Here is a 576,716-nt window from a genome sequence, read left to right as displayed (position 1 = left end):
TAAATATTAACTTCTTCCTCTCACCAAAGACAGCACTTCTACTGCTAAGCACAAATTTTACTGTCAAAGATGTTTCAAGACAGTCCTGTAAGAAACATTGTCTTTTCCTTTTAGAAGCCCATTCATTTAGAAACTCCTAGAGGAAATGGTGTTATATTATATCTATTGTTAATATCTCCCCTCCAGTCCTGACATGGTGACACGATGCCTTGCACGATCATCTTACAGTGCTGAATGAGAAGGCATAAATATTGTATGGGAGAGTAAATCTCTCCCAGGCTTTCATTGAATTTCCTTATCCTTCACTGACTGCATCTGCCACTATTCTTGTCCACATACAGATGACACAGTGAGCTAACAGCGGTGACTTCTTAAAGGAGAATGCAGAGGAAAATAAGAATCACTAGTGTCACTATTATAATTTGGCATTTTCATTTGGAGTCCTTTTATTTGTTTGGAGGGGTTAAGAAAGTCACAGGGTAGGGATGGGTGCTGAAACTAGTTATTCCCCTCAAATTCTTGCTCAGAGTTCAAGCTGAAAGGGGAAAAAAGGGAAAAGAAAAAATAACAATTTGACATCTGCAAAACCAATATAAAGTCCCTTTCTTGGGATGAGCAGTTAGGTGGATCTTTGATGTTCCAAGACCCTGATATTTTCTGCGACAGGTTGCTGGAGCATACTGTGCTATAATATCAGAAGCATTGCCAGGAGGAACAATAGAGTTGCCAAAAGCCGACTGGGTATCCTCGGTGTCTGTGCTGCGTTCTCACCACGGGATGGCTCGGCTGACTCATGTACGGTATCATCTGTTCAAACAGAAAGCATACATTCCAATGAGATTTTGCATCCTTAATAAACTCTCACTGAGCTGACAACTGTAAGTAGATTTCAGTGCCTTTATGAAATAGGGCAATGAACCTTGTGCTGTCATTGACTTTCACAACCGTGTAATATCTCATTATGTAACCAACTTGGGGCCAAGTCCTGCATTTCTTACTGGCAAAACTCCCACTGAAGACCAGAGGAGCAGAAACTAAGTCCGATTTCAACAGACTGAGGAATGAAGGATTCCTCCTCTTATAAAATACTGTAGCTCTAGCTTTGGATGGCTCATTAGACAACAAAGTCAATAGCTAGACAGCTAAATAAAAATACCTGGTTTTCAAAAGGGCTTGAAGAGGAGTTGCACGTGCTCAGAATTAATTTCCAAGTTAATCCCCTTACTGAGTTGCAGATTTTGCCTCCTAAATTTGAAATGATAGTCTGTAAGCCTATGCATACAGTCCGCTCCCACACATAAAATTTCCACTGAAGTATACTGCATTTTGGGATACCCAGGGGATATGATACTAGTCTCTCTTTCTTGAAACTTAATTTTAAAGGCTAACACATAACAACCTCTGATTTTACAGAATACATACACAATCTGATAAAAACCACCCTTATAGGTAACAGCTTACTTTTTATGTTACACAAAAACAAATTTACATATATGCTGCTAAAACTAATGAAAAAAGAACCAGCTTTGTTGGAAAAACATGCTTATATGTTAGTGGCAGAAGAGAATACAGTAGAAAATATCCCACTAAATTTCTGATATGGAATAAAGCTCTGTTTAGTTTTCCAAATTAAAAAAAAAAAACAGCATTAGAGCCATAGTTTATTTCATAAAAAATATAGATAAGTCAAATGTAACTCCAGTGTTGTTAAAGGTGCAGTATTTTTCTTTAAAAATCACCCAGTTTGCCTATTTTAACTGTTATTTGTCTGAAGCCTGCCATAGAAAGTCAGCTCTGGGTTTGAATTTTCTTCATACTAAGTGAATGAAATCAGCTGTACCTTTTTCGGGAGTGTGAAGTGGCCTCAAAATGTATTCCCAAGTTATTTTCAAGTACCTCGAAAATTAGTTTTCAGGAAAACTAACATTATCTCACTACTTAGTGTACTAAGCTTCTCCATTTTATGAGAGGTGTCTACACACCCATGATACATCTGCCTCGTAGTTCCCATCTCAACAAATTACATTACCAGGATTACACCGGATGAGAGCTGTGCAATTCCAGTTAAAGGCACCAAGAGAAGCAGGAGTCACAGGACTAAGAACACCATGCAGCCTTGAAATGCAACCTTTTAAGGTACTTAGCCTTAGTTAGAAACAAGCCCCCCCTTAACGCCTATGACACCTAGCAGGTAGAGCACTCAGGATAATTTAGGCTAATTGGCTCTTCAGCATCAGTCTGGTATCACTGGAAAGTGCACAGTAAACTGGCTTAGCAATCTACCCCATGCTTGGCAGCATTAATTGATGCTACAATTGTATCAGACTTATCAACCATGTCTTCAGCATTGTTCAAGGCAGACGTATGAAGAGCAGGCAATGAGCAGTTGCAAGTATATTTACATTCTTAAGAAAGGGACAAAAGCATTCACCAGATGAAAGTCTCACTAAAATCAGTGGGAAAGACTGACTGGAACTCCTTCAGTTACAGTTCCTTACAACTGCATGGCAGGGAAAATCTCCCCGAGACTTAGGCCCTGAATAAGGCCATAGTATCTTTCCTCCAGAACGATTCCAAAGGGCCCTAAAACTTGCAGTAAATGCTAAATATTTAAAATTGTGCTAGTTCCAGTGGTTGTCAGAAGCAAAAGCTGCATCATATTTCACTTGCTAGTTGCACACTTGTACTGTGGTGACACTACAATCAGAACACAGTATTTCGCTGGAGCAGCTTCCCAATTAAATCACAGTCTAGGAAGTTCCAGCAGAAAAAAATCACTATCTTAACTCTCAGTCCTACCTTCTTCCATATAGTAAGGTGTGCTCAGACTGGAAACATTTACTCACTACTAATGAACCAAAACTAAAAGGGGGAATGATGAGAGTTATCTTCCACCTCTTGCATCACCAGTGGAATTGCAAAGAAGTACGAATCGTTGGCCTCTCTCTAATTTGCAACATCCAATGTCAACAGCTCTGTCCCAATTACATGCATGAGTCAGCACTGAGCCATAGTGGGTCAGAAATGGTATGGAGCAGTGATAAACTCTGCTCCTCTTTGAATTCTGGCTACTGCTAAAAAAAATGGAACCGAAAAAACCCTCTAAATTAAGAAGACTACTTCTTAAATAAAAAATATGGAGATCTTCTACGATGCCATTTTTATAAAGTCATTCTTCACAGCAGAATTCATTTTCATGTAACTTTAAGGGATTCTTTTCAAGGAATCACCTGGGCTTTCTGTCAAGGCAGTCCCAAGGTCTCTTTGCACTTGTATATTAGAGCACACTTTTCATGTGTGGTTCTCAAAATCGCTTTACAAAGATGATTTTCCTGCAGGTGCACAGTTTATAACACTGCACAATCTTAAATACTTAGGGGGAAGGTTTTAGCTTATTTTAACACTGAAGGCAAGTGATGAAGAGGACAAAATTCACTAGTAAAATCTGGAAGGTCACTGCTAAAGACAGGGAATGCTAGCAGTAATTAGAAAAAATTACTTTGACAGCCATGAATTTTCCAGATCACATAGCTTTACATCATATGCTTCAAGTATAATTTTTCCAGATATGCACAGCTACAATTTTTATTTTAGGCACTTTTTATTAAGGAGGAAGAGAAGGGGAGGACAGGAAAATGGCTGATAACTTTGATGACTTCTGAAATAAGAGCGATTTCTACAGATCAGCTTCCTGCAATTCCCTGAACAAAAACAGTGAAATTACAAAGGTTCAAAAATCACGCAAACGGTGGTTTTAGAAGAACAGTTATAGCGAGCGATCTGCAGAACGCGACCCTCCTGCCTCCCAAATCTTCTGCCTACTGTGAGGGAAGGTAGTGGCAGGCGAGGTGAGAGCGCACGCACAGAAGATGCATGCCAGAGACAGGTAAATTAGTACACAGCACAGATCACATGCAACAAGAGTCACTGAGGCAGCTAGAAGTCTAACAGCCTAATAACAGGAAAATGTGATAGCAATTGGCAGGTCTGGGAACGACCGATTATCTAACAGTGACTGGTTCAAATAATAACGCAAATACGCACTCATCTCCAGAATAGGAACTTTATGCTGTCTTATTATGGGTATTACTTCCCCTGCTAACACACACGTTACTTCATCTCAGTTTGCAAAACGTTCTTTGTATGATTTGAGTTCCCTCTTTTGCTTGATGCTTTCCAATGACATGTTTTTGTGACAGTGCTAGCTAGGTATTACCACTCAACTGGGAAGTGATCAGCAGTGTTGAAAAAAACACTCAGTAAGTTCCCTAAAATCATGTGTTTATTACTCAGATGCACATCTCTCTTGCAAGGCAATAAACAGGAGGGATACAGATTATTTAGCCCATATTCATCACATCACAAAATGTAAAAGAGCACACTGAGTTTCTAGATTCGTAGGTTACCCAGAGATAGGGAATGACTGTCTCAAATTCCTGCTCTAGAAGGATACTACTACTAATAAAAGCACAAATGTATCCTACTATAAATATGTTTTTGCTTACATCTAGATTTGCTTAGAGAACATCCTCTATTCTCAAAACCAAAATATTTAGGAGTTTTAAAAATCCGTCTCAAGAAAAATAATGAAATCTACCGTATATTCACAGGTAAATCACTCAAACTGGGTAACTTGTTAAAGTCTTATTTATATTCCTGCTTAAATAATGATTTTTATTTACAGCATCAGCAAGTATAATCCAGGGTGACAAAGAGCAAGAAGAAGTATTATGTTGCTTTATACCAAAGGGAAAGCCCCCCTTAGAATAACCTAAAAAAGAGAAAGATCTTGGTAATCTGTTCTTCAGGGTATGTACTAACTGGTACATATGTGTAATATTTTCTGGTATAATTTGTTTATTTAACTGCATACTTTAATTTTTTAAGCTTGAATACAAACACTGTGTGAGCAGTGTGTAGGTACATATAAAACAAACATGTAAATATTATTGCAAATACTTTTCCTACATACCCACTTAATTTTCATGTCATGAGCCATACCATTGAAGTTGGTGGGATTACTCACACCCCTGGAATTAAACCTGCTCCTGTCTGCGACGGATCTGAGCCACACACACATATACATGCACTCCCCACACAGAAACACAGCTTTGCGGTGGAAGTTAACCTAACCTCGCCCAGGGCTGATGAGGCTTTTCTCTTTTATGGGCGGAGAGGGGGGAGAGAGGGGGGAGAGATCCTAAAACATTAGCCTAAGTTTGCTCCAATAAAATCTGGATGAGAATTTACATATAGAAGTGTGCGTGCCTGTGGGTGCGTGTGTGTAATACTTTGCCTAACTGAACCTACATAAAAAGTGTGTATTTTTGAAGGACTAATGTTCTTACTTAAACACCAACTCTACCAGTTGCATGCCTGTGCCATGCACTAAGGTCAAACAAGCGGCAGCTCTGTTGCTTGGGAGAGCCTTTTGAAACCACGTGAGGAACAGCACACACGCTGACTGGCGGCCTGAAGACTTGGGGCCCTGTTAGTAAACAGAGTGCTCTGCCAACATGCTGGGTGTTCGGCATGGAAGGGCCAGCGACTTCAGGAGACTGGTGGACACTTCACCACACCGCATTTTGTTAAACCACATCACCCAAAAAACAAACAAAGCAACATTTCTCCTCCCCTGCATTAAACAAGGATACAGGAAATATACCGTAAGTGATATTAGCACTGCTAGAAATAAGCAAAAGCAGAGCAATTATACCATGCAAAGCATGCAGAGAGAAGAGGAAAAAAAGTACTGAAGCACCAGAGGGATAGACGCATTTGTTAAAAGAGATTCTCTAAGCATACTAACCTGCTGGTTCTAATGAATTTTCTACTTTGTCGTTAACATCGAAAACACGATCATGAACACCTATAGTTTTCATACAGCTGTCTATAACAAAAATAGAGATAACAGCCAAATATGTTAGTGAGACACCCTTAAACTCCCCACTTTCCTTTTTTCTCTCTATCTTTTTTCTCTCTATTTATTATATAAAAATAAGTATATTTATATTTTAAAGTCTGCGGCACTTGTCCAAATGCCAGTAGTCTTCCATTTGTACAACAGTTCAAGAAACAACAAGTTAGCAATTGCCATGTAATTAAAACAAAGCTTTATGAAGAATGATAAGAAAATATGATGAAAATCATAACACAAATGTTGCTGTACAGAACAGATACACAGGATTTAACACTTAAAAAAAAGTTTCATTGCTGTTTACCAGACCACACAGTAAAGCATGCGCTACAAAGCCACCCTCAAAAGCTTAATCTAAAGAACTTACTTGCCGGTCGCACAAAGACCTTAAGCTTTAGACAGGATCTCCTTCCATTATCTGGGATCGCAGAAGCTGTAAATGGGGAAGAAAGAAAGAGAAGAGGAAGAGGAAGAGGAAGAGAGAGAAAATGCGTATTAGCCTTTGTCTGATAAGAAAATATCCTTTATTTCCCTTCATCTGAAGGGATAAACACATTGCAGCCTCTGCGTGTACAGATTTCAACTGCACAAAGTAGCTTGATCACGCAAAAGCAGGGAAAGAACTTCACATCTGATCTTGTTCTAATCCCTTTCTTGATTATTTTACGTGAGACAAGTGAAGCATGTGATATTCGCAAAAGTTTCATTATCTCCATTCACCTTTCCACACCTTTTTCTCAAGAGGTTTTTTAATATGGTTTCTGCTGTAATGCATGTGTTTACTCTGAAAAATTACACTTTAGAATAATTAGGATTACTTACAGAAAAGCTAGTCTTGAAATGCTAGGCCATAGGTTTTAGAAACCCAAAAAGGGATGGAAAAAAACAGAAAAAATGACAGTGACTGCTAAAAATTTAAATATGTATCAATTTCCAAGAAAGCAGAAATATGTACAGTTAAAACCTACAGAAAAAGTCAGCACCCATATTCCATAATTCCATCTATCTGCCTTTGTTGCAAAAACACTTATCTTGTTTCAGTAAAAATGTGATTCCCTATGTTATATTACTAACAGGCTCTCCTTCTGTCTGCCCGCCCCCGGCATTTGCCATTCAACGTATTTCATTACAAGAGTACTTACTGTCCAAGCAGCAAATGAAGAAGGGGAAACGACATGTCTAGCACTGCACAAAAGATAACACACAGACCACTATGGTCAGCATCTACTTATTTCCCCAGGACCGAGCGCTCCTGTGAATACTTCCTTACTTTTAGCAACTGTTCTTGCCTCAAAATGCGCAATTACAGTGAAATACTCCTGCCTGTCACCACAGACTGGATTTTCTGCCAACCTGAAGTCACCTTGGCAACTTCCACCAATGTTTGCGATTTTTAAATTGCACGTTGGCCTGAAGTTAAACATGCATGCTGGCAACTGAGGTACTTGATTCAGGCATACAAATTTTCCCTTGTGAAAGATCATCTGTGTATACATTTTTTTTTGCCCTTGCAAAAAATCTCAGAGGCTATAGCTGAAAATATTGCCTGAAGCACTGCAAAGTCATTTTATTTCATTGCACGGTCTCCTCCATCATTCAAAAAGCTACATACTAAGGCAGAGCGAGAGATGCTTTTTCTTGAAAATGACAGCAACTGGAAGCTGTCTGGATTTACAAAAACATGACTGGGCTGGCAAGAAGTTTGTTTTGTTTATCATCTGTTTTTATTAATTCTGTCCCTGTTTGCGACAATTCACGAAAATGATTTATGTATAGACATATGAACTCTCACTCTGCATGCTAAGCTCACACTTGAAGGACTCCTCAACTCACTCGAAATGAATTCCCTTCATTCTTGGATGATGCATTTCCACGGCAAGCATCAGCTTTTTCCTAGGAAGGACTAGCAATTTCCGTGTATACGCAAAAAAAAAGGAACAATGTCAGAGTCGAATAGAGCTAATGCTGTGGTTCTGCACCTGTTGGGAAGTACTTGAAAGATTGTTTCCTTCTTTTGATTAAAAGACAAAAAAGAGTGCAGAAATGATGCTCCCCCCTTTACAATGACAAGCAGTTAAGAAGTGCTAACAGCTGGCTTTGCTGTAGGCTCTTACTAAATCAAAGTCAGAAAAACTCCCTCTACTGACATTTACAGTAACTGGTGTGTTATTTAGGGCACAATATTTGCACTCCATGGCTATATCCAGGAAATTGTGTCCTTTCTGTGGCCCTGACTGAATATATGCAACCGGCTAACTGCCTAACTCAGACTAAACAGGCAGTTGTGGATTGCTCAGAAGATCAGAACTGTACACTTACTACATTATTAATGCAAAGGTGGAAATAACATCTCCAACACTAGCCAAAATAGAGACCATATTGTAATTTCGTCACTAAAAGACTTTTTCCTGCTCAGAAATTATTTTAGAAGTGCATCAAGATACACATTTATTCAAAGGCAAGATTTAGCTTTGATGATTACATGCTGCTATTTACACCCATAAAATAAGCATATTTGGGCTCACTGCTATTTATTAGAACACTTTGTTACTCAACACCAGTTCCATGACAGCTAGGATTGAGTATTATTTTATTTGGAAAAACAGAAAATGAATGCTGTATACATATAAAGTTTATATGTATATACAAACAACAGCTTGTAATTCACTTTGTTCTTTGGGAGAAAAATATTAAAATCTGCTCCCTGTTTAAAGCTCCTTTTCCTACCAGCCTTTATGGGACTTTGCATATTATATGTTGTATCGTGACCTGAAGACAATCTGACAGGTACCTTTGATTCCTCATCCTAGGAATTGACACAGTTTTAGTGATAAGCATGAAAAAGTGCTTTTTTCCTTTCCAAGGAAATTACGGACAGTCATGCTTGCAGTAAAATTAGGAGGATTCATCTTTCACCTCAGTTTTACTCCTTCAGGAAGGAATAATAATAATAATAATAATAATAATAATAAAAGTAAAGTGAGTTACTGTTCTGCTTTCACATCTGGTCAACCACCAAGAAGAAGGTGATGAAGGGAAACACTGAAACCTCTCTGGCCTTCCTGAGAAATTAAGAAATTGTTTGCCAAGCTGGATGACTGCAATCAATTTTTGTATCTTCCCTTCTTCTCCTCCCTACCTCCCCCTTTTCCTTTTCATCTTAAAACAAAAACACTGACTAGATGTAGCGCTCACTTTAAGTCCAGATGTATCACCCGAAGGGCACAGTCAGGATGGCTTATATCATCTGTCCTCCTCACACACACGTTGCAGCAAGTTTGTCAGTACTGTTCTGCTGTCTTCCCTCTCCTCTTTACTCTGCAATGTTTGCGCCATCATTCTGCGAAAACCCTGACTTTTGGATTAAGATGTCCAGGATAAGGCAGCAACAACTGGAAAATTTTTTTCTCCCCTCTTTCATTGACAGACCCAAGATCTTTCTTCTCTGAATGCTCAGCACTAGGAATATCAGACTTACTTTTGACTAGGAAAAGCCAACATTGTTCATTAAATCTGTTTTTTTGCATAAGCCAATACCTCGAAGCTTGAACTCAAGCTGAAGGTTGAAATCCTGTTCTCCTATAGGAAAGCAGCCTTAATGACAACCTTTTGTTACAGAGCACAGAACTCTGTATCAGGGCGACCTCTAAGAGGGAGTTTTGAGTAACAACTACACAGAAACACTAAGTGACCAAAAACAAAACAGAGGAAAGGGTAAGCTGCTCATACTACTGGCAATAAATGCTTTATGTGTTTTTTCTGGAGGGAGAGTAATGCATCAGCTGGGACCCATCAAAAGCAGAGGTTCGCATAAAAAATTCTGAGATCAGTTTGGTTTTTGGAACCAAAAACCTCCTATCAAATTGATAGTGTCTGGAAAAATTCAAATCTTGACTTCCACACTTGAAAGTAGGAAAGAGCAAAGTGGTAACAGAAAGATCAGTGGTTCTGAGCTCTTTTACTTTGCAAGACAGGCGGGTTTTCAATGCAGCAGCATCTGACAAACTCCCTGAGACCCTGTTCCATGCTTGTAAGACAGCACCGCTTCTGAACTCTGGAAAGGAGAAAGAGACGGTTTCCATGAGCTTGTGATCTGTTAAAGTTCCTTCCCAACTAAACTGTTGCTGTTGTTGCTGTATTCCACTGAAATTAGCTCTACTATAAGAAAAGATGTCCTTCCTAGGCAGTACAAAGAGAAACTTCATTCTCCTGTCTGCACAAAACCGAGTTAGCCTCTAAGGCTTTGATATACAGCTTTTCTATTTGCTCCTTTTAAAGGTGATATTAGCTATAAAATAGAAGCCAGTTCTGAGAGCAGGAAGCCTCTGATGCTAATAGAACCTGTCCCAAGCAACATTTTCCTTTTCAAAAGGCAAAATTCCCAGGGAAAAAAAGGGTGATGGAAACCTTGTTGCACAACAAAAAGAATCCTTTGATAAAAGATCCCTTATAAGGAACAAAAGAGGTTATACCCTCTTTTTTCCATGAATGATAAGAGAACAGGAAAGAATCAGTCAGCAAGATTCACAATGAAAAACAGAAGGGGAACTTTACAATGTTGCCAATTCCTATGATTTTATTACAGTTCTGATGATATTTCCACCGCCCCCCTGCCCCACCATCGGCAACCTCATGAGAATCTCCTGGGTCCGTCTGTTTTAAAGAGCATGTTTTAGGCTTCCCAGTTATATAAAGACTTGGGGCTAGAAGAAAACACACATTAAATCCCTCTGAAATCACAAGATATAAGAAAGCATTATAAAAATAATTGTTTCAGTTCCTTTTTTTTTTTAATAGAAAATTCTATGATTCAGGAGAAATCCAAGTCATGATTTCTGTATTCTTGAGGTGAAAACTCTGTCTTCATCCAGCTGAACTAGAAAAAAGCACATGCAAAAAACTACTTCTGCTCACAGGACTAGCTCCAAGTTGGATCCAAAAATGGCACATAAAGACAAATTAGATGACAAAATTTCTCTTCTCTGAACTACTTCTGCCTACCATTTTTATACCCTGTAAGGAAAGGAAGGAGAGTAAAGAAAATTATTCTCTCCTCATCTGGAGCCAAACCATAAATGTTTCAGTATTTGCGAGCTATATTGAAATAGGGAAATAAAAGTCTTGCTCCCTCCATTCCACTCTCAAGAAGTTCTCTGCTAGAAAACACACTGGATATTATTAATATATTAGATGTAACAGTTTAAGCCCTATATCAGACAGGGTAAGGCTTAGCAGAGTTTTTCAATAACTACTAGGGAGCCATAGATAGAAAACAAAATGTAACGTACACAGAAACAGTTTTTCCCTCCCAGCAGATATGCAGTTGAACTATTACATTCAATTCCAAAATCTTCTTGAAAGAGTTGTCAAGATATCAAGTTATGAAATGGGCTAATTAAAAAGTAAATGTAAAACTCAGAAAAAAGGTATGAAAATTTCAAAAGTAAGTTGGTTATCAAGACCTGCTGGTCATGTGACAGGAGCTGCAATTAAATATTTTCCTTTCTGAGATAGGCAGCAGTTTGGCTGGCAACTATCTGAGTTTCTAACTCAGTTTCTAACTGCAGAGTACGTTATTTGGAGGCTGCATATGGAAAGCCTCTCAACCAGGCTATTTGCTGATATTCACATGTAATCAGCGGTCTCCTCTGCTTGTCTCCTAATTCATTCTTAGCCTTCTAATTGTAACATTGCACCTTTTACTAAAATGAAAGTCAGAACAGACTGATGAAAAAGAAAAAAAAATCATGAATGCAATGCAAATACTCATTTAGCATTACAAATATATTTAACACTCAAGCCACAATCCACTACGGGCCCTATTAGACAGCAAAACTGAAACCGTTCAGTATACAAATAGTGTCCCATTTTTCTAAGTCATTCAAATGGCACCTTCTTTCTAGAGCAGGGGGAGCTGACAAAAGAGCCTCCTTTCCTTAAGCAGTGCAAAACTCCTCCCGTGTGCCTTCACAGCCCTGCTATAACACACTGCAGACACATGCTGAATGATAATTTCTCTTACTATTTCATATTTCAAGCTTCTATTACCACTTGGAATATTCTTGGAAGAATTATAAACTAGTGTCTATGATACAAGTCTATAGAGACAAGTCCATTTATTTCTCACTATATTTTTTGAGACCTGCTATTTCTCTCACTTACCCTTTACATGAATGTTTTCTTCTGTGCTCTGCTAATATGGCCAAACGGTCTTTTTTCAGCATGAACCCAGATCTCACCTCAGTTCATTGCAGAAATGCTACCAGCAGCATCCTCTGCGTGTTACACAAATTCCAGCCACTGATAGCTGCTCCCAAACCACCGACACTGACCAGAAGTTCATGCTCGGAAATCGATAGAGAATTATTTCTGAACTTCTCCCCTATGCTTCTAACGAGATAAGCCATGTACATACAGCTGGAGTAAACACCTAACACTATCCAATCCAAAGGACTGCACTATAGCAGTCTCCTGGAGAAACATCAAGAAAAGGGAACCTGCAGCAATCAAGATGACGTGTGCTATAAATTGGAAACTCATGTTTAGGCAATCCTTCCACTCTTAGCCCCGCAAGCTACAGACATTCTCTCCAGGAAAAAATATTTGGAGCTGTGATTTGCTTCCAGCCCTTTCGGGTGCAATACCGCTCCCACTAGTCAAATCCAAAATCCAGGGAACCTCACACAACCTGCAAAACATAATTCCACCAAGTAGAAGTGTTTTAGCATCCAATACCTTGTGTCAGCTACAGAACTTTCAAAAGTTTTATTTTTAAGAACAGTCATCTGCTCCTTTCTTTGTAAAGAAATGAGTATGTGTGAGAGCATTAAAAATGCAGTTTTCCATTATGTTTGCCACAGGCAATATTTCTCAATTTGTGCAAGTCAAAAGAAAAAATAGCCTATTAGTTGTTAGAAGAGCTGAGCCTTTCCCCTGTAGGTTTTCATGTGATTTACCATACAACACAAATGTATGCAAATTAGCCAGGTAAATGCAGAATTAGTTATTAATATTCTTCTCACAATGTAGACTGAAAAAAGTTACAAATTTGCATAAATGATATGACTGAAAAAGTCAGCTAGAATTTAATGAATCAATAAAACACTCCTTTGTGTGTATATATGAAGTGAGGCCCATATCTTAGGACATCAAAAGAGTCTTTAAAATTATTAATTAAAAAAAAGACTCCCTGAAAGGATTTATAGATGAACCTCTCCTTGTAAGTGTTAAAATCTAAAATTAAAAACAAATAAATCCTGGTCCTAGGGAAATCCCAACTTTCACCAATCCTTGAGTTTAATTAGGAGGGGGAAGAAAAAAAAAAGGTCTATGCATGTCTGTTCTTCTATTCCAATAAACCAGCAAAAGTTGAGTTTTGTTGTGGTAGCATGAACATGACTCCATTCTGGAAAAATTAAAATACTGACTGTTCACGACTTACTTACTCATTCTTCACAAGTAATAACCAAGCACGCTTCCTGAGTAAATTCTGACTAAACTTACTTGCACCTTTGCCATTGCCCATTCTACCATGTCTCTGTATTTAGTCAACACCAGGAGGAGATCACATACAAGAACTACACGGCAAATTAAAGACTGAGAAATCTCAAGCCATCAGAGAGATAGAGAGAATCTCTGCTGGAAAAGAACCTGATCTAGGATTAATAACAACACTTGAAAACTGTGAAAAATTACTTAAAGTGGGGAAAAAAAATACATACATACATACGTATATAAGTTCACAATATTGCCTATGGTTGAATACAGGCAATGATACTATGGATATAACTGGTATTTCCAAGCGAGGCTTTTAAATTCGAAGTATTAAAGGGGTGCCCAATACAAACGCACACTTCGCTTTACTCCTGCATCCTCAATTATACACATATGAAGTGAAGGTAAAAGCAACCATATCCTGTTTCTCTACTCATCTCTGTGTGTGTGTACATACACCCATGCACGGAGCAGTATTCTGCAGCTTATACAAAATATAAATCACTACACAAAGTGCACAACAATGGAGAAAAAGACTCGTAAAAAGTCATGCGCACAACAAATAGAATATGAAATACTGCTTTTATTTCCTAACATCTTATACCTCATTTGCACTTGCTTTGCACCAGTGTAAAAATACTGGATTATTATGGCCCCCGTTGTAATTGACTATATTTCTCAGACCTGCTAAAAATAGCCTAGGAAATGGAAATGACTTGCCAGACACATGCAAGAACAAATGCTATTTTAGTGAGAGTTCTTGGAAGAAAGTAAAACACAGTTACTCTTTGTGCATTAGCACTTAATGTTGACTCAACTGTCCCATTTCAACTGCGTCGCCAGGAAGGATATAAATTTTTTTGCAGTTCCTAATCCACTGCACCTTATACATCTGGTTGAAGGCTGCACGGATTGAAATTAGGTTTCATACTGCAAGCCATTTCAAATAAAATCAAACGCTGTATGGTAAGAGACGTAAACCATGCATTTCCCATTTAATTAAGCCATTTGTCCAGTATTTCCTCTGTTAGGGGATTCGGTGTGGTCTAGCCCCAGATCTATGTCTCAGGAAGGTCCCTTATCTGCTCTAGAGGGTGATTTAAGGAGAAGGCTTCTGTGCTGTTAGATTACCGCGTGGCTGGTATACTGCAGGCGCACTTCAGTGCACAACACAAAGGCACCCAGAAGCCCAGTCCCCCAGTGCTGGGCACCTCCTGAGCCGAGCAAAAGCCGAGGGCTCATGTGAGGCAGACAGCACCACGCTGGATCAAGTCCAAAGGTTTATTACTGTCCTGTTGTTATCAGCTGTCCCCCCAAGTTACAGAGTCCACCTGAGCACAAGACGACACAAAACCACCTTGATGCAGGGCAGCCTGTATCCCTCAAACCTCCCGGAGAACAACGACGCAGATATTTCAGCTGCAGAAAACGCCACACCCTGAGCTCTTCCCCCGAAACAAGCCCACCTATGCGACAACCTCGCGCAGCTGTGCTTTACAAAGGCTTTTTCTGTACGAGCAAAACCAGTTGTGTTTGTTTATGAACTGGGACAAAGCTGTCATCTGCCTGCGGCCTGAGCTTCCCAGCAAATCTGTCCTGCCTCTGCAGTGCTTCTGCTCATTAAAAAACAAACGAAGCTCAGCTGGAAATAAATGAAAGGCATATCCTACTTTAAATGGACTTTTAGCTGCACATAAGCTCCTGCGAAATATAAGGAGGTAGAGATGAAGAACAGGTCCTATGTTTGCTCCCACATGAAATATTTGCAGGCCTTTCTCTCATATGGGTTTCTCTTTCATAAATGCAAACTATATTACGTACCACAAAATAAGGGCCAACAACACTACACTGGCACAATACAAATGACTGATGTCACACTTCTCTATTGTATCAAACTAACATTATTATTAACTAGAATGAAATAAAAGCCACAGATCTCATTACTGTTTTCAGTGGCATTAACAGAAACAAATACAGTCTTAATGTTTTACAATAACTGTATTAGAGTAAATTGCTAATAAAACAAGTTAATACTATCAAATAGAGCACTTAGGGAAAAATATATCCTCTTCATACTTTTCATAAGCACTTTTATACTTTGATTTTCCCTTGGTATCACTAGAAATAACATGTTTTTCTTCAAGCAGGCTATCCATTTTGCTAATTTCCATCTCTAAGAACTAGACATAAGTAAATCCTTTGAAGAGACATTATAGTCTTGTTAGTAATGACCTTCTCTTTTTGATCTTTAAAGCAACATGTTCACCCGCATGGAATTTGTGGGTACTGTATCATGTTACTAAACCTCGTATACTTTAATGGACTTCATATTACCCATGTCTGGCTCTACCACCACTGACACTATAATTAAAACCAAGAGGAGCATTCCATTCTGCTGTATTTTCATGCGCTTGCAACTTTCTTTAAAATATTTGGAAGGATTTCTAAGCTTCCTAGGCTGCACATGTAAATTCTCTCAGTTCCTAAAAATAAAAAAGTAATTGTAAATGTTGTATTTTGCTGGAGGTGTGACAAGCACCCAGACATGAAAAGTTACTTCTACTTATTCACCCAACCAGAGCAGCAAAATCTTGCGTTTATGCCTCTCTGGAGGAAAAAGAAGTAGAGGCAGGAGGAGAAGAGATCTACAAGAAGCCACCTTAAGAACAAGGGAAATTTAGAAAAAAACCCAGAAACTGGGGGGTGTATATGTGGTTGTTTAATATAAAGGCAAATGGTGAGAATAATGCAAGTCTGAATGTGTTTCAATGCACGTGCACATCCAAAAGTATGCAAATGTATTGCTTCGAGAGAATCCATTGCCCAAACGATTTCAGAAAAGCTTTTCCTTTCAGGAAAGGTCTATCAGCAGCTCAGCACAGCTTTTACAAAAAATGCCTTTATGCACATAGCTGGTTTCTCTACAAATAAATCCAAGTTGGGCAGGATGAAAATCAGATAAGAAATAGAAAGGACAAAGTCTGTAAAACACATAATGGTCCTCTGTAATTCAAGCTGCTTCTGACAAGGAAGGAAAGATTCTCGGGGCAGAAACCTTCTGTTTCATTACACCAACTATAATGGGGTCCCAGCCCATGACCGAGTACAGTACGAATTAAATAACAGATGCCAGCACCATATTAATAACAGTACATCTTTATCAGGTGAATTCCCGGTTTGTTTAAAGTCCTGGAGAGGGACTATTAAACCTTCAATCACTCTGCCATATGAGCCAGAAATTTTTCTTCCAGTCCTTAAAAGGATTTCCTTAACCCTTCAACTCGTCACCCTTCCCGTGAAAAATTCTGGAAGGTATTAAGCTGAAGCCTCCCCTCTAACTGAAATCTGTCCAGTGTATTGGGCCATAGCAGTTTTCCTTAAGCTTCTCAGCTCCCTGCTTCTTTATTTCACCTGTCTAGTTTGTGTGCAGTGCTACAGGTCACACTCACTCTTAGAAAGCCGTATTTAAAAAAAACAATCTACATGAGTGCTACTTCATCACGGCAGCCTCTTCAAGAACCGCCGCCTTGGCAGGAATGTGACATCTCACCTACACCAGAGAAGAACTGTAGACTGTTGTAACTATGACTGTGGGAAAGCTTGAAATGCCCATGGGATACCTAATGTTTTACCTTACTCTGCCACAAATTATTTCCTTCTGTGCTGTTTTTTTTAAATTAATGAATACCACAGGATGTTCATCCCTATTTCCAGTGATCACTCCCAAGTGAACTCAAAACTAGATATATATGTGTTGAAACTAGATATATATGGTTTGAAAAACATTTCTTAAAAGCAAAGAATACTTCATCGGACTGTTGAGCCATACAGGTATCTCCTGATCTTTTCCACAAATCCAACAGAAAGCCAAATGCTGTAACAATGCCTCCCTCTCTCAAAACAAGAGTATTTTTCCATTGTTACTCCAGAAAAGTCACTATTTGACACAGCCAGTCTTCTCAAGCAGACTCCGATTCTCTTTCGCACCCGATGCTTTCTGATCTAAGCAAGCATCTCCCCACTGCAAGCTAGCACGTCTGTCCTTTACCTCCAAAGCAGTTCAGGAACTCTTCTAAGTCAGGTTGTGACCAGTTTTTAATGGTGCCTCCCATGTGTATGTACAATTATAAATATGGACATCAACATGGGATAACACAAATCCATTATTTGACACCTCCTTGCTGACACATACTTCACTTCAACAGATATGGACAAAACCTCCACTAAATTAACTCTTCTCAAGTCTCTCTCTCGTAGTGTGGTCTCTCCAATCTTTGGGTAAAGACCTAAGGGCTGGCCACATTAAAGCAATCCTGTCAGTGAAGCGTAGAGTCCGTGCCTTGCATTCTGCAATCATGAAGATCTGCTCACATTTGAATCTCTGCTCCTGGCTAATCCATCTCAATAACATCTGCGCTCGATATAGCTCTGGTAGCTGGTGAGTGCTGCATGCCAGCGTGCATCAGATACCTCCTTCCCCTCACGTTCCTAAGCAGCTTCAGTGCACCGGGGTTCTCCCAAGAAGCCTGGATACACTCCCATTTACCCTAATAAAGAAAAGAGCTATGCAAAATGTATGTATTTTCTCCTTGAACTACTATAGCAAAACAAAGAACTCAAAAAAACAAACAAACAAACAAACAAAAAAAAACAAAAGAAAACACCCAAACAGAAAACCCCTCTGAAATCAAATACCTTACTGTGAGGGGGCTGGGGGTGGAGAAAGCAACAAATAGGTAATTGTTAATCTGTGTGTACTGTCTGATCTGGAGTCTTCAGTAAACGAATGCAGCAGACACTTACATAATCTGTGACTTCTGATGTTGCTGGCTGCAAAGCCAAAACGAGCTCATGAGGATGCCCACACGGGCGCTGCGGCAGCGCGGGCTAGGGAAGGCCCGGCCAGGCTGCCGGCCTGCCCGCTCCCCTCTTACGGCTGCCTCTGGCACGGCCCCTCCGGGAGCACGGAGACCCCCGGGTTCAGTGTGCTCCACATGGGATTTCCAGCTAGGTCAACAGTAACTCTGGGTCTGTTACTGGTCCTCTTCCTAAGACTTGCACAGCTAAAGCCAATGACACAGAAGGTTCCTCCTAGTTCTGTGGTCCCATTTAATTTTTAAAGTCTCTGAAAAGCCTTAAGTTCACCTTCTAGAGGTCACTGCATAATCTGTTCTTTAACCAAGCAAGAGCATTTGTGGTGCACTCTTGTGTTTTTCTGTTCTCCCTTTGTGAAATATCCTGTGAGACAAGAATATTTTTTTTTTTTTGGATCAGGCGGGATATTTTTTTTGGAAAGCCCACGAGGTGCGTAATCAAAGCTGGCGCTGGAGCATCCTAATTACAAAACGCAGCAAGGAAGTTTTGCACGTGTTTTGTGCACTTCAGATTTCCCATTCACCAAGTCCTCTTACTGAGAAGGTAGAGACTGTGCAAAAAGTTCAGGAAACAGAACCAGGAGCGGCAGTAAATCATTTTTCATTTCTGCCTTTAATACCAAGATCAAAAAAAAAATATTGACCCTGTATATGTAACATGTCATTCCATTTTTGTTTGAGACGAAATCCTGAACTCCTCAGAAGGACGACTGACCGGGGTGCGGGAAGAGCCCAAGGTTTATGTTTTTCTTATTAATATATTTTTAAAGACATTTCAAAGAAACATGCACCTTGAAACTGAATTGTGGGGAAACAGCAGGTCTGAAGTGCTATCCGTGCTGGCTGTTTTCTGCAGAGCTGAAGTGACCGTTTTCAGATCCTTTCATTCTGTGGTGAAAAGATCATTACCATGCTACTCCTGGGAAGTCAGTCCTCCTGCAAGTGAGCTCCTTTGTTATGAATATGGAACAGATGGAACCAAATCTATCTGCTCTGTAGGAACAAAAACACTTACAACCTAGCTCTCTCTATTAAAGACTCTACTTAGCTCCTTTATACCACTGGCTTTCTGTGCACTGCTGTGAGGTTTTGACTTTATAGAAAAAGGCACTTCATAAAAGCAATAGTTCTTACTCTTAAACCAAAGCGGCCTAAGAACTGCAGAAGATGAATGCAGAGTTTAACCCGCATGGCTCCTTGGAGATATGCAAATATTCAATTACTATTTTTTTTAAGCTAGAAAAAGGATTTCTTTTTCTGAGGAGGAGGAGAAATAGCCATATGTTGCAAAGACTGTGCATCAATGGCAGTGAAGCACATAGATGATAATATGCTACTCACTCTAACAAAGGTTGAATCTAACTATGTTATTGCAAGAAGGAACATGGATTTCATTTGTATATATGTCAGTATGGATCAAGATAACACTTCTGCAAAGAAATCTATATCGGTCTTCCAAAAAATTGACTTTTCTGGTAGGAGACAAAAACTGCTCTGAAATTAGGTCCCCACCACAAATACAAAGAAGATATAATACGTCAATTTATTTCCAAATACAGCATCATGCAGGGCCTACTTACCAAGAAATTAACAGAAACTACATCACAATAATTAATTTTACAAACTGAAAATAGACATGAACTGTAGCTGAAACCAATAGATATACTTCTTGACTCTGCTTATTTGCAGTGGAGTTAAGCAGATACACGTAGAGTATCTATCACATCTCTTCCTATCAGAATAACCGTGAGTGTTCATTCCCAGCCACACATGCAAAAATATACACAGACACTGTTTATATCAACTTCTCACAAAAACCCATACAACAGAAGTCAGTGGTTCCTTAACTCACTATTTAATATGTTAATACATTTATCGTCTGGCTGCCTTTTCAGAAGTAATTGAAAAGAGGATTTCTGTGGCAGGATGCTTTGATTCTCACTAAATCAAGTCTTCAGGCAAATTTCCCCCTGCCAGCAAAGGCACAGCTTGCCTGAAGTCGTAACCTTTGCTGGCGGAAGGGAACTGGCCTTGAAACAGATCATGAAGCAGATGTTTTATGCCAAATCAGAGTCTAGGGATACACAGACTACTGCAAATAAAACTCTTCTCCTGTCTGTTCAATCATCTCAATTCCCTGCAGTGTGAAATATGAACTTGCCAACAAATGGCCAGTGTGCTATGCAGCGCAGCAGGGAGAGCAAGTGCCACAGCTGCACCAAGGACTGGAAAACTCCAGACAGTCACAACATTTTCATTAGGTCGGCTTTTCAGCCTTGGCCTAAGCAATGACACGCTGTGGGCACCATCTCCAAGAGAAGGTGACGGCGTTTGCAAAGCTAAGCTTCTGCCAGCTTGAGCTGCAGAAACTGTGTTTGGCAAGGAGGGGGGTGGGATTCACATGACTGTACCCACAGCTTACGTTCACTACTGGCTCCTGACAGGTTATTGCAAACACAAAGCCCGGATTTTTTTTAGAATTATTTTTCTCCAAGACTTTCCCACCTCAGACATGACTCCTCGTAAAACACCCACCCGTGAACTCCCCAAAGAACCCCATCCAGCTTCGTGGCAGGGCCAGGCTCAAAGGAGAGCCCTGCTGAGCCGCGGGGCAGGGTGCACGCCAGCCCGCTCCCCGCCACCCGAGCGCGGGGTGGCAGGAGTCTCGGGGGCCTGAGCGCACCCGCACCGCTCAGCTCCTCCCCTTGTTCCTTTCCCCATCTACACCGTTTCCACCTCATTCAAGCATTAACTGCCTAGAGACACGCGCTTGCTCGAGATAGCTCTTTAAAGCACTAGTTAAGCGTAGCAGAAGCCTTGTACTTTGAAGTCAGTTTCCATCGACATCAACACTACAATCACTCTTTCATGTATTTCTAAGCTAACAGTTGCACTTCACGTTAAAAGGAAAGAACAGCTAACAATACTACGCTAACTTAGCCCTTGCTTATGGGAGAGCAGAGATGGGGTTCAAGTTGACAAGAGTATTGTATTTACACTTTAAAAAAAAAAACACTAGTAAAACACAAACATGCTATTCAAAACAGCCTACTGACAAGCTTTCAAGATGTTTACAACCCACATCAGAGATCACCTTCTCAGAAGAACTCAGTGCTTCATGTGCAAAGCATTTTAGAAGTCTGGCCAACTATTTGGATACCTAAGTGACAGCTAAGTACTTCCGAAATTATGACTCTAATTGGGAATGTTAAGCACTTTTGACATATGGCCTGTAATATACAATCTATTTATTTTACCTCCTTTTGGACGGGGGCCAAGGAAGAACAGGCTTGAAGAAGCATATTACAATTTCTGTACAGTGTAATTTACATTGTATCTACTCTGTTTTTAGGTATTTTTTGTTGTTGTTTGGGGTTTTTTTTCCAGTTTTGAGAATGTACATATTCCGGCACATTTCAGATCAGTACCCTAAAGCCTAAACAAAGATTCAACTCAAATGCAGATACCCTGAAATCGATGTCATTTTCATCGATGCTTAGGTCAAAAAAAGAGCGCAATAATCTGTGTGCACAGTCATAAGAATTTTTTTCCCCCCAGCAACACAGTTAAAGGCATTTAAGAGAAGGTTTGTGACTTTGACAAACTTACCTAAGAAGCAAGCTTACCACTTCTCACTGACAGCTACTGCATTTGGCCCTCTATTTTGACATTCATTTTGACAAATGTATTCCAGAAAAAATTCAAGTGAATCATTTTTAGCATTCAACATGCATACAGCGTCTCTATTTACTTTTCAAACCTGAAACAAAACCATCACTGGAATATTTATGCCTATAAATAAAAAAATCCTGTTCCTTGATGAAATGGCATGGGAAAAAAATTACTGCTACTTTTACTATCATTCTTTTCCCCTCACAGAACGTAATTGTCTCTTGTAAGAGTCCTCTTCCCTCAGCCTAAAGTATAGCTGCTGAAGAGCTAAAGCAATTTCATGGGACTTTCTGTTGCCATTTTATTTGTGTGTGGCTTTCTTTGCTGACTTTTTTGTAGACTGTACACGTGCTTGTAATTTCACCTCTATTTATATGGGTATGGTGCAGATTTGCCTGTGCATATTACCATATGCTGCTCACAAGCACTTTGTAGCCAGAAATGACACATGTCCTTGTGAAAATCCAGCTGCACTCACACAAGCACCAAAAGCACAACTTTAATTCACCTTTCTAAAGTACAATCTTCCTCATCCTTATAACCCACATAGTTCTGAAAATTTTCTCTTCCTTTTCTCCCGGTCACTTAAGTCTGGCATCACATTCCCCAGAGATTTATTTCTGGCTTAAGACTATTTTTCACTCAACATTATCTTTAGTTTACCAAAATGAAAAAGTCCTGGCCAGAAATAGCTGTTCTGAGATAGACTGACATATTAAAAAATACTTTCTTTGGACATTAGTTTACAAGGGCTTTCCCCAAGATGACTCTAACGTACATCCTTTAGGCCTGTGTAAAATCCAGAACAGAAGCCATTTAATAGTTTGGATGAAAACAATACTACTGTTCCTGATGAGAACAAGCAGCTGGTCTGGTCAAGCACAAAGTGGTTGAAGGGTCTGTAAGTGCACACAGCCCTCACATCACCCTTACAACAAGTGCTGAGCAACGCGCAGAACTAGGTCCCCATCGACTGCAAAGCTACCTGACGAAGCATTTGCTCCTGCAATTTAGAAGGCAGAAATAACATGGTGCAACACATAGGCTGGAAAACTCCCATGGAAACAAACATTGTGTTTGGTGTCCCAAGGACTTTGGTGGCAAACCAAAAAATTTCTTTTCTGAAAAGCCAAAATACTTCTCCATGCATGCTAGAGCACATTTGCAGAGAACGTCTCTTTCTGCCATTTTCTTCCGTAGGGGACATTTCAGTGGGAATGCCTCCCCTCTACGGCACAGTCGTTATGATATGCATTTCCCAGGAAGTAGCGGAGGGGAACCGAGCACAGGAGGGAGGAAAAAGTTAAAGGGACTACGGCTGCAGCTCTGCCCCACATAGTATCCCAACCGGTCCCCCATCTAAAGTAGGGCGGAATTGATCTTTAACCTCATCTTCCTTTTGGCAAGCTTCCGCGATGCCTAGTGACACCAGCATGCTTATACTGTAATGAGGAAAAGAAAGAACAACTGGGCAGCTCAGCCCATACAGGAGAATGATAATCTTAATGAGAGTATAATACAATGCCCAGAAGGTGGTACTTTGGCATTTTATAATACAAACATTTTATTTTTCAGTGCAGTTAAACTTACGTATATTTTTAGCTGGACAAATTTTTTTTGTTTTTAATCACAGTAGCTAAACCCTTTAACATCAAATGTTCATTTTTAAATCAAAAATGTAACCAATACTTGACATTTTCATATTATCCACATATATGCACATACAAGCCCATGCAATCCCTATGCACACAGCTGCTAGGCAGGTACTTGAGAAATATAGGAAAAAAAGGTCAATGAGTAAAGAAGCAAACATCTCTACAAACATTTTGGTTTTTTTAAAAGAACATTAGTTCTAACCCAACATTCTGCCTCAGAAAAAAAAAATCTAATAACAGATTCTTCACTGTAAATTTTGTGCATGCTTGTAACTAAGCCAGAGATCTCATCAAGTTCTCAGACCTCTCTTTTACTGAATTCATCAACTGCCCGGTACTAATTAAGGGGGACGGAGTGGGGCTGCTAAACTCCATGTCACGAGAGTTCCCAAACCTCTCTGAAACAGAATCCTCCCCGCTGAAATCTTTTAAGTTTTATGCTCAACAGAAGCCTTCTCTATTATGGTTTGACTATTAGACATAGTAGGTGTCTCATGGGAATAACACTACCTCTACTGATTTTATCATGCCCTTTTCTTGTGAAATATTTCACTGAAAATAATTGGAACTTAATGATGCTTCAGAGGAGTCTCTACATGAGAAAAAGAAATAATAGGAAGAACTGTTATATTTGAGACTATAACTTTCTTTTCACAGGGTCCTTAGACATCCAATGGGAACTATCAGAGCCACCAATCAATTAATTTTCTAATCTCTTTATAATGAGCTTTCTTCTCCTTCAACCCTTGTTTGTCTCCTTCGTAGCAAACAGCTGATTTTTCAGGTGTGTTTTGATTTTCTTCGCTTTCTACCACCTTAAAACACAAAAGTGAAGGAAAACAGGGAGCTAGCCATAATAGAATAAAATACAGCGTGTCTATTAATTTGTTGGAACATGATAAGCTCAAAAAGTAGCACGTTAGGAAATTGATTTTGCCTGCACAAAACAGATGAAAGTGTGAAGGTCATACTGACAGTCTGCCCTGCATTGCTCTTAACCCTGTAATATTCATTTTGACGTCTTTCTTACCATTCTGGTCAGTTCTTTACACACTGCACCGAGCTCGCGGACAGCTCCTACAGCATTCCACGGAATTACTTGCAGATGCAGAGACTACTAAGTGGTCACTTAGACTATTTGCTCCTGGAGATCTGAACAGTGCACATGAAACCATCTTGAGAAAAAAAGGCATGATGCAGGTGAAGAAGGAAACCATGAAGCATGAGGACAAAATGAACCAAATGTGCTAAAACAGCAGTTAGACAGATATCTCGCTGCTGTTATTGGAAATTTGGACTTGCCAAAAAATTAAGAAATGTGGGCCCAGTTTGATTTTTAACCTCAGTCTGCTTTGTTGATTAACCTATTTCTGCTCTTAAAATGAATTACACCATCCTGCGTCTCCACTGTATAATTTTATCAAAGAGGCGACAAATCATGCCAGCAGTGACAGTCTGTGCTGAAGTGGAATGTATAGTAAAATACGGTTTTCCTCCAATGAACTGCTGAAACCGTTAATCTTTATCTAAACGCCCATAATAACTGTTTTGTTCTCTGTGGCAGTTTGGAGAAAAAAATGTCTTCCAGAAAGCACTTTGGCAGCCAATGTGCTTGTTAATAAAACCTGGAGAAACATTTGTGATTAATATAAATTACTAATTCCACTTTTAATGCCTAAACGTGACAGTGACTAATTTATACAGTTTCGCTTGAGTTCCCACTGAGTATTTCAAGTGGGACTGTGAACAAAATCCTATTGCACTGGTGTGTGTTTGTGAGCAAGGCTACCACAGGTGCAGTCCACAGATGAGGAACCTGACTTACAGCAAAAATTTCTAACCATGCTTCTCGTGGCTTCTCACCCCGCTTAGGCTGGAGGAAAGGGTCAACAGTGAAAGCTATCTAACACCCTCTCACAATAAGCTGGAGATGGCACATTTTGTACAGGCATGGGAGCTGGTTACAATAAACTGAGAAGCTGCAAGGCAGCTGCCGCTTCGGCTGCCTTGTTGGCAGCATTTCTCAGTGCTGCAATGGGAGATGGATAAAACGCTCCCCGCTTGAAGTGGGAAACCCAGCACTACTTCAAAGAGATGTGGGCTGGAACGAGGGCACTTGACCGCATACTGCCAAACAGCTGCCAAGCAGACACTTCACTCTCCACAAGTGATCTGGTGATGCACAGATTACATCAGTTAGACCCAGCTAAGAGATAAAACAGTAACAATCACCAAAAATAAGTAATATCCCATGTCTCAAGGCTTCAAACAACTAGTTCAACACCAAATAGTTCTTTTTGCTATAAATATACTTTAAATCTATTCTTATACATGATTATTCAATTCAAACTCCAGCAGAATTGTAATTTTGCCCATCTATATTCAACTGCTAAATTAACAATTTTAAAAGTCTCATGAAATGTAAGAAAATATGATAAAACAAACTGCTAAATAACCACCTACTCATGTCAGTTGTTCACATCGGAACTACACAGGACTCGTCATCCTCACTGGAACATATCTTCACTTCTGAATAAAGATATGCTTCGCTTCTGCACCTTTCTCTGAGGAAGAAATGCATTTTTCTACCTTGCTGATGCACCATGGAGCTTGGACTATGCTATTCCTCCTTTTAACCTCTTCATGGTGTTTACAGAAAAGACCTAAACAGTAAGGTATCCAGCACCAGCAAGAACTGCATACCTAACTCCATGGAGCCTGTACCTGAGAGAGACTGGCAGGGGGAGATCATGACTTTTCTGTGCATCACCAGCCAGAAGCAGAGAGATAATACTAAGCCCTCTTCAAAAAAAAGGCTGTTTTTTTGTTTGTTTGTTTGTTTGTTTGTTTTACAGTCCCCTGGATGCTAAGACATGCAAAAAGATATATTTTTTCAGCCTGAGGCTACTGTCTTTCTGTTCAAGTCTTCTCAGGAAGAAATACATGCACATGTGCACGCAGAGCAAGCCTCCAGCTGCAGCTATGGGTCCTGACTTCAGTCCCAGTGCAAGGCTGTACGTTAAAAAGTAGCTCATTCTTTCCATGCATCAGTTGAGCATGTTCTGCAAACCCCCAAAATATTTAAGCGAAGTCCACATGAGGTTTTTAATGATACAGACATGAAGATATAAGAAGATCCAATGTTACTAAAAGCAGATGTGTCAAAAACCGTAAGAAAATATTCAAGCTCTCGTCTTCAAAATACCCCATCTAGAACTCTTAAAACATAATGTAAGTTAAGTCACTCCTGTGTATTTTTCCCTGAATACATTTTGAACGCCACTATGACTGAATTATCAGGGCTCTTTTAATTGATTAATATATACTGCCATTCTGATTATCCTTCAAATAATTAAGATCATTTCACCCCCAGAAGATCAGCAACAGCAACGTTATTCCCCATATCCAGCATGACGATCCTGGTTACTTCTGTGCACAGAGGTATGGCACAAGTGAGATTCTGATACACCTTCAAGCCATTCTTAATTCCCTAAAGCAGTGCTGTATCTAGCTGGCTATACCCCTTGATATTTTAAATACTGAATATACATGATGCAAAAAGAAAGCCTGGGAGATTTTAGAGGGAGTAAAAATCTGATTTGGCCAATAAAGTAGGTTTGAGGATGACCTACCACTTCCCTGAGGGAAAGTGGGAACATCTGGAAGCCTGGAGAGATTTTTCTGTAATTTTTCAGAATAAATCTTTTATGCATTTCTGAATACTCTGACCGAACAATCTTACTTTGTGTGATTTATATTGGCTTGTGAAGAATTTTAGGAGATAACAGTATTAACTGCAAATGGCCATTTCAAACCCAGAGTCTTGGACAACTTGTCTGAGAAGTTTGCATTATTGGGGAAAAAAATTCACTTGAGAATTCTGCAATATTCTCCTCTTTACAGCATCTTGCAATATCAGAGGGATAGGTGCCTTAAAAACAAGCTTGCTTCTTTTAAATCTAACTATTTATGAAAATATGGAGTTCAATGTTGGATATTAACTTACAAAAGAGAAAAACCATCACCCAGTTGTTCCTAATGTTGAAGATTTTGTTCATTAAGAGGATCTGGTTTTGATCTATTGGCTGCAGGCACACATACACCCCATTTGGATCATGACATGCGGATGGTATCAGCAGAGAAAGCACTGCCTCAGTAACTTAGTCTGAGCAACAGGGAGACTAACATGCTGATGACGTGGAGGCAATGAAGTACAACACTGTTATTCCAAATGTCACTGGTACGTTACTTCCATCTCTGCTGGCATCTGCTCCATGTTACAAAACGAATACTTCCAATACAACAGCTCATTAAACAGGTTTCAGTTTGCTCAGAAATCAAATTACAACAATGTTACAGAGTTATAAGTCCTCAGATAATTATTAATAATACTCTCCACTTCTGCGAGTTCTTTCATCCAGGGAATCTACGTGCTTCACCTTATTAATCTCATAACATCCTGGTGAAGTACTACCGCAAAAGAGCCTCACCCACCACTGAAGTGCAGCCATCTCTGAGATGGGAAGTAGTAGCTGTTGAACATCAAAACTGATTTAAAGCAGGCAATGATGAATGGTCCATCTGTACAAAGCATCTAAAGGGCTGTATGCAATTCATTCAATTGTATTTGCAGCAGTACCTTGGAATTTGCATGCTAACTTCTAAGAAAGTTACAACTGGATTTTTACAAAAAAATGCAAATGTTAAAGACCACAGTAATCCATAGACACCAGTCTGGAACACTTAGTTACCACTCCCTCTAAGGCAAGTGTGTGCCTATGGACTTATCAAGCTCCTAATACTCCTTGGTGGTCTTTTATCCAAGCTGTAATCAATCAGTCTACCTTCTTAACTTCTGCAATTTGATAGAATCATATAAAACACTCAACACACAGTTTATTTCCCTGTAAAATGAACTGGCCTTCTTCTAGCACATTAGATGAGAATGAAAAAAGGACAGAGGAAAAAAAGCTGTCCCTCACGCTTTCTCTCTATGGGCACTCCCTCATTCTTCTAACGCCCAATACCAGTAGAAGGCAACACAAGCCGGTCATCTTCCTACAGGGGTTAGGACCTTATAAAACACACTCAGGTTTTCAAAGTTACAGATGTGTAGCATATCCTTCCCTCTTTTATATTTCTGCTGTTATCAGGATCTTAATGGTACTTGAATTTTTGAAGCACATGAATCCAAATCATCTTCTTTCAACTTGTTATCTGAAACACATTCTCTTTGAAAAGCTTAAACAATAGGGACCCGCACTTCTGTGGGTTCTCTCTTCATTTTCTTATATGGATTTCTCCCGAGTCCCAAATTATTCAACAGCTTTTAACACTCCCTTTGAGGATTTTAAGAACACTACCAACGTCAAAATCTATTAGACTCTGGTGATTGTCTCTGCTTTCTTTTTAGCAGGACCAGCACTTAATTCTTCTGATGCTTTCTAATAGAAACCAGTCCTTTAATCTATACACGAGGCTAAGCATGAATTCCCTTTTAAAGGTCACCTTCCTTGTCTGTCTAATGTTATCACACAAAAATATTTTTTAAAGTATACATTTATCAAACCCTTTCAATTGCTTTGATTTCATTCAGAGCATCTCGAGTGACTCAGGTAAACCAGCTATCAAAGCAGGATTTGTACTAGAGTGGCACGTCGGAGCCATGCTGTCAAGCTAGCATCAATGTTTATGCTGATCAGATCTCGACTGAAAGGTTAATGGGGGACCTGGTAATAAACAATGTTCCCCAAAAGAAAAGTGCAGTTAACACACTAAAAACGTCTGCAATTCCCTCAGCATCCCTTAATATATTTTCTTTAGTTAATCTTCATTTTTTAGCTCTTGGTGCAAGCCAAGATGCCTGGAGAGAGTTCCAGAAGGGATCTGCTGACCTCCTGTTTTCCAAAAGAAGTGAGGAAATAAACACCAGCAGTATTCTGCTTTAACTGACACCTGTGGAATTGAAGACAGACGGCCTGTTTTCACTCACCGAAAGACAAATCCAGTCTTCATTTTCCAAGTGAAATATCTGCTACTTAAGTTAATCATTCCCACCGGTAGAAATGAATGTTAATAGAAGTTTAGCCTACAGAGTAACTATAGCGACTCAGCTGTCCCCAATAGAAGCTTAGTATGGTATACCACAGACTTACCATCAATCTGCTCTACTCATTTCTCTAGTGCTCACATAGGTCAGCACTTTTTAAAGCTAAAGGCCAAACTTTGCCCCAAGCCAAACATTAGACTTTGAATCTCAGGACTGACAGGGGAAAAAAATATCCCAAACCACACCTCTCACAGCCCAGAATTTATTGATATGAGAAGAAGAACAATTGGGGACTTTGTTGAAAGTTGTTCTCATACAGTTGCAGACTGTGGTCTGTGGAGAAAGAAAATAATCCATTTTCATGTTTGGGTAGTCTAGTTTTGTCCTATAGAGAAAGTACTGTGGACAGATGTAGCCGGGGACACGGAGAGACAAGTAGCACCAGCAGTCTGCAAATGCCCCACTTCCCTAACAAAGAGATACACAAGGTATACAATAGGTGTTTACAAGAGATGACCAAATTTTTAACGACAAACAGGAGGACAGAAATCCCCAGAAATACAGAGTATAACCATCAAAATGGAAATTCATTTCTCCCCCACAACTCCAAGGCCACTCTGAAGAAGCAGCAGTATCAGCTCCATCAGTGAGCAAAAAGGAGCAATTTTTATTTACATAAAAGCAACTTTGCATCAGGCAGGCACTGTAAAGAAACATTCGTATGGGTGGCAACACAGATAAAGTTTGTCCCTGTGTTTCCTTTGAATTTCCAGGTGGTATAAATTCACTTGTGCCAATGTCAGTTGGTTTGCTAAACAATTTGACGTTATTGGAAAAGCAGCTCACAGAAAAACCACATACTCCAAGTGTTGGATGTAAAAGAATATGTTTCAAGATTACTACTAGTTAATTATTACTATGCTACTGATGCTGGAATATGATATCAGTATCAATATCAGTAACAGCTGACTTCCTCAAAAAAAAGTAAGTAACCTAATCATCATGCAAAGGAAGTAACCTAATCATCTACCATAACCTTTGGTTGATGCTAATATTCTCCAAGATGCAACAGAGTTTGCCCTGTTTTTTTTTACAATATCTCATTTTCCAGCAGGGACTTCCTCACATAAATCAGACTCAAATCTTGAGAAATTCTGCACTCATGCCCTCAGACAGCACCTCATAGCAGCAGACTTATAGTCAGGGGTATGAACAGTTGCGCTGACAACACCAACTGGTTCTGGAAAAGCAGTGTTTCCTGGTCCATATGAGGACAAAACATATATATATATTTTAAAATTTGACTTGTCTCAGTTATTTTTATCATGTCAAGCATTTTTATTGAAAGGGAAGTATAATTTTTTGGGGGGAATCACACTCGATTCTTTTGATAAGAAAAAACCAAAGTTCATAGTCCTTCTGTTTTGTGCTATTACATCGACCTAAATCTCTGGCAGAACATGTGCAGATCTCTAAATCGAAGAAGCCTCTCTCAGTGAGTTGTGCCTCTTCATGCACAACACTGATTACTACTACTACTAAGCTGGTGCCTCAGCAAGAACAATAAGCTCTAGGTGCCTGTTTAATATCGTTCTTCAAACACACAAAATACCAAGAAACCTTGTTAATATACTACAGTTTATAGTACTTCTCTATAGTTTTCTCCTGCATAGCATCACAGGCTATTCAACCTTGTCTCTGCAAAGTCCCCAATCCTTCCTATACCCAAACCAATCCTAAATAATAACAGCCAAACTGGCAATTTGTGAGGCTATTCCAGGTTCCTAGTCACGGGGAAGTTTTCTTAATTATGTGATAATTTTCAAAGAAGTGGCCAATGCCTTTCCTACGCTATCTGCTGATTTGTGTAGGGATATGTACGGTTCCTCCCCTTGACCTAGACGCCCAAGGTCTGTCAATAATTCTTTGCTAATAAATGAAAATCCCTACTGCCACCACTAAGTAGTGGTGGCTTCATGATGTCTTCCACCTCCAGCAATTCTGCGGCTGATTGGGTATTTCAGCTCAGATTTTACTACAAAAGATCTCAGGTAAAAAGAAGGGAACAGGCAACCTGACGATAAGGATTTTAAAGTATGTTTACAGTGCTGAGACAAAAAGCAAGTAAACTCTCCCCAAAATACCACCGTGGGGCATCACGAAACATGGTATCGCAGAGGACAGAGAAACTGCAAGCAGATCATAGAAGAGACTAAAGGAAAAGTAATAGGGCAAACACTGAGCACCTGAACGTAAGAACGCAAAATACAGCAGAAGAGCGAATACAGCAGAAGAGCGAATACAGCTAAAGCCCAGCTTAACTGGCATCAAAAAGAGTTCTGACTCTTCTTGAGTTGGAGTTGTGACTAGTTCAAAAAGAGTTCAACTACAGACTTATTAATAAGGTAAATATTAACTAATTAGTAGAAAAGAATGTTTATAATGTCTCTGTTTCTTTCTCTCTTATCTTTACCTATTAATAAACAGAGACATCATAAATATTCTCTTCTACTCCTGCTTTTTCCTTAAGATTTTTTGAGTCACAGGAGCCTCCAGAGGCGCGCAGATGGTTGCAATGAGATAGTCCAACCACACTGGCAGCTGTCAGAGAAAAACGACAGCAGGATCCGAACAGTCCCACCAGTTCTTGGAACACGGTGAGGACAACTTCCAGTCCCAGCTGTGGAACGACTTAGCAGAAGAGAGACAAGTTGCTATCTGAGATTCTGAAAATTACAAATTCTCTACTAGAGAAGCAGCTCAGAACAAAACAGAATGAAATCTGAATAAAAGTCATCAGGAGATAAGAGTCAGAAGTTTCAGGTAAAAAAGGAATTAGCACAGAGAAACAAAGGTAATGGGGAACAAAGACAAATTTAAGAAAAATCAAGGGAATAGGTAGCACTAGGTCCCCTGAGGATACATTGCAAGGGGAAAAGGAATACAGGAGAGCAGGAAGTTATTATAAAGAGCTGTATGTAAAACTAAGTACAGCTTTACAAACTACATTTTTAAATTTAATCACAAATTTAAAAAACCATGAACGAATTATTATTTAAAACAATAACTGAATCCAAATCATAAGAGCACACTATCCTGATGTGGTCAGGAGTGATACGGTTACACCAAAACCTCCCTGAATCCACGATCAGGAGCTTCGTACAAAGAAATAGTGACAAGGGCACACCATTAAAGATGATATAAAATAACAGCATAAGCATCTTGAAACAGAATCAGAAAGACAAATACATGGGCTAAAACTAGAAACAAGCATTAATTGAAAAAGTTACACAAATAAGCCACAGGTAAGACAACGGGGTTTTAAAACTGCAAAAGGAATTCTTTTCTCTATAAGAAAAGGGGAAGAACCACTTAAGTTGTAATTAGGTAAGTTACATATAAAGCCTGATAACCACTAGCAAATGTCCTCAAGACCTTGTGGAGAGCAGGAGAGCAGCCAGAGGACTGGGAAGAAGAGCAAACTTATCTGGTCTCTTTAAAAAAGGGAGGAAAGAGCATACAGAAGTCCACAGTCAAAATGATGACAAGATTTAGCCAACAGCATGTGTACATTCTTAGGAGGATAAGAAGACGATAAACACAACATGGATCTGTTAAGAATAAATCATATCGAGCATTAGGTCTTTGCCAGAACAACTGGACTGAGGGCTTGGAGGAAAGCAGTACATACGATACGGGTTAATATCAGTAAAACTTCTGATACTACGTTCCATGATATCCTCAAAAAAGAGAAATGGGATCTAGCTTAAATCAACACAGGAGGTTGGTGGAAAAACTTCTCTCAGGATCCTGCAGTAATCTGTCTCAAGTCTATTTCTAGCAGTATCTTCATATTTATTTCATCAATTCTGATTTTATATTTGCTTGCCAAGTTATTATTGGTATTTTATTATTGGTATTTTATTCCATACTTACTACCTTAATAAAAATAAATCACCCATCATTAAGTTGTTGAAAGTATTGAAAAAGATACTTTCATTCTAAATTACACAAAAATGCCGTACTTTACGATCCGTTTTGGTCCTTCCTTGCTTTGTGTGTTTATCATCCCTTGTGCAGTACCCCATCTTAACCTGCAAGCCCAAATTTTTTCTCCCTTCCAAAACATTAAAACCACAATTATCCCTGAAGTATTTAAATTCTGCTTTCTCTATATTCCACTTGCTTCTGTTTCAGCAGTAATATTATTTTGCCTGTGACTAACATATACTAACCTTAGGTGAGAGCCTGCTAAGAACTAAGTAAAAATTAAATCTTCAGGTCATGATTCATTAGTTACTTTCCCTGCCCCCCACTATGAGCTCCCTAATTAAAACCACCTTTTTAAAGCTAATTTCTCTGTAAATATTTAATAACCTTTTCCTCTTTAAACTCTACTCGTACTTGTTGATTTCATGTCTGCAATGCTGAATTCATCTCTTCAATGTAAATTTGATACCAGAAAGTTTTTTCCTAAAATGAACATGCAAGGAAAGGAGATCTAATTTCATCTGGGCAACACACAAAGGCAATACATAGCCAAGAACAGTGGCAATTTTAAAAACACACAGTTCGGAAAAAAAGATGGGGATTGTTTTCAAATCATTGCACTTCCCCAAAATAATGGAAGCAGGAGGGGCAAGCAACACCCTCAAAAGGCAAAGCAAGGAGATCTGCAAACAACAAATCTTTTCCAAACAGCACCAAACAGGCAGTAATTAAATTAAATACCTAACCAGCGTCCTCCCAGAGGCCTAGGCTAAGCCACACGCTTTGTGCCCCGTAAGCAGACCCCTCAGCCCGGCGCTACAGCCCGCCTGCGTGCAGACGGCAAAGGCTCCAGCTCTGCCGAGGAAACGAAGCCTTCCCTTGCTAAGCAACCACTTCTTTAACGCACAGCCACAGGAGGTGACGCGCAGCCTCTGCAGCCCGCGCTAGGCAGCCTGCCGGCAACTTTGATGAGGAAGCAAGGCACAACGTTTCACCATCTTGTCTCTTCGGCACAAACTAGGAGAAAAACATACCAGGATGGACAAGTCTCCCCCGAGAATCTTTGCATTTAGTTGTTGCTGGAGCACACTGGGCTTCTCTGCAACTGCTACCTTATCCACCCTGCTACCGGCCTCAGCAGAGCAAAAGATGAAGGGGAAGAAATATTTCAACTACCAAAAAGGAAGAAAAATGTTTTGTCTCTCTAAAACATGGCTAAAAATTTAATTTCTGTGAATGCCAGGCCAATAAGCTACTAGCAAATGAACAGCTCTTTGCTGCTAATTTTTCTGCTATTTTACTTTTCATTAAAAAAATAATTCCATCTAAACTCACTTGAACATCATAAAGCTCTTCATATTTTAAAGCACTTTGGAACAATTATTTTGAAGGGAGCCCTTGACAGCTAAATGACTCTGTTAAATGAATGTTATAGAAGATACATAATGATTTTTAGTGAAATATTGAATTTAACCACAAATGAGGAAAACCAGTCATAAACACCCTGGGTGTATTTCAATAATAATGTCTTGCCTGAGAGTTCAATGGACTTTGTATGTTCTAACAATGAAGCCACTACCTAGCTAGATCAAGCTGAGATTTCTCATTCTTTTCTTTACTTCTTTGTTTGGTTGTCACCTTTATTAAAGGTTTCTCTGTCTTTTTTAAATCTAGAAAACCAATAAGGAGGCTTTTTATGCTTGCAGCTACTGGTGCCATGCCCGTGCCGCATTTTATTGCAACCACACAATGTTAAAGGGACTGCATTGCTTAGCACTGTTAAACTGACGATGATGAGGAACTGAACTAATCCAGAACAAAATCCAGCGTCCACAGAGAGCCCAATATTGTAGTTTTGAGAGAAACAAAACTCCTGCTGAAGTTAATGGGAAGCTTTTGAGAGCGAGGTGCCTAGGACTAGGCAAACACAGTACAAAGTTATTTATCCTACAACACTCTCCACATCACTCTGATTTCTCATTTGCTATGTGATCTGAAATGGCACTAGGGCTTTACATGATCTCTCATCGCCATACTAAAAAGCAGTTTTGAAGTAATTTTAGAGTTTAATTATTCTTTTTCTGATTATTATTATTACACTGCAGCACAAGAACAAGGCACTGTTGTTCTGATGCTGAAATGCCACTCATTAGAGAATTTTATTTGCTGGAAGAAAAAGAAATGAATTGAAAACAATCCACCAGGACTGTATTTCTCTTCTGTATATTTAGAGAGGGAAAAGTAAAATCTTAATGCTGAAGAAATGAGGCCAAAAAATAGGGATCACATGTATTCAGTTTCTGTGGTGAAATGAGGTGGAATGACTGTTTCACAGTAGAAAGGCCAACTACAGACATGAAGGCAATATTTCTCGGGATCTACAGCCTGCCTAAAGCTTTTAACTCTCTAGTCTAACACTAAAAAAAACACACAAAAAATTGTAGTTGTAACAATCAAAACTTGCTGGGAAGTGGAAGATTCAGGTAGAAAACAAATTGATGAAATAAGATCCTTGTTGGAGGACTAACCAAACCAGACGGCTGAAGCAGTAACAGCTTCGTAGTGGGTTTGTAAGAGTCAGGTAGCTCAACCCATTGCTTTTTAACCTCCTGATGTTTTTGTTTCTTTAGCCCCAGATGTTACGCTGCATCTCCTCTCGGTTTCCAGCCCATTTGTGGTGCCCAGAGCAACACTGCTGCAGGGCTCCTTAGAGAAGGGCTCCGAGCCGACAGTGTTCCCCATCATTTACCAAGGCAGGTGTGAGAGCTCATTCATGCTAATTTGCTTGGAATCTGCTCCCACTGCATTCCACATGCCCCCACGCTTACAGAAACAGCTGCTCTAAGAGGAGGGTAAAAAAAGAAAAAAAAGAAAAAGAAAAAGTAAAAAAGAGCCCCTTGGCTCAATGCTAGTATATTTATCCTCAGAAATTATGACTTTAAATATTGCTGGACTATTGATATTAGCAGCTACAGCACCTACAAACTAAACAGCCTTCACTCTCCCTGCATGACAAATATTATAGTGACAAGAATATTTAATTTGAGCAAATAACAAAATCCAGGGATTTCACATCAAAAAGTAGTAATTATTTTTCCTTGTATTTGGGGAGAACTTCCAACCATCCCTTCTTCCTCCCTCCCCCACTTCAGACTGTTGGAATACATGTAATACTGTGTTTTCCTTTAAAAGTCAGCCACGGTTCAGTGAACAGGCTGACACGCTATTTCACGTGAGAAAAGAGGCTGTGCTTTTAATCTCATGTTCACTCTAGATTCCTAGCTAACGTATCTGGGGATAGTTAAGTCTGCATTCACTGTAAGCCATCTGCACCACGCACAGTTTGGCCCTCCGTATTTCCACAGAGCATAGGTGAAAAATTAGTTGCATTTCTTGCACCTGCTATGCAAAAATGATAAATCTCTGTATACTCACAGATGTAGAAATATTCCCGGCCTGGCCTGAACTCAAATCCTAGTGAGAAGGGAGTGAAGAGCTGGAATTTTTCTGAAAACTTCAATGGTCCATTTGGTGAATGCGGCCGATTACACTCCCACCTCTTGAATCCTTTGGAGGTGTGATCGCAGGAGCTGTAACCATCAAAGTTCACCATGTAAAGAACATAGCGTTCGGTCTTGTCTTCTGGCACTGAATCTTCATAGTGAGGGCAGAACACATCCAGGTAATCATTGATGCACACATCGATGTGGTAGTCACCCCTCTGGAATCTAAAACGAAAGGCAGAAATCAGACAAAAGCAGAGTTAACTCAGGATAGTCTTCTTGTAGGATAATGTTTTCATAAAAGGGGCATCATTAACAGCACTTCGTTTCACTCCAGCCACGCACCTTCACTCTTAAAAATAACCCTCACAATTCACCAGAGTTATCAGAGACTGCTTATGCAGGACTACAGTCATATGATCTTCTGGATACAGGTTTTGCTCTTTTGTCTTAAAGAATGAATCTCTTGCTAACACATACCAAGTTACAGGCTATCCTTCCCTGTGGCTTATTGAACAAACAAAGGAAGAGAGTATCTGCTTTATTCCTTTTTTTTTTTTTTAGGGGAGAAAGAAGCAGGGAGAAGCAAAGAAGCCAAAACTGTATCAGCTTCCCCAAATCAGTGTCTATATAAACATCTACAAATGCACAAAAATAAATAAACTAAACTCATCCTCTTCTCTGAGTCAGGCAGTAATCATCCCTTTGTTGAAAGCTGATTTGACTGCAAGTACTTATACATACTACGGCAGCACAAAGAGGTTTACTCTTTCTTCATTATTAGCAGCACTTTGTTGGGATGCAAGCAAAGCCTGTATTGCTTTTTAAAGATATCTGAAAAGCAGCGCAACTCCTCTGCCCGGCTATACAGGGGAGACATTGCTCTGTTCAGATAAAAGGATCGTGGGATACGAACTATCAGCACTCAGCCTACCATGGCGGTGCTGACTGAGTGCCAGCTGCCAAATGCAGCACAGGGCATCACCCAGATGCACTGCCTTTTTACTGCCGCTGAAGACACTAGATTTTTTTTGGAGGGTGGGTGGGCAGGGGAAACCCCGTTTTCTTCCCTCCAAGTGTCACTTCCATTACTTCTCTAATGCCTGGCACAGTATCTGCAAGAAACTATGGGAACGACTTCAGTGCCTCCATGGGAGCCTACGCCATGATGGATTTAATGATGCCATAAAGCAGGTCTGTACATCTATCAAACTCCCCGGGGCAGCCGGCGAACCCTGCCACTGACCTGCTCCACTTCAGACCGACTCGGCTCCTTGTAGCTTCTCTCTTTCACGGCTGCAGTTGTCAAGTGTATCACAGAGCAATAAAAAGGCCATGACAGATTTAACTATAATACTTCTTTTTAGCTGAGGGGCATATTTTAAACACCTGATGGGCTTGAAATCTGCCATCTGGATCCTTCTATCTAATTTTGGAGAAAAAGCAATGATCTGCCGGCCCTCTAAGGATAAATTCAGAGCAAACTATACCTTTTCATATTCCTACAATAATTTAGCTTCAATAAAATCGCTTTTTAAAGGGAAAAAACTGAACACGCATCAAAGCATGATATATCTGTATAATTTCAGCCAGTGCACAACCTCACGGTTCCATTCTGTAACATGGAAAAGTCTTTCCGAACCACAGCCATTTCAGCAGAACTCACATTTATCTAAATCATTAGCTAGAAATATATTTTTGTACTCCACTGCTTACAAAGCCTGTCACCTGAACAGCTACTGTCTTAAAACATTTGCAAAGCTGTATTGTTTTTAAATTGGTCTCATTTTTTCCATATCAGTTAACAGCATGCCATTTCTTACAGGTAATGAAAAGGAGCGTCTTATAAGTTCTGAACAGGAAAGTCTAATTCTGGAAGTGATATCTCTATTTTTTCCATAAAATTTTATTTTTAGTAAGTAAAAATGACTATATATAAAAATATGTGCTTGTTTTAACCATACGAGTGATGGACAACCCAAAGTTTCCTGCACTGATATTCTCGAGGTTCCCCCTGGTACCACGCTGTGCCTTCACAATAACGCCCAGTTATGGTTTTGTGACAGAAGCTATACATGTTCAGAAGTAGACTTAAATAGTTGTAAACATTCAGGATCAGACTGGTCTCCTTAACTTTAGACTTTTACAATACAAATGACCTTATGTGAACTGCTTCTCCGGGTTTCCTTCAAGTCAATGAAGAGAAATAGGAACTTCTAGAGCCCAATTCATCCGACCTGTTCAGGCCCAAGGTGCACGGGAACGAGAGGAATCGCATTCCAGGAGCGGCTATTTCTCTCCTTTAACTAAAAGGAGAGTCTAGACAGATATTTCACAGATAGATGATTCTACACTGTAAATGGCTAAATTTGAAGGGATGAATCCTACCACACAGCCTACGATAATGGAGATTATAAATACGAAGATAGACAACTTAATCAATTTGTGATCACACCTTAAATCCACATTAGTGATGAAATCAAATTTGTAATCTGCACCGCTGAGCTCTTCCACCCAATTCTGCAAACAAAGAGCTCATCTTATTCTGTCCTGGCAGAGTCCTCTACTGTATTCCTTTTAAACAAGCAAAAACTCAACCCAATTCTCCTCTTTGATCACTGTTACTTTAGTAGATTCACTCTTATTTCTGCTTCTGTAAGTGCTGAACCAGTTGCCTGCCTTCCCTCCTCCCAGGACACACACAGCTCGGCACGGAGAGCAGAGGAACTGCAAAGCACATCTGAGCATAAAGCATACAACTAAGTCATGTTTATCCTACTGTCTTTCCCTCCCTCTTCCCCTTCCCCTGCACTGCCTGTACATTTGCTCCACAGCCATTTGCTGTAGCCAAAATGCATTTACATTTCTGTGTCTAAAAGAGAAAGATGGTGCATATTTAAAGTGATCTAAACTGGCCCCTAGCTGATACTGCTGCCACAGCAGTGAACCTGCTCCAGGGGAAACATGTACCAAGGTATTTTATCAAGTAGCTCTGAGTGAAGTCTCTTCACTCCATAAATATAGTAACAGCAATACTGGAAAGACACACAGTGGTTATTAGCCAACTACGAAGGAGAAAGCAAGTATTTATTTCCCCTTCCATAATGCTTTAAAGGATTCAGGAATCAAACCCTTAGTCTGCATACTAAGGAGAGATGCAGAACTAGTTTTGTTTTGCCAAAAGAGGGTACAAAATTTCCAGCCTGCTCCTTGCAGTGAACTAAGAGATCATCCTCATCTCCCCAGCTACAAGGCAGTGTGTTGTACTTACCTTCTTCGGGACAAGACACAAAGGCATCTACCCCCCACCGAAAGGCAAGGGGGGGGCCAGCAGCAGCTAACAGCAAAACTCACCAGCTCAGACTCCTCAGAGCTCCTAAAGGCAACACTTCAGAAACACATTTCCAAGAATTTTAAACCACATCCAAGAGGAAAACACTTAACATTTACAGGCTGAAAACTCTTTATTAGGAGTCTAAAGCCAGGTACTAGAGTGAAACACAAGTTCCACTTCAAATGAAAGGATTTATCAATGCTACATATGTTGAGGAGCACAACACGTAAAGGGGAGGTGCAATTTGTTTACAAATATATTTTGAGAGATGATCAAAAAAACAGATTTCCTAAGGTCTGTATTTAAGGCATAACAAATTTCTCCCTTTCCCGTCCCTTTCAATACAGGATGGAAACCTTGCTTTCCCACAGTCTCTAGCAATGCTACTGATCTGCTGCTTTTGCTTTCTCACTTAGGCCTTAAACCCTGTAACGGGAGATGCTCGCGTAGACCCCTGTGCCCTTCTACAACCATGCGGTGATCAGGATCTTTATAAATTCCCTTATGAGGAAGAAACCAGTCATACCCATCTTTTGCAAAACAGAATATAGTACTGCAATAGAAACCAAGCGCAAAAGCTTCCCCAAAATTCGTGCAGGATCTTCTTGCAAATAATGCCATTTGTCTTGCTGCACTCTGACTTACACACAGCAAAACACGGCTATTCTTCAAACATAATTAACCTTTGTTTTCTGTCAGGTGGCATTCAAACAGGGTCTTGGAAACTTGCATACTACAAGGCTAGCTATTAGGCAGTAGGGCTATAAAAGCCACTGCCGAGACAGAGACAGATACTTAAGTAGCTTCTAAACCTAAACATTTCCATAACCAACACACACCAGCTTGCTACACAAAACTTGCACATTGCTTCCAGCAATGACAATCATACAGACATTTCTCTGCTCAAATGCCACTGCCCAACCATCCAAATATTCAGGACACAGCAAAAAAACTTCATGGCAATTTTGAGCAGAGAAACATAAGACCATTTTCAAAGTAGTTTTGTTCCCTGTACTCTGTTTATCCATTAATTCAAGCACAAGTACACAGTCTGTGTGCATGCATCTCTTCATAATTTTAATTTCTGAAGCATATGCGGCTCATCTTGAATTTAATAACTTTGCTGGTCACTGAAATAAGTGATGTTTTATTTAAACAGATACTTAGAATGCAACAAGTTTTGTTCACTGCTCTTTGTTTTTCTTCCTTTCCTTCATGAAATAAACACTATAAAAATCCAGTTTAAAAACAGCACAAATAACACTAACTGCCCATTATCATTTAGATAGATAAAAAATTGCCATAGCTTCTGCTTGTTGCTTCCCATACAGATCTTATTAGTTATATTCCATTGCCCTTCCTGTAAAATAGACATGCCAGCTGTTCTACTTCAAGATAAGTGTACTAGAAAATTTTTCTCTCCTCATGTCACCCTTTCTTTATTTGGAGTCTGTTCCGTGAAACGTATGGGGCAAGGCTTCAACGTGAACCACAAAAGACATCAAATAACTGCTTTAGCTACAAATTATGAAATTCTGATCTTTATTCTAGCATCAGAAGTCAACAGATGCAAATGGCCCCGAGTCTGCTGCCCTGGAGCTTGCACAGCCAGTAATACCAGTGCACAGAGGACACTACTAAAGGTGAATGCCTAATAACAGTTCCTCTACTTTCAAAAGATAATCTAAAATGCAAGGCAACGCCCAAAGCATTCAGTGAATAGATTTATTCTTGGAGTAAATGAAAACTGTAACTACTCATAGTGCTTTGCGAGCAGCATAGCAGAAAGATGCTTGTTCTGTTCCCCAAGGCAGCAAGGCTTCTGCGGGCAGCGGGCGTACATACCCCTGTAACTGCCGGCCACTCAGCCCCTCCGTCCAACTTTTGAGGCAACTGAGCCAGTTCCAACTTAGTTTGATGGAGACAGAGAGATCTCAGAGATAAATCCATTCCTACAAGTATGGTGAAAATAAGCAGCCAGGCGAGAAGATCCTGCAAGTGTCCCAGCAAAGGCTGAACCACCACCAGGAGACTGGATGTTAACAGACACCAGAAACATCTCTTACAAATGCTCTAGCCACAGGAAAAGCTGCAGCAAGAAAAACACAGAAGTCGGTAGAAAAGTAGTTTTCCTTCTATTAGTTAGGTTGCTTATGAAACCATTTGGGTAATTTAAAATGGAGAGATGAGTATAAAGTGTTTTGTATATTTGTATATGCCGTAATAAGCAAACCCAAGCGCTTTCCGGAAAATGCTACCATCCTTTAAACAGCAAACATTTCGATTGCTTTTAGGATGTGACGTCGTCACTCGTTCAGCATTCCCTGCTACCGAGCTCGCTCCCCGCGATCGCCTCTGTTTAAGTGGCGAGCTTCACACTTGCAGCCCGCGCAGCGCTGGGCTCGCGCGCTGCCGCCGTAGCACAGCAGGGTAACTCGTGCCTCATTAGTCTTTGTTCTCTCAGACAGCCCAAGCCGCTCATTTCATCTAACTTAGAGCTGCTCTGTGTGATGGGGGAAATCTTGCGGTTGTTAATTATCTGAGGGGTTGTGGGATTAAGCGCACCATTTTGCTGCAGATAATTTTAAAGATGCTATTTTTGCGGTACCCAAAAATAACCCCTTTAATGCTTTTCTGCTCTTGTTACCGGCTTTGTCACAACATTTAATAAACTCTGTTCCCATAGCTCTGCTGACATCACCACCGATTCTGATGCACAAACAATGAAGTAATCAAAGAGCTATTTTAAATTTAGCTCTATTCAAATCCAAAGAAAATTCAACATTTTCCAGATGCTAAGTGAAGTGGGTTTGCTAAGAGTAGCAAAGCAGTGACATTTTAGAACTCTAACAGGATATTACTACCCTGAGCAAGCAAACAAAAAAAAGCAATATAAAGGAGTCGTCTGCGACCTTTTAGCCCTATAGGTTACAGTTTCACAAGTTAAGACAAGTTCAAAATATCATGAGAAAAGACTGTGTTGGAAGCAAAACAGACTGACAAAACAAAGAGAAAAACCTGTAATCAAGACTGTTGTTCAAAAAAAGTGTTCAAAAATTATGCCTAGACAAGAATGCAAGTTAAGTACACAAAGTAGAATGGAAGTTATTCTCTTGTCATTAAGTCCTCTATTCAATTATCATTTATTGGGGTAATTAAACTCTGGGAAAGGATGCCAGGCTAATTGTTACATTATGATAATTACATGCCTTTGCTGTGCTATAGCTGATCAAAATAAGATGTGGTCACACACACTCTGCTAAAGCTTCCCTGCAATCGGCGGGCTTCCATGGGAAACCAGGCCACTTATTACTAGTTCATTATCAATCAGGCAGAGAAGCTTATTATTTGCAACCTTCGTTTTACTTTCCCACCCACTCTGCCGGAACAAGTCTCCCAGGAGGTTGCGTCCAGGTCCCTGCCTTGGCCTGGCTCACTTCCATCACAATTACACAGCCGAGCAGGACCAGGCTCCCGCACTTGAAAGAGTTCATCAGACTTCAAATTACTGTTTCACGAGCGGCTGCAAGAGCCTATTGCGTTTCCTGGAAGAGCCAAGCGATCTCTCTGCCTCTCGCTTCATCCGAATGTGCCGCAGCTCTACCTTCCCCTTTTATTCCTGCTGCATCCCTCCCCGGCTGGGAGAGCTGTCACACTACTTGGATTGGACCAAACACACAAAACCAAAATAAACAAATATAAAAAAGAACCACGTTAGGATGGGCTTCGTGAGAAAAGCGTCAGTTTTATGTGGCTTGTCTTCCCTCAGAAACTCATCCCTTTCCCCCTTCTTATCAGTGGACAGAACAAGAGAGACATTGTGCTTTCTTATTTGGACGGCTGGTTTTCTTTCCTGTTAAATAACAGGATTCTGCTCAGTTGCCATCTTCTCTGGTGCTTCATGCTACCTATTTAAACCAGACAAACAAATGTTCTACTAAATAGAACATGGGAAGAAAGATGAAATGGATCATTTTGAACTAGCATTTAGGTTCTTCACGAAAAGAATTCATTAAGCACTGGGTAGGTCTGAAAATTTAAAGAATGTCCGGCCAGAACAGGAGAAATTCATCAAGAAATACCAAGCTTTTGGTAATTGTTTTTATCCTGCACTGATACAAACACTAGACCTTTTCAAATGTCAGAAGCACCCACCCCTGCACAGCCAATTCATTTGGAAACTGTCCTTGGAGGAGGCAGGCTAAGGTTTAAGATATCAGTAAGGTAAGCGCTTGAGCCTTATTTTCTTGAGCTTAATTTTTCCCATGCTAGTGAAGTGTACAGCTATTCTGCAGCTGACCACTTCGAATCAGCTTCATTCTCTTAACTCCCAGAACCCAAAAAACCTTCAATTAGTCTGGTAAAAGGCAGTAAGTTTCTGGGAAGAAGGGGGGGGTGGAAACAGCCAGGTATCCACAAATTTGCATTTTTTTAAAACTAAAACCTGACTGTTGAAAACTTCCCAGTGTGCCTTGACTGAAACACGTCCTCTACAAAACAAAAAAAAGCCTACATCCACAAGGAGGTGGTTTCTATTAGCAGAATCATGGCAAAAGGCTGCAAAACACAGGAGGAAAGGAATAGGTTTGAATGGAAAAGGGATATGTCCTATTTTAAATGTAATAGTTCTTTGATGCCATATAAGGTATTAATTCTATTAACCTGAAACAGAGACCTGAAATAACCTGTTTTCTGATTCTACTGCTGAACAAGAAGTTCAGCTGCATCATAACAGTTCCCAATGGCACCTAATTTAAAAGCATAGAACTTCTTTTCTTTATTTTTATTCTTTAAAAGCTCTTAAGTAGTAAATTGTGCAAAAATGTGTTTACTCCACTTACTGTTAATGATTTCCTCCTCACACTCACAACTATGTTTATTTGTATAGTCAGGTCCTATATTGACTTCTTATAGTCAACAGTGCAAAAAGATTATATGTTCAATGATAATGCAATCATTAAAAAACAGAAACTAACTGCTCTTCCCTGGGTACATATGAAGAGAGGGGGAAAATAAACAAATCAACATTTATTTCCCACCTATAAATCTGAGTACATCAGAGATTCACAAGTACTGCAACACCCTCACCCACTCAACTTCCCATCACTCTGCACCTCCTAATCGATAAGCTGGGCATTTTTCATTCTGTTTATTAAAACTGTTTCCTCAGACTCTGTGTTTATAAAAGGACTTTGGTTCAAAGCTGGCACACATGACTTTCCCCTAATCCCTGAGAAGTTCTTCTCTTGCTGCAACTTCTGAAGCGAAGCTCTTCCTGCATCTTCGGGGTTCAGTGGCACAGCCACACCAAGGATGATAAAGTAAGAGGGTGATACGGGGCAAAACATGTCACAGCATTGATCCCAAAGAGGTCAGGCTCTCATCTGCAGCCTGTCCCAGCTCTGATAGCTTTAATCCCCTCTACTGCAGCCTCCACCTGGCTATTGATTTGCTATTGCTGTGGGCATTTAACTTACTGAGATGGACAGAGAGAGGAGGAGGGAGGGAGGGTAAAGGAAGAGTTATTACTCTGTCAAAGGCATCACTTAAGACTTACAGGCTGAACTTAGATGCTGAAGACCATAATCCGAAAGGTACCACACCCGACCAGATCCTAAAGGCAGCCTGCGACTTCTGTTTGGAGCTTCTATTCAAACAGAGTCCGCAATGTCTGGGGCAATTCCAGTCTCTTGGTTAATTTGATTTATGGACACAAGCTCTTTATTTGTGTTCACATTAGTTCTGCCCAGTAATGGCATCCTGGAGTTCACTTGTAACATTCATCCCACTTCATCTGAGGTAGAATGAGGAGAGCTGGTAATTACCGCTCACATATTTCTAAACATGTTCATCAATACCATCCACACATGACTCTTCATCTATCTACTTTAGACACTAACACAACACAAGATGTCAGCTGCTTCTTGTATTCTGCGCTGTTGCTTGAAAATACACAATGTACCTCAACTACCTCTGCCCTCTGCCAGAAAATGTGTAGTTTGATGATTCATTAGCAAAATAGCCTTTTCTAAACAAGCAAGAAAGTCTCACCTGATTTCTACTGCACTAATGCAGACTTTACAACCAGTCCCATTCAGAGTTTAAATTCTTAAAAAAAAAAGGGGGGGGGGGGGTTGAAAGAAACCAGGCATAATGGTAAAGTACTACTAAAGAGCCCAGAACAGAGAACAGAGCTGTCTAATGACGTGTGTTGACCAGAAGACACCGTCTACCAGACCCGACGGAAGGGGGCTCTGGCACTGGTATCTGTCCCCCTGCCCGAGGCGCCCTGACAGCTATTCACCCACACGGAGAGCAGCGCCCTGGCGGCAGAAAGGTCTTGCTTCTCACGCTCACAAAACCACAGGCAACACCACCTGCACAACACGCATGCTGACCTGCACGCTGAACGACATAGATCAACTGCAGTCTACTTCCACGACGAAGCATACATAACACAAGCCATCTTTGCAAACTTATTTTCTCACTAATATATTAAAAGCAGATTGCAGAGTGATGGCTAACACACATAAACTGAAGTCTCCACCTCTTAAATACTGCCTGAGGAAAATGTGGTATCAGTCTGCACCAGTGAATACATGGTAAGTACTTGAGAAGAGACAAACATATGGATAAAAGTGCGTATCTGCTGTATATACAGCTATAACTGCTGTTGCATAGGAAATGCTTTTCTTCAATATTAAGCTATATCTGCAGTCAATCCCTCAATCCCTCAATTTACTTTATTTCAAATGCTTTATGATCAGCTTACAGTTTTAAGAATCAGACAGCATGATAATTTGTAACTGGTAAAATGTAGCTCTTAATTTCCCAATATGTAAATGTAGGAAACAGCTAAGATCCTCAAGATGTTTCATAGTATCTGTGTATTCAATAAACTCTACCAGTATGGTCACAATTCCTCATCTTCCAGCTAAAGGGAATGAACACAGATGTAACAAAGTAGTGAGGGTAAAATGTTGGGGAAAAGAAAAAAAAAAAAAAACCACTAACATCAAAAACAGACCTAGAAACATAACAAGAAATTCCAGAATCAAACCAACCATTTGCTATGAAAAGTTCATGAATTACCTACTTATTCAAATACATCCTACAAAAGCTATTTGAACATGTTCAAGTAATACAAAACAAAAACAAAACACACCGAAAGTCAGGATAGCTAAAAGAATAGCTAAAGAAAAGTCAAAATAACTAATAAATACATAAATACACTTGCAGACAATCTGCTATCAAAAAAGTGGCCTTCAATCAATGAATATATTTCTTGCTACACAAGTGCCTTGTGTTTATTTAAGAGACCCAGAGGAAAAATATTTCCTTTATTGACATTGAAACAGCATTTGAGAGAAAGTTCTATGGAGAAATTTAGTAATTTAGCCTTCTTCCTTTCACCTTTCTGTTTACTCTCTCTTATGCTAGGCAAACTGAACTTTAAAAGAAAAACAAACACCCAGAGTTTTAGATTACAGATCGCAGCAGCACCAAGTAGTACAGTTGTTATTAATGTTAGACATATTTTCTCTTCAACCCTGCATTTTTTTCTGAAGACCTACAGCACACAGACTAAGAAATTTTCCTTCAGGCTGAATGTTGGTGCACATGGTCTCTAAACAATAGCACTTAAAATATATTTTCCCCGAGAGAAGTTTATCGTAAGCTTTCTATTTGTTTGAACAAGATGTGTACTGATCCAAAAGGGCTTCTATACTTACTTATAATTTGAATAGCCTTGCATTGTAAACTGTCAATTAGTCTATAAAGCAGCTAAGACATTACAAAGTTTACATACAATCTGATGGGCAATAATTAATTTTTTAAAACAGAATGAGATCAATAAATGAGGGAATTCAGTATAGCCTTTATACCTTTTTTAATTTTTTCACCTTTTCAAATTAAGTTCCCATTACAGGTTTTGCAACTCTTATTTTTGCAAGAATAACAGAAATAATCTTTCAATAGGTATGAATACAGCTCAAATTGATAAAAGGTGCAAAATCTGATCACTCAGCTTTATGTGTGTGTGTAAAATATTCATGTTCAAGTATTCATATTCAAGAAAAAAAGGAGAGAAAATAAAATGCATTGCTCTCAGATCAATCAGCACTAAGAGGTAAAACTGAAGCTACTTCCTTAATTTCTCTATTGCATCTTTCCTAAAAGCATTTCTAAATTAACCTTAAATGAATTCCAATCTCCAACCTGTAGGGAGATCGCTTCATTCACACCTGAACGATGGCCTCGTCTGCGGAAAACATCGCCACTATTCCAATGGTACAGGCACTAAGGTTTAAGATAAGAAGCAGAGAATATCATAGACAAATTAAACCAAAGGTTTCTTTCCCTGCCCTCCCTTCTCCCTCCTACTTCTCATGAAGTCGGCACAAGGCAGCTACCAGGGAAGGGACTGTACAGCTGTGATGAGACCGTTACTGTGTTGGGAAGCCTTAACATCCTTCTGCAGGTGTTAAAATGAACTGTTGCACGTATGAACCACTACGTAACAGGCTCTCTGTCACCGTAGTCTGCTGCTCACTTTAAATTCTTGCAATGTAAACTGTCTTGCAGAGCGCCCTGTACAAAGCATCTCCTCAAAACCTAAAATCCAAGAACGAAGTGTTTGTAAGTTTAAACACATAGTTGGGGCTTAAACAGATAATCTGAGGTTAAAGAGAAAGCACACACAACTTGGACCAATTCTGTGGGAAGGCTCCCAGAGCTACCAGGCACCAGCGTGTGAAGCAGCCAGAGCAGTCATCCTGCACCAGCATTTCCAGCAAGGCCGTTCTGCGGCACCGAGTCGTACAGCTTAGTTATCGTACGGAAAAGCATGTGCTCCTTTCCATTTTTTTTGACCCTGACACCTGGCAATTTCTGCCAGAAATGTAATTCATACCATGAATTTCGTAGTTAAGAAAGTACCTTATAATCTTTGATGCTGCATTGTTAAGAGAACGGTAAGAAGTGTTACAGCCGACAACAGCAGCATCTAACCAAACGTGGCACTGCTCCAAAGTTTAATGAACATGTGAATGGAACGTGTCCACCTTTGTTACCTGTAAGAGCCAGGGACAAGAGTACACTTTGTCAGCCCCTCAGTGATGAGATTTTGCAATAACTTTTGCTTTGGTGAATAAATTCTTTTTTGGAGAGAAACACCTTTTTCACTCTTCAGGAAAAAAATAAAACTTGATTTCTGTAATCCCAGTTTGTAACTTAAAACGAACACTTATCTAAAAGAACATATTGAAAACTAGGTTTATATGGGTATCACTAGCGCTCCAAGGAGGCTGCCACCTAAACAAGCCTAGACAAATGGAGGCTCCCAAATTCAGCAGCCAACCTTGCACTGCAGTCAGTAAAAACTGACTAAAACAGAACATGGACCTCCAGATTTGTCATTCATTTTTTTCAGACACGTAACAGCAGCAATACACCAGTCTGAGCTTCAAACATAGCTTAGACTATTCTATTGCTAACCCTGCGCTTGTAGGAAGGCACACTCCATAACCAGGTGGTCAGCCCTTTAGGAACACTCTTCTAACGCTTAAACTTGCTCTCTAAATTCCTAAGGTTTTTGAGAGGTTACCTCTGCCCAAAGAGGCATTGCAGGAATTTTTAGTGAAGCAAGCATAATCAAGCCTGCTTTTTCACACCTTTTTCCTCCCACAAAAACACAAGGCAAGAAACAGTTGCAGAGCCCTCCACTTCTCCCCCCGAATGATAAATCTTCTCCGATGCCAGATTTTTTTGGAAGATAATTATGCCTTCCAAGCTCCCAAGAGCAAAAGGTAATTTAAGGCTTCGGCATTCACCAAACTTGCAGACAATATGCTGAACAGCTGGAGGTCATTTGCTTTGTTTCCCTAACTTTTCCCTTCATCACTGAAGTGAAAAAATTCTTAATTATTATGCACATGAGATGTCAACTGAAAGACAAATTATGTGCTTTAAATACATTATCAATAAATCTGGATTTATTAAGATAGTAATTGAAGTGTAATGATAGAGTATAACATAACTCCACCTTAGTTTTTATATCAAAGAAACAAAGCAGATCGTCTTCCAAATCATTTAGGAAAGGTTAACAATTCTTTGGATTACAGAAAAAAATTGTCCAATAGAAAGTTACTGCCTGTAGCTAAAGCATTAGATTGTTTCTGGAGTTGCTGAATTAAGCTATTTAACTGCTTTCTCTTTTTCATCCGTTATTTCACTTGTCTTATGAATCAGTTCTGTTGATTAGCAAGCATCCTCTGTTTTTCATGTGTTTTCCTCTTTACTCACACCACAGCAGGTTTTAACTCAGACATTTAAATGCACTTAAATATATGTTAAGGGACATTTTGTTAGATTAAAGAATGGTATCAGTAACAGTGCATGAATAGTCATTCTCTATTTAAATTCAGAGTTATAACTGAAGTAAAAAATACATTTTGACACATTAGCTCTAACGTTCCTAAAAGGTTACAGATACGTGACTATTAAGGTCCTCTGTTCTGATAAGTGGCTCTGTTCAAGACAGCAATTAAGCTGATATTAACATTAAGCATATACTTAAACCAAAGGATTTAGGTAAATGGTTAAATGCTTTCCTGAACTGGGGCTAACTGCGCAGAAAGCATTCAATAACGCATTAAAACCCTGAACCTGCATGGACTGTAACATGTTCTAAAATTATTCATTATTATGCTGATGTCAGAGGAAAACTACCTCAGCCAAAGGAGAATGGGTGAACACAGCATTTTATGGTATGAAACGCAGTAACAAATAACTTCATACTGAGAATCATTCATTATCAATATTATTACAGTAAATCCTCTTATGACTTTCATTTAATTATTCCATCTCCGGGAAACTGAACTACAGGTATCTTAGCGCTCAATACTTGACTCTTAATCTGCAAAGAGAAAGGGTTAAAAAGCTTTTACTTTAATGAGAAGACACCTTTTATAGCACAAAAGAAAAAAGCCTTGCCAGGACGAACATTTGAAGTGTGGTTCTTCGGTCAGGACATCACCACCCCTGCCCCCACACTGGGCAAGATTTAAGAAGAAAAACCGAACCAACCAACCAACCCCAGCCCTGAGGCTTTAGCAATATGCCCCCAGGGATCCAACCAGTGATCTCAATCAGCTGCGCGGGTTAGCAGCAGTTATGCGTGTGCGTATTGCATTAAAACATACGACCTGTTGAAACGCACACGCTCCTAACATGCGGGACACGCGCTACCTATTTTCTTCAACGTACTACGAAGGGCTAGCCTTACATTAAGGCTAATTGAAATCTCTTCTTCCTTTCACAAAAATCAATTATTTTAAACTTCTCAACCCAAAACTCAAAAATCATTTTCCACCGCGGCACAGTACAGAAGATGACTTCTTAATACTCTGGGGTTGATTGGCTAAACACTGTTTCACTCATTTTTATGTCCTTAAAATTGGACTTTTTTTTTTTTAATCTGCTGAAGGGAATACTGACATTGTTATTTAAATTCTTCAAAGTAACTAAAACCCAAGAATCTCCATATTGTTATCTAACACTATAGAAACCAGATCTTGTTCCCAAAATTTCAATCACAATAGTACCAAGACCACATAGCTAAAAATAGAGCAAGCTTAGCATGCTGAGTTTTGCCATCAACAAGGACAGAAAAAGAATCATTTTGACAGGGATAATTACTTTTAAGAATGGATTAAATATGGTGTGAAACTCCCAGATTGTCCTAATAAGCACTTCTTCCATTCAGTAAGAACTGAAGGAGTCCCTATTCTGGAAAATCTTGGAACTTTTTCATAACTCAGTACCAATGTTTTATGCCAGAGGCATACTACAAAATTCACTCTAATAGTACTAACAAGCTGCAGAGAGTTGGTGGGGGGGGGGGGAGCTTCCTGATTTGCTTCAAAGTTCAACCATCTTCTGTGCTGTTTTCCCTTTTGCCTGTCTCACATACAAGGTGCGTATCCCTTTCATATTTTACATACACTGGGCTTGTTTCATTTTTTGGTATTAATAAACCACATGCTATACAAAGGAGACCGGAAACCAAAGAGAGAGGGAGAAAAGGGCATTACTGAGTCAATTAAGGATTTTATGTAGCAGAGAAAGGGACCGATTAAGTTATCATGACAGCTTGCCATTTACTTCACTTACAATCTATGGCCAAAAAAGTCCATCCCATAAAAACTACTGGATCCAGTTTCACCTTCTGTTACACTGGGGTAAGTCAGAAGAAACTCCCTGGTTTCAGCACATAAATATATGGGCCTAACTATAATGTTTAGTTCATTTAGATATCAAGTAGACCGCTCGGGCAGATAAAATCCCGCTAAGCAGAACAACGTCTGCTGCGTGCACAAATACCAGTGGGAAGAGCGGGCGGCGGGAGCGAGGCGGGCTGCTGCAGCAGGCGCCCGCTGCCATCCACCAGCACAAAGCCGCCCTGCGTGACATACCCCAGCCGCAGCGCCGATTACACACCCGGCTGTTTAAATCTGTGTATTTACTCCGTGTATGAAAATAATCATTAGTGATAAAAACACAGAATTAGATACTCACTCACAAACATGCACACGGTATCTCAAAATAATGCCTACAATTTTATACGACATACTAGCTCCAACTCTGCAGCTATTGTCTAGCCTGGCAAGCTTTCCATTTGAAGGATACCTATGCCTCCTGGTATCAATGCAATTTAAATAAGCATGCACAAAACGAGGTACTTCAGCAGGAGAAAAGAGGGTCTTAATGACAACAGGTGGAGCAAAACAGGTATTACCGAAATACTTGTTGATAGGACTGAAGAGCGCTCAAGGCCATCTGACGCCAAGGGCCACAGGAGAAATCAGCAGAGACCTAACCCAGCTAATTGTCTCCCTTGATTGGGATGGTTCTGATTAGAAGAATAATCAGCTCACAGCAGCCCGTAGGCAAAAACGCCAACCAAGGGCTTTTTTTTTTTCTTTGTTTGATGATGATACACAGCAAATGAATGCCAGATCACATTATTAACCCACTCTCCCAAACATTAAAGGGGCTCCTATGCGAACAAAGCCAATAATCCCCATCATAATTAGCTCCAACATCCTCCTCCTGCCATTTTGCGTCTGCTTTCATATAGACTAAAGCCAAGGCCGATCTCCAGGTTTGCTTGGGCTTGGAGAGCGGATCACACTTCGCCACTGAAAAACAAGAGCTATGAAATTCCCGATGCTCCTTGGATCAGCAAAGGCTATCTAATGTTAAACCAACGCATATAATCCAGTGTTAAGTTAAGAGCTAACTGCATACAACACAATTTACTTTGAATTCTTTTTAGCAGCGTTTTGACTGTTTTATCTAAATGTGGCCCTCCACAATAAAACATCCATTTTCCTTTCTGTAACTAACTACACCACCTCTCCCAATTTTTTCAGTACTGGATTTACATTCCCCGTCACCCAGGAAAACATCAAGCCAGAGATATTCAAAACAGATTTCACACCATGTTTTCTCTGTACTGCTCTTCTGTATTCTGCCACTTTTGGTTTCTGACTACAATAATTTCATCCTTCCATTAGCTGTTTGCTACTGGAAAAAGTGTTGAATATTCCTTTGAAAGCACAGTAAATATGCAATGACAATTACGTTTCCAGGCTAGTAATTTTAAGAAGTGCGTTTTCCACTGCTTCTGCACCACGGTAGACTAGTTTATGTAATGTCTTCCAAAACTGAAAGCTGATCAGAGGCAAAGAGCTTGAAAGCAGGAGGACAAAACAGCTCAAAACAGTTATTCTTTTCACAATCTAGCTATCATACACATAGAAGCAAAGGCTTAAGAGCAGCTCTCAGTGCTTAAGTCATACCAGGAAATCTAGGGATGCATCCACATGGCTGACTGAAAAAGACCAAAAATAGGACTCTGAAAGAATTCCCTCGCGTGTGATACCAGTCATTTCGTAACGGAAAGTGAAGTCTCAAACAACTGATCTTCTAAAGTCCTCCCTTTAAAAATGTCCACATTAATAAAATTAAATACTTACCACACTGACAACAAGGTATAAATGTCTGAACAGCACAAAAAAAGTCACTAAGTGCACTTGACACCTGAAGGTAATTGCACGTACGAGAATCCCGACAAAAAAGATTTCTTCTTCACCCATTTGGAGCGATTTGTCTTTCTGAAAGTTCACTGGAAGAATGTGCCAAACTGTCTAATAAAGGGACAACAAAAATATGCAATAAATACATCCATATTTTAGCCTCTGACCCTTGAAAGCTGGCACATTTTTTAAATTCTTCTCATCAGGATAAGCAAGAACCAGCTAAGTGTGTGTGTCTGTGCCCAGCTCCCCTCTCGCTGCAAACAGGCTCAGCCCAAGGAGGGATCTGGGGGACTCCTACATTCACCAGTGTCGAGTGTGTTGCCAGAAATCATTTAACCAAGGAAAGGATGAGTAAATGTGTGAAAGAGATTATTGCAGACCTCTTTTATAGACACTTTACATGTCAGGAGATCATGTGCCTTTGCCAAATAGAGATTTTCTTGACACAAGAACTCTCTCTTTCCCTCAATGCTGTGCAAATACGTAGAAGAAAAAATACTTGTTTTCAACCCCTTCTCCCTCCATTCAAACACGTCTGGATTGAAAAATCCAGCTGTTATCTCCCCAACTTTGTAGTTAGGGCTCACAGCATTCTAGAAACAGAAACTTTTTCAAAGGCTCAGTGTGAGCTGCTCTTTTCACCAAGAGTGCTAATGAACTGTAAAACCAACATTTTGGTTCAGTTAACATCAGCAGCACAACCACCAGAGCAGATGACCACACTGACTTAGTGAAGCAGAACCTCTGGTTTTGAAAGTCGTCAGTGTATAAATTTCACCCTCATCATTTTATTTTGCTTGTAGGATTTTTAGTCCATTTTAAATACATATATGTATGAGCTGCATGTGTACATATGCCTTACCTTGGTAAATGTATATATAGGTATATTGCAAGAATTCACTCTTTCAATATGAAATCCAGTAAAGCACTCAATAACACTCAGTAGAACCAGTATTTAATTAAATCAACTTTTGATTACACTGCCTTTTCCATTTATTAACTCTGTTGATGCCTGCTGGTTTACACTGATATGATTGATAGTGGTAATCAAACATCCTGCCTACTCCCCTACATAGCCCAGCCATAGCTAGAATCGAGTCAGCTCAGGGTCTGCTCCTCTGCATATCGCCTGGTTACCAACTTCCAAAAAGATGCCTGTGAACCTCTCCTGGAAGAGTGTTTGTAGACCCTTTCCCATCTCCAAATATTTGTCTCTGGGCTAAAGGTTCACCCCCTCCTGCACCGTTGCAATGGCTTGACTAATAGAAGAGCACAGCAACACTACAGACAGAGGAGCCAAGCGCTCTCCCAACCCCCACGCAGCCAGGAAGGGCTTGTTTGAACATACAGAGCACGAGGTTGCAGTATTTTCAATGTTTGTAAAGGCAGTACCATGCAATGACTGCTTCGGCCAAAAGACATATCCCAGATCTCTCAGTACCTATCAACACTGCAGAAAATTTGAGCATCCTCTTGAAACAAATAGTACAAATCTCAAGGTAAACAATAAATATTCACATGAGCTTAACCAAGCCACTGATGACCTCTAAGCAGGCTCATACCAAGACCAGTGCTGAAGAGTTTCCTTCATCACTGATTTACTACAACTCCAGGAAGCTGTAACTTTTTTGCTCTGGAAATTCCCCCTTGTCAATGAGCCTGGGATTGACGTCACCCATACGCACTCTACAGATACGGGGCTGTTTTATTGGGCAGGCAAGTTTATGTCCAGCATCGACAGAACTGCTTTCATTTTTGTTTCAGATCTGCTCCACAGGGTTTTGTAGGTCAAACATTGTAGTTGACACTCAATCAGCAGAATACCTGCATGTACAATCTAGCTATTTTACCTACTTGCAGACAGGGGGCTGTAAAACGCTCTGTCCTCATATTAGGACGGAAACAATAGTTTCACACCATTCTCTGTTTTGATCTCCTAGGCTCTGACATCTCAAGTCCGAATGTTTTATTTTCTATCCAGCTTCCATTCTCCAGAGCAGCACTCTTAAACACAGAGTTCCCATGTTGGGAAAAGTGACAAAACCCAGCTTTTAAGACTCTGCTCCTCTAACCGACCAACTGACACAGCACAAAGAAGCCTTCCCCCACATGTTCAGATTTCTTATCAGGCACCTGGATGCATGAAGGAACGCACCCCCCAGCAACTTATCATCTGACCACACATTGCTCTGTATCCCACCAGCTGAGGAGCCCCGAGTGCATCACAGCACCGTGACCAGGCTGTATCGCAGGAGCTCTTTGCTACCGTGTGGCCTTGCCCTCGCAAAGGAGAGAATCTCTGCACAACGTCAACCTAGAGAAGAAGGAGCTCATCAAAGCATTTTGAGACACTGGAACAGAGGGGTGCATTAGTAAATGCATAAAGTTAGACATGACTATCCACATTATTTCCTTAACACTACTCATTTTTATCTATTATGACCTGCAACAAACAGGTGGGTAGATAGTTTCCAAGAGCTAAACAAGGCACAGAGAAATAGTGTAGGACCTGAACAATGCCCTTCAGTGTTGGCCTAATAACAGATTTCCTGTATCCTGCCCTACCTCAGGTTTTCCTTGGTAAAAACAGCAGTATTTCACTGCTGTGGAAAAATACGTCACTGATGGCTAAGGCACTTGGATACTACGAGACCACATAAATATCTAACTAGGAAGACGAGATGAGTACTTCAGCCAACTTTCAGATTTATCTGCTACTCCTGCTAAGTTGACATCCAGATTTGTTTTCCATGGTGAATTTGGAGCAGCTATTCCGACAGGAGACCTACAAACACCAGAAGTAGCCTCTGCCACTGGACCTTCACCCAAATCTCTTGTATTATATATACATCTCTTATATTATGTAATTGGAAGATATAGGGGCTTCCATGAGACTATTTTCTTGCTGAAGCAGTCACAACAGGAATCAGCTGGAAGGAACCAGCTGCAGCATGTGGAATGGATAAACACGTAAGCATTACTGCTGTGTGAGCAACTTATGGTTGGGGACAAAGGGAAAGCTAAACTCTTTTCCTGTAATTTAATTTTCACTTTTTTAAAAGATATTTTCTTTTTCAATGTTGAAATGATTTATTTCACCTTTTGCAACTGTTTCTCCTAAAACCATTCAATGAATTGAACATGAATCTATGAATAGCTTTAGTCAACCTGCATCTGAATTTTTAATGACTATTTTCATGCAAAGAAGAAAAAAAATCAACTGAAAAACAGAACTCAACTCTAGGACACACAATTTGCTTTTCTTCCTCTCTCAATAAACTCAAAACAGATGCTTCAGGAACCAAACACAACAAGCCAGTTCCCTTCAGAACGGGCAGAACTCCCCTTGTACAAGTGGAGAATGTGGGTGAGAATTTAATACAAGAATTAAATAAAACAACTCAGGCTAGTAGATGATCATAATGCATAAAAGAAGCCCTGAGAAGCAGGAGCTTAAAGATTTAACTGAGGGCTAGCTGCCGTTAGAGAGAGGAGGGTTGCAGCTGGGTGAGGGCTCGATGGCTGAAAGGAGCCTGAAGCGGCCTCCCTCTCCTCCCCTTCCTCCCTGCTCCTCCTGCACTTGGTTTCATCCCCGGCAGTGCTGCCTGGGGCGAACCTCCCCTGCAGCTGCCTTCCTGCTCCCTGACTAGGGACTCGCCTACACGGCGGCAGCACATGTCCCCGCTGCGCTCCCTCCTCGCCCTGGCTGCGGCTTTATGCTGATGGCGGGGATCCAGCGGAGGGAGCCGCGCTGCGTGGTGGGAAGGCTGAATCACGGGGGAATCCTTGCTGCCTCCCCGCAGACCGCAGCAGGACTCCAGGACACGCTTGCCAAACGCATGTCACTGGGGATACATGGCACTTGGCAGCTCTCCTCAGAAACCTGGCTGAAAGAGTTTCTCTCCCTTTTAACCTGTTTTCCTCTTTTTCCTGCTTCGTTTTTAATAACTGCATAATGTTTTGTTTAGGCACTTTACAGCCCTGCTGCAACACTGTAAAGTCTCAAGTGCGCACACTGATGAAATGCCTCAGGGACCTAGTTTGTGGAGCCTGAGGTAACGTAAGCTTTATAATTTAATTCCCAGTGCACTTAGCACAGCTGAGAATTAGAAATAAAATCAAAGTGAGTTTCAGAGAGAAAGTTTCATCAGGCAGTGGGAGAAGAAGAAACTTTGCCTTTTTCATGGGAGCCAGTGAAGCCCACTGCAGAGAAGGGATGCCTCAGCTCCCAGCCTCAGGGAGGTGGGTGACAACTGCAGTGAAGGATGACACTGGAATTTACACGCGGTGATTACATTTATAGCATCAGCTGCCAAAGGCCAATGAGTGATCCCGTGTATTTTACAAGGAACGCAAACAAGGCACAAGCCACTGAGGAACAATAATTGCACTATATATAATTGCTTTCACATAATGCAGAAGTCATTCCAACTTCCTCTTGCGTTTTATTTCCCATCTTATCCTTTCAGCTTGCCATCTTACTTCGATCTTGCGAAAAAACACTTCTGAGATAAATAAGGGAATAGGATTGAACAGTAAGAACACAAAGTTAGAGTGCAAACATTTCAGATGCCCTGTTCCCAAACACGTACAATTTACCAGCAGGTAACACTTGTTAGATCTCATTTTTTTCTTATTTACTGAGCATGTAACACCACACTCACTTGTTGCTCCTTTGCTCCTGCCATTACGAGCTGCATCTCAGCAACACAAGAGACACCCTGCATTTCGGTTTACAGTGGCTTGGGCTCTGGCAAGGCTGGCCTGCCAAGTCAATGTCTTTGACTGGAATTACATCCAATAAGCAATTACATCCAGGCATGGCCCTTTTCTGCCAATCAGACAATATAGAGACCTTTCCCTACCCTCATTTAACTCTCTGCCTGTTACAATGTAAAAGGATTGATTGGTAAGGAGCTAGGAGCGCATCTGCTTTCTGACTTAGCTTCTGCTTTGTACATATTGATGAGGCAAGGAAAAAAAATTGAAAGTGGATGAAAAAAGGACCTACTGCCACAAAGGAAAAGGTTGTGGACTCCATCCATTTTTGCTCTGTGTCACTATTGCCAGCTGCCTATTTCTGCTCGTAAGAGATTGTGAGCCATCCGTAAGTGCAAAATGGATACAGCACAAATTGGTTCGGTAACATCACTTAGTTGCAACCCGTCACACAGAAACCACATCAGTGCAACTGATTTACTGAAAGTTTGAGTAACATATACGTCATCAAAGGAAAAATATATATAAGAAAATCTACTCTTGATTTAATTTTCCTTTACATTTTTAAGAATTAGCTTGCTGGGAAAAAAAAATATTTAAAGTTACCCCGGATCATATGCCCCTTACAGTCCGCCCTGATAAGTCTAGGTCATCTTGCCCACTGCACTCTTTGTTACCTGCTAAATTCAAGTTCTACTCAAAGAGCTTCTTCATTGGTGTAAAACACTCCAGAAAAAGCAAGCAGGTCCCTCTGAAAATCTTCACTCTTTAATTTCCAATTGTATAGATCCTTCGCAGCTATTTCTAAACTTAGAGAAAGTCATTTCTTAAAAGGAGAAGGGAAGCAACATTATTTCCTTATCCTGACCAATTCAAAGGTTATGCATGCTGAACCCCAATTTATTTGCAGTCAGTAAGACAATCCTTTCACATACTCACGGACAGCATTTTCCTCTAGCTGACTATTTCAGATGTTCAGTACAACTGGATAACTATTACCAACTCTGAACTATTTAAAGTAAGAGGGAAGTGAATACTCTGATACAGAAAAACCTGGGTAACACGTCACAGGAAATTCTACTTCAACATACTCATTTGGGTTCATAAATTCCTACTAGTCACACATTAGCGCAGCCTTGCCAGCCCAGCACTGGCTCCAGAGGTACTTAGTTGTCATTGTACCAGTCTCTCAGGGCTTACACACTAGAGAGATGTGAATACAGGACAAGTGTCTTCATGCCACTTTCTGACCCAGAAATACTGCCCCCTCTGCAGCTTGTGCCTGGCAATACGGCCTAGCTCCCTCCCTGCTCCGAAGGAAATCCCCGTCCCAGCAGGGCAACGCTGCCCCGACTTGGCACAGCTCCTTGCAGGGCAGCACAGCTCTCCCGTTCCCAGCCCACAGGAGCGGCCCGGACAAGCAGCCTGAACGTAACCCCCTGGCTTGAACCCCGGGCAACCAGCTGCCCCCATTCAGCCCTTGCACCAGCCAGAGCCTCGCAGAAAGGTGGGGAAGCGCCAGAGGCAGTGAACTACCTGGCTCATGTCAGCTCTTCATCCCTCTGTTTGGTGGCCATGTGTGGGCCTGGGCAACCAGCACCGACCTCTTGCTCATGATCCTGTCTTACTGGCTGTCACTTCAGCTGAACAGTTGCATACGCAACCCCCCCACAGAGGTGGAGAGGGGATCAAGACTGCCTTTTTATGTAGCAGACCTAAATAACAATCAATGTTAAAGCACACTAGACCTTAAACAAATAATGCACTAAGCCAATTAACTTATTTAATCAAGTTGATTTGTAAAAAAAAAGAAAAAAAAAAGAAGTCAATTATTTAATACAGGCAGTATCTTTTAAAAAAGCATCTGTAATTTATGGACCATCTCCTGGGATATCTTAGACTCAAAAGAAAGTCAAACAGACTTCTAAGGTTCTCACCAAATACTTCTAGGGGTTTTCAAAAAGGCCTGAAAGGAAGAAGAAACTTTCTGCTTCAGGCTACACTAATTCCAGTGTGCCTTACATACTGTAACCTCTTGATCAATTATTTCCTGCAACTTTTGAAAACATTCTTTCTTTGCCTGGATATGCCTTAGGATATAATAGGTGATCAATGAAACCACAATAATTGTACTTTATGCTGAAGACCTTACTGCATGCAGTTATTTGTGAGACTCAAACACAAGCATTTTATATGCACAAAATAAGCTTTTGGCCAAAGTACCAGGGCTTGCATTGAAAAATATAGCAAATAAACAGAAAATAAAACATCTGCTCCACTGCTGAGTTGGTGTTAGTACTTTCAATTCAATTGCAAACTTCGTTCCAAGCAAGCCACCCACAACGCTGAATAAGAGACAACGATTTAATATAGAAGGTCTGAACCTGTTCCCATTAATGTCATTGGGAATTCTACCACTATACTAAAAAAGATTACACAAAACCTCTGCTCTTTGGCTGCAGATAAAAAAAAAGGAAAAAAAAAAAGGAAGGAAAAAGATCAGCACCTGGGTGGTTAGAATTCTACTTAGGATTTTCTGATGAGTGTCATATGTGCCTTTAGAGCTGTCTTTTTTGAATGCTTGGAGTAGCCTCTGGTAACTCAGAAAGGTAGAAAAAACTTTGCTGTTTCCACTAAGGCAGCTTGAAAAAAAACAAAAACAGAAAACCAACAAGTTTGTTCAAAAGAGCTGGACACTAACACTGTGCTTACTTCCAAAAAAAAAAAAAAAAGTATTTTTTAAAACAAATACACGGAAGTATACACGCTGAATTGCTTCCCTTAAGGAGTGATACTCTCTTTTTGACTTTATGAGACTGATTGTTGGTTTTAACTTCATGACCTTGCTCTGAACAATCCTAGCAGCCTCTTCCTAGCCAAAAATTAGAGGAATGTATTGAATACCTCTTAAATCACTATACAGCAAGGAAATAGATTAAGCTAAAAATACACTTTCTAAAAAAGCATACAGAAATAAAATCACTTGGGCTTAATACTGCAGACAGAATAAGACAATGGTACTAATATAAAATGGAATGGTATCCAATGGAAAGACTAGATCTGGGGTACTTGGCTGAAAAAAACCCTCTTGCCAGAACTGACCTCTGAATGATACAGCTGGACATTTTTCTCCACACAGCAGCTGAGTATTATTTTTTACACAGTTTCAAATAAACCCACAAACCTTCTCACATCCTATTTTCTCTTTTCTTCTGAGCAAGGGTGAGGGAAGGAACATGGAGGAGGAAAGGGATGGAGATACTCTTTCATCCTAAATAGCTATGATTTTACATGACTCATGATCTGTTTTAAAGGTATAAGGATGCCATTATTGAGCTATATATCTGGGAATTAAGCGTTTAGCTGGCAGGGCCTCTTCTAAGCACAGCAGTAATTTTCTTATGCAGGGTCCACTTTCAGTAAGGCTGGAAGCAGGAGGGGTTTTAAGTGTGAAGGAAAGTTATTCAAAGCAATACATAAAATTTAAAGAGCACCAAAGAACTTAAAGTACAAAAAGCTTTTAAGATACAGTAAAAGTAATTGCTTGCTGATACAGCATCAGTAGGAAATTTATTACACGTAATTTCGCTGAGACACAAGTAAGAGGCACTCTTCCATGGGAGCAAGTTACCACAAAGTATTTTGGCCCTAGACTCTTCCCTGAAACGTTCTAGCTGTCCATCCCCCTGCCTGGCACGTAATCCTATTTCCTGGCTGGGACTGTTATAAGGAGCCATTACAACGCAGCCTTCCCCTGCACTCTGAGCTGTCCTAAACTCAGGGAGAGAGATGCTGCAGATGACATCTCCTGAACAACCATCAACCCAAACTCTCTCATCCGCTGAAGTAATGGTCCATCCGCAATCACCCAGCTTGCTATGGCAGAACCTGGGATTCAGTCAAATATTGTAGATTGCAGGTAATTATCTCATGCGCAAAAGAGGGTATGTAAAAAAACCAAAGAGAGAAACCTCTGGAGAGCAGCTGACGCTCCCCGTTCCAAGCTCCTTTGTTAACAGGGATAGGACGGCATTTCGTGGCGGCCCGCGTGCCCCTGACAGGAGGAGGCATCCGTTGGGAACGTAAAAAGTCTGTTTTGTCCATGGTGGCATTCATAGATCTGTGGACAAAGAGCACCTAAAGGTTTGCACCCGTGACCCGAATTTTCATTACTGTGTATGAACATTTCATGCTATTATAGAAACAGCTTTAGCCTTGTGCTCCTCCTGTTTTAACTCTAGATGAAATTCTCATACGTTGCCTTGAACATAATCCTCCCGTACTTTCCTCAGTGACCATTCGATAATCTTAAATCTTTGCTTTCCTCCAGGCTGGTGTGACCACGTGGCCCTAAGCACATGAATATTGCTGAGCCTGTTTTTCAGAAAGACGGCACTCCCTGCTCTCGATTACACTACTTCCACAGGCCAGCATAGTCTTCCTTGGCTTAAGGATTACACAGAGCAGAACTAGCACTTTCCTCTATCCTTCTCTCCATTCCCTTGAAACCTTCTTCTGCAGCTTCTTTCTCCCCTTTAAAAAGGGACAGAAACTGCAACATATGAAAGGTGCTCTTACAACATAGTCTTAAAGCTGAAAACAAAACCTCTGGCAAAGGAAACATACTGATGTATTCTTTCCACAAACTTGGCTTAGCAAGTTGGCCAAACTAGTTTGGTAACTGTCACGTCATAAAAACTACAGGAAGAATTCAGACCAGTCCAGCTGAAAGCTTAAGAAGCAGATAATCTAAATAATTATTAGACTTTACTCTAAGTAAATTCATCATAAGTTGCAAAAACAAATTCACTGAACACTTAATCATGTAAAGTTCTCATCAATTTCTATTCCTAGTTTTCCAAGGGGATTTCCACTTAACAAAATGAGTTTGTCCAAACAAATCAGCCTCACAGCTTGGGGACAGCAAAGAATGTGGAGGAAAACCAGGCCGAGGTCACGGCAAAACAGTCCTCCCAGATTCCTGGGCAGGGAACGCAGAGCAATGTTCTTCACACTCCTCGCCTCCTACACCATCAGCTGCAAAAAGTCATAGGGGTCACGTGGTGCGTCTCACGGCTGTAGTAACGCTTGTGAAACTGTGACTAGGGCACAAAAAAACAAAACTTGAAAAAAAAGTGAGCAAATGTATGTGTGTACACATGCATGCTATGGCAGAAAAATCTCAGGTTGGACCTCCTCTAGTTGTTAACACAGGCATGTTGTCGGGGCCAGGGAACAAAGTAAAACTCAACATCCCATTTAGATCTGTTAATTCAAACATGGAAAGCCAAGATATGCAAATTTTCATGTTATTTTTTTTATAGTGGGGGTTACGTCCCATTTATATGGGTTAGCATATATCAGGATACATGGGTTAGGACATACACACACACAGAATATTCATCTAGCACTTGCTCTAACAACCACCTGCACAATTGCAAAGCCAATACAAATCATAATTTGCATGGATGTTATAAAAGAGCGTTCCAGCAGATGCAACAGTACAGCACAAATCATAGAGAATTAGGAGGAAAAGAAATAAACGCTTGTATAGCAACAAATCTTTTTTCTAGACTGAACATAGTGCAGTAAAAAAGTGTCATATTACTAGAGGACCAAAGCTAGAAAATCTATGGTGCCCGTTACTTAAATTCTCATTTCATCTCTCCTGTGGTTAGCATCTACTACTTAGCTTGTTTTGCATGTATTTTGGAAGAGATGGGTTCGCTAGATTGTTGATTTGGGATTATTTGCTTTGCCTGGCTTTTCTGAGGAGAAGGAATGATGGGATTCACTTTTTCTCTTTGGTCTCTGCAGAATTCCAGTTGCATTTGGCTTGAAATAGAAAACTAACATGCACGTCAGGTGCACAGCCAGTATAGATTAGATGGAACAAATATATCTACATAAAATCAGTCTTGAATGCTACTTAAAGCAATGTTAAATCACAGATGCTTATTTATTTATTTAAATAGACAACTCTCAACAATCTTTTTTTCCCCCCAAAGCTTGAAAGTTGCAAACAAGTTTATCACCAAATAAGGAGGATTTACACTAGAGATTTAAACAGACAAGACCCATATCATCAAGAATGAGTATGTTTCATTTTAAATAATCTTCCTTAGGCAGAGAAAACAAAATCACTTTTAATAACAGTATTTTTAGCTTGTACTTACAGGGCAAAGAGGGGAGGGAGAGGAAGGTGTTTATGAGAAATAAAACTAATGAATCACAGAGCAGAAGAAAATGAACCCTATAGTTTCTCACTTGTCAGCAAACAAGTTGATAAGAAATCAGCTTGTGCTAGAAGCAATCCTTTTACAGACATTCCTGAACCATAATTGTGCCAATCAACATGATTTAGAGGAGCAGGCTCCCTTTCCAAAGGTGTTTTTGAAATATTCCAGTTTTCAGCTACCATATTCCTACGATATAAGGAATTCCCTTGGGTCCTACAATAAAACCTCTCCTCTGCCCCTCCTTTACACACAGACACACGCACAGACACACGCACAGACGTACGTATGTTGTTTTTAAGAACAAACTTTGAATCAGCAGCTCTGACAGATCTTAAGGACTAAAATTACATGTAAAAAACCATTGTTGTACTCCAACAAAAGGGAACACAGCTGCACTGTGCTTTAGCCATGTAGTGTAAATTGATCTAAAGGGAATTGTTGAAATACAACTGAATGCTACTGTAACTTACACAGTATTAGCTCCAGACAGCTGTTGGACAAACACTTTTTTGGATGAAGAAATGCCATCACAATAAGATGTTTACTGATCTCCAGTTGACAAGTGGAGGAAGTGAACAGAAGCAACAATAGCTTAAGACAAGGGACTTCTGCCCTCTGCTCCGTCATCCCTTTCTCGCTCCATTCTCCTCTGTGCTAGAAAGCTCCGCTCTGTTTGCACTTTTCCCATGTGAGGGCTTCCTAGTAAAAGAACTCTAAAGAAGCAGCAAAACAGCATGTTCCAGTTTAGGAAACCTTTCTGGCCAATACGTATGGCAACCTGAAGGGGAAAGGAGGAGTTTCCTAGCAAAGAAATCTCCTATTAATCTTTCTTTACACTTACCTTTCCAGCCTCCTACTAGCCTCTGTCACTCAAGAGAGAAAGACCAAACTATATTTTTGAAAGATTTTCCTTCAAATCAGCTAATAGAGCAGTGGTAACAGCAGAATCTGGTAGGCTGTTGGGTGTTTGCACTGGGTGCTAGCTAAACACAAATCCTCCATCCTAGTCAGCCCAAACAACAGTAACGCACTGCATTCAGTGAATGGGACAAGAGCATGCAGAATACGTTATTCCACCTCCATCTTTATGGATTTTCTCTCTTCTGTACTTAGGAAGTGGACTGCGTTCAAGGTGTATTCTTTTGGTATGTAGCTACTTAAATACAGATTTTTACACACACACCCCTTTTTCTTTCTTTTTGCTCTGTCTCACTGGGCAAAACAGTACCATAAACATGTGAAAGCCATCGCAAAAGTTCTTGAGATCCTCTTACTACTTTGAACTGCTTTAATCACAGAAGATAGGAATCCTTCAATACCTTCAAGGCAAGTATTTGCTTGTTTTGATAAACTGGAGAGACATCACGACCATTCCCCTATGCTTCTCCAGTACCTCTGAACACAAACATTGCTGCTCAGTAGACAGTCAAATCCATGCCTAAGGGTTGTTTTCATAAAGAACTTGAGTGTGGTGCAAAGGAACGAGCTGCAGTCATCTGGAAGGGGAAAACTGCAGACCACCGTCGTCAGGCTGACCTTGCCACAGTAGTATCTCTCTGTCCTTGCTAATGCGTCTTTCAGCACAACGCAGAACGTACAGATGAGCTAAAGAAAATTGCTGCCCTTCTCTCGCAGGGAACACCACTATAGTCTTCATGCTACGTAGGACTTCCTGTTTCTCTACAATAAACAATTTTGTCAGCGCAGTTTAGCATCTGAAGGAAGCTTGATTACCTTGAATGACAACAGAAACGGATTTGAAGAAAATAAAGATACATATCTAAATTCTACCTTTCAAGCTAAAGATATGTCATATGCAGTTTTTCCTTATTCAGTGCTTTCAAATGCTCTTCTTCCAATTTAACAACCTTCTCTGGCAATGAAATATGAAGAGGTGATGATTTCTTCCAAATTAGGAGGACATTAACAATTAAGTGTTAATGTGAACACTGTTACAGTAATGCAATTATAACTGTATTCCATGAAGAGCAATAGGAAATAATTACTCTTATTCTCAAGTGATAGTTCTGAGAGAATGAGATTCCCAATCTTAAATTCATTAGATGGGCAGCTCTCATTTCCTAGCCTAAGACAGAACCAGTCTTTCTTTGTAGAAACGGTATCTCATATCTTTCATTACTGAAAGGTGCACCCACCTTCACTTTTGTTCGATAATACCAAGCAGTGAGCTAAAGATAACACTTTGAGGATATCCATGTAGCTCCAGGTGCAGGTGCAATATCCTCCTCATATATACTGTTCACCTCTTCCAGAAGCCTCTAAATGCAAAGTTCATCCCGAACCAAGGAACGCCAATGTTCATTTAGCACATGGCATTCCCCAGCTGTAACGCAAGTACTCTCCAATCGCTGGCTGGCTGACCCAGGCTGTGGAAAGTCTTATGAGCAATGTATGTGAGTGCATCATACAACACATCACCATTTAAAGTCTGCACTACAAAGAAGTTGGCCCACAGCAACTTGCATGCCAATGCTCAACTGGCTTTACCTTCTAAACAGTCCAAGAAAGCATGAACATCGCAATCTTCTGTATGGGTTATTAAGCTTCACTGAATTGCTGGGGTGGGAGGGGGAAGTCTCATTTGAGACTTTAAAGAACTAAAAAAAGTCTGAACACATCCTTGGTGCAAAGCAGAAAGAGAATACAGGAAAACCTGAAAGCAGGCGTAACGGCAGCCCAGGTATTTCTAACCACAGGCGAGATGCTGCAGTTCTTCGGCCCTCGGAAGGCTGCATTCTTCGCTGACTTTTAGAAGCGATCACTCCACACTCTCCATATTAAGCACAGAGGTACTGGTTGGCTGTAATAATTAAGAAAGCTTGCCAAAAAGATGTTAGCACAAGGAACGCGTCAGGTGACAGGATGGTGCCTCCACGGACACTGGGACCTGTCAGCCTCTGTAACTATATCCTCCTGGCCTGTCACAGTAGAGTTAATTAGAAACATCTGTAGCAGGGAGATCAAGCAGAGGTAGTAGCAGCAGCTTATTTGCACAAGAAAGGTACAAGTCATGTGGGAGGTAAGAGGGGTAGAATCACAAACAGATACAGATCAGTTACATGAGCCTGATGAGTTATCTGAGCTATATGCACTTCTGGAATAAAACTACTTAGGCAACGTAAATGCAAAACTGATGAAAAGAGTTAAACTAATGTTGGCAAACTGATTTACTGGAATCTTAACAGTGAGAACAAATCTTGAAAAATAAGCAAAATCCCATTCATCTGTTCAGACATTATGGTTTAGGCTGCTGCACGTGTTCCTTTGAAAAAATCAACTATGCGGCCTTCACCTCATATTTTTACTAAGGGCTTGGGACAAGCTAAAAATACTAATTTGTTTAATCACAGTTCATGCTGCTACAGTTTAGAGCAAGCAAGTCCTTTTAACTGTGAATTCCTCCCTCCCTCCCAAAACCAGATACACTTTTGAAAAAATCTCTGTTGCAGGTGGAACTGGAATTTTTATTTCTCCCTTTCCAAAAGCACAGATCTTTTTTCAGTCTGCTTAATGCGGTATGCTACGATGTGGGGCTGAAAGACTAAATAAGACATGCGCAACAGAACTGAAGAAATTCAAATGCAAAAAATAAGTTTATGGCTAGAAGAGAACTTGGTAGAGGGGTGCACGTGCACAAATACAACACTGAGGTATTCAGATAACTCTGCATTCATACAGCTGTGTCCTCCTACATTCCCACTAGAAATCAAGGGCTTTCAATAAATTAATTCGGGATAGCTGCAAATGTTTAGGCTGATCCTTCTTCTTTTCAAGAGTACAGAGTGCTTGCATGCCTGGGCATATCAAACACTGCTCAGAGGAAAGGAACAAAATGAAAAATGAAGAATCGTTTTCGCCTAATCTTTAAGATATATGATTAAAGAGATACAGGATGCAGAGTTCTCCAACTACACACAAAGAACTGCATAAGAAAATCACAGGATCGAAATACAAATCTGTAAGCAATTTGTGGCAGACATTTTCTGAAGCACTTATTCTCTACTTAATTTTAATTGCTGACTCTTGGGCCCCTAGTCCATACTCCCCAAGCAAACCGCCGCAGCTGGCTGTGCGACTGTCCCCCCTCGCAGCATACCTCAGCCCTTACCAGCAGCCTGTTGCCACCTGAGAGGTGGCAGGGTATGCCTGTAGGGGAATCTCTGCCCATGAAACGGTAGGCCCACGCTTCGGCCCTGCCTGTCTGCATAATCCCAGCACAAGCAGACTTCACAGACTGCCTGAACAGACAATGCCAGAGGCGTAGGGCAACCGGTGCACCTTCCCTTCTGCCATCTCCACTGCTGCGGCAACATCGGCAGCGAGGTGCACTGGTCGGCTGTGTGCAGGAAGACCTACAAATCATCATGGCTACATTTGGTGAAGGTCATTTGTCAGAAATATTAATTTTCCCTAGGGATTGTGCTGAAAAGAGCTTCACTTCAAAACTGCTAGAGGAGCGCCCGTTTGGTGACTGTGGTCTTCCTCCTTCCCAGCAGTCCCACCCTGTCCAATCTTCTGTTCCCAAGCCCAGAGATACTCCAGCTCCTATTTATGCCGCTTATCCTTACCCCTCACACTGCTCTTTTTTCTTTCAATCCCAACCTCTTCTGTTCAACCACTTGGAGCTTTAGAAAGGTTTGTATTATCACACTGCCAAGGAACAATTTATAATCGTGGCACTTAAACAACTAATTATCAGATTTTGACATGTATATATTTTACAGAAGAGCTTTTTTATGAAAGAAAAGCTCTCAGCACTTAAGAGCAATATAGAGAGCTGCATGAAATAACAGCTGGAAGCAACCACATTAGTGCTAGTAAAGCAAGGGAGCTAATAACTCAAGAGTGCAAAGATTTACCCACTTTGGTCACTGATAACTGCGAGCGTGGATGTTACAGAGCTCTCTAGCACAGCCCGCAGCAACACAAGGCTGCCGAGTGGATAAGCAGAATGTGCAGATTATCACTTTCAGTGTTTCGTCTAAGAGACGCCATCAGTAGTCTGTACTGGTAAAGTTTGGCTGGTTTATGCAGATATGGAATATGCGGCCCTAAAATCCCCGGCAGGAAGCCAAGACAGATCTTAGTATTTGGACACTCCCTTAATGTTCTGTTACATATAAGCTATGTCCCTGGAAGACATCCAATAAGCTGTGCTGAAACGGAATAACACTTTTTTTCTCTTTGCTGATCCGGAATGTCTGTATCATATACCAACGCAGAAATACATAAACCAGCAAAGATATTAGTATGTGACTTAATAAGGTACTTGCACAAGACACTTGCTGATACACAGACTTCTTAAAGCAAAGATATGCAAAAGCAGGAACAGATTTTTCAGATTTTTTTTTTGTACTTCCTTTGGGCAAAAACATAGTGTTCCCTATGGAATGAAAATCTCTTTTCTTCCACATCACCACAACCTGCTGGCTGTTTCGACTGCTTTCAAAAGCAAGTGCCTGCGCAACTGTGAAAGAGGAACTGTTGTTAGTGTGTTTTCTCTTGAACAGTCATTAGAAAGTATGCATATATAACATTTTCAAAGCACGTAAGTACAGGATATATTCCTGACTGACAGAGGAATTAAAAATCAGTCAGGTCTTCAATTACCCAGATCTCTAATCATGAAAACATTATCTAGATGTAGCCACGTTGCCTAAATCTTTCCAAATCAATACTCTCTGTATCGAGTTATGGCTGCGTCCACACAGTGTAGGCTGAGCTCCCCATGGCGTCCTAACTCACTTTAACAAGCCATCAATCAAAGGCAGATATTTAGAGGAAGCAAAACTGATTGGTTGCAGAGGGATTTCTGGACATTTTAACTGATACCCCCTGAAAATACATGAGAAGGATTTCAAACTCAGAAAAAATGGCCTGACAAAAGCTCTGACAGATATATAATGCCATGATAGAAATACTACACATTATGTCATATCTAATAACCCACTTGTGCCACATTACACAGCTGGTTTTGTTACACTGTGGTGCCAAGCACAGTCCCCTCTCTCTTCCCCTCTCCCTCACTCTAAATTAACAAAGAACAAAATTACACCAGCAGCTTTGAGGACACCAACTCTATGCAGAAGGCAAGTCTCACCCTATGCAGAAGTCACAAAGATGAGGTAAGCGATCTTCTTGAGAGGGAAAGGAAATTTTCAGTTGCTTTCCCAAACTCATTAAGAAAGGGCCCGATTCCCCCAGGTCTACCCGGAATAATTAGCGGCAACAAACAGGAGGGGCTCTCGGCGCGCAGGTCAGCCGATGGGATTCGGCACAAAGGTTCTGTAAATTTCAGGTGGTATCGGCGCAGATGGCTGGAAGGAAGCAGCGGCTACGGGATGGATGCAGCCAGCACCATTAAGCAGTTCAGAATCTGTAAGGCTCCCACAGCCAATAAATTTTATGGAAAAAGTCATAAAAGTCAGATGGCAAAAAAAATACACAGCGTAAAAGTTGCAAACTTCTAGACAGCTTGTAAAAATGTGGTAATGCAGGGGGGAAATGGTAAACACACTAACAAGAGTTCATCAGTCTTAATAAATAGGACAGGGTCACACAGGTTTACTTCTGGAACCCATAAAGGTCCCTTAGTATCTAATTATTTCTGAAAAAAGTCTGAGGTTTTATTCCCTTCTATTCCTCAACAGATTAGCTCATTCTTCATTAGATACCATTTTAAAATGAAATATACTCCTTTTAAGAAGCCAAGGTTTGTTTCTTATTGACATGATACAATACTATGCACCATATGTTCTTCCAAGGGAGTATTCCTAAGCAACAGTAAACATCACACCCTAACAGAAGTTACACAAAGTGTATTTCTTAGGAGAAGTACATAACAAAATCAGTGATGGCACTGGGCCATAAAGTAGCTCTGGAATTTGAAGAAAATGTCGGATTAAAAACAACAGCTTTCACTTCTAAATTTCTACCTTACTACAAACTACAAAAACATCTTTTTTTTATCACATTGCCAGAAGAGAGAAAGACAGGACTGCACTGTCACCTTTGCAAGGAGGCAATCATCCTCCTCACTAGGCAGATTTTTAGTTCATTGGGCCTGACATAAAACTGACAAGTGCTGCTTGTTCATGTCTTTGTGAACAAAGATTTTATAGTGTTGCTCAAGTGGGTAACTTCAAAAACCAGAAGTAACAAACGCTACCTCTGCGACCAGCAAAAATAACGAACAAAGCACCTGTAACTGCAGGGTACGTATGTAAGCGAATGCGTTGTAAGGGGTAATAAAAACAGCCCTTTGTTCTGGCTGTGGTGCTAATTAGAATCTGATTTGCCTACTTGAAAGTCTTAACTGAGCAGTACCCACGCCACCAAGATTTCCAGGCTGGATTCACTTTTTAGGAACTGATGCACTGACCTCAATAGCTGAAAAGCAAAAGGGCGAGCGGGGTAGGAGGTCTGAACACATGCGGCGGCTGGTGTTCAGCAAGGTGCCTCGACGCTGTGGTGCCACTGCAAAGGCAGCCTGGCCACCGCGGCCGCCCCGGCGCCCTGCCTGGGAGCGTTATGAAGCGGGGAGCGATGCAGTAATTCATTCCCAGAGTGTCTTCTCCTTCCTCCCTTCCTTTCCCTCTTTCCTTTTTTCCCTTTCCAAACCCATTGCTTCGCTCTTTTGAGCTACAAAACTGTATTTGGTAGGAGCGTACCTCGGAAATTCAATCTGAAACACAGCAGATGATTACCACCTAAGACATAACATTTGCAAAAGATTTATATTCATTAAAATCATAACAAAACAAACTAGACAGACAGACATCTTTTCATAAGCAATAATGTAAATACCAACAACTCCCAAGTTCTGCACTGGGTACACAGCACAGACTGTCTCGTGTGTCCCAGAGAGAGCACCAAGCATCAGGAAACCCAGAGGAAAAAAAAAAATAAAAATAAAATTTTTTTTAAATCAAACCTCGTCCTCTCTTCACCTCAAGGAGGTAACTGATGTAGCCTCCGCTAAATGATGCATCTACTATGTCCTTATTACGTTATCTCAGTTATATAGCCAGTGCCCCTCAGATATTACTTAACCCCCCTTGGGCTATTGTCTAAATTGAAATGTTGCATTTCAGTACTATTAAAAATACAACCCGAAGTCATAATGGGATTTTTCGCTCATTTGTTCTAGGAAAAACTATGCTTGTACCTGTGCAGGAAGCCCCAAGCCCATCTCTTTCCTATCTGATATGGAAGTCCATGCAGGAGTCCATATAGTCATATTCCACGTACGACTATAAAAGGAGTAATTTGTATCGTCGTATTTTTGTAGATCAGCAAAATCCTGTGTGTTTTGCCCAGTATTACGAAATAGTAATAATGCATAATACTGGACACATCTGATCAAGTTTTGGGGTATTTTAGAAGAAAAAGAACCATTTCTCAAACTAAATATAATTTATCAAGTTACAGCTATCAAATTATAATGATAAATAACCACATTTTTCTGGCTTCCTAAGGGAAACCCACTCCAGTATGTTAACGACTGCGCGTCCTACAGGCCACCTCCAACATTTGCACAACTTGGCACGTCACCCAATAAGTGCGTCAAGTTACAGAGAACGAGAGAAACCCCAAAGCGGCAGAAGCGCTTCGGCTGCCAAACACCTGCCGCGGCCGCGCTCCCCCCGCAGCCAGCCTCCCGCGCCCCGCGGCTGCCGCAGCCTCCCCCCGCGCTGATTAACGCCGCGCGGCGGCGGGCGTCCCGCGGGGCCTCGTCGTGACATCACTTGTGCAGCGCTGCCGGCGACAGCAGAAAACGAAGCTGGTATTTTTACAAGGGTATTAGAAGAAGGTCCTCCTGTATCGGGCTTAAGATGACAAAATGTCAGCTTCAATCATCTGACAAGCTTTGGTCTCCCTCTGTAACCTCTTTCTTTTTGGCTGCTCTTTTTTTATATACACATATGACACTAACAGAAGAATAAATTGAAAAGAGCACTGAGGCAGAGTGTATTTCACGCACTGGTGCCAATGTTTCATATCTCATGAACCTCGGGAAAACAATTCGTCGAACTAATTAGTTTACAGTGTTTAAGCAGCTTGTTTCCCGTCTTTAATCTTCTTTATGTAATACTGCGAACAAAGCCATATTATCTTCTGATTTTTTCGTATACAGTTTAACAAATATAATCTTTTTCTTCTGGAGATTACTTCATTTAGACAAACTACCCTACCCCTCCTTATTTTTTCTTCTCAGGGAGAATGATATAAACAGCACCAATTCATTTCTTCTTGAAAGATCTTCAAGATTAAGCTAGTTTTTCTTCTCTTGTAAACCTAAATACTAGACTATAAACTAAATCCAGTTTGTTTAATTTCTATTTCTCATTTTTAGCTAGGTCTCAGCATGCAGCTTTGTTTTCCCTTCTCTGAAAATAAAAGGGCCACTTCTCTCCCTCGTGGGTCCTAGTAACCAAAGAACATCTTTCACTTACAATCTCTGTTCAACTTGCTATACAAAGTAACGGGAAAAACTAATAACAACTAGTTAAAAATAAACCAAGCAAACATTCGAATCTGACACAGGCTTATCTTTTTACTTCCATCAGCAAACAAACCAAGCCAAGAGCCCCCACGTGGAAGCCTGGAAAAGTCTCAGTTTCCCAGTTCCCTCGGAGGTCCCCACCGCGATAAGCAGCGCGGGGAGCACCCCGCCACAGCAGCCGAGCACCAGCTCTGCCCATTTCACCCAGGGATCCAAAACCACCTGTACCAAAGGTAAGTCCTCCAAAGAGCTTGATCCAGTAGGAACACTGTAAAACCACCTGAAGGAGGGCAAGATGTTACGGTCTCCACCTGGTCCTTCTGCCTCTCCCTCTTCCCGTGCCCTAAGCAAAATGGGCAAAACGTGTGCCGAACCGTCCCTGTGTCAAGGCAGGCAGGCTAACTCCAGCCAGCACTGAAGGTGGGTTAAGTAAACCTGTATTGAAAGAGATCAGATTTGCCCAGGCAGCTTGTTAGATTTTTCAAGTCAAAACATATGCTCCAGGGTATGAACTGACAGCTGGGGACAGCAGCTTGTTAAGGGACTCCAGCTAGGGTCCCTGTCTTTTATGGCAACACGTACAGACAAGATTGGGCTCTTCCTGAAACACAGTCGTAGCTACTTTCTTCTTAAAGCATGGGATGGGAAAGACTGTAATACTTTTTTATACACTAGTCTAGTGGTATAATCCACCAGGAATAATCCTTGTCTTCTGTATTATTTCTGGTTTTATCTAAAGGCTGTTTGATGTAAACTGCACAGATTGTTCTGGAAACAAGGAACAGAACACAGGAGTTTATGCTCCGAGCAGGACATCCTAGCCACCAGGTAATGGGGGGAATCCCTTACCTCTATTCAGGGCTATTACTTCTAAGAAAGATATCAGGTGTCTCAGTGTTTAACTGAGAAGTGCCTGAGCCTTTTCCTTGATATCTCTCTCCCCTGATGAAGCTTCACTTGTGAATAGTGATCAAGTACTCAGCTTAGACATCTATTAGCCTATCTCATGCACATCGCCAAAGAAAGCCCATGCTGTCAGCATTATTTTCCTTTCTGATCCTTTGCTTGCTTTAGACCTGTTTACTGTCCCCACCATGCTTATTTACATTAAAGTTCATTTTGTCCTTACTTGTCAAACAGATCATTGTAATCTCAGCTAGTGCAGAACAGGTAGCACCGCTGTGACTTTGTGGCCCCCGAACACCAACACGCGCTCTCTCCTGTGGTGCTCAGGGGACTTCCCCAGTCTCCCCCAAGGTTAATGCCTGTAACTCCTCTGAGAGCGAGCAGGTACGCAGGCTGTTTAACTGAAGATGCCTGAAGTCTTACAGCTACTCAGGGATTTTAGTAGTGTCTGCAGACAGCTTGCATATTTCTGAATGCGTGAAAGGTTACAGGATAAAACTTCGTAAAGGAGTGAAAAATATTAACATAGTATTAACTTTCATTAACCTTCAATTTACATCCTAAGCTGCTGGATTAAAACTTTACGGATTGAAGTTTTGCTTAAAAATACATTCTGTTTAAGAATACATGCAGTCCCAGAGCTGTCTAATGTTAAACATACACATGCTTTTCTATTCAACGCAGACTTGTACTAGTGAACAGACCAGGAAAATGGAAAATTAGAAATGACAAAGCTGTATAAACATATAAATCTTTAACCTTTTATTCACAAAACAATTCTGCATGCTTCTCAATTTCTGTCCTTATTTTATGGATTTGTTTTAGACTGGTTTAATAAAGTTTGGGGAGGAATGGAGAACGTCTGATTTTTCCCACTTCCTTTCTCTCATAAAAGTCAAAAAGTATATATATTTTTCAACTTTTTCTAATACTTAGTAATGTTTGAAGTAAAACTGCTCCTGTTCTTGATATAACCATCAATGCATTCCAAGATCCTACACAATGTTTTAACTGTTAGTTCACAAGTAAATGGAAGAGTTTTCTCCCCAGAAAGTTTTCTTTCCTTCTTTGTATTGCCTAAAGGATACGCATATCCATCAGATCTCATGAAGCTTATTCAGAACAGATACATTACTTTTGTGTTGGACCAACCTGCTGGTCAGTCTTTGGGGTGTTACACTACAATAACTCATTTTTTCCATCTCCAGGAAGTAGCAGGATGATCAGCATCATTTGTTGTTTAAAAGCAACCTTGGTAATGAAAGCATTTGTGACTCATGCGAGGTGCTGAAACAAGCAAGGTTTAGATGCTTGCAATACTTATCAGAATGAACTGCATCAGCTAACACTGGAAAAGACCAGTTTGACAAGGCTTTTTTTTTTTTCTGGTCAGCAGGAAAATTCATTTTCCAGCAGAAAAGTCAGGTCTTCATAGGCTCATCTTCAGAGATGAGTCTTTTAGCTTGTTGCTTTGTGAATTTTCCTAACCTATTAGCATGATTGACAAAAGATTATGAAGTGCCACATTTAAATACATTCATGTGGACGAAACAGTCTTATACGATGCTTCATGTTTTGTTTTATTTCTCATCTTCATCTTGTCACATTCCTGAGAAGTTTTGTATTCAAGAGTAAATAGCTATATAATTTACAGTGGCTAGAAAACATGTACGCAAACCTGGAAGACCTAGCATGTTCTTCCTTCTCTTCAGTTAAAGACCATGAACTTCTCACCAACTTGCCACGTGACAGAAATCTATCAAACGTTTGTTCCTACTAAATGCAGCTCCTCAACCTACCTACTCTGTGAGTGTTCCCAAAAAACACTCAATAAATATCTGGCTCACTTCCATGCTTTCTTCTCTCTAGCCAAAGCCTGGCTAGATTCCAGGTGTGTGATCTCTCACTATCTTCTCTTGAAGTTTTTTTCCACCTTCTGTTTTTTTTCAAAGCACAAATCATACACCTGGTGACTGCTTACTCTGGCTGCACTTGCTATCATAGTTCATAAACTACAGTGTGTGCACTCCACCTGCAACTCTCCCAGGCCAGCAGTCATTAGAAAGAGCAGGCACTGTTAACACTTCCTCACTTGCTTGACAGTGGTCTGGTTCAAGACTGATGCTGGTAAGAATTACTAACAAAGACCTGGCAATAAAGGCTAAGCCTGAAAATTATATTCCAAAACCAAGCATTATTATAAGAGATGTATCCACTCATAGCTGTTTTATTTATTCTTATTCAATGCACAGTGTTGGGAAATACAACATAAATGGAATGATGTACAGCACAATTACCAGTAGGAGAGACTTCAGCCTCTGTTACACTTGAAAAATCAGCTTAAAAAAAAAAAAAAAAACACATAACAAAAAACCCCCACAAACTCTGTACTACAGATGTTGTGTAATAGCTGCTTTTTCCCAAGGGAATTCTCACTCTCTCTCCACACACAGGAATACAAACACCTCCACCTGAAAGGGCGCGTGGTACAAGCACTGCTTGCCCTTCACTGGAGCAAGCCTCCCCCAGGCACCGCGGGAACACTGCACTCAGCACATCAACAGGAGAGGCTCCTGCCAAGGATTTTGGGTCTCAATGAGTTCTTATGTAACTGAAGTTTTAGCACACATCAGTAAATCCCCAGTTGCTAGTTGCACAGGCAGCTAAACCCAGATCCTCAGGTACATTATTAAAAAAAAAAAGGGGGGAGCCGAGAGTAACTGAGAAATAACTGAGAAAGGCTGCAAGGAACTGCTTCTTGTCCTCTCCTGCTGCAGCTTTATCACAAGCAATGCCACTGGGGTTTGCGCGCTGTGTTTATAGGCATCCGACTGTTCATTACTAATCAACTTGGTTCACAACAAGTATTAGTCAAAGGTGTTTGCTGAACACTAATAAGAATGTCTCACTCATAAGTCTTTGGTTTACTGCAATTTTGCAGTCTGTCTACAAGAAAAAAAAATAAATGTAACGCACTTTCTCCAAAGAATTAGGGAAGTAAAAAGCGTTGCAAGAGATTTTAAAATAAAGTTACTTAATCTGAATTTTCAAATTAAACTTCCTGTCTACTGGTGTTTGTAACCTAGCTATTACAGCCTCATTTCAGCTTTTTACTTCATGTTTGAAAACCATTTGCTTTGTATTAATAGAAGAACAGCAATCCTACAATAATGCTTGTTTCTTCACAGGTACATTTTCATCTTTAAAAACATTATCAAATCCATCCCATCTGCATTTTCAATAAAGCACCTTTTCCACTGTGTCCCTTTGTTGAAAAACATTATCACAGAGAAAAAATGCAGGACTTTATTCACATGTGTAAGAGTTTTTAGCTCCAAAGCTCACTTCAACTTCACTTCTCCAAAGCAGAGAGCCTAAAAGACAGTAAATTAGACTAATTATGCTGATGTGAATTGTATTTCTGGCTGAGTTGATGCTCTGAGATTTTACACACTATTCCAGGTAAGTAATGTTTCGTACTCTTCCTGTCTTTGTAGGAAGGCATCTGTTAGTTCATAACCCCACTACTGGTTAATGTAGGATTTAATGCATGAACCTGACCACTTTTACCAACTCATGTTGTAATTACTGTAGCTAAAAAGATACTGTAGGTCTCAGGAATAGAGGAAACATAAGCTAAAATGTTAAGATATATAAATAAGATTTCTCTAAAAGGATACTAATCAATTACGTGTCAAACATCCTCATATTTGTATTCATGTGAACAAGAACACACTCTTAAAAATATTTCAGATCTTCATGAACGCAAACAGAGATTTAGCATCTTCTTTACTTGAAATGACTGATAGTATAAATTTAACAAGTCTATTGCAGTAACATGGGAAAATTTTGCTGTAGTTCTTTATTTAGCCAATAAGTCACAAGAACACTCATATACATAATGACTGTTAGTTATGGCTTTGGTTAATGATACCAATGATCAGAAATAGTATTTCTACCTTAATAATCTATGAGGTAAACCTCATATTAATGAAATACATATTTAGATTTGGATGCACTTTTAGTGTTTGCTTGCCTTAAAAACCCTCTTTTTCTCATAAAAGTGAATGTCAACTATATTTTGTAAATTTAACTAGGTTAACTAAACTGATTTATGAGAGCAGGCACCCTAAAAATTGCTAATTCAGTATATAAGTATTTAATCAGAAAATTTTTCAAGTAATCATTTTGCAAATTTATTTCATAATACGTAAACTGTACCAACTGTAGACTTTTCTCCAATATTTCTCCTTCTTTCTTAAGCACAACCAAAACAAACAAACTAAACAACCTAAATCTCTTCGTATATGAACCTGCTGCTTCCTTGTTAGCGTAGATCCTTTTGATTTACTGGAGTACTCTAATCTTTCACCTTCTTTACATCACAATATGAATTGGAGCAATTCATCTTGACTCCAATATTGTGTCTCCCTCTTAGCATTTCACATGACTGAATTTGAACCATGTCTCATACATGACAGAGAGCTGACAAAGAATTTCATTTTTTTAAAAGCACCTAATACGGATGTTCTGCTTGGAAATGAAATTGGGTTCTACATATTCTTAGAGTAAGTTACCTTTCCAGTTATCTAGACTATCTGACTCAAAGATAATCTAAAGGTACAAAAAACATTTTGGCTTAGTATATGAGTCAGCTTTAAAGTAGCTTTGCAAAATTCCAGTTTTTGTCTTTTGTGGGTTTTTCTATGTCTTTGAGCAGCATACATACTGAAAAGGTATTTCTTCTAGAAGTCAGTCCTGTATTTAGAAGGGAAAAGGTGATGTTACATCTCAGCCATCATCAGTAGCAAGAAATAACTGGGCAAATGAAACTTTAGCCATCGAAACACCTGCACATTTTTACCATTTTTGCTGTCAAAGCACAGGTGCATTTGACAGCAGAAACTGTCTCTGAAATGAATTTAAAAAACAACTTTGTTAACTTTGATAAATAACAAAAAAATTCAGCTCTTCTCCGTTCTTGGGCTGTGTTTGCAAAACTAACGGAGGGGAGAGGAGAAGCCCTTAAGTGGACTGCAATAGCAGAGAAGATGCGTTTTTCTTTCTAATTGCAGCTGTGCTTCTTAAACAAGCACAACTTATAAAACTATGTGAAGAGGCAACAAGAGAGATGAAATATGGTAAAGAAGCAGCCCCCACATGCAAAATGGTGGGTGATAAGACCCAGCTGGTCAGCTGGCTCTTACATATCTGTAGCGTCTTTCCAGAACCTAACACAACTACTCCAACAGCTCTGCAAAAGAAAAAGTATCTCAACTCTAACAGAGGTACGGAGTTCTCCATGTGGTAAATTAATAAATTACCTGCTTGCTAATTACATCCTTCCACCACTCATCATCCCAAGTACCCCTACACTACCACAAGCATCATCTCCTCGTGTGAAAAAGGAAGATTACATGATCACTATAATCATTATTTTCCAACAACAGCAACAAAAAAGCTAGGTAAGTACTCTTATTTGAAACCACCGATGTGCAGAGAATCATAATTAATCTTCATGTAGCACTGCAAGTTCTCCTTAACTGTTCGAGTGTCATCATAATCGCAGGTCCAAAACAGAAACCTTCTGGCCTTGCTCAATGACTCTCTCATATGCTTCTTCTCCGAGACAGGGCTCTGATCTGAGAACAGGGACATGAACAACACGAACCAAATGCAAATCGGAGCAAGAGCAGGGCAGGTCCCAATGTCTTGCCCTGAGTGGAGAAAAGGGTTAATCTTAAGTAGCTGTTTAGCGGACTGCTAGAAATGAGGACAACCATGGAGACAAAGAGCAAAGAAAGGAAAGGGCCAGAGATCAGGGAAAGACAAACATATTTCAATCTGTGTTTGCCCTCGCTTGCAACTGTTACTTTTATTCATTTGTTTACTACAGACAGAGTAATTTTGTTTTAATCTTTTACAATAAAATGCTCTTTAGTAAACTGATAAAGGCCAATAAAAGCTCTGTTTCCTCCCCCTCTCTTCTCCTTGAAGGTCTACTTTATCTACAGAACTGTTATCTGAAGTGAATTACTGATAAGAAAAATTAAAGGGCTCAGCTGCAGAATGTGTGAAGTAGCTGGAGCCCCAATTCCCACCCCTCCTTTTTGGCTCCCTAAACCAACCCCTTCTGAGCATCAATCACAGTCAAGCTTGGAAACCATCGGGGGGGGGGGGGGGGGGGAGGGCGCGGAGAGGAGGAGACCACGACACATTTGCGTATGTTTCTCTGATTTCAACCACTGCTGCTTTTCTTCACAGATTCATTAAAACCTTCTGAAACAGAAAAGTCCCCCAAAAGTCCAAGCTTGTTTTGGATCAGCTCTGGAAAACCTCTACAAAGAGCATCTCTTTGGAAAGACAGCATACTGGTATAAAAGGACAGATATTTATCCAGAAAGATTGTTACAGACTTATCTACCCAAGAAACTTAAGTGATACTACTACACGGATATAATTATAGAACTATGGTTATATTGCAAGAAATTCCTGTACACAAAGATCTTCAGAATAGAAGTGCATGAATATTTTGGGTTTTTTTTTTCCTGGTATGCCCTATACTGCTTCTAGAACAACATAAGCTAAAAGAGCAACAAAATTAATCTGTTTTATTCTGTAATAAGAATGTGCCTTGGTGAGCCAAGACTCTAGTCGCACTTACAGCCGAGCCAAGAGGTTGGAATGAGTAAATCCTCACAAACTCCACTGCAAAGTCAACTGCGTTATCTTGAACGGGCTAAATTCGGGGGGGGTTACAGCAGTAACATTTTTTGCACAAACTCCAGCTATGTCAGTTGAATATAACAGGATCTTTTCTAAACCCTGTATGTCAAACTGATATATATTCTTATTAAGATGGGCTTATTTCGCTACTATTCTGAATCCTCCCAGCCTCCAAAACAGATCCAAAAATGTAGAGAGGCAGAAGTGTTTTGTTGCTTTATTGAAATTCTGAATCAGCTGCTTAAGAGCCTACCAGAAAGCAAGAAATACAAAATGGACCAACTTTAAAACTGTTAGTATTTAGCAGGAACTACTACTGATTTTAGATAGGGGTTTTTTTAATAATCCAAAATGTGTTTCCACAACATTGAAGACTTCTTTACAGGTACAAACCAGAGCTCCTGAAACCCACTTCACAACCTTCTGATAAAATTCTCACTGAATTTCTCTGTAACAAGATTGGGGTCACCTTACTTATCCCAACTTATTAAATCAGGGAGGGATCAGTGGGCGGGGGGAAGAACCAGAGAACCCCCTGGTTCATAAAAAGCTCTGTTTCAAATGATTAAACTTGGATCCTCTGAGTTTTTCTCTGGTCTATACCTGGATCAATACTTTTAAAGTGTCTGTCCTGCATGAAGAATTCTGCAATCAAAGAAATATCTTCCTAATCGCATGGGTAAACTGAGCAGCTGCTTCCATCTCCTTAGGGCTTGTCTACATAGAAAAATTATTCCCAGATATGACAGGCTATGAATTTGAAGTGCAACAGCTCTTCCAAAATAGCCACCTATACGACACAGTTACTGCAGTCTCGGAGCACCCAGCAGAATGCTTTATACTGCAAGGACAATTCATGTCCACCGCCAGGGCCCTCCCTTGAGGAGCTTTCTGAAAATACACAGTTAAAATGTTCCTTCTCTGAAGTCCTCATCTCATCAGCTAGCCTGCCATAATCAAATACTACACTGTAAAGTATCCCTTCCATTGGAAGATATCTCCAAATATATACCAGAAAAACAGCATGGGTACTAAAACATCATTTCCATCTTCACTGTCACGGAGCAAACTTAAACAGTGACAACTACAATAAAAATATGGCTGTTCTAATGGCTTATTGTTTTCCCCTCCGCTCTTCAGAGTGGTCTATTTGCAGGATTTGCGAGGGGTGGCGGTGTTTGTTTTTAACCTACCAGCATATTTGACCTATGTTACTACCATAAAAGTCATGCATAGCAGACATGATGTTCAGAGGCTTGTCATTTGCTCAACAGAAAATAAAACACTTCTAGTTTTGTAACCTTTCCCCCAGGGTAGGGCTTCAGCCTATGGGCTCCTTAGTAATAGCTTAACGATAGCGCTGCTTTAAAGTAGTACATTATTTTACAGGTTATACTTCAGAAATACCTGCTGACCTGAAGTAGCAGACAGTCTTCTTCTAAAAGCCATGCCAAAAAAAAATATATATATATATAAAAAATCGCATGCTGTAGATGTTAAAGAACTATGTTTCTCATGAACTACTATTTACTTAAAGGGTCAAGGAGGTTGTCATTAGGGAGCACTTAGCAGTATCCAGGTTAATTCATATTAAAAAAGAAAAGATATAGCACATCTGCAACCAGAGGTTTAAGTTTAGCAAGCAAACATAATCCTCCTTGCCTATTTTCTATCAGTACTTTCTTACACTTCTGTTATTCAAAGGCTTTTTCTCCACATGTTCACATCAGCCTTGCTTTATGCCTTTTGTGGCATAAAAATCCTGACATATTTTCACCCTAAAGCTGTGATCATCATCTTTTGAAACTAATAGGGACAGACAATGATGAAAAACCCCACAAAATCCTAACACTTGAAGCACATGCCTAGCAAAAGTCTTGGTCCAGATGCATACTAAATATAGAGGTATCAACTAATACACCCAGAATAAAACATTTTTTCTGTTTTTAAGTAAAGCTGCCATAACAGAGAGTTTATTTCTTCCCAACTCCTCCTCTCCCTGCCAGTTTAAGCCATTTTATTGTAATGCTTTCTTGCAACATGGGAGGAGAGAGATGAATGCCCTAAGGTGGAGGTATTACCAACACAGATGGATCAATCTTCCAAGCACAGAGCGGCACAGGGATCACAAAGCAGGTAAACCAGAGTACGTTGAGAAAGCCAAACAAACAAAACCAGGTCGGTGACTCAGTTCTGTGGTGCTCCACAGCCATTCTGGTGGAGCTCATTTGCCTGGTGAAATCGTCCTGATCAATAGCTCCAAGGCAACTGTGCCTTGGCTCTCTGACAGCCTACTGACTGGAACTTTTTTTCCTTCCTTCCCATCCCTTTTAAATCCAAATGCCATACTTTTGCAGCCTGACCCAGACTGCAAGGTCCCATCAGCAGATGTTGACATTATCTCCTCCTGATTGTAACAGCTCATCATAAGCAAGTATTCTGCTTTCTGAGCTTTGTTTTGGTTTGGATTCTTTCAAAAATAGCCACATAGGAGAATAGAGGAGGGAAAGAAAAGAAGATTTTCATTTGTAACTTGGTACAGAATGGATGTTTGCCTTTGTATTATGTATTTCCATTATGATGAAAATAACAGGATGTCATTAATCTGTATTTTCCTACCTGACCAAGTGCCTTAATGTTCTGCTGTATTTTGCTATTTAATTCAAACAGGCACCCTAAACACCCGAAAACAATGATTTTGTGTTACTGTTGTTCAGTTAGGTAAGGTTTTAAGTGTCTTTCTCTTTTGTGCGAGGTTTTAAGTGTCTTTCTCTTTTGTATCATACTGGCAGACATAAAAGCTGCACTCAAACATCCTAGATCCTCCTCACCTATGCTTAAGGTCAGCCACACAGGCATTGTTTGTTTATTGTTTTACACTGTCTTGAACAGTCAAGAATTTGAGAAGCAATCCTGTGTTGCAACCATGATCTTTAAATATGTCAACGTAAGGGCCATGTTGTACCATGTAACCTTGACATTATCATATCAAAAATGAAGGCTGAACTGTTCCTCATGCATCACCAAACCAGATGCAGCAGAAGAATGCGGTGTTAGTGGAAGTCCCCTATGAACAGCCAGCTGCCATGACCTGGAAAAAAACAATTCCTTTTGATGAAGCTAAGAGACTTTTCAAGCACTGTCTAGTGCACAAATTCATTCAGATGGTTTTATGATTTAGGCTATCGCCTATGGAAGTCTTCAAGGAAGTTACTGAGCACCATTTCATGAGAACTGACCTGAAATCCCAGAGTTAAATCTACAAAGGGCTCAAGCCCAGCTCCATTCAAAAGCCAGTGGGATTTTTTTCTGCTGACTTCAATGGAAGCAGACTGGGCTTAGAGGGGAACATGAACCCAACTACTAGGCACACCTAAAAATGCCTTGTTTTGAAATCAGTGAGCAGCTGTACAAAGCCTACTACCCAAAGTGAGTAAGAAGAAAAGCTATATTACTGAGATTTTGATTATTTGTCTAAGGTACAACCTGATAGGAAGGAAGCATGACCTAGCAAAAAGACCACTAGATTCAGTACAATAGTACTCCAATATCCCAGTTTGATCAGTAACATGCTGTAGGATCATGGACAATGCGCCCCTTTACAGCCCTGCTTTCCATCTTGTCTTGCGCCTTTCCTCCCCACTACCCAGTCCTCGCTTCAGTGCAACGCACTTAGCACAAATAAATCTGCCTTAGTTTAACAGCTCCAAATGCTACTGTTATACAAATAATTCCTATAGTTTGTAGAAATATTTGAAGCCTGACAGTTGTTTTTGGAATCACTGGCTATCATAACTAAATGTAAGATTTGACTATTTAGAAAAAACAGAAAAAGCTATCAAAGCATCAGCTCCAAACCACACATTTAACTCTCACCTCACTTCTCCTGTGCACTAAACATACACACGCATGGAATTATACCTTACACCTTGATGCACTGTCAGAAATTGTACATATTTACTGGATTAGTGCACTGAAGAATACATCGTGGTTTTGTTGAATTCCAGCATTATAAATAGGACTGTCTCAGGCTATTCAGAAACTACTGGTACTTTCATTACTTTCATTTCTTCTTCAGGAAGGGAAATACTTAATACTGAACTACTGACAGGAAATACTGAGTACAGTTCAGCAATCTTAAGTCCTTAGCCACCTATTTCATATTAAGTGTGCTGTCATAACATTTTGTCACAAAACTAAATCAAATACACAATCATTAAATTATTAATTCAGGACATCAGGGACTTCTGGCAGTGGAAGCTTTAGTGACTCGCAGTACCCTACTTTTCCTTGAACCAGGATATGTGGATTTTAAATCTATGCAGTAGGTATGCTACAAGAAGATTTTGATGGATGCACAGGTTTTTTTTAACTTGTACCTTTCCCCCACCTTTCCTGGTTCAAAAAGTTGAGGGCTAATGGAAGTGCTGATATGGTATGGTTCATCAACAGAAACCATAGATCAAGCGAAGCCTCCGCAACAAACCTGTCTTCCGATCTGAATAGGATTAACAGCATCTGGACTGGAAAATTCTCTTTCCACCCTTGCCGACTCAGAAAGAGGATCTGAATGAAGCTGCTAACTCTAATGAGCAGCAAACCGCGGGTTATGTGAAGTGAGCTACTATATACCACTTAGCATCAAACTGTAAACCAGTCATTTCACTTCACTGATCTTATTCAGGTTTCCCAGAGCTAAACAGACAACTCATTACCCAGTCCATCACACTGTCCTGTCTACCTCTCTCCTCCAATTGTTTTGAGACACGGGATGAAGCAGCTCGTGCCATCTTACACAAGCTGCCTTCCGTGTCTCCCTGCAAAAGGAAGCTGCTGCTTACAGAGGACTTGAGGGGAAGAAACCCAAAACAACAACCACCACCCCACAGCACCAGCACCGGACTTAGTCCTAGCACCTTTAATAGCACTACTACCAACAATAAGCGTTTATAAATCTCCAGTATGCCTAGGTCATATTTCCTAAACAGGATCCCCTAAAATAGTACTTTTCCTCCAGCATCTTTTTAATCTGAAGCGAATTACCTAGCAGTAACCTCAGTAGTAGAAATGGAATTAAAAATAATCTAACCCTGACACTTTGCGTTTACTCATTTTGTTATGAATAGCAGCTGTATCCTGTTATTTGTGATGCAAGCCTTTTGACAGGGCTCTGCTGGAAAACACACACGTGTTCAGGGGTAAGCTGAGGAAGAGCACAGAAGCATCCGACCTCTCCCTCCACTCGCATACAAAACTGTGCCTTCAGAATTCCTCTCCATCAAACACCAGTAGAAATACTTGATGAATGGGCCCTGAGAGAGCACTTCTCCTTGCCTTCGGCTGCAATGGCTTGCAGGCATCCGACACTCCATCAATACCAAGAGCTGGCAGCTTGAAAGGCGGGAAGGACGTGCACTGATAGCATGCATCTGCTTACTAATAGCATTGGTGCTTCACTCCTTTTCCCATTCATTGCCTGCAGAAACGACTCCATTGAGAGCCTCACCATCAACAGATGGTCCCAGGCTAAGGTGTAATCAGGAGCAGCTTGCTAAATTTACCCAAAACAAATAGAATTACAGGGTTTTGCTGAATCCAAACTGAACTGGGAACTTGGGTGGTACAGAGAGTGTTAACAGGAGCACATCCCACAGCCATGATCTGAAGTTGTCAGCGAAAATCAGCTCTGCCCTGAAGTTGCATATTTATGCTCATGCTGCTTATTGTCTCAGCTTATACAATAGATGCTTATTTTGAGAGAATTTTTAGCCGCATCCTAATTAAGTCATTTACCTCCTACAGTCCTCTTTTCCCCGCAGGATATACTCTGCTAAAAATGTTTTAATGCAAGATCTACACTTTCATCACCTTCAACTCATAAGTATTTCAATGTGTCAACTTTTTACTCCATTAAGAAAATAAAAACTACTATTAAAATTGAAAAAGCCTTTACCGAGACAGAAAACTGTGTTATAACATAGGATTGGATGTCTATATGCCTTGAAAGCATCATTACCTTGAAGTTATTTGCTGTTTTGTTGAATGCAACATTTAAGTTTGGAATCATGCCCTGTTACAATTTACTAATAGCAATTCCAAGCAGAAGCAAAGGAAAAAGAAAGATTAATCTCAAATGCAAGATCTGTAACTAGAGTTAATATTCAAATTTACATTCACTGTGCACAAAACAAGTGTCTCCATTTTAAACAAGTTTATACTACAATATCACCTTATTATACCCCGTATCTTCTTGCTAGAGATGTTAAGACTCATCTGCTGACTCTAATGACAAAAGGAAGATTTTAAAGATATTAACTTCAGTCCCACTGAATATAAAAGGATCTTGATTGCATCAAGAGGGTCCTTTAGTAAACTGCAGCAGAGTAAAATCAGTTCTCTCGTACGGACTGGCATTACACACGTAACAGAACACCTTGTGGGCAAGTAGGCTTCACTAGCATAACTGCGGATCTAGCCTTGCCAGGGGATTTCGTATGGTAGTTGCATGCAAAATAAATTTGTGCTTGTGTGTCAGTGATTAGAGACATTTCAATCACAGTAAAAATAAGCAAAACCGACCACCTTCTTGGGTGTAAATTTTATCACTTGAAGGGCAAATGTAGCATTGCCCTTCATGTGATCCCATTGTCTTCAGACAGCATAATCTGACTTAACGGTAAAAGCCCAGTAAAAGCTAATTTCTTCAAACCATCATTAAAATAATTGTTTTTATTTACCTTGGAAAAATTAAGTAGTTTGCATAACTAGTGATAACCACCTCCTGAGGTTTGATGCTATAGTTCTTCTACAACACAAGGTTTTCAGCCCTGTTGTCAACCAAAGGAACTCCTGCCCCATGGGGCAACATACTGCCCCTTCAATTGTACCAAAATAACTATTTTGGGGCCATGATGTGGACCCAGATAAGAGAAGTGACCTGATTAAAATAACAATAGGTGTCATATTTCGGAGTTATTTTTGATCCGGATCAATCCCTAGATCCATTTCATAGCGTGCAAACTCTCAGCATAAATACTCAGCTACAGGGACAGATCTCGGCAGCAGGGTAAGAAACAAGACCTAAAGCCAGCAGATCTGCCAAACCCTTCATCCCACAGAGCTGTGGCTTAAAGAACTTGCAGGACCAGGTCCCACATCACAGTATCAGCCTTGAGGTTAGCAGGATCGCTTGTGCAATCCCCTGCTTAAGCCCTTTTTAACAAGTGAATGCTTGCCGTCAAGAGCTCCTTCACAGCAGTTATCATTTCTCTCATGTAAAACTTTAGGTCAGAGCTTACTGCCCTGATAGACCAGACACTCTCCTTCAGAGCAATTACAATCTATTACATCTGGTTGGTACACATGCCTGCGTGCTATCACTGTGTGCTGCAAATGATTACAGCTATGAATTAGAAGAAGAAAAAAACCCCCAGCAACCTACACAGATGATTTTTAATCCTTGTCAAGATCACAGCTGTGTTCTTTTTCAGTTTAGCTATAATACAAATATTTGCTTTGATCTACATATTTATCAATGTTGAGAAATATTTTTAAAATCAAATTAAAAATTATATCTAATGTGAGGGTTTTTCCTCTCATTCTTTTTTTTTTTTTTAAGTAGCTATAAATGTTTATCCTTCAAATAAGAGTCAAGACCTAAGTGCTGTGATTTAGCCGGTAATAAATGTTTATCGGTTTTTAATGGAAAGCCTGGCGAACCCTGAAGCCAGCCTTTCTGCACAGTGGCCGGTGAGTTGAGCTGCACGCCAAGGCCTTCGCGCAGCCCGCGGTGCCTCACGGGCGGCAGGGGCACGCCGCCCCATCCCGCCTCGCACGCGAGGCAACGGCAATGGAGATGCTGCCCTGCCCATCACCCCCAGCCTCCCCGAGGGCTGAAGGGGGCCGGGGTGCTGCATCCGACGGGAATCGCGGGAGCCAGGGCAGGCTTCCCTCGCCCTGTAGCCAGGCGCTGGCACTGGCAGCAGCCCTTGCACCTTGCCGCTGTGTGGAGATGTGACCCCAGCAAGGGAGCCACTCCTGAGCCGCCCCAGAGCTGCGGTTTAGTCACCCACTGCAAACAACACACGCACAGGTACAACTGCGGCTTCAGGTAATACAAGCCGCTGCGCAAAAGCAAAGTTTTCTACACATTTAATTAAAAAGAGTTTGCACCTTAACAGCCAATGACAAAGATGGCTAAATGAATGAAAAGGAACTAGAAAAGAGATATTGTAGGAGTGCTACAGTATAGCTTTTAAAAAATAAAACTGACATGTTTTAGAATAATAGAAAATAATGCTGGAAAGTACATCTGCCCTGAGAGACATCTGAGCTCTGGAACTATATTCCACTTCTTAACCTTCATTGCTGTGTAAATTTACCTAAAATCAATCAAATTTATTTTGTAACTAGCATTAATTATCCATTTTTAGAACAAAAATCCTTTTGTATGAAGAGAACTGGTGAACACTTAGACTTGGAGAAGACTCTGCAACCTGATGTGTGCCTCTGTGGCACATGCGCTATCACATAAATTTAACAGAAGGGAGTAAAACTGAAAGAGCAAGATGTAAATCCTACCACTTGTTTAGAAAAAAAAGTAATGAAATAATTAAGTGAAGCTTGCATATAATCAACCTGAGATGTATTGTGCCTAAACTGCAGATCACGTACAAAATCCACCTAAGGAATGTGTAATTTGTGAACGCAAAACCTACCCATCCATCTACCTGATTACAAAGTCTATGATAAAGCTATTTCATAACTAAGTCCTCAGTAGAATTTTCTGTAACTTGTCCCGTTCTACTGATCCTAACCCAAAAAGGAAATTGAAGTGTCTTTTGTGGTATTTACTAAATTTTGCTTTGAATAACTTCCCCTCTTTACTTTGTAAACCTGTAAGGTTAGCAAGCCTGTGCAACCATTACCTGTTTTGACGATTTGATTACAACGCATGTCAATACATAGAAGCCAAAACAATTGCACAAAGTGACCTACTTAAAAGCCTCCCATTTAAGAAAGCTATTAAAAAGAAGCCCCCTGTCTGGGAAGTTTGGTTTGACTTAGTTGTCTTGGATGTGGAGACTCCGCAGCCTGAGGCACTTCACCAGGCTCTTCACTGCTGACCATAGAAAATCTGCGAATCTGAAGTTAGAGAATTACCGCCAGAGTTACATTGCTGGTAGTGCATCTGCCAGCAACACATGCGGCCTCTGGCAAGTTCAAAAGGACATTTCCAGAGTTATGGGTGCACAGGTTTTCCTCTGCCCATGATAACGTGGTATTTAAGAAGATAAGGAATTCCCTAATGAGATTAACATCTTTGTTTCCTTAGTTGTGGAATCGGCCAAGAATTTTTTTAGTGATGCTGATCTCTCCTCGCCTGCATTCCCTGAGGTCTCACACCACAACTGCATCCTCCAAAAAGCATGCAGAAACACAGGGAGGTGCTTCTTTCTATCAGCTCGCCCCCCTCTCACCTTGGGCACCTTTCTCACCCTTTCTTTGGCATGCCATAAATACAGGTGGCTGCAGAAGCACCCAGTGTACAAAGTGCCTCTGCAGGGCCTTAGAGGGCACCGTGGTGACCCTCGCCAGGTCAGCAGTTCTTTGTGGCGGAAGGAGAGAGCGGCTGCCCTGCGGGAGCAGATGCTCTGCGGAGCCTTCTGCAGCGAGGAAGAGGGGAGCTGACACAGGCTTCCTGCCACTGCCCCCTCACTGCACTGAAGCTTTCAAGCCTCCCAGCCACAACAGCACTGCACAGCAACCATCTTGTTTCCCAACATATTGTCAGCTTCATGCAGTAAACCTCAAGCAGAGACTTTACTTTTGTTCTTTATTATCCTGACGTTAATCTAAAATAAAGGTAATTTAGACTCAGGTTATAAGCAGTACATATAAAAACCCAGGGAGGAAGCTGGCAGCAGCAGCAGTCTGACTTCAGGCTTCTTAGCTAAAAGTATTAGCACATCTGAGACCCCATGGATGCTTAAAAACAAAATAAAAAACAAAGATGCTCTCCAGCAACTCTACTGCAGTCTCCATCTTCTGGCAGGGGGAGAACAAGAGCCTGCGCCTGTGTTTTGGCTGAGAGTATCTACGCGAAACCAGTAACAAGTTCCCCTCTGATGAAAATATGTATGACAAGCTCAGCCCGAAGCAAATTTTTACAGTCAAGTTATAAATCCCTCAAATGGGGTCTCATAATGAAAATGTGAACACAGTCTTAATAGATGGCACCTTGACCTGACAGAAATCTGGCCTCCATTCCTCTGCCAAAATAGCCTTGAGACTCAGAAACGAGCAGGTCCCCCCCAGTAGGACTTGTGGGGAGGGAGGAAAGGAGGGAGGGTTTGACGGATGGGTTTGTGGACAAAGGAGAGAGGGAAGAGGAATAAACTGCAAATTGATCTGTGCAGCAGAATAAAAGCAGGATGTGGCAAGGTAGACCTAGGTCAGTGTCACCCAGGTGCAAGCTTTGGAATTAGTTTCCTGAACATCTGCAGCAAACAAAAAACAACAGCCAATACCAAGGAGGGAGAAAAAATAACACATCTCATGTTGCATGAAGGGAACCAACCAACAAAATAAAACAAAAGCCAAAAAAGTTATTTCCGTGACCATCACATTCACTGGCCGTTCTGTTCCTAATTTCCTGGTTTAAGCTGTGTGTCTTGCCACATCATTAAAAAAAATAATAATCTTTCTGCCTTCCCCGAAACTGTTTGAAAACATTCCCCTGTTAAGACCTTAACTGAGCCAGTCCTCCAGACCTAAACAAAAGACTAACACTGCGCTGGGCTGCTGGCTTATTTTTCTTCCCCCCAAACTACTTCAGACTAAATACAAATTGGAGTCTCCTCCTAGGAATCCACAAAGATCCATCTTAACAAAATGTCCGAGTACGTGATAGGCAAGGAAACATTTGTGTGTTTTTCTTTGCCTATGTGAATGTCTGGGAGAAGAAGAAAAGGTTACTGTTTTGCCCATAATTATTTCTCCTCCCCCTTTCATCCTTCCTATTCCCAGGGTAAGCAGACAAAACAGCATACCAGCACCCCAAACTGAACTCATTTACAAAGCTCTAATTTTTCACTTAGCTGCATACAAAGCAAAGGTACTGTGGAAGGACTGTTCACATGCGAAGGGCTAAATTCATTTGCCCGAGAACGTGAATGCCTTCAGCGGCTTACAAAAATAACCCAAACAACAGAGATTCCCTTACCTTAACTTATTAGGAAAACAGTTCGAAAAGTGAAACAGAACAAAGTACATACCCTAAAGATATTTCAAACCAGTTTTTAAAATGTCATGTTTTCCAAGTAGTCTACTGATGTTTAATGGTCAGAACACTCATTTGAACTATTTGGATTTAAAAACCAATTTGACTTTTTATTGCTTTTCCCCACCATGTGATGGCTACTGCCCTCCTTAACTGTCTGTGGTAAATGCAAAGATTTACCTCATCTAGGAACATGAGAAAATCCATGAGTAAGTAGTTATCAAAATTATATTAAAAAAACAACTTACCAGCAACTCAAGTCTGGCAGAATGAAAGGATTCCTACATGAGCACGTCCTCAAAACACAAGTCTGGCCTAGCTTTCCAACAAAAGCTGTAGAAGAATGTATAACTCACTATAAAATAAAAAAATGGGTAATAGAAGTAAGTACTAAGAATACAACAATAGCCTTGCATGACTTAGGACAAGGAGAAGAGCTATTTTAATTTCTGAGTTTTGGGGGGGTTGGGGGGGGGAGTGGGAGAGTAACACAAATATCTAGTGGTTTGGGGAACAGGTATCTATCTTCCTGATTCAAAATCCTGGGCTCCAAAGTTAGCATAAACAACTCGGGATAGCTCACAGCTGCCCCTGAACACTGCTCCCCTTGTAAGGAATATGGAAAGGGTTAGGGGGAAGAGCATAGAAAGTTAACAAATCCTGCTACATTAATCTCCTGATGGATAACCTCAAAGATGCAGAGGGGGCTAGTGCTCTTCTGTAGGCACATCTCCTCCACAGACCTTTGCACATTTTGAAGGCAATACCTCCTCAGTTTAGTGCAGATCTCCTCCCCAGCACGACAGACCACGTACCATAACCAGAGCATCCATAAAGTGCGTACAAAGTTCTTCAGACAGTTCAGTGAATACTGAGGACCTCTTCCCAGGGCAGCTGTAAGCTTGTAAGCACATGCAAAAATACCTGTGCTAGAGGCAGTCACAGATGACACTGCTAGCTAACAGGACAGCAACCAGAGCGTGCTTGCCCAACGCTGACAAGGGCCGGGACAGTTCCTTCTCCCTACAGCCAACCAAAACTTAACCCAGAGGAGATGCAGCAACACTTCATGCACCTCTAAAGAGACTACAGGAGCTTTTGGGATGCTCTAAGGAGGTAACACATGCCGATGAAGAAGCTCGCTCTCTCCTCTGCAACTCACAACGTGACACCGGTGTTACTGAGGGTAAAGCATCATATGGAGAAAGCCAAGCTAGCTCATAGTGCGCTGTGTGTTAGTGCACCACTTCACCTGGACAGATCTCCTCTTCTCTGCAGGGCTGGCTAGTGCAGTCAGAGCTGCCTCAAATATTTTACCGTATCACACAGAGCAGCCCACCAAGATGACCACTTCAGAAAGACAGGCAATAAAAGTTTCACTTTTCTCCACAGTCCTACCCTACTATGCCTTTTACTTTCCCATTTTATCCCTTTCAATATCCTGTCTTGCATAAAAGACTCTTATTAAATAACAGTAACAGAAACACTGGAGCAAGCCACGCTGGCTTCATTGCTCCAGCCTGGAGTAAGGATAGAAGAGCACCGGAAATGATAGAGGACGTTTGCATCCTACCTCTTAGTAAACGTGAATACTTTGTACTGAATTCAAGCCTGGGAAAGAATCACCTATGGCTAAGATTCATCTTTGATTGTTTTTGTTTTCTTTTCAGGAGAAGGGGAATAGACGGGTTCATTTTAGTAAATAAAATGCAACTGGAATGTAGAAAATATGTACAATCCAGATAAAGGACTTTTTAATGAAGGCACTGTAAATGACATTTTCCCTCTACTTTAGCATACCGCAAATAGCAAATTAGCATACCTCAGAGAGTGGAATTTCTGCTACAGGAGGGATGAAAGGTTAACTGTCTAAAGAGTAAAGAATATGTTTGACATCTATTTAGAAAAGAAAGAGTCTCCTAATAAAAGCAGAGGCCCCACTTGATGCTCCTAATTCTCCTTCAGTGTTTGCATACACTTGCAAATAATTAGAGAACCCCACTCCAAAAAGCCTGACTGAAAAATAAAAAAAAAACACTGCAGACCTCAATGCCTTGTTTGCTGGGCTTGTTAGAGGGCTCTGGAGGTCACGGTGATTGACAAGTCTTTGGTGCCTGTAGGAGGGCTGATAATACATAGACATCTCTTGAGAGGCAAGCTCTGAGTACTGACCACGCTTAATAAGCAAAGGGCAGCCAGTAGGCTGAACAATGTGGCAAGCAAAACCTTACGAACTAGCGGTGGCTTAAAGACTGCAAATTACATTCTCCATCAATTAGTACCAATTAGAAAGCGGGAGGGCATGGTATATCATGCAAATAAAGATTCCCCACACACACACTCCAAGGCTCTTTCTCATAAAGCTACTTTTGTTACCACTTTTTACCATGCACCTTAGGGCTATATATACATGCCTGGGCTCCCATGAGAGAATTTGCTGTACATGTCACTATAGCAGTGAAGTTGTTTAGAAAAGCAATTTGAGCCAGGATGCACAGGCTTGAGTTTCTATAACCCACCATAACCTAAGTGCTAAGATTAGGATTTCATAAAGTGTGACAGAGACAGGAAACCACAGCCTGAAATCAGACAAAGCTGCATCCAACAGAAATCCACCCGCGCGCTTATGCGACCCTCATGTGAACGCTTCCCTCGAATCACCAAACTGCAGGCAGTTTTCAATGGATTGCTATTCAGGCGCTAGTCTTCATTCTGGCAGCTGACACGGCTTGAAGGAGGAGAAACGCCACCAGGGAAGCAGACGGCCACTCGCTCTTTTTCCCACTCTTTATAAACCAGGTCTTGTTGGGTTTGTGTGTTTATTCTATGTAAGTTTAAATAGAGCAAACTGCTTCCACAGGCACGTTCACAACACTGGTTTATGATGTGACTCCATGGAGAGAATTTGTCCGTCTGTGTAGGAGCTAGTCTGCTTCTGCAGCTGTTTTTACTTTTCCATGTTGTTCTGAAGGCATGGTGCAACTCATTAGCTTATACCTCAAGTTGCATCTAACTTCAGTTAGCATTTTAAAGACAGCTGTGTCTGTTTAGCAAAGGAAAAATAGCCCGATTCAGTGTTTAAATGTATACCTTCAGTGAACAGAACTACTGACCGATAATATTGACTATGCTTTTCAAGCTTTACTGAATCGCCACATAGGCTAGAGGAATAGCAATATAAGTGCGATTAAAATTTCATCTACAGTAGGTGGCAGGGAAAAAAAATCGTATTATTTTACTAAAGTCACCTTAGGCACTACGCGCATAATGAGAGTAATACTTTGATCTTACCCCACTTTCCACTAGTGAAATTCCAAAGTGCTTTACAAAGGAAGTCAGTATTGCCATTTACATAGGAGGTACCGTTTCCAAAGAAAGAACTGCTGCTCATTTCTTTTCTCATGCATCTTCAAAAACTATTGTGAGAAACTGAAATGTCTCCTCCACCACCACCATTTCCCCCCCCGCCTTCTCCTCCTCCAAAACATGCAGTACAAAGCACTAAGCCTCAGCACACTATCTTTCAAAGACCTGCTGGACCATCATCTTTAGCCACTCACCAAGAGACGGCCCTTACCTTTTTCTGTCCAAAGAAGATGGGGGGCTTGGTGCCCTACTGCAGACAATGGATTGCTATTGTGCCACTGGGCTCAGTGGGTGTACGGCTGGGCTCCTGATCTATTGAATCTCACCTAATGCTATTAAAGCCTAGCACGCAGTTCTAGCGCAATACGGAAACAAGAGAGAGATAAGTGCAGCAACAAAGTTCCAAGGAAAAAAATACACTCTGCATTTCAAGAAAACTGATGCCAAAAAAAGATGTTGTTAGAAAGCTTGGCTGGGTAATTATTTTTGGCAAAACACAGACATTCCTTGAAAAGCTTGTAACACAGAAGCATAAAATATGGGTCTACTGCTTAAAAGTGAAATTAAGACCGTTAAGTAAGTGCCACAGTTATTTCACAGACTTGCTTAGAATGCTTGGGGTTAAAGAAAAAAATGGTGCCTTGCTTAAACAGCTTCATCTGGATATTTTCTTTAAAAACAAAAACAAAAAAGCCCCCACACACATTTGAGAAGCATTTTAATATTTCAGCAGCTCTGAAACTAAACGATACCAGAGTAAGGCCTGGTTTTTGCCTTTGAACTGTTAAGTACTGCTCAGTTTTTGTCAGGTGTGATAAAATGAGTAGTACTGTGACAAAGCACAGTGACTCACTTTCCCATTCTCTCCCAATTCCTCATTCATAGCTTTGTTTTTCCTGTTTAGAAAGAAAAAGGGGCCTTCCATTCATTTCCAGCAGGGCCACAGAACTATTTCAGAAGCCTAGAGGGACAGTGTGTCACTAAGAAAACAGAAGTGAGCAAAAAAGAGATATAAAGAACAGACTTCTTCAAAGGCACATTGTCTGGTATTTCACAAATCACAGTGTGACTTCAGTATAACAATAACTGTTTTTATGTAATGTACTTTAGGTTATCCCTCTTTACACAGGTTAGTTGATACAGTTTGCAAATACCACAGCTGGCTTGTCACTAAGTGCTATAAGTGGAATAAACCAGCACAAGCTCCAGAGAGGCATTCCTCAGTTCTTGATAAGGCAACGCGCTCTCTTACAAACAGCTTTCACAGACACACACCGAAAGATGTATTAGCAGCCCCGAGTATCAGTTTCAAGATAGAGGCTCAAATCACAGGGCTCTCAGGGGGCACAGGGGCCTGGGTCTTCAGCATGCTCCAGCGCCGCAGGAACCTCCACGGAGCTGGTCTGCTGAGCGACCACGGGCACTCCCAAAGTCCGAGTGTGTGCGCGTCTATCTTCTCAAGTATTTTAAAACATATTTTTTCTCTATGAAATCTAACCTTGCTTGACAATGATAAAAGACAGCCGGGGTCTTTTCGATACTTGTTGCAAAAATGTGCCTTACTCTAGTTCCATAGCATGATTAGAGTAATTAGCAACTGTTCCAAGCTATTTATACAGTCAAACAGAATGCTTTATAGTTTGGCAGTAGGGGCTTGTTTCAGCACATACTTAAAAGCACATGCTTAAAAATATGTATGCTTAAACCAGTAAGAAGATTGTAGTCTAGAAGGAAAATTTACCTAAAGCACATATTAACGAAACATAGAAAAAGTGAGGTAATGGAAAAACCTCTCCAAAATCCTTCCCATATTACAACAACAAATGATACAATCACTTTGGAGCAAGTACATATAAAGAAGGACATTCACGTATTTGTCTATTTTTTATTTCTACTCCACTGCTACTGTTCTATGAGCCTTGGTTGTTTATTTATACACATGCACACATACGTGGTGGTCATGTCCATCCAATAAATTGGATTCATCATTCACTTCCAAAAACTTCATTTTCAGCCTACCAATTAGTCCCAGCAGTTATGCCTTTCCCTAATTTTCAAGTCTTTGAGTAGCTTTTAAACTACCAGAGAAATTCTTCTTCATTTCCAAATGTGAAAAATTCCATTCCCAATTACTCCAGTGTGGAGCCCAGCTCAAATTGGTCCTGAACAAGTGACAGATTTAAAGGTCTGATTTCTTGTAACCCTTCACAGCTAGAAGTTTCTGTCGCATGGGAAAAATATCACTTTCTAACCCCTGGATAATTCAAAGATATGGAGTTGATTCCCCCCCCCCCTTTTTTTTAATGCAGAGAACCCATTTTAGATTGAACTGTCATGGGTCTTCGGTTATCATAAATCCAATTACAGTAAGCTCATGAGAAACCATAAAAACCTCTAAAATTATGTAAAAAAAATTTTATGCAACTAAAAATGACACCTTGTCCATTATCTGAAGTTATCCCATGACCCCATACCCAGAACTATGTTCACTTTCTAATAAGGAAATTCACCTTTTTAGTTCTCCTACATTGTGATTTTAAAAATTCATTATTTTCATCCATAGAAGAAAGTTTACTAGCTAAGAGCCAAACCCCTTCATTTGGGGGGACAGTTCTGATAGTGATGTGGCTGGCAAACATGACAAAAATATTTATATAATATATATATATTTAAGCCTATCTGTTTAAACAAACAAAGCCATATTAGAGGACAAACGAGGCAGCCAAATTACATATCAATGCTTCACATTTTTTGCCATTACCAAATGACTCCTGCCTTCACATATAAAGGGTATTCAGATATTGTTCAGATACTGTAACAGATGTTGGTCTAAGAACCTAAAAATAAGCACAATCGAAAAACAACCTGTCATCATTTTCAGACTGAACAACACTAACAGAACAGTATATATGCACAAATATTTTTAGGGAATGTGATTAAGTGTCTAAATGAACTTTGAAATAGCTGTAGACTTGCATGAAGCACTTCAATTTAATATATTTTTGCAAATTCCAGACAGTCTTTCTTTTTCTTAGTATCTTTAGGAAATATGCTAGACATATGAAAACGCAAGCATATCCTTTCTGTATGCCCTTTAAAGTGACTGTGGAAGAAAGTCTACATAGCATTTTAATTCCTTAGATCAGCTGCGGTGTGCTGTAACAGTGCACAGCTAACTGAAGCCCTGGCACCAAACCCGTCATTCTCCGCCTAGGCAACCTTCTGCGGGCCTGGAGCTCTTTAGTCCCCAGTCCTGCGGTCACCTTTTCTAGTTTGGTTAAGGGAATAAATTCCAGCGAGCAAGAAAGCAAGCAGCTTGTGGACTCACTGAACTTTCCAGAACTGGATCAATGAACGTATAAGCAAATTTATGGACCACCTTGTTTAATATCAGCTCCTGAACTGCCATTATCCAAGCTCTTCCACTCGGAGGATGCCGTCCATACTGCAGGCACAACGTTTTAAAGCCACGTCATCTCTTCGCAAATGCAACATCAGATGTTTTCTTTCTGCAGTCTCTGAGAAAAACTCTTTCTATGCTGGATGGCACAAAAGCAAGAAAGGCTGAAACTTTGATATCTTTCTTGGAGCTTCAAACTCTGAAATTTTTGTAGCTATGCTCATCCTACCATAACCCTTAAGTGAGCGATAGGGAAAGGCTTCCTGCACAGGCCAACTGCAGCATTTCTGGTTTTGGCAAGGAAGCGGAAGTGAATTTTTATGTGGGCTCAGACACTGAATTTCTAAGAAGAAATCTGAGAGACAAAAGGCAGTTGTGTGACCTTTCATTTTTCCCTGAGGATCAAGCCATCGCATATTTTAATCAGTCATTAAACCCATCTACCACACTGCCATTAGAGAATCTCCTCCAAGTCCCAAACTGAGAGGCAGCGTAGAACACTGAAGCAGCACTTAGATGTGCACGTATGAATGTAAAACACATACCGCGGACTATGTCACAGGAAACAGCACGTACTCGTTTTCAAAGGTAAGCAGAAGACCTCAGAGAGGAACCTGAAGACCAGGATTTCCACAAGGACCCATTCCTCCAGAGAAGCATCGAAAGTGACCACGGTGCAGGCTGCCACGTCCTTTGCTGCACAAGGCCCTGTTGTCAAAGAAGAGCGCAAAGCTACCGCGTTTGCGGCCCACGTCCTACGGGCTTGCTGTAACGCTCAAAGGGCTTAAGTGCCCTTAACTGTCATCCCCCTGCTTTACTTCTTCATTGAAATAAATCCCTTTGTAATAACAAATAAGAGCTCCTACTTAGCCTGTATGCAGACGAGGAGGGACAGAGCTGCTTTTACATCTGGTTGGCAAAAGGCAATCAATACAGGTAGCGTGAACTGTTTAGGGATTAAAGACACAATTAACTAAACAGATCTCCCTGCTCCCTCCCTTCCCCCACTAAGCTCTTTCACCCTTCCTAACATAATAAAGTAATTCCAATGCACAGTAATTTAAAGCAGCAATTTTCTACTTCATTTCAGTGCCCATGATTTTACAAGCACAAGAGTTTATTTTTAAACTACTGATCTTAGGAAGGGGCACCTTCCTGGGCTCTTAAATGGGCAGGAACAGGGGAAGAGAGGGGTGGTTTCAGACTATTTATACAGGGCCAAATCCTGCAGGCCTGCCTTAGGCTTTCAAAGGCCTAACTCAGTTCCAGAGTTCAGGAGACCCTGCAGTTCACCAGCTTAGGAATGCTTTTAAAAATTGGACATGAACAGCAATACAGATGTTCATTGTCGTTATTACAAAAAAGGAGAAGGGGAAAAAAGATCTAAAGCTTATTATAGAGAAAAGTTTTCCTGAATATATTTACATATTCCTCAGCTAGCAATTTATGAATGATGTGTTTCTCAGCAAACACAAAAATTAGAATGTTATAAAAATACTTTCGGAATCATTTTAAAATACTTTTAAAGCTACAGAAATAGCCTGAGATTTCATTTTGCAAGGGCACAGAGGTCTTGACTGCATCTGTGATTTCTATCAAGTGGGGCTTGAAGACAATGAGGACATTCACATGAGTAAAGATGATAAAGGATTAGTTCCAAAATGCTGAATTGTCCATTATAAAACAAATTATACAAGTTTCCTCTGCAATTTAAAAGCCCTAATGGTTTACACACCAGCAACTCAAAATTAGTAAGTCATTCTGCACACGGTCTATACATGCTCAGAATTAGATATACTCAAAAGCACAGTTACTAACAAAAAAATACATAAATTGAATAGATGAACGTGGCTTTGACTGTCTTCTATCAAGCATTTAAGAAGCCTGTATACAAATTTATGCAAATATTTAAATTTACAACACAGGTCCATTCACATAAATCATAAATGAGTCAATAAAGGTCCCAGGCCAAAAGTACCCTTTGAAATTCTTAGGAAAAACACAAACACCCTTATGAAGTTTGAAAGTTGATTCTTATGATATATATTGTCTAGAAAATTTAAATTAGGTGTTTATGTAGGTTATCAATAAAAGTTGTGTTTTCAAACTTCTTTCCATTCCTTTCTTCTGCTGCATTTTCATTCTTTTTTATTACCATATCCATGTAATAATAAAAACATAATTTTAGTTTAATCTCCATGCTTTCTTGGTGGATTTCCTAATCTGTCCTACAGTGCAGCTGCCAGTAGGACCTATTCCCAAAAGGAGATCATAGGCAAAAAAAATATTTTAAAGATGATTTTTCTTCTTCTATGTCAAGATTGGAAGGTACCTTCAGTATCTATTCCTCTGTACTTATTCATCTTAAAAAAAAAAAAAAAAGCAGTATAATGAATATAATGGAGCTTTAAGATCCTCTTTTCTATCATAACACTGAAACTAAACAAGTGTAATTCTTGAAGCAACCAAACATTGCTTTATTTGGTAAGGCGCAATGTAAACAGATGGGGTTTTGTCTAGCCTGACATGGAAAGTCTTAACATTAGAGATACAATCTGGTTCAATAATGGGCTACTGTGCCCATTCATTTTCTCCCAGTTAAAATTTACATAAAATCTTAGCAATACAGTTTACAAACCCATCTAGCACACCGAGACATACTGACAGCAACATTGACAGCCTATATTCCTTCATATGTACTCGGCAATCTGTAACAGCTTTGGGGGAATTGTGGGGCTTTTCCCATAAAGAATAAAGTAAATAACAGCCAATTAAAGAGTTCCTGAATCATGTATGTCCAGGGCTTTAAACTCGCACTGCTGCGCTGCATGTGACAGATATCCACTGCCCCCACGTTTTTAAACATGCTACCAACACGATATATGGAAAAGTTTATTTCTCACTCCAAACATGGAAGTTTTGAGAAACACTAAAAGTCTTCTTTAATTTTATGAAAGAAAAAGAAAGCATGCACAAGCTGAAGCTGAACAACACATCTAACCTGACTTCCATATATGCTATCTAGAGTTTAATGCATTAATGTATTTCCTTCTTTCTGTACATCCATGATTCCCTTGGAAGTCCCAATCAATCACATTTTATATCCCCTACTTCGACATTTGTGCTTACAGGTAAGACTGGACTGTTCGAATATTGAACATATTGCATCTGGAAGGGGTTTAGAGAACTACATTGGTGATCATTTTTCCCTGTGATCAAGATAAATTATGATTTGATGAAAATGATGAGCATAATTATTTAACACCTAGCACAGCCTCAAACCTTTCCAAAATGATAACGTTCTTCCTAGCTTACAAATCATCATTAGAACAAATTTCCAGGGTCGAGATGTTAGACATGTTCTGGCACCTTATCAGAACATGGAGTGTGCAAGTAATAGGCAATTGCCCTTAGCATCAGTATTTTTATACATGCGCCCAACGGATGACCCTTTCTCTACGTACATTTCTTCACTTTGCAGGGAATTTAAAAATGATTTTCTCTAAAACTAAATGGTTGATACACACAGACTGAGTTCAAAAATATTCCTAGCCATCATCACCAGAATAAAATACTGTTCCTTACCAATAACATTTATCTACTGAAAATAAAACCAAACACCGTGGACTAAAATCTCAGCAAGTCTGCTTCAGGAATTAATTTCATCACCATTACTCAAATGAGATAGCGAGTCTTTGCATTTTTTCCTAATGATTTTTTGAATAACTGTTTAACTGTTCAGTGCTTACAGTCTGCAGGGGGATAGCTATCCAAGAAATGCACATTACTGTGGATCACCTCAATTATAATATTCTAATGCACAGATTTAGTAACATGTCTGAGAATTGGGCTCATTGTCTTTAATCAAACTCGTATTGTTCATGTTGTAAAAATTCATATGTTTATACAACAGGTGAATTACGCCTGTAACCATTAGTCTCAAAGTAACAGACATACCATTTGTTATGCTAAAGAGTGCATCTTAAAAACCATTACATGTTTCTAGACTGGAAACATCTCATTCAAATGTGAGGTTATTTCACAGACTGTTTGGGGCTGTCCTAGAATTTTCCTTTTTAAAAGCTAGGGCATGCAAGCAATCAAGCTTGCGCTGTTATATAATAGGTTTCTACTGAATATTAACAGGCTCTAAACTGTGACACAAATTGCTTACATGTATTTTAAATATAAATTCTGATAAAGTTTCTCAGTCCAGCGAACTTTCTGGAGGGCAGAAGGATGTGATCAAAATTGTAACGCCAGCACAATCTGGAATCTGCTTCCCAACAGAAGCAGGGGAAGAGCATGGAGTGTTTTTGCCTCCCAGAGAATCAAGGAACTCTTTCTGGCCCCCTGAAATATCACTAGCAACCTTCTCTTCCTGAAAGCAGCAAATGTAGTGTTTGGGAGCCTCCCCCTCATCTTAAAAGGCAAAGGTTCATATTGTGTATTGCAGAGACGGGAGAAAAAAACCTTTTGAATTGACAGCCTTGCCTCTCTAAAGGCATCCCCTTTGCCCTTTGCACAGCAGGTCTTAGAATTAATTGTACCATCACTGAGACGAATGGGTCAGTTCACAGCTCTCAGCTACAGACTTCAGCAAACACCACTGCATCGAGTCTAACACCCAGTCAAACCTCTTTCCAGTCATGAAGAACAAATGTAAACACAGGATGCCAGAAGCTGAGACCCTCAGAATAGATCTGCTATGCTTATGCCTTAATCCAGCCTAAAATAAACCTCATAAAGTTAAAAGAAGGATGTTAGCAGACACATTGAAAAAACAAACCAGGAGCTGAAAACTCCGTGAGCTCGATAACTGCTGGTGGGATCAGTATTTACCCGCACTCGATGCTGGGGGCACGGGTGACAACAGCCAGGCGCGCCATTTTGACAGACCTGCAGACATCTGCCAGCCTCGCACTCGTTCTTACGCAGCCTACGATCCCACGCCACAGCACACGGGGCAGCAAGTCTGAGATTCTCCAGACAGCCTTCCCTGCTGCCACAGCCAGCTGTGCCCACACAGCATTACAACCTCCTGTTTGGCTACGCCTCCGTCAGCCCCAGCATCGCGACTGCGAACATCTCCCGGCTTTCTTTCACGGTGTTGTGCTGTGAACACAGAGGAGAAAACTCGGTAGCCCGTGACATGGAAGTCACAGGCTGAAGCTAGCACATGCAACTGGTGGGTCACATATGGTGAACTGGGACTTCTAACAACACTTGGAAAAGTCATTAATCATTAGGCATGTCCTGCGCACAGCAGATATAGTAAACGCCTGTCAGATTCTGGAGAAACCCCTGCTCGCCTCCATCAGCAAGGCTATCATCTTTCCAACAACAGCAAAAATCTTTCACCCCAGGGAGTGACCTCCCGTGTTACCAAAAGGGCCTAGGCTTCACAGTTACTGCCGTGACCGAGTCCCCCCAGCCCCACCAGATGCCCAGACTCACGGCACTTCCAGTACGGTTGGTTGGATCACACTGGCTAAGCTTCTTTCACTGCTTCCCTATCCAATTTGGTCCCCCCAAAACAGCCCATGTTTACGCTAAATGTGTAGACAGTCCTTTACATTTGTTTTTTTGTTGTTGTTTTTGTTTTTTGTTGTTTTTTGTTTTGGGGTTTTTTTTTTTAGAACTAAAAATCCAGTTGAAATTTCCAAATAAAATAGAGTAGCACAATTTTTAAGGGGAACAGAAATACATGGGAAAAGTACAAAAGCATACTGGAATTGAAATAGGGATTTCTTGAAGTAATCATCAGTCTGTGAAAGGTGTATATTTTCAAGGATCACAGTCAGGGCTGCTTTATTCTATTTTGGAAAATATTCTTACAAGCAAATACAGCTGGCGAACCCGAAGCTGCCAGTGTCACATCATCACTACAGGGTGACTGCTTTGAAAGAGGATAACACAAGGTCTGCCACAGGACAGTCTTGAATTTTAAAAAGAGTCCTTCCTTGCTGGTCACTAACCTCCAACATTTTATACGAGAAACTACAGATAAACAAAAGAAAATCAAGTACTGCAGCATTCTATAAATTACAGAAAGTATCAAACACAGTGGCAAGGCAAAAAGCACTGACATGTCATAATTTTCATACTATATGCTGTATGGAGCAAGAAGCAGAAGTGTACTCTCCAAGGTAAACAAAAAATTTTGTTTTTTCATTTTGCACTGCAGTCATCATTAAATGAATTTATCTGCAGCCTGTTCTAAGTGCACTTGCAGAAGAACATCACACGAATACTAGGAAAGCTTGCCTCCAAAACGCTTAGCTGTAATAAAACTATAATAATGGTTTTATCTTGCAGCTGAGCTAAGGAGAGCTGAAATACAGGCATATAAATCTATACAGAATTTTTAAACACTTGAATTAAGGATTCCTTTGGAAATTCACAGTGGAAATTTAAGTCTGAATTCCCAGTATTGAGATTTTATGCTTTTATTAGCCGTATCCTTATTTCCTCTTTTGCTATAAAATTTTTTGAGCTGTATAAATACATTCTAGAAATACAAGTGGGGTTCTACTTCTATTTGTTAATGGTCTTTTTAAAAAAAGAAATTCTGAACTATACACTCGGATCAGTAATAGTCCCCACGACAACATCAAAAATTAAAATGGTTTAATATTTGCCATAAATATTATTATTGTAAGAAATACCTTTCCTGTAGCCTAAAATCATATACAAGATACACTATTACACAAAATGATTTAAACATATGTATATACTGCCTACATGTGACATCCTTAGTTTTACTACTTGTATGTTTCCATATTTTCTGGATAACAATGCCTGCGCATGTCGATGATTTCTTCATGTACAAATTCCATCAGACATATTTATAAGTGCAGTACTGCTGAAGTGGATGTACATTAACAAAATTGGAGGAAAACAGTAATGCATTCACCTGAAAAATATATTGTAGTTCAGCTGAAAAACCAGGCCAAATCCACATACACAAATACCTCATTTTGATTACTCTTTCTTTATACTCCACTGAATTCACAGTCTTAACCGTAAGGGGAGACACTATTTACTGCATATTGCATGTTTTTAATGAGAAATCTCAACATAAGGATTTTAGTGCGTCTTTAGCATCATCCTTCTTTTCATTATAAGATCATGGCAGGGGCTCTAACTCCAAGACAAGTTTACCCCAAAACTTACTTTCTCCCTTCTTTTACATGAGGAATCAACTTGTATTTATGGGACCAAGCCAAGCCTGTGAGACTGTTTTTTATTTTTTGTTTTGGGGTATTTTTGTTTTTGTGGGTTTTTTTTTTAAGCTTTTTAATAAAAACATTTCATGATTCAAAAGCTCTAGTTTATAACTGTAGAATGCTACTATAAGGAGAGGTACCTGTTTGGCCGAAAAGATCTTTTCTAAGATCTTTAAGATCATCTAAGTATTTAGACAGCCCCAATGCCTACTTAGCATTCAAGTACCACCAGCACCTATAAACTGTCCCACACAATCGATGGAGGAGAAAAAGTAGTAAAACCACTCTTATTTTAGTAGACAGAGAATTGAGGAACAGAAGAATTAAGTGACTTATCCAAGGTTACACAGTAAGTCTGCTACAGAACCACAAAGCAAAACAAGCGATTTTCAGTGCAGTTCTAGCACAGGACCCACACCACCACCCTTCCATTCCCTTCTGAGCGTAAAGAGTTTTTAAAATGAAAGTGTAATATGCATCACCCATATCAAATGTACAAAAATGCATGCAGCAGCAAGAGGGACAGAAAATACAGTCAGCAAGAGAAAAATTGCAAGAAGGTTGTCTATCTAGAGTGTGCTTTAACATAATTTCTGGGCTTCAAGGGCACACCAGAGGAAAGATCTCCCAGCATTTTGTAAGGTCTCAAAAATTCACACATAACCTAAACCTGTTAGGTTAGAAGATGTGTTTTGATCATATCCATCTTTCTTCAGCATATCTTTTATGTCAGACAAGCATCAACTGCATAAGCAAGGGAACGGCACATTTGCATAAGGTAAGTAACAAGGAGGAGTGGTGCTCCTCGAACTAAGGGACAGCTAAAAAATACACTGATGGCAAACAGGTAGTCCTTAGATAAAACAGGTATGTATATCAATTAGGCTCAGGACATGGAGGTTAATGGAGTATGGGGACAGCTTTGTTTTATGGGTCCTGCTGAAGATAAACGACTGTGGAGCGGAGCATAAGGAATTCTCCACTTAGCAGGTAACCGCTTAAAAGACAAAGCAATGGAGTGTGGCCATCACATGGGACAATTACTGGTGAAGACCCCCAGCTGAAACTGAGCAGTCCGCTGGGATGCGTGGGACACTTGATTGATAAAAATCCCTCCTGCCATTTGGGTCGTGACCTCATTAATAGACAAACAGCCGCGCTGAAAATTAATGACCCGCATCCGGCCGCCCAGTGAAAATCTACTCTGCACAATGTTTACTTTTAAGAGTGCATTTCACAGGTAGCAGTTACTGTAGACTATTTGAGGATAACTAAATTTTAACTAGAAAGCATTAAAACAAAAGAAATAAAAGTTACATCCTGTGCACTCCATGATTTGCTAGGCAGAAGATGGAAGCACTTGGATGGAAATTAAAGAGTCAAGTCCATGAAAGCTTTCTTAGACTCCACTCCTCAGTGCACGACGGAGAAAACCACATATGTTCAATGCCCCAACCACGGAGACACACTAGCTAAGCTCTGAACAACGATTCAGAGGCCTCTGCAGCATATTGGTGCTGAAGTATGCAACAAACTGGACACTTTACAGCAAAATATATCAGAAAGCATGAGGAAAATGATACCAATATATTACATTAAACAAAAATACTGAACAGTTTTTTTTCTTATTATGCTGACAGAGAACTACTTAAGTTGCTCAAGATGCAAAGGCACCACATAATTTTTGACCTACAGCTAAGCATTTTTAATACAATCATAAAATTAACTAATTCAAAGTATAATTCTGAAAAATACAATCACAGTAGAATTATTTTTCACTAATCGTACCCTACATATACTTGGACTACTAACTTACCTTTGCTTCTGTTGATCCCTCTAACCAGAATTTTCAAGCTAATAAAAAGCATCGAAGTCAAACAGAAGTTTCTTACTGCATTAGCTGATGCAGAAAAAATAAAGAAAAAATAAATACTGGTAGCAAAACAACTTGGTGAAAATAAAAAAGTTTAACTATTCAACTATTTCCTCTGATTCAAGCTAGAACTTTATATCATTGAATGCAATTAGGGAAACACAGAAGTTCAGCCCTTAGCTTCAAAAAGCAATAGGAATGGCTCTGTCCTTTTCCTTGATCCTTCTACCCTTAATTTTCCTTAATTCATATCAACATAGTTTTTGCAGCACTATGAGAATGTCGTCCCCGTCTCTAGGGTCATTTCTTACACAGTTTTTTTTATATACAAAGACAGTAGTCTGGGGCTAACAGTGGCTCTGTCAGATAAAGATGAGTGATAATAGTGAAGGACGAAAGAAGAACAGAAAATAAATGGAGAAGTGAGGATGAAAGAAGAAAAAGAACAGAAAATAAATGGAGAAGTGAGGAGAAAAAGAGAAGGAGCAAAGGTTCTAGCTAAAGTACAATTTTGCTCCTTCAGTGTTACATGGCCCATTTTATTTTGCTTTCTTCTCCATTTATGATTTGGGGATCAAACTACAGCCCCTAAGAACAACAGCATCCTAAAAAACAGGGTGTTCACCAATAGCTAAGCAATCACCTCCTTTTAGCCTCAGAGCTCATTTCATACAAAGAGCTGAACTTGAGAGAACAATCAGTACAGAAAACAGTTACTGAATCCAACAGAAAGCCTCTTCAAAATGTCATGATAGAGTGTAGCAACATGAATTCAAATTAACTCCCACTGAAATTAAAGGATCAAGCAATTTCTTTTGTTAAATGGAGATGTTTTAGAACTATTTACTACACATTTTAGCATTTTTGCTTTCGGATTTTCTGAGAACTTTAGTTTTTATCTTACCTGCTACAGGACCCTCTCTTGGCAGATCTTTCGGACTGTTGTAAATTTGCTGCCAAATTTAGAAACAATAAGCCACATCCAGATGTCCTACTTTCTGAAGAGGGGAGAGGCGGGAGGGAATTCTACCACCTGTTCGGCTGTGTAACAACTGGTCAAGAGGATCTTCCTAGTTTTTCCCTTCCCTGCTGTGAGAGACCAATTATAGGAAAGTAACTGATGGAATACACGGACTGAAGAATCGAATGAGGACAGAGGAGAGAAGCAGAAGCAAGCTGAATGGAAATATACGGGACATATGGAAAAGGATCTGGGGCCAAACGTAGTAATGCACTTTGAAAAAGCGGAGTAAAGTGGACAGCAGCAGAGCTCCTGCTAAGCAGGGAGCCCCAACTGGCTTGAATTAAAAGCACATGTGAAAGAAAAAAGCACGTAAAAAGGAACAGACAATGAGAGAAGTCCATCATACAAAAGTGACTCAGCATGGAAAGACATGGAAGTGTTTTCTCATCTCAGATATGTCAGTAGTCTGCCAGGGAAATCTTTCTCCTGCATGACCTTCATTAGCTCATCTATCTATACCAGAGCATGTGCTTTTAGAACGGCTCCCTTGGACGGGGAGACCAGGCCAGAAGAAAACTATTCAGAAGAAAACTATTATTTAGCCTTCTGCCTGAAAGATTGCTCTGTCCAAAGAAGTCATGGCAAGTGCAGTTCCAGAAAATCTGGGCATCTCTGGAAGGATTTATGCAATGATCATCACAAAAAATTCATTCTAGAGCCAATCTCAATGTCACTGGATTATATATACCCTCATGGTGACCATGATAGCCTAACTGGCAAAACTCAATAGGAATGCAGACACGTTTAGACAGAATAGACCTCCTGAACAATGGCTAGAATCTGTCCTATAATTTACATGCATCTGCTCTGAGAGGACAAAGCTATTTATCAGTCTTCTCTTCTCAAAGAAAATTATTACTTTTCTAAGGCTACAAGGGAATGGTTTGAAGTGGAGAGCGATTGCTTCTGTTAAATAAAACAAGCTCAACAATCTTCATAACATGAACATGGATATTCAATCTTTTCTTGGAAGAAAAAAAATAGAAGATTGTTAAAAAAAACACTAATAAATTCAGCAAATTAGTCCTTCTAGCATCTCAAAGACTGAACTCCTGAGATTTACTCCTATATATTAGGGGTGTAGAGTAATGGTTCTCATATTGGATGGTTTATGGTTTGTAGATCTATGGGGACCCATCTCAACTAAATTCTTTAACAGCTGATATGACAGAGATGTCCATTACCCAAATGGACAGCACTCTCTATTGATCAGTGCTCCACTTAGCAATCCCATTTGTCATCCTTTTCTCTCTGCCCTCATCTGCACTAGATAAAAAGAAAGAAATTAATCAGGTGCTACAATAGTTAATCCACCCGTAAAGCACAACTGAGCAATTAAAACACCTAATGCACAGAACCCTTAGCACATCTACTACAAAAACAAATATACTGGGTTTCTTTATATGCTTCCTTACAATTGGCAGAGGGAATTGAGAAACAGCCTTACTACCATAAAAGAGCCCAAACGATGCTACAGTAACTGCAAACTCTAGTTATGTCAAGTGTCATATTTGCTTCACAGCTTCTTTATGAAATGCTTTTGTTTGTCTCAAAATACAGAAGGAAAAAATCCAAACCCTCAACAAAACAACAGAAAGACTACCTAATCAAGCAGTGAATCACTTGGGGAGACCCATTTGCAATTAATTGGATTTATGCAGTTAGACAGCAGTCATCCTGTATTCCCATACACATAGTATGTTTTTATATAGTTCGCACACAAAAGATTAAATTAGCCATGAGGAAAGCAATACTGAAACATTTAAAGTTCTTCCTCATAGTATACATAAGCATCCATGTCACGGAGACAGAAGCTTTTTTATTCTTTCACCAAATGCAATAATAGAAATAAACACCTTTCAGACTTGAACTGCATAGTCATTAGCCAATAGTCAATGATCTGAAACACTGCTAGAGCTTGAATTGCACTTTGGCCAGGCTCTTCTAGACATTTCTATTCAGAAAGCCTTCCATATCCAGATTTCCCTTGAGAAATGTTTTATGATGCTATAAAGGCCGTCAACCAGAGATGGAAGCTCCTCAGCACCTGAGCCACAGACAGAACTATCAAATAACGTTTAATTGCTAGTTGACACTGGGTGGCTGGGCTTGAATTCTGATCTCCAAATATTATCCATGCAACTGTCTGCAGAGATAAGGCTGTTATGATAGCAGCAGATAAAATCAATTAAAACTGAGAACAGTGAGCATATCAAGACCCTGACTTTCACCATAAATACAGTTTAATATGCACAAGTGCAAAAAGGCATTGTGCGCTCTGCTACGTCAAGAACGTAGCCTAGGACCTAACTCTACTACACTGGAAGGAGGCACACGCATAGCTGGGGGAATGGCACAATGTTTGTGACTGAAAGAAAATGCTGCACTTTCAGGACAAAGCACAGCAGCAGTGAGTGACTTTTGTAAATAATGCTGGATTCCAAAGGATGATGCCAGCAGCAGGGAGAGGTTCACTCGGAGTTTAGGATGTTTACAGTTTCAGCCAGCAGCACAAATATTCCAGTGGAACTACAGTGCACACATTTTTCTTATGCCTCGCATCCAAGTAACTACTTCGCCTTTCCAGTTTATGCAATTCCACCAGCCTCTCTGTCTGGTATTGCTCATACCCTGATTTACTTCATGATTTATCTCTCAGTGTCACTGCTGAAGCCCTCGGATGAGGCTGCAAGCTTTGAGGGGGTTTTTTATTTTATTTTATTTTTACACACTTAACAGCTAAGGAATACAGAGAAGATGTTGCACATAAAAGGGACAATGGATAAGAAATTCTTAGTACGCATATAAAATTTTCTTCATTTGGCAGGAAGAGGGAGGAATATAGGAAGAGAGCAAAGTGGGAAGGCTGAGATCGAATTTATCCAATGGATCCCATAAGGCAAAACCATAATGGGCTGACGGGAACTAGTTTTAATACAGAGGAGAGTCTAGTTAAATGAATCACGAACATTAAGAAATAAAAATCCAATTTTAATCACAGAAAGGCTAAAACAGCAGCATGCAACATGGCACTATGCTTCAAGCACCTTGTTTTCCACAATTTTTCCCTCAAAATTCAGTTAGATACTTATAACTGAGATGTCATTAGAAGAGGTCACCATCTCGTCCGAGTTGAACAGTGGAAAAAACTTTACATTTAACCATACGTGATTTCTTATTGCATGAATCTCTAATCTGAGAGCGCTCCACAAAAAAATAGACTGATGATACCAGAATGAAAAGTAGAATGGAGTCTCTGACTCAATTTTCTTTTCTTTCTGGTTCCTCCCCTTTCTTTATATGGCATTGTTGTCACATTATTTAACTCTTTCATAATATTATTTAGCCCTGCAAAGGGAATACACAAAAATGACATTATGTAGAGTATTTTTATATATTCTTTCAATCAATTTCAGATGAGGCTTGCTCCCATGCTGTATAAATCTTTATTAAAGACTTTGTGTGTCTATGCCTGGCCACATGCACATCTGTTGCATCCTTTCAGTTCTGCTTCACTTCCTCACACCTTTTGAGTATAACTCAAAGAAATGAAGGGATAAAATATAGTTATTGAGCATGTTATAGCTGGCCTTAAAAATACAAATGAGAATGGCTTTTAAAACTGATTACACTGCTCAAAGATCATTCCTAAAGTCTCAGTCATCTCTCCTTGCAACCTCTTTTCAGCCTCAGAGGAGCACAGTGATCTCATCACTGAGCATGTAGAAATCAGACAGATGAGAAACGAACTAGAACTTCACCAAACTGTAACTATGTTATTTGCAAACACATGCTGCATTTAAGCTATGATATTACTATTTGGTACAGTTGATTTAAATATTTAAGTATTTTTAGTTCATTTTTTTAACTCTGCTTTTACTTAAACATCTCCTATCTGACTTACTGATCACCCTTATCCAAATAAAAAAGCATTACTGCTATCTGTATCAGTCTCATTTCTGCATCATCATGCTTTACTCTTTTAGTCCGTTTTGATCCTCAGTGTGGTTCACTTGAATCAGTGAGGTCACTCCTGGATTACCACCCCATTTTAGCCAAAAATACGGCTAGCAGAAAGGCTAGCGGCCTATTCCAAGCACACATTTTAAGACACCTGCTTGTCTTGTTTGTTTTAACTACAAAATATGCCTGGTGTCAGATACATGCAGTGCAATGCTGGGAGGAACATGATACTTCAGGTACATACAGTGCATCTCTTCAGCATCCAAGCCATTGCACTGCATCTCACTGGTATCAGTGACTTGCTCTTCTTCCCCTCTTCACAGGGAATTAAATACCTCCTTTATAGCAAAAGACGCTGTAGGAATGAAGGTAGTTTGGCTGCTAATATGTCCATATTCCTCTTACATTGCGGGGGGCGGGGGGGAGGACAGACGGACACTCAGTTCCTCTACACAGAGTTTTACTCGTCTATAACGTGGCTGCAGTTTGTGCACCTTTTTATTTACATTCACTTTGACGTTTTCTTCCTTCAGGCTCCCCCCCCCCCGCCCACGCTGCTCAGCTGTTTTGAGATGGTTTGCACACTGCCTGCTACCACAATGAACGATGTCCGCACAGGAACAACAGCCACTGCCACAATGCTCACAGCTTCAAAGCTAGCTCCAACTTGCAAGACATAATACAGAGAGAGAGCACTAATGAAAAGGCTGAATTTAAAAGCCCATTTATCCTAAAAAGGTCACACCACATTGAGGTGTCCTTGGGAGATTGCTGGGAGACACTGGGCTCTTTGAATGTTGTCGTGATCATTTTCTCAGCAAGATAACTATGCTTTACATGTCTGGACTGTTTACGGGCGCAACACGTGCTAATTTAATTTAAGTTTTTAGGGGAGCTGAAGCTTTTACAGAGAAATGCAAAGGGCTACAGTTGGCACTGTGCAAGGGATTACACCTGTCTCTTAAGAGCTAATGGCAGAATTGCAAGAGACAGCAATGACAACCAGTCCAGTTCCCCGGGAGCGTTCTTAATTCAAGATCACCGTCTTGCAAAAAAACTACTCCCAGACATAAAGGGGATTTAAGAAAACTCCTCCTGGGCTTCATAAAGATCTTGAAAAGATTCAGACCATTTATACTCTGAATAATTAGACAAACCCATACACAGTAAAGGTATATTACCACAGGCAATGGCTATGCTACTGCTGTTTTGCTATTTGAACAGCTTCATGCCACGAGTTTTCAAAATAACCTTAAAAAAAGATACATTAGCCTGTGGCTCTTGTCACTCACTACACTTACAGCAGGTACAAGCCACAGCTATTACATGCCATTTCACACTAAAAGACTCATTAGCTATCTTATGGCCATGACTATTTGTTCCAGACTACTTTAGGAGAGCTGAAAAATCCTGTGTACTGAGATAGATGGCCTGACAGACCGAGATGAAACAACAGAAACGAGGGAATTTCAAAGAAGCAAAAAATTATAGCTACTTCTTACAGCATGAAATATTACCTATGCTGCAATACAATTCCTGTGCATGTGAATATAAGCAGAGCTGCAGCCACATATTATCAGCGAACTAGTCTTCTCAATTACAGCCCCTGAAATCACAGGTGTAGTTAGTGCATAAGCATAATAAATCCTTTCAAGCCACACCTTCAAACAAGAGACTTCTTTGAGATTTGGGATTTTCTTGCAGTTTCACTCATTTATTATTACATTTGTAAGCTTTAAGAAAACAACACTGCATGTCCCTCTGCTCAAGGTTAAGTTCCTGTGTGCCATTCTCTTTTAGGAATCATTATACAAATTACAGTACTAGATTAGGCACGTGAAGGGCAGTAACTGATGTCCAGTAATCAGGTCTGTAAGTTAATTTTACTTCATCGTGGCCATGTTAAACTTTCCACCTTTGTTAACAATCCTTGTCCTCCACTCTCATCCACACCTTCACAGGACGTGGCATTAGTCTGAGGCCCCGGACTACAAAGCCTCAGTGAAAGGAAAAGGAGGAAGCCACACAGGAGGAAAGTGTATTTCATACCTGATTTTTTTCATTTTCTTAACCACTTGCCTCTCAAAGAACAGTTTTGTCTGAACTATGTTTTTGGTTTATTCCCTGAAAAGACTTGTGGAAAGCTATGAAACCTATGATAAAGGGCCTCAGGAAATAACTAAAAAATACCCAGACAGAATAGCATCCCGGTACTGACAAAGAAAACAGAACGTAAAATATTCTTTTTGATGTAGTCCTATAGGCACATCAAAAGCCTGCTGTGCAGAGGACCAGGAGTCTCCATGTCCAAAGGAGGGAAAAAAGGACGCCGCCGATTCCCGGCCCCGGCGCAGAGCAGACGGGAAGGGAAGGCAAGGCTCACCTCACCTCGGAGGCCTAGAGAACCCCCCACCACGCAGGGCGGGCACAGAAGCACGTGTCTTCTCCACGACTAGCAAACAGACCTGATGTGTGCTTGGCCAAGGAAGCAGAGCCCAAAAGCCTCCGTTCTCCCAGTTACCAGACACTGCGATTCCAGAACACTCGACATATTAACGCAGCAAGGAATCAGAAATTCAGTGCTGCATCTTAAAAAAATCCCTGAAAACACCAGCAAGCCCACAGCTGGCAGCAGAGATGAGAATAGCTGAGGTTCTGCAGAGCACAACCAACGTGCACTGGCAAAGGTGTCTCTTAGACACAGGTGTTCCCTGTCTCCCACTGAATACAAAACTTACACATATAAAAATAGGAGACAAAAAATGATCACTCCTGCTCTTGGAGGTCTTACAAGTAGCATCTGCAACTCTATTTTATTTTAATCTGGCATCTGAATTAAAGTGACAATATTGACCCCTTTCTACCATACAATATTATAGTGCTATTTCTTGTCTTATCTTTGCATCTAAACAGGAAGGGGGAGAGGGGGAAGATGAAAATCTTCTACATAGCTATTCAAAGTCTTCTTTGGAAAATGTACATGGTCTTCAGATACATTAATTGCTAGGGCTTCTGCCTATTTTTTCAAATTCAGGACCATACACCTCTGAGTCTTCGAGTAGTTCAAGCGCCAGAACAAGAAGCTAAATATCATGGGCAATACGTTCACTTTCATAACGGGAAGTCAGCTACTATTCTGGAGATGGGAGCATGACATCTGGGATTTCCATTCATTTCTTTATTCATTTGTTCCTCATTATCATTACTATAATCCTGGTACCAGGAGTGAACAATGAAATACAGAATGAACTGCAATAGAAAAATATATCAGATGTTTCAGCAAAGGGTTGAAAGCATTGAAAGCAGCACTGGTGGCAACATCTATTATTAAGATAACCCAATATTTCCTATTTTAAAACCCAATTTTTCATTTCCTTCTAATTTTGCTAAACTTCGAACAACTGGAGTATTTCTATTGGGTATTTTAAACAGGTAAAAAAGATTGCGATAGGACAGTACAGATGAGGAGGCAGAAGGAAGGACAGAAGAATCTGTGCCCATTAGAAAATGCTTCCCTACAGAGCCTGGCATGGAGATTCACAACTCCCACCACCACCCTGCTGTCAGCAAGTATCGAAGCCCATCGGCAAATCCCTCCCTACGCACTGTTACTCTGCAAAAGATGACAACCTGCTGCTGTTACCATTTATTCAGTTAGCTCAAATAGCAGAGAACTATGGAGGGAATTACAAATTCCAGCGTTCCCAATGATCCCTCACAGTTTGATTTGTTATGAAAAAGAAGCACTTACACACTCAGAAGTGCGTTAAAAGCATTTGTCAGGTTGCAAGCCAAGCATTTCAAAGTTAGGAAATGCCTGCAAAGTTGACATTTTACCTTGGTCCCAGTTTGCATCTATTACAAGTCTTTAGCTACATGGTCACGATAACATTTCTTCTGTGGGGCCCTAGCCTCATTCAGTCCACAGAGTGAGGAGCGACTACTCAAGCAGCAGTTAATTTTATTCAATAGAAAAATATTTGACTTTTTTTTATTTTTAAAAAACATTCTTGCAACAAAAAAGTGTCAGAAACTTCTGGGTGCCACTTACTCCAATAGCTACTTAGGTTGCAAATATTGGCAAACCTTTCATTATAACAACTCCATCAGCTGAAGTGTATTATTAACTGCACTGTACAGAGTTGGAATTTAGGCAGAAAAAAGTTAATGTCAAGAGTAACCAACAATTTGTGATGGTTCAGGGTAGTTAGTACTACAATAGCACCTGTGAAAGTTCAGCACTTTTCCAAATCAGGCCCCAGAGTTTCAAGGCAGTCACCCAGAAAATGAGGAACACGCAGTTAATAATCATTCGTAAAAAGTCTGGGTTAAGCTATTTACCTAAAATCACATAGAAACTCTTTAACACAGGTAGGGATAGCATACAGTTCTTCAGGGTAGCGTTACTTGACCTCACACATTACACCCTTCTCAATTTTTAAAGTATATCAATTTGTGGTGCTACAAAAACAAGTAGCTAAACAAATAAATAAACAAACAAACCAGATTCTTCCTATACCCAGCTCTTTCTGAGCACTAGCTAAGACAAAGGCCCTCTGGACAAAATAGCTTGTTATCACATAATAAAATGTAGCCATTGCAATAATCCAAAGGGATAACTAAAGCCTGCCCAAAACAATTTGTGATATCTACTAGCTCTGAAATAATATTAGAAACATTAACTCAATGTAATTTCTCATAGCTAACATTTTAGGTTTAGAGTGGTACACATGCACACACACTCAGCGCCTTTTCTATGGCCAGAAAAATTTACATATCAGAGGAAACATCATGGCGTATTTTCACATCTACCTGACTTCAGAGAAAGAAATATTGTTATGGGAAGAGAAGCGGACGAGATGACACTGGCATCACCACAATCGCAACACTTCTCCAAAGCCATGCAGCTCAGAAAGGTCTGAGTACTGTGCGTGGCTGCAGCACACTAAGCAGTTGAAATAAAGGGATGTAAATACGGAAGTGACTTCTAACTGAGACTGGGCACTGATTTTCCAAAAAATAAAAAAATTTAAAGTGGCTTTTCCACTTCCAGAAAGATGCCTACACAATCCATGTCACTTGGTCCACACTGCTGCAACTCATTCACCTTTAAAAAGGAACTTAATTAAAAAAAAAAAAAAAAAAAAAAAAAAAACTTTCTAACCCAAGCAGCATTTTTACTTTGAGAAAGGAGGACTCACAAATTCTTCACAAAGCCCTGGGCATCTGACTATGACTATTAATTGGACATGAAAAGACTTTAAATAGTAAGGTGATGAGCAAAAATAGAAAAGACAACTAAGATATAGGAAGGAAGCACAGAGAGAATTTGGTTGCATGACTAATTTCTTTTTTCTTTAACCAGGTCAAACTAACAAGGTAGAAGGCAGAAGGGAGAAAAACAGCAAGAGCTCCTATCAGCATTTATATGGCACTTCACACTGGTAAACTACTTTTAAAAATTAACTAATTAATCCTCACAACCCCATATTCCCATCTGATGTAGTCAAGTATGATAAGCCTGCATTTTACAAGAGGAAACTAGGGCAGAGAGATTAAAAGCTGTATTTCCAAAGTGTCCATTAATTCTGTACGTCAGTTTGAAGTGCCCAACCTGAGACACTGAAAAAGAAGCCATAAGATATTCTGAGGACCCTCGGCTCCTCTCAAAGCTGGTATCAGTCATTTTATATATATATATGTAAAGAACATCAAAATTCACAAGCCTTTTTTTGGATGGGTTGCTACTGCTACATGCGAGTCAAAAGCACAGCCAGGTCTGGTATTCATCTAAAAATCAAATGCAAGACGCACTGAATTTAACTTTTATTCATTTAAGGAAAGGTCTGAGAGCAACCTCTGAAGGAAGCCTCTGTAATAGGCAACTAAGACAATTCAGGCAACAAAGGGAGGAGAGATCTACAGAGAAACGGAGAGCCCTAGCTAACGTGCCATCAGCACAGTTCAGTCAACGCACAGAGAATCTGATATTTGTTGAGTGAGAAAGGCAGGCAAGGGAGAAACTGCAGTGCTTGTACCTACAAGAGGTCTTTTTATCTCTTATAAGAGCAGCAATAAGCAGTACACAGCTCCTGAAATCTAGTGTCCACGGCAACCCTGAGCACCTGACAGCTAGTCAGAACAAGGATGAGCTTTTCCCTCTGTGACCTGTGTAGGTACCAAATCACATCCACCCCTCTCTCAACGCGAACAAGTCTGTTCCTGAGAGACAGGCTCTCTCTTGTGATCACTTGCAAGACTCCTGTTTTAAAGTAGACACAGGAAATGCTTTTATAAAAAAGCAAATATTGGACCCTTGCAAACTCCAAAAATGATTTTTTTGATCTTCTCAAAACCAGACCATGGACCAAGATGTTGTGAATAAACCTTTTGAGAATCCTGCTCTCCTGCAGACAAACACAAATCTTACTAAAAATCACTCCTAAAAAGCAACAATCTCTTAATTTTTAAACTGCGGCTTTATACATAGCCTATTATATTTAGTCTTTGCAATGAATGCACTTCAATACAGCAATGACAAATAAAACTGACAGTATGCAACAACTCTGAACTGAATGACAGGCTTGGAACATATGCTCTTCCCTGTCTTCTAAAGCCTGACTTCAGTTCTCACTAAATAAGGAAATAAAAACTACACGTTGAACCTCTCACTTTTCCTAATGCATCAAAACCACATCTTTCACAAACATTATCTGTCTGTCAAGACATCAGGCCTTGGCATGCCAAATGGCGCATGCATTCTGTGATCTCGGCTGCTAACCATGCATACTTCTTCCATCAGCTGCTCTATCAAAAGCTTCATATTTGTGTATCTTCAGTGGAATGTGAAACGCTACTGGTATAAAAAGGACTAAGGCGCTTTCTCTCCTTGTTTGACACAAAATAAAGAAAGTGACTATGAAATAAAAAGCCCATACTGAAGAAAATATGCATAAAATTTGCCACTGTGCACAGGCTTTCCAGTTTCTAATGGGGGGCGGGGGGGTGAAATCAGCTTTATCTAAGCATGTTTCTTACATCAACCCTGTCTGCAGAGCACCAAACACAACGTGCTCCCCCCCCTCCACCTTCTCACCAGGGCACCTGGCAACCTCTCAAGCCCCAAATCCATTTGCAGAGGTTACAAAGAACTCCGCTTCTGCCCTCAGCTCCAAATAAAAAAGAACACCTGCTTTCAGACCTTTCAAATTTTTTGAAGGAGGACAGGTATTTACTCCCAGCAATTTCTACTGAGTACTGCATCGTTCCAGAGACTGTCGTTAATTACTTAAGGCTGGGGTCAGAAACCTGCGGTTTGAAAGCCACACGTAGCTCTTCAGCAGCATGTGTTTAGCTCTTCAATCCTCTGGCGCCAGCCCACAGTTTTCAACAGCGCACAAGTGCAAAAGGAGGTTTTTGGCAAGAAAGGCCTTTAATGGCTGTGTAATCAACCCAGCTCCAGCAGCTCTTCTCTACAGCAGCTAAGAGCGAATCAAACTTTTGAAAGTCAGTTTTGTCAAGTAACGTGTTCCCCCTCACTTCCCATCAACTCCAACATTGATATGTATGCAAGACAAACAGCAATTAAAAGAAATCATCATAGCAACAGCTTGATAAAACAGCAAGCAACATTTCCTAAAGAGTTACAAATTTGTTCAAGTCCTGTGGGTTTTTTCCTGTTTTGTTAAAAAAAAAAAAAAAAAAAAAAAAAAAAGAAAGAAAGAAAGACAAGCAATGCAAAATGTTGCCTTCTCTGATGGCATTATAGATTGGTCTGCAGCAGAGGCATTTCAGTGCAGGCTCAGTCTTTGTCTGCCGCCTTCTTTCGTTGCACTGGAGAGGTTGTCTCTGAATAAAAACAAACTCGTGGACACCCACACAAAAGGAGTGGATATCTCTTCCCATCCTCCTGTAACTTTGTGCAGGGGACAGTTAATGGCAAACAACTATGCCTGAAAATAACCAGGGGATGGAGGGGGCAGAACAGAAGAGAGCCAGTTTGTGAAGGCTGCCCTCCAACACTGGGGCTGCTGTTCACTTCAGCCTCAAGATCAATTTGGTTGTCTCCAGCACATCTGCTCACAGGCTGACAAATGATGAAATCCATCTCAGAATCCATAAGCAGAAAAACAGCAGCCTGATAAACAGCTAAGAGAGGAAAATATATGCACCTTTCATAAGGAAGACAGATCACTCATTCTCACCAAATGCTTCCAACAGGAACGCTAATTCTGCATTTATTTACAGAGCATATGTATCGTGTCCAAAGTAGTGCATTAAAAAAGATCTCCAGCAGCCAACTGCTTTGATTACATTACTCTTCCCCCGTGTAGCAACAGCTCTGAAACAATCATAATAAAAGAGCTGCTATAGAAAGAAGGTCCTCTAACAACATTTTGTTTTTTTGTGTTTTTTTTTTCTTGCTTTTTTGTTCTAGCTTTCTGGGGGGTTATTCTTTTGAACATTTTCCTTCAAGAAATATCCACGAATTATCAAGGTCATACAACAAAGGCTTTCAGGCACTTTCCCTTCAACACAGCAGTTTTTATTATTAATATCTCCAAGAATATATTGCAGGATTCTCTTTGTTTTCAGATCCGGTCATGTGATTTTGCTGACACCAGGGAACACTGGGTAAATTGTAATGCTCTACCAAGTCAAAGAATGGTCTTTTTTAAAGCTAGGATGTTGATGAATTGTTATTTGCCAAGGCCTAAGCAAGCACAGAACACTATATCTATTCCTCCTTCTGTACTCTCAGGAATGATGGATGGAAAAACGAGGCAGGAAAAAAGTCAGAGACAAGCCTGAGCTGACAACCTAGCAGACCTAAGCAGGATTGTTTTAATCAAGCTGTGAGAAAAAGTAACTCTTTGTTTTATTCTTCTACTCTTACATTGTTATGGCAAACATAGAGCACGGAAATACTACACCGTATTTCTACGTCTGAAGACTGAGACTCATTGAAAATACAAATGGTTATCCCCACACACACCCCCGGGACACAAAAAAGACTATTCTCAGAAAGGCAGCTTCATATAAACTCTGAGTTATGAGCTACGTCCTGCCTGCAATGCTAAGAAAGATGCTAGGGTATACGTGGGTTCAACAGTTTATTAGTGCAAAGTAGTATTTACGTCTTCTAGAGTAGCTGGATGACTTACTCCTTACCATCTAATGCCTACACAATGCATATTCTGCACCGTAATAATATTTACACAGAGATAGTGAATAACAGAAAGCAATTACCAGATACGCAAGTTTTCGTGGATTTAATACAAATACTTAATAAAAACCAATTAGCTGTTTCCCAGGAGACGGATTGCTCTGTCCACTGAACGCATGCACCACGCTAGCTCTAACAGCAAGTCAGGCAGCCAGGCTGAGGGGTGGGACGGCAGGGAGAGAGCACTGCGCAGCAGCTCGGGGAGGCTGCTTAGTCGGCAGGCTGTCTCTGGAGGGCAGTGATCTGCCTTGATCCAGTGTCACTGCTTCACAGATGGGTATGTAAAATGGTGCTCCCATGAGGCATAACAGGGCAAAGTTCCCACTCTTTGGCTTAGCCTGTGCTACAAGGTCAAAGGATAAAATCCTGTTAGCACCTCTTAGCTCAGGCCAGGCGGGCAAATTTCTGCTATAGTTAAAAGTCCTTTCCATCCTGTGTTCTCCCAAACACACACCCCCGCAGGGAGAAGGAGGAGATGTAAATTCTGTTTTAGCAGAATAAAGACCTGTACTTTTTGTGACTTAACTGAAGTACTACTGTTACTCCACAGTAATGAGATGACCTTCAGGGCAATAACACAAGTTAACAAGCAGAGTTTTCCGAGAGAGGAGGGAAGTCCTGAAGGAAGACTCAGAGCTGGTAGAAGGGAAGGCTTTAGCTGCCCCCGATGCAGTTGTGTGCTATTTCATTACGGTGCTTAGCTTTCTACATTCATTGATACTTGCAGTCAGGGCACAAGCTAAACCCAAGCATACCTGGCTAGAATTTCCCTTGACAATGAGACAGATCCACCTTGTTCCTGAGCAGAGATGGAACATATGCAATAAAAACACCTGCAGTACAGAAAGGCTCAGAGATGGAGTCACCTCCAAGAAGCTGACTTCAGTGCAGCCCTGGTTGCCGATAACCAAATTAAGTGCAGCAACAAATATCGGCTACTGACCATTATGGAATTTGTCAGTGGTTTTGACCATGATCCCACAGACAGGAAACTGAGCACACGGCACAAAAGCCAACAACTCAAGCGATGGCACTAACTGGCATACACACCAGCTTTGCCAGACAACACAAGACAGAACAAACCTAGAGACTGAACTACCTTCCCTGGCTGAAAAACTCCTCCTTCCAGCATCCTGCGCTGCACGCAGGGCTCGCGATGACACCCTGCCACAGCAATGCCAAACAGTGGACAAGAGTGAATAAGCAACTGATGCAGCATGCTGGGGCACTTCACACGCAAGGCAGAGCCCCACGATACAAACAAGCAAATACATACATATACAGATATATATGAATAAAGTAAATTTCTTTCGGAGGTTGTTCTTGGGCAAAAGGACTAAACACTGATAATGCCTAAGAGTGGTGTAAATACATTCTTCCCATAAGGGTGTAATGTAATTTATTGAAGTTTACTGTTGGCCTCAACATTTCCAGAAACATGGAACTACAGTAAATCAAACTTTTAAGATGCTGTAACAGCTAACAAGTATTACAAAAGTGCTTAGTGAATAAGTTCTTTAAGCAGATGACAAACCACATAAGATCTACTATCAGCTGAGGTACCTTAGCAACAATAGGAGATAAGCCGGTGCCCTTCATCCCTACAGACAGGTGTCAGCGCACAGAAACTACCATGACATCTGGGAACAGTTGCAAGTGTTGCTAATAGTCTTGTGCAAAGTAGTCAAGGGATGAATAAACTGGAGAAACCGATCTCCTGCTTCCCGCATTCAAAACAGAGCTTTTAAACAGAGGACAGGAAGGCTGGGCAGTGAGCTGGCCCTTAGGCTTCAGTATTTGGGATGGATGTGCTTGTGGAGAAGGGGAAGAACTCCGCCCCTTGCAGCTCCACCTAACCTGTAGGCACTTCAGAGGGACTTCTAGAAACACACAGATTGTTAACTGTCAACAGTCTTGGCTGAACACGCAGCCTATGTAAATGTGCAAATAGTAAATTAGTTTCGCCTGTAATGATATGATCTGGCAGAAGTCATGGCTGCAAGTTAGGGATAAATAAATTTGAGTTCCAAAAACCTAATTGGGAAATGGGCTTTAGATGGCAAAACAATTAGATGCATTTAATAAAACAGCTTAGCACACAAGGAAACCATGAAATTCTTCCCAATCTGCTTGTGTATTTTAGCACCGATTAGTGCCAACCACATAGTTTAATGCTCTTCCATAGCAATTTGAACATGAGTTACTGATGTTAGTTCAAAGTTATTAAAACAGATGTGTGTACTGTTGCAGAGTTAGAGATCTCTGATTACAGGTGGAGCTCCCATTACGCAGGCGATGCTTTACTAAGCATTTACATCATTTTTACTTTGCTTTTCTTTCCCTTCTTCTCCCTAACCTCCTGCCTATTCTCAGTCACCAAATAAAGTGTTTTCAGTTTTGTTTTGCATTTCCCTTGCATGAGGTTAATACACAGCCTCTTCAGATAACTTCTTGCGACAAGTAAATTTTTCAAAATTTAGAAAAAATGACCGTGGAGGGAAAACAACACATTTACCGAACAAGTCAATAATAAAAAGGTTTGAGAATCCCTGGATGATTTTAAACTGCTTTCCTTTCTTTTCCATAACAAGGAAGCTCAAGATAGGAAAAAAAAACAAAAAACCCCCAAACCTCCACAGATTTAGGGAACCACTATTTTTTAGTGAAGGACAAAAGGGCACAGATACTATTTGTGCTTTGTCTGTGCATGAAATACTAACAAAAAGCAAAACAAATATTATTTTGCCTTTAACCTACCTCACTACGTTTGTTACCACATTTTGGTACAGTGGGATTATGTTCCCGCGATCACTGTGCCACAAAGGCGCCTGAAGTCATTACTCACTCTGTTAATCACTAATATGGATAGGGAAGAAGGGCCAGAACCTTTTCACATTACAGCCTCATATTGCTCAGGGGGAAATAAATGATCCAAGTGTTGAAAGCAGATGAAATATAAAATGCCCTCTTTATAAACTTAACTTCAAGGTAAAGCTGTCACTTGTTTCTAAGCCTAAGTCACCCTGGCAGGCGACCTTATCCAGGTCCATCATACTTCTGTAGTACTTGTTACTAAATGTTTCCATTGTTTTCCAATGCCTGTAGATATGGGAAAGTACTTAAAGTCAAATATCTTACCATCCTAAGCATCAAATTCAAGCAAGGTGGTTTGCTGAGTTTGGCATCATTGCTCATGCAAATCAGACGAGTAAAATTTGACCTTAAGATACCAATTCAATTAGAAGTACAGAATGCATTTCTTTTACACATGCTGCAGCTATGCAAAGAGTTTTCTCTTTGCCTTCCAAATAAACAGGCAAAAGGAAAATGCTGCAATGGTAAAAATACCAAGGTACTTGCATTTCAAATCCATACACTTACTACACAGTTCCTGTCTGCTTTGCAATCCAGGAATTTTGGTTTCACTTCTTCTACTGGGCAATGTTAAGATCATTGTGCAGTTCACTACCCCTGTTCCACTGACAACATTTTCACAGGGGTCCAAAGAGGCAAGAAAGTGGCATTTCTCCCACAAGTAAGGAAATTAATACATTGCACCAATTTCCCTCAGAAAGACCCTCATTTCTTGCAAGATAGGACTAACAACCATGCCCACTACCTTTCAGAAGAAACCTGCCAAGACAATTCTATAAAACGACTGCTTAAACCATGCCGCACACACATGCGGAGCCCAAGGATCCTGCCAGACAATATTACTGTCACTTTTCACTGTAACTAACAGTAACTCCTATTTTTACTAGCTATGTTTTCCTCTTTCTATTGTATAGCCAACAGTTGCTCATCCAGTACAAATTAAAAGCACACTAGGATAGGAAAGTCTTAGGTCTCAAGACCATTCAGACTACAGGATTTTGACAGTATTTGTGTCGTCACTCTATGGCATCCCTTTTACAAAAGGGCAGGGCAGCAGGCTGTGCAGTATGCTTGCAAGACAGTGATGCTGGAAGTTTTGTTTGTATATCCAGCTAGAGGAACCTCTTGCCTTTACCGACTTGAAAAAGGTCAGCATTTGATTTAATAAATTCTCTGTCAAGAAAGCAGACTCCACTCTCAAAGGTTTAACATTAGCAGTCATTCGGTGGCTGCATGTCTCAGCGCATTACTAACAAGCTACAAAGACTTTTACATCTGTGGATTTTCCCAGTTTGAATCCAGCCCAACTCGGCTGTTTCTATACTTAGCAGTCTCTCTAAATATGAGAGATGAGTTTGGCAAGCCTCTGTTCCAGCTCCACATTACAAACTCATCACTACATTCTGTAAATTCAGAGGTTAAAAAACTATCTATGGGGAAACGTACATTTTAAATTAAAGTTAATAAACCTGTCTTCTCTGTCCCTGCAAAGCATTCCACAATTCTGCCGCTTCAGTTCTGCATACCCAAAGCTTTGCCCGTACAAGCAGTCCTACTGCCTGCTTTCAGCGAAGTCACTCACACAAGTACAGTTACACACATGCTTAGACATTTGCATGATTAGGCTAAAATGAGTAAGTCTGAAACAGACTGTCAAAAATAATAGTTTAAACTCAAGTGCATAAACACTGCATGCAACTGAAAGTAAAGTCAAACGGAAAACCTAACACTTTGAAAAAGGCCACTCTCAAGGAAAATTGATTTAATAATGTATTAGTGTAGCTCTTATTATCGCTACAGTATTTACCTTCTACCTTCAGAACAACATAGCAACAACAAACCATCAGAGCCTCTATGTATGGAACATAATTTTTACTAAGTTCATTTGATGGAAGAGTCAGAGTTGTTTTTTTCCCCAACTGTACTGAGTAGGTAAGTTATTGGAGTTTCTGGCCTTTAATCATGTATTCAAACTACGCACAGGCATTACCCTTTCATTCCTTCCCTCCCAAGTCTTGGATTGAAATGATTAATAAACACTGTGTATATTAAGTGTGCAGTGTTTTATCTGGTCAGGTCCAAGCAAAGGGAGCAACAATGCTCAATACCAAATGTGCATGCTTTTCTACTTCCATGAACATTTTTTCAAGTGGTATTTCCTCAGTAATATTTTGTATCTTACGGATGATTCATTTAAAAAGAAAATAGTCAAAACCAAGTAGATTTTACCTGTGAAAAGTAACAATACTCTGTACGTACTCAAACGCCACTGCATAACTGCAATATTGTACCAGTGCTCTCAGTGTCACATCTGCTCTGAGACCCGGCTGCTGGCTGTCCTGCCAGCCAGGCTATCACCCGAACGCAAGATCGGGAACATGACAGAATTTGTGCTCCCTCTGTTGGCTACCTCGCTCTCTGGTAGGAAAGCAAAACACCACCCAGCTCACATTAAAAGAAAATATCACTGGGAGGGAACTCTGCTTTAATTTTTTGGATAGGACATGAAGAATTAATTCCTGAGCAACAGAAGATGAATTTAAAAAGAGAGCAAGCACACAAGCAATTAAATGCCTGAATTCCAACTGGGACTCAACCAGCCCTTAAATTTTGCAGGCATAAACAACTGCTCTCAGTTTTATGTCTGTAACGAATCACTGACATATATAACTAATATCATCATGCTTACACATGCAAGCAAGTATTTAGATATCAAAGTACTGGCACAGCAAAGCACAACACCCCCCCCACACACACACACATACACACACCATGCAGCAGTTTGGAAATACAGAAGTTCATCCACACTACTAATTTCTTTAAAAAATGGACCAAATTATATATGTATATATAGTATGCTTTATGCTGTACCAAGAAACCTAAAAGTAAGTTTCTAATTCAGATGGTAAAAAAATCTCCTTTTAAAAGGCTTTAAAAGCATTTCTACTTTATAGACATAAATCTCAACATCGATTTGGTTCAATAACACAAAGTAAGCAATTACACTGGTGGTCATAATATTGCATCTGCTTTCTAAATAGATAATTAACTTGTATGATGTTAAAGATCACCTGAGTAATACTATCAAACAGCTGTATCATCAGCACACCGGAAATAAATACATGCATCTCCTCGTGAAGAGCCCTTGCACAGCTCGGTTCTGAGCCGGACCCAGCTCCGGAGCAGGCAAAATGAACAAAACGGGCAGAGACAACACGGTAAACAGAGCTCTCCTGCAAGGCCTCAAGTTGTTAAACAAAAACATATTAGGTAATGACAAGGCTTAGCAAGCCACTGACTTATTAGTCAACACGTCGGCGCAGAGCTGACTGGAATTCTCAAATCAGCTTGTCTGTCAGACAGTCAATTCCATTACCTTGCTCCGATAAAACCTTCACAGCCGTCAGACAGCTATCCTGCCCCGTCATCTGGCAGGATATCCAGCAAGCAACTCTGCGCGGCCTCAGCAGCTGAGCTCTGTTTGCTCTCAGCTTTCTAGCTGTTTTTATTGTGACTTATTTCTTTGTCTCTCCCACCCACAGTAAACTGAACCTCAGCCTGAAGAGCTCTTGCAGTTTACAGGTTTACATCCTTGTCACATAAACAAAGTTGCTACTTGCAGCTTTATTGTGACATTATATTTAAAGTATCAACAGCCTAAAGGCTTTCGACCTCATTATTTCAGGCTCAGTCAAAGTATTTTGACTAAGTACTGGATAACTTGTAACAAAAACTGGCCATAGCTTTTGCCTGCTAATGAACAGGTGTGTACAAAGAACTGCTAAGGGCTGGATAAGAAATATATACCTCCACAGATACTACATATTTGCACTTGACAGCTGAGAAGCAAAGATACCCTCGTCTTTATATTACAGACAAGACATTATTAAATCCCAGCTAAGACTAATGGTTAGAAAAGCCTGTCCTCATTCTATAATCTGCAGAGACGAAGATCATGCCCCTGACACTAATCAAGTTAAAACATTCCCTCATCTTTTTTTTTTTTCCCTTCTGTCTTCCTCCTTCCTTTCTTTAAAAAAAATAAATAAATTTAAAAAAAGGGACCAAACTATATTATATCCTGATTATTCCTATATGAACACTCTGCCACCTTCAGCAGAACTTAACATTAGGGTAAAATCCTCACAGCCACTCACCCTCTTTACATAAGAAAAAGAGATGAGAGTGGCCTAAAGCAGACCCTGCAATATATGCATTAGTCTTAACAGAGGATATACAACATGAGCAACAGAAAGCAGCTATATCACTTCTCTCTGAAAAGTGTTCTGCATATAGCAGCGGAGAACTTCAACAGGAATGTGGGCTGAAGGTGGGAAGCGGATGTCAGAGTAACACGAAGTGATTTTGGAGAGCAATTGCTGAAGGCTAGAACCACCCTCCTCCCTCCCGAAACTCGGGGACTGGGATGAAAAATAATGGCTTAGAACTACACCTTATTTCTACTCATCTCTGAGTTTTGCATTAAATCTTGAATAAACACAAGCATGGCATTAATATCAATACTGAACATTTTCGATAACATATAGAAAGAAACCTCAAAGCCATCTAAGCTCTCTGCCCATGCTACGTGCCACACAGAGTAGGTCTAATCTACCTAGAGGAACAAGGCCCAAAGAGCACTCAAACTAAGACCTTAGTCCATCAAACATGCAAATACCTACCATACAAATACTCTGTATGAGAGTCACTTCAAGTCTGAGAAATCATAACGCACATGACACTAGCCTGTGTGTAACCCGCTCCACACCTCCCGCCTTTTATTAAAGTACAAAAAAGTTTTTAGATTACTTTCAAAAGAGAAACTATCAGGAGATGTAGAGCATATGAGAAGGTCAAACGCAGCTATGTAAGCATTCTGCTCTGTGTAGTTTTGGTAAGAATAATCAATGTACATGTTTCCAAAGATTTATGGAACCAAATGTGACCAAATACTTATCTTCCTACAGAACTACTGCTTAAAGGATATTTAAAAACAAAGGCAGAAACATAGATACTGAAAAAAGAGGACAAGAAGAGTTCCAGTGGCATCTGTTCTTTTCAGAAAAAATGCACATAGTGAATTCTTCAACTCCTTAGTGCAAAACCTAATAATGATCTGTGGCGCTGCTGATCCATCTGTGACTAAATGCAGAGTGACTGTCTCTCAATGTTTTCATCAGCATGTACATTCAGTTAAATAACATAAAGAGTAGATAGAATATTTTCTCTCAAAGCAGGAAAAATAAATTATTGAAAAGAAGTTTTTAAAACAATTCTCTGCCTCCCTGAAGGAGCAGGTTTCAGTAGTTATCTCTGCAGCATAATGAGGGGAATTACTGAGAGAGAATGTCAGTCACATTATAACTCAGACATAAACAGCAAAGATAGTCGCTGATACATCTGGGAAGCCCATTATCCTTTAGCAAAAAAATTATTTAGATTTGTAACTTCAAAAAAAAAAAATCCAGAATATGTTTTAGACTGGAATGCACATATAGCTAGCCTACCTCCGTATGCATTTTGAAATTGGCAAGATAAACAGACTAGCTGTGGCTACAGCATATTCAGATCAGTTCTAGCCACTAAGCTATTAGTGTAAAGCACTTCAGAATACAAAAAGACACTATATAAAATTAGATTTACTTCAAATTCCTTAAGATTCCTACCACTGAAGTTCAAGTTCCTTGCATTTCACATTTTTAAACGATTTTTCTTATATTATGAAATATACAAATCTATCTATTCATAATATAGCCCTGATATAGGACATATCTGCATAAGGAAAACAAGAGAAAATCAAGATAGGCAGCTTGCATACTGTATAAGGCCCACATGCCGTAATATAGCAGCATGGCCAAGTCTTGCTGCTAAACACAGTTTCACTGCGTTCACTACACCTGGGAAGATCTGTATTATAGCAGAATCTAGAGTGATCTACAAGAGACAAACTTACTTTCATAAATGCAAGAAATCATTGATAGTTAACCAAAATATAATATAGAAATAAGTACGACCATACAAGTGCAGGTAATTGTAAAAGAGCGGTTCAGTTTAAACTGCATTAAAAAAACGAATAGAGCAATAAATCACCACTCGGGCTATAAAAATCTACTTTGTCCTTTAACAGCTGCACAGCTGTTAAATATCTAATACACTTTTCCTACCCGTATTAAAAAATACTTAACAAATCTTTCACAGTAGGTGAACTAACTCCTGAAGTTTAGACAAGAGAGTTTTGAAATAATAAACATTTTTTTCTCCTGCTTTTGGGACCATGCTGGCCTTTTTCAGTAGCCGTTTACATCTTTACAGAGACAGCCTGACTTATGATAGAGGTTCACAATCAGTTTAAACTGGCCTAAGTGCACACTGCTGCAAACAGATGTTTGTGCTGACACAAAGGAAGAAGCAATGAAAAAGCAGAAAGGAGAAAACGCAGGAAGAGCAGACAGCCTCGTTCAATAAGAGTGCCACATGAGAGTGAACGCTACAGTATTATTTCACCAGGTACTATACTCTGCCAGACTACACAAAACGCTTCATAGGACACTGGATGAATGATGTAACAAGTGGCAGTGTCACAAATCCTTTTTTCACAGGCATCCCAAAAGTACAGGCACTGGATACTTCCCCACCAACAGTGGTTTTGGCCTGTCAGGGTTTAACAGTTCCTTCAGATTGCTGCAAATGGAATTGGCACCAGCTTCTAGATTTGGTAGTCTGCTTAGGGAACAGGAATTACAGTTTGTCAGCGATCAAGACAGCATTTCATGCCTCCAGAGCAGCACTGAGGTTTCCACACAAGGCTTCCACAAGGTTTCTGAATACTAGGATTTCTCAACAAGAAGTGATAAGGAGACTAGTAAGAGCCTGTGATAATATGAGTGGTCCATAATCATTTATGGATAGAAAGCAAGCATCAGCTGTCAACAGCCCTGAAGATGCTTGCAGTGCAGAGCTTGTTCTCGTGACAGGAGTATCTAATAGCAGTTGCAGCCCTCCCGTTAACTCCATCTCAGTTAGTGACAAAAGCAACCTTTCCTCCTTCAACTCACAGGTTCCTCCTCAAAATGATACTGTATTTGGGGGTAAAATTTGGGGGTAAAAGTTCTGCACCTACAGAGAAAGTATTAGAGGGCTGACCCAATTTCAGCAATCTGTGTCTTTCAAATAGTTCTGGAGTACTTGAAAGCAAGCTTTTCTAGCAATTTCAGCATTACTCATATTTCAAACAGTGCTGCTCACTTTATTATGTAGGAGTTCCCACAAGCTATTTTCAGACGCAGATGAGAAAGAGATACATAGACAAATTTCTAAACAACATCTATGAGTAATGAACCACAGTCTCTGCAATTCTTCTATCTGCTTCTTTTTCACAACTTCCTAAAGGGTTCTTCTTGGGTATCAAGTTATGAATATGATAGGGACAGCGAGTAATGTGAACCAGCCATTTGTTTAACAGGGCTAACCCCAAGCCGTTAGAGCTTGCACAAGCTGTTAAGCTCTGTCGTTATATTAGAGCTTCCCAGAGGCCAAGTGCAGAAGGGTCATCTCTTGGAGAAACTGTATACCCTTTGCTTTGTGTTTTACTCTCCGGGGTTAGCTGTAATGTGACCTTCAGCATGACTTGAGGCTTGAGGTTGGAAAAGTGTAGATGTTCCAGCATATCCAAAGGGTAGCAGTGGTGTAATAGCGGTGCCAGTGGAAAGCCACCAAGAAAGTCCACTATGGGACTGACACCGCACAGGAAGTGCGAGATACATGCACCTCCCCGGGCCCCTGCAAGCTGTGTGCTTTCTACACACAAATATGGGAAGAATGAAGAAAAGTAAACATGGTGCATAATACAAGCCTTAGGAAGATTTTAAAAGAAAATAATATAAAGCCTGCAGACCAAGAACCTTCAGGCTGCACATGAGCGATGACTTTCAGTTTAATCAGGGCACTCAGATGATCATCAGGGAAGGAAAAAAAAGTATGCACACTTGATGCTTTGTATTTATTATAATCTGTATGTAAATGCCATGGTATCTTTTATTGTCTTTGCTAATATGATTTCTGGCCTTCCACACTAAAGTTGGTGTTTGTCAAAAGTACACTCTTCCAGTTGGACAAGATTTTTAGCATCTCAGAGTGAATGTTTAAACAAAAGACTAGGGAAAATGGCATTCAATTGCAGCTTTTTCATGAGGCAAACACCATGCTTTAACACACCATTCAAAAAGTTTTCCTTTGGCTACAGTTTCAGTTCATATCCAGCCTTGTTATCATACACGTAATCATTATATTTATAGTTTATGTTCTGACAGTGGCTGGTATGCATCTGGTTTCATACACCTACCTAAATAGAAACTGTTTCTATTCCAAGGAATTTATACAACAAGAATCCCGTGAAACAAAGGAGCTCAAAGTTCTCCATCTATCATCCACTTATGTCCACGGGAATTGAGGAGGAGGGAGGGAAAAGACAACAAAACCTTTCCCTTCAGGCTCAACATTACAAGTCTGTCCCAAAGAACTACAGTAATTATTCTTGCCTGTACTTCTCCCCCATCCACCCACTCCCAAATTACAAGAACAGAATGATTCAAACTCACCTCAGTTTTCAGATAGGAAATATAAAAGAGAAAGACAAGATCTGGATGTTTAAAGCAGGGTATTCGTGGATACTTTTTAGGGAATTCTTAAGCACAAATGGGTATGGAGAAAAAAGGTTAATTATAAATGATGCTATATAATTCCTACCTAAAAATCCTAAGGTTTGCAAAAGGAAAGGTTAGTCCAAAGCCTAATAAAACATGATGCCTGAATGCCCTTTTCTCACATGGAAAAGGGTACTGCTATTGTTTCCCAGCAAGGCAGACAGCTGGCACTACGCTCTGACCGCCAACCCGGCCTCAGCCAGCAGCTCATTTATGACCTCAGCATCCATCAGTGAAAGAGAATCATTTAGTAGAAAACCTCCCAGGCTGGTCGTCTTCCCATCCCTCACTCCCCCCACATGCTAGCACGCAGGTCCAGTCAAGCTGCACAATTCCCTGGCCTTCACAAGGCCACCATTTTTCATGTACGTTTGAGAGGTTCTTTCCCTCGGATTCAAAGCCGCTTTCACAGATGTGTTAGCGGGTGAGAGCTTTCTATTCTCGCGTTAGAGGTGATTAATTTGTGGCATTCACGTGTCTAGTTCTGCACAGACAATGGGAATGGACTGGCTCACACCCCATCTACAAGCAATTTATGCCAGGGAAGTTTAGACCTAAAGAAAAAAAGGCTTTGACAGTAGTAACAGTTTTCTGCTTGTTAAGGATGGCACGGAGTGTACTGCAATCAAGTATTTCTGTAAAAAGAAGATAGTGCTATTACCATTAGCACCAATTATTTTTAAAAGAGACAAAGGACAAAAGAGTATTTTTCTCATAGCTACACAGATCACAATAAAGTACATTAAAAAGGCAACAACAACAAAAGATTCTTATGTTTCCTTTGCTTCATCCAGCAATCAATATGCACTACAGAAGTGGGGACATGAAATCCTGATAGAAATACCCACTTTAACTCAGACACTCAGCCCTCCCTCTTCCATTTACAATGACACTTGCAAAACTGTAAAGTTAAGAGCAAGAAGAATATTTATCGAATTCTCTTCTCTCAGTATATCATTCCAGCTACAGCCCTGAGTCCTATCCAATTCTGTAATCAATCTTTGATGAACTAAGATAGGAAAAACTCAAAGTATCTACAATCATCTCCCTAGAGGATACTCAAACTTTCTTTATTCCAGTTTCCTCTCTGTCACTACAGACAAGTGTTGATGATCCCTTCTCAGCCCGCCCAAATAAGCTCATTTGAACCATGTATCAGGAGAGACACATATACATATATACACACACACACTCAAATTTACAGAGATACACAGATATATGAGATAATGAGATTTTATGTTCTATACATACATGTTTGCTTGTATAGCAAAATATATACAGTTTACTATTAGATGCATGTGGTAAATATGCATACACTCTAATCTGCATCAAAAAAGCAGTCCTCTGTGTTATTCACAGAACAGTTTCTGCAATTCTTCTGCATGTCTAACATAAGCTAATGACATTCTACACAGCAGTCTCGGAGCATGCTGCCTGTCATTATTTGAAGTATTTCATTATTTGCTGCCTCTCTGATAGGGTTTAAGAGAAAATAAAAAGAACAGAACAGGAAAGGAAAAAACTAAGAAAATATAATGGATGCCAGCTCAATCATATATTGACACGTGCTTAAAACTGGACTAAACTAAAGAAAAAGCCAATATATTGAGCTGATATTCTGAAATGTGGTGTCTGTAAATGGAAGGTCCTTTAAATTCTATCAATTAACCCGATACCTTAAAGTCAGTAATTACATACAGAAGCATGCCCTGCACTGGCCTTGAATTTGCTTCATAGCCAGTGTGTATAATTAGTCTTGATTAATATCCCACATTGCACATCAACAGTATCAGCAAACCCAAATGATCTACATCGCTGCTGCCACAAGAAGTCTTAGTGGTCTGATTTGTGCCTTTATCAAAACACTCTGCCCAAATGGGATCGAGGGCTTATTTGGCACCCACACTGCCTGATTTATTAAGAGAGAAACTGCACTGCCTTCCACATAATCATCTTAATCCCTTGTATCAACTAATTAAAACACAGGGAAAGCTTTTACTTATGTGTGAGCAATTATAACAAGTTCCTGGTTGGTGTCCAAATGGATTCATGACATTAATTTGTGAACAATAAAACCCCATGTAATAGGGAATTTCAACAGGTGACTTTACATACTGTATACGCATTTTCATTTAATTGTGAGCACATTAGGGAGCAATAGGTGTGAACCGTACCCAGACTTAATAGTGTTCACGAGATTATTTCCAAAGGGAAACAATTAAAATCAAAGAGAAATTTGCAACACCAATATTTGCCAAAAAAATCTACAAAAAAATCCACTGCAAGAGTAACTAGTGGTCTTCAGCATGTAATTTCAACAGCTTCACCAATACGTACATTCAGCTAACATTACCTTTTTGGATGGGATTTGTCTGTAAGTGAAACTGAGTGACTAATAGTAGAATTGGTAGCAGCTGTTATAGGGGACTATTCCCAGTTAAAGAGAAAGTGGTCTGTGCACAAAGCTTCATCAAAAGCTGTGCGACCTGCTGTGTGGCTTCTGTTCTTTTGGTTTGCCTCAGTTAGGATGGGAAGCACTCCAGCATCAGGGATGCGCATAATCCAGCGTGGGCCATAGTGCATGGGAACCCACTGGGTCGGTCATTCAAGCCAAGGCACTCAGTGATAAAGCAACACATTGTGGTTACAAGCTCGAAGCGCACAACCAGTGAACTTTTCACTGTGCAGATGGCTTGCTGTCTGGGTACAGCGCAACACACCTAAAGCTAATAAAAGGAATTTCTGTGAAGATTTTAAGTTACTTGCATTTTTACGGGGATGATACTAAATCCCCAACACACCTTAAGAACTGTAACAAAAGAAATATACATTTGTCAATTAAAATATAAAGGCAAATGAATGTATGTCAGCATTCCACTTTCTGACTAAAATAGTATCACAACAAACAATCCAGACTTTCTCCTCTATGCTGCAAGAAAAATTCAGTGGAATTTTCCTCCTGGAATTTCTATCGCTTTTCAAATCCAAGGGCAGTGAACAGTTCCCATACTGACAAGGTAGTCTACGCACACCCTTGTATGCAGGGGAATACATAGCAGAGGAACAAGTTTTCCTCAATCCCAAGAGATGAAAGGCTTGACATATTTTAGCAACTATACAACATAACTTGGGAATATTACTGTCTGAAAAGTGTTGGTTGCTCCCTAAAGATGATGTTTATTATTCATAACACCACAATCTCCCTACAGCCCAGCAAAATCTCTGTGAGAGCAGTACAATAGAGAACTTCCCTTCTGAACTGCATTTTTAACAGACAGAATACTACATATTACAAAGAATGCACAATTCCCTGGCTGCTGTCAAAGGGAAACAGTATCACTTTTTTTTTTTTTTTTTTTTAAGGGGGGGAAGGGAGGATATAAGGAAGGAACCTGAAATTGCTTTAGTGATGCCTAATCCAGTAGAAGTGGAGAAACTCAGACTGTGTAAACTCCTCTCTCTCTGCTGATCCTGTACCCTTCCCACATCTGTCTTTAATCGCTAAGGGCACCCCTGCTGTCCTGCTCAACACGGGTATGCTCCCTTGCCAAAGAGAACCTTAACCTAATCAGCTAAATCCTGACCAACTGTGCCAGGACAAGATCTAACCAAGACACAAAAAGAAAAGCAAACGAGTTTGTAAAACAACAGATCTTAAGCCACAACACTTTCCCAGTCGCAGCTCTCTTCCAAGCCAACGCGTCCCAAGCGGGCACCAGCGGGCGCTGACAGCCCCCTCGCTCTGCGCCCAGAAGCTGAGGGAAGCGAGGATGGCGCTCACGTCACACACGCTTCCTTCATTGGCAACTAGGTAGTCAAGCACATGCTGGTGCTTTATAAACAGGTATTCATGAGACACTGTCCTAAAACAATTTTAAAATCCTGCTATTCCCTACTATTCACTATTAGGAATTTTAAATCCTACTATACCCCTACTAGGGCACATTGTCTAAAGTTACTGTAATATAAAATAAAAGCTCTGTATAAAAGAATGCAAGAGTTTTGCATTGCTTCTCCCCATCATTCTTCATCCCCCATGCACACAATTCAGCCCACCCTTTCCAACCTGTTTTGTGATTGCTGTTTGACAGAAACACAAAGGTATTCTGTAGAAACGGTCTTCTGTACCACCACCACAGATGCCCTTTTATCAATGCCCCTGTAGTACCTCAGAGTTTTGACAGAAAACCCTGTGTAACACAGGCAGTGAGCTTGTCTGTAAGCACATTCTCACCACCATCAAATGGAAATGCTTACTTAAGAAAATCTGCTAACGCATTTCACTCGGCTCTGCCTCCTCCAGTGGCAACACCTCTGTTTCAAGTGAACCAGCAAGGGCTCCCGCTGCCCCTCCAAGGGCCTGCTCTCTTTTTCCTTCCCTGTTTCAAATGTGCCATCCCGGAGCCTCCTGAGCAAACCCCCTCCCATCAGTCAGGCCAGGGAGGACAACCTGCCCTCATTGAGCCTGGGCTCACTTCTCCGGGGACCTCTGTCTTCTGCCTGTTCCCATCTCTCCACTCCAAACACCCAGGCCAGAAGGAGGATCTAGGAATGGGCAGAGACTTAGTGGATAAAACAAACAGCAGTAATAACCTTTAGTTTGTCTGGCTTTGTTTTACTATTCGAGTTTAGATAAGACACTATCATGTGGGAAGGGGGAGAGGGAGGAAGAAAGTACTGACAAAAACAAATATGCTGCTCTCTCCCAAACATATCTTACCTTCTGGCAAAATATTCTGGGTATGGAATGTCTGGCAATAAAACATTATGGTTTCCTTCTACTGGCCATTATTCTCAGCATGCAACATTAAAGTCTGCTTTCTGCAATAACAAGCCTTCGAGGGTTTCACTGGTGCACTTTATATTGTTTAGCCTTTTGCTATCAAAAGGTCTAAAACAGAGTCCATGGTTTCTCTTTTATTTGGGGATGGGAGGGAAGTCATGAAAAGTTTCAGAAAAGGGGGGGGAGCGGAAAAAATCAATACACATCAACTTTGGTAACAGCAGCTGTTGGCAAATGTTCCTTCTTTGAATAGAGCTGTCAATATATTTAAGAGCGTGAGGGTCAATTTCCAGAGAGAGTAGCTACCTTGCTAGGCTAAAAAATTAATGATTAGAAACATTCATTCTTTGTTTTTGTCCCATCCCCACACTCTTTGTTTTGCTGTGGTAAGCAGCAGAAGCAAGCTGTCAGTGTTACATGAATGTTGTTAGCACAAAGAATGGCATCGTGTTGTGATGACAACCTTACTTCCCCCAGCCTGCAAAAGCAGCAACAAAAACAATACTAAATCCTCCAGAGGAGGGGACAAAAACACCTTAATTTGATTGAATTTGCTTAAGGCTGTAGTGAGTCATCTGCAAATAACTACCATATTGGATTCTGGCACTCATCCAGAAATTTGCAGCACTGGAATTATATATGGTGGCATGTGTCAGGCCATCTCAATGCACTCAACAGTTGTCTCCAGCTTCATTTCAAGTTAATTAGCTGCAAAAGTCACTTGAGAAAATTCTCCCCTTCATAGGGATTTCACGTAAGGGCCTCTACCAAGCATTATTACCTACTACAGAAGTAAGAAACTGAGAAAGACTGGAAAACTCTCTACTAAAAAGAGATGACCAAGACCTATCAAAAAAAAAAGAAAATATCAATCAACACTATCAAGTATTAATAGGACAGAATCAAAATAAAAACCAATAAATTATCTCTGGCCGACAAACCTTATGGGTTTAACTTGATACGCCATTAATATGGAAAGAATTTGACAGCTTACATAAGGGATGTGACCCAGTGCCAACAACCTCTGGCTTCTACATTTTCCAGATGGCAAGAGATTAGCCTACAGTCTTTATTCTCATAAGAAGATATTTTTCCCCCCATGGAAAAACTATAAAGGACAATTCTGTTCCAAACTTCAAGTCTCCTTCACAAATGTCTACTCAATTCCAGGCCTTAACTAATGCCTATTAAAAGAAGCCCTTGGGCCTGAAACTGTGAAGACAAAAAAAGAGGAAAGACTGAGGCAAACCTAACTCTAATGCTTGCCTTTAAAAGATCTATTGACAAAAGCAGTGGGGAAGAGCTTGGACCAATGTAAACATAAAGGAAAAGGTTGGCAAGTTTCAACTGTGGATGTGAATGCCTGCATGATTTTGATCTTGACGGGTTTAAGATGGGGGAAAAAAGTTAAGCCTACTTACACATTAAAAAAATGCAGTAATGTTAAATTCAGTATGTACCGGTTTTCTCACTTTGATTTATACCCATCATTGACAAAGACTTTGAAGGACATTCCTGTTTAACATGGTAAAGAGCCACAGCACAGGGCACTGTCTCTGCTTTGCAAACGTTAATATGAAAAATCGTCCCTTGACAAAGCATGACACTATTTCCCATTAATCCCTGAAATACAGCAAAAAGGGAAACTGGAGTCTGTCGTTGCTTCCCATCCAGGGGAAGACATGCATGATTAATCAAAGTGGACCATAAAGTGAAAACATAGCGTGTGAAATGCAACTCTTGCAGACAGAAATTCGTAGCCTTTTAATCAGATTAAACATAAAAAAAAAAATCGAAACACATACTTCAGTGCTCAAGGTATCAAGAAAAGTCATCTCCAAGAGTTGTTCATTTCCCTCTCCAACCATCACAAACTATTACCTCATTTCTTGCTTTACTGGCATCACCATAGTAACCTTTCCCTTGCAAGAAATATTCTCCAGAGGCCACTCCCCCCTTCGGCACATGCCTTCAACACCTCATACACTGTGCCGTATAAATTGACTTGTCTCTGAAGACTCACAGTAAATTCAAGCGTTTAACCCACACCAGACTTCGGCCATTAAAGGACCATCTTCAAATGTGAGCTTAACAAACGCTCCAGACAGAACAGGTTCTGAAGCGACCAACATCCCGGCTCAGGTCAAAAAGCAGCGAAACAGAGCAACTATTACTGTGACATGACAATGTTTTCATTCTTAACTACCATCTCCCCTTTGGTAAATCGTTTTGCACATGATCATTTTTCATTCTCAAACGCATAAACCGGTAAAGATAAGTTTACACTAGTTTCCACGTAACAATTATGCCACTCAAACTCGCTGCCCAGCACAATCCCGGCAGGCACACAGCAAGCGTAGAGCGTTACTTCAGGATGTGAGCTAAGAGCAGTACATCATAGCGCCACGTTTTCTTTGATTGTCAAAAGAAGTTAAAATAAAAAAAATTAGAATAATTTATCAAGTCATCATTTAATAAACTCTGCATTGAAAGGAGTAAAACCTGCAGTTTCATTCGTAAATTAATTTGGGAAATGATTATTAGTAGGCATCAGAGATGTGAAAATAGTATTTGCCATAAAGCAGTCTCTTACAAAAGAAAGGAGCTTTGTTCCAGGGTGTTTTACCATTTTGAATCAATCCTGGAATCTCCTTTTGTGACTATCAAACAAACAAAACAGATGGCTTTGACACATTCCTAAGTTGTATTTCTTTTCAGTCCCACCCTTGGCCACAGTCTCAGGCTACAGTGTTCCCATCCAGCAAGTGGGGACAGCAAACCACCCTAAACTCCTCACTCAACCATTTTCCCCACCTCCTCATTAGCGGAGGAGCATGTGGCACAAACTAACAAGGATAAATCCACTCCATGATCACTCAGAAATAATCTCTCACAGCCCTCAAGTTCTGCAATGGTGCAGTACACACCTCAGTACAGCATCCCCAGCACTTGCAGTGACCCACACGTCCTGCCCCTGCTGCAGCAAGTGAGCCAGGTCTCCAACCCTCTGTTACTCCCAGGACAACCACACCACCATAGCTGCTTTAGTAATGCACTGGTACTGTCCAAATAAGCCAGGGCAGATGTATACACCTTCACTGGTAGGATTTTTTTAAGCCTAGACTATTATGAGTGCAGCATTTACATATGCATTTATTTTAAAAAGTCTGCGGAAGCAGTTACGCTTCTATACACATGAAAGTGGTGAAGAGCGACTGGAGACAACTGCTCCATCTTGCTCAGCTTTAGCTAAGAACAAAACATGATGTTTCTGAAGTCTCTCAAATCCTTCAGAGAGGATTTGATTTGTTTAACAAATAAAGAAAATTTAGAAGGTTAATTCAGCACAGTAAAGGAAGGGACGAAAGCCACATACAACTAACCGCCTTTTAATTTTCAGCTTACATCTGCAGCTTCTTTTTCTGCTTTCAACAACACATCATCTGCCCAGTATTTAAAGTGACCTTTGACAGGATAAATTTCTCCTGATCATCTCCTGATGATCAGGAAGACTTGGCTCCATCCCAGCTTAAGTGTGCTTTAAGCTACTCCCCTCTTCCTTCTCATTTATCCCTTAGTTTCTGCGTATCCAATTTTGTTTCTTCTTTAGTTATATTGTACTACATTCCTACTCCATGCTAATGCTTTTTCCACAATTATTTATTTCAGGTTTTCCAGGTCTACTCAGCAAAGAAGTGCAGAAAGAGATGAAAAAAATCTAAATTACTGTGTCTATAAAGAACTTTCTAGGGAGAAAAGACTTGGTATTAGATAGCTACTGACAGAGCAGTGGATTCCAGAGTCAAGCCTCTGTTGAGATGATGGAAATGCCTTAGATACATTTTGCCTTTTAGTTCCAGAAAGCCAGTCTGTCTTAGCATTAAATTACAAGGTGGTTCTTCAATAGGGAGACCTATAGACTTGTTTGTCTGAAAAGCAAACAAAACCAAACTCAAGTTCTACATAAAAGTAGCAGTACAGTACAGTCTAACAAAGCAACTCTGATCACAACAAGTACACAAGTAATACATACTTTGATGCAAGATTCAAATATGAGTCCTGTACAACTTAGATAGCAATGCACATACTATCAATAACCATTAAGTAAAATAAATATTAAGAGTAGCAACCTCAACGTCTCTTTACTAGCCTGTAGCACTCCTTTTTAAATAAAAAGCAGCTTTACACCTTATCTAAACCAAATGCCTGCTGCTATAGGTACGTGTAGGGATTGTTTTGGTTTTCTTTGGGGGTGGGGGGGGCGGCTCTCATCTTTAAAGCCCCAGTAATAGATTATAACACAATAGGATGAAATACATCCTTGTAATCTAGTCTCCAGTGGCTGTGACAGCTGTATGCTGTATCTTGCGGTTGTGGAATTCTAGTCTCTTAGTCAAAACCACACTGAACAAATTCAAGAGCAACAGAAATCAAAGTGCATTTGGACTCTGTTCTTGGGTTGCTTGCTTCCTTTCTGTGCCAGTAGAAGACATTTTCCCCAGATGGTATGCTAAATTGTGTTCACAGATCAAAAAGACCACAGGCCAATCAAACAGGTTTTCACCTTTCACTGCCAGCGCTTCTTTTCAGGTCATAAAACCTAAGCCAAGATCCTCACTTCCAAAGAACCAAACAGCATTCTGGTTTCTTGCGTCCTTCAGAGTTCATCTGAAGCCATTATTCACCCTTGGTTATTGTCATCTTGAACAAATGAATCACAAATACAAAAAAAACATACCCCTGGGATTCTGCGGAAGGTGTTTTTTTTTCCCCCCCCCAAATAGATGCTGCTTATATAGCAGTGTTTTCAGTATGGGGGAGAAAGCACATCTGCCTTTGTCTACAGTGATGGTGATCCCTATCTCTTAAACCCCCCCAGAGATAATGCTGACAGAATCAGAGTTACAATTTGTCTATTACCACTTGGAAATCAGAGCAGCTCTCTGCAACAGTGGGATGTTTTTACAATGCACCTAACATTCCAGATGGACTACATCCAAAATCCACTTGTCCAAAACAGAATGAGAAAGAATATCATTATAAAATATAAAAAGAGATCAGCTTGGCCTCTCCCTATTTGGGAGAAATCTGGGCACAGTGTTTTGCCAAGTTTTGGAGAGGCAAGGATGATTTTATTTTATATTGCTGAGCTCCAAAAAGAGCTGCTTTTGTAGAGACCTAAAAGGAAAGATTAGTTGGGTGAACTTTAAATGCAAAATGTGTCCCTCAGTAGCTTTAGCCACAGAGCTCATCTTGTCTTTCTGAACCTTGCCAGAAGTTAAATTATATCATAGACAGAAATCACAGATCTTGTTTACCATCCAAAAGCTGAGAAAAATCTCCTTAGCATGCTGGAGCTTAAAACAATCTACAGACCCCTTTTCACACCTACAGGTTATGCTTGTCAGTCGGCATTTGGCCAGATGGGTGGGGACACTTCTCTGACTACAGATTTTAGCGCCTCTTCAATTAGAAAAGCAGTATTCTCTTTCTAGTTAAAAAGCTTCCTCTCTTTAAAAGGAAGAAGTGGACTGCACTCGCCCTGTTTGGCTTAGCTGACATTTTTGCTAAACATTTTGTAAAACTTTGGTCAGGCAAAAGAATCTTCTGATTAGGAAGAAGCAAGCAAACTGATTTTGCACTAGTAAGCACAAAACTGTACCTATACTGGAGCCGTGTGCCCAGTACATTCGCTTCACAGCTAATCCACGGGGAAGTTCAGGTCCTAGCTTTGATAGGCGAGCTGGCTGGCACAAAGTAACAGACAGCCTCCAGCCTTTTCAACTCTAACCAAAGCAAAGTGTTTTGTTCAAGGTCAGCTCATTTTCAAGCTTTCTCCGTGCTAAAATGGCTCAGCTGCTCCCATGCATATCTTTGAAAGATCCCTGCAGTGAGCTGCAAAAGTCCTTCAAACCCTCACCAGACTAACACTGGAAGCCCAGGATGAGGGGAAACTGAAAAGTTGCAACAGCAAGCCCCAGGATGGGCTACTGGAATACCAGCCGCACTCTACCTGTTTTAAAAGGCATACTCTGTGATGGCTTACATCACATGTAAGACTGCATTAAGTTTATTTCTGCTTTGTTCAATGATTTTGATAGTTGTTTTCACTCTTCTCTGCTTATAGCAGCAGTAACGTGTGCAGAAGAGAATGCCTAACCAATTAACACAGCATACTTGCTCTTACAGTCTTTGTTAATAAATCTTGCACAAGTTTAAAAAACATCACTGATTATATGGGACACAAAAACTGATTGTGTGCGCTTTGGACATGGACTGTAATAGTATCTCAGTACCATCATAAAGATACCATATTAGTCAGCTATGTAATCACATTCTTGAAGCTGCAGGAAAGCATATTTAGCAACACAGACATTACATACAACAGCTTATTAAAGTCACAAAGAAGTCAGAGTACTGCTTACTACTGAAGGTCTGTGGAGGATATACACAAATTAAATAACCCACAAAAATACCTTTCACGCCTATTCTTCTTTGGGACAACTTTGTACTAAAGTCCTATTCTCCAGCTGTTTAAGTTCATAATCACATATTCCTAAAACTAACATTTTAGATCTTTAATTCGCTTCTGCTACTTTTTCTCCACTCTGAGACAGAACGTCTTTTGACTGCTGTTAAAAACCTTTAGCTTCAGAAATTATACTGCAAACAAAAACCAGAATCTCTTTCTGGTAGGCTTTTATAATACGATATTTTCAAATAGTGTAGTACTTTTCACTGAGATCAAAACATGCTTTGGTGAGGTGAACAGCAATTCATATCCCCATGCATAAAGAAACTAACGTATATGAAACGACTTACAGATGACTGCACAGACACAGCAAAGCATGTAGGAAGACTAGTAATTTTTTTACTAGGTCCCAAATAGTTTTTATTTGTTTGTTTGTTTGTTTGTTTTTAACTCCTTGCAAGCTCTTGGCAGCTGAAAGAATGCTTATGTGCCATTTTTGGCTTTGGAACTACTCGTAGGAGGAATACCCTGCACTAGTCTCACAGAGAGAAGAAACCAAGGATCTGTTCAAAATTACAACAGGTTAAAATGCTTTCAAGTCTCAGTGACGTCCATTTTAACATCTTTTTTTCCTTACTCTAAGCCACAGACTGCCAAAAACTGGAATAATACACCAAGAAAAGTTACTGCTTTGTATTTGCAACGTTTTTCTAACCTTTCCCAGAAGCCTTTGCTACTGGTTACTACCAGAAGCAAAGACCTGATCCTGCACAAGACAGAGCTTTGCTCTGACCCAATACTGCAGTTCTTATCCATACTAATCTGTGCACACTCAAAGTGAGAAAACTGATTCTCAGTGAAAGCATTGACAGCATTTCTTCCAGAGTTACAAAGAGATGTTTAATATCTCTTTCCTTGCCAGTTTACAAAACTTACAAAGCAATCGCAGTAATGCCAGGTGGGTAAGTACAGAGCAGAATTAGCAACAGAAGAAAGAAAGCTGTTGTTACAAATTTCTCATAACACTGCAATAGCTAGAAGCTAGGCTTCTCCGAGCTCCTTCCAGAGACCCCAGTGGTATCAGGCGTCCTGAAAATAACTTCTCCAGCACAACATTTTCCTACTCTTACCAACAGCCATGCTCAGGACTTAAATTACAGAGCCTGCTCCCCAGTTCAGTTCAAAAAGATTGTTTACCACTGAATTGGAAATTTTACTGCTTATGGTGCATGCACTCAGTTCTAAAGTGACACCATGCTTAAGTGCTCGAGAGATTCTTCTTTGAAAGAATTTCCATAAAAATTACTTCTTTTCTTCTGTATTACAACAGAGAACTGCTTTACAGCCACAGCTTGTTGTATTAAAAGTAAGAGACACAAAAAACAAAACAAAAAACAGCCAACCAACCATTTTAAACAGTAAAGAACTTTGGCTTGTTGGACAATCAACTTAAATATCTACAGTCAGGTAGGTTATCTGGATCCCTTTCATGGTCCTGAAGGAGAAGAGGAATCTCCAAGCTATATCCATCCCACCATAAGAAAGCAGTAGGGTACATCCTGAGGTGCAGAGTAATTTCTTCATATTTTATATACCCCTAAATACTTCTGTGAAGGAAAGGAGGTGCAGAAAAGAATTTATCATACTCTTCCCAGCTTTCTATTATTTAAGTAAACATACCACATCTTTAGAAAATAAAATGGAAACAACAGCTGAACCACAACTTTTCAGCTTGCCAAGATCTGCAATGTGTGACAGAAGATTAAAATAAAATAGGGTTAGTCACGCTGGAAGCTTACCCAAAATATTATAGCAGAAAGCCCTTGTTTCTTGGTTTGCATAAAATTCAGAGGAGGGGAAAAAAAAAATCTGTGGGACAATTTACTTTTACAATGTGGGGCAAAAAGAAAGCTGAGGGGACTACAAGGAACCTTTCTTAAACACATTGATCTTTCACAGAAATCTGTGCAGATTCAAATATGTGGATGCTGTTGGCTGAACCTGCTTACAAAATATTGCCAATCAACAAGCAGCTCCTCAGCAAAAAGAAGCCTCTTTCCAAAAATGTTGCATCCCACGAGAAACTCCTCCACAGTAGAGCCTTGGAGTAACCATATACTAATAATCAGTAGGAAATGGGATTTGGAAACACAACATTTTGGATAGGAAGGACGACATTAGTCAGGTAATAAATCAACATAAGATCCCAACTAACGTGAAACACATTTATGCTATTCTATATTACATAGTTTAAGTGCAAGCTGATTCAATAATATCTTATACTTTTCAATGAACTCAGCCAAACTTGCAACTTGGGACAACCACATAAAACACTTCAAAATTCCTGACAAAAAGCTTGCCTCCAGAAAATTTTTTGTTTCTGAAAGCCCAATCCTAGCTATCATGCTCAACATAGAAGTCACACCAAAATTTCTGTAGAAATCTGCAGATTTCTTTTTCTTCATCATTTCAGATGTGCAAGCCTTCAGTTTTTTATAGCTTCATGCTCAGATAATTTTAGCAGACCATTTAAAAATTTCACATCTGAGAGAAGTACTGAAGAATGAGTAAGCTGTTCATAAAGCCCATAAAATAAGATTCACAAGGTAAACTGCAGTTTTTACTGTTTTCATGGATCGAAGTAATTTGAAGGAGGAAAATATTCAGATATACTAGATACTTGGCAGAAGAAAAGGCCCTGTTAAAACGGCATCAGGAATCAAACCTGCAGCAGAAACCTATCTAACCACACACCATGTCCTGCGCTATCCTAATAGGAGTGTAAAGGGTAATAAAAATTCTGACAAAGCATCTAAGCATCAAGAGTAACAACATGAGCCCTAGGCTGCTCAGCCAGCTTCCCAAGGGCTACTTTGCCAGCAATCTATCCATTTGCTTACTAACAAAGAACTAAGTCCCATCCCCTTTCCTCTACCCTCCAGCAGCTCCTCTGTCTTCTGTGGGTGTATACATATGTGTATATATATGCATACGTATTATATGTGTGTGTGTGTACACCCACACACACACATACACACACTACAAAACCCTTTGTTTCCCCCACCCTCCGATCTCTGCCGCTGGCATACTTACCCATGTAATCTGTCTTGGCTTCTCATGATGCTCTTCTGTTAACTCTGCAGCCAAAAAGATGTAGCATTGAGCAGCAACTCCTGGTGACCTCTTCCCAGAGAGAAAGAGGAGCACCCACACCACAAAGACAGCATTCCCAGTGAAAGGTTGTTTATACGATAGGCTCCTAATGCTCTGCCGCTGCATAGACAGATCAGGCGTAAGGACCCTCTGCCAATTCAGCGAGTACAAATCACCTGAAGGTATGTTATTCTACAAGGCCATTTCTCTTAAAAATACCATGGTAGTAAAGTACTGACAATTCCCTAGCAATGAAACCTACTGCCGATTAGTCGGCACCAACTCTCCACTACAGTTTGGCTGAGGCTGAGCTACTCAGGAGTTCTGAGGGCACAACACCTATTTCATTTTTCTGGCTGCATGCAGTTCTCTGAAGTGTTAACTAGCTTTTCTCTTTCTGTCTGGGATGACTCTTCCTTCCTTGCTAGGAAAGTAAACAAGGTCAGCAAGAGAGAGATGGGTTCAAGCTCCAAATTAACAGCAGCCAAACCTCAGGTGAGTCCATCCCTGCCAGGCACACTAATGCACAGAAAAAAAGTTAATCCAAGTCAGGCAGGTTTGAGGACAAAGCTGAACATTCACTCAGTCACTCCCTCTTTAGCCTGGACACCACCACATTTAAAACAAAGAAACTGCTCGTCAAAAACAGGATAGCAGAGGTAGTATCCAGGAGGAACATTAGGAAAATAACCTGTTTATTTGGACTAAGTTATCACAGAGCAGAACAAGAGAACCTACAGCCAGTATTATGCTCTGCCCAAACGTGCAGGAGGCCAGCTCTCTTCAGTATGTTGTCCTACTGTGTTGCGGTATGGTTTAGTACACAAAAAGTTCACAAGACAGGACAAAAAGGTTTTGGAGCTCGAGGGGGACTGAGGAAGAGAAATGATCCCGAGCAGATTTTTTTTTTTTTTTAAATGCAACTGATGTTTGAGTCCTCCCTATAGTCATACTTCCCTTATCCTATTTTCACTGCACTGACACTAATCTGCCTTGAAATTGGCTGATTCTGCTCAAGTCATGTTTACATGGAAGCAAGTTTCATCTGGTTGTCCTCGTTCAGAGACCACTTTCTACTCTATCGCAGAAGAGATTATTAAAAACTATATATTACATGCACATGCCTTAGAGTGACTCAGCTTGGAAAGAAAACTGTATTATATCAGCTTTCCATTCCCTAGGTCACAGAGAGGGAGAGGTAGCAGTAAAAATCTCAAATGAAAATTGCTTCCTAAATATATTATCCTCCATAAACACCATTTAGCAACTGCTAGTACCCACAAGACAAAGGAAGAAGATAAAAAGTACATGTGACAGTGCAGAGTAGGGAGGGTTGTGGAGGACTCATTTGCATTATCACACTGAGCATTAACCACAAGAAGGAAAAAAACAAATGCTCCCTGTTTTGCACAAACATCAATTACATCTAGTAATTTCACTGATTCCTCTTGTGGAGCAGGTGCTTTGGCTCTACTGCAAACTGTGAATGCACACACCATCCTGGCTTCTGTGGCACAGGCAGCATCTCATTGACCTGCTCTGCATCAGAATATCTCCACTGGGGAGAGAGGGTGGAAATTTCTCTTTACTCCTACAATCAGCAACACAAGCAGTTGCAGTTTAGGCTTTCAGCTATAAACAACAGCTAAACCTACCAGACTATTTTATAGAAGAGAATACAATAGCATATAGATGCACTTTAGTGCAACACAAAACATTTTTTTCCACCCTAGTTTTTTGGAAACACTTTCCCACTTTAAAGAGGTTCAAGCATAAGGAATGAGGTGTTTTTCCTCTTATCCACTCCATTTAGTTGTTTTTATTCATTCATTATCATTCTAAAGTGTTCAAAAAAAGACTAGCCATAACTCCTTGTTTACTCATTGCTTCAGCAACTGCTATTAATCCTAGGAGAGCAGGATTGGAACAAATGAAGTCATGTTTGCTTTGGGTCATCCACACCATAGCTCATCTACTAGAGTAAGCCAAAAATGATGCATTTTCTTCAAGTTGCTAATTCCTAAATTTCTATGTCCTGAACCACACTTAAAAAATGTTATTGGTTCACTCCTCCTCCTTTTATCTTACACAAAAAAGGAAAGCCATCAGCTACACATCAGACACTGCTAAACTAGGCTTTCTTGTACATTAAATTTTAAGGTCTAAATAGCAATCACTTTCAATTCCAAATAAAAGGTATCCAAATTAAATATTATATATATTCTTGTATGAGTTCAACAGCTTTTCAGCCTTCCAAGCTACATAGCCACTAATCCAATCCAAAAATCAGAGAGTCCGTAGTTGCTGTAACAGCATATTTGAAGAGAAATGCAAAGCCATCAGCTACCTACATACGTGTGCAATGAAACACTGTCCAGGCAGACTAGCTTACTTCAGTAAAATGGGTAAAGCTAAAGCAGCATCTCACCAAATTCTGGAATAACTACCACAAGCTAGAGATGCAAATTAAAAGACGCAGCAAAACACAAATCATGAAAAGAACAGTTGTACAACTGAGGTGATACAAGGAAGCTAACGCACTTCCTATTTTCTTCCGCAAAATAAAAAAGATATTTCCTAAAATTATTGCGATGCCAAACAGCTACTAAGAGACAGCAGAGACAGGGCTAAACAACAGGTCAGCAACAGGCACTTTCATCTGAACTGTAAAGGGGATCCAAATGTGTTCTGTTCCCTGAGGACAGAAGGAGGAGCAGATATTACCCACCCAAAAAAAGACTTAAGGGTGGAAAAATGTCTTGGACGATATTCATATATTTCATCAAATTAAAAAAGAAAAATCAGATACACTTAAACTGCAGAATTTTACCAATCCCTAAATACATACTTGAGCTTCAAACTCCAAACAGTCCGACTTTTCTCTTGGGATGCATTTCTTCTCCAAAATCCTAAACTCTAATGGCAGCACTGAGAAGGACGGCATTCTTGAAGTGCTTAAAAGTACATTCAAATATCTGTTAGATAAAGGAAAATTATAGCTCAGTGTCAAATCTGTATCCATGTCCCAGGGCTCTTTTCGTAAGCACGAGTACAATTTATGCTACACAAACAAATCTAATGAGGAGATGCCCACAGTTCCTTTTACCATTAGCAACAGATTGAAATAACTATCACCAAAAGCTGAAATTAAATGTAGTCTCTTTTTTCTTCCCCATAGTATATAGCTACTTTCTGAAATAAGTGTAAATATGCAAATTACACAGTCATTCACCCTTTCCCAGCTACATAAAGAGTTAATTAATTGGCAACTCTGTTAAGATTATTTCTCCGATGCCCCAGTACTTGAATGGACTATCACTTCTAGTGTACAAACTAACTCAGCCCGCACATCACACGCACACAGTTCATACTGGTTTTCAGTGATGTGTACATCTCTGCCTATCTCTGTCAAGAACATGGCAGACACCACTGTAGGGAACCAACTGAGAGATAAAGCAGATGAAAATGAGTGTGCATCATTTTCAGCTGCAACAGTAGTAATAGTGATTAACAAGATATTCAACCCTCTTCACTATAGAGAGTTCCCTCGCCATTCTCAAATAATGCAAACACAAAACCTCTGAAGTAGAGCCAAGCAAGAACACAAGTAGCGGTAGTGCACTGTAATTCACCGCTGCAGGCAGACAAAAAATTACCACCATTATAACAAAGCGCTCTGAGGGCACTGACAGATGTCTCCGGCAAACCATGCTGAGACGGCTGAATACCAGCTGTCTGCCTGTCCCTCCATCACATAGCTACCGCTCAGCCATCTCAGTCCACAGCCTTCCACATACTTGCTCTCCTCAGCATCTCACACTAACATATCGGCCTGTGAACTGGGTGTCTGAGAAACAGGCACATGCTCCCTTTTACTGCTTAATTACAGAGTTGGTCACCTCCAGCAGAGGGTTAAGCGAACACATCACACTGAACAGGCAGTAATTTTGAGGAAAGGGGTAAAGCAGACAGCTGGGGGACTAAGCTCTGAAAACTAAGTAGAGAAGAATCATTAGACCTCAACTCTCAGAGTCCCAAGTCTCTGATTTCTGCACATATTGTCTGAAACTCATACCAACGATCATCTGTCACGATGTCTGTTCATTCAGATCGATCTAGAAACACAGTGTATAGTGCAGCACTGCAGGCTGCGAGGGAAAAGAGAGCTCAGGGCAGAAACAAAGACAGCCACTCACAGGATAAGATGAGGAATCACCCACAAAATAAGATGAGGAATCCATTTCTAAAAGTTGATTTCAGACAGCGACCATATTATTTTTATAGCAGTAGAAGATTCAGGTGTTCCTTAAAGAAAGGGAATCTGTCAAAAAAGCAATCCAGACATCTCTTCAATTTATTTCTTCTTGTAAGCATACTATCATCTAAAAGATAACACAACCCTAGGTTAGAAGGAATGGATGGCTGGAAGCAGATGAAGGAAAGCTTTCACTTCATGACTTCATAAGGCCTCAGTGAGAACACAGGAGAAAAGCAGAGAAAGGGAAGGGAAGGTATATGCATGTTTGGCAAGATAAAAGGAGCCAAACACTACAATGCAACTATCTTCTTATAGCCACAGGTCTTCCACCTAAAGCAGCACCCACATTAAGGTCAGATTCCCAGTACTCTTCCTCCTTTACAGGAAAATAAAGCTTCACTCAAGCGTCACGTACTATTCAGCTTAGACTATCAGCCTTGCTTTTCAGATTTCTTGAGACAGAAAGCCAAAGCTGCCTTTTCATGCCAAATCCATTCTCAACAAAAAGGCAATATATATTCTTAGACATTCCATTTACAACGAGCAACAAGATAGTAAGAGCTACAGGCTTAGGGAAGCTGGGCCACTAAGAAGATCTTCATCCGAGAGCTGTTGTAATTTAGGCATTTCGAGTTCGGAAACTCTAGTTTGTCTTAGTTTTATTGAAATACAGATATATTTCTCTTTCCAGTGTGGCACATTTCTGTTATGGACAATGGAAAAAAAAATTACAGCACTTGCCCCATATATCAGCTTCCCTATCACTGACTGCAAAAAGTACACTGAATGAGGCATAATAGAGGAACTTGGCTTTAAAATTGTTGTTAAAGTTCTCTTACACAGTTGGGCGATTTTATGAATATGGTAATAGCTATAACCTTTCGAATTCAAGACAGGAACAGCAGATGGAACCTAATTAAAAGAGAAAAATTATTAATTCATCTTCATAAGGAGTGGGAAAGGCAACCAGTCTTTGCAAAGGGAGGTCCTCTGTGTCATTTAATAAATGCAGAAACAACTAACCAGACCAGGGACTCTTTAAGAAATAGATGCACCTTACACAGGAGGCCAAGATCTGTAACTTGTGGCTTAAGCGACTAACAGACAGAAACAAAAATAACAGAGAAGAGTGGCCATTTCTTTTACCATACATTACAGATGCAGTCCAACTGCATCCTCCACTTCAGTATAGACAGTAAAACCACACAGAAAATTATACTTCTTTCAGCTCTATTTCATTTACCTTCACTTCAGCTTCACAAAACCTCTCAAGAACATGCATTACTTCCTTTCCCCGAAGGCAACAGATAGCTTCATCTTTGGGCAGACTTCCCCTCATATAGCTTAGGGTATAAAGTAAGAGTAGGAGGCAGGAGGGGGCTTTTTGTTTTTAAGATTGCAGCAGGGGGAGAGAGTCCTATTTCTGTTGTTGCTGTTTCTGTTTGAGGGAAGGATTAGGGATGGCAGGGGATAGGCATAAATCTCAAAAAAAAAAAATCTAATGAACAAATCCAAGACAAAGACCTCGGAGCATTCAGTTTCCTTCTTAAGTTTCTGCCATGTCAAAAATGGACACAGCCTAGGGGGTGGGTGGGTGGGGGTGTGAAAATGCCAGGCTAGTTCAAGGGAAAAAATAATTTAAAAAAATCAAAAAAAATCACGAAGTAAGAGATCTCACTCCCAGTTAGGTCCTGTGCATTCATCTTAAAAATCACCTGGCAGTATTTGTACCTGACCCTCTTTTCCCCACACTTTAGCATAGGCGTCAGCAAATACACAGAGATACAGTTGATTTATTCCTCTTGTTCAAGCAGTGCTGAGTTTACTTCTAAGGCAACCCAAGAGAAGGTAATGATGCAGCTGAAGTAAAAGCACGTAAAAACATGTGAAAGATGACAGCCACACGAGGCCCTTCCTCCATTCCAAGCCACATTCTTCTAATTGCTATTCACAAAGTGAGATAGAGCAACTACAAACAGTGAAGCTAAATATATACACACACTAACCACGCAGCTTCTGCTTCTGTTTATGTAGTTCTTATCCAGGCCCAATAATCAGCATTAGCTGATGATGAAGGGAATGCTTTGCAGAAGACAAACATGTGTTACTATATCCAGTTGGGCAAATAGTAGTGTCTGCAATAAAACTTCCATAATCTGTGCATCGTCAACACTTATTTCATGAACACCTATGCCTATGACAGCAGCATAAATACACCCATTTGTGTGCCTGAGTTCGGTGTGCATGTGGTGCATGCACTGCTTTCTCTCCCTGGAACTCAGCATTCATTTAAGTCTGTCTCCTCCTCATTTCTACTTCAACCCCTGACTCCTCCAAAAGCCTCCTCTCCTCCTCCCTAACCCCCTCCCCAACTCTGCACGGCTGTCTCTCATAAACTTGCATATACATTTTCTTTCATTCTTTAGCAAACTAGCAGAATGAGAGAAAGTAAATTCACAGTATAAGATCTATATTTCTGTTCACTTAGAAATAAGCCTCCAACAAAAATATTTCTTCAGCTTAGCCATCTGATTACTTACATTTTTTTCTAACTCCTAATTTTGATTTTTACAGAACTGAGCTCATCTCTATTGTGTGCACTGAGGTACTTATTAAAACAATATGCCATATCCTCTCTCCAAAGAGCAAAACCAAAACCAGAGCATACACAGATACTCAATTTTGACAATAAAATGGCAAAACAAAAAGGAAAAATAGGTCAGCACTTACATTAAATAGAAGTGATACACTGGAAACAAAACCCCAGGGAAAATAACTCTGGACCTAAAGTTCCCTTGTTGCTTGTCTACAAGATACATATCAGACATAATAAGATTCATTTCAACAAATGTTAAATGAGATTTTCTATGGGATAAGAAGAAACATGTATTCTGTTCTTTACAGCTGGTAAAGGAGCAGAAAACTATCCTGGGTTTCTGATAAGGCACTGACAGAGCTCATGTCTCAACAGAATTTTTAATGAAATGTCTTAAAACATGAAAAAAACAGAACATGAATATATACGCAATATTTCCTAACATGGAACTTCTCTTTCATTTATATAATTTGGAAAGAGAAAAAAAAGTAATGCTAACAATTTAATGAACAGAGCTGTACTTTACCAAAACTATCACTGAGACACTTGCAAAATATCACGAGGGCAGGGAAGAATCTGGAGTATTTCTACTCAGAGAAAAATTAAGACACACAGATGCCACAGCAGCATGGTAACAAAAACAGTCTCATGGCAAATGCTGTGAAAGACATTAGCTTTACCAGTCAGTCCAAGAAGAAAAAGCCCAAACTTCTTGTTTCAAAACAATAAACTAAAATTAAAAATTGGTATTGTAATAGTGAGCAGTATACAGATAGCATAAAAGTTACTTTCCCTAGACAGCCCTTTTTCAAGCATTATAGTTCAATATCTCAACTGCACCCACCCAAAAGACACCTGCATTTGCTCCCGAGCTGTTTCTCACTGACATCCTAGCAGCATCCATCACATGCACAGACCTCTGTTTCTCTGACATTTCACCAGGCAGTCCCGCAATTTCCTGAAGAACTACATACGAGGCACCTTATGCCACCTACAGGCTTTACTGCTCCCTTTCTCTGACACTCAGTATTCACTAAAGCTTGCCTCTGTATGTCTGTCTGCTCAAAATCTTGGCTCCTGCCCAAGCCCTGTTTCTCCTTCTAACAGTCTTCCCAGGGGTCTCCTGACGCCAACTCACCTTCTCGCCTGCTTGTTCTCTCTCAAGGCCTCGCTGATCTCAGAGTCCATTTCCACCTTACATTTTCTTATTTCCAGTGGAGCTAACTTTTCCTGACAAACACATTCATCTCCAGCTAATCTCCTACAACACTACTGCAAAGACTAGAGTTTATTTTGCCCTTCAGGAGCCTGAGTCTCCTTTGGATCCCACTTATCCACCAGACCTCAGATGGAGTCAACTGGCCTATTTGCTTGAGAAACAATTAAGAGATCAAAGACAATTGCATTAGAGAATGACTCGGGTATGAGTTATTCCAACATCATGGAAAAGCACGAAAGCAAAATGAAAAAACATAGCTCACTTTCTTTTAATGGATGGCTCTTTTTGAGAAATGAGAGAACTTGCAGAACACAACACTAAGCCCTGAGAGTTGCCATACACCACAACATAAGGTATGTCATTACAGCAGGGAGCAACTTACTGAAAATCTCTCTCATACCAACTGTAGACAAGAAGAAAAAAGTCTTAATTAGTCCTCCTTCACCCTTCCACTCACCCCCCTCAAAAAATAAGCCACCAAAGTTAGGAAGTGACAGGAAGCGTCTAGGTAGACATGCCTGCAAATGTCAGTGGAAGCAGAGCTGCAATAATACAGTGATAGGTTCTCTCAGACAGACCTAGGTAGCTGGCAAGATAGATAGGTTCTATTCTAATATTGTATGGCAGAGCCAATAATGACTTGCAGGCAACTAGCTGCAATGTTATTTATTTTGGAGGCCTGAATAGAAAGTGCATTATTTTGGCATCGGTTCTCGGGTTTTTTGGAGGAAATGCCACTGCAATCCTTTAGCTCCTTCTTAAACATAGACTAGAGAAGTTTTCAAGTGACATGATAAATGACTTTGTTGAGTTTCACAGGTTTGATAAGCAATTTGTACTTAGAAGAGATTAACCTAGCCAGACAGGCAGGAGAAAGCTGCTCTGACTGCTCTATGTATGTCTAACAGTAAGGGAGGTTATCCCTCTCCCCAACACTTATACCTAAAAGGCAAGATACCACCATACCTTTTAGGAAAACCTCATCTTAAAAACAAAACAACCTCCTCCTCTCACCACCCCTTCCCCCCCCCCCCCCCCCCAAAAAAAACCCACAGCAAACAAAAATGCAGCATCACCACATTTAGCAGCTGCAACGTCTGCTTACTCAGGCTCATGTCCCTGTGAAATGGGTCTTGAAATCTCATGAATTACTAGTGCTGGGATTCTTTCCCCATATACATGGAACTATTTGAACCATGCACCCCATATACTTTTAATCTAAACGGCTTCTTACAAGAAGATGTTTACACATATATTAACAAAATAAAATCAGCAGTCTCAAAATATATCTCCTGGACAAACGGCAACCATATTGTCTTAAGCAGTCCTGACCTGGAAATAGTTTTCTGTTCTACACAGGCATCATGTTTCAATCCCATTTTCCCTTCTTACCTCCAAAATAATATACCCTCTTCTTCCTGTCCACGACACCTGAAAGCTGATGGCCCATTGACAGCTGCCTGAATTGGTATATTCTTTGTTAACTGTTTGCTTTGGATCAAATGAAAGCAGAGAGGAAACGGACAACAGCCCCGTTGGGAGAAGACTCATGTGGGACAAATTAGGAGCCGCTGTAAGATTTAAAAGCCGGGGGAAAAACAGGACTAACTGGAGGCAGCTGTCAGGATGTGGTTTTTCTGTTTATATTCCTCTCCTTCCCTCCCTTAAGCCCATTATGGGTATTATTAGAGAAAGTCAGTGTGTATATATGCATGTGCACAAGAGAGAGCAAGTGAGCAAGCGTGCAACACTGAGCCTTCTCCTCCAGACAGAAGGCATGAGGATATAATGTAAGCTGTGTAATAAGGTAATCTGGTCAGAAACATAAGAACAGGGAGAGCCACTTCCTTAAGAAAAAATAACTTTTGCTTATCCAAGTACCGTAACATGCTGTAAAATTAAAATTTTAGAGGATCAGTCATAATAATTAAGTAAGCTGGAGTTTGGAACAGCAGAACCGATGCTCCACTTTGGTTTTGTGAATGGCAGTTCCTGTCGCTGGATCAAACTTTCCTTGTATTCCCTCTGCCACCTCCTCCTCTAGACTCCAAAATACAAACTGTTAACATGGCACATTGCCAAGTACAGAAGAATTGTTGTTAATTAAAAAAAGAAAAGAAAAAAAGAATTCCAATAGTTTGAGTTTTAACTTCAACAATAATCATTACATACATTTCACACACACATAAAAGTCTTCCTTCCCGTATCTCCTCATGACTTCCTGTATACTTACCATTGTGCTTTCTCTCGCCATATAATACTCTCAAGGAGAACAACTTCCACAGCTACTGTTACCTAATAGCTAAATCGGTTCTCCTGGAGATATCACCCCCCCCCAAACCCTTATCAAAGCCCTCATCTTCATGTCAATTCAGGTCATTTTGAGGTGGGAGGAACATCAAAGTCAGCGATAATAAAAGCGGAGACTGAACGAATGAACGAGACACAGCATAGTCTGCTTGTTCCAAACCACTGAACAGCTGACAATCCCCAGTTCCTCCCAAGACAGTTCTCTCCCCCTATCTCATTCTCCACCTTTCCTCTGCCTCCTTTTTCTCCTCCATTCTCACTCTTTCTCTGAAGCCATTAACTAAAATAGCAATATCTGGATTTTAAACTTCCAGGCAAATCAGAATTATGTAGAAACTGAATTACACTTCACTTAGAATTTCTGGCCCTCTTCAGAATAAGCATGGAAAAAGCATCAAAGTACATCGGAAAAGGTGATCTGACTCCACAGATGACCAACATACTTAGAGGCAAAGGCACATAAGAGCTTTTAATAAGTGCAGTTACAAAAAATCCAGAATGTAATTGCCTAACCAAAGCTGACAGAATCAATCAATTTTTTTTTCTTTTTTTCTTTTTTTTTTTTTAAGAACAGTTCAAACCATTTGGCTTTCCCTGCTGGGTGAATGAATCAGAGATACTTTAAGTAGCAGGCATGTGCCTTTCACAGTCCACATTTTCTGTGCAATGATTCGCTTCAGTTCTAGTTTGCAAGTGTTTTACTGCATAATGTGCATCAACAGGTGACGCAGACAAAGCCAATACTATGACAGTATAACTTTTTGCACTCTAGGAGTCACTTAGAAGTAGGCTTACAATTGCTGTGAACAAGTACAGAAGTTGTGTAAACCAAAAAGATGGGGTTTTGTCCTTCAGTGACACTGGCAAAAAGCTCTAAACACAGTATCCCCAACAGCAAGCTGTGAGTCCACAGTCAGCGTCTAGTCATTTACTTATTACTGTTTGTGATTAAACACATTCTTATTTCTTTTTAAACAAAGCATTGGTGCTTTTAGTTCTGCCCTCAGCACTATTTTTTCTAATATATATATATTAAAAAAAAACTCACAAAACAGGAGACAAAAACCATCTAGTTTATTAAGGTTGGAAAAAAAAAAGTTCAGAAAGATTTTGTTCCTAATGTTTTGCTTTCATATCCTTTGCAATAAAGAACAGAAACCATACCTAAAGCTAATGATTACATTTTATTCACCTAGCTTCCAATTTCTTGAGGAAGTTAACTAGCCCACAACTCCACTATAATACCCTTAATGACTTTAGGCAGAAAAGGTATTTCTCCCTTCTAAGAACACACATAACAGAAGACTGTTTTCAACACCAAATTATGGGCTCCTTATTGCAGTAACTACCATGCCTACTGTTATTTTCATGAAGCAGGAGTAATTCTAAAAGATCTAAATGTGTTTTTTGAACTACCAGTCTAAGATGATGCGTAATAACCTCCGGGAAAAGGGAGAAGCATTTTCCACATAATCATACAGGAAACCCCCATGCCCTCTCAATCTTTTTAGTACATGTATTTATATGAACCCATTCACCATTATAGGGTGCAATGTTCAGCAAAGCTCTTTGCCACACATTTAATTAAGACTCGACTGACAGAGTCTGAAGAAACAGGACAAGCACCACCTCACTGAGCTATCCCTGACCTCCCCCAAGGAAGGAAAAAAACACCCCAAAACAAAGAAAAATAGTTGCTTTAGCATTGGCGTAACATATATTTATTCACACAAATGTTCACAGGCAGCTAAGATGGTAGTGGCCAAAACCTAAAAAAGACTAGTCTTGTGACAAAGTGAATTTACATTTTTCTAGACAGCTATGCCTATTTGTTGTCACATTTAAGGCTTCAATTACTCCTGGTCTGCCTGCAATTAATCAAAAAGAAAAAAAAAAAGATCAGATAGTGTTACTGAAAGAAGTTGTAAGGGAGTGAGAGAGAAAAATACATATTTTTTCCTTTCTTTCTTTCTTCTTGTGCACCTTGTACAAACAAATGGCCTGCAACTGATAATGACCTGGAGCAAGCACCTCCTCCCCTTCTGAGAAAAGAGCAAAGTAGATTAATTGTAAGGGCTGACTGTTCTAGTAACCCTTATTTCTATATTTCTCAGATTCTTAATTTTTTGGAAGTGAAAAGTAGAAATGGAAGGAGCAGAAAAAAATGGAATGGAATAAGAGAGAACTTTCTAAATAAACAAATCCAAAAACTGGGGCAGAAAAGAGTATTAGAGTAGTCAAAGCAGACTTTCGCAATACCTTTCTTCACTAAGCAAAGTAACCAGCATGTTCGCCGCTGCTGTTGCTGCTGCTAACATTGTCTGATGAGTTAACATCTATGGTGTACTTGCAGGAAAGGAGCAGTGAATCAGACAATTTTAAGCAACTAACGCTGTCGTTTTTATTACCTATGTGTCATTCAGTAAATCTGTCCAGCTGATTACCAAAAGCTAATCTGGCAAGAGCCCAAGGCTCAAGAATCAGAAATGGCTCACTCCATTTAGATCAGGTCCGCGCACATTCTCTCCCTTCTGAATATATTTCTTTTCGCAACAGAGATTTCCGACCTATCACTGAACCATCCAGTGCACTGAATAGCACCAGACTCTCATCCCTCAGCACACACCAACTGCCACATGATGTATTGTAGTGCCTGCCTCAAAAAAATGACTCTCAAAGCCATTCTTATCCAGATGCACTCCCAAATATGGTGCCGGCAGTTAAATTCACATCTACATGGTTAATGCAAAAGAATGTATTTTATTATAAAATGAGTTTCTTTCTATAGCGATTTTAACACCCAACACAGTGCCATAGTATGGAAGAAGAATACCACATCAATTCCCGCCCTAGACAGAAATCATACAGATGCATCTACCAGCTGCTTATTATGAGTGGGCAAAAAATACCAATTCTGCTTGTGCGTGAAATAAAGCTGCAACGTTTTACATTGCTGCCATGCTGTGGAAAACACAGTACAGCATCCAAGTTAGGCTTTTTTTTCCACACCGTGGCAGTAAAGAGAAGCAGCACAACTGCAACCCACCTTGGGACTCAGAATGACTATAGAAGGGTAACCACTGGTCTAGTTTTATTACTACTCAAATGAAAAAGTTTAAAAAGGAAACTACTTGTTTCATTTGCTGAAGAGCAGGGAAGATAAGGCATGATCTAACCTCACTGCTAATTAAAGGCAAGTTTCCCCATGTTCTTCCAAGGATGCAGCTCTTCCTCCTTATTGTTCATCTGTTTCTGATTTTGGCTCTGACCAAAACATTCATTCCACTGAGAATGCAGATTGCTTACCTATGCACAGTAACAAGAGCAATTCCTAGCAAAACCAAGTAGTTTTTGCGAGTTTTTTTAATAAAAAAAGTTATTAAAACTCTAGGAGGCGGGAAAAAAATAGAAAAGAGAGTCACAATATCACCAACAATTAGATGCAATGGTTTTAGTTAAAACCTTGCCCCTTCACAGCAGATCCTCTTAGCACTTGCTACATACACTACAGATGAACAAGTCTCTTCTGTAGTTTCCATGGACTCGGCCCTGTGATACATCACGTTCGGCATGGCACTTGCTAACCCAAGTCTTCCTATTCACTGGGTAGGATGCATACAGCGCTGCTAATGTTGTTTTCAGAATAGGGCTCTGTTTTCAAACCATAATAATTTATCATTGAGAAAACCTGCTTCATTCACACAATAACTGATTTTTTTCCTTTACTAAAGCACTGCAATAAGTTAAAAAAATAATAATCTTAATAACTAAAACTAATTGTCTTTTGCGCCAGCAAAGACTGCCCTACTTTCCTCTTCCAGGGGCTCTGACTCCTTTGATCTATCCATCTCTGTTATTAACACGAGCTGCAGGAGTGGCAGGTTCAAGTAGAAATGAGGTAAATAATTCCTGGATGGAATGAAGCTGAATCTGGCAAGCAGCCGAGATGCCAGCCTGAACTGTTCAGAAAAAGTAACAGTAATGACAATAACCACTTTTGTAGTCACCCCTCCAAATAATCCTAACAAAAAGTGCGGCTAGGAGAGGGAGCATCGTGCTGAATCACGGGCAAAACAGCTTTCTGTCAGCAACAGCTAATCTTGAGCAGCCACAAGAAACATGTTGTTTTTAAAACAGTATGTGATTCACTCCTTTTTCTAGCAACTTTGTTCTAGACACTAGGATATGTATGTGTGAAACTAGCCTGTATGCCACTTGTTCCTGATTTCCATGCCCAACAGATAATTAAACAAAGATGACCAAGCTGAACATCTCAAAAGATTACAGTAACAAACCCCATTTATTTTTTCAAACAGAAAAAAAAAAAAACCAGAAGTGGAACAACATGAATAAGAGCAAATAAAAATTAAAAAACTTTAAGGTGACCAGTTCTTAGAGAACAAGGATAGGTAACGCTCAAAAACATTGCAATGAAAAACAAAAAACCCTTCTGTTCAAAATATAATCGTAAGTTACACTGTATCTTTTTTTTCTAGGCTTAAATAGGCAGATTGATAAGGGTACAAAATACCACATAGCACTATAATTTTTTAATAGAGCAAAACAACACGTTAAGACAATTTTTGTTCACGGGAAAGAAATCATAGCATTTTGTGCTAACTATAAAGATTTTCAGAGAGTTTTTTGTTTCATTACAATACTGTTATTGGATTCTCCCACTTCTGAACACACAGAGACAACGTAATATAAAGTGAACATCTGCTGAGCACAGTAGTTTTAGGAAGTATGACCTATTTTTTTCTTCTAGGTTCAGAGGTTACAATACACACTTCAGACCAGCTAGTAAATATCGCATCATCTGTATTTCCATATTTTACAACAAAAAAAGGCTCTGAAAGCCTGAACACTGTAACAAATACATGAACCAGCTCAGGTATACCAAGACATTTTTTGTAACAAGGTCATATCAACGAATCTAGGTAGAAAATATAACGATCCCTTAAACTGCTGAGTTATCATCTTTCACATCGCACCACCAAAAAAATGCTGCACTACTCTCTTTTCTCATTACTTCATGGGTGCTTCTTTTCCAGTTTTTTTGGTTTTACTTTGCTGAGAGGTGGACAGCCGGGGGGGGGGGGGGGGGGGGCGAATGCACTCCTGTGCAGGAGCTACATTCCTAACGGGAATTTCACAAGAAGAGGAAGGTGCCATTTTCAAGGCAACACGCGTTTCGGGCACCAAATCCAAGACTATTAAAAACTACACGCCGCTGAACGGCCATTACGTGACCGAGTGCTCACACCGCCCATGCCTAACGGCCATGCTGCCGGGCACTGTGAGGGCACCCCGCTGCTCGGCCGGGGGTGTTGTGCCTCCCGGGAGGCAGCAGCCGGGGGCGGCGTGGCGGGAGCAGAACCTTCTGGAAGCGCCGCGTCCCTCCCAGCCGTGCGTGCCACCAACACCGGAGGGGAGCGTGGGTGGCGATGTTCCATCTCAAATCATTTCCATACTCACAGGAGCATGAAAGAGGGGCAGTGACAGACACGAAACCTAGCACGCAACACCCCGAAGAGCTCCTGTCTAGCCGCCATGGGAAATTAACTCCTTCCTGGCTCGGGCGACACTCGAACAAAGCAAAATGGGGGAGGGGGCAACAGGCCAGGCGGAAGCTGTGAATCAAGCCTGCAGCCCAGCCAGCGCTGGGCGAAATGGAAAATACTGGTATCGACCTGTACAAATATAAGCAGGGGGGAAAAAAAACTTAGCTTGTTCAACTGTACACAGAAAGGAAATTCTCAACTTGATGGCTTACTCATCCCAAACCAAGCCTTTGTTCAGGATACCATCTCCCGTCCAGTGAGACAAAGTAAAAAACCAAACATTTGCTCATTCAAGAAGTGTTATTCTCCCCCCTTTACACAAATGCTGTCTCCAGATTACGTCTACGATGAAGAGCAGAGTAAAAAAATCAAAATAAGGGGCATCAAACACACTGCAGTTTGAGCTCTTCCTCCCTCTGAAATCCCACCGTGTAAGCAGTGAAAATTATCATATTTTACAGACAACTCATACATTTATATACAAATGAGTTATTTAAATTCAATGTCATTAATGCATTATAATAAAGTAATATTTTTTTGAAACAAATATATACACGCATAGAGCAAGAGAAAAGACATACACACACATACATACATATACACGTACGTGTGTGTGTGTGTGTACACCATGTTGGGGTGCAAACAGAAGACAGACCATAAAACTGTGGAATTAACCTAGAAGTCACAGAGGTCACTAAAATATATATATATATATATTTTAAAAACTAAAGAAAAATCATGAGATATTTCAAAAAGTCACTCAAATATTTTGTTGTGTATTCATATTTTTATATTAAATAAACTCTACTAGGCCACTTTACACACATTTCTGCTCCTCTCACATTCACCTTATCATTCAATATTTACTGAGATTTAAGTGCCACAAAGTTAATAAATGCATTGCATAATGAATGCAAATTACAGTATAACAAAAATGGGGGAAAATTCCACCTGGAATAATGCAATATATCCTAAAATAAAATAAAAGGATTATACATCATCCACACCATACTAGCTATTACTGAACAACCCTTATACTGTCTTTCCAAATTATGTGGTCTATTCCCAGACTGTTTGTTGAGATTAGGCAGTTTCTTGTTACTAGAAAGTGCATATTACAAGGCAATGATCCAAATAAACAGAAGAAAGGCATATGGTACAGCAGAAATGGCTTCTCTAAACCTTTATTAGATAAGTGATCAATGTACTTCTAAAATGTGAAAAATTTCTATCTGATAGAAGACTTCTCACATCCTTAGCGTACTTCACATCTGCACGAACCTCTCTCAAACAAAAAAAAAGATGATCAAAACATTTCTGCAGCCTCACAAGACAAAAGCCACGACCAATACGGCAAAGCACGCTGTTATGCAGAACAGACTGACTAGGCACCGTACGCAGAGGCACAACTTCGGATGTTCCTACCAGTCACTGCATTAATATAGTGGAACCTACTTACCGAGTAAGTGCTAAAGGTAGAGAGCTGCTAAAAGAATACACTTTCTGTTTACTAGACTGTAAAATCTGCACTAAGATCCCAGAATCCTCTTAGAGGAATAACTGCTAAAGAAATGAACCTTCAAGCATACACCAACAAGCAAAAGACAATGAGGAACCAAACAGTTACCCGGATGAAACCACTTAAAAGACACATTTTCCTTGTTCACAAGCTGCAAAACAAGCTTCATTTTCTTCAACAAGTCATAAAAGAACATAAAACGGGTGAAGAAAATTTCCATGATGCCTTAGACTATATAATCCTAACGATTTTCTTCTGCAATAAAAAAAAATTAAATAGTAATAATGGAAAACCTTGGGAAATGTAGAGATTTTATTAGTTTTATTAACTCAACAATATAAACTTGAATTATCTCAGTTTGTTTATTTGCTAGTTACTCATTTCAAAGTGCCTCTCAGTGCTAATGAAAATAAAATCTCAAGTGCTTTATAAAAGCAATGGGGCTGGCTGAAATGACTAGAGATTTTTATTTTATTTATGTTAAGATGTTTTCTCCTCTTTTAGTAACTAAATTGTTAATTTAGGAAGCAGTAGTTACATTTTTATATCTCCTGTATTAGTAATGCCATCAGAATAATCAAAGCCAAGCAAACAAACAAGCGGAGTATTAGAAGTAAATATTCTTTAGACTACTACTTTTTACTTATCATCACTAAGTATATATTAATGCAGCATGCTGGAAATGGGTATATTTAACCTTCTCCTCCACCTCTAACTTCTCTAACTATAAGGCACAGTGTGACATTTTATGCTTAATCTCTTTTTTCCTCCTCCATTCTCCTTGTTTTCCTGCCAGTTTGTGCTCCCAGCCTGAACTAAATTAAAAAACTATTTTCAACCGATTCAGAGCTATTTAAACTTATTACTCCTTCAAGGATATTTTTACTTGAAGCACTTCAGGAGTTAAATTGCTAAGTTAAAATCAAAGTAATGACCCCAAGCAGAGATTACTGAGTTGCAGAGTAAATTCATATAAATAAAATCGGACTGAAAGGCATTTCCCGCTGAATGATAGTGTCTCGATTAAGTCTTGTACTGGCACTAAGCATGCCTCGTGGTTCTAACAGCCCATCACTGGCATTAAGACTGTCACAAAGAGAATGATTACCAAACAAACCCAATCAGAACCTTGCCCTCAAAGCTGTGAAAGCCTCCAATTTCTTAATATTTCCAGACCAACTGGAGTGTGTGTCTCACAAAACACGAGGATAATTTAACTGACACAAAACAACTGCCCTGTTTAAATCCTAGGGGCAGTTTGTCTAACCTTCTGATCTCAGGGGAACCTACAGCCGCTCAAGCACCTGTCCGTGGTCACTATCTGATAACCTCCACACAAAGGTTCCTTGCAGTGCCCAGGACACTCCACAAACACGCACTAGCACATTTCATATTTTACTCTCTTTTCTGATACACAACAAATGAAAACCTTACTCTAATCTGCAAGCGTAAAATAATTTTGCAACGATGGAATGTACTGTAAGCATCCTTCAAGTGTAAGCAAATCAAATATTCTGGCAACGTCAAAACATCTGACACCTCTTTATACTTCATCCTACTTTTGAATTATTAGAACTCGCAGGAACAATAATTGCCGATGAAAAAATTGAGCATGTGTGACTTGCTTTAAAAAAAGAAAACATGCCTGGTACCATTAGAGGTTAAATCAGTTTTTGTTTTCTGAAAGATCATCATCCTGATTTTACTTAAGGTAACGTCATTTTTTCCCACTGACTTCAGGGAAATCATGAGTTGGACTTAAAAATTACAAAATAATGCCTCTCTCAATTTATTAACCACACTAGCTGCCAATTTCCTCCCTTAAAAATCAAATAAACAAAATATTTCCCTGCAATTGATTCACTTTGCCAATTCTATTCTTAATTGTGTTAAATAACTTCAAATATTCTATAAAAGCCAATTTCCTTCAGTCATCTTGGATACTGTCACAGCATAGAAGTTTACAGGGACAAAAACCATTTTGTACACCATCAAATTGTAAAATAACAGAGCAAGAAATCATCCAATATAGAAGGGGCTCCAGCAGTATGGGGAAAACCTCAGGCTCCATCTGTGTTATGAGACAAAAAAAACCCTACAAAATTAAATGTCTGAAGGATTGGGGGGGGGGGGGGGGAAACCTGTGAAATACCTGTAAAAAGAGAATCTGCAAGTAGCATTATTTTTTCCTTACTTTAAAACAAAAATTCTCTATTGGACATTTTTCCCTGAAAATAAAGTAACTTACACTTTTTCTGTTCCAGCATCATGCTCTCTAGTTCCTAACAGGAAATAAAATTTAGGATCAATTGAAAAGATCCTCCTCAGGAATTTCTCTTATTGTGTCTCTTACAAATGAGACTACTCATCTAAGATCTTTTTGTCCAAGAAATGATTTGGCAAGACCAAACTGTGTGTCTTCCAAACACAGACAACATCTACAAATAGTCTCATTTTATTCTAAACAGCAATTCCTTCATCAACTCATTTATAGGTATTTTTCCCTCAAACTTCAAAATGACTTGGTAATCTCAGCAAGGAGTTCAAAGCGTCACCTGATTCTCCTCTCATAGTACAGTGGCAATATTAACCATACTTTGCATATCCCCATCAAGGGGCTCGGTTTTTATCATTTTCACGTACCCTCCAGGGCTTCCATTTTTATCCTCAGAGCTCAGTCACAGTCTTTTACACACAGTTTTTGCCCAAGGATAGAATAGTGCTTACTTTTTTCTTTTTTTTAAAGCTATATATTCAGCTGGGCATCAAGTGCTGATTGAGAACAGATTCCATGATGATCCCTATTTTCAGTTAAAATACATTCTTACATTTTTAGATTTAACTCCCTGCCTTTTCCAGTCAGAGTCATTTAGCTGGAGTCAATCAAGCATGTGATTAGAAATAATAACTCACAAGCAATGAATTCAAAAAGATTAGATCTTTGCCAAACTGTGCAAACTGTTCTCTATCTTTCCTCTCATATTTCCGAAGGTACTAAGAACCCTCAATAAATACAACTCTTGGACTTTAAAGGCTACACTTGTGACTAACAACATCCATCATTTAAATTCTCACTTTCCATCAGCTGCAATCAATACAAGTGTGCCTTCTCCTCGGGTGGATCCTTCCTACTAATAGCAGCCTCCTGTTGCTAAATTAGCCAAGATCAGAAACAGAAAGTGTGGGGAGACTTTAAGGTATTTTTTAAAAAAAGCAAAGCTATCCACATAGCAAAAGAATGTTTGTTTTCAAGTAAAACCTACAGCTCATGACATAAAAAATAAAACTGAACACTAATGACATTTATGATATCTTAATTAATGTTCAATTACCCTCTTTCAGAAATGACTGATAGCTGCAAAGTACAGCTGTCAAAAATGAAAGAGTAGAACTTCAGAAAATGTAATAGTTTGCATCCTTAAGAAGGAGAAAATAAAGTGAGCTATCTCCTTAGATTCTCTTCCTCCAAAACCAAATGTCAAAAAGCTGGGGGGGGGGGGGGGGAGGGTTTACTTAACTAAATCAAGGGCCAAATTCCACTCTCTACTCTGCAAATTCCAGGATAGTTGATATTTGTTTGTATTAACAGCCTCCAAAGACCTATTTAGCTTTAGTAAAAATCTACCGTACTCAGATAACCCTTAATAGATAGGTCTGTGGTGTCACCCATCTCCTCTACCATCTCTTTTACTGATATCAGAAAACAAATACAGAGTCTAAAAATCAGTATTCATCAGCAGCTCTCAAACAATTGTATAAAGCCCTACTTTTAACATCAATTTTTTAAGGATGAGACTCCCAAAAGACAGAAGCTCAAGTGACTTGCATTAGTTTACTCAGCAAGCTATTCATTAGAGCATCTGGAGATGCTCACAGTGTAACAGTTATTAACTGGTTAGTAATTCTAATGTATGGACCTGCAAATACTTTTAAATATTGCCCTTTCTGATGTTTCATATGGTACATTGTAAGTGTCCCTTTCAGTTTCCAAACAAAATTGGGTATCATGGGACATGCTGTATAACCCTGCTCCCCGACAGCAAGTCTACATAAACAGTAGCACAACCTATTTTCCTCAGACCAACTCAACTGCCTGACAAGTCAAAAGAAAAGAAATACATCTTTGACTAAACTTTGAAATATATCTGGGATACATCTCACATCTCAGTGTTAAAATTATTATATAAACATCAGATACAAGAAAGATTCCCTTGCATGGAACAAATACCAATGCATTATTTTAAAGAGAGGATTGCAGCATTCTGCAGCATTTCCCATATAAAGTGAAAAATCTGTCATACAACCACTCTGAAAAATTACATACCATCTTTCCAGAACAGTTGTTTAAATCAGAAATACTATGGAAAAAGTCTAGTTCAAAGGAAGCAGAACAAAGCATATATGTGATATCTTTCAAATTAGCATATTCACAATAGGTCACTAAGTTTCCAAACTTTCATATCTTTCATTAGAGTCTCCTGAAGAGAGTAAGTATTATTTTCCTGAGAACAGAGTAACACGGGGATCTATGTTCTTGTTTGGTTTACAATGTACAATGGCTTTAAAAATGCTCCCTAGGACAGTTAACAGTCAGAAACAATCAGAAAACATTTAATTTTGCAACAATTATGAATATGTGGGAAGGTAGCTACTGCATATTAATCACCCCGTTCCTGTTTCAAGACCCTACTAATATTTTTGTCACATAATCTAGGATCAGCAAAACATTTATCTCCCTTATGATCTCGGTGTAGAAATTTACATTCTGTCTATAACTTTTACTGTCTTTCCAGGAGTATAAATAGGATCACAAACCTAAATGCAAGTCATACCCAGACACCAGCACTGCAGTTTTAATACCCATCACATCTGAGAAAAGAAAATTATGCTAAGAGCTCTCACATTTTTTAACAAATTTCTCTGACCTACAAAAGGGACAGCAATATTTTAAAAGAGTACTCACAGGCACACTGCAAGTGTGCACACTTACACTCCAAAAGCATTTAACCACAACAATCTTGCCCCTGAGAAAGAACAGTCTCATTCACTCAAAAACATAGAGCTATCACTGTTTTTCAAATATATATTTATAGACAAATAATCAGCCAATTTTTTTTGAAAAATGATCTTATTTAAGATACAGTTAAGTATGCACATTAATTATTCCTTAAGTGAGCTGGACATACAAAGTTATCAATCAATACCATTTTTAGTAGTAAACTACTATCCAGCGCTTTTACATTTATTAAAACACATGCAATGTGATTATTTTTAGCAGAAGAGGGAAGGACAACATGACATGTTCAAGACAAAAAGTAATCAGAGGAGCCAAATTTCTTTATCTAAAACTCAACTGAAATCCAAGAATATAAGGAGAACAATTCATTCTAGAGCCTGACAACTATTTTATATAAATTTGGAAATTATTCAGGAGAAAAGAAATGGAATTATTTCATTTGCTGTCCAAGCTGTCCCCTTCAAAGACAAAAAAAAAACAAAAACAAAAAAAACAAAAAAAAAACAGGGTACAAAACACATTTCCTCTTAAGTTAAATACCCAGAGCAAAAAATTTGGAGGCCCAGCTCCAAAATCCCTAACCTAGTAAAAATAGTCCTTTTGCACTTAAGAAATATCAGTGAAGAAATATCAGCTGTTTGATTACACAGATGTGACTCAGGACTAAGCCTTTAACTAAGTTTGGTTAGTATGTTTTATTTTTGGAAGCAACATTCAACAATTTTTAAGAATAAGAAATATTACCTGATCTCATTTCATGGATACAAGGTATTCCCAGCCAATCCAATTGTATCATATTATTAATTACAGAAATGACAATATTTTCATTTGTTGTCCTTGGGTTAATAAATATACACATGCACATGCATACCCCCCTTCTCATTCCTCACTGTAAAGAAAAAAATCAAAATGCTGAAGAGTAGTTAAAGCTTAATGCATAAGTAAGAATCATCACAGATGGTTGGCAAATCCTGCCCCAGTATTTGAGGGCCTCCACTTTGGGAGAAAAAAAGACGACTGTGACGTTAAGTAAATCATTTGAAATATATGGCAATGCACTCTTTCTACTAATCTTTAATGGTAATTTATAACTGCAGGACATTTGTAAATTTAACAGCCCATCAAAGCATTTGAGAGGACTCAGTCCTAAGTACTCATTAAGTGACATTAAACATAACTTTCCATAAAGTACTATGCAGCATGAATGGGTGGGCAAGCTTGTGAGCAGCTACCACTATAGTAATTTATAGTTCATAATCCTGCCTTATTACTTCCAAAAACATAAAAAAGAGCACTTGGCAGCCACAAAAAATACTTAGTCAATGCTATAAATTACTCTGGCAGAAAAATCCTTTATGTCCCTGAAGGATGCACTAATTCTTCCTTCTCCAGTGGAAGAAGATAAGCCAAATACAGAAATGCAACACCTCCTTTTATCTGCAGGGTAGTATTGCCTGCATGTTTTTCTCCCCAGCTATTTATGTTCCTCTCCTGTAGCACAAGTCATAAAATAAGGCCAGTAAGAATTCAGGTAAATACCACAGAGCTATCCTGCCCATGCAGATACGCAATTCCCTAGAAACAGTCTTTGTAGTTTATTAAAGATATCCTCCCACTTAAGATGCCTCTCTCTCACCTCTCTCTACAAAATCAAGCACAGAACTAGACTGTTGGACACAAAAGGAAAAAATACAAGGACCAAGAAAAGAAGAGAGGAAAATTCCCTGTGGCATAAGGTACCTATTTAAATGCACATCTTACACATAAGTTTAAGAGATAAGTAGCATAATTTTAAAAGTAGCCAAGAAGGCAACTGGCAACTTGCCTCTAGAAATATCCATCTCAATTTTTATTTGACCTAAAAAACACACCAAAAAACCCAAAACAAGAACAACTTTTGATTTCTAAATTTACACCTGAGAGGGGATTACACTAAATAGTATGGCAGGTAGAATGCGACAAATTCATAAAACAGACCTGAAACAACCTTAAGGATTAAAATAAATAATTACATTTAAATTGACAGAAAGGGAACTAAATACTATTTGGAAGCAAACGTCTCCAGAATGGTGAACTGGCTAATTGCGGGCCAGGCAATGCCGGGTTAATTTTTTTCTCCTGTGCCAGCAGTGCATTCTCTCTGCACTGATAGCGTGCAGAGGGCAAGCCCTGCGCGCTTGGAAAGATTTGATGCTCGAGTGAGCCAAAGCAGTCAAAACGGCAGTCGGGAGGTGGAGACACCATCTTAAAAGTACACCCTTGGAGCCTACTAATTCATTATGATAGATGGTTTGGACTTCCTGTCACAGACCCATCGGGGCACAGCACCACCAGGTTTTGTACATTATGTATTGTTTTGTATATTATATATCATCTTGTATATTACTGCTCCAGATAGACTGGAAGGAGTCAAGCAGAAGGATGGTCAGGGGCCAGAGCACAGGCCCTGTGACCCAAGGCGGAAGAAGCGAGGCTTATCCAGCCTGGAGCAGGGACAGCTTTGGGGGCACCTGACAGCTGCCTCCAGCATCTAAGGGACGTTAAGGAGAAACTCTTTACTGAGATGCACGGGGGGAAACAAGAGACATCATCATGAACTGAAACAAGGGAGGTTCCAACCAGGTATAAAGGCGAAGCCTTTCTCCCATATGGAGAGTCCAGCAGTGGCACAGTTGCACAGGGAGGTTGTGTCATCTCTCTCCATCCTTGGAGGATTTCAAGATCTGGCTGGACAAAGCCCCGACCAACCTGGTCCAACCTCAGAGGTGACCCAGCTGGGAGCAGGGGCTTGCACTAAAGACCTCTGGAGGTCCTTCCAGCCTGAAGGATCCTGTGATGGTGTGACTCAACTGTCATCCATGTGACAGACAGCTCCTTAGCCATTTAACACTGTCTCCCAGGCTGGATTCTTGCAGGCTATCCCAAAGCACATCTCTTCAACCAAGCCAAAAATGGCAGTTTTCACAACACTCCCTAATATTAATTCCACTCATAAATACTGGATACTATTTACTAAGTAGTAAATATGATTAACTGTTTAATTTCGATCAATAAGAAATGTAACTCTACAAGACAGAGTCACTTTAACTTAGTGCTAATTAACAGTTATTACAAAGAATTAAAGGATCAGAGCCATCTCCTTACAATGCAATAAGGAATACAGCTAGAAAAACCTGAGAAAACAGAGCCCCATTTCTATTTCTTGGGAGGTAGAAAGAAGGCTCTTTAATTTCACATCCTTACATATTTGTAACTATTGAAGATCTTACAAATACAAAAAATGTCACTGAAACACAAGATAATTCAAACTTCAGTTTCCATTATCAACCTATTTCAAAACCCAAATGGTGTTTCCACTTAACTGGTTCTATTTCATCTATTTATTTACACTAACTTCTATTGCAACACCTACAAAAACCATGTGGTGTTTAACACCACAGTATGAAAAGATTCCAATTTAATTTTCTAAGCGCGTGTATCATCACTGCTGTTTTTCTTTGAAAAATATAAGCCAGCAATAGTTTGCCCGTGTCTGTAGCAATTGTCATATGTGCTATCTTAAAGCATTCTATAAACATCAAAGGATGAAGATGACCCTCACCTGTGAATCTGAAAAGTCAAAGTATCCTAATTTCCAGAATTACTACTAAACTCTGCATTATTTCTGTAAGCAAAGATTTACGGATACACTCCAAACTTGCTGGCCTTTATTACACAGTATTTTAATGAGTAGTTTTAGTTCACAGAATTACTTTGCATTTCTATAGCATTTTCAACGGAATTACAAATATTTCATAAAGTAGCTCATATTTTACAGGCAAGTTTACCAAAACAGACCAAACTGAGTAACTTACATAGGGATAAACAACGAATTAGTAACAAAAACAAATTTTGGAGTGCTGAAGTCCTCCGATCTAAACTACATATTAAAGAAACCACATGTCTTAGCAGCCCATATTTGAAGATGTTTTGTAGATTGACACAGCCCATTTTAAGAACTTTTGATTGAATACTTAAATTTTTAAATTACAACTAGTCATATCTGCCTACTCACTAAGGTGTGTAATATGAACTGTAACTGGACTTTGAGTTATCAAAACAGACTACACATCTGTATTTTTAAAAGACTAGAACTTCCCTGACACAACCTGTGTAACTCAGCCTGACATAACACACCTTACCTTCCACTGCTTTTACACTTGTGCAGCTGATATATGAATTACTACCAATGCTTCACTCACTCACTCACTCACTCACTCACCTAGAGGACTGCAATTCTTTTTCTTTAAAATAGATGTTTTCAATAATGAATTAAAAGGTGCAAGCCAAAGGAGAACTGATCTTGTGTCCTACCAGAGTCTTCTCTTCCTTTTTCTCTTCCAGTATCAAATGTGGATGGAGCATTGATTTAGGCATTGATATTCACGTATTTGTGGTACAGAAAGAGGGTACAAAAATGTTAAGCTTGTATAATAATTATACACACAAATACATGCTCATGTATATATATAGATAGCTATACATGCACAAATTGTATTTACCTTTCTTAAAAAACAATTTCCTTATTCTAGAACATAGAATTACAAAACACACCAATAAAAGTAACTTTCAGTGTGCAAATTTCACATAAGCAAGTCCTTCAAAATGTGTTTTAATTGACTAAATGCGCTTCTTAATACCATTTCGTTATAGCTCTTGCTTAACACAGCACTTGGGCAAATAGGTTGCTAGAGATTTTTTTCCTTTGACGTCCAATTACTCTTCTCTCTGTTTTTGCCTCCTTAATGTTGTGGCACAGGACTTTGCAGCAGTCATTATTTTCAACAGGACATAGGTTCCTTTCTTTATAGCTTATTAAGGTATTTTACAGCACCATCATCAAAGAAGCTGTAAGGATTTGTGTTGCTTCATTAAATGTTACAAGGCTGCCTTTTCTATATGAAATATCATTTTGTACCTTTTTTGTCACTTTTATTGTCATAATAATCTTTGTGTGATTTCCTTCATTTCTTTTTTCTTTTCTTGCTGTTTGTTTGTTTGGCAGAATTAATATAGGAAGTATTAATGAGACAAGGTTATTAAAGCATAGGGATGAATTGATTTGGGATCTCTGCACTATTCTTACCAATGAATGGGGATGAAACATTCATTTTCTCTGCTTAGAAATAATAATAAAAGTTATTAGCCACTTTATCACCTGAAGAATTGTCACAGAGGGAGCGTTTAGCATGCAAATGCCTGCATTAGCACTACCTCTGTGTATGAAGGTAATATAAGCAGAGGTTTAGTTAAATAGTGCGTGGTCATTTACAACACGCACACAAAAAGCGTGTGTTACTCAGTATGAAAATATATAATTAGTTCAAGTGGCTTAAAACACTGCATTTGTGTCAAGGGCTTGAACTCTTAGAAGCGGAGCCATTTCTATTCAAATCAGGACACATACGAACGTCTCGTGACTTCAGTCACCCGTCCCGGGTCCCGTATCCTCCTTACAGCTACACCACGAGTGCTTACGCAAGCTGCAGCTCTTATTTTCACAATAGTGGAGAAAGTCCCGTTCATTAGCGCTATTCATTGCCAGTTAAACCACAAGCCTGCTCACAGCTACACCACATGGCTGAACAGCACTTTTCCTCGACGACAAATACTGCTACTGAGGAATTTTGAAGTATCTAGAGACCAATAATAGAAATGACAATAACTTCCTGACTAACCTTTAGTCTATTACTCTGATCATCCTCCTTGTTTCTTCAGTGAAATAGGAAGAAAAACAAAAAAAGTTCAGAAACATTTCCACTTTTTATCCTGATGATAACAATCAAGCAATGTGCCAGTTCTTTGGCAATTCATCTAGAAAAACTAGCAACAAAGGAATTGCTGCTGCTCCAAAATAATTTAATACTAAATTTTTACAGACTTTATTAGATACAGACCAAAGTGCAAAACAACAATCATATTATTACTTTTAATGAAAAGGTTATTTCTTTTCATATTGGAAAAGTAATACTTTCTACTCTGTCATATCATGGTGTGAAGAGTGTTACTGTAAAAAACATACATGTAGTATGCTTGAGAGAGGGAAAAATAAAACTGTTGCCTTTAAATAAAAAACAAAACAAAGGGAGGGAAGAAGGACAGGAAGAAATCTTTATAAATAGACTCCGTATTTGTAAATCAAGTACATTCCTTAGGAAAGATTTCAATGTTTATGTCAGAAAGAAGATAGTACATTGCTTATACATTAGCAGAAGCATCTGAAAATACCAAAAATTATAATTTTAAATACTTGGATGTATTTTGTATTGTACTAATTTCCATCCAGGGTAGCCAAAAATATTACAAAAGTCCTTCCAAAATCTGGCAGTCTGTGCATTATTTTTGTGTGTCAGAGATTCTTGTGTAATGTAAAATGATCAAAACTTCTGAAGGTCTGCAGCCTTTATAAAATATATCTGCTTATGCGATTCCCTGTTTTAGAATTACCACAGCATTAAGTCCCTTTCGCCATAAAATGCACTAACACTAGTCATCACTCCACCCAAAACCACGCAAAATTCACTGTAAACGACCTCTTTTTGGGAATACTGACTTCTAATTCCTCTGAAAGCTTTACGGAGTTGTCTTGCGACAAACTCTTACAACTTTCAAGTCCATGTTGGTCACACGGCTTGCCTGAAGAAATCTTAAGTGCTACATCCTTTGCCTCCCAAATCCTAATTAAAACCCCTGACGAGAGGCCAGCCCTGGCCCTGCTGCCTTACCTTGTCCTTGGTGGGCCGGCTCGGGCAGCGCAGCCCAGACAGGACGTGCCAGCTGGAGCTGCCTCGCTGTACTTTCGCATCACATTACTTCTGCTTTTCTAACTTTTCCACTACTGAGCACCATCAATTATGCACTAGAATAACAGAGGCTTGGCTCAGCAATGTAACGTAAAGGACAATTATGAGTGTAAATAATTTAAACACCTGCATGCCATGTTGCTTCTACCAGTGATATGAGGCTGGCGGGATGCAATGCAGCCTTGGGAGGGCTCGGCTTTTTAACATATTGACAAATCCCCCATAAGATGATGGGGAGGGCTTCTGCACAGTTCAGCCTGTAATGCTGCTGTTGGTCTAAAGGCAGAGAGGGTTAAAAAAAATTTCTGAGAATTATTTAATTGGAAAAGAGAATCATTAAGAGTCACAGATGCAGGAAGACTCTGAGTTTCAAAGTCTATGGTCCAGGGAAGTTGGCAAGCTCTGTTTACACCTCAGGTACACAGCCTCCCTCACCTCTAACTCATTGAAAGGAAAGGTTAAAAATGGCTCTTCAGGCAGAGAATGCAATGTTCAAGTTATAAAAGGTGCTATAAAACAACCTTAGGCTATTTAAGAGTGGAAGAGAAACCTGCTTCTATAAGGAGCAGCATATTGGAAAAATTGATTTTGTACTATTAACAACACAGAGTCCATTTTCCTCTGATAGGCCTTTCAGTACATTTCTGTTGCCACTTAGACACAGATACCAGATTTTCCAACTTTTGTTCAGCAGACTGCTTTCATTCTGTTTTTAGTATGCAATTCTGAGCTACCTCACAAACAGACCAAGCCCCCGATACCTCCTTCAAAATGCACAGGTAGAGCTCAAGACAGGGCCTTGCTCAGAAGCTAAGGAACAGCTAAGGAACAAATCTGAAATATCACTGGATTAGCTTAAGTACACTTCATGTTTTCTAAAATATCACTTGCATGATTCAGCATTTCTGTCACCAGTTGTTCACAGTAATAAGATGTGGGATAGCTCCAACACGTTATTATAAAACAACCAGGGAATCTTTATAATAACATGCAGTTGAGAGAGATGGCTTTAAATTACATTTTTTGTTTGCTTTGAAAATCCACTAATAATTTGACATTGTAATATGGGATACATGGAACGTTTCCACTTGAAAAACATAGTCCATGCTCCAGTTAAATGAGTTTTGAACAAAAAGCACATATACAGTAATACAGTTCATAGTTTCATAACTTAGATGGGGGTTATACTACACAGAAATACTCCAAAATACAAAGGGTGGGGAAGGCCGAGGGGACAGTTTTAAGAAATAAGAAACCATTACACATACAACCGAAATACATGCTCTTTAAGACTGTGGTTTCAAAAATGTACTGGGATTTGACCATGTCAATTTAAAGAAAGGGGGGAAGGGGGGGCAGTGGGTGTTGTTGCTTAAAACAGCAAACCTTAATAGCATCCATATGATTTAGCAAATCAATGTGGCCAAAGTCAATAAATAATCATGCAGTTATTTTCTGAAATGATTTCATTACTTGCTTTGAGCTAACCGCTGGTAATTGAGGAAAAGCGTTTTCATATTTCCCCCTGTTAGGTGCATCCTTGCTAAGTTCCCCTCAAATAAAAAGGGGGATTTGCACCTTTCTTGTTGTATGAATATTTCAAAGTAACTTCTTCGGAAGGTTACTAGGTTCTTACTGCATGCTTTCCCAGTATTGATCTACTGCAAACAGCCTGGCTTAACTCCTTGTGTACTGTTTTCCCCCAGGGCCAGCACATTTGTTTGTAATAGACTAGAAGGGCCCATAAGACTGCAGTAGCGCCACTAAGTTCCTCTGTGGTGAAGAGTGAAAGCATTAAATTGCTGCTGTACCACAGCCAGACAACTTGGATATATCCTTCATCAAAATATGTGCAAATGAAACCAAATATAATGCCTATTTATTTATTTTTTACCCAGGAGTTTTATTTTATGCAGCAAACAATCTTCACACAGCAGTTCTTTGCAGCCAAGCATTTTATGTGCCATAATGAGAGGCATTTTATAGACATGGTAATTATCATGGATTTTAAGCCTTAGGTAACTGACAGCCTCATAGTGAGAGAGTTCCCTATACTTAAGACAAAGTTTCTTATTAAGTAATATAGATACATTTCAGTTCACTTCCACATAGACAGACTGACAGATAAGGCCGAACTTGCAAAACCAGCCGTCCATGGAATGAATGGTCTCAGCAGCGAGCCAATGTGTAAGGTAATTTTAATCAAGAAGGATTGCCATGGACAAAATCCCTCTATAGGACAATCATCATTTGTGAAGTATTATACAGTATTAAAAATGTTAGTCAACACTGTGGAAATCCTTCTTGGACGAGCTACATGTGGGTGAATGTAATGATAGTATGCTATTATGTAAGCAAGTATAAAAAGTATACATATTTACAAAAATGAAAAATAAAGAAAGATGATACACTCAGCCATTTATATTTTATCCACCTCATGGCAATCCCAAACTGTTTTGCTTCCCCAAGTGTACTCCATCATTTATTGCCCTCCTTCCCAACTGCAAGTAGCCTGTTCAGTCGATGCAGGCGGGAGTAAAACACCGTGTCCTCCCGTTCTCAGGAGCACCTCTTGCAGGCTCCCAGTGTCAGGAATGATAGATTGGGAGAGTTCATTACAATTACTGAAGTTTACTGTACTTACCGAGTGGTTTAAGTAGCCACAATTAATGGAAAGATTAACAAGTAGATGTGGTTCACAGATGCTTAGAAAAATAATTAAAATCAGTTAAAACCATGTGAGTGGAACCTCCTTGTTTGCAGGAGGGAAGTATTACCAGCAACCATGAACAAATCACCTAAATTCAGGAATCTGTGATATCTCAACCTCATGCCCCCCGCTCCGCCTGCCATGTGCGTGCGAAACTTTGCCTGCCCTACTCATCTGTGAGATCGCAAACAGCCTTTAATATTTCATTCAGCCCAAAGCACAGAGCGTGCTCAAATTCAATACAAGGAAATGCTTTATCTCTTCCTTCACAGACTAATAATCCGACAAAACCAGAAGCACCAGGGAGTCATGGCAAGTTGTGAGGAAATGACGTGCAGACACTTCTGAACACTTTTATTCCTGTTTACTGTTTGGGACACTTGGAGTGAATAAACACCAATTAAGAGCCTTTTGTTCACGGATGCATAAAACCAAGTCCAATATCAAGGGCCTAAACTGGTTATCAGGAAACTTCTACTCTTATGAAGTCTTTGAAACAGTTTTCCCCTCTATCTTTGTACATGTTATTAAAAATTATTTTCCTCATTTTTTTCCATGAGGAAAATGGGTTTCATTCATAAAATGGAAAAATGCTGTTAATCTAACAAATCCACTGTAATCTAAAAATGGGGAACTACATCTCTAAAAGTCTTTGAAAAAGACTGATGCTTTAACCACTAAATTCTACTGTATTTTTAGGATTCCCTTAATTTTCCCACATACTGAGACTAACATTATCATCTCATTTCACTAAAGGACACCTAAATATATCAGCCATTTACAGCATATCAGATTATGTTGCAGGACAGCACTCTGAACAGCATGGTCTGGACATGCTCACTGAGACAGATAGATAGCAACACCCTTCTCTGTTATCAGAAAGATAAAAACTACAGACTTCATTAAAGACACAAAAGTCCAAAATTTTAGAAGTTCTGAAGTAAAATTACCTAGTATTTTAGCACTTATACAATGTGATTCTGTATTTAACAGAACAGTAGTTGAAGGAAAAACATGTTAAATAATTTGTATTTGAATATTAAGCTATTACTTCCTCTAGGAGGAGATTCAAAATTGCTAGTTAAGTTTCATAAATGTTACCTACAGATTATGGTAATACTTATCGACACCTTTTTTCTATTTTTATTTTATCCAGATGATCTAAACCTACTGCAAATATTTCCACACTGATTTCTGCAACTATTCAGTTGCAAAACACACAGAACAGTCAAAAAAATGAAAGAAAATAATTTTTTCATATCTTCATGACATTTGGATCCAATCATGTATCTCATGGCACACGTTATTACTTGGGAAAAATGCAAAAATTCTAATTAAGGGATGAGGAGACAAACATGGCACTTAAACGAACTTACGGACCAGAAGTCATTCTGAAAATGCAGCATTCCTGACATACATCACACGTATCAGAAACCAGAAGTACCTTGAAATGATTCAACATGTTGGTCAAGAACAAGAGCCCGTAACACAAGTCTAATGCTACATTTATGCAAATGAACACTGTACTGATGTTCTAAATATTTCTGCATATCCTATCCAAAGTTCTAGCCTGATTCATCATGACACTATTAATCCAGTCTTATATTCACCCAATTCTAGGACAATCAGTGAAACATACCAATTCTCCTGAAGAATATAATTTCTATTAGATGTAATATTAAACATCTCTATTACCAAAATAAAAGCCTAGATATTCCAGCCACGAAATGACACATCCCACAACCCATAGCTGCAATGCAGCAGTATGTATTCTGGATGCACTCAGAAGGGACCATATAACAGACTGTTTGAAGTACTGTTCATATAGACACACATACAGTCAGTGGCTCAAATTTTTCAGTGTTATCAATTCAAACTGAATAGAAGACTCAAGCTTCAATGTTAAGGAAGTTATTCTAATTTATAATGCTGTATCTCATCTAAGCTGAATTTGGGGGCTCAAATATAGTATCTGAGAAAGTAGTATTTCCTAACACTGGCCAAAGTTTACTCGCCTTATCCAGTTTAATCATCATTGCAATCACTTCAATAATGAGTCTACTTATGAAAGCAAGGCAAGCAGAATTTGTTCCAATACCAGCCACAATTAGAAACTGCTGCGTGCTTTACAGCGGCTGGCTCACTTGGCAATTCATACCAGAGTTGTTAGCATGTCAACAATCAGCATCCATTACTAAAGTTAAGTCCTTTCTGATTTACGAAAGTTTTATTTATTTGTGTATAATGTTGTTATCCTAATAACACTTAAGTGCAGGGTAAAAAACCCTCTGACAGGACTGCAGGAGAGAAACAAAACTGTTCATTCACTTTCATAATGGGAGTATATTTGAGCAACCATGCTTATCAGTTTGAAAAAGGCTAATGAAACATCAGCATCCTGAAGTGAACGGACTGTCTTCCTGCATTGCTATTACTGTTACAAATGATTTCTTAACCACAGAGGTGGTTAAGCCACCTCAATAGAGCTCAGTACAGCTACTTTAAGAAACAACTACAGCTGAATATTCAGGGGAAGGAGGATGAATTCAGTAGTGTTAATACATGCAGGAGGACCTATCTCCTTGCCACGCCCATCTCCACACCTTCTAGAGTAAGAAATAACCATCCTACTTTCCTTTTGGAGTAATTCTTTTAAATCAACCATTTATGAAGTAGAGCTATTTACATATACATTATCAGCCCTGCAAAATTCTACCACCAATTAATATTTATTATTTTTCTAGAAAAGCAATCAACTAATCTTCTTAAACTTTGGAGTTTCAACAGCTCCACAAATTAACTTGCTACAGCTTACTGGGGTATGGGAGAAGCCTCAAGATCAATAACTACAGAATTAGTCCCATTCATCCAAACTGTTCAGCCATAAGACAGTCCAGCTGTATGCTTTCTATTTAAGGCAATTTCTCTCCTTTTATGACATGATGCATTTTATTTTCCTATTAAATATGATTTAAAAGAATGAAGTATTCATTGTAGAAATCAAAAGCAAGTGGGCAGCAACTGAGCTCTGTATCATAAATATTAACCTTAATCTGAAGAGGCACAAATGGGTTTTTCTGCCATCAGGGGGTCCAAGGATTAAAAAATTAATGTCTGTCCATCCAGACAGAGAACAGCTGTTCAGCTAATAAGCCAACATTTCCCACCCTTTGCACAGGATTGCAAGACCAAAAAGCTCTGGCTGTCGCAAAATTAGCTCTACAAGCCTCTTCTACTTAGTCACAGAGGAGTGCTCACTGCAAAAGCAACCCCAAACTTTCTCCCGTGAACTCTGCATTTCTCATTTCAGGGGCTAAAAACTCAGCCAAGGTGGAAGTTTCTTCAGAAGCCCACCACTTCATTCCCATACACTTCGATAAACCATGCTATTGTGCAGGTAGAAGCAAAGCAAAATGCCCAGTTCCTCCTGACTAAAAGTTTGCCCTGTGTGAATAGCTGCATTTTCCAGTCTTTCCCTCCGAACATCCACAGCTACTGATCAGTTCAAACTGCAATTTTTGTCCTGTTCCCAGGGCTAAAGTAAGAAGGGACCTCATTCTAGACCTTTCCAAGTTTTATCCTTCTCTGGGGCAGCTAAAAAATACTCCTCATTATCAGGGGTATTGTGTTTTTAAATTACAGACTGCAGCTGCCTTACAGTGAATAGGGATATGTAACCTCAAATTGCGCTTCTCAAGAGGTCACAGTTTAAATCCAGTTATGTATAGGAGGATGAGCAAACTTTGCTTTGATTAGCTGGAAAGTGATAGAACCCCCTTATTCCATCCCTTTTCTCCCTCTCCCCACTCCTCATCCTACCCAACAAAAAAAAAAACCCTCTCTTTGCTCCACTGATCTGTTGTTTGGGGAATGCTATCTGTCCGTGCGCAGGGCCGCGGCCATCTGGGCCATGAAGGGCCCTCAATCCCAGCCCTGAATGGTAATTGTCTCAGAGAGCACCCGCACAGGCATTTCAGGCAGTAGGGCTTATTAAAATCCTGAAGGGCAGTAATCCCTGAATGCCACTAAAAAGATCTCCAGCTGCTACCGTTTATGAAGTGGGCTTGACAAGAGAAAGAAAAGCAGAGGGAGCTGGGGGGAGGGAGGGAAAGGAAAAATTTAGAAGAGGCAAGTTATCCAAACAGGGCTTCCATCAGAAGAGTCGTGTTGTAGCAGCTTAGGCTTTCTTGCCTCAGTTCCCAGAGGTATTTCCACCCCAAACCCTCATTAAGTCTTCTTTATGCTCATCCCTGAAGTGGGGGGAGAGAGGGGGAAGACACCTCATGAGCATATGCTTACAGAAAGGCTAAAATTAAGAAACAGGAAGGTAGATGAGGGAGCCAGAAGCAGAATTGAGGTCAGTCTTTTCCCAACCAGTGCGAAGAAAATTTCTAGATGTGAAAGCATTCAAAAACAGCTTTCTCTGTATGTGCATGTCTCTCTCCCTGTAATTCTGAAAAGGTCTTTTCATCTCATTAGGTTAAGCTGATTAATAAAAATTCAGCAGTTTGCCCATGGCTCCTTCAGAAGTGGTGAAGCAAGTTGAAAGATGCAGGCGGAAGGTTTTTGTGTTGAAGACAATAAGTGGGATGACTTCTTAAATCCTTCGTTGTCATCCTCCATTAGAGATAAATAGACACCTTGGCTCAAATTCTTCAGATAAACACTACATTGCTACACTTCTTTATTTTCTATTAACCTTCATGAAAAGCTTTAACCCTTCCAAAGTGCAGGGATTTTTGTGTGTGTGTTTTATAATTCACCAAGTAAGTGAAAGCTTTCTCTCATTTCAACAATTAGTTAGACAAGCTGTTGAAAAGACATTACTGAACACCTATCTGAAAAACAGAGGCTGTGAAAAAAATGAATAGTTTGATATTCATAGGTCAATTACTGTATGTTTAGTATAAGAAATGCACTCAAAACTGAAACTGATGGTGCAATTTGAGTATCTTCAAAAACTACAATTGCTTACACAGGGTTTGCAAATAAAATTCTAGAGGTCAGAATTTAAAAATCTGCATAATAAAGTTGAACACTATTACATTTATTTTTCAACTACTATGAATGTTAACTCACCACCTAAGGCCCTAAAGACAAAACAACTTTCCAATTCTCTGTCTGGAAATTGCATTTTATTGTATTCTGAGGTTCTGTTTTATATTTTCAAAATCTGTATTTGAAAAAAATGTCTTTTTTTTCAGTATGTCAGAAGCTGAGTGCTCAAGTAAAAGTTCAGGTTGAGAAATCAGATCACTTTTACTTGTCTCCTAACAAAATGACAGAGCCTTTATAAATGTTAAGTTTATTAAACTTTTTTTAAGCACAAACATCACAATACCTTAATTAACATGAATAAAACCAGCCCTCTACTATTTCATGCTTTTCTAAAGAGAATGCTGCTATGTCTGTGTACTTTAGAGAGGCACCTGAACAGATAGGCACTTGTGCAACACGTTCAGAGTATTTTTTACAAATAATGAATAGAATTTCAGAAGTTTTTTTGAAGAAAAAAAATGACCAATAATAGTAGCGCTCACATATAAATGTAAATATTTGAGTGTGTATCATTCTCCATATTCTCCATCAAGGCAGAGTGCTGATGAATCATACCTGCAGAAGCTTACACAGAGCACCACAAGGACAGACCTAATTTTAAGACTGGACCAATTCTGCTATTCCAAGAGACAGAATTATTACAACTTTTAGTAATAATGCTTGTATCAAATCAGTGACTATTCTGCTCTAGGCATTTACATTTTAAGGAGAATTTGGACTTGTAGCTAACATCCACACAGATCAAATGAGCAATTTCATACTCTGTTTACAAAAATTGCATAAATTACAGTAATTTGAACTTGTAGTTCAGATAAGAGACTATAGACTACAATGGACCCTTATGAACCAGCTGGGTTCATATTTTTATGCCCTACTAAGTAGAACCATTTTAATATTTTATAATGGTGTAATATGCAAAAAAAACTGCACGTTGTAGGCTCTTCATTATAAAGAAGCAATTTTTAGTCCTTCAAAAAGAACTTTTACTGATGCACCCTCCCAAAGGTCGGAGTGAGGTACTGTGGTATTCTGAGAAATATATTACTTTAGCTTGTAGATTTACTGTCATATGCAAGTGTAACAGGTACTCTAATGGGCACACAAAAAACTTTGGTAAGAACTTTTATTCCATTGGTGTAAGTCACCATATAAATCTCCTCAGTGTGTGTAAAAGCAGCAATTCCAGTAATACTTCCCAAGAATAATTGAAACATATCATAATTAAAAAATACAGCTGTATATTGTCCTCTATTTCAGGTCCTATATTATCCTTTCTTTGTAATTAAAATATAGCAGTGAAAAATCAGTATCAGGTTGTGAGAAAAAAAAAAAGTATTGCCCAGAGTACCACTGTCTGACAATGTGTTGTTCTCCAATCTAAACAATCAGTCCTTTATCAATCTGAATGGCAGGTGCACATTTACTCCACTGTGAACTGAGTGGGACCTGCATGTTCTCCCACTCAAAACTGCCAAAGATTTCCATTCCGTTAGATCAGGCTCTGAAGCTACACAAGAACTGCCACGAATAAGTGTGTTTATATCCATCTGTAAATAAATACCTGCACAACCAAGCAAATAATGATTCCTTCATGTGAAATACAACATATACCAAATAACTTATCTTTAATGAGTGAAGGCACCTGGATACTAGAACACTGCAATAAAGGTGTCAAAAAACATTTTTCGTAATCAAGAAAATAGTTGAAGAGAGAACTCATACACAGCTGTAGTGGGAGACATTTGTTTGATATCATACCTGCACAAAATCAAAGATTTTAAATTATGCAACTTCACAGCAGTTGTAACCTGGCCACACAGCACACTGCACTGTAGAAAGAAAAGTTATTCCATATACGCATGTTTAAAGTTAAAAGAAAATCTTAGGGTTGATGCAAGAGAGAGAAGTGTTCCAGTTGTTGCAAAAGCAGTAACTCTGAATTTCTTAAATTTTCCTGCCTGTAAGATATCAATCATAATATTAAATTTGTGTTAGGTGAAAAACAAAGAAGCAAACAAACAAATGAGAAGCAGACGTACATATCCTTTGCTTTATATATATATAAATGGCCTAGACAGAGTCCAGTTACTCTGTTTCCTCATACCAGTTTTACTGAAAGTCACTTTGCATTTGAGGCATACACAAAATTCTTTCTAATGATGTTTAGCTTTTGCAAGTTAGTGTTTGTGAGGCAATGGTTTTCAGTAAAACATATTTTCCAGCTGTTGGTTTAAACTCCAAAGGCAGAAAAAAACATAAGCAATGGTTAAAACCGGACACCTAACATGATGTAAATCTGTTATGTGTTTAAGTATTAGTTCAAAACAAAAAGTTTATATTTACTACATTAAAAAAATCACAAACTCCCCTATCGCGTATCACATCTACAGATGCCTCAATTATGTATTCTGATCTTAGAACAGATAGAGAAACTTGAACAAGATCCGGCAACCAGAATACAATATTTACATAGAGTATTCACATTAGAAAAAAAGTGTTTAGAGGGGAAGAAAAAAACCCTATATAGTTAAACCCAACAAACAGGTTTTATATCCTTAAGTATTCCACACACCAAAATAGTTACCTCTAGCCAAATGAAGATCCTGGTTAACTAAAATTTGATCACATCCCTCTGCAGTAATTTACAATAATGTGCTACCTCATTATTTATCAAAAGTCCATTTTTCTGGCTTTGAAATAGACAGTGCTGTACTATATGAGCTTGAAAAGTAATGCTTTTGCTAGTTATAAGTCACTGTACTTGAAGTTTCTTATCAACAGTACTTTCATATTTTAGATAATTCCTATCCCTGCTTTTACTTCGCTTGCCCCACCCTTGAAGACTGAGTTTCTGCCTGCTCTACTGCTGCTAGAGAGTGCAAGTAAAGCACAGTGCAAACTCATTTCTATTAATGTGGTGTCAAGCACTTCTTCCTAAATAAAGGGCTAGTGCAGAAACAAGATGAATCCTATTCTCATCTGAGGGGCGTAAATAGAATTTGCTTTTATACAGCTCCTTTCATATTCAAAATATCCCAATATGCTTTACAATAATGAGATACACTGCCATTTCCCTAATCTTAAACGCAGAGGGTATGGCTTTGTCTTGCCAATAGGAAGAAAAGGAGGTCATGGCTCCTTTGAAGTTTCCTTATGTCATCTGGGTTGAAGGACAGGAGGGAATGAAGAACATTACTGAGACAAAATACAAGTGAAAGGGATGAGGACAGCTGACCAGTGTGAAATTAATGAGACAGATCTCTCTCACCACATTCAAGAAGTACCTATCTAGAAGCAAAAATGAATCAGAGCAGGAATGATTTTTAAGACTGGCAGCAGCTACAATGCTAATTCTGTTTTTCTTCGAAGGCTTTTTCTGGGGGGGAGGAGGGAGTCAGAAAGCCTGGTGAGATGAATTTTACTTTCATCACAGCAAGTCAGCGATCTATATGCATAGAGAGATTTGATTCAGGTGAGCATAATGTAATAGGCAGTATTACCCATCCATCCAACACAGGTGCTAATCCTGTAAAGAACTGATACATCCTGATAACCTTAGGAAAACAGAAAAGGGGACAGGAGGGTCCTAACAGCTGAAACAGCTCCCCAGCTTGCCTTAGAGAGGGGCTCCATCACCCAGCCAGCACTGGCTAGCAGAAGCTTCTCCAACGAGGACGGATTGGCCTAGGAAAGCACAGTGATCTGCAGTCTGTGTTTTATTGCCAAGCGGTGTTCCCAAATGAGTTAATAAAAAGCCATGGCCTAATTAAACTACATCCCCTGCATCTTGCCCTCCTTCCTGCACAGCCAAGGCAACAGCTACATGCAACAGAATAGCAGCAGTTAAACTCTCCAAAATACTTCATACTACTTCCATATAATACTTCCAGTGAGGGGAAGGGAGCTGCCCAAGATCCACACTCATTGCTTCGCTGTTTATAAGGCATTACAGAATCCTTAGCAGCAGCAGCTGTTCCCAGAAAGGAAAAGTTGGTATCCCATCTTGTCACCATTCCCAAGTCCTACCCAAATAATGCTAAGGCTATCAGCTACGTGTATCTAACATCCCACATAGAGAGAGGGCGGACGATGTTGGACACTCCACTTCTGCAAAGTTTTCTGTAACCCACAGCAAGCTCTTGCCCCTTTTTTGTTGGAGGCTTCCCTTTCCTCTACACCGAGCGGTTAGGCGTTCAGCCGTGCTGGCTGTTTAATTTCCCCCCTGCCTTTCTTCTTTCCTAACGCATGCATACTTCAGCCTTGGCTATGGAGTGCTGGCTGAGGAGGAACAATAGGAGCCTTTCAAGTCATCAGAGGGAGATTTGAGCAAGGCTCAGCTCAGAGACCCAGTCAATATTTACTGCAGTTCGGAGCCACTGTTTTACGCAGAGACCCAGTCAATATTTACTGCAGTTCGGAGCCACTGTTTTACGGCTCCTTCCAAGCGGAACTCACCAGTGGGGAACCCCGAGAGGTTACCCTATTTTAACAAGGCAAAAATGGGGAGGTAAACAGATTACAACCAAAACCACTTTTCCATGGAAATAATCATGGTGAGAGAAAGAACAAAAAGAAAAAAGGAAGACGGAAAGTGAAAGGGGATAGGCAAAGAAGGCACTGAACAGTGCCACAACTTAGGTTTCAAGAATAACTACCAATTTGTAATTAGGAAAGTCATCTTTGCCCTAAAGCTAACAAAGTTTGAAAATCATGTATCAGACTGCTACTATATGCAAATCCAATTAAAGTGACCAACGCAAACGAAATATGGAACAACACTCACCTCATCAACTATCTAAAGCTGTTGTTCTTCTCTTTGCAACACATAGGTTACAGCATGACTACTCATAGATTATAGCAATGCACCTTTTTTGCACAGAAAGATACAACTTTCTGATGTTTAAAAACCACAAGTAAAAACACACTTTCAGGTTATTGAGAGAACAAAGATAGAAAAAGGGTGAAGAATTGACATTTTTCACGTTAAGTACCTAAGTCAAATATAAGAAGTTACTACCAGCACAAACAAATGTTTAACTTCACACATAACAGAAGTACAATAAAATGTTTTTAAATAAGCATTTTTGTAAGTGCCAAGGTTTTTTTTAATACTGCAATCATTCTTCTGTAGAAGAATTCATCCATTTCCAGAAATTTGCAGAACTGCAACAAAAAGCAACACAACCAAATGAAACATCCTAGTGGAAAATTCATACTGTCATTTGTACAACGTTACCCCTTTTTACCCTACTTTTCCGCTTCCTCCCCGTAGCCACCCACACATACAAAAAAACATTTCTGAGAGTGAAGTACAACCAGATTAACAATGATCATTTACCTGTTCAAAATGAAAGGCAGCTATATGATTTTTTTCTTAGAATGGTTGGCATCTTGTCTGAACATGCTTTCCTATGTTTGACTTTTACTGAAAGTTTTGAGTCAGAGAGTCTGACAAGCCACTGCTTAAACAGGAGAAATTACAGCTTTAACTTCAGAAGTGTTGGAATCTTTTGAAAATTGTAGTTTATGTCAGCCCTGGGGTTAAAGGGCATGCAACAGCAGATCACTACCTTTCCCCCCAACTTATTCAGTTTTAAATGCATGGAGGTTTAATTTTTTGAGTTGGTTTGTTTGAGAATGTTGCACTGTTTTACTTACGGCATTTGTTTGATTTTTAAAATTTGCTAACAAATGGGATTCCCAACTGCCTTCCATTCCGGTCTTCTCATTTTAAAGGAAAAACAGAAGTGCTTGCAAGCACCAAAAGAACCCCTAAACACTCAGTATAATTAAAAAAAACACAAATACATCTGCAACAGATATCACACTCATGAATAACTGAGAAATGCTGAAAGCTAACAGCTTTTCCAATGTAGTTCAAAAGAAGAAAGCTATGAGGCTTCCCAGTCCTACGCAAAGAAGTACAGGCTCCTTTATACCAGAACCAGCTTGTAAAAAATATCTCCTACCCACTTTTCATATTAGTCTCCCAAGTCCATACTCAAAGTGAGAATTTTAAGGAAGTGTTACATCAAACCTTAATAAATGGATATATAAACTTTAATAAATACAAAATAAATATGTAACCCAAAACATAGCTAAGATGGAACCAAAAAGTTTTACACATGAAAAGAAACAGTAAATAACAATGGAAAGAGAAGATAAAACAGACTTTGCAAAGTGGTAAATAAGAAGGAGATGGTAAATCTCTCTAGAGAGCTTTAATCATGTTCTATTTTTTAAAATAGCTTTGAAAGGAATAGAAGAGAATGAGGTACAGTGAAGAACTACCCATTTAACAGTTGATACTTACCTCAATCTTTTCTGAACTTCAAAAATAGAAATTAAGACCTCCTCAATAATCCAATAAACTCAATGGGAATTTCATGCAAATATATCACAGCATCTGGCCAGAATATCTGTTAATGCACTATTCCCTTTACCTTTTGTGCTTTAGATAAATATTGCAGAAATACCACTTACAGTCTACTCATATTCACTATGGAATAACACAGAAAAAGATAATTATTAATCCTGTGTTATCACAAATCGGGATATTCCGTATTACCTGGATATTTTCTCAATTGACAGGATAGATTTGTGTAAACACTATTTTTGCTTCTGATATATTATTTCAATAAGAATATTACTGCAGTGATAGGACCAAGAAGTAGATAGTGCAAGAGAAGTTATCTTTCAAACTGATAAATTTGAATGGGATTGTTTCTCAAGCCAAAACCATTAAGAGCACTAAACCCTAACAGAAACCACAGGAAATAGTACTAATCTCCAGTACATTCAATTTAAAACCAAAGAACTATTTCAAGCAGGTATCTCATCACACTTTTGGGACTATGAAACTCCCAAGACTTGCTTTGTCTCTGTCATTTTGATTAACATGTGGAAAGCAGAGGACATTTTTTTCTTAACAGTACATCTTCTCCAATATGAAAAAAAACAAATAATTCATGAAGATTAGGTTAAATCTACCTAATACTGATTCTAATGTAAAAATCAAGTCTTGTAGGCATTCACTGTACTAGTTTTCTGAAGCAAATAACCACACAGAAACAAAGTAGATGCAATCTTTCCTCTTTTCTAAATCCGAACTAAAGAACACCGTGCAAGTCCTAATTGGGCACTGCAACAGTCTGATTTACTCAAAGAAGTCACAAAAGCAAAAGTGCTTCGGTCAATAAAAACTCTAAAACTCTACATCTAAAATAAAGCACTTATGAAACTCTTCCAAATGTTTTGTTCTAAAAGCAGCCATTGTATCAGCAGTAAATCAAGACAGCTAATATGAAAAATGGAAAATGGAGATTTCTTTTTACAGTGGGCTATAAAATGTAGTTCAGTCAGAGACAGGGTCTGAAAAAGTAACATTTATGGGATGCTGTAAATCACAAAAAACTTTTTCTTAAAAAAGCAAACTATCGAGCTTTGCACTAGAAACTGCAAATATGGAGATTCTCTTCATCAAGTGTTCCTGGCAAGTAAGTTTTGTATAATTCAGATACAGAGAAAAGGTTTGCTTGGAATTCAAATGCAGTGAATAGCCACAATATAATGAGAAACAAGCATGATCTACCTCTCTAATTAATTTTCCTTCTTCACCTACACTGTCACTTGTTATGATAATGTGAATCTTAACCTTAATGAGAAATTTCATAGCACCTTGATTAAAGATACTGGAAGTAACAACATTATTTTTATTTTGGTTTATTTTAATGAAGAGTTTCTCTACACTCTCAAAACCCTCAATAAATGTATGGAACTTTTGTTAGTGAAGGGAATAACCTGCCTGCAATACAACTTCTGTACCAAGTGTTAAGAGACTGATTTATATTTCATGTTTTTAAATGAGAATTATGCTATTAAGCATGTTACAAAGTGATGTTCTCTGCAGGAAGTGTTCCTGCTATTTTTGTAAATGGAGCTTGTCTGGAGACTATTTAAGACATACATACACTCTTCAGTAACACTGTGTATGCATCCTTTCAAAAGGTCTGTGAACTCAACATAATAAGGCTGTTGAAAATTTACAGAATTTTTTGAAAAAATAAAAAAATCAACTTCAAATAAGATTTTTAAAGATTTCTGGGATCCTTTAAGGCAACTCGCTCCAAATATATACAAATAACACTAAATTAGACCCACTATTCTGCAATTGCATCTACCAACACAAAGACTACAAAGCATGATGTGACTTCAAGCATACGCACAATGGACACAGTTTAAGAGTTAGAGTGTTAATATTTTTATGATGCTCAATTTTAAGAAAAACAGGTTTATTTCACTAACATCTGTCTTTTCAAATTAAACACACATTCCATTTCCTGCAAGTTGCGTCTTCGTCTCATTACATTATATCTCATAGCCACTAGGCATCAGCAAGTCCACTGGAAATCAAAAATTTAATACTTGAAACACCATTAAATGAAATGCTTAAAGACAAATTGCCCTGTTATTCTCCTAGCAGCCTCAAGATACAGTTTACAGGCCACAGGACAAGAATCCCTGCTCACTATTTTGGTAAACAGGTAAAAAAATTTCATGGCTTATATATTAAACAGTTTATATTTGCAAGGAGAACTAGCATTCTGTGACAAAATAGAAACCCACACTCTCCTGAATATAGTGTTTTAAATATTACCATGAAGAAGCAACTCTATCATACCTGGACATTCACAAGATCCATCTGGTTCTTAAAGAATGTCTTATCTAGGATAGAGCAGTATAGTGCTTTGGAAAATACGTATCTGTTAATGTAGTTTTTGTATGACTATAGCTGATTAACTTCATTTTCACTATCTCAACTCTATGATTTTTTTTTCCAGCATATGTGAAATTTTTGTACACAGTATATGGTGTATATGAAGTCTTGCTACTCTCTGCTAACCACGTATAATGATATCATTCTTGAACCCGCTGATGGCAAAGTAATTACTTATTCCACTAGGTTTGCTTTTACCCCCTCAGCCCCTCCAAGATAAAGGTCCCAAATCTTAAAAAAAAAGTTAAAAAAAAGTTAAAAAAAAGTCAGTCTAAGGAATTATTTGGAATCAATCGTACAAACACCAATACACATATATAGTCCCACGCTGCTGTGTAAATTCATTAGATTAGACTGACACAGAATGTGAGGCCCCACAAAAAAATACAAGTCTAACTACTAAAATTCTTATTCACGAGCTATATCATAAAATTGTGAATACAAGACACTACCACCCAAATCAATAAAAGAATATATTTTTTATTTCAATTGAGTTGGATCTAAACACTGCCTAAAATGCTGCAATAATAAAGCACAAAATGATGGGATTAAAAAAAAAAGTCCAACATTAGATCTTATCACATCTACTGACGCATACAACACGAACGAACATATATGCAAACACCACTGATTAGCACCCACCAATTCCTCTTGATTTCAGCAACTTTTAAAAATGAGGATATTTATTTACATTGCTTTCCTTAATCCATTTTAGGGACTATTTTTTGAAATGTATTTAAGTACACAAAAGCATAAAAAGAAATACAGTCAAAGAGAGTTAGGTACCAGGCAGCCTCAAAAATCCCACACGGCTCTTCCCTGCATCTCTAGGTGCCTAAACATCTTCAAAATTCTGCCTCTTCAACATAGATGCTTTCTTATATCTGTGGGCTACAAAAATGTCAGTAAAATATTCATCCTACAGGCTAAAGAAAAAACATTAGTAAATATTAGTGTGACAGATGGACTTTACTCTCTCAATGTCTTTCCAGAAAGCAGCCTACAGATATTTCACTCTCCAATTAGGTACCTATACTTACATTTGAAAATGTTTGCGTATTGATAAACAGAACTAGCAAACTTTCACTTAAGCCACTACTGCCACACCCCAAAATCTTAACCTTCGGCTTTCACTGCAGATGGTCTGCGTGCCCTGGGTTGAAAACAGAAAAAAGGTGTACCCGCATACTAATCCAAAAGAGCTAGCTGCTTTCATTCAGCCTCTTTATCAAGTTTACTATGCAGGACACAAGCAAAAGCATACAAAGGATAAGATGATTTGCACCCACTTAATAAATGCAGGCAAATACCAGCTTTGATCCCAGCAATTTTATTGGAAAGCTCAGTTCACCAGAAAGTGTGCAACAGAGAAAGAAAGGGAAAAGTGAGTGAAATGCAGAAGGAAAAGTGTATGCAACTTTGGCATAAGTGAAGGGAAAAATAAAACCCTAGAATTAAGGTCTTTTGAAGGCAGGAATAATAAACTTCCAAGCAAATGTCACTTCACTATGACTGAATTTCCCCAATTGGGTATTGTATATATATAATTTTATATATATAATTATTAGGCACACACTTTCCATGTTCTTTCCCCCCAAAAGCAGAGCTGACAATGGTGACAGCAGAGTGTGTAATTAGTTTTTATTGTTCCCCTGACAGCCATAGCTCTGCAAGGACCCCTTGCCTTTTCCATTGTAAATGTTATGGAAAAATACACTAATGACAGGCGTTTAATTATGGGCACAGCAACCATGATGGGAGCTGTGCCAGAAGTGATTGGCAGCTTTGGATACCAGATATTCACAGCAATGGTTCTTTCTCTCCCATACCTTGTAACCCAAATTATTGAAGATGTTAGCTTTTAAAGTATCTTTTCTAAAGCTTCGCTTATTGGTAATGGATGTTGTTACTAATAACCAATACCTTAAAAATAGCAGGAATTATAAATAGACAAATTGGGCTTTTTGCTCAGAAGTAGCATGAGTGTTTTGAAAGAGCTCTATCCACTGACAATGCCATCAACATAAAAGAAAATCCTACCAACTCAGGCACACAGTTGACATTTTTATTTGATTTCTTTTTTAAAAATTACACAGATGTATAAACAAAAAGATGTTATGTCCCCTTAACATATTCGTATTCAATATTTACAATAAACTGTCCCACATTCGACTATAGCTGCTGAGGTGCTTTTTCGCCTGATTAATTAGCAATTGGGAGACACGCTTTTTGGCAGCTTTTGTATCCCTATTATTTCTTCTGGTTTGGCACAAAAACACTCTTTTGATAGCACCACTATTTGTACTGTACCCCGCTTAGTGATGGATCACTAATTTTTAATAAACTAATCCCCAAGAGGACTATAAAAAGATGTATAAGTGTATTGAAGCAATAACTGTAAACAAATACAAAAAAGGGAGGAAAAGAGCTGTTGCAGTACATAAAATATTAGGTCTTTTCCAGATTATGCATGGAGAGCCCATCCAGGAGATCACATGTAGTCTGAAGACAGGGGTCTGAATTGGCTTTTAACTACTTGATCCAAATCTCTGCCTTCATCTTTAAAAAGCTTTAGTGACTAGCTAATGTGGATGTGCATTTTCCTTGAAGAATGCTATATTTGAATGTCCCTTTGCTGTTTCTCATCCCTCCCCCACCACCATATGAATGAAATTACTCTGTGAAGCAGATCTCTATGAAGAATGACCACTGAATTCTGGACCAAACGGTACTAAGTCTATGTAGCAGTCACAAATCCCTGGCTAAAGCGAACAAAGCAACATTATTCCTAAATGGTAAGTTTGGGAATTTAGAAGTAAAGCTGTCTGGCTCTAAAGTGGAAACTTGCAAATAGCTGCAGAGTCAATGTTGGCTCTCCATCCCCCATCCAGCTGGCTCTCATATCAGTAACTTCAAAAATGCAGTTTGCCATTATGGTGGCTTAAGGCACTTTATGTGGCAGCGCAATGACCATGCTGTGTGTGCATGTCAGAAGGTCAATACTTTCAAATTCCAGAGTCTCTCTTTATTTCCTTCTTTTCTGAAAACAATGGGAAAGAGAGTAGGATTGATAGCTCCTACTTTGTTAGCTCCTGCTCACCAAACATGTGAGAATAAATGTCCTGCCTGTATGAATACATAACTGTTTTTTAAAATTGGTATCAATTAAAAAAATTGCAACTGCTTTTTTGCTTAGCAACAAAATTAGTGAATTTCTTTAGAACAGTTTTTACAACTCTAGAGAAGCCAGCATCACTGTTACTAAACCCGCTCAGCAGTCCTTACCTAACACTGATGATCTAGCCTATTAGCCCAACAACTGTGTCACAAAGATCATCATCAAATCTACGAGTAGTTGAAATACTTATTTTATCTCCTCACAAAAAAAGAAAAAGTCTGTATTTTGTTTACACAGCACCAAAACCAAAAAAAATTAACCATAGAGAGATCGGGGATTTTTTTTTGTTTAGTTTTGATGCAATGACTTAGAATATTTTCAGCTCCAGTTTCAAAGGCAAAGACTGAAATAAAATATTCAAATTTATTTATAAAATTAAAACAAATGCAAATTAAAAATAAATTAAAACCCTGTGTACAATAATAGTATCATAATAAAAATTAATATACAGTCCTTAATGGTTCCCCATATGATTAAATCATGGGATTTTATGGTATAAGAAATGTGCGCAGAGGGAAGGAAGAAGTTCTTCTAAACCATAATCTGAATATGAAAAATACTACTTTGAAGTCCACAAAAGCAAAACTGTACTGTTTCACTGCTGCTCACTAGGGAAAGGCCGTGACGCTCACCTAGTACTGATGAACAACTCACATGCAACGTGAATATGCCCGCCACCAGACGATATGCACCCACAAGCAAAAACTGAAATAATCTGGGCAGGAAAAGTTATATTCTTTTAATGAATAAAGAATATCAATGCTACACAGTGAAGATTAATTATGGCATGAAAACACATTCTATTAAAATATGCATCTTTTTAATAGTCATGAGGCCAGATATTAATTATGAGAAGGGAACAAAAACACGTTTAAGCAGACACTCAGAGTCACAGAAGACATATCTCACATTCCCATTTTTTACCTCATCAGATGATTCTCAAGCAAACCATTTCCTCTCTGCACTCCCGCATCATTTCATTATTGTCATTAAGAACTAAATAGGGTGCATATCAAATAAAACAGCTCTAAGTGTCTGATGAAAACAAAACAAACAAAAAAAGTCAAGTGACTCGGTGATAAACATGCAGTAAAGATTTTTATTGCAGTAATTATTATTGAACAGTTCCTTATTGAATTAATATGCCAATTTAATGTCAGAAAAGAAAATGTAAAAAGTAAAATTTAACTAATACTGTACTTACAGGCTTTGCCAGATTAAAAGCATTTTTCCACATCTTCTACCAGCATGGATAGGTAAATTCTTCCACCAGATTACAGCACAAGTGACAGAATAAGAATTATAATCTTCAAGGCTTTTCAAGTGAAAGCAGCCGAATTGAAGAATTTGCTATAAGAAGTTGGTATTAGCAATTCAAGCAGATCTTGCTAATTAACAGGACTCCTGCATATCTTATTGTTAGTTGATTTATTTTGATATAATTTTTAATGGTCATTCATTTAAACAGAAGAACGGCCACAAAACTCTTAGCATGCCAGTTAACAGAACATGTGCATCAAACAAATACTTCCTCTACATTTTGCAGCAAAAATAAACAAACTCATTTTCTGATGAAACTGGGATCTATCGATGTATTTTTATCAACCTGTCAATAATAAAATACAAGGGATAACCCCACACAAAAAAGGAGGTGGTTATTTGTCTTCTATTGGAAACCACAGCATCCTATAGGAGCAAAATACAATCTCAGTCTTGGCGGAACAGCATCCTTTTATTGAATCTTGAAATAATTCATTTTAACACAAATTTTTAAATTGCGTAGGAGTGGGAATTTGTGGTTTTGTAATGTAACAATTTTTGCTCCGTTTCTTAAAAATGGGGATTTCAGACACCTATGTATGTTTGTGCACTATAAACTGCTACCCACCATTTTAAATGAGCTCAACTACAATCTAGCCTGTAGAGAGAACAATGAATAGGGAGAATGCAAAAATGCCAGGAAGACTTCTAAGATGTGAAGGAGTCTATTCTTCCAGTCAGCTACGCTGAAGTACATTACAGTACTAGGGTTTACTCACAATAGCTGTAATATCACCAGAAAGCAGTTTCAATAACTTGTCTGTTTATTTTAAACCAAACGTTTCCATTTCATTATGTTGGTGTGCTGCTGACTGACTACATTTTAAGCTTAAGTGCAAAGAAAACTTAAACAAAACAGAACCCTTTATTCTCAACAGTGAATTACACCATTCAGAAACACTGGAAGATTAGATTAATCATGAGGCTAAAGACATTTTTTCAAAACAATGCTCAGAACTGAAGAGCAGAGCAAAGAGTGATTACAGGAAGCAAATCCCAGTTCCGCAATATTTCTCTTTGCATTAAAAAATATAAAAGACAAACACTGAGCCAAAGCAAGAGAGGCACATTTCACAGCCATGGAGGAACTACTGTCTACTCCTACTTCTCCAGAAAAGGTTGTATCTTTGTTAGCATTTTCTCTAAGGCGATGTACAGCTTCACAGCACTGCAAACGCCAAATGACCAGCCTACTTTACGTGCTTTCTAAAAGTCTAATATTTCAACAATACAGCACAATGCCCAGTGATAGACTGTTTTAGGAATAAGCAGTAACAAGGTATTTTAATTAGCACTGAGAGTTCTCAAAACACATGCCTGCAATCGTCTCTGTTTCCTTTTACATCTGCCTGCTTGCATCTCTACCTACCTACCTACCTACCTGGGGACTACTAGCGTGCACAATGGGAAGACTGCCGAGAATTAAAACACAGATTCTACAAATACTTCTTTTTCAATTTTTGACTTAAAAAAAAAGACTTTTGCTGGAAGAAGGGGGCTGGACTATTCATTTTGGAAATTTGTAAGACTTCATTAATTTAAAAACGCCATTTTTGAGATTTTTTTTCACACAACAGTTATGATTTACTCTACCCCACACCACCTTCTAATGACACATTTCAATGTGTACATGCATATATATATATATATGAATGTATACTACATATGCCTCTCTGTAAGACTGCAAAGACCATAACTCCTAAGAGACTAATTGCATTCATTCATTTTCTCAGCCCAGCATGAAGCTGGTAGATTGGTGGGATCATAGCAACAGGGGAGAGAAAGAAAGGCTCATCTTTATCTGTCCCTCTCCAAAAGGACATAGGGCTAGTGGGAAGAATGCAGTGAAGCGTCTTCACTATGCGCTTTTGGAAAAGATTTAATAAGAAGAATTTCACGATGACCATTTACTACTTTACAAGGTGCCTTTCATATGAAGGTGGAAGCCAATGAAACTGCTGTTCTTTGTGTAGTTTTTTTCATAGAACATTTCAAAATGTTTCAAAAATTCACTTTTAAAATAAATACCAGTAACCTTTTGGAGACTCAAGGTGTTAGTGAAACTATTAAAACCACAGAAAGTAGGTGTAGCAAACTGAAGGCTCTGCGCCTGATCTTTAATTACAAGATATATATACGTCAGAGATTTTTTGCTCTCAGAGCAAGCTGCCAGGTACAACTCTCTCAAATTACAAGATATACTTATCTAAAAATAAAAACTAAAAAAACCACCCAGGTACTTAAGGCATTATTGCTTCCCTTGACATTTAAAAACTATCTGGAAGACCAAAATCAAAGTAAATGCCTTGATTTTGGCACAATTTGTCCCCAGCTAATTTCAATTCCTTAGCTGTTTTTAACATAAGCAACTGCCTTCTTCCCATTCCAACCACTTCTACATGACTTCCCTTATCCTTGTACATAGGCATAACTATTTCAAGATCAAAAGCAAACAAACAAAAGCAAACAAAAAGCAACCACATGACCTGAGCATACACAGGCAACATGACATGGTGAAATTAGCAAACGCATATTGAATAATGGGAAGATAGTTAGACATCCACCCGCTTGCTCCTGGGTAGTGCTGAGCGTGCCTCAGCAGGCACTGTCAGGGCTGCTGAAAATGGGTCTGTGCCTTCGGCTGGTAGAGGGAGGCACTCAAGTACTCGCATTCATCTGCACAACTATGACAGAACTTGAGTATTTCAGATTGTCCTTTAGTGAAGACGGATGCTTTTCCAAACCAGAACATACCCGACCTCAGAATTCACCTAAGTTTACACATCCAGGTTGAAAAATTCTGGTCTCTGCACAGAATTTTCAGCAGCATTAAATCGTTTTTCTACCTGCGGCTCCCATCTCAAGTGTCTGTCTTAACAAGAACTCCAGCAATGCTGATCAAATTATGGTACCCAACTTAATGGAAACTAACCAGCAAAAACAGAAATGATTTTGCTGAATTATATTCTCTAATTACCAGGGGATTTATTGATGGTTTTAATCCACATAAATACAGACATGCAAAAAACATATCAGCATCCTATGTCTTTCCAATCATTCTCTTGTGGATGTAATTTTTCTTGATTTTTCTTGTATAAGATACAGCCAAACGTAATAATACTCCTAACAAAAAATATTTGTCTTCGTGAATGTACAGGTTTGGCCTCTATATATGACCAAAAATTAGACTTGAAATGCAAGTATCTTGAAACCAGTAACAATTTCTAAAGCTACATAACCTGCCATTGAAATAATTTATAGGGGAGATACCCGGATAGAAACTGTAATCTTGAAGCACAATCCCACAAGCAGTAAAATGTAGTAATAATTACCACAGGTAGTTCAAGCTGAACTTTGACAAGGTTATGAATAGTAGCAAGTGCTAAGGAAGTAAACAGCTTCAAAATTTGGCCCATTTTGACTGAATTCTAATTACAAGGACACCAGTAATCAGGATCAAAAGCATATGCTGCATTACCAAACAAACTCTCACAACCATCCTAGGTGTTGGACTCAGAGGCAGGGCTATGACAAGAACAGTTTGCTCTCCCGTGTAAGGACACGTATGCAGACAGTGATGAAAGGCTAATGCACTTTAAGGTCATAATCAGAATTTATCAGCACTTAAGTCTATGGCTACATAAACAAAATATATTAGAACACATTTTCAAGCTTACTTGATGAATAATTGTCAATCCACAAAAAAGGGATAAAACATTCTTATTTTATGCCACCTCAAAAGCCTAATACCTAGACATAGCTCATTTGGAATCGGACTACGGCACTTACGATACTTGCGTGTAGATAATTAAACGCATAACAGAAAGAAGGCACAAGAATATTTAAAACATTTCTCAAAACAGATTTAGGGTCTAAATATATATGACTGTTTCTGTCACTCATACATATGAACAATAACGAACATCGAACACTTTTTAATTATTCTAGCAGAACTTTGGCAACTATTCAAGAAATGTCATATTAACTCTATTTTTAGGGAAATATTCTTCACACCAGGAGCACTTACCAAATTGGGCCACTCATCAATTTGCTAATAAGTCTTTTAATACGGATGAGCGTTATATATATTTCAACAAGTTCCTGAAGTTTCCTACCTAAAAAATTCATATACAGCATCACATCGGAGGGGAATATAATCATTATTAAATTCTTCAAAGTTTTTAAGAAACTTAATTTTAGGTCGCCTTTCATCACTTTCAACATTTCTTTTTTTTTTTAACTGAATTCATTAGTTCTACATAGGTTTGTTAATTTTGAATAAATACAATAAAGAAAGTAAGCTAAAGCACAATGGCCACATTAGTGGTTAAAGAATTACAGCAAATTTGTCTTCTAATTTCAAGCAGTTATCACCAAGTAAGCATACCTATGTACTTCTGTGTGTGTAAAAAACACACAGTCCGGCTCTTCAGTCTACCTCTGAAAGCAGATAAATCACTGCAAAGTTATTGCTACAGCACTAGTAGATAAAATCTTTGCTAACCGAAGAGAATCTTCCTTTGACTTAAGGTACTGGCAAAAAGAATTCAAATTAGAAATGTCTTTTTTCTTCAGGTCTTTTACATCTCATCTGCCAGGTGTTTGCCTGCTTTCCTGTAGTGATCATGTAACTTGAAAGGCACACAAAAGCTGGCCAACTGTATAAAACAAAGGAAAAATATATCTGTACTCTGCTCTTTCTCATATTTTTAACTCATGGATAAATATGACATATCCAAATAGACACTTTCACTGTGAGAGCACAGTGCCTATTTTAAGACAGCAAGAAAGTGTTTGTTTTTAAAAGAGAAGATTTTTTTTAAAATCTTGTAATTAACTGTTCCTCTAGTGTTTGGAGGAATAACAAAACTAAGTTTTCTTTGCAGTCTGCTGATGTTTAAGATTTGACTAAGAAAAGGTTTCACTTACTGTAATAAAACAGCATTAAACTTACTGAAATCCTTACAGATCCATTCAATGCATAACACTTTCTGACTAGATACACATTGCTCGTACCTTCGACTACCTTTACCTACATGTATGCAGTTGATGCATAACCTCATCACATACAGGAAAACAGAAGTTAAAACCTTGAATAGAAGGTTATTTTTTGAAAGGCTTTATTTTTAACTGCTACACTAACAGCACCTGGAAACGATTTAGTAAAACCTGATTCTTTCAGCAATCCTCCTTCTGCACAGTGTGATTTGCAAATACTACTTTATTTTTTTTTCCGGCAGTTGTATTTCAGCTTGTCTAACAACAACAGCAAAATCTCTACTCGGACAAACGAGCGATTTTTTGAGAGGTATGTATGTTCTTTGATGTGTGATGTGCAACTTTTCTTCTTATTCATGCTGAACAATGTTTTTTCAAGTCACGCATAGGCAACGGGAGGAAAATGTAGAGAAAGGCATTTAGAATTATAAATTCCTGTCATTCCCAACCATCTTTGTTATTTTGCATAAGCCGTTTTTGCTTCAAGGTTTTTGTGCCAACTACGTGTAAGCGAAGAGTTACCACCACACGGCCGCAGCGTACCGAGGCGCTGGGCGGACTGGCCAACTCCGGGCACTTGGAAATCCTGCCTCTACGCTCCGGCATCACCTATTTTAAAGCCATGCTGGAATACCAAGTAGAGCAGTTTTCTGCAGGCAACACGGATCTATTAAAAAACATGACCTGTGACAAAAATCAATGTGCTAATCTCAAACCAAACAGCAGTATCAGAAGCATAAAACAGAGATAACCTAAGATAAAACGTCCTCAAATTTACTTAAACTAGCTTGACAGGTTTAAAAAAAAAAAAAAAAAAAAAAAAGTCCGCTCACACGCATTTTAACGAGGCAAAAAAAAAAAAAAAACCCACAATACGCAGGTGACTTTTTACCCGAACACACGGACACCATGCGGAACGGGGCTGCGATTTTCTGAGCGTGAAATCCGGGGAAATTCCGGAAAAATTCAGCGCAGCCCCCCCGCTCCAAGGAGGTCCGCCCAGCAGCGCGCCGAGCGCGGGGCTCGCAGACCCGGCGGAGCCGCGGCCGCGGGGCGGGCAGCGCGGCCCGGCGGGGAGGGCGGCGAGCAGCGCTCCCGCCGCGCCCACCTACCTCGTCCTGCCGCCGCCGTCCCGCCCGCCCCGCGCGGCGCGGCGCTCCCGCCGCCGGGCTCCCCGGGGAAGGGCGGCGCTGCCCGGCCCCGCGCCGGCCCGGGGCAGCCGCGCGCTGCGGGGCGCGGAGGGGGAGACGCGGCGCGGGCGGCCCCGGCCCGCCGGCTGCAGCGCCGACCCTGCAGCACCGACACGCAGGGAAAAGTTTGCCGCCGCCTCGCCGACGGAGCGGTTTCCGCAGTTCGCCGCCGGCAGCGGGCGAGCGCCCGGCGCTCGGGCAGCAGGGCGCCGGCCCCGCGCCCCCCGCCCGGCCGCCCCGCGTACCTGGGGTTGGTGCTGTTCCAGTAGACGGCGTAGCGGTCGGCCACCGCCTTGGCGCCGGGCTCCTGCCCGCGCACGCACACCCACAGCGCCGCGGCCGCCAGCAGCAGCATCTCCACGTGCAGCATCGCGCCGGGCGAGCAGCGGCGATGCGGGAAGGGGCCCAGCTGGGGGGGCAAGCGAAAAGCAGCGAGACGCGGGCACACGCCGGCGCCGCGCCGCAGCGAGCCGAGGCCGCCTCCCGCCGCAGAGGGGCAGCGGCGCGGTAGCGCGGTCCGCGGCGCTCAGGGAGCCTCACCCCGGCAGGGGCCGGCGGGAGCCGAGGCGCGGAGCGGCGGCAGGCGGCGGGCGGCGCTCATTCACCGGGAGTCCCGTGCGGAGCCCACGGCGAGACATGCACCGGGCCCCCCCGGGCGCGGCGGGCGAGGGGCGCCGCTGCGCCGCCGCCGAAGAGCGGCCGCGGAGGCGGCGCTGGCGCTAGCGGCGCGGCCGGGTGCGCGGCCCCCGGGCGGGGGGCGGCGGGGCGCGGGGGGCCGCGGCCGGGGGGGGAGCAGCGCTTCGCAGCGGGAGCCCGCGGGGGGTCCTGGCAGTGTGTTAAAGGCAGCCGGACGGGCGACGGGCGAGAAGTACCAGCGGCTCGGAAAGTACAAAGTTTGTGTCTTCCTTCCTCGCCCTCCGCCCCCCGGAAAAAAAAAAAAAGAAAAGAGAAAAAACAAAGCGAGGGGGAGCAGAAACCCTGAGGAGTTTGTCTGCTGCGCTGATGGAGTTGGGGAGCCTGTTCTGCAGCACGCAGAGTGTCTTGAAGGAGACTTTGTGGAGTGGTTTTCTTGTCCTTCCTGTTCCTGGGCGGTGGATGCACCAAGGACTGAGCAGCAGCAAAGGCGGAAAAAAAAGCAACGAAAAAAAGAGGCCAATCCAAGAAATATTGCGGCGTGGAAACCAAGGAGATGGGGAAAAATGTTCTATGAGAGGGCGTGCAGAAGAGCAAAACCCCGGAGAAGCGGACGATCAAGCCTGCCAACTCCGCCGGCGGTGCTGGTGTCGGCGCGCCTCTCCTGCACAGGGCGCGAAGGCAGCGACGCGGCGAGGTGCGGGAATCGCCGGCTGCAGCCGCGCGCAGCGTCTCTGTGCTCGAGCCGGGTCCAGTCCCAGGAACATCAACTTCTGCGGAAGGACAGAACAGTTTGAGGGAGCAGGGAGGGGGTGGGCGAAGAGGAATCCACCCCTCAGATGACTACATAAGGAGATCGAAAAAAATCCCCACTTCTTCTTCTTCTCGGTCTTGCCCGACAGCTGCTCCCCTTTTCCCTCTGAAGCAGCAGCAAGAGCAGCAAGGAAAAATATACCACGCCAGCAGGCAAATAAATAAACTTGAATGCAGCGGCAGGCAGGGAGGGATCGTAAAGAGCGACGAGGATTGGAGGGGCAAAAGTCAGTTTTGCAAAAAAAAAAAAATGCTTTATGGGAGGAAAAAAAAATCTTTAAACAGTCACGCCCCCTTTTGCAATGACCGGTTCCTTCACGGCGTGCAAATCCGGCAGCAGCAGCCTAGGAGAACCTCGGCGCGCCGGGTGCCGCCGTGCACGCGCGTGTGCAAGGGGCCGCGGCGGCGGCAGGGCGCAGCGCGGTGCACACGCACACATGCATGCACACGCGTGTGCGGCCGGGCGGGCTCTGGCGGCGGGTGCGTGCGAGGGCTGGCGGCGCGGAGGAGGCGCAGCAGCCAGCTCGCGGCACGGGCGCTGCTGCTTGATCATGTGGGATTTTTGCATGCAGTTTACTTGGGAAAGGGGGAGATTTGCCGGCGCAGCCAGTCAGGGCACAGCCTGCTGTTTGCTTACAGATTGCCCTTTTTTTTTTTAACACCTCAACCTGATTGGTTTGCAACACGAGAAAGGAGGTGTCGTCCTAGGCTTCTCCTCCTCCACGCCAAAAAAATGCCCAGCCCAACCTTCTCGAAACCTGACTAATTGAATTACTAAGACATCGGAGTGGTTCCTGTGCAGCCTTGCTGCTAAATGTAACCATTTCAACGCCGGCGGCTGGGAGAGGGGTCCGATCACGCAAGCTTAAGGATGAGTTTCCATCTGGCACGGGAAACAGTGTGCAGGGTAATTCAATTGTAAAAGAAAACTCCTCTCCCACTTCTAAGCCTGAACGCGCGATTTGTACGCCCCGGGTGATGCACGGCATCAGCTGCGAGCGGAGGAGATGCGACTGGATCAATTGAATTTGCTTGCAAATTGCAACCCTACTCTTAGACGTTGCATAATCAAATTAAAATCGGGCGGCTGCTTAGCACTCTGGAAGGAGATTCTGGTCTGCTTTGTTTTGCCTTTAATCCCCTTCCAACAAGCGCATTCGTGTTGCCGCACCGAGATTTTTAGGTAGTTTATTACGACGCTCGCCTGTTCCGGGGCGCGCCCTGCCAGCACCTCCTGGCACGGTCGGGAGGGCGCAGACGCGCCCCCGCCCCGGGCAGCCGCCAGCGCTGCTGCTCCTGCGGCAGAGGCCGCCGCTTCCGCGCCCTTCGCGAAATTCGCGTTTCGGCTCAGCATGAGATGGCAGTAATGCCGCCGCTACGCGCGTGGCGGGGCGGCGGTGTCACCGCGGCGCAGCGGCAGCCCCGCGCCCCCAGGTGAGCCGCCCCCGGCTGCGCCGAGCGGCCGTTGGCGGCGGCCGTTGGGGGCCCGCGGCCGCGGGGCCGAGGCTGCGCCGCGCCGCGCCGCGCCCCACCCCGCCCCCGCGCCGCGCCCGCCCGCGTTGCCCCGGCGACGGCGGCCTGCGCCCCGGCCCGCAGCCTGGAGCCGGCGGGGGGCTGGGGCTCTGCGCCTGCCTCGGAGCCGTTTGAAAGCGCCCAGACTCCCTCCAGTGGCCGCTCCGCGTGCCGCACTGGAGCTCGGCGCCGCCGGCGCGCGGGGAAGGGGCGACACCCGCCAATTCCGCTCCCTGCCCCCGCCCCAGCGCCCGTTAAAAGGAGCGGGCCTCATCGCCCGCCTCGCTGCGGCCTGCCCGCCTTGTGCAATGGGGGGAGAAGCCCTCCTTGAGGATTCACAGACGCTCTAGGCTCTTGATTTTATTACGCATTTTTTCTCAGCGTGGAAAGTGATTGCAGATTAGGCTTTACCAATTGCACATACTAATGTAGCTGTTGTTTTGCCGGAGGAGAAGGGGCCTTCCACTCTTTCCTCTCACAAAAAAGGGGGAAAAAAAGACTGAATTTAAGAAGAAATGCTCTAATCCCTGGACTTTTTTAAACAGAGGATATGTACAATTTTTTATACAATTTTTAAATCTTTGTTATCAAAGGCTTGAAGGATTGATCTATTTTTTTCTGTCTATTCAATTTCCTTCAGGCTGTTTTTTAAAAATGCTACAATCTGTAGGTTAAGTAGGACATGCAAAAAAATCAGCCAAAGCCCCCAGATAAAAAAGACCAAAAAAAAAAAAAACCTTTTTTCATACTTTTCATTCAAAAAAATCCCCTTTTGGGCCATCTGAACTGAGTTCTTTGAATAGGAATTTAACATCCAATGTTAACTTTCCTAAATATTTTTCTCATATGGACATACAGAAATCACTGCCTTTACAGGAAACATATTAATAACAAACTTTTTTTTCAAAGACTCTACTCAGCTAAGTTTGTAAGAGAAAGATAATGATTTTTTTCTCTCTGTTCGTGTCTCATAAGCATTGCATGGAAGAAGCAAAGGTTTTGTTTGTTTAATTTAACACACTTTTTAATAGCAGAGTCAGAGCTTTATCTTGCATACAAAACACCCTTCCATTAATATAGTATTTGGCTTTTTGTTTAACAGGATATAAAGCTATGAAAAGGAGCCAAACTACCACTAACTGAAAAAAAATCCAAAAAAAGGACTAAGTTGTAAGAGGAAGACATGTTTTTTCCTGCTTTACTTAGCAAGCTGTAGGTGGCTGTATCTTATTAGTTTATAGACAATACAGGGACATAAACCCTTTGGATCTGAAATAAAAATCAGTTAATTCTGCATGTTAAAACATAATACTTTAATGAACAAAAAATGAGCTTTCTGTTACATCATAACCACTTCATATGGACACATCAAATACCCAACACCAAAGAGCATGCCAACCTCCTGTTCGCTGTCCGTTTTTGCAATTAAATGTTTAAGCAGTTATTGATATCTGAGTTAGAAGCTGCTTCTATATGCCAACAGTGTCTGGCCATAGGCTTCATTTAGCAGAAATAAAAGATCGTTAACAAGCGGTTTAACATGAATTAAACTATTTTCAATATAATATTTAGAAAAAATAATACATAGGCACAAAAACTGTCTCAGTCTACCTCTGATAAGCCTCTGTAGCTGCCCCTCAATCTTTAGCTTTGTAGTGTTAATCAGTGTTTAGCATATACTTTATAGCATGTATTTTCTGGTAGTTGCATAGACTTTCAATGTATTGGATGTGCTATGCTGCTGTTACTACATTAACTGATCACGTACCTCAAAACAATTTAACTAAACTCAGCTTAAGGTTTTCTCTCAGACAGAAGGCATTTAAAGTGATAAATCTGTAGATTTTATTTATTTGCTGATTTCCCTTAAAAATACACATGGTATTTCTATAGCTTTCCATCACTGTTCACAATACTCGCTATCTTAAACAGATACAAATGACTTGTGGAGGCAAAGCTCATCTGTGTTGCTTGTGTAAGTAGTGTTGTTAAAGTGACTTGTTTTGCTTATGTCACAATTGGCATTCAAAGTTTAGTACTTATGAAAGGCAAAAAAAAATATAGACCATCTATACATTTTCCCTGTAACTTCTGTGTATAGTTTTTATTTTTTATAAACTTGAGTGCATACTTTAGAAGTAAAACTAACTAATAGGACCCAATCCTGTTTTTTTCAGAAGTTAACCCAATGATTTTAAGTGAACCAAACAAATACACTGCCCCCTTTTTTTTCCTTTTGTAAAAATACAGAGAATTAAGGAAAGAACTTTTTGGAGAAATTGATGCATACTGCAGATCAGGTGATAATGTAGTTGCATTTCATAAAAATTGTCAGCATTTTGTAAAAATGTGATTTTTAAAAAAATGGTATGTTTCCATTTCAATAGAATTTGATTGAAGTTAGATTAACAGAAAATATATAAACCTAAGGTTGTTCTCTGTTTAAATTATCTTTGATGTTTTTTATTAAAAGAACTGTACAAAACTATAGCTTTTGTTTATCTCTGATATCCATAGAAATGTGTTTTTCAGGACCTGAAAACATCAGGCTTTCTTACATTTTTAAATCCCTTTCTGATCCTGCAAATCTGTTGCTGAAGAATGACTTAGTTTGCAAAACTTGCAGCTGAGGTTGCTTCTAATAACTGAACAGAATGTTTAATAATTATATTCTCCCATCTTTTATTGTAATTCCTTACCATAAGCTGTCAGAGTAATATAGAACAAAATCTCAGACTAATTTTCATATGAGAGGAGGAGGTTCCAAAAGCATAAATAATAATGTTAAAAGGAACCACTGAATTCTTTACAGAAATGTGTATTCATAATTTGACTACAGCATAGACAAATAGTCTCGAGTCAGATAAAAGGCTTCTTTCTGACTTAAGGATATTTTTTCCTCTTAGATGTTTACCTGTGAGAGAGACTCTGTGTGTGTTGCATACATGGATTTTTTTTTTTTTTTTTTTTTTTTTTGAGAGAGAGAGAGAGAAACAAATAATTTTACGGAAGAGAACAGAAGAAAATGACTGTAGATGAATCTGATTCAGTATTTAATTGTGTTTGTGAGTATTTTCTGCTCTCTAAAACAGAGGAATTACATGAAGATTCTGTATTTTCTCCTTATTAAACTGGCAACTCTTTCACTTCTCTAAGCCCCATTTTCTGCTCTACCAACCAGAGATAACATATATGCCTACTTTACTATGATGTACTGAGACTCAATCACTTACTGTTTTTAAGTGTTCGAAGAGGTAACTTTAAGATCCTTGTCTGAGAAAAGAAAATGCCATAACACAAAATACCATAATGAATTCTGGACCACTTTTTTGGGAGATCATCCAGGGACACTTTAAAGCTTGTTACTGCATCCAGAAACCATATATATCTCTTTTTGCAGATGGTTCTCAGAATTTATTCTTGTTTTTAATGAAAATGATATAGAATTATCAGCCTTGTTTCCATTTCAAGTTGTCAGTCAAAATCTGTGTATCTGTCTGAACACTCAAAACACTTCAGCTCACAAATTAGGCAAGACATCTTCAGCACATATCTATTTGGCTGTTAGTCTGGAAACTTTAGAAGATTAATATTTTGAGGAAGACCTTTGAGAGGAAAGCAGAAGATTTCCTGGCTTCATGTTGACATTTTATGAACTTTTTTGAACTTTGAAGTAAAAAAAATTACGAAGGAGGAGATTTTCAAAAATGCAAATGGGAGCAGGGTACTTAGCTGCCCTTTGAGACGTTAGAAAAATCCACTTCAAAGTTGAATTTTATGTCCCCTCCATATATGAATAGCGAATAACTTAGATATAGTGTGTTGCCATTCAAGTTTTATATTTGTGTGTCTTTACAAATGCTTTTTCAAGTTTGCTAGATATCTAATTTGGAAGAATTAGTTTGTTGATATATTTTTAAGAACATCAAACTTATGGATATATGAAATGAAAATATTTTGAATACTGTCATTCTAGAAGTCCAAATAAAAGCATTTGTTTCTGTCCAGTCAAGATTCTCTGTACAGTTTCTGGCTTTACAAAAAAAAATCCATTATACTGATTTGTCATTAATAGTGAGTCAGTGAGAATAAATGAAATAGCCCAGGGGTAATGCCAAAGCTAGAGAATCCATAGTTCTACGACAAATGTATATCTTCCTTTTTTTACACCCACTCTACTTCTTCCACACTTTCCAAATTAAAAACATTAATTAAAAGATCTTTTAAAGAGACTTTTCAAAGATATTGCTTGATTGTAAATTATTACAGAAAGCCAGTATCTCACAAAAACTCCAATTTAGGTATTACCACTCTAGAAATAAGTACTTACGGCTGTTAGGTACAAGGAAGAGTTTATATCATAATGTAAAACTGAAGTTTAAGAGAAGAAAAGCAAATAGATACAAGGTGTCTTTGTGTAGCCATCCCAAAGATTCCTGATCACTCGTGCAGAAACCCATGTACTGAGCAGATACACTAAATGTATTATGTAGATTATATTACATGAGCAGGCTCTCATTTCAGCATCTGTGCAGATTCAGTGTTCTCCTATGATGATATGGCAGGATTGAAACCAGTTAAGGTAAACAAGAACCCTGTTTGACCTTGTGATATTTTAAAGTGATATTTTGTGATACAAGCTGTCCAAAAGCCCATGCTGAGACTGTGTTTTTCCAGAATTTATTACCTGGTAAAAGTTAGTATTTCAGGATGTGAAAGTTACTCACTGTGCAGTGAGTAACTGCAGCTGGTCCAGACTAGAGCATCAATGGTTGGTTAGCAGCTCTGTTTTTAAGCAGTTTTTTTCAAAATAGACAGAAGGAGATTAAAAAAAAAAAAAAAGGAGAGGTACACCTGCAGATAAAACTAAGATATTGAATTCAAAGCAATAACATATGAAAAGAAATAGGTGTTTTCTGATATATGAGGTACCTGTTCTTGTAGTAGTACATTGATCAGTGTTACCTTGTTTATGGGCATGCCATCTTTTCTCCCTTGCTAGTTTAGTTCTTGTTGCTTTGGATGAACAGCTAGCAGTTTCTTTTTCCTTCCTTGTCCAGGTAAGTGAAGAAAGAAAAGTATTAGAAGATCAAGTCAGGGATGGACTACAATTATTTGTGTAGTATCTACTACAATGGAAACCCCGTATTTGCCTGGCTCAAGCACTGTGTAGTAAACATAATTATTAATTTTTATTATTAATAATACAGAAGAGTAAAAACATTCTCAAGATACTCTTTAACACTTTTCAGAATTTAATCAACATTCAGGAACTTTTCCAATTTAAGTTTGCAGAAGTGCTACAATTTTTCTTGCTGGCCCATTTCACATATGAATCACAAGCCGTCAAATCATAAACAGTTCCTATCTGTTGCAAAACTCTGTGCTTGCTTGTGCATAACTCCCAGCGCATAGCAAAGTCTCAGGCTTTGACACCATTCCCTCCTCATGCAGCAGCACCCATCAACTAACATTACTCACATTAGCGATAAGGAAGAAAACAAAGAGCTGCATCGTAGGTTATTACAGGTCATGCTGCAGCTCTGGTTTCTTAGCTCTGGAGGCACTTGCCCTGATAGGTAGCACAAGCAATACTGGATAGTATTTTAAAATCCGAAGACAGCTCTTCAAAGTGTGTATACAAAGCTAGCTAAAGGGAAGACGTTAGTCCTTCCATTTAGGAAATTTCAGAGCTCTTTTGGCAATGCTGGCTTTCTGTGAGGTATGTTTGCAGACCCGTTTTCAGAGGAGCTGCTTTCTTGAGAGAGGCAACAAATGCATTGCTGAGCTGTGCGCGCCACGGTTGGCTCAGTTGCTGCCAATGGTGGTCTTCGAGACGGCTGTCAGCAAGGAAGAAAAGTTACCTCTGTTGATATTGGCTGTAGTTTCTCACTAGCGCTGTCGGTTTTGTAGACACAACAGTTCCACTAGTACGGCAGCACCTGAACAAGGTTCTTTATGTTGTGGAGAAAATCTTATCTGGTTAAAAGAGCAAACAGAAACTACACTGGTATATATTAATACAATCAATTAGAAAGCAAATTCTAGAGAAGTCTGTGTGCTGCTACACACCTGGGAATGTAGGTTTTAGTTGGATGAGAGAAATCTCGGAGGTTTCGATGATGAAATACTGAAGATAAATTTCCTTAAGGCAATGTGGTTGCAGTGGCTTCATTGCAATACAATTCTGATTGTATTGTAACAGTGTTTTTCTAGAAGAGCCAATTCTCAGAATCATTTGACTAAGAGAAAATCCACCCTTTCATTTAAAAAATACATTTCTGTACACCTTGCGGAGCTGAGTGTGAAGAGTGAACCCTAACGTTCTTAAATACCAAGGCAAATATATAAGAGCACAAATTCAGGATTGGGTAGGGTTTGCAGTCTTGTGCTCGTGTCAATCCCAATACAAAATAAACAGAGGAGAGCTGTCAAATAAATTCTAGAAGACAACTAAACCACAATTTTCAAGACATAGGCCTAAGAGAAGGGACTAGGAGACCATTTTTATTCATCCTCTTTATTTCTAAATCAGAAAGGTCCACTAATGTCACACTTAGCCTTGTAGCTTTCTTATGCAGCCTTCCTCTCCGCATACAGCATGCTAAGTTTGCCTGACTCTTGAATTCCAACAGGTTGGACTCAGCCAAACAAGAACACAGCAGAAATAGCTGCCCTGTACCATCTATGGCAACAAAACAGACTTCAGTTTGAAAAATGACAGTTTGATAATGGTCATGGAAAGCCAGATGCAGAGAAGAAATAAGCTTTAATTTTTTTAAGACTGCTTAGCAAGACTTCGGTTATAGTGTCATGGTCAGTGAAACTGCTGCAAATGTAGTACAGAATGAATTTATGAAAACATTGCAAAAGTTTGAACGGCATAGTCTGCTTTGTACCAGTTCTGAGTGAATGTTATTCTTATTGTCAGTCGTTCCACAGCCCTGCAAAGCATTGTACCATTAGAAAAGAAATTATCTATGAGAATATTCCTGCACCATAAAGTCAAGATACATGAGGCCATATGGTTGCCTTAGAGAGAGAGGAGGTACTCCTCTGGGCACTTAAAATCCCTCCTGTTTTATTATGATTTTTTAACATATGGTCCATCTCAACTTAGCTTTTGCACTGACTTTACACTGCTTAATGTAAATAGTTCATGAAAATGTTACTTTTTGAAACTGAAGTTATAGAAAACTTATAGAGTGAAGAAATTAATTTTGCATCTTTAGGGCAATAGTTTGCTCCTCCTGTCCTTCATTTTGGACCTTTGCCATATACACTCCAAAGACATGCATCTCATATTTGGCATTGGAAGGGTGTGCTCAGGAATTAATTATATCAAACTTCCATTTCAAAGGGAAGAAACCAGAAAAGATTGTGGACTCCAGCTAGTAGAAGAATAAAGAACAGTTCTGAAATATAAGACTATCCTACAACTGTAGAGGAATGTGCCAAAGTCAAGAATTGAGTAGTTACTGATAAATCATAAAAGGGTAGAAATATGATCATGAAAAGAATTCGTAACTAGATCTCTTAATGAGAAGGGATTATTAATATCTTGTAAAATCCACTGTGTATTCTTTATGCCACAGCATTTCGCATTTCTGCATAAACAAAAGAAAACAAACTGTAATTGTTTTATACTTCTGAAATCCTTTGTCAACAGGCATACGGCAGAAACAGAGTGGAAAATCATGTAACTGTAAAGGTTGCAACTAATTTGCTATCAATTATGACAATAAAAAGGTTTTCTTTTTGACTGACAGTTGATGCTATCTACTGTGCAAACATCGCTACATTTTCTCTGAGCAAAGAAGTAGTATTAACAATTAATTCTGTACAACTATTAAACCTTACTTCAGACAAAAAAGAAGAAAGGAAAGGGGGGGGAAAAACCCTAAATCAAACCAGAATATAACAGTAGAGGTCAAAAATCACTTTTTTTTAAATTTAAGTTACCTAAGATTTGACCAGCTTGGTATTTCTTTACCAGGTACTAGAATGTGACTTTTATCAGAACTTTAACAGCAGAAATTTGCCGGGTAACTTATTGCCATGTCTTCACATTTAACAAATTCACAAGGTTAAATTCTGCCTTTGTCTACATGGCCTAATAAGCAGCAGAATAGATGTTCTTTACTCAAATGCGGTGCACGACTAGCATTGCAACCACCCTACAGTAGTGCACAGTTAAACTCCCAGCTCCTGGAAGGCACTGAGGGAGACTGTCACACGCTGAGCACATTCATTTCTCATTAACCTTAGGAGCAGTTAAGGATGCTCAGAGTTTTACAGGACTGAATTCAACACGATTAGGCCTACAGCACCTAAATCATCTGTGAGTTACGCTAGAAGAAAATGGGTGTATTAGAAAGCATACCTGACTGAGCCCAGAATCCATGCAAAATGTCAGAACAGCAGCTTGCAAGTCGCTCACGAGAAAAACTATAGCAACACATTTAGCAGAGCCCGAGCAGTGTCACACAGACCTGCCACGGCAGGATTTCTCTTGCACAGCTTGTGCCTCTAAGATCATGTTCCGCAGCACAGGATCTAGGACTTAATGCCAGCGATGACATCCTTACACCTATGGGTAAACCTAAATCTGTTGTAAAAGAGAACTCAAGATTGATAAAATGTACAATAAATTGTCATTAATAATTGAAAGGGTTATGTGAAAAATCAAAGAATATTCAAATGAGCTGGAGTTTTACCTGCAAATTTGTGCTTGCCAACAAAAATGTTTTCTGTTGTAGATCAAGAAAGCGTAGTACATGGTGTTTTAATGTAACTGGGCAAGACAGCATAGGGTATCATTACAGCACAATAAATAACCCTTTGATATAAAGCTTGATATGACTGTTTATATTGGTAGGCTAAATATGGAACTCCAAACCCTTTCTGTAACAAAGTCTCTTTTTTATATACATATATATCTGGAAGAAAGTATATTTTTTTCTGAAAATCTTGAAAGGTTATAATCATGGTTTAAAATAAGTAACTCTCAGTTTTTCCTTTGTGGTGATCAATTTCACTTCTCCAAAGAACCTCATAAACACCATGGGCCCAATGCCAAAACAAAAATTAAATGCTTGTGTGATCCCCAAGGGAAGACATACTTTAACTATGAAGTGTTCTCACAAGAAACCTTGTAAACCTTACATGAAAGTGAATAATCTAGAGTTTGTGGCACTCACGTTTGTTGCTTTGACAGCACTGTTTATCAAAATAACTACAATTTCCAAAAAAAACCCTACTTAATTTTGACTATATTGCTTTTCTGTCGGAAAGGAACTATAAATAATAAGTTCAGTAAGTTTTTGGTTTAGTTTGCAGTTGATCTAGTTTGTTCCACAGCAGTCAGTTAATCCCTTCAAAGTATCATCTACCCGTCAGTTCATTATTTGCTTTAAGCATAGATGGAATATATTAAAAGTATTTGGAAGTATTTAAAAAGAAAAAAGGTTGGAAAAGAATAGGACCCCTGCATGTCAGCCCTTTAGAGAATTAAAAAACTCAGATGCTTTGTTGTATTGTTTCCCAAGATATTTCTACTGTCCTTTCCCCTTTTCCTCATTTACTGTATTTATCTTTGTTTTTCTTATACTCATCTAAGGGACTGCACTTAAAAAGCAAGTCAGGTTACATTTGACCGCTATAGTTGCACTTGTTTTACCCTGATATTCTCTAGCTTCTTTTTGCTTTTGTTACTGATTTATAAGAGCTGGCTGTAATTTGGTAGCATGCATTTAAAAGGAGTGGCAGTTTAACGTCAAAAGATACAGAAGTAGTAAAGGTCTCAGACTTGCACAAGGTTTCTACATACACAATATGCTATTGTTTGCACTGCATATGCATAACAATTGATTGAAAGTATTCAGCTTTCCTTGCCAGTAACTTCTCCGTCATGTGTACGGGCCTAGACCTTTTACAGTTAGAGTTTTTGATTTGGTGTACTCAGAAAGAGAGAGGCAAAATTCCTCCTGGATTTCAGCGAAATCTGGATTTCACTCAGAGTGAGTAAGTAACCTAATGGCACCAAAGAGAATATCTGCTGTGTGCAGCTAAATGGCATTAAATCTCAGAATACTGTGCCAGATCTCCTAATGTAAATGTGTTTTATTTGCAACTAACATAAAAAATGTATACATTTTAATGGATTTCAGAAGCTTGAAAATTTTAGTCCAGAAGAGAAAATTTTCTGATTTATTGCATGCTGCAGGTATCAAAAGTACATCTTGGTTAGTCAAGAAGCATGCAGTAGAATATATGGCAAATACAGTTGGTTGCAGACAAGGGAAAATATATGAGGCTGAGTGTGAGCTGGAATGAAATAATGCATTATATTCAGTCTTATAGTAGCAATTTTACTTGACATTATATGCAAACAGAAGATGATTCAAACAGGCAAGAAAGTCGTAACAATCTAGCAGTGATGAACTAGCCTATGGTTATTCAAGCAGTAATGTGAAGCGAGTCTGTAAAGGTGATTATATGACATGGTTACCTATAGTAGCTAGGCATTGGATTCGTGGCCTCAGTGCTAGGAGATCCTTTCCTCTCGTATGTTCCTTGTTTATAAAATAGCCACTGGACACTGGCAAACCACCCTGAAGCATGCATGGCCCCACAGGAACAAAAATTACTAAGTGCCATGTTTAGATACTCAGCAGTTTGGGCGCATTTTAAAAAGGAAGATCACGAACAGTGTTATCTTCCCCTTTCTGTTGGAAGCTCAGAGGCATTTGAGTTTGGTGCTTTTCTAGGAGCATCTGTTTCACATCTGCAGCTGTGCCGGTTCTGTAGGTCCCCAGAGGTAGGGATGGCTCTGGATTACTGATCTCTGCCAGCTCAGCAAGTTGTTACCCACAAATACCACATTACAATACTGTAGTTCTGAAACCTCTAATGCCTTTTTGTGACTTTTCCTCAGCTGTTCGTGGGTGGCCAACAGGTGGGCTTGCTTAATGGTATCATGGGTCCTGGAGGACCCATCCCATTAGGAAAGCAGAGCTGTGGAATACTGCTGTACCAGCTTCGTTCCCTGGGGGTACCCAAAATATCCTCCTACGACAAATTGTACTAGGACCAAGCTCCTCAAGTCAGGAATCACTCTGGACAGAAAACCCTGTAGTAGGCATGCCACAGCGTTTTCATGCCATTCTCCCAGGTCTCTCTGTGGGCCAATTGAACAGGATGCTGAGGGAGAAATTACTGCCCAGACAAGCGTAAGGGGAGAAATAAAATGTAATAAGCAGTGAAAACACTAATTTGGACTGAAACTTTGGAGCAACACAAGATTAAAAGACTGAGGTCTGGAAGAGTTTTGCCACTGACTTCAGTGAAATCAGAATTTTGCCCAAATATTTTAATGGCGCATAATCCAGGCCAGGATTTATGGACACCCTGCCTGGTGATATCACACAGCACAAAGCTGTATTTAATCAGATTGAGAGTGGAGAGTCAGAAAGCGCTTGTCTGTGGTGAGTAGCTTCAATAAATAGTGCCTTTTAAAGTCTTTACAAATATGTTCCACCATCTTTTTTAGACAAAGAAAACACTGCCCTCCAAACTATTAATATCATCAGTTGGTTTTGGTTCATTAAACTCTGCTCTCTAGCTGGCATTTTGTCACTAATCTCTCAGCTACGCAGATCAACGTTCCAGTCCCTCACTTCCTCATTTCAGATTTATTCCTTTACCATTGTAAATACTTAATTAATGCCATCTGGCCATTAAGAAATTAAAAGATGAAAGTTGTTCTGTCCAGGATATAGGTAGTTACTGTACTTACAGTGCAGTACTCACAACCTACATTTTCCAACCGTCCTTTACCAGATCCGATACTTGCTTGTTGTACAATCCTGGACAAATCATTTAGCCTCTGAACCACAGCTGCAAAGTAGATTTAATAATAATTACCTACTTTTCACAAGTGTTGAGGGGATTCATTAGTGTTCGTTAAGCACTTAAAATCCCTCGGATGAAAGGCACTAAATTAAAAAAAAATTACTATTAGACTCAGATTTTTAAACACCAGAAAGGAATATTGCAATAATCTGTCTGATCTTGCATATCACATATAAATTCATCTTTATCTGGACCATGTCATTGCTCAAAAGTTTCTCTCCTAAAATTACATCCAGTCTTGGGTTTTAAAAGTTTGAGGGTGGACAATGTGATATCCCTGGGCAGCTGAAACCTGATGATACAATAAAACTATTTGTTACACAACTGGATCAAATTTGCTGAGCTTCAGCTTTTATCCCTTTTGATTTCATTTAGCTTTTGTCAGTTACAAAAAAAGTGTTCTTTTATAATCCCATATCTTCTCTACTGTTGATGCTTTTGATTCCCTCTTACTAAAACTTCTCTTTGATAAACTGAACCAACAGAGCAACTATGGGAGGTCAGTAATAACCTGCTTTTCTGTTTTCCATTCATTCCTGAAGTTCCTCACTGAACACTTCCAAATTTTCAGCTTTTTCTCTTTCTTTTTTTTTTTTTTTTTTTTTTGGTGGCTACTAAAACTAAATGCAAATGGACTCAGTAAGCCATACCTTGCTTCTCACAAATATGCATGTCCCTACCTACGCTTCTGACTACTGCGTTATCTCTATGAGTAAAATTGAAGCAAACAGAGCTTAATAATCACTTGATTATTCATCATGGTTCCCCATTTCCTAAAAGCCACTGCTCTTCTTTAAAGAGATACACAGCCTCTCAGTCTGCCAAAATGACCAACATTTTATTTTCTGTATGCTATTGCTTGTGCACTAAATAATAGTGGCATAGATGAATACTTTGCCCCTTTTTAATCTGCTCAGGCACCATAAGTAGTAATATCAGACTCTTCATTCACAGGAGCAGTGTGTGCAAATCCAGAGATGTTCCCCTATCCCAAGAATATATTTTGAATTTTTGTGAGACTAAAGATATGAGTCAGTAGCCTTTCTCTCTCTACACCATATTTTTGCAGATTTACATGCTTTAGCGTTCTTGTGATCCTGTGCCTTGGGTGTCTGCGTCTTGCAAGGATTTCTTTCACAGGAATTTTTCTCCTTCCCCACATTTTTTTCCTCTGCTCCTTTCTTGTGTCTTGCAAGGATTTCTTTCACAGGAATTTTTCTCCTTCCCCACATTTTTTTCCTCTGCTCCTTTCTTGTGTCTTGCATTGCTTCGAGCTGACTAGAACAATCCTCCCCCCACCATCACCCTGCTTTGTCACTTTTCCTTAGGAACACGATCTCCTTATTTTCCAGTGGCATCTATTCCTTTGGGACCTCCATCTTCCTGCTCATCGAAACAATGAATAAACTGCATTTGATTCAGTTTTCTTTACCTTGCATTAGTTAAATCACTGTAGCCTGATTTTCTGCCTGGAAATATATATCATATTTAATAACAAATGGTATTCTTGATTTTCTTTGTCTTGTTTTAAAGATAGTAGTAAAGACATCAGTGGCAAGTAAACCAAAGAATCCTAGAGTTAGAAAGAAACAGTATTATAAGCACATACAGTAGATTTAAAATAAATTATACACAACAGAAAACAGAGAGAGAAAAGCTCCTTGTGGTATATTCTCTAGTGATTTTGCTGGTGGAGTTTCAAATGCCAAGTGTTGAATCTTCACCTTCTCTTCAGAGGCTATTTCATAATCTTACAGCTCTAACCACGACAATTTTTACTCTGACATTCAAACTACATTTCCTCTTACTTTAATCTTGTGCCATCCTTGCTAACCGTATGCCTAAACAATTCTTCTCCCTTCATGGGGTTTACACTCTTTCAGTACATGAGTTTGAATTTAATTAGAAGAAGTTTCAAATCAAAATGATCAAAACTAGTTTTGACTCTGTCTTATTGGACTAGGTTGATGTGACCTGACCCATAGCGATTTTGCAGTTATTTCCACAGAGAGAGAAAAACAATTATGTTAAGATACATGCACTTTAGCTAATGCACTAGTGAGGTCATCAGGAAAGAAAACAGCAGAGATGGCACAGGCTGTTATACCCATATCACACCATCCTGAAGAAGCAGATAGCATAATAAAAATACAGTTGAAATGTATACATTAGACTGAGTACTTCTAATAGTGAAGTCAGTGCTCATTTGCCATCCAGGACTTTTTTGTGCTTATCCTGCTGTGACACCTTTTTTTCTAAGTGACCCTGCTGACACTCATGACAGGCTAGTGGACAAGACAAACTTTTGGTCTGACCCAGTGCAGCTGGTCTCATGTTCTTAATGCAGTAGGAACATCCTCAGGGCTACTGACTGTAGTGTCTGTGCAACATGTGAAATGTTTTAGTCCAAAAATTTTTGGAAAAAAAAATCCTACATTCTTTAGATGGATTATGGCTCCTTTTCTTGAACTTCTGTAAATAGCAGAGATGAGCAAACCAAGACTGATATGCTTAAGACCAGGCTAAGGTTTATTTTAACTCCTTGCAGGCAAAGATCTCAAAGTAAATACCAATCTAAGACTGCAGAATTCCTCTGGGAAATACTCCTGATTCTGGATTATTCTAATAGTTTTACAAATGCATGTAGGCTAAATGAATGATTCCACACAACTCTGACATAATACTGTTACTGCATTTGACTCGAAGGCTTGAGCAGACTGCGTACATGTAATGCCCCAGAGAATTAATGTTACACAAACAGAGCTAGGCAGAGTTGCTGCCACAGGGAGGTTATAACCTTGTTACTATAAAATGAACCTCTAAGCATGTGCGTGTCTATCTATGTACATATATTTATGTATCTATACCTAAGTGTGTATGTGCTAAAAAGATGTGTTCTTGGACACAGAGGAAGTCACAACTGAACTCACAAAAGCAAGAATCCTCACAAATAAAAAAGGACCTTCACAGAAAGGCATGGATTTATCAAAGGGTCAGACTGCCCCTTTTCACTTCTTACCAACCTCCTCCAGAAGTGTGTAGCTTCTAGATCCCAAATGCACACACCAGATGTGGGGAGCCAGGTGGTATATGATGGGTGAAAAGGGCAGCCACTCTTCATGATGTAAACCACCTTACAAGCCTTTCCTTCTTCCACCTTCCCGCAGATGTGGTGCAGTTCCAGAGAGAGGAGCAGGGTGTCCCATCCCTCTTTCTCACCGCTCTGCCCACAGGCTGCCCTTTTCTGAGGAGTCGTTCTAAAATGAAACTTTCATTCCGAAATGCACTGCTAGTTTGTGGAGAGGTGGAGTCCTCACTAGAAGCTCATGGTCTTAATCAAGCCCAAAACGCAGTGAAAACTGGTTTATCTGAAAAGATAAAACCAGGCCAATAATTTCAAGTTGCTTCCAAATTAATAGGAGCTGTGCACAAACACTAATTGTTCAGCACATTGTAATCCACTGTCTGAGGGAAAAATAGAAAATGAGCAAATGTTCAATCTGCATCATAACTAACATTTCACATACAATTACATACATTTCATTAACAAAGCGCATATCCAGAATAGGCAGACTGGTACACATACACATAAGGTATGGTTTACAAACCATAGGTAGGAGAAAAAGATGCAAGCAAGCAGGAGACTTATATTAGGAATGGCCATTGCTGATAACATCCTCAAATGATTTCATGCTGTCTATAGTTGACTGTAAATCTTTTTACTACTTTATGGATCCAGAATTCTTCAGCCAGCAAAACAAATGTCTAAAATAAAGCACAATCATTTGGGGGTTTGATTTTTCTGCTAGATATCCAACTCCTTCTCCCTCTTTTACCTATGCAAAGAGCAATGTAGGCATTACCTGGTCGCTTTCTGAGTCAAGGCCCGTGATCTGAGAGAGATAATGTCAATTGGCAAATGTCATAATTTATTTTTGGATTTTTATCAGGTACTCTTATTTCTATATTTATTTTTCTGTATGTTGTCTATGCATTTTTCTAATTCTAGCCATTTTTTGTCAAACCATAAGCTTTCTGAGAATCTCCTACCAGAAACGCAAAGAGTTCTCTTTTCTGAATGACAACTCTAGATTAACAGGTCAACAACGTCGTGAAGAGTTCACTGGCAACGCCTCTGACAGATAGACTGCTCTGAGTTTTAAAAGCTTCCGTGTACATCTGGCAGAAGGACTGGGCACTACATAAGACAAAATTTTCTAATAAATCTTGAGGAGACTAAAGAATGAAGTGGAATTTGAGAATAAGCCCAATCTTCATGGCAGGTTGCCACTGCGCTCCCAAATGGTTTCAAAATGAAACAAGAAGAGAATGAGTGATCCTCATGGAGCAATATGAGCAGCCAGAGGAAAGGAATTAAAGGCAAAATATTTTGAGGTTGTAAGGAAATCAAATTAACTTACTATTAATGAAAGACCAAATTCGTATCACATCACCACTGGCTGCAAAGGCTTTAGCAGGTTATTGGGTATGACAGATAGCTTTGAGAACAGGCAAATCACTTCTGTGCAGTTCTTCAGGTCTGTTCCCTGTTTGCCTACCGTGGCAGCTAGGTAATGGAGATTACCTCAACTCTAAATGGGAATTAATGGGCTACCACTCATTGATAATGTTGGGAAGAGTATTTTGATTATCTTCAGCTCAGAGCAGGATGTCTTTGCAAACAGTCCAAAGCAGAATCATTAGCTTGTAGTGAACAGGGTGATGTAGTAACTAAGAAAATAATACGTAGTTTGGGTAGCCTTTAAAATTGTATTAATTTGATTTGTTTTATTAGTCTTGTCTAGAAATTCAAATTTGACTTTTTCTCTCCCACATATGGTAGATCTGTGGAAGTCTCTGCTGTCTTGAGGCTAAATAAAACAAACCTCCTTTCTTGGGGATAACTGTTAGCACTGAGACCAAGATCATGTGTTCATGGCAGTGACTTACTTCCTGAAGTCCGTACTTCACAAATACCATGACAACCTTCTGCCACAGAGCTGTGCAAAACACATTCCTACACTTCTATATCAGGACTGGTTAGACAGATAGGACACTGTCAGAGTAAAGCATTAATATGTTCCTTTGTCCCTGCTGCTGTGTCACACTAGGTCAGGAATTGGTCCTGGACACTGAAAAATGGAAGAGTTTGAGAAGTGAGGCTTGGCTAACAGTGTGATGAAAACCAATTTGGCTCTAATCTGGCAGCTGTAAATTTAACAGTGATGGCAGAATATCTAAAATTAGGAACTGGACAGGCAGGCAGACAGTTTAGAAATAGAAAAAGAGCTAGCAAGCTTCTGCTGAAGTTCTCTGACTGTGATGGATGATTATAAAACTGAAAGGAAATGATATTAATGAAGATGGCTCAATTACTTTTCTAATGTCTGTTTCATATATTGGGGACCAAAACCAGGGCAGTAAGACCAAAAACCTCAGATGTGACAGTTTTACCACATAACAAAATCCAAACAAATGGACAACTAATGAGGCTGGCAAAGGTACTGTCCAAACCAGAAGATGGTAGCATTAAGTCAATATGGTGCATTTTTGGCTTTCAGATGAAACTGCTTGATGAGCATTAAGTGCACTTGCTCTGTGTATAAAAGAATTGACATGAACCCTGCAGAAATGGTCAGCAACAGGTCATTAATGAATCTAAGTATATAGAGTAAACCTTAACAAAAGAAAGAAACCTTCGGATTTATCTGAGTTTTCTCCCATTATCCCCACACTGGGATGTGGCAGTATACACTTTGCTTATGCCATCTGCGTAAGTGAGAAACTCAGTCCAGCGCTCCAGGCACTGCTATATTAAATATTGATGGGAATTCACTGTATAGTAGATTTTTCCTTCCAAGGAACTGATAAATAGTTAATGAGGAGTTAGGCAGCTGAGTCCATCCTGAATGGGTAATTCCTTCAGTAACAACAGTTTGTCCCTTGAGGGTTCATTTTTCCCCCTTGTACAGGAAAATATAATTTTGTTATATATTATAATTGTAATATAATAAACTCAGGGTTATTGTTTTGTAACCTAAATATATATATATGTATTGATTGCTGGCTTCTGAATTATCTGAACACCTTTGGAAATCTTTCCCTGCTCATAAATAAACAATGAACAAGTAGCTAGTCAGCATCTGTCTGATGAATTACAGTGTTTGAAGCATCACAGTCAATGTCGTCTAGTCAATAACAGAAGCAAAAAAGATACCAGCCTATCAGGCACAAAATGAGTCTCTCTAACTTTTACTCATTTCTTCCTCCTAGCCACGGTGAATAAATATACCCTAAAACATTCTGAACTGATGCTACTACCATGGCAAAAGCCAGCTGTTTGCCCACTGTGTATTTATTGGCTGTCACTTGGTCAAGAAGTCTGCTTCTTTGTTAAAAAAAGAGAAAAAATACTTTCTTTTGTGCTTAAAGAAGGTGCCAGCAGGAGCTAGAAGCCTTCTATCTATCTACAGAGAAAAAGCGAGGCAGGCAACACTTCCTCTAGAGCACACTACTAATGTGCCTCAGTCAGGCAGTGAAAGGGGAAAGCAGCACTGCGAATCCTCGGGAACATCCAAATCTGGGAAAAGCATGTGCTGTGCATGTTGTTTCTCTTCCGAATCTGACCCCTAGTGAGTTTTGACTTGTGACTTGCATTAGGATAGGGAAGGTGAATGCTCACAAATAACGGTCTGGTGCTGCTTTGAGCTGGTGCTCAAATCTAATCCAAGTAAGCCTTTGCCTGTTATAGCAGCTCAGTAGCACAAGCAGAGGCCTAGCTCCAGGTAGACCAGGCAAAAGAAAGCGTGTAGAGACTGCTCAAAACTTGTTCTGGCTTTCTGGGTCACCTGTTATGAGTGGGTCCAACTTTTCAAAGTGCCTGTAAATATCTGTTCTGGAGACAGAAATAAGATCATCAGGTCGTTGCTCTAACATTTCTAAAATCAAATTAACATTTCACAGGTATTTTAAGAGAAATTATATCAAAGAATGTCAAGGTTTTTTGGTCTAAGGTTTGGGGGGGAGGTTAAGATATAATATATACCAATTAATTTTTATGTAGGTATTTTAAAATTTTGCTAGAATAGATAGACAAAGCCAGCTCAGTGCACCAAACAACAATATTGCTGACAATGCAGTGTACCAAATAAAAGACTGCCTCGTAGAAGCTAAATTCTTTTTCTTCTTTTTCTTATAGCTAGGCCACCTTTACTCCACATTACCCTAAACCATCATAAAGCATGATCTACTCCAATGCACAAATAACACTTGCTAATTCTGCTATAAAAGGACAATCCTGAATATAATGCAAAACCCAAACAGACTTTGCAATGTACATTAGCGAGATCCATAGCTGAGGACTGTTGGAACATAAACATTTCATAAAATAATAAATCAATATTATATTAAATAAGTAAACCTGAAGATGGACAGCCACTTCTCAAGTTAATAGGGGAAAAAATTGTCTGGCTTATGTTTTTATGTTCTACAAATAAACCTATTTTCCCAAGAAAATATATTTGAGTATTAAGAAGAAGAACTTCTCTGAATATAGTGGAAATATAGTCTTCTAGTCATTTAGGCACAAAAACCTATCACAAAAGAAAATGGGATACTGACTATTTCACCAAAACAGGCACAGAGAAATATAAAATGTGTATTTTACGTCCAAAAGGCCCTCTGTCCCCAAGGGAATTTATCTGAATGGAAAGAAGCTTGTGTTTGTCACTAACAGTCCATAGGAGTTTGGGTTGTCACTACAGCTATTGATCATGCTGACAGCACCCTTTTACCAAAAGGCACTGCTTTTCAGCCTGCTCCTCAGCTTCCCCCTGATCTACGAATAGAAGAACAATGTATGCCATTTTCCATCAGTGCAGCCACTCTCCCCTCTTCTGCAAAGCTTTTGTCTTACTGAGGCCTTAGTCAACTTTAACAGAGAAAGGGGTAAATTTGGCTTTTTTTTTTTTTTTTTTTTTTTTGCCTATACTGCTTCATAAAAACCATAATTGTATAGAGAGTAACCTAATTACCTAAGAACCAGAGCACAACAGAGGAGGCTGCAAACAGCTGCCTGCATCAAGACAGTATATGCAACAGGCAGGGTCCTAGCCTTACCCTTTGGTAATGCCCTATAGGTCCTGCTTTGAGTCACAAAGACACGAATGTAAGAACATGAAATTAGTCCTGCTAGATCAGATCAAGCCACCTAGCACAGAGTCGTGTCTCTGCCAGTAACCAAAAGCAGATGCTAAGGGAAGTTACTTAAAAGGACAGTGTAAGCCTGTAGGATGCTTCCTCCGTGTTGATACATTGCTCAGATCAGGATATGAGAAAGGCTGAAGCTTCCTCCTGCACCTAATGTATGAGGAACAGATGCCAGACAAAAATGAGACTTGTTTACTTTTATCAAAGTTCCTATTAAAAAGACTTAATTCATCAAAGTAAGACTGAAGATTGCCTGATGAAAATAAGGTGATAATGCTCCCCTGTGTGTGACTTCATGCAATTTAGAAAGGAACATCAATAGGCCAGGAATGGCAGCCAAATCAGTCTGCAAACCACAGCAACGATGACAACAGCCCTTGAAGAAACTACTTCAAGGATAGGTTTGCCTGGATAAAAGGTCAAGTTTCTAGTAAGTCTTCGCAACTCCTTAATTAAGTTGGGAGAAGCAATCAGCTTTGAATGGGCACCAGCAACCGTTTAGCGAGAGGAAGCTTTCCTTTATTTATTTGGTGGGATGAAAAATACAAACCATCAGATCCTGGGTACAATTACACTTACAGAGTATATAGCTAAAAAGTGGCTATTTTGAACAGTTTGACTGAGAAGAGGGAGAAATGTTTGAAGAGGTTGTTGTTCTTTAACAGGTGCTTGATGCATTGGGCTGAAGTGAAGAGGGTAATAATTATGAAAGACTTGTTAGAAAGTCCACCTGAGACAACATGGACTGGAGCAAAACTCACCCATCCTGACAGCTCTTGTGATGGGCAACACAGACTAAGCCACCAGAGAGAATAGCGTGGCTATAACTAAATACTAGAATGGAGCAGTTGTCATTGAGACAGATGCCAAAAAATGTTATGCGGAAAAAAGAGGGACTGAGATAGAATTTGGGGAGTAATGGCTTTGGCAGAGAGGTATGCAAATACCAGTGTGATGGACATCTCACTAAGGAGAATGCTAGGAGTTGCTACTCCTGTAATTCAAGTACAGCAAATCACACGGCTCAAACAAGGCTCATCCAAGAGTACCAAAGGAATTAAAGTGTGAAATAGCAGAGACACCAATAAGGAAGCTGAATATAATGGCCAGTAAACTTAGAGCATAGGAAGAAAAAGCTATTTTGCCTGGTTTGTAGTCAAACTGTAAAATTCATCGTCAGAGTGGGGTCACTGAATCAAACTCAGACTACAAGGTAAAAAGGGTTGGTTCATGCTGTGGCTTAGTGATAACTCTGTGGTTATTCAAGCGGCAGGTAATCTGCTCGCGGGTTTTAGCACATAAAGATTTAAGGTGGAAAGGAAAGGAGGTTAGAAAAAAACAAGTGACATGCCACTCATAGTATGGATGGCTGGTACATTGTAAGATTTGCCATCCTCTGTAGAATCAAAACTGGCCATTCCCAATGACCAATGGCTATTTTTGATCGGTCAGACTGGTCTGCTATAACAGATTATTTGTTCTCCTTTAGTATCTTTCTCTGTGAAGGCTCTGATCCTTGATCAGCTTCTTGTTCAGCTTTACTACAACTAATGTATTTCTGTGACAGAGGCTGCTGACCAGTGAACTGACTCTGCTCAGAGGGGAAAGCATTCAGAGGCTTACCTCTAGTGTCTCTGCATTAACGCATGGAGCTTGAGCAGCAGTCAAGAAGAATTGCAAGGTCATGACTGGTCACGGGCTACAATGTGAACACTGTCACAGAGATTTGATGGGACAGCTTGTGTGGTAAGGGCTGTCGTAGATGGACACAGGATGTCTAGAGAGGAAAGAAGAGGAAGGAGACTTGCACCCTGTGTAAAGGAGCTTCTTGACTGCACAGAGCTCTAGTATAAAATCGGGCACTTGTCTGTATGTGGTCTTTGAATGGAGACCAATTAACCCTGGGGATATTGTGTAGAAGGTGTGTGCAGACCACTTCACCAAAAGGATGAAGTGGATGAGACTTCCTACAAGCAACAGGAAGAAGTCTCTTGACTGTGGGCCATCATCTTCAAGGAGAATTTCAACTGCATCCTGCTTGGCCTCCTGCTCACAAGCAGGGAAGAACTGATGAATGTGGCCATAGCTGGCAGCCTGGGCTACAGTGACCAGGAGACAACTGAGCTCAGGATCCGGAGGGAGAGTGGGGGGTCGTGAGTGGCAGAGCTAGGTCTCTGGATTTCAGAAGAGCAGACTTTGGCTTATTTAGGGAATTACTAGGAGAATGATTGATTTTTAAAGAGAATTTTATAGAGAGTTCAGGAACCATCCCACTGTGAAGAGAGACTCCGGATTTCAGCTGAAGGCCTGCTTGAGTAAGTAAGGAGCTTCTTTGTGAACTAAGATGCAAAAGGAAGTGTGCAAGAGGTGGAAACAAGGGCAAGGCAACAAAGGAGAAGTATAAAGACAGAAAGAGTTTAGAAAAACTGTATCACATGTCTCAGCCACCTGTAGTGACTGGATACATTATGAAGTTTGTCTGTTCAAGTACTTAGGAAGAAAATTAAGAAGGCCAAAGCTCAGGTGGAGATAAAACCAGGTCTGGACTTAAATTCTGTAAGTATGCTAGTAGCAAAAGAAAATTCGAAGAAAGCAGGGACCTGTTGTTGAATGGGGAAGACATCCTAGTGAGGATTGAACATTTGGAAAAACTTTTTCACAAAGAGTAAAAGCGCAGCACTGGAGGGGGCATCCAGAAAGGCCGCAGATTCTCAGCCCTTGAAGGGTGTTCAAGACTTTACTAGGCAAAGTCATGCCTGACCTGATCTCCTCTTGGCGATATTTTTGCTTTGGGAGAGAAGTTGAACTAAGTGACTTTCAGAGGGCCCTTCCACCAAGCACTGTATGAATCGATGACTACCTTAAGCTTAAGCACATTGTATTTTTCATATGCTATATGTATCTGATTTCCACTGCATCAGAAAGGGCTAGTTTAGATTTAGTCCAGAAGCTACACTTCAGACCGATTTTTCACATATCCTTTGCCTTAAAGGAAAGACCGGCAGGGGAGTTATGCTTCCGTAACTTGGCAGGAGACCTATAGTTTAGGATAAGCCCTATTTTCATGCTAGTTTGTCCTGTATCACCTTTGCCAAGAAAAAGTGCATGTTTTGCTTTGCAATGTCACTTCATTTGAGAGGATAGCCTTGAGTTAGTAGCAGCAGTGAAGGTCAGGAGATTAGAGAGGAAAACTAATTGCATGCTATAAACACACCACATATACTTCATTCTGCACGAGGGCTTTTATCAGCTCTTGTTTTATCAGAAATCAATCCATCCCTTCACAGTTTACTTGTTCATGGGATAAAAAATTAGAGTTTGCAGTAGTAAATATGGAAACTATAGCTATAATTCATCAGTCCTTTTATCTCTGATAAGCTTGCATTATTCACCATAGAAGCTCCATGTATCTCTCATTTTACCAGAGAATGTGACATTTATTTCTATAAACCATTTATACAGATAAAGGTACTCACAAAGCTGAGTCTGCAGACATACCTTGAATGACTTCCCAGTGCAGTTGTACTGAAAAGACCTGGTCCGTTAGAGCTTCCATAGCTTCATCTAACTAAGAAATAAACCTTAAAATAGCCAGAAGTCGTCTCCTTTTTGGGTCCTATAAAGTAGCAAACATTATGGCTGTATTTGCTCTCTGAATCCGTTAATGGCCTTTGTCTTCAGTACACAGTTTCCTCCAGCTTCGGTCAGAAACCCACACGTAGCTAGAACACAGCCTTTAAACAACAACCTTTGGTTTTCTTTCATAGTCATCTAAGCTCAAAACTCAGGGGAAACATGATTAACAGCAACAAGAAGATTCAGGCCATCCTCCACACTTCACACAAGGAACAGTCAGAAGACTGTTATTTACCCAGCATCATAGGAAATGTCTGGTGCTCCAGAAATGTGGAGAGGGGGAAGCAGGTCCATGCTCTAAGAAGCACATAAGAAAAGAGCAGAAGAAAGAGCAAACAGAACAGAGGGAAGGGGGACAGAGAAAGGCAGAAAACCTCAAAGACTAGGCTTTGCTTGCACGGTGGCAGGGCAGGAAAGCCTGGAGGTCGGGGTGCCGCGGGAAGCTGCATCCCAGCCCTGAGGAGCGGGAGGCTCAGATTTCCCCAGCTGGGCGAGGGCTCTGGGGGACCCACGTGCACAGAGAAAATCGGCAAGGTGCGACCCCCTCCCTGGCTGTGGGGCACGGGGAAGGAGCGTTAGGGGGAGGCAGGGAAGCCACCAGCACCCTTTCCGCCGCCTCCCCCAGCCCCTGCTCCGGCCCCCGGGTCCCGCTGGACCCAGGCCGTGGGGATGCCCAGGGAGCAGCTGTGCCGTTCGCAGGGGCTGGGGTGCGCTGAATGCGAGCGCGCTTCTTGCAAAACATGGAGAGGGGTGAGAGCGGGACGGTGTCACTGACAAACCCGCTATCGCTGCCCAGATCCTGTGCCTCACCTGTCTCCGGCTGCCGACTGCTTTCTTACTTCTTTCTGTCTCTTCTGATGCCTGCTGCTGGCTTTTCTTTCTGTATCTCTTTTTTTTCCTCCTTTGGAGGTTAGGAAAATGCAGTCATTTCTTTCAGAGCATTGCCTTTCTTGTCCTGTAGTGAAATAAAATCATACTGAACCAAAAGGCTTTACTTGGAGTTCGGAGAGGAATTAAACACACCAGTTTTAACAAGAACATGCATAAACATCCCCAGATTTTGTGTACTGCAAAAGTGAGAATGCTTATTCATGTTAAGATATTGACAATCTATTTTAAAGGTAGGATACATACCACTTTGCAGCTTTCATATACGAAACGTTTCTCAGAACTCTAAGCATCTCTCAAAGCCAGCACTGCATCTATTCCTCTTATCATCCTAACTGCCTCCTTTTCCTTGCAGTTAATGCATATAAACAACTGCCTTAAACTGCATTAAGTATTATTTGTGTACAGTTTTAATGGGGCAGAAAAATGTCCTAACTTTGTCAGTGTGTTGCTGTGTTGCTGCTGATTTAATTAGTGTATATTTGCAAACCAGTAAAGCACACACGATATCTTCCTTCTGTCTCCTGCCTGCTCTCTGTGTCTGTTGACAACAACACATGGATAATACTGGAGCTGCTAATTCTCTGCTTGTAGTGCTTAATGCTCTTGCCAGCACACTCATTACTAGAAAGAGACCGAGGATCAAACTCATCCCTAGAGTAATCCAGCGTAGCACTGACTGAAGTCAATAAGAGTTGTGCCTGCCTATGCCAGAGCTGTATTTATCGCTGAAACTGTCTCCAGCCCAGAGATGCCTGCTCTGTTTATTCTGTCCCGCCACATCTTGTATTATCAGGAGAGAGTAAGACGCAAAAAGTTTACACTGCTGTTTTAATGTCTGCCAATAACAAGGCTGGAGATTCACAGCATTGAAACCAATCCGTTCAGCCAAGGCTACGCAGCTGCACAAAGTGCTCCGTCTCAGCGCTGCAGCCGACTGTGCCGTGCAGGGGATCCTTCAGGACGCTCTCCGAGGCTGCGCTAGCAAAGTTGGTAATATGCAGCCTGCCTTACTTGCTGACTTGCTTAAAAAAAGAAAATTAAATACATTTCTCATATGGCTGGATTGTGGAATTTTTCCACACCATTAAATAAAATGTTGCTCTAGTTTATCAGCATTTTCAGAGAGAAAATGTTTCTTAAGTTAAACTAACGGAGCTGTGTGGGACATTCTGCTTGTGCACACTGTATTTTTTTTCTCTAACACATATAATGTTTCTTCTATTGTGCCAGCAACTTATCTAAGGTAGAAAATTGGTGGCTTCTTCGTCTCTTACCAGCATAAATCAAGAGTCATCCTTCTGAACTCAGTAGAGTCAGAGCAGCATAAGGGAAGAGAAAATCATGTTCTGTCTGATCCGCCCTGTAAAAAAACAAATGGCAAACTTTTATTATGAACAGCTGAGTTACAGAAAGCTATTTTTAATGTACTTTGAGTGACAGAGGCTGGGACACACAATATCCGTAATGTTTCAGGAGTAATTAAGAAAAACAGTTGTGTGTGACATGCATCTTTTGCCAGCAACAAGCATGAGAAAGAAGTTCTTTCAAACAGTAGGATCTCTTTGTTCATGTATTATGCACACACCTGGGTATGCACGTAGGTTAATGGCAGGGCAAAAGGAGTCTTAGTGCAAACGTGATAGCCGGAGCAAAGCAAATACAAAGGAAAGCTATACTGACAGACAGACCGAAGGGTTTAATGTTAGCCATTGGAGCTGCTGGAACTGATACTTTGAGCTAGGGTTTCTTAACATTAAGGCTTCCTTCTCCTTCTTCCTGAAAAGCCTATTACATAAGTCTAGTTATTGGGTTAGACTCATTTAAAATCCAGCCTTGTGTCACCTATTAAACTAACAGCTGTAGATTTACAGATGGATGAATTACTACTAGCTTCGAAGATGCCTGATTCATGTAAAGGGATTGAGGTGTTGTGTGATGTTTGGGATTTTTTTTTTTATTGGCTTATCCACAGGAGATATACTTTGCTAGACACTAACTCAGATGGCCTTTTTGTCTCAGTCAGAAATTTTCTATTAAAAATAAAAAATGATCCTAACAGGGAGATACCAAACATCCATCACATAATCTCTGGGGTCCCTTCAGCCAATTTGAAAGTCAACATTGGAAGAGGTAATTTTTTGCTGTTTGTTGCAGTCTGATCTCCTACTGTTGTTTAAATTGCACCAACAGATGAGAGTTTTAAATTAACTGAATAGCAAAATGAAACTATTGTATATGTTTTACATGATTTGCACTGGAAATGTGATTGTGTAAAAAAAAAAAATTAAGTGCAAGGGGCTACAAGAGGGTTTCCTTAACACACAAAAATACAGAGATACACATTATACAACAAAAAATGTTCTCACTGTAAATTCTGGCTTCAACAGGTCTGAATCTCAACCATTTTAGAGGTTATTAACATATTCTTGGTGAAAGATCTGCTTTTGCTCCTGTGCAACTCTACATGAGATATAGATAAATTATGTACATCTATGCAGCCCAGGCTATGCGCATGCACGTATGTGCACATGAACATCCACACCCATACTGAGATCTGTGTGTATTTTAATGTGGTATTGTGCCTGACAGGACACTCAAAAAGAAAACACGAAACAATCTGCTCTTAAAGATGCTTGATGAAATCATTATAATGAGTTGCAAGGGTTTTGGCACTGTTCTCTGACCAAAATATAATCTCCAACACAGTCCTTACACATTTTGAAAAAAAATCAGTCTGCTGAGTGAGGATTTATTGTTTTAGAATCAAAATTTTTATAGTTCTTCAAGAGGAGGCAGAATTGTGGATGATTTTCTTAGTATTTAGAAATGCCCAGGGGAAAATGTTAGTCTTACAGGTGATCCCAGAGAAACAAGCCCAGTGAGACAGCATTGCAGCATGCACCAACATAAAGCTCATTAGCTCAATGCTGCTGTTATTCATTTCGAGTCTGATGAAGAAACCACCAGAGAGTTCAGCTTTATACTTTGTTTAGGATAAAAGTAACCTAAAATCATTCCAATGGCTCGTTGTAATCACATGTGCTATATTCATTTTAAAATATCAAAATCTCTGGACTGCAGCTGACTTGTATCAACGTAGCCAACTGCAGGGAAACCACACCAGAACGTGAGGACTCGTCCTTGCTAGAAAACCTCAAATCTTGTAAAATTAATGCAATGTTCATAATGAGTTAACAGAAAATATAAACATGCTAAAATGACTTTCACTGAGCTCAAAGCTCACCCCAAGTGAAGAACAGTGCCAGACTGCCCTTCAGTGAAAGCAGTAGTGTTACAGAATAAAGAGATATTCTCCCTATTCCGAAGAGCAGCTCAGTGCAGCCCTGTACGAAGCAACAGATTTCACCTTCGCAGAATTACAGCATGCCAAACAATTTGCTCGGGAGGTGTCCCGAGACTCCCCCGTCCCAGCCTCCTTGCTGACTGTAAAACAGCAACCCTGGTAAGCAATCAGAAGGGGGAGGCTTAATTGGGCCCCCGGGATTTTGTAGTCTCAGGGCTCCTCTGGAGCAAGAAAACAGTACGCGGGCCCAGCTTTCCGCACGCTAGGGCAGGTGCTGTGCCCGGGGAGGCTTCCTTAGAGAGCTGATGAAAAAAACCAGTCTACTTAGAAATTTAAACTTGTGGCTCATGACACAGCAACTTTTCTGTTTTTCTCCTATGCTGGTTGATTTTCACTTTTAGCAAGGAAAGAGAGGCATCTGTTATGTATTAAATACTCATTTCTGGGTAGTCAGTATTGTCTGCTTCACATTTTGTCCAGTTTTAAGGGGGGGGAAAAAATATTCTTTTGTATTTCCATGTGGGTTTTTGAGGCTTCCTCGGCAAGCGGAGCTCCATAAAAAACTCGGCTGTAAAAATTAGGAGATGTTGGATAAGGGCAAAGTTTGGCCTTATATGGCTGTTAATCAAGTATTCCTGTGAAGCAGGTCCTTTTGGAGTTTTTTTATGAGCGGAAGTTCAGTACAGAGAAAATGATGTCAGTAATCTTGGGGTAACCTGAATTGACTATGCCAGCTTTTCTGTTTCCTTTAGTTCCTGGACAGTAAATCTGATTTATTAAGTTGCTCTTTTGCATGGTTACAGTGACACAACCGGACCTTTCCCAAGTGCTGCAGTCACAGCAGCGCAGTGTCCGTTCCCATTCAATGCTCAGCGCTACGCTGGCGTTCAAATACTTACTCCAACAAAATCACATTTTTTTCAACAAATCAAAAAAATCCCACAAAAGGGAGCTGGGGGGGAGGAACAGCCAAGCCCTTTAGGACTTCCCTGAAGCGTCTAGGTGCCGCACCAGCCCTTCGGAGGGGTTGGCAGCAGGAGACTCTGGCAGAGACACGTTTGAGGCCGGGAAGTGCCTGTCCCCGTCCCCAGACACCAGGCTGCGGGCCAAGGGGCTGCCCCAGTCCCCGCGGCACGGAGAAGGCGCTCCAGCCAACTGCGGATGCACTGCCCAACTCTGCAGCTAAAACAGCTGATTAGTTGGGAACGGTGGCCAAAGTCTTTTTAAAGTATTATTTCCATTCTCCCTGACTGCACTTCACGGTGGACACACGTTGGCTGCGGGGATTTCATTTTTTGGAATTTTAGTTCACGTCAATTTTTGGCCAGCTGTGCTTGGCAATATCTCTTTAGAATAATGTTCCCTTCTTTGCCAACTATTTCTCTATATACGGTCGTTGGAGGCAATTCCTCAGAACAGTTTGAAAGAAAAAGAAAAAAAAAAGAAAAAAAAAGGGAATAAAGCCACCCAATAAAGGAACACAAGGCACATCTATGTCAGAAAACTCTTGTTAGTGATTTCTGAACCACTTCTGTCACTGAAATTTAAAGCAAGAATAACAAAACCCTACTATAAAGGAAGACTGAAACATTGTTTCTCCTTTTTACCACTTTGTATTATCATGTCACTCTGATTCAACTAAAGCTGCAGAGAGGGAGGGAACCACATTCTCAATCCCTCTGATTTTTGTAGCAGACCTAATTTTAGATCTGTTGTGTCAAGTTTTTCTAAACCTGTCAGTTTAATTTGGCAGATGCAGGTTAATGGAGACCTACTGAAAGCAGGGTGAAAATCTATCTGGGTAGCAGAACATAATTCACGACTTTCACAGTGCAGCAGTAAGGTAACAGATAAATGCCTCTTCCTTGAAGCTGTAGCAGGAAGCCATAGACAGCAGTACCTATTTAAAAAAAAAAAAAAAAAACCTAAAAAAGGAAAAAAAACGTTAATGGCCATGGAAAGAAAAAAAATGCTGCTACATGAGATGGTTCCTTATCTTCAAATTCTGAAGTGGCAGCTGCAAAAAAGATCAAGACAGGTAGTGCAGCAGAAGGCAAAGGCTTAGGGACAAAAGGCATTAAATGGAAGCAGAGCACTCCAGGCTCCGTGATACAAATCAGCAGTGGCGGAAGAAGCCTTTCAAGAAAATAATTTAATATTTGTTAAATAATTTTTAAGAATTATTACAATATTACTTAGCTCACTTCAGCCCCAGACTGCCAGTGAGTCAGGAGTCCGGAAAATGCTGTCCTGACTGGACACAGGTCCATTTAGGTAACTTAACACATAAATCTAATCTATAGAGAGCTGAGGGATATTCAACTTTCTAATTAAATTATATTAGTTCTACAGTGATTTTCTTTCTGGTAAAAAAACCTGACAAGTGAAAGTTCACAGCAACAGAGACCATGGTAGCGACCCTGAGGGACCCGTCGAGGCAGCTGAAATCCTCCGTTTCCCTATAGGATCCTGGGGGAGCTCCCCGCAGCACTTCATGCTGGTCCCCGAAATTGCTCTTCAGAGGGGCTTGGTGCTTCCTGCTGCATCTCATAAGGAATGAAGAGGAATTTAGGCCTTTTAAGTTCTTAAGGGGCCAACTTCCCTAGAGCTCTCCTCTTTAAGACAGTCTCACAGTCAGCAACGTACGATCATGGAACTTGCTTGTGAAAATGAGCCATCCTCTCACTTGTGATGGTGCACGCTGAAAGGGCTTGTGGAAAAGAAAGCCTGGAGCGTTTACCTTGCGCACAGCCAGGGCTTGCCAGACGCTGCCGTGACTCACTCTGAGCAAGCAATCGTGGCCGCATCCGGCAGGTCAGTGCAGCGGGGAAGGGAGGAGCCTCCCTCCTACAGCCACGTCATGCCAATTGCACAACTAAATGTTGTAAAAGTCAGCCCGTTTAAGTTTCCTAAGAGTGAAGAAGTTATGTGTATACTCCTACTGCTCCTTCCTAACTAGGTTTTTGTTTATAGAGGATCACTTGCAGGACACTGCTAGCTGGCAAGGAAGCAAGAGTGACCAGCAGCCCTCTGCAGGCCCTAACTATGTGTTTGTCAATTCTGGCCTTGTATAACTTTTCTCTATGGCGAAAAGGTACCTCAGTTAGAAATACTATTCTTCATATGTCCAAAACTGGGGACTGAAATGACTGAAAAGTCACCTCCTCAGGCAGAGGCAGAGCACCTTCAGTGTACTGTGAAACCAAAAACCACTACAGCAGAGAAGCAAAACACAGGTGTACCAATCCTTCCGCTTTTGGCAGGGAACTACCCTCCCCATGTTTAGCAACTCCAGAAATCCTGGACAAATGCACATGCACTGAGCACCACCATTGCATGTTAAGCACTAACATCAGCGGGGCCTGGGCAGGGTGACTGCACGTAGGTAATATGTATAAAACAGACTCATCAGGTCTGTGACTTTTGGACCATTATTCATCTGCTTACCATGAAAAACTCTGTTTAGACTATTAAGAATTATGGCAGCTTTAATTTATTGATATGGTTCTACTGCAGCACAAAATCAGCATCGGCACAATGTGAGGCGCTTCTAACGTATCGATTAGCAACACCAATCAATGAAAGAAACTCCACTTACTAAGAGAAGTTACATTCAGATGAAGGCTATTTGAGCAGGATTTGATATGTATCACATTCATTCTGGGACTGGTTCAAAACTCACTGGAATATTTTTAGTTAACGGTGTGAATCATAGAATCATAAGGAAAAGGGCTGGAGGGGACATCCAGAGGTCACTTTTCCACCCCCCTGCCCTAAGGCAGAAACCCTGGGGGTGCTAAGCATTCACCAGTGATTATCTCTGATTCTGTGAGAAGTTTGCCTTTCAGACACGCTAAAGGGCAAAGGCCACCAAGAACAACTCTGATCCGTTGTACCATGCTTGAGACATTCACTGCTGTAGGTTAAGGGTCAGGGTCTATCCAGATTATTTTCCATTGTTGCTTAAAAAGGAAAGGCCCCTCTGAATTCTAAGAAACCACTTTAAAGCCTTGGTTTAACAGCACAGGATTTGCTATGCTGGATCACGGCACCCGTTCCACTGAGAGTGGTTTCCCTCCGCGTTGGATAACCCGCTTCAGACGCTTGAGAAGGTCTCCACATGCCCACGCATCACGAGCAGCGCACTGAACACATATGAGCCCATTCGGGCTTGCACAGCTTCTGTGCCATGCTTATTGCTGGCCTAATTTGCACAACTATAAATATTGTGAGCTGTCATAGGTTCATCCAGATTTTTCAAGTATGCGACCTGCCATATCAGGGAACTCTGTAGATTGGCTGCTGACCTAGAGAAGAAAGAGTTTCTTGTTTGTGTGCTGAATGCACTGGTCTAAACTTCCTTGTAACCTACTACACTGTGGGACAAAGGTAAAGAAGAGAGTCTCTAGTTTAACTATACTTTGCATAAGTGCTTGGCAATGATTTGAAAAGCTCCTTCACTTTTTCACTATCATTTCTTCATGCCTGGTTAAGCAGTCTTACTCTATGCAATTTCCTCTCTCGTCTCACCGTACCTCCTTTGTTGTCTCTCTCCGGTTTCATGCAACTCCTGCTATTGCTCTCTTTTGTGATAAAAGAGTCTTTACTAGCATCTGTGGGCCAGATGCAACACAGACCTAACCAGTTTAGTAAGCACTAAGGTCAGCTCTGGAGTCATTCTGCAGATCTCCTCTGAAAGCTCTCAACTTCCAACATATAAACAGGAGTTAAAGCAGGGAAAGGTTTAACCAAAGAGCAGTTCTAAGCCATGGCAATTCTCAATAGCTACACTTGCATTTAGAAAAGCAATTTAGGGCAATACATGGGGTTGCTTAAGCCTCTAGAACCAGTGCGACTCTTTGGGGTCCTGTAGCAGACCTGGTACGAGCTACCTGTCCTAACACAAGCTCTGGTCTCAGAAAAGTGACGAATCCCTCTGAGGATATCTGAAATGAGGTATGATCTCCATAGCTAGGCAAAGGTGAAAAGTAACCTTTTCTAAATGTTACAGTCATATTTATAGTACTAGTTTCTATCTCTTTCAAACAGACACGACTGTCTTGACTGCCAGTTGTTGCCATGGACTTAGCAATGACATATCAGCCACGACTGCATAATGTCTTGCAAATTCAAGGCTTCTCAGCAGAAATCACGGGTTAAGGTTACTTTCATAACGTACCTTATCCAGGCAACAGATCCACAGGAGGGACTAAGGCGCAACGTCTCCACAATTAACTTTCCAGCTCCTAGCGCAGGTATTTTCCTGCGTTTAAATCCTGCCTTGCAGACATGAATTAAGCACCTGAGAATAGGATCGAAAAGGTCAAAACTGTGAGGAAGCTCTGCTTCAGCTAAACAGGAAATGCTGGGGAAGAACACAGGGAGCTGGATTCATTTTAAAGGTTCACCCTTAAGTCTCTTCCAGAGTCTTCTAGCATGGCCCAGGCTTCCTGATGAAATATGGTCAGAGCCATGGGAATTAGAAAGGCTGCATTTTGAGATTCCTAGCTTTTAAGTCTTTGCACCATATTCTTTTAACTTATTTTAAAGTAAGATGTATTTATTCAAGAGATGAGATAGCTGGTTCATAAATTTATTACATAAGCCATATTTGTGATTTGTTATTAAAAAATTACCTGCCAAATTGAACCTTATTATTTTTCTATTTTCTGGAATATATGTTAACTAAAAGAATAGGTGATTTTATTTCATAATTAATAGGAATCTTTAGATAAATGCATTGCTCAATACGTCATATCTAAATTGTATTTTTTTTGCTTTAAAACACTTTACCACCATTAACTAATTAATTTTTTACAGCCCGTTTATAAATGGCGGAGTTCCATGGAACAAAAACCACCTTAATCATTCTCTTGTTATTTTCTGCCCGTTCGGGGCCATGGCATCCGAGATTGCTAGGTTCGATATACAAGTCATCTCCATGGTCAGTTATGAAAAGACTCTTCTTAAAAGAGGGCCTGATCCAGCTCCTACAGAAATCAGTAAATCCATGCTTCTCCCCTGTACACATTGTGACTGAAGAATTTAGGAAGTTATTGAGCTGATAAAAACAAATGATAAACAGGGCTGGGGAAAATCTGCTGTTACCTGAACTGGCGTTGTTGAATCACCAGCAATTCGGCATCCTGAGAGGCTGTTTCACCCTGGAGTGCTGCTTTTTCCACTTCGGAGAATTGCCACGTGGAGGGTACGTCCAGACTGAGCAACCGGAGCGCACCACGGCGAGCGGGGGATCCTCAGCCCTGGCTTGTCCAGCTCCTTCCCCAGCTCCAGCCAGGCCGTGGGGGAAGAAGGGCTCAGCCTGGTGGTCTCACGGCTTCCCCTGCCGCGGCATAGCCCAAGCGTCCTCCTCCCGTGCGCGGAAAGCAGTACCCCTGCACCCCCTCCTATGCACCCCCAATACTGGCTTTTCTGGACTAGCAGCCCAACACCCATGGCCCTGTTAGGCTGCGTACAAATTGGGCTTCAGCCTCATTAGCGCTCACCAGTTCATTAAACTGTCCTCGTGTAATAAATGGTGCAGCAGGATCTGCTCCGGATAAGAATGCCGGCTTCTCCCACAGGAGCGTAGCAGCAACAAGGAACAACTACGGTATTTTGAGCAATTGTCATAATGACAAAAACATTGAATTATTGCAGTTTACATCAGATGCCTACAAGCTAAATTCTATTTTTTCTAAGTCTGGCAGATTTGGGGGGCGGGGAGGAGAGGAACTCCAAAAAGCTGTAAAAGAGGTAAAAGATAACAACACCGCAATCATAATAATCCTCCAGAATCTGCAAACTTGGGAACTGTAAATATTTATAAATTTACCTTGAGAAATTTTTGGGGGTGTAAGTGAGTACTGCTGATATGCAAACTGATGCACAGAGAACTCTCATGATTTACACAGCAAGTCAGTGGAAATTCTAGGAACAAAATCAAGATGTTTTGATGTGTAATGGCTCTTCTCAAGCTACAGAACTGCATTTCAGTCATTTTGACATGTTGTAGATTCACTGCTTTCTTTTCTACATGCTAATATTCTGTAAAAGACAACTGTTGTTCTCCTGCACTCCTTTGTCAGTGTTGTAAACTTCTTTAAAATATGAATTGCATATTTCTTCAGGTTGTTGTACTTTGCTCTCATTCGTTAGCTGATCTGGGGAAGGTAAAAGGCATATTTACATTTTTATAACAAGCTTTCAGTTTATCAGACTCATTTTCTTCTTTCCTCCACCCACCCCTCATGTATTAAGGCTGTTTGCATGATAACAATTAATAGAAGCAAGAATTTTTATGATAATTCCTACGATCAAGTTTTCAGCTTTTAAAATTCTCACTCTATACATACAGATCGTATTACCTTTGGGAAAGCTTTTATTAATCTCAATGTCAGGGCTGTTTCAACAAATCTACTGTAGTAATGAAAAGTCATCTTATCACATTTTGCTCTCAGTAAATTTACTATTCTTTGATAAGGTTGCAAACAACTGGGAAGTAATTGATCTGTAATTAGTGTGGCAACTGCACAAGATAGACTGCACTGGGATTTCATCATTTATCTGCCTGGTGCTGTGCATCCTGCTCTGTAATATTAAATTATTTAGCTTCTCTCTTCAAATACAAATGGTCTTATGCATCCTCCATTATTTTAGGAACTCTCGGAAGCTGAGAATAACATTTAAATTTCTGATTATCTGTCACCAGTGGAATTATTGCCGGAGAGATCATTTTTCACACATGCCTTGCCGTGTCCTTACTTAGCAGGCCATTGTGTGCCTGCCTCTGTGAATGGACGCTACGAAAGCCCCTTTGATCTGCACCCAATTTGCCCTTTTTAATCACTTGGCTGCACTAAGCCTCCTGATATATGTGATTTCTACAGCTGAATTCTTCAAGAGCTGTGGTAACTAAAGGGCACAAGCCTAGCATGCTATGGCATAGCACCGCCACCATCATCTTCAGTTTCCAGTTACTAAAGCTAGGCCTACAGTGAAAACAGGCGCCTGTTGGCAGGATGTGTTCATAGCATGACTTTTCAGGATCATACGGACATGAAATGTGGGCTTCTTCGCCACTGTGTCACTTCTTAACTACAAAGATGGGGCAAAGAGGTAGCATGGATGTGTTTGCTGACCTGGGAAGAGATCTACATAATCAAAGACATAATTCCTGCAATACATGAGGGAGAGAGGGATGACATTACCCTTTTGTCGCCTGGCTTCATTTTCTTTCCGTTAATAGTTACATGAATCAATTCACCAAGAAGGTCAAGGAGAGCCAATCACTTGCACTCAGAAGTGTCAGGACAGTTACACATTAGTTCACGTCTAGTCTCTGACTCCTTATTAATTTCTGCGGTATCACTGACAGGCAAATGAGCAGAGCAGAAGAGCAAGTGAAAGTGCTCCCGCACTATATAGAGTGACATGATAAAATTTGGGATATTAGTTTCTGTTCCATTTCTTATGCATCCTAAGTCTAGCTTTTTGTCCACTTCAGCAACAAATTGCCAAGCAGAGGTTTTCGATGAGCCGATTGATGTGCCAAGCTGTTAATGTAGAACATAACAATTAGCCCAAGTGATTCAAAATTCCTCCCCATATATATTTGTCATCAGCTAATTTCATTTGCTCATTGCCTTAGCTCTGCGAAGCCCTCTGAAGCGTCCCCCAGTGTAAGCAGTATCAGTGAAAATGCCTCGGTGTTCTTGCTGCTTCTCTTAATCAGTAATAAATATGTCAACAACACCAGTCCTGCCTCAGCACTTTGAGCAGTGTGTTGGTAATGGCCCATTTCTAATGTATGCATACTTTACTTTTCATGCTTGCGGTATTTAGTGCTCTAGGTATCCCTTTTGGTACCAGCCCCCTAGAGATTCACTTCTCTTGTCGTGTTACAGCTGGGGAGTGTCTCGCTCAGCCATAAAACACAGGCAGCCTTTCTTTTCTGCCTTCCCCGGTAGCATATGTTTCAGTGATTTCCTGGTTTCCCCACAGCCTGTTTTCTAGTAAAAATTACACATGGGCTGAGAAATAGCCATCTTCCCAAGTGCCTCAGCAGAGCTCTGTCGTGCAGAGCGCCGCAGATGGCGCGTAGCCTGCTGCCAGCTTTTCAGCGACTGGAACTGGGTAAGTAGGTTTTGAGTACAAAATGTCTGCAAACTGCACCTCGTCGCTTGCAGTGTCAAAACACATTTTTCAGAGTTGCTGGTGGAGCCTGACCTGCTGACAAAAATTTTGACTTTGAGGTGTTCTTGACATATGTTAGATTAAGTAAAATGCTGGAGCCTGAATATATTCTTTTACATGTTATACTTAATCAAATATTTATCATTTTCTCTGCCCATAATACCTGTAAATCTCCCTCTCTCCGATCCTAATCTTCCTTTTTAATCTCTGAGCTGAGCAGGAATCACAGATTGCAAAATCACGCGTTAGTTTGTTCACTTGAAATATGATATAAAGCAAGAAGCAAGACTTGTAGCAGGATGTATTATATTTCCCAAGACTGACTGCGCTAAGAGTCACTAGCGCTGTGGTATATCCTGGAGAACAACGTGCTCCTTTTCACCTTGTCTGAACCCACTGCAAAACGGAAAGGTGAAAAGTTAGCGCTTTCAGCAAGTCTCACCACACAGAACAGCAGATGCAGTTTGGGAACCTCGGAATTAGTGAGACTTAACTTAAAATATATTAGTGAGAGAAGAAAAAAAGGAAATGAAAAGGCACTCTAATGCCATATGCTATAAATCTATTTGTAGGCCCAAGATGCTCAGAATATGCAATTAGAGGCAAGAGGAAGAAAGTGCTAAGGCCTCTCCGGTTTAAGCTGTTTTACCCTTTGCTGTTCCCTCTGGCTTTAGCTGAGCTCGACCATGCTTCAGATCTGCTTGCATAAAGTATGTGCCCTTATTTGACTTCCCCTAGACTCCACTGCACCAACTGATTGTGAAAATCAAACAGAAGCTGAACCTCATTAGTATACACTAATGGGGAATTGGCAAAAAGCCTCTCGACACACAACTAAATGGCAAGGGGGTGCACTGCAGGCAAGCCAACGGGAGCAACATGATCCTGACCCTGAGATGAATATTTTGCGTCGGCTTTACAGGCACCTGTCAGCGCAGCCCTCGCTGCAGCCTCGCTTCCTCCGACTTGCACAGGAGCTGTTGAGGGGCTGCCTCCTCTGCACTACGTTTAGGGGGACTTTTACAGTGCAACCAAGTCGAGTCAGTAGAAGCTGTTCACGCATTTGCCGCACAGTTTCCAAAGCATTTCCGTAAGCCAACAAGTGCAGTTGAAAACTGCCAGGCCCAATCCTAGATCTGTTCCAAGAGGTGGGTGGTGTCATACAGAAAAGTGCTCTGTGTATTTTTCAGAGCAATGATAAGAAAAGTCAGGTGCAATAATGTGTAGAGACTACCGCTTGACTCAAGAAGTTGGTAACGACAACCAGTTTACTGATTTAAACCCACTGTGCACGAATAGCGATCGAAATCAACTCCATGCGACTGACTAATGGCAACGGTGAGCTTGGTGCTCTTGGTTCAGACCACAGGAGATGGGCATCCTCCTCCCAGAATCCCATCACCGAGGCTGAGGGCTGGCAGAGACAAGGGAGATCCTCCAGCAGCTCTGGATGACTGCCCATGTGGCCGCTTGGTGCTGAACCTTCAAAGTACGTCCGTGGTGAGTGCACGTAGCCCTGGGCACCAGAAGCCTCACGGACCAGCATCCACAACCACAGGGCTGCCCCCGGCTGTGCTGGGGATGGAGGAGCAGTTTGGGGACATCTGCCCTGGGCCACCAACTTTAAGCCACAAAAAGGATGCCCCACATATCAGTGTTCTGTGGCACCCTGAGATATCCTCAATCATTAAGTAAGGGCAAATTTGCTGAAAGAGCAAAAGCACAGGTAAACGGAAATTATTTCCATAAACAAAAGTGAATGGAAATAGGCTGAATCTTGATGAGCCCACATAATGGTTACGTAGAGGAACAGAAAAACATAAAAGCCCTACATGTGCACATGCACTTCTAGCCTGCCAAAACAAGAAATGATCAAAGCAAAAAAGAAGCAGATGTGGACAAGTTCTTAGCAAGAGAAAAGTGTAGCCAAGTTCACTGACCTTTATTTTAATTTTCTTTAGTTCTCAGCCTCATGAAGAGTCCAGGAAATGGAATGTGCTAATCCCAGCTGGTACAATCTGCAAGAAAGGTGCAAAATCTCCCCAAACCAGAGAAAATTGAATGCAGCCAGAAGCCTGTCTAATCTCCCCTCCCTCAGTGTCCTTCTAAATAGAGCTCGGCTGATGCCTCTGTCAGGGGCCACCAAATGAGGCAACGAGGAACTTGCACTGCGGCAGAGAGCTCGTTTTTTAAAATATATTAATACCTCTCAGAGAAAGATGATTTCAGCCAGCTGAGAATTTATTTGAAACACTGGGGGATATTTTTTCATATGGCAAGCAAGAGCTCCTGATTTTTCTGTTGTTGCTCTATTTCCAGCATCGCATCATTCGATAGCACCCAGCAGAGCAATAGGGGAATATTACCAGGGAATGCTCTGGCTGGGGGTTTAAACCGACTCCTGGAGGCCTGTGTTTGTTTTTTATTTTGTGATGTTTCCAGCCTGCTGCTACATAAATATGAACACTGAGGGTACGGTTGGAAATTTTCACAATTATTATTACGTGGCATTTACAGAGCACTTTTCATCTCGATGTATAAATTTAGGACAGTGAAAATCCTTCTGAAGTAGACAGTTTTATGCCCATTTCACAAACAGACTACGCACAGAAACATGTATGTGCGAGAGGCAGCCCGCAAACGAACCGAAGCCGAGGCCAAACGGCAGGACTGCCGGCCCCCGGCTCGGGACGGTGCCGCAGCAACGCAGGCTTTGACCTCCCGCCGCGGAGGCCAAAACCCTCCCCGTCAGTGTGGGCAGGAGCGTTACCGTTGGCTTTTGCGGGGCCGGGGGGCTGAGACGATGGCGGGGCTGCCGAGGTCACCCGAGTCAAGGCAGGTGGCGCGTGGTGGTGGCACCTGCTGGCCCCGCCGCTGGCTCCCAAGCGCGCGCGCAGCCGGAAAGGGCCTATTCAGCCTCTCTCTGTTGGCCAAAACATTCCCGAGGACAAGCCTGTCCTTTCAAGCGCTGACAGGAGGTGAATGCCCACGGCGCGTAGCTCGTTGCTCAGTTTTGTTTTGTTTGACCCAACTTGCCGCACGCTGAGATTACCCGGCGGAGTCACCAAGCGCCGTGACGGGCCCTGCACCAACCCCCAGGGAGATGCATACGCGTAGACTGCGGGAATCGTGACCTGCTGTCTTATACCATATTTGATCTAATTATCGGAATGCCGATATACATTTTTGCCTATCTACATTTTTGAAAAAACATTTCAAGCTTTCATGACTTGGCACATTATTAGAGCGCACAGTAAGTTTTCCTTCGCTTTTTGCTTGAAGGTATTTTGGGTCCGCAACTTATCCACTTATTATATAGGTGATCTAGCATCACCGTATCAGCGTATACCAAATGGGTTAAATTACATGGGTTTTAACTGATTGCTGAACTTCCAATCAGCAGCTATAGTGGGACCACAGGATTAGGAATGTGATTGAAAATCTAGGTATTAGTGACCAGAATAAGAGGTTTAAATAGAAAATATCAAGGGTTTTCAACCAAATTTTTCCTTCTTCCTAGACTTTTTTTAAAAGATGAATTTATTTTGGCTCATAAATGTCACTGTTGATTTTTACCTCATGTCTTATGAAAAACTTTTTTAAAAAATTTTGTACTATTTCAAAGCTAAACCAAAATTTTTATTTGCAATTTTTGTATTTTTTTCTTTTTATATCCCCCACCCTTTCTGATCTGTCAGTTTTTAAAACTTCTGCAGAGTTTTCACATTGCTTCATAAAAATTCTGCAACATTTCCTGTCTTTTGCTACTTTAACCTCTCTAAACATGAAAGGGTATAGGGTATGGCAAGTGGAGAAAAGTAAAAGTAAAACATGAAAATTAGCCTGCTTAGGCAGAGGCCAAAAGGCAAAATAAGAAGAAACAGAGGGAAAAAGAAAACCTAAAATAGCAACATCTGAAGCTTTTCTGCAAAAAAAATGAAAAAGGACTTTCAAAGGAAAAGTACGAATTAAAATTTTAGATAGCAGAACTCTGCCATACAGTCTTTTCTTTTTTAACTTGAATTCAAGAAGGTGGAAAAACAGCTTCAACTCGTATAAATCAGCAGGCTGAGAGGGTGTGGTGGTGTTATGATACTGCATGCTACATCCCTGCCAGACAATCTGGAGATTCATTTTTGCCATTTCTGTTCCAGTTCTCCCTCTACCCCACCTTTCACTTGGTATGTTAGTCCTGTGCAAAATTTTGTGATATAACATTTAGGAGCAGCTGAACTATTTCTTGTCATCTCTGACCCACTTTATATAAAAAAAGAAATGAATTAAAAGCAAAAAATTATTTTGCTATTTAGCAAGCAAAATAAAATCATTTAAGCAATCTGCAACTTTGCAAAGAAGAAAATAGCAGAAACATTAGCACAGAGCAATGTACATGCATATTTCAAAGTCCTGCTTTAATAAACAAGTTCATTAACAAATTTAGAAAGGCTCATAAACCTTGGAATATTTTCCTCTAATGAGAAAGCAATAGAAACTGGAAATAGGCGTAGGATAGAGCTGGAAAAAGCTGTTCTTTCTTGCATATTTTTAGGTGCATCAGACTAAACATTGTAATGGTTTTCTTTTTGCATATGATCATACTCATTCAGCAATGTAGACATTCAATAGCCACATTTGCATGGGCAAACTGGGTAATTACACAATTAATGTTATGAGATGGATACTCAGAAACACAGCATGCAAAGGTCTGTTCTGCCTTAAAAGTGTGCCTCTTGATGTGACAACAAACGTTCTGTGTTCACATGTCCACAGAAAAACTGTCTTTGGTGATTTTGATAAATGCAGAAAACCGTACCATTAAATTAATCACAGCCTCCCCTCCTGGGTTTAAAGAGAGAGGATGCGCCACAAGCATCACGTCATTTCCATCTTCAGGGCTGACACACGCCTCTACGTGTGTTTACTGCACTTACTGAAGCTTTAAACATAAAGGAGGGAAAGCAAATTTGAATGAATACCCAAAGGTTTGTTTAATAATGTAATAATTATCCCAGTTAAAGCACAGAGTTCGAGAAATTGCTCCCAGAGCTAGTAAAGCTGTAGTCTGAATCTGTATTTCTCTTCCTGAAGAGACTCCAGAATATGCTGTTTTCCCTTTAATCCTTTTCCCGTCAGATGACTGGGGAAATCCATTTTTTGCGCCTTTGCCTAAAGGCACGTGCAGGAGCAACGCAGAGCCCTCTTCTCGCCTGAGCAGCCTCTCACGCCAGAGTCTACCAAAGCCCCTCTCTGGGTTTCGCACCCTGAGTCTACCAGTCTACCTGCTTTTCACCCACTCTTAAATTAGGCTGCAGAGGTCATTGCTCCCTGCTGCATCAGGAGCTCAGGGCAGCGCGGCGGGGATGAGCCCAGGGGTCGGTGCGCTGCTGCTGGGCCCCTGGGCGCGTCGCCCCGCTCGGTGCCGCCGGAGCACCCTGTCCCGCCAGCGGCACCGCCCCAGCCACACCGCTCGTCCCCCTCTTCATCCCCTTACGAGTACTGCGACACCCGATGCGATTTTCTAGCATTTATGCTCTCAAATTTACTATTTTATGAGGGCTCATTAATGAGTTTTACAGCTAAGATGTTTGTTCAACCTCTCCTTGCACGCTGTTAAAACTGTGCTGTTTTAATAGCTGTGAGCCCACAAGATCAGATCTCCGCTCAAGAATATTTATATGTGTGGTAAGATTATTCAATTTGCCAACAAACGAGGTTACAGTACCTTGTAAGTCATTCATTTTGATGTTTATTTCCTCTGGAATTGCTCTCCGGGGTAGATCTTCCTTCCTGTCAAATGGCTGCGCGCTCGCTTCCCGCCAGCTGTTCCCCCTCTCCTCCGTCTCCCTGGATGGTTCCTGGTTTGAAAGAAATGCATATTCCCTGACTCGTTTCTTTTCTACCCAGGCCAACGAAAGCAGAGTCTGGCCCATTATTTGCATGAAATGCTAGGGCAGGAAAGGGAGGGACGCGGAGAGAAACCGAGCAGTATTTTTTTCTGAGCTCTTGGTTCGGTTCACCTTTTCCCCATGTAACTGTGCAGCTCGCCTGGGGGGGGGGCAGTGCGGACGGAAGATCCTGGTTGTCCTCGGGGTCTGGGCCCAAAAGGTAATTCGGATAATTTGGTTTGAAAGGCTTCACTGTGGAGAACTGTGTTACGCTGGCAGCGTGTATTCCCTCTCCTTCGCCTCGTCGCTCTGAACGGGCCAATTCTGCTCTAAAGAAAACTGCAGTAAATGCCTACACAAAGATGCCAGCCCCCACTGAAGGGGGAACAGCACCATCGCAATTCCTCCAAGTCGGGGACTGAGGAAAACTCCACCACCCAAGCCAGGGCTGCCCGTCCCATGCTGGCTACCTAGCGGCAGTCCAACCCATACACTCGTCCGTTGGAGCCGCAGCCTGATTCCTCCCTGAAAACAACAAAAACTAAATGAGGCCAACAGGGCCTTTTGCGATGCAAGTGCTCTTGTACGCTCCGAGTGTCGCTTCCAAGGACTTTGTGCTGCTCTTTTTCTTCTTCTTCTGTAGGGCCTTTTACTGCTAACGAAAACAGAAGTTGCAAAGAATGCATGTCTTGATATCTTAATAGGTTTTCTATTCTACCGGGACACCTTAGCATCTTGAAAGTTTTAAGTTGATATACAGTATAACAGTAAAAAATTAATTATTATTAAGGGTTAACCAAGGACCTGAGTGGTAGAAACCAATCCAGTTGTGTATAATTAGGCAGTAGCTACCTTGTAATATTGAAGCTGTAAATAGCCCCAAAGGGGACCCTGACAGAAGGCTGAGGTGTTTACAAGGCACAAGAGATGCTGTCTCGAAGTACATAATTCCTGTTGCCATAACTATTGCTGATATAATGGATGTGTTCATTAAAACCAGAGGATTATTTGTTTATCCATCTTTTTGCTATCACAGGCACTTCCTCAGAGGAGGGGGGCAGCAATTTCTTAATATAGGTTTGTTGCATACACCTTTATTTTGCCTAGTCGGAGAAATATTGAAGGATTGCTTTATTGATTGTTAACCAGAGAGCTGCTCCCTGCTGGGAAACCCCCTGCTCACAATCGCTTCCGAACAGCACTAGAAAACCCAGAAGGGAAGGAAATATGCACACCACATCCATTTTTAGATTCCTGTTGGGTCCGGAGAGTGCTGACACTCGTTAAATCTTTGCCTGCGAGGCACAATCTGCTTTCCCCTGCACGGCCATGGCTCAGGCGGGCTGGCGGCACACGCAACCCGTGCCTGCGCGAGGTGACTCGCACTGGGCAGAAGGTTCGATAGCTACCCCAAAATGGAAAACCTTACTTACCAATACAGCTTCTAAATGCTAACATTTAAAGTGCTGTTGCAGCCTTTGAGGCAACGATCAGCAGGGATTCTGGCTGCGGCGGAGCAGGGGGAGGCGGCGCAGCCCCGGCTAGCAGGGCTGCCGCGAGAGCGCGAAGCCGCAGCAGAGCTCAGGCGGAGCGCGTGGGCGAGCGCGCGGCCCTGCCCGCTGTACGCATACGTGTTACAGTACATATGCCCTAGCTCTTTTTTACTGTTTGTGCAGCAACCTGATGGAGGATATTAGGACTACGACCACAGGAGAACCAGATTAACAAATAACAGGCGAGCGGCAGCATTTCCACGTGGAGCTTCTCGTAGCCGGTTTCTGATGGTGTTGCTAGACCAGAGGCAGCAGGGGAGGCTGCCGATAAGGTGATGTATTTGCAGGCTACGCTAGAGGCTCCATCACAGCTCCATGCGCATGGAAACAGGCAAGGGGCTGTTTTTCACAGACTGCTATTTCTGGGTGGGCTGTCAGCTAAGCCTAATTTTTCTTCCCCCTTAATACTATCTGAGCTCTGAGGTGGATTTAATACATGCTGTTCTGCCAGCTCTAAAAGAGGCTGCTCCTGGGAATTGGTGCCCTCGTGTTGGTATTCTGTCGTTGCCAGCATGCTGGCATCGCTTGCTAATTTTGAAGCAAATGTGAAAAATCAGCTTGAGTTTCAGAAAGTGGAGATCCACTGAAAGGCTATGGAGAGCCGCAAGCATGATAGGAATAGTAAGTCAGAGTTACCTGCGCTCTTCCTGCAATGCCCACTCGAAAATTAAACAACCTGCTTGGGGAAGAGTAAGTACCCCACAGACATCCATAAAATATCTCACTTAAACTGGATGATACCAGAGTTTCCATGCACAACTTTATCTGAGGAAAGATTAATTTAGCATGAGAAGCCAGCTTGGCCTATAGGAAATAAGAATAGTGTTTTCTCCTGACACTGCCTGTAGTTTATATCTTTCCCTTATCATTGCTGCTAGCCTCACCTACCCTGCCTCATTATTTCATGCTTCAGATTTCCTTCCTGTCTTTGGTGTGCAGCTTTATCCCCCTATATCTTTATATACACCTATATTGATCTTAGTCAAATTTTATCGAATGTGGAGTATCTGTCACATCTATACTGGAGCCTGGAACCAGAAGAAGCGTGCGCAGTCTCCAGGATGGAGTCAGTGCAGTGGGTCTGGCACAAACAGCTTCGTTCGCCAGCTGATGGGAAAACCCTGGGTGTTGGGCCCAAGCTGCTCTCGTTTTGTTCTGGCCAGGTGAGAAGTGCGGCCATCGCACTGCAGGCACCGCTCAGACTCCAGCTGAACCCCAGGGAGACAGGCTTGCACATTACGCTCTCCTGCCTGCTGATACCATCAGAAAGGAAAGAAAACATGAGCAGGTCCTGGCCAATTTTGTTGCTCACAAGAAAATGCATTCAAGAGTCCTCCAACTGCATGGGCGCCTGGTTGCAGAGGATTACTCCGGAGGCCAAGACTTGTAAGCCCTTTCATGGCTAAGCTTTTTGCCAAAAGGTAAAACTCCAAGGGCTTCAAAGACTATTTAGCCATTTCAAGCCTCTATATTGGCATGAGTGCTTAAAAGTCTTACGAGAAGTGCTTCACTGCAAAGTTAGCTTAACAGACACTTCTCACAGTTAACTATTTTAGATATCTCACATTTTACATTATTACCTTACATGTTACATCCTCACCTAGGAATGGCTTCATCCAGCCTCTGTCTGAGCCAGCCCACAACTCCTCCACTCAGTCATGGTCTGTAACAACCTCTTCAGATACTACTGAAGCTTGTGAGGGCAAAACAGCTCTGTAGAGATTCGAATAGTAAGACGACAAGAAAACATTTCAAAGGAAATTAGCACTTTGCGTTCTTAAACAGTATGGAAATGCTATTGTAAACCTGCTCCTGGCCAAGTGGTAAGGACGTGTGCTTAATCTGAAATATTGATTCCATGATTAAGCAGTACCCACACTATTGACATATGTCCCTGAATCAGGGCCTTAACATGAGCAGTTCTTCCAGAATCAGCTCCCAGAGGAGAATGGCTCTTCTAATTAGCTGCTGCTGCCATTCCTCCATAACCTCTTCATTTTGTGTGATTGGAGTTTTCCTTGCTCATGAAAGGAAGTAAAAGCATTCAATAAGAATACAGGAAATAGTGAATCAATTCAATCATTTCTCACAAAAACATTTGATTTGATCGGGGGAAATGCTGAGCATCAACAGCTCTTACCAAAGTCACTATAGAAGCCATCATACTACTTAATCCATACTGTCATTAAAGCAAGGCAGGAGCTTTTCTGATTATTCATGTTTTCACACACCAACAAAAGTCTTAAAGCATAAAATACCATTATTCTTATTTAAAGGGGTCTTGAGAGACTGAAACGTTTAGTATTCGGCAATAAATACCCAGTACAGCCACTTTTGCAACTAGCCAACTCTCCTGCAGTATTTTCTAAAAGATGACAGCACTAAGACACAAATTCTGAAGAAACACACTACTGGGTACATTTGCACAGAGAAGTATGGAGTTTTAGCAGCCATAGCTCTTGTTAATTTTCAGAGATGTGGCGCTGCCACTGAATGCAAAACTCCCAACCTGAGCACTCTGTTCCACCTCAAAAATAGATCAACCCCCCCGTTATACCTTCAGCTCACTTGTATAATTACGGCAACCAGAAAAAAATGTCAGAAACCTGCTTATAAATTCCTCCCCTTAATTGGCAAAGCTTACCTTCTGGTTATTGAAACAGTATTGATACCTATAAATAAATAAAATCCATGAGATTAGAAAGTATAGTGTCCCCCATGTTACAGAGTGGGAAAGCAATTGGCTCAAGGTCACTCACGTATCAGACCTGCTCAGGAAAATAGTTTGGTCCTGAGACTCTCTCATCTCCATTTCGAACTGCTAACCAGGGGAATGATATTTATATATCTGTGTTTATAGATAATAAGTTGCTTTTTGTTTTTTTAACATGTATGTCTGGATAATACTTGCACTGAACAAGCAGGAAAAAAAAGATGGAAGAGCCAAATGTCAGACATTTTATGTTTATGTGCACAATAAAAGGGAGAGTCAGCAACTTGTTTTTGTCTTCCACTCCCTCAAAACATCTCACCACTAAAAATTAGATGTGACAAGAAATTAATCCATATTGTGATCTAATTATTGTTGGAATTATGGGAAAAATGTAAGGTGTCTGAAATATTTAACAGTGAGAAGTGTCTATTAAGCTAACTTTGCAGTGAACTCTGAAGTCTTACAAGACTTTTAAGCACTCATGCCAATACACAGGTAGGAGATGCCTAAATAGCCTGAGGACCGTGCTTTTTCCCTTCTGAGGCACAAAGGAGTCCACCGAAAAATTCTTCCTCCACCCTTAAGACGCAGGCCAGGGCCTGGGCCCAGCACTGGCTTCCCGGCAGCCGTTCCCCACGGCAGGACAGCGGGGACAGGATGGGGCGCCCGGCTCCCGCGCTGCCCCTGGCCCAGGCAGGCTCTTCGCTCCCCAGCAAGGCTGAACTTGGGGGAACTGGTTACACTGGGAAACTGTTAACAGCTGAGAAAACTATTACTCTTTTAAAGCTCGTTTAACTATCTGACTTATCTCACTAAACTATCTCCGTGAGAGATTACCATTTGAGGCAATGTCATTAGGGGCATCTACACCACGATCAAAAGCCCATAAATACCTGTTTACGTTCCTTTCTAGCAACGCAGTCGGCAGTTGTGTGTTTTCTTATTAAGCCGTGACAGGACGACGTGGCAGTTTGCCTGTTACTTTTGCAAAGGCAAGCAACAGGGAAACGCTCTGCTCGGGAGGGTCTGCCACAAAATAACGTGTGCTGAGCTGCCCTGCTGTGTCCCAAACTGCCCCACCGTGGGCATGACCGTCTGCACCCCTCGCTACGCCTGGAGGAGCTCACACGAAACGTTCAAGTGGAAGGTTTTCTCCCACTTCTTTTTTTGGGATGCCTACTAGCTTTAATTGAAGAACATAGCATAGAACTAGAGAAAGATTTGTCTTTTTCAGGTTATTTTACATACGGTATTTCTAAAATAATGGCAAATATTTTAAAACAGTGATGAATTGCTTATAACCAAATGATCTGGTAACATTTCACATTATCTATGACCACTAAGTTAGGTCAAGTATATCAAATTTCAGAGCACAAAATAACAGGCCTCATGTGCATTTGCGTTAAAACTTTGACACCACGCAAAGCCCCAGCAGAAGGAACGATGAGTCTCTGGGTATTATTGGCAGAATTAAGTAACTAGCTCCAGTGCAAATAAGAATCAGGCTCACTGCTTCCTGCCTGACACAGATCCTGGCACCCATGAGAAATTGCTACAAACACCACTATGACGATTATAGCTTTAATGATAGACTACAGCCAATTTTCTCAAATGGAAATGACTACTGGAACTGCAGGCAACAGAGAAAAAGGGCTTTTGGGTTCCCTCCTAATTTTACCCTAGTAGCACTGATCTAAATGGCAGTCTCCTTCCTACAGAGGTCACCAGGTCAATGGACTGGTGTAAATTCAGAGTAGCTTCGTTTCAGTCAATGGGACTGTACGCTTGTACAACCGTATGAGACTATCATCAGGTCCCACAGGCTTGCAGACCAATTTGGCTCCTGTTTAACTTGGTGTAGCTCCAAAGTAGATCTTCGTCATTAGTGGCATTAATCCAAGTATATACCATTATAATCTTAGCAGCGTTCACCTATTCAGAGGAATGTTCTCTCTTTATTCCATGCACATAACTTCCCTTGACAGTAACAGGAGGGGATTATAGACATGGAAATGTAAAGAGTGGTTAATACTCTTCCCCATGACCTTTCCAGGGCCATCATATTTTCTCAGGCTGACCCCTCATTATACTGGAAATTGCAAAGAAATAACATGGTTTCTGTTGCTTTTTTTGCTCGCTTCAGGGACTCGAGACATTTGCCCTAAGTGCATTTTGTTAATAATTATGATGAACGTATTCTAAAAACCCACATCATTCCCGAAGAGGGGAAAAACACAAAGGAAACCCCAGTTGGTGAGGGAGGACAATGTGCGACATTGTAAACAGAGCTGGAGCTGCCTTGCCTTGATTGCCACTCGGAGATAAAAATCATTCCTCACACTTTGAGACAAAAGTAAATGGCAGTTTGCAATGTTAAGAACCCCTGTGGAAATAAGATGAAATGAGACGAGGCTTCCAGACCTGCGAGAAAAAATCAATCTGATGGAAAATTGACAAACTTGTTTAACGTGTCGGCACAAGATCCGAGAGCTGACCCGTAGAGACCTCCACTTAGGCATACCGTGAAGTTACTGTCAGTTCTCTTAATCTGTTCAATTACACAACAGGATCTCAGAGGGGACTTTTTACCAAACATCACTTCAAATTAACTTTTCTCTTTCGTGTTTTAAACTTCCAGGCCTTCCCCCCATCTTTGCAGCACCACGGGCAAATTATTAAAAAGCCCAATTGCCAATCAGTGTAAACGCTATAGAGAGATCAGTTTACAGTTTTGATTGGAACGAGATAAGGTTATGCAGTTAAAAGGAGAAAACTGCTCCTCTCATTACGTGTGGCCAAATTCACCCCCAGGATAACTCCTCTGAGGTAAAGGTCCATCGTTTTTTTGATTTCAGGGGTGCAGGAAAGGTAGTTAACAAGCAACACGCCATTATTTTTTATTCCATTAGGAATAAGAAACTGCTCCTTTTCACAGCCACAGAGTGAAGTCAGAGAAAGGTTTCAAATGGAGGAAATACTACTGAACCAAGCTGACCTTAAACACCTCTCTCTTCTGCTTACCTCTTTTTTCCTCGAGGAGGTGGAGGAGGCAAAGTTCGGAAGGGAAGATGCTGAAGGGTCCAAGCAATTAAACAAATTTAACTTTGAAGAAGTTTTAAGGTAGGGCAGGATTTAAGACAGGATGACTGAGCTCTGGCTGGCATAGGAGGAGGAGGACACAGCATGGGCTTTTCTTTCTTATTTTTTTAAATGCAGCTTTGAAACAAAGGATTCATTTTCGCCAAAAACTATGGTGTCCAAATTCGGTAGTAAAAGGACACAGAAACTGGGCACAAAGCACAAAGACAGAGCAGCATACATCTTATCAGTTGAACTCAAGTGCCAAGTCTCATTTAGATTAATAGGTGTTACAGTGAAAATGCCCAATAATATTATTTAGGAGGTTCGTTTTCAGTAAATGCAGAAGTACTAGCAGTAACATAGCTTCTTTTCAGCAAACCTCAAAGGGAGCACCCCAATAGCTGCAGTAGTCTGTTTGCTATTAATTTGGATGGATTTTGCTGATGAATTCTTGGTCCTGTTGACTTCAGTGAGGTTAAGCTTTAAACCAGATTCTTCTCTGCTTGTTTGTTTGTTTTATAGCTTGTTTCTCTACTGAACAGATTAAAGTTGAGGAAAAAAAATTTCTTGAAAAAATAATAACAAAAATAAAGAGAGAAACACCAAGATGACTGATAGTAAGTTTTTGGAAAAAAGTTGTCCATGGAGCATGAACACTGTGCAAGAGATTAGGTCTAAGAAGGCAGAAGAAAGCAGCATATTTTTTTTCATTCAGAAGGGATTAAGTGATTTTATACTGTGCTTGTTAGAGCTACAATTTGAAGGAAGAAGCCTTCACTTCTGTAACCACATAAAATACAAAAGAGCGTCAAATACAGAAGGTCTTGTTAGTTATTTTTATGTTAGAGGTAAAAGCATTAATATCGTTATATTCTCAACAGCTTTTGATCGAACAAAATACTATCAACTGCTTAAAGAGACAGTCCTTTAAATAGTTCTCACTCGATTAATAGTGTGTTCTTCATCTGAAGATTTAAGTTAAAGGTTAACTGTAACTTACATTAGATACCTACTCTATTACTGTATCCTGCAATGCCACCAGAAATAGCTTTATTTTAGGAGGGAAATATCATTTTGAAAGGTTTTATCATGTATAAGTCATTGGTAAGGCTCACTAGAAACTGGTTTCTATGCACACGCAGAGGAACAAAGTGAGACCTAGGCAGTAAGGAGGAAAGTTCCAAGCTGGTGTGAATATAGATAGGTGCAACTGAGGTTAAAGAGGTCCAAATTCATGATATTTCCATTTTGAAAGACTAACAAAACATCATCCCTGAAGTCTGATCCATTGACCCAAATGCAGAGGTGGCACATTACTAGCAGCTGATTCCAACCAGTGGCTCCTGTATATTACTTAGTTGGAAAGTACAATAAACACCATTAAACACTATTTAAAAGACTAAGGTCAAAGTGTACTCAAAATTAGAATGGTATCAGCTCTACGCTTTATAAAAACTTCTGACGGATCTCAATGCTCCGAGTCACCTACAAGGAAGACTCAGTATTACTAATTATTAGTACTAATACTAGTACAAATGCTAATTATTAACCAGTAAATACTTAATACGAGGTATTTGCCAGGCAAAGGAGAAGGAGCAACAAGGAGAGAAACCCTGCAGATATAACTCAGACAATAAATCTGGTTCTCATTACAAAATTGAGCATTATAACATATATAACACACAAATAATACACAGATTACCCTCATGGCAATGAAGCATCCCCCATATTATGTTTTCACTGTTGGTAACTGATAGGAAGATGTTAACATACTAACAATAGCTTTCCCAGGAAGTGGGTTTAACTGAACCTAAAACAATAAACACCGTGGTTAAAAAAATCCTTTAGGGGTGGCTCAAGGCAAGTCAATAAATTAAAAAACAGTCTTCCCAATGTAGCTGCCAGCACATTAGACTGGTTGTTTTGCAGACAGCCTAAGAGGAAGCAAGATCCACATATGACTTGTTTCATATTTATTTTAATAAAAATACTTGTGCTTTTTGGCTGGGAAAAAAGAATCATCCCAGTATCAGATACCATCAAACACAGAGAGAGAAGGGCAGATGGACATGCATGCAGTAAGGACAGCCATATTTTTGCTTTTGGTGATTCAGACTTCTCTTACATAGACAGAGAGCAAGAGACAAATTCCTACGGCCCTTATCATAATAGTACATGGGCACCTTCACTTAAATTTCCAAAATGCCTCTAGGACTTAATCACCTAAGTCACGCAGAGGTTTTCGAAATTCTTACCGTTTATCTAATACCAGGAGCAATCTGTGATTCTTATCTATTAGACTCCCATGAGGCTAAGTATTACCATATATGGTCATTATCTGTCCCAAGCTTTTCTTGGTTTCCTCTGATTCATGTGTTTCCTTCTCCGCACACATACTCGCTACGGAAGTTTTCTCTGCCTTTCGCCTCCCCCAGGTGCACTGGGCAACTTCCCAGAGCGCAAACAAACAGATGGGCTCATCGCACTTGCGGAGAATTTCTCTTGCTTTAATTTCGCCCTTGCCACTTCCCAAACATATTCTGTCATGTTGGCAGAGATCCTACACAAGGCGTCTTTATTTCTGCCAATTCACAGTCTTATCCTCACGCTGTAGCATACTGAACTGTCGAATACTTAAAAGCGTTAGGTGGCTCTAGTTTGTTTTCTAATGGATTCAGATGTAATATTTCTCTCCAGTTTTCAAGAATATCAACAGAATTTCATTTAAGAAGTTCTACGCAAACATATAAAGGTCAGAAAGGAAAAAATAAGTATTCGAGGGCTGATAATTATTTCACTACTTAATAGCTGCCTGCATTTGCCCAGCTCTACCTCTGCTGAAGAGTCTTCCATCGACAGAAGATTTACACAAAATCTGTATTTTTCTGCGGCAGATTTCTTGAGCATAATTTACTGCACGCTCTTGCTGGAACAGCTCTCAAGCCTTCACAGATGCAAAGCCAGCGGGGAGTTGCTGTATGTGATTCCACTTGCCTTGCAGATAGCTCGGAGATGCAATTGCAAAACCCAGCACTCCCGGACAGCTGGGAATTTGTGACAGTCCCTGAAGGACTCTGTGACCATAAACCAATGAATGGATTACACCGATCCATAAATGCATTTTTCTCCTATCTCTGGTTGATGAAATACAAATATTCTTCCTACTGTAACTATTTCTGAAGCCATACGCAGGAGAACATAAAGGAAAGGGCATAGATGCAAGCAGAAAGGTCATCAGGTCATTCGTTTACACAAACAGCTAGCAAAAGACTTTAACATCTGCCCTGTTGCAGGATGTACTAAGTACAGAGATAACTTTGATCTGTGCTTTCAGTAAATTTTGCTAAAAGCTAGTGATTCGTTCAAACTACAGAGGGAAGTGTTGACAACTACTGCCATAGAGCAGAAAGGCTGTAGGAATAAAGCTAAAGACTCGAGCTGAGCAGCAGTTCCCTCCCCGCTCTCTGCTCCATGGTACCTCAGGACTCCGTATGGTGCTGGCGGCCTCTTCGCCTCAGCCGGCCTCGCGCCGCTGGTCCCCTCCTCCCTTCCTGCAGCTGCCCTGCTCGCCCGGGCAGCGGCGGGACGTGCTGCGGCTCTCCCCACTGCGCTGCCGCCGGCCGGCCAGGAAACACGCGCTCGCCCTGCCGCGGAGGCCCCCCGCTGCTCCCGGAGCCCCTGGTTTCGCCGGTAGACGCGTGACCAAAGAATCAAAGTCACGCGCTGGAAAACACACAGTGCCCAGTCAGGGGCCACCACGGAAGGGAAATCGTATCTCCCCATTTCCAGACCTCTGTTTTGTACTCCAATTCGTCCTTATCACTGGTTTTAAGCTAAATTGATCTGAATGCTCCACAGTTTCCCTAAATTGTCACAACTTCTGTTGCTTCAGAGATATTATATTAATCTTTGGGGTTTTTTTGCTGGGCATTGGTGTCTATTTTTCTTTAACAAAGAGAGTCTTGCTTGAAAACCTCCAAACCCCTTCCCTTGTTCTTCTGTTGGGAAGGACATGAAGGCATTCGGGCTTCAGAGTTCTCTTCCCACTTCTGCAGAGGTATTACAAAGTACTTTTTTTTTCAGCTGCACCCTATTTGGTTGCCCCTAGCAATTTCCAGGTGCATTTGCTCCATAATGCTCCTTTGCTGTAAGTCTCTCCCTTAAAGAAATTTATTTTTCCTATTTTCTAGCTTGCTCATCATCTTGGTATTTGAGCATCTTTTAAGGCATTAAGCAATTAATATTCACTACGTTTATTTGTCATCTGTCTCCAAGGAGAGACGTATATGAAGCGTTTTGTTTTGTATATAAACATTACTTTGCTGCATATATTAGAGAAAAAATACGCAGCCCTTAGAGCAGAGAACTGTGAAGTTCCTATCAGTTCGGGGCTATGTTTTGCACAGGATGCTTTACTGTTGTGTGAGAGGATCCAGCGAGAGCACTTGTTGACCATGGCCTAAAACAACATGTTTTGGAGCCTCACTCAAGAGGAAGGCCCGGACCTTCATCTAGACTCAGCGGGAAGCTGGAGCAAGGCAGCTGGGACAGGCTAGCCGTGCTCACAGGAGCCAGTGTTGCTAAGGCTTCTGCTGCAGCTCTCTGTACTGGTTGGTACTTCAAAAGCACCCAAAGGCTGTAGCACCTTGCTGCAGGGGAAGTGATGAAAGCATGAGATTGTGAAATTTGCAGTCCAGAAACCTTTATAACTTCACAGTAGCTCAAAATACCTAATAATCAAGGTTGCAAAACTTTTCATTCTAAGCCTTCTAAAGATTATTTATACACAAATACTTTTCATAAGCTACATATACAGCCCTGCATGACAACACAAGTGGAAATGTTTCCGCTTCTTGTTATTGGGGTTTTTCCTCCCAGATAAATCTGAAACATAATCCCATTAGTAAAACTTTAGAAAGCTGGAACATTTGGACTTACCTTACATAATCCTGACAGCCTTAGCAAGGAGGCAGCAATTAAGTAAAAGGTTATGGAGATGTCTTTTAAAAAAAAAAAATCTTATCCCACATGTCTTTTTGACAGCTGTGGAGATGTGGCTGTTACATGGCACCCTTGTTTCAGCACCACCTTATTCCAGCTTGTGAAAGTATCTCCAGTCAAGCAACCACAGCTGCAATGGTGGTAGTTTGCCCATTTATTTGTACGAATATTAGCCTACTGCAGTTAAAGGTTGGTTCAGAGGAACAGCTGAGCTATATGGCAGTTCTTCAGCCACTCAGATCTTCTACAATGATTGCACCTGTGGGCAATATATGCAAGGAGACAAACAATAGTTGAGGTAAGGAATCTTAAATCATCTAGTCCCTTCAATTCCATGTTCAACAAAAGACCAAAAAATTAATAAGCAGTCTGTACAAAGCACAGGACAAACACTCTTGGTAGGAAACACTGTTCAATGAATAGCTGAATAAATTCTTCTAGCTAACTACCTTTAACACCGTCCCCATTTCCTGTTCTTTCTCCACTGAAAGCAGAAACTGCTGACTTCATTCCTATGAGTACGTAGAATGAGGTATCTCACGCTGTAACACGAAATGCTGGAGTTCGCCAGCCTAACTGTTGCATAATATCTAATCTGTGCAATGGTTTTGTTTCCTTCGTCGTTTTGTCTTTTAGTTGCCTTTTTGAACTGCAGCATTGCAGCAGTGGATCAAGCAAAGCAGAAGTAGTCAAGAACAGGCTATTATGTTTTTAAATTCCTGAAAAAGTATAAGCAAAGAACATCACAGAAACACAATAGTAACTGAATCCTTTCATTTAAAGCCTTTGTTTGAAGTGTGGATATTTGGCAAATATATAAGTTACTTACCTTCAGATTATAGGTGCTTGTAGTTTAATGGAAGACATTTAATGGAGGCAGTCTGTTAGGCCTAAATTTACTTGGTTGTAGAATAAACAGCTCACAAAGTGAAACTTCAGAAATTCTTCTCATTAACTATTCACCCTGTGTAATTACGAAACTGTTTTTATTCTTGCTTGAATTTGAATATTTGAAATTGAATACCTGCAAGCATGAAGTATAGAAAATACTTCATAGATATCTAAGAAAAAAAATTTTTCATCTCAAATTTTACCTTTAAGACATGGAATTACAGTATTTTTCCATTTGCTTTGGATTTGATGTGCAACATATTTTCTGCATTTTGCCTCTGCCTAAAAAAAAATAAATAAATAAAAAGGGAAAATAAATAGTGTGTGCAGTTGTTGAATCAATAAGCAGCTGTCTGTAAAGCTCAGTGCTTTGCTCTGCACACACCCCTTGTCAGCTCCATGCCACTTCCCGGGGCGAGACTGACTGGAAGCAGAGAAAAGATGATACAGTAGCTGGAGAACAGTTAAAGCAGAAGAGATTACAGGGATTTGGGAGCTTAAACAAATATTCACCAGTAAGTCCTTAGCTTAATTTTGATAGGCTTTTGCAGTTAAATGTCTATCACTTTTCCCCAGTAGAACTACACACAATTTCATGAACAGAGCTGCTTATAATGTTTCAAATAAAACTTTAAAAAAAACAAACAAACCAAAAAAACCCCACCCACACAATACAGGTTTCATTGCTAAGCTGAAAGTGAGCCTCAGTTTTTTTGGCTTGCAAACCTGATCCAAGATTTGGACAAACGTGAGCTCTTTCCAATTCCTCTCTCCCACAAATTGCAGGGAGGAACTTATCTTTTAAAACCTGAAAACCAAATTAAGTGCAGTGTTTTCACATATTTCTCAATCAAAGAGAAATGCGTTGTGATCAAGCCAACACAAACTGAAAGCAAAAGGGGAAAATAGTAATTGAATCTTCCACACCTTTTCTAAAAATTCTTAGAAAGCTGAAAGCCCTCATTTTAAACTTCTATCATACTTTATAGTCTCAAGAATAAGATATGGGATAATTTCAGTTATGCCTTTGTGTAAAGAAATTATGATACCAATAGGTGCATGGTAATCCAAGAGCTAACACTACTTCTCCCCAACAGATGACTCAACTATAATTTCAAAGGCCAGAAGACTTCTGTTACCAGTGAAGTTGAAGAAGAAAGTATGTTTGCAAATGTCTACATGTATTAAAATCTTACCAAGAACTCCCACATATGGGAAGTCCCACGTGAATCCATCAACTCAACATCTTTAAGACAGCCGTAATATGTTTATTCTATGTTTCCCTACTTGATCACCACAGGAGAAAAGATAAAGAAATTACAACTCAAAAAAAGGCAGGATGAGAAGAGGGAAAGGAGAAAACAACTCTTCAGTCAACAACCATCTTTTCTACAGCTTTTCAGAGAAAAAAAACCCACAAGCAGCCACAAAAATTTACCAAGTGCCCACCTGTCTATTTCAGTGAAATAAAACCATTCTCACCAACCATTCTTGGTTATCCCATACCAAATCTTCTAAGTGGTGCCAATCTATGGGAGATTGCATGCTCAAGACGGGAGCATATCGCAAGTGTGTCCGTGGTTTGAAAAACTGACTCACTAACACCACTTCTAAATTTACCTGAACTTCAGACAAAGTCTCAGTCATAGCAGGTAAGACATGGAGAAGGCTGGGAGAGAAAGCTGCTACAGGATGAAAGAAATGACACAGATTTAAATAATTTTGGTTTAATGGACTCTTTAAATGTATCATCTTTAAAGTCACTCACTGTTAATATGGAGAGTTCTATAAATGAGCAGCACAAACCCTCACCTGATTTAAAAAATACATCTGAAAATTTACAAGACCTGACACTATAACCTGTTTGCATGTGTTTTTATAATTGTTATTTTTCAGTGTACTCTTTTATAAGATGTAGGACTTTTTTCTTTTGTTGTATAAGATCACATTACCTGAAACAAGGCCCTGTCAGCCTCCTAAAACAGTTGTTTTGTGCCTCTGTTATATTTTGACATAACTAGCATGTTTGTGGCCTGCTACCTTTCTTCATTGGTGTGTAAACTTCACTGTCTGTTAAATATCAGTAAGGCCACATATTTTTGTTGCTACTCTGGTTGGCCATCAGTGAGTCCACCTGGAAGCCAAGTCAGTCACTGTAGGAGCAGCACAAAAATCTTTGGGCAATGGTTTGAGCAATGTTGAAGGTAACTCCCCCTAACCATCTATGACCATCCTGGGCTCAGTTTATCCTTATCTATGATATTTTTCAGAGAAATTCACTTTGTCCGTGCTCAAAGACAACTAGAAGCTGCCTAGTGCTGCACAGAGCACGTGCTGAGAAACAAGATACGTTAGCTTGGATTTGGCAATTCACTAAAATTCCCGCTCATCTGGGAGTCTGGGCAGAGTAAACATGAATGTGTGCAAAATACTGTGCAGCCATTTTCCCTGCAGAGACAAATCTCATGAGGACACTCCCCTCACATCGCCTTCAAACTGGTGAGAGAGGGTTAAAGTGACAGCCAAGTGAGCAATTCGAGTGGGATTAAAAAAGAATTAGATCTGGATTTAGAATGGTGAATGATTGAAAATAAATTGTTATCTTAAGAGCCTGCGTGCACACAAGGTTATCTGCCTGACAGTTCTACAGAGACTGAACTCCTTGGGAAGGGTCTGGGTTTTTTTTATCGTCTCTGTAGAGCCTACAAACCCAACTGTTAGGCTCTAATCCCGGATTTGGGCCTCTAAGTGCTTTGATAATAGAGAAAAATAAACTCCATGTGCACATGCCTTACGAGTGCAGAGTTTCAGAAAAGACGACAGTCTGGATACTGAGGTGGGCAGGGGAGGTAGTTCAAATTTAGAATCACAGAATATAATTGCATGATAACTGAGGTTGGCAGGGACCTGAGGTCAGCGAGTCCAAACGCCTGCTCAAAACAGGGCCAACTTGGAGCAGGTTGCCCATGGCCTTGCTCAGCTGAGTTTGGATATCTCCAAGGATAGAGATTCCACACCTCTCCAGGCCAAAAACCATTGCCAAACCTGTTTCAGTGTTGGATCACCTTCACAGTGAAGATGTTTTTCCCTTATATCTAATTGGAATTTCCCTCACTGCAATTTGTAATCGCTGAATCTTGTCCTTTCGCTGTGCAGCTCCAAAACATCTCACTCCATTTTTTCTACAGCCACCCAGCAGTTAGTTAAGTAATCACTTAGAGCTTGCCTTAGCCTTCTCTTTTGTGGGTTGAACAAATCCAGCCCCTCCAGCCTCAAAATGTCTCTGGATGATGCAAATTCTGAGCCGCAGGCTATCTGAAAGAGTCCTGAGAGAAAGAGGGTGAAGAATCTTAATGGCAGGTTTCAACAAAGATCTTCAAGGAACAAAGAAACTGTGACAGTAACACGGGACTGATGGAACCTAGGAAATCCAGCTTGGAACTTCCCTGCAAGTTTTTAAACCCACTGTAAGTTTTGAATCAGGGAGAATAGGGGTATTTTTTCCTTTTATAAGGGACTTCTTCTCTAAGTGATATTTAAAAATTAAAAAGCACACAGCACTGTCATTTATCTCTATAAAAATATTTAGGAAAATGGACTTAAAAGGAAAGAAAAGAGCTATCTGTAGCAGTAGTGCAGTCAGAAGAACATGTTTCAGTGCATATACCATGGAAAATTCCAAAAGGTGTAAATGCCAAAATCCACAGGAAATGTTTAAATAGTTGCGCTGAGATTTATAAAGATGAACGAGTTCAGAGAAGTAAGAAAAAGACAAATAGCAGGTAAAATTTTGCTTGAGACAAGACACTGACAGGAAAATGTATTTCCAAGTACACGTTATGCAAGACTACTGACAGTGACTTCATGGTAGAAGTAAAAAGAGATGACCTACTAGATCTGTAATATACACACAAGCTTAAATACGAGTCATAGAGTATTTCTTTTAGGTTGGAAAGGATCTTTGGAGGTCATCTGGTCCAAACAGGGCCAGCTTGGATCCAGTTGCTCAGAACCGTGTCCAGATGAATTCTGCATCCTCAAGGATGCTCTGTTAGCAGAGCCTAAAAACAGTCAAGCAGCACAGATAACCAGAGGACAACCACTTTTTTCTTTCTTTTATTGCAACCCATTGCAAGGTCAAAGGTTTCACGGAAAAATAGAAACTTACAAATTGTGTGAATTGTTTTAATGCACTCATAAAAAGACATTAAATGAAGAATGACTAAGATTCTGCACTATATCTGCAATATAATCCATTGGCTTTATTCTGAAAATATTGTTGCCATTTTGTCATAGATAAAAAGCTCAGCATTGTACATGTTCACATGTATTTACGGTATTTCAAGCAAAAACTTTACCACATGTTTTTCCAGAGAAATCTGTCCATCCTCATTTCAAAAAGTCTAATAAGAAAACATTCAACACCATCACTGGAATTACTGTGAACTGACGTTTCTGTTGTCAAGAATTATACTATGGAAATCAACATACAGTCCAATAGATTTATACAGGCATACTAAACCTTTTCCATTTTATGCTGCACCAGACCTTCTGGATTAGTAAAACATTTTGACAATAATGGCAACCCTTCAGCTGAAGCTTGAGCATTTCATATTTTGGATTAAAACACTGTAACCTTTAAAAGCAAATATCCAGTGTTACACACCTCAAAAACATTTGCAACCAAATGGTAATACTCTAAAGGTTAGTGCAACTTCAAACTGAAGCTGCAATGTCTGTAATTTCACTATCCATCTGTCAAATTTAACTCCTAAGAATGCGATGTGACACAGAAAATTAAACTTTTTATATATTTACTCTGGCTATTTTCCTGCATACACCATATTGCAAATCAGTTTTGTACTAAAAAGAAAAAGAAACAATACTGCAAGTAAGGTAGCCTAAAGAGTTGGAAACAAATACAAAAATCAGTACAATGTGTAGGACGCATAATTTAGAGGATGTAAGTACTACTCTTCATCCTGAGAAATTACTTCCAGAGTTAGCCAGTTAGCCCCTGATCCTACAAAATGATACCTCTGCTTAGAGTCACTTTTAGATGGCCTTTTCGAGGTCAGCACTCCTTGCAATGTGAGATCTGTTTAAAATAATAACAGCACATGAAACCAGAGGAATCCTCTTACCAATTTCCACTTATTCATCTGAATTTCACAATTCAGCAACATAACAGCATAGCCCAAGGAGACAAGATCATTAAAAAAAAACCAGCAAAGTAAGTTTTTCAGTAAGATATTTAAATATTGTCTGCTAACTCATTTCTGACAGTTGGTGTCTTCAATTCAGCATGTGACTTTATGAAGTGGGAACCAGTTATCAGTGTTAACTTAAAGGTAAAGCACTGTTAACTCACCTATTACAAAAATGGCAAGGTGCAAAGATTTAGAAATCTGTACAGCATCTCCTATACGACCATTTTAACAAAACAAAATGAAACAAGAAATCACTTCTGCAGTTCAATAATAGAAAAGAAGTAAGATTGTCCATTACATACCCACTCCATCATCATCATTTACTAAGATTTCTGTTCAAAATAATGATTTGTGTAATTATCAAAATGTTTATAAGAAAATCACAATTCTTTGCAGATTCTCTTATTACTGTGCATCTTAAAACTCCTGGGGTAGCTTTAGTCTAGGTAAATAACAAGCGTCAAGTTGAGCTCCCAGATTCAGCACAGGCCTATACTGCTCAATTACACTGGTGCTAGCACTGAGTTACCATTTACAAATCAAAGGAAACGCACATGACCAAGGCAAAGGAAAGTAAACAGAAGAAAACAAGCTTAATATCTTCTATAATTTCAAGCTATCCATAGAACTAGTAGGAATCCACTTCAAGAAGTCTGCCAAAGGCTTTTATATCTTCTATGCAAACAAAAAGATACGATGCATTTCTGAAGTTTTGCTTTGATATTAGTACATAGTTGTACAGTACAAAGTCAGTGTATAGCTGTTTCCATTTTACTGTAACTTGCGTAAACTCACAATTATATTGCATCATATGAAAGGTTGTGAACCCTCTTCTTTATCTTTGGGGACTTGCAGATTTTTAGAATAACAATTCAATATTCTGGATAGTTACAAGTATCTGACTACATCACAGTCCAGTTTCTCTCCCATAGTTTCCGAGAGAGACCAAACATAACATTTTCATCATTAAAAATGAGACATGAACCTGTTTTAAAAATAAAAAAATAAGACGACTTATTTTGGAATAAGTGATTTCTCAATATACATTTTTGTAAAAAATAAAATGAGGATAAAAAGAAAGTTTAAAATATTCCTGCAACATTGTACAAACAAAATCTGCAGTCCCCATTAGATCTACTGAATGCAGCAGTGCAGAACTGTCATAGCGGTACAGGAGGTTAAGAGGCAGTAGACATATTGGGTGTCCAGCCCATTTGATAAGCCCGTTCCAACGTCCTCTTGCAATCCTGTAGTACAGTACTGAAGGTTATATGCGGATACTGCTGCACTAGCTGCTCCACTGTGGCTTCATTCACCTGCAATCAAAGAGGAGAATCCGTGATGGACAAAAAGGCAAAATAAATGATCAGATTCCAGGCTCCCAGGGGGACCTGCAGGGCTGGGCTCTCCACTGCTAGTACCGGTCTGCGTGCATTCACGACACAGCAAATGAACAAAGGGCAAAGCTCTCTTACAGGAAAAAAACAGCTCAATCTTATTCTAAAGGGAGAAGTGTTATATAATACATTCTAGTAAAAACTGTTGTTTCACTATTTGAAACAGAAAGCAAAAAGAAAAGACAAATAAATAGCCTCCCTTTAAAAATAATAATGTTTAAAATATTGCAACAATGTTTAACAGTTAAATTATTTTAATTCCATGCTCCACTATGCTGGCCACCCACAGAGCCCAAACCCTAATTCTTCAAAGTAAAACCATTTTGTTTAACAGGGCACTGTCTGCAGTAACAGATTTCTTTCTCTACCTTGACATAGAAGTGTATTACTGTAATTCAAACTCCCTCAAGCAGACAGAGGTTTGAAACATAAGATCTTCTTGGTTTTGGAAAATGAAAATGATTACATCTATGCTGATTATTAATTAATTTATGGCATGATTATGATACTTTCACACACACTAAGTAGTAACTCCACAGCCTTATCGAAATGAACTTGCACTGTATGGTAGCTATCAATGTGACTACCATGATTAATAATAATAATAATTTCATTACCCAAGGAAAAAAGAATACAAACAATTCTATATTGCAGGTATATCAACTGGTAATATAGGCGAACATTTCCAAAGGTTAGAAGTCCAACATGTCTTTGCATGCATCACAGGCAGAAGTTTTTTTTATTTTAGCTGTTTGGTCTGAGGCTAACACTGCACTAGGGGGTTTGTGGGCAGAAATAGTGGGATCAATAATTAAAACATGCAAGCTTGTCAGGTCAGGGATGGCCCTCCAAAATCTCAGACATCAAAGGTAGCACCTTTATTCTTGATTAGACAAGGCAATCAGACAAGCCTAATTAAACCTAACACCTTTACAATTGCAGTGCTGTGAGGGGATTAATTTGTCAATTATTTTTAAGCTGATTGCAGTTCATATCACAGAAGTAGACAGCTTCCTTCATCCTTTAGATAAATAAAAGATTAACCTAAGAACCATAACTTTTACGTAGCTTTCTTTGAAATCTTTGCTGAACACTTGGATGTTTTTAAATGCATTGATATTGCATTTAAATGCTGAAGAACCTAGATCAGTAGGATGGAAGACTGATATAATTGTTTGCCTTTTTCCCTCCCCTGTGTCCCACATTCAGGGTCAAAAGTAAAAAACTAAACTAAAATGTTTACTATCATTACAAAGATCCATCTGGGGAATAACATTTTAAAGCACAGTGACCACAATATCTGATATTTTTGTCCTTAAAAGATATCAAGGAGTGCATCCTTCTGAACAATGACTGCATCCAATGACAGGGATAAATGAAAGGTTTAATATCCAGTTCTTCTACTTTGATATTAGAAACACTCAATCTTCATTGGAAGTTTCATCTAGCTGGGACAGACTTGGATAGAAAACTGGTTTAACCTCCCTTCAAAGCACACACTGTATGCTTTTGGCAAATAACTATGTTATAGTAACATCTTCCAGTGACAAAAAACAAGAAGTGACTTTTAATAAATTGAAACGAAATCAGAGATAGCATGAATCCTCCAAAATATTTGATATTTATAGATGAATACATACTTTCAAACTGTCAGCAACACTTCATAGAAATACTGGTTGGAAGGGAAGAATCCTCATAACAGTATTTGCTACTTTTTGCCTATTCAAAAACAGTCAAAAACCTCTTCTCTTTAAAATTTGTGGTGCAGAGCGCCACAGCAGAATCCATCAGGTTACCACTTTCACTTTATGCTCTCAAGTACTAATTCTAAATCACCACTATTATAAACCTACTATCCTTGTCCACAACAACCTCTTCTAATGGTTACCTCTGCCAGAATGAAGATGCTTACCACAGACAGCTGCTCATTTTGCCCTTCCTAAATGGGAAACCAGAGAAGGGATATTGCTTTTCTACCAGATAACTGTAGATATTAATCATGGAGAGAGGATATTGTGCTTTAACACACACCTGTTCTGCTTTTCTTTTTTGACAGCATGGGTATTAGCATTTGATATTGTACCAATATCGTTTGATATTGTACCTAATTGTACAATACCATAAGCAGATTTCCTATCACAGGAAACAAACTCGGAAAGTAAGGTTTTTTTTTTTTTTTTTTTTTTTTTTTTTAAATAAGGAGGCTGTTCAACCACAGTGAGCGAAGAAACGATCAGAGAAAGCCACGAATTCTTCACATCCTAGTGTCTTTGACTCAAGACTGCACGCATATGTAAGCAATAGTGTAGCTAGATACAAGTTAACGTATTTAATACAAGGCTAATTTATTCAAAATAATATGGCTCATGATACTCAGAAAGACAGATTAGATACTACAATAGTCTCTTTTGGTCTTAAAATCTATGAACAGATCTGTGGAAAAACATTTAGCATTAACCACTTGTCCTGAGTTTTTCAATACAGTTATTATAATATATAACAATATTTAATAAAATTATTACTCATTACTATTATTACTTTATTAAACAGGAGAAGAATTTTGTTTGGTATGGAGTGTCAAATAGATTAACTATGTTGCTAGCAAGTTTATAGGCGACACAGAAATATGACCATTTGAGACAGCAAGACATCGAAAGCAATGCAAACATATAGGTTGCAGGTAAAATTGGAAGCCAGAGGAAAGGACACAGTGAAGCAAGTAGACAAAGAGTGAATAGTGAGAAATTATGCTGGACATATAAATCTGGCAGTTGGACAACCTACATGAATTCCAAGATGAGGAAAAAAAAATAAGGAATGTTAAGCCACAAATGATTCCCTACCAAAACAAACTGAAAGGCTGTCTTTTACCATCAGGAAAGTCAAACTAAACACTAAAACAGAGTAAAATTTTTAGTATTTTAAACTTGTCGTAGTATTGGACTAAAACTAAATCTAAAAGGCAGAAAAATAGAGGAATCAAGAAAATTTCAGTACTTTGTTAATGGTAAGATAAATAATGTCTACAGCAACATCCCTTGATATCCTTGTCATGAGTTCCCCTAATTGTAGGATTAAGACGCAAAGAAGTTTGATATCTAAGCCATTAGAATATGAGCTTCTATCTCTGCGTTTGGTTGGTGATAAAACAAAGCATTGAATGTCATTCCCAAAATAAATTCATTACATAATCAGAGCAGTTTTGCTTTCTGAGCTTGAACAGTCCTGCTCAATGAATGAAAAATAAAAATCTTTATATCTTAATATACTTTAAAATGTTGTATTTTTCTTCCACAGAACTTCCATTAATCTTCATCTTTTGAGTTGTCAAAAGGAAGACTACTGGCTGAAGATAAACTAGTTAGATTATCTAATACATAACCATTCATTTGAATTTGAATAGCCCCTTCAATTATGGTTTTAACACAGAATGAAAGAATGCAGTTCTCACCATTAAGAATCTAAATAGGTTTGTGCGATCTTGGTCATCAAACAGAAGAAATAAAATGACAATGAATATCGGTCTGAAACTTATTCTTCTTGCTGAAATAAAAAAAAATATTCCAGGCCAAAGAGAAGATTCATTTTATGTAACTGTCATAAAAGCAAAGAAAAAGATAGGTTACAGAGCACAGCAGGAGGAATTTTTGTCATCCCCTCTTAACTCAATTACCTACAATGCAGAAGTCATGATTTTGAATCCTTTTTCTTAAAGACATCTGAACACGTATTCCCTATTTCCCAGGACAGTATACTTTGTGACAAACATTATCTGGGATGGGTCCTCCTTAATTTCTTCTGATGCTGTATAGCGTGGTTGCACAGAGAGCATTTAAATTATCTGCACTAGATAAAAAACTACTTTCTTACGTGACAATCAGGAATTCATCTGGGAAAGAGGAATATGAATACCCATCTAGTCCATAGGAAATAAAACAACATCAACAAAATGTGTGTGGAAGACTTTCCTTGGTGTACACTAATCTCACTCTACTGGGTAAGCACACATGTAACATGGGTCACACATTGGGGAAAATGAGAAATCCCTGTTGAAAATTATTTCTCCCTTTAGATTAAGTGATCTGCCTACAACAAGAAAGGTGAAGAAAACCCCTCCAATCTGAAAATATTTTTCCCAGAAGAAACTAATTGGCAAGTATGATCAATCAATTTCAATCAATATGCTGTTCACTCAGATTTTTATCTTACATCGCTAGATTTACTGATGGGGTATGACTGCCAGTATTTAGCGGTTTGGTAGGCCACTGGCAGCTGCCACGGAACTCCACGAGTAACTACTTTTATGCCTCCTACCTGAGTTGTCAGGGAAAATCCGAAACGCAAACATAAATAAGAACTTGATAACTTTCAGGTTTTGCTTTTAAATGTGCTATGTCATTTGGCAGACCTCCAGTGATAATTTCAGGAGTGTTTTCTTTCATTTCTAGCTTTCTAAAGATACCAAACCATTCCATAGGGAATTGTTTAGGAGTAATGTGTATTTTTCTTTACCTATTGCTTCCATTATGTTCCCCGCATAGATCTTACTACATTCAAAGGACTCAAGCGTTCCTAATCCTGTCAAGATAAATTAGAGCTTTCAATTGAAGCCATCAGTAGAATTAGAGATTTCTCTTTAATGAGGTTGATACTCTCATTTGCAAGTGAGGAACAGAAACAGAGATTTAGGGACTTTTCCTAAACAGGACCTTCCTAGTCACTTTTAACTAATGTGCCTTTAGTTGATATAACATCCAAGAGCCCTTCTCTTGGATCAGAATACTTAGTGGCAAATAGAGATGCTTTAAAAAGCTCTGTTTTTAACCAAGAGAACTCTTCCACTGTATTCCTAAGGAGAGCTGTAAGACTGCCTACTGATCTCAAGAGCTCCTCTGTTATTTTGTGCGCCATATCAAGAGCAGCCTGAGAAAGCAGTTCTGATCCTAAAGCTATTAAAATGTGTCAAGAATGTCTGGTTTGTTCCATTCAGAGCAACACAGCAAAGGGAGAGTGAAGTCATTGCCTGAACAGCAAGTTTCATGTCGTTCATATTCACTCATGTTGAGTGAAGAAGTATTTAGCCTTAATCTAGAAGGTACCCATTTTTCTGCTAATAAACTCTCTTCTGTTAGGAGACTGGAAATATTCACATATACACATATACAGTTGTGCACCATAACTAGGAATGGATTTTAATAACCTCTATGATCTGCCTCAACATCCCAAGTTAATAACTGACATGAATGAGTGGCAATCCAGCTTAATAAAAACTTAAACAAACAAACAAAAAACCTCAGATCGCATGCAAAAAAAAAAAAAAAAAAAAAAAGATTACTCTCTTCACAAAACACTTCTGAAATGATATTAGGATTGTAAAACTATCAGTGCAAAGATGTGGCATGAGAACTTCGGAAAATTCACCTGTGCTCCTTAATTGTTCATAACACTATAAAGGGATGGACTATTGAAACTATCTCTGCACAATATCAGCTCTTGCAATAGGCATGTGGCTAGCTTATTTTGGAGAGTGCCGACTTCAAGGGCATTTGCCTTCTGCCTGCGATCTCTCTAGGCAATAGTGTCTCACTGCAGGTCACACGGAGAATACAGATTAAATGCATCTTCAGTCATATAATTTTACTGGCCAGTCGAAAAATAACAAAACAAAGCTATAATACAATTAGTCTGCAGTATTTGTACAAAAAGGCATGAACAGTATGAAGAACAGTTAGCTTAATCTTAGAAATTAAGTCCTTGTAAATAATTTTAGGGGCATGTTAACAAGTGAGAAGCAACATTGATGCCGGAAGATTTTCAGCGCTGCTGTACAGATGATGTTTGATAATAAAGCTCAACATGGCACAAATACGATCATTACATTTCTGAACAAAAAGACTCGCAAAATCAATCTTGCATAAAAAAACCTGCAAACTGATTGGATCCAGAAGGGCTTTCTTAATATGCTAATGAAAATTTACTTACGCAGTGGAATTGCAACATTAGGGGCACTGATGTTCTGTGCATTATTCTGTCTCAGTTTACATAGGGTAGTATTACATGAAAGTCCAATTTGCATGTAATGGATAAAGAAATGAATCCATTACAGTCATTATAAGTACCCTTAATCATGGATTTCAGATATATTCTATTTTCCAATTTTTCCAGCATAACAATAAAATCCAAAATATACACACTTGGAGTCATTAAGTAAATTCACATACACTTTCTCTCTCTTCTCTAAGCTATTGCTTGCTTCCTCAAGTCAATATCTTATAAAAAGTGTACTTAATAACAAATGTTTGACTTTTTTGCACTAATAGTTGAATGAATTATATTCTCAGGTGGCCCAATTATAACTGTTGCCTGTAGCCATAACAAAATTAAAGATTTCTGGAATCGTTTGTGTGAAGTGCACTTGATCAGCTAAGGCAGACATATTCCACAGAGTGTAAATGACTTGCCTCGTGCCCAGGGGCAGAACCTTTGTTTAGGACTTTATTAAAATAGCAGCACTACCTGTATTAGCACAACATCCTATAGTCCAAATAAAGTCCCTCACTACTTCAACAAAAAACATATCTTGGCTTAATGGATGCTGTTATTAAAAAAAAAAAAACACATGAAAAGCCTGTATTTGTGGACTTGTAATGAAATTGTCAAGTACGTCTTTTTTTTCCAAATATTGATGTACTATTATCATCATGACATTCAACAACTTAACTGTGTACTGGAAAGATCTTAGTAATTTATCTCCCACTTAGATTTGGGAAAGGGAAGAAGGTGGCAGCTAAGCAGAAATATATGCAATTTTTTCTATGGTGTAAAAGAAAATAAACGGAATACACAAATCTTGCAATATTCAATGGCAGCACTTCTGGGAGGATTTCAGCAAATGTAACAAGGCTGCCTGTGGAGAAGCCCCCCTTTAAGTTCTTTGCTTAAACCTCAGCGGAAAGGTACAAGCCTGGAGGGATGAAAGATTTTGTGGTGGTTGTTTACACAGGTGAACACTATTGCCTCAAACTGCCAGTCCCTGCACGACTGCTGCCGTCTCAGAGAGGAAAGCGTTACTGCAAAATAACAAAATCCATTTCAGGTGTCTCCAAGCTTGCATAGTTTTCTTGCAAGAGCCGATGTCTCAAGGCTTGCTGTGCTAATACTGCCAACGCAGTATTGAGTATTAAAGTCCTGTAAGTGATAAAGATTTTCATTTTCAATTCTCCTTACTTACTGCTAAATCAGGGAAACAACTCTAAAGGAGTCTTTTGGGTTGGCTGGTAGCTTTGCTAATTCTGCTCATTTCCATCAAGCAAACTTCTCCTAGACCCAACCTGCACAACACTTCTGGGTAAAAATATTACCAGTATTCACAAATATTTCAAATTAATGATGAAAGTCTGTGTGTTGCTTTGTTCTTATTTATAAAAAATATAGTTCATAAGAAACCTTATCCAGTGCAATGGATAATGGGTTTTTTTTTTTAATATAATGATAAATATTCTTTCAGATTACCTTCTGCATGTTGAATTAAGTTTTGAATATTTTCCTTCCTATCCTGCTAGGTTAACAATAATTTGAGCACATTATTGCAATACTTGTCAAAACGAGGACCTGTAAAATTAACAGAAATCATTCTCAAAACGTTTCCGGCTGACAAAAATAATTGGAAGTTCCTGGGGACAATGCTTCTAAAAATGTTCTTTTTTCATAAAAAATGCTGACTACATCAGATTGCATTTTCCCTTAATAGTTGGCCTTACCCTAATTTTGAACCATTGATTAGCAGGTGAGAGCCCATCTCTTATTACAGAAAGACATGGCCAGGTGGTTGTTTTTAATAAAAAGAGCAGACTCATTACCTCAAGAAGACTCTATCTTTAGCCTACTGTCATATATTGCTAAACAACTCAGCCTGGAAGATAAAAGTGTTTTGGTAAAGAAGCAGTTAAACTAGAAGTAAAAAGAGTTCAATTTGTATAAAGAATCTCTTTTATATTTTAGCAGATGCTTTCGTTCATACACTTAATGGGTCTGTTATTCCTGTTAGCTAGGAAAAAAAAATGTATTGTTCTGTCTTTTAAAATTGTTGTATTGAAAACCAAAGTGAAATAAATGCTATTTTTCTTGTGTTGCAGGTTAGCGAGGATAACTGTAATTTCTTTCTAACAGGATTCACAGATTTTATGTAGCTAAAATCTTCATTATTCATAGAGACATATCAATGGCAGCTCCTACATTATATATATTACTTTAAAAAATACAGAGAATCCTTTTAAATATACAGCAATGTCACTTGAACAAATTATAGTGATTTACAGAGAAAATAAGTGCTTTAGAATTTTTTTTTTTTAAAGGAAGAGGGATTGGATTTTTCAGTCTTCAATACCACAAAACCATAATTTCAAATCTCAAAATGAACCTCTTAAAAAATAAAAGAGCTGGCAGTAATTTGTCAGCATTTTTGATCAGGCTAACATTTGTTAGCATTTTCTGAAGATGGAAGGCAAATTGCTGCGATAATTATATTAAAGCAAGCCATGGCTCTGCATTCTTAGTGTTCTGCTGTTGACTAAGAATAATTTGGCTGGAAAAAGGGTTTGAAATTTAAAGACATACTTCTGCAGCCTAAGATCTTATCTCCCTTCTTTTCACTTACAAACTATCTGTGTAAATTAAAACAGATTGCGGATGAAGGGTAAAAATGTTTCCAGTCATGCTTACTAATAAAGTGGAAAACCCTTTTGCTCTGAGTTAGTAAGTTTTTTCACAAGCTGGCATTTCCGCATACGCGACAGTAGCTGCAGCCCAGTCACGCTAATGATTTGCGGTTTGAATGAGATATATATTTACAAGTGTTTCTAAAACAGATTATATAGAAAGATGAAATGATAAATTATTAAAAATCTACTGATTTTCTAAATCTTACTTGAGATGCAAATCATTTCTTATCTGACTTTTTTTTTTATTGTTCTTATTTTTAGGGGTCATCTATCTTCCCTCTTCTCTGTGGTAATATGAAAGAGTTTGTCTTTTTTGTCAATTGTACTGACCAGCAATTTCTGTACTCTAATCTCAATAAAAGTATAATAGGAAGTACTTTCTACAGTTGATCTAGTCCCTGGAATAAGTCACAGATTTAAGCAGTATTTTCATGAAAAACAACCTGTATTTCTCAAACAAAAAAAAACAAGGAATAAAGACCACAATTTATTAACTGAAGTTAGGGTATCCGTTCACAGCCCACTTTGTCAAACTCCCTCCATTTCATTCACTCATAGCTGGGAATACTGAATTTTGCAGGTCTTTGTTTTTCAGTGTGATTTTTTCTGTATATTTCCCCCTAAAATGCCTCCTGCATTTAAGTGGTAGCACTGATGATAACCATTGCAAATAGCACCACAGCTATAGGGAAAGGATCCAGAACTGTGAAAATCTGTGTGAGAAAAGTTGCTAACTCCACCAGAAGATTATTCTGACACATTGTTCACCCAGTCAAAATGTCAGCCAGAAAAACGGACCAGGTTTTTAGCCACTATTTCCTAGGTGATAGCCAGCCATTTTCCACAAAGGTGAAGAGTTCAGACTGCCATTATTTAAAGCGCTCTGCGATGTTGTGAAGTGCAATAAAGAAGTGCTACCAAAACTTCTCTAAAATCAGTTCTCACAATAAATAGCATAGAGAATGTTGCCTTCTTTCTCCGATTTATTTCAGAAACATGAAATGTGAAATATTTATAAATATTTCAGACCGAATTACTTAAGTAATTATGATAAGCAAATATGATTGAGATCAATTTAGGAGCATGAATGTATAGAGCTGTTTGGAAAAAGTAGCTTGAAACATGCAGATTCGAATCTGTGAGCCTTACACAGGTATAATTTTATTCCCTTAAGATGTAAGCAAGGCTCACAGGAATCCTGATGCCAGTTTTGCGGGCGAGAAGTGAGCATCACTTAACTGTCCACACTGCTCTCAAAGTATTTCAAGTATCATTGCTCATCATGGAAAGTCTGAGAGAGAACAGTTTAGGGAAAGAAGAATACCATTTGCTTACTGATTGCATATAGAAAGGAAAGGACAATGATACTTTAAAGTATGTATTTTCATATGCTGTGATAAAAAATACACAGATACAGTTAAGATTTGGTTTGAAGACTAGACAGTCACGTTCACTGCTGTGGTCAGGCTGGGACTGAGGAAAACTGAGTATAACTCCATGAGGCTAGAGACAACTCTGAGTCCTCCTCGGTATTTCCTGGCGACAGAGCATCGACGTACCCGGGCAGCACACGTAACACTCCTCAACGGGCTTATCTGTGACTGCAGAGCAGCACAGCTGCTTTGTGCTCCTACACACTCACGTCAAGTCCCAAAATACGACCCTGGACAGTCATCGGGTCCCCCAACAGTGCAGCGCTGCTCCACTTGGGGAAACGAGGAGCTCCTGGGTCCACCGTGCAACGGCAGGGGCCCCAGCAGGTAACGAAGCCTGGCTCGGTGTACTTGGGAACTGTACACACTGCTAATCCATATCGTAATGCCAGAATGCAAAACACAAATACTATGCCTTTATGCCTTTTCCCATTATGAAATACTGAAATGTCCTATTTAGGCCCTCAGCAACTACTAATAAAACCAGTTCCCTCTACTACTACTTTCAAAAGAAATGGAGAATCAGAATTGCAACATTTACTTTTCATGAAACACATAAGTTGCATAGTCCCAAGAAGTCAGTTAGGTGCCTGTACAGACATATACATATGCCAGTACACACATTTGAACGCAGCACATACTATACATAGAGAAAGAGGGGCTTCAGGAAGACCATACAGAGCTCCACACCCTGACTGGGAAACAGCAGTGTGCCAGGCTCTTCCAGGGATGTAGCTGTGGCCTGTGTACTGCAACTCACACTCGGTACCTTGAAAAAGATCAGATGGGAGAAGCGCCTAGTTGCTTCTTCAGCATTGATGTTTATTGTTAAGCAACTAGGGAATTTTATTGTCCAAAATACAGGTACTTAAAGATATTTAGGTGTCTATCTTCTGTCTGGACACCAAAATACCTTTGAAGGTTTAGATCACAGGCTCTCAGAAGTTGATCTGTTACTGAAAATTAATGGGACTCAGCTCACTGTATCTATGCCGTACGATGTAAGACCCTGTAGAGATCATCAAGCTAACATTACTTGAGCTAGTCATGGAAATGGAAGCAGTAAGTTATATTGCACATCCATATGACTGTATCTCATGAGCCTTGCTGACTGATGATTTTGCTTGGCAAGGTGCGGTACTCTGGTAGCTAAGCTGCTTTCAGGACCTGAGCCAGTATGTCCACACTGCCCTGCACCAGTAATATCAGTTCATCCAGAGCTCTTTCCCGGTCTCAGGCATTACAGCTACGTAGTGCAGGGAAAACACGTCACAAGCCAAATTTGCCTAAACCATGGAGGTGCTAGGGAAGGAAAAAAAAAATCTCAGTAAACCTCTAGTATTTTTACATTGTGAAGAATATTTAGATTTTGTCTATCTGAGCATAAACATGTATTGTAAAGCAAAATTCCACTGTGGTAGTTCTGAAAGGCTTTAAACATTTACTGATCTTGGACTTTACTCTCTTCTGGATTTGACTAAACAGTGATTATGATGTTAAATGTTGAATATTAAGTGTTAAAACACTTATTAAAAAAACCTCCAACTTAAACATGTGCTCTCATTATGATGATCTCATGGTGAAGTAGGCATATTTGATGAGACTTATAACCATAGAGACATTTATTTTAAGGCAAGGAACATTTTGCTGCTATGGTGTGCATGTTAGACAGTAGGGAACATGATAAAAAGAAAGGTCATGGCAACAGCAGTTTGATGAGAAATGAATAATTTGATTATTTTCATGGTGTGGATCAATAATGCTCTGCATCCACTGAAAGCCACTGCCTAGAGGCACTTAGATAATCAATGGAATAAAACAAAGCCTGCCTTTACCCAGGCTCACACCCTCTCTGATCTTTCTTGGGAGGACGCTTGATGTCTCTAATTTATGTCAACTGCATATCAAAGAAATTCCAAAGAGACTGGGTCATAAAGAGTATTTTAGTGGTAACCATTTGAAGTCGCCTTACATATGTTCCTTATGTAACTTTGCATTTAAGTACTTCTCCTTTAATGCCTGGGAATTCCTAGAAAGGCATAAATGCTACCTGGAACAAGCACAACAATCAGTGCCTTGGAAGAGGAAGGCTGGTCAAAAGGGGTAAATCTTCTAACTCTTCACTGCAAGCTGAGAATATTCCAAGAATATTCAAGAATTTCAGTCAAAGAAGCATGTAAATAAACCCTTTTTGCACCACCCAAGAATTCTCTTTAATGATGTGCTGGCCACTGACATTTTTAACCAAATAGAGAAGTCACTGGAAAAAATTAGTTCTGCATGATATCGGGGAGAGACACTTGAAGACACGATTTCGTTGAGTAATTCCTCTGTTCTCTGCGATGGAAAAAAGGAGCTGGCATCATCTGGCTGACTCTTAAAAGTCAAGGATACTTAGTTCATTCTCTCTGTGGAACTATTTTTTCCGTCAAAGCTTTAGAAACAAGAAAATGGTTCCCAGTTGTAGTCCTGTTACTACAGCGTTTGCTTTTACAGCACTTATTCATTTCTTATCAAGGTTTAGCCACCATACTTTGAATACACACACACATACACAGTCAACACTGCTTTTCTACCTGCCCTGGAGCTTTCTTGGAAAGTAATTTCTTTTTTTTTTTTAGTTCAGCTGGGTTTCACAACACAAAAGACGGTGTATAATCTTTTGTAAAGAACCAGGAAAACATTAACTACCAATTATAGCAATACAGACTGCAGTTCATACAGTTTAACTGATGAGGTAGTAAAACTTGTTTTCAGCATCAAGGTCATTGATTTTCTATAGCAACTGAAGACACAATAAAATTATTGCACTTATTAGATCTGTGTAGATTGTACGACATTAGCTAAATCCACAAAATAAATATATGTAGAATTGATCAGGTGATTCAGGGTCAGATCTAATTCCCAAGGTCAAGTAACCCTTTGAACATTCTCTAAGAACATAATCTTAGTCCAATTCAAAGAGAGTCATACACTCTTTTCTTCTATTGGCTCTTACAAAACACTGAAGTTTAGGAGATTAAGTGGAGTTGGCTTTAACAGACAGAGCAATTCTTCCAACACACTTACTCTCCCCTCAATCTGGAAAATTTCTAAAGCTGAGTTTGCAAAATGCTATTTCTAACTTTATGACTGAGCTAGAAATTTTTGTTCATTGCCAGTTGGATTTTTTTTTTTTTTTTTTTTTTTTTTTTTACTGTCTTCTATAAAGCAGATGCTTTGCAAGAAAAGCAAGGTAATGGTTTTGATCATATAGCATCTTAGACTAACAAATTGTGTTTCTACAGGTTGTATCCAACCAGAACTTTGCATCCTGGAAGAGATGTTTCTGATGGGAATCACAACCTGGACGCTGAGGTTTGGTTCACAATGGCTGAAAAAGAAGCAGTCCCTGCAGGTGTATTTGCAGGCTTGAGACTGGGGGCTTTGAACCACCAGTGACTTTTAGCTCTTTCTGCCCTGTCCCCAGACCTCTTTTTTTCTCTGAACTGAAACATCGTTGAAAACATGATTCCAGATGCCTATGCACAGGGTGATGTGGTGCTGGATTGTCTTGTTCTCTTTTCTTCTACTTGATAAAGTGCTAAAAGACACCCTCATCTAGGAGCTGGATAGAAATCAACAATTATGAAGGAAGGCAATCTACTGCCGTTTACGCAGCTTGGATGAAAGTGCTGGGAAATATGCTGATTTCTCTTATTTGGGGACAGGAACTTTTCCCTCATTTGCCAGGTACAAGACGACGGACCTGCTTTGCACCCTCCCCACAGGCAGTCAGAGACGTAGCTGAGTACGTAAGGAGGTTAGGTTCAGACGAGTAGCAGATCTCCTCTTAGGTGTATATTACCCTAAAGGGTTGAATTTTCTGATAAACTAGAACACAGCTAGGAGAAGACAGCCCTCAAACATGTGGGAACGATCCTGAAAACAATGCTAACTCATACTGTACAACTTAGCGTCAGTAGTATTCAAAATGATTTAACAAAGTCACCAACTGAACCACATCCTAGGAATCACGTTTTTCTCCTATGTGACCTAAAGGGTGATGAGCTTTATGGAAAGAGGCAGAAGAAAGAACAGACCTGGGAAAGAGGTATACGATAAATCCGTATGCGCAAAACCCATCAGCCTGTACCTATTAACCTCCTCAGACTATGAACTGGGGCTCTACACACAGAGGTTCCATTTAAGATATTCATTATTTGTGAGTCTTAAGGCATATATTTCAATATTTTTCAGGCTTTAATTAAACTAGAACAAAACTTTTTTTTTCATATTTATACAGAGATGAATAGCGATAGAGTACTGAAAAGGAAAAAGAAAAAGGCTCAGAGAATTTTGGGGGTTAGTAAAATTCAGTGCTATCATTCCTAACATTACTCAAGAGCTTTCATTCAAGCTAAAATGGGAGGGGAAAGCTTCAGTCTAGAAAATATGAATTCAATATAGTTGAACTTCTAGTATAAGTACACTCATACAGCTAAAGATTATATATTTTAATTGGGGCTCTAAAAATAAGATATGAATGTGTTAATTTTTGTCTATCCTTTCTCTGATCAATGTTCCTACTTTTCAGGCCATCTGACCAAACTGACATTTTGACTGAGGACTTCCTGATGTGAAACTCATTAGCTCTAACACAAGCTAATCCCAAATCTCTTTTTTTCCCCAAAGGCTCCCCAACGTAAATGTTATGCAGTTAATATGCCTACCTCTCAGCTGAGGGGAAAGTTATCACTTACACTCAGTTCCCTTCAAACTATAAAGTTACAAACTAGTATTCTGTTTAACAGAAGTCTTTACAGAATATTATATTTAATGAAAAGAACAAAATTAACCTACAGGCATTCTTAGTATATTCCAAGTGGGAAAGCTATATAACAAGAAATTCAATACTTTTTCTTTTTTTAGCATTATAGTTTTATCCAAATCCATGCCAACATGTTTTCAAAAGCATCATATGTGAGCAAGAGCACAGAACTATAGAAAAATCTCTCTATAAGTAACACTGCAGCAGTTTCATTATTCTTGTGTTTCTTTTTGCTTTCCTTTTTGAAAAACAAGCAGTCTGTCATTGTAATGATATGACAAACCAACCACTTTTAGGCAAAAATAGTCGAAATCCTCAGAGGGCAGATTTTACTGGTATGAGTACCTCAGTCCAAATAGCTTACGGGTGTATTTCGGAAATCTGCGTCAGCAAAAATTTATAATGTTCTTTTTAGTTCTCTAGGTACTTTTTTAGCTAAACGTGTGAACCCAGTACACTAAAAGGAGTTACCACAGCAGTGAACACCAAACTTCTTTGTATAGGAAAATATAAGTCAGTCTTTCTCTCTCTCATGCGCACTCTCATACTCATTCAGAAGCAGATTCCAGTTCATGCAAAAGCTGCTTACCTGATCGCACCTCATCAGCCCTAAGTATCTGAGAGACTTGCTGCTTTGTGCAATTTGGGTGGCTCCATGGTCTGTAATTTCTTTACACCATCCAACATCCACCGTTTCTATTGTCATGCTGTATCGTCCAATAGCTATCAGAGCTGTAAAATATTAGAGACATGAACTATGCAGGTCAATACTGCTGATGGGTAAACTGAGTTAAATGTATACATGAAATGATATCGAAATGAAATTCTGAGTAGCAGTTTTCAAAAGTTTCCTGGAAGAGTAGCCTTTCATCTTTCTGATGAATGAACCTGTACCATGTAAAACATCTCTATTTCAGCATTTTATTAGTGTAGAATAGCTCTGACTCTTCAAATTAGGAATACACGTATGTGCACAGATACACACAAACATATAAACAGATATTTCTATATATTTATCTATCAACCAAGATAAACAGATATAAGGCCCTTCAGTTAGCAGACATATTCTATAAGAATCTTTTAATTTTTTTTCAGAAGCATCAGTCCATTGATGAAATAACTACAGAATAAAAACAGTTCTACCTCACTCTTCAGAGAAAATAGCTGATTTTACACTACTAACCCTTTTTTTTGCAATAAAGAATATTACAAAGACAGCACAGAATAACAGCGTTTTCTCTGTCAATAAAACAAATGGTATTAGAAAACCCTGCAGGTATCTTATGTCATGCATTTTGTAACTATATTCTAAAATTGCATTCGTTTCCCATTGTTCATGTTGATGATGTAATAACAACCATATGCCTCACTTTTTTTTTTTCCCAGGAACACTCTTCTAATAAAAACAAAAAAATAAAGTGCTCAGGAAGAATTAAAACAAAAACTTTAACCTTCATAAACAGAACAGAAAGAACATCTGGAAGTTCCCTGAAAGGACTGAAAAATGGTAGAGAGAGGAGAAACCACGACGTATCTGAACTACTTCCAAAGGCTTTGTCATGACATGGCTAGTCTGGAATGACAAAAATGGATGAGATGACTAGCAACCTGGTTACCATGGACTTAAACATTTTTCAGGAAATATGGGACAGGAGACCTTCAAGTTAGCATTTATTAACTGAAAGGAGCAGAAGCCTTCAGCACCTAAAAGCTCAGCTTAAGAAAAAAGTCCAAGGCTTCCAGTGTGGAAGTCAGCCATCTGGATGCAGCCAAGGGGTACGATGTTTACAGTTTTTTTACTCTAGTTATAATGCAGTTGCTGAAAAAGATGAAGAAGTGACTTAGCCCAAATAATGCAAGTATCTATGGTCTTTAAAGGGGTGATTTTTCAGCAGTTGTGGGCCTGTTCTGTTCATACTACAGAACCATCTGTCAGAAAGAAATAAGGAGTTATGAAGAGCTGGTACCAGCTCTTGATATGCCAGATATCAATCTTAGCTTCTCAAGGTATAACTGAGAGCTAGGAGCAGAGAGAAAGACAAGAACTCATCTGACCACACAGTGGTTCTGCAGAGACTGAGACTGAGAGCAGTCAGCACTGAGGACAATTTGTCAATTTATAAATATTCAGGTGGACTGGACTTGTAATCAAAATCAGACCAAAAAGGCCAAATACATTCTCAAAAGCTGTAGAATTTGCGTTGGAACATTGTTTTTTTTTTTTTTCCCCTTTTTTTTTTTTTTTCCCCCCCCTGGCAGCAGTTCACCAAAAAGGGCAATGATAATTTAATTCTGTAACTGACACAATGAACTTATGATATAATCATCTACGTACTTTCTTTATGGTTTCATTGATTTTTGTAGGACACTACCAACTCTGTTCTCTCCTGAATACATCCCTAGAAAACAAAACCTAATTTTGTAAATATGTACATGTATGGATAAGAGAACTTAAACTTTGTACTTTTCACAGAGCCCTTTAATATATCATTTTTATAAAAATCATGAAAAGAAAGAACGAGAAACTGATATATTTTGCAATAAAAGCTCTAGCAATCAGAGATTATTATAACTGTGCAAGATGTTACAGACTGGTTTGAAGCAGTACAGGAATACTGAAGTCAACCATTAAATTAGCATATTATCAATTAAACCATCACAAGTACTGTTTGTCTTTGAATATTTTTGCTAGTTGGTGTAAACTTATAACAACATTTTTTACTTAAAAAGGAGAAAAACCCACCCCTTTTTGCTGTTTCATAGACTTATAAATAGAAGAAAAATCAGCAGAGAATGCTATTACTGGACTACATAAGGTGTCATCACCTGGGTGAGGAATTCTCCTTGTACAGTTGTTACATGAAATTGGACATATAAGATCTGAGACCTCCCTCCCAACACCTAGATTAGAGAGGGAAGTTGGGAATGGTATTGTTCGAAGACCAAGAAAGGCTGCTGCTATACTGTGTGCAGATACCCCAAGTCTAAAATATAACCTGAGAATCGTTAGTCCAAGAAGCTGCCTTGATTCAGGCAAAAAGATGGCCTAAAGCATGAAGTTTCCTGCAGGTATTTTCATATAGACAAACTCAAGTCAAACTCAACTCAAACTCAACTCAAACAATAAAGGATTCTCTTTCTTATTCACTTATAGTAAAACATTTCATGACAATAGAAAAACAATTTAAAACAGATGTGTAATTTGTCAGTTGAAATGTTACTCTATTTTGGCATTTTTGGAGTAAATTAAAGTCTTACTCAAGAAATTTAAATCTCTGTTAAGTTTCATGGATTTTTTTATATATAAAAACATTTCTCTTTTGCACAATGGAAAAGGGGCTTAATAATTATTGAAATAATTACAGAATAATTATTGAATAACAGCTCTTATACTTTAACCAGCCAGTTATTAGTGCTATTCGTCTGATTAAAAGAGCAAAAAATAACATCGCTGGGATTTAGAAATAATTAAGTTTCCACAAATCAAAGTGTATATGTATGATTTTTAGACTACATTATCATTACTATACCCTGCCAGATATCAGGTTAGCCAGTACACATAATTTAATCATTTCATGAAACAGCCAGCACATTTTTGGTAGAAGTATCAATACTTACTGGAACAATACTAAACAAAATAAAAAAACTTTTGGCTATTACATATCAATATGATACACTGGAATGGAAAACCAAAAATGCCACCTGTGAAATTTTGGGTGTTTAAGTGAACACATTTTACAGTTCAGAAGTTCAAAACTTTCCAGACAATTGCTAATCTGATGTCTTCACCTGTGCTTCACATTACTGTATATGAAAATAATTGGATGAAATTTCATGCTGTAATTGATCTGTGTGTCTAATACCAGCTATTTCTCAACCATGCCTGGGATATATTTTAGGTTAGGGACTACTGAAGAGATAGTACTGTTTTTTTAGCTGGCCCTTCCTCCGTCTTCAGCACTGTCTCTATTCTTCGTGTTGCTACATAGCCCCCAGATGTCATCGGCATATATTTGATTTTCTGTTCAGCAATATTAAATACATGAGCATTATTTGATAAATAAGAGCAATTGTCAAAGTTTTTAAATTTAATTATAGAGCATGCTGAAAATCAATTACTGTATTACAGACTGAAGGCTGTTATATTTTGCAACGCCCTAGTAGAAAATAACAGATTTACTCCATAGTTTGCAACTCTGTCCCAAGATTAGCAGCCATCTTTCTGGAAAACCAAACTTTTTGACAACACTGCATTCAAAACATTACGACATTACGCTGCATTCACATATTACAACTCATGTAACAAGCATGCATTTCTGGAGCGTGTGTCACTTTAAAACACCAATACTTTCCGAAAATTTCAATGTGTGCAGCTGCATCCTCCCAGCGGTACTCGGGCAGAAGAAAGATCCACTGCTCAGTCTCTGACAGCGCCAACAGTGGAGGCCAAGGAGAGACCACGACAGCACGTTAAAAATGCAATGTTACTCTCCCAGAACATTTTCCCCACATGCAAAAAGTTATGGTCAGGGACTTTGTGAACCTGGGATGATGTCTCTGCACTTCCATGAGTCCATCTAATCACCCTTAGAGTCCACAAAATCCTTTAGGCTCCACAACACCCTGCAGCGAGGAGTCTCTCAGTTCAACTACCTTCCTGTTCCTGCTCCTTTTCAAATGTTTTCTGGAAATCTCCAAAGACTGCATTAGCCAGGTCTTCCTTATTCCTTGCCAACTTCTTCAAAATACGCGGATACGGTTGCAAAGCACAACTTCCCTTGATGAAAGCTGCAGCAACTCCTCCCTATAGATTATGTTTACCCACGTGTCCACTAATTCTATTCCTTATTATACTAACTTGCCTTATACAGATGTCAGGTTTATTGGTTAATATTTTCCAGCTCTTCCTTGGAACTTTTTTTTGAAATACCTCTGCCAACCTGTGCTACCAAAGCAGTTTTAAGCAAGAGATTACACGGAGTGGTTAGGAGCTCAGCTATTTCATCCTTGACTTCCTTTAGGAGTCTTGGGTACACACAGTTCTTCTGCTTGTATGAACAAAATACTTTAAGCCACAAGTTTCAGCTTGAAAAACATTTGCATTGCTCAACAGCTTTTCTTCCCTCTCTGTCTGCATTTGCCCACAATCAACAGAACACAGGGCTACTCTCAGCACGCCAGGCAGTTCCCGAGCAAGGAAACAGATAGCAAGAGTCTCGCACACTAGTTTGGACTCCGTGTCTTGGGAACTTTTAGCACAACCAGCAGCAAAGAAGACTCAAAGATGCGTTTCATTACTAATGACAATCAGGCTTAAAACACAGTGAGTAACAAAATTATACTACAGTAACAGAAAAACACCACACACTGAAAGTAAGTAGAGGTGGGCACACAGGAATCCACCACACAGTTTAAAGATGCTAGCTTCAACATAAAATCTCTGTATGTGCATATTTAACAGTGCATCCAGTTCTTTTCACTTTTTTTCTATACTCTCATTTATTTCAACAAAACAGATTTTCAGATTTCTTTTTTTCAGAGCCAGGTTGGTTAGAGTGGAAGTCAACTGATGTGTGGCTCCTGTACAGCAGAAGATAAAGCATAATGTCCGTCTCTGACTGGAATTGGAAAATCACCTGCACAGCCTTGAGCTGTATTAAGCAAAAATGTTTTTCAGTTTCAGCGGTACTTTGTTATGCCTGGGATAGCGAAGGGACATATACAGGACAAGATTTGCAGGCTGAGGTAATATCTTTCAGATGACCAACTGGTATAGTCAGAAAAATCAGACAAATCTTGCCCTTAGCGCACGAACGTCAGAAACATATAGTATTCTAACTGGATTTTTTAAAACTCGATTTAGTTAAGCTGTAATTCAATGGATATATCAGACAGAAATGACTCGCTTAGGTGAAGGGGAAAGGTCTCCACTTAACTGTGTGCAAACTGTGAAAGCAATGGTCGCAATGAAAACGTCATGCTGGTTAACTACTCCAGGACTTGATGTGTCAGGCACTGAGCTCACCCATCTAACAAAACCAGGGGGATTAAAGTACCATATTTATTTTGCAGGATCTTTTTGGGAAACTGTATTTGGCAGTGTAGGCCTTAAGGCTTTCCTCCTTGATTTTGCATATTTACTAAAAAAACAGGAACAGATATTACACTAATCTATTAAAAAAAATTATCAGTAATCTGCCATTTATAATTTGACCAAGTCATGACCATTCCCAAGTATGACATCATTACAACAGAAAATATAACATATGGTCTTTTTGGTATGAACAGCTGATATCTGGCCCAACCTTAATTTCAACCTATTTTTACATCTGGAAAAAAACAAACAGGTTTTGCCTAATTTTTACAATATACGATTGTTTAAAAGTCTACTATATCAAGCAGAATTATATCCAATTAAACAACATTTTTACTGACATGCATCTACTACACAATAGAGAACTTTCCTAAATCAGTAAAACCTCATTCAATTTAACTGCAAATGAACCTCTGTGAAATTGAGTTGTGTTGCTGTTCGTCTCCTATCATCATCTAACAGACTGCATATGCAAAAGGCACTTCATTCGGTCAGCCTTTAGTAAGGGCTGGAGAGAAAGGTTTTTAAAAGTTGATTATGACTGTCATCACCCAGACACCATGGCATTATACATGTATATGCATTTACTCAAAAAACAATCTAGCGTTTGTTTATTTAGATGACAAAAGCATCTAAATGTGCAAGAATTAGAATTTAAAATTTCTAAACTCTCTAAGGTCAAGTATAAATCAATCAGTCCACCGAGTATTACCAAGTAATAGCTTTCTTATGGAACTTGCCATTATCTTTTATTTATTGTATAGCTAAAAGCTATTAAGGTGGCTATGATAACCATCTACTAAGTACTGAAGAGTCTTATGGATAAAGAATAGTGAGGAATTTTATGAGAGAGTTAAAATGAAAATAAGCAGATGTAAAAAAAAAAAAAGAAAAGAAAAGAAAATTAACAAAGAAAACTATAGAACGAGATATTAAGAAAATGCTGTAACAGCTAGACCTAGTGGACTGTGAAATATTTTCCTTCTGTTGGTGGAAGTTCCTCTGCTTGAGTTATTTAACATATGAGTGGACAAAGCTCCAGAGAGACCACAAGGAATACGTTGTATGAGAAAGACTGAACAAGACAATTTAAAAGGTCTTTTCCACCTTTCATTTATATTATTCCATTAAATTAGAAAAAAAGAGAAAGAAGTAAATGACGCAGATAAGTTATAAACGTGTGAAAGCAATAAAGCTATAGCAGGCATAAAATTAGTTCGATGTTCCGTTTCCAATAATTTGTGGAAAAATATTAATAAATTAGCCTGCAACTGGAAATGAACACTGCTTGATTGTGAAATACACAGTTGAATATAGAGATAATGTACTACCAGCTAATTTTAATATATTACTGTATTTAAGAATTAAAACTAAAACATTAACTTATGTAACTAATACCCACTATGCTATACAATAGATTAAGCATTGAATACTTCTTTAACATAAAAATTGCTTATACACGAAAAGGACTTTCCTTTACAATTACCTACTCAGGAATGTCCTTCATTTTATTTTCTGCATCTTAAGCTCTAAATACACATAAAATCTTCTCTCTAGAAAATTTTTCATCGATTTAACACTTTGCTTGAAGAAGAGGGCAACAGAATTCTATTCCTCAGAGCAAACCTGGATGGCATAAGCAAAAGCTCGATGAGTTTGCCCATGCAGTACTAAGAGTCTGGCATACTTCAACAGGATTTGTGGTCATCTCCTGCATCAATGAGGATGATGGCTATCTGCCATGCAAATCACATGAGGTGTTGCAGCTTGGCTAATCCCTTCTATGTACAGACACACAGGATACATGTGCCTAATCCCGTATCAATGAGTCAAAAATCATTTTACTGTTGTTACTACAGACAGTGGCTGAAGGAACTGCTGTTCGAGTTGTCTGCTACTTTAGTCATCCAGCACAAAAGAATTATAGCTCACAACTCGCATCGTTTATGCCTTAAATGAAAACCGTACGTATAAAACACTGGATGATACAGCTTTTGACAATAAACATTTCCCTTACTCCTGTCTCACATTTTTAAAGCTATGTCTATGACTAAATAAATGTTTGTTCAGCATCTACTGATATAAATTATGCATTAAACACAGTAGCCCATCTGCTAAGAAATAAAGGCTATCAAGGGTGTATCACTTCAAAATTTCACTCTGTGCTGGTTTCCCAGTCAAGACTCCAATTCTCTTCAAGCTTTTGCTCCTCCATCTGACAAGCAATATGACATATATTTCCTTCTTGTATAATCATGACCTCACATAACAGCTATATTTCAGTGGCACCATGAAATAGTAAAGCGAGAGACAGAATTTGAACAAGAACTGGCTTCCTACCAGGGAACTTGGCCAATCGTATTTACAATGAGGCACTTAAATACATTTTTGATTTTAAGTGTATGAGCAGATCCCTTGAAATAAAAGTAAATACATAAATATAGGAAGTAACCATGAAGTTCACTGTTCTTATAATCAAATGTCAACCTTAATTCCTCAACTAGTTTCCCTTACAGCACTTACATCCCTGTAATAACTAAAACAGTGAAACACGGAAGCAATTAAGTCCTTCTCCCCCCAGTATGGAATGCTGCAACAGGGAGACTGTTAGTGTTGTTTTTAATATTTTACAGTAGTGATATTTTAACATTTAGCAAGTGTTCACAGATTACAGTACCTAGATAGGGATGTAGTGAGGTAAATATTTAAGCTTTTGTAAGTCTTAAAATATGTTAGGGAAAGAGTTGCTCAGTCTGAAATATTTCCCCAATGCAATGCTGTATCATCTCTCTGGATGGCAAGCCTGCATTTTAACAAACTTGGAGTATTTTGTTTTTTCTATTGGCTTTACCTGCCTCAGGCTGCTTGAGGTCTCCAGTGATAATTTTATTGTTATACCTTTGTGCATATGTGGCTATGGGCAACATTTCTTGAGAATGAAGTATGGGACTGCAATAAAATGCAGAAAGATATAGGGGCATGACCACACTGGGAAACCAATCTAATAAAATGCCTCAAGGAAATGAGAAGGAGTCAGACTGTATCCCTTGAGCAAGCCTGTTTTCTCCAAGAGTTTAGCAAATCTGGTTAAATCCTCCCTATCTGAATGCATACTTTAACCTTTATTTGGAAACTTGGTGGCAAACCACTCAACTAGTGCTACTAGAGTAATTTTGACTAAAAATCTGCTTGAAAGAGATAACATTTATACCTTTTAAAGCAATGTATTTCTGGCTTCCTTTTTGAAAATAAAATCTCATTATTTAAAGTATTGATTACCTAAAGCAGCCTTCAGAAAATCCTCGGAGACAAGAAAAGTCCCAAGGAACTGAACAGAACTAATGCCTCTGAGAGGAAAGAAGAGAGAGACCAGGTAAACATCTACCAATTACTTTTATGTCTCTTGCAGATAAAATTTTTGAGCGTAAAATAAAATTGCAAGTGCTCTGGGGAAAGACCATCTAACAATCAGCAAGCACTACACGTCGCCTTTTGTGACATGTTTGTAGCGGACTATATTGTACCGCACAATCCTGAGGGCTTTTGAGGACGAGGGGCTGTGCACGGGGCTGAGTCCCCCTGAGCTCATTCGACTGGCATGAGGCTCTTACGCAGCAGTCAACAACAGATCTGCTGGAGCAAATAGCACGGTTACCATTAAGCTGGTGGAGCATGCACTGCTGTCTTCCACGCCAACTTTGTTAGCTGGTACGTACAGAATGGGCAGCTGCTCCGTATTTATCCTACAGTTGAAACCCCTGGAAACACAAGGGGATTACAGGGCTATGAGTTCCCAAATAAAATTAACCTTGGTGCTCTCTTTACTTTTTTATCTTGTGTATTTGGCCAGATTTTCCCCTGATGAAAGACATGCAAAAAATAGTACAGCTGTACAAAGACTGTTCAGAAAACTACCTGTTGTCCTACAATAAAGTAAAACTCTACATAAAAATGGCAGAAACAACCAGTGATCTTTAACAGTCATCTTTAACATCAACAGTAAACAGCTGTTTTACTAGAAGTCCATATTAGGAACAAAGCTAAGCTACAGCATTATAAAATACAAAATGGTTCATGGTATTTTATAGAAGACTCCGAAGATGGAATTTCAATGTTGATAACACTGAATTACTGCTAAATACTTCTGTATTCTAAATAAACTCCACCAGTGCAGAAGAGAACTCAGAAATCTTCAATATGAGGATGCAAAAAAGATACTAGGACAGAAAACTGAAAGGCATGTGGCACGTTTGGTTCTGTCCTCAGCACAGACCTCATATGAAAACATAAATGAATAAGAACCAGGTAATAGATGGATTATGAAAGTGATAATAGCTGCTGGTTTTAAACCCATGGTTTTAAGACAATAACGTTCCCTGTGGACCAAGCTAGTCAAACTAGATTGGCTGTGTTGTCATTTGCTCAAGGGCACAAAAACATACCTCGTTTTCCTTACTTGATTTGGCATACAAGTAATGTCTGTCATTGTCACAGACATATTCTGAGAGCAAATGGAAGACTAAGTAATTTAAATGGGATAGCCTCTCTTGTCAACAAGAAAGGCTTCTATGCATAGGCTGGCAGCAAGAGGAAGATTAGGGAAAATGTGGCCTGGCTGTTGAACATGGTAGGGGACCTACTGACAAAGGACTACGAAAATGGTATTCAATGTCTGCTTTGCCAGCAAGGTCTCTTCTCAGCCCTCTCAGCTCCCTTTGTATAATGGCAGATTTTGGGGGTGGGGAGCAAAGTATTAGTAAGTAGTAGTAGATCAGGTTAGCAGACAGGACACACGCAAGTCCCTGGGACCACACGGGATGCATCTGAAGGTGCTGATGGAGCTGGTTGATGTCACTGCAAGGCCACTCTCTATCATCTTTGAAAGATCAAGGCCACTGGGAGATGTTCCCAATGACTGGAAAAAGACAAATGCCATGGCCATCTTCAAGAAGGTCAAGGAGGAGGATCCACAGGACTAAAAAACAGTAAGCCTTCAATCCCTGGTTATATTATAGAGCTAATTCTCCTGGAAGCCACATAAGAAGGACAAAAAGATGACTGGGAACAGCTAGCACAAGTCTATCAAAGACAAAACAACCCTGACCTACCTGATTGCCTTCTTATAATGAGATGACTGGCTCTGTGGACAAGAAATATGTAAATATTTTCATATCAGGAGAGGCTCAAAAAGGACTACATAGCATTGAGAAGAAATGCTGTAGTCTAAAGATAACTGCTTCCTTTCCCAATCTAAAGATGAAAACATTTTTGTTTCAGGGCAACAAAAATAACAAAAATTACCTGAACTTTATAAAATAAGAACAAGAGATATACAAGGAAAGTGAAATACAATCCTTTCAAAACAGGTAATAGGATTTGGGTTTATTTAAGCAACATGTAACTAAGCTATGAAAGCTGTTATTTCTAGCTGTTACTGAGTCCAGGAGCTTAGCAGCATTCAGAAGTGACAAGCACTAATGATGATAGCGAAAATCCAGATCTAGACGGGGTTAAAACAGAGGTTGTGAACGATCTGAAGTATATGCAATCCAGCAACTAAGAGGGGTATGAAAGAAACTACCTTTACCAAAAATTGGCATGATTTGGAGAACTGATGTATGCACTGCTGATGAATTTTAGTAAATGCTTTGAAAAGGCTGAATCACAGAGTACTTCAGTGGCTACAGGGGCAGTCACAGAATGCAGAACATCTCATACAGACCAGATGCAAAGTTCACTCAGTGTTTTGCTGGAACTTTCTGGGATAATAAACTGGCAGAAGCTAGGGGAAAAAAAAAATCACTGATTATCCAATTATCACTTATTATTCCAAAATTTTGGTGCATGAGTTGGGTTGGAAAGTCCAAAGTTTACAGATGCAATAAACATAAGGATGTTGAGATACTGATTTTCAATAAAGAAAAATTTTTGCTACCTCTCAGTCACATGGGGTTGTAACAGAGTGGGTAGAGACAGAGTGGCTGGGATGCTTTCCTAGCAAAGGGAATTTAACCATATAGTCTGTTTAATTATGGGATCAGCCAAAATGAGAGCGCGCTGCTTTGGAGAATGACAGAAAGTAAATCCTAAATGATGTGGGAACATAACCCTTTTGTGAATTTAGCTTTGTCCTTCTCAGCAAAGGACTCTAGCTACTGTATTCTTCTGATTAATAAATGCTGACTTACTGTGAAAAGGCTTCTTGGTGGTCTGCAAACACTTCCTGAGATAACGGGTGACATCTCTTGACAGAGGTCTACACTCACTCTGCCATTGCGGGAAAATGTTGAAATCGGGGGCCCCTAACTGACGAACAAGAGAATTGTCATTTGCCCTTGCAAAAAGGGGGAGTGTGAAATTTGTCACCCCCAAAAGACTAAAGAGAAAACTTCAGGCAGGAAAATATCTAATAACTGCATGATAACATGTTACTTCTGAAATATGTACTTCCATTAAGTATTTCAAACAGGCTGATAGTGAAAAGAAAATAATGACTGCCTAAAACACAATTCAGTAGAATAGCTCTTAAGTTTCTATGAGCTTAGCATTGAACAGAATGCAATGGATACTTCTTTTGGCATATAAAACTGAATTTAATGGAGATAAAGGAGCCAAATAAATACTAAATAGAAGTTAAAAGATACTTACAAAAATGAAATTTTAAGTATAAAATCCCAAAATGGAAGAAGATGGCTATTGGAAATTGTAGATTTTATTGAAAAACTGCTGCTATATAACTTCAGTACTCAACAGGAAGGTAGCTATTTGACTGCTTACCAAAATTAAAAAAAAAGTAGCCGGCAATAAAAGCACAAAACCCATCACAATACAGAGTATGAGGTGCTATACCAGACAGATCATTTGTACACGTCAAGAAACATCTGTGGGCTAAGTGTTTTTTAATTCCTAGGAACATATCCAACGCCTCTTTAAGATATTGACACAATATTTACTGCTCTCCAGTCTCAGGAGTAGAGGTTATTTTTCATGAAGTATTGCATATTTATTTTTCTAACTCAGCCAGTTCATATTTACTGTCCTTGTTACTTAGTCTTCTTGTAAAATGATATAGGAAGACTGGAAAAATGAGATTCATGCACAAGGGTTAGATTCATTGCTTAATCTTGTAAAGTTGTAGGCCTAGGAAATAAGAACATAGGTTTGACAGAACAGCACGAAACAGAATGAAGAGATTTCTGTGGACTTCAAGACACTGGAGTATGTTATAAAAAGGCAGCTAGCTGTGTGAAAGGGCTAGGCAGGATAGAAGATGACTGTATGCAACACAATGCATTAGGAAAGAAGAGAAGAATGAAGCAGATAAAAAAAGCAAAACAAGACAAACTTCCTACACATTTAAATATACGCATAGTTGTATAGCCCTACACACGCACACCTGTAAATAAATGATAACACAGAAAATTAACAACTGTATTAAAAATCTTACAGCCCTAACATAATATTCCCTGACATATCATCATCTTTATTATGTTTCCCACTATAAACAGTTCTGGACCTACTAAGACCTCTGTGGTTTGCAGTAGGACCTTGAGAAAGTCCTAGCATCAAGACATTTTGCTTGCCTGTGCAGCTCTGTGAAGACTTGGCTGTGTTGTGAGCTGCTGAAAAAAATCTGAACCACCAAACCACTGCATTGCCAAGTCTCTGTACCATATCTCATATACCATCATGCAACCTTATTACCCAATTTGTCTGGCTATTTCCTATAGTCCTGAGGATCACAGTTTGAAAACCACTATTTTCATAAGGGGAGATTGAAGAATTCCATAAAGAGAAAGAAATTATTTGGCTTCAAATGATGATAGAAAAGCCAGAATTAGTCTAAAACACATCAAAGAACTACTTAGGCTAATATTAGGAAAGTAATCTAAAAAATAGCAGCAACAGTAGACATTACCAAGTGATGTGACTGAGATACAATTACGGTATTCCCACAGCATTAAAAAGAAGTCTAAAATGCAGGATTCGGACAAGATGATTCAAATGCACCATCACTGATCTTTCTGTTTATTACTTCTCTTAAGGATTTCTTCCTTATTTAGCTGGAAGATAAGGTACCTTTGTGCACTAGCTTTGTCTTCTTTAATCCACAATTCATTTTTCTCTATGAAACTAACATTAACACGGCTATTTTATTTAGAAAGTTCCTCTAAAGACCTACAGCTTTTAATAGATGATGTGTATCACTTCAAAAGCATTCAGACAGCTATAGCTATGAGACAACATAATGCTTCTCCCTGAACTGAGTCTGACCACCAGCAACATTCTTTGAAGACATAAAATTTGTTACTGTCATCAGCCAGCGTGATCCCCAGGAGGCATACACGTAGCTTAAGTACAGCAGGAACAATAGGGTATTGTTTCAATTCCACCTCTGATGGTAGAAAATCAAGTAGCATAGGAGTGGGTGGCAGGATGATACAGATCTAGGCAGTAGTAATATCTATTTTACAGCCTTAGCTTGTGTGGACTCCTTATCTAATTGTGCCAAAGTACATTTGTACATGAGCATCCAAGACAGCTCTGGGAATACCATTTGCTGTTACAGGCTTTGCAGTAATCATCAGATCTCCTTCTGTCAAGGAGAGCTGAAGGGGACTAGGCGCCCATGGACTTTTGCATGGAAAGGGTTCACATTGTTAATTCAAGGTACAGATTAACCTTTCAGAGGTGCACTAATACATAATAGAATCATACATATATTTGACACAATGTATTTTAAAATGCCATCAATCAGTATCCTATGCCACATCTTCACTACAAGTAAAATTAGAAAGCAACATGTAATTTTATACATAATCAAGAAATAGTTATTTACTTCGATGAATTTTGGAATGGATATACTGCTTTTCTTAAAATTGCTGTTAAGCTTTAGCATACTACTGCAAGTATCTTTTAGATCCTTCGACATGACCAAAAAAGACAATAACATTGGATGCCGTGGTTGACAGACTGTTCTGAATGTTTCCTATTGTGCCTATTGTTGCTTAGGTCCCAGATCCCAGCATGAAGTTACATACTGCATGTGCTGCAACACATCTATACAATCAGGGAAGGACAAACTGTCAGTTTCAATTTTGCATTTTTCTGTTTTTGTCAGCATGTATCACTCCAAATCTCCACATGAATTAACTGTAACACAGGATTTTGTGTTCGTTAACATAACATTTAATATGTTCCAATGCAGATAGGCTGTTCTGCTTTGGGAAACATAGTCAGAGAACAGTGTGTTGTAACTTGTCATTAATTTCATTATGACTAACAGAGCTGAGGTTGCTCACATAAATCAATGCAACCAGATGCTTGGAGTGAGTACAACTGACAGGCAGAAATGAACAAAATTAAAAATGGCTCCATACTGTGAATCATCACAAGCAGACTCAAAAAATAATGAAAGACCTACTTCCAGGGAACTCATTTTAAAGATCCTCCCTGTTAAATGTCTGAGAAGTGCTGCGGATATTCTAGCAAGACAGACGGAGCCATGTTTCCATGAAAAGAATTTATTTACAATTTTTTTTTTTTTTAACAGAATGGTTCAGTGGAGTCAAACTGCCTTCACATAATGACACCTATAGTACATCTGCAAGATGTTTGTAGCTGAACAGTTACACAATCTTCCTTAGAATAACAACACTTCCAGCACTAATTAGCTGTCCTGTATAATGAATAGAATGAAACTTCATAAAATTAGCTAAGTGTAATCACCTCAGGAACTCTTTAAACAATAACTAACGTGATAGAAATGCAAACAAAAAATGTTAATTCCTAAGGGCTTGAAAAATACTTGTTTCCTGAAGTATTTCTTCAGTGTACTTCATCTTCAGGCATCTAATCTATTCCCTTAATAATAAAGGCCATTTCCTTAGGAACCATACAGGAAAGCAATTTAGCACAGTAAAACCTCTTCTCTTTGACAGAAACGAAAGTTTTATCAAACTGGACTGGAAAATGCAAGAGTTTATGCCAATTAGATCCTTTCTACCTACTAGCGCTACTCATTAATAAAGTTTAAAACCTACAGTATAAAAATGGTTTCAACAAAACAGAAATCCATAGCCATGCCACTTGCTAAGGTACCTGCTTATTTAAGTTACTCAATTGGAATTAATTTTCCTTTTGGTCAGTTGATATAAACATGGAAGTTTTCCCCTTTTGTGATCTTATGTAAAAGTGCAATTTACTGGATAACTTATGTAATATTTCATTTGGGACAGCCTGTTCAAAAGAAACTAAACCGATATGAAATCAGCTTTTACTGAAGTAAAAGCTTTCTTTTTTTCGTAAAAATCTGCTAGATAAAGAATGGGTTTCTGTGCATTCGCATGCACATTGACAGCACTAGGTTAGAAGACAAATACAAAAAAATCCTCCCATTTTGTACTGGGTACTAATTTTTCAGAAAAGTAGGATGTATAAACACTGAAAGTGACCCCCATTCTTTGTTTGCAAATTGGGACATAGCTACAGGCCCAAGTATAAGGAGAACCAAACCTGTACACCGGGAACTACATGCCTCAGTAATAGCGTAGCTTCTATTTTGTCACCTCTCTCTTTTGTTTATGGTTTGTGCTATCATAGTAATATAAAAGTTTTGGTACACAGTGTATTACATTTCCTTTATGCAGGTGTGAAGATCCTATTAAATACACATTTCCCACAATGACAAGTAATGGGCTATGAGTACAATCTGTGATAACGTTTAGTAGGGAGGGAAAAAAGGGTCTCTGATAAATGCTGGATGTCTTTACCCCGTAATTTTTACCAATTTTTAATTACACTGCATGTGCTGGTTTATATACATATATATAAATATTTGAACTCAAAGTAATTAATATAAGCTTAAATGAAAATAATCTTAGTGAACGAAAACCACATAAAAGCTTCTACCTTAAGACGGATAACTCCTGGCTTTTTCAGATTCTGTTACAAACTAAGTTCCCCTTTATCTTTACTCGTTAAAGAACTTTAAAATTTGAGCTCTAAAAATGTTCCTATGTAAACTCAGTTGAATGTTTGTTTGAATCCTCCAGTTGACCCTTTCTTTCATTTTGCCACAGGAAAAGTTGTCCCTCCATTTAACAGCAGTGTCATTCAGATAAATGTGTCCAAAATCTCTCCCTGTTTTCTGGACGAACAACCTTTCTAAGACTGACTCTCAAAGTAGCCTGTTCTACTACAGCTAAAATTCTTTAAAAATGGTGTAAATTGTAGCTCATGGGAAGGGTCCAAACATGCAGACATTATCCAAATGGAGAGTGGTATACAAGGAAACTTGCTAAACAATGGCAAAGTATTTATCTGCAGCAAACCTGCAGCAGTTTTGAAGTCTCTTCTGGGTGTGTAAGCAAACATATATGCTGAAGAAACACATTCCTCTTATTGCTAGAAGAATAATTCTTTTAAAAACTATTTCTATGTTTCGAGCATGAATTTCAGAATTTTATAAGCAAGAATGTGGTGAATCATTGCTTGTTTTGCAATACAGAAGACTAAGCAGTCGTAGTGCTAACATAACAGTGACTGTGAAAGACAAAGCCAAACTACTAGTAATGGAAATTTCCAAATATATGAACTCAGCAGATAAATTCACTCTTTTCTGGCTTGTCCTCTGACTGCTTTTATTCCAGAGTGCTTTTATGGGGGCTGCGCTGCTCTACTTTCAATTACAGACACCTTGGTGTGCATGTTGCAGGGCCCCAATCTGAACTAACCATTCTGGGTCAAGAAATTCCAAGTGTATGGATGTAGGTAGGAAATTTTTTTGTAGCAGAAATCGTGGGAAGCTATTTCCAAACTTAGATCTAATTAGTTTGCTATTGAAATTCCAAAACTATAAATATTTAGCTGAATTGCATGTTCACAAAAACTACTGACCAGGCACGCAGATAAAAGGAAAACGGCCAGTATAGTAACATTTAAACTTAAATCCATACTTTCACTTTTCTTCAATAGCAAGAGGAGAAAAAGAAAGGCAAACTTCGACAAAGAGTTACAGAAGTAATTTTTTTTCTTCTCTCTGCCAGCCTTAAATTTCAGTGAACATTGCTAACAAATACCAGCAATTCTGGTGCAGATAATTTTCAACACTGAACACACCTTTGTGCATGCAGTGGGAAAAAAAATAATTTTGATCCTTGCAATAGATCAATATCTCTTTGTTTTTGTCAGCTGTAAACATTGCTTTTATTCTGAACATCCCCTGTTCTACTATATTGCAAAAGATATGTCCCCAAACCTGAAATGGACTTCCACCACCTTTTATTGTTATTGCTTTTTGCCTTGCTGTATCTCTTTGTCTTCAATCATATTGACAATAATTGTTTCCAAAAAGAAAAGTTCAAACTCCTTTTCATCCAACACAGTATTTGTGCCAAAACTCAGAGGTTTACTGCTGTAAACCTCTATCCCTTGTACTTAAACTTTTGGTCATTCCAAAACAATGATGCTGCATAGGACCTACCTTGTAAAATCTATTACTAGCTAGGACATCAGTCAGGACACTACTAGATAACAGTATCTTCCTGATGAGAAGCCCACATGTGATAGCCCTTCTTGTGGCCTTCCAAAGCTACTGATTTCAAATATTCTCTGTCAGTTCTGTCTTTGCCTTTTTGCTCAGCCCTTTTGTTGCTTGCATGCTCATAATCATGAACAGCACAGCTCATACGGTATTACAGAATTACCAAAATTAAATGATTAATCAGCAAAATAAGCAGTCAAAGTCAATAAGGAAACAAATCCAGAAGAATAAATAGTATATGTTCATCGTTTTATTACTGGTATTTTTAAAAATTATTTTCAATGCAAGTGAAGTTAAAACTAGGAAATATCCATAGAGCTACTTCTTAAATTACTTTGGCAGAAAAGTAGGTCCACAAATTTGTTAAGCTGCAGAATCGCACAGGAAATAATTAGGATGCAGTTGAGATGCCAGGACCATATATACATTTCAGAGGGGCATGGAGTACCTACTATCTTTCAAGAATGCTAAACTAAACAGAATCCGTAACACTCTCTCCTTGCTGTCCACAAATAGCCATGTTAGAAATTCAGAAAATTGCAGCTGCTTCACTAAAGTAAGTCTTAGCTTTGGGGGGGGGGGGGGGGGGGGAAGTAACATCATATTTATTCACATCCAGAAAAATTTTAGTAGAGGTTTAGCAGCTATAACTTTCATTTGTGGTAGGAGACAGTGAGTACATTATAGGTGATAATCTTCATCTGCGTTACTCACTGATCCCTTTTGCCATCAAAATGCTGCAAGCAGAGGAAATATATGCTACTGGCCTGTTACTATTCGAAGAACGACAGATCCCATGACAGAGAAAGGAAGGAAGAGCAAAAAAAAAAATATAGCTAGCTGGAGGTATGGAGCTGTCAAAGTTTCTCTACTCTTTCTACTATTCTCCAGATTCCATTGACTTTATGCCGAAGTTGCTCACAAAGCTTCCTTAAAAGACAAATAAGACCAACAAACGAAATCCCCAAACTGCAAAACCTCCTCCTGCAGTCTTTTAAAGTATAGTGGAAGTGATGAAGAAGTCACATAACTTTCATGGGATAAAACCTTAACAGTTTCAATGAAAAAAGCCCCAACTCATCTATTTTTTTCTTTTCCTTGAAATGAATGGACTTCAGTTCTGACTAAATATATCAGGCAATGGCATTATCATGTACCATTACAATAACTTTCTTTACTGAAAATCCTGCGTTATGATGACAAGTTAAGAATTAGTCTTAAATTGTGATCAAAGGTAAATCACTAAGTTACGGTCCTTTTTTATCTAAGTATTCATTTAATTTTCCATGCAGATCAGCTTGTTTTAATTAAACAGTCCCTTACTGGGATGTCAATGTAACCTCTCCTCCTTCATTCACCCACTAAAAAACTAAAAAAACTAAAAAAAAAAAAAATATATATATATATTCTGTTTTCTCTGCAAAAATACAACTGAAAGTTAGAAGTATGGTACCTGAATTAAAAGACATGATAACTATGTCATAAAACAGATGGTCCTGTAAAAGATTAATAAATAGCATAGTAAGTAACAGACTGTTGCTTAATTAATACAGAGTCATGTTCAGGTAGCATATATTTTATCTTGGGTGCAATTTTAAAACCAGTCAAGAAGAAGGAAAAGCCTGAATTACACTACGTACAAATTCATTTTATGTTTCTAATAGCTTGAGGTAATAGCAAAACACAAACAAAAAAAATATTACAGCCAAGATGATTAAGAGTTTAAACAGACAATTATCCTGTAAATCTCTCACAGAATGGTCCATTCTGCTTATAATGCAAAGTATTGTTCATTTTTAAGAAGCAAGAACCAACTAATCCATGTTTCTGTAATACCACTTAATTTATGATTGCATGATTTGGTCAAGAGAGAACTATCACAGATTAGCTTTGTCGGTACGAGGCAGTGGGTTTCGAACTATGTTGTGCAGGCTGTAGGAATCTGCAATACTTCTGAACAGTTCATAGGAGACTCAAATACAACACAACAGTAATCTATGTATATTGCTAGAATTGGCCACGTTTCCTTTAGAAAATGTTTAAGATCCACAACTATTATGACTCAACAGTTACACTGTTATAAATTGAAAAAAACCTGTATTTAAATTGTTTAAATGTATTGTTACATTAAACACTTGGAAGAGTCCCTCTCCCTTACAAAATGCACAAAATACACAATTTTTTTGTCACATCTAAAGTAGCAAACAGAAAGTCTGATTATTATACATATTATAAATATCAACAATGCTTAATTTTAAACAAGGGCATGCATTTATTAAATGTATAAACGTACTAACCAAATCTGAATGAACCTCTTAAAGATTAACAATGCACCAAAGCAGTCAATTGCTCAAGAGGATTCTTTATCACTTGTAAGTCTCAACATTTCTAATATTAAAAAAATTACACCCACCCAAGCTTTCCACAAACATCCTCTCCTTGTTTAAGAAGCCTCAACAGAAAGATAAAAATGTGAACATTAAACTCAAAGAAGGACACTCTATGGACATTGGGGGCTCATTAGGAGATTAAAGTCCAGGGTCCTGAGCCATCAAATGAAATCATCAGTCTTTTACAATGAGATACTATATCCTCTTTGTCTATTCTAGCTGTTGGTACTTAGCTGTTGTACTAAATTTAAATTTAGGCCAGGACAAGCCTAGAGAAATGATCTGGAACACAATCATATAAAGTCTTACAGTAAAACCAACAATTTGAATGCAACTAGAAACCACTGAAAAACTACAGCGTGCCACGCAGTGTATATTGAAAAGTCCTGCAAAGAATCCATTAAGCAAGCAGGCAGCAATATTCTGTTCTAGCCAGAATTTTACAATAGCTTTTAGACGTAGCTTCAAGAAGAGCACGTTGCCTTAATGTGCTCAAGTCAATAGGTGAAGACAAGTGTTAATGGAGCACAGACCGCAGCCAGGAAAAAAATCTGAAATCTCATTGCTAAACAATTCCTGCTCGTTTGCTTCTATTTTATCATTTCAAAGCATGAAATAAAAAAAATTCATATATGGAACACTTTACCAGCAAATTAAAGTCTCATCTGGTATAAAATCCATTATCTGGACGCTTCTTCAAACTAATGGCTTTTGCCAAAACAGATCACTTTTACCTGCTATAGCTTGATAGCCATGTAGGCAGACCTCTTCCATATCTCTATCCTTATTATACACCTGAATAAGAAAGAAACTACTTCTTTCAGCTCAACGAAAAATGCAGATTTGACTGTAATTATTCAGATTCCACTATAAGCCAAAATGAAAGCACTTTCACCACTGACTAAATGAAAACACTCAAAGACCTTACAGAAGGGAGTGCATTAAGCTTAAGAGTTACTGTGTTATGCTTACCAATCCTTGGAGGGGGGGGGAAAACACCTAGGTATGTTACCTTTTGTTTATTCTGAGTACCTCAAAGATGTCAAACATGGGAGGAAATCAAAATAAGATGGATGTTTAAGCCTGATGTTAACATCTTTGCTGCTGAATTTTAGTAAGTGCAAACATGTAGCCAACGTTTTTAAATGAATACTGTTAAAAGAAACACTTCCCTGAAAGAATAGGTATTCTAGCTTGCAAGACCTCAGAGACAATTTTCAAAAATAAATACATACCATAAACTGCTCTGAATCAGCTGTTTATTAGCTCAGATCAATACAGCCCATTCTATCTAGTCACCTGAAACAAGTGACTAATACAGCAATAAACCTGTTGCTGAAGCATATTTAGCGTTCACCAAGGCTAAGTGTCTAACAAGCCTCCAAAGTATAATCTGTCAGTGCTAGAAGATGTTGTTGCAACTTTAAAGCCATGAAAATTGCTGCATAGCTCCACCAGGAGCTGTACAAGTTCCTTGTGTCAGAACAACTACAAGAGATGCTTTGCCATTTCCACAGAGCCCAAACACAGCTCTTGTGTTATTTCCTGCTTACCTCAATTTTTAGCGAGTAGTTAGATGATGCTTATCTCCCTAGAATATATTTACACTGCTAACAAATTTAGAAAGTTCAGACGCACTGCCAAATTCATCTCTGCACCAGTTTGCAAAAATCTATTTCTACTGGGATTAGAAGATGTATAGTCTAATAGACTCAATCTGTGTGATTTCATTTAACCTCTGAATCCTTTCAGCTAGTGAGACTACAATCAGATGTACTTCACACATAATCTTATCAAAAGAGGTTTAACTGTAATAAGTTAGGAAACCAAAATATACCAGAGACCACAGATAGCCACATTTGCATTAGTTACCTGTTTCCCCCCCCCCCCGTATATTTGTCCCAGTACTAGATGGAACAAATACTCCAGGAAAAAAAAGAGAGGGGGTGCAGCACTGGAAAAAGGAAAAATTCACGTAACATGATTTGATATACTTTCATCTCAATGAAATGATGTTTCCTAATGCAAAACAATAAGAAAAAGCATGATTTGTTTCTGTTCTTTTTTGTGTGTGTTAGTAAAATACACATTTGCTGAAACGATACCTAGAGAATTTCTTGGCCGTGTGGGAAATGCTGGAGTTCTGAAGTAAATTAACAGCTCGCTCTGAACTACCACAGATCAGATGTGATGCAGAAGCGAGATGCTGGTCACGGGGGTGATGGTGCCAGATGCGCAACTCCCACTGCACCAACTTGTCAGCTAATGCGCACACAGCCATCTCCAGCCTGCATAATACATTTTCAGGAAATCAATGCCTAGCAGCATTCAATAAGCACAATAAGGACCTTTTCAGCTACGGTACTTTCACACAATGTTGGTCATTTCAAGCAACTTTACAGAGATCAGTGGCCAGCCTTTTTTTGGTTAAAAGCCTACAGGTGCAAACGTGTATGTGGCCAAGCAGGTAGCTGAGCAGACAGGCTGTTTAGCATTAATCTTCCCCCAGGATTCAAGGACTCAGAATAAAATCCCCAGTGAGTAAATACAATTCTGTTCTACGTATTATCTTTGTAAGACAAAAATGACACTTCTCCTTGCACTGATAATTTACATGAAAGTTTCCAAAAGAAAAAGCTACGGATGCAGTCAGACGAGCGGCATTTTCCTCAGCGACGAGGGAAGGTTATTCCTAAAGAGCAGCTGCAGGACTCCACAAAGTCACAGCTAAGGACAGCTACTTTCAGCACAGCAGGGGAGCAGGAGCACCTAGCAGTTTGCTTCAAGCAAAACTTGGGAAGTGTTCCCATGCTTGCCAAGTGGTTTAGTCCCAGTCACACCTGAAGCCCATTTTCCACGGGCACAGAAAACAACAGCTTAGCATGGCACCAAAAGCTCATTATAATAGCCACTACCAGTCACTGTGGACAACCTAACCTGTCCTCTCATCACCTTCGAAGGTACCATTCCGGTTTTTGCAACCAAGTATCTAGACCATCTTGAGGTTCCATTAGATTATACTAAATACAGTATTTCCCAAAACCACTAGCCCAACAGGAAGGTTTACCCGCTCCCCTGATAGATCGTGGAATATTACTCATTACTGACAAGCAGCATGTATATAAACAACATTTCCTCTCTGATCAATCATTGTTTCATGAAGAGACTCCTCACTCTGCTTTAAGCATATCGTATCAGCACCAAATCCCAAAGCAGCGAGATTTAAAGGGTTGGGAGAATAATTTCTGGGGGGCTGTAACAAATGAATAATGAAACTTGAGAAAAATATAAAGTAAGAGAAGCTAAAATTTGGGATAACTTGAGGTAACAGAGACTTAAAACAAACAAACAAACAAGAAAACAACAACAAAATACCCCTCCACCACACTAACTCATTTAGTACCAAGGCCTAATGTAGACTATTTCAAAAGGCTGTTCTCACCAAGCAGAATGTCCCAGATGCCCTTCTGAAACCCACTGATTTTCATCAAGATCCTGATATTCCAAGATCATCCAAATCCAAAATCTAGGTATTTGACATTGTATTTTAAAATGAAAATATTTGTTAGTAACTCCATAGTTAAAGAACAAAAAGGCAGCCTATTAAGTTTATTTCAGACCATATTAAAAACTACCCAACTTGCTTTTTTGAGTAGCATTATTTCTCCAAGTATAAAAAAAATTGTGTATAGTTCTTGCAAATGCAATATTCTATATTATCCAGAAAAATGCTGAAATAAAATTTCTCCTTATTGTAGGATTCAAATCTAAATATAAAATATGTATAATTAAATTAAGCTATTGAAATAAGATATTGGAGGAATAAGTATGTTTTGTATGAAATAGATTCTACAGATTGAAAATAATCTAATTAAATAATACATGGAAAAAGCACTAGGGCTATCATCTCTCTCTCTCTCTCTTTTAAAAAAAAAAACGAAAAACAAAAAACTTTTATCTTTTTTTGAGCTGACTGCTCTGGTTCCATACTCGAGGATTATTGTCAGAAAGGTGCATTAATAATAGATAAATAAGTATTTATAATTTTTTATAATCAACTTTATAATCATTTATAATCAATTCCAACAGATTCTTTTAACTCTTTATTAGTTTTGTTATGCTTTTGCTCATTCTTCCTTCTGTTTTGTAAATATACATAGACAAAGACAGAAACAGCAGAAAAGAAGGGGAAAGACCGACTATATTGTCCAATGAAAAAATGACAAAAAATGTAACCGATGAAATTTCTCTATGCCAGCCAACTGCAGGATAACTCTACTGAAAAGCTGTTATATACACACACACACACACACACTTGTATTTACATCTATTCAAAGGCAATAAAATGTCAAAGACTTCAGGACAAAGCCGATTTCCCTCTTCTGCATGTGCACAGCTTTTGATTATAGGCTTGTTCTTGACTGATGAACTATTGTGTGGAGTTCTGAAAATCACTTTGCAAAAATAATGGTGTGTTTGGGCTCAGTGTTTTTTCAAGACCTCAGCTATAAAGCTTGCACTGATCTTAAAGAGAGGATCAGGACCTCTTTATGTTCTCTAGAGAGTTCTTGGAAGTCCTCTGTCGGGAACAATAAAAATATACATCCGATTAATTTGTGGTATTCATAGGTCTTTTTTTCCTCCAAAGAGTACAAATCAAATGCTGTTTTAAACAGTTCTTTAAAACAGAATGATCTTCCAACATTGTTAATTTATGTTCAACATGTTTATCTATCTGAAAGTTTCACTATAACAGTAAATATTATGAGAAAAGCAAATTAAAATGACAAATTAAAATAAAATTCTCTAAGGACTACCTTCCTCAATATTTTTAGTATGTTTGTTTTAACTTTTCCTCATAACCTTCATTGCTTTTCAAGATTCACTCAAGCATTTGAACAAGTGTCCTCCTACAGTAGGTGCAACACATGTAACTAGTTTCATGTACACAACTGGGAACCATAGGCAATACCCTCTGGGAAAAAACGGTTTTTCTCTCTCCCCATCTCTCTCAGAATATTAAGTAAAAAGTCTGAGTACTTCTGGGACTTGGAAGATTGCATGCATCCAGCAAGTCCCATACTAGGTTACAGCACTTTCCCACTATTTCGTCTGCTTTTCTTTTCCAGTATTTTCTTTACTCCATCCATTTTTGCACAAAAAATAAAAAAGCACCACAGCAACAAAACAGACATCTAAATTCCGTGTGTATACTATGCCAATTGCTAAGACACTCTTCAGTTCAAGTGATATGTTTCACTATCCAAGTATTTGACTTTGTACTACAAAAACACTTACTGGTGACAGACTAAAATGAGCTTTCAGTCTTGATAAGGGATTACTTCAATGTAAACATGTAATTAGAATAAAAATTGCTTTAATAAAGGCTTGCAGCATTGCAATCTTAGGTAGTATATACCCTGTAGATCTCAAAGCTCTTTCAGAAAAGGCATTTTTATTATCAGATAGGGAAACCAAACAAGACAGAACAAGACAGATTAAGCAAAATTCCTAAAAGCCATAAACCAATCTGCGACCGGGACAGGAACAGAGCAGGGTCTTCTGACCTTCTGTCAGTTCATTTAGCCTTTAAACATACTGCCTTCTTTACATGTGATACAAATTTAAAATCAAATTTAATTGGCATTAATTATAGGGTCCATCATGCACAGTTCATTGTTCTTAATAATTTTCTGTAATTATTTCTGCATGCTTAGAATCAACATGCTGCCACCCCAAGTTCTGCTGCAGAACGCGCAAGAAGGACGACAGGATTACAGAATGCTGTTTTGTACTTCAAAGCTGAGCATTTCTTTTGCAAGCACTACCACTCTTGCCATGCAGCAGCAGGAATTACACTTTTTCCACCTAGATTCCCCCCCCCCCCCCCCCCGACCTCCTTTGGCATTTAAGCGCAGAAAAGAAAGTATTTCAGGGTTGCATGTGTCACTCTCAGACATCTGAGGATCCGGTTGCCTGCAGAGGCCATTTAAAAACATTAGTGTTGTCCTGGGAAAAGCAGCCTTTGGACATACTCTCATCCATAACAAAAGAGATTCTAAATAATAATGAGTGTGAGAACGTATTGTTTCTCTTTGACCACTGGTGTAGGAAACCTGGGTGTATCATAAAGTCTCGTGAAGAGAAGCAGCATGTAGAGGCAAATAATGGGAAAATAGGACACCTATGGAGCATGTTCAAGCTCTAGGGAATAGCTTTCACCAAGATTAAAAAGGGAAATGAAACCGAATCCTTTGACTAGCTTTGCAGGGAAGTGAGCATACAGTAGCAATCCGTTCCACTCACGGCTCTGAAACTTTTCTTATTCTGTATTTATGTAGGACAGTTTTGTTGCCTGATTTGATTTGGCAAGCAAGAAGTTGATTTCATTTTCAGTAAAGATTTATTTTCTACACAATTACACTAAAATTGCATTTTACCTGTAGACACAGGCACTGTCTTTAAGCACAGAGCAATTTTATTTCTTTAGTAAATGTTAATGTTTAAAAATGAACTTAGGTTAAAAGCCTTTAAAAATGATTGCACTTTTTTGACCAGTGGCATTAAAGCAAGTTGACAGCAGCTGGATGGACAGTTCATGCTTTCAGAAAATGGATCTCCTTTTATTAACAAGTTTACTGTTGATCTAGATTTACTTCTTACAAAAAGAATAGAAATCAATCTTTTCCCAATTCTGAAATGAGCACTTTGATATTTTAGTTAGTTGCAGAGCTACTTACAATTACATTAATTTTAAAACAACATATAGAAGCTTGCTTAAAGTGTCACATTTTAAAATGTCTGCCATTTTTAAACTGATTTCTTCATGTGAAAGAGCAACATTTCCTTTATTTAGCAAAGTCCACACTTATATACTAAAACTACAGAATATCTTTAGTTATAAGTGACTGAACAATTCAAATCTTGCTTTGTCAAGCAGTGTCTTTTATGGTTTATATATCCATAGATCATTCAATGAAGAGAAAAAAAATTCAAGCAAAGAAAGGTAAAATCTTTCTCCCTCTAAATATATATCTATATTCCCACAAAGGATCTTTCCATATCAACAGCGAAAAGAAACCTGTCTGTCAATACTGAGCACCCCTAAGATGAAAAAGACACAATAACCAGGGTCTTCTGGTATTTTGTTCCCAAACAACTGGTATTTCTATTTCCTTTTTGGGAACAAAGGGGTTTAGGGATTGTATATCAAAACATTTTACCATTCCTAACTCTCATATGCACCAGTTTTGTGCACCTGAAATACCTCAGGTGCTTGCAGTTCTTCCCCAAACAACATAAATTGCTACCAGCTTTAAGAGTTTCAACTAAATGTGTAGCTTAATGACCTGCCTCCAAACTCCCTGCAAGTCTGTGCAGTAAACAGAGACAAAATTCTGAGACCGCTTTTAGTGTAATTTGATTTAGCAAGACACACATACAGTGAGAGCACTCCCTGGGCTATATAAAAACATCCATATACATACAAAGAGCATTTGACAGAGGCTGCTTCAAACAGCCAAGGAAATAATTGCGACAAACGCGCCAACCTTTGTGACCATCTAACGCGTGCTACGCCATCAAGGCAAACTGCACGATTCCACATTAAAAGTAAAGAACTGGATTCTAATCACTTCGGCATCACAGTGGATGAGTTAGTCTCCCGCCTCCACAACTGGGCTATGAAGATACGCGCAGCTGCAAATTTCACTGGTTCTTCAAGCCTGTTTCAGCCTGGTAGTACCAAAAGGGCCCAGAGTCCAGAAGTCAGCACATGCATTACGGTTACGGCACACTTCTTTTCATGAACTTTGATATGAAAACAGTGATCCAGACAAACTGCATCTGCTGAAGATAGAGAATCACTCAAGAGTTACAGATGGGAACTTACATTAATGGACACTTGGGAGAAGATAATAGTTTGGCATAAGATGATTTGATAATACTACAGCTTTATTTTGAAACCAACAAGAGTAAAGAAAAACATTTTTATCTCAGGAAAAGAGATTCACCTTTTGCTAAAGGAAACAGGAGATTTGAGGTCATACTGATTACAGAAAAGACTTAAGTCTATATGATTTCTCACTTCTGCAGAAGGGAGTTCATGAGACTGGAAAATAAAAACTCAACCCCCAGTCTCCTTGCACAGGGTCCCCAGTGTCTTCCAGCTCTAGCATTTTACTTGATGTGAATTAGCTATGGGGGCTCTCCATAAAAACTGTCATTTGTAAGGACTAGCTGGAATTTAGCAGATGTCCTCTATTCTCCTGGAAATGCTGTTTCAAAAGAGCCACACTACTCCATAATTACTATTCCTTTCCCTTGGGAGCCTTTGTTTAAGAAAGGATGACTGCCTATCTGTTTCTTTGTGAAACAAAAGATCATTAAATTTCAAGTTTTATCACTCAGTCTTTGACAATTTTGGCTAAGTGACATTTAAGTAATACAGCTTGTAACTTCCAACATATTTTAAAAGGTGACACAACATATCAAAACATCTTTGTACCTAGCAAGCCTTTTTTAAGATCAATTTTATTCAGTAATACCTATGTATATTATAGGTAGATGATCATAACAACATGCAATCATATTATACAAAGCATATGTGCTGTTAAAAATCACAATTTTTAATTTAATTTTCTGACTTGTGTACAATACAAGCAGGTAAGTCTCCTATTTGAAAGATCAAAATTACTTCACTTTCCCAGGAAAAAAAAAATACAGCTAGATATTTGTTATTGAATCATAGGGAACATCAGCAGGTAGAAAATTGAAAAATAACTGAGAATGAACTTCCCTGTTTGTTATCGTGTATGCTGTTCTACTCTTGGACTAAAGAGTAACGTGAATACAGTTTCCTAAACTCTTACCTCCTAAACTCTTACCTGAAGTTTTTTTTTTAAATAAAGAAAATTATATTTTAATTATTATTAAACTATATATATAATAATGCATAACAATATATATGATATACATAATATATATTATTAAAATTATATTTTTATTTAGCTTTTTCTGTCAAAGGCCAAGAGTTTGGCTTTAACCCAGGGACACATAAAAAAAAAAAAAAAGAGAAAGAAAAAGAAAAAAGAAAAAATTGAAGAATTCTAGTTGCAGATAATAACTGTGAAAAAGCAACATTTACTTAAGCAATCATGTTTTTCTCCTCAGGTATTTAAGACTTTTTTCAAATTCAGAAGGACATTTGGGGCTCATACAGAAGTTCCCAAGATCATTCTATAGGAATTCATACTGGATCAGAAAGCAGACAACTGTTTTCAACGCATATTTCAGAAAACCGTTTTCTGGATAGCTTTTCACTATTTATAACTTAAACATATCAAGGATTTAAAATTATATTTCTGCCTTATGTCATTGCTTTCAATTAAATCCACAGTCATGAATTAACGGTGAAGAGTAAGATCAATTTCCTTTAATAACTTAAACAGCTTTTGTTGGTAAAATCATGCCAGAAGTATACTTTTTGCTTCTGGAGAAATTAGTGAACACAGCAATTATCTCTTATTTTGTCCACATCATAATGATTGAAACACTGAAAAAAGTTATGGGGTTGGCTGGCACAGATTCTAGACATCTCAATTTCCAGAAAGTTAAAAAGTTTCTTCAGTCTAATATAAAGCCATCCTAAACAGAAACATCAAGAATCTTAAACTTGATTTACTGCTATCACAAACCTGTCCTAAACCCAGCTATGTACTTACATCTTCAGCCAATTTACTTGGTAACAAAAATTTCAGAAAACGTACTTCGAAAAGTTGGGGGGGGGGGGTTTTGCGCAAGACCCATGCTTCACACAACAAAATTATTTAACTAAGGTCATGCCTATACAAGGAAAAATGCATTGATTTAACTAAACTGATTGATTTTAAATCCAGTTAAACTGGTGCAAACATCTAACATAAATGCACTTACCCCAGCTAAGACCTCACTTAAATTGATTTAGCTTACTTCAGCAATTTATCAATGTTAGCTAAACCAATTCTAAGAAAGGTTAAGCAGGTTTAAGTGCTTCTGTATAAGGAGTTTGAACAGATTTAACTATATTGATTTAAAAACATTTTAATTAAACCAGTGTAACATCTCATATGGGCGAGGTTTAAATTCCAAATGCAGAACAGTGCATTTAGTTACACTGCATCCAAATTGAAATTTGTGCTCACTTCCACTTGAGTAACCCTCGGCAGGCAAAAGGCTACGCGATATACCAGCATTTTACTAGAAGTAAGGCAGAAGCAAGATTAACATTCATATGCCAAAAGAGTTGGCGGGACCAGCAGGAAGAGGAGAAAGAAAAAGAAATCTGTATGTTGTGTATTGAGCAATGGTTTGGGTATCAGTGAAATGCAATATAATTCTACCATAACATTTTACAAATTCAAGTCTGAGAATAGCAGCTCCTACATACATTTCAGACATTAAAAAATAAGGTGCAGTATTCAAAAAAGAATTCTCTTATCCGTATCAATCCAGTTAGTCTGGGGATTTCCTGGTGGGTATGCGTGGTTGGCTTCGAAATATATGAGAAGAATACAGAATGTCTCATAACTAGGGATGACCAACAGCAAAGGCATCATAAGGAATCCTCCCCTTCCTTCCAAGAGAGCAGCCATTCTACACTGTTACAGAAGGTTTCATGCCAGCTCATCCCGAGCAGTCTCGAGGCGCACGGCCGGACAGAGGTGTGCAGGGCCAGCCCTCCGCGCCCACTGCCTGGGAGCGAGCCAGCCCCGTCCCGAAGCCACGTGGCACCTAACTCTGCCTGAGATAATACACCTCTAACAACGGACAGGCACCTCTAACAACAGGTAACACCCCTCCCGCGCACTGCTCTCCCTCCTCCTGAAGCGGGGGGGCTCGGTGCACGAGCAGAATTAGTGCAGCTCCCTGCACTGAACACATTTGCACGGACACGCACCAACTTTAACTTCACGATCTGTAAATTTGTTAGGGCAAGATTTTATAACAATATGCAACCGCTAGGATACAAAAGGCAACTATAATAGGTAAGTTTTCGTTTCTGTTAATCAGTGGAGCAAGGATCCCAAAGCAGACACTAACCTAACTCCCTGCAGCTGACAGCTCTACGTTACACTTCTCATGCTCTCTTTCACCAGGCCACTTGGCTTTCTGCTGTTTCTTTCTGATTCTGCAGCTATCCGTTTCCACCTGAACTTTTCTAGCACTCTGAGTACAATTCCATGATTCTAGCTAAAAAGCTGTTTAAATGTCTTTCTGACCCCAATTCTCCTAGATGAATCAGCTAAGACAGTATTAGTGGGCTGCAAGTCTGAATCCCTCCCTTGGCACCTGAGATCATCACCACTGCAAGTTGTCGTCTCTGCTGGTCTAATTTCTGGCATCCAAACTTACTTCTCTCACACAGACATATCTCATAGCAAATGCACCATAAAGTTGGTGGAAGTTTTTATGGAAGAAAATCCTGAATTGATGAATTTTATTGCTTTAAAATTAAAAGTCTATAAAAATGCTGCAGTATGTGTTGATTTGATAATTCAGTAGGATACAGAAAAAAATGCATCTGCAATTTTTCTACAATTCATGAAAGAAAGGGCAAGTGTTTTAAATGATTTTTCATCAAGCACCTTCTTCCTGTCATAATTACTCTTTGCTAGTGGCCAAGTTGTTTTCAAATTATCAGGCAACTGCACAGGTAGAGTTAGTGTTATATGCTACTGATAATACTAAGTAACAAAGATAGAACTGTATTTCCAGATGATACCACCAAGCCTTTTTCTTAATTGTTTTATGAACTGTTTGCCAACTTAGAGCTGCATTTTCTCTGAAAGGTATAGTAATAACTAAAAAAAAAAAAGTTAAGGATGGATGAATCTCACCTTATTTTAGCAATATAAAGTTAAAAGTCTCATCTTTACTGTTCACCTAACCAACCTTTGTACCCAACTCTGTGGATAAGAACCCAACTGCTTCTAGAGATACCTGAAACAAGTGAATCATCCTGTGGACACAGGTCTCGCTCCCCATTGACTGAAGAGGTAAAACCAGCTTAGACTCAGGCTAACACAAGGTGAGCTGAATCCCATGCTAATTGACTAACAAAGGAAGACAAATATGAACCACTTCAACAATTATTTATGTTTTTCTTATGGAAATTACTGATACATGTATAAAATAATATATTCAGGCCATACTTATCCAGTACAATCTGTATGTTTTTCTTTAATGAAAAACCACAGTATTAAAATCTGATATTTGCTAGCAATGCATGCTAACCAATAAGTAATAAGAAGCTTTGCAGCTTTAAACCTCATCTAAGAGAGGGATTTTATAAAAGGAACAAATATACTCACATAGATCTAATTTAAGAATTTAAGTCTAATTTAAGAATCTTCTATAGAATTGTTTTCAGTCTATATCTTACATCAGTGTAGAGGGCTTCGATCAGTTCAAAATGAAAATCTGCTTAGCATATTTATACCTTTTTTTAGTAAATATGTTTTTGCTTAGTTGCAGATATTTGCTACATTTCATACTGTCATTTATCTTAGTGCAGACTTCATACAAGCCACTGGAAGACTACTATGAAAGTATTTTTTTTTCTTCTTCTATTGCTGTAGGTAGGCATTGCCTAGAAGGCTGCTGCAATAAACAACTACAATGAATAAATGCAGGCAGACCAATTTACATAGGTTCAAAAAACACAATAGAATAAGCTAGAAATGAAAGGGGCTTGGAACTTATGTATTCTGTAGTGGGCACAGACTTCAAGAACATCAGACTGCACTGAAGTACTACTACATTTTATTAGCCTCACCTGCAAAAACACCTTCAAACAGAGCTTCAAGGAAAATCTATGAATGTTTCTTTGCAAGATGGCTGTGACTTTACTTTAAGGTTTTCAGTAATGGAAATCATCTCAACAACACTAACGAAAAATCTGAGATCTTTGCTGAAAGTGCTACTAAAATCTGCCACCAATTTTGGTTGCTAACACCTGCAACAGGCTGAAAATAAAAGGAGGCAGAAAACGGTGTGGTTTAAACCACTGAATCAGTCCAGCTGCAAATTAACCAGGCAGCCGAGTGCTGGTATTGGAGAATATTTCCCTAGCCAGAGGAGGTAAGAACTAGAATGTTGCACCTGACTGCCAGCTCTCTCTGAAGCACCTGCTGTCAGTGATGGATCAAATATATAACGAAACAATTTTTAGCCTTCAAAACTGTTAACCCAAACCCTAGATGAGACTTGCAATTGTTCACCTTTATGACAACCCAAAATGACAAGGAAGCCTGGATATTTTCTCCTAATCACTCAGGTTCATATAGAGAGGAAAACGCTGCTGCTCCAGCTGTTACCAACAGAAAGCAGGAAGAAAGATGAGTATGGTCTGGACAAGGAAGGGAACAGATAGGATAAAGAAAACCATTACATGAGGGGATCGGTTGTCTGCCAGCTATGAAGATGGGGGGAGCACCCAAATCCCCACAGTGAAAGTACAGAATAAATGAAACATAGCTGTGGAGTACTACTGAAGTACTACAACATGAACTGTTTTAATGAAAATAAACAGCCTTCTTTTTTAAATGCAGGGTACAGTAAATACACTGTTATAAAAATGTGGCATGTTGAATTAGATTCAACTTCTGAATTTATCTTAATGCCCTATAGTTATATTTATAATGTACATTTTTTCAAATTATCTGCTTTATCCATCCTGCAGCTTTAAAAAAAATAAACAAATAAAAACCTTCCATTCCCAATACCGATAATGAGCAAGTGACTATAAGACACATTTTTATATCTGCTTAGTAGTGATATATTAGTTTAATCTCTACAGCACTGGCAATGCAATTCTTTCCATATGGGTACCCATATGCTATATTACTACTAACATATCTTCTAGGAAATAGCCATATGTTTCACTCTTAAACCTGTATAATTTAAAGACTTCCCTGTATTTTTATAGTTGTTCTCACTGTGAATTTGAAATATCTGTGGACATTAAGTAGCCCAAGAATAATTAATGTTATATTGAACTCTGTGCAGTGCTATCATTAGAAGTGCTTCCACACTCTTGGCCATTTTCAGTAGTGATTTAAAAAAGAAAAAAAAAAAAAGGAGAAATATTTGTCTTCACCATTGACTACATACACTTTTTCCTTCTATTTCTAAGAGCAGTGATGAACACTTACTAATATAATAAAGAGCATAACGCTAAGTGAACATTCAGGCTTGAATTTAGCTCACTAAAGACCAGGTAATCAAGGAGTCCGCATCTCAGCGCAGTCACAGCATTGCACCAGCGTACCGCAGCAGCCTTTGAACATCCATCTTGTATATCACGCCAGACCCGGGGATCCTCCTCATCCACTCTCCCTCCCCCAGTATAGCCCAGTCAGGAGCTGTGGCCACGAGAGCAGGATGCCACGTCAGCTTGGCACCCAGCGAGCCTCCCACAGGCAGCCTGGCTCAGAGAGGGGAGCAATCGCTACAGCCCCCAAACCTCCTCCTTCTGGCCTCTCTCCCTATAGCGCCAGCTCCTCCTAGACACGGCGGGCACACGACGGGCCCAGAAAAAGGCAGCGGGTGAGCTACTACTAACGAAGACTACTAACTTATAAAACACCTGTAGTTTTGAGGAAAAGGAAACCGTGGAAAGCAGCTAATTCTGAAGCCCTAAGCCTGAAGCCCTCTTCTCAGAAATCTCACTCCAGAGGAACCTCCACGGTACCGGGTACTCGGGAAAGGCGGCTCTTTTGGAGAAGTAAAACGAACTTATGGACTCTCCCTAGCCACGCTCTTCTTGCTGTGTCTCATGTTATAAAGTGCAACTAAAAACAAGTATAAACACTAATATAAGGAAAAGCGAACTGATGAGACAGTTACTGATTTTGCAAGATCTTTTTAAAATGCTTTTATTCATTGGTTTTCATCTAAAAAAATTAAAATTGTGCTCTGAAAGGAGAGTCTGGTGAGAAACTCTCTCTACTACTGCCATTTGTAATAACATTTTCACTGCGTAAGAGGTTCTTTTATTGATCAGCAATTATATTTTTCATGCTGTTTCAGTATTATGTCACCATTTCTTGTTCTATTGCTTGATTTGTTCCCACAGAGATCAAAGTAAATCTTTTTATCTGAAGTGCATTTAGTATGCACTTATAAAGAGTAAAGTTTACTCTCAGGATTTCGTAGTTGCAGTCCTTCTATTTAGAAATGCATAACGGTTATGAGTTAATTATATCAATTATTATGAATTATGAATATATTTTTCTGTATCAAAATATGGATTTAAAAAATATCATAGGTATTCCATTTTCAGTTGATTTATGCCATTGTTTATCCAATTAAAAGACACTAGGCCGAAACATCAATCCTACAAAATCGAGAGCTAGCTGGCTCTCAGAGTATATTATTTCTGCTGCTGACACAGGGTGACAAATGATAAAGGTCCAGGATATTAAGGGACAGGGTAACTTTCTCTGAAAACTCATGTCTCCCTCTCATGTCTTCCCCCTCTCAAAAAAGAAATACTGGTTTCAAAATAAGGTTGTGATTCTAAACAGAATAAATACATACAGAGATTTGGTATGTAAGTAACTATTTAAAATGTACTTCATATCAGTGCATCTAAAATGATTGTTTTTGCACAAAATTTGAACATAATATTCTTCAGTGGGACTATTTACAGCAGTAGAGGTTTGCAAAATTAAATTCCAAATACAGAAATTAAATATATACAACCTAACACTATAACAACCATGATTTTATTTCTGCTTTTCTTCCCCTTGTTTATGGCAGCAGCAGAAAATGGACTGTATTTGAGTTATACTTCACACGTCCATGAAGGCACGTATATACTAACTCATCATTATATAGAAAAGTTCTGAAATGTGTATTAATGCAACATGTTACCATTTCAAGGATCTGCTTTATTTATTTTCAGACCCAAAAAGATAAATGATAAAATACTACCAACAACCTTATCTATAACAACAGCCAGGTATTGCACTAAAATAACATTAAAATATTTATAGCTAAAAAGTACTGCCAAAGAGAAAATTATGTATAATAATGCATTATCCTCCAATTTTGAATTTTCCTATAATCTGTGATCAATTTGCACTACATACCACATGATATTTCACTTATTCAAACAAGCAAAAAAAGCAGAAAAATGAAGGAACTTTAAGTGTTCATCCAGCAAAGTTCAAGAGGATCGCCGTCAGTAACAGCCTTTTGTTTCATATTCCTATGTTCCAACAAACAAAACACACTCAACATAAAAAGGTGCATTTTTGCTGTCCTGAATGGTTCAATTCTGATTTTTAATTAAGAATTAAATTTAAGGATTGTTAATTGCAGCTCTGTTAACACTGATTATTGTTCTTTCTTCCTGATAGATGTGAACCAACAATGTAAAAGCCACTAAATACCACTCAGTTCCAACAAGGAGTCATTGAAATCTAAAAGCAAACTGATTTCCACAGCTGACCACAGAAGTGATTTACTAGGACGACAGAGCAGATTATCGCACATGAAGATTATCATGACATACTACTTTCCATAGCCACGTCTCTGCAGGGAAGATTACCGCGGTGAACTCGAGGCTACGCAACCCGCCACGCGTACTGTCAGCCTGGTCACACTCACCAGACCCGCCAGCAAACGGTGCTGGGTTTTTGGCCTGCCTCCCCATGGAAGTGAGGCTAAACAAAGCAAATCCGATGGCTGTGCGCGTCTGTGTGTCCATATTTGCCTTTTCACCAGCTGTACAAAACAACAAAAGCCCCAGGCCCCATTTGAGCACGTTGCTCAATTCCAAACAAATCTGACAAAAAAGCGGAAGTCCCTAAGACGCTAACTTCTTTCTTACAAGGTTCATGAAAACTACTCTTTTCTGGGAAAGAGCAGAGCCCCCATCAATGCTCTCAAGGAGACAAGAGATGCAGTGGGAGCTCAGCCTTTTTTTAGACATCAGGGACTCTACATGAGCTCAGCCCCCAAAGACAAACCTGTAGGAAACCAGGCTTCATCAGCTGTGCTGCTCACAAATAAACTGTTTTCTAAAACCAATATATACCGTAACATACAAATATTAAATGGAACAGAAAACCATAACAACTAAACTAATAGTCTGAGATTCCTTCTCAGCATCTTTGAAGTGATACACAAAAGAGTGGTATGCTATTCATGTCTCATAAAAATCCCAGCTTGCAGAAGACATATACAAAAAACCCAAACAAAAGGGGGAAAAAAACCCAAAACAAACAAAAAAGAACCACCACTTGGTTATTCTAGCCCTGAACAAACTATGGTTCTGTGTACACACAAGTAGACCCTTTTTTCCTATTTCCTAGTCTAAAATAATTTCAATATTCAAGGTAACATTATCATAGTATTAACCACTGATTTTTACTGCTCTGATTAACCCTGCTCTTACTGTCACTAACATGAGCTTTCTCACCAACTTCATGGCAGCACGATCAGATAGATCCCCAGTCTTCATTCTGGCCTTGACATCTACAACAGGTCCTGGAGACAAACTTGGTATTTGTGTACTTTGTGTACTTGAAAGTCAGGGAGACAAAGTACATGCATAGTAGCTAAATGAAGGAGAATGGGTTTGTTCTTCATTTTTTCCCTCCTAAATATACCTCCTCCCCAAACCAGGGGAAAAAAAAAAAAAAAAAAAAAAAGCAGGTATATATAAGGAAACTCAGGAAGTAATTCCAATGCTGCTGCATGAGCCCGTTAACAGGGACGCGACTTCCCAGCGTTCCCAAGAGGGCTGCGCCTAAACCAGGCGATTGCGCTGCTACGTGCCCCATCACAGTGTAGTAGCTTACACGGACTGGCACGTGGTCAGTGATCGAGTTTGTTAAAAACTAATAAAGTACTATCCTGGAAGTTCGGTGCGCAGATGAATATGAATTATCTTCCAGAGCATAGTATCTTTGTGCAAAGAATGATGCGTAAAATTTCAAACTAAGGTGTCATAAATTCATCAGCTGTTCTGAGGTAATATGGCAGAGGCTGTTAACTGGCATAAAACCAGCACAGGATGCTAAGATACTTTAAACATAATTCCACAGACACTACATAGTGCCTTGCTCATTTTGGAGATGTTTTTACTTTAAACTTCAGATATTTAAAACACAGAGAGTGCCAGGTAACTTTATAGTTTATAAATATATACATTTTGTGAGTAGGTGTGAATATATAGGATGCTTAGAAAATAGAATATTAGTAATGGAGTAATTAGCTGTATTTCATGTAGTTGGTACTTATCAAATTTATATTCATAATGTGGGACTAGTAAAACAAAAGTAGACTAAAACAGTAGTGATACCTGGGTCATTATCTGTGACAATCACCATATGTAAATAGAGGAATGCTAGTTTATTAATATGCTGTCTTTGTAATTCCAGTCATAATATACTAATACAGGCAATCTTTGAATTATAATGAGGATTCTCAAAACTAACACCTTTTCTTTGTATGACAAACCCATATTTGAAGAACAGGCTGTTTTTGAGGTCACATTTAACAGCAGAAGCCGCCAGCAAAACCTTTGCCTTGTAGCAGCAGAGCACAGAGGATGCTGCTAACCTACCAGACTAGCCATGCATGAAGTCGGAGGGCACCAGCATACAGCAAGTTTTAGTGCTGGCTCAAGGCAATGTGCTTGAGAATTCTAGCTCACTTTTCTTTGTCCTGTTTTCCAAGTCTGGTAACACATTTTTCCTTTAAAGTTTTCATCTACACTTTCAGCAATTCTGATCTCTTACAATGCAGAGCTAACGTTTTTGCACAATAAAGTAAGAGCTGATTTTTGAAAGGCACATCCACTATTTATACATTCTAGAATGAAAAATGAACATAAAAATGCTGTAATCTGATTATATGTGTACTTTTATTTTTATTGCGTGTACCAACAGGACATTTAAAAAAATTATCTGGACTCTCACATAAACACATCAATTTCTTTTGTCTCCTAAAAAGAGTGTATGTCTAATTCATGTTTCTGTTTGTTTAACACTCACTGCCCAATTTTGTCTCATTTCGCTTTCAATCTCACACACTATCTTCTCTAGCAATTAGACCAAAAGTTATCATCTTTGTATCTTTCCACCTTTCCTGGCATATTTCTTTCATGTTCTTTCAGAACAAAAAAGCCATTACTTTCTTTTTATTGAAATTTTTCTAAACAATCACTTCTTTCATGTAAGAAAGATTTCTCATATCTAATAAACATTCCCATACATTCATGCACATACAAATTTAAAAGAGTGTCTGAAACATCAATAATTAAGTTTTTATTACAGGGAGTAGTTTGCTATATGTTTCTCTCTTCAGTATTCTCCTTTTCTACTGAAATTGGACGGGTTTGTTATTAGAACAAGATGAAATTTTTCAAGACAGGTTGGAACTGGATGGCTTAAACATTTTAAAGAATAAGGGTTAGAATATACTTTTCTCATTAGTTAAAAAATAAAAATAGAAAAGCTGTCAAAACTGAACATGCTGAAAAAGCCTGACCCAAAAAGATGAGCAGCATCAATCTGAAAAATACAGGGAGACAGTTTAAAGGACACACAGGAAAATTTCACAATTCCAGTAAAAAGGTCTCATAGTTTATCAAAATCCATACTATAGCAAACTCTGTATTACACACAGTCATGCGGGAACAGCCACTTGGGAACAACTGGTCCCAAATAACTTCAAGTACACACCAATCTATAGTCACTTCACATGACCTGAACAATAAAGATGGCAGACTGCGTAGGAAAAGCACTTTAATTGCCATCTCTTACCCTCCTGCTCCAGGAGGGCTCCAGGTATCACAGACTCCTTAAAAAAACCCACCCTTGGAGTTATGCCCCTGGCATTCTGCGACTGCGCTCCTTCACGTTCACCAGCGGTGCCTCACTGATTCTTCGCATTTCCCCGTTTGATTTTATTTACCTCTTGTCTCTGGTTTTATACAAAGAGCATGAGCTCTTGAGGACAAGGACCTCAGGAACCTTTTTGTCCTGCTTTAGCACAGCGCCTTGCAGAGATACACCCTGCGACTACAGAAGGGTTTTCAGCATTTGTCTCAAAGTACTTTAAAATTACATTACAGAAAATGAAACAACTAGTTCCGTGATCTTATAGACTAATGAAGCCTTGTTTCAGGCTGTGTTGTAGTTGATTGAGCTTTTAATTGGATTATAATAAGGCTTTAGAGGAAGGCTGCTAGTTTTATATGTATCAGAGAACCTACGCAGGCAGGAAAGTCATTAAGGACCAAAGAACATAACTGGAAAAGAAACCCTGACAGAGGATGAGATAGTCTGACATCTGATATAACGTTCACTCTTACAACTAGGGAGTTCATACTGGCTTGCTCATACCTGGATCTGTGGACATCTAATACGAACTGACGTGCAATATTTTAGACTATTTGCTCCATGGGTCACTACTAGTGTTTCTCTCATTCACCTGAGGGTCAGTTTTCATGAAATTTGTGGGAACTTAATATCGCTGAGATTTCTATCCCTTTATCAGATTTAGCTGAAATTAGCCAAACAATAAAAGAGAAATTTATCTGGAGAGAGGAAACAGATGCAAACGCATATTCAAACACAGAGCGATAGGCAACACGGTAAATCCAAACACTCAACACCTCGGCAAAACCAGCACTGAGCTTAGCTGCTTACCAATTTCATTCTTTATGCCTCCCTGTGGCATCACGCTGATTATATGATGGTATTTAATGACACGAACCCAACAACCCCCTGCCCTACTGGGTGTGTAGAATACATCTCTTCACTCTTTCAGTAGAGTCCGTTAAATATTTCTCACTAACCTCAGAATGAATTATGTATTATTTCTGCATACCATATACCATTTCGTCATGACCCTTGCTAAGGTGATAATTTCAGAGTATCTTTGTTCTTTACAAAAATTAAGATCTTACTGTATATGTCCATAACTACGATGCGAGACAGAGTTGTATTATCACCATTTTACACACAGGGAACTGAGATGCAGATTAAAGCCAGAAACAGCTGGAGGGTCAAAATCATCAAATGATTTTGAAGTGCCTGAAAATTGAAGTTTTCACTGAACTTCACAGGAGCTCCCTGATTTCACCTACAGATCCCCATTACAGCCGACTGGCAACACTGGAACACACAGGGGCCAGTGCAAAGCCTAGGTACGCTGCTTGCCCAGCACCACACAAGAACTCCCCGGCAGAGGCATTCAGGGAGTTCAGTTCCCTAGTAGCGCACTCAGCTGCCTTAGCATGATGCTATACTTTCTTCTACCATCTCTAATTCATTACTACATATTTTCCAACTTCCACAATAGAAGAGGAAGTACTACAGTCAATAGTTTCATTGCAAAGCCAACGTGTTCTTAGAACAGAATCCATTCTGTTCTAGGGAGAGAGGAATAAAAAGGACTAAGCATTTAGATATTGAAAATCTGTTGTGCAAAGCCCAGGCAACTAATAACCTTAATTCAGGTTTTTCCTCACCTGTATTTGATCTTAATAAATATACTGAATCTTGATGTTTTAAAGCATCTTTTAAAGACACTGTCTCTTATGATGTGTAAAAATTGTAAATTAAAAAACAAAAAACTCCACATTAAAATGCCATCAGCGGGACTCACGCAAACATGCAACCTCTTGTTCCTCCTTCCCAAGTTATAAACCAGCACCAGATCTCTGCTTTCCAAAGGGATACACTCTAGTGCCTAAACTCCTTCGTCCCAACCCCTAAGGCCTTTGCCTACCCCCCTCTTTTCCCATCTCCTCTGGTTAATGTTCTTTATTCCTCTGCCCAAGTTGTTTCTCATCTACCACCGTTCTCTGCTGTTTTCTCCTTTGGAACTGGAAGAACTCTTTTTTCCTTCCACTACTCGGCCTCATTCTCCTAAGGCAGGCACCACCCTTCCTTTAGGCTTGCCAGAAACCAGCTGGACGGAGGAGTGCTAGGTGCACTGGAAAGACTTTCTCCTCTTATTTCCAGCGTTGAACAAATGATTGGGCACTTTCCAGATGCCATTAGCAGCCGAGAGCCTCGAAGCCTTGAGCCACCAGAAGTACCCTCTCTGAAGAGAACTGACATGAAGAGCTGCGAAGGGATACGCAATACCCAGCGCAGACTCAGCATTCTGTTATTTTGGCTGCCAACCTCCAAGTCTTACCTGGGCATACATAAATTGAGATTTTTTTTTTTTTTTGAACTTTATAATTTAACCGTATGTGGATGAATTTATACAGGCACAGCTATTACACCAATATAACCCTGCCTTCAAATTTCACGTCATTTTAAAGTCATGACAGCTACTCAGTGAAAGAATTTTAGTGATCGTTAACATAGAGAAAATTAATTTATTTCTTGAAAACTGCTGAACTGCTTGAGCAAAAATCTTTCAGAAGGTTAAACTGAAGCAGACATCTCCCATGGAAAAAAGCTTTACAGAAGTTGTAAGAAATTGAAAACAGTTATCTAACGAAAGCTATCAGGCAGCCTTAGTTATAGACTGCACTATATTTATCAACTACAATTAGGAAAACTATTTAAAGTAAAAGTTATTGATAGCAGTAATTGTTACATAGAACAACGTATTTACTCCCAATCTACCATATTTTCCTTGTCATTATGGAAACACTAACTTATCAAACCTTAAATTCCATGTTAAGTATACTTGTAATTTACGAATTTAATGGTGAAAACCATCATCTTGAGGGAAGATACCAATGGTGCTTTACCTTCTCTAAAGCTCATTTGAAAGCATTACTAAGTGTTGAATCTTCTAGAAGGAGTAACTGCAGCTTAAATCTATTACAGTACAACGCGACAGCAGCCTGCTTAGGAGATGAATGAGACTATCCTATCGATAAGGTCGCAATCGATCTGAGGCAGACTTTTTTAAATTAGTAAAATGTTGCAGCACTTTAGAAAGTGTCACCAACAGCCCTTCTCCATGAAAAATGCACCAACTTGTAGGAAGACTGTAATTTATTATTTTAAACAAAAAATTTGCCTCATAGTGATAGAGTATCATCTGCGCCTTATTTATTCCGACAGCTATCCTTTCATTAAGGGTGCTCTTATTTTTCTGGAGATAATATTCAGATCAGCGCTCTTAATTTCCTTCTATATCTACTCCTACGTAGACTAGCTCTTCAGAAGTCACATAAACTAATTAAAAGCCAGTGTCCATGCTAGCAAAGCTTCAATAGACTCACTTCAAAATAAACAGAGAATAGATAATATTCAAAAATAAAATGTTAGCAGCCAACTTAAATTTCAATAAAATAAAAACATATTTAAGAACGCCTGGAATGGCCTATACTGCCAGTCATTCGGCACATAGGATAGGGAGGCAAGGATGAGAAGGACCACAATCTCATGGAGCCTGAACAAAGAAGTGGATGCTCATCCTCAGGGCCTTTCGCACAAGCGCTGTTCCTATGAGCTGCCAAGCACCCTTAGCCCCACTGATTTCATTGTGCTGAGACCCTGGCAGCATCTGAAGTGTTGAGAGCAATATGGTAATGATGTTCACACACACTGTGAAAAACTGGATCATTTAAGAAAGAAAAAGGCATAAAGGACTGGAACACTTCAGTCTTTTAATGAAAATTGAGCTAACTTTTTTTCCATAGACTTTAGAAAGAATTTCTCCCAAACACTATAGCTCCAGCTAAGCTGGTGCTTTTAAAGTTCCCTTCAAAAATATGTTTCTGAAGACCAAAGAAGGATGAAAATGCCAATGACCAAGGTCACATCAGAACAAGATTTCTGACTGAACACAGCCACTAACAGTGAATAAACTCCACTTCAACACATTAGTGGGCATAAAAGCTGCGGTGCAAAGCATGGATTCTGTAATGGTGAAGTGTTAACTATTTGTGTGCAAAAGAGCTGAATCAGCCTTACATATAAAATACATGTCTGCTATCCTAACTATATTTGAAACAATCTCTTAATAATGCTGAGACTTTTCAGTTTTGCTTCTTTGGGTTATTTAACAAATAATCTTAACTTGCTAAATTACAGATTCCTAACTGTTGCCAATCTTAGTTCAGGAAAGGCCAAGGGCTGAGCTAATATTAAAACTGTTCATGAAAAAGAGAAATAATTCAATGGGCAAGAAATATAAAATGGGTCAAGTCTCTTGTTTGAAAGCTTATATTTGAATTACTGTGCTCAGGATACTCAATTTTTGGCTACACAACATTTCTAGTTTTTAAAATGCAAAAACATACCCATACATCATGTGAAATGGGTACTGTTCATACTGTATGCATATGTGTATATATATTTAGACTATGTTTCATCTAAAAGCTATAAAGAATCTAAGATGACATTGGGTAAAAGCACAGAATGTACAAGCTACAGGTAGGAACAAAATAATGTAGTGAAATTAAGGCTGTATTTTTAGACCAATTTCCTGTTTATTGCAGAAACTAGTGTAACAAGAAGGGTAGGCTGATAAAGTCATAAATGGGTAAATTTACCACCATCACCCATTAACACAGTCACAGTGCATACTCTAAATATACTGCTAAATACTTTCAACAAAATAAGCAGTGACATATATTTACTTCTCATTATAAACATGAAACACAATTAGCAGAAAAGTATGATACTTGGAAAAAACCCAGCAACTGGACTAGGTTAGCATTCTAGTATAGCCGTTACTTTCTCAAGTCATGACTTTTTATGAAAAAAACACTACAGCTTGATTGCTAACTGGCTAGGGTTAGAATGAATCTTCCTCTGCAAACAAGTTATTTCCTTTTAAGGATATTTTTATCTTCCTGCAAAGCATGTGATACTAGTTACTCTCAGATATAGGATTGGTCTAATTTTGTAAGAAAATTACACACTTTTGGCCCTGAAATTCTCACCTTTCGTTAGCATCACAGCTTTTTATCCGAGAGCAATAAAAGTGAACTACAACTCAAGCGTAATTCACACACAAGTATGTATTTTGCATGCAATTCCTATGTACTTCATTCTAGTGATATTCTCTGTTGGCTCTGTTATTCTAAATCACAACCAAGAAACAACACAACCAAATCTTCCAGAAGAAGTAACAGTTTCTAAAACAATAAACATTTCTCAGATTCAAAGTCAATTCAAAAAATTCAAGGTAATAAGAACAGTTTCAAGGGAACTATATGTTCCCTTAAGGTCAAGCAAATATTCAAATGACTATTTGGGAATGTATTGTCTTGCAGGGTTCTGAAGAAGAAGAAGAAAAAAAAAGCTTTAAAATGAGTATGACTGGCGAGCCACATATTCCTTCTTAACACAGGGGAAACTTGGGTGAAAGACCTGAAGGGCAGTAAAAAGTCAAACGTGCAGCATGAGGACATGTCACAGGTGGCTGCTCTCTGCAGTACTCCGATTCCTAGCAATTGTCAGGTACTCTCAAGGAATCAGTCTCACATCTCTTGATCTTCTCGCCATCCACACCTTGGCCAAAGTTTATGACATTTTTGTTAGAAGAAACTAACTGAAAGCAATAATAAATCCCACAGTGTAAGCGTAAAACTATGCACTCAAGTTGCATCAGTGTTGTATCAATGCATGTTAAATTTAAGGTGCAGAAAATGAGGGAAGTATGACAAAGGTCCCCAAACTCTACCTTTTTACTCTAATCAGAGGATCGCAAAGACATGTTCCTTCTTGTTTACTCTTCTGATTCCAAGAACCTTCAGTAGTTTCTGTAGAGGGTTTCAAAATGCAGATGTGCCAGCACTCCGTTGGTTTGCACCCAAGTCCTTTTCTGTATCTAACCTTAAAGCTCCAGACCGCTGACAACCCTACCCTCCAACAACTTCCCCACAACACACACAGAGGGACAGACAAGTTCTGCTACAGTTAACTGGGAAAGAGAATGGAGTACAAAGCCCAGCAGATGCATCTCAGGGTCTCTGTAGCACGCAGAGAGGAGCACAGCAGCAACCAGAATACCATCACTACAAAAGTAGGTAGGATAACTTGTGCAGTAACTGTGAGAGTTGCTGCATCACCACAGTGCATGGCAAGCTCTTGGTGATTTAGATGTATTCTGGTTTACACACAAGCCCTATTGTTAGAGCTGTTGTATAAGAGAAATCTCAGTGGGATTTTTGTGAGCAGTCACTGGCAAGCCTTGAGGGATCTCATAGGGAGTTCTTCAAGGATGCATGATGTCACTCTTCCGCTCCAATCAGTGAAACAGCTTAGGGCTGCAGTGTGTCCCTATTTAGGGAAAACACAGCTTTATGTCTCACTTCCATCAGGTTGAAAGTGTCTCTGCTTCCTAAAAAACCTCATTATAGTTATGACTGCAGCACGGTGTCTGAGCATCTGGAAGAGGAAGATGCAAAGCTCTTTCTAGGGACTCTTCAGAATGTAGAAGAAATCTTGTTCGGAAAACAATGCATCTGCACCCTGCCTAGCATGTTTACACATTGTAAATATCTGACAGAGTCAGTTCAGCAACTGAAAAATGATAGCTTTTCTTAAACTGTATTAAGTTCATGAATTGTCACTGCTATCTTGACTACCTGTGCTTTGAACGCATGTGAGGTTAATTAAAAGCTGTAAATTAAGTCTAGTGAAAAAATCTTTATCATAGCTTTTACAAATATAGTAAATACAAATTCAATACTTTTTAAAGTTAGAAAAAGACTGCAAATTTTCAAAAGAAAAAAGAGAGAGAGGGATAAATCATGCTAATGAACAGAAGTGAAGAGCAGCAATGAAGCCTCTGTTGGACTTTCCTCAGGCATCAAATTCTCTCTTTAAAAACTATGTACCAATAAACCAAGTAACATGAAAGTGGGTTAGCTGTAGCTTCTCTATTTTTGGCCACTGATACCTAGATGACAATATCTAGATAATTGTTTACCACATAGTATGGGGTTGCTTTCCTCCTTATCTATTCACTCCTGCAAGCCTAGTAATGTGACCCAAAAGACCTCAATTTATATAAAAAGAAGGCACCACTTTTACACAGGTACCCCAGTCAAAACCATGCAGACAAAAGTTTTAAAAACCCAATCTCTTCTTAGGTGGATTTGGTCAGGGATGACTGGCTAATTGGGGGAAACACATGAAAGCACCTCACAATCCAATTAGCACTTCAGTGCAATTAAATAGCTTTGCTGTTCTGCAGAGACATGGCTTTGATCTTGCACTGAAAAGTGTCCTTCCTTAAAGCTGCTGTTTTGATTTTTTCCTCAGTAATTAGTGCTAATTCTGAAGCCATTCCTGACATGCTATAAACAGAGTATTTTGCTGCATTTGACACAACGACCTTAAATCAGTGTTCTCTTTTGTCTGTATTGTACTGGTTTATTATTGGCCTAGCTGCTTTGCTCATTATTAAATGCACAATACGTTAGACATGTTAAAGTCAGATGAAACAAATTACTTAAGTTTAAGAGCTTCTGTTGATACCTTCGCCAGTGTTTTTAAAACTGGTTCCAAAGAAACAGAAGAGAGAATATAAAACAACATCAGAACTAGATTACAATTTATTAGGCTACTGTTTTAGGGTTTTTTTTTTTTCCTCTTTTATTCTGAACAGGAATAGATGAATCTTGATTTATGCTGAGGCTTTTCAGTTTGCCAGGCGATGGAGACTGAATAATGAACTGAACAAATTGCTCTTACTTCAGTTGTCTTAGCCATTCTTCTCCCCACACTACACTTCCTACACCTGGGAATTTACTGGCTAGGTTACAGACCTCTGTCCCCATTTACAAAAAGGTTGTACGTGTCAACTCTGCCATAAGCTTTTTTCAGGTAAACATTCTTCATGTCTTAATAAAGGTTTAGAATCAACACAATAGTAGTGAGAGTCAGCTGCAAAGAATTTTTCCTTTTAAAATGTTCCTTGTGAAATATGTTTTCATAAAGGGAATAAACTGAATGTAGTATACTAAAATAGCTAAAAAAAAAAATCATGCATGTAGCAATGCCTTTTCATAGCAAGTATCTAGAAAGGGGAGCTCTTTATAACATACATTTTGATCTCAAATTTCATCCCACTAACACAGGAACACAGACTATTATATGCACTAATATTCTGCTTCACATGAAAAATGTTCTATCAGTATTTCTAATTTAATTTTAAGGAATCTCTCAGAGACACAAAATCTCTCAAAATACAACAAATTTTTGAATGTCAACTGCTACAAAAAATATATAGATGAATTAAGATAAATATGGATTCACACAAGCCTTTGCTTCTATTATAGCTGCAGTACTTAGATTACAAGATTCGTAAGAGAGAAGTAATTCTAATTAGAAACAAGCAAAACTTTCTGGAAAAAGTGCACCTTTCAGAAAATACAGTTGCAGTCACTCTAAGAGTATTTGGGAACACGAGTCAAATTTATGAATGCTTTTGGCAGGCGTTTTTGCTTTGCACAAAGCTGTCAGAAGGAAGAAATTGGTGATTTGTGCTGATTCTTATTCTTTTCCTTGTCCTTAATAATTCCATAGCTCGAGAATACAGAAATCACCAAGGATGCAGAAAGCAAATCCATCCAAGTCAAGCCAAGAATTTGAAACAAAACTTCTCACTTTATAAGGTAATATCTTAATTACTGCCTACATGGAATATTCTACATGTGGTCTGATTAATTTTCTATAAAATGTTGAAACACTCCTAGCACAGTTGGTTAGTTGTGAAAAAACAGGGATGCATCATTAAGAGAGTGTGAGAAATAGTTCTGAAGTGCTTTCTCTGCTTTTCATACAAATATATGACAGGAAACATTTGGCAGAAAAGCAACACAGCACCAAACATACTACATTTCTACTTTGTTTCACCTCGTGTTTGTTTCGTTTCAGTTAATTCACACAGACGTACAGACAGCATGTGTTAAAAGACAGTACAACTGCGGACACCAACAGCGATCACATTTCTCCTCTCAGTGCTACGTTTTACTGCAGTAGTTCGGCCTGATACTCGTAACATCCCTCAGAACTTGACCTTGCTATGGTTTGCTGTGGTTTTCTGTTTGATACTTTACAGAGATTTCCACTTTTGTGGATCCAAAATTGCATCAACAGTTAAAGAGCTTAACTGAGAGCCAAGGTGGAATAGCTGACTACAGCTTTTCACGCTGATGGTACGTTGGGCTGCACTCAGCCTCGTGCCACTGGAATATAATCAGAGGCAGATGCACGTCAAAGCAGCCCAGGTAACGGTAATGTTGTTCCCTGTAGATGATTTTATATAGCCTAGAAGAGCCAGTCTTGTAAGTAAGATTGACAATAGTTTGCTTTATAAGCCTCAGGGAATCAGAACGGTCATTTAATAATCTATTCTCAGGACTGAAAAAATTTCATGACCTCTGCTAGATTTCGAGGAAAGTCTTTACATTAGCTCTGAAGCTTTTTGTCCATTTACAAGCTTTGAGCCCAAAGCTGCAAGGACAGGGTCCTGGGCAACGTGCTCTAGGTGACCCTGCTTGAGCAGGGGGTTGGACTAGATGGTCTCCAGAGGCACCTTCCAGCCTCAACCATTCTCTGATTCTGTGTGAGCCAGCTACTAAAGGCCAGCTAAACACTTATCTTTAATTAAAAAAAAAAAAAAAAAAAAAAAAAGTGGAGGGGAAGACAGCATTTTATATTGAAGTTACTCTCAAAAAACAGATCATATTAAGGCCTAATCCTGCACTTTCTGACGTCAATGGGACTTTTGCCATTGGCCTCAATGCGAAAAGAAGAGGCCCATTAAAATATAATTTTACTTTTAGTCAGTCTTAATTATACAATGATGGGATGACTCATTCAATTGTCCAATTCATAACATTTTAGCATTTATAAACATGATTAAAACAACTTTGAAATAATAATTCAATTTTAGGAGCATCATTTTAAAATAACATTTACTCTATTAACTCTAGTAACAAGCATTAGAAATAAACCTAAATGGTACACTCTTAGTTTTGAAGCAAAAGGTGCGTCACTGCTACTGACATTGTTACGTTACATCAATATGTTATGCAAAGTCAAATGCTTTGACAGAATACTGAATTAGGCTGCCAAATTTTCCCCTGCTTTACTCGCAGTGCATTCCATCTCACTAGCTTTTCCCCCCAATGTCTTCCTGTCTTTCTAGCAGACTTGTTAAAAAAAAAAAAAAAAAAAAAAGTAAATAGTTGATACTGAGACTAAAGCCTAATTCTAGAACTAGAAATTCTTTGCATCTGTGGGAAAAAGAGGAGGATACCGTTCACTTCTCCACTGTCCTATCCAACATCTGCCCCGCAGTCCAGGCTTCCATAGCAAGGAAACCTTGATGACCATCAAGCACTTTGCAAAACGTTTTCCTGAAAAGCTTATCTCAACCCTAGTGACCTTTACCGATAACCCACTTGCAAGCTTGGTTACCATCCTCGAATAACAGTCTTGCATCCTAACCATGCCAGGTATTAGACTTCAGTATTTTCCAGTATCTCAAGGTTACTTTCTTTTGCTAGAGCTATAGCCAAAACAGACTTTAAATGGGCAATCTTGTGTAAGAAAAAGAAAAATGCAAAAAGAAAACAAAGAATTCTCCAGTACGTTCTAGAAAAAGAGAAAAAGATCTGATGATTTGCCTTATGAAATATGATTTTTCCTCAACAACCTGGGAACTTCTCTTCAATTAGATAGATGGTAGTTAAACCTGGTGTGAACAGCTACATTATGCAGTCTGATAGCTTAAATTAAATTGATAATTGGCATTTATTCTGGAGTCTTTACCAAAATCTGGAAAGGGGAGAAAGAAAGAAAAAGAAAGGGGGGGGGGGGGGAAAAAAAAGGACATTTGTGACAGGTCTGTAGTCCTGCAGGCAGATCTAAGGAAACCAGTTAGGACCCAAATAGATGCTGGCAGTCAACAGAGCCTCAAAGGCAGAGTCAAAAGTCCAATGATATTCAGCAAAAACTGTAACAAGCTGTTGCAGAGCACAGAAAGATGAGGTCTCCACTGGGTCCACTGAAGGAGGGGTTAAAAAGCCAATTTTGTTATAGAACTCATATGTACTAACCAGCAATTAGAAATAATTGACCAAATGCTGTGAAATGCTTCATGCTATAATACTTACATATGACAGAACATTAATTTGGTCACAACATCTGTATCCTGGAAGATAGTAAAAAAAGTCACTAACTGCCTAGAAACAGTAATACGTCATACAACGTGAATGCTAAGAACTAAAGACAGGTCAGATGAGTTATAAAGCTCTCCAATAGCCTCTTCCTAGACTGCATCAGCACTTCCCCAAATGTTGTAACAACTGCAGTTTAAATCCCAAAAGCCAGATCTTTCTGAACTCAGAGTAGGATAAACCTGACAGTGCAATTTGCCACTTTTGTCAGATCCCCAAACTGATGATCAGCCAAGTCCACGGCCATTTCCATTCTGGAAATCCAGAAAGCTGTTTAAAGATGAGGCTGTTATCTATGCAAGTAACCTTCCATTCTTTAATACAACTATGGGTATAAGCCAGTCGCCTCTCCTGCAAAGGCAGGGGATTCAGCAAGCTTACTCTTGCAGCATCTTCTTTTTTGCCCTCACACCATGCAGCAGAATGGAGCGAAGGAGCTAGCCAGCCAGCCCAACTCACGAGGGATGAGAATGATGGGCAAGGAAAAGATATATGGTCATCTGACTGGCTCTACTCTTCCTGCCAGAAGTTACCTTCACTTCTTTCCATCAGCCGCTGGCATCAGGGTGAGCACTCCCTAAACTTTGAACAGTGTTTCCCCCCACACACAGATGTCTCAAGGTAAAATACCGAACATTGTTTGCTAACTATTTAATGCAAAGTCAGAAGAAAAATCAGGTCAAAATTTGCTATATTTAAAAATCCCTGCTAGGAAAGAAAGAAAAGTTCCTGAACAAACATCGCATTATGTACTTTTTGTCAGAAAGAAGAGGGGAGCTAATGCATCGTAAGCATCCTACGACTACGTTCTACTGAGCTAGCACTTCTAGTACCACTTCACAGTTAAAGGCTGGCCTTGCTTCAAGAGCACACAAATACAGTTCTAGTTTTTACCTAACAACTTCCTAATGGAAAATGCCTTCACATCTAAAAATAAATGCACTGCACCATGGACAAGTCTTGAACAGCTAAGAAGTGTCCCGCGCCACCCTATTAATATTCACAATGGGGAAATAGGATGGAATAAAGAAATTCTCTGCATTCCTCATATGGGGACTGTATTTATTCTAAAGAAACAGAAAATCTTTTAGAAGGTAAAGAGTTTAAGACCTGTTTTGCCACATTTTAAGTACCACTATTTGGAATTCATTCATCTTTTAGTACCTGTGGTGATAGGTAGGCAGTGAACTGTGAATGCTGCCCTAACTAGAGATGAAGAAATTTTAGTGTGTTTGGACTGTTAACGTGAAACGTTTTGATAAGCCTTTTTATTTTCTTATGCATTCCATGCATTTACAGTAGTTCTATTTAACCAATAAAAGGTTGCTTTTGTCCACTTTAACTGTATTCCTAATTTCTTTGCGAATGTTGCCTGGTACAAATCACATACATAAATAAAAATTCAAAAAACATCACGCTCACTAAGTTCTAACATAAAAACATGAAAAGGAGGCTAGCAAATAAGCATTTGCTAAATCATACCATTGCTTAAATGAGTTTCTGGTGATACAGAATACGATCTTGATCAACAAAAGGAATGACTAGTTATAGGAACAGGCTTGTCCCAGGTCTGTACATCATTCATACTGATTTAAAAGACATTACTGGTTGGTAACCAGTAAACACGTGCACCTCTCTCTGGGGGCAAGGAACCTGGCCCTTGTCAAGGGCTGCGTGGAACCGAGCGCCTTGGGCTGTGTGCGCACTGACACATCTTGGCCACGCTTCCTGCTCCCAAACCACACAGTGGTACCCAACCCTCCACACTTTCACTCCAAGTGATGGCAACAACTGTATGCTGCTCAGTCCCCTCCAACCTCCCAAAGCCTTCAAAGCAGGATCCGTTTTCCCTCGCCAAAGAGCTGCCCTAACTCAACAGCAGCTACTCCATACCCAACACCCTCAGTGAGAGCTGCTGCTTGCTTCACAGCCAGGCACTTGCCTTCCTGAGACCCAGCATTCCCAGTGTGCCACACTTTACGAACTGCCTACCCATACCTCAAATATATACATACCACTTCCTTACGTAAAACCCTTGACACTCGGCATTCCCAGACCTGGATGACTCTGTCCTCCCCTTCTGCACTCCCATATGGTGCAGCACTCTGTTCAAACCACGTGAATAGCACCTCCACCATGTTTTACACGCCTACTCTCCTTTGCTCTCCTTTTGCTCCTCATATGCCCATAGGCACTGCAGCCTGTGCTGAGCTCTGAGCCATCAGGATATGTTACCTAAACACACACACTTTCACAAACTGCAATTATTGTCTTAAATTGTTACGGTGACATATTCTGTGCTTGCAGAAAGAGACTGAAAATAGGTCAGCCAAGAATGTATTTGGTCTTCACTTCCTAGTGTTTTCATCCAGTTTTGTTCTTTATTGTACTCCCAGTCCTGTGTCATTGTGCTTATTAGAAGATTTGATCCAGTCCACCTTTTCTCCACCATTTTGTTATAGCCATGGAATAATTTTCCCTACAGCCAGTTTTCAACCAGTTCACAGTTCTCAGTCTTTTCACTGGCTCCTTATTCCAGTTCTTTCGCCCACTCAGCTTCCCTTCTTTCCATTCTCAAGATCACCATACAGGCTTATGGTCCTAATTCCACTGTTTTTTGATCCCTCCCCATTTGCTTCTTTGTCGTCTTGGTTTCAAACCTTTCGTTCTGTCACTCCCAGGCTCCCCCTTTTTCCAGCTTCCTGGTCAGTTCATTCTTTGAACTGTCTTCTACTTCTTTTCCTTGCCTTCAGTACAGCTTCAGCTCCTCTGTTTTCAAAATAGGGTGCTTTCTTTTTCGTGATATTAAATTTTCAACAAAAGGGTTATTGCCAGCACAGAGGAGACAAACACTGTACTTTGGATTACAGCGCTCAATTCCAGCTCAGCCCACAGATGCTGAGAGCAGGCAAGGCAGCACGGGTGCTGGGCAGAAGCACCCTCCCTAATTTGTTCTCAGGCTGCATTACAAATATATGGTCTGGGCAGTTCAGGGAGCAGCAGGGACATCAGCATGGCAGTGATAAGGCTCCAGATGTTTCACTCTTGCAAATTCTACAAGCTTGCATGAACTGCAACGCTCCAAAGATTTAAGACTTGGATTAACTGGGTGGATTTTCACAAAGGAGGACAGTCTCTAATACCTGGATCATGTTATTCCAAATTTCAAGTTTCTCTTCTAAAATCTGTAGGAGCTAGAGTATTTCAAGTAAAAAGTCTAAAATATTTAACATGGGGGAGAAAAAAACCAAAACACAACACATTTTTCTTCTTGTACTGCTCTGCAAAATGATTACACATTTTGACCAACACAATAGAGTCTGCCTGAGATGAATACTGAGCATGGAAAACATCAACTCCAAGTCTAATGCTTGGTAAGATGTTATACACAACAATAGCTTTATAAATGCTGGAAAATGGTAATAACAGAGCACAGTACCATCCCCGACTATAGAGAAATTTTTATCCAATTTCTTGAAGTGAAAGATTTAATAAACAACATCATATCAATAATTGGGATTTAGTACTGCTTGTATTTGTTTTTTTATTCTATCATTTTGTCTAAATTGAACCATAAACCCTGGCCTCATAGTACCTCACTACAGGATCCCAGTTCATGATAAGGTATTTGCTCTAAGTAAAAACTAACCCAAAACAATAAGGATAAATGCCAGCTGCATTCAAATTTCTCTTTGGGTATGGATTACAAGGGAAATGTGTTATCTGGAGCTTCTCTCTTCAGGTTCAAAATACTCACTGTTAATTACATTTCAGGGCATGATACCAGGCTCATTTATTTTCCCATTATAAGGGCCAGAAGGAATATTATGGGAGACTAGAAATCTCAGATCTTGGATATTTTTTCAGCTACCGGGTTTTCCTTTTTAAACAAAGGAAGAGCTTAACTGAGCAGTCCTTTAATAATTTTTGAAGAATGTACATATAATGCAACACAGAGCAGCACTTTTACACCTTTTACTGGTTGACTATAGACCACATACAGGATGCACATGAATACTCATAGTGTCCATTTCATAAATAATTCTCAATCTGTTCTGAGACTTAGACTTGTGCAAGAGACCAACGTTTAGGGAAAAATCAAATGATATGGTTAACACACAAGTGTGCATGGATTTCCTTTAATGTAAAACAACTGCAAAGCCATGGTTCAGTGTTTCCCATTTTGACATCAGATAAGAGGGGAGGAAAAAAAGCAAGTCTATGCAGGTTCTCTGATAAGTGGAATAGGTGAAAGGTGTGCTGTCGTCTGACATACTCTCTATTGCCTATTTGTCAAGCCACACAAGTAAAAGGGAGACTTTTTTGTGTAACTGGTCTTTCAGTTTTAAGCTATTCTTATGAAATATACACCTACAATCATACTTCCTTTTAAATATTAAACATTTCTGTGTTTTATTTGAATTAGAGTTTCCCTGAAGAGAGCAGAATTGATGACAACAATAAATTCTGTGCCGTTTGGCATCCACTTGAGAGATAATAATGCAAATATGTCATGGAAAAGGTATCATTAGTTAGGCAGCAAGCTTGTCCTTTATGTTGTTGTAAATGGACGTTTCATTTTACAGGTCTGAAGCCCTTGATTCACAATTAAGCAGCAGAAACGCTGCTATGAACTTTAACTTGTCCTGAAAAAATTAAGCATATCATGACACAAATCAGAAATTCAGAAACAGATTAGTTGTATGCTGACTGTATTTCCACAACTGAAAGATATTCTGAAATTACTAGGTTCCACCCACCTCAGTTTACTGCAAGTTTCTAGCTAAGTGATGGATCCTGCAGACAACATTTCTATAAGCTGATCTTAATTACCATACATACTGATTACAATGTCATTCAGAAAGAGACCACAATCCATCTTCCTATCATATTTAATAGGTTGCTAGAAAACAGCCTAAAAGTACAGCTTCTTACAGGTGATGAATTACAGTGATGCCCTGCACTGCCTTTCCCGTTAAGGGTCTGTCATATTTCCATTATAAAATAGTTTCACTTCCTACCTACATCAGGCATAAGTGTTTAGATGTGCAAATTGTGAATGTTAGCTTTTACATAACGCACATACACTTCCTACCTGTATAGTACCTAGCATACCACACAATTTACTACAAAGTAGTATTATTATCAGAAGGATGCATTTTATAATTCCCCAAAGTAACCAGCCTTTGGCACCACTAGTCCCTGATCTAATCATTAAATTGTCAGGCACACTTTTGCACAGGAGTATATATTCTTCAAGAGCTATCACCATCTATAATGCTGGTATTCTTCTGGCTCACCAAACACCTTTCCATCTTTTTTGCATAAGTTTTTTTCCTCTGTTTTTTAATGTAATGAGACAGACAAATGTAAACACAGGACTGAAGCTGAGCTATACTGGGTTCCACACCTAAAGGGGAAATCAGTGGACATTAAGCATTGCCTTAGTAACATCATTAGGCAGGTGGTCGTTACTGCTCAGCAAGTTTTTTGTTTTGTTTTGTTTTTTTAAACATTTTGGGGTACAGACATCTCTTGAAATTACCAGGGTCCTACAGATCTACCTCAGTTGTAAGCATACACAGGGGGAGGAGGAGGGGGAAAAAAAATAAAGAAAGTTTATAAAAGATTCTGATCACTCGTTACAAAACATTTTAGAGAGAGAGGCACAAGACGGAGACAAATAAAATGAAATAACCCAAATGAAAGGCCTACTGCTATAACTTACTGGCATGGACTTAACCTTAGCACAATTTAGACCTTGCCTTGAAGTCTACACTTTACATGGAATTAAGTGAACTGAGCTGTCTGTACCTGAAATTCAAATCTTGGATAATGAACGCACAATAAAAAGCTCATGTTAACAGCTCGAGCTCATTTGGCCCACTTAGTCCACAGAAATTAACAGCACACATCCCTTGCTAAGTAGGTTGTATATACAGCAGTTACAATCATATGAAAATGCTGCATTTTCATTAAAACCAGAGTTAATTCTGTATAGAACAAGATGCTGGAGAAACGTACTAGGATATTAAAAAAAATAAAGTTAAATGTCTACTTAAATTTCAGTGTATTCATACCAGACTGTTCTGTCACCGAAACATCCCAATCAAAACAGAGATATGATAAACTGGTCAATTCATTTTAAATATTCAGTGAGATAACTTAAAGATCATATAATTAACTTTAGCTTTTCATGAGGCAATAAACACATAGGGTTTAAACCAGGATACAAAGAGTTATAACTTTCCCTCCCCCGAACCTCCCTTTCCTCCTCCATCCTAGAAACATAATCAACCGTGGAACCAGAACAAATTGACTTTATTATGGAACCAGAACAAATTAACATGAAGAATACCGTAACCCACTATGTCATTATGCCAGGTACAAACCAATTCCTTCTCAAGCAGTTTTGCAAACGCCAGGTTTCTTTTTAACCACATGGACAATTTTAAATCAAAAGTGTCAAAAAGGAAATGACTAAAAAATAAACCATTGCACCCCAGTTTCATGTGAAACTAGGTCTATCCATGTGGAACAGGTTTATCGCAAATTCTTGTGACAGAATAAAGATGACTGATAAACTTCAGTGACCAAAGTAATTGAAAAAAGATGCCTCGGTCTTGTGATCCAATTTCTGTTTCTGAAGAATTCTACACACCTTTGCAGCTGATATGTAGGGAAGTTTAGGGATGATGAGCCCTTTACTTTTGGAATCAGACTGTTATGGCATGTTGGCATGTGTTTCAAGAGAAAACGAAAAATCCAGGACGAGCGGTTCAGATGGTGTAGCTATTCTTAGATTACCCGGGAGAACGTTCCGACTTCCCTGCTGAAGTCCTGTCAGACCGTGGTACATTTAAGAGTGTTCTAGGAAGCACTTCAGTTCGGCCTCCCTCCTGAGCTTTTTCCACTTTTGTAATACAAACTACACAGTAATGCGGCCAAGAGCCCTACTTAATGTATTACTTTTTATCTACACGATACCAACTTTTCCCGGTTAATAGACAACCTATTGATACTTTAAACTGTTTCTTCACTTCCAGGAAGTAGACCACTAGCAAGGTTCAAGTGAAAAGTTATTTTTACTTCTGTAGCTTTTACAGTATTATTGAAAAAAACTACTACAGAACCACCCAAACAAAATGAATTGCTACTATATACAGAATAAGAAAGTACAGACAACCAATGACAGCAATGGCCTTTACAGTACACATAAGGCTAGTGATAGAGGTTGGTCAAACATACAAAATGTAACATTACTAGAAGAAACTTGCAGAATCCCCCATAAAGCAGGAGTAGATAGGATGCTTCCTGCAAAGTCTCTGAACTTTCTCAAAAATGCGTGCCAGAACATCCCAGTGACGTTGACTGACAGATCTCTGCAAACTCTTCTGACAGCCAAAGCACAGATTTTCTAAGATGAGATGCCATGTATTTCAGAGAGTCTCTCTCTTTACTGCAGCACTCCCAAGACAAGCCTAAATAACTGCCCCCATCTTGCACTGCACTAAGCTGCATAATGCTATCTATCTTATGGCTCGCTCTCTGGGCTTTCTGCTTTTTCCTGATACTATTTCTGCATGCCATTAACCCCACAAGTCAACTAGATTTGATGTCTGTAAAACCTTCCTCTGGCCTAACGCAGCAGGGAACTAAATTACTCAGTACAGCTTCAAAACACAGTGATTTTTCCTTCATGCAAAAGTTGCAAAAGACCTACACACATTTTAAATAAATATTACACTTTTAAACAAAAGCCTACAAATTTTGAAGGCTTATGGAAGTCCCCCTTAACCCACCTGTTTCCAGCTCTAGGCTGAATGAAGCAAGCCTTCCTGCACCTCCTGCATTTCTTTTCTTCTGTGAACGCTTATGAGAGCACTGACTAGCCATTTTCCCCACTTTCTTTTCTGCCAGATAAATTCTGGCAATTGGTGCTGCCTCGCACACTCTCAAGTCCTGCCTAAACAGTGGTGTAACTTTGCTGGTGCTGAGCAGGTAGGTTCTGCGCAGCTGCCCTGTTTATCATATTTGGTTGTCGGCATGCTGCTTATCCAAGTCATTATCCTGCTTTTTTGCCTAGTTCTACTAACTGATTCTCTTGATCTTTCCACATATATTTTTATGCTAAAAATGTAACTACACATATTTTGCAAAGGATGTTACCTGGACAGTTTTGCAAAGCTATATTGCAGTTACGATTACCACAGAGACATTTCTAAATATAAACAGCAAATAAACAGTATATTTGCAGAGAGTATTTCATAATATCGGCATTGAAAACTGTATCACTGCTCAAAAATACCCCCCTCCACTTCAAAAGAATAACCCATTTAATCAACTGCCATACATCAAAAACATCACTCACTGAAACAAACATCATGATACAGATCTATCAGCTACTGAATTCAAGACCTCTTTTTTCAAGCACATGCATTTATGTTTTGAAATTTCCTCATTAACTCTTCTAGCTTCCTTGTGCCTCAGAATATTCAAAAAAAAATGCATGTCAACAATGGCCCTAGTAGACAAACCATGTTCTTCTGCCTTCTGATCTAAGAAGTAAACATTCCTACTACCTGCCCAGTGCCTTTTCATAATAGTGATAATAAAGTAGAAAAAAAGCCACTGGGAGACAAAGCATCTGGAGCCGGGCATGTAACTGCTTCAAATACATTTATTATTTTGCTATTAAGCAAACAAGATGACAAATTAAGGAGCACCACACATGGCTAGTAATATTCATATTCTTTGTAAATACAAGTGTTATAACCAGATAACAGTTAAGCTCATCTTTAAAGCCATCTCCATTCACAGCAGCCTGTACTTCAATATTTTGCTGAACAGGGATGCTCTCCTGAGTTGAGATTACAGTAAACAGACAGCAGGACTGTTGATATTGCTTTGTGGAAGCATTACATGAAGACATCTAGTTTTATTAATTTTTTCAACTGCTAAAAAGCATCAAAACGACTTATTTTCTCCAATGCCAGATAAATTGCTACCTCAGTATAGCTCATTTATTTGTAAGAAAAATGTTTCCTACAGAACTAGAAATTTGTCTTTTTTCTTGTTAGCTCAACAAACTCTTTTCTACTTGTCTAAACCATAAGGCAGAAATCTGTTGGAAAAAAAATCACTCCATGTTTGGAAAACTGTTCCATTTGTAGAAGTACCTTGTCACAATTTACCAGATCACTTATTTGATAAAATCATCATCCTATTTTTCAATTTAATACAGCTATATCGCCTAAAGACTATGAGACTGCTGACCAGTTACTTTAAGATTCCATTTTAAAGCTTTGTTTAAGGGGTTTATGCTCTGCCTCAGTACATACTGTGACAGCTGTTTGTAAAATAAAAACAGTCACCATCAATAGCAAGATAAATTCCGCCCCCCCCCCCCCCGCTGTTTTTCATCTCAAATGCCTTTTTAGGCATTTTGTTGAAAACAACAGGGGAAAAAAGGCTTTACAAAAAGGCTTAATACTAGAATAACTTTTCTTTTTTTATCTTCTCTTGCAGTTTCCAAATAGCTATATAAAATTTCTCTCTGCAAGTTAAAAAGAATGATCTTTAGTATTCCTGAATACAAGACAAAAACATTCCTTAAAGAAAAAAAAAAAAAAGAAAAAGAAAAAAAAAGATGATTCCAACCTACAGCAAACTTTGCTCATGATATGTTCTAGGGCCAAGAGATGATATTAAACCATTCCCTTATGTATGAAGTTGCTCGGAGTGCTGCCTTGCAGGTGGTCCAGGATACACTATCGCTCCAAAAGGTGCTGAATAGCTCTAAAATCCTTCTGGCTTGCCTACTTAGGAAAGCTACAGCAAAATAATCGAGGGTGTGAGTTTAGTAATTGTACTCTATGCTTCACTAATTCCCTGAGTAGACAATTATCCAACATCTCAAAGCACGCATAATCAGTCTTCTCACACATAGTCAACATAAAGCATTTATAGCTTCTTCAGCAGCACATGGAAAGTACTAGTAATAATAGAGGACATACACTTTCTATTATGCAAGTTGCAAGTGATATAAATAACCCCAAACCTCAAATTTCAATTTTTTTTCCCCTAGGAGAAAAAAGGATAAAAGGAAAAGTAGCGGTAATCAATTTTGGAGTCTTTTGTGCACGTAACTGGATTGGAAAGACAATGCAATTCAGAAGCAGAGAAGTATTCTGACATACATTCCCTCCTTCCTCTTCTCTTCCACCCCTCCCACCCACCCTCCCACCTCCTTTAAATCTTTGTCTTTTCAAAACTACTCTCTCAATCTCCGACTATTCTCCCCTACAAGGGTTGATCATGCCCTGTCTCTGGGCTACTATTTACTCTCTGTAGAAAGAATAAATTGCACCTTATTCTTCCATAACTTGAGTAGGAAATTATCCTGCATCTCAAAACATGCATCATTTGTCTTTTCGCACCAGAAAGAGTAAAAGAGAGATCTAGGAAATGGAATTAACCATGTGAAAAGAGGATGAGCAGAAGTCCAGCACACAGGAGTAGTGAGTGGGCTGGAATGAATGACCTGACTAACAAACACCAAATGCATTAGGAAAAGAGTAGAAGCAGAGCAGTGTTCTACTTGGCACAGACAACCATGAAATCACGGCAGGCAGGCTTAGATTTTTATGCCAAGGTACAAGGACTTTAGAAGTGTGCTACCGCTCAGTGGAGAAGTAGATACGAAGATCTGAAGAAGAAAAATTTTCAGTTTTTTTCCAATTGCTGTCACTTAATGAACCCATATCTTCTAAGAGTGAAAACCACAAGAGCTTATTTCACCATTGATTTTGTTAAAATTCTGCAGGAAGCTAAAGCATAGAGGAGTCCTGGCCTGACAATTAATGCAGATCTCTGCAGAAAATACCAGACATCAGTTTTCAAGACAACACAGAAACATTTATGCAGGATGGATGACTGTTGTTGTGCCTGTATAGTATGGCTGGCATCTGGAACTATGAAAATAATATTTTTTAGGTACAAAATAGCAGGGTCTCTCTCCTGCCATGAAAACTGTCTGCTTCTTTGTATCACACGTTCTAATGATTATTTTGCTGGCTGAGAGGGATTTGATAAGCTCCAAATAATTCTAGCCGTCTATGATATCCAAAAGCAAAACTTCAGGAAGCCAATTTCTACAAAGCAGAGAAAATAAATCTCTCTCTCTGCTGCTTGTATTTTCCAATCCTATTCCAGCGACTTTTCTCTGACTAATGCATTTGCAAAGCTTCTTACATTAGGCTGTGTCCATTTTTCTTTCTGAAGTGGCGACTCTGCAGGTCAGCTTATCTAATTTAGAGTCTAAAGCAGACATGTATTTTGTGCATAATTTTCCCTGTTTATTTTCTGCCAGACAGTTTGAGGCTCACCTGTGCCTACAGGACAGAGAAATGTCTCCTGGACCCCGATGGCCATAAAATCATTTCCTAGGTTTTTTCAGTTGAGAGAGTTTTCCCTTATATTTCACATCTTCCCATACTAAATCTTCCTTTGTTCATAAATCAAACTAGAAAGAAGCTTTTAGGTCTCTATTTAAACTATTAGAGTAACAGATCAGTTTGTGAGCTTTCTTGCTCACATCACTTTTCTACCCAGTTTTTATTTTCAATCTTCATTTTCCCTTTAAAATGTCACCCTGAGTACTTATGCTTTACAAGAACAACCCATACTTCCATAATTACATAAAATAGCTGCAAGTATATTATGTATCCTTACCACAAATGTAGTTATTTTTCCCACCTAACTTAGTTTTATGTAATTTTAGCCTATCCTTTCTTCAATAAGAACAGTGAATTGGTGCCAGAGATTCTAGACAGAGTAACAAATATTTTATCAATCAATATTGCTCTCTTGGTGCTCAGATGTTACTTGGATAGACAGCAGTGTTTTAAAATGTCTGTTAGCTAATTCCGCTTTTTAACTGACAGATAGTTTTAGAAATATCTACATTGATACACACAAGCAGCTCACAAAATAGATTTCAAATGCCAGATGACACAAACAACATTGCTGAGATCTGCCTAAAAGCTGTATGTCCAAGAGTTTGTGCAACACTTGTACATTCTGTTTCTGGTTTTGATCAGATTTTTCATTTTCTAAACAGGAAATCCACATATAAATATTTAAGGCAGAACTGTATACCTTTTATTCCATTGCTGTTTGCAAACAGAAAGAAAACCCTGTCGCAGACATATTCTGACCTCACTGCCACTAGAATGTGAAACTATTTGTTTTGCTAGCTCATGCACAGTAAAATATAAGATGGAAAACAGACACCTAGAAAAGGCAAACATAAGTATGAAATATTGAAAGCAGAGTTAGGAGTATGGAGTTGGAAAGAACGACTTACAAAACCTAGGTTTCTCGTCCCAAATAAGCTTGTTTTGAATAGGAGATTCATGTGCTTCAAGCACAAATTAAAACCAAGGGCTACGGGGCATATTTTAGGAACACGTAATTTAAATCTATAAAAACTGAGGAAAATTCCTGCGAATATGCAGAAGAAAACAGCAAATCAGAGGAACTGTAACCTGAAAACAAAAAGTAAGTAGCAGCAGAAACACTTACTCTATAAACTACATATTTACTATACAAAAATCTGTCGTAAAGCTGAGGTTTGTAAAGACACTGTACACTGAAAACAGAGATGGACATCTGTTAACTTTCAGTTTGAGGATATAAAAGTATAAACGAGACAGCAGAGATTTTTCATAACTAGCCACACAAAGTTACTTGTTAAAATACTGGGCAGGCCTAAAATGGAAGAGTAGCTGAGGAGTTTATGAATGTAAATGGCTGATAAGAAGAGAACTGTGGTAACTAGGAAAAGCATCGGACTTTCTATAAATTTCTGACTCCAATATCTTACCACTGGCACATGGCAATTCTCTTCCTCTGTCAGTACTTGTACCAAATGGCCTAGAATATTCTATTTTTTCAAATGACCAAAATATTTTTCTTCTTCTTAATGGAAAAAGTACTTCGCTATCATACAGAGCTTTAGAAACCAAATGAATACTTGCTGTAAAATGCATCAGCCAGCCCCAAATACATCTGTCCCATAAAACGTATCACCCTAAGCATAGCTTTTGGACAGATGATGCATAATTGCCACTGTTGCAGATCTACAGTATTTTCTAGTCCTCAAACTTCACCTGGAAAAGAAAGACTTCAATCCTAATAGGGACTAGGCCAATTTAAATATTCAAATTGGGGGCAGTATTAGAAGTACCCTTACGCACAAGGTTTCCGGTAGCAACAAAGAAATGGAATGGGGTAGGAACTTAGCACTCCTGTCCCGGAATAAGGATATGGGCACATGCCTTCATGGGTGGATTCTTTGCCCCAAGCAAAGCTGTATCCCCACCCAGGCACTCCCCATCACCCCCTGCCTACCCCTTCTACTCTAAGCTCCACTTTCTTATTTCTCCTAACGCAGAGATTAAATTCTCTGCACTTTAATGCTCAAGCACTCTCCATCCACGTGTTCTGTCCCCTTCCCCAATTACTTTTCTGGAGGGTTTCACTTTACAGCCTCCCAGTCACTGCTGTGGCACCAATCCCCCCAGCACTGCTCTCTCTCCAGCTACTCCTGCAGGCCACCAACACCAGCTGCTGACCTTGGCTCTGCTCAGCAGCTGCCTGAGCCTGCTACCTTGCCTGGCCCTTCAGAGCAAACCTCTGCCAGGTCTTAGTGTGGGGGGAGATTAAAAATACCAGTGCTGCACTTATGAAAACACCAGGAATGGGGAAAGAGGCCATATCTAGGAAAGAGGGTACTTAAGAGTTGCATAAACACAGCTACTGTGACTCAGGTTCTGCAATACAAACCCAAAATTCGCAATGGTGAAGGTTAATACTTTAATTATTTTCTTCCAAACAATTCTGGAACATAACAAAGGTGGCTTATGTCTCCAAAACAGATCAGTGCTTCCTCAAGACCATCAACAGGGTTCAAAGTTACCATAATCTCTTTGGATTCAATGTGGGAGAATTGGAAAATACTTTACACAAACAATTCAAACTGTGAAAGACAGAATCTTTTCCGAGTTCCAGAAAAGCTCCAGGTTCCCGCTGACAGCAAAAATCCAAGGGTTTTCCCCCCAAGCATTGGCTGCACATCTTGTTATTTCCTGTGACTGACTGGTTTTATTTTGAGTTCTTTTGCTTTTATTCCAATACTTCTAAAGCTGCTTTTATTCCCTATATGATATCATCAGATGTTCAAGATTTAAAGCCTATGTCAGCAAAAAAAAGAAAAAAAAAAAAAACCAGCAAGGTTTTCCATCTTTCTCAAATCTGATGTGCACCAACTTGCATTCAACAAAAGGCCTGTCAGTAGCTCCATTATCAAGTACAGTAATAAGCTTAGCTTTCTGTGTGCCCTTCTAAGCCACTTCCCATAGGACCGACACAAATGCTTCTTTGTTAAAATCTTGATTCGAGATCATGGTCTTTGTATCTGCCAGCAGCAAGGTACTTCAAAAATCTCTAATACTGGAATCTTTGGTTATCAGTTGAGTGATGATATACAAAATTGCAAATATGCTGATTACAGAATCGTGAGCATTTTACACAAGAAGCACAGCACAGATAGGGAATTTCACCCACTTTCAGAAGGAGTTATGAGTACCTGCTCTAAAAATATTTATGGGGTTTCTGTGTATTACCTGAAACAATGAAACTTTCCACGTGAACCCTACGATTAGTTAAATCTCCATGAACTTATGAAGTATTTACTTGCGTGGTGGGTTGTGTCAAGTCTCTGCAAGTTTCAGAATTATTTTATTCAAGTACTGCAGCCCAGTTAGATACTTCAACGATATTCACGCACTTTATAGGTTTGAAGCTTGTTTTTGTGCCTGCACATTTCATATATATCTTTCTAAATAGCTTACAATTTGAGTATTATTTGTTTTTCTTGGCACCAGCAGCAGTATTTACAATTGCATGGGGAGAGGAAACTATAAAAGGGTGCATCTAATCTATACAGTCCATTTCCCTTCCATTAAAGACCATCCTCCTCCTAAAAATCAAATTAAATGGTATTATGCATTAGCAGCAAGTAATCAAATTGTAGTTTATTTTACCAGAAAGACTACTTTGTTGGCCTTTTTATTTGGGTTAAAAAAAAAAAGAAAAAAACACACACACACCAACAGGGATGCACATAAAGAAATTCACCGGTGATGTACTTTATTTATAAAAAGTTCAATTGCATTATAAATACGTCAAATATATCAGACTTGAATTTAAACTGCTATTTAATCTTCTTCATTCTCCCTTAAAGACATCCTTGCAAGATGTGTGCTGTTTTTCTCTTATAGCCATTTTTCAATTATTATGTAAGAAATATTAAAAAACCCTTTTATTGAAGTTATATTTTGTGTGTGCGTGTTTGTACAGGCATGTGCAGTTATAAATAAATGTGTACATGTGCACACACATGGCTGTCAGCAAGACCCTTTATATAAGATCACAGAAAGGTCTGGTGTAGCTATGAAGTCATTGAATCTTCTAGCCTCTTGTACAAAACCCATGCAAAACCTCTCTGGCCATAAATCATAAGCTCATAATAAAATATGAATTACAGGGGAAACAGAGACCTCTGTGAAAGGGTTTCTTTTAGTTTGCAGTTCCTATTAGTTCCAAAGCATACTTGTCTATTTATTGATTAAAGGACAAAATAGATTTCTTTTTCCTTCCTCTTTCTCTTACTAATAACATTTGACCAGAGTCCTTACTTAACTTTCCTTCTTTAATTATCAGGCAGGTACACGGCATGGTAAAGAAAGCAAGTTCTGTTTACACAAAAAAACTGATGAACCACGTCTGGGAAAAATAAAGAGCTGATTTGTCCCTAAGCTACCTAAGTGATCTCCTTTGTTTCTCTTAAGTAGCCCAAGTGAAATCAGTGGGTTTTATCATTTATTTCAGTGACAGGCATCATTTTATGGGTGTATGGGCCAGAGTTTAATAGACACTTTGGTCTAAAATTGTGATCTAGTAATCAAAACTAGGTTACTCGGTTAGTAGCTGCTGAAAGTAACTTCCTAAGCACCTCTTTGTTGACTGAAAACTTCCTATAAACCTGTTTTTCTGTTTTCTCAGCGTATACAAGAACTGCCCTCATCTAAATAGTTCCACACGGATCGAGAAACCAAGAAAGTCTTCAGCAGAGCTCACAGAGGCTCTCCAGGAACTCCTCGCCGCACCACTGCCACCAAACGCAACATGAAACACAGCAGCTGCTCTCCCCCGCACAGAAATTCAAGTAAGAGGCAGAAATCAAAGAAAAGGTAGTGCAATACTGAAGATGATGATGTGTTTATAATTCTTCCAAAAAGCTACCTCTAAATAACCTTCCATTATTTAGTGTATAGTCTTGCTACCTGGCCAGCCGTGGCACCCAAATACTCTGGTTAAGGATCCTATGTTTCCAAACAGCAGTTCCAGATTTCTCTATGCGAGTTCCTAAAACTTAGGCACTGCAGTGCTCTTCAGGATTTTATTAGATCTGACCCTGACTCCCAGAGTTTGGGTCTTTGGGAAATAGCTTGCAAACATTTCTCCTTAAGATTAATAAAGGAAAACAAATGCACTAAATCAGACAACAAAGTTTTATGTTGGTAGAAGAAAAAAGAGCAAACTGAAGACTAATAGTAAAGGTTACACTCCACTGCCATTTTCCACTTCATTGGTCAAAAGAGGTACAAATCTCTATTTCTAGGGAAATACCAGGGATCCAACTGGAAAGCAAGATGGGTACAGGAGAATATTTAAAATACATTACACTTGGGATCTGTTACTACAGTCAGTTGCTGGCCTGGTGCAAGTTAATTATGCCTTTTAGTAGGAAGTACCCGTAAGTAGTGGGATCTCCTCAGCCAGAGAGCTGTCTGTCCATTTTCTACAACAGCGATGCTAGCAGCAGAGCTGATAGGTTAGAGAGTAGAGACATCTAACCTGTTCCGCTGCTCAAACGTATGGAGTTTTCTTGTTTTCATGTTTACATTAGAAACAAAACAAAACTTAAAAGAACTTGTGCTTTACTACTATGAAAATATAGGAGTGTCCAAACAGTTAAGAGCGGCTTAACACCCCCCCCCCCACACACACACACCCCTCCCCTCTCCTACTGGCTTAAAAACAAAGATACAGCATCAGTGGCTTTTTATGATATTTTTATGTGACTGCAAAAAGAAAGCAAATACAATTAATTTACAAGCATTTATTTTTTAAGTAAATAAGTTAAAAGGAAATAGAGAAAAAGCCCACTGTTCTTGGCCTAACAAGAAATTCAGCATGAAAAGTATGCCACATAAAAAGCTTCCAATAGCTGAACAAGAAATTGAAAGTTCTTTCTGTGAATGCTTAATATTTGCTAACATTTGCTCATTTCCAAATTTAATTCCAGGTTCATAAAACAAAACAACAAACCCCACTCATCCCCCCCCCCCCCCCCCAAATATATGACTGTGGGAAGATCTGAATTGCACTTAATTATTATCAGGCCTTGCAAAAGTCACATCTCATGCACAAGACCCACACAATTATGCCTCCTACATCCCTACAGATATGGTTAGGTATCACGAGTCTGTGATTTGTCAACTCTCCCCATATCTGAACGTCAGCTACGCTACGACTGACGGTTTGGCACATGAGGTGACGGGGGGACAGAGTGCTCAATGCTGTCCTTTGAGGGACACAGTAGAATACTGCATTCGGAGCAGCCCTATAACATATGCAGGGCTAACGGCAGCCTACAACTGTTCAGACGGTGCCTATGAAGATGATGGAATCAAACTCTTCCCAGGAGCTCACCTAAAGATGTAACAAGGGCAACGGCAACACCATAGTGGTTTGCAAGGTTCAAGATGGGCATTAGGGGGTGGCAAAGAAGAAAAAGAAAAAAAAAAAAAAGACCCCCCCCACCCCCCCCAGCAAGATGTTTGGAGGGGAAGGGCAGCACTGGACCAGTTGCCCGGGGAGGTCATGGAAGCCCCATCCATGGAAGTTTGGGACTCGGCTGGACGACGCCACGTCTAACCGGAGCAAGTGCTGGTGATAGTCCCACCTGGAGAGGGAGGTGGAATGAGTTCCCCTGCAGACCCTGCCACTCCAGCCTTCTGTGGTTTGACGTGCAGCCCTTCGGCTAATGTTCATGGTGAGCCTCTAACGCAGTAAGACCTAGATGCGTGACAAATTTTTACCACCCAGAAATGAGCTGATTAACAACTTTGTGATTTAATTCCTGACATTTGTGTTTCCTGGCTGCTTGCTAAAATTCACAGAATAATTTTTAAAAAAAACCTGTAAGTAGTGATTTTAGGATGCTGTCTTTGCGAGTGGCCTAACTTAAGATACCTGACAGAGGCTTAATTTTTAAAAGATCTTGAGAAAACCCGTCAGCTTAAGGTGTATTAACTCAGGTATTTGAAAAGTGAGACACAAACTAATGAGTTACTTGAGAAAGCACAGACAAGAGACTGTGAACTGCTAGCACTGTTGCCAAATGTGGTGCCAACTAACATTTGAGTTACCACCAATAAAAGTGAGCTATAGTGGTTTTAAATGTAAATTTGGCACTAGATGATTATTCCTGTTGTAGGCCTAAAGGATTTCATCAGGGAACACCTTACGCTTCCTCACTAAAAGCGGAGAGCCATGCTGCTCTGTTGGCCGTGCGTGGAGGGGTGAGGGGACGGGCAGTGCTAAGGGTACGTACTTGCAACTATATCTTTAAGTTAAAATGATTTACCCAAAGCTTAAGCAGCAATTTCGGCACTTTCAAGTTTTGGTTGTATAGATTTTTTTTTTTTTTTTTTTTTTGCCTCTCTTCTCTATTTAAAAGTAATGTCTAGACCTTGGCAGAACAGAGTAAGATATAAGTTCATAAGAGATAGCTTAGCTCTGTAGTGTGTAATATGTATTCTTTCAAAAAAGTAATAGAATCATAGACCTGGACTATAAGTAAATAACATCAATACCTTCAGATTACTGAAGAGTTTTGGAAGTCTGCAATACAGAATCATTATCTCTACCAAATACTGTTCAGAAAGTATGTAAACAGGCTGACACCATGGAAGATATTTCATTTATCAGTTACAAAACAGCTATAAAAGTGAACAGAAGCATCCAAAACGTGCATTAAAAAAACAAACAAACAAACAAAAACCCCCAACTTTTTCATTGTACCAACAACCCTGTAGCTACATGTCTATGGACACTTTTTATTAAGCATCTTGTAATTAGAAGTAATGTGGCTTGGTTCAGTACATATAGTTAACAAATAAGCGAGTATATGGCACCAAATGAGGGAGAACTGCAAATCAAGCAATCCTGTTGTCAAAGTTTTTCTGAAAGATACTTGACATTTTAAAAGGTAAAATGATCCCACTTGACTTATGAAAAGTAAAAATACATAAATTAAAACCTACTCAGAGACTAATTTTTTAATAGAAAACTCTTGAAGACTGACCAAACTGAGTCCTTGATGTCAATTTTTGAATTTCTGAATGCACCAAGATTACTTGCCTTTTAGCAAAAAGTGAACCTCTGTCCTTTACAGCAGTAACAAAACAGTTACTACCCTCTCTTGCACTATGGTGCAGAAAGAGGTCTTCAGTTTACAAAGACAACAGTAACTTTTCTGTATACATCATTAGGGAGGGGAAAAAAAAAAAAAAATCAAATACTTCTGCCATATCTAAGCTGACCCAAAATCACCACAATAAAAGGAACACAGAGCTGAAGTTCCACTCATCCCACTTCATTATCTAACATACACTTATTTTTGATCCATCCTCTGTTCTCAGACAAGTTGATAAAAAGATGCATTATTAGAATTTGTTACTTTTTGCTGTTGACTGATAATTTCATGTTTCAAACTGTAGTACAAAAGAAAAAAAACCATAGTCTCCACTCCTTGATATTTTTATATTGGGCCACAGATACGGAATTCTTGAAGACCTGTTCATATACCTACTTACTGAGGCCTAGGTATTACACTAAAAGGCAGATACATTAGAATCTGATTTATTTTCATATTCTCCTTCATATTCATAAAATCATTTGACCACTGAACCATTTTCATTAATCATTTTTGTTTTCTTGTCAAAAAGTATAGGGTACTAATACAATTAATGTTTATGATATTGAGGTTATATCAGGTATTTGGTGTTATTTCTACCCTAATAAAGTATATCAATAATATAATCATTTTTCCATAAAAATAATTTTCCATTAAATTAAAAAAAAAAATAGTTCCTAGGTATTTAGTCTCTTAATGAAATCTTTGGGACTACAGAAGTGATTAAATGAATAAAAGCATTTCTTTCTTATGTTTGGGCATTCAACATAATTGTCCTGTCTTTATAAAAATATTTCACATGATTTTTAAAATGTGCAGCTAGACTGAGTATGGTCAAAAAATCAGCCTTCCCTTGATATACTGTAATCTGAATACTGCTAGACTTCAACAGCAGTCTCACCATCACAAAATAAAAGTTAAATTTTTAAAAAGTGTTATTTAGTTTGAGTAATTATTCTGAAACAAGTATATTGCTTGTTAAGAGGTTTAAACAAAAGTTATCATATTTAAGCATCCTGAACTCATTTTCCCTTAAGGATGCTGCTGGAAGGAAATCACTTTTATTTAGGCAACATTGAAGCAACAGACTCATTTTTAAAATATAATTTGTTATAAAATATTTGATAGTGCATTAAACAGAGAAGTGGATCATAAAACCGAATGCAACAATTTAGAAGAAAAAATAAAATGAAGCTGCAATCCACTGCTGCCAGTTTAAAATACTATGCAACACATTACTTGTATGATTACAAATATCAGCCGGAGTTTAATATTAAACTGATTAAATGTAACAATACCTGGTAAAATCAATTTTTTCTTTCCTTTTCTAGCTTTTTTTCCCATGCACTTAAGACAAATACAAATGCTGTTTCTAAATTTAGAATTATGAGAAGGACTCTTAAATAACTCCCACTGAGATGAGTATTAGGTTTTATAGACATCATTATTAAGACAGAAATTTTTTTTTTTTTAAAGTATATTGGTAATTGCTACTCAGCAAATCAAGCAGATTAGAGGCAAATCCTAAATTAGTTCAAAAATATAAAACAGGATTATAACACCACTGTGTTAATGTAAGTGATTATTGGTGTAAGTGGGAAAATACTAAACACTAAATATTTAAATAAAATTATACTCTCACTAAGCTAAAAATGAAAATCACGTTAAATACAAGTCTTTAGTCCAAATCCATAGTCTTTTCTTAAGTAAATCTAGCACCGACTGCAAATTAAATGTTCCAGTGTTTTGGAAATGTTAATTTTCCATTGCAGTAAGAAAGTAACAGATACTGTTTGAAATAAAAGATAAGCCAGAATACAAAATAACAATAGATTTGTTTGCTGGGTTTTGGTTTTATCAAAATATAGAAACAAATTGTAATGATCTTAATGTTCACATTTGGTTTACATTTAATTATTTGCTTTATACTTTATATCAGTTTAGAGCTTCAAAAAAAGCCTTTAGTTACAATTTCAGTAATGTTTTTGCAGCGGGGTGGCTCGCTAAAGAGGCATCTAGCGTGCTGTTTTCAGCGCAGGGTTAACATGCACACTGAAGGAGTAAAGTTTTATGTTATTTCTAAAAGATCACATGAAAGAGGAAACATATTCAAGTATCCCAGGAGGAGAGAATGCAGATCTTGGGTCAAACAAAAGTTCAGCTCTAAAATGCAGTTCCCCAATACAGTAAATACATTAAATGAATAAACAAGAGCCTGAAAACATACTTCTGACAACAGAAACAGAGAGAGGTTGTGGCCATTTACGTTCTTGCTATGTCACAGAAGTGTTTTGTCTCTTGGTGCTCAGGAGAGGTGCACTCGGAAAGCCGTAACTGGGGGCACTGCCCCCCGCAAAAAGAGGAATGGCATTTTCCCAAAGATTAACTGGGGCACTTCTCTGACCCTCAGAGGGGGGGCACGTTATTTCTAACCTTTCCCTTATGACCGATAAACTCCTGCCTGAAGTTTGTCATCAAAGAATCAAAATCTCCCCCCCCCCCCCAAAAAAAAACACTGTTAAAATGCCCCTCAGAAGAAATTAAATTAAAGCAGCAGTAACTCTGGATGTCTGTCTGCAACAAACCAAACCCAGAGTACAGCACGTCTCTGGTTTCCACATTTAGCACAACCACCTGAGAAGAAATTGTGTGCAAATCACAGCCTTCTGCTCTGTGCATCTTGATGATTCACAAGTACATCTACATCCAGCTTCCTCCAGCCAGCTATTAGACTACATTATTTTTAAGAGACAGGTTAAGGGGGACAGCCTACCATCCAGCATGATAAAACAATAGTTGGAAAATTTGACTTATCTCATTGCTCAAAGAGAAAATCCTTTATTATGTACTGCAGGACAAAGGATTTGCAACTATCCATTATTTGAGAAATATGCTATTGCTGCAATTTATCTCACTGTATGGTGCTTGAAAGACGCGCAGTGGTACTCCAAACTAACTTTTAAAGAAGGCTGCATGGAATTTTCATGACATTGGGAGTATTCTTTAAACTTACACAGAGAAAATTGATTTTTCATATAGTTATGAATTACATATGGTGCTGCAAGATTGTTCAAAAGGCTCTTCTTTGCTTCGGTGGTCATGATTACTTTTGACAAAATTCTAATTTGACTTCTTAATCATAATAATTTATAATGATTACTTCCAGACATGACTAAAGTAGCTATTTAGTCCTTGAACACTGTTACTTGAACTAAAGGAGGTTTCCTTTGTTAGGCACCCAATCCCAAAATACATGAGTATACATATAGCTTTCCCTACATTAACAGTCCTATTGGTTTTGCTGTCAACAGGACCCCTTATGCAAATAATAAGATGTGTGAATAGGTGCAATAAGTAGTCCAAATCAAAACTTAATTTACAATGGCATAAAAAAAACCCTGCAGGAATGTATTAAAAAAAGTTGAAAAGCATCCTTATGAAAGCTGTATAATCTATAATTTATTGGCCTAGTCAGATGGAAAGGTGCAGAGGTTCTGAAATTCACAAAAGACTCTAGATCTTCACTGCGCACACTCCAACATAAACTATAAAGCTATTTAGACAGAGGAAGGGATAAGGTGGTGTATTATGTATTGTTCCTTTGTTAAGCCACATAAAACTCTGTAATTGACCCCTGCTGCTAAAATAAGCTTTTCAGTGATCCTTATAATTACTTGAATTTCTATAAAAGTAAGAAATATTTAACCTGCTTCAGAATTCTCAAAGAATGAATATTTCAGTATAAACCCAAACAAAAACATTTAACTAACTGCCAGAGATTTTGCCAAAGGAAGGAAGTATCATTAATGCAAACAACAAGAAATAGATCCCTTACTGCCTACTCACCAGGTAATTAGCACGTAGTCTACTGGAGTTAAATTTGAAGCTCATTCATAAAAGGAGAAACCCAAAACTAACCAAAGCACCCCAAAACTCTGCACTAAACATCAGCAGTGCTGATGATCTATTTCATTAAGTGCAGGGTCATGAATACTTTCTAGTACTAGAACAAAAAAATAGAAAATACTTTTGTGGAAAGGAAGAAAAAACAAATCTGGAAGAAAGCAATATATCTTTTTCTTTTATACATCTATATACACATAGCTATGAAATTTAAATATAAAATACCATAATTTTACACAGATACACATACCACATGCATTAATATATACAAACACCAAAGACCAAAACATGTATTCAGGCCCCTGTCTTGAAAAGACTATCCGTATGCTTAAGTATCCGCATGAACAAGACTCTCAGCGTGACTACTGTTTGCATTAATTAGGCCATTAAAAGTGAACAAGAGAGCAGAAAATATGCACAGCACAGGAAAACATGACACGGAAAAGACCGGTTCTGAGAAGAAATCAAATACGTGAAACTTGGAACTTGACTGATATAGTAGCAATTTAGAGTTACTTCAAAGGATACAAAAGAAGTTATTTAAGTGATACCAATTAAGGAAGAGATTGCATAACCAGTTATGTAGGTAAAGAAAACCTTTCTGACTTGAAAAATATATCTACGACTCATCCCATTCTCTCTATCTGTACGAATTTGGTTTATCCCACAAACAACATGCTCCCTCTCGCAGCAACACTGGGCAAAATGGATGGCATTTCAAAAGTAGTATCAGATTAAGAAAACTCCCAAAGACTAAAATTAGGAAGCATACAGTTTTAGCAAGTTTATTAAGTATTAATGAGAATTGCTAATATAAGTGAGAAGCTGAAAGAAAACACTGTTTTAGAAAATACGCAGACTATGTTTATTCTTTATAATTTACAAGACAAATGCTAAATTTTGCAGAGAAAACTCAAGAGACTCTTGCAGGATTTACCTGTATTATTCAGTAGGTAGAACTGATCCCCTGATAATTACAATATTCTATTTTAAGACAGAAAGCACAGGTAGTATATATTATGAAAACATTAGAGTTTACCAGTATTTTGGAAAACTATCCAAAATCCAGAATCCAGACTGGGGGGGGGGGGGGGGGGGAGGGGGGAAGGGGCACAAAACACCCCCCACCAAATTTGCGGTTATGTTCTGTCTTCTGATAGTGGACCTGACTCAATATAAACACTATCTTACTCCTTTAGACATCTATTTTTTAAACACTATTGATCTATAAAGTTTTTAAATAACACTATACAATTCAATTATAGTTAACGAAAACTCATTTTTTGGTTCAGCAAACCCCCTCATAGAAAGAAAGCCTTTCAAAAAAAGTTACGTGTCCTCAGAGAGGCTAAATATGTCAATAAATGATGAAAAGAGGCAATGTCAAGGAAAAGGAAGCACAGAATACTCACAATTTTGGAAAATAAAAAGCCTAAATACCTAGGAAGTTCTTGTTCAGCATTCAGAATCCTAAAGGTATCAATAAAACACTACAGTTGATATCAGGCCCTTGTGCCAAGCATTTCATCTGAAAAGCTTTGTGCAACTAATTAGTAGGTACAAATAGAGAATTTTTAAGTTCAGCAAAATCCAGAACTACTAGGCAATCAAACTTATACAACACTACAAAAATACAGCTACTGAGACAACTGCCACCTTCCACATATTACAAGGCAGGAGACACTATGAGATGCACATAGTCCAAACTGCACTAACTGCACTTCTAGTAATTAGAATTTGGATACTTTGATTTTTCAGAAATGCACTGACTTCTTAGAGCAGAGCTGTGGAAGATCGCAGTTTACACACTTCCTTAAGCCTATGATTTAAATCTCGACTCAAAATTATTTTCTCCATAAGCAGGCAAAAACCACTGGACTCACTACTTTTTTAAAGTGGAGGTAAAGCATCCAGAGACTTTCACCACTCTTAGGAGAGAGACGGATTTTTTTTTGTAATTCTTAGTAAGTATATGTGTAGAACTATGGCAAGATCAGACCCTTAAAACATCTACTCCTATTTCATAGCCTAGTTTCATCAAATCTTTTCATCTTTGAACACAAAGTCTCCCTTTTGTGCTTCAGGGTACCCAACACTCTGCACCATTACCGACTTTATAAGTAATATTTTACTTGTAAAAGTATTTCTTAAAACAAATTCCCAACACTCAGGAAATCAATAAAACCCAGAATTAGAGCACAAAATTGAAGAGACAGTTACACAATTCTGTGTGTGATTGCTGCCCTAGCTCACTGCTATACATCTTCACATCAACCTAATTCATTTGACACAGTCTCCCTGCAGCTGAGAAAGTCTAGCTTTCTTACTAGTTCTTAGTAAAAGATTAAATACAAAACCCCCTATGTTTAAGTAATGTTAAGGTTGTGACACAAATCAACAAAAGGCAGGAAATTCAAAGATAACACTGACACTCCATGCTTAATTCATGATTGTTTAACAAAAGAGCAAAACGATATAAGGAACTGGTATCAGCTTTGACTTCATTCTGTTGGCGCTCCTGAGCAAACAGGTGTTTATCTCGGAGACTATACTGATTCAGGCTCTCACATCAGTCGACGTAAATGCTAGTAATTATTTAGCCTTTATCAATACGCTGGGTTTAAAGAAGCTTACAAATTCATATTTAATATCCTAACGTGCTGTGTTGCAATGAAAATCATTATAGAAAACAGGTTTTCTGTAAAACGGCCCTTGATGATCATAAATATATCATTATTCTATAAACTTTTCAGAAGTAAACAAAGTTTACTTGAACCATTATTTAGCATTAGAGAGAAAAATTAGACCAAAAAAAGCTGCTTTACAATGCCACATAAAAACTTATGTTATTTTACTTTTAAGCCAAAATATTTAAAGGATTTCAGTTATATGTACACATACACATTCGCCTATTTTATCTTGAAATAAATGACTTTGTGATTTACACATGTATAGAGATATTATATACACAATACTCATATCAGTGGACATGAACATATACTGACAAAACTTTAGACTAAGATAAAATCTTAACCTGAGAAGCTTTTAACTTAGAAAAGACTCCAAGAGTTGATTTACATACTCTGAAAGGTAGTGGATATCTTGGATATCTTAACTGTGCAAAATATAGCGCTACGTTTATTGTTTTCTTCACAGGTTAACACCTCTTAACCTATGCATACTTCAATTCTTCTTCAAATTCTCTCTTTTAAAAAAAATACAAAAAAAACATTTTTCATGGTGGCAAAACAACAGAGAAAGTAATGCTGCCTTTGACTACAGTATCACAGACATAGAGGATTGTGCTACTCTTTAAGGTTTCAAAATAAAAGTTAGAATTTTAGTATGCTTTTAGAATGCTAATTGCATATAAACATTCCTATCTGATATTTTTTCTTACCATTTTATTGCAAAAAAACCAAATAAATTGAATGAAAGGAATAAAATGATGAACTTCACATTTCATAGCCTTCCTTGGAGTACAAGCAATTATCTCACATATATATCCCTATAGCATTAATTGTGGGACAACAATTACAGTTTTTGCTAATGTCTTCGTTACTGTCTGGTATCTCAAGTAAATTCAAATTGTTCTCGTAATTTAATGCTTTTTCCAGATGAACTTCTAAACAATTATGGCCTTGTCCCCACCAGCCAAAATTCCATCTGGATAACTGCTACAGCATCAAAACATGTTGCTGAATGCTTTCAGAAGAGGCTTTTGAAACCATATATCTGTTAACCCATCAAGCTGCAAGGATTTGGTTACCAGCCCTAGGTATGTTTCTGAAAACCCAATGAAAATGTGTACAGTAACAATTGAAAGTTACATGTCAAGATTTTAATGTCCAAAGCAAGCATGATTATGTGTTTAATACATCCACGTATACAAAATACACATATTCAAACCCTCAAGGGTATCAAGCAGATCAAACAAAGAACTGCTGTTACATACAGCTGCACACTCCCTCCCCATCACTGCCTCACAGTTTTGGACACTGCAACATGGCACAAACAGTCCAACTAAAACATTAATGTACCTACTGTTTCCATGAGACTGATGTAAATAATAACAGATTATGTTACTACTGATAAAGACTCACCTATTTTCTGGTGGAGCCTGAACAACTGCATGTGGAGTCACAAGCCTTTGTAAGGCAACAGGAAACCACCTGAATGATCCCCCAAGAAATCAGGCTTATGGCTCTCAGCTGATTTCCTCTACTTGCCACAAGTACAAAGGTGCAGAGGACACCTCTAATTGCTCCTTTCCATCCCTTCCCAAATCTCTCCCTGTAGCGGTAACTCTGAAGAGTACTGATAAATCTTCTTCTCCTATAAAATTATACAGAGCTTTGAAGAAGAGAGGCATCTTCCTTTATAAAGGAAGTTCAGCAAACAAACTGAACTCACAGCACTGTAAGGGGCTTGCTTCCCCTAAGTTATCAGGAAATAAATGAGAGAAGGATAAAGAAAAGGGAAAACAGGGTGAAGTCTGGCTCCACCCTGTAACACTCTTGTTGACCTAATTAATATTCACTTGCTATCACATCTTTGACTACCTGAGGCAGAGTTTTGATTTCCTTACAAATCCTAAATTATGCTTATAAATTCTACTTTGCTACAGAGTTTATTTTCTATTTTCAGCTTAGATATCATGAGCAGATGAGTGTATTTATCAGGCTGGCATACTGAGATACACTGAAGATTATAATGATAATCAATTAGTCTTAATTGCATCAAAAATCAGTCAGTATTGCAACTGTTTTGCTGGATGGCTCGCTGATCCTATTAGCATAACTTAATAGTGAATTTTTTCAGTCAGTACTAAAAGCTTGTATTGACACTGTCAACTAAAAATGCTTTCAAAGTCCCAATGACCGAGTGCAATAATGTTGAGTGACTACATAATCCGGTACACTAGTGTCAGGAGAACTCCAGTCCATAGAGGTCAACTGAAGTTCAGTTTGGATGACTATGGTTGCCAGCTTAATGATCCAAGCCCTATAGACATTCTCCGCTCATTCATGCTATAAAATACGCTTCCCAATTTTCACCTAGGAATGGATACTTCCTTCTTCCATCCTCATTTACTTACGCTTCAATTTATTAGTGTTGGTTTCTTTGCTTTTGGGAGAAACCCGGTTCTCCTCTCAAAAACTGCAGCCAATGAAGAGTGAAATCAGAATGAGAAATCACTGATGGGCAAAAGGGATATTCTGTTATTGCCAGGAGAGCTCCTTCTACACCACTGTAGAAAACAGAGCAAAGCTAGATCTGTAACACCCAAAGGGACAGTCTCACTTCCAGAGGTCCTATACCTCTGAACCTATAGTAGTGATGTGAAGTATCCTCATTGTTACTTTGGCAGAGAATTGCCCTCTTTGAACTTCCAGTAACTGCTTCACCAGTTCACTAGTTCACCAAATTCACAAGTTGTGCGAAGGCTCTTATCTCTGCCAGGGAGTAGTGAGACAAGAAAACCTACATTTTCAACTTTGGCAACATCCGTTCTGTACATTCAATTACAAACAACTGCAGAACAGAGAACGTGGGGGTTTGGGCCCACCCTTCCTCACCTCTGCCAGGTCCCTGAGCTCCTACAAGTTTTAAAGCCTTATCGTGAGCCCATGTCCAAACAGCATGGGCATGATGCAAGCTGACCTCTGCAGAACAAATACGCCCTGAATACACCCATGCAAATCCCAGGGAAGTGTGAAATCTGAAGGGGAAAATATATGAACAAGTTTGTGACCACTGGAAAGGTAATTTATCATGTGGACTTAGTAATTCTTTATGAAAGCTATGGGATAAAAAGTTAAAACAAAAATGAGTGAGAAACAATTCAAATTAGAAAATTTATGACACATCTCTAAGATACACAAGTTTGTAAATCCTACTGAAATTTAGGCATCTAAATGGGAGTTAGACTTTTGAGAATCAAGTGTCTTGTTTGAGGTCAGTGTGTTATTAGAAAAAAACACCTCCCCCCAAAACAGCCTCTGCAAGCACACTCAAGTGCTCAGAAGTTTTCCTGTCTACTTAAAAGTAGGCAAGTTCTGTCTCTCTGTGTGGTCCAACAGAGAGAAAGCCTAATCTCTAGGTCCTTCTCTCTATTTTATCATATTAGTATTTTTTTAAGGGGATCATCAGGTTCATTCCATTTTATGGCCTACACTGGGCAATCGATCAACACTCACAGTTGCTTAGTTATGTGTTTACAGTATCTAGAAATGCACATATATTTTTGGATTTGCTCTCAAATGCTCTCCAGGATGATTCAAAAGGCACTCTACCTAGTCTGCCCAGTAACTGTCAATTCTAAATGGTAGCATATATACATACTTACTTTCATATTTCCAAGCACAGATATTTTTAAGCATGCCAAACACTTTTTGCTTTTACTATTTTTATGAAAATCTTTATATTTCCAACAGCTTTCTAAGAATCCCTATACAAAGCTAGCAAAGATCAATCTTGACAAAGAGAAATAGATATATTACATACCATAGTCAGTGATCTTACAGGACACTAAATACAGCTCTTTCAGGTTCCGGCCTTCTTTAGCGATCACCTCCACACATCTGGAATACACATACAGTAAAACATAATTTTAATGGAAAATAGATAATCTTTAACTAGTAAAAGCTCAGTCACAAGTGTAATGTAGTATATATAAATTTCCTCATTTTGTAAATTATTCTATAGAATTCACTGAAAATACATGTGGCTACAGGTACACATATTAATGACTGCTAAGCTAGAGCAATGTCTTACTTTGCATTGAACATTTTTATATCGATATTCCCATAATATATAATGCTTTGAATATGAGTTACTTGATATATACACAGACAAGTCCTTGGGAAAATAATACAAATGTTAATTTGTATTTCTGTATTACTGTATAACTTTGGAAGCTTTCTCTTGACAGATTTAAGCTTTGAAAGATTTTTTCTGGATAAGAAGAATAAACACATTGTAATTAGGACAAAAGATGAGAAAATGCAATTTTAAATTCATGTTTCTGTCTCTTCAATGATTATTGCAAAAGTCAGCATCCATCAGGTCATGAAATGCTACATGCCATTTGTGTTCCAATATGTTGCTACAGAAGCTTATATAGATGAGAAGACAGCTCATTTGGCTGCCTTGTCACAATTATGATGAATTTGCAATGAATCATACGTTTTGTCTGTGAATCCCTGTGCTTGATTTCCTGTAAGCAAGAAAGTTAATATGAAAACTAAAACTGTCTTGTAAAATAGGTGTTATAATACACTTGCGGCCAAGTCTAAATTAATGTGTTGTTTACAATTGTTATATTTACAACTGCAGTGTTTAAACAGTATCATTCATAAAAATACATTTTATAAAGTTTATTTTTAGTCCCAATAATGTAAAATGCATCACTTGATCATTAGATCAGCTAACGTGACTATTTTGCAAGTCTGTAGGGAGAGACATTTTAAAAAGTGGATTTTAATAGGATAAATCTTAGTAATTTCTTTTGATCCAATATACTTCTCTCTAATTTTCAGATCATTTACCCAATCACCTACTCTGGCTCTTAAATCAATTCTTCTGCGTTACACAAAATTAAATTATTTGCTGATTTTGAACAAAAAATAAGTATTGCTGAATTGCTATAACTTGGAAAATACACCTACGCCCTCAAGAACGTTTTTCCTCCACTTACCAGTACCAATAGATTATCCCCAGTCTGATATAACTGTTCATGCCGACAATTTTGTTTTTTAAAAGCAGCCACCTAATTCTTATAGCTTACAATAGTACAATAACTGAATCACAGCCTTTCAGAGCTATTTGTCGTCTGTCTTCTTCCATCTTCGAAAATCCAGAACCAAAAATCGCTACTACTAATAAAATACAATGACTCTGAAAGAACACTGGAATCTTGGTTTCTTTATCATTGTTATAACTTCATCAGTTTTCAACAGATCTTTTAAAATTGTGTGAACCTTATAGTTAGAAAATTTTTGCAATGCTTGTCTCAGGAATGAGGTCTTCTTAGTTTATGCATAAAAGAGAGAAATGTTTTAACACTGTAAACCTGGAAGAAAAATGCTTAGAGGAGGGTAAATCTCCAGCTTCATATTTATTTCGACACACAGCTTCTCTGCTAAGACAATTAGCAAGCATGACAAATATTTTTCTTCTAGAAGTTACACCAAGACTATGGTATTTAATATAAACTGCTCTAAAAGCCATTCAGTTTCATCAGGTTATTTTCATATAAATCAGATAAGATTTAGAGCATTAAACACACTCTACAAAGGACATGGAAAGACTCTGTGATCCTGTGAGATGTCATTTCAAAAGAGGTACTTGTCTTTGTGAACTGGCTTATAGCGATCAACTGGGCTTTGAGAAAGACTTCGTATTATTTATTCCAGAACAATAGTTCTTCATACTGAGATTTTATTATTAATGTTAGTAATATGAATAAAAGGGAAATTATCATCCTATATTTTATTAGACACTACATTTATTAGGTACTGCTGCAAATAAGATATAATCAAAAAGTGAATGGACAGTGCAATTATAAGAACATTTTATATGCTATTTATTAATACTTACAGCATATATAATTTAGCAGAGAACAAGATTCTAAAACATTTTTTATTTTGGATAAAGCTTCTGAGCCTGGAAAAATATTCAGATGTTTGTATCTAATGACTGCACTCTGTAAGTTTTCAAATTATTTCAAATCATTTTTTGCTTACGGAGAGACAATTAACTAATCAGAAACACAATACAGCAATCAGTCTCAAACAATACTACTGCAAGACAGACATGACTATCTAATTTTCCTTACAATTTCAGTTATGCAAAATTTTAATTATATATTGGTCATGGTCAGATTAGTACTCTCTGCACATAGTCATATCTGCCTGTGCATCCTTCAGGATCTGCGGAGGCCTAAGTCTCAGGATCTGCCTCTTTCCCTGGCTTCGCACAAAAAAGGTTTAGGTGCAGAGGAAAGAAGTTGTAGTTTTTGCCCACCCTGACATAACACGGTGCCTGCACAGGGCTTCACCAGCCCTGCCAAAGCTACAGTGGGGAGGTGATGGTGATGGTCCATTCGCCCAGCAAGCTCGGTACTCAAATGGTGCCCTCTCCTCCTCTCCTGCTGCTGAAGGACAATGTCGCTGTTTTGGTAAAGTTGACCTGGGTTCTATGAACTCAGACAAATACCACTATATTGTTTTTTTAAAAAACAGGACATATTTAAAAGCTTGCCTTGACAAGTAAGACTATGAAAAAATTCTTCACCTGCAAAGAACTTTAGCTGCTTCCATTAAACAGAAAAAAATGCAAAAACTTAGCTTCAGCTGCCTCATTTCTTTGTTTTCTGAGAATATTAAAATCACCTAACCTCTAAAAGAATGAGGTAATGACACATTTACTTTAGGGGAAAAAAAAATCTTTAATATAGTTGGAATATTGAATTTATGAATTTCTTTATCCACCTTCAATAACCAGTAGGAGTCAATCTGATTTCAGTTTTAATTTCTATTATCCCTTTTATAGATCATGCACATGTAAATCAACTTATAGAGACATATGAAACACTTTACAGGGCCTTATTAGCTTGTGCTGTGTAGAGGGTCATACACAACACATAATTGTTGTTACAAATGATTTCTTTCCAACATAAGGAAAAATAAGAGTAGTTGTGCACTTATTACTTTTACCTTTTAATCTTTGTTAAATATGACAGCAACGAAAAAGGGTAAAAGAACAAAATGACATTAACCTTTTCTAGAAAGCAAGGATCAAGTCATGTTAATTCTGTTGTTACAATCCATCAAAATTATATCAGATTATTCCATATATATCTTTAGAAGTCTTTATATTAACAATCTGGCTGTATTACACAAATCTCGAGTGGAGTGTGTGTGTGTGTTTTTGTGTGCTTTTTAATAGTATTTATTTTTTTAAGTTTTAAGAATGCTGTAATATTGATTTTAAAGTCCTAACCAAAATTTCAGAGTTAAGGAAAAGCAAAGTTTTAAGCATGTCAGCATAATACTGGTAAATAATAGAAACAAAATTATTATTTAAAACAGTATCATATGACAGAAGTAAAGCGAAGAAAACAGGTAATGGAGCCCTGAAAACCTTGGGGATGAAACCCTACGTGTCAGTGAGGTGATGATCCTCGGCCAGGGCTGTGTGCCAGGGCCAAGAGAAGACCTACAATCTCCTTACACCAGGTGACTGAACAGTCTTTTACCACCTCATCCCACTAAAGAAAGATGGGCAACATTAGATGAAGTAGTGAAAGTTACAGGGACACAGATATTTGTCATTCATTTTTCCTCCAAATGTATTAAAAATGTACTCCTTCTTCCAGGAAGAAGTACCAAAAATGAACGAAGGGCTAAAGAAATAAAACTAAAATTAGACTTTGGATAATAGTAAACAAGTCTGTATCAAAAGTGTCCTACACTAAAATCACTTGACTTATAACTTTTTAAATGAGCATCATTTTAGACCCATGTAAGACATGAAAAATACCAAAACAGAGAAAAATAAATATTTATTTTAGGAAGGAATTACTTATTCATTCAACCTGGAAATATTAACTAACAAATTCCTATGACATCTTGCCAAGTTTTCCCTAGATCCACCCAATATTTTATTAAGGCTGTTCTTTGGTAGACTGATGTGCAATGCAGTTTTATTGCATGTGATTCTAAAAGTAAGGAATTAATATCACATACAACCGAATTTACAGTGCAATCGGGAGCAAGAAAAAGCAAAAGAACTTAACTTACTTTCACAGAAACAAGCCAATCAGACACTATTTCAGAGAACAGGAATATAAATAAGAACACACCTACCTAATGTTAATATGAAATAGTTACAACACTACAGATGTTTGTAGAAAACTAGACCTTGCTCATCACTGTGATATTACACACATCAACATCCCAACACCCCAAGGTTCAGTCATGTTCAGACACTAACAAATCCCAAATAATTTCCTAAAATATCTTCCCATTTGAAAAGTTAACAATTTTCTCAAAGGAAAAAGTATAACCACAGTGTTGCTGAAATTCCAGCAACTTGTATCAGGCAATGACTCTCAATCTATGTTGGAGGAACTATGGAAATTTGTCTACTACTGTGTACTTGCATGTAGTGCTCTGCCCCACTTGGTCTGTATAAAACTTCCAGACAGACTAAAGTGTACAAAAAATTACCAATATAAAGCTTTTCTGCAAAGAAGTCTTCAGAAGCAACATAACTGCATGATAGAAACATGTGATATATGTCTACTGATATCTTCAAATTTAGGCCCATAATCTTGATGGTTCCCACATATAAATCTATGCAATGAATTCACGAAGTCAGGGTTTCTGACTTTCCATGTTTTAATGCAAACCAGAAGAGGTTAAAAATAATCAAAAAAATCACTAATTAGAAAATGAATCATTCAACATGGCAACTGCTTTTTCCTTCTCCTAGTCAACTGATCCCCAAATTCTTTGACTTATATGAAGGTTTAAGGTTAATGAATTAAAGTGTGTAAGCTTCCAGCTATCAAAAAAGATTCAAAAGGACAATAAATTGTCTTTTCTATACACATACACCATTTTTATGTTTTTGGTCTAACTCTAAAAGCATTGGAAGATGGTATTAGTGACAACTGAAAGGAACTAATGAGAAAATATGACTACGGTACTTGCAAGAAAAGTGGTCCTAGGAGACCTTGTTACTGTTTGAGATGCTCTTCAGCCCTGAGTGAAGCTAATTGGGGTTGCCATACACTGGTTAAGAGATCACATTTTAAAGGAATCAGTCTCAATCACCTTAGAGGTGTGAAAGGAAATGGTACCATTAGAGACACATTACCACACTCGTTGGTAAGATTCAAAGTGAACATCAGACTGTGTACAGCAAGGCTTTTTTGCATTTGGCTGTCATACATTTCTCTCTAAGCAGAAAAGTGAACACTTTACTATCCTTCAAAACGTAACAAAGACCACCCCTGGGAACCAAAAGAAAATTAGGAAAGAGCAAAACCAAAATATAAAGTAGGAAAACAGAAGCCTTTCAGACAGAATATATGGAGATTTTCAAAAATTATTATTTTGCTGGTTCAATTCAGGTAGAGACGAGTGGCTGCAGGTAAAATAACAAATATTCACAGTCATTGGTTTTGATGACTTAAACAGTTCCTACAGAAGACAATAATGCAATATAATAACCAAGTCTCCCACAACAAAACAAAACCTCTTACCACTGAAAGCCCGTACAGAGTCTTAAGGAATAGTTGTAATCTTAGCCCTTTTGTACTCAGGATCATGGGAAAAATGGGAAGGTAAAAATAGTGAAAGAACTACCATATTATTGAGACATCTATAAAACCTTTCAAAACCTCATAAGAATAAATGATGAAAGATACTGATGGATATACACACTTTGTTCAGGATGCTCTTTTACTGATCATTTGATTATAGAATGAATAACAGGTCTCTTTCAGTACTTTTTAAAAAACTTTATACTAACAAGAGGTATCATTTTTACTCATCTTTCAAATATCCTAGCACACAGTTATTACTGCCTTTTTAACATTCAGAATACGTACTTTTAAGTTATTTTTAATTTGAACATCTACAGCTGCATCTATAAGAAACAATATTAATCACAGCGACAACAAAACAGGTTAAGACTTTCAATCAAAAGCACAAAGTGAATGTGAAAAGCACTTTTTGTCTGCAGCCAATATGCAAAGTGTCACTAGTCATACAAGTTAGCAGCAATTATCTCAGGGCAGTCATTAAGTTCTGATTAGCAGGGAGGTATTCTTTAGAAAATCAATGTAATTTAAAATTAGATTTACCAAGCAGTTTTGCTACTCACAGCAGAGGGAAATAGATAAGCTTTTTGTCACACTGGCACTCGCGAACTACAGGGTAAGGGCAGACGAGTCCCACAGCGGCTGCCTGTGCTCTCAGCTGGCGAGATGCGAGCACGCTCCGACCAGAAAGCTGCACAGAGAAATTAATCAGCACTGCGCTCAGGCTATTATGCCCTGTCTTTCAGCAATAAATATCTATTTTCAAATATTTATTAGTAGTCTTATCTAAAATTAAATGCCTTTATAATTCCTCTTACCCTGACTGCATGCAAATCCAGCAAGCAATTAAGCCAAGAGAGGACAGATTTAGCAAACTGTCTAATTCTACTAGCTGACATTTATGTGTAGTGGTATTCCAGGTGGCCTTCAGTTCATTTGACTCCTTTCTGGCTTAAAGGAACTAGATACCACAGTGGGCTTAAAAAAACCAAACAACTACAGAAAATAAATATTTTTTCCTTCATGACACTGATTTTGCACAGCTAATGATGCTAAAGTCTGCCAGTCAATTAAATGGCATCTCTTACTCTTGAAGGACTTTTATTTGAGATGAAAAGACCCCTTTGGTACAATACAAAAACAAAGAACTGTCAACTACAAGCAAGCTAATGCACATTTCTTAGCAAGCATTATGGTTTGCGTTATACAAAAAATGATGACTTCCCTTTTCAGCTGTTTCATTTTGTGCCTTTCTGCTGAGAAACTGGTAAACTACTTTTATTCCAGATACGATACACCTAGGCTACTCTGCTATATTTGGGGGGCTGTGGTAGTAAATTAATTGCTTACATACAAACTGCTTCTTTAAGCAGTTAATGTCACGATGGCTTTTCCTATGATAAGCATAAGGGTAACTATCATCAGGTTATCTACCTGAAAATGCAAACATGTAAAGATTTGGATACTAACCGCTGCACAGTGGTTACAGAGAGCACCAGGAGCTGGCAAATTGCACCTTCAATTCCTATGCATGTAAGCAAATCTGTGTGAATTCAAACAAGATACTTGATCTGCCACTGTCTTGTTTTGATTTACATAAACTGTAGTGCAGTATAAAGAGAGGGTGTGGTAAGATTTAAATGCCGAATAAGTGCTCTGACTGAATCCTTCATCGAGAGTATTATTATTTGATGCTGCTTCCAGAAAGAAGCTCAGAGACAGGCTACCACACACGCTGCTGCTTCGGAGCAGTGCAAAGGAGAAGAGACACTCAAGAGCCAAAAAAACCATAACTCTCTCGGCTGGCAAAAATCATTCAATGGAAAGGCGTCATTTCTCATGTGGAAGGGTTGGGCTTTTAGCAGGCATAGCCTCATTTCTTCCTGACCTTCTTTGGATTATACTCACTTACTTCTGGCCCAAGGATGGTCCTGGAGTTATGGTGGCCTCAGTATTGATGAACAACTTTTAAAGCAGTCTTGTGCTATCTCATTAAGGTAATAGCAAAAATATATTCATAATCCACTTGTTTTATTATATTTATTATGTAAAACAGCCTTCTTGCCTCAATGAAAGCTTCCAAGTTTAATATTAAAAACAAGAAATAGGAATTAAACTGCTGTACTCGACCTTCCCCCCAAAGCCCTTTACACTGTCCTTTTACAAAGGTTACATTTTAAAACACCTATATAAAAATGAAGAAAAACCATCACTTCATATTTTGAAAATTTTAAAAAAGCTAAAATATTCCGTGTTCTGACAGCTTTGTACTTCTTGATCTCAACAAGGACTGCACTCCGAATATATCAAATGAAAAAAGATTTTACCAGGTTCATTGCTTCATTTCCATACCACAGAGGTTGACATACACCTTACTAAGCCTTGCAAATAGGCAGCTAAATGAATCTACTGAGAACTACCCCTTCAAACCCTTTTGCATCACTTATTTTTTCTGACCCAGATAGAACCCCAGCTTCTACCAGCTATTCGTTTATGCATATCTTCAAGGATTATCCTTTCTCGAGATGACAGTGCAAATTATGGTCAACGGGTGACACGGATTCAGAACAGACCTGAATCCAGGATTTCCCCGATATTTAAGAACATAGTAAAACCTCTGCCTCAGTTTCTCCTTTTCCAAAATGAAAACACATAAATCTAAGTTATTACTGTGTTGCAAATATAGGTGATTCCATATTGGTAATAGCTCGGTACTGTGAAAGCATAAAATCCCTATAAAAGTTTGACAAATATTTTCAGTTCTGTTCCTGGGAGTAGTAGTGTTGCTAGAGTTATCACTTTATCTGAGATCAGCACGGTTTACCGGGAGAGGTAATCTCTTCATTAGATAGTAATAAAAGTAAAATCTTTTACTGGACATAAGCAAGCTTTCTGGAAAACAGTCCCACCATCAGACCTCATTTTTCTCCTCTACTCCTGAAGGACATTAAAGTTTGAACAGAATTTCTGCTTACATAAAATCATGATGGAGCAGAAGAGCCAAGATAATCAAACAAGAAAAAAAATCCAGTACTCATCATAATCCACGTAACTTTAAAGTGATTTTGGGTCCAATTCTTTAAAAATTAGAGCAAGTTCGTAGAATTGTTACATTAACTTAATGCTGCTGATGTTAGTAAAACCGTTGAAAGAAAAAACTCAACCTCAATGCATTTTTCGACAAATGCTATAAAAAGAGAGATTCAAGAACCTGAATAATGACTGAATTCTAAAGTACTCAAGCAAAGTCAATACGCTGTCCCTAAGGTTTCACTCAATGGGCAGCATCACAGCAACGTTTGTGTGAGAAATTTGGTATATTTCTTGTGCCATATACTACTGGAAATTTTTCAGAATACAGATCTTAGCTGAGACGCAAAACTCCATGCCCAAAATGGATCTTTTAAAATTAGTGTAAAGCCTGAAAGTCTTGATTTGCCCTGAAGTATTAACTAAACCTTGATAAGAATGCCAAGCTGCTTAGAAGTTTCACTGCCACCTAGAAAGAATGCAGGCAGACTGCAATGACTTTTACAGAAAATGCTTAAAGGAAAATTTCAGAACTTCTTCACGAAATGATTACGAATTCCTTTCCACAGGGCTGTCTGGCTAGCGTTTCTATTACCGGCACATTGCTGGGGGCCTGGGACACACACACACACACAAAAAGCTTCATGGCACTGTCTATGCTTTGCAGGAAATAAAATCGCCTCCTTAACTCAGAGAAGATACCAGCAATAATATTTATTCAAAACTGAAACAGCAGTATTTCTTTCTATGTGTCATAATTTCAGTAGATTGCTAATTATATTCTGCAGATACGGATTTTAAATACCACCTGATATTGTGTGAACTCCACCTAATATCTACTCATTTCTTAAAGTACTTAACTGAATAACTTTATATTGAATCTTCCTGGAAAACAGTCTTACTAGAGAGAATTAGTATATTTTCCCTTTCTTTTTAAGCCATACTGAGAAGGCATGCCTATTTTCACTAGTTGGAGGCTTCATAACTGAGCAACTACAAATACAGTGAAATGAAGGAGACAGTAGTTTGTATCCCTGAATTCAAATATCACCTTTATATATATCTAAAAATCAATCAGAAAATTAGTCTATATTGTTGATGTAGATAAAAATAAAACAGAGTCATTTGGTAGATGTAACTCATAGTTAAACTCTGTAAACCAAAACTAAACCTTTTCAATAAATTGTGTTTCTTAAGAAATAAAGAGATTATATCTAAATCAAAGCAATTATATCTAAATCAAGGATTTGCAATTCTTTCATGCCAGTATGTCATTTGTAAAAATTAGCTTTATTAACGGAGCCTGAGGGCTGATCCCTGTGACCAATTTTGAATCTCGCAGGAAGGGACACAATTTCCCAGGCAGCTATGCAGCAGCAGAAACAATTTTAGGCACCTTGAGGATCTTTGCACTCAACAGAATTCAGAAAGCCAAAAGGACAAGAAGATTATAAATTAGCTTTACATAATCTGATGACAGATGCTCTGCACAGCAAGAGATAAGCAAAGAAAATGTTTTCAGTCCTTCCTGTCCGAGGGTCACCTCAGTCTTTCGGAGATGGTTCTGATTTTGGCAGGGCACTGAGGATGCTGCTAACTGGTAGTTTGTTGTATCATGGCATTGTTTGTCTTTGTTATAAAAGACACATTCACCCAGTGCTATCTGCCTGCTCTTGCATCTGCACATTGTGTTGTCTCATTGGCTACCTCAAAAGCTATCTAGGTGTTGAAATTTAACGAACTGGCACTCACAACAAGTAAAAGTAACTTGAGAAGTAGAAGGATTTTGACAGAAATCCTAAGGAATTAGATAAAATTTTCTTCCTAATCTATTGGAATAATTTTAAGAAACCATCATGCTCAACAGTTCATATCATCTAGCTGAGTTTCTCTGTTGGCTGATGTAAACAGTCTGAAATATTCTCAGTCAAAGTTTCAGTATGTTTCAGGCAAACCTCAGCTAACTTTGCACTGAAACAGAGCAGGAATAGTCATCTAACTCCTTATGCTGACAGTGATTATTACATTCTGCTGCAAGACAGCCAAAACCCCCTTCAAATGATGATTTCTTAAATTGATCCTGCTGGACCCACAAGGGTGCAACTGTCTAAATCATTAGAAAGTGTGCAGTCAATTAAAATCTGTATACTAGAAAAAGCCAAGCAAATTTCTGTGTTGTATTTCTTGCTCTCTGCAGAAATCAGGCAAGAATTCCTAGAAGCATTCATATATTACTGTATATAAAAATCATCCCACAGAATTTTTAATAAATCATTATTAATAAAATATAGACAAAAATCTATGAAATCACTCAACTGCAAATCCATCTTCTCTTACTTTCCTGTAGTACAATATTAAAATTAGGTTAGAGCAAGGCACATTGTACTTCATTAACAACTTTAAAGATCTACCTTTTCATTCTAAATATATTGCATTAAAGTAATGGATGTTGCAGCTGGCTGAAGCTTTTCCCAGGAAAGGACAGTATTACTATATATCAGTCTTAGCTCTAAAATTTGGCAGTCGCTTAAACCAGGTCAGCCTTAGTTGGAATTGCCAGTCTTTATGTATAAGAAGTCTTTCTCTGTATAAAAATAATGTAGGCACGTTTCTTCACTCACCAGAGAAGACGGGGGAAAACTAAAGTAGCTAGTGTGTACACTTGATACAAATGGCGTGGGGGGGGGGGGAAGGGGAAATTACATATTTTCTGTATGCAAAACATTGAGAAATCACAGAAGAAATAGTTCTGCGGAAACGTAATCTCACTTTTGACTTTTATTTCCAAACAGCTAAGCAACGCCCTGAGTAAAAGCATGCTGATGGTCAGCTGCAGCAAACTTGTCCACCTCTCATCAGGGTATTAAGAAATTCATTCAAAGCAAATACTGTTTGCTAAAGTTGTTCTCTGACATATATTGTGTTCAGAATTTCTGTGGCTGCCACCGCAATTGCTTTACCTTATTATTAGAAAAACTGTAAGAAGAAATCTCTGAAATAACATAAGCAAATTCTGTACGTTAAGAATAAACGGTGTGTTAGAGGACATACTGTTTTCAGTAGCATCCAATATGTGCTAAGATATTCATAGGATATTCTAACAAAGCTATTTGGAAAAGATTACATTCTCACTCTCTAACTTCTGATTAAATTACTAGTTTATAAGGTTCACATGGAAGCCCCAAATAATTCACAGATTACTGGCAGAACACATAAAAGAACCTGTTACTCATAGCTACAGATAGTATAGTAACATATCATAGATTCAAATTATCATGTGGATAAAAGCCTCCTTTATATTCTGACTAACCTGCCTGTCCTATCCTATGACAGACACATGCAATCTTTTCTTCTTGAGTTTCTATTTGTCTCAAGATTCCAAAATTTACACAGGGCCTGAAAGCTTGTTTTCTAAGTGCTGGACAGTATCATGATGAAGCCTAAGAAATTCAAAACAAATGATGCTTGTCTTTTCATTTTTTCTTGGTCATTAAAGGAAAGATTGGAGAATTGGGAATGGACAGCCAAGTTAATTCCCAGAGCACAGGTGATGTTTACACTGTTCTGATATATGAGTTAATACATATTGCTCCAATTTCATTTTTCATCTGATACTTGTTACTTCCAGCATCAAGTGCATAGAATGAGTTTAGTTTAGAGAGAATGATTCTCTCCTGAAAACAAAAATGACATTTCTTGATAAATAATAAATGCAAAATTCTTTGCCATGGCAAATAGTTTTGAATTTGTATCTCCAGGTATGGTGACGTGGTCAGCAAAAGCATTAGGCCTTGAAACTGCTTTGATGACCATTTTCTTCAAAATTTTCAAATTCAATATTTCAAAAGTGCAAATAGTGCAAGGTGTGAATGTCTCCTAATGGAATTTTCCTAATGGGGGGCTTTTCATGACTCCTGTATACAGTTCGTATTTTTGCCTAAAAATTTATAATAGGTGAGTCTTGGCTGACAAAGAGTCCCTGCCTTTGTATGATATAGTTGTAATTGTAGAATATGCTGAGGTTAAGAACACTCTGGCTCAGTAAGGTACCAGAAGGAAGAGACCTTTCAATCCAGTATTCATTCATATTTCACTTTCAATGACCTCCAGATCAGGCTTAAGGTTAGTTTGTTTTGCTAAAGATTCAGATGCTTCTGATTACATTAAACGGCAAGCTACTGTCACTGCAGCATCAAGACCTCTGAATTGTACACTTGTGTACACATATGTTTGAATAAGTAAATAACAAGCAGGCATCAATTTAGATAGACGTACTTGTGATCTTTATCTATGTTAAGCTTTTCAGATTAAGATTTTTGTACGTATTATAAACATTTTGTGGTAGAAATCTTAGGTCTTCAAAGATGTACTTTAAACCATTTGTAATCCGTCAATATGTCTAATTAATAACATAGATAAAAGCATACCAGATATTACATATCTTCATAATTTTCTTAACGTAGGATTTTCTCAATTTTCTTAACGTAAGAATATGAAAAGAATATTAATCATATTATAATAGCATATTGCATGCAGCCACACTGGAGACACAAACAGGTCTCATGGGATTTAATTCCACCCCTTACTATTTCCCCCCAAACACAGCACTGCCACCTTGTGTGTATGAGGTAGGCATATAAAATCGGATCCGTAGAACAATGCCAGTTTTCTTCTAAGGGGAAAATCCACTAGTGTGAATACAAACTTTTTCATGTCAGGGGTGGATAAAGTTGTAGTCACATTCCTAGTACTACATAAATTTTAAGAGCTGCAACTAATATACAGCTTGACAAGAAATGCTTCTTGGAGCACTCCTCTTAGCATCCATCAGAAATAATTCATTGCAGAAGTGTACAGCTTCCAGACACGCCGACTCAGACGTTCTAAAGGATTTTATAATTGTCAGAGATAGAGTGAATCTTCTGTCCATAGGTTTCCTTGATTTGAAATCCAGATAATTAGCTAATATCAATTAATCAACAGTACATGCTTAAAAAAGATAGCCCCTCTTTTAAAATGAGTTCTAATTAATCTTATTTTGGCTATAAACAACTGATATTAATGGATAATTTAGGAGCAGAGTGTTCCTGTGAAAAGGATGCAACATCAAAGGGCATCTCAAAATAATCCGTAAACCTTTCTTACTCTAATATGCTGTTAGAATATGAATCCACCATACTTTACATCCTGAGGTAAGAAACTGAAATCTCTCTAAGCACGTGCAAGTGTGTGTGAGAGTTACCTAACTGGAATCCAGCTATCTCTTCAGTTGAATCTGGGCTTGAAGACTTGTCTGTTTTTAATAACTTCATTAGTGGAGGAACAAAGGAACAGCCATAATTCTTGCCCATCAGCTGGCATCAGCTATCATAACTGCCATCAACTACCAATTCATTATTCTGAATCATTTGCACTCTCCTTCAGTATGAGAAATTACTAAGCTATGGGCTGTCTTTGCACAAAATATCACAGTAGTTACAATAATCCCAATTTTTGGTTTATCTGCCTCTCTCGGTAGCTGGAAGTTACCTTTCAGCAGTGGTAACGCAGCAACTTTCAAAATCTCTCTTCTTGTCAGTACTTTAAATAATGGTGTTTGTGGCTAGTATTTGTGAAAAATGCTTGGACAAAACTGTATTACTTTGCCTTCACTGCCACCCTCTGGGCACCCTACTTCAAATATAAAAGACTATTAGCTGTGGCATAGGCATTTCAGGATGCCTTGACACGTACCAGCCTTCACATGCTGATTAGCAATACAAGTGCCTGTTTACATGGCACCTTTCTCCTCTGAAAATATCTGTTTTAAAATTGTTTTACAGATCTATTGGCTGGAATGCAGTACAAATTTAAAGGCAACAGCACTTCGAATTATTTTAATCCCAAAAATGAAGACGAACCTATGCTCTCATACAAACTAGTTTTAAAGACTGATTTGTAAGTACAGACAGGTACTTTTGCTAAAAGGTTATCACACACATTCCGATTCCAGATTAAAGTATCAAGAATTCACTGATGAGTGAAAGAGCTTGGCATCCATTTTTATTTTATCTAGTTACCTAGTACTCCTACCAATGTAGGGCCCCACAGTAAATAAAATATCCCCTTGTACCTACGACACCGCTTGTCAAACATCCTGGAAACTTAATTGGGCTGGTTTTCCATGTAAAAATAAAAAAGCAATGGTAAAGGAGGTCACACACACTTTGGGCTGAAACAGAGAAACAGTCCTTGACAAGGAACTCCTTGTCCCTATCTGCTGTCAGCGTTGTCCTAGTTAATCACTGCATTTTGTAGGATACGCCTTGACAATGATGAAGACTATTAAATCATTATGCACAGAAGACTGAAGTAATGAAAGGGTTTGGATGGTTGGCAGCTACTCCGAGGAGTCAGGATATAAAACTCTTTTCACTCTCTTAATCATATAGTCTGCCTACAGCATCCACTTAAACATTTGCAGACTTGCACTCAAACATATTTACTTCTGTACTTGTCCAAACTAACTTTTCTTGAGGTATGAGATGACAGGTTAACAGCTCAAGGGTTACCTGGGGTGACAACAGTGCTGACTGTCACATACAACGCAAGAGAATTTTCAGGTTACGCCTGCACAGGGGCAGGATTTGATTTCCCACTCAGTTTGTAAAACTTTCTTAACCTGGTAGGTCTACTGGAAAAAGCGTGATCAAAGGGGAATTTATGCCTGCAATCACTTAAAGCAAACAGGTAAAGTTCACCCTGTTTGTTCTTACTGCAACAAATTCAAAGAATTAAAGCTCCTTCTAGAGAATTCTCAAAGTACTGAAGTCACCAAAAAAAAAAAAGAAGAAATGCTTTCTAAACATCCAAGAACTTTAAAAACTGTTTTTCCTCTTATCATAACTAAATACAGGACAAAAAGATCAAAGAAAAATATACTCCCTAGATTAATATACAGCCCTGTTCTAAATTTTGTTTATGCCACACACAAAATGATTCACCTGTGATCTCAATGATTTGTGTAAAACAGCAAAACTCCAGTCATTGAAATAATTCTTTGTAGGCCTCTATACCCAACGAGATCAAGGAAGACAGAAGTAGCCACAAATCTTTTAAAGCACTCAACTGAGGGTCAAAGGCATGTAAAGGTTGTTGATAAGCTGTTTTAAGAACAGAACTTCTCAAATACTTCAGCAGCGTTCTTTGAAGACAGTCACAATGATGTAATTAACAACTTATCATCATGCTTTGTAATCCCCTATAAACTCACAGTCTAGTATCTAAAAGAAAAAAGAAAAAAAGCGGGGGGATGATAAAAGGGTTTTGTTTTGCTTTTTCCTAAAAGTGGGAAAGGGAGCAGGAGGAAGATGTAATCCATGAAAAGCTTGGAAAACTGCAGAGCAAGGTATTACCTATTGCATATTAAAACATATTGTAATACATTTATGAAGTGATGCGAAAAAGCAAAAAAGACTAAAGACATGAGGAAAAATATATTTCCCAATATAAAAAATAATAAACTAGAAAATATTTCATGTAGGAAAGGTGATTCTCTAGATTCAAAGAGCACTTCAAAATCATGTTTAAAAGAAAGCTTCTGTAAATAGTAATATCAAAAAATAAAATATAAAATTAGGCTATTTGAATGTGTGTGTTGAATTTACTAGCTAACAACCCAGACACTTGTGCTTTATACCTGCTACAGAAGTGCAAAGGCATGAAGGTATGGTGAATGCAGATTTTCCCTCCAATTACTTACTAGTACTATATCCACATACTTCTTACATACTATATTTTCTGAATGCATTGTGAGGCCTACCTAAAGCTTTCAGGGTTCTTTTTAAGAACCTACATATATTAACAACATATACACATTAAAAAACAAGTAACAATGTAAAGCACCCAAATAAATAGTATAAATAACTCCAAGAAGAAAAAATATATATATCTTGTAAGGAATTATGAAAAATGGATTTACAAATGTGACAAAGCAAGTGTCACAAGTTAGATACCTTGAAAATTAGAAACAATAAATGCATTTGTTTTGTGTTGAATAAATTTCATAATAGTTGTTTCAATTTTCTGTGCATATACTGAAAATTAGAGAAACAACAATACAGAGTAATTCACATAACCATCACTGAACTACGAACAGTTAGGTTTCCTATGTAATAGTACAAAGGCCTTAAAGTCCATGTTTGTCTGAGCTGAGTATTAACTTTCATCTCCATGCTTGTACACATATGATTACAGCTACAAACAGAAGTCTAGCTTCCCAAGGAACTCTATGAATAAATATGTATGGCAATATATGTCAATAAAATACTGACTTCTGCTTCTGAAAATGTAAGTCATTATACAGTCATGTGGGAAAAGTTGTCAAATGTGACAAGGAGTCAACAAAAAGGAACATGCGCACAAGTGAGATGCAAAACTGCACTTATCTGAAGAATTTTACATGAACTTCCTCTGACAAGTGTCTACAAGCCAGGGGCAGGCAGGCAGAGATGGACGCTTTATGTTCAAGTTTGAAACTTAGAAAATTGGAGAAAACTGAAGGATAACAGTACCCTGAGTGCGTTTTTATTGTGATTCAGTTCAAAAGTGAATGAGACTTCCTCCCATTCCTCCAGAAAGATGTCTCAACACTTCCTCAACTGTTTCAAGCTGACACAGATATTTCAAAAAACTGGCAGCAATCAGTAGTTGCGAAAGCAGCTGAAATTCTGAATCTTAAAACATCTAGCGGGAGTGCATGAGACAGGGGAGAATCAGCCCAGCTTTCCAAAATAAGGGGGAAGTCCAATATAAATGACAGAGGCTGCTACCTGAACAGATCAAAGGGCTTCCTGCCCTCCATTAGAGGTTGCCTGCTCCATACAGATAACCCCGATTTGGGAGCTTGAGCACCCTTTACAATTCTCAGGAAGAGTCACTAAAAATCAAGATTCCCGAAGCTCTTTAAATAAAGTTCTACACGTTATATATTGTACATTTAGCCATGTGTCAGAGCCAATATTGGCTTGCTGTAGGAATAAATAAAGCAAGTATGTTTTCACTTCTAGATTTGCCTTTTTTAAAATCACAGTTTCTTAACATCAGTTCAATTATTCCAGATATGAAAAATATATATTCTTTGCTCTTTCTGCAACAAAAACATCAGTGCAATTCCTTTTGGTGAACTGAAAACAGATGCTTTAGCTGTCTGGTTTTTATAACTAAGATAAAATATGTTACCTTGTGTATAAAAATAAGAGTATTTGTAATACTATAGTTACTTGCCAGTGTAACAAAGTAGAAAGTCTCATGACAACAGCAGTTCATGGCAACATAATTAAGTAGTTAATTTAACATACGCTGCCAAATAGAAAAAATATTTCTGAACCACTTTTCATTAATTCTTGAAACCTTAATGATATCCTTACATTTACTAGCACATTTTATATTAACTTCTGTGAGTATTATAATAAACCAGGAAGGTTCTTTTGCACTGAAAATAAAAAACTGAATAGGTGCAAACTGTCTCAAGCTATATTTGAGAGTAGGACTAACAGCTGACTTACATTAGAGGAGACCATATAAAAAAAATGGGGACTATTGAAGAGATCCTTCCTCCTGAAGAGATGCATTTTGCCTGAAGCTGAGGACTGAGAACATCCTGCTTCCTGTGTTTCTTTGTACACTACACAAATATCAAATGTTTCAAACAGTTCAGGATATGTGGGGAAGCGTTATCTGAAAAAAGTGGGGTTTCCAGCTACAAATTAATCCTCTTATACAGCTGTATATTAGCACTATTGAAGATCTACAATTCTGCTGAGCTTTGTGTTTGAAATTAGGTAAGCAGACATTCCCATTTAGTCAGAACAGTTCCAGGAAACCAAAAACTACTCCCAACATCTTCTCAGAAATATTTGCAGTAGTATTTTGTCTTAGATTTTCCACAAGTAATAGAATTTTCCCTGCATCCTTCTACTATACAGGCCTGTTTTCAACATGATGGAAAGAACCGGATTTGACTCTCATGTTGACTCCCACACTCTACTCTTGTGTTGTGTTGCATACTCTGATGCAAAAATCCTTTGACATATGATCCAGCACAGGGGTATGTCCTACACATCCCTTTAATTTTGGTTTTCTTCCTTGTTTAAGTGGCTGTCCTAGTTTGATTCCCAACATTTCTGATGTTTGATTACCAGACAGGGGAAAGCTGCAGACAGACAACCGCAGTCAGTTCAGAAAGTGTAAGGAGAGCAGCTATCAACCTCAAAATCCACACACAGGGTACAAAAGAAGGTACACTACGTATCAGTACTGATCAACACTGGTACCAGGCAAAAGAATGACACCTACACAGAAACACGGGACAAATGCAGGACCACCAGTGTAATTAACCACTGCAATATACATTCAGGCATAATCAGTATTCACAATACAAACAAAGCACTCTTGACCTTCCCCTAGAGACCTCCATTTGTTTAAGAACTGTGCTAGAAAAAGAAAGAGGTCCTGGATTAATGCTTCTTTCCCCCAAGGTTAAAGGTATCCAAACCTATAACAAAGTTTCATGTTCAATGCTGCCTTTTCACTTGCTCAACTGTGTTTGACCACATCAACAGGTTCAGCCAGTGGTTCCTTCCAACTTTTGATCAACCCACTACCTAGCCGGCTGTATTCTTCTCTTCTCACTTCTCAGCTCACCACCTGCCTTTCCCTAAACAAGTTCTGGAAGAAAGAGGATATAAAGTGGGTTGGAGTAGAAACATGGGGGAAGATAAGCGCTGACAAGGCCTACTTCCAGGCAAATAAAAATGATGCCGCAGTTTGACCTCCAGGACGTCATGGATTTAATTTGTTGTTGGTTCAAACTCTCATGATGAAAGATAAAGTTTTCTCTCTTCCAATGAAAATAGATACACAGTGCATCTGGCTTAAGACCAGTATGGGCAAACTATTTATCTGCACTATAACAAGTTGGAACCCAAAGAACAAGTGGCTCTTCCTACACAGGAATGTGGGGCAGACAACCTAGCCCTAGGCTGCTAAAGCAACCCTGAATACTTTAGACAAGTGCCATCAAATGCCCAGACCCAACGCACACGGTTTCTTTTTGAGAAAAACTATTTCTTCTTTCATGAATGTTAGGCAACCCAGAGAAAATTCTCAGTAACCCAGACAAAAATGCCAGCATAGTCATCCACTTTGCCTTGAAAGTTTGAAGAACAAAGCCCCAAGTGTCCAAACCAGACCAAAAAGCATCCCTAATTACCAGTCGTTAAAAACTATCCTATCCACTTTCCACAAAAGTGCAAGAATAAAAATGTATTAAAAGAAGATACCCACAGTCTGGATGTAACTAATTTTTTCTGCAAGACACAGCATGCAATGCATCGCCTTCAAAGGGGAAGTGACACGACTCATCCACAGGCCCTTACCCTTGCACAATCCCTCTACATGCCAGCTATACAAACAAAAGTCGCTGGATACAGAAGCCAGCTCCACTGTTTGTACCCCAGTTCCTTATGCTCCCTGAAGACTATGGGTGCAACCGTAAATGTGTTCTCTAGGAAAAAAAAAAAAGAAAAAAGCATACATAATACAGCATTATTGAGCCCTAGCACGTGAAACACTTTGAAAAGGACGTTAAAGAAAAACCAGTGCAGGCAGAGAGAGATTCACTTGGTTTAACATACTGAGGTGCGGCTAGTCTACCCTCTCCCCAAAACTGTTTTTTTCTCCTTAAAATCGATACTGCAGACTGTAACTTACCAAAATGCAGAGGAATTTCACAACAATGAGTTACACTCTACTGTACACTTTATATTTTACACAATAAATTGGCTATTTTTTTGTACACTATTACAATTTAAAAGAAATCCCAAAGCCCTCACTGCCAGACACAGCTGATAGAACAGCAATTTTCTCTACAGACAGATAATTCAGCATACCATGGCAAAAATACTACAGAAAAAAATCTCATCCTGCCAGTAATCCTTTCATTCAGTGAGTTAACCAAACCTAGTAATGCTCCTTTGATATTTCAAGATGGCATGGAAGGCCTTACCCGGTGAGGTTCACGTGCCCACCAGTACTTTAAGGTGCCAGAACGTGACATCCTGGTTGATTTAAAGGGCCCTCTAAAGGGCCTCCTGAATAAATAGAGTATTTAGTTGTCCCCTGGTGTTCACCACAACTCCATCCATAGACAAGTTTCTCCTCTGCCAACAGAGTCCTCAAAAGAAGACCCTTCCTCCAAAGTGGTGGCCACCACATTACTAAGACAACCATTCAGACAAGCCAGTGTCTGCAGGAGGTGGCCATTTGCAGTGTGACTCCAGTGTAAGTGGATTTCTATCCCCAAAGTGAGTATGTATTACAAGTCCTTCTTTGTTCCAATACACGGAGGCTACGAGCTGCTGAAACCCACAGTTACAAAGCCTTGGCTATTTGGCTAAATCTGTAAAGGTTTCAGCACTGGGGTTTGCTGGTTCAATTCCCTCTGTATTAGCCAAGAGAGCAGTTAACACCAAACGTATTTGTTAAATCAGTGCATCTATGAAAGCTGCTGCAGCTCATTTAATAGTGTATAAATTTAACCCCTCAAAACACACATTGTGTAATGTATCTGCTTCACAGTCAAAGCAGAAATAATTTCCATTAAGACATATTAAGAATGGTCTCATTTAAAATAAACCTCAAATATATATGTGCTTTTACTAATTTCTTTGTGATTTCAGAAATAGCAATATTTCTCATTTATACTTCAATATGCTTTATTGTAATCTTCATCAAATAGCTACACAGTAAAATAGTAAATAAAATTCTGAAAAAAAATAGCAGCTGTGTTCATTTTTCTTGTCTATTAAAAATGTTACTATAAAAAGCACAAACAGCAAGAGCAACCAGGGTTAAATTCAAAACATCCTCATTTCTGATCAAGGGACAACATGACTATTTGCTGTCCCTGACACAGGGTAGATTACAAAGGGCCAATCTTGCCAAACAGAAACACTGGTTAATAAAGAGCTTTATGCATTCATCGTAAGAAAAATAATCTTTTAATTTACCTAAGACTCTTGGTTCCTGAGGTGCTACCCAAAAAATTAAAAAATAGCTATTAATGATTCATAGCTATGAGTCATTATAAAACACATATTCAAAGAAAATAATCCTGAAGTGTCACTAAACTAGAGAAATCTAAGAAGGAATACCACTATATAGAATTTTGTAATCTGATAATCAGAGAGTATACAAAATGAACAGCACCACTGGAGGTTCAAGTACATATGTTAATCTACTCTGAGATGTTATGCAGTTACAACAGATATCAAAATGAAAAATGGTTAAATATTTCAGTTCTCCATTTTCAGAAAACAAAAATGTATTTAGATGCCTGCCTTGCAACACATCATTACAAATTTCAGGCACAGTAGTAGAAAATGTGCAATCCCCACACTTTGGATATCTTTTTTTACACTGCTGGGCTAGCAACAGCACTCAGAAATTGTTCCTTTGCATATTGGTGAGAATTACTGGGGGTAAAGCCACAAAAATAGAGATCATGTGGGGAAGAAAATTAGATACACTAAAACAAAGCAATTTCCAGAGATCAGCATTTGTCAATATGTATAAGATTCTGTGCCATATCAGCAGATGACACAACTGTAATCTTAAAATACTCCTAATAATTTACAGAAAATGCAATGTCAATAAAAGAAACAAAAAAGGAAGAACTAAATATACAATCCAATAAAAACAGGGTACATGAGTCTTAGGTCATGGTCATAGGTATATGACTCTCACCTGAGAGACACAGTCTACTCATCAATGCAAAAGCGTTAAAAAAAAAAAAATCACTGTATCTTGAATGTCTCTTTTTGCTGAAGAAAATAACTGCTGCTTTTAAAACAATATATAAATAAAGGACATCTTTACTTTAAGACAAAAGACTAAATTAGCTCATTTGTTGAACTTCCTAGATTGCCTGAAAAATTGAATGTGTAATTTCATACATCCATCCTAATTTTCTCCATTCAGTATTTGTTTCAGTGAGAAAACTGATAAAAATTACTTGATTATCAAGCAATTAATTAATATAAAAATGCATTGCTTTTAATAAAATAATTAAGTACCCCAAAACTAAATGGCTGAACCAAAGTGTTCACATTTAGAAGGACCAGTAATTTTGTTTACAGGGCTAATTAAAGTTTTTAATGGGGGGGGGTGCATAAAAGTAAAGCACAAAGGATGAATAAATAAATACTTGCTGCATCCTCTCCTACATTATTACGTTTTTAATTGTACTTTGATAGAAGGACAGGATGCAAATGCTGAAAGAGACAAAGGTTAATATATAAAATTATTATATCAAAAAAATCCGTGAATTAAAAAGAATCTAGGGATACCTCTGAAATTGGACAAATGAGACCCAGCAAAGGATTTCCCAGAAACAGTAAAAAATATTTTAAAAAGGCGACTGAATATTTTTAACAGTGGGCATAAAGCTGTTTTCTAACAGACTGCCATCCTAACTTAATCTCATTAAAAAGGGGCTGGAAGTTCCAGTATAATATTTTTGAGGTATCTAACAACAGACATTAGAAGCAGTCATTGCTATATAGGAAACAGCAGGCGGTAAAGTGCTAGATTTTTTTTGGTTGTTTGGTTTGATTCAGTGTTTTGGGGGTTTTTTGGTAATAATAAATCTACTGAACAAGACTTAGACAATACAGTTGATCACCTGAACTGTTTCACTATCATTACTTTCCAACAATCTTTTTTATATGATTTATAAGATTTTTATCCATATCATTTTGTCCTTGTGTCAATAATAGTTAGAAAAAAATTTAAATTGAAGGGAAAAAATTAAAATAAATCACACAGTGGCACTGCTTCTGGCACTCCAAGCAAGGAAGCAAATGATTACAGGAAAATGAAAAAGCTGTTCTATTTTCAAAGCTCACAGTTTGATAAATACTGTGTAAATACTATCTGTAAATAAAATACTAAATCATATTTGATTAGTTATTATACACTACACTAGTGCATAGAGGAAAGATTTCAGTCTTTACAGTTATCAGTTAGCTACTTACTGATTTTGTAAGTAAATTAGTTCGAACTGATTAGCAATGGCAGACATATACCTCAAAGGAAAGTATTTAAGTCTTTGCTTTACCTTCTGCTGAAGTTCAACTGTCAGATAATTCCCATTTGTGCTTACTTTTCACCCAGCCCACCGTAAAGCAATTCTGATGGGTCCATTTAAATGAAGATGTAACATGCTGCGCACCACTGTAACAAAACCACTACAGTCCATATTTCTTTTTTTATTCACTAAAAGACTTACTAACGCAAGATGTGTGACAAGATAGAACGGTACACACGAGAACGTCTTCAGGGACCATGAGCATTTTCCCACTAATCTCCAAAACAAGACTTAAAGAACTAGCGACACTTCAAAGTAGCTCCCTGTCCTCCCCCAGATGTGATCTGCAGATGAATCAACACTTTGTTATGAACAGTACTGAAAGAAAACAGACATACCTGGTAATTTCAGCAATTTACCTGATCTCTAGCTATCCTGGAAAAGATCACCTACAAAAGAAGCAATACAGTCTCTCCTCCATACCTATTTCAGTGTCTAGATTGATAAATATCAAAACTGTTTAAGGGCAACAATGTGCAGGGAGAATTGTCTCATGAGAGCCCTTAAAATACTCCAGAGCAGAAATACGGAAACAGAGCACAAGGCAATAACCTGCCAGGGTGTCAGTATCAAGTCACAGTGTTAAGCAGCAATAATACAGAAACTTCGTTAAGACAAGAAGCAAACAGGACCTGCCTTGAGAAGGTATTGACATTCCTCAAGAAAGGATTTGGTACTTCTTCACCTGATCTTCTCCAACCAGGAACCACATAGTTTTATATATACATATATATATATATATATATACACACACCACATTTATAAGGAGAGCTATTTGCTTTTAATAGTGTCAAATATTAAAAGACCACCAGGATTTCTGACAGTCCTTCTGCACTTGCTCACAACCAAAGGTCTGAAAGTTGCTGCTGTACTGCTGAGCATGTAGAAAGAGGCAAAAAGAGAGAGAAAGGGGGGAAAGAGAAGAAGAGAAAGGCAGAGGGATGATGAGAGAGTGAGTCAGTCTGTACAGCAAGAAAACAGCAAGGAGGGGAAGGTTGACACTTGCAGTAGCAATATATATTTAATATATTACAGTAGCAATATATATCTAACATACTATTAAGAACTATGTGACTATGTGAGTGAAATTTGGTAGAATACTTCTACTCGTTACACACTGCTTGAGTCAAAAGGATGATGCAGACAAATCTCATTCACTGTTGTATAAGGGGTGAGTAAGCAAGGGGTGATTTCTACTGTTGAGGTCTCAGCTGACCTTCTGTTTCCAGTTCTGGACAGCCCATTTCTGATATGGACAAAAGCAGCTATAGATTTTTAGCAATAATTAGATGAAAAGTTGACGGTACTGGATTTAGGTAGTCTAAAACAAAGACTGAGAAGGAGACTTACAAAAATAATCTTCTAATATGTCAAGTATTGTTTACATATTCTTTGGAAGGAAAAGAAATTGTTTGTACTAAAGAATGTTTTGATTATGTACCTCCCACCTCCCCTCTTACTATCAGAATAGTTAAGTACTACAATAGGTCTCTTAGGAAGTAATGTGGCGTAAGACGTTAGACATACTTTTGTGATGAATGTTCTTGGTACAGTTGACACTGCCTCAGAGCAGAGAATGAATTTAGAATAAATGATTAGTCTTCCAGATCTACATTTTTATGATCCTATAATTTTTATGAAGAGTTCTAATTTCCTCTCTCAAAACAGAGTAACTGCTTTCTGCTTTCCTTTCCTTATTACGCAAAATGACACTTGGGAGCAAAAGTGGTTTTGTGAACTTTATGAAGGTGCAGCATATTCATGTCCAGATAAACAACAGGTAGCACAATAAACAACACCTAGTCTTCTATTAGTTATTGTGGTGATCATCAAAATAGAATTATCAAGATTATTACTATTTCCTCTGGGTTATTCCCACACAGTTTTCCAAAGGCTACTTCCTGCACACAGCAGTGCAAATTTATATCAAGTAACTAGCATGACATATTACATGATATAATCTTTGAGGCACAAGATTATATTTAAGTTTTTGATGCTCCTGTGGATTTCCAGTGGATGACTGCAATAAATTAAGATTTTCAATATATAATTTTAGAAGTGACCATTCTCTACATTTGTGGTTTCAGGAATTTTTTTTTGTTGTTGCAGATTTGAAAAACCTTACGTTATTTTAATCCACGAAAGACAGTGCAAATCTGTGGATTTTGTTCTCTCTTCCAAACCACATGAATGCTAAAAAAATTAATGTAATCATTTTTTACAGAAGATACCTCAGTAAACATATTCCAACATTAAAATACCTGAAAATGTGTAATAAACCAAAACAGAAATCCATTGGTGCTAAAAAGTTACAGCTTTCTGCTTTTAAATATCTGAAAAATCAGAGGAGGTTCAAAACCAGAAGTAGCTATGCACCGAACTGCAAATGTTTTATTGATTTAGTTCGGTCAAGTCCTTTCTTCTACAAATGCCAGATACCCATTAAACCACATATATAGATCCTATATACCATTGAAGCTGAGTCACAAGTCAGGCCTGTGCCATTAAAATATAATCAATCCCTAATTAACATAAAAGAACTAATGAACACAGGATGGTTTGAGTTCATCATAACTCGTAATGAACACAGCTTGGAGGAGCGATGTGCAGCAACTAATACACACATACCCTCCTCTTTATCTGCTACTGCTTCTCATTGGAATTACTTCCAACCCTTCACTTACTTCAATAGCACGCTTTGTTTCCAACTTAGTTCAAATGAAGTGCTCTCACAGCCTCCTATTTCCCTGTCCTGGAAAATCCTTGAGGCCAGTTCGTTCTCAGTCATATTTTCTCCAGAAGTTTTGATCACGGTTTAACATTGAGATTTCAGTGATCATATCTCTCCATGCCTTCTCTCTCCTCTATTTTTTCCTTTCTGTACTGGTGGTTCCCATTTCTAATTCTGTGTCATTTTATACTCTCTTCCTGTGTAAACGTATTCGCATGCTGATGAATCTCAAACTCCCTTCTTCTTTCTTTTCCTTTCTCCTCTGCTAGTTTGTTTTGCAAAATACAAGTCTGAATGCACAGAAATATCATTCAAGACAGTCAATAATACTCTATCTGCACCCCTTCTCATCATTTAAGTCCACAGGTTTCAATCCAGTATCCCCTCCTCCCTGTCTCCTCTATCCAAGCAAACTGTTAAAATATCTAGATGCTACTTGGTATTATTCCCCCCTAATTCTTTTGAAACGCAGTTGCTACAATGAGCCACTTTCTGTCAAATTACATTGTCTATCCAAACAAGTCTTGCAATTTTGGTTCACCTGGTCTTTAAAAATCTTATTAAGACCTAATTTAGCCCACACGTTAAACAGCTCTTAAAAATTATACCCTTTATTTCAACAGGAGCATCAGGTATCATGCCTTTCTTGGCATGTCTCTTTCCTTCAGCTCTCACCCATCTCTCCCATATTTCTGTGTACGAAATGACAGTTCCACATCACCGTGCCGAGCAGCTCAGCTCTTCCATTTTCAAACACATCCCCCAATGTTCCAGCTTATATGCAGCATACTAAAGGTATCAACTGTTAAACTGAAACAAATGCCCCGTATTACTCTTGCAGAGAAGACAGTCTGGAGGGCTCTGCATTACCCAGCCCCGAAACAATTCTGCCGCGCATCAGTTTGTCCTCACGCGTCTGAGACCCCTGACAGCCTTGGACGCACAGGTTGCCTTAGCAGTGCCCTTCCCCATCTTCCTCCAGTAAGGTGTCATGGGGGAAATGAGAAAAGCAAAAGAGCCATCCCTTCAATTACTGAAAATGTAATGAGGCACATGGCGGACTTCTTTCGCTCCTGCTCTAACAGAAAGCATCTGCCTCCTGCAGCAACTTGTTCTGCTCCTGCAAGGCAGATAAATGGGGAGAGCAGCGAGGCAGAGAAGGGGGTCTCCCCAGCAATACGAGAAGGTGCTCTCCTTGGCAGGCAGGCAGGCTGGCTTTCCAGAAACGTTCGTTCCGCAGTGACTTGGTGTACTTTATGCGTTGGTTTGATTGAGACAAAGTTTTCAAAGGTTGAAATTATATTTATTTGTGTCTTGTACAGCTTTGAGCAAATTGCCAGCACTTAAATAATTAATAACAATAATAATAACAACAAACAATGATAAGTGCACTCTATGGATACTGAATCTCTTTGCAGAGTCCCCTAGAAGTCATTAGGTATCCTCCCCCATAAATATTTAATAAAGATTTGATTTCCAGGCACTTCCAGTGTCTAAAATGTTCTCTTGAAAAGCCTGTGAAAGCACAGAATTGTTAAACGAAGACCAAAGAGAGATATTACTTCTGCACTTTACAAAGTTTGAGCACTTTATGTCAAGTGATACGTGCTGTTATTATAGCTCTATCTTGAGTAATGGTTTTAATTTTGTATTTTGTCAAAGGAGACAAAATTGTGTCTTGTATTGTATTGCTAGTATAGGATTAGAAGTGACTTATCTGGTTAATATTTTAGACAGGAGTGACCATATTGCAACTTAGACATTAAAAGTGGAAGTTGGCATACCCAGACGTACAATTAAAAGAAGAGATCATGAGGTGGCCTTTAACCAATATTATTTTTAACATTAACTCTAGAGATGGGAAGTCAATCCCATGGAAGCCAGAGGCAAAGTCAGTATTTTACTGTTCTGCAGAAATATGTTCAACACGAAATGTCTCTATTTTTTCCTAAGACACAAAATGTCTTAGATACGTGGCATATCTGAGAAATGTGTACAACTTCTGAGGTAGATCCTCTGAATGGTAACACTGCATTCAACTGGAAATAATGGGATTACTCTATTTTTCTTTATTTATCACTACATATCAGTACCATATACTTATGGGTGGTATTGTTGGAAGTTCCAAAGACACCTCAAGCATTATAACTTTGGTATCTACATGACTTGGAGTTTTTTGTTTTAACCTCAGTGTGTATGAAAAATTCAAAGGTTTGAAGACAATGTCTGTGAAGGGCTACTTGAATACAAAATATGCTACACAAAATAAATAAAATGACATAGTTAATAACATATTAAGACTTCCATAATCATATTCTGCTTACTAGTGTGTGCTTATGGTACTTGATAATAGTAAACACAATAATACTGCCTTTATCCCCGCCATTTACAGTAATCTACATCATTTTTTTAAATAGGTTTTTTTCCTATTTCTTGCTAGCTCTGTTGTATGAGCACTGTAACCCAGCAAGCGCTTCACTGTGGGTGCTCAGTGGGGTTTAGCCCTTGAAGCTTTGCAGAGGGATAAAAGTCAGTACTGCTCCACGGGGACCCTAACGACTGCTCTAGCAGAAGACAGGGCTGACGCTGAACTGGGGCGGTTCTCCCACGCAGCCGGGAGCTCTCGGGGTAACGCGCTACCGGGGAGAGGCACGAGGGCGGCTGCAAGCACGGGCCTGAGGCTCTGCGGAGGGCGAGCCTGGGGCACCTACCTGCAAACGGCAGGCCTGCGTTGTGCCCGCTTCCCCGCTTGGGCTGACGACAGCTTGGGGCTATCTCTGGTCCTTCGATAACAGTATCGCTGAACTTGACGTTCTCCCTTACACGCGCAGAACAAATTCTCATAGCCTAGTTCGGACATGTTTTGCTTAATTCCCAGTGTTGTTTCTCCTCCTCACAAGCACATACACACAGTTACACTAGACTTACACTAAAGCTGTTTGAATCATCATGACATGCAAATAAACAAAAACTCCTCCTGTGCTCTGCTATCCTCCTTGCACCTTTTATCCTAACTTCTCTGTCAGATTCACCACTCAGATTTTAAGCTCCCTGGAGCAGATACCTGACCTCTGTGTGATCTTTAAAGCTACTAATAAACTTACAAGCAGTATAAAATAACAGTATAAAAACACACTACTTGCTTTGAAACTAAGCTAAAAATGTTGCTGGAAAGCAGGAGCTAGCCATGATACATTTACACTATCACATAAAACTCACTGTTCTTGTTAACCTGGGCCTAGAAATCTGAACAAGCTCGAGCGCAGGAGTCTTTCCCCGTTAGCCCTTGCCTTGCCGCCTCTCTGCTGGCATTGCTGTATCTGCAGCCCGGGGCCAGGGTGGCCCCGGCTCCTGGCCCCACTGCGGCCCCGGGAGCTGGCACCAGCCTGCAGCAGCGCTGCCCTACAACGCGACGCGCACGTCGCCCGGCCGGGAAGCCAGTTGCTTTGGAAAGACGCTGGCAGCAAGAGACAAGAGGTCTCCTCTGGAAAGCAAGTGGTAGCAGTATGCTGGACCACTGGTTGTCCCCTGGGCACTCTTTTAAATTTCTGCTATTGTACACACACACACACACACACACAAACATATACAGTGTTTAAGTACACAGTCATTTTTATGGTCGTTTGTAGTGTTTTTAAACTGGAAAACAGTCCAAATTTTATATTATATGATTTTTTTTAAAGTCCAGCCACTGTAATCTCTAACTCTTAATTTCACAAGCAAGATGGAACTTGCATTTTTTTAAATAACAGCATGGAAGAATATTATGCTGTAACTGAGTTACTGTTTGAAACATATGTATAACTTAGTTAAAAAACACTTACTGTACCAATGTTCAGCCATACTGACTGGTTTGTTCGACAGATCAGTTTTACTGTGTGACTAAGGCATATATAATGGTTTTATTTATTTTATAATTTAATTCCATGCTTTGTAATACATAAAACATCCTGAGGATACCCTTTTCATAAGATAAAGAGCCTCTAAATTCAAGCAGAATGATACCCACTTATTTCAGTCCTCTATTACGGAACGGCAGAGCCCCCTCAGTAACTAACAATTTCCATTTAAGAACTGCTTTCTACCTGAGGATACATGATAAAAATATTTCTGTAAATAAAGATATAAAAATAAAGATTTATTATATGATTCAGATGGATTATTTTTCTACATACATATTTTAAATTTAAAACCCAAATAGCATTTTTTTCCAGAACATTGTTTTACAAAGACCTGACAAAGTGTCTTTTCAAAGCAAATAATTATAGATTAAGTATTACACGAATTTAAGTTTTGCCACTGTAACAGAACCCTATGGCAATACATTCACTGACTGCTCTATGTTAGGCTAAGAAATGTCAGTAGCAGTTTTACTATGAAATGCTTCATGGAAAAAATAAAAAATCATCTACAATCTCTCAACAAACAAAAGATTTCTTGTATTATTTAGGAGAGAATTATTATACTTATTCCTACATGATAAAGCAAACGCATTAGCACATAAAGTGTGTTAAAGATGAATAGTGCCTTTAAGAAATGCCAATTTATCACACTTCACTAAGGCTGTACGTGTACACATGGATCAAAATAAGCTTCTTAGCTGTAGATTTTATTTTCACAGAATTAGGGCCACCTCACCCCAGCACACAGTTATTTAATTAGTATTAGCATGGATTCCATCAGCAAGACCAGCTTCATCAACAACTCCCACTAGCTTCAGTAAGATGCCACAAGCTTTGTTACTTAAGGATAATTTCAATATTAAGATGAACTGACGAATCACTGTTTTTTCACCAGTTATAAACAACACAAAGGGAGCAACAATGAAATAAAAAAGAGATGTATGTAGTGCACTATGGTGACATCTTGTGTTGTATCTCAGATGGGTGATAAAAGCATATAAAAAGTTATGGCAATAACTGTGGGCATGACTGCTTTTTTCCTGCATAGTGTTTGAGCATATAAGTAATTTACAAATCATAAAAATACTTAATGTTACTGAAAAAATAAAAGTAACTGGCTATAAAAAGGACTATTCAACTGAAACCTTCCAAAGTACAGAATCAGATGGGACAAGGACTGGGCACTTTCATGGAAGGAATTTACTAGAGAGCAACATCACAAATAAGGCTTTTTATGTAAAGGATGATCTGAATTAAGAGACCTGGGACTTTAGGCAACTGTGCAAGAGAACAGATAATTTAGAAATGCTGGGAAATGTGTTAGCAGCTATCTTGGGCAGAGGAAGCAACTAGCACTGGGACTCCTTTAGGGCTGATTTTAACTAGCAGACTGAGAACATGAAGTTGAAGGCAACGTAATAAAAGTGATTATGAAAAAAAGAGGTCAAAATGTTTAGGAGACCAACAGCAACAAAACTAAAACAAAACAAAAGTGGACTTGAAGAAAGCAGACTCAGAGAACTGGTTATACACTGTGCAAATCCCAAGTCTTGAACTAACTAGTTTCCTTCCTTCTTTCCCTATTTCTGATCATTAGAGAAAAAAATTACTGGACAAACAAGCACAGTTTATCTGAATGAGGAAGAACAGCAAGAAGAAGCCATTATGGGTAAATCATAACACTTAAACTCAGAAGCAATTACATAGGAATGGATACTACGTCAAACAAGTAAGCATAAGTGTGACCACATAGGGACAAAATCAGAAAGAACCAGGCACAAACTGAAACAACACTGGCAAGGGACAAAGAACAACCAAGAGTATGCTCTAAGTATGCTCAGTAATTGCAGGAAGACATAGGAAGGTGCTGGATGATCATTCAGTAGCAAAGGAAATCTGTCAACACCTGATTCTGAAAAGACCAGAATTAAATGCCCTTTTTGCTTCAGTCTTCACTAGACGAATCACCTATGATCAGATGGCTAACACAGTTACAGCAATAACAAAGCCTCAAACTGACATGAACAATGGACTAAAATGTATGCTCATTAAATCAAAAAAAACAGATTGGAGGGCTGAATTAGAATTCAGAATAAAATCAAGCAATTGTAGAAATGATTGAAAAATACGATGAAATTCAATGAGGACAAGTGAAAAGTTCTACATTTAGGAATAATCAAATCAACAGAGCTCCCATAATTACTCTTAAAGCCACTTAAGAATAATCAACTGAATAAATACAGAATAGGGAGCAACTGAAGAAAAACATCTAGGAACTGTAATTTATAATACACTGAAGATGGATGAATATTAGCATGCTGTTATAAAATAGGCAATCATCATGTAAGAGTGTATAACCTGAACAACTGCAGCTCATCAGATGCGAAGTAAAGCTTTCTCTTTATTCAGTGCTGCTGTTAAGAGTATCAGAGTCAATTCTGAACCCTGCCCTTCAAGGAAGTTGTGGACTAACTGGCCCAGACACCAGAGAAAACAGGAATACTCACCAAAGTCTGGAAAACATGATCTGCAGGCACTGCAAGGGCTAGAACTGGGGTTTTTGGGAAGAGGTGACTTAACCCTGCTCATCCACCCAAAACCCTGCCAGGCTAAACTCTGTACTTTTGATCTATGAGGTGAGGTGGTCTTAAGCTGCAGTAAGAAATATTTGGTTTAAATACTAGCACAAGTTTGCCACTGGTAAGGATAATAAAGTACTGGAATAGATTGTCCAGGAAAAAGGTCAAATCTTCAAGAAGGGAAATTTTAAAGAACAGGACAGATCCAGAAAAGTCAAGATACTTCCAGGCTGAGATTAACTGCAAGTCCTGTTTTCCATGGTCCTGTGGCATGTATATAGCTCTGAAAGCCTCTTAACAGCAATCACCATCATAGTCTGAAAGATGTCATTTGGGTACAGAACATTATGCTGCTTCTGAAGAGGTGTAAGTGCTTTGGCCTCAGTCACTTCACCTTTGCAAAACAATTCCACAGCAGCTCTATTGTGCTGCAAAAATTATAAAACACCTAGAAGCACCCCAACCTTATCCAGTGTTTCTTAGATTTAAATCACTCCATTTACTTTAGCGCAAGGTTTAGAAATGAAATAGGGAAGGATGAGAGAATTTAACAGAAAAATGTGAGGCAGACAAGAGGCAAGCAAAGCAGCAAGGTGTAAAATGTCAGACAAACCATCTTGAGCAGGCCTTCCTTTTTCCTAAAATACAAATTCAAGCTGCACTAAATCATTTCATTTATGTACCCTGGGAGGACATAATGAATGAACAGCTAGTTCAGAATTTATTTTAGCATTGTGACAAGTTAAAAATGAAAGCTAGACAAGGTTTTCATGCCACGTCAATAAACCACCAGCCACCAGAATGCCTAACTGCAGCTAAGACAGACACAGCCGTGCAGAGCTCAGCAAAGTGACCTCCATGCTTGTACCATCTGGCCTCCTTAGTGCAGATCTCAGCACAGGAAAACTATGAAAGCATTAAGCTGAGCTCTCCAATCCCCCCACCCTCTTCTCTGATTTTGCCTTTAGTATAAGCCCCTAAATCAGACCAGAGCCCAACAGTCAGTCTCACACAATGGCTACTTCTCCCAAGCCTGTCTTAGCTTGCCTCACATTCCCTGATAACAAGCCTTCCTCCCTCTCTACCCAATGCAAAATATCCAGTACTTGTTGCATTAACTTGGCGCCTTAAGTTTGCTTGCTGACACTGCTGCTGCTGCAGACCCCAGGACACCGGCACGCACTGGCCTCCCCTGCCGCCTTCGCACTGACTGCTGAAGCTGTGGGCATTTGTGCCGCAGCCTGCCCCTGCGCCACGCTCTCTCTTCAGAAAGACAACCTAAGTCGCAGGCAAAACTTAAAAAAAATGCTCTGGCAGGACTCTAAGGTGACTAATTCTTGTAAGACACCAATTATTTCATTTTTTTCAGAACTATCCACTATTTGTTCACAGTTCCTGTTAAGGAATGAACTCACACTTCCCTGAATTCTTCTTTTTCTTCTAATATATCTACAGAAAGTATTTATTCTCTTGCCCTCAACTAGCTATAACTCATTTTGTACTTCAGCCTTTCTTCAACAATACATAAATACAAGCTAAAAACAGCTGCAGGGAGAAAACACTGATGGCTTGGCTGTTTTCAATAGGTTTTATTTGAGAAAGCAATGCAGTAAGACATATAGTGATACTGTACACAGCGCGTTAGACTACAGTGTACTTGTTTGAAGGTAAAAATACAACTAAAGTCAGCAGAGAAAGACCAGCATACTTCTATGATGCTAAAGTATAAAAATCAGCTGAAAAGCTGTGTTAACGAATCTCTTCATTTTATAAAATCTTGTAAGACCACCATAAGAAGACAGCATGAATTGACAAACTTTAAAAAGGATATTCAGAATTTCCAGAAAATTCAGAGGTGAGGGCTAGGGAATTTATTTGGAGATTACAAGGTCAGAAAAAGTTTCCAGAGTGCAATATACTTTCCATTAATGGCAGCAGCATGAATTGGACTTGATTAGTGAGGCCTTATTTAGTTATGTTGTGAAAAATCTGTTTAAAAAAATTCTGTCAATATGTGGGGTTATAGTTCACAGATCTGAGCAGTGATAAAAGCAGCTTCTCAACAAGAGACCTCAGAATACAGAAGCCATTATGGAGAGAGGAGTTTTGAAGCTGTAAGACAAAGCCATACTACACCCAGTATTAAACCTTTAGATCAAGGGCTTCCACACATGGTAGTTGTTTACAGAAAAGCCTACAGAATGAAGCAAAGTCTTCATTAATAGACTTTTGTTAAAGTTAAGTGCAGTAAAGAAATTAGTGAAGAAGCATACTGGTAAATTGTGAAAAACACTACTTCGTAACAAGCAATTTTCTAAAAGAATGGAATCATACATCTTTAAAAAGAAACATTAATTTATTCTAAGCACAAAGCTCATTTATTTATGAGCTATTGTTGATATTCCACTTGAGAATACCATGTAAAAGCATATGGTTTCTAACATCAAAGAGCCAAAGAATGAAACTCTTCTGAGTAAATTATGGCACAGTGGTTGCATTAATAGTGTTGTTCTTCGATCTCTAAAATGTATTTTTCTTTTACAAAATGAAGTTAAAAAACAAAAAAGATGTAATATGTTGCTTCAGTTGGTAAAGAAATATCTGTGAAAATTAACATCCAGGAGAAATAAATGGATTTTCACTCTAAAACTGTAACTTACAAATTGAAAATGCTATATAGTGTTTGACAATGGAAGCAAGAGCAGTAGATACAGGTTAAACTCAGCTTTACCATTTATTAATTTATTGGTAACCTACTCATTGTGCATGATAAACGTTTAAATGCCAGAAATGCAAAACACTAGTGCTTTCTGGAAAAACACACAGAATTAGACCTTCACCAAGAAAAATTACAAACTTAAAATAGATTGGGCTTTGTTGCTGCTTCTAAATACAGAACAACTACTTTCCTTTTTCAGAGAAAAGCTGTCTTTACATTATGTGTCTAGCAATGGGAAACTGTGTTTGAATAATCTGAAGTGTAAAAATAATAGTTAAGTCCTATATTTTCCAGAATTGGTTGGTATTTTTGGCTGCCTTGTAAACTCAGTATGAAGAGATGTAAAAATTAGTTTTTCAATGGGGGGAGGAGGATTCAATACTGTTTGAAAACTGGGAAAGGCTCAGTAAATTCCCTGAAGAACTGATGTTCAAAGTGGAGTAGTGATTTTTCTTAGATGTACTACTAACAGCTGAAGGATGACAACACAAAGTATGACTGAACTTGTCATTGCTGGCATAAAGGACTAAAGGACCAAACTAACACACAAGCTCCAATTCTTTGCTGTAATTTTAATCAGAAGCAAATGAAATATTAAAACAGCCTACTTCCCCTGGAATGTACTTTAGCTAACAGGCAGAGTAGATTTTATTTTTTAATTTTATTTCTACTTTAGGATTTGGGAGGGGAGGGAAATATGAGCTTAATCTCACAGCTGCCGCTCCTTCCCTCTGTATTTCTCCCAGCCTCCCACTGGGAAGGGACTAAGATGACACTGAGAGCAATTACACACTGGAACAGGTTGCCCAGAGAAGTGGTAAAATCTCCCTCACTGGAAATATTCAAGACTTGGCTGGACAGGGCCCTGGATAACCTCATCTAAGGCCTTGCTTTCAACAGAAGGTTGGACCAGGTGATCTCCAGAAGTCTCTGCCAGAAGTGGCTGCCTTGGTTATCAAATACATTACACTGAATGAGCCTGCAGAAAACTTAAAAATATGGAAAAGGAGAAAATGTTACAGGTGTTGCTTCTGTTTTCTAAAGCGTGAAATAAGGAACCAAATACCGAGTTTTTCTTCTCTGCTCCTTGGGTTTTTCAGACTGCTACAGCTTATTCCAAGTCATATATTTGTTACGTTAGGTAAACAAGGTCACTAGGTAAGCAAGTGGCTATCTAAAAGAGTGCTCATGCACTCACCTCTGCAATAATGGCTAAAGCAGCAAAAGCAAAGAGTGGTGAATTTGCCAGTGGAGCATCAAGAAGGGATTTGTGAGAAAAGAACCACTGATCATGCAAGGATGGACCAGCAATCTTACTGGGGACTCCTCATCAGCTGGGTATTTACACGGGTAATTTTGGTGGTGGTTGTCCAAATCTCTCTCACATTCTGTTAAATAGTTGACAGTTGGGCTGTAGTTTGAACCCAAGAAGGTCACTCCTCTGCTTTCAAGTTGTGGAATGACACAGTGGTGAAGAAGATAAATGATTTCTGCATAGTACAAAACTGACAAACTGTTCAGTTTCCAAAAGATTTCGTAAGTCTCTTATTTCTCCATTAGGACTGCATATATTTATTTTTTGGGAGGGTGAGGGGGAGGAAGGGAAATATTTTTATATGATTCTTGGCATTCTAGACTGATAAAAATTAAAAAATTCTTAAGATGGCCACACTGTTTTGCAGTGTACTCAGTATGAGAAAACTTACTGAAAGTACAAAACTATTATCATGAACATTTACTGACCCAAACGTAATACCTAATTAAATTATTGAGACTACATAACCAACTTGTCCTGCTACTTGTTTGTTTAAATTCAGAGATTTTATTGGTTATCACATTAGGGACTGAGAATTATCAAGTGCATGATGCATCATATGTTGCACAGTAACAGGCGGTCCCTCGTTTATCGCACAGCTATAGCAATGGGCCCAATTTACACAACAATTACTCAGAAGTAACTTAGGAAGACTAGAGAGAGATTAATTAACTTCAGTCAAGAAATATAATGTTGTTTCTACAATGTTGTTCACTTCAGCCTCATGTCCCAAGAGTAAATATCCAATTAAAATCTAAAGTCAAGATACTAATATTAAGCACAGTATTCTACAGTACTTTTTTTTATGTGTAACTAAATATATATGCCTCACTGTAAGCAAGCACTTCATGTCTGCTGCACCACTGATATGATGCAAGGAACTGTACTGATTTTGAAAATACATATCAAATTGTATTTCAAAAAAAATGGAAGGATCAACTAATTATCCTGCAAGTCAAGACCCATGCCTATTTAATTAGCAAGATCATTAGCACACAAAGGAAGCCTCAAAATTATTTTAGAGACACTTAACTCCCTTTGTGGTATGTTAATGTAAAGTTAACATACAAGACACAGTTTCAAACCAATGACACATGGTTCAATGAAATATTAAATACAACAGCCAATCCCTGATCTTGTTCTTAAACAGAGTTCTTACTTGATCTGAACAAAACACATTCCTTGTTTTCAAAGAACAAGTCTGAAGAAAAAAAAACAAACTGCATTCTGCAGCTTTGGCACAAGGGCTGATTTCACTTTCCATCTAAAAACAAGGATTCGATTTCCACTATACGCACAAATTTTATCTTGCCTTCCACAAAATTACAAGTTACCCAAAATGAGTATAAAATGAATCTTACTAATCGTGAGATAAGCATATAACAGTGTTTTGTTAAAAAATGTATTGCAAATACTGGTCCTGCCAGAAAAAGAGCACAGAGAGGGATATTCACAAAGCCAAACTTTAGTTTTGCGAGGCCAGACTCCCTGAACTCTCTTTATAGCCAGTAAGAGGTGAGAGAGAGGCTGGTTCGTGCTATGAGTTTCTCTCCGGAGGACTTTCTCGGCAGTGACTAAGGACATCGGCGGGTCCTGAGATACCACCGTCTCTTGGACAGTTAGCCTTTACGAACGCCATTCAGCCCGGTTTCAGAACAACGCACGGCCTTCACGTTTCCCGCACAGGAAGACCTACGGAAACACGCTAGATGAGCAGCTCCAGCCCATTTGATTATCAGCGAACGGCAGGCGTTGTCCCCTCTAAGCTCCCCGACACATGCTGTCGTTTCCAGCCCCAGGCTTCTCCCCTCGAAGCCGGCTACCGCCTCCTCCAGTAGTGCTCCGGTTTGTGCCCCGGCAACATCTCCCAAAGCATGTTTCCACTGCAGTATCGAGTAGTTGTGGAAACATTGTTGAAAGATGATAACCACAACACCTTGCTTGCAGTTAATCTCACTGTGTGTCTATACCCACATATTTGACAACAGAAAAGACCGCAGCATAGCTAGCTGGTATGTTTGCATTTTCACCGTTTTGGCAGTTTAAAAGCTGGCTAAAAATCTAGCCTGCCTGTCCACTGTGCTCCTTCTGTGCAACATGCCAGAGAATATCAGTGAATCTGAATCTGCAAGCAAAAATGAAAATATCCTGAATGATTTGAAGATGTGCAGCATCAAAATCATATCCCATGAGAACTCCTCAGTTTCCTTATTCACTATTAATGTTTAATTAAAACAAGGAAATATGTATTTAAAAAACAAGAAAAACAAAGATTCCTAACAAAAAACTATTTTAAGAGTATTTTAAATTTCAAAATACAATTAATGTTTTAGGCTAAGCCATATCCCAGGAGTGCTTTGATTACTTAAAAAAATTGCATTTCCAAGGAAAAGAAATTCTCAGGTTTATTGTTACCCTCAAAATAAATCCTGACAAGCTGAACTATAGAAATGTATACTTGGGACAACCAAAAGTCTTATGCCTGCCCTGCAGTAACACCACAAAAAAAAAAAAAAAAAAAAGACAACTGAACGTCTTCTTCAACCAGTTAAATCTAATGTGAGACATCACACACACAACTTCTTTCTAGTAATCTGATGGGGAACATACCGGGAAAAGACAACTACAGAAGGAGAGTTCAGTAATTTCTCTACGCAGCCAGTTGCGACCCCTGCGAGCGCTGCTCGGCAGTTGACTACAGCCCGGCTCGTGAAGGGCGCTCCGTCCGAACGCAGCACTGCACTATACAAGAAGTTCCTTCACCACTTTCTGAGAGTTAAGATCTTTTGTATTAAGCATCTGAGGACATTCACCAAACAGTTACCAGGTTGGTTATCTAAAGTAACTTCATCTTGTTTTCATTTGCTCATTTATTCTGAGAATATAAACTTATTCTATATTTATACAGATGTGAGGCATGGAATATTTTAATTTAAATTTTACTACAAAGTATTCTGGTTTCTTAACAGATTACAGCCTACCCATATTAAATAAGTTTTACAGCCCTTATTTAAAAATCTGAGTTGAAGATACCTAACTATTCATTGTAAATCACAATGCTGCATAGAAGGGAAAAGAAGGAATTTTAGTAATAATCAGGGTTCCTAAACAAAATTGGTACTAAGAGGAATACTCCATCTTTTGTGCTACCCAACTTTACCATTAAATGGAAAAAAGAAAGGAAAAAAAAATCTGTAAGTGATCTCCTGAAGTTCTGACCTTTAATTTCAGTCTATATGCTAATGCTTCCTAGTTAAGAATCAGCTCTCCAGATCATCAATATGGAACACTTCAAGCATAAGCCCGCACTGAGAGTTAAAGCAGCAACTTTGTAAACATAAAAGTTTTCAAACTGATTTTCATTAGAAATGGTTTGAAAACTCATTGTTTTTAAGAATTGCAGTTTGCTGTAGAATTTATCTTTTATATTCCTATATAGTTGCTTTCTTCTGTGTTATCAATAAAACTAACACTGACCTTCCTCCTCGAAGGTTAAACTTCCAGCTTCTGTTTGAAACGCTAGAGTGCCTTTTCTCAGAAGAAATGCTACATATACGTGCCGCCAGCAATGAGAAAGAATACACTATTGCTCTGACCCTTCATTAGTCAGAGGATCTTGGCAACAGCAATACTGCTCGTATACGGTCTCTGCATGAAAAACTGTTTTCAAAGGTAACCTTGCCAAGGGCTATGTTCTGTCTCGGCAAAAGGAAGCAAACTTTACTTTTCTACCAATCGGCTCCCACTGCATGAGAAACAGGTGTTATGATAGGAAATGGGACTTGGAGCAGGAACAAAACAAAATTCTCTAAAAATAAGTTTGGTTTGAAAAATATTGGAGATAATAAGCCTGCGGGGCTTACATGTTTTTGCAAAATGCAAATCATGAAAACTGGTTAAGGGATTAAATGCTCTTTTTCAAAAATGACCATGGAGATTATAATCATTAATTAAAATCATGTAAATAATGTTCTGAAAGAACTCTCCCTTTTTATCTCATAGTTTTCAAACGGCCTAATGGTAAAAAGGTTTAGTCTCAGAAGAGCTACTCTAATTAAAACTAAAACTTCAGTATAATTAGTAAGTGTGCGTAAGCTCGCAATCTCATCCACTTGCAATGACAACTTCTTAACAGAGAAATCAAATTATATATTTAAATATCATTATAACAGGTTACACTGGATGATATTCTTACATGTCCAATCATATATTTTCAATCAATTCAATAAGTAGCACTATTAAGACTCTCTTGACTTGTAGTCACTTATTACCACTGCTCCTTGGAGCTCTGCATCCAATACCCTTCCTTTTGTCCGTATTATAATATCTTTTATCATTCATCTGTAGTGATGTATATATGAAACACACAACACAGATACACACAGTAAAAATAATTACAAAATAAAATGCATCCGTACAGTACATTTACTGTATGTTCTGTACTTCCTCCACAGGATTCTAGTAGATGAAGAAAAGTTTTAAACTCAGACAGAAAACTTTTTAATATTGGGCATTCATTTAAATGTTCTCCTTTATTACACAATACCAAGGTAGGCATATCACTGAAGTTTTATTACTTATTACTATAATAAGATAAAATGATAATCAAATGATGATAAAATAAATTGGCACGTAATAAAAAACTGCAGCCATACGAGTGTTTATATCTAGCATTTTTGGAAATGAAATACTCACACTTCCTATTGTCGTCTTCTAATTGACTCAAAGTAAAATCTCATGATTTATGCACTTGTTCTGAGAAAAGGAAAAAGAACACAGTTTGTGCTCAAGTATGCCCTAAAATATAAGTACCAAATTCTTACTGCTTTGTGTGAATAGGGAAAGATGAAGAGAAAGTGAATCTGTAATACTATGGCAGACTATTTGACCTTTTTATTCACCTTTTTTTCCTAAACTCCAAATTATTCTGGCAAGTGAGAGAGAGCAAGAGTGTGCATGCACGCAACCACTCTGGGTATCACATGTATTGAGGCTCAGTCAAGATATATTGTCTTTTTCATGTAAACGAGGGAATTCACTGTGCAGTTGTTCCTTTTTTGAACTCGAAGGCTGTTTCTAGGATTCCTTAGCTATGTTTACTATACCCAGATAGCTGGATGCTTTAATCTTTTTGAAGGAGATCCATAGACTAGAAAGTAAGAATACATTTCATGACCTAACATAAATTGCATTCTTATTCAAAGAAAAAATGTTTTCTGAAAAGAAAAGTTTGCATTATGTTAAAAAGCTATTTGCCAGTTTTGAAGTATATTGCTAAACTGAATCTCTGAAAATCTGATGAAGATATTTTTACAAATTTCAGGAGAGTAGTCTTTATTTTGAGGCATTTCACTGGAAGAAAAACAGTAACACTATGTATTATTGATGGACTGGAATATATTTAAAATGTGTTTTAGAGGAAAAAACAAATAAATGCAGCTAACAACCACCTTTGACTTCAACTAAAATCACGAACATTTCAAACAGGACTAAGATATTTTCAATCTGTTTTTCAAACCAACCTGCTATCATCAAGTCATTTGTTACTGTTATGCTTTAAAAAAATACGATTCAAATAATGCAATTGCAAGAGGTTTGTATTGTTTCTTACAGTTGCTGTCCTGTTCTGTAACAAACTAAAAAAGCAAGACAGTTCTTTCTTTTGTAAGTATCTGATGCAGTAAGAAAAAATATACGCAGCAAGAAAAAATATGTGAGAGATGCAAATGGAACGCACTGATAGAAGGCATGGTACAGATCAGTAAAAAAATATTTGCTTGGAATTTGAATATGAAACCCATCTTGCAACATATCTAAAAGCTGCAAAGGCAATTTGCACTTATACATATTCTCAGTCTGCAAATATTCTCTCTATATAGAGTGTCAATATCCCTTCGCATAACTTCCCCCCAAGAATAAATAAGAAAAAATAAATGCAACAGCCTTTATCTTCTTACAGGGTTATTTTCATAACATTTCATAAGCTCAGTACTGACAGCTTCAAACATCTTCCGAAGGAGCAGTTTTACTAGATTTTGATTAATAAGAGATTATATAGAAGCATCTAGCTTAAGAGGACAAATACAGTTAACTGTAATAATGTTCAACAGTCTCTCAAATCCTAAGCTCTGAGGATGTCACTATTTTAAACATAAGCCTCTATCTCAGGGTATATAGAAGTCACGTTGCAGTAGAGCAGGTAGCATGGAAAAAGCAAATGCATCTTTTAAAAGTTCATTTTATTTTAGATGAAACTGAAATGCTCTATGAGCTAACTTGGTTGAAGTGTTTGCTGTAATCTAAATAAACATGAAACACAATCACTAGGCAACACATGAAAAGATATACAAAGCTCTAGTTTTATTTCCTAAAATAAATGTTTAAATTTCCATTTGTGCTCAATAGCAGATAAAGATCATTATAGTACAGATCATTAGATAAACTGGAATCCAAAAATAACTCAATATGTTAATATTATTCCACTAACACCTGAGTAAATTCCATGTTGAAATCATGTAAACAACACATTCTACTTATTTTCAGTAACGGTGAATGAGAAGAAATAATCTGTAGTTTTGTAAGGGATTTAAGATTTTGTACTGTCAGTCTGGAACCATTCAATCTTAGACATTCATAAAAATTGTCCTGAATCACATCACTGAAGCACAGGTCTGATAAACTAACCTCTAATATTCAAACAAGCTTTCCCTCACCCATTATTGTATACAATTTTTCTATACCATGAGACTAGTGAGTTGAAGAGACTCAAATCACAAGGGAACAGCACTCCTGCACGAACAAGTTTAAAAAGTACCTCTAGATTTTTAAGCACAAACTGAATCATATACTCATCTTTGATTGTTTGAAACTTCTATAAAGCCTGTAAAATTATGAGCAAAGTGTGTGTGCGCGTGTGTGTGTGTGCGCGTGTGTGTGTGTGTAAATAGTTAGGGAAAACATGAGTAAAACCCAGTAATTTGTGTATTGCTTGGAAAATGGTTTTATAATAAGAAAATCTATCACCAAATGGATTGTTCTTTATTGGTGGGTGAACATTTTTCCATTATGCACGTAGAGGTATAGCCAAAACTAAGGTATCATTTTTCTGTTCTAGTGAAGCCAACACTCTTTTTTGAATTCCACAATATTTTAACTATCAGTTTAATTTTTATAAGCACCACTGCTAAATTTATGATAAAAATTTTAATTTTATGATAAAAAAGACTGTAAAAATCACAGTATTTTGATTCACTTTTACAGAAACAAACTTCGCTGCTGAAATGGAAAGAAATTCATTCCGGGACTGCACCCTGGTCACTTCTTTGGTCCACAAATAAGTATATAACTTAATATAAGATTGAAAGCCTGTAAAGAATGCCACTTTGTGTGACCAGAAAAAATGCTGTCATTAAAACTCCTCATCCTCCCAGGAGCATTCACTGCACTGATCCAACATTGCTGATTCTGCTGGACTGCAACTGAACAAGTAATATGGTAGAAGAACATTTAGCAGATGTAAACTTTCAGACGATCACAGTACTCTCCTAGTAAGTAGGTCATATTTTATTAAATGTGGGCACCATAACTGAGTCAAGCAATACAGTATAAAGCAGGATCACAGAATTATACAACACATTCTTTTCTTTTTTCTTTAGTATGGAACCTGTGAAAATGACCTCGCTTTCCACCTCCCGGTCCCTGAGCTGCAAATAGCTGGAGGCAGGTATTCTGGGGAAGCATGACTACATGCTTGCCCTGTTCTTACAGCCTCCTCCAGGCACCCGATACTGGCAACAGGCAGAGGCACGATACGGAGCTACGCGGACCTTCAGTCTGACCTGGTGCACGGCTCTTCTACTAGCCAAAGCACAAATCCTGAAATCATTGTTAAACTTCACAGCTCCAATGAAAAAGCTAACGCTTTATATGCCACAAAAATGCCAAAGATCCCAGACTTGCATATCAGCTTTTTTAATCCTTTAATTTTCCCTAAGTATTCTCAAGTTTTTTCAAATACACTTCCTCTGATTATTTTCATGCAAAGTTACACTTCAAAATATGGATAACAGTGTTCATTTACTAATTCTGCAGCATTTGTAAACTGTTTAGAATTATATTTAGATATACATAAAAGACTCACAGAGCGGGAGTTTACCTCTAAAGAAATATAAGGGGGCTACACCACTCAGATTCTCAACATTAAAATTTCCTGAAGCAGTCAAACTACGAAGTCTGGCCATAACCAACTCCTATTGCTTTGGAAAAGGCTACTTTACCTGGTTTACTGAACAATGAAGATAAGCCCAGGAGAGAGAATACCACAAGAAACATGGTATTTTAGGATGATGAGGGAAAGGGGAAAGCAGGAGTTCAGTGTCAATAGAGCTTCAATTCAAATACAAAATATTAGGATTTTAATGTGATGTTGACACTCTAAAGTATGTGGTACATTCTTTCTCTCATGTTTCCATATCCTTTAGATACTATAAGTTTATCCACTGTAATTACAAGAAATTCATGGCAAGAATTAGAAAATTTGAAATTCATCTATTTCTTTGTCTGCAAGATGCACCATGCCAGCATTTAAAAAAATGTTTTAGAAATGTTAAGTTCATGAAAGATCACTAAAATTATATTTTTTTCCAACATGTAAAAAAAATCAGTATGAACAGCATAATTTGTCTGTATATTGCTCAACTGTAAGAATATACACAGGAGGCACTGTAAAGCAAATATACTTCTACTCCAAGCAATGTCCAGCAGCATTTCCCAAGTAGCTGAAAAATACTTGAGGCATATAACACTATTAAATGTATCCGTAAGACTTCCATGCCTCAAATACTTACTCAGTAAGGCTCTAGAGAACCCAGATTATATAGACAGTTGGCACATTTCACAAATGTGTACTTATTTCATGAAGAAGTAAAACTGCTTCTGACAAGAACAGGTGCTAAACATTTCAATTTCTCCCCACCACAAAGTTAGCTCAAAGTTTGAAACTTACAGATAGCAACGACCTCTGTTTACCTGAGTAACGCGGGTATCTTTCCTGTGATCTAGGCCGTTGTGCCTGACCTAGAGAAGTCGGACAGCTTCCACAGTTACATGGCTGCAGAACCACTAGACACAAAAGTGGCTCATATTTGAGACACACTGCAAATTGCCTCTACCCGTTAACCTGACTGTTCTCTTCAATTCTCTCTTACAGTGCTAAGTTGCTAAAGTTGAGCTGTAAGAGGAACAGAGTAGAAAATGTTCAAGAAGGGGAATTTTAGACATCAGTTGCCCAACGAGTTTTCGTGACTTGCTGTTAATACTTTAAACAATAACTTCACTCCGTATTTTTCTGCACTTGTGCAGCAGACTTCTGTCGGAAAACAGATTCTTTATGTTCCTTTTGAGGTGAATTTAGAAGTGCAGCTGCAAACTCAGGAGGTATTCTGGATATAAATGTGCCGTACATTACATTTTGAACTGCAGATTTTGTCTTACTAGAGAATTCACAAGCACTGTAGTATCAACTGTCACAAATCCCTCTGCTAGTTTCCAGTAGCAAATGTAGATAGTATAGTAAGTTTGCTCTTAAAGCTTTTGATGCAAATGGAAGAATGCTCCCAAATGAAGAGAGAAGACAATGTCATCCTTACATCAACAACTTGTTTCGGGGCATATCTGAAGGAGGAAGCATTCAAGAACCTCCTTAGAACTTTGCTTTAAACATTTAATCATGAATGAAATGCCACAGTACAAAGACAAAGGAATTCAATGGGTGTACACAGGCCCAATGTTCGCTGGCCAAGATTTAATTTCCAAAAAGACACAGGGGCTTCTCAGCGAACAATACTTATGTTTAGCTCCTCACACTGAGACGCTGGTGGGGCCAGCGCACTTAAGCCTTTCGCTGTTCCACTATTCATCACGACACGTATCAGCACGCTCCAGTCGCTGCCGCGGCCCAGACAGACAGAGCTCATTCAGTGCGCGCTGAATGCGAGGGCCAGCCAAAGGAGTTCAAGGAGAACACGAACAAGTGATCTGTATGCAGAGCCCAGCCGCTGGCAGAGTGTGCTAATGTAGTACTGTTCCTAGCTAATGCCTCTGATTTATACGCTGCCTTTTGAACTAAAGCGAGTTACCTCTCTCTTGAACTTCAGTGTCAGCCACTGTAAGTGGGGAAATACTTTAATTACTGAATTAGAAAATGAAAGTTTAATTTTAAAAAATCAACTTCGATTCCGCAGCAGAGTAGTCTGTGAACATGGAAAATCCAGATAACAGCAGGATATACTAAAAAATTAAAATTTTAATAAATTATCTTGAAGGTATAAATCAACATAAATTTAACTTATTCTTTATATAGTAACACAATACTGAATTATCCTACGATAATGTGGCAATAGAGAAAACCAGCATTTCTTAGGACTTATAAGCATGTGACTCTTTCATGTAACATTTCATATCTGATTTGCTTCTGAATCCGACAAACACACTAAGGTATGAATATTAAATTCCTGCAAAGTAAAGGTAAAAAGTGTTAGAGTATGTCAAGGAAGTAGGTGTCACTCAAAAATGATACATCTGATAGCAAAATGTATCTGAGCAAAAAACGTGTATAGGTGAAGTAGATGAGGGGTGCTTAGTCTTAGAAACTCTCTAAAGTACAATGGCTAGAGGAGCTGCTTGAAAATGAAGTAAACTGCATCTTATGACAGAGTTGTAAGCAACTCCGCCTAGGAAACAGAGACTAAACAACAGCTCAGTTACAAATTATACTCTGCCCTACCTAATTACTTGTAACATTCATCAAACAGCTATTTTTCCATGGAAATTTTCCATTTCAGTCCAAGCCTATAAATTAGTATCTTTTTTTAATCAAATAAATATAATTCAAATGAAGTTTTTGTCCTTGGCATACTCATTTAATCAAATCATTAGAACATTCAGAGCTGGCTCAGTTGATGGGTGTCATTAAGACTTGAAAAATAAAACCAAACTAAGGCAAATCTGAGGAAGTTGAGTAGGTTTAAAGGTTTGGGATGTCTAAATTTGTCTACTCAAAACCCTCATATTTCAACTCAGTTCAAAGCCAAAGCTGTTTAGCATCCAGGTAGATTTCTGGAAAGCTTTAGATTTATATAGAGCTGAAATACAAGTAATCTAGCCTATGGTTTTCAACTGCTGGAGTAGTTTAGCCCCAATTAATGTAAACCTCAGACCAAAAGATGATTGGGTTTTGGAAGTCTTCTATGCCAGAAATGGTTGAGAAAGAGGACAACATGCTTAAACTTCCAGATCAGAGTACTCTGTGTACAAGACCTGCTGATGACACCGTCCCAACCAAATTCTTCATCTCCTTCATTCCCTTCTAAAAAGCCACAAGAGTAAAACAAAGATGAAAGAACATAATGTTATGTTTGAAAGCACAAAGATTGTCTATTTCCAATTTCAAAAGGGGAAAGTCTGAATAAGTTTGTGCCACATACCTTTTTATTTATTTATGTTATATGTAGCATTAAAAGTTATACTACCCAAGGTAAATATTTGATTTACTCATGCACTGCTTAATGGTAGCAGTCATATGACTTAAGATGTGCAGAATTTGGACAATACTAATTTCATAAATAAATTGCATTTATTACAGGATAAGCACAAGTGAGCAGATTACACCAGAACTTAATATTTTGGGCTTCTTGACTTTTAAGTATTTTGCTTTCCAAGTTCTTAATAATGGAACGCTTTTTGTATTTAGCAAATGTATTTGATTTGTGATGGATAAAGAAATCAGTAATTACAGCAAAGAATAAAATCCAGCTTCTCTATGGAAAAGAACATATTAATAGTCTGTTAACTTGCTCTTCATTATGAGTTTATTTAATTTTAGCAGCCTTTCAAGGATACAACTTGGCAATGAGACAGACATTATTCTTCTGTATCACATTAGGAGCTGCTAAAGAAATGTCTAAATCTATTGTTTACAACTAAGCAACGTAACTAGAAAAGGAATGATATTTGTCATTACTTAGAACTTCAAAGCAAATTTACATAGCCCAAATGAGCTTCAAATTGGTAGAAATGAATCTAACTGAAAATGGAAAAAGGAACAGAACACTGTAAATTTTCGTCAGTATCTGAATGTGTGTAGTGTGGCCACTAATGTGTTTCCTGGATGTATCTTCATGTCCTATGAGGTCTAAGTAGCATTTAATTAATTTGCTGATGAAGGAATGTTTATACCACTGGCACAATTTGTACCTTGCTTTTTGATTTATAGATGATTGCTTTTTCCCCTAAGACAAGCTTCTGAATTGGAAACTAGAGGTCAAAAGTTTTTACGTTCCTCGAATTCTTGCATCACAATCCCTGACCTGCTTTCAGTCTTCTCTGTTAGGCAGTGCGAGGCTTTTTGTGTACAGCACAGTTTATTGGCTGCGTGAATGGCACATGACAGTATTTTAAGTCTCTGGTTATACGAGAAATGCTGAGCTGCTGTTATAGCACAGCAAGACTGAATTCATGTGCACAAAACAGCACAGAGGAAAAGGCACACTGAAATTTAAGTTTATATGGTTAAAGTAAAGAGCACAAATTAAATCGTCAAGCACTTCAAAATGAGCCACAATGGCTTTTAATATTAAGGAAGGCAGAATCAGGACTATGGTAAGAGGTTTCATCACACACGAGACCCACGCTCAACTCTTCAAAAAGTGCTGCAAGCTATGGTTTGGTCAAAAGATGGTCAAAATTTATGAGAAAACATGAAAACTGGAAGGTCAAAGACTGGCATATATTTTTGTTTAAAAATTTGACCATCACACTGAAATATTCAAGCTTCGTATGACATTTTAATACTTCTAAAAAGTGATTCTAGCCAAACATTTTGGTTATGGTAGCATATTTCCTCACAGTGGCAATACCTTCTACAGTGCACATACAGGAGACAATTCATATTAGCATTAGGTTTCTAGCTGTGACAGTGATGCAAGATCCTGAAACAAGTGCTAATCTGAGCTCTTTTCATTATCAACAGATTCAGTTGAGCAGAAAAGACTGCTTGAAATTCAGCAATCACATTTCTCACTGTTCCAGAATGACCTGTTTCACACTAGAACGAACCAGTGAATTCATACATACAAACAACTATCTGCAGACGCTGATTTTCAGAAGACAGGCAGAAACAAGTCCAGAAGGGTTAAGGGACCAATACCTAATCAAAGAACAACTTAGTTTTCAGCTGTCTGAATTGAAAAATAGAAGTCTTGACATCCTTCATTATTGATTTCATCTTAAATGATTTCTAGAAAAATTTCAGTTACCCGTCTTAAGCAATTAATACACATCAATGAAAATGCAAAATGAGAATTTGAGCTGATGTAATAGTACTATAGTACCTTCCACAACAAATTACAGTATGAATTTAAAATGAAATGTTATTATGTAATATGTCTTTCTTAGGATATTAACTGAAGTATTCTAATACATGTATTTCTCAAACACTAAAAAAAAGGCAGAAGACTGTATTTGTTCACAAATTTGATTAAAAAGTATGTAAATTTTTTTTGACTATGTTAACATGTTATATTTATTCTTAAAACAGATATTGTTGACATTCAGTTTCTTAATTTATTTCCGTATTTTTTAAACGGAGCCCTTTTCTAGGAATGAGAAAACTTCTCTGCAGACATTTTAAATCGACACAGGTATTACAAGCTTAATTAAGCTTTTTTTTTAATACACTATATACTTTTTCGTTTTTAATTCCCAAGCAACAGCTTCAGATAAACAAGGTAAACTCAGCTCATCTTGAAAATATACATGTTCTGATTCTGTGAAGAGTCAAAATATCCAAAATACAAACTTGATTCCAAAGGCACAAACCAGATGACCCTAGATTTGAGTCAATGTGTTATAGAAATATCTGGTCTGTATTTCCTCAACAATTCAGCACTACCTGTTATGGTAGAATGTCCTTAGTCACCATGACCACTGGTTAATGTTGTTTCACTCAAATTCTCCCCCTTAGTTACACCCACTTTTCCTGCAGAATCTGTATTGAACAGTAAACACAACAATTCTCAGAAAGTACTGCCAAGTGAGAAGGCCAGTGTATTGATTTTCTGCTTGTTTCTACTGTAATAAATACTTAAGGATAAATCTAATAGAAGAGTTGGCACTTCATGACGCAGCTACAAATTTATTAATTTTTGCCTACCCCACCTCTAAGAAACTGCACAATTGCCTATTGATTTATTGTGCCCTTTAAAATTTGGTTGTATTGTAACCTTTTAAATTTGCTTACTCTTAAAGTACTTTTGATTTGTTAGTGACTTAGTCAATTCATTTGATCAAGTTCCTAATAAGTTAGGGTCTTTGGTTTTAAAATTATTACAAATTCAGCATGACATTAAATATAAATCATCATTTATCATAATTGAGTTTCATTGTTATTGAAGGACAATTACACACACATCACTAAATGTTTGATTGAAACAAATTAGGCAAGAAAATAATTTTATAGCCTATAATGGGAAATAAAGCTGTAATACATTCAGAGCTCCTCTATTCTTAACTTATGCTTAAGTAAAGTAGAATCACTTTAAAACTATTCTCATGTATACACTTGCTTTGTAGAAGACAGAAATTTAGAAAGGCATCCAATCTGCAATATTAAACTGGCAGCCAGTATCCAACCGTAACAGAATTTTGTCTCTCTATACAAATACTGAGGCTTGGATCTGCTGCAAATTTGACTGGATTCACCGAGTCTGGAAGTGTACTACTGATAAATTGCTGAAGTACAGGCAAAGATATTCAAGACAAACACATGGGCTCTGGGAAGAGTACAAGGAGCTATAATACTTACATTTGTGCTTGGAACACAAAACTTCCTTTTCGCAATGTCTGGTATCAGGAGTGCGGCAGTGTGGGGTACTTCTTTACCACACAATTTAATGTGAAATACCACAACTGATTTCCAGGGACACTGTACTTTAAACAGCAGTAATATCACACTCTCATCTCTGTGCAGGTACTCTCCTTCCTTCCTTCCTTCCCAAATTCTCAGTGATACACAAGCCTTGTGATTGCTAATTGAGTTCAGGGTTTGAAGTCAATATCCCACATTTAACACTGTTTACAATTTGTGATACAGGAGAAAGATAATATTGTTTGTTCATATACTTGGATATACTGCTTAGCTTTTGGAGGCTTTTTTTTTCTCCTCAGGGCTGGAGATGATGTGAAGAGACCGCACAAAGAAGATAATGGTAAACCAGAGAATCCATCATTTTATGAAATTTCCTCATAATCTAGAGAAGGATAACACTCTAATCTGATTACAAGTAAAGGCATTATGGCTTTCAATCACTATTCTTTCTCAACAGCTTTCAGCATCAAGTTTGGTCACTTTGAAAATAATTAAAAATTATTGTAAGACTGCAAATGTGTCCTCTGATATGAAAATCAAGCTGTTATCATTCTGCTTTATGCTATAGCATGAAAGATAAAGAATCTGAGCCTAGAATTAGCTCTAACACTTAGCAAACTCCTTGATAGCAGGAGGTAATCCTTCCCACTCTTACAGAAGGCAGTAAAAATTGGTAAGTTTATGAAAACTCAAGACTTGGGGTTTTTTTTTTGCAAGTTCAGCCTTTGGGAGATGCTCACAAAAAGAAGATTCTTCTTGACATACACTTTTTACCTGACTACCTGCAATCAACTGATAGAGCCTTAAACTGAAAAATGGAGGAAGAAAATTGGGAGAGAAATCTGCTAAAACTGTATGTGAAGACAAAAGGAGAGAATAGGATTGACAAAGATCAGGAGATCTGAGCTAGGAAATGGGCTAACATCACAAAGATGCAAAAGACATTTGTATGTTAACTGGTGAGACCTGGCCCAAAGACTGAAGAAAGTAAAACTAGTAGTGCAGAGCATTATGGAAAAAGAAAACTGTGGTGCATTACTGTTCCAAGTGGGAAACAGGTATTGAAGGGGATTAACTGTTTAAAAATGACAAAGGTAAAGAAAGAGGAAGTATCACAGCAGTACCTGGAAGAGGTGCTTTAGAAGCACCTGGGGATGCTAAGGAAGAAGGGAGATCAGGGTACCAGAGACCTCATACACTGGGCTACTGGTCCATATGAGAAAGATATCAGGATAACCCATAACATTTAAGTCTATCTTTGTTCAGCAAAGCCCTTACTGAAGTACTTAACTCTAAGCTATTATATAAACATTGATGTTTACATGCTTGCTAAACAAAAATACTACCAAGATGGTTTAAAGTCCTTAAATATGATATGGTATTGTATTACAAGATACTAGAGCACCTCAACACAGGGATTTTGGGAATCTGTCCTAAGTATATTACTAAGGCTATTTTCCCCTTAATGCACTGGCATAACTCTCATTTCCAATATGGGGAAAAATAGACTTAGGGAGCTGTATCTAGTGCAGAAAAACAGATAATTCTCATACCTATATAATGAAAATCTATACGCATCTTCATCAATAAACTGAATAAAAATGAAAAGCCAGAAGAGAACAAAATCTTTTTGGTGACACTTTTTTTTTTTTTTTTTAATTAAGGTGAATAACACTGAAAATTCAGTGCTGGAAAGCACAGTGGGATGCCTCCATCTACAAGCCAAGTCTTAAAGCACTTTCTGCTACAGAATGATTACAGTGATTTTACCCCACCTGACTACAGTGTGCTAACGCTGTCACTGTGACCTAAAACCTACCTATTATTCCATTATGCTGTTTTATCCCTGAAAAATTTCTATATAAAACATTCAATGTAAAATAATATGTTAATTCAGTGTATTCTATCATTGTGTCTTGTAATTCTTTCTTCTATTTGTTAGCTCCATTTACTTTGGTTTTGTTCCACCTAACTCCTTAAATGATGCATGGTGTGGGCTCAGTTTTAAAAATAAATACTTATGAAACCTAAAACTCAAAGCAGGGGTAATCTCAAGTATAATACACTCTGCTACTTCACTTAGGGGGGAACATTCCAAGGAAGAGAGGCAAAAGCTATGATGAATCACTGGCTGATGAGTCACCGAGCACTGTCTGACCTAACAAAAGATGCTTGCTTATCCTCCTCCCCCTGCAAAGCCAGCCTCTCTTTCTGTTTTCATATATGATGTGACTTACTGAGTTTGTTTTGTTTCCTCTTCATTTGTAAGAAAGTACCTTAACTATAACATCATTGTCTTTCAGCTCAACAACAGACAAATATTTAAAGTAACTGGGCAAATGTATGAATGCCAATCTGCCTGTTTGTGTGATGGTACTTGGGTTTACTTTTAATATTGTGGCTTCTAAGCAAACCTGTAAGTCCTTGCTACCTTTTACTATTTTCTGCCAGTCCTCCTAGACTGTACCAATATACTTTTACTATATCTACATTCTGCCGTAGATACCCTAATCCTGCAAAGGAGTCATATTGATCCTCTCTGCAATAAGACATACAGGTAGTAAGACACAAAAAAAATCCCACATCAACCTAACAGCAAAGACTCCATTCTCCATACCTCCCAACACAGAACTTGCTTACACTTGCCTTGGGACTCTCGATCCTTATATTGTTTTGGATAGGAGCATTTTGAGAAAGATATATTGCTCTGACCTTAAGGAAAAGGCACTGAACTTACTCTCATGGAAACTCCTATGTAATTCAGATATTACGATATCATTAAGGGAGTGAAAAAGCTATGTATGTATAAGTATGCATATAGATGTGCATATACATGCAACACATTCAAGTTTCTAAGGAAAATTTCCAGCAAGCCTAGCACAGGCTAAGGAATCTGTTAGTTGATAACAGTTCTGTTTTCTCTTTTTGACAACCCTTTAAAGGATTGCTGACAATGGAGGAAGAGAATAGCTTTTTGTTAGGAAGCTTAAACGCCTGAAGAAGAGGAGGTGTCATTTGCTCCCTACACAGACATGCTATATTTCTATTCCCTTAAGCAGATCATCTACTAAGAACAACTGTGTGGCAATATAAGGGTTTATGGTTTGTTAGCAGAACTGTGAGGTCTTTGTGGTAAACACTAATGCCCTCAGTAGGCAAGAAATGATTGCACAGTGTCTCTTGTCCCAAGATACCTTTTATGATTTTATGAATAAAACAGCATACATAAATCTGATTTATGTTAAAACCGTATTAACAAAACAACTGTAAAGGTCTTTTCTGTCCTAAAATATTATTCCATAACAACAGTTTGGCTACATAGTCAGCACTGTAAGAAAATATGCTGCAAAAATGGTTTAGAAAGTGCAAACATGCAGGCAATAATTCGTATCGTTCTCAGAGGAAAATATCTTTCCCAGGCTTATTCTTCTATTCCACATAACTCCAGCAATTTAAAGAATATAAAAATCTAAATCTTTTTTTGTGTCTCAATTATAACTTACGTAGGTCTCTAAGCAGTATTTAAAAGACAAAGAACTGAAAACAATATTCTACTTGCTGACAGAACAAAAATCTAGCTAATACAGCTTTAGAGTGTTCATCGTTTTTAAAATCTGTAAATACTTTTTTCCCCACAGATGTGTGGCTGGTTCAGGAAACTGTCCCCACTCACTGCTTTTCTGGAAGTGGCTTTAATGTGTTCTCTTCTATGCAATGCATATTCCAAACTAGCAAACTGAATATTACATTAGTCCGTATCTTGAGAAAAAAGTAAAAAAACATTCTGCTTAATATTCATAGACAGTGTTCACTTGTAAGTCATTGTGTTCACCGACATTTTATTCTTGCAGTCTTTTCCCATTCTGATAAGGGTGTTTTCAGTGTTGTACATCTGAAGACAATCATTTATATGGAACAGAGAAACATATAAACAACAATAAAAGAATGGCCACAAAAAATGTTCAAACAAAATGCCCACACATGTAGCGCTAGAGAAAATAACCACTTGTCCAGGAGTTAAAAGAAATAACTTAAAAGTTCTTACTCCTTGAATAAGAGAGTCAAACTCTCAGAGGTAAGATAACCCTCGCCATGTGCTCACTAAGACCATCTGTAGGGTAGTTGCATTTTCCTGAAAGTTGGCTGGTCTCAGAGCAAGAAGATCTTTGTCCGACTATGGGAAGGAAGAATAGAAAAGTCTTCAAAGGAAGAAAGAAACAGTTTTCTGATACCATTCTACATTTCAAATGAGCTCCCACACTACACATTTAGTCTCTGTGACCAATAGAAATAACCTGCAATACTCAATTCACAGCAAGTATCTCTATCAGATAGACTTTGGAGAAGATTGTCATGGGAAGTTTAAAAAGAATACAAAAGAGAGTCCTGGACACTTACAACGGAATCTCATAAACATAGCCACTTATATAAAAGCTATTCATCTACCTCATAGCCTCAGAGAAAATTCAGCATCTCCATTATTGGTCAAAGGTGTTGGCTCCCCGGAATGCTCTTGCAGTAAGTGGAATATTCTTCTCTTTTGGAAAGAAATGGAATAAAGTATGCTTACTTAATATTTCCTCTGAAAATTCTTAAATGATCTGTATGAGGAGGAGGAATACCAACAACTTCTGTGCAGGTCTTCCCTACAGGACAAATAAGAATGAGAACACATAAGACTCAGAGCAGAGAGCATGTAGGAGAACAGCTGAGAGACAGTCTAAGAGACTGAAAGCTGCAGAAGCAATACTTGAGTCTTACACCCTTTACTGTGGAGTTTGACCAGCTGCTAAGCCTACAAGTCCTCCAAGCAAATCAAAGAATTTACCTGCCACTACTTGGGTTTATATGAGGTGTACTGTCTCTTAATAAGTTTTACTGAGGATGGACACGCCTCTATCTTCCTCAGTTACAATTCTGTTTTTATCCAAGATGGTTCATGTTGCCCATATATTTGTTTCCATAGTACTGGACACCCCAGGAAAGAAGGGAAGGAAGAGAGGATGAAAAATAGGTATATGGGAAATGTTATTTATAGCTAAACACACTCTTTTTCTGCTTTATATGTGTATTTCACTGTGGCTGATTTCAAATAATGCCAGTTGGGCTCGCATTCTTGGGTGAACAGCAATAAGAGGACTATTTTGCCAAGCACAGCATCGTTTAAAATGCTTCTACAGTGCTGAAAACATAGTTGAAAGTACACATGGAGTTCCAGCTGACCTTCCTCTAGTGTCCAGATTAGACGTAATCCAAAGAGCCTATCCAATTCATTTAGGTACTACTGAAACCCAGCAGGACTTATCTCAGTGCTTTGTAGCACCTTGCGCAATTGAAATATGATTGGTCTTTGGCAGAAATTGCTGTTTTTCCTCAAGCCTTTGTTTATAGCGACATGTAACAAAAAATTTCCAGGAAGGCTTGATCCTGTGCAGCTAACACCACTATTTACTAAAGTCCTATCAAAGGTCCAATCATAGTGACCACGAAAAAATAATCTCCAGGCTTCCCTTCCAGTACTTATGTCTGCATGCTTCTGAGATACAGCTAGACATACAGCATTATATAAGTTCAGGAGATCTTGAAAGCTAATATAAATTGAAAATCCTTGGTGTGGTGTCCCACTGTCCTCAGCCCTCACAATGCATTAAGGCAACAATGGAATCTTATCTCCAAAAAGATAAGCCCTGGGCTACAAATCTGCCTCTAACTTGAGCAGGCTTGGGGTTGATCTTTGAGGGTTCACCAAGAACCCAGTCTTCAGAGTAATTTGAAGAATCTCTGCCATTGTTTGGCACCTCAGTGCCCAGGTAGGTAAAATTCCATTCTTTGTTTGATGCTTGCAATACAGTGACCTTACCAAAAACTCTTGTTGTCCTTGAGAGTTCAGAGAGAAGTATCGTGGAGTGACAGACAAATACCACAAACCAAGAATACAGATATCACATGCTACAAATCCAGTGAGGTTCATGTTCCTTTGGAAAAGAAAACCTGACAGAGACTGTAAGAAAATGAGAAAAACAGCAGGAAAAGGTGGCTATAGACCATATTGTTTGGAACCATACAATACAAACTCAGTCTTGCACATGCAGGCTTGATTTTGTCAGAGTGAGAAAAAATCCTGAACTTCATGCACTCAAAATTGAACCATCATTATGTGAAGGATCTTGATTTTTTTTTTTTTTAGGAAGTTTTCTTTTGTATCAAAAACTAACTATGGAGAAGCTATGGAGAAGTAACTGAAAGAGTTTAGAAAAGTCTTACTATGCAGACACGACATTAAAAAAATCCTGACATCCTAAAGCAGAAGCCTAATAATCCTGTTAAAAAAGCAAACAATCCTTTAGATGATTCCAAAGTGCATGTCAGTCACAGATTTAGTTAGTGTTACAAGAACTCTGATGTATGGGAGATGACAGAAGAGTTTCACATGGTAATACAGGCCACACTTTCTAGATAAAACCTGCAGATGTAAATAGTTGGAATCTTTTAAGCCAAGCGAGTTTGGTCGCTGTTTTTCTACTTTATCAAAACAATAGTGCTGTAAAATAAATGAGAAGTGAAAGGGTTAATATCACACTGACTGTAGTTTGTCACCTTATTATAACTTGCCCTGAAGCAGCTAGCATTCCAAGATTAAAAAAAATAAAATCTTCTGATGACTGTCACCTCACTCGTAAAATTTCAAATGCAATAAAAATCTACAAAGCACCGCTGAAAATTATGTGAAGTTCTGTAGCACAATTTTATCCCTATGCATTTTTAAAATTTAATGAGATGTTGATCTCTCTTACCACTTGTTAAAAGAAGCAACAGGGAGACACTTTACTATGCAGCTGATGATGATCCCAACAATGAGGTTCAGAATATGAAGTCATACATTCAGAAAAACACTTCTTTAATTATACATGATTTAAGGGACAGAACATATCAAGATTATTTTAACGAAATGCATAATCAAATAATGCCAGAGCTATCACAAGGCTAATTACTTCATCCATGTTTAATTAATATAATTTAAAAGATACATTTTCCAAACTGGTATTTAAGAAGATAGGCTCAGTTGATCTTGAGAGTTCTCCTGAAAGAATCACATCTCTGTTTTACTGTAAAACTAAAAGCTATTCCTGCAAAATCCACTTACTGATACAATGAAATATGAATGCAGGATTTACTTTTTCATTACAAGATATTAATCTCACTGTGTGACATATCTCAGTGGTGAACTGGATTCGTAACGAGCTGGGACTGGCTTGGGGGCTGACCCCCTGGAACACGCGCAGCGCTCTGCTGCTCTTCGCGGAACCCCACCGAGCTGCTGCCACCTGCCCGGGCACAACCACGGTGCTTCAAGAGCCAACAGCAAAGTCTACCAACATAAGATTGCCTGCCCATCATAGGCATGCAGCTTTCTGCTTTTGAATATATGCAACCTGAGGCTCAGCCATTTATGACTAAGAGTAGCAAGTCCTGGAAAAAATTAGATTGGGACCTGGTCATAGAGGCTGATATTCTTTGGAAATTTTTTGGCATCGTCAGACTGTAGAATAAAAAACAGAATTGGAGTATCTGATTTCCCTAGGGATAACACTTTGCATTTTCAGGTACCTGAGCCAAAAAAAACACTATATTGATTGAGATGCTGGTATCTATTTCATTTAACGATTCTCCCCCAGTTTCGACTGAGGTTTCGTCTGTGTACTAAATTTCACTGCGAGGGAAGACAGTACCCTGTATCTTGCACTGTAATGTAGCATATAATCAAAAAGATTCCTATAATAGAAGCTTTAATAACAATTAAGTCAGTCTGCAGTTGCATAGCTCTAATTTTTAACAACTCTTTAGACTTTCAAATGCCATCATCCTTCTCTTCTCTTTCAAGATTACACAAGCCTAGAGATTAGCAAAGCATTATGTATTTCTTTCAAAACTAGCAATAATGCCATCTGACAGCAAGAAATTGGAACTCAGACCTGAAAAAGCACTGCTTAAGTGTATCCCTATCATACACAGCCTTCAATCACTCTGGAAGCAAGACACCAAAAATGGGTCTAAACTGCCATACCAGCAATGAGAACAAATACCACCTAGGTATAGCTTTCTCTTCCTTCCTTCTGGGGTGGTGATTGATTTCAGTGTATTATTTTCTTTAAAAATGAAATATTTCATTAGTGCTGCTTTTACTAAGAATAATGAAGAATTTACATATCAGTGTTGCTTCCTACTGGAGTTCAATTAAGTATCACTCTAATTCTTCTAAACCTACAAATTCATGACTTTGTCAATCTGCATGGACCAGATCAAAGCTACTGTAGTGATAATATTTTACTTTCAGATACACTGATATACAAAATTAGCCACCAGTGATATATATATATATATATACACACACATATAGAGATATAAAAACTACTTTCAATTAGTTCTATTTCCTATAAAGTTCATCTCAGAGAGCAAAATAAAAATCTAAAAATGTTTCATTTATTTGACACCCTGCCTAACCCTGTTAAGGTGAATGTAAGATGAATATAACAACTAAAATATCCCATGAATTATCTATTACAGGCAAAACAAAACCCTGCTTCACAACAGTTCAAGCTATATGCATATGTTGACAAAGTAAGATACTATATTATCTTCTCATTACCTCCAGTAGCTTCCTCTCTTTCCCTTCAGTCCTCTACCTCTGTAACCCTTCCCTAACCTGTTCAGTCTGCTTAAATTGCCCCACTGTCTCATTTCAGATCCCTTTCCTTGCCGTCTACTCCCTCTTCCTCACCAGCCTTTCTGATCTGTGCATATCATCGGAGGACTCACTTTTAAAAAAGAATCCTTTCAAGGATGCTTGTTACACATATCCAGTGATTTAATTCAATAGTAATACTTTGTTGTGCATATTTTCCTTTGATAAATCAACACTAGAACCCCTTGAAACAGAATTTCAAAAGGAAATGTCATGAGATTAGCTGGTAGAATAAAGTTAATACACTTCTAAATTTATTTAATGAAGATTAGCTGTTGCTCACAGTTTCCAATTCTTTAATTTTACTCATCAAAAATGTATTAACTATGCATACATAAAATCTAAACTACACTTTCATTCAGTACATTTATAAAAATACACATTACTACAGAATTATTGTAAATATAGTACTAAACATAAGGTATCATCCTTGTGCTCTCTGGATTCCATCTGTCTACCAAAGAGCTTTAGAAATGTGCAAACAAAAATCCACAAGAAATTTCTTATTACAAATTTTTAATTGTGTGAGATGTTACACAATCACATTTACAGGAAAGTCATTCTACAAAATCCCATTATAAAAACTTAAATATTCATAAATATGTTATGTATTGGAAACATGAAACTAGACAATTTACCTTTCCCTGAGAAAGAAAACAAACAAAAAAAATAAAGTCAGCCCTCACATCAACCAATTCTGAAATAGAATTTAATACCTGTTAGACACATCTAAAGCCAGCTGCAAATCTGTCTCCATCCTTCCTTTTCATCAAGCCAAAAAAAATCTAATTGAGGGGTTATAATGGCAGCTTACTATACAGTGCTTCTAAAGCACTGAGTACAAGCTTCAGAAATGGTATTTTGAATGACACGTAAAGGAGAAAAGCATTATCTTCATTCTTAACTCCACTTTCTCCATCCTTTCACATTAAAGTTATCTTTTCTTCTACCTCTTGGCATCTTAGAGGAATGCATATACAGAGATAAAGTGTGTATCAAAACCTTGAATCCACCATCTAAGGGTTTAAAAATAGGCAAACAGAGGAAGCATAAAATGATACTTTTATAAATTGCAAAATAGTAATGCTTGAAGTTACTGTTAAGAACATCTCGATCACTTTAAATTTTATTTTCTAATAGGAAAGAAAAACAGAATAAATGCTGCAAAAGCATAAATTCTGGAAAAAACATATAACAGCACAAATAATATGGATATAGCAAAAATGGTTAGCATTAACTACATTCTCTGTAACCCTGCTTTCATGGAAAACTTGCTCTGGTCGCTTACAGCACTAATATATAAGGGGAAACCTCTGCGTCCATCTCTCCACTTGGGGCCCTGGCAACTCACATGTTCTTACCTACTACATAACACTTTTTTCCTCCAAAGGTAGAGAGAAGCTGCAGTCCTGTATGGCAGACAGAAATGTGGGAGCTTCGTGTCCCGCTACCCTCTATCCTCGTGCAGCGTAGGAACCACACAGTTTGCAACTATGTTGAAAGACTTCAGTTCCCCTTAATTTGTTGGGGCCCTTTCACAAAATTTTACCTGCAACTTATATTTCTGTTGTTCTAATTTCAGCTACAAACAGCGTTACAGATTCTGAAAGTTTATTTCAAGACTACTGTGGCAAGACATTGTACATTCTTAAATAAAATTTGGTATTGTGACCCTCTAAGGAATTTTTAAAGGAAAATTAAAATACTGGTTCTTTCACATACAGTTTTTCCACAGGATCAAAGTTACTAGGTCAAATCTACTGAGAGGTTTTAAGATAGCAAGTATTAGCTCTCTGAAATGATCCACTATTCTGAAAAGCAGTGAAATGTCTGGCATACAAAGATGTTATGCTTGCTTAAGTAGTCTGATTTGTGAAAGAGAGTGAAAAAAATCACGCTGTGATCCAGGTTGCACATGGATGATTACCTTCTCACACAACATAGTGCTTCAGTCTCGTCACAATTCATCCCCCAAGTCACAAGCAAATGGACGGCTCTGGACAAATAAATATATCCTGAAACACTGACTGGGGCTACATAAGGAGTTCAATATGAATTTTGGTTGTGCAGCCACTGAACATCAATGCTTCTAACTCTATTTCACAAATCCTTTTTCCAAATGTCTCAAGCCCAGGCTTGCTGAAGAGAGTTTGGTCAAACCTGCCAGCACACTAATGCAAAGTGTGGCATTGTAAGGCAACCTGACACAATCACAAGCTCACTATGCAACTGTTGGCATGACTGAGACAGCTATCCCCAGTTACAAGATTTGCAATGTCAAGATACTCTGATGCGTCAATGTTTGAATAAGGAGGCAACACAAAATCTAGGGGGATATAGGTGACCCATGGGAACAACAGCAATAGGTTCAGCAGAGTGGGAAACAGCAGTAGGGCTTTTTTTTTTTTTTTTTTTTTAAACTGTGAAACCTACAGGAGGTAGCTTGAAGTAAAGAAAATAGTCCTGTTGGGAAGGATAAAGAGGACATCAGACAAGCCAAGAATTCTGAATGTGAAAAAATGTGTGTGTCAAAGTGAACAGGAAGAAGTTGGAAAATTATTAAAGCATAAACCTGATATCAGTATGTGAATGCTACCAAGATCTAGAAAACACCACCACCAACAACCAGCCAAACAAAACCTCTTCAGCTCAAAACAGCAGCTAACAATAAATAGTTCTGCCATAAAGGAAGATCAGTAAGTTGTGGGGGGTTGAAGCAACAGCATTTTCAAACTTCACAGGACTTTATGGGCCAGTTTCATGCACCAAATTTAGAGAAGGGAAAACAGGAAGAAAACAAAAGTGCATAAAGAGACAGAGAGAAAACAGGTATGAGCAGCAACAGAACAAGCGTAAGAGCAGCAAGCATGGCATCAGAGACCTACATTTGATGAGAAGGGCAGGAAGGACTGCGGGAAGGCTCATAGCCTGCAGGTAACCCAGTGGCAACATGAGTCAAGGCCACAACTGCAGGAAGGTACAGGCATCCTACAATTGCCCAAGCAAGTGTAATAAAAATATTTGATGCAACTGCAGTATGTATGAAATAGAAATCTCTCTTTACCTCTTGTTTTCAGAGAAACTGTAAGGAAGGGCACCTCAACAGATAGGATTTTGTCTTCCTGTTGGTTGTACATGTACACAGACAGAGAGAAGGCATTCAGGACAAGTATTACATACAATGATGAAGCATATAATAGTTCTAGGAACCTCTTCGAAGAACCGTTAATGCACTTATAAACTACATTTATGGACCAGATTTTGACCTCTACCAGTTTTAATCTCCACCATGGGAGCAATATGTGACCAGAAGAGGAAGAGGTTTCTATCAATGCTGGTGAATCTTAGGTATAAAACATGGGATGAAAAGACAAAGCAAACAGCATATTCTACTTATTCCTGAACAGGTGGCTTGTTCCTTAGGGGATCCTGTCAGCTACGGCATGTGAAAAAAATATGTACTTTCAATTATCTCTCTGCTCTTCCTGGGTGCACTGTATTTCTGTTCTTTGCAGTATGCTTAAGATTTATTTACATAATTCACAATTCAACATGCTTTTTATATGAAAAAAATAAATCAGCAAGTTTCACACATCTGAAAAAATTTCTATCAATAGTAGAATAAGAAATTTGGGAGAAGAACTGATGCAAAACAATTATTACACCATCACAACGATTTCTGTAGACAGTAAGTTAGTCTGGTCACTCTAGTAACATCAGTGAACAACCTAGGTTTTGTTCCTACGCTTCATCTCATCACTGCTCCTCCTTAATGGATTTACAATCTAATTATGCAGCCAGGCTTACAACCCTCCTCTGCCTCTCATTCCCTTCCTTTCTTTCTATCATCTGTTGATGCTAACTTACTAGTGACAGGGAGGAGAGGGGAAAATTCCCCTTAGAGTTGATCCACTGAAAATTCTTTGTTTTCAAACATGGAATTTTGAAACCAGCTGTTTATCAAACCTCAGAGCTTAAAGCAGGAAAAGGTGAGCTGCTTCAACTATAACTTTTCCCAGGGGAATCACAAAAATAGCAGCAGAGATATGGACACAAAATAGGAGCCAATAATAAGGTGCAGAAAAGCTACCAACGCCACTTTCACTAGCTAGGGTTAATCACAACACCAGGGTACCAGTACTCTTGCTTGGCACGCCTGAGAAACTTAGGAACTCACTGATTTAGTTCTTAATGAAATCACCCACGATTTCTGGATCCTCACAGGATGCCAGGTCAAGCTGCCAGCAGGGCAGAGCCTGCCTCCCTCACTCCTTGGGCAGGGGCCAGATGGGGTGGATTGTGTTGCTCCGAGCCCCTCACTGTCGGCCTCTGCACAGGGCTCCTGCAGGCAGCCCTCCGTGCCGCACAGCTGCACCGCAGCCCTCACATCTGGAGAGCAAAAGCAAGGCAGAGCCCTTGGCAGCACTGCTCCATCACTGCTTTGCATTTTAAAACTCGCAATGAAAAGCACAAGCTTCCACGGATGCAACCAAAATAACCACCAACAGTTCCTCTAGGCCTTTACAGGTTTTGCAGATCACTGTCTGGGTCAGAAATGTTGAAATACACTGTGATGTGCCCAGGTGTGACCCCAGACGTATCTATTCCCGCATCAAGTAGGTGTCCATTTTTATGCATAGGCTTTCTCCCCGCAAATGTTTCCCCACTAAAGGGGGGAAGGGGGAGGAAAAAAACCTCAAAAAACAAAAAGGGGGAATCCTTTTCAGCCTTAAATGCAGTCATTAACCTGACTCCAAAGAGCAGCAATCCTGCAGCGTCTGCACAGATGAAAGCAAGCCTGGAATGCCTCTATAGAAACCTTCCTTACTCTGCATCTCCTCCTTCCCATGCTGAATATAAAATAATAGAAATGTTATTTTAACTGAGACTCTGTGGGAGAAGTAAGGCAGTCTTATTTCGAACCAGGAAAGGCAAAATAATACTCCGTAAGAAGCAATGCAAGGAAAAAAGTAATGTGCTCCAAATCCTTAAAGTACTTATATCAGGAAAATGCCACAGAAAACCTTAGAAATCTTTTTCTAATCCCTAAAGTTTCTCTTCAGACTCATTTCCAAGTACTTTCCAGCATGTACTCAAAAACATTCACATCCTTTAACATGGCATATAATCAAGCTGTTACTTGTTTTTTTATGTCCTTAGATGCCTTCCCAGGAAGATTTTTCTTTAGGAAACATCAATCTAGCCTGGAATCAAAATATGCTGTGCCTGTATCAGCCATATACAGTGAAGATTTAACAACAGCATCTTGTGATAATAAGGTAATAGAAAGAATAATTAGAATCCTAATGATCACAAATATTTCTATTTATTTGTATACTTCTTCAGAATTGCCTCTCATGCAAGTCTTATCACATAGTTCATGTAAAAAAGTCAGGCTACATTTTCATTGTAATTATTTTGCACCCACTGTTTTTCTTCTTAGGTAATGTTTTCACAAAGAGTAACTTTTCAAAGACTGTTATGGGAATTTTTTTTCCCACTTTACTCCCAGCAGCAGGTGAGTCTTTAAAGGTGTTTAATGAGATAAATCTGTAGCCATAACCAGAGTGATAAGGTAAAAATATAAGTAATTTGTGTTGGAAACTTCCAGACACTCCTTACAGTTTTGCAAGTCTGCTCAAAGCAGCTCAAGAGACAACCACAGTTCCCAAAATACTCGGCAACTTTATATATATGTATTTACATATATATATGTCAATTTTTTACAACATGTTAACTGTTTTTGTCTCTGTAGTCTACATACCTAATACCCATTACTGCTTTTTTGAAATACACTATAAGTTTGAAATTTGAAAAAAGAACAAAGCAAAACTTTACATGAGGAGCTTCTCGTTTGTTTGTTTGTTGTGGTTTAAAGAATTAAACATGCTAAGAGCCATGCTAAGATGGCTAAATGAAAGGTATACAGACAGTCTACATTACCACACAGTATTCTGTAGAGAAAACATAGTACAAACCCAAACATTGATTCTTTATTTCATAAAGCTCCCACTTCCACTAAGAGCTGTGCTTAGCCAGAAATACATGCTCCACTACCAGGAAACCTGACCCCCACAGTGGGTGTTGCTCTCCACCCTCCGAGCCAGCCGCTGCCACCGCTGCTTTCCAGCCTTCCAAAAACTCCCACGGCCCAGCTGCTTCATACTTCAGGGAAGCAGGTGTTGAAGATGACAAGAAATAAAGCACACAAGACACAGGAGCACAAGGACAGACAGCAGCATGTTTTAACAGAGTTTGCACCCACGAAAGTTAAGGATCCATCTTTCTCTAAGCTATGACTTTATTGTGAATACAAACACTTTAAGATGACCACTGGCGCATTCTACTAGCTTTAGCCATTTTTCAACCAGTAATATGCAGAAAAAAATGTCTTCTGCATCTTAGGTATCTGGTACCTCTATAATTAAAATACAACTAAGACAGGATTTTATTTTTGGCTAAAATAAAGAACATAAATCTTTTATATTTAAAAAAAAACATTTTGGGGAAATGACACAGACAAAAGTACATCTTGGGAAAATATTTCTCCTCTCCCACTGCCATTTGGCATTAATCAACTTAGTGCAGACATATGAACAGCCAAATCAGAATTTGTGGTAGTGTTTTTTGTAGGGTAGACAAAGCAGGACAAGAGTGAACTAGGGCAAACAGAACTAACATAACATTAGAGTTAAGAAGCTTTGTGAACTTACGACTTGGGTCCTGAAGGAATGCAAATCTCTGGATCTTGTAGAACCAACATACAGCCTAATTCCTCTGAATTAGTTACATGGGGAGAAATGTAAAAAATTCAAAGGACTAAACTGGATTTTAATGGTCTCCAAGTAACACAAACTTAACTATTATAAATGCTAGTACAGACATTCCACAACCATTTTTTGTTGTCACAGCCAAGCACATCTACCCTGGAATAAGGCTTTGTGACGTGCCTGAGCTAAAATTTGCAATCGTCTTAAGCAAATCAGTTCACCAATGAAGTAAAAGTTGACATCATCCTAACATACTCCTTACAACAGCAGTTTCCTTCAAATGTAGTTTTTCAAAGATGAAGTATTGCAGAACAAGGAGATTATCGCTCCTTCCTCTCCTCTCCAAATTTAAGAGTCAATTCAGCAAAGTCTTTCACTATATGCTTAAATTAATCATTGAATAAATCCAGATTAGATTAGCAAGATTTTTGCACAGTCAAAACATGCATAGGATTATTCACGTGCTTATTTTTAAGTAAAGTTGTGAACTGCAGCCTTATACAAACAAGCAGAAAAACAACAGATTATTAATCACTTTGGATGAGGCAGCTCTAAGTTCCACCAGGCATAGTACTGCTTACTATTGCTGTCACGATCTCTTAATAGGGAACATACATCCCTGTTGTGATAGCCTTCTAGCCCCAAAAAGCTCATGGCACATCACATTTGGATGAAATAAATGGCCCCCTCTGCTTTCTCACTTTTACACACTCCAAAAAATAATTATCTACTATGTGACCTAGTGAGAGTATAAAAGTATCCAAGGCAAAGTCTTTGGAAAATAACAATGAGGAGGAATACAGGAGTAATTTGCTAAAGCCGTCATAAAGTAGCGATACTTTGGAAAGTGGCTTTACAGTTACAGAGACCAATATTCAGCTGGCATTCCCTAAAACCCATGGACACAACTTCATTTCGGTATTCCTTTCTGTGGAAGACCGAACACTTCTCTGCAATTCATGGCACCATGATTTTGAGTTAGTCCATAGCAGGAGGCAGCTTCTTGCCTCCTCTTCCAAAGGACTAACAGAGGAGTATTTTTTGTCTCTCCTTTCAGTGAAGCACCTTTACTTTCAGGGCTCAGGCTGAATCTCACTTCTCAGCTTTTGCATTTAAAAAACTTTTTCATCTAGGCTATGCCTAGGACATGAACGACTGCTGTTAGTGCGCTGTACTAAGCTACCACTCTTGCCTGGTAGAGGAGCATATCGCCGTGTTGCCAGCTGTCTGCCACACAAAACAGGACAAGTTTGCCCAGCGCTCTGCTGAGCACTGCAGCAATGAACCTTTCTCACTTCAGATTGCAATGGAATATCAGTAGCAACGTGGCCAGCTAGCAGATTTCAGTGATGAAAGGATTACGTGATTGCTGTGGAAGGATAAACAACAGCGACAGAGGAGCAACTTATTAAATATTTTGTTCTTTCCTAGTTACTTTAACAAACCTTTTCTAACAATCTGATACTACATTTGGGCATTGCAATACATGCAGCTACATAAGAGGGTATAATATATTCACAGAAAGATAGCAGTATGAATGTTGTCCAGTTCTCCGTGTATATGATTTACAATTATTATGCAACTGCAATTACATTTAAAGATCAAATCCACTTTACTGGAAACCAAAACCAAATAAATTCAAACTACTGTCCAAAACAATTCCTAGGTGTATTAATTTCAAAATACGAAGGAGACAGAAATTAAATACAATAAAAAGATTGGGGGGAATAAGAACACATCAGACTTTCTATATTGATAGTACGTGCTAATTTATAGGTACTAAGATACTATTAGTTTTAATACTGGGAAAGCAAATAAATGATCTTGAAAGCTTTTTCCAGGAAGCTTTTTCATCACATAACTGGCAGCAAGAAAGTAAAGTGCAGAGGTATTTCTTTACTGTATTAATCATATTAATTTCCACTAACAGAGCAAACAAAGTACATGAAAGGTTTTAATGAAACCTGCATAAATTACATCTACCATCATGACTTCATCAATATCCTTGGTAATTCAAAAAAAAAAAAAAAAAAGCTACACATAGTAAAGTTAAGTGCTCAAGTTCCAGTTTTTCACAAAGCAAAAATGAAGTGTACTGGTATATTATCAGCCTCTCCCTTTGAAAATACTAATAAACTGGTATTTCACCTTCTTTTCCAAAAAAACATGCCATACACACTTAATTACAAACTAAAAATGACAGTGTTTCTTCAAGAAATACATTTAATTTCGTTTAGTTTTACATGTGCCTTAGCAATTTGCCAATGATATAAATATTCCAGTAAAACAGTATGTATTTTTTGTTTTTACTCTGGAAAAGATACAGATCCATGAACCCTGCTACAAGCATTTCTACCTTGTCAGTTTGATGTTGAGCGCCTCCTCTTCAAATATACTTGCATAAATTACTTAAAGTATTTGACTTCTCTCCTAACTTTTTTTTTTCCAAAGGCAAAACTTAAATTTGAGTAAGTTCAACATAAAGTTCAAATGAAAAGATTAAATAAGATATGGTTTGCATAAAACATGAAACAAAACCATGTATACTATATCCGATAAAAAAGTACAACCCCACATTTAAGTTGGTTACAGCCATGGGACAGAATGAACCATTCAAAAAATCCTTTAATGAAACATGAATGGCTTACGCCATTCTGCTTGGCTCACCTTGTAATCCCCTAAAAACTCTTCAGGTTAATTATATCTAAATACTCCCCCACCACCACCCCCTAGACATTACAGAAGCATTATATGATATGACAAAATGTAAAGAAGAAAACAGGGCCTGTTTAATGGCCTGTTAATATCCTAAGGCTTTTACAATAATTACACAGATGTACTGTGAACTAGAATTTATGAGGCTAATCATTGCCTAAAGCATACATTTTATATGAGACTTTCTTTTCAGGTTACTTTAGGTCATATTATACCCAGTATACCCATGCTTTCAACCCCAAGGGAAAAAAATTGATACCGCAGCAAGAGGAAAAAAAAGAATTCCCAGGTATGGTCCTATTTTGGCAGGCATATGACAGTCCTAGGGCAGTAGTAGGAATCCACTATTCTAGGGCACTACAGTACATAAGAAAAGCTAGAAAAGGAAAGAAACTAATCTAGATTTACCGATCAAAACCAGAGAATATTTTTGTACAATATTTTTATTTACAAGATACTGCCATAAACGCAAAGAAGGTCCATGCAGTAGCTACGGAAAAAAGAGAATATTTTACAGCAATAGTATTAAAAAGAAATCTGCCATTCTATACATCTAAAAAATTCAGTGTTCATCATACAGTCTCCAAGTTCTCTGGCACAGTACCAACAGTAAATCCATCGGCATTCTTTTCCTCCCAAAAGACAGTATTATGTGTTCCCAAACTAGCTGCTACTACTTGGAGTAACATTCAACAAGCTTGTCTTAGGATACGAAGGTTTGCCATCATAAATTAATGCAGTTTCCAAAATCCTCATAAAAATGGCAAGCAGTCTGGAAGTATCTATGTGTGATCTATATCACGCAAAGATCCCACAAAACCACCCTTGATCTTGAGGATTTTCAAACATCAGGCCAGTTTATAACAATGAAATACCTGCAGTAAAATGATTTGAAATTTATCAACTACCTTCATCTGCCATTATCTGTACATCACAGTGATTCTGACATGAAATCACTTTTTTTTCAAGTCAGAAAACACAGAACCTTATTCACTTCCTCAGTGAAAAATCTAGGATTTGAAGTTGCTTCACATCAAATAAACCACAAAAAAATAAGTATGTGTGACAATAATATAATTTCACCAAAAATAATCTGTTTAGTCTGCTAGTAAATAAGTGTAACCTGAACTTAATCTTGGTGTCTAGATATTCCAAGAACCACCACTCATTCAAAGAAAAGATAACAGTTGCCTAGATTCAAGAAAGATGAGACATAATTTGCCCAGGAATATCTTAATTGTTATGCACAGCAGGTTTGTTTATAATCCGATACCCATTTAAATTGTTTCCATAGAGGTTCTGTTTGTTCTCTCACCTGTTTCTCAAATTCAAAATTAGTTAGCAGTTGCGCAGTCTCTGCCCTTGGACATTTTCAACACCCACCTGGATAAAGGCCTGAGTGACCTGGTCTGGTCTCAGAGCCGACCCTGCTTTGAGCAAGAGGTCGGAATAGAGACCTCCCAAGGTCCGTTCCAGCCTGAATTATCCTATGATCCTATCCTAATTATATTGCATACTAGTAAGTCAGTAGTTTATGGAAAATTTAAGACCTGTCACGATCTGAAAATGCCAACAAATGCAGAACTCATCACTTTCCTTTGTACTTCATTCTAAGGGTTAATAATTAAGCAAGGTGTGCTTCATTTCAGATTTAAATGTGTAATTTCTACTTTCATTCCTATTTATAGACTTAAAACTTTCACCAACTGATATTTTATCTTAAAACAACACTTCTACACCTGTTTTGCAAATAAATCGTCTCTGAATCTTCTTTCTGAAATATAAGACCACCAAATTCCTTTATTTTAAAAAATATTAATAGCAGAACAGTTTGACACATTGTGGTATCAGCCTTATTAATGGTGTATGCAGAGTTGAAATAAGCTTCTTCCCACTAGCCATTTTCAACAAATGCTGTTCCGTCACAACATTCAGCTAGTAGCTTGAATTCAGTTTATCCTTCACAAGCTCTAAATCCTTTTCAGAATTACTGCTCTCAAAGGCATAACTTCTCCATTCTGTAGATACGTCCTGCATTCTTTATTCCTAAATATACAATTTTGTATATGGCTATACTGAAATGCATTTTTTCAGCAAGGGTTCAGTTCACCAAATAACCTAGATGGCTAGCATCAACACAGTCTGTCATCAGTATTATTTACTACTTCCCTCACACTTGTATCATCTACAGATTTTACCAGCTGTAATTTTATATGTATCTAGAAGATGTACATAAAAAAGTTGAATGATTGTGGATCTATTACCAACCTCTCTCAATATATGACACCCATCTACATGCAAATCAAGGAGGAAAATACATGGGAAAAAAGTAAGAGCAAGATTCTAAAATGAAAGAAATGCCATATTCATTTAATTCTGAAGGCTATGCAAACTGGATTTATAAACTTGGTTTGACTAGCCTTCAAGTTTATGAATAGCTAAATATTTGATAATCCCTTCCCTGTTGCCTGAGAATGAAATAAATGTGAAAAGACTACTCAGAAAGAACAAGCTTCCAAAGGAATGAAGTATTACGTCCCTTGCAAGAGAGTACAACCACAAATATCAACTTCTGCTAAGTATTAGAGCATTCCCACTACTGTAGGAGCAAGTGATGCATTCTGATCTCGTTCTGTAAGTATTTAATAGATTCTTATTCCTTTTTTGGAAGCTCTAACACAAATGAAACATAAATACACTAATCTCTAACTTATAAAATGGTGCTTTTATAAATAAACGCTAGTATGCTCTACTTCATTTATCTTTTTTCAATATATGAAAATAATCCCCCAGAGCAACAGATACTACAAATCTCATGTATAGCATCAGAACCGTAAACCTTAAGACAGATGCTCAGATTATTAGATATTGGAATCTGGTAGTTTCTGCTTTTCTTAAATTCAGTTCCCAATTTGTAGAACAAGAATAATGCTATCTTTTCACTTCAGCTCTCCTTTCTAGATTAAAATAATAAATATTTGTGATCCTTTAATCAGTAGTTCTTAAAACGATCATTCCCCCATCCATTTTACAAAGGAAGAAATGGAACCATTCAGAGTTTAAATGATTTAAGTTAAAAAGACAATAAAAGTAAAGCCTAAAACAGCATTCAACTCTTACTTCATATACACAGGACCATACAATTTCCCAAAACTTCTCAGCATTTCTTCTACAGCATTTTTTTTTAACCAGCCTATCATTCAGTGACAATGTTTTTGTCTTTTTCTTAAGTATAGTTTATTATGCTTGTAACTCGGGATGAAGTTAAAAACCAAAACTCCCTCCAATTTAGTTTCAAATTAATTTAAAAGTTTTATGTTAGGATTAACCTGTCTCACATAACTTACAACAATATGTTATTTTACCAACAACATTTAGAAACAGGTGTGGGCCACATTTTAGCTACCGAATATTACATCTAACACCATTTCAGTTGGTTAATGTGAGTGTCTCAGTCCACTGATCCCTCCCCCAGAAGTCTGGTACTCTGCTCTGTGTACCATAATTTCAACGCGAGCACTGCAGTCCAGACTCTACTTTTTGATAGATCCTCGGAAACACATCATAAGTAACAGAAGATTACTTTACACAGGCTATCAAACCCCCAAACCAACAAACATCCTATGCACCCGAACCTTTCAAAGGCTATGAGAGAATAATGAAATTAAGAGCTGCTGCCTTGTCCCTCCAATTCCGCACAGCAGAGAGGTGCAAAGGTCGTGGTGTCTCCAAGCCCTGACACAGCCCTTCTGCCTGCAGCCTGTTCTCCCATAGCTTCCTGCTGAAAGTACCAACATTTATCTGGCAGAATATATAACTCTGTAACCAGATGATGATACAAACATAGGATGAATGAGATAAGCAACAGCTGCAAGTCACTTATAAATAAATAAATATAAATATCTAGGCATAACATGTAATAATATCTAGCCCCAATCATAATCTCAGCTTATTCCTACTTTTGGAAAATAGGGAGGAGATCACAGTCTTACAAGATCTTCATTCTTCTCTCCCACTTCCCAGCCACAAAACCTGCAATTTACTGAGGCATAGTTCCTAAGTTCCTAGTAATACCAGCTGCATCAGATGCAGCCAATTAGACCAGCTGCCAATGTGTGTTTAAAAAAAAAAGAAAAAAAAAAACCAAAAAAACCCCACACACAACAGGAAAGGAAAAAAAAAAAAAAAACAAAAAAAGATGCTATACAAAGGTACACAGAGTATGAGCATCCAGATCTGTCTACATCTGTTTAGCCTTCCAAGAGAATTTCCCCACAAGCCCTGAAAAGGAAGTGATCAGAAATGTATCACGGCAAAAATGCTGGATCAAAACAGAGTAAATGATGGAAAGCTAGAAGACTCCAAAATCTCCTCTAGCCAAATATACCAATGTTAAAGTTGTCCAGAAACCTAAAGAGAGCCTGGTAGGACTGGCAGTCGGCGATATATGGGTGAAAGCTTCACCAGGAACTGAGGCTGCACCGCCATTCTGCTGCATACATGTTCTTTTGAACCATGTCAATTTACGCATTAGGTTAAAAAAAAAAAATGCAGCTGACTCACTGTTCCTGTTCTTCTAGGCCCACTTCTAAGCAGCTGTCCACCCTGCTGCCTTTCGTTACTCTTCTCGGTCTTCCTTCTAAACATGGTTCTGCCTTCGAGAGATTCTAGATGCCTCCACTGTCCTGAATACCTCTTTGAACATCTCCATCACGTTGCTAGAGACTAGCAATCCATCTTTCAGCAGCACATTTCTTACCATATGTTAGCAAAAATGCCTCTGATGGTAAAGGCCTAATTGAGAGGTTAAGTCAAAGTCATATTTCTAACTAGATTGCTCCTGACTCTGCATGAATACAGGCAGCTAATGATTAGGTGTGCTGTACACTACAGTAGTTTTTTATTAATTTTGATTCAAAGTACAAAATTTGACATACAAAGCTCATCTATTACATCTTGGCAACATAAGACAACAACCTGTGGTCTGACACAGTGAGAATCTTTCTTTTTAAGGTTTGATGAAAGATTCAGCTTTTCTCTTAGGATTTTTTCAGGCATGTGGATTGGTAATTGGCTTATTCGCAGAAACAGTCAAGGGTTTTTCATTATGATTGAAAAGTGTAGGAACCTAGTCTTCACACTTTTATATCTTGAGTGATTTCCATTGAAAGCAACAAAAAAATTAATGAGCAAGAAATCAGGACTTCAAATACCTAATCATAGATTGTTATAGTATTCTATGTTCCTCTAGTGAACACTTCACAAAGAAAGCCACTATCAACTTCAATACCAACTTTAAACTTGACTGTAACTGTCAGTCTTTAAAATGCATTTGTTCTATTTCCACTAAATTGGTTCTCATTTTCTCTGTCAGCTTGCCCCTCAACAACCTATCCATTTTGGTGCAACTATTTAGAAATTACTTCCAATTTTATTAACCTCTTAGTATCCTTCCACTTCCTGAATACTTTGCTTAAAATTCATTTTTTCCTTATTCTTATTTGAGTAAGAACAGAATTTTCAAGTAAGACAGACCTGTACATTGAACTTTTTTCATATGAGAAATGGTGTCAACAGCCTCTGAGCACAAAGCACATTTTCAAGCCCATGTATAGAAACACTACTCATAGCAGCAGCCCACAATCCCACAGCTGCCAAGAGTGCACTTATATTGAATTATCCTGGTAACTCACCTCTGTTTCATGTATATGTCCTGGTGAGGATGAAAAGTGAAAGAAAAGGGGAGTAAGGAGAGAAAAGAAAGTAGAAAAACTACAGTATCATAGTTAAGACATGCTCTCTTCCTTGCTACATACTATATCAACACTAGCTTAATTATTTGTGAGATTCAAAACCATTAGTTATGTTATAAAATACTTCTTTGTCTAGCCTTATTATCTGTTTAGGAATATTTCTGGAATATGTGACAATCTTATCTTTTGCTATAACTCTGTAACCATTTCAGATTATTTACCTTCAATATAAAGATTTGTAAGATTAATTTCACTAATACACCAATGTTATAGTAGTATAATCTCACCAATTTCTAAGCAGCTGTTACTGATGTTTACCTACATAGAGAATATGGGTCTCCAGCACACACAGCTTCTAGCACAGCACAGAAAAAGCCCTCGAGTAAGAAGATTTATAACAACAACAACAACAAAATCAATGAGTAGGTTAATTCTTGTTTATTCCTTCAAGTTCTGGTTTTATGATTGATGATTTTTCTTTGTCATGTTATGGTTTCATAAAGAATGGAAAAATATTCCAAAAGGTTCATAAAGATTTTTAAGATAGCAATGACAGTAAAATTTTAATTAATATGCAAACAAATCACAGAATCGTGGAATGGTTGAGGTTGGCAGGGACCTCTGGAGATCATCTAGTCCAACCCCCTGCTCAAGTAGGGTCAACTACAGCATGGTGCCCAGCACTCTGTCCTCGCGGCTTTTGAATATCTCCAAAGTTGGAGACTCCACAGCCTCTCTGGGCAACCTGTGCCAGTGCTCTGTAATCCAGTTTTTTTCTTCCCGTAACAGACGCTAGTCTCATTTTGTTAAATAAAAAAGGAAAAAAAAACCTAATAAAAAGTGAGACTAGCTTTCAAAATAAACCATTTAACTGAGTTTGAAATAAGATGGTAAAGTCATCTGAAAGGAGAAGAATCAACTATATTTATTTGTGACCTTTCAGCTTTATTAGAGATGCACTAAAAAGTTCAAGAATGTGTGTGTGTGTATCTGCGTGCGTAGGGGGCGGGGGGGGTGTCTGCGTATATGTCCACGTGTATGCATCTGTATCAGTGTCTGTGGGGGGGGGGGTGCGTGGGGGGGGGGTGCATGCGTCTGTGTGTCTGCGTGTGCATATGTGTGCACATACATGTGTGCGCATGCATGTCTGCGTGTGCACGGGCGTCTGAGTGGGCGTGTCTGTGGGCATGGATGCATACGCGTGTATATGCGTGCGTGTATATGCATGCATGCATATGCGTGTGCGCCTGTGCATCCACGTGATGTGTGCATATATGTGTGCACGTGTATCTATGCATGTCTGCATCTGTGATGTGTGCGCACATCTGTGTGCGCACATCTGCACACATGCATGTTGTGTGCATGTGCGTGTCTGTGTAATGTGTGCATGCGCGTGCGTGAATGTCTGCGTCTCCATGCGATGCATGCGCACGTGCAGTGCATGCTCATGTCTGCATGTATTCATGTGTGTGACAGGTGTGCTTGTGTGTCTACATGTGTCTCTGTGTGTGTCGGCATGAGCATTTCTGCGTGTGTCTGCGCATATCTGTGCACACCTGCAGCCTTGTGTGTGTGTGTGTGTGTGCGCATGTGTATGTGGGTGTGTGCATGCATGCGCCCTTGTGTGTACATGTGCCCTTTAGGGTGCACGTGCATACGCGTATGTGCACGTGCGCGCACCTGTGTTCGCCTGCATGTGTGCCTGCCTGCGCAGGCGTGTGCACCCCTGCGTGCACGCACGTGCACCTGCAGGTAAGTGTGGGTATGTGTGGGTTGTGGGTGCGTGCACGTGTGTTATTATATACATATATATTTACATATATGTATAAGTGTCAATGCAAGATTTCAAGCTGCTGAGCAAAATACTTTGTTAGCATTGTAAAAAGGTAGAATTTAAAATAAAATACTTGTTATTAAAACTCATTGTAATTTCAACAGAACTCAAAACCAAAGCATTTCTCATTCACATAATCAATATTAATCAAGAAAAGGAGCCAGAAATTTCAGGAAAAATGGCTACTTACCAGCATTCCTAAAAAAAGCTATCACTCTTACTTCAACACATTCTAAACAGAAAAAGGTAATGGCCTTTATGCTTAGGAACTTCAGAGTAAAAATATTCAGTCTTCTCAGTCAACATGCTAGCACAAGACCCTTTCCAGCAAGTATATTTGACATTTTTAAATAACTTCACTGACCATAAACATGGAAAAATCATAAATAAAAAAAGATGGCTTCTGTTCAGGGATGAAGCCGTTACAGTCACGGAACAGTTTTATCACTAATCCAGAAAAAAATAGGTATATTCACGTGTTTTCAATAAGGCACACTTCTAGAGAAGTAGACATTGCATTCTGCATTAATTTATACTCCTAAGTTCTGTTAACATCAAATGATAGTGCATCAGAGATAGTTATGTAACAAACATGTCAGACCCCTCCTCATAGCTATATATAACATGAATGAGCCTAGATGAAATGGAGATATTTTGGTGGCTAAAGAGCAATTGAACAGAATCTCTGTCAGAAAAGGAGCAGACTGATTCACAAGAATACGTGCCAAGTTCATTAAGATTACTAGCAAAGCAAAAGTATCTTGAGAGCAATAGTAAGAAAACCAATTGAGAGAGCTCACATTATCATAGCTATTTGATAAACTTCTTCTGATAGTTATTTACCAAAGAGTAAATAACTAATTTTAACTTCAAAGTTGGACCTGCTTTGAGCAGGGGGTTAGATCACATGACCTCAAACCTAAATTACTCTATGATTATATCGAAAATTCAGAGATGACACATATGGCTCTACTAAAGCTTCCATTGCCTTTAACCAGTAAAAATAAGTTTATCAAATTCTCTTGCATATTTTAATAACTAGGAAAAATATAGTTTTCGTGGTCTTTACTGTTCCCACTCTCTCCTATAATCTCAATGCAAGTGCAAGTCAGAAGTTTATTACTGCAGCTACTAACAAGAAGCCATGCTGTTCCTCACTTTTGTTGCATCCAGCTGCTAAAGTCTTCCTAAAAGTTTGCATAAGAGGCAAACAACAGCAATAATGTATTTTTGTACTGCTGGAGAAGACTCAAGTGTTTTTTGAAGGTCCCAATTTTTAATGACAAATTTTGCTTTAACAGGACTTGAACCCATTACAATACTTCCCTTTATTCCTATTGCTGTGCAAAGGTCCTCCATACTCAAAAATACTAGCCTGCACTCTTACAGCCAGAAGACAGATTGCGAGGGCTGAGCTAAGCACAACCTGCACAGCAACAAGCAATGAAAAAAATCATAACTGCTCCCTAAAAAGCTGCAAAGCAGAGAAAGCTCAGTTTATATTGAAAAAGAGTATTTAGCAAGCATCCATAGAGCTAAACTCACTAGGTCAGTCAGTGACAGCTCAAGTGTTCAACCAGACCCATATGGAGATGGTAGCGTCACTAGAGATGACAAGGAGAAGTGCAGAAGCAGAATTGGTAAAGGTAAAAAAGGAGAAAGACACAAAGAAAACAAAGGCACGCTTGCTCATTAACCTAACTCTTCCCATGAGCAAACCAGGAAAGTGAAAAAGAGGAGGAAGACATCAAAAGGACACTCACTACGCGATCATACTAGAAGACAGTAAATTAAGACAAAAAGACTACTGGCCAAACATAAAGGTGGGAATTTCACTCAATATTTGAATGAATACATGGCTGATTTGCTGTTTTCATCTTTTCTCACCAGCTTGTCTCCTACCACTTAGCGTAACCACAGTACCCAGAGCCCTTAACAAAAAATAATAATAATAATAATAATAATAATAATAATAGTAGTAGTAGTAGTAGTAGTAGTAGTAGTATTCCCTACAGTGGTACCCATAGGAGACATTAAACTTTCCCAAAGCTCAAGGCGGATACCTAAAGCAGAGCATTCGTATTTTTAAGAAGTTACCCCTAGACATTTGTTGATGTTGCTGCTAACACAACTTGGCAGAAAAACTACAAGCTACAGATTTTATAATGTCACTCATCATATGTTAAATGTGTAAAAATAGAAGGGTCAAACCACAGTCTGGCAAATCCATTTCTACTCATTACAATAGCCAGGTTTTACTTTACATTAGTCTTGAAAAACATGAGACAATGAAAGAATGTGCAATTAACAGATGATGCTTAGGGTTATCTCTACTCTACAGCACCAAATGCTTGTAATGGAGTGAGTTTGCTGTAACACCAAGTAAGATAAGATTTATAGATCCTCGAAAACATGTTATATGCTGATGAACAGCATAAAACTGACATAATGGTTCTTCAGGGCTATAAATGTGTTTTTTTCCTAGTTTAATTGGCAATAACTAGACTGACCTTTTCTCTATAATTGTAACTACAGTAGAGCAATTAGACAAATCACCACCTCTATCATTTCCCACACATATTAAATAAAAAGCAAAGGAAAAGATTCTCAATCACCTCTTCACATTGATGCTAAAGCAGAACAATATTTTACACTTTAACTCATGAGCAAAAGCTAGAATGAAAAAAATTCTTTTAAATCATATATTATAATGAAAAGTGACAAATACATTTGAAACACTCTACATCATCTACTCCCTCAAGTAACCCTTTACCATGTCATAAGTAAACACTGGTGTCCTTCGATGTTACCATGATCAAGAGTTTTTCCTTGGCAATTCACATTTTCACATACCCTTTGGCTCACTGAAACTTACAGTTCTTGTTTTGTAAGTAGTAAAATAAGTATCTGGCTTCATACAGACACTGTCTAAATAACCTGTGCAGGTTAAGAAGATTTAGAGATTCTTCATAATTCGATTTTACATTGGCTAATTCTATATTCGAACGTTCTCCTCATTTTCATTAAACATTCCTCTCCTCTGCAGGTACTTACTGTGTGATGCCAAAAAGTGAGATGACAAAACAATAATATATTCTGCTCTCACTGCTACACTTAATCAAACAATAGTCATGATTGTTAATGGGACATTACAGAGTATTGTATTTTTAAGAAGAAACTACTTCATGAGGTGGATAAAGACAGCTGCTTGCAAACTACAGGTGGAAAAACCAGTTAAATGACTTTCCTGTGGAATACGTAAGCATAATTAGGATTTTGATCCTGTTTTAAAGGGTGATGTTGCTATGAGCTTGGGGAATTTATATCAAGTTTCTGAGCCTCAATTCATAAAACAGATAAAATGATATGATATGATGAGTCTTAATCTAATATTTCTCAAATACTATTTGATTTTGAAGCATGACTTTAAAAGTCTTGACACTTCATATTTATCAGTAAAACTTCTTTATGTTCATAACATATTGTCTCTATAGAAAATTCTCTTCAAAAACTCACTTTGAAGTTCCAGAACAAATTACATACACTATGCATACATATGTTTCACATTTCAGTGCAAAAATTGGTCTCCTGAAGCTCAGAAAGCACTAAAATACTACATTATAAGATGAAAAGTTTATGACAGAAAGATAATCTCTATTTAACCAGAGTAAAAATAATGGTTTAAAACATCTCTAAGTCTCACATTCTGGAGATATCTTGTAATAATAATTAATATTGCACATATTTGTTGAAATAATTTTTGTTTCGAAAAATTGAGGGGGTTTTGTGCCACTCTTGTCTCAAGAGATTTACAAGTGTATTGATATTCAACTGTTATTTTTTAACTGAGAACATGGCTGGAGTTACTCACCTAAACTATACAAGAAATGGATTTTAAGATAATGGAATCTGAGAGCTGATTCTCCTCCAAGGTACCTAAAGAATTACCTATTTATATTTCCTGAAGCAAGAGCTCTAAGTTTTTGCTATAATGAAAGTTACTTTGAGGCAAGTATCTATTTAATGCCACTATTTTCCAGACACTTGCTGAGACTAGTTGTGACAGGCAATCGGCAGTATGCAAACGAGAAAGAGCGATTATATGGCATTCTCTCCTGATACAGTGACTAGCACAATTTGCAGTCTCAGGAGGGGAAATTTTATTTTGCTCTGCTCTTTATTTTACCTTCGTAAGTAATACTCGAAGTACCTATGTAAAAAGAAGGTATAAAGTGTGATAAAATCATTTCCTGAATTGAAATTGGAGATCCAGTGACACATTTTAGGTGTAATCTCATTTTCGGAGTCCTTGTCTTATGACTCAGGGGCTGTAAAAATTGGGCTTGCCTACGGAAATTATTAGATGAAAATCATCACCTGAATTACCCAAGAACTGTACCACAAGACCAGTTTTGCTCATCCATTGCCCTACAGTAGCATGCAGGGTCTACAATCAGAGCTTCTCACTGTATAACGACAAATTCACTAAGAGATAAAGGCATAGACAAGCCCGCCCTCTCGCTCCTCACAGAGCTAGGGCATACTGCTTGAGCCACCTCTTTCCAACAGGTTGGAGACTGTTAAATGCCATACTGGGACAGGTGTGGCTCAAAATGCTAACAATAGAGAATATAAAAAAGATAATAAAGATAAATAAAGGGTGGAAGACATAGAGTGCAAACAAATTAGAAAAGATGATTGTTGGCGAGGGAACGAATTTTTTAAAGGACAATTAAGTGAATCTGCAGGGAGCAGCAGTACGGTGAAGACAGACGCCCTGAGAAAGCCAAGTACCAGTGAGTCAAAATTGCCCAGAGCGGAAATTGAGTGAGCAGCATCAGCTAGTGTCACCGCTACCCACACTGCGCGGAGGGGTTGAGGGCAGCCAAGGAGCCTTCAGACCATCCCGATTCTTTCCCAGTGATCACAGCTCCCGTCAAGGTGCAACTCTAGTCCATGTAACTGTTCCCAGCTGCAGGAGCGCTGCTATTTTCTTCTGGCCCAACCAAGTAGCCACAGCTATGCACTGTGACCTGGAGATCACAGAACGCATTCGCGGCAACATGAAATTATCTCAAACGCAGCATAGTTTAACTCCAGCTGTAATTCTTGCTTAAAGCACGGTTACTTGTTTGAGAAGTCCTAATTTACCAGGAAAAAAGTTGAGCTACATTTTAAATGACACTTTATAATCACACAAGTAATCTCTCTTCCAAAAGACATATATAGGCTAAAAAAAGAGACTATTTTCTCAACAGTACTGTATGATATTTATGCCTATACAAACAGAAATCTCAGAGGAACGCGGGGCAAAGTTAGAGAATACATTCCGTTACTGTCAGATGTGTCAACAACGGAATCTGGATTGAAGCCAATAAAGAACAAACAATCATTAACATCTGAATAAACCTGTAAACTACAGGGCCAGAGACTAGGGCAAGATCTAGAGGAAAAAAAAACAAAAAAAAAAATTAAAAAAAACCCTGCACCTGTTACTATTTCTATCCTGGCTGCTTGCTTTTTGGCATCACATATAAAAAAAATGCAAATGGTCTAGGAAGTTTTTGACAAAGTTTATCCTTCACTTAGTGCCATTTGTAATGTAAAATTATGGAAGAGATTATATAAAACAGAAGATGTTACAACAAAGTAAAAATGAAAAACAATGTGAAAATCACACATTCCTTTTTTTTTCCCAAAAGGTAGACATTTTATACTCCTATGCATTATAGTACAGTTTCGTACTTATTGGAGTGACATGTTTGGAACAGTAGTTGGAGACCAAGCCATCCATAAAAATTGATTTAGAAATAAATAATTATCTTTAAATTTCTATGTTATTAGATCAGTATTTTCATTAAAAATTGCATATAACAGCAAAAATTCAAACTCGAACTCCTGTACCACTTTTTAAAAATAATCATAGTTTGACATTGCTTCAGCTTAATTCATAAAATTCATTAGATATGTGGATCCATAGATATATTTATACCATCATTTTGGTCAGGGTGTATCAGGACACACTTCCACAAACTTTATTCAGCCAATAATTGACAATATTGACTGTCAAGATCTCAGAGATATATGCATACTGCATAGGAAAGCAGTAAGTCAAAACAATATAAACCATACTACAACTGTATGTGCTATTGGCAATTCTTTTGAAATGCTTATTTTAAAACTTGGCCTCGAGAATTTTAAAAACTTAAGCAAATCTACACTAATGATCAATGACCTTCGATATTGTGATAAAACTTTTTTCAAAACAAGACTATTTTACTTAGAAAATGAAATCAGAGTAGTGAAGTACTTCTTGCTATGCAGTAACAGAATAGCCAAACATTTTTAAAGAAAGAATGACACAAAAATCTATTCGTATTTATATCTTTTACTATTTTAGAGCACATGCTTAAGACAAAATCATAGTTATATCTGAGCATGCCTGAAAGTAAGTGCTTGTCCTTACAGGTGAGGAGATCAGAGAATATATAAGAGGTTATTTCTAATGAACTGTATTAAGAATGTTTCTATATTATACTCACTCTTTCAAATGTAATTTATGCAGACTGTGTAATTCATTGAGCTGCAGAGTAGAAATACGATTTGTGAAAGTGATTAATTGATACTGCAAGAGGTACATGTATCTAAATACAACAGACAAGAAAAACAGCCCTAGCCTGGAAAAGTAAAGTCCTCAAAAAAACAAAACAAAAGGGAAAAAAAACCCAACCCACCAGCTTTCACTTGTATTTTTATTTCATTTCTGCTCTTTTGAATTGTGAATCTTACATTTTTAAAAGAAATTATTTTGTCCTAGAAGTCTACAAGGTACTAGTATAAAATGGATTTTCTTCATCCAACTATGAACTGAGAGTTTAAGGTATCTTATAATTTCTGAGTTGCTACTCTTACTACGCAAAAACAGGAATGCCCATCACAGTCAGCCACAAGCTCTGACAAATATCAGCAATTCTTCCGCTGCTGCTGCCAAGAAAGAAGCCAAAAACAGGCAGGAAAATAGTCCGAATGGAGAATACTGAGAACAACTATGTTGCACAGAATATACTTTATTTCTTGTTTGGCTGCCCCAAGGGAGTCTAATATCATTCCAAATTCCTGCCACAGTCTCCCAGGCCAGAGACAACTAATGGATGAAAGCTGCTGCACACACATCTTATTTTTCCCCTGCTGACATGGTAAAGGATGGCACAAACCTTCCTGGCCAAATGAAGCCGGCCAATATTTAATTAATATGTCTGAAAGTAGAAATGTGACTACATTTTGCTATACAGATTAGGGAAACACTTTCTAAAAAGTTTAAATTCTCAATTATACTACTTTATTATTAGCTAAAAGCACAATTTAAACCACTTTATACAACATTTAGAACACGGAAGTCAAATTCACCTGGACGTTTATATGAAAAGACTAAGCAACTACAGATTCACACTATTCTATTTGAATTATTTTTAGTGAATTGGGTCACATACTAGTAAAGAGAACAAGAATAGGCATAACATACCTTTATTCTTCTGAATTTTTAACCAGTTTCATGTCTTCATGGTTTTTGTATTTTTTTAAAAGCAAATATAACAAAGTATCCAGCCAATATAAAATTCTTTAAAAAAAAAAAATCCCCACTCTCTCAATAGTCTACAAATCTCAATTTAGAGACTCGCTAAAGAAAAAAATCAGAAGCACTGTATACAAATTTGTAGTAAAAAGCTACAACTGAAAACTATCAAGTGAAATACATATGTAGAGGATAAACAATGGACCTATCAAATTCAGAAGGTAAAACCTTCTGCTTTAAGTATTTTATTCACAGTAGGAAACTACTTTCAATATCTAAAAAGACTGCATGAATGTTTGAATGCCATCTGACAGGCCTTTCTTAGTAATATTTTATTCACTGTTCAGTCTAACAAGCTTATTGTTGTGCCTTGTTGATAGATAGTTGCCAAGGTCAGCATGGAAAAGGAACTTCTACAACAGAACGATACCTAGGCTTTGCAAGTAAAATTTATCTTAAAAGATTCCAGTAAGTAAATACTTCAAGCATGCATTTTACTCTGAACAATGTAAACAGATACATTCTCAGTCACAGTAATCAAGCAGTCAGGATCAAAAAACCAAACAAACAAAAAAAGTTGCCTTTTTCTTGCAACCTGCCTCAGGTTTTGGCACTCAGGATGCATCTAGCATGCCTGATCTCTTGGTCAATCTTAATCTGAAAGCATGGCTTCAATGAAATGGTATTGACTGATACATTATGTTGCTCCTGAAGCAAACAAAAATTTTAGTCCCTCAGATTCAGAAACTAAATTGCATATAACTCTTATCTAAATATAAGCAGGATATTCAGTCTTAACTTCTGCTTTTGAGAAATGCACCTTCACATGTCTGATTTTTGCTTATTTTACATTGAAACAATCTTGGAAAATGCATCCACTAGAACAGGTCCAAACCGACAAAACTCCTGGGAGAAAAATCTGATTTCATTTTGTAATAGGTATCTTGACAGAAATATTTTCTTGTACATTCTACTTAGTAGTTACTTTTAAACTCTCAAATTAGTAAGCGTTCATTCAACACATTTAGTAAGCCTACACAAGTGCAAAAATCTGTTATTACCCACCCAGAAAGCATAGTACACAATGTTCAGAGCTCTGTTATGCGCACACACACTATATATGCACATATACGTATGTATACATACAGTAAACATATGAAATTAAAGAAAACAAAGAAACAAAAACACAACTTTAAGAAATATATAGTGTGAAAGAAAAATAACTGAAAATAAATACATTGAAAAAAATATCAAAATATAGTATGCCAAAAAACATACCAGAACTTTAATTTCACTGTCCTCAAATGCCAAGTGTAAGGCATGTTTCACGAGCACAAAGTTTTGTGTGTGCTGTAAGACATATCATGGACGGCTTGTTGATCTGCTGACTTTTATAGAACATTCATGTGAAAGTACACTGCTTCATTTTGTAGGACTAGAATTAAAGCATTTATGCATTAAGGACTTGACATTTCTATTTGTGAACAATCTTGTCCCAAAGGGGAACAGAAGGAAAATCTCTTTATTTTCCTTTTGCTACATACACAGCTGTAAACTAGCCACACAATTTAAATAGCTTTCCAAGTAGGTTAGTAGTTCATTGTAGCTTTCTTTCCTTCTGACCTGTGGGAACTTCAGAAGGAAACTAGGAAATACTATGGGTAATACATAATTCCTCCAGAAGATGCTTCTCCCTTTATTATTACATTTCAAGCTCACTGAGATACAGACAAAAACTTGAAATATAAACTAGTATGATCTGTATTTTAGTTATGTCCCTGGAGAAATAGGGAGAATTTATAAAGAAACTGGTATTTCATCAGTCTTTTAGGATATTAAATACTATAACAGCTATCCTCTTCTGGTAAAAAACAAAAGTAGTTAAGATCAGATATTGATGTTGGTAAGAGTTTAATCCTATTTCTTTAAAGAAAGAAAATCATGGGGCAGAGGGGTTGTTTGCAACCAGCCTACAGAACAGTGTGGATTATCTGGGACCTGGCAAACCCATCCCCGTGCACAACTTTCAGCACTGCTCTTAACTGTCCCACTGTCACAGGCTCATAGCAATTCTATTAAATGATGTTGGCTAGATAAATTAGACTCTTACTACAGAAAAGTTAAAAGGGAGGGAAAGGAAAGACAAGAAATAAGACAGAGTAGGGGGAGGTAGTATTGGCGGAGGGGAAGAACAAGAGCAGAAACCAAATGTTCTCATTCTTCACTGTATGCAATACCAACACCAGCAAACACATCAGCGTATCTTTTACTCCTTTAGGACCTTCTTTAGGTCCTGCTTTGCCAGTACGTTTTCCAGAATCAGAAGATGATGGTCTTTCCAAAAGTAGCACGACAAATCTTGAAAAATCAGCAGCCAGCAAGGAAGGTGTTTGCCATGGTAAAGCTCCCTTATTCAGCCTTCAGTGTTCTTAGCTGAGCAATTAAAAAACCAAACCAACTCCAACAGCAAATGTTAGTACCAGAATGCTCTTCAAATTATAAAAATGGTTGCCAGTGCAAAATTCAGACCACATTTGATGAGTGGATGGGGTGTTCCTTGTCTTCCCTGTGTGAATCACACCTGTAAGGTCTGGAAATCCTCCGCACCTCCCAAAACTAGGTGCACGTGCTGGCTGAGTCCCAGCTCTCTCCTGGCACAGGACACAGGTATATACCAGTTTCTCTCTCCCTCTGTGGGATAGAAAACTAGATGCACGGACTGAAGGAAGTCTCAGAACACTCCTGCATGGTTCTGATCTAGAAAATCAGCAGATCATGATCACAGGCTATGCAAAGAAGCAAATCAGACTCAAGCCCAACATAACCCTTCCTTTATTCTTCTTAGCTTCATCATTTGATGTTCATTGCCTACACTGCCTAGGCATCACCCCAGCTCACCACTCTCTGGTTATGCTACTGTTTGTATTCCTTATTTCTTTATTACTGCCAATTGAAGAACAACCTAGTCATTCATTCTGTCAGCTCATCTTGGTTTCATCATGCTTCTTTCCCTTGGGCTCAACTAAACCCCTTCAGAAATGCATTCATTTCTCATCTCTTTTACCCCAAATCCTCCACAATTCACTGCTCATTGGTTAATCTTGCATTCTAAACACATAAAAATACCATCGCTTATAACTAGTCATTATCAGTTCAATTCAAACCATAGAAAACTCAGCATAAAAATCCTTATTTGGTTTTAACAAAAAATAAAAGAAAAAACTAAGCAAGGGAATCAGAGTTAAACTGACTGAAGGGTTAAAGAGAATTAAAATACGTATCATACATATTTCCTGCTTCAATTATGGCATGTCCCACCAATAACATGGATCCTATGTTCACTTACAAAAAAGTTAAAAATTGCAAAATATTTAATTTTGGCTTTATAATCCATGCAGCAGTGAACTGCCCAAAGGGAATTTAGAAGATGAATTATGCACCCTTCAAAATAGAATTTATAATAGATATACTGACAGACTCCAAACAATATAGTCAGTGCAGTAAACCATTAAGACACCCGTCACTTTCTCTCTCTTTTTCCAAATACTGTCTATTCTGACTGCATGGTGAATTATACATGGTAACCTCAGAATGCAACTGTAACTGTGATAAGGACTGCATCTTCATTTTGAGCATCAGTAAGTTGAGGGTTTTTTTTTTTTTTTTTTAATTCTTCTGTACTACATCAAGTTATACCACTGCAAATATTGTATTTGTAGAGAAATTATATATATAAAGCCTTTCAGTTTTCATGATGCACTAAGGACTCCAATTTATAACATGCTGTCATTTCCATACCTTCAGGGAACATTGCCCTTTCTTAATTTCTGTAAGGACTGTCATATAGAAAATACCAAGCCACATTTGTGTCAAGTCTGCCATTTTTAATTATCACCAATCAAATCCAAGCAATTTCTCCTTTCGTTTAACAAGTGTATACCTACCTTCTAAATTTTTTTTTATGCCACAATTCATAAAATTGTTTAGGCTGATGCCAAGTCCCTTGCACTAAATTAATAACTAATCACAGAGGATATTTATCATCTCAAGTTTCCTACATGAGAATTGTCAGACTTAATCACCTTCCTCATATTTTCACTATTTACAGAGCTTCATTTATCATACATTTCAGCTGTTTGACAACAGTGGACTGTTTTCCCCACTTCAAGCACATAAAGAAAGATAATATGGTGGCAAAACATATCATCTTGGAAATCTTACTGTTCCTGATAACATCCGCTCCCACCTGCAAATGATTCCAAAAAAGCCATTTATTTTAATACCAGTGATAGGCAGAAGTAGAATTAACAGGCTACAGACTTATTAAATAGACAGTTTTGCTTAACCATAGGAAATGAATTGTGATTTTTATCTTTGGTTATGCTTCGCAGACAGTATGAGAATGATCTGTTTCAATCAAATGTTTGGATAAAAATCATTTGATACCAATGCCAAATGAATTGTTCTCAGAAGCATTTTTAAAATGGGTTCAGGGCTTATTACTAGAAGCTGAAAGGAGTACTAATTCTCATAAGCGTTGCGATTTCCGAGACAGTTGTGATGTGGACCGTGCCCCTACACTTTTTCAAGCCAATTGGAGACTGGACTGAAAAGTAACACATCATTTAAAGCAAAGAGATGCAGAATGGCATGCTAATATGGTCACTGCAAGCTTCTGCAGGAATTTTATTCTGCATTACTGAGCATGGTAAGATGCCATTCTTACACAGTATTGCACAATGTGGGCAAAAACTAAAACATGATATTAATTTGTTGAAATAATGAATGAGTGACAACTCCCAAGTCTACCAATGGAAATATTTTGGCATAAATGTTACCTTAGTGTTGTGATGTAATACCACAGGATATCTACTTGGATAATCACAGTAAAAAGAATCACGCAACTTCATATTTTAATTGATTAGGAAAATAACTGACCCCCTACAACCTGTAAATAGTTGTGAAATGAATAGCATAAAACTGCATTTATTTATGGCAGAATATAAATAGTAGAGACAGCTCATCAGATGCAACACTGTTGCTTTTTAGTTCTCCATAAATTTGGGTCAAAGATATTACCATAAACAAATTTATTAGTAGAGTTGTATCAGGCTTTATCAGTATTGAAAAAATCCTAGAAGTCAACCCTTTTGGATATAATTCAAGTGAGCGTTGTTATAAAACAACTGAACTGAGGTGATAACAGAAGACAGGGATTATAAGAAAACACATTCTTTACTGTCATCTGTCAAAAGGATCCCAAACAATTAGCAGAAAAAGCAATAATACGAATGAAAGACAACTTTTACTTCAATATGTATATGTATTCCTGGCGAATATTTCCATGGTTCCACTTCAGAGTTTTCTGATTTCCCTAAGTCACGATGCTGCTAACCTACCCCATACTATAATAAACTCACTTTACTTAACCATTATTTTAATGAATAATATTTATCACAAAGTCATAGCATTACTGAATGTATTTAAAAATATAAACTATAATAATTGTTAAGGAAAAATGTGTTCCAACACTATTTGGATTAAATGCAACTCTTTCCTATTTTATCAGATTATACACATTAGGAAAATGAAAAATGCTAGATAGTCAATATTTCTTCTCCTATTACACCTAATAGAATAAAGTATTAAAGTGATATTTTAAGGACAGTAACTAGTATTGCATTCCACTGCCTTTACTGACTCAATACACAAAAAATATTTCTTTCCCAAATGTTTTTTTTTTTCCTACTGTGACAATATTTTCCCCTTCATCCGTTCAGATTAAATGCTCGGTAAAAGTAATAATACTAAATTCCACAGAACCTTCTCTGATTTCTTGGGCTATTGCTTCCATAAAGATGTATCAAGGCACCAGCATCAAGAAAAGGGTAAAAGAGGTTTCCTCAGTACCCTACTGTGTTGCCAAACTGAGATTAAAACGAAAAGTCTAGTGGCCTCTACAGTGCAACTCTAAACCAGCCAGAATATCTTAATTTGCGTTTCCAGAATGTTGCTTCCAGCTGGTTCCAGAACAGTCAAATTGACAGAGATTTGATAGAATCTTTTTTTATTTTATTGCAGCATTGTGAACACACAGTCGGGCGAACAGTGCAGGAATGGGAAGAAAATATTAAGATATAATATGGTGCATGTCCATCACATTTTGCAGTTGTTATCGAAGCATGAAAATGCTAAAAGACTACTTGCCAGAATTAAAAAAAGAAAAGGATTTTTCTGTTGAAATAAATAAATGAAATAACATTTTACTCAAAATTTAAATTCAATAATTTTAAAATAACAAGTTACTATTAGTTATTGTAAATACATTCCAATCAAATAAACATCTGTTCTCAAGGTCTACAGCAGTACTGACTGTACATAGCATGTGAAAGGAAATTACCTTAAAAATTTATTTTGTAAATGTTAACATCTTTGTCCACACAAAATATGACACTAAAAAGATTATTAGTCTTATTAAATTATTAATTAGCATTATCTCTATTATAAATACAGTATAATAAGTAGAATGCAATAGTGAAAAGCATTTGATTTTAATGGCACATTTGTGTATTTTCCATCTAATCTTTAGATTGAAAATTTAGTATTTGTTTTGAAAGTTTTCAGTTATTTCAAGATTAAAAACTTCTTAATATACAATTTCCATGTTTCTGAGCAAGGAGTTCTCGAAAGACCCTTCCTGCCTGTGTGACTTCACATCCCAGAGTATAACTGACAACCTACTTTTTAAACTGAGGTCTTAAAAATAATAATAATAATAATAATAATAATAATAAAGGATCCAATTTATGCCCTTTGATATCAATGGTAAGGAGTCACGCTGATTCTGCTTTAAGATTAGACCCTTTTTATCTGCTTATTTACCTCTGATCCTAAATTAACGCAATTTCTACACTACTCACAAAGAATTGTTTTTCCATATATATTTTTTTCATAATCTCTAGAACAAATAGCCCCATAATTTAAAGTAGGAAATTCACTAAAGTATGCTATCTTTCTTTGTCCAACTTCAATGCTATATTTTAAAATTTGAAACATCTGAGACTCCACCTCCAACTCATTTCACAAAAAAACCTATGTAAGGTAAAGCAAATTTTCTTACAAATTTAATTAGAATATGATATTCAAAAGAGAAATAATTTTAAAAATAATATTCACTGGTGGTACATTATGAAACTTTTTTTATGGAGTTTAACTTTTTGATGTAGTTGTCTGTAAACATCCAACAAGTATGCAGATATAAAAATGCAAGAGGACTCAAAGGAGATGATCTTTTAGATAACACTGAAAGGAGGAAATGAAATCAGAATTAAGAAATGCTAGCATTCTCCTACAGTAATTCATGACAGATGTCATATAATACAAGTACAGTTATTCTTCTGGAGGGCTTTACTGTATCCCCAGGTCCAAGTTATACAAAGTGACAGGAGTAAGTATCAGTGTTCCTGAAGCACATTTCCATTTCAGTTAGATTAAAGGTGATGAATACCAACACGCAACATTAGCACCTATAGTTGGCACAGAAAAACTACAATTTTTTTTCTTGTGCAAAAACATAGCCAAATTGATAATTACATTATGTTTATTTTAATAAATATACTTTTAAAATGCAATTTCCACATCAATATGTAAAGATTTACACTTTCAAGAAGACAAAGATTCACCTTAATATACTATTTTCCTTAACTGAAAATATTTCAGCCATTCACTAATTCTGTGGTTTATTAGGCTACTGTTTTTGGTGCTCTCTTCTGATAACGAAGCACTGGGGGATCCATATACACCGGCACCTTTGGGACTCAACACAGTGAGCTAATCACTTGCTGAGACCACCTTTAGCGTTGTACTCTCTACCCACAGCAAATCCAGATCAGACCAGGTGCTCCCAAAGTTGTTTACATGGGTTCAAATGAAGTCACATCAGCAGCTGACAAAAAATTTTTTTAAATGCTTCTCTACCATATGGAAAGCCATGTTAATAATTTACTCTTCTAAGTAACAGTGTGGAAATCTCCATATGCTCTATGCCAACAAATATTATACTCACTATACTCAATCCTGTGAAAATTAGTCTGCATTACAGACCGAGCAAAAGAAAACAGAGGGAGACTCAAAAGAGAAAAGGCTCCTTTCTCCTGACTACTTTGCTGCACAAACATTTTAGTTTTCAGGATTATGGCCTGGCTTCCAACCATTTACCATGTTCCCGCTGAACTTCTTCCATGTCTTAAAATCCTGACTGCTAATCTTGTCCAAAAGTCTGTATTTCCCAGTTCCTTCACCTTGGACTACAGCCAGAAAGCTCACTGATAAGTCCTAACCATTACAGTATGCACAGGCTGTCCCCTTATAACATTTACTCTGTTTTATCTACAGCGACATTTGATGAAAGCACCAAGGGAGGGCAGTACTTTTCTCAGAGATTGTAAAATTAGTCCAAATTCAGGTTTCCCACCTGTACTTAAGGATGTACCTGCAAGACGCCCAGATGCTCATCTTCCACCACATCACGACGAGGCCTGATGGCAGTAATCAATAGGACTACAAGTTCCTCAACCAATGTTACTTGCTGTTTTACTATGCATGATACTGTACATCTGCGATGCAGACACTGTATACCTGCCTCCAGAACCACAGCTGCAGCTTACTCTCAATAACCTCCAGATGCGCTGCAAATCTCAGCACCTGCTAACAAGTCACCTACAACAAGGGCATGACAAATTACCATCTACATAGCTCTCCTGAGATATTATGACAATAATACTTGCCGCCATCCACAGAGGAAGGACCAGACAATGTTCTTGAATGGCTAAGAAACTATTGTATTGTGACTGGAAAAATCTATAATTAATTTTGTTATGCAAGCAGACCCTTATACTGGATGATTTGCAGTGCTACAGGCACCAAAATGCCTCAGTATAGCTCAGGATAAAATTCCTTACCTTAATGGTTAAAAAAAAGCTGCACTGTGCTCTGCTCCCTGATGTTTATTACAAGAAACACAGATACATCAGAGGCTGACAAACATTCAGTACAAATACTACAAAGGATGTGTTTTATTTAGAAAGATGACTTAAGTAGGCAGAAATACTCTTAAAGATTTTGTAGCTTTTAAGTGTCTGTCTCTAGGTGAATTAGTAATATGGAAGTAGAAATGAATTGTAACTCCAAGGCTGCAGTGATAAGATTCATGACAGAATGGTAGATTAATTGCTGCTTGCTCCTTGACCATACAATGCATACAGATACAATGCATTGCAGATGTTCCCCAAACTTTTCAGAAAAATCGCACAGAAAACTCTTGCCAGCCCATCATGCTGCATTTCCCTGAATCTGCCAGGAGCTTTATTTCTAGGCATCACCATTTTTATTGCATCAATTGAAATTTGATAGAACAAATGCAACAGTCATTATGACAACATTAAGGCGGAATGAATATTTAAATCAAATCTCAGCATATATTATTCATGTCACCATGTACAAAGAGCCAACATTTACTCCTGTCCAAATGCAAAGACCTGAGGTAATCTATGACACATACTAATAGAATTTGCAAGTTTTATTTTGCTCGTATTTGAAACAAGTAGTAGGAATTTTTCTACAATATATTAAACCAACATGATAAATACTAGGTGAAGCTTTTGAGTGAGTTGTAAAACTTACAGAAGGAATCATAAAATTAGATTTTTCTAATAGGTCCTTTTGAGATCTTCTTTAACTCTCAACTTTTAAGAGGCTGTTTTACAAGTCACTATAAGAGACATTTTTTGTATATGTTGTTAAAACAAATTTCAAGACTATCTCAAGTGAACATATTTTTGCCTTAAGTAAAAAGAAATTAATTTTTACTGTTCTATGTATGCCTTGCAGACACATACTTTTTAAAACAAAATAGCTTTAATCAAAACAGGAAAAATAATAGTTCTTGCATGTGTGAAGGAGTCCCAGCACCATAATCTTAGTAAGTATTTGCCACACAGAGGTCTTGCACTCTGAAAGCTGCAATTCTTTTCAGTTACTTAGCAAGAAATGTAATGGTCACAGCATTTGATATAACACTAAGTCAAAAGCAAGAGAGCACTGCAAATGTTCTGAGGCCACAGCCTTGCTTGTGGAAAGAATTTTTATGAATTTCTGGAAACAATAAAGAAATCTACAGTACAGTTTTAAAAACTGTGATTTACTTCTATCATAAAACCTACCAATACTCTACTACCCTTAGCAGAAAACTCATAGATGCACCTTTAAACTACTCAGATTTTTTTTAAGAAATGAAACAGTTGCTAGTTTTCCTTCCATCTGGATTCTGCAGCAAAAGGATGGAAGAAAACACAGTTTTCCAAGACTTTAAAGGCAAAAGAAATGAGACATTCTAGAAAGCAAAGTGACTTGTTAGTTTTGTAAAATTCTGGGATACAATCCCTATCTAAATGGAGCTCATAAGTAAGCAGACTTGCCAAAGTGTGGGAGAAAAAAGCGGGAAACTAACCTAATTTTATTTTTTATTACCGTGAGTCAGGTAGATCTTACATTGGTACTATCTTGCATGTGGTAGAAACAATGATGAACAAAAGGTTCACTCAGAGGCAATGAGATGCAGAAAAGCATCCCCTCTGAGAGCCATTGCTTGGCATCAAACAAAACCCAAACAGATAAAGTTCATTTTGCCTTAAATCATTAATGAACGATTTAGTCATCAATTTACTAAGGCAGCTGAATTTCTTTATTAAGCACCTGAGTAGCCCTGTGGATTCCCAAAGGATCGCTCTTCTCCTCAAAGTGAGTATGATCATAATACTATGCTGAATTGGTGCCAAGCTGATTGAAGTCCAGTGCTTGTGTTTGATTAACAGAAATCCACATTCCTATTGTTTAGTTTTCAGCCTTTTAAAATTTGCTGTTGAAATGGGGGAGGAAGAGGAGGAGGAGGAGGAGGAGGAGGAGGAGGAGAAGCATCATACTGTAAGGCCAGTATTTGGAACTTCATCTCACTTGTGAAACAGGAAAAATACTTGAGTTGCCAAATGACAATGTCTATGAATAAGATTTAAATAGAGTAATAATTATTTTCCAAAGTCTTTTTTTGTTTGTTTGTTTTTATCCAGAAGCTAATTTAAATAGTCCTTTGTAGGTGCATTTCAATAATCAGTCACATGTTGACAAAGTACAGACAAGTATGATCAGAAAAAAAAAAATTAAAAAAAGGGCGGGGGGGGAAATAACTACAGAGACAAAAGAAATCAACCATCTGCAAAGTTTGAACACAATAGCAGGTTTCCTATCACTGCTGACAAAGGTTTCCTTCTCTTGTTAAGTCTCAAAATTGTAATTAGACTTGATAATGAAGTATTATAGTTATAGGCATACAATTAAAAACACACATTTCCCATTCCAATTAAATAGTAATTTGAAGAACAGTTTGCCAAGGATCAGTTTGGATGACACTAAGTAGACTGTCTTACTCAAAGTACGCATGCAGAAAAGTATACTATTTTAAATTACTTCAATTAAAGCCTGAAAAGCTCCTGCCTTTTAAAATTTACAACTTTTTCTTAGCATTTTTTCTGAATCATGCTAAAATTTTCCATTACAGTAGCCTTATTCTGCATATGCAAATAAGCCCCTATAGACAGAAAGAACTAATGCAATTAAATGCTTTCAAAACCACTGACGTTATAATATGGCTCTGACCTAAATCCACAAAGATAAAAGACAGTCGTAAAGGTTAAAAAGGGATATAGTAAGAGCTTGATGATACTTCCTTTCCATTTAATACGTTTATATTTCAGTATTTTTACTAAAGTCTAAGCTCATTTATACTTTAGTACATTTTTAAAGATTTTAGAAAATCTTGTAAGAGAGTGTGCTAGAAATAATCTGTAGACATGGGGAAGAAATATAATTTCTAAAACATATCTTTCTGATTAGCACGAAACATTAGTTAGAACACCTTTAAGTAATATGTTGGTTTTATTTAAAATACCTGCTATAATTATTAGTAACCACTGTGTTAGAAGTCATTTAGAAAGTTTTTTCCTGTTTATCTTAAGGTAGTGGTATTGATCAATTTTCTCAATTTAAAAGGAAACTTCCACTTTTGAAATTCTCTGTATTTTTCTTATTGTTTTTCATCCTATCTGCAACATAACTATGCATCTTCCACATGTATCTACTTAATCTTAAAATAAATTAGCCAATCAAAGGAGGAAATACAGCAGGAGAGGAGTAGTACTGGTCAGAAGGAAAAGCTTAAGTTAATACCTCAGTTATTCCTTAAGTCTCACTCTGCTTTATTTGCTGAAAGATGAAGGACGTCTTGCTTTCTAAACAAACATGAAATCCACTACTTAACCCACAGGCAGTTTATTTTCTCGTGTAGTCAAATAGGCCTCGTTATTTGTAGCATATAAGTCTGTTCAAATGCTTGCCGCCTACTGAAGAACTCTGAATAGCAATTGTACATTTCAATCACAAATAAAGAGCACATTCTCGTATAATCTATAGCAAAACACCAGATTAGTGCTGTCATCCAGTTATAAGTAAATTTCTCTCCACTGCAGAAACATACAGAAAAATCTGTCTGGATGATTTACCCAAAGCAAGCAAGAAGAACCACTCAGAAAACAGTTGCTTACTTTTACTGATCTCCACCCACCACCCCCCGCCAAAGCCGAGGAATTATTCTCAACTAATACAATGGATTAAATTTGTTTTTTACCAGTCTTAGAGGCTATAATGAAGTTACCTGTCATTAATGATCCAGTTCAGACACAGATTGAGGGAATTAAGGTTTTTGCATCTCTTTACTATTTCCATCACGGTTTCATTATCCAGTTCTGTGATATGACGTAGATCCAAGCTGGAAAGATTTCTTAGCTATTGAGACAAATATGATAGAAAGAAATAATCTGAAAGTTATTCACATACATAACTGTTATAAAATTTTTTAAACTTTCTGGAATCATGTATAATGTGTGAAAGCTAGCCAGAAAGATGAAGTTATGATATTTTCCACAAAAAGGAAACACATCAGAGATTCACACAATCCGACTTTTAGCATCTGAATTCTAAATTTGGGTATAGATTTAGGCAGGCTCTCAGTTACTCCATGAAATCACATCCCTCTTGCACAGGGGTCCATGTCACCTATAATAGGGGTGTAGGCCTTCCTCTTTTTACTATATGGATTACAATTTTTGGACCTGGATAGGAATACCTACTCATTTAATTAAAATAAAAAGGCAGAGGGAGAAGCAGGGAAGGGAGACAGAAAATGCATTTGCGTTCAGATTCAGATACATATCATTAAAAATTCCAGAAATCTAAGACTTTACAAAACCAAGTGAACATCACAATATTTCCAGAAATTGCAGCATTTATCCTGTATTCTTACCTGCACAGCCATCAGTTACGACTTGGAAATTCAGAATAATAATATTTGGAGTAGCAGAACAATATGAGTTATGATCTATGCATTAGGTAACTAATGTTAATCTGATTTATTACATTGTTAATAATTACAATGGTCTTCAAATGCAAACAAAACTCCCTTACTACTTTTATGAGCCATGGATTCACAGAAGGAGATAGATTTGAGGCCAATATTTACAATTTTCTGCAGCAACCTTAAACAGTGGATCAGTTTAGTCACAGTAACTTCCAAGTGTTGTTTGCTTTTTAAGCTGTCTGAAATAATCTCTCTTATACTCTGGAACAAATAATTGTATTAGGTAATACTGACACTTTAATTAAATTTACCTTCCTTGTAAGAGAGAATAATAATCCTTTTCAGTGATTTAAGTCACTAGGGATTTGATTAAGTAAAGACATACAAGTGAGATCATATAATTGGTCCACTTCAGTAGTTAAATATTAAGTCAAGGTATTTAAGAAAAAAAAAAATGAGGACACCAAATGGAGTTAGTCTTTAGAAAAGGTGTTCTGTTGTTTTGTTCCAGAAGTTTTTAGCATTCATCAGTCTAAAACTCTGCGGAACAAGCATAAATTTAAGGAGCGTGACCTCTGAGAAACAACTGCAGAATATTTCTAAGGAAGCAAGGAAAAAATATTCCTATTATTAAAATGCTACACCAGCTGTACTGTTGAACTGCTTGTCATAACCCAGTTGTACTTCTGATGCTCTTATTTGCTTAGTAGAGAGAGGAGCATGTGATGATTGATAGTGTGTTAGTAAAATGAACAGATCTTGCAAGCTCTGTCTCTCTGTATTTCATGCATATTGCTCTAAGTTTAGAAAACTTATTTTCTATGCACCCCAAAAAAAGTCACATCTAATCCCTCATTTTTCTGCACGAGTTGCAAGGAGGGGAGGAAGCTTAGAGTAGCTTGGGTTTTCCTCACCTTCACATTAGATAATTTAGTACCTCATTGGCCTTTGTACTATAATGGCAATAGCATGGCCAATTCCTGTGACACACACTGAGGTCCTACGTGGAGGTCTAACAGTGCAAATTAACAAGTACTTGCTCAAATGTGCTTCCTGTGCATATCGAATTTGCTCTACTGCTGTTTTGTAAATAAACTGCATGCACAAACCCTGACAAATGATTATGATCACTTCACATATCTAGCTGCATAAACAAAAACCCAGCAGCAATAGTAAAAGACTTTTCCACTTAGAACAAGGTATCTATAAATAATGACATATTGTTGAACTGGAACACTTTGTTTCTGCTTTCTTAGTATGTTTTGACACACAATGTGTTAGGACTGACTATCTCGATTCCCAGAAAGCCATGGGCACTAAAGAAAAATGTAATATATATACTTCCTGCAGCACGACAACTTTGCCAAATTCTGACGTAGCAGATTACAGTAGTAATTAAATTCTCCATGTGTTCCCATGATATTCGTTTCCATACTAACTATACTTCCCTTTCTTGATGTGGTATGGTCCTTTATCCCCTATTTATAAAATAGGGAATGAGGCGCAAATAAATTCACCGTGATTACACGTGGAGCTTGCAATGATAATGGGAATTAAAGTCAGATCTGCTGAACCCATCAAAGTAAGTACAAAATCATCTTTTATAGGGCAATAAATTCTATAGCATAGGAAATAAGTCTATTGGACAATTCAACAATATGTTCTACCACAGTAATCAAATATTACCAGAAGACCTCAAAGACAAGCGGGGAACCTTCTTATTGCAAAAAGATATGTCCTAGCTAAAACACATCCTCTTCTAGACAACACCCTCCATTACGAGCAGGTAATAAAACTGCTCTGTTCATTCTTCGTCATTGTTGCTACTTAAAATGTAAATAATATGAACTTTCACTAAAGATAAAAGAATGCATGAAGGTTTGTGTTCCTTGAAAATGGTGTCTAATTCACCTAACTTCAAATTAGGTGAAGGCTGTTAACTGCCAATTGAGGCAAAGATGAATGCAGCAGCAAATTTATGCTTTCCCAGTAAAAACAGACTGTTGCATTGCACAGATAGACTCAAAAACTACACTGAAATTCTATTAGAAGTCAATGACAAAATTAATAGTATTTTCATGGAGTAACTTTATCCTCAGTCACAGGAAAGTGATCCCTCCCATATTGTTTCTTACTTTCATATAATGGTCTACCACTATCTCCAATATACACAGAAGTCAACCACCACTTGCCCTTTTTACTGTCACATTCCTTCGTTTCAAACAGCCTACCTCATACCTGACCTACCTGCTGGCTTAAATCTTCTTTTTATCAGACATAAGGTACTTGATCCAGCAAACCTTACCACCTCAGAAGCTGGCAGAGACTGCTTCCAGGTGGTGGTGGTGATACGCTAGATAGGAACTCATCAAGTATAATTTGATCTATACAACCTCAGTATTGCCATTGCAGAAGAGTGAATGACTTTCAGGGCTGGAGGACAGGAAACACATCCCCTTAAGTACTGGACTCCTGACATGATTTTGATTGAACTGAACATAGCAAGTAAAAAAAGAGTACTTCTGTACCTACTTGCATCACAGGGACCAACACACATTACAAGTCAGGGAATTATTTTAAGCACGTGTGAAACCATTTTTAATAAAAAAAAGTCGATTCTCTAATGCCAAATGCCATTTTTTTTTTATCTTAAAAGGTATTTGTAAGGCATTAAATGTTACAATGATAAATTCCATATTAATCACTAGTATTATAAATGAATGGTAAGAACAACTACACAAATTTTATATACTGCCTCTAACCCTCATATCTAGAAGTAGTTTGGTATATAAATACATAAACCTATCTGAAGTGGACATTTCCTTGTCATACATGGAGAAATATAAGCATTAAAGTTACAACATACCTAGAAATTAAGTCACTATAAAGGCTGATAACAGGAACACTGGCAACACAGCTGGTTTAAGACATCACCACCGTTGTGCTGCAGTCCTTTACCTGTCACTTGTGTCAATGAAAGTTTTTTTGTGGAGTTGCACTATGAATCAGGTTTCTGAATGATCCGAGCTTAAAAAACAAATTAAAGAAAAATGTATGAGCATTTAGAGAGAAGACGGTTTTTTAAGCATGCCAGATTATTTCAATGCAAAGTTTACAGAATTGCCCCATAAAGAGTTTCACTGACACAACTGAGAAGCTACTGAGCTGCAGCATGACATTAGGAATCTCTTTAAAGGAATCTCTCCCTGGCATTCAGTGATGTGCTCAAACCAGCAGACACGGTGTATAAAAGTACAAAAGCTATGTTGAATTATCATATATGGGGATTCCACCTTGTTCCATATTTTAAGAGAAGAAAATTTTAACAACAATCATTGAGAATTCCAAAGCTTGGGGAAATAAAAGGGATCTTGGGATCTCCTTTTCCTAGTCCATGTGGACTGTTTAAGGAACAGAATATCTGACATAACATATTTATATTTCTATGCAAAATTTAAAAAAGAAGAAAAAATTGCCATGTAAAGACTCAGAAAATCATCTTCAAAATTCAAAATATTGTAAAAGTCTGAAATCTAGAAAATATTTTTTGTTATAATAAACATTTTCTTTAGCATGAAAACATGTTAAAGATGTCCCATTCCATTATAGCAAACCTCTCTCAATGATGTAATTTTTGTAACTATTAGCTCTTACAGTATTACATAATGCATAATGAAGTAGCATTAAAATTAAAAATAAAACAAAAGTTAGACTTTTGAATCTTCAGTGCATGCATATATCTTGAGATTAATATAGCATATCTTTAATCAGAATTTTTCTACAGAAAGAGGGTATTCTACTGCTTTAATAGTCAATCTCAGGGGACCAGAATAATTAAAGATTTTCCTTGTGGGTTTTTTTTTATTATTAAAAAAATTTCTTGATGTAGGAATATCTTTTCACTGAAAAGATAGGGCCATTCTTCTGCAAACATTCACCTTTTCTCCAACTCCAACCAACTCCAACCAAAAGGTTCAGAAATGGTTCAAACCCTGTGTTTTAAGTAGAGGAAGGGGTTTGAATTTTCATCACTTACATAAAACAAGTCAGTTTGTTTTGAAGAGTGTATGTATGCTTTAAAAAACAAATCCATGCCTGAGAAGGAAAGAAACTGAAGACATATTAATTAAGGAAACAAATTTATTCAATATATTCCATTATTCTGTAATGCAACATAGTGAAGCAGAATAGCAAAATAAAAGACATTTATATTCAAATTGCTACTGCTTCCAAGCTCCCTGATAATAATAATTTGTTTTCTGATTTATTGCAAACATAAACCAGTTAAGCTACTAAAACAAATATAGTGATCTCCTTTCTACAGTGTTTTAAAACCCATTGTACAAGAGCTAAAAATTATCTGCACACATGCTATATACAATATAGTCTCTGAGTTAAAAGATTTGGAGTTTATAAGCTGAAAATAAAAATTGCTGATGAATTGTGTTATTGCTAAAATCATACTTTATTCTTTTTGTATTAGTTACCCTCAAGTATATCTAATGAATCATGTTCGTTTTGGAAACTTTCACACACCCATGGAGCACTGAAACCCTTTCAGTTACGCAGTCAGGCTTCCCTCTAATGGCTTTTCTACTCAGCGTGCAACCTGTAGAAACTGCAATTGGGTACAACTATCAACACCTTAAAAAGGTAAAAAGAACCGCTTAACAGGGACAAAGTCAGCTCCACTCTAAATAAAGTGGTCAGGTTTAGTTTGACGAGATGAGAAAAGGTTCTTTTATACAGTCTATAGCACCACATCTTTTTAAGTATCAAGCCAGTCCTTCTAAGCAATCTCCCAGAATCACTATGCTCAGAAAACCTTATTTACTGACTTTTTCTCATGATGGGGAAAAAATAGACAAATGTCTAAAAGGGCAGCTAACACAAATGTGTTCAAATAAAACATTAGCCATCTTAAGAAATGTAGTTTGTTAGATGAATTGATTAAAAAAACTGAAATAATCATGTTCTTGTTTAGGAACCAGATGATCTTAAGATTGGAAGATATGCTGAAATGTTACTATGAAAAGAGTACAAGGCAGAGTACTTCGTGTCAAAATAAATCAGTAACTGAACAAAAGGTAGCATATAGTACCTTAGTTTAGAAAAGGAACTTGCAGGATCACTCTAGCTATGTTTAGATTACCACTATAAATCTGTCAAGCCAATAATCTCTGCACTGAATGAGTCCCAAATATTTGCTCAATAAATCTAAATTTCGGTTGACTTCACACTGGTCACCAACTCAGACATAAATATGATCGAATAGATTGGACATGACCCTCAGGTAACAATATTATGAGACCAAGAATAAAGATAACATTATTCCAAAACCAATTTTCTTCGATTAACTGATTTCCTGTATTGGGATTAGAAAAATAAGTTAGAACTTTTTTCTATCAAGCTGTCGTCCAATTAGGCTTCATGCTCGTTTTAATGAAAATGCGTGTAAGAAACATCACCCAGATGTAGTCTGTAAAAAGGATATAGCCTAGAGGTACAGATAGAAGGATATTGCTACAAAGCACTACTCTAGCACAAACGTCAGAACTCAAAGCAAGAAGCCAAAGTATTAGCTTGGAAACAAAATCACATCTAGATGTTGAGATTCGCTGATGTTGGCTCTTAAAATTCTATTAGAAATTCAACAATTAATATGCTGAAAGGCATTTACCACAAGAGGGAAAGAAAATACAGCCTACTTTTGGGGCCAGGCAAAGATACAGAATCAAAAATCATGAAGAAAAAAAAAAATCACCTGTCTGGTCATCCCATTTTCAGTGCAATTACCTAAACTACATAAACCACAATGATCTTTGCACTTACAGACTCTCTCCCTCTCTGTAAACATATATGCAGCACTTCTCAACTTGCCCAAAAACCACTGTTGACTTTAGGTGCATTTTTTATAGTTTGTAACAGCTTCAAAGGAAAAAAAGACACTAGAGAACATTTTTGCTCAAGAAGTGATTTTTTTTTTTTTTTGAATGTCACAATGTTCAGGAGCAAAAGCAATGAAAATAAACACTGGAGTGTTTCTTCTTTTCTACCACATACAACATTTTCACTGTTATAACCCACAGTTATCTATTAAAAAAGATCTGCGATTCAGCAGCACAAGAAGTCAGAATTTTCAAGTGCTGGTATTTTTAAAGAGCTAAAAATCACTGGAGAGAAAATATAGTAATAATAAAAGACTCAATTCTTATACATCTGTCAGTCTCAAAGCATTTTGACAAAGGAGGAGGCCAATGTTATCTCCAGCTTACACGGAGGAAGCAGAGAGACAGAAGGGAACTAACTTGGGACAAGACACAGGACACTGGCAGGCCATGTGGACCTAAGAACAGATTCCAGATCTGTTAACAACAGGGAACTGGGATTAATACTAAGCATTTATGAAGTACCAGTTAGGAACTGACCATAAAACTGACCACTAGAAGAAATACATGAAGTTTAAAACAAAGAACTGATGTCACTGAAGAAATAACGTCATTAACAGATGAATTCTGGAAAAGACTGATGCAGCTGTTTAAGAAAGTTACTGCTCCCCAGATATTTGTTATCACCCTCTGCTGGAGGTTATTAACTCTAAAGAAGAATTGTAGAAAGGGAATATGTCTCTGGGCACTTCAGTGCATTTCACAGTTTTAGTGGAATTGCCTGTTTTACTCTAAGGGAAGTAACACCTGGCAGAGGAGCAGCACAACAACTACTAAAGTCACTGCAGCAAGATTAACCAGGAATCACTTGCCAATAGCCTCAGAATAAAGAAACCAGAATTGCAATACTGACTTTGCTACTCTCTTGCTGTACGACTGGGCAAATCTCTTACCTGCTCTTTGTCCCTCAACATATGACATCAGCATACTTCCCTATATTGCACATGTACTTACTAAAGGCCTCTGCTGAAAGAGGCAGTAAAAGTAAAGAGATGTATTATCATCATAACACTTAGCAAACCTTACAGAAGTCACATCAGAGAAGGCATGATGTACCCTCCACGAAAAGTATAATTAAAAAATATTACAAGATATTCAGGATCTTCCTTGTACATGCTTCAACCCTGCAAAAGTTGTAATTTATATTACACCTCAGGAGCAAGCCAGGAAAAATGCCCTTTAACCTGCAAAATATATTTACTCAGAAACATCAGACATTTCAGAATTGCTGCTCTCAGTCCAGTATAAAACTTGCAGTAGGCAACGGCACACTTTTCACCAACAATATTCCACTTAAGGAAAGTACTGTTTCAAGTGCTTCGCCAATATACCTGGCCATTATTTGATCAACCTAAAAAATTCTAACATACATCAGAAAAAGAAAGCTTCAGGACAGCATAAGAGAGCACCCTGAGAAGTGGGATAACTAGAGAAAAAAATACTTAATACTAAAAAATATGTGAAATAATTAGCACCTTCATACTAAATGCTACAAAAAAAGAGTTTACTTGTTCAGGATTCTATTACAAATTCCCCAAACATATCTGAGAATTTGAAAAAAAAAAACACAACAACAACAAAAAAATCAGTGCTATTGTATCACTGTCTTTGCAGTATTAATGACGTATGGTAAGTTCCTACGGCCATGGCTTAAGAGAGGGAAACAGGAATTCCTAAGCCTCATGTACCAGAAAAAAGCACATACAACACTTACCTATCCCATACAACTTTTTCCCATTTTGGGACAAAATTGCCTTCCGGATACATCCTGAAGGGCAATCTACATCTGTGTCAGTCCTATTATAATTCACGATTTCCAGCCATTTATTACTAAACCAAATCAAAATCAGAAGAAAATAAAGCTCTTGATTTTTTGTAGCTTCATAATATCATGTAATTGATTGAAGTCACTTCATAGAAGGATTAGACATAACGATCACCTATTAAACACTCAATAACTCTAGGTCAGAATAATCCAGTAACCGAAGTATGCAACTGAAAAATGATCCGTGCTACAATTTCCCAAGCAACTTTAGATAACATAACCGCTCTCTGTCAGGCTAACTTACTGGTCTCCTATATTTATGTTCTGCATATAAATACAACCCATACTGAATTATTTAGGATATGAAAATTATTGTATTACTTCTCCCTCCCACAGATACATGTGTCTTTTAAATATCTTCATGTCATTTCAATATCCTTTGAGTTACTGTAATTCTACCATGCAAATTAATTTCTTCAGATTTTTTTTGCACATTTTCTGAAATTTTTTCATTTCATCTGTATTTTCAGCCACTGAGCTGCCTTAAACCAATCAACATATATTAGAGGTACGCTGAATCCATCATGACAAGAGGGCTGCAGTCCTGCACCAAAAACTACATTCAAATTTTCTTCAGCCATATTACATTTTCAATCAATATGGTCTCCACTTACTTCAAGGTCTCTTCAACCATTTTTTATGTTTTACTAGCACTCCATATTCGATACACATTTTTACAGTCATCTTTACCAGTTATGATAGGTTCTACTTACCCATTTTTTTTTGTTTACTTCCTAGCTATAAATGCTAATTTATCTATTACAAATTTATTTCCTCTGTCCTCCCTGACGTTTGCATGATCTCTCAGTTCTGTTTCAGCTCTGAATTTTAATTAAATATGTTGTTTGTCCACCTCATCCAGGTCATTAAAGCATTCAATAAAATCAATTTCTGTAGTCACACAAGGGACCACTCTCACAAATCACTCCTTATGTAAAGAAAAAGAAAAGGAAATAAAATGTATCTACAGATACACATAGAATACAGAGGTGGATATATACAAAATGTATATGCATATGGGATATCCTACTGCAACAAGGTGTCTAAGACTCTTGCACTCATAGTTTTGTATTTCTAATTAATTGGCAACAGCAAATTATAGAACTTCTGCAACTCAATCTCATGTAACTAGGCATTTTAAAGACGATTGACATGTACAGCATTACAATTTCTGAGAAAAAATACCATCCATTCAACATGTTTATGATACAGAGTTACAAGCAGAAAAATCTGAATGCATCTGTTGAAATGATGCAAGCCTCATTTGTCCTGTCATCATTCTATCCATGACAGGGTTATTCATTAAATGTATAACTTTGGCCTTGTTGATCACTGTATTTTGGCAATTATCACAAATACTAACAACAAGCTAAAAGTAACTATAGTACTTACATTGGTGAGGTGAATGACTCCTTTAGATGTAACAGAGCAGCCCATAAAACCAACATACTGCAGCTCAGGACAATGTTCAGCAAATGCTTTCACTGACTGATCTGTCACCTACCGAAAAAATAAACAGATAATAGTTGAATACGTGATATGAGTATATACACAATAAAATCCAAGCTGCTTCTCAATAACAAGGTCAAACTATTCATTAATAGTTTTATTATCATCACTACCATTTATTCTGAGAGTTTGAGAGAAAACATGAGGTATGCACACGCATCTATAGATATGTATGAAAAGAAAGAAAAAAAGATCATCTTTGGAAGAGAGCAGGACCTTCTCTTTGGAGGAGAGAAAACAGAAGAGGCCAGAATGATGGCCATTGAAATTCATATATTACCATTCTCTTTATCTGCAGATTAAGGCAAAAGTCCCTTTATTTTTCATTCACATAATTATACACAACCATTAAATATCAACAAATTTAAGATATTGCCATCCAGCAGACTCACATGATACCCATCACTGACTGCACTGAACCTGAACTGTATTATATCTTAAGTTTATATTCTGTTTTTAAGGCATTTTTTACTAAAAAACAAAGCCATACTACAATTTATTAATAGTTTTTAACTTAAACATAGTGTCTTGGCCATTTCCCACATAAAACTAGTATCTCATGGTAATGTACCATTCTGTGTCCATTATCAGTTGAATGAAGATGTTACTTTATTATTGTGGTATATCTATTTCTACAATTCTTTTTGTTTTATAATTGAGTTTGTCTAATAAAATTTAGTAGCTATGAAACAACAACTATTACATAAATGTAATGTTTTGTAGGTAGACTAAATATTCAAAAGGATAACACTTTGTGAACTTTTGTCTTTTAAGTGTTAGCTTCCACTACAAACACTTCTGTGTTTTCCTGAAGTTAAACTGCAGAAAGTATTTCCTGTTTTTCCAGAAAGTTATATTAAGACTTGTCTTAAGTCAAGAAAACCAAATTTTCATTATTTTTAGTTTTTATTCAGTTGAGTACTTAACTAGATGAAGGTATTAACAAAAGAAATATTTGTTTTATTTTCCATTATTAAGAACAAGTATTTTATTCCACAAATATTTTATTTCATTTAGGTCCTTCTAATCTACTTCCAGATTTTTAAAACCTGCATCATACAGTAAGAGCACAAAACCCATAACCTCTCTTTTAAAATATATGAAGCCACTAGCATCAATATTCTTCTGATTAAACAGTATGTGCTGAGTGCACATGCATACATTTTCTGTTAGATGCTTCAGATGAATAAATACTTTTTTTTTTTTTTTTTTTTTTAAATAACCACGAAACCTTTTCTCTACATTTATAGTAAGCTCTTCATGTTAACCCAGCAGCCATCCTGCTGTGTGCGCCTTGGACTTTTAACAGGAAAGCTATGGGAAGACATTCCACACTTCAGAAGAGAGAGAAACTTTTTTCCCCCCCTCATTAAAAAAAAAACCACTGAAAATATGCATACATACACTACACTTATACAAGAAAACACACATGCATATGCCTGGTGTTACATCTCTGTTCATTTCTTCACATCTGGCTACTGTTAATTTCCTTTAAAGGACTGATTGAACAGCAGAGGAGAAGATCTGTACTTCATTTAATGCAGGCTGCACTACTACAGAGTCTCCTAAATGATGGGGAGAACTGGCAAGCAATTTCCTTGAGACTCCTTCCAGGATGCAGGGAGACGTGAGAGAGGCCGCAAGCAGAGGATGGCCGCACAGGAGAAGGGAACGGCCAGTTTCAAAGATGATGGAAATTAACGTTTCCACTGCAAAGTTTGTAGCAACCAAGGAAAACACTAAAAGTTGCTGAAATAAGAGGACGCCTAAAGTAAAAAGACTTTAATGTGTTTGTTCACTTCAAGTTTCTTCTATCAAGGAGTATTAGCTTACTGTCTGATAAACAATCCACTGCAGCAATTTAAAACTTCTTTGGTGTGTTTGGTTTAAGGAGGAAGCAGCTCCCCCTCTGTCCTGTCACAATATTGCATGAATACAAAGATCTTTCTATACTTTAATATGAACATCCTGGAAGGAAAGGAAAATGCAGCTGAGCTACAAAGAACAGACTGAACCTATATACACGTGTAGCTAGCTTCTACCCCTTCAGCACCTGTCTCCAAGTCCAGCCATGTAATCCCAGTGTAGGGTTACACGGCTCTCACAGGGTAACCAATAATTCAGAGTACACCTTTCGCATACTCCTAGGATCTATCTCATTTTTGAACCTCCTCACTGTTCCCTTTGAAGGGCACCTGCATCTGTGAAAGCTTTCTTTCCTATAAACAAATACAAAATCCTGGCACCTCAATCACATATATCATTTCTAATTTTAACAAGACTATTTTTCCTCATTTCCATATTGCATGCTGATACCTATTTCCTGTTAAATCTAATTGCTTATGCCCTTACATCAGATGCTATACTACAATGCTTTACTGTCAGATTTGTTAAAATAAATATACCGGACATTAGACAGTTTTACTGAAGAGCGTAGTAGAGGCAAGAGTTGATCACACAACGTGTTTTCTTCTCCAAACCACTGAAAGTGAGCAGTATCCCCTCCGAAGCTCAGCTACCAACCTAACTGCTTGCATGTGCATGACAGGTAGCCATCAATCTAGACCCTGATCTTTCTTCAGAAGTCCCTCACAGGCAGAATAATAAAGATTCTCCAGGGACAAGAGGAGGACAGAGGGAGGAGAGACAGCCACACAGACAATTAATAGCTTTTCAAGTTGTTCAGAGTCTGGATATGGGCAGGTTTTTAAACCCCTTGAACGTCGTATTTAGACATAGCTGAATTTCTAAAATTCTAATTCTTGACCTACTTAGTTTTATTACTAAACACCCAACAGCTATAAAATTAAAGAGTATAAAATTGTCACGGGTACCTTTAAAACACCTCCACATCTTCCTTTTAACAAGCCCTTTTTCTGAGCAGTATATATTCTCAGTGCAAATGCTGGCAATGCAAAACTCTGTTCTGATTTTGGGACAAAACACATACTCTCCAGCCAAAATGCACAACTAATGTCTCACTGTGTCTGGAATTGTAAATCCTGAAAGCCTGGGGACATTCTGGGTTTGCAGGGATGTCCTATGGGTTTCACAGAACTCAGAAGCAAAACAAATTTTGAGATACCTAGCCCACGAGGGAGGCTGAGGTGAATACACACGCATGAACAGTACTGCCGCTGCACTGGGCATCGCCTCCGTGCCCAGTTCCAACGCGCCTGACCGGCACAGCACTTCACTGCACGCTGGCAAAACACTAGCAAAACATATTTGTGAAAAAATAGCTCAGAGGTGAGGGATGCAAAGAGGATTATAAGTACAACGCCACATTCAAGCGGTTTTGGTTTGCAGTTACTGAATGTGGTTATAAGCCAAAAGCACTTTTCTTTAAAGCAACAGTTTCTCAGTAAAGATGTTTTAGTTGCATGCCTGCCAACTACAAGCAAAAAGTATGCCTTTGCGGTTTGGGTATTTAGAAACCAATGAAACTGAAAATGAGCCCAAAGGAGGTGGAACAGGTTCAGGTAAACAAGTTCAACCAAAAAAATAGGGTAGTGATTGTGTCTTGTTTGTACAGACCCATGTCGCAAGTCTACTTACTTCATCAAATAACCAGTGTATTTTAGTACGAAATTTCTTTTTTGATTTTGATCTGACAGGTTCTTAGATCTTCATCTCTGCACATACCTTTCAGTTGAGTCAATAGCCACACCAGCTGTTTGGGAAGATTTTGACTGCTGAAAGGCTTTGACCAATACTATTAGAAACCAAAGAGTGACAGATTTGCTCTATTCATAGCACCAGGGGATAATAAAAATGGCTTCTGAAAACTCAGGAAAGTTTTAAATTTAGGCATAGAAAAACAGAAATTCAGTCCTTTCTTATCAATCTCATTAGCTTCTCTGCAGAAAATAAAAGAAACCCTCTGTTCAGCTAATGAGATAGGAGGAAGACTCTGTTACAGTTTTGCTCTCCTCTCTACAGAGAACTTCAGTACGAGTCTTTTGTTTCACACAGCTTTGCACTAGCCAGTAAGGAAATGCATTAATAAACAATGAATAGTATAAATGCCTAAGATCACAGATTTACTACAGAACTTAAAACTTTAAAATACAAATAATTTCTTCCATACAGGTGACATTTGGGGTCCATAAAAGCATTAAAAAATTGATGTTTGAAATGTAAATAACACAATTACTAACTCTCAAAGTATTTTCTGTTTGTTCATACTATGGAATTATCTGCAGGCTAAACAAACATGTGAACAAATAGTTATAGTAAAAGTTAACAACAGTACTTTGACTATCAGCATTAAATAGTTTACAGACTGGCTGTGAAACTTTTCAGTGCTTGTTAGATGTTCAGCATCTATCTGGCTGGGAAAAGGTTCTTCATTTCCTCTCTATACCGTGCAAGCCTCATGATTTTCCAGGTTCCAAAAATTATTTACAACCTGTCAAAAGTAGTGTGGTATTACCTGAATATACCTTACATTACTGTGGTAGGAATAACAATTTTAGACAGGCATTTTGCTATTGCAGACAAATGCTCTTAAATCTTGGCTTATAAATAACTAAATAAAACAGCACTGCATTGAAACTGTTGATGCCTTTAAGCTCTGTCCAATAATAGATCCCATCCTTTGCTGTCAGCCAGCAAAACTCCACTAACTGCAGGAGTTGTTTTGATGTTTTAAAGAGAAATACTGTAAAAAATTTTACCATCAGCACTGTAATCTCACAGCCTGCAATCTTTACTATACTAGCATACAAGAGTATATAATTTCTTTTTCAGCTCCAATGTCATTCATAGCAATTGATATTTTAACATCATGGTGCCCATCCACCCAGATTGTAACAGAGGTCACTTGGTGTTTTATTTAGTGAGCTACTCTTAACACAACTCCACTCTCCTTTAATTGTGTTAGTGGAGGAAACATATATATTTTTACATGTATACACACACACCTGCTGTTTCACAAGAAGAACAGTTGCTTTTCAAAAAAAGATTATGGGCTATGAAGTAGAGAAACACCTGATGAAAACATTGTTAAACTAAATATCTGATGAGAGGGTATAAAATTACGATTTGTATTTTGGCTTTTTGTTCTCGTTTCTTTTCAGAGGAGTATGAGCATGTACTAGTTTGGACTTCGTTTATAAACGCCACATAGCATTGTGCAGCTAAGTATGTTGACCAGTCAGAGTAATTAATAACTGAATCCTACCTATTGTGATGTGTGTACGCTTCCAAAAATATAACGAAACAATGTTTGTAGGTAGAAGTAATATTTTTCATAGGACTTATTTGTATAGTGGGGAACAACGCAGACAAGTTTCAGACAGACCTGAAATAGAAGCAGAGCTGAATATGAAGCTAAAATTAATTTCTAAGATTGAGAACAACTACTCTACTGCTTAATTAGACACTCTTCTATTTTACCATCTACAATGCCTAGCTCACATATATATTGACCTTGCTTGCCTATATCCTTATGCTGTCACACCTACTATTACAGTGCTACTACGTAACAACATTGCATTTTCATCCTAAATGAGGAAGTGAAAAACTTCCTAAAAATGCTATTAAAAATGGCTATATATATATATACACACACAAACACACACACACACACACTTGATATTCTATATTTAAACTCTTTATACATGCAGGCCAGCCCACTATTTATGCTATGAACAGGTCCCAGGAACGGTCATCTCCTCTATTGTAGAGAGGTGTTTTATCCTCCCAAGAGGTGACCTATTCTGCGGAATGAACGAAGGATAAGTACCTGATGAAAAAATGCATGGAAAATTAGGGATAGCATGTATGCAATGATTATGTAATCCTAACTCTGTTTGTAACGTAACATGTAACTGCATCCTTTTTCCTTGAAGGTCTCTTTATCACTCAAGAAACAGGAGAGGCCTATGAACTGTGAATTATAAATACAGCTTTTGGAACCAAACAGATATTTTAAACAGAGTATGACCAACGGACATTCAGACATACTATAGAAACAGATGAGATTATACGAATCTAAAACAGATTACCATAGAAAATATTCTACAGTTCTACTAACATGACTCCTGTCAATAATGATACAGAAATTCACAGCTAATTCTTTTATAGATTGCAGTAGTGTTCTTTGAGGAATCTTTAATAACTGGATTGTCTTGTCGACCTTCATTGACTTTCATTCATCCTGTCTTGCTTGATGTTAGTCTTGCTTTGAAAAAGTAATGTAGGATGATGAGGAGAGATTTATAAGTTATGCACTAAAGCATTGTGAATGGGAAATACATTGGTCTGGAACTAATGGTGCAGATTTTGTTCCTATTAAAAAGATCTATGATAAGTGAGATATAGTTTAATCATTTTCTTTTTATGTATTGCAGTCTATTATATATGAATTCCAGCTCTGCAATGTTTTACAGGATTTCAATATTTTGGCTATTCTGAATTACATTCTATAAGTATTAGTTTATTTTACATTCTATTAAATAAATCAAGTAGCAAAAAGGAGCAGTTCTCAAGCAAAGATGATTATTAGACAAGAAAGTTTGAGGTACAACAATACAAGCTACTTAAATTCCACCTAAAAAGCCTAACAGCTTATAAAAACTTAGAGAAGCTGAAACAAAAGTAATTGGAAATGAATAAAGTGATAGGAATATAAATATGAGTTAGAATGGAATGGGTACCATGTCCTCTTATTCATACAGGTGCCATGCAATGTAAGTGCCTCTTAATGCACAATTTTTCAGGCAAAATACATAAATAAGAGTTTGAAAAACATTTTAAAATCTTCTTCTTCAGAACAAAGACATTTCCAGGATAAACTCCCGACAGAGTAAAATATGCTGTCATCTAAGCAGAAAGCCAGTCTCCCACAAATGCAATAGGTACGTGTACATGCACAGGTCAGTACTAACAGTGGAGTAAAACCCCTTTATTCCCAGTTCTCTACCCCATAAATCTATGCCTCTCTTGAATACACAGCAGATTAACCATACTTATCTTTGGACAGCATGGGAAGAAGGGAAGAGTCAGGGAGGACTTGCCTGATTTCTGCTTTATGTTTGATAAGCTTGGAAAGACACAGGTTTACCAAAAGCTGAAAAGGTCATTCGGTCCTAAAACTTACCTGCTTTCCTTGTGCATAAATACAAGTTAGAGACTTACAAGGCCCACATACAATCCACTCAGAAATCTGCCCTGCGCGAAGCATGTGGCCAGGTCCTCCAAAGATATGTTTTATACCACGCAGTCAAACAAGGTGCATTTTCCTTGGTCTGTTTTCCCTCAAATCCTATCAAACTCCATGCATGCTAGAACTGACCACAATGTGCAGATAGGCTAACCTGCATCTGAATCCACTCAGGCATCATCCTCTGTTTCCCCCTCTTTTTATTAAAATTCCTGAAATACACTGACATTGTGAAACACAGGCAAATCACACAGAACACAGGCATTTATCCTGGACTAACTCAGCTCACCAATTTATCATCAAAAGGGGACGACACCCCCCCACACACACTCACCATAAAACCATGAGACACCTCAAAACCAGATATATCTTTATCTAGTATCAGAAGAGGCAAGCAGGCCAGCCACTATGGTTCTATCTGCAGGAATGTCCCTAAATCTAACTAAATAAAAAACAAACACACACGCAATAATAAAATAACTTGAGAGAAACTGCCTAATGCCAGGGGTAATTTTACACAGGTTTCTCCAGCTGAGCTTGTTTAAAACTTGCACTGCTACCTCTGTACTAAACTGTAACTACACCATCAGCTTGCCATGATGTAAGGCAAAAAGCTGTTGAATTAATTACACCTTGTCAAAGGCTGAGGATAGAAATAAAGGCTAGTCCCTGCAAAGAATTACCATGCAGACTGATTAAGACAGATGTTCCCTCTTTGCCACATAAGGAAAGATGATGTTCGTCACACCCAGAATTTATTACTCAGATTTTTAACTTAATGAAGACACACAAAACACTCCCAGTCATAAAAAATTGCGTTGATTACAAAAGCATGAGACATTAACTGAGAAGGAGCTCCAGGGATACATCTGTTTTGTTTTCTCTCATTTTTATAGTGGCATCGTTTCTTTTCTTTTCTCCCCACTCTCCCCCCCCCAATCAATTCTTCTCTCACTGATCAGGTCCCCTGATAATTATGATAATATTAGCACAACAACTCTAATGTGCTATATTAAAAAATGTGTGGTTTTTTTTTCATAAGGATCTCTCAAACCACTAAATGGAATACAGTTTTCAGTTAGCTCTGGAGTATCTTAAGTAGATGAACTTTATTGCCTTGCAAGCTTGACCTAAAAAAAGAAGATTTCCTAAACTGCTCTCCCTTTATTTCTGTGTTTTAAATTGGCAAGTGAAGCAAAGCTTTCTCTGTTTCCAGGATGCATCGTCTTAAAAATTGTCTCTTTTGGCTAACACTTTTAAATGACTTTTTAAGCAGAGGTTCAAACTAAGAAACAGACCATAATATTACACTATAAATTCAAGACTAGTTAACTTTATACTATAAAGCATACACTTACCAACATTTAAGATTACATATACCTTCCTACTCCTACTACAAGCAAGCTGTTGCCCTCGAGTACTTTTTTTCTTTTTTGTGCTCATGTGCTATTAATTTCTTTCAACAGCTAAGACTACTGCTAAAACAGCTCGTGGGCTCAGAGAAGGCCGTTCCTTCAGCGCTTGGGGATGAACAACAGACAATCCAGATCAAAGCGCCAAAACCAAACCAACCAACCAAACAAACAAAACCCAAAAACATGAGTGGTGTGGTAGGTTTTTTGGTTTTTCTGTGTTGCTGTTGCCACCCTCTTCTGTAAGTTCTCTCTAATGGAAGTATCTGAGAAACACCCACGGAAATCGAAAAAGAAAACAGTAGAATATTAAGATAAGACCTGATTGATCAATTTTTGACCTCTCTCCTTTCCAGTAGGTGAAAATAGAAAATATTAGTATTCTGGTCTGCCCTTAGTGGGTAAATGGGAAAAAGAAGAACATACATCAAAGACAACATAGAACTTGCCATAACAGATGAGCTTGAAAAAAGATTCAAAGTAATGCATCCCTAAAAAAAGTGTTCACCGTTTCATTTTTAATCTGAACTCTTAAATTGTTCACTATCATTAAATTCATTTCCACAGGAGGCTGCAATACTCACAAAGCATCCACTTTCAAATATAATCCCTAAGTGTATTCCACCAAACATGCCAGGGCACTCATTAGCATCTATTTCAACCCTTTTTCTATTTAACGAGGGAATTTCTTAGAAACAGATTATACAATTTGGATGAGCATGAATATAAAACTTAGTTTAAATTAAGTAGGAATAGGACACAAACATATTTCACATACACACACAAATATAAGAAGATGGGACTGTTTTGCTCTCCTTCCCCCAGAAAACAGAGGACCAAAATGGTGAAAAATGAACTTTATGTTTAAAAGATTTCTCTCAAATTTAAAATGGAGAAGGTTTTCACTACTGAAAAGTAGTGCTACATAGTCTACTTTTCATGAGCAGGTGCTTAAATGATAGTGGACATACAAGCTCTGACAAAGCAATTATTATTGGTAAAGGTGCATTTAATTCATGACCCCTTATTGCAATCACAAAACATTGATATAAATAAGGCATGGATAATCCATCATCATGCTCGAGTGTTCAGGGCACTCAAATTTCATTAGTGAACAGGAGCAAGGCATGGCTCATCTTAACTAATTGCCACCGGACATACTATATATTTCTTCACATTCAATAACACATATGGATAAATTTAACCATTTCCTTGGTCAAAATTCAACAATTCTCAATTTTAACTTTAAGTAACAATGAAAGATCAGGCACTCAAAGTGAAGAAATATAAACATTTCTATTCTCTCATCTCTGAAAGAAACAATCTAACTGAAAAGGAAATTATCCCTGTTTTTTAGTACCTATTTGTGATGTTTAGGGTATATCTTCAACCTTTTCACAATCTGGGCTTATAAACTTTGATTGCTTTCCTTTCATTACAAAATCAGTCTTCAATATAAAAGTGCAGTCGTTCATAAAATAGAATATTGCTGCTGACTAATGGCAATAAGACTTGTTTCATTATTAATTGAAAGGAATGATTGTTAACTGATCAATTTAGGTGACTTTTGTTTTTGAGAAAACAAACAAGGGAAACATTATTTTGAGGCCAAAAATAAACCAAAGATTTTTGCACAGTATTTTCAGATGAATTTACAGACCGTTTTACTTTATTTCAGAAACCAGTTCCTTGATATATGTCTCACCATTAAAGCTGAAATGTAAACATGAAATACAGAAGCAGAACTTGGAAACTCGTACTCATTCAAGTGAACCTCACAATACGAGCTATTCCATCAAAGTCAATAAATTTAAAGTACTCTAGATTAATGCAATAATGAAAGCATGGATGCCTTAAGCAGCATGCTGAAATTCAGAACTGTGACTTTCAAAACTCCTATGTACCTGCCATGCAGTATCTATGAGGCAGCACCTCTGTGGCTGTCCCGTTTTGATATCAGAACTTAGCATCTGCCTGGAGTTCTGCCCTGCGCACCCTGCCAGCTACCTCAAGGTCCATCAGATCATGCTGCTTGTATAAGGCTCTTTGCAACAGCATGCCACTTTTCTTTCTTTTTTTTTTTGTTTTGTTTTTTTTTTCCCTAGAAAATTTGAGAGGAGGAGAAGAGGGAAAAGGATAGCGCTGCTATCCTTTTCCTTCAACCTCATCCATTACCTTCCAGCTCATACGCTAAGGTAGGCTGTCTGCAGCTTTACAGAAACACATTTGCCTACATAAGAGGCTAAATAGCATCATTATGAGATATATATGTGCCATGGCATAGCCTTTAAAATAAAGGACCTGTTCAGTTTTTAAAGAATCACCATAGATGCCCACAGCAAGGAGGGGATTCTGGGCTGGGAATCTGGAGTGCTTCTCTACAGCCACAGCTGAGATTTTGAAGCCTTGGAAAGGGGTGGGATTTCAGACACTTTCCATCCTCCTTTTCCTCCTTTTGCTATTAGGTACCTGCTCGTGGTTTCTGTGGATCCGGTTCTGAAACACTGAACTACTCCCCCCCCGCCAGGGGTTGTATACACAGTCTGTATACTTTTCTTGAAGCTGAGGTTTCCCCTCACAAGACTCTGACACTGACTCACAGCACTTAAGACCCTTTGTGGATGTGGGCTTAAGTGTTTCCTCGCATGCTAGTGCAGTTTTATTCTAAGTTTACTCTTCCAGCAAAGCAATACTAACCGATAATATTTTCCATAGCAGAAATCTAAAGTTAGCCTATTTATGTTTTGCCTGACATTTCATCATCTATCTCTCTATTCTACTTTATTTCCTTTTTATGTATAGCCCTTACATGTGACAAAATATCAGCAATCCACAAAAATCTTACTACTTTCAGCACCATTACATAAGTCTTATAAACTACCATTCATTCATAAATAGACAAGTAAGTGCTTTAGAAAAAGGTCAGTTTCATTATGATTTTTGCCATTTTAATTGGATATAACATAGTTATAAACAAAATTTGTCCTAAAATTGCCTCAATCTTTCAGAACTTACTGAAAGCCTATTTATTAACTCACTGGAAAAAAATGTGGCTTGAGTAATTACCATGAAGTGACTACTCACAATACATATTCATTGATGAAGAGGTTTGATTGGTGAAGAGCTCAGAAAAAGCAGTAACTGCTTCCATTAAACCGAAGGAAGAGAAAAGCATCACTACCTCGCGGTGCTGTAAGCTGTTTTCCATGCCCATGTTTTTTCCATGATTACCAACAGTGATAGCAGTTCGTCCTGGGAACTGCGTTTTCAGCTACCACTATAGTACTGTTGCTTCATAAAAATCAAAGGGCTCAAGAAAAACTGCAAGTAATAAAAAAATAAGCTTTTGCTGCAGTTTCTGCAGTATCATGTATGAAGTATATGCAAATGTGGATTGCTTTTCTGTTTCTATATGCAGTCAGCCTTCTCTCCCCATACTCTTAATAAGCACATTCATTTCTTTTTTCCACACAGCTCTCTTCCATTTCTTCCCTTTCAGGCTCCAGCTGCAGCTGGCGACTATGGCATGGCCTTCTAGCACCAGGTTCTCTTAATCATGTTGCTGCACTCTGGGCTCTAAATGCAGACAGATCCTAACTAGACCCCCTGAAATGACATGTAGGGCAGAGAGTCGAAGCCAGAAAGCCTCATGGTGAGCCAGAGTAGCCCTAGCTCAGAGCTGTGCTACTGTGGCTGCATTATTTCTGAAGAGCAGGCAGACCTTACTTGCTTCTGCTCACAGCAGGGTCAGGGTAAGCTCACATCTGTCTGCAAAAGCCAGTATGAACATCACCCGAATTGCACTTCCTCCTGTAAAACTGCTGACCCCTTGCTTTAGATCTTTCACTGTGTTGCTTGAGCTTTCTCCTTGGAAGGAAGGTACCAAGGGCGAGAAGGCAATCTGTCGGGATGGCAGGGAGGGAAACAAGGGAAACCAGAGCAACTACCTCCCAGCATGCAAGCCAGCAAACGGGAAAAAGGAAAAAAAAAAAGGACTAACACCCTGATTGTACTGATCGCAGAGTAGCTCTGTGGCATATTCTGGGCTCAAGTGAGATTCCCTCCTTCCCGATGGAGACAGTAACAGCATTATTGATAGTTTCTTAAAGGAGATTGTAATGACAAAGTAAGCTGCCAGAAATGCGAAAGTATTCTAAGGTTTCTCTGCTGCTCGATCTGAGGAAGACTTTTAATAAGAGGGTTCAAAACAAAAGGCACAAGAATTGCTATTGATATAGGTTATGTATTCAATACACAGATGATAAGTTTCCCGTCAAATATCTATGCAAAGGACTGGACAGAGCCTACACCTGTAGAAATAACTTGTCAGAGTGACTTTTACAAGGAACACATGGCAATACAGGCTTCACTAATAACCAAGATTTCAGGACTCTCTTGAAATACAGCACTCTGAGTAAACAGCTATTAAAAAAGGCAACATTAATGAACAGAGAACCCATAAGCAAATATTTCATAGCTTGAGTACAAGAGTAATAATCTTTAAGAAGTATGCAAGTTAACAAAAGCAATCTCAGTTCCTCATGTTCCTGACTTACGGAGTTTAATGGTTATTACACTAACATACTACATAACACACACTATATTTCAGAAAATGCATCCTGGAAGGCGAGTCTCGTTCTAGGAGAAATATATATATCAGTTACAACTATTAAGAACTGTAATGTGCTTACACTTTTGCTGTACTTTTAAATATTGATCTAATTCATGGATAAAATAATTTTTATTTTTCAGGGATACTTCAATAAAGAGAATCGCTAACCAGGTTTTAAACTTTTATGCAGTGCCTTAACTCTCCACAGTATGTCAAGTATACAGGCGGGCCATTTCCAAAAGTTTTACCACTAAACATGGATATAACATTAAGATGACAGACAAAAATAGAAATAAAGAATTAACAGTTTAAATGACAGAAGAAAAATGAGAATTATAAAGTAGGCAGATCTTACACATTCTAGCATTTAACAGGCTTTATAAAAAGGAATACAGAGCTTGTAGCTGGAAATAAAATTAAAAATAATGATGGAAAAATAGATTTTGAAGAAGCAAATACCAGTATCTTGCATACAGGGGGGAAATAAACATTGTCCAAGGAAAAGGGAGAAATATATTAAAAGAGAAAGGAAGATATAGGCAAGAGTAAGGACTAATGTAGAGAGATGAATGGAATATAACTTTGGTATGTTTATTTTTTTTATTTTATCTGTATTTACAACTGCCCTCTTCAACTACAATTTAAATAACAAACTATTTTAAAATACCATATATGTAAAAAAAAAAAAAAATCAGTATAATCAGTTGAATAATTAACTTAAGTGAATCATACTTTTATCATGTATCCTTTTAAAATGTGTTTGGATTTAATATTTATTTCTTATTTTGAAGAATATTGAACAACCAGTTACAAATAATAGTTTCTGTTTTAACTGAGGATAGTGCGTGGCTATACAAATTCCTTATAACTCATCTAACAATTTTGAGATGCAGAGCTCCACTTAGTTCAGTTAAGCGGAGCACAATGGACTCCTTCCATTTCTGTGGCACAGAGAAACTGCTTAGTTTTGTTCTTGAGGTCTCCTGATGACAGCTACCAAAACAGATGTGTTTCCCTTCCTATTTTGATCCATCTCCTGACTTAATTATTACTAAACCAAACGATATATTTAGAACTTATTAAGTTTGAAATAATAACTAATTATAGACAACTACTATCTTCAGAGTGGTTTAAATGTTTGAGTTAGAAAACAAGTCTCAGTTTTCAACACAAATTATTGCTGATTACACGTTAATTAACTCACAATTTAATAAAGTGCAGTTTGAATGCCCTTATATTGAACAGGGCTATCAAAATACCTTGTTTGCTGCAAAACTCAAATAAAATTGTAAAAATAATCCTTTAACTTGTAAAACATTGCCTTCATACCAAAAAAGACCAAAAAAACCCCAAAAAACAAAAAAAAACCCCATCAAGATGTTGTTTACTCTGGATTGGAAAAATACTGCTTCCAAAACAAAAACTCTTCATCTTTCCTCAGACAGCAATTATACAAAATCTACTAAACATTAGAATTTCAGAAAAAATTTAAAAAATTACTTATTTAATTGCAGACGGATAGGGCCATTGTATTACAAATGATCTAAGGAGAGGCGCACATCAGGAATACTGTATCTTCACCAAGGGTTTGGGGAAAACTAAGTGATGTTCAGCATTTTTTTTTTAACAAAACAGAAGACTGTAAAAGAATTTCTAAGAATTTAAAATAATATCTTAGTCATAATATTGTATCAAAAAGACAGAGGTGTGCATGTGGTAAGAAATGAACTACAAACAAAAGTTTTCTTTCAGTATAATTCTGAATGCGAAGGACAAAAATACTTCCATGTAACTGCCAAATAGCTCCTTAGTTTATTGGCCTGTCCTCTTAAACTTTCCTCATCAGAGGGCTGCATATCTTCAAAACTTTAAGCTGAAACTTTGTTACTTTCAAAAACAAAGTAATATTAAAACAATTCTCAGATGTCACCCAGTTTTCCAAAGCAGTTCTTAATCATTAGGAGAAAATGAAAGGGCTGGAATCTCACACGAGCCAAACACTCCTCCGTTCTGGGACAGAAAAGGAGTTAGCCTCGTCCCCCTCGCTGATGCCACCACATTCATACCAGCATATTTCCTGCTCTGTATTTTGAGTAACACAGCCACGAGGGGCGGGGGGAAATCGGAGTATTCAACAGCTTTACTGTTCACCCTAACAGAACAGATCTCATTCCCATTTAAAGTCTCTTCCTAAAAAAGTTATCTTTTATTTTCACTTTCCCTTCTACAGTTTCTTCTTATACGTTCCCATTAAAATGATGGGCTCTGGCACATTTTTCTGTTTGATTCCTCCATCACAACTTCTGAGCTTCCAAAGGGGCTGGGAAATTACATTACAGTGTACATTAAAACAACTGCTTTGTGCTTGCACTATTTTTCTTCTAAAACACACCCAAAATAGCGTTGTTATGTTGAGAAAGAGAAGGCCATGTTCACACACAGTCCTTCAACTACTCAGGTCATTACACCTGAGATTTATTAAATACTGTTAGTCCACTTCCTTTTGCTTTATTCCAGGAAAGTTTTCATTTCCACACAAAGACACTGTTTCATTTTGTTCAGTATTCTGACGAGTTTTGACACGTATCTTCTGAGAACCTCTTAACTGCCCAAATAAACCAGTCTGATTTTCTTGGGGAAGCCTCTGACATATGCATGTTCCTGTCACTAAAGCACCACCATGACCATTACTACAGTATAAACTAGCTCTATTGTCAAATCATTGTCATGGGCAAAACCAACACATTCCTCCCTGAAAATTATTATTACTTCGGGTAAGAAGTTGCACTCCCTTGATACAGGAGTATTTAGTAGCTTAAATAACTGTATTTAAGCTTTTTATTCAGCTTATAGTTGTTCTGTGGAAAGGTGGTATCAGATGAGACTATCAACAACATAATAAATTCATAAGCAAAAATATTCAAAAACTATTTTGCTAACAATTTTCAGTAATCCAAGAAGAAAAAATGCTACTGCATGGTACAGTCATCTTCAATTCTTGCACAAGGAATTTGTTCAGCTATGAAAGAGCACTTGATAAAGGCCGGGGCAGCATAAGGCATGTACACATGTACCAGCACGATTCAGAACATACCAGAATTACGCATCACATTTATGTTCCACTAAACAGTACATCTGTAATGCTACAGAAATCTGCTACTGCTTGGCCGAGGTCCATGGATTTTAGAAGTGGGTGCCAACACTGAAGGAGGGGCTACAATTTTTGAATCTGATGTTCTCGCTATTATAGCAAGTCATGATTGAAAATTCAGTCCTCTATTTCCAAAGGAAAAAATCCTCTAAATTAATGCTGCCGGAAAAAGAACATTCACACACCTCAATGTTCCTTTTTCTAAATGCTGAGTCTCTTTCCTAATACTAGAAATACCTCTCAAAATGAACAAATCAGCAAGTGTGTGTCAATGGCTGACTTTCAAAATTTTCTCCACATAGAACATGCACAGACTTGGCAGCAATTTATCTCTCTTCTCTTTAACAATGAATAATCCATCTCCAATGCTCAAATTGCAGTTTGCTGCACTGTCTTTATTCATCTATGTCTGCAGCCAGAAGATTTTTATGCATGTTTAAAAAAATTGTTAATTTTATTAGAGACTGGCTATCCCATTGTCACTGTTGTTCAAATTCTACTGGAAGGACTTCTTTAATCCAGTCTGATCACAAGCTGTAATGGTATGCAACAAACATTTCTTCATGATCGACAGCTATAAGATCATGAGTGCCACAGAGAACTGCTCACTATCCCACACACAAAAACTCTATTCTTGCACGTCAGTTCCATCCAATTATCTAAGGAACTGATAGGTGTTAAATTTGGTTTTTTTAAAAGAGAGAGAGAGAGAGAGAGAGAGAGAGAGAGAGAGAGAGAGAGAGAGAGAGGGAAAGAGAGATTTCCATCGCACAATGAGTAGACAACCATGAATGCTAAAAGTTTACATAAATCTAGAAAATGACTGGATGAATTCACAGGGAAAAACTGCTATCTAAGACTTAAGCAGAGAGACATCACGTCAGCTGCACACTGTGGAGGCTGGAGAGAATTCTGCAGAGGTGCTGCCATACATCGCTCTCATGCTCTTCCCGGGAAGCCTGCCACAGGCTGCTGTCAGGCAAAAGGCACTGACGAGATGAAAGTTTGGTCTTCTCAGTACAGCTATTCTCATAGAAACATGCATTCTTGTAGCTCTTCATTTTCCTGCTAACAGCTTCTCCTTGTCCCTGATCCTCACACTGTAACTGCATCATCTCCTACGCTTCGGTTTCTTTCTGTTCAAATGCTAGATACCCCATAATATTCCTTGTAAGCCAAATTCCTATATGAATGTAAGATAATGTAAGATATATCTTACATATCTTTGGCATTATGTGAACAATTCACATCCCACATGTTAAAATCCTAGTGAAAAGCACAGACACATTTCACTTCCTAAGCATATTCATGAAAAAAAAATTTAAAGCTTATATAAATGATTACCAGAAGTTTAAAATCCATTAAAACTATAATTGTTATACATTTAAGATAGGGACTGCTGAAATTAATGGGCTATGAAAACATCTGCCCTGTACTGCATTTTAAATGCGCAGCCTTTATAAAGGCTGATCAATGGGAGATCAGAACCCGTCTTTTTCAGTTGCATTTGGACAGCAAACACCTAGCAACAGTACCCACTGCAAGGAAACGCTTCATAAACAACAAAAAATTACCTCCTAGAGGAACTCAGTGGTAGTGTTAAAAACATCAACAGAAACTGTCACAGCCATCTCCTCAGGTGGACTATGTTGTTTGTTCCAAAATAAACAGCTTGCCTTGTTGCTTTCCTCCTTTCCTCTTTCTCAACTTCTTTAAATATTGACAATTATTCAAAACAGAAAATTATGTTCATTAAAATAGGTTTTGTGTAGTGCTGTTGTGAAATAAAGTACGATTAGCAAAACTGTTCTCTACAGTTCCATGAGGATCACATTTTCGTTCAGTTTAAAGACTGACTTCTCCAACACTCTCATTGCTCTCCTGCAATACCAACTCAGAAATGGTTGTTCCTGACAAATTCTCACACATTTAAGCTGTTGGACATAAAGCAACAAAGCAGTGTGAACATACTATGACTCTCCTTGCACCATTTCTAAAGATGATGCCAACTACATGTCAGCATATAGATCCTGTTGGTATGCTTGAGGGATAAGTATTTCCCAAATTCTTCACTGTGTCCAAAAAAAATTTCCACAGTGAAACAAAGTGAGAAACAAGCTGAAGCAAGTCAAAATACTAATAAAAAGAATGGTATATCTAACCAAAAACCCAAACCCTTTCATCTTACCAAGGCATAAGCATATTCCATAATATGTGATGCAATCAATAATACAAGCTTATAATACCTACTAGAATTAATATATATTTACAATGGTAACCCAGGCATTGTAACCCCCAAGGCTAATATGCACTCAAAGACAGCAAATAGCTGGTATTTATTCTTGTCTACAGAATCATTCAGAAATCTTCAGAGCAAAAATAGAATATATCCCTTGGTATTGTGTGTTTATTTTAGCATCTAGCAAATGTGATTGAAAAAGTAATCTTTTAAAAGAATAAAGTAATGTGAACATCTATCACAGGAATTAAACACTTACCACATTTAAGAAAACTATGAAGTTACACAGTTCCTTGACATATGTTTCCTTTTCAAATCTTTCCTTTGTTTTTCAGAGAGATCATGTAATTTTAATGAGAGCTGTTGTAGCAATTGGAAATGTGAAGTAACATATACACACAGTATACTCTACACTATAAAAACACTAAAAAGGTATTATTTGCTTCTGGTTTTCATGGAACTGGCCTTGACTACGAAAATTAAGTCCATTCACACTAGCCATACATAAAATCACACACCTGAAATACAATATGGCTTCATGATACCGAGATCACCAGCTATAATATATAGTTAAGGCTGCCACCACCAAACACCTAAAGATCTCCACTGGAGAAACTGAAATGAGGCAAAGATACCAAACCCCTTCTTACCCCCTTCCCCCCCCCACCGTAAGACACTTCCATCCTACAGCATTCCATACACACTATTTACTGATTCACTATCCCCTCTTCCTTCAGAAAAGGCAGAAGAAAAGACTTCCCAGGTTTTTCCAGTGTACATCAATGAGGTGCAGAAGCTTTGTCTGCCCCAACCACTGAAATAAACGTCATCAGGGAGCTCTTCAGTTCTGATGACCTGGACTCTGTCTGAAGCGCGCTGGGCACCACATGCTCCAAATGACAGGATTAATACGTGCCTTAAAGGGGGCGGTATCATCAGTTCCAAATTTTGCTTTCAACATGAAGAGCTCCTTAACCCGTAAAAGGTCTTCCATCTCACATAGGAAACAGAACAAGGAATGAGAGAATTTTCTATAAATTACAGTAAAGGGGAAAAAATAAAAGTTAACTTGAAAATAGAAGAACTCTGATCACAACTGCATAGGTCAAATAAAATAATTTTTAATTGTTTTTCCTCTTTTATACTTTAATTATTTATTTCCAAAAGGAGAGAAAGAAGTAGGTATTTAATGTAAAATGTTAAATAATTCTGTGGCATAATATCTAAAGACAATAGACTATTGCAAAGCTTACCATAAAATGCAAATCATTTTAACAAACATTACCATTTGCTGCGATTCCATAAGAGCGTCTTAAAATAGCTACATATTCATTACTCAAATGAATTTACTTATCCTTCTCAGGTAAATGAATTTACTTATCCTTCTCAGGTAACACATTTATTAAATAATATGCACTATTATAAATTATGAAAGACTGGGCTCTGTTTAAAACAAACAAAACAAAAAACCCACACAGAATGTCACCCAAAATTCAAACAAGGTTATTGGCTTAATTTATTTTAATGCATCTCTTAGAAAGAACTAAAAAAATTAAATTTTAACCAGCCTTGAAGATTTCTTTCTGATGATATAAGGTGTAATAAATGACATTCACCTTTCTTCTTTCTGGAAATACTTCTTATAGGGAGAATTATACATGCAGGGAAAAAAAAAAGATCTCGTAATATAAGCTAATGGCATGGTATTATAGCTGCCTTACTTGCTAACGGACATAGCATCAGGTATTCACTAGTAATGCTTATTCATCCTGCTCAAATCTGAGTACTAATAGTCTTCAAGGTCCATCAATCAAAATCTATCTAAAACAGTCCAGATAATCATAGCCCATTTAAAAAAATAAAAATAAAAATGTAATGCCAGATTCCAAATCGCAACCGGAGCAGACTTTTTATCAACGCACTTGATATTCAGAACAGGTAGGAACTACAGGTTCAGAAGAAGTCAGGAGATGTAGCATGAGCTTACCATTAGTGAAAATGAGATGCTTGCATGGAAACTGAAATATTTTTAGTCTGATTTATAAATTATCTTCATGCAACAGAACTACTATGAAAAAGAAACATCTGGTAATTAGAGGCAGTCAGAAGAGATTTTTTTCCTTTGTTATTTTTCTCAGTGAGCTGTACTACACCTAATTAAAAATCATCATTAGATCAGACTAATCAAATAGAGCACTAACCCATACACACATTCTCTCAATCTGAAGCACAATCATCTTTGAATCCTGAAAAAGTTTAAATCTTTAAGAGCATCAGACATGAAGCAAAGACTACTAGAGAGTTATGTCAAATCACATCCTTTAAGTCTTGCACTTGCATGAAATACTTTTCCCTGCTTTCTGATCTACTCAGCACCACAATCGAAGAAGGTTCGACAGCCTGCTCAGCAGAGAAGCTAGCCTAACAGGTTGGACACCATGATTCTCTTAACAGCAGCTTTCGAGCACTGTCCCTACACATTTGCAAGTTGATATAGTGTCCTCCGTGAAATTTTATAGGGAAGAAGTAAACATACTACACCCTGAGAGAGTATTACATGACTGGCACTGGCCTACACTGAAAAGCTGCAGAAAATAAGTCATTAAGATGGTAATCTTCAGCATTCCCTACTGTGATTGACTACTTCATTACAATCACAGTTTGATATCAGAAGTAATAGCAGTGACTGGTAAGAGAGACCGCCAAACACAGTAACAATAAAAACAAAAATTAAAACAGTAGAAGCAGAGGGAGCCTCAATATGCATGTACACAAAGACTCAAACACAGACAGCACAGTTCTGTTCAGAAAAATTAAAATAAAAATTGATATTGTATAGGATAACTATATATAGCCTTGCATATACATCAGTCAAAATTTAATTTTATAGATTTTACTGAATATTCACCTCTTGCCCAGGAAAGAAAACTCTTAAGTGAAAGTTCTGTACATTATGTGTTTTATTCCTTATACTTCTGTTCACTGTCTAGCCACAAAGAGTACGCTATTATACCTTATTACAGCAAATAGAAGATATTACAAGAGAAAAGCAGATGTGTTTTTTTAATGTTTGCACTAAAAAATATGAGAAGTGTTGCTTTGTCAAAATTACAATGGCAAGGAAAACCAATAACCTCCAAAAAGCATTAAAGAAAAGGTGTTTATAGCCAGTAATAGATAATCTATGGAAATTCTTCATCCCTGATGTGTTTCTTTGAGCAGAATTTTTTTAACAGATCTTTGCACCATGTATCTTGACTGAATTTACTGAGCACACAAGGAGTTCAGGTTACTTCACAACTTTATAAAAATAGGGGGGTTCTTTGCTTTAGTTGTTATCATACTGTATAAAGCAGCCTTGATTTTTCCTTTCTGAAAGTGAGAGAACAAGTCATCTGTGTTATCTTGTAAGAAAATCATATGTACAGTAGTTTATCTGGCTGACATCATTTATAACACTTATTTTCATCTAACAGAGTTAGGTCTAAATAGGCTGTGTGGGTCCACACAGGAAAAGAAATTTAAAAAATGTAATAATAAGCACAAATAAAGTCAAGGAGGCACTTAAGAAACATTAGTCATATCCCTCCCGTGTTTTTGCCAGCTGGATTAACAATGTTACATTTCCAAGGCCAAAGACAGAAACAGGAATACCAATAAATACCCTCACCTGCATAGCTGAACGGGAAGGAGTGGGAAGCTACAGCTCGGCGAGAAGCACACAAACACAGAAACTACAGGATAAAGATGTTAGCAAATACGGGCAGAACCTGAGGCATGCCCAGAGACTTAGGGCAGAGATACCTGACATCTCTATCTGTCTAAATGGTATCAGAAGCAAGCAGGCAATGAGGTAGGCATGGACATGAGCTGGATTTGATCTTTTAGCCTTACATGTTGCATGGAGGTGCATGAAAGAACCGTGCAAGTCATTTCAGTCAATCGCTGGTCACAGGCATTCAAAAAGAGCACCTTGCCCAGGAGGAATGCAAGTGAGCCTGCTGTGTTAGTGGTAGTCAGAGGCAGACTGCAGTCCTGGTGAAGCCTAGCGCAGCAGCAGACCTTCGCGCAGAGCGGCAGAGGCAGCTGCGCGGGTCACCACACAGGCCCACGGCTGCGGGCTGACAGCCCTGCGCGAGGCGCTGCCCGCCGCTCTCTGGTAACGGCGGCACCGGCACAACAGAGGGTGCTGAAGTGCCACAAGTCACCTTCGAAAGGCTGGGGAAGGGGGGGGACCTCCTGCCTGTGGTCTTCCCAGCATCCAGCGCATTCGGGGACCTCCTGCCTGTGGTCTTCCCAGCATCCAGCGCATTCAGAAAACAGCTCGCAACTGTTCCTAGTCTCTAGGCCACCACAGAGAACGAAAGCCAAAACAAAACAAAAAGCATTGAAAGTTCTTGATTTGACTTGACATAGGCTCACTGTAAGTCCGTGTTATCACAAAGTCATTAGTATATAAAAGTCAACTTTTTTTGTTTTTGTTTTTTTTTTTAAAAGTCCTCTAACACACCAACCCACTCCTGAATAAACAAGACTCCCCTCCCCCCAAGAAATAACACTTTTTTCTGATTTTTCTGATCTCTGTCAATATAACTCCTTTACTCCTTTCACCTCCCCCCCCCCCCTTCCTTACTGGTAAATATGACAATTACAACCAGGAAAATAAATTTTTATGCCAGAGCTGTAAAAGAAGCTGTATAAATCAATAAGGCACGATGAGCTATTATCTATCTGAAAAACACACAAACTATTGCCAGCCTCCTAAATCTTTTGATGAATTCCTTCACAAGTGAGCTGCAATTTTGTGAAAACAGCAAACTATACAATATCCAATGTTTTGCATAATCGATGCATCTCAACATCTCCAGCTTTTGGCAGAGCAATCAATTAGGTCAGCTCTCAAATAATCATCAGTAGTGCCCAAGTACACTGTTTGATGACTTCCAGTTTTACTGTGTCAGCAATTTTTTTTTGGGGGGGGGGGGGGGCACAAAGAGCATGAACAAAGTCCTCTCTGCCTATAGCTGTAATCAGAAGAACAATTATGACCTTTAGAGCCCCAACATAATATCTGGAAAGGAGAGACATTTATTTTTCTCGTCTCCTTCCATGCCCAGTTCTCTTCCTCACCCTTGCACATCCGCAGAACTTGCACGCTGCAGGGGAGGCCTCCAGCCTCCTCGGGCTCTCCTCGGCAACCTCCTTCTCCGGAAAGAGCAGAATGACCAGCTGGACAATCATAAAAGTCAGTTCCTGTCTTGTTCCTTTATCCTTGGCCAGTTGGCCCCTTATCTGCCTTAATTTAAATGTCTTCAAAAACTCGGTGGCTGGCGCGTTGATGTGATGTGATAAATGTGAACTCATTTATTTTAATTCCTCTTCCTTTGACCTCATTAGTATAAATTATTCAAACAATTATTAGAATAAATTCTTAAGGAAAGAAAAAGGACATGGAGATAAATGAAAAATCTAAAACACATTTGCTAAAAGTATATCACTGACAACTTAGCTTTTTCTTTTTTTCTTTTCTTTTTTTTTTTTTTTTAAACACAACTGGTCATCTTAGATAAAGAAAATGCCATAGCAAGAACTCACCTGAGTAAAGCATTTGACAGAATACCACAAAGTAGCCTATTTATCTGAAGGTGGGAATCAATATAGGAATTAAAAGATGGGAGAGGAACTGGCTGGCAGGCAAAAGGCAGTGAACTGGATTGAAGAGAGACTAATTGAGCTGAAAGGGATACACAGTTACAAGCAGAGTTCCTAAAATAAGTCTTGTAATAGATACTTAATACTTTCATTAAGAATGCACACCCCCATAAAGAAGGAAATAAAATTTACTGACAAATTTGGGAGTACCATCAACACAGAGGAGAATCTATGAGTCTGTGAATGAGTCTATGCACGAAGAACTGGATGAGTTTGAAGGCTGGAATACAGCAGATGGGATGAAACCCGACAGCATTACATATAAAGTCACTTCTTTCGTGACTAACCAGAACCCCTGTTACAAACTGAGATCTCACCAGCTGGAAACACAGAAGAGGAGGAAACACTGGGTCCACTGCCTGATTACAGGTTAGTACTACAAGCACTGATCAAATGCTGACATGCAAAAGAAAATAAAAACACCCAAAATGTATCAGGCAAAGTTTTCCCAGAAGAGAGAAGGAATACAACTGTACAAAGCATTCAATGAAAGTATTTAAAAGAAGTTCTTTGTAACTCTGTTCATTCATATTCAGACCAGACAAATGTAGAAAAGAGGTACCACCATCATGGAATAGAGAAAAAAGAGATGGTTCAGAAGAATACAGAGTTTATCAAAGAAAGATGAAGTAGGGATAGAAGGTCTGATCTCTCCCCTGAAAAACATCAGGAGGTAAGAGTATGCACAGTAAAATTATTTTTGCTAAGGACAGTTACAAGCACAAAAAACTGTGTGTAGAGGCTGGCCACAAATAAATGAAGACTCAAAATCCAAAGAGTTTCAAATTACCAGAGAAATAACATTTCAAAACTGCCTACTGGTAGTACTGGGGTAAGCAATGTAACTACTTTCGGATCAAAATAGATATATTTCTGAACATTTACATAATGTGATCATCTATAGTAACAAGCAGTGGGACTCACTGACCCAATAGCATCTCTTCCATATCTATGTTTCTTTAAAACTCTTACCCTAATAAAATCATCAGCCAACTTGCACTGACTTCTGGAGCAGCAAGACTTAACCTAATGACAAATTCCAAGGAGTCTGGACTACTCGGCAGAATTCAATGAACATGGCTACACAGGAACATTTTGGAACAGAGTTGTAATCTAATAGCTATTCTGCTCAAACAGCAGAAGTATAGTAGCCAGAGCACATAAAAACATAACTTGGCTATAGCTGCAGCTGCCAATAGATTTGCATAGTGGTTTTCACTCTTCCTTCCTCTTTTCAGAGACTTCAAAATGTCAAATAGTCATCTAGCTCATGACGATAAATCCTATTTAAAGGACATCAGGACAGAGAGAGAAGTAGTAAAAAAACAGGTTGGGGCTCAGAGTGACTTACAGACATATATGTTAGTAGTGACTGACAGAAAATAACTGTTTCAAAAATAAAACACATAGTTAAGGCATTAGTACCAAGCTTTAATATTGCCCCAAAATGTATGCGTGACAACATGAAAACTTCTATTGGGCAAGTGTTTTCAAAGGAATGTAATAAGATAAGGCATTGCTTTTCTGAGCAATCTCCTCTCTCCTTATTTGGATAATCTGCTTGCTATATATTAAAAAATTCATAGTACTAAAATGACAATTATACTCTATAAATAAAGCTTTTTTGCTTTCTGTTGGGGTTTTATTCTCAAGAGACCTTATCTGTTCTACTAAGGGATACGCATTTGTTTCTACACGCTACAAAGTCTGGTGCAAGTTCCTTGTGACAAATAGATGTAATAAGTGCCCTATGAAAGTATAGTTAACTTGAGGCCCATGAAATGCGTTTCACCAGGATAAAGTTATTTACCAGAGACTGGAAAGAGAGGAAGAATTAACACCTGACAGCAACTGGCACTAGAACTGCTAGTTTCCCCCAAAGTTAGCCTGAAAATACAGCCTGGGAAAATCAGAAAAAGTGACTGCCTCATTTTGCAGCTGTTTTTATTTCCTGTCTTGTTGCTTCACTGCACTGCAAGAACTCCAGGGAACTGGACATGGCAGTTTATTCAAAACATTCATATTGCTGTAAGAATATGAAAACAGTATTCCAGCTTCACTATGAAATGACCTTGATGATCTGTACAGCATTTGTCAGAGAGACTAATAAAATTTGTAAAGATACTTGCTGATATGATTGATTGTATTCTTCACTGTTCCAGTTACCTCAGACTAAATTGCCTGTCATCATAATGATGACTTTTGTAAGTGCTGTTTCTTAATTTTTTCCTCAGTCTTTCAACAGTGATCTTACAACAGATTGAAAGTGTTTATGGATCAATAACACAAAAGAATAAAATACTGCATTCTAACAACAAGTATTCTTAATCTTTCTGCTTACGATGTGTTGTGACAGAGCATTACCAGAGAATGTAACTTCTAAGTAAATGGAAAATAATATCAAAACCTGTTTTGCACATATCCAGCACCATAAACAGCAGGAGAATCTTACACATTCTGAGTAGCATCATGTACTGGTGAACCACGGCTGTCCCAGTACAAAGGTAATGAAAATAAGAACAGATTATAATTGGCATACATACTCTATAGATACCCGATCACAGAGAGTCCATACTGCTGAGCCATTCAAGCATGCCTGACCTGTTTTTCCCCAGTCTGAGTTCAGGTGCATGGGGCCATGATAATCAGAATAGCTTTGCACAGAGCCAGAACAGTTTCACAGTATTTACTCATTTGGGCTCCAGGCACTATGAAAGTGTCTATATTATATCCAGTCTCTTCATTCATATGGGACCCCAGTTATTCAGTTCATGGTGATAAATAGACAGTCAACTGCATTTTCAGGAAATGGTACTCAAGAAGCAACTGTACCTACCTCCATGAGAAGAATTGTAAATATTCTTCCTCTAAGTACCATTCAGGAAGGTTTTCATTTACAGCCCTGCAGACAAATGTCTCAGGTTCCAAACATTCATACAGGATCTCTCTTTGATCGCTCACAAAAAGAAAGTTGGGAGAGTTGCAAGCAAACAGGAAATTTCCCTGCACATCAACTATGTTCACTAAGAATTGAGCCAAAAAGTCAGTCTCCAACAGGAGCTTAACGTTTGGACTGGTTCAGGCACCAAATGAGTATTGCTGATTTGTGCCAGCTACAAATACTACATAGCAAGGCACATTAAATCGTTGCAAGCAAAACTTACAAATGAACAAAACAAAAAAATCTAGAAAAGAATCCAGTAAACTGGTTGGGAGCCAGTTTGACTAGGGAGAAGCAAGAAAAAAAATTATTATAATGTCTTCAAAGATGGCAAGTAGATGTAGACTTTTCTTAATAGTAGCTACATCTAAATTACTACTTCTCATTACCTTGGAATCCAGGCAATCCAGGTTCAGACCAATGCCCTGACACATTCTTCCTGTGAATGACATGGAAAAAGTCACTTTTTCCTGTGCAATCATCTACATTTAAAATGGGAATAGTATTTCTTTACCTCCTAGAGAGGCAGAAAGATTGCAAGAAAAATACATTAAAAGATTGTGAGAAATGCCACATTAGATAGCAAATAAATAATGATGAAGATAAAAACAAACAACAACAAAATCAAACAAAACCCAAACCGTACTCCATTATCATATTTCTGTTTTGACAAAGAAACAGGTCAGCAAGTGCCAGTATAGTAACTGTTTCAATATCCCTTGTAAGATTTCCAGCAAGATTGGTCTTGCCTTTAGTGGGAAGATCATAAGGAACCCATAAAAGCTTTACTTTTTTTGTTTGTTTGTTTGTTTTCCTCCTCTCTCTCTCTCATCAGAGCAGATAAACCAGAAAGGGATATAATTCATACCCTAGATCATCTTTTCTCTTCCAGCAGTTTTGATCCTGATCCTTCTTAAGTTTCCACAAATAGGAAAAGACTCCTCTACCAAAAGTCTATTAGTCCTCATTCTCAGGGCATAAATTCTCACAGACAATAGCAACATATCATCTTCATCTCATCAGGCATACTAAGGGGATTTCAGATCCTCCTCTGGCACCAGCCAACACCAGATTAAGGATCGTCAGACTATTGTCCATTACCATGATCATATATGTCCGTTTCTATGCTCTTTAACAGATCCACTAGCAATCTTTTGACCTGCTATCCTGTAAATTCTTTCATCGCAAAATCTAGGCAGATGACATCATGCTGAAGAACTTAATAAAATTTTCAAACCATGCAACTCATCCTTCAACTTCTATCATTTATATTAATTCTAGAAGCAGCATGTTGTAAAAAATTTTCTCAATTTATTTCACATATATGCGTCTATCTCTTTAGAAACCCAAATAACAATAATGCTGTCCATTTTCAGTTAAAATATCCTGAGGTTTATAAGATACTCCTCTGTTTCTGCAGGTGTGTGGAGGGTGCATATAAATATATAATGCATCTTTTTATTAAAATAAGGCACAACAGTGTTATTAAATAAGATGCCTTTAAGTATGGTTGGCTTTCAGTTTTACAGAGACTAAAACCCAGTAAATCTGAAAAAAATACTCTTTCTCAAAGCTGATTTGGTTATATGCCTCCTGCAACTACAGCATTAATAAAAGACAAGATATCACAAGCTTGGCAATGCAGCAATAGGAGAAACTGAGGGAAATATTATATACCCTCCCAAACGCAAATCCAAGTCTTGAATTTTTCTTCTACAGCAGCAAGATCCTTTGCTTTCCTTAAACTGATCCAGTTGCAAGCTACAGTTTTATTTAATTAAGATAATAATGGATTCTAATATGCAAATGCATTTTATAACAGTTATATTTACAAGCTAATACAAAAACATTACCTAACTCGGACACAGTGATTTTCATCAGCCAATCGCCAAGGTTTTTACTAAAAAGCTCAGCACCATTCCCTTATGCAGACACAGATTCAACTGCCTCAGGACACGGAGCTCATCAGAAGCAATGTCAGGAAAGACTGCAAATCTCTTAATCCCATTCCTTTGCTTTTACCACTCAAGTAGTGCTTTAGCTTTAAACACCTCTCGGTTCAAGTGACAGAATCCTATTCAATAATATTTTAGACTATAAGCTGTAATTTCATATACTTAAATTAGGCTACTAGGAAGGTTAAAGCAGTATCTTCAGAGGCTAAACTACAGAATAAGAAAATGGAGTTATACACAAAACTATGAATGTCCCAGTACTAGAGATATATGGTCTTTCAAGACTGCCACAGTTTTTCATTTACTTTTAAATAAATCTTCCTTCTCCCCATTGAAATACCTTAAGCACTTTTGAACAGAGGAATATACGAAGCTATATATAGCTTTACAAAGCTACATATAAAGCTATACATGAAACAGCCTAAGAAACACCTTTATGCTACTACATACCAACATCTTGACTTACAAAAACATAATACTTACACTTTATAATAAATATATATGCATTTGCTAATGAATACACACATTTTCAGACAGTTTCTGTTAGCATGCAGTAAGAGGGATATCTTGCTTTGTTTTAATTTTTCAAAGCCATGCTCCTCAAAGGATCCCACTCTTTATACTGGGATCGCAATGTCGGGGAACCTGCTGGCTCCATGCCTGCCATATAGCATGGTGCTACAAAGAGAATTCTCAGCACCCTGAAAACCATGGCATAAAACAAAAACAAGAACCTCACATAAAGCTTGTGTGTAACCTGGTTAGGCAAAAATTAAGAAGGATTGAAATTAGATATCACCACTGGTTTATGCAAAACTTTCAAAGATCAAATCACTCACCTTTTCTGCATTTAGTCCCAGTTATGTTACTCTGTACCAACCAAAGTAATTCTTCTCCTCCATGTTTACAACTTGCAAGTGCTTTCAAGGGCTACCAGATGATTAGTATGGCTAAAAATTTGAAGCTCAAAGACACGAATGGTTAAAGAGTTACTAATACTGCATTGACAGTTTCTAAATGGGACCATCTAGTGTTGTGCCTACTAAAACTGTAACCAGATGGCTCAGACAACCGATACTAATTTTCTGATTCTGGGATTCTACAACATCAGTGATAACTTTGAAGTTATTAAAAAGAAACTAACCTATTCTCCACCTGTAATTAGATTTGAGTGCATACCCAAATACATACCTTTAACAAAAACATCATGAATCTTGCATTTCAGACAGACATACTATAGATGTTGTAAACAAATCAAACATATCCCCTTTCCCTGCTGATCCAAGGTGGAAGAACACAGATCCCTCTTTCTGCTTGCAAAACTTACTCCAAAAGAGACGGTGTAGCCTCAGGGAAGGACTGAACTACTTTAAGCTCATCACAAAACAACAGCCAAGAATTATAAGTAACATCCCAGCTTTTCTATTGAAGAAAACACTGTTTCTTTCCCTTGTTCTTAAAATCAGATGGAAGAGTTTACATAAGCTTACAATGGCTTTTTCTGAAGAGTCCACTATGATACTACTTTTTTATGAAAAACAAGGGTGCATAACAGACTTTTGAAGAGCTTTTGAATTCAAGAGACTTAATTTAGAGCCTCTTCAAGTACTAAACTGTTTCTGGGAAAAGAGAATGCTCTAAGTTTTGTAGCCCTTCACATTTTGAAGGCAGGCTGACTTCTCTCACATCAAAAAATACAAACATTTTTTGTTTAGTTGGGCTGCTGCCTGCCTCCCTCATAAAGAAGTGTCCGAATATCTGACAAAATACTATTGTCAAATATTTTCTAAAACTGAAAAAATATTATGGTTATTAATAACCAGGTATTGGTAAAGTATGAAGATTATTAACTACTTAAGTTATACAGAAGTTATACAAAGTTACATTCAAATTTATTCAGAATTTGATAACTTGTATAGTTGTTTTAAAAAGAAACTGGTAATTACTCCCACCCCTCTATTCCCTCCCTTTTAATCTATTCTTCAACCATGCAAGGATATTCCCTTTTATCTCACTGATGCTTAGTTTCCTTAAAAGCTTTTAATGAGGACTGTCAAAAAAAAAATTAAAAAAAAAATAATCTGTGAAATCCAAATGGACTACATCAACCAAAACACCCTTTTTCCACAATTGTTAATCCTTTCTAAAAAAAATCCTATAAATACACTCTTTCCAAGCAGATCTTATTTATCCAAGTGTCCGCTAAGTCTATTTTTTAATATTGTTTCAGCTACTTTGTTCAGTGCAGTTGCAAGGCCTACTGCCCTGTAGTTCCCTGGATCATCAACAGAAAGCAAACAAAAACCTGATGCCACATTTGGCACCCTCCAGTCCTCAGGGGCTGAGGCAGTTCTAAGCAAGAGGTTACACATAATCATTAGTAATGCAGATATTTTACTGCTGAGTTTCTTCAGAACTCTGCACTGAACACCAGCTAGACCTAGCCATTTGTTAATGCTGGTTTTACCGATTTGCTCCTTGCTGCTTCTCTAGGCACAATTTCAAACAGAATCTCTGATGACTTCTCCAGGAACGAAGGTTCTGGCCTGGGAATCCTGAATCTCCCACAATGAACAGCAACATGAGAAATTCGTTCAGTCTCTCTACAAGCTGACCCTACAACCTCCCCAACAGCCTTCCTGATCTTGATGCATTTGAGGAAAGATTTATCAATAGTCTATTTCTTTTGCTAGTTGTTCTTCATATTCTTTTTTGTTGCCTTACTGTGTATCAAATTTATTCTGCCAGATTTTTTATTGTTTCCTTCATTTGGAAATAACACATTCTTGCATCCAGTGGTTTCTCTTATCATGATGTTTAACTGGCCAGCTTCCTTTTGCCATTTTTGAAATCTTTATTATATGTTTCCTCTTTTCCTTAAATATCTTCCACTGTCTGGATGGATTTCATTTTCCTTACTGTCCCTTCTATCTTCTTTTCAATGAGCTTTTTTATTTTACATTTTTCATTTTACATGGGCACAATCACAGGTTTTTTTGTCCTTCATTATTTCTATTCCTTTAAGTATGTAATGGTCACTTTTAGAGAGAGGTTCTTGAATTGAAAGATCTTCCATCAGATCCCATGCACTACTCAGCACTAGCTCTGGGGTTAAGTCTCCTCTTATAGACTCAGCTTCTCCATAATCACTGACGCCATCTATAAATCTCACCTTAGCTGCATGTCAGTGTAAAATTTGCCCATAACTGATGCCTCCCATGACTACTGTATTTCTTCAGGACCATTATATTTCTTGTTCTTCTCTCTCTCTCTCTCCGTATATTACAGCCAGTGTCACCATCCTGGTCAAGGAGTCAGTAATACAGAAACAATACTATATTCTTCTCATTTAGGCCTGGAATTTCCATCTATATAGATTCTGTGTTTCAGGGTGAGTTGACCTTTTTTTTGTGTTTTTAATTGATTCAACCCTTAACTCTCTTTGCATGTGCTGCTAACTACATGACCCGTCTTATCTTTGCTACACAATTATCTTGCTATGTAATTCACGTCCTGATTCTACAGTGTCCTGCTGATCTCCTCCTTTCCATTCAGGTTCCAAAATGGCCAATATGTCAATATCTTCATTTACGGAACTTCATTAAAAGCAAGGTATACCTAGAATGATTTTTCCTGGTGCACCTTCTAATGACTCTATCTTATCAAACAAAGATGGAACATTTTTAAGAAAATTAGAGTCCAAAGAATACTGGGGAATACATCAAAAATTTTAGGGTTACTACACCTCAGTCCTTCTGAACCAAAATCTCTGGTTTATCGAGAAGTTAATAAAATTGAAAACCTGGAGGACTTTTCTGCCCTTTCAAAGATAAAATGAAAAATACTGCACACAAGTTATTATGCATTTTTTGCATTACAAAAATCACCAGAACATGCATATTTTTCTATAGTGTAGAAAATATTTTCCTTCTGCCCTCCCATGTATTTTAAAATATTATACCCTAAGTGTAAGGAACCAATTTCAAATTATTGATTAAACCTTAGCCCCAAATAACAACTATTTAGAATTAAACACTAAAAATGAAAGATAACAATGAATGCCAGAATTTTGGCTAGGGATTTTCTAAGTATATCAAAATTAGAAGTTTTTTTCTTATATTCCTTACTGCAATAGACAGAGATTCAGTGGAGTTCAGAAAAGTTATAATCAAATAATCTTTGTTTGCTAAATCCTGTCACAAAGATTCAGTTACCTGACTGGGGGAAATATTTACGTAGCACTGCTAGGTTTAGAAATAGGGATCTAAAATAGATTGCCTTGGCATTCATCATGATAAACAGAGATTCTGAAACACATTTATTTAACATTTCCTACCACTTCTCCAAGGAGAGGCCTTTACTACTCTTTATCTATTGTTTTTTCTTTTATCTACTTTGTGTTCCCTCACTTTCACTTTTTCTGAAAACATTAATACTTTTTATAATATTACAAGCATTTAAAAATGATTGCTATTCTAAATGCAGTATGAATTAGATGAATTTATGATGTTTTGTCTTGACATGAGGCGTAGATTCAAAATATCCCACTTTAAATTTCTGTTAGGATGTTTAAAACAGATAGACAGTCCTCCCAACGCTTCATGCATACATACTGCCCACTGCACTTCTTGCTAACAAACTGCCACCTTTTAACCTTATACAAAATTGCTGGACACCAAAGTTAAAGATAACTTCCCTTGAACTACATATAAATGCAAATTCAGAATCATGAAACAGCTTTATACCAACAGGAAGTAAAATGCTTCTTCTGCAAATATATGAAGTCTAAACCAGAAAAAAAATCCATTAATCTGGAAATAGTCACACTATGAAAAAAAATAATTTCTTTCATCATTTCTTACTACTCTATCACCCATATTTCAAAACTCCAAGTAAATAAATATTTCCATCATTAAAAATACTATTTTTACACTAGCGTAAAGTGTTTTTCGAAACATTACAGTAATGTAATGATTGCAGTATTTCTGTATTTTTGTTTTTAGCAAATGAATATTTTAACTTTAGATCAGATAGGAAAAAGCAAGTCATTTACATTTTGGGGATATTCACAATAATATATATAACAGCAGAAAGCATGCAATAAGAATTGTTAAAAAAAACTTCCTTACAAATAATAGTTTCAGATTAAAATTCTGCATCCTCTCACATTAACACTACCAAACACAAAGTTTTCAAATAAAAACATACGTTCCAACATAATATTTACTAGAAATGTTCTGTTGTCTTAGTAGTCTGAGATAACAGTACATTACACCATCGAATAAAGTGCAGCCTTAATTATTTGTATATCCAAGCATCTAAAAATCCCTTAAAATCTCACCAGCATAAAGATATTTATAAATGGAAATCCCTCTCCTAGGATGGAAATAGGAGAGAAGTGTTTGTGCTGGGGATTTTAGAGGGAGAGAGGGGTTAAAAAGTAGAAGATGAATGCATTAGTGCTGTTTGTTTTTAAGCTTCACTTTTTACCCAAGGTATTTCCCTGATAAAGACATGACTATGCTGAGAATATTTACTATTAAAGAACACACCCCATAAGGAAAAAGATTAACACCTCAGCAAAAAAGACTAATTTATTGACTATATATTACTAACAGATAAAGGTTAAGATTCTGATACAGAATACTCACTTTTATGTGAGTATTGGGGAAAAAAAAGCTACAGATCCTTTGTGCCTCACCTTAAAGAATAACATGTATTTTTAAACACAACACGTATGTATTTTTGACACAACCAAATGTCAGTTTAGACTTATTCCATGCTACACTATAGCTATATTGAGAGATTCTTGGAAGCACCCCAAGTACCTGTAAAACCACAGTACTGGTCATTAACTTCCTTGAGGGGTGTGGGGGAGTGTGTGTGTGTGTCTCTGTGTGTGTGTGTGTGTGTGTGTGTGTGTGTGTGTGTGTGTGTATATATATATATATATATATATATATATATATATATATATAAATATATATAATTTATATAAATATATAAAATAATATATATTATATATATTATGAATAATATATAAAATAATTTATATATCAGTATGTATATTTGTGTATATATATATGTGTATATACACCTACATATACATATATATATGTATATATAAAATTCCAATACCATTGACATTTACAAAAGACAAATGAAAATTCAACAATAATTCCATTAGACCTGGTAATATCAATGACTAGAAATATTAGAGAAGCAAACTAAGATAGACTGAACATGAACAGAAAATCTCAGTGTTACTTTTGCTGCTTCTTTTTCACCTCACCTATCAGCAGGAGAAAAATTTAGTCTGTTGTATCTCTTACGGACAGTACTCCTAAATACAAATACATACATACACACACACACACACACACACACACACACACACACACAAAAAAAAAATAATTAAAGTCAGTTTGCTAAACAAAACCACTATCAGCAGGCAATGTGACCACATTCCTGTCCATGCTTTACTGCTTTCACTCAGAATACTTTTCAGAATAATTTCTGAGGTTTTTTTGAGATTTTTCTCCTGGAGTCATCCTACAGAAACAATCTGAATAAGGCAGAACAAAGTCTTTGAAACATTCTACACACGTTGGGTAGACACACATTGATTTGGACAAGTAGGCAAAGGATCAGAGACACTGAAATAATAGTGAAAAGGAAAGGTTTCCTTTCCCAGCACAGGAGCACTTAGGCTCCTTCCCTGCAGCCTATGGTTGAGTTGTACTCCTGGTTGAATCAGGATCCATAGGAGAAAAGAAAGAGATGATCGGGTCAGCAAGGACCCAGACATGTTTGACTGTACCCCAAAGCAAAGGCACCCCTTCTCTCCATCCCAAGTCTACTTAGCAATGTTTTCTTCCTTAAACGGGTCCTTGGCCTTAGCATAAGGTTTTCTTAAATGATCTCTTCAGTAGGTCTTCCTTTAGTGGTTTGACCATGCTAGATCCTGCCAACTGAGAGACAGACAACTAATAAAGCAAACGTGATGTTTTGTTTGCTTGTTTAAAAAACAAATTTAGAAAGAAATGGACAAGTTCCAGGTGAGTCCAACCCTTTAAGACTTCTATCTATGAGCATCTGTCCACTTAGAAATCTTGCATAGATTTGCCAAGAGCAGGGAGACAAGCAGCCCCTGGGGAATGGCCATCAGTCCCATCTTTCCCTTAGGTCTAGGTCTACCTAAATCCTAGAACTGGACACATAGCATCTGTGAGAGTAAGAAATAAAAATGACCTAGCAACTCTTTGGTTTCAAGGCTTTCCTCTGGAAAGCCTACAACACTAAAATTTAACTTGGGTTTCCATTACCTCTTTGAGGTTATTCAAATTAATCCTACTAAGATATGAAATTACATTTAGCACAGATCATTTCTATAAAAAGCATTGCTGTAACATTCTCTTTAGCCCTGAAATAATTTAAGAACCTTGACATCTATTATTCTTAATTTACTTAACTTTCCACAATAGTTGCAACTATTAATTTCAGTGTTATTCCTGACATTTATCTACTCAGTAGAGTTTAAGGTAATAAATTGTACAACTGATCTGGAACCTCTGACAGCTTGCCACTCAGCTGTTGCAGTCTTGTGATCTGTGTCAAAATTTGCTTCCTCAAACCCTGACAGATGACAAGTTATGTCTTCGGCAAAATGAAGCCTGATAGGGAAAATACACACTTTTGAATCTTTAAGGTAAAGATTTACAAGCATGCTAATAGCAAACATTATACTTGTTGCAAAAGGTAGCTCAAAGCATGTAGCTCAGAGTATGCCCTGTCATTTGTGTGTGAGGCACCTGTCACACACTTATCTCATCATCAGATGTAGCAACTGCACCTTTGGTCAAAGATAATAAATCCTGCATTTCTGGAAGCCAATATCAAAACTTGAATATCTGTTCTGAAGCATGTCATTCCATCTTTCTTAGACATATGAGGGTAAGAGATGCTACATCGGTTTGAAACTGTAAGTATCAAATCTGTTTAAAATTAAGTCTCACTGACAATCACTTCAGGATAGCAGTTTAAAAAAAAAAATAAAAACAGAAAAACCTCCATTAGAGTGTGTGGTGGGTATCTCTCATGTCCATGAATGTGTCCTCTGAAGTCCACTCACTTTGTGATATTTCTAAAGAGAAAACAACTACCCCCTTACTATGCCTATGCTTGGAAAACTTAATGTTTAAGTCAATTTTATCCAAAGAAAAAGTCACCTATCCAAAATGGTGGAAGCCAAGTCCTGGGTGACACTTTGACTAATTTCTGTTTCTAGAAAATTAGAGGTTTTTTCCACTTAAGAATGAAAACAGGAAGAAGAGAAAATGATACATAATTACTTGTTCCTAAGGATGCTGAAAAAAAGAAAATAAATATTCTAAAAAGATATCTTTTTATTTACTGGACAAATAAATTCAAATAGGATTTATCGGAATTGCTGGTATTCCATTTTTTATTTGTAAGAAACATCTTAACTGAACACAGAAAGGTAAGGACTATCAACATAATTATCTCCATGGTCCTGCATGCTCCGTTATGTTCCTAAAAAAAAAGACCTCACCTATCCATGTCCTGGCCTGCTGTTCTAACAGTCCGTTTTTACACAATCTGCTGTTCTAACAGTCCATTAGATAGTATTGCTATTTTAAAATTTCTTGTAACATTCAGGTAAAACATGCCACAATAGTGAACCAACATTCAAAGTATTTCCCCTCTAATTTAAGTACACAGTTTTTCCCCCTTACAACAGCAACCATTACCTCTTCTTGAACCGTTCCATCTCACACAATACTGCTGGCACAGATACAAAGAACAAAACGGGAAGAAATTCTTGACTCCTTCCTGTACCTGTTTATGAACCAGAGTGCTCAGCCTGCAGCATAACAGTATTGTTATTTGTTGTTGGCTCTTAAAACTTTGACAACTGTAAACTTTAGTAATTCTATTAAAAATCATATGAAATCTAGATTATCCTGAACTATTCACAAGCTGGGACACATTTATCTCAGAATAAAGATAGAACACAATCATAAAATCACAAAAAACTCACTCAATAGACTAACATAGGTTTGAAAATTCTCTATTTAAAAAAACTTCATCCCCTCCTTCAGCACCAGATTACTCAGGCTCTCTTCAGCCAAGGCTACAGAAGTGAAGCTGAACTTTCCCTGTCATGGTGGCTCCCAAACTGGTCACCATCTACCCTAACTAGTGGAGCCTTCTGACTTGAGCCTCTCCCCACCTCCTCTCCAGTTCAACAGGAAATTGTTGGAAATAACTGGTTAATATTTGTGAGGCACTTACATGTGTGAGTGAACAGAAGATAAAAGTTCTGCCATGAAAACAGAACATGAACAGGAGGCGAACAGGAAAATATGGTGTGCGGCCACAATTTGAACTTTGAGTGAAAAGCAAATATTAGCTACATTTCCAGTAGAATAAGCAACATCCATTTTGTGTTCGAATGAAGCAAGATTGAGGTAAAAATGGAGAATATGATCATTTAATTAAAAACTGTATCATAATGCATATGTCAGAAAGGCTAAGAGAAGTTATATGCACAACCTTATATCTGTTTTTCATAGTTTTTCACCACTTGACTTGGCCACTAAACACAGAATTCATAAGTATCACACATTTATGAGCATATTACACATCCAACATATGCAGTCATTTTAAGTACTGTTGTAATTCCATACACAATCCTGCCTCCTCATTTGTCAGCTTTTATATAAAAGTCTACTGTAGAGTAGTAAAATAACTATTATCACTTTTATCAGCCTTACTTCATACAGGAATAATATCTTGGTTTAACAGGCACATAATTTTCCCCTACGCCAATTTTAATGTCTTTTCCTAGCTATGCCTGCATGATTTTCTACGACTATGGTAAAGCTAAATGCAAAAACATTATTCAGACATGCTCATTCATGTTGCCAAATAATCACTAAAAGATAGCTGAAGTTTTCACCCGCAATGTTAGAAACAAATACACTGTCATTTTTGAAGCACAAAGTTAAAGTGAAGTGCATATGCGGTGATGTTTGTTAAAGAAATTATATTCAAAGTGTCTACACTAGTAACTCTTCCACTTCCAAAATTTTTAATATATGTCTCATATTTATAGTTCAGTAGGTTGGCAAGTTAATACGTTTTCTCTGACCTGTGTTTTAGATACTGCCTTGTTATGTGTGATAGAAGTTAAATTAAGAACATGTGTACAGCTTAATGCAAATTTTACCAACCTGACTTTTGTTGCAGAGTAGAAGGAAAACATGAGATCGCTCAACTTCTACAATACAGAATGAATCAAAGGCCTTTTATTTTAAGCGAAACAAAAAAAGAAGGATCTACGCTGATGAAGAAAGTTTAGGAATATCGCTAAAACTGCCCTTTCTGCAATGTTTCTTTATTCTAACATTTTCTATTGTAGACATATGTTACATTTAGTAGTACTTTTATTTCTCCTTCATTCTTCAAATCTTGCTGAGAACGACAATATGAATTGCTATTAAATACACATTTGATAGAACACTGCAGAAAACCTTTAACTGAGAAAGCTGGTCTCAAGGACAAAGGAAACACTGACTTATGGAGTTGTCCAAAAACAAATTTGAAGATTTTCTATAGCTTCACAGAACTGATTCTAAACAGATATGATTTTGAATGAGCATTGTCTGTTAGTACCTGATGCAAGTTCTATGTTGCTTTTTCTGATGTTTTCTAATCTTTAATAAAGTATTTCCAGTCTAATCTTCCTAACTACTGCAGAAGAAACACCTACTGCCCATTTCCTTCTATAAGTATTTAACACTAATAATATTAATACTGATTCTGAAGCTATGTATGAACAACTGAAACCCAGGTGTTACTACATTCAGGAGTACAAAGAGAATTTCAGAAGACAGGACAAAGGTGATTATTGTGTTCTCTCTTGCTCTTGAAATCAACTATATACCACGCTACATAGCAACTCTCCAAAGTAACTGAAAACAAGCTTGCATCTGAATTTAGTAACATTATTTGGCAGTTTCTGTAAGACCCACATGGCACTCAGTATCAGCTAATCATATGAAAAGCATTAGCATTGTGCTCTTTCTTAATAACCATGACTTCCAGGCCACCACAATTTCAAGAGGATAAATGTACCAACTCAGCAGCTCTGGAGAACAGATCTCCACATATTAGTGATCTTCTTGTAGACCACCTTAAAGGGCAAAATCTGATATATGACTGATCGGAACCGCTGTTTTATAGGTACTATTTATTTCAAGTCACTGACATTATTCTCCACCCACAGATGCAACTACAGTTATGAGAACAGTAATCACATACGCAGTCTCCTAGTTATAAAAGATATAAGATAGGAGTGGGGGTAAATGAATTCTTAGAATATCAATGTATTTATAGGATTTTGAAAATATCACATTAATTAGGGACACTTACCATCAAAATATAATTAGAAAAAAAACATCTTACCAGAAGGCAAGAGAAGCTTTAATTCTTGTGGGCCTGAGAATCTCAGGTATCTCAGAAAAAGACTGGGTTTGATGAAGCTTTTCATTGTTAAATTTTGATACACTCCAAGAGGATTAACTATTCCATATTTATAGAGTGCTTTAGAAATGCAGAGAATTATATAAGAGCTAAGTGTTATTATTCAAAGCATGTTGGCCAATCAACTAAAGACAAGACACTGCCCTTTTCTAAAACTGCAAATGCACTAAAGAATGAATTTTCAAAATTACTGAACTTCAGTTCCTGGAAGCAGGATTTTTTTTTTTTTTCCAGTTTTTTTCAGTTCTGGACTGATTTTTTTTTTCTTCAGTTACACAAAACACTTCCTCAGAATGGTGATACACAGTATATACTTCATATAAGAATAAGACTTATAGGGGAAAAAATAACTCCAGCTAGGGACCAAGTATAAAAAAAAAATCATTTGCATCATCTAATACATTTGTAAATAAACTGGTTTAAAGGGGCTCAGAAAACAACTGGAATCTATTGATTAATTTTATAACATACACTCACTTCAGATAAACTCCTCAAAAAACACAGTCTCATACTTGCCATCACATCTGAAGAGATGCACTTTATAGGCTTTGGACTAATCAGATAAGCTAAGTTTTTAAATCAAAAATACTTTTAAGAACCACATGTCAAAGTGTATTTGGTGGATGACATGAAATAAGTTTTACTTGACCAAAGCTACCGATTCAGAAAATGACAGTTTTATCTGTATACGAAATAAAAGAGCGATGAAGAGAGTAACAGTTTTATTGTAAAATCAGAATATCAATCATTATAGAGGGGGAGATCAAGTACTTCTTTATCAACTCTGCCAGCATAAAAAAGATAGTCTCCCATTATCATTTTATAATCATGAATATTCCCCATTGAAAGAACTGAATTTAACACCTTATTTGAACTGCAGAAGCACCTACTCACATCATTTTCCTTTCATCTTTCTTTTGTCACATATTTAGAACTACAATAAAAGAATTAAACACATACGCCAATTCTCAGTTCTAGCTAGCTGTAATTTGGGTTCCTCTTTTTACATTAAAAATTATTAAATATTTTAGAGCATCCTTAGGTCCCAACCGTTTCCCTTCAGGCCAATGTCCTTATAAAACAGCTTCGTCCCAGCACAAATCAACCACGAATACAAGGAAAAATAAATTCTCCAAACACATCCTTTATAATGCTCAGTCTGTTTAAATTACCTCCACTCTTTCCTATATTTCAAATAAAAAATATGAAAGGTGTATTTATTAAGATCATTCTCTAAAAATGAGAGAGAGATCATTTGGCCAAGAGCATCATTACCTTTATTAAAAGTATTATCTGTAGATAGATCAACTCTTGCTGCCAGATTTCCTAAAAGAGTTCCAAGACCTAAAAGTCCTCCTAAAAGTCTTCCTCGTTGTACAGGATAACACCTCTCACTGCATCTGCAAATTTTGCCTAAGGAAAAGGCTACATAAATACTTTCCTTTTTTTGAAATCATCATCTCTACCCAAATGGCTTATTGTTCCTTTGCTGGTACCTAGATGTACACAGAGATAACAGAGAGAGAGCATCACCGTTTTCTTTGCCAGAAATGCCATTACTTCCACCGTAAAGTCATAAGGCAAATTAGGAATGCAATCAAATGCAATTAGGGAGAGAAAACTATCTGTTGTCCACCCTTTAATAAAGTTTCATTTACGTAAAAATTACAGTCACTACCAAACCTGATAGAACTTTCAGGGTTCCCCATCTCTTCAGTTGTTTCTTGGTCTTTACAACAGTATTTCTCTAGCAGACAAAGTTTTCCAAATATGGTAATATCAGTGAACTTTCTCTAAATGGTTTACATTTCTATTTCTAGTGATCCATTGAAAAGTTTTAAAAGGTCAACGTCTTTTGCTCACTAGCCTTAACGCACAAGAAATTTCTCATCTATTTACTTTTATAGTAACCGCAAAAACCTGAAGACTGCCAGATGAACAATTTAGAAAATCCCATGACTACAATACACCACAATATGTGAACTGACAGTCACGTTCTTCTTACAACTACCAACTCTTTCTCCCGTTCTGTTTATCACACTATCATCTTTCATGTTCCTTTCTCAAAATATTTATCAATGGTATATTTGGATATGTATTTTATGTATAAAAATATATAAAAGGTTAACATTTGAAAATATGTAATGATCTTAGCCCAATTTCTTACTCTCCCCCGTAATAATTTAATCAGAGATCTGTAGAGTACTTGTCCACCCTCATGAAGCCTGGAAGAAAGCAAACCCATTGCTCGATCTTCAAGATGATTTCATATTTGGGGGAAAACAACTTAGTTTTAAAGCACTAGAATCTGACCATAAATTCCCCACCTCCAACACTGAAACAAGAAATATTGCTACATACCAGAAGAATGGTTATTTCCAACCTTCTGTCTCACTGGAATGAGTAACAGGCTGTAGCAGCAGGAGCATAACACCACAAGGGTGGTTAGACACTGGAACAGATCACCCAGAGAGGCTGTGCAATCTCCATCTTTGGAGATACTCAAAACTCACCCGGATAAGACCTGAGCAACCTGCTATAACTGGATCTGCTTGGAGCAGGAGGTTGGCCTGGATAACCTCTTCCAACTCGCATGATTTTATAAAAGATATTTCTTCCTAAGGCTTTCATGGGAAGATTCTATTTCTATACTTTTTAAAAAACTATTATTAAACATTCATTTTAACATATAATTTAATAGGTTTTCTGATTGCCAACTAAGTTTAATTTCAAGAATGAAACTTGAACAATTGGTACATACATAGCATCTTCCACTACGAAGAAGCCTCAGTCTTAAAGCAGCTTGAAAATATTAACTATTATTTTTAATATGTAGTTTAATATTAAAATATTAATATAGTTAATAATATAGTTAATATTAAAATAGTAACTACTGACTGTTAACTAACTCATGAAGTAGCTCTTATTAGCAGTGTTGTATCAATGGGGAAAACAATGCACAAAGAAGTCTGGCAATTTATGCAAGATGACAAGGAAAGCCTGTCCTATTTGGTAAACTCCAGTGTTACAGTCTCTAAGAAATCACATCACAAATGGTTGAGGAAAGAACTAACTTTCCCTCTGCCTTGACATTCTGCAGCTGGTTAGCTCCTGCTGGTTAAAAAGGAAGAAAAAAAATCACTGACTTCTCTGTCAATAGAGACCCATATTTTGCCCAGCTATCTTCAGTCCTAAAATTGCATTTTCGGCACGGAACCACCCAATAAAAATGTAAAATAATAAATTTAATAGGTTCAGCAAGTACCTGAAAATAAAAATACTATTTTAAAATACTTTTATGACATTGGAGTGATACCAGCCACACAAAATAATAAGGAAAGACAGATAAAATTAATTATAATCAACTTCCTAATGAATTGTAAGCACAGGATTTAGTGTGCAGCAACCAGGATGCTTAACTAATGAATGCAAAAAGCTAAAATGAGCTATATTTTTTCAGTAAAGTGCCGTTTTTCTTTTTTATCAAGAGCCATGTGTTTTCACAAATCAAGAGCAGAATAAGCTTATTTCAAGGACACAATGATGCATGTTTAAATTTTGTTAGTTGTAAATATAATATTACTATCAAAAGAAGACACAGTCATACATCATTATGCACGCTCTGACAAGGTTCCCAAACGATCAATTCAGAATGACAGCCAGATTAATCACATTCTAGTTTGACAAACTACATAGAAAAGTGTGGCTCATGAGTACAAAAAAAAAAAAAAAATGAAGAAGAAGAAGAAGAGCTGGGCCATCTACATCAGATAATAAAGATTCAAAGACCCCTTTTCATCAAAAATGTCATTTGGTTAGTACCTCTTCAAAAAAGAGCCCCTTTTTCTGATAATGTGAAGAGGTGCTCCCCCCCCCGATAATTATCTATATATGGAAATAAAAATTACAAGTAGTAAGGTGGCTATTTGTTTTGCTTTGTTTGAGCTATACATAGAGCAAATAGATCTATTTCCTTTCAGCACTACATGGATCATAAGGCATAATACTAGTCAAGTAAAGAGAAAAACAAAGAGACTCTGTCCAAACAGTGTCCCACAGCAAAACAAAAGCAAAAGAAACCTCAAACCAAAAAACCCTACACACACGCACACAGAAGAACTACTCTGAAGTAATCATAAGGATATATTTTATATTGTACAGCCTGACCTTATATATTAATTACTGGTTTTCAGATACATTACTTTTATTTAGGTGAAAGTGAAGCAAACATACATACTTAACTCTTGCAAATTTGCGATGTGATACTACTCTAGAGCTCAAAAGAATAGGGGAGACCAAAATAGCACAAAAAAGATACTTTACCATTCACAATGCTTATATTGCTAACAAATGAGAACATTAAATGTTTCACAGCTATATCAGTTTTACGTGAGACCCTTAAACACAAACAGATGACCTGAACACAAGCACCAAATCTAAAACTGGTTTGCATATTGCCCTTCGAGAATATTTCTTTAACTTAGGAGGCAAAAAAAATTCTGACCTTCTTTCTCTTAGTACCTGTATAGCATATGTTAATTTTCTAATACTTCCTAAATACTATTTAAATTAATATAATAGAACACACTATTAACATGCAAATTACATGACAATAGCATATGCAGTCTCTACAAAACTCTGAAATTTCACAGCAATCAGTTTATCTACAAAGCTAAAGCATCACTGAAATCGTTGAAATCAAAGCTATTAATCTTGTATTATTATTTTCCTGTTATTTTACAAAATAGCTAAATTGGAATCATTCTAAAAGAAAGGAATAGCATTTCTTAAGAATAGACGGAATGGAACTATATGCTGATCTTAATCAAATAAGAGGTATCTGTACATTTAAAAGGTACTGTTTACATCAATCTGTGACATATGGCATCTATGGTGATTAAAAATACTAGAGTATTGTATATCATGTCTTCTATTTAGAAAGATATAAACACTTGTAACAGGTTTTGCTTTCACTTATTAAATGGTAGAATTTACTAAGCCTATCATCTACACTTTACATAAAGACACTGCTTTGCACCAAAACAATTTATTTACAATCCATTCTTATAAAATAATACCAAGTCCTTGCAATTATTTACAAATTCTCTTCCTTTATCTTTCAGAATTTGCCACATGCACAAAGCTTAAACTATACACACACAAACATGCATACATATGCACTTTCATTCACATGTGTTCCTATATATTGCACATATAGCTGAAGGGAATTCAATAGTGCATTCACACTACTGCAGAGGTTTTTTTCTCGTCTTTAAAAAAAGATTTTGTAACACTTAAAAATTAATCTAATTTCTGCCTCCAAGTCCTAAATAGTTTCTGTGTAAACAGGTTTACATAAGCTTATACATTTAATTGTATAAAGATAAAATCATTTTCTTCTATGCAAAAACACTGACACATTCACAGTACCAGGCTTAAATGTCTACATACAGAATTTTTTGAAGAGGGAAGAATTCTTTCACATAGTGTAGATTTTATTTAAGGTACACAAATTGTTAATTTCAATATTCTTTTATCAAATATTAATCTATTGTTTTATCAAGACAATTACTATAGTAGCATATCAGTATGCTTGGTCCTTTTTTGTATGAATTGAAAAATAGATAATCTCTCTGCTGAATGGTTGCTGTTACCAGTCAATGGCATAGTATAGCTCACCAGTAATAAAAGTACATACTTTGCAATTTTCATCATACTCACTTCAAAGAAACAGTATAAAAAGCACATGAACCAAAACATTGCAATCTTTCATAAACTCTGACCTCCAGTAGTTCAAAAAAATATTATAAATCAAGACACTGTCACAAAACCATATTCCAGAATTAGATTGGCATAATCTACAAACTCTTTTTTTCCCCCCATTGGGAAGCTCAGGGTAAATACAGAAACATGAATGGCTTCATTACCATGAATATAAGTATTCTAAAAATGAAATAGAGAGGAAAAATAAATACTAACAGAAATGTTTTATATTGGTGAGTAAAAGCACATTCAAACAGAGAACTATTATTTATAAAGTAACTTGCTCAAATTTGAATAACGAGTATCTCAATAAATTTAATAAAGCTTTTAAACTCCATCCAGGGGAAAAAAAAAGAAAAAGAAGAAGTGTTTAGAATAATATTTTCTTGAAAAATAAATAAGGAGCACTTCTTAGCTAAGGCTGAAAATTAAGAACTATAAATACTATTTCCTCCATAAAAACTCAAAACTAAGATGCTGCACCTAAACAGGTTAAAAAATACTGAGTTTTAAGTAGATAAATAAAGTCTCAAAGAGGAGCTCAAAAGGCACGAAGCACATTGGAAACTGGGACATATGACATTTCTATCCATTACTGTGTTGCTTATGTTGGTTAACTTATTTTTTGCATTCAGCTTCAAATTAACGTTCGTGAACCAGTAAAAAAGAAGATACCAGATACTGAACTTGTCCTTTTGAAGGATTTAGTTTACTTGTTCTTTATTTTGTGCACATTTGTAAGTGTTGAAAGCATGACTGGTAATAAACTAATCAAACACTTCTTCCTTATTCATCCTCATTAGGCCTATCAGAATTTTGAAAAATTACTTGGGTCTGTATTAGACAGTGCCTTACTCATTTAAGTGTAGAATATTGTTATACAAGCAAAGAAAGGTATGAAATGCATACTAAGGGCTAATGTAAGTCCTGAGGAAATAGACAAACAAAAAAGTAACATACACAATTAATACAGCTGATCACAGATTTCTATTAAAATCATTTTAATATTAAAATTATGAAACAGAAATGGAGAATTCTGCAAAAACATCAAAGAATCACTGAATATCACACCAAATGAGACCTCACCCATTAAATAGCATCATCTATCACAAAAATCTAAAGGGGCAGGGAGAAGGAAGGTATACTAACATCAAATGTTTCCTTGTATTTACATTAAGATAAAACACTTCATTATGTTCTAGAATATGTTTTGTAAATATGAAACAACATTATAGTAATTCAAGACATTGTCCCAATCCTCTCCTACTAAATCATTGACGAGAAGCAAATAATATATTTTTTGTCTTACTCTTACTATATCTTTTAATAACGGTCTTCTGACAGTACAAAAATTACTGACGCTCATTTGTAATAGTAATTAGTTACATTCATGAGGTGATGGGTTTCCATGAGGCAGCAGAAATCAACACCCCTGAAATAGCTGTGTGCTGTATGACCTGTTCTCTATCATTATACTTTGGTCCTATGCTTATTAAATTTTCTCAAGGAAGAGTAAAAAGAGAAGAGTTGAAAAAGGAAAAAGATACTAGGGATCACAGAATTTCATGAGAAAGTCATGCAGGTATTAACATTTCACAGATTCATATGCCATATCACACACACCCCCACCTACCCCTTCTTTTTTTCCTCTTTTTGGTACAGCAGATTTCATGTTCAATAGGAATGTTCTCTCCCACATTATTTAACTCTCCTTCAGTGTAAGTTTAATATGATTGATTTACACATTCCCAACTGTCTCCATGTTACAACTTGGTATTTTGTCCTGCTCAATCAATCCCTAAAATGTTTTTTGGAATTTTTACCTACGTTTATCAACACATCGTAAGACTGGCTAGTTATCAAGCTTGATGAAGAAAAAAGAACTGTTAATAAAAACGATCTGTATCAGTTACCTTCATTAGACAGTTTTATTTTTTGAACAACAAAAGATTTATATGTGAGCTTATGAATTCAGATGCTAAGGGAAGGCCTCGTCTCCACCAAAGTATGCTTAGACTGTGTTCAACAGGTATCAAAGTTAAAACTGTAACTAGGTGAGCCAAGTTTTCTTTGTTTTTTTTTTTTTTTTTTTAAGTCCTATTGCTTTTTACATTTTAGACGTTTGCATAATCAGTTTTGCACATTAAATATTTTGAACTTTTCCACATTTATTACTGCTTTGTGCAATAAATCTGGTTGCAATTAGTATTACATGGCAGCCTTAAATATCAGGGGAAAAAACAGGTTAAAAATAGCGGAAGTAATGACTGCACAGATATGATGTTTTATTTACATTTAAAAATCTGTGTTGTCATATAAGAGCACGTGGGACTCAGAGTGCTTCTGCAATTAAAAAAATCCTTATCAATATTTATAATTAATGTGTAAGCAAAATCATTGTGTGTTATTTTCATCCAAAGTTTTAAAAGTCAGAATTAGTTAGATGAGACCAATTCTCTTGATCTGCAAATATGGCAAATTTCTCACCTGATTTATTAGGAGCAAAGCTTCAAATATATTACACAGTTCAGACAGACCACACGGAATTAAAAGAATATTTAGCCACAGTGAAGTTTTGTTGTGTAAAAAACAATTTTAAAAAATCCTCTTCTTTCAGAACAGTAAACACAAAGCATAAGACTTAGAAGTGATGTAAAAACAATTTAAAAATTCCTATTAGCATTTCATGTCTAAAATTTTCTTCATTTTCTCAGACCTATGCCCTTTTGCTTTACCCCCTCCCCCTTTTTAACACAAAACTTGCAGCAAAGTTTATTAATAATTTATTAGGCAAATTAAAAGGATCTCTAGATTAGAAGATTTTGCCACTATAGAGTCAAACTGTGAGAAAAGACAATCAAAAAAATACTTGAAGAAACTTGCTTCAAAAATAAATTTAAGCTACCTTGCAAAATGATTACCAGAGGGTCAACAACCACATGGCCTTACCAAGAAAGACCAGTGAATTCCTCGATTTTCATCATCCTCATAACCACAGAGCACTATCACTGTATAACAGATCATCAAAATAGTTAAAGCAAACTGTACATTTTACTTATGTAATACATTTGCTGTATTTCTTGTTCTAACAGAAAGAGTCAGCTAAGTGTGTACCATACAAATACAATTTACTAAGGCTTATTATTTACCACCATTTTAATTAATCGCAAACTCGTCCTCCCCCTGCAATGTCCGTCTTCTTTCTTATTCCTACCTTTTGTTTTTGCTTTTCTTCTTCCTCTCCCTTATTATACCCTTCTATTTTGTCATTTGTCCTCATTTGTTACTCTTTCAGCTGGCAGCATGTGAACCCGGGGGTGGATGCCCCATTTAGCCATGTCTCAGTACGTCAATATTCCGGTTGTAATAGGCAGTCACCATCTGGGAAGGGATCGAGGGGAGCTTTAAGCCCACCAGAAAAGCCTGTCCAATAAAAGTCAGACCTGCAGCCAATAATTATAAGTTCTCATACACATACACTAGGGTCTTGGAAACTGTCCAAACTTTCCTCCTTCCCGCTCCCTCCCCTCTTGTTTGTTCTCTGCACTCTAGCAAACAGATAAGACACTGAAGTGGGAGTCAATACATCTAGTGCACCTCCAGGGTTATTAAACTTACTGCCTTAAGCAACATATTTGTGCAAACAAATACCCTGCATTTGAAAACACATGCACACAAAATACTAACAATCATTTCAAGATTTCTAAAATTGTTTTATTCACTTATGTACATGGTGGTCTTGTGGGAGTTTTAAGATACACTCCTATTCCAATGCAGTTTGTACGGTCAGTTTGCAGTCCTTTTTTGCAATTGGCAATACGTTCTTCATGCTGGAATTATTCTCAATGGTGTGCCCGTGGTTAACGAAACACTTATTTTAACAGCCCTTCTTATTCTAATTAAATTATTTTAAAACAAATTGGCAGATAACACAGAATCCTTAAAAATCTGTACAGGCTACACACATTGCTAATACTATGATCAAGACACATTTACTCATATGTCCATCTCACTGTAATACACACTGTTTCAGTAGTTACACACACGTGTTACACACAACGCACGTCAAACAGAGGCAAGCTAGTATCATTCAGCACACGAAAAACTGACAAGCCCAAAAGATCCACTTGCAGACCAGAACAGATCTTCATTTGAAACATATCCACGGTATTTCTGATGTGCTAAACAGTAATGTTATTTTTGCCTTATGTAAAATTTCATGGGGTTTTTTTGAGTAACACTTTGGAATATTTACCAGTCAGCTCTGTCCTCTAGTACAAAACCATACCTTGTGTAGATGCATTACAGCACCACTGAAGAACTAAGCACACTGTGCTAAATTACTGGTTAAAATAAAGACATAAACAAGTAGAATTCAAAACTGAAATCAGTAGGATTCTACACAGATTCTGAGTTTGAGCCCTCAGAGAATAATTCCTCATATACTCCAAAACACAGGATCAATCATTATCATTAATTCTGATTTTGAGCCTTAATGAATAGGATAAGGTGTTTGTCAGTGTCCTGTGATGTAAATTTATCTTCTTTCATGAAGTGAATTGTATCACTATAACAGAATGTTTATCAAAGTAAGTACCTAAAGCATCCAACACACAGAAGAGCTGCAGTTTCAGAATTAACAATAACTGGCAAGAGAGATGCTCCAGTTCTCACTTAGAGAAAAAAAACCCTAACCGAAATAGGAAGCATGATAATCATCTTACGCATACTGAGAAGTCATATGGAACATATTTCTTAAGGCAAATCTGGTGGGCACAGCAAAATATTCATCAAGATAAATGAAGTAATGAATCAACCCAAATTAATTAATATAATTCCTTAAACGGAGATATATTTATCAGAAGAGTTAAAAACATTACATACCATGAGCCTATATGGAAAGCAACACATACTACTTTCAAAAGATTACAGAATTAAACATCTGTCAGTATGCAAACTACTTCTGAATTCATTTAGTACTTAAGATAATTTATGTTTATATTACTGATGGATGATTCCATACACACCAATGGCAGATTAGAACCACACATGAAATTCAAATGCCATAATGGCAAGTTTTGAGATGTTTAGAAAAACCCTGAAAACTGGTGTTGAAATTAAAATAGTCATTCCGTTCCGTCAGCTGCTCCTGTTGCTCTATCGCAGCAATGCTCTTGCTCAATAAACCGTAGTATGAACAAAGAGCTCCTTGAGAGCCAGCCACAGCCTTGAAATAATCTTAACTTTTTTAGGTGTGAATGTTATAGTCATCACCATTAGATGACTGTAAGAGACTCAGAATTCTAAGTTACAATAGAGTGAACTTCTACCTTTAAGTGCATATTTCAATAGTTATTTCTTGACTTTTAAGTGAATTTTGTAATACATTAGACTGCTAGAGGTATTTTTATTTAGATTGTTTTAAATCTCATCCTCCCTTACTATTACCTTCTCTTCCAAGTTCAAAGAAATATCTTTAGCTGTATTAGCTGAAGCACCATTAATGTGATTCTTTCTCTACAATCACTGCATGCAAAACACCTTGCTGAAAAGTTTACACGCTGTATTTTTCAAAATAGGACACACAGGTTTCTTCGATTCTACCTCAGTTCACCATACACCTTTACAACAAAGTTTCTAGTTTTCCAGTACAAGTCTCTGAAGCCATGCAAATTTTAAGTATGCTAGTCTTTTTATGAGAACACCAGACTGACAGACACTCGCTGACAGAGACCACTGGGCTTGCAACCAAGAACACTACATCCACGAACTCCTAAGGTAGCCAAAGGTTTCTCCATCTTCTAAATATTACTTAATTTCAAAAGTATTCAAAGATATCTCTTCTCAGAAAAGTGTCGGTACACTGGTAAAGTGGTAGTAAGCATGGAAAAGAAATAATCTGGGGGTGAAGTCAAAAGGAAGGAAAAGAATGCATATTTGATATGAGTGAGTAGAAAACATTGATCCAAGACAAAAATCAAAACAAAGTACAGATCCCATACATTGATGGGGGACATGAAACTGTAATTTGTTCAACCCACCTCTGGCTCTCATTTTCAACTAGACCAACAGATCCGGTTCATTCCTAAATATTAGATGATTTCAAGTGAAGTGATATGATTAAACAGTAGGTAAGACATACCTTAATTAAGCACCCACTGGAAGTACTTTCTAAACAGCTACTGTGCTGTTTAAGGTTTGTTACATATATTTAGCTAACCAAATTTAACACAGCTTGAGTTTAATTCTTTTTTGAAACTAGTATCTGAAACTAAAAACAAGAAATTGTTGCTTTAGAGCTTGGCTGGTCGTGGAGGGATTTTTGTTTGTTTTAAATGAGAGGTAACACTCAACTTAGACCTTTTTGTGCAAATATTAGCTAAAAAAGAAGTCTGCCTGACTAGAGTTTTGGGTTTGTTTGTTTTCTTCCTTTTGAGGCCAAACTCCTGATTAGCTTGCATTTATGTGATTAAAAAATCCATCTGTCCTTTATTTAGCCATATTTTTCAGAGCTTTAGATCTATCCGAATTTTACCTAGCGTAACCTCCAGAGAAGCTCAGATGATTTCAGTATTGCTGTTAAGATTCAGGAATTCCATTTTAACACTGTAAACAGTTATTTAGCTTTGCAATGAAAAAATGTAATACTACAATAAAGAAAACCTAAATAAAGCCAACTATGTGCCTATTCAGTAATATAAAGGAGATGACAAAAGTAAACATGGAAGGAATTCTTCGCTTTTACCTTTCCAAACAAGGTAGAAATGTTATGAAAAAGGAAGGCCTCTAAATCTGAAACAAATTTAGAGGGAGTCAGCATACAGGAGAACATGAGGCCTGAAGAATTCCTTATCTCCTGAGCTAGTTATGCACTCATCACCACAAGTCATTATGGTTCAGATATAAACTGAATAAGCATGTAAGAAAAAATTTAAAATACTGTGGTTAAAAAGCAGATGCACATGCATACATTACTTTTAAAAGGCAGTCCTAAGAAATTTTTTAAAATCTGAAACTCAATGGGAAAAACAATTCAATAGCAACATGGAAGAGACCTCAACTTCTAGATGCATGAAAAATACCTCTAGAATTCTGCAGTGTTGTACGAGAAGTAACTCATAAAGCAAGCATAAATTAGCCTAATACAGAAGGCTGAACTATTTATAAATTTGGGGCAATTTTTCTTCCCCAAAACTAAAGCTGCAGCTACAAAACATAGAAAAGGGATATAACACATTAAGTAGCTCTAATGGAGTCTATATATACCAAAAAAAAAAAAAATTAGGAAGGTATTTTTGGTTTGGCTCAGGTTTTACTTTTTGGAACAATAAACATACTATCTGAAGCTAGATGTTAAAATAATAAATAAATTAAAGGAACTAAAACTGTAGGCAAAATACAATATCATTCTTCTAAATCTTTAGGCAAAATGATTAATATGAAGACTGACAGCTCCTTAGCTGAAATTGTATTATACTTTACTGCTCACAGGACCTTTAAAAATGAATGCCACTTTTATTTAATAAAAATAACAAAAAAGAAAAGTTGCATGTACCTAACAAATTCATTCCAGTTTATCTAGATTACTGCAACAGGGTGAAAACCCGTAGTCAACTTCCGCTTTGAATACATAAATGTATTCCGAATGTGTGTTTTTGGTGGATTCATAGTTATTTCACAGTAGTTCACAGACAAAAGGAGAAAATGTGAACAAATATTTTCTTTTTTCAAAAGATATAGAAATCATTGCAATCTGTGACTAATCTTGGTATGTTTATGTGTAAAAATGATGTTCATTTTAAACAATACGGGCACTTGGGACTGAAGTCTTGCGACTGAAGTCTCCAACTTGAGCTAACATAACAGTAAAAACTGCAAAGTTTAACTATTATACAGTCAGAAACATCAGTTCTGTATGTTTGTACACAACTATTTCAGAACACTAAGGTTTTTTTCCTTTCTTTTTTAAAGTCTTGCAATAGTGCTAATATTACTGTTTCAGTTAATTCTGAAATGTTTTCAGAGCTGTACAGACATTTCAGTTTTGCTTGGTCAATTCTGAACAGAGTAAAGCTTTCTCTACTGTAATTAAAACGGCTGGAGTTTATTTAAATACTAAAAGGGCCAACTATTATCTGAAACATCTAGCAATATCCAAACAGTCATATTTCCAGATTAAAAAGAAAGAAAAATTCATAGCACCACAAGAACAAAAGAGTTGATAAACTTTCAGAGTCTTGAAAATTGAGATTATAGTTTGTTATGAAGATAACGTTCAAAAGCTACATAAAGAAAAATTTTTTTGACTTACTAGAAATTTTCAATAAGACACTTCAGAAGATGTGTATTGATACCTACTATTTTCAGAGTGTAAAAACAAATGCATAGTTGAAATATAAAGTTGTATTTTTACATAATTATGTCTAAAATTGTGCCTGCTAATAAAACAAACTTCTTTGTTACTACTTTTGCTGCATAAATGCAGCCATCTATAACAAGAAAAGGTACTGTATAATATTTATATATTTGAAAATATAAAAAAGAATAAAAAGGATGCAGGACACAGAGTTCATCTGGGTTTAAGTTCCAGTAAGTTTGCTTAATGAAATACAGTGATTTACAGAATTATGCCATGGAACACCACAAAGCACCAAAGCTATACAATCATTTTATATTTAGTGCATGTCTGTGTGTCTGTATGTATACACTTGAGTAGGCATTTCTTTTTGTTGAACAAACAGGTAGGTACTCCTACAAACTATGGAGTATTATCAATACACTTGAAATGGTAATGGGCAATCACTTACAGCTACTTTGGAGCTACCTAGACCTCATATTCTAAAGCATAAAGAATGTCTTCGTGTGTTTAAAAAAAGAAGAAATATGAAATTTTAAACAGAATGCAGAAATTAAGATTAAAAAGGAGAAATGACTTTACAAGTGCATTTACGAGGAAAAAACTTCTAAATCTTGTAGTTCTCAGAATAGATCTGCAAGATATTATTTTTTATGCAATAAACTCACTAAAAAACTAAAAAAGAATTTTAACAGGATATCATTTCCTTCATGAAACTAAAAATAAAATAGTAATGCATTGTTGTTCCTCAGTCATCAAAATGCAGTGCCATTGAAAGTTTAATTAGTGAGACACCAAGATGAAAACAGAATCCAAAGACAGAACGTTTCATTTCAAACATGGGTCTTTCATAGGTTTTAGAGCTGCTTTAAAGCCACTGTCAGCATCATACAGCAAAGCACCTTTCATTGCCCCAAAGAAGTGGGAAATGAAAATCTTCCCTTTCCACTTCAGTTTCCATCTTTGCTCATTCACTGTACATCAAAGAGAATCAGCTCAACCTGACACGCCAGCACTATTCCCCTCAGTGATCAGGCAGGTGTCGAGGCCAGACAGAAAGCCTGTTTTCCACAGCCCTTTACCTTGTTTGATCACTGCTTACTTTTGATCTGCCACTGCCCTCGCTCTGGTAACGACTTCCCCTCGCAGAACCTACCTCACATCTGTCAGGAAGAATAAAGGGCATCACGCTGCGCCCTGACAAGGCCTGTGGGCCCGGAGACGCGCTGCCAGCGAAACGCTCCCCAGCTCCCACAATCTCCCATTCAGAGCTTTTGTTCCGGCGGGTACAGGGGCTCGGGTACCGGCGACAACAGAAAGGATTATACGCCAACTGCGAAGCCAAGCCTTCATGAATTTATAGCTTTTCATCTCGGCTTCGTCGTCTCCTTAAATGCTGTGAACTTCATGGTGGTTACTATGAAATACACATTCAACAAACGTTATGGAAAGTTTGTTTAAATCCTCTTTCCTCGGAAAAGAAAAGCCAGTGAATGTCCTGTAGTTAAACTAAGGAGCTTTTTTTTTTTTAATGAAAGTTTTCCAACCAATGTTGTATGAGGTCACTAAAGGCCAGATGGCTGACAGCACTGAAAGGGCAGAGAAAGTGAGAGGTGAAGTGTATGGGTTTGGTTTATTAATAAAAACGTTTGAGGATTTATAAATTAATTCACTATATCCATTCTTTTTCTTCAAAACTACTGTGTTTCTGTGCTTTAGTAGTAGGTACATTTGAAAAACCTTAGATCATATTACTTGTAGAATGCACCAAAGGAAAAAAAAAAACTATGCAGCTAGTACTGTAAAAATAGAGATTAAATGGTTTTCATGATATTAGTTGTATTGTTTCTTGGATTTGAGTACGACAGTAAATACTGAAAGATACAAAGCCTTTTTAGGTCTGGAAGTCCCATTAAAGAACTGAAATTTACTTTAATAGATACACTCCCACCTTATCACTACTATGTAAACAAAGATTTATGACATGGGTCAATGCCTACTCTTATAGACTCCATATTTGATATCCTAAATAAAAAAGGTCTGGCTTCCGTAGAGTAGAGGGTAGTCATATTTTAGAACTAATAGGAAGTCAGACCTCATTCAGGTCCCTAAACTTGAATGTAGGGACCAAATTTTGTTAACTGCTCACTTTCCATACCTGAAATCAGATATTCTAAAGAGCTATAGGTCTAACTAACATTTAAATGATTTAGAATCTGTACCTCCAATCCCTATTTAACTTGTCACTAACTTATGTTGAAAATTCATCTCATTTTTCTACTCCACTGATTATTGCCACTCAGAAACAATAATCCAACTCCAGAATCTAACTGCAGATCGTGTTTGAAGAACTGGAAGAGCACCTACCAAAGCCTGCTGAATTTTGGACAGCCAGATAACCATGCACGCAAGCTACTACATCATAACCTGTGACCTTCCCACATGCATCCGAGAATATTTCTGAAATAATGCAAAAGAACGCAAAGAAAATGAGATATCAGCTCACTATCTTTTTCAATCAAGAAACTCAAGGCCAGTGTACTAACATCACTGTAATTTACTGAATACTGAAGACCGTCCTTACAAGATTTTAATCAGACAAAAAACAGGAGAGGTAAAGCAAGACAACAACAGATGGCTTCGTCAGACTTTGCGCAAGGAGCTAATCTGGAATGTGGATGCACTGATCATAAGAATGTGTGCAAGTAGGCTAGCTGCCTTAACCAAAAATAAGAAACAGATATTCTCAGGGGGGTTAATACAACTACTGTTTCCTGGGGGGGGGGGGGGAAATTGGCTCCATAAATATGAAATTGTTCAGTATTTACAAATGAAATAATCACATTTTGTCTAATAATTTAAGCATCTATACCACTGTCCATGCCTACATTATCTTTGCAACAAAGATCTTTTTCTTTTAGCATAATTAAAAAAGGAGGGGCTACTGAATAAATGCAATGGATACAAAACAGGTCTGCAGGACAGAAGAATACAGGAACGGCAACTGTACAAAATCCTGAGAATTAAACTAGAACATCTCCATTGTAAACTAGACATCTCTGATTTGAACTAAAATACTAAGTCAGAGTTATTACAAGCAAATCATGAGGGGGACAAAAACATCTGCAAGACCCAAGGAAAGAAGACAAAAGGTATCTGCAATATATCTAGGCTTTACTGATGAAATATCTTTGCAAATGGCAACCTATGTGAAGCCTTAAGCATATTCTAGAATGCAACTAAACTCACTAGTCTGGAATGGCAAAAAAGAACTGAGAAAATGAAAAAAAATGCAAAAACTTAAGTTTAGTAATCTTGAAAAAAGTCAATAATCAATCAAAGCAATAATAATAATAAAGACCAGGCATTTAGAGACTGTTAAGATGCTTTTCCATGAAAAGTTTGTTCTTTGAAGTTATTACTTTCATGGGAACAGATGACCAGTTGCAAGAAAGGGTGAGGTTTTGGGGTCTGCCCCCAAACCAGATAAAGAACAGGATATATGTTCTGCAGTCTGGACATTAAGACACACTTACAGTGACTGAGCACAAGCTTGTATCAATACAGTACCAGTTTTTTTCAGGCTGATCTTCACTCCAAGCAAATTGAAGCCATCTGAACAAGGTCAGCATAATGCCAAGCCTGAGTCTGTCTTTCACCAGGCTTACATGTTCAGTGCTATGCTAATGGTAGGTACTCCATTACCTTAGTGTGCAGAATGAGCTTGTATCTACTGCTACTACCTTAGTAAAAAAACAAAACAAAACAAAAAATTCCCACACACCCACGCCCCCTTTGGTTTAAATCCTAGTGAATAACTGTTTTGTACAAAGTGGAACAAATCCTACTCTCAGCTAGGTGCTCTTAACTCAGGGATTCTGGCTGCTCATTTGCAATTTCTCTTCCCTCTTGATACAAGTCTTAAGATCTCATTCTGATGAGTGAGAAATAGCAACTTTTTTGTTGTTGTTGTTAATCAGGTGGAGGAATAGGCTCCTTGATGACATCATATAGACTTACTGCTAGACAAAATGACCTTCAACAAACTTGGTGTCAGTAACTGAAAACAGAAAATAAAAAAGAAAAATGAAACTACACCAGACAAAGAGAGAAGTGTTCAACAGAAGGAATGCTTGAGGGAAAAAAACATCATTTCAGCCTACATAAAAGGATCTCAAAAACAGAATAACAACTATGGGGAAAAACTGTGGTTGCATCGTAATCATAATATATCGTTTGAATTTGAAAAGGAAGTAAGGTGTGTAAATAGAGAAGCCCTTTGCCTTCTTCAAACAATTTGCAAGATGAAATAAATAAAAATCTAAATTTGTTTTGAGAGAAATGACAACTTCTAGCATTTTGTACAGACACTTGCACTAGATAGAAAAAGTTACAGTTACTAAAAGAAAAGGCATGGCATTTGTATAAAGTCCTTTTGATCCAGTGAAAACGGTACTTAAACCTCTGCAAAGTCAACTGCACTTATCTGTCAGAGGAGAAATGGTAGAAAAAGAAAAAAATGTGGATTTATAGAATGTAGTTATGTAAAAAATACCAAAAGATCTGGTACTTTGTTAAAAAAAACCAGTAACTACGCACTTTTTATGAAGCAAAACAGACTTGTAAGTATTAAATAAAAATACAAAAAAAAAATATATGGCTCAAGCAACCTTTGGGTTGTTTTTAAAGAAATGGACTGTCAAGACTTTTTTTTTTTTTTTTTTTTTAAGTTAGGGTCAGCATTAATGCCAGCATATAGCTACTATTAAGTCAAAATTCTCACAATCAAAAGATCATCATTTTTCCTGTTTTATCTGCAGCTTTGGAGTATTGTTTTTGCTGGCCTAGTCGGAGAGGGGAAAGAGTTTTGAAAAAGATAAGAGGAGATTCTCAAACCACTCCACAGTCCAACTTTGGTTACAAAATCAAATATAGTTCCCTTGAAATGTGCTGTAATTAGATAGCGGGACATTTCTCCTTTTCTCCCACTGAGCAGTCCAGAGTGGTCAGAAAGATACATTAGGAATAAAAGGAATGGAATATTGAGGCTGAACCAACAGAAGAACTCACACACCAGCAATGACTTTCGCATTCACCAAACAATAAGAATTGAACTTTTTTTTTTTAAAGGCAATTTTGAGGTAGCAGAGGGAGTCCTTCACCCTATACAGATGCATACAATTTACTCCAACTGATTTTTAACATAGCGAATCTAACTATATTCTAAATCAATACTAAAATTGTTTACATAGTAAAGAATTTGTGTTTAGGAGGAAGAAAAAAGCAATGAATATGAATACTGCATGCTAATATGCCTTCAATTCCAACAATAGCAACTACTGGATAGTGAGCAATTTAAAATTTAAATATCTGTATAATTTGCATATAAAAGGTCTAAGAACTTATTTTGGTACTTCTTAGATCATAAATTCATAAATTCACATAGAAATAGTCTGTGAATTGACTAACACTTTTAATCTAGTTGACAAAAACTAGTGTTAATATAACAGACTGAACTTCATTAAGACATGAGGTTACATATAAGCTAAATTAGAAGTTGCAAAAGTTATAAATGAAGCACTAAGTTGGTACCTGTCTAGCAGTTGGTTCTTGGCCTTTACTTAATATAGTTGTCTGTTATAAAAGACTGCTTTGTTGAACTGAAACCTGTTGGCAAATGCTTATAAAGTACACCTGGCAAACACCATAAAATGCAGAAATATCTGGCATAAAAAAATTATATATATATTTTAATAAATACACATATTTATATATACACACATACACATATATATATATATATATGTGCAGAGTACAAACATAAGAACTGTGTCAATTTATACCTCCAAACAATATGGCAGTCCTGTTCATCAAAGGTCTACTTATGGCAAAAATACTCCAGCCCAGGACAGAGCTAATGTTTCACATTGCACACTATACCTGGTTGGGATGTCACTTTTCAAGATGAATTCAAAATCCATGTAGCATCCAAGAAGTAAATACTCATAGTTCCTATCAACAGTATTTTAAGAACTAATTCTCCCTCTTCTCATTTTGAAGAAACTGTATTCCAAGGAACATGTTCAAGAATGAACTTACCCAGTTTGATGCTTATGAGCTCTACCTTTTGGTCCATACCCATATATTACTGATTTTGGTGGCTTTTGTTTCATTTTAAGGTAAGAGTATAAGAAGTAGAAATTAGTAATCCACTGGGATAAAAATTGCCCACGTTTACTCTCAGAAATAACACTGGTAACACTGATGACTTAGAAAGATGCAAACACACAAAAAAAATTGAGTGGCGGGGGGGTAGAGGGTAGACCACCTCTCTTCCATTCTTCTCCATCAGAGAGAAGCCAGAACAAGCTATAAGACTGGATACATTTTGTGAACAGAGTCACTTGTCAGAAAACCAATTTGTCCTCCCCTTAGGCCTAGTCTCATTTTTAAGGAGATCTGGGCGGGGGGGGGGGGGGGGGGGGGGAATAAATAAATAAAAGAACAAAGTTTATAAAGACTGTTCTCAATACCACAGAAAGCAACTTCCGGGCATAAAAATGTAGTCTACTCATCTTGAGGACTTGGCCAGCAAGGTTTTTAAGGACTTCTATGATTCTTTTTAAGCCCCAGGTTATATTTTCCAACAGTGCATCAAAAACAAAAACAAAAAACCCAACAACCAAAAATCCAAAACACCTTGCACCTTTAATCTTTACTTTTCCAACACAAAGCCTGGCATCTTAGTTAAAAGAGTTGAAGAAGGATGCTGTGGGGATGAAGTCTCTGAAAGAAGAGTAGTAATTCTTTTCAAACTGTTGCATCCATTTGCTGATGACAGATTCAGAACTTCCTGTTTCCCCATTTTTCCATGTTCCTTAGATACAACCATCAAGAAATGAAGCACAGATAAGAGGAAAAACAAAGGGAAAAAAAATCACCTGCTTTCACTGATCCTATAGTTGCCATAGCCTGCTGTAAGTGTAAAGAGCAATTTCAGGTAGTCATTCTAAATCTTTTCAGCCAAAACCTTGGCCTGAACAGAGACAAACTACAATTTTAATAGCACAATAAGACAGCAAAAATGCATTCCTTTATATTGTGGTGATCACCCCTACTAAAATTCAGGGTTTTTTTTAATTCACAATGGAAAAACAGATTTGAGACGTGAACTTTTCCAAGCAAAATATTATCTCACAAACATACACTCTCTCAAGCTAGAAAGGAAACTTCTGTCCAGAGTAATCATGGAGGTAATGTTAATGTTACAGAGCAACAGAAAACTGTTCAAAAGTGGAAACTGTTGTGCTATATTAGTTATACGTAATACAAACTGTACTGACAGCAACATCAATTAATTGGTAGTTCTTTAATAATGTTAATTTTCAAAATCAACAGCTGTTTTTATAAAACATGCCGATTTTGTGGTGTATAAGAGACTAGTAATTAGTACTTATGCTCACAAATCTAATTTTTCTACATGACAAATTTAAATCAAGCAAGACCACAATCACACAGCTTCTGAATACAACTGCAAGCAGGTTAACCAATAACAATAGCAGCTCTAAGTTTAAGTGTCAGCTTTCTGTTTAGCTCAAAGAAAATAATTTGCAGTGCTCCATCTCAAAAAAGTTAACGTTTCTCAAATCCGATTTCAACTTTTAGAAATTAGAGCAATACAATATTATTTATAAAATAATAAAATTTGTCAGAAACATACTCCTGGAGTAGCACTGAATTAGCTAGAACAAAACTGCACTCCAGTGTGATGAACAGTAAGCACTGCAGGAGTCAATTGTTCTAGTAAATGTGGTCACAGCATACTAATGACTCTAGCATGGTAGATTTGATACATAAAGAATGACATCATTAACACTGCTACTAGATAAAAGGAACACATTTATTTTGGGCACAAAGTCTTGATTCAAGGTATCTAAATCTTTAATCCGCTTTTGCCTCTTATTTATGCATCTAAATTTATCTTCTTTCAAAGCAAAGTTTCCCAAAAATACTGTGGAGAGATGTGGAGAGATAAAAACATGTTTAATTCAAGAAGAACCTATTAAAATTTCTTTTTGAACTACTAGACAAAAATGAAATACTTTATTTTTGCTTTCAGATTTTGTTTAAGAAAATAGAACCAATAATATTGTAGAATGAAAAATGTGAATTCTTGTTCTTCAAATAACGCACTAAGAATCACATTTATATATAACTACACCACAGTGAATCTGCATAGCTAATATGCTCTGCTGAATGAAAACCACCTGAAATCAGCCATACTTTTCAGAGCAGAAATGCTTGTATCACCACAAATACAAATCTTTATTCTTCTTAATGTTCTCTAATATGCTTTATCACTTCAATCACCCTATTCATCTCTAAACTTGCAGCCAGTACTGAATAATAAGTGAAAATTGTTCTACATGCATAAAAATGTAAACATTTTATGAAACTTGAAATTAGCATCTAATCATCCCACATTTTGTTTTTCATGCATTACTGGTAAATAGACTAGCAGTGACAAAAATAGTCCATAATATTTGGATTTTACTATTTCTTGTTGTAACACTTCTTCCTTAAAAATATACTTGCAGTTTTTCCAGAATAACTGAAGTGTGCAGTAACTACCTTAAGCCCTGGTTTGCAGTCTTCTACCTGCTTCTGACCTGAAGTACAAATCATAGTTCCATCGTCTTCACAGGACCAGAGCACGTTATTAGCAAATTTGGAGTTAGCTTAAAAAGAAAAATCTGTTAACATAGCAACTTTTCTTATTATGCCACCACGTTTAATTTTAGGGAAGTGACACGTACATTCCCAGATATATCAATCCTGTTCCTGTAGTCCAAGATATCACTGAGTGAAAGGCTACTTCCATGATAAAGCAGAAAATGAAAAGATACTGAAAGAGAAACTAGAGCAACAGTATCTTGCACCATGTCAACACATTAAATCCCTTGTTTAAACAATTTTTTTCGGTCCAAAGAGAGCAAGCTTTAAGGGAAATAACTACCTGAGTATACATTACCCAGTCCTTTACCAGGTACACACCATAACACAGCTAATCTGCCACCTGCATGAAAGCAGGAAGTAAGCCACTGCCTTTTTATTCGAAATGTCATGCCTGCATGAAAATACTAGTGTTACCTTCAGAGACAAAGAAGGTTTGAACTTCCAGACAACTCCACCCACACAAGAGATGAGGAACATGGGAAGGTAAAAACCTCTCAGGATGACTCTTATCATAAGACCTGTTACTTTGTGACAAAAAATTATTTCCTCCAAAGCACCATCATGTTCTCTGCTTTCGATTTGCTTACTAGTGTAAGTATCAAAGTAACATTATTCAAGTTTAAAATCCTCTGCCCAGATTTTTTTCTCTTATTTTTTCTTCCAGTAAGAAAAATCAACCACCTGTTTCCATAAGCAAGTCCCACATTATTTGAGTAAAGACAATATAATAAATGATAAAAATAAAAGGTTGCCTATAGCAACTTTTCTATAATAGAATACCTGCAACATCTTTCCCAAGCAAAATAAAACTTCTGTACTAGAAAAATTAAAGAAAAAAGAGAAAGAACATCTGCAAGTTGCACATATAATGAAAGTTTGTTCATCTTAATTTACTAGCAGTATAAGTCAGGCCTACACCTGCACAAGGGTTTAGACAATCAAACCTATATCCTAGTATTTGTTCTCAGCATAACTTTTTAAAACACAGAGTAGGATATAATTTCAGATTGCTAAAAACAAATATTTTTCTATTTCAACAGCATACTTTTTTGATCTCATTAAATACACTGCAATACTAATTTGGTATTGAAAATTTGTTGCAAATACTTCAAAATCCAAAGAAAATATCACCTGTACGCAACAGGAACAGCACAGTACTTCTCAGCTCTACAGCTCTAAAAGATGTAAAAAAAAAAAAAGGGGGGACACTAACCCCAATAACAGCTTCTAAGTGAAGAAAGTTTTAAGAAGTTCTCACAGGCAACAGACAGTACTTAAAATGGAGAAAAATGGTACTACATACAGCTGTTCTGAAATCTATAAAATATAAAGTATAAGATTTTAAGATTTTCCTAGAAATGCCTAACAATACAGAAATTCTCAAACACCACTTCATTCTAGAAATTCCCCGCACTTTCATGAAATAAGAATTATACTGTCATTTTAAACATAGAATTTTAAGCAGTATGTATTAAAATGCATCCAATTCAAGTAACAAAACGTAACAACAAATGTCTTATGATATACGAAACATATTCACAATATACTTAAGTAGTCCTTAGTATTTTCAAAAAGGCTGCACAACACTAACAGCTATCAAAAGTAATGCTAAGGAGCATTTCCCCACACGCACACAATTCAGACAACTTCAATACACCCCAAAACTTTAGTTTTCTTTCTGTGCATTTATTAAGCCAAAGCATTACAAAGTATTGGACAACTTTAAAGATTACAAAAATATAGGTGCTTTAAGAGCAGTTTCCAAACATGAACCAGTTTGCAAAATATGCTCCGCTGCATCTGTGCCATTCTTACGTAACAAGCTGGAAGCAAAGAATTTTTTTTTTGTGCAAAGTGAACACCTTTTTAAATGAATACACTGAGGCTAACTCTCTCCCTGGTGCAAAAGAATGGAGTAAGGAGCATCAAAAGTGTAAGTAACAACTCTGAACACACAAGGCCTAGAAACAAACCCTTCTTTGGGCACGTGACGTTGTTTATAAGGGAGAAGAGCACAGACAATAGCAGAGCCAGCACTACCCCTTCAACAGCAGCAAGCAAACTGGTTGCCTACGCAATCATTGCTGTAAAAATGCTAGTACAATTACTGGCAGCAGTCAGAGGAAGTCTGTTGGAAATGCAGAGCTGTCATTGCATCCTCACTCAGATCAAAATAATCCCATTTGCTTACATTTAATAAAAATAACTAAACCCTTTTTTGGGGTGGGGGGTGGAAAGGAAGGAAGCTACTTTGTGGGAAACCTACTATTATTTTTCAGTAAGGGGAAAGTTCTCAGAATTCACGGTATTGTTTAATGAAACAGTATATATATAACTGTATATATATACAGTATAAATATATATGTATTTTTTAAACAGTTGACAGTTGCACATACCTGCTTCCCCTTATACATGCTCCTGCCCTTTTATTAGCTCTGCTGTTTGACAGACCTATTAGCTTCTTAAGCTCACTGCATAGTGAGCTTAGCTCACCAACCCAATAGAAAACTACTCATTTTTAACTTGTTTCCCACCTCCCTTGCCCTCATCTGCAGGTTTAGATCATAAAGCTCAGAAAATCACTGGAGACTGTGCATGGGAAGAAGTGGCAAGCTACAGTGCAACTGATTCCCTGCGACAGCAAACTGCTAGACAGACAAACCCTATTTTGCAGAACTCTGCCCATACATTGTGGTGTTTTTTTCCACAAATGGCAAACAATTAGCTAGTGAGGCAACAGGTATTTTCACACCTTTCATCTCTTGAGAGCTGTATGCTGTGTAAGAATAAGGAGCTGTACAAGCTGACTAGCATTTTGGTTAGCCCTTATCAGTAAAACAAATTCATTTTAGAGCATTTATTTGTGTGCATGTTTCATTCTCAATTAACCACTCTGAAGCCTAAAAGAAACCTATTCTTATTTCTCACATAGCTTAACTCTCCAAATATCAGTACTGTCTTATGAAATTCAAGTATTAGTTTGATAAGAATATTAGCAGTAGCAATCATTCTTTGTATTTACCCTTCAAAATGTCATTGCTTTATTGTCCATTTTAGTTTATATACAGCTCTCTGACATTTTCTCTATGCCTAAGCAGGAAGGAAAAAAGAAAAACCTAAAAGAAACACTTTCCATTCACATTTGATCTTTTTCCCTAGAATTTTTATCTTAGATAAAGAAGATCTATATAGTCATAGCTTATGCAGAAAACATTTTCATTCCATTCTTATACATTTACCAAACAGGTAGGTGGTGGAATAACAGCACAAGCTTTCCCACAACATTATTGCTATGGTCAACTTAGTCACATATATGCCTGTCTGGAACATTAACTTGTGAATGCTATTAACCCAACCCTTAAAAAGACTGCATGTTTTAAAATAAATTTGTATTTTCACAAAACAGTAATTTCTGCATTATTTCAGAGGAAGGTAGGAAGGTACAAACCTTATATAGACATAAAATGTTTGGATGCAGTGGAGCAAGGAAACTGGAAGACAGACACAAGTTGGTGTTTATAGACTTGACCAGCAAAGCAGTCTTCAAAATTTTCAGGCAGAACAGGCAAGATAGAATTCGGCTGATAGTACAGGGCTGGGGCGGGGGGATGAGATGAGATGAGATACAAAACAGAAGAAGAGAGGAACACTTTAAGCTAAGGAATCTAGGAAAAAATATTAGGACAAACTTGTGCACAGGTGTGAAAGCCAGAACAGGCAGTTGGAGATCAGATACAAGCAAAAAAGTAGCTATATAGCTATATCTCAAGCCCGAAGTACAGCTTATTAAGCATTAGCAGTCTGAATAGAAAGAACAGTGATAGTTGAAAGACCATAGCAAATGCTACAGTAATCAAGGCAGGAGATTCTAGGGTGAGGAAAGCATATATAGATGATAAAGTTTAAAGTGAAAAGGAGGAAAAAGCCATCAGTGAAATATAAATCCAAAAACATATGCATCTGGACCACTGATGTTCTGGTTAAAAAGTTTAAGTGAAACAATTTAATCTTGACTTGAAAAAGAATGATATTTAGGATAGCTAGAGCAGTTCATTCTCCAGGCCCACTCAATCTGCCCTGTAGCCTATGTGCCAACAACATTTTTGGTGAACACAGCTACCCTGAAGAGCATCTCAAGATACCCAGAAGAGGGCACAAGTTATTTTGTCCACAGATACTGCTTTAATGGTCACTGTAGCAGCATAAAGGGGTTGGGGGAGCAGAATTTTGTAGAACTTCCTTCTATTACAGCTAATTGCGTGGTAGTTTTGATCGATCTCTTGCACTTTGAGCTGTGTATGGTTTTAGTCAAGTTCTTTGTAGAAGCAAAGTGTTTGCATCAAGCTTCAGAAGTTAGACAAGTTCATTTATGTAGTTTCATAAAAAGTTGCACTGGAATTTGCTGGAACAGGATATAAACAGAAAGATTCTTGTCTGTCATTCATTATTTTTATATAATCTTGTCTTTGTCCCATACAAATAAAAGTGTATCTGTATCTATTTTTATCTTTGATGGATGCAAATTACCACCATTTTAAAATGATGATACTGACAGTTTTAAGGATTTGGTTCACAGCACCATACTTCTGATCTCTTTCAGCAAGAAGCATCACAGCTCACTAGGAGCAGTATTATCAGTTTTGATTTATTGCTTATCCTTAAGTGAATGGCTGAAGATTTTTACCAAGAACAACATAGGTCAAGATGACGACTTAACAAATGAAGAACTTCAAGTGATTCATCTGGAGTTTGCCAGCATTCCCTCCTACCACAAGATATGGCTAGATTAAAAAACAAAACAAAACAAAAAACTCCAAAAACTACAGAAATGGAAGCTTTTTGTTACAATTCAATTTAGGTGATTTTAAACTAAGATATCTATCAGCATATGTTCTATTAAAACACACTCCAGGTTTGTGAAAAATCTTTTTCATTCTAGGATCAGAGAACTGTGTAATGATATGTGGTTACCATTGACCCAAGCAATAATTAAATATACGTATTTCAAGCAATCAAAAAGGCTCCATATCCTGCTACCAATCCCTGGTCACCAAGCTTTTAATCAGATTAAAAGCTTAAGTAATTCAACAAAAATATAAGTGCCTACACTCTAGTTTAATTCAAGATTTATTATGCCCATTACATGGTATATAAATCTACCCTACATAAACAAAATTAAACTTTTTGGTTAGTTCAATAACAACTAATCATTTTAGTAAGCAGATTGAGGCATAAATTGGTGTAAAATTTATTTACAGGAAGCCAGGAAAAAATAATTTGACTGCATACATCCTTTTCAGTAAAGCAGTTACATTTTATAACAAAGGTTTTATAACTTCAGTAAAGCCCTTTTTGAAGTCAATGTGTTATTGCAACTTTCGATTAATTTGATTTTACTTGCATTCATTCTTTATACATAAAATGCTAGCAGGTCAAATCAAACCAAATACCACAACAGTAAAGAAATGGTACAGTTGTCTTCTGAGCTGATCACTAATTCCATTTTAACTTTGCATTTGCAGTCCAGAGTGCTTAATAAAAAGAAAACATTGCATGATCCAGAAATACCCTATAAACAAGACTTGTTTCTGTAGTGCCATTGCCTTTGGTATACATTTAAGTTATATTATACAATGGCCCTCAATAACTATAACAGAGAGCGTAACACAACTTGTACTTAAAATTTGCACCATGCTGTAATTTGCCTTCCCACCACCCCCACATTACCTCCATCCATTACATCTGGATTTTTAGTACTTCGAACTTAAGTACTGAGACTATTGATTACAATACATTGTAAATTTGATGTATAAGTTTATTAACATGCCTGTCATCCATGTGCAGACATTAGCAGATATTACCTAAATGCATAAAAAAATGTATTTAACCTTCTCTGAAACCATATGCAAAATCTATTATCTGTAAGTATCATATGAATCATCATCTCTTATCATACTTAAATGTTGACCAAGAAGTAGAAACAAGTTTTGGATCAACTTCTTCTTAATTCCCATTTTATTCCATACCACAATTTACTTTGTGATTATATTAATTTACAAGGTATATATTGAACATTTTTATGCATATATGAAATATCTGTTGCAAGTGGTGCCATAAATTAACCTAAAAAATTAGCAGTGATATAATGACCTAATTTTATATAAAATTGAAGTTTTACAACTGTAAATTAGGTAGGACAATTAATCTACAACATAACTACCTAACAAGAACTCTAAAAACATAATTAATGCAACAATACATATTACAAATCCTATTCTTAGTTGCTTAAAGAAAAAGTACATGACAAAAGCCAGCTCGTAGTAGCCAACAGTTGTTTAAAGAGCTCAAAAAATGCAGTACCTGTTTACAAAAAAAAAAAAAAAAAAAGTACAGAGTAGTGAAATCATACAGGTGACCTTATTATTCTTATTATTAAGCCATAGTACTTACACACACAGTCAGGCATTTGAAGGTGATCTATACAACTAACTTTAGAAGAAAATTACAGTCTGTACATACGCTTTGTTTCTGCATAGCATAAAGAAGCTACACTAGAACGTATAAAAAGACTAAACTCGGGGATTGGCAATGGGACATGGAACCATTCACTGCTACCAGTGGCCCAGGTCTGTGGTAACTGAAGTTACATCATTTGACAGATGCTCAGTAGTTTTTAAGTGAAATGAATTGGTGCTTTCAGTCCAGTTCCTGGTGCTTTTGTATTGTGGATATCTATCCACTATCACAAATGGGTACTCCCGCTGGCAGCCACAGTAATGAGTGAGTGAGCATGGAGACTGAACAAGCCTCTTAACCCTTGCTAGAGGTCTCTCTCTAGGTCAGGGTTTGCAGCACTTTGGTGGGGCAGTGCAGTGAAGCTTGTACTGCTGCTACTCACGCTGCACCTGTTTAGTGGACAAAAAGAGGACTTCAGTTTCCAGTGCTGTCAGTCTGAAGAGTTCACAAATACTGAATTCATCTTAAAATAAAAATGTCTTTCACCTGTTTAAATACAAAGTTTGCCTATTAGAGACTTCAGATTTGCGGGGAGAAAGAGGGAAAACAAATCATACTATGGATCAAAGCATTAAAGAACATTAAGAAACTATCCCCCCCCCATGCACACACACAAAATAACAAAAACTCAGCAATTCTTGAGTAGAAACTTTTTAGTGGTGCAATGGAAAGTAAACCTTCCTCCTGCAGAGATAAGGTGTCTTTCAAACAACACAACATGAAAAAATACTTTCAATAAAACTTGTGAGCAGATACTGCTTTTAAACCCAGAAGTTAGTATTAAGCATTAAGCCAAGAAGTATTACTTTTTAACAGGCTCCTAATTCACCTAATAGCAAGGGCTTAAACAGAGTTAGTTTAAGTCTCTGGGACATGCCCCTGAAAAATAACTGGAACACTTGAGATAATTGTTTTATACTATTAAGAAACATACAATTGCAGTACATAAAAATCTACACTATCAGGTAAGAGTGCACATAATTAGTTTGCTTCAGTAGTCTTAATTTTCAAAAGCAAAATTAAGTTTCTAAACACGGGTTACTTTCTAAAAATATTCTTGGCAGTACTCAGCCAGAAGTCTCCTAGGTTACGTTCCTAAATATACATCCCCAGAAAATGCATTCTTGGCCTTTAAGGAACCACAAATTCAAAACTGCATTGTCACTGCTGAAGATCTTATCTGGGATTAGGTAAAAAGCAAATCAAGGAATAATAGTTAGTTTCCTCCAATATATTGCTCAGGATCCCAGGTAGTGGTTCATTTCAACTCATTTAACTTTATACTCAGTATATGTAGCACATATATTCATTTCCATCATATATGCTTAGAGCTCATCCTACTTTAAAAGAACATAAAACTCTCAGTTGTCTTCTTCCTCTTTACTTATATTAATGAGCTACACAAAGCAAGCCTCTTCAAATACTTCAGTAAGAATATACATAACTACATTCTAAGAGTCAAATACTATTTAGTTGAATGAGCTTTATTATACACCAGTTGCTAACATCCTGAAGGCATTTAAGAAGTACTTCGATAGTGATCCGGCCAGTTGAATGGAAGAGAAAACAGGGTATATAGTACCAGTATAATATGCAGGAGTTATCTGCTGTGTACTAGCAATTCATTATACCAAGCACCCAAAGACCTGTTACCACCAACTACAAAGTCAACACCGCCACCTAAAGGTGAATATGAAGTAATGTATTTATTACTAAATTCTTTACAGAAACCTTTTACTGAAAATAAAAGTCTGATGCCTACATAGGTTTCAGCAAAATATTTATTTCAGAAAATAGATATTTATGCATAGGCACATATCTTGACTTTTTTTTTTTTTTAAAGAAACTCAGCAAGAATGTTGCACCTTCAGAACAGTGTTACCGAAAGAGAAACTGCTGAGCTGATTAAAAATGTAAAAACAGTTGTGAACAAAAACAAGATCAAATTGTTAGAAAGAAGGCAGTATTAGTTCAGTTTCCTGAAGGAATACCTAAACAACTTTATTGTGCTGCAAAAGTGAACAAACTGAACATTTCAGAGGAGAGAAGCTTCCTGAAAGACTAACTTTCCAACAGACTGCTTTTAACACCGAACAGATGTCTCAGATTTCCCATGAAAGCGTATTTTTCCACATCTCAGTTAAGTTTTAGTACAGTAATTCAATACAGTCCCATCTTTAAAGCACTGAACATTATTTTTACAGTACATTAGTAGGTTTTTTTAGTACTTAAGTATCATGCTTGCCAAATTAAAATACAAGAGGGACTTTTTCATTATTACTGAAGTCTACTAACCAATGTTATCTGCAACACATTTCCAAGACAATTCTGTGAAACAGAAAGCTCTAATATAATCCCTAACAGAAGATGAAGTATCATTGTCCAAAGAGATGATACACAGTAGAGAGATCAATTTCAGTAATGTTGTCATCTTCAAGCTGTTTGCATATCTTTTAACAAGTAAACAGTCATATGTCTTCCGTGTCTACAAAGAAAAGCAGCAACACTTCTGGAGAACACAACTTTTCAATAAACAAAATAACTGAAGGGGATAACTGATACTACAGTTCTCTGCTACCTCAAAACAATCTAATAAACAAATTAAAGAATTTTGGAAAAATATTTACAATGAACATGGAAAAAGAATTCCTTTGCTTTAAGAATCTTCTACTTGAAGTTTCAGAAATTATATGCAAAAATTGCAATAGTATATGGAATGGGAGGGAAGGAGAGGGGCACACTCTTTAGGAATACTTTTCCCAAAGTCTTTTTCATTCACTTGCTGCCAACAGGAAGCTTAGTTAATTCTATATACTCTAAGCTTTAGTAGTTTGCAACATCAAATGATGCACAGTTTATATGGCTTAGAATACTGACTTTTCCCCTCAAACAGTTTGCTTGGACTAAACTCAGGTTCTCTCTCCTCTCCACACGTATGCCCTGTTCTAATGTACAAAAGCCTCCGGGCAAACTGCTGAAGGGTGTATTTTATATCTGATGTGCAAGAAGGGGGTGGGAAGGTGAACCTTGCTTTGCAAACTCGGAAACAGAAGGAAAAATATATCTCAGAGATACACATATGAGTGAGTAAGTGAGATTACACTGCACTGGGGTGATTCAAAAAACTAGAAAAATAAGTTAGTTTTGTCCTTTAGATTTTGACACTATGCTGATTCCAATCAATGCTTTAAATAGATAAGTGTCTCCTTTGACACAAAATAAACTCAAACAAGAATTTTGGTCTTGATTCTTTTGTACTGAAGGTAGAAAAAGGTGGCATTTTTCATATATCTTGTATTACAGCTTAATTCAAATACTAACCCAAAATTCTACTCTGTTAATCACTACAAACTGCAAAGAAAAGAGGGGCAGAACACTAACAGTACTCATCTTTACAGACAGCATTAAATAATTATCTTTAAAATATTTACTATAAAAGTCCTCGTACATAAAGGAAAAAAAAAGATCAAAGATACAGACAAGTCAAAAATGCGGTCATCTTGAAATGCAACCTGTTCTCCACCCACAGTAGACACTATTCCTGGACAAAGCCAGGAGACAAACAAGGAACAAGAAATGGGGTTAAGTTAGACCATAACTGTCTATAAAAGAAAGGGTGGGGGGGTAGGGGAGGATCAGAGGTAGGAATGCCGTCATCCTGTTGCAACATTTAAAATCCGAACTCCATCTCCCTCCATCTTTAGGGGATTCCTTCCTCCTAATCCATATCTATTTCAGCATAAACAAAAAAACAAACAAACAAAAACCCATCCCAGAACAGATACTAGGGAGGTGGAAGCCTACTACTTTTCAGCAAAAATTGTTTTATAATTTTGGCCATTAAGCCACTAGGTAAAGAAAAGCTTGGGGGATGGAGGGGTAGGGAAGGTCTAAAGTTTTCCTAGCTCTAAAATGAAGCCCCCCAAACCAGATCTGCTCTAATCATAGTAACAGGAAATGGAGAGTTTACATACCACTTATGCAAAACTGCTTTTGTGGGCAAACCTTCCCTTTGGGTGCACTGCACTCACTACTTGCTCTGCATTCCCTTACAAAGAAGTCACAAAACCTTTAACACCTTTCAGAGTTCCATTCTCCTGGGGAAGCCTGCAATGAAAGAGCATTTCTTTTCTTTGACAATTCAGGTAAAGTGCAGCCCCATTCCATTTCTCAGTCCAAGCACTGCATGTTCACATGGAGCAGTTCTTTGATTTTTCTACTGAAATTCGGTACTTTCTTTGAGTTGGAGGGGTAAAAGAGAGATTTGTGGAAGATGGAAAGAAGTTAACAATGGTATTAGCCAATTCATCTTCTACCAATTTCATATATTAATCATTCACATAAGGCAAATGTGAAATTTGGTCTCATAGAATTCAATTCCAGCCAAACCAATACAAACATGAGAAGTCCAGCTAATCTAAAGCAAGAAGCTAGGAAATTTCCTGGTTTCATCTGGACAGTTCTATAGTCTGTTCTTCCATTTACACTGAATACCTGTGAGATGGTTAGAATATACCACATTGCTTCAGAGCAGATAAGGAAGGACAACTCAGTGAGCTAGTACCCCTCCAAATGCCTGTGAATTTATTTATTTTCGATTCTCAACTTGGACAGGATGCTAGAGAAAGGATATAGTTACTCGCCTGTTCAAAAGACAGAGAAAAAGAGGTAACCATTTTACAGAAATTTAAATAAAGTCTAAACAGTTATGAACACAACCACCTTGTGTTGTTAAATTAGCCTCACAATGTTAGCTTAACTTGTTCTCATGTATCCTTTCCACCTCTATTGGTAATTTCCACTTATTACTATTAAATAATCAGCATTTCTAAGTAAGGGAAAAAATAGATCCTTTCCTATGAAATGCCGAGCACATTAAACCATCAAAACAAATTCTTCTTTCTCTGTTCCTGCACAGAAGGCTAATAATGGAGTTACTTAGCAACAGAAGAAGCAACTGAACTGTATTCACTGGTCCACATTTCACTATAAAATAACACTCACAAAGGCATTATTTACTTGCTGGTTGCCTCTGTATTAATGTATTTTTGATGCATAAAAACCATTAGTCTGAGACAAGTGTACATGCAAACCCAGCCATCATGTACCATCTATAATGCGTTACAGTTTGAAGCTAGTAGAAATTGCCTGTAACATTTAGCTATTTTTGAGCACCTCTGGAAAAATGGGAGAAAGAGGAAAAAGACAAACCCTGCAGACTTCATCTACAACATTTACAAGGAAGATACAGATGCTATCTAAAAGCAGGGTTGGGGGAAAGGAAACCCACCTTCTTCCTAGAGCAGACTGACAATCCATGAACTTCAACTACACAAAGCAATATGCATGTCAAGTGCACTTTTCTTGACACAGAATATTTCTATTTCAGAGAATGATGTTTGAATGTTTGAAAACAAATACATACGCTTCCCCAAATCCCCTTCTCCACCAATACGGTAGGAAATAAGAAGTGACAGAGCAAATACTAACAGTAGTTTTATCACAGAAAGCAGTCTTAAAAACAAAAATAACTCACAGAACTTGACACAGCAAACAATTGATTAGCATTTGTCACCAACCACTACTCTCTTTTAAGCCAAGTCCATGGCGTTAACAGATTCTGATATTCTATTTTAGAAGGCAAAAATTCTTATTTTACAGTGGCCTGAAAACTTATATTAAGTTCACTTGGTTCATACAAGATTACATTTCCAAGATAACGAGGTTTGAAAATCCCCCATCCCTAGGAAAGAGAAAAGCTGGCAATTCTGTCATCTACCAGAATCATCAGCAAGTACTACTTTGTTCTGTATATTCAACACTGTAGAGTGCTTAACAGCTTTATAATGTATTTCACATTTACATTTCTAGACTAGATTTAAGTAGTTATATTTGGATTTTATGAAGTCAAATCAAAGTTGCCATAAATTTATTTTTCCTGATCGTTAAGGTAGGGCAGAAGCATTAAATGAAAAATAAAATTAAAAAAAAAAACTGAAAAGTTCATTCACAACAAATTGCGCAAAGGGTAATTTAAATAAACTGCTTGACAAACTTTCAAAAATGATGAAATAGAACAAAACTGTGTACTCTCAAACATGAAACTATCTCCACTTAAAAAGTCAGTATTATATCTCCAATGATGAAAGTGAACAAAGAAAGCATGCAGGTGAAGAACATATTTCCTGGGCTGTCTTAAAATCACGAAGGTATTTGCTATGTCTCATTTCAACTGTTAACTTCAATTGCTTTTCAGATAGTAAAGCCACAGGATTTCTGAATGTTAGTAATTGGGATATCAACTAGTTAGGTTAGAATTCAGACTATAAAGAGAGATTACAAACTTCATTAATAGCAACAACTACAAGACCTGCATAATAAGGAAGGTCAATTTACCACCTTGCCCACACATTTTACAGCAATCATGCACTTACGTAGTCATTTTTATATATACACATACGAGTGTATATTTATATATACATACACACACAGTCTTCATGCACAACAATTGCACAACCTTTCATGTATAATTATGCAGCCCTTGAACACGCACAACAATTTTTTCCTCTTATTACAACACAACTAACACTACAGATTTCCCCATCTTTCCCCAGCTAATTTTTACAGTATTTATTTTTTTTGCAGGCTTCTAAAAACATTCAGCTCTCTTTTTTTATTTGAGAGATTTTCAGGTATGTAGATAGATATTACAAGGATTTATTTTTATGGTACTCAAGATTCCATCTTGCTACCATTAAAAAAAAAAAAAAAAAAAAAAAAAAAAAAAACCACACACCCTACACTCTTTGTCTTTGAACTACTTTGAGATCTTCACTTTGGCCATTATCTCCTGTTTCTTGAATTCTTAGAGTTCTGATTAAAGCCAAAAAAGGGGGTTGTGGAGGAAGGGGAAGGTTAAATGAACTCTCTTCTGCATTAATATCTATTTCTCTATTTGAAGCTAAATATCAAATGGCTCAGACTACACAGTATGCTGTTTTGTTACAAACGCAATTTATTTATTCTAGGTCAGCAGTTTTCAAAGTAGAGGTCACAACCCTGACATGAGCTGAAAGATAAGAACTAAACTGCAAGTAAACTTTTTATTTTCTGTGCTTGTAAGTAGAAAAGAAAGTTTAACACACACGCTGTAGCATACTATTTAGTAGATACTGGCTTTGAACCTTAGAACCTGTCACTTCTGAGACTGCGTATAATAATTAGGACACAAGAGACTTCTATTACTATTCAAAAAAATATCTTTTTTCTATCAGCATTAGCACACTGCTGTACTACATCCTGATGAGAAAGCAAGGTATTTCAAGAAAAGATTATCAGAATATTTTATTTGTAGTCAAGAACTTTGCCTCCAAAAATCTTTAACTTAAACGTTTAACACTTTTTACTGTAGAAAAACATATTGGTATAAACAGAATATATATACACATTTTGCATGGACTTTGCCTTCTCCTACATAGATTAGACATCTCCCAAACTACTTCTAGAATATTGTGTCAAAAAGCATAAGTTAAAATGCATCCGGAGTAGCATTAGTTTGACATATGTTGAGTCCACTTCTGAGCTATCTCTGCAGAACCTGAATTCTTATACCTAGAAAACGTTAAGCAATTTGCCATCAAAGAAGAAGCCATTTAGAAGAAAATTTTAAATAGACAAAGAACAAGAGAAAGTTTTGACAATGAAAATGCTGTTAAGGAAGAAAAAAAACTGTAACTTACTAATTTGTTTTCTTGCATGTATATTCTTTGTAACTTCAGACAGCCTTTAGCTATAATGATCATTCCTTCATCTGAGATCTTGTAACATTGCCCAAAATGAATGTCTTTCAATTCTCTGCACTTTGAACCCAGCTGCAATCAATGAAATCAAAGCAGATTAAGCAGATAAAATTTAAAAAAAACAAACACACACCACATACACATGCCCAACAGGATTTGACTGAACAATATATTTGGGGAGTTAAGATTTCAGCATTTTCTTCTCCTTTAAAAAGCATCTTTGTTTGCAGGTTGTACCAGTACTATATACAAGCAAGAAAAACTATAATTACGAGCATGGTAAAATGAAGTTGCTAACTACAGTCACCAAAAAGAAGCTAAGAGAGAAGCTTAAGAACCAATTTGTTTATAGGGCATATATAAGTAGCTAACAACACCTGCATGCTAGATGGTGACAGCATATTTGATTTAACATTTAGGACAAAACTGTAATTTAATTATGTTCTTTTGAGGTAACAGAGATACAGTTGATGAAACCTTTTTGTATGCCTAACAAATAACGGTCTCAATCACTTTCTGCTTCCATAATGCAAATCGGGTTAACTTTAACATAGGTTCCAAATAGAAACTAAGCACATGAAAACTTGACAAACAGCCAGAGGTAAACTGCAGCATGTGAAACCGGAGATTTCATTATAAAAGAGATATTTAATCCCCGAGTTAAAAAAAAGAAAGTATATACAATCTCTACATGACAATATTTATTGCACCACGAAAATATATGGCCATAAACTTATTTTCCAAGTAAAAGAGGTCATCTGATTTTAATTATAGCCTAGAAAACTGTATGTATTCCTCCCCACCCCTCTTTGTACTTAGTAAAAAAGCTGGGAAATATTAAATTTACAAAATAAATTTGTTGAATGGATGATTACCTGCTTTAGGCCTTCATCAGTGAGTCTGTCTTGATTCCCTACATGCACTTTCTGAAGAAGAGGACACTGAGAGGCAACTGCAATAATAGAGGTGTCAGAAAGCTGTTTACACCTGTAGGCAGTATACCTTAGGAGTCCAGGACATTTAAATGCTAATACGCGTACTCCTGTATCTGACACATTCCGACAATCAGAAATATTGATTTCAGTTATATTCTGGCTTCTTGATGCTATCTTTTCCAGTAGTTCATCAGTAACCTGCAAACGAAATTCAAATACCGAAATTTATTTTTCATAAACATCTTAACTTCACTCACACAAAAACTACAATTTCCATGAAGTGTTTGCATAAACTAAGAGAATAAGAAAAGATTTAGCTTCTGAGATAACAATGGACTGCTGTAATAAGTTTTACAGTTAACTTCAAAGAAGTCTGCTGTGGTCCTTGGAGAGAATAAGAGTTAATGGTCCTCTTCATATTCTAGGCAAAGAATTCTCCATCCTTTAGAAAAGATTAGCTTGCCCTTCTACAGCAGTACTCTATTTACCTAAGGTAACATTTACAGGGAAGTAAAAGGCTTATATTTCTCTGAAATGCAATGAATTTTTACCTAGGTTTTGGCAATCATGCAAAACCAGGTGCCAGTCAATATACAGACAAATACTACAGTGATTCAGGTAGCAATGGCCTTCTTAAAATTTGGAGGGGGGGGGGGGGGAAAAGCAAGCCAAGATGCCACTGAACAGAAAAGAAGGGAAAGAAAAAGAGAGAAACATCATAAAAAAGTGGGGGGGGAGGCATAATTAAAAAATAGAAGTTCCTTCCAGTTACCTGTCGTATTAAAAATAGAATACTTGAATACTGAAGTGTTAGCCTATGAAAGGCCATTAAATCAAAAATATATGCACTACTTTTCCCAGAACTCCTTTGAAGAATAAAATATCCCATTCACTTTTTATCTATGCACACAGTAATTAACTAACATACCAATAATTTTAGAAGATGCCAATCCTGCAAAGCAGGTAGGAAACGTAAGATATTCTTCATGCTGAAGCTTATGAGTTAAAGCAAAATAAAAACAAAGAGAACCCAGAGTTGATAAGACACAATGCATATCCTTTAAATTGAGGAAGTTGTATTTGCTTTCATAAAGTTTAGTTTCAAAAACCTGAGGTGCTTTATCCTGAAGTCTTTCCAACAAAACCACACAAGAATACTTATCTCCCAATTAGGATAGGTGAGATCTTACTTTAACCCTGAAGAGGGCAAGACAGAACAACATAAATCCCTTCTGTTTTCATTTCTTACACAGTCAAGAAATAAACATTTTCTGTGTTGCACTCAGTTTGTTTTCCATTAATAGCAAGTCTAATCTCTTTTCTTATTATTCCATCAGCCCGGCTGTTAGCTATACAAACATAGCAACAGTAGAAATAGAAGTAGAAATAAAGCTAGGCCGCAAGGCATCCTAGAAGAAAGACTGATTTGACACATAGCACTCACACATTTTCAGTCTAAAGGTCCATCAAGAAGATGGACTTCTGCTCTAGGTGTTATTTGGAGTCATTTCAGAAAAATCAGGTGGTCTGTCATATTACTTTTTCACACTGGTTCAGAGACATGTTAAATAGTAACTGTAGAAGCAAAGGAACTAATTAAGTATGGTTTCCTATGAATTGGTGATCTGAAAATAATACCTTATATGCATTCTTTATGTCCAACATAGATGAATTCATATCGTAACTTCTTCAAATTGGACTCTGAGGGTCTCTCCTCTAGCCACTGTTTTCACAAAACTCTCAAGAAACTAGTGTTTCACAAACCTCTACAAGTAGCAAGTTAATAAGAAACCTAAAAGGGGTGGACGAACAGTTTAGATAGCTTTAGAAAAGTTTTCCACAGGAGAAAGTTACCCTGAGCAATCTAAGGCTAAGGTCTGCAAGAATCTCACTGAAAACAATCCATGAATCCCAGAAAAAAATATTTCTAGGATCAGCTATAGAACTCGAAAGACAGAATCTATCTTTTAAATGATGGCTCCTACTGGCAAGAAGGAATATAAAAGCTTGTGAAAGCAAACTGAGCAAAGACCAATTGGGTGACCATTCTCCAAACCACAGCAGCCTTAAAAAAAGTTCAAGTAGGTCTCTCAATGCAAGAGATTTGATAGTTCCGAGCAATGGAATCTCCACTATCTGATGAGGACCTGATAACCTACAATCCCTTTCAAACAGCACTTGCCCTCTCCCTCTTTAACAATGGACATCAGTACAAGTGCCAGTCCAATTATCACAGTTAACAACGGATGTCATCTATATTCAAAAGAGTTAAACTAAGAGTTCATACTAGAGGCTGAAAACATCTGAAAAAACTCTGAAAGTACTGAGGTCCTCGTAAGCTCCTTTTGTTTGTCTTTGATCAAGAATACAAGTTCTGAGAACAAATTTTGAGTCATCCAAACAATTTTTCACAATGAAGCCTTCATACCTGTTGACGACTACTGAGATCCAGCTGCTTCCAAAACTGAAAATCTAAACACAGGTCACGCCAATATTTACAGACTAAAGACGCTGAAAGGCAACGCTCATTCAGGGATAAATTGGAAAATATCTGTAAAGAAAGAGAAAAGATGGATATATCCGTCAGGTGAAGTAATCTTGTTTGGAAGAGAATTAAAAAATAATATTAATATGCATTGTAACACACATTTCTAGGATTGGCTCCATCTTGACTAGCAAAGGACAATAACAAAACCCCATACCTTGCAACAGCTGACAAGTTAGTAAAAGTCAAGTTAGCAACAACAACAAGAAACAGAATGCATTCTATGTAAATACTCATCTCTGACAGAATTTTACATGTGCTTCTGAGATGGCATACTTAAACTATTACAAATACAACTATTAGAACAACAGAAGCCTGTACACATCATTTACAAGCAGTAAAAAGATGTTTTCATTCCTATTCTGATGTACATACAAAGATCTTCTATTTATTTTCATTTCAATTAAAAAAAATCATGAGGGCAGCAAAACATCAGTCTTGGGGGGTAGGGAGGTTTGGGGAATGCAGCACAAAGATCTGAAGAGCAAGTAAGTGTAATACAAGAAAACAAAGCACAGCCTTAGCATTTTATACCCTACAGTTTTGAGGGCTATAGGGCTACCGCAACCTGCAAAGAGGGAACAAATTGTAACTTTATGGCAGGCTCATATAAATTCCTGTTATATGCATTATATTCAGTCTTTCCTCAGAAGTACTACTATAAATTGATATAAAAAGAAAGTCTATCAAGAGTGAAATATGAAAGCACCTTGTAACCACAAATGAACTTGAATCTACAGGTCAGCCTAAAATGACAAAGGCAATTACGATATTAGGATGTCTAAACAGAAGCACAGCTGCAAAACATGAAAGAGTCTTCCCACTCAGCTGATGCCTCACAAGTACTATGTAGAAGTATGTACAGCCTCCTGTGTCTCAAGGAAACAGGAATATATTGGAAAGTGCCCTTAGGATAGCACTGAGGTCTAGAAAACATTCCAAGAAAAGATTGGGACCGCCTGGCCTAAGAAAAGGGATGGCAAACGGGAAACAAAACAGAGAACACCATTTTCATCATCTTTGTGGTCGATAGGACAGTCAGCCCCCCAAGCTGTTAGGTTTCTAAACTAAGAATAATGAAGCATTAGACTATAATGTCTGATAACTTACAGAATTTCCACATCGGTGTTCTTTAAAACACATCAGACAGTCAATTGTCACGAATAAAACCACCATTATTGCCCCCTTGTTCAAGAGGTTGGTTTAAATTAGCAGTTTTAAATATTCCTATAAAAACCCCTTTGGGGAAAGGGAGCTGGTTGACTGTTCCTAAGAACTGCAAGAGATCATTGCAGGGGGACACCTCCATTAAATGGATGTGAGATTCATCATTTCCACCTTTTTTTCTGTCTCCAAAAGTGTCAGTCTCCTATGTAAGAGTCCTCAGAGTGCTGAAGAATTCTGTCTGATACCACTCCTTTCTCCTGCAAGCCTTTGATTGACCATTACCAGAGTCAACTGATGTTTCCTATTAGGGAATCAGCTGAACACTGGCAGGCTGAAATGCTGGCAGAAACAGTTTACACCCATTTCCTCCCTGCAGTTCTTTGTCTATACTGGTGACTCTACTTCCAAGGGCAGATCAAGGAGATGGCTCTGAATGGCATCCAAAAATACTCCATCACCTCGAGGGAAAAAGCACTAAATAAGCAGTGACTTGGCAAGAGAGCTGACATTCCTACTGTACCCGTGTAGTTTTAGCTACTAGACACTAAATGCTGTTTAACCAAAAAAAAAAAAAAAAAAACACCACACACACACCACTGGAGACGAGACTTCAGTACCTTTTTGACTATTCTCAGCAACACTAAGCTGCTAAAACAGCACAAAACTTTGCAGTTCCTACTATCAGTACAAAACAAAACATAAGTCTTTTGTTACAAAAATCTCAGGAGAGAACAAGGCAATCTGATGCATGTTATGTTTAGATGGACATCAGACTTGCCTGAGATAATAACTACTAGGGATGCGGGGGTTGGCATTATAAAATACTTGAAACTAGCCAATCTTTGCTACGAACGGGAAAAATATTCTTATTTGTGGAAATAACTTGTTCATGTCAAGAAACAAGACTGTGCAGTTCATTTTTGCTTAAATTACCATGTTACCAAAGCTGGAAATTCTCGCAAATGGCAGAAGGCATGTTGCTAACTCCAGCAAGAGATGTAGCAATAGCATTGCTGAATAAAAAGCCAGTTTGACTCAATACATGACACAGACTATATTTCTGCACAATTCTGTTGAAACAAATTGTTGAAAGCATTCAAAGTCATATTTTAGTCCATGCTGTACACGACCCTAGTTGTAAAGAGCAGTAAGGTGTCTAGAGGTATTACCAATTGACTTTTACTGGAGAAAGAGGAGTCAAAGTGGGGCAGGGGAGAACAGTTGCCAATATAGCTGTTAAACCTGAAGTTCCAGCATAGGCACACAAGAAGTGGCACAAATGGCACATGTTCAATAAAGCTTTGCTGTTTTGTTTGTCTAAAGTTGCTACAAAAATAATAACCATAGAAGTATTTTGAATACTGCTGTGAAAAACAGTTTCTCTTCAGAGCTTGCAATTATTAAAAAAAAATTGCTGAACTATAGTAAACAGAATTTATTAGCAAAACCTGTATGTATTCCAGTCGGTGACTCCCTACGCCAGCAACAAATCTTGTGCATGCTCAGGATCTTATTCTAAAGGGACTACTTCAGTTGCTAGTTAAAATACCACATTACTGCATGAAGTGCTACAATTCCTGTTGATGACTATCACCATTTAACTCAGTTTCATTTTCTAGGTACATACTGATAATGCGGCAGCTTACTTGCTCTAAGTACAAGTTGTTTTCTAGTACCCAAGTCCTCCAGTTAAAATAATTCCTTAAACGAGTACCCAAGTATGCCTGTATGCCCAAAACTCACATTTTGCCCCCCTCATTCACACCCCCAATCCCCCCCCCCATCAGAGACTGACATATCCTTCAGCTCTCTGTAAAGAAAGAAAATACAAAGTTAAGCAAAGTATTTTCTAGACTCATTTCACTCTTCTATATTGGCAAGATGAAGGGGTAGAGGAAGCACACTCTACACTGAAATTCTGTAAGAACAGGGCTATTCAGTAAAACTGGAACACTGAACCAGCCTTTAACCATCTCCAATTAAGCATAAGTCAGTGGAAAGTCCAAAATGCTTATAACTTGACTTAGTCCAAGGACTGTATATATTTTCTACTCTCTGACTTATTGTCAGCCCTCAAAATCCAGTATCAAAGAATCTTTTCAAAAACACAAATGTATTTCTTTACCATGGAAAAACACACACCCCTCTGAGCCACTTTCAGCATAAGTTCCTAAAACAGACAACAGTGCCTCCTGCTCCACCTCTCCAAGCAATAGTTACAATGAGTGGGTTTTCCTTCTTCCTCAGGAGAGGAAAAATATTTTCCAGGGCCCCAGGCCACATTCTATTTAAGTCCCAATTTAGGACTAAGTCACCCATTAATGTTCATCGTTGACAGTCTTATCCTAATTCCGAGATACAGTCAGTCCACTAAGAGTCAAGTTCTTCAAAATAACCATTCACAGCCTCATTAATGACCATAGCAGAAAGAAAAAAAAAAAAAATCTAAAAACAATGTCTGGAACAATAAGAGTCAACTAACAGACATACCTAATAATCAGTCACACTGCACTCAGTTTCCTCAACTCAACAGTCCAATTTTATTTCCTTGATACACACAACCATACAAACCCCCTAAAGGAAAGGATTCACAAGTTGTCAAACCTTTAAGCAACAAAATATAATTACGTCCACAATATCATCTCTGGTGTATTCACACACATCTGTGACAATCCACAATTCTGGACCAGATGATGGTTCAAATGATTTTAAACCAGCCAAGTTACATCCTTGCATAGCACACTTCAGACTGTCAAAATCCGGCATAAGTTTTGGGGTGTGTGTGTGTGTGGGGGGGGGGGGGTTCCCAATTTTTTAAATAAGTATTTTGTAAGACAACAGATGGGGAAGAGAAAAAAGAAACTGCTCAAGAATATTATTGAAGGGTCCAACCAGAAATGCTAAAAATAAAAACTCTTATATGCAACTGTCACCTTTACTACAGAGTTCCTGTATGATACATTTAAAGGCTGTCTATGGAGAAACAGTGGGGAAGTGCTAAGGTTCTAGTGTCTTGAGTGTATGTTAGATATTTCAGGCTGCGTATCCAAAATGGATTACTTTGTACAAATGAGAACAGGAATGTTTAGCATTTCAAAAGGAACAAGAATAAAAAAGAGAAAACTATAAATCTTTTCTTAAAAGACTACAGATAAAACTTAAATATCATAACTACATGCATTAAGCTTGATTAATATATCCATAATATCCACAACTCCATAATTCTGGCCTTAATCTGAGTTTCCCAAAGAAGTTCAATCAAGTGGAAGATACCTAAATGCACTTCTTAAAGTAAAACATGAAAAGTCACAAGAATCCTGAAGGTTAGTAGGAAAAAAATACAACATTACAAATTCCCCATGTGCTTGCTGACAATACCCTCAGCACCAAAATTTCAAAAAAAAAAAAAATTCAAGATTTCACATTGCAAAAATAAAATATGAATTAAACAGATTTCAAGTAAGAATTTAAATTATCAGAAGACAATCATGCTTTTACAATAAATGATTTTTAACATACAAACAAGAAGAAAGAATTATTGTGTGCATGGAATTAAGAAGCTTTTGCTTCAAGAACAGGAGCAAGAAAATTTAGTTGAGTACTAATATCATTATTTAAAGATGCTACTAAGAATAAGCTACCAGCTTTAAAACAGAGAAGACATTACAGACCATTGGTCCTAATGCAGAAACAGATTATAAAAGGTCACTCATCACCAATTCTTCTCCACTACTGTCATTTGAAAGATCTTTCAATCTAACTAGAAAAGTAAAGACTTCTGTAAATAAAGCATTCTTTTCTCCCTAGAAGTCTTCTGCATCCAAGAAAAATAGGTATCTATGTAATTATTTCCATTATGTTGTATCAATTATATCTGTTTTGAAGACCGAAAGTTCATGGTATTAACATCAACAGTATATACAGAGAACATGAAAATGTAAACTGAAAACATGGAGGCATACATTTCATGATATTATTCATTTTCATGTCTAATTAATGTGATATATTAATTCTTGGAAAGCTGCCCATTTGTTTCATCTACTGGATATAAGTTGTTCAAGCAACTAACTTAAGTTTCATTATCAAAAATAATTCTTAAGAACCACTCAATAAAAGGAACATGCTTAGTATGACATTTTACTATGAACTGTTAAACACAGCATTTGTGAACTACACAAACATGTTTATTCTCCATCTTATGCTTAAGAAGCAAGTAGTTTGTTCTGTTACATTTCAGAAAGCAAAAGAATAAGCTCTCACCAGAAGACTCAAGAAGGAAAGAGGAATATTTTTGTTTTGTTTTTTACCTTCACTTTATCCACACATAACCTCAATGGAATATGGGAAAAATGAATGACTCATGAACACCTGAATAAGTCAAAGTGAGAAGCACTCAAGGAACACACCTCAGAGGAGTTTGTTTTTTAACCTCCATATACCCATAAAATGAATCAGATTAAAAAGGCTCTTGGGACTAACAAAATTGTCAGTCTGATAAAGTGATGGTGTGATTTCACAACACAACTCAGCTGATCTTAGGGCAGCAGGATCAGTTCTACCTGTTCCCCACTCCTGGCTCCCCTTGCGCTGGGTTTAGTGACCATGCTCTGAGAAAGTCGTTTCAGGCAGCTGATCCTGAAGAAGTCTTGCAGTGTCAGGTTTGCATCAGATTAGCCAGCTGAACCAACTTGCTCTACAACTGCATGTCTCTGCAGGAGACAAAGGAAGCAGCAGGACCATGCAGCCAGAGGTTACAAAAGGCAGAGAGACACTGCCCTTAGCACCTACTTGCTAACAGGTTGGCTTAGTTGTAATGCAAAACCCGACTTTAATTTCTGTCTCTAAGACATAAATAGGAGACACTGATACAGGGCTCTGTGCCTTTCCTGTAAATGGAGAGAAAGTGTTCCGACTAATGTGCAGAGACATCTTAGCTTGAAGGAGCTGATGAAGTTCAGCCACCCAGATTCTCAGCCTCCTACACTGTCCTCACTAAAAGCCATCTGAGCTGCCTGTGAATCACCACAACAGTTTACAATGGAGCACAGTAAGCCATACCAAAAGCTGGGAAGAACCAAACAAGTGAGGCACCCTGAATAAAAGGTAAATGAACAGGAAATAAAAACAGAAGTTACAATTAATTTACTTTGCATTTGAACACCCTAAGATCCGTAATCTATTACCTTTTTCCATAAATATAATACATAGTACAAGGGGAGTGAGGGAGAAGTGTTAGACCACCTGACGTCAGGAAAAGCAGAAATTTCAGCCCAAGACTTCTGTCTCTTCCATCCATAAGTAATTCTGTAACATGGAAACCTACATGTTTCTGTGAAAGCCTTTTTTTTTTTTTTTTTTTTTTTTTAAGCAGAGACCTGTGGAAAGCAAAATAGCTATTTTTTAAAAACAATTCTGCAAGAAATCACAAAATACATCAGGACATATTTTAGAACTTTTCCATTTACAATCATGTTCATAATACTATCTTCACTTTTATTCCGAGTATACTGGCACCTCTCCTTCATAACATAAGCTCAACAATTCACATCGTACTAGCACAGAAAAGTTAGAGCTGGTTCATTTCTCTATTGTAATAATAGAGTAACAGCAAACTTCATAACTAGAGAAGAGTTACATTGATTTGTTTTCTTGGCTAATAGAGCAAGAGTTAATCAGAACAGTTGCACCTGACGGAAAAGAACATTTACCTCTCTGCAATAGCCACAAAGGTGGGAAAATCTTTTTCATTCTTCCTAGTGCTATAACTAAAAATACAGTCTGAAATAACTTCCAGACCAGAGAATCTGTTGGGGACACCAGCACGAGAAGGAAATAAATATGGTATTAGAGCACCAACACCATGCATTTGTGGATGAAGTCCAATCCAAGTGATGTATTTGGATACCTCTGTTTCATGATTAAGCCAGAAAAAAAAAAAAAAAAAAAAAAACACAGAGTGCAACTGAAATACATATTTCTAGTCTTTTCAGGTGTAAGCTTAGTACAAATAAATGTCAAACTGTTCAGGAGTCAACTGACAGGCTACAGCTAAGAGTTTTGGTTTTATTCTCGCCCTCTCAATATCGCTCTGATAATCTTAAATTCAGTGCTAGTAATTTAGCATCAATATTATCAAAAACAAACATGTAAAAGCAGTTATTACAGCAAGGAAAGAATGAGAAAAGTGAAAAGAAAAAAAAAAATCACAGTTGGGGGGAGGAGGGAATCAAGAAGAGGAACCAGTGATGCCCCAAATATATTTATGAAAACTGAAGGAAACAATAATATACTTACCTTTTCATTCATTGTCCCTAAGCTCTAAGTTGAAAATGACAGTGTATCTGCTTCAGACAGAGTAACATACGTTCATGGTTTATAAAAATAAAAGCAGCAAAATGATACAGACAACCTCAAAAAGATCATCTAATCTAGAGCTTCTTTCTGCTCCGAAGCAAGTTCAAGCATACCTAAAACAATGCTGATAACCAATAAGGACATCCCACGTGCTTAAAAAAAAAAAAAAAAAAAAAAAAAAAAAAAAAAAAAAAAAAAAACCAAAACCCACATACCCACGCAACACACCCACACACAACACCCACACACTCCTCACATAACCTCATAGACAGGAAGTAATCTTTGCCAAGACTGAAACGTTCGCACAGTATCGTTTTTCACATACCTCATTTAAATCTCCCTTACATCAAGTTAAGCTTACTCTTTCTTACTGATTCACAAAGGACAGGAAACACAGTCAAACCTTTTATCAGTTTTCTCATACCAGAAGTGTGCATCTGATCTCAGTCTTCTTTTTCTATGTGAAACAAAGCCTTCAAATTATTGTCATAGGTCATGTTTTCACACCCTCTAGCTCTCCTTCAAATCCTCTCCACTTTGCCTTCAATTTTTAAGGAGAGTCCAGTGCACACAATCTCACACAGTACTGCAGCAAAGGCTTTACAAGCACCAAGCAGATCAGAACTTCCTTTCTGCATCCTACATACCAAGTTCCTTTTCTAACAGATCAAAAAAGAAGGCTTTAGTGATGGAAATCACTCAGTTGATGACCACTCTACACCAGTTCCTTCTTTGCAATGTTGCTGTTTAATCAATAGAGTTAAGAGACAGAAAAAGGGGATTTATTTCTACTTACCAATTATACTTTAAAATCAACAACGTGAAAGTCAATATAGACAGCTCTAAACCTATTTATCATATTTTAAGTTCTAATCATATCCTCTCATGTGTCTGCATCCCATTAGTTTGGCACCTTCCCCAAGTTTCAGAATACTCTTTGCTGAAGATGTCCTCCATTTCATCAGCCAAGTCATAGATAAAATACAAATAGTTGGGGTCATAGCAGTTTTTCTGGATGTACTAAAACCCCCTTGACAGATTGTCCTGGACTGGCAGACAAATATTAACAAAGCCTCTGTATTTTCCCCTTCAAAACATTTAAGTGTGATTGAGATGAAATTAATTTAAAAATTAAGTACAGAAATATCCCATGAAACAGACATAGAAAAGAAACATGACAAAGACTTTACTAACAAGAAGGTACGCCACACAGTCATCTGATCCACAAAATCAGTTACTTTGAGTATTAAATCAACAAGGTTTTATTAGATATTTGTTTTAATCACTTGCAGTTGTTTCTAATCATCCTATCATCCTCTAGGTCAAAGGTTCTCAAGCTGAGATATCCAGGTCTATTTCCAACCAAAATTTAGTGCTGAACGAACATCAAAGCATCTCTTGTAGAACAAGGTGGTAATCCAGGATCTGCTGCCAGTGAAATGGTAACTGGCACAGAATAGCAATACACAGCATAAAGTGCTGTGAACTTCTGTATTACATATGGATCTTTTAATTGTTTGCTTCCACATCTGTCTAGGCTACAGTCAGGCCGACTAATCTATAAATTCCTTAGTTCCTCCCACCTTTCAAAGGGAATGGACTGAAATTACCCATCTTTAGTTCTGTGACATCTCACCCTCATTTACAAAGCTTAAGGATGAAATTTCACCCTCTCTGTAATATTTTTGATGTATGTTTTCGTGACCAAATGAAAAGCAAAACAGCTTATAAACATTTAATGGAATGGTTGAATAAAATGAGATTAACCAGCATTTTCCTCCCTATTCCATGGAGGAATCCCATGGGTTAAGGCCCCAGAAGGAAGGGGGGGGGGGTCCAAGAGAGCTGGTTAATATTAAAGCGTCACTTCCTCCAAGGTCAAGATCAGTGCATCCCTATGAGTAAGATGTCAAGCAAAGGGGGCAGGAGACACAAATGGATGAGTAAGAAGCTCATGGCAAAACTCAAACAGAAGAAGTATACAGAATGAGTACAGAAGTATAGAGCAAGTCCGCTGACGATACAAAACTGGGAGGAGTGGCTGACAGACCAGAGGGCTGTGCTACCATTCAGAGGGACCCTGACAGGCTGGAGAGTTGGGCGGAGAGAAACCTCACAAAGTTCAACAAACACAAGTGCAGGGTCCTGCATCTAGGGAGGAATAACCCCATGCACCAGTACAGGGCGGGGTGGGGGGGGTTGACCTACTGGAAAGCAGCTCTGGGGAGAAGGACCTGGGAGTTCTGGTGAACAACAAGTTAACCATGAGCCAGCAATGTGCCCTTGTGGCCAAGGCTAACGGTATCCTGGGATGCATTAGGAAGAGCATTGCCAGCAGGTCGAGGGAGGTGATCCTCCCCTTCTACTGAGCCCTGGTGAGGCCACATCTGGAGTACTGTGTCCAGTTCTGGGCTCCCGAGTACAAGAGAGATATGAACCTACTGGAGCAAGTCCAGCAGAGGGCTACAAAGATGATTAGGGGACTGGAGCATCTCTCTTATGAGGAAAGGCTGAGAGAGCTGGGCTTGTTTAGCCCGGAGGAGAGAGGACTGAGAGGGAATCTTATCAATGTATACAAATATCTAAAGGGAGAGTGTCAAGAGGATGGGGCCAGGCTCTCTTCAGCAACAGGACAAGAGGCAACAGGCACAGACTGAAACGCAGGAAATTCCATCTGAACATGAGGAAAAACTTCTTTACTGTGAGGGTAACAGAGCACTGGAACAGGTTGCCCAGAGAGGTTGTGGAGTCTTCTCTGGAGATATTCAAAACCCGCGTGGATGCAATCCTATGCAACGTGCTCTAGGTGACCTTGCTTGAGCAGTGGGGTTGGACTAGATCTCCCCCAGAGGTCCCTTCTAACCTCAACCATTCTGTGATTACACACCACAAACTTCCTGAGGTCAGCAGTGCCCAAATGATGATCTGCAGGTCAAGTTTAGTCTTATGACAATTGTTAGAACAAAAGCACATCCCAAGCAGTCAGTGGCCACTTACGATTTAAGAGTTCCTACAAAGTTTCATTTAAGAGACAGAAAACAGCAGGTTTGTCTCCTGCTCGCACACAGACAATGCTAGTGAAACCACAGCCGCCGCTGTGGTAGCGCCATCGCAACAGGAAGTCAGAGGCAGAGGTGGGAATCTAGGAAGGAAACATGGATACCAGACCAGGATCTAGCCCCTGAAACTACTGAGGTTAGACTCTCTTGGCCTAGTATTAAGGCTTGTGTCTCCACTTGTTATTGTGAAAAGTTTATCAAAAATTCAGGGTATAATTGTCTCCCATTTTTCCATAGAAAAACAGTATCTTTGGAGAAGGGACTATGTTTGGAATATTGTATCTGTGCTAAAGGCCAATGCATTAAAGCCTATAAGCACTTCTATGAAGAAAACTGATCAGAAACCTAAGCTACAGATCCTGTAACAGAAAAGGATGATAAGAAAGTAGACAAAAAATACTCATTTCTAGTTAAGGATTGAAAGGAAGATTAAAAAAAAAAAGTTTGAGTAGGTTGGTTCTAACTTCTGGAATTAAAGATGGGCTTCTTCAAAGTCACTGCAGAAAGAGCTGAACTAGAAGAGAAAGACTCCGGCAGTCACAAGTTAATTAACATTAGGGGGTGCAGGGAAGGAAAAAGTTAAAAATACCTTGGAAGTACAGATACAAATATAATCTACTATGTCAATATCGAGTAGAAAACTACTTGGAAAAACATTTAAAGAAGTCCAAAAGTGAGATGGACATCCTATATCTTGACTATTAGAACTGGTTTACAACTGAGTTACCAGATTGCTATTTTTGAAAAAGTGAAGCTGAGAAAGTACTAAAATAAACAGATCAAAGTAGTCTTACCTATGACCAAAAGTTTTTTTTTTAAAAAAAAAAAGTCATACCGTATAAGAAATAAGGTTGATTAATCAAGTCACTCTTGTTTCAAATCCTAATAAACCAGAGTATCAAAAATAATGTGATCTTATATTAATATTGGCAAACCGATGAATTTCTTTTTCAAGTAGCAAAGTTTCTATCTTGCAGTCACAGAATAGATTAATAAGACTGGCAAATGCTTAAACACACGAACAAACAGGAACTTCAATACTGCATCTATTAAATCTGATGAGCCCAAGACCCATAAAATGGGAGGCGAGATAAGCAGATCATTGCTAAAAAAAAAATGTAAAGGAACTCCGTACTATGCTGGGGCTGTGCAACTAGCAGCACAAGAAGAACAGACTTTGATGGACAGACACACACACCTGTTTCATACTCTGCCATTATCATGCCCTGCTTTGAGATCAGCCATTTGACCCCAGAGTAAAACTGCTATAATACTCCAAACCCCACTCCCCCCCAAAAAAGAAAATGCAACAAACAACAAAAGTGTGCAATCCCATACAGACTTATCCTTTCAGCTGAAGTTCAGATGAAGAGAGCCATTATACTAACTAGACTGACAGAACAGTTTAAAATGAAAACTCACTTTCAAAAGTTCAAGAGAACAACAGTTAAACAAAAAAACACACACCTAAAATAAGAAGCCAAGATGACAGCAATAGAGATAGAAAACAAAATGAGAGTATACTTTGAAGATCAGAAATCAGAGATTAAGAAAGGAAGTCAATTCTGGCTGGTATAGGCTATGAAATCAGTAAAGCCAAAGTCGATTTTATGAAAGCCTGTCTGTATTAGTCTCTACCAATGGTGGTAGAAAAAAAAAATCTGTTTAGTTTATAATCTATAGTTCTGGTCTACACAGGAGCACCAACTACAATGATTATCTACCTCACCCCTCACTTAAACAACTAACCTACTACTTTATCACTGATACTAAACAAGTAGGCATACCTGAAGGAGATGTTATATAGTTATGTTACATATATGAGTGAAAAGTTCCAGAGCAGAATATTACGTCGGCCTTTATCTCAGGTGAAGGCTCGCGATGCCATCCTTCACAACACCGAGCTGCCTCTCACGGAGCCCGCTTCCCCACACGCAGGGCGAGCACATCAGTCTACCTGTGCTGTTTCCGCACTCGCCTGCGGTTCAGTAACCGGAACACAAACCACGTTTCCGCGCCGGGCGCTCTCGCAAGCCAGGCACAGGGCCGCCGCGCAGCGCTCCCCGGGCCGCCCCGGGCGCACGGGCAGCAGGGCCGCCCCGGGCCCCGCCGAGGCGGGCCTGGCTGCCGCAGCCCGGCTGGAGGCCCGCGGCCAGAGCGGGCCGAGGCGGCGGCGCCCGGCTACCTGGGCTGGCCGGAAGGCGGCTCCTCGCCCCGCAGCCCGCCCGGGGCCGCCTCCTCGGCGGGCGGCGACCCTCGCACGGGGCCGCGCCGCCTCCCCTCGGCAGGCCCCAGCCGCGGCGCCAGCCTCCGCGCCCGCGGGAGCCGGCCCGGCCGCCCGACCCACCTTGAGGAGGATGGAGGGCGGCAGCTGGTTGATGTCGGGGGCCGGCGGCGGCAGCGGCTCTCGGCAGCAGTCCCCGGGGTGCTCCAGCGGCTCCTCGCAGCCCGCCTCGCTGTTCCTCTCCTTCTCGCCCTCCTCCGCCGGCGGCGAGGCGGGCTGCCCCCCGCCACCGCCCTCGCCGGCGGGGCCCCGGGGCGGCGCGCCCCCGCCGCCAGCCGCGCAGTCGGCGGCGGAGGGCAGGGCGCAGAGCTGCGGCTCCCCCGGGCACTGGCAAGCGGCGGCCTCGGGCTCCGCGGCGGCGGACCCGCAGCGCGGCTGCTTGCAAGGGGGGCAGGCGGGCAGGCCGGCCCCCTTGCGCTTGCACACCATCTCGGAGGCGACCTCGCCGGGCGGCCTGGCCGGCCCCAGGAGGCTCCGCACCGGCGAGGGCAGCAGGCCCGAGAGGAGCAGGCGCTGGCAGCGGCCCCGCGGCTCCCAGGCGGCGGGCGGGAGGCGGAGGAGGCGGCGGGCGGCGCGCTGCTCCGCGGCGCCGAGGGCCGCGTAGGGCGGCGGCAGCAGGGGGTCCCTGCCGGGCAGCGGCTGCTCCGGGGCGGGCGGGCTGGCGCTGTGCACGATGAAGCAGAGCATGCAGGGCCCGCGCAGGAAGCAGCTCCGGCTCCGCGGCGGCACCTTCCTCCCCCGGCAGCGGCGGCCCCTTTCCCGGCTTAGGCTGGCTGCCTCCTTGGAAAGCAGGTGGCCCATATAGGAGACGAGGGGGAGGGGAGCGCCCGGCTGCGGCCGCCGCCGCCCCCGCGGAAGGGCCCGCGGGGGTGTCACCTGCGGGCGGCGACAGGGAAGGGCGCTGTCATGCTGCCGGCGCGGCGGCGGCAGGTGGCGGCGACCGAGGGGCGGCGGCGGGGCTGGTTCCGGGACATGGAGCCGGGAGAAGCTTCCGCTACCGCCGCCCTGACCTCACCCGAGGGACAGGAGGAGGCGGCGCCCGGCGGTGCTGCCGCCGCCCGGCGGTGCTGCCGCCAGCGGCGGGCTGTGGAGCCGGCGGCGGGGAGGATGCGCCGGGGAGGGCCCGGCGGCGGCGCAGCGGCCGCGCACTCTGCGCGCTCCGCCCGCGGCGCCGCCGGCAGACGCGGCCCCAGGCTCCCCCCGTGGGGGGCGGAGCGCGGCCGAGGCGCCTCGCGCGGGCGCGGGCCGGCAACGGCTGCCCGGCGCGGACGGGTAACGGTTGTCTGCCTCGCGCGCGGACCGCCGGTGTCACCCCCCCTCCTCAGCTCTGTATTTAACCGCACGTTGTGTGTGTGCGCACACACGCTGTGTGTGTATACCTACGCAAATGTGCAGGGTATATGTATATACTATGCCGGGTATGTAAATATATGTTAAAAATAGGAACGAATATATATGTATAACGTGAATATATGGATACCTTTGTTCCTGCCCTTCCCCATTTTGTCCACTGTATGTAGTGTCACACTTTGTGGAGTCTTCATTGTAATAAAATTCATTCTGATGTGTGTAGGTGCTCTTACTAGCATAATACTGGTTGTTGAGCTTCCATGCAACACTACGTTAGCTGCCTGAAAATAAACTTTTTTTTGAGTGCTTCGAAGTTTTTGGGAGAAATTTGTGATGCCGGTACGGAAAGGCGATAGTGCTCCTGCCCCCAGGAGTCAGGCTAAATGCGCCTGTGCAAGACTGCAGTTAGGCTTTTGCAGTGGCATGGTAACACATGCTTCGAGACGCCCCAAAGGTTTTGTCTTCAGAAGCTATGGCTTCTACTCTAACCCCTCCTTCCATCCCAGCTAATTCATTTTTCCGCTGCTTTAAATCATTGCCTGATGAGAATCAAGGCCCAGATGGGGCCTCTGTCCATGTACACTCTGCTCCGGCAGCTGTGTACGTCTGGCCTAAGTGCGTGGCTGCCTGTCATTGCTCAGTAGCGCATAAGTCTTTGCAAGAATAGGCTGTGATGCTTCAACTAAGGCTCTCCCTGATGCTTTGCAAATTTCATTTACACATTTCTAAATCAGTGAGGTAAATTGACTTGTATGAAATGTATAGGTTTAAATATATGTGGAATTTTGCCTTTAGTGAAAGGAGGAGACAAATTATAGTTAGGATGTACATGATGCAGTACTGCTATTAAATAGCAAAGGGTGGCAGCAGCAGCAATGCATGCTGCTATATACTGGGTGAACCAGATCTTTTGGTGTTTTGCTCAGGAATAAGTTATGTTAGGATTAAAACACCTGAGACCTTATTGTTACCTGTAGCGTTAGTCTTCAACAGGACCATAAAGACATGTTCACTATGAGGAAAATACTGTTACACCATTGGGTAAAAAGCAGAGTCATAGAATATTTTGTCTGAACTTAGAACTTATTGAAGTCCATTAATATAAACTGTAGTTAATTCTGGCAAAAAGACAACAGCTTTTTCCCTGTTTTCAAACATAAATTTCAGTAAGAACAAACAAAAACAAAAGAACGTGAAAGTCTAAGTCAAACATTCAGACAATGGCATTCAGAATAAATGCATGCAATGTCAAGCATTCAGAATAAATCCCATAATTAAAGTTGACTCTGCAACTTCTGAATAGTCATTGTGATATGGTCTTTACTTACATGATCACTTATTAGCATTTCCTGCAGAAATCTGGGCACGGGTCTCTGTATGTCTCTTTTATGTCTAATATATGTTGTCACATTATTTTGAGATGCATGGCTAGATATAGATAGATTAGGTAGATGGACGGATAGAGGTACAGGACACAGAGAAGGATGATTTTTCTTCTATGAATTTATATTATACAATGTTGATGAATAACCAAGGTTATACTTTCTAACATGCCTTCGTTAACAATTAAGTTGATGTATGATTATGCTGTGAATTGCCTAGCTCTTTTATCATCTCTTCTAGTCTTGCCTCTTTTAAGTAATTTCACCTGCAGAACATTTTCCTACCTTATTTTTGTCATTTTTCTCCTGATTACTAAAGCTGAATCTTTGAATTTGATCTTTGACCTGAAGATCCTGAAGACTTTTGTTGCTATAAAGTTTGTAGTATGAAAGATAGAAAACTAAGATAATAAATGGTCCGCTTTTATAAACTACTCATTTATTCCTATCACTTAGCTAATAACAACATTTTGGGCCTAAAAATGAAAGCAGAACTGTTCTGCTGGCAGTTTTATTGGCAGATACTAGAACCACAAAAATCTGCAGAACAACTTCTGCTGATTCAGTGTGGTACACGTAATTTGTTTGCTCCAGCATGAGACACAGGAAATGAGTTTGACTCTCCACTAAGAACAAGTTAGAAACTGAGGAAATAACATTTTGAGGTAAATAAACAATCTCTATGTAAGGTTTTATTTTGTGTCATCTCAGCTGTGAATGCTGGTTAAGACTTGAGACTGTGTTCATAGACAGCTTCTGTGAATTTTGTTTTGACATACAATCAGAATATATGGTGAGCTGAAACCATTGAGCATTACTACTGATTAGAGTCAGGCATTTATGATTGCGATTTGTGTAATCAAAATCCTTTCTGAGCAGGAGTCTACTATATTATTGCATTTTGGGATTTGTATCAGTATATATTTTATATTATGGTTTCCATCAGAGCTTCCATCACATGAGATCCTAAAAAAAATCTGATCAAATTATCTTTCTCATTTTCTGTGACTTAATCTTTCCTTTCTATTTAGGTTTAGTCCATATAATTCTATATGCCTTTGACTTTCATAAAATTGCTAGGGAGAATCATCAGCATTTGCAACCTTCATAGCTCAGTTTTAGAAACCAATGTATTTTAACGAACACAACTCATCTTGCAGATCACCAGAGGTTTCACTGCAGAAGACAGGTGACGCAAAAGCTTCATGCATATTACACGTGCATATTACTGATAACTATGCATATTACTAGATAACTATCTCATGTCGTAAATTCTCATATTGATACTTCTTTTGCAACACATAAGCAATGCGAAGTGAACTTGGGGAGAGAAAGAAGCCGTCCCTTGTCCAACTCCCTTTCATGTTGCTATATACCCAAATAATTTTAAAATGAATTTAACAAAATTGATGATAATAGTTGATGGTAAAGTTGTTAACAATAAATATTGCAAACCTGTACTTATCAATGAAAGTTATTACATGCGTTATGGCTTATTTGTATTAGAGCTATACTAGCAAATTCTTTCTGCTACTATAGTTATACCTGTGTTGGTTATAGAAGTAAGGAAAGAAATGGAAGAGTGTTCTTTCCCCCATTATTCCAGCTGACATAGCCATGCTGCTTAACTGTAGATCAACTATAGAAAATAAGAAAAGTTTATTATGAGTGCATAAAAGAATATTTGCATGCTGATTTTTTGGGTTCTCTAGAAAAGTGCAGCACAATATAAAT

At 38.2% G+C, this 576,716-nt stretch overlaps 2 protein-coding genes and 2 long non-coding RNA genes across 7 annotated transcripts in view; all 4 read right to left on the bottom strand.

Moving 5' to 3' along the window:
* Window positions 1-208,691, bottom strand: part of LOC135325101 (ephrin-A5) — a 212,049-nt gene extending 3,358 nt beyond the window's left edge. Inside the window, exons 1-5 of one of the 2 annotated variants that reach the window (XM_064502601.1) lie at window positions 206,856-208,687; window positions 37,087-37,379; window positions 6,285-6,350; window positions 5,810-5,890; window positions 1-807 (exon numbers count right to left, since the gene is read on the bottom strand). The exon at window positions 1-807 is cut by the window's left edge and continues 3,358 nt beyond it. In XM_064502601.1, coding sequence (XP_064358671.1) covers window positions 686-807; window positions 5,810-5,890; window positions 6,285-6,350; window positions 37,087-37,379; window positions 206,856-206,980 — 687 coding nt within the window. In that variant the 5' untranslated portion in view covers window positions 206,981-208,687 and the 3' untranslated portion in view covers window positions 1-685. Of the gene's footprint in view, window positions 808-5,809; window positions 5,891-6,284; window positions 6,351-37,086; window positions 37,380-206,855 lie in introns of both variants that reach the window. The other variant, XM_064502602.1, reaches the window with a different exon arrangement.
* Window positions 208,692-223,676: 14,985 nt separating this feature from the next.
* Window positions 223,677-243,910, bottom strand: LOC135324815 (uncharacterized). Of its 2 annotated transcripts, XR_010386074.1 has the most exons (6): window positions 243,629-243,910; window positions 242,700-242,822; window positions 235,491-235,576; window positions 234,136-234,280; window positions 233,188-233,305; window positions 223,677-224,849 (listed from the first exon to the last, which is right to left on the bottom strand). It is a non-coding gene; the product is annotated as an uncharacterized LOC135324815 (long non-coding RNA). The 2 variants fall into 2 exon arrangements; XR_010386075.1 differs by lacking the exons at window positions 242,700-242,822; window positions 243,629-243,910 and adding an exon at window positions 240,261-240,318.
* Window positions 243,911-243,953: 43 nt separating this feature from the next.
* LOC135324816 (uncharacterized) lies at window positions 243,954-253,126 on the bottom strand. Its single transcript, XR_010386076.1, has 4 exons — window positions 252,733-253,126; window positions 252,438-252,570; window positions 248,656-248,733; window positions 243,954-244,683 (listed from the first exon to the last, which is right to left on the bottom strand). It is a non-coding gene; the product is annotated as an uncharacterized LOC135324816 (long non-coding RNA).
* A 16,813-nt stretch (window positions 253,127-269,939) lies between these two features.
* On the bottom strand, window positions 269,940-573,425 carry LOC112995245 (F-box/LRR-repeat protein 17-like). 2 transcript variants are annotated; one of them, XM_064502864.1, is made up of 9 exons: window positions 572,314-573,424; window positions 559,270-559,392; window positions 556,782-557,039; window positions 555,847-555,978; window positions 477,862-477,969; window positions 467,995-468,125; window positions 369,631-369,707; window positions 287,999-288,141; window positions 269,940-272,365 (listed from the first exon to the last, which is right to left on the bottom strand). In XM_064502864.1, the coding sequence occupies exons 1-9, from the start codon at window positions 573,049-573,051 to the stop codon at window positions 272,228-272,230; spliced, it is 1,848 nt and encodes a 615-aa protein (XP_064358934.1). In that variant the 5' UTR covers window positions 573,052-573,424; the 3' UTR covers window positions 269,940-272,227. The 2 variants fall into 2 exon arrangements, with proteins under 2 accessions (XP_064358934.1, XP_064358935.1); XM_064502865.1 differs by lacking the exon at window positions 287,999-288,141 and having other exon boundaries at window positions 272,259-272,365; window positions 572,314-573,425.
* Between the last annotated feature and the right edge of the window lie 3,291 nt (window positions 573,426-576,716).

This window comes from Dromaius novaehollandiae, chromosome Z, assembly GCF_036370855.1.
Source record: "Dromaius novaehollandiae isolate bDroNov1 chromosome Z, bDroNov1.hap1, whole genome shotgun sequence".
Lineage (NCBI taxonomy): Eukaryota > Metazoa > Chordata > Aves > Casuariiformes > Dromaiidae > Dromaius > Dromaius novaehollandiae.
This window is presented reverse-complemented; position numbering and strand designations above follow the sequence as displayed.

Excerpts from the sequence above, each read along its gene's own strand:
- LOC112995245 (XM_064502864.1), bottom strand. The coding sequence starts at position 573,051 with ATGGGCCACCTGCTTTCCAAGGAGGCAGCCAGCCTAAGCCGGGAAAGG. Across the intron at positions 477,970-555,846 it reads ACATGCAAGAAAACAAATTA|GTGACAGATCAGTCAGTGAA; the intron begins GTAAGTTACAGT and ends TTTTTTCGGTAG. Across the intron at positions 468,126-477,861 it reads GAGTCATTCACCTCACCAAT|CTAAGAAATCTTTCCAGCTT; the intron begins GTAAGTACTATA and ends TTGTCTCAATAG.